The sequence below is a fragment of the Thermobia domestica genome, chromosome 14, assembly GCF_964235325.1.
Source record: "Thermobia domestica chromosome 14, izTheDome1.hap1.1, whole genome shotgun sequence".
Taxonomy (NCBI): Eukaryota; Metazoa; Arthropoda; class Insecta; order Zygentoma; family Lepismatidae; genus Thermobia; species Thermobia domestica.
The window spans coordinates 92,420,015-92,996,730 of record NC_137467.1 but is presented as its reverse complement, the minus strand read 5'-3'; the positions used below and the strand labels follow the sequence as shown (position 1 = coordinate 92,996,730).

Sequence of the window (576,716 nt, the reverse complement as noted above, 5' to 3'; positions counted from 1 at the left end):
ATAGAGACTTCGATGTCACTGTCATCATAATCCACTTCATCATGGTTTGCAACATTCTCACATTTATCAGTCTCACACGGGAGGGTCCCACAAGTTGTCGCTAAAATCTGATTGCCGCATAGCACACCTGATAGAGTATAATGAGAAATGAAAATGAGCAAAATTTAAGGTGCTATGGACCAGAAGGATAGGAGCTACGGGGCTTCAAAATTTAAATGTCCAAAAAATTATATCAAGTAATTATGTACGTTTAAAGTACATATCTTGAAAACCGTTAAAGCAATCAAAACAAAAGTTGCACAATATAATGAAAACAAAATGCCCTATCGAAAACCATAAACAGTGTTTTATAGGTGAAGCAGTGTTGCCAACTCAGTATAAAATATTTTGTTTGAAATAGTACCATATACAAGTGTTCACAGATTTAAAATGCACTATTATCACTAAACATAACAGTGAAATGTAGTGGTATAGTGTTGCACACTATTGGAGCTACATATGCTGAAAATGTACAATAGAGAGCCTGATATGTGACAACAAAGGGTAATAAATTAATGCACTAGAAACAAGTGAAGATTTTGCATTATACTTCTGTAGCCCCGATGAATTATCTTTTGAAGATATCAATGTTTGTAATTCTGCCATACCATCTATAATTGCAGTCCCAGAGTCAGTAGATTCTACTTGGTTTGTATCTTGGCTGGTTACTGAAGAAGGGTTGGGAATCTCTGTTGCTACTTCCTTTGTGCAAAGTTCTTCCAAATGGTGCATCAGCTTACTTTTGGCTTGAGTTGTGTACATTGTTCCATCACTTGCAAACATGGATCTTGGGACTCTGTTAACTCATACTTTCCGATAATTTATTTGAAATTTACATCAGGATGTGAACGAAAAGGAATGACAAGTGATTAAACACCTTTTTGTCATCTTTTATTTCTAGAATACTTATTTTACTTGCAACTTTCACTTTTTTTACCATTGATTTCCACAATTTTAGTTTTCTGTTGAAAATGGATTCCAGAAATTCTTTGTTCCAATAATTCGTTCACTAACAAATTTTAGGTATTCTTGTAAACCAATGTCTGGCATGCTGGACGCATCATGTTTCACAGCAGGTGGTGCAATAGTCATTGTGTCAACATTAAGCAGTTCTTCCCCATCATAGGTGGAAGGATTGACATGGGTTTTCAAACAATCTATCATAGCAATGACATCTTTCTTATAACGAGATGATACAGCACAGTTTGCTTCACGATGATCTTCAGGAGTAGGGTGGGGACACTTGGGGGAGTTTTTTGTCCTACTGCGCATGCGCAAACCCTCGACGCTGATTGGTTGGCGCAGGTCACGTGACCCCGCCACGCCAGTTGACGCTGATTGGCTGGCCACGCCCCTTGACGCTGATTGGTCGGTGCAGGCCACGCCCCTTGACACTGATTGGTCACGCTCTTTTACGACCTAATATCTATTGCGCCGATAGGCTGGCACCGGACCCCGCCCCCTTAACGGCGATTGGTCACGCTCTTTTAGGAGTACCGCGCTGATTGGTCGGCGCCGGGCCCCACCCACTGGACTCACGTACTGCGCACATGCCACATTGCAGTAGAGAATACGAACACATAGCATAGCAGATAATACATAAGATTCGTTCCCTTTTATGAGCACTTTACGAACACATAGCAGAGCAGATATCACATTCTTCATCTACCTATTTAACATAACACATAGCAGAGTATGGCTTATTTTCTTTTACGGGGGTAGCAACACCCCCAACCCTCCTCCTTTCTCATCCAGGGCTTGTTACCGGCAATGGCGGAGTTTAAAAAAATAATACCATCATACTCTCATAAACGAATAAAGCATAATATCACTAGCATCAATAGTGGTGAGTGAGAATTTGTTTAAGAAATCGTGCAGTGAATAACCAGATGCACGACATGCTAGATATAGAAAACAGTAATGTCCACAAAATTGAGATAAATCACCTTGAATACGTCTATTATTCCATGTATAATACAGACAGTTTTGTTTTAAAAACGTTATATGATGTATATAGGGAAGTATACCATAGCTATCGAAATACTCTCCCACACACATATTAGATATATAAACAGCATCCCAATGTTCACCAGGCTTATCACTAGAATCAGTGTTTATAATCATGGCAGCTGGAAATGTATGAATAAACAGAGGTAACTCATCAGCAGCATACACACCAATAAAATGATCTTTAGGCAAATTTTGTTGTAATGCATCATAAAGCTCAATTGTATTTAACATTTTTTCTTTAATTAATATATATTTTTCTCTGGAAATCAATTTCTAATTCTGAAGAGAATTCACCATAAATAATTGTTGTTACAGGAGACGGCAGTGCTTCTTTAAAATGAACCTCTAGGTATATGTATGTGATCAAAGCCTAGTATTCTGGCTAGTTCAGGAGATAGACGTACTTCTATACGCCTCTCTTGATCTTTTATTACTCTACTGACTTCAATTCGTTTTACTGATGCTTTAACTTTTAATTGTAAATTTAGTATATCACTTTTATGATTAATTTGAGATAGAATATCATCAACATTATAATAGTGTCCTGGTAAGATTTTAGTTATGTTCCAGCTTTTTGTATTCATGAGACGGAAATAAATATTATTAGTATATTTGGAAACATTCTGAAATGAATTTGTATAATGTACCTCAACAACTGCCGTCTCCCACTCACCTTTCTCTAGCACCAATGGATGATATAATTTGGTAGTATAACATGACAAAGTATTTTGTGGAAAATACTCCATAGAACTGTTACTCGGTAATGTGGAAACTTTTTACGTAATCCCTATTTAGTGTTCAATATTGACGATCAGTGGCAAGCTGATTTAAACGATATGCACAGTCTGCAAAAGTATAATGATGGTAATAGGTATATTTTAACAGTGATTGATTTGTTTAGTCGTTACGCGTGGGCTGTGCCTGTACGTACAAAAACTGGTGAAAACATTATAAAAGCATTTAAGCAAATATTTGCATCTACACGCCGTAGACCCTTACATCTACAAACAGATAAAGGTACAGAGTTTGTTAATAGACCATTTCAGTTATACTTAAAAAAGCAAAATATTAAATTCTTCACAACACAAAACTCCGATATTAAGGCAAGTGTGGTGGAACGTTTTAATCGAACTCTTAAAGAACGAATGTGGAAATATTTTACAGCCAAGAAGACTTACCGACACATAGATGTGCTATCGAAACTTGTTCAGGCATATAATTCTAGACCACATAGAGCTCATCAATTACCACCCGCCAGTGTGAACCAGGACACTTTTCAACAAGTTTGGAATAAATTAATAAAACCGTTGCCACATACTAACATTGCAAAATATAAAAAAGGTGATACTGTGCGCATTACTAAAGCAAAACGGCATTTTGAAAAAGGGTACAAGGAAAAGTGGAGTGTAGAAATATTTAAAATAAAACAGGTGATACATAAGGAAAAGAAAGTGGTTTATGTTTTGGAGGACTTAAATTGTGAAGTAATTGATGGTACATTTTACGAGGAGGAATTACAAGGAGTGCCTCTGCCTAAAGTTTATGAAATAGATGAAATTTTAGAAGTTAAAGGTAAACGTGTACTTGTTCGTTGGCGGAGATACCCTCCTTCCTTTAATTCATGGATTCCTGTGTCACATTTAAAAAACATTTAGCTACAATACAATATTATAAACGACTGTTATATCTGTGTATATAGGAAAAAATAATAATAATGAATGATCCATACTTTAAATACTATACTCACCAAGCAGGAGGTGGTTATAACGTGTATAGAGGTGCACCATATCAAGAAGGTTATGGTATTGGAAGTTTTTTAGGTGGTTTATTTCGAAGTGTATTTCCGTTAATTAAACAAGGAGCAAAACTGTTGGTAAAGAATTGTTACGTACAGGAATTAATGTAGCTGGAGATGTATTAGTTGATAAGAGACCTATTGACGAAGCTTTAATATCACGTTGGCAAGAAGCTAAAAATAATTTAAAAACTAAAGCTCAAAATAAAATAAATCAAGTGTTGGAAGGATCTGGAAGAAGAAAACGGAGAAAAGTTCATTTTGCAAAGACTGGTGGTAAAAAGGAAAGGAAGAGTGATATTTTTGATTAATATGGAACAGAGTACTACTAGCTTTTATCTTACATTACCGAGTAACAGTTCTATGGAGTATTTTCCACAAAATACTTTGTCATGTTATACTACCAAATTATATCATCCATTGGTGCTAGAGAAAGGTGAGTGGGAGACGGCAGTTGTTGAGGTACATTATACAAATTCATTTCAGAATGTTTCCAAATATACTAATAATATTTATTTCCGTCTCATGAATACAAAAAGCTGGAACATAACTAAAATCTTACCAGGACACTATTATAATGTTGATGATATTCTATCTCAAATTAATCATAAAAGTGATATACTAAATTTACAATTAAAAGTTAAAGCATCAGTAAAACGAATTGAAGTCAGTAGAGTAATAAAAGATCAAGAGAGGCGTATAGAAGTACGTCTATCTCCTGAACTAGCCAGAATACTAGGCTTTGATCACATACAACAAGAAGATATCGCAGTTGTGCATCATGCTCGTTATCCACCTGATTTACAAAAATCGCTACCTACACTTATGTATATTTACAGTGATATTGTAGAACCACAAATGGTGGGTGACACCGTAGCTCCATTGTTACGTATTATAAATACAAATATTACAGAGTATGGTATTAATAATGTACATATTTTTGACAATCCTCACTATGTCCCCGTGCAACGTAAACAATTTGATCCAATTATTATTGATTTAAGAGATAGTACAGGTAATCCACTTCCTTTCCAACATGGCAGTGTATGTGTAAAATTACATTTTCGCAAACGTAATACGGTATTATAAATTTTACCATGTGTGAATATTAATAGTAAGAAAAATGCAGTGTGAGTGTATGAAATCAGAATTAGATTTATTTGCTGGTTTACCCACTCAAACCAGTATTATAGGCAATAAAATAGTTCCATATAAGCCTGTGGCTTCGATAGCTGATAATGCACCAATAGAATTTGTTGTCCCCGGTCATGGGGATGACTATATTGACTTACCGCACACAATGTTTTATATTAAAGGTAAAATTACTAAATCAGATGGTTCTAATTTAACTTCTGCCGATAAGAAAATCGGCCCTGTAAATGATTTTCTCAACGCAATGTTCAGTGAATTGCAATTATATTTAAGTAATCAACTTATTTCCTACTCTTCACATACATATCCATATCGATCGTATATTGAAAAACTACTAAATTATAATGCTGAAGCTAAATCAACGCATCTTCAAACATCAATGTGGTTTAAAGATACTGCAGGGCATATGGACAGTGTGGCCGATAGTAATGTAGGATTTAAACAACGTTTTCTTCTCACTACTTTAAGTCAGTCATTTGAACTATTGGGCTATATTCATGCTGATATATTTAATCAGGAGAAATTTTTACTGAATGGTGTACAACTGCGCATTAAACTAATTCCAGCTAAACCTACATTTTGTCTAATGGGTGACGCAGATGCTGATGGAAAAGTTGTAATTACAGATGCAACATTGCTTGTGAAAAAGGTTGATGTGTCACCGGCCGTTAAAATAGCACAAAATAAAGTATTACAAAATCCTAAATTTAGAGTAAAATATCCTATAACAAAAGTGCAAGTGAAGACTGAAACGCTGCCACAAGGAATTATGGATAGTACACTTCCAGATCTATTTTCAGGCCTAGTGCCTAAACGTATTATTATTGGTTTTGTTAGTAATACTGCTTTTAATGGTACTTATCAGACAAATCCGTTCAATTTTCAGCATTTTAATATGTCATTTTTTACACTGTATGTTGATGGAACGCCTGTGCCATCCAAACCACTACAACCTGATTTTGATAATAAGCTATATATACAAGCATATTCCACGTTATTTACATGTTCAGGTATTTATTATTCTAATCAAGGTAATAATATTTCACTCGCTGAATATCCTAATGGTTATACTCTACTGGTGTTTGATTTAACTCCCGATTCTAGTGCTAGTGCTGGATTTCATACTAGTCCACAACGGCAAGGAAGTGTACGCCTAGAGGTTCATTTTAAAGAAGCACTGCCGTCTCCTGTAACAACAATTATTTATGGTGAATTCTCTTCAGAATTAGATATTGATTTCCAGAGAATATATATATAAAAATTAAAGAAAAAATGTTAAATACAATTGAGCTTTATGATGCATTACAACAAAATTTGCCTAAAGATCATTTTATTGGTGTGTATGCTGCTGATGAGTTACCTCTGTTTATTCATACATTTCCAGCTGCCATAATTATAAACACTGATTCTAGTGATAAGCCTGGTGAACATTGGGTTGCTGTTTATATATCTAATATGTGTGTGGGAGAGTATTTCGATAGCTATGGTATACCTCCCTATATACATCATATAACGTTTTTAAAACGAAACTGTCTGTATTATACATGGAATAATAGACGTATTCAAGGTGATTTATCTCAATTTTGTGGACATTACTGTTTTCTATATCTAGCATGTCGTACATCTGGTTATTCACTGCACGATTTCTTAAACAAATTCTCACTCACCACTATTGATGCTAATGATATTATGCTTTATTCTTTTATGAGAGTATGATGGTATTATTTTTTTAAACTCCGCCATTGCCGGTCCCAAGCCCTGGATGAGAAAGGAGGAGGGTTGGGGGTGTTGCTACCCCCGTAAAAGAAAATAAGCCATACTCTGCTATGTGTTATGTTAAATAACTAACTAACTAACTCTATGGCCTATGGAACCCGGAGGTTCAATGCCGCGTTCACAAAAGCTCTCCACTGACTTCTATCCTTAGCTAATTGCATCCAGTTTCTACTTTGTATTCCTATCTCTGCGAGATCCATCTTAATATTGTCCTCCCATCTGCGCCTAGGTCTTCCTAATGGTCGTTTTCCGATTGGTCTTCCAGTCAAGACTTTGAAAGCGTTTCTACTTTCTTCCATTCTAGCTACATGACCCGCCCACCTAAGCCTCCTAGACTTGACGACCCTAACAATGTTGGGTAAACCGTATAAACTATGTAGTTCCTCGTTATGAAGCTTCCGCCATTTCCCATTCTCGTTCCTCTTGGGTCCGAATATTCTTCTCAGGATCCTATTCTCAAATACTTTCAGTCCATGTTCTTCCCTCAGAGTAAGCGACCATGTTTCACAACCATACAGAACAACAGGCATGATTATCGTTTTATATATTTTAAGCTTCAAATTCCTCGACAGAATTCGCGACGACAAGAGATTTTGAACCGAATAGTAACACGAATTCCCTGCTTTTAGTCGACATTTAATTTCTTCGTGAATATGATTTTCGTTTGTTAATATTGATCCTAAATATTTGAAAGTATCCACTTTATCAAAAGCATTATTTAATATTTTAACGCCTCCACAATTTGCCGTATTACGGTCCCGACGCACTTCCATGTATTTAGTTTTCTCTGCATTTACTTCTAAACCCATGTCCCTGCAAGCGTTTAATAATATCTCTGCATTTATTTCTACTGTTCTCCTATCATCCCCTATTAAATTTACATCATCAGCATATGCCATAACCTGGTGAATGCCGTTCAACTCTAGGCCCTGGTTGCTATCTTTGATTTTCCTTATGGCGTATTCCAGCACAAAGTTAAATAATAATGGCGACAACGCATCTCCTTGTTTCAGGCCATTTTCGACGTGGAAGCTCGTGGACAAAAAATTTCCTACCCGGACTTTACTTTGGGATTCACTTAAACATATCTTAATTAATCTAATTAGCTTTCTCGGTATTCCAAGTTCTGTAAGAACGTTGTATAATGTTTCTCTCCTAACCGAGTCGTAAGCCTTTCTAAAATCAATAAATAGTTGATGTACCGGGGTATTGTATTCCCACTTCTTTTCGAGTATTTGGCGAATGGTAAATATTTGGTCGATAGTTGATCGATTTCGTCTAAATCCGCACTGATAATCTCCAATAATTTCATCTGCGTATGGGGTCAATCTTGCTAACAGAATATTTGAAAGGATTTTATAGGATGTTGACAGAAGAGAAATGCCTCGATAATTATTACAGTCAGTTTTGTCGCCTTTCTTGTGAATTGGAACAATGATTGATTCTTTCCACTCTTGTGGTAATTCTTCCTTGTTCCAGATAAGGAGAATGAGTTTGTGTATCTTGTTCCACAATTTTTCGCCTCCAGCTAAAATTAACTCAGCCGGAATTTCATCTACACCCGGAGATTTGTGTTTCTTCAATTTCTTTATAGCGGCTTCCACTTCTATTCGATTGGGTTCTGGAATATACGGTTCTGCGGTGTGTATCTCCTTTTCTCCACGCACATTAGTTTTTGGCTGCGTGTTCAGCAAATCGTCAAAGAAATCTTTCCATCTATTTAAGAGGCTATCCGTATCGGTGAGAACTGTTCCGTCAGATTTCTTTAATATATAAGCACGAGGTTGATAGCCTTTCTTAAATTCGCTGATCCCCTTATACATGTCCCGAATATTTTTATTTTTACTATTATCTTCAAGTTCCTTAATTTTAGCTTTCAAAAAATCCCGTTTCTTTGTTCTAAAAGTTTTGGAAGTTTCCCGCCTGATATCTGCGAAATTGTGTGTAGTTGTTTCATTCGGATTTTGTAGCCACAGTAATTTTGCCTGTTTTCTCTTCTCTGCTAGTTTAATGCATTCTTGGTCGAACCATGGTTTGTTCCTACGTATTTCCGCGTGTCCCAATTTTTCTATTGCTGAACTTTTAATGCTATCTCTAATTTCAATCCAAGTATCCTCAACACTAGTGCACTCCGAGTCTTCTAAAACCGCGAATCTATTCGAAACTTCAGTCTGGTATTCCTCTCTTACCTGGCTCTCTTCTAATTTCTTTAAATTACATCTCTCCGTTTTCGGACATTGAATATTACCTTTATTCCACGATAATCTTTCCCGTATTATCGCTACTACCAGGTAGTGATCAGTGTCACAATCAGCCCCTCTAAACGACCGGACGTCAATTATGCTAGATTGTCTTCTTCTATCTACTAAAACGTGATCAATTTGATTATGTGTTTTTCCGTCTGGTGATGTCCAAGTGTATTTATGAACGTCGCGATGTGGGAATTTTGTACTCTTCACGATTAGGTTTTTGGATGTTGCAAAGTTCACGAGTCTAACACCGTTGTCATTACTTTCCTTATGCAAACTTTCGTTCCCTATAATCGGTTTGAAAATATCCTCTCGTCCTACCTTCGCATTGAAATCCCCTAATAGAATGTTAAATAGGTAGATAGGTAGATTATGTTAAATAGGTAGATGAAGAATGTGATATCTGCTCTGCTATGTGGTAGTAAAGTGTTTATAAAAGGGAACGAGTCTTTGCTGTTTAAAAGAGTGCTCATAAAAGGGAACGAGTCTCTGTGTAATATGTGCTATGTTAAATAAGTGGATGAAGAATGTGATATCTGCTCTGCTATGTGTTCGTAGTCTCTGAGTAATATCTGCTATGTTCAAAGTGGTCATAAAAGGGGACGAGTGCGTGGAGGGTGATCCGGTGCCGGCCGATCAGAGCAGACCGTGCGCGTGGCCGGCCAATCAGCGTCAAGGGGGCGAGGTCCGACGCCAGCCAATCGGCGGGGGTCTGCCGCCAGCCAATCGGTGTGAACGGGGCGGGGTCCGGTGCCAGCCAGTCAGCGCAGTAGATAGGAGGTCGTAAAAGAGCGTGACCAATCAGCGTCAAGGGGCGTGGCCGGTGCCAGCCAATCAGCGTGAAGGGGCGTGGCCGGGGGCGTGGCCGACGCCAGCCAATCAGCGTGAGGGGGCATGGCCAGCCAATCAGCGTCAAGGGGCGTGGCGGGGTCACGTGACCTGCGCCAGCCAATCAGCGTCCAGGATTTGCGCATGCGCAGTAGGAAAAAAACTCCCCCAAGTGTCCCCACCCTACTTTCAGGCTTTTTCGGTTCACTTGGTTTCATGCCTAGAGCATATATCTTCGTTAACTCTGAACTTCATTAACGTTTCCCTATTTTGAGTTATTTCGACAATTCCACCTCTAATGTTCAACCGCCGATTTTCTTGCTCAAGTGTTTCATCCGCTCCAAGATGACAAAATGGTGAACCAGATTTGTTAGGAGCCCACTTTCCTTTTTCAAGTTGTAGCCATACTTCTATATCATTTTTGGCTAGTGTATTCATTTCTGCAATAGGCAAGGCGCAGAATGCACTGTAATTGGTCAAGTTCAATACAAAGAAATACTTTGTAAAACCTCCTAATGAAGACAATCTTAACTTCCAGTTTGCACTCCGCACTGCACGCATAAATAACGTCAAAGTGAAACCCATATTCATATAATTTAGAATTTGGAACCATTTTAAACGTGGTATCCTTCTCTCATTTTAAAACAATTTCTTCAAGTTTTTCATATAGTTCCATGTTTTCCATTTTCTCGCTTGCAGCTTGGTTGGCTAATTGTACGGATTCTGAATCTTTTTTCTGCCATGCATCCCAAATCATTGTTTTTATATTCTTACATTTATCTTCTAAGTATTTGTGTTCTTTAAAAAACTCTTCAAAAAGTAATGTAAACAGCATATGCAATGTAGTTGTGTGAAGTTTACGTGACCTACGAACTGGTTTTTCGTCTAATAAATGACTTACAGTTGTATCACTAAAGATACCGCTTTCAATCCACAGCTCGGGAATGCCAGTCAACTCTATGTAATTTCCTATAGCTCTCAATGAGGCCATTACTATGTGTAGGTCTCCTGGAATTATCACCCAATTCTAGTTTAATAAAGCCATTTGAAGTTTTTAAACAATTCCAAACTTTAACTTTTAGATCCTTAATATGTTTCGCACCTACATTCTGTGTACATTTTTGTGGTCAAGTATTAAAGACCTAGAAATGAACTTTCGTTTTTTTTTAAAAAAAGATAATCGAAAACGGATGAAAAATAAACGAGATGGATTTAAATATCGTCCGTCCGCCATCTTGAAATAACCACCATGTTTGCCAGTACATCTCGTACATCTTAAGTATCCAATAGAATTGTTTTCTCCATATTCGCAGTTAGTTTAAGCTCATCCCAAACTTCTCTTGCAGCAATATTGAAAAAAAAAATATTTGAAAAATGACCAAAAACATTAATTTTGCAATTTGGGTAAAAACTAAAGCAGATAGCAGAAATTTCGTAAAAACTAGTACTAAAGACTTTTCGTTTAGAAAAAAAATCGAATTCGGATGAAAATAACCGAGATAGAGACAAATAAAAATGTCATTCGTCCGCCATCTTAGAACGGCCGCCATATTTGCCATTCGCGAGTCCCAGATGTCCACCATCGCTTTTCTTATTTTACAGCGCATAAGGAAAAAATGAGACCATTCACAATACTTAATCACAAAAATGCATACAGACTAACAATATTGGTAGTTAGAAAACCCACTACATGATCTGTCGTTCTTCATTAGCTTCCTTTAGTACGTCTTCATTCCTTTACCTTTCGGTCCATGGTATTGGCAGCATTCAGCGCCAACACCACATTTCAAATGCTTCCAGCTTGGATACTTCAGTTTTTCTCAATGCTATGTCTCTGACCCGTAAAGCGGACGCTCCATACCAGGGTCATAATTGAATGTTCAAGGACACATTTCTTGATGAGAAGTTGTCCTCTTTTCTCATTGAATACTTTTTTAGCCTGTGCTTTTCTTGAGCTTACGTCTTTTTCACCTCTTAACAAAAGCTCAAAATATGTTGAGCTCATCTGCTCATGCAATCCTACACGCTAGAAGACAAGAAGCAATGTCATGTGTACATCTTGGAAATGGGTTTCGTTTCCATGGTGGGATAGTTTCTCAATTAAATTTGAAACCGAAATGTTAGTACATCAATATCACTTTCAGCTTTAGTAGAGATATTAAAGTGAAAATAGAATATATTCTTGGGGCGCTATACTGATAGCAGGAAACCGATTCTTGCTATCTATTGATGTATTTATTGTAAAGCCATCAGCGTTAAAATTGGAAGAGATTTCTGCCACTTCCGGTTCGAATAGAAGATTAAGAAAGAAGGTAGCACTTATTCTTAGAACTCTAAATCGGTTTCAGAGAAATTGTTTATGGCTGTCTCTTTAAGTTTGTGTTCTACGTAGATCAATACTGAAACCGGAAGTTGTGGATTTCTATCCCTTCCGATTTAACCAGAGAGTTAAGGCTGTTGCTACCTCTTCGCTGAGTCGAGCTTTCCCCTATCTAATAACATTGGAACTTTTTTCGTGTTTTTCTCAGCAAGCAATGAACAAATCCTTACAAAAATTTGCATGGAGTCAGGTCGATAATAAAGGATTCGTTATATGAGCTTATAATTTTACTAAAAGCCTCCAATTAAGTTATTCATTCCCCCCTTTTTTCATGTGAAGATTTGCAACAACGCATTGACGACACTGCGTTCTCTCTTCTAGCAGGTTGCGGCGAGTAACTGAGGGTTACTTTGAAGTTTCAACATTGTCCACAGCTGTGAGAGGAACCTTTTCAACAATGACTTATTTATGGCATTTCAATGAGGAGGCGTTGGAGTACGTTTTCTTTGCTGAAAGCAGAAAAGAATAAACACAGCGAGAAGAGATCCATTCTTCTTTACATTAGCTTTTCCCCCCGTCAAGTATAGACAGTTATAAGCAATTAGAAGCGAACTGTCTCTATTGAATAAAGATACTTTTAATGTACACGAAAGCGAATGCCACTTTATTATTATTATTATTATTATTATTATTATTATTATTATTATTACATTTTTCAAAACATGAAGAGACATACCTTTCTTGACTCCAGTGCCCATTTTATCTATATATGAGGTATTTATAATAAACTTCTATACTGGTAAAAGAAAAGCTGCTTTTATAGTGACGGATCTTGCTGAGAGAATTATTTGTATTTTATTTATTATATTTCAATTTAAAATAAAGTGTATCGTTTGTAACAACGAATAGTGCTCAAAATACCTATTACCAGTCAACTATAGATTTAGATCAAACATAATAATGGACAACAACACCAATATATATATATATATATATATATATATATATTATCATATAATAAGTGAATTATCAATAGTGCATAAAGTTTTTTTTTATTAACGTAGAACAAAATGAACAATTAAAATAATATTTTTCAGTGCGAATAGTCAAAGCATCCAAAAATAAGAATAACCTGAGGCCAAGGTTGTGTGAACTCGAAAATAAACTTTCCCATAACAAGCTATAGCGTAACATCTAGCCGACCTCGATAGGTGCATCGGTGATCTCACAATTGTTTGCAGGAAAAGTTAAAAACACAATATCTGGTGATGTTCTGGTGGACAAATACACGGATTTTCCAAAACTGAACGGAAAAACAAAAATAACCTTTATATTTGTATACATAACAATAATATTTATTAGGAAACTATTTTTTGACTGGTCTAAGATTCAAAAATATAGTGACAACTAGTTGTGACAAATAAGAACATTTACGAGTATAAAAAAGACATATTTTATAAACCAAGCATACATTCTTTTGGAATCATTCATTCGGAATCCACCATTTCGGATTCACTTCGTTCCGTTCAGAGCTTCGACATGAAGTCTCTGAGTAGCTGTCGTCAGGACATTAAGTATAAACTCAGAAAGAAAGTATAACTAATGTTTGGTATAGTATGACAAGTCAAAATTATTTATTAGCAGTCTACATGCTTTTGTAGTTACTATATGCTTCTTTCTTTTCGTGTTTCATTTGTGTATTTGACTTATGTGTAATTGTTTCTTTTATTCTAAATATTAATTAATTACATTATGCATTCTTATTATTATTTTTATTCAATCTCTTTTATTTTACTATCTGTCACATCTGAATAAAATGTCATGGATCATTTGGGTAATGGTCTCCATGTGACAGGCAATACACTATAACTATAAGCCCACTATACTACCCGTTCTATTATTGTGGTATACTATTACACTTTACCCATTACACCGTTATGAATCAGAATCAATTTTATATATATCTTTTAAATGTGTTATGGCTTTCCCGGCGAACATAGAAGTGATACATGACATTTTCTTTTTCATTCAGATACATTTAATGACAGATAATGTATATACTATTATAGGTTAGCATTAAACATCCAGTTATTCATGTATAAAGAAAATACTTTTTTTCTCACATATGACCTCATTAGTCAAGGCTATGTATATTTTGTTAATTAAGAAATTATTATTATTATTTTAATTTTTGGTAACTGAAAATTTGCCCTTGACAACTATTTGCTTTAAATCCGTATATTTTATTGAAATTTTATTATACAGTGGTTTTAATTTTTTATGTGTGTGCATATTTTCTGTTGCGCTTGTTTTGCCAAGCTTTATTCTTAGAGAATTTAATGCACCAGATTTAATTGTTAATGCTAGTATAACCTTTAGTACTGTGTTCTGTCTTGTTTAGTTGTCTGTTTGGGTTCTGATTTTGGCCATATCAGCCCATTTGTATTGTGAGGTGATACGAGCTGGTATCGTGTATTGCCTCTGTCTTTCTTTTTGTGTTACTATTTCTTTAAGCATCCCCATGTCGTCCCATTGTTTTAAATATTTTTGTTATATTAAACCCAATAAGGTTGATAGTGGCGAGTCTGTTTTCCGCCCTTATGCATGCATTATATGTTACATAACATATCTGCGACAGGGAGCATGAGATAATTCAGGTATTAATGTACATTTTCGAGTCTGATGGTATCAGTAAAACAAGCTCGAACGATATACCTTATCTCCCAGTTAGTATATACAAGTTATGTTTGATTCAAAGTGTATAGGATATTTCAGATGTAGCTGTACCTTTACGAGTCTGATGACAAGAGTCATCAAAATAAACTCGTCCAGCATACCTTATACCCGGATGTCGATTCAGACATGATTCTGTTCTATGGGGTTCTGTTTATGTTGATAAATGCTTAAAGAAATATTCAGTACTAAAGGTCTATACACATATAGTTCTTAGTTATTGGGAGTTGGTCTCCGTTACGAGACTTATAGTTAATATGTTATTTAAGGTAATATTTTTACTATTTTCACCACTGCATTAACATTTCAGTATTTTATTTCAAATTTCCTTGAGGTCATGATGCTAATTTTTTTCCACTAAATTATTCTGATTATTTAGTTAATTACTTGCACATTTTTATTTATGGCTAAATAATTTTATGTTGGTTTATCACTAAACTTACGTTTTATTAATTTTCAACACTTTGAAGGTTACTGTCAGTTATTTAGTACTTTTATTATTACAATTATTTTGTGATATTCTTTAATGCTAACCTACATTAATATTATGTCATATTCCCCTTAGGCTCTTGGTGATGGTCTTAGGTCAGAATTTAATTATTTTTGTTCGGCGGGTTGAGGGCGCCGAATTTTGCTACCTAACCCTCACCGATGCCATCTTGCTCCAAGGAAATGTGGAACAAGCAACTATTTCGTTTTCAAAAAATAATTAAATTTTGAACCCTTCTGTGTTGTCTTAATCTTTATTCTTTTGGGGTTAGATTAAGATTACTCTTTCTTAGTAGATAGGCAATAATGTGAAAAGCTAATAGATATATTTTGTACAACATTGACTTTCTTAAATTTTTCGGTCATAATATTGATTTGAATCTAGCTTTGTGTTTGTTTCATATGGCGTTTGTACACAATCTGCTAATCCTATTAAACTTTTTTTTTTTTACCTCAAACTTCCGCCTACGTCTCTCGTTTTCGTTCTGCAATAGCTGAATTCATCTTCCATACTCTCAACATTTGTTTCCCGTATTCCAGACAAATTCGGCCATTAAGTCATTTTCAACTTCATCCTATTTATTTCCTAACAGGTATTTTCCTAGAATAATCAGTTGCAAACCATGTGCAGTACTTCATTTATTCCGCCTGACAAAATCGAGTTGAAACATACATTCTATATGTGTAGTTTTTGGGGAGTTCGACGTCACGGACGATTGTATTTGTATTTCCTCTTTTGTCGGTGGGATAATATTTTACAAAACCCACGGTAAGATATTCCTGAAATTGAGGCCGCAGGAATATTTCACCGCCAATGTTGGTCTTTTTTGAGGGCGGAAGGCTAACGTTCGATCCTATGTTCACCTAATCATTATTTTACCACAGCGCAAGGCCAGATATTCCTGAATTGAGGGCGCGGGAATATTTCGCCTTTTTTTTTTAGTCTACTTAGTGGGAGCTAACACTCAATTAATGCTCAAATAATCAAGACAGAATATAAGCAGATTTCAATATTCTAGGACCTACCTTAAGCATCACATTCCATCTATTACATAGATCAAAATACGTTACATCACTAAGGCGTGCTATACACTATAGGATAGATCCTAGGAAATCTCTTACGATTTGTCCTAGAGTCAAAATCTCAATGTGTATGGCATCATATCTCATGTCATTTCCTGTGTTCTGAACGATCCTATGAGATTTCTCTTGTTTAGAGCACGCTCTATTTCGGAAAGAAAATTCGTAAGATTTCGATTTAAGCGACATCAGGTGAGAGAAAGTGAAAACAAAACAAGTGAAAACACAACTGATGAGGTATCGTCTGATCGTACAGGTTAACTTTAGGTGCACCACTCGAACTAAATGTTGAAAAATTATAATTTATCACTGTTTCCTAAATGATTTACGTTGACCGACATGAAAATTATTCACATAGCATAAATAAAATCCCTCAAGAGAACCATCACAAGCAATTGATGATAAACTACAATTCTTTTACGATTTGCGTACAAATACGGGGTCCGGATATATAGCATAAAAACTATAGTGCAAAAAACGCAAATCAAGTTGTGCTAGGTGGCCGCTGGAAACTACGAATGCTATCTAACAGTCAGAGCAGGGCGAAGCCGGGGCCCGAGCGTCAGTCAGGGGGTGCGAGCGAAGGAAGCTGGCGCGTCAGTTAATGTAGTGAAAACGAGTGGGTTTCGGTAATGATACGAGTTTGAATAGCAATTGTCATGGTATCGTGGTGGTAGCGCTCCACTTGTAAACATAAACTATAGCTTCTGTAAACTATACAGAAATAAACCGGCGGTGGAAACTAGTATCACCGGTTATCTTTCATATGCATTCACTTAGGTAAATGTTTCGCAGAAGGGGTCCAAAAGTAGGCAAAACATACAAAATTTACAGGAGAAATGGAACATGCAAGTACTTAGACCTAACCAAATCTAACCTAATGAAATTAACTAACTTAAACTAACCTAATATTAATAGAAGTAGGCCTATGCGAAATTCTGTCACTTTTTGAAAATTAGCTGGAACCATATACTATTATAATCTAACGTAACATAACCGTAACTAACCTGAACCAGCCTAAACTAAACTAATGTAAATAAAAACTACCGAAATTGCAACATTTCATAGAAAAATTAGCTGGACCCTTTCTGCTAAACATTGTCTCTCACCTATTTTATCCGTCGTTAAAACATAATAATTTTACACTAATAACCCTACAATTGTAAACATAAAATACAGCTGTATTACTTTGTATTTAATTGTGTTGTTTGCAGAAATTTGATCCTTATAAATATATCTTTCCATGCAAAGTATTAAATTTTATTTGTAAATCTTGTAACAAGTGGTACACCAAAAGTACTCCAGCACCCTTCTGACATTTATGTTCTTTTTTAGAGGTATCCAATTTAACAATATAACGCCTGTTATTAATATCAGTGGGATGTGCAGTATGGTTAGCATAGTAATTCTTCAATTTTGTACTTTTATTAAATAGAACTATTTCACAATGTTGATAAACGTCATTCGGTCAGACAGGAAAACTCTTCACGTGTATGGCACAAAAAGGGTAGGATTTCCTATAAGATATGTCATAACATTTTTCCGAAGATAAATCCTAAGACATTTCCTAGGATTGATCTCGTGGTGTATAGCGCGCCTAACACGATTTACGCACGAGACTTTTTGAACGAAACTTGCAGACACCACATCAGAATCCATAAGAATCATAACTAACAATATTCACGCACACAATTCTGACCGATCTGTCATACACAAAATCACAGGACACTTTCGATTTTCCGAAACTAAACTTTTTCTGCTGCGATTCTTATCAATACATTCCATCTCATAACGGTTGGTGTGCCATCGTTTCCTTTCTGGGTCATTAACCATAAATAAACAAACACACTTGCTATGCATTTTTTCTATTACCTAATGTTTGCAGAAAGAAAGGTTTTTACCAACAAGAAATACAAATATTTTTGGCTATTGTTTACTTTACCATACTTTGCAGTCCAAAATAGTTTTATTTTCAATACATATCTCAAACTAATTCCAGTCCGACAAAAAAAAAAGAGAGAAGAAACACTATTTTTTTTAAAAAAACACATAAATCTAAAACTAATACAATCCATTTCTTTTCAATATGCACCTGCTTCGAGATCCCACAGATGTCACTTCCAGATGCCAGTTCATTCTCCAGTCTACCAGAAGCGGCACCATCTTCCTGCAGATGGCCATTTCCAGCATCTTCACGAGTCTGGTTCGAGATGTTCCTGGGCCACCCTTCATCTGCACGATGCTACCTCTAGTTCCCGTCTCGTCACGATGCAACGAGAACCTGTTCCTGTTCCCGGCTACATGGCACCTCCAAGAGTTTCTTTTTCAGTTCCAGACGTTCCAGAGACAATGGTTCCAGCAGCTTCCAGCATTCCCGATCCTTCTTTTCGGAGTCAGCCACAAGGTGGACTGAGACAGTATGGATTTCTGCCATGAACCAGCTCATCCTAAAGCAGAAGCTCCAGATGGTTCCAGCAGCGGCCTGACACCCCGACCACATGTATTTTTTGGGTGACCTTCATCAGGTGTGGACAGACGCTGATCCACTGCTGCACCACGGACCACATCTTCCCGTCAGTGCTTCGGAAAGATTCGACGCACCAACTCTCAGTGCATAAAGTTTTTTTTTTTAAATTATTGATGCGGACATTTTCAGTAGCTGCTCATTAATTCCCAGAGGGGGATTATCATATAATAAGTGAATTATCAATAGTGCATAAAGTTTTTTTTTATTAACATAGAATAAAATGAACAATTAAAATAATATTTTTCAGTGCGAATAGTCAAAGCATCCAAAAATAAGAATAACCTGAGGCCAAGGTTGTGTGAACTCGAAAATAAACTTTCCCATAACAAGCTATAGCGTAACATCTAGCTGACCTCGATAGGTGCATCGGTGATCTCATAATTGTTTGCAGGAAAAGTTAAAAGCACAATATCTGGTGATGTTCTGGTGGACAAATACACGGATTTTCCAAAACTGAACGGAAAAACAAAAATAACCTTTATATTTGTATACATAACAATAATATTTATTAGGAAACTATTTTTTGACTGGTCTAAGATTCAAAAATATAGTGACAACTAGTTGTGACAAATAAGAACATTTACGAGTATAAAAAAGACATATTTTATAAACCAAGCATACATTCTTTTGGAATCATTCATTCGGAATCCACCATTTCGGATTCACTTCGTTCCGTTCAGAGCTTCGACATGAAGTCTCTGAGTAGCTGTCGTCAGGACATTAAGTATAAACTCAGAAAGAAAGTATAACTAATGTATGGTATAGTATGACAAGTCAAAATTATTTATTAGCAGTCTACATGCTTTTGTAGTTACTATATGCTTCTTTCTTTTCGTGTTTCATTTGTGTATTTGACTTATGTGTAATTGTTTCTTTTATTCTAAATATTAATTAATTACATTATGCATTCTTCTTATTATTTTTATTCAATCTCTTTTATTTTACTACCTGTCACATCTGAATAAAATGTCATGGATCATTTGGGTAATGGTCTCCATGTGACAGGCAATACACTATAACTATAAGCCCACTATACTACCCGTTCCATTATTGTGGTATACTATTACACTTTACCCATTACACCGTTATGAATCAGAATCAATTTTATATATATCTTTTAAATGTGTTAATATATATATATATATATATATATATATATATATATATATATTGTATACATTTAGACCCTATTGGATCAAAAGATCCAATATATTTCAGACAAAAATTTTCTTGTAGGCCTTATATCTCGAGAACTACATATAGCGTACCCAAACTATGACTTAACTTAGTATGATGTGCTTATTGCGTAAAAAAAATACAAAATCTCGATTTAAGGACCGTTCAAAAATTTTGTGGGCCCTGATCCACAAAATTCAATATATTACATTCAATCAAAAATTTTTTGTACGCCCCATATTTTGACAATTACAAAGTGTGTGGCCAAACCAAAACTAACAATTTACTCAGCATGATGTGCTTAATCCGTAAAAAAAAAAAAAAAAAAAAAAAAAAACGATTCAGCTGCCATTCAAAAAATTTGTGGTCCCTGATACAAAAAAATCAATGTATATTTCACCCATTCAAACATTTTCTTGTACGTCCCACATTTTGAGAACTACACATAGTATAGCCAAACCAAAAAGTAACAATTTAGCCCGCATAATGTGCTTATTCCGTAAAAAATACGAAAACTCGATTTAGGGCAAATTAAAAAATTTTGTGAACCCTGATCCAGAAAATCCAATATATTTCATACAATCAAACATTTTCTTGTACGCCTTATATCTGGAGAACTACAGGTAGTGTAGCCAAGCCCAAACTAACAATATACTCAGTATGATGTGCTAATTCCGTAAAAAATACGAAAACTCGATTTAGGAACCGTTGCTAACTTTTGTAGCCCCTGATCCAAAAACTAATTATTTGGCAAGATCGCAATCTTTTTATGCACCTTTTGGGTCATTTTTAAAATTCTTAGCCAAGATCGCTATCTTTTGATCCATTTTTTGTATTATTCCTAAAATTCTTGTTTTTATATATTTTTTATATTTATATATAAAGTGATACAAAGAAAATTTAGGGAATCAATTGATCTGATTGAAGATTTGTTTAAATCTATTTTATAGAATCTGTTAGATTTGTTAACTATATTCCTGTTAACTGCAGATTTTTTTAAAAAAGATCTCTTTTTAATCTACATTTGTATTCTTTCTTTACTCACTCATGAAGTATATCTATAACTTCTGTCAATTTTTAAAGTTGCTCTGTCCATAAGAGCTGTAGAAAAATCGGGGATGACAGCAGATCTCTTCAGAACCTGTTAGAGGGTGATCAACTAATGAAAAAAATCGAAGGTAACACTTCCGCAACCGGGGCCTTCATTGTGAAATTCAATATTCAAAATGGCACCCGCGCGCAAGTACCAAATTATATTTGAACTGAAATATCTTCTCACAGAATCAAGTTAGAAACTTCGTTTTTGTACCAAATTAAAGATAATGGATAGTAGAAGTAAGAAAACTGGATATATTGTTTACATGTTGCCGCCATATTTAAAAATAACGGTTATTTAGGCCAAAAATTAGTTTTTCTCGTTTCTCTTTTTTCATTTCATGACAAATAACTATGAAGTTATTAAAAATATGAAAACGTAGTCCAAACTAATTAAAGGAGCATAATCTTAGCTTTCTATCGTTACCAATATCTTTAGTGGATCTTAAAAACGTCGGAGCTATTTAAGTTTAAGTGGAACAAGGAGTAGCGTTTCTTGGACTGTTTAATAAATTTCTGGAAAAGCACTCACTACTCGCAAAACTTTCAAAGCTATTACTTTTCAACAAATTAAAATAGTCCATTCATTTTATCGATAAATTAAGGGTAATAGGTTTCTGTGTCGTAGGAAATGAAATAATAATGTTATTGCATTTGCCAAATATTATTATTAAAATTTTTATTCATATAATGTGTAGCTAATGTTGCAGTCTAATGTGGACAGTGGAATAATAAAAATCCATAGTTGACACCAATATCCTAGGCAATGACTGTAGAAAACCTGTTTGGCATCTCCCTATCCCGAGACACCTCTTCCTCTGCATCCATATTAGACGTCAATGCCTGCATCATTTGCCAGAATCGTGACAAATCTTCAGGTAAAACAATGTCGTTTTTCCGAGGGAGAGATGTTATAACTGCGGCTGAAATTAGCAAAGATAGTGTTCTGAAAAGACTTAAGGATCTTCAGCGAGGTGCAGAATTTGTGTATCATTGTAATGACGCATTCTATATGTTATATTCAAACAAGAATGTGTTGTGACGGAAGAAAAAGAAAAGAGAACGTAGTGAAGCTGAGAAGCAGGATCAACGTTCAATAAAATCTCAATCTGAGCCGATGACAAAGAAAATGAGAGTAGATATTTCAGTTCGACAATCACCATCTTCAAACAAGAAAGCAAGAAATGTTTTATGTGAAGTATGTGGGAAACAGAAACACAACGGATTAAACAAAAGTACAGAATATGTTAATCAAATCGTGCAACTACATTTTTATCCGCAACCATGTTCTTTAAAGATAACGGATTTACGAGAAATTGCGACTTGGAGGATGAATTACCTGTTTTCGGTGCAGATCTCTATTATCATAAGGCCTATCTTGAGCACTATCTTCTGAAGTTCAATAAATATTCTCAGAAATCAGATAGCACAACTACAGAATCTAAGAAAACTAATAAAAGTGCAGTGCTTAATAAAGTGGCGCCAATTATCGAGAAACTATTGGATGTGGGTGTGGATTGACATTGTAGGAAGTTCGAGACTTCATTAATGGAAACAGTGAACTGACTTTTAATAACAACGAAGTTAAACTTTGGAGAAAAAGTAAGGTTTTTCGAAGCCTTCGAAAAGAAGTAAACCTATTCTAGGTTTCAACTCATTATTTTGTGCCGAAGAAGTTGCTGACAAACTGAGATCGATTAACATACTTACGAGTGCAGCCAAAGAAGTACGAATGGCTCTCCTTCACACAGATTTCGGTATTGAAGGAGAATTTGAGGACAGTCAGCAACTTCGTAAGTCCTGGCCAACAATTAGAATTCCTCAACCTCTTTTGGATTTCCTAGCAGAAATGCGACAAGTGGTCAAGCTGAACATCATATCTGGGACGCAAGCGAAGATCTACAAATCACTGACGAAGACAGTGAAAATGATCTTGAAGAATTTTCCGACCAACAAAATCTAAATTTTCAGAATTTATTGAAGTTAATCTTCCATATTTTATTCTATAATATATATCGTAGTAGGAAAGGAACTCCCATGCATTTGATGGGGCACATTCAATTCATGAGAAATGCAAAATCAGACAACTGATTTCAACTATGAATAAATTAGGTGTGTCAGTTGGCTATAAAGATATTATACAAGCACGAAGCAACGTTGCACAATATACACTAAAGATCTGTTTCTCCACCTTGTCTTTTTCAAGCCACTTTCAGGATGATAGTTTCCCGGTAGGAGTTATGGACAATTTCGACCGTGAAGAGGCTACTCTGTCAGGAATCCGTGATAGCCACGATACAGTCATGGTACTTTTCCCGGAAGTGCCAACAAAGTCCCATCGAAACCGAAGTTGTCGAAGTCAGTATTAGCAAGACCTCCAGTCCAAGAGCTTCGATCCTTGCTTCAATCTCAGCAATTGAAGAAATAAGAAAGGAAGGTACAACCTATATCGATTCAAAACACGCTGACAATTTCTCCCGAACTGTATGATTTGGACATCGATAATTTGCCTCAGAAGGAGTTTACTCAAGACATAATGCATGCTGCATACGAGCTAGAAACTAAAGAATCCACTCTAAGGCGAGGTACTGTGAATGCGATAATAACGGTTTCAAGTGTTTCCAAGAAACAAGTTGGCTTTCTTCCAGTACTGCCGTATCCAGTAATGGAATATAATAGTGTATACACAGCAATGAAAAAAACTTCTAGAGCCTACTTATACACTTAAACCAATCTTCAATGCCTGTAGTATGTGACGAAGGGTGTATCGTTGCTGCCGAAATTCAACTTACGAGCAATGAATTTTCAAACATTGTCCTCATGCTAGGATCATTCCACATGACCTTCTTGTCTGCACAGGAAAGTACATTTCTGGTAGTGGTTTGGGGTCTCTTTTCATAGAAAATTTTTGGGTGCAAAGTAACCGAGAGTATTCTAAAGGGAACTATCTACGTTAGGGCAGTGAGAGGTATATTTATGATTGCAGATGTGTTCGTGCTAAAGGGGAGGCTTTCCTGGTAGAAGAAGGTGAATATTATACGTCTGTCATCCAGCAGTTTGTTGACACTATGACTATTACGAAAGAAAGACAAGCTTAACGTGCTCTTATCAGTCCATGGAGTCGGTCATTAATTCAGATGAAATATCGAAGCTTTGCAGAACTTTTCAGAGAAACTAAGCTCAATCTCAGAGCAGTGCCACTGCCCTGAACAGTTTTTTTTTACATCTTTTATTTCTGCTGAAAAGCCTTATAAGAGCTGACCGAGAAGGATACTGGCCATTGCATCTGTACATTGTACTGTAGTTGCTTCTGGTAGTCATGGCATTCAATCGAATCTGTTTCCTGTGGTGCGCTTCCCTCTATCTTGAACAAATTAGAAATTTGGAGACTCAACACCCGGAAATAAATGCTCAGTTCATAAATGGTCACTTCGTAGTCAAAAGAAGGAACAATGTATTTAGCGCAGTTGGTACTGATATAGATACTTGAACAGATTATAAATAGATCTAAGAAATCATAGGAAGGAATTATGGGTCAAACGCGCAGAAAGATTTACATTACAGAGTGGGAACTCTCGTACCATGAAATTCTTTCGACATGCCAAATCTTCAGTCAGATTCTTGGCATATCACAAACAGACCATGAATTCCTTGGTAATGTACTTGATGAAGTTCGTAACTCTGTTAACAGAATGGTAGAATTTTATGGAGCGCAGGAAAATCCGGTACAAAGTTCACAGCCCGGTGAAGTTGTACCATTTCATGTCGCATGAAGTTGTACCAGATTCTAAAGCAGAAGAAATCCTGAACTACCTGGCACGTAGCCATGAAGCTTATGTGGCATTTCGAAACGAGCGATTTTTGTACAAAACAACTCCGTTGTCGAAGATCATTCACCGACGAAAACTTCTACTGATTAGTCAAGGAAATAAAGTATTCTATTTTGTCTACTTTGCAAAAGTTGTTGGGATCGTCTGAGTACGTTTTTGAAGGCCATTCATCAATGAATATAACAATTATTGCTGATGTTATGAACCAACTTCGTAAAACTCGAGTGAAAGGTTTAGCTGATTTGCTGATCTGTTTGATGTATTCTTCAGGAGCTGCAGCAAGTTTAAACACGCACCCGCAGGGATTTTATGTGACTATCTAATCACCTCGGTCAAAAATGTGGAAAGACAGCAAAGGGTAACCTCTTCACCTATACTACTAACCAATCTGTCATGTACACATTCCTACCGACGCAAATGGAGAGATTTTGGGCTTTCTCAAAAAAAATGATTGAAATTCAAGATGTCTTAAAAGACTACCTCTGCACAAATCAAAGTTTATCTTCTTTGAAATGTATCTGAATGAATTACTGCTAGAAAATGGTGCAACTCCTGCTATATCTGTCACTGCCTCCTCAATTATCCCAAAAATTACATGAGTGTTTCATGTTGGGTGTCAGTAATTTTACATTATGCTCTGAAAAGAAATATGTAAATATTCTCTAAAGCACAAGTAAAGTCATATATTCGTAAACATTTTGAAATTGTAGAAAACCTTAGTATTAGCTCTCACAAGCACACATGATATTACCATCAAATTAAAGTAAATTCTCATGACATCAAATCTGCAAAATAAAACAATATAATAATTACATTAGCTACATATATATGATTAAAAATGTTAATAATAATATTTGACAAAGGCAATAACATTATTATTTCATTTCCTACGACACAGAAACCTATTATCTTTAATTTATCGATAAAATGAATGGACTATTTTAATTTGCTGAAAAGTAATAGCTTTGAAAGATTTGCGCGTAGTGTTTTTCCGGTAATTTATTAAACAGTCCAAAAAACGCTACACCCTGCGCCACTTAAATTTAAATAGCTCGGTCATTTTTTAAGAACTACTAAAGATATTGGTAACGATAGAAAGCTAAGATTATGCCCCTTTAATTAGTTTGAACTGCGTTTTTATATTTTTAATAACTTCATAGTTATTTGTCATGAAATGAAAAAAGAGAAACGAGAAAAACTAATTTTTGGCCTAAATAACTGTTATTTTTAAATATGACGGCAATATGTAAACAATATATCCAGTTTTCTTACTTCTACTATCAATTGTCTTTAATTTGGTACAAAAACGAAGTTCCTAGCTTGTTTCTGTGAGAAGATATTTCAGTTCAAATATAATTTGGTACTTGCGCGCGGGCGCCATTTTGAATATTGAATTTCACAATGAAGTTACCTCTGCAATTGCGGAAGTGTTACCTTCGATTTTTTTCATTAGTTGATCACCCTCTAACAGGTTCTGAAGAGATCTGCTGTCATCCCCGACTTTTCTACAGCTCTTATGGACAGAGCCTGGATTATCTTAGATAAGTTTCGAGAGTTGTCCGCAAAATTTCGTTAACATCTTATTTGAACTAACGTAACACTGTAATCTCACTTTAATTTACCATAGTATATTTTTCTTTCTTTTTTTGCGTGAAAGTAACATTTGAAACCGAATTATTTCTTTAAAATTTATACATGAAATGAAAATTGTTTTTAAAAAGAAACTATGATATACTCATTGTATAAATAAATGTGAAATATTAGTGTTTGTTTGATTTATTTGTATTGATTGAAGTCAATACTTCGAGTGTAACTTTGACCACTTATCAACAAAATTAAAAAGTCGTAGACCAGTATAATTTAAGCAAGTTACTTACTTGATTTGAGACATAATTTTGGAGGGGAAGAGTAGAAATTTTACTGATAACATTTTTTTTTATTTAACTTTTCCTGTATTTATGTTTAGCGTGGCCTTGTGAATTTTGTTTACTTTTTTTTTTCAATGTAGAAACTTACCAGGGATTTTGGAGTATGCTCATAGATATTTAAATTGTGAATAGTGCTTCGGTGATATTTAGCATTTTGATTATACTGCTTGTTTATTATTTTTTTAATAACTTCATTTACATAATGTTGTGGCTTGATGTAATGAAGTATTCATCACATATTTTTATACTTATACGGTAATGCTGTAGTTTAATATGTATGACAATAACAAATTGGTGTACCTCAACAAAAAAAGCCCTATATTTTAAAATGAAGCATGAAAAAATAATGCATAAAATTAAAATTATTCTGTTAATATGTGTTGTACTATATATATATATGTTGTAGCTATAGATGAAATTTCGCGTTCACCATCTGGAAAATAAATATTTCTTATTTAGAATGCGTAAGTTACAAGGTTATTATTAGCAGGTAACACTAATAAGTCCCTATTCCCTGTTACCAAGAAATAAGTCCGTATTCATATTTCGAAAAGTAATAACCAAGAAAAGACGTTACCAAGAAAATGACGTTTGTATCTACATTAACACTACATATTTCATTATGTATAGATGTTTTCTTGTTTAGTAAAAGAATCCCTGATATTACACTTCACTTTTCCTACAAATGTGCTCTGTTAGAAGGATAATGTGTGGTCAGTTCTTCAGTTTCCCAGTTGCCTCACGATACTGAAACAACACCGAAAAATCTGTCATCATTAGGAATAGAATTCGACAGCATTCACGCTAAGAACACATTTGTGTAACAAAAAAGTTTATTTTTAAATTTCCTTCGTATGTGGTAAAAATGAAATTATTATTATTTAGGGTAAACATTCTATACTACTATTCACAGTTTCAAATACATAAACACAGGTCGGTAGCCAGCCCAAAAATGTAGGGGGGCGGCTGAAGTTAGGGGAGCCCGATCCAACCATATCATAGTTTATCACCATATTATATTTCATTTGCAAACCTACCGTGAAAAGTTTAGGGAGGCCAGCGAAAATTTAGGGGGGCCAACCCCTAGATCCTCCTGAATACGGGTCTGCATATATATATATATATATATATATATATATATATATATATATATATATATATATATACATAATTATTCCAAAATACTATCTCCACTGGTTTACCTGTTTCCGTGAGGTTACAAAAGTCAAAGAGCGCTGGTGTTTTCAATGTGAAAACCCCACTGGTGTCGGCAGCGCGGCCAGTCTCTGGTCAAGGAAACACCCGCAAGGAGAAACCGATATGGTGACCACAAATTTTAACTAAATTACTAGTGCCAAGCCGAACTGATATTCCTTGCTCGTTACGATCTCTTGTGCCAAGAATTTCCTATTATTATTATTATTATTATTATTATTATTATTATTATTATTATTATTATTATTATTATTATTATTATTACTATTATTATTTCACACAGGAAATTTGAAAATAAAATGAAATCTGTAAGTTACGTTCCACAGTTATGCCAGTTAGGCTAAAGGAGACAGTGATGATAAGTAATGAATGAAATGGTGGAATGAAGAAAGTGGGAGAAAACAGGAGAACCCCGAGAAAACCCATGCACACGATGTTTGTCCACCACAAAGTTCACTTAGCGTGAGCTGGGATCAAACCAAGGACCCCATGCAACTGAGATGAACGCTCTACCACTGAGCCACCGCGGCCCCCACACAGGAAATTTATCTGCTATCACAATCGTCTGCTAATTTATATTTGTATAACCAATCACCAGGTGTAAGAAGACTGAAATGCATGAGATGCAAGAGGCACCTTGCTATGTTTGAAAGTAACCACAAGAACTCCGAATGAGACTAGACGAATATACTAAAAGCAATAGGTTTAGCAAAGAAAATGAAGAGCGCCCCCTCCTTCTCAGTGCTATAAATCTGTCCCCGAAAAGGACGAGAGGGCTAGAAAATTTCATTCCATAGATGTGATATGGACAGAGTTTAAAAACCTGTTTTAAATGGCTAGCCCGAATTTCCCTCACGCTGCTAATACAAACAGGGAGAAGCAGAGATCACACTGTTGCAAATCTTCACATGAAAAAAAGGGGGGAATGAATAACTTAATTGGAGTCTATTAGTAAAATTATAAGCTCATATAACGAATCCTTTATTATCGACCTGACTCTATGCAAATTTTTATAAGGATTTGTTCATTGCTTGCTGAGAAAAACACGAAAAAAGTTCCAATGTTATTAGATAGGGGAAAACTCGACTCAGCGAAGAGGTAGCAACAGCCTTAAGTATAGATGTATTATTTGGAAAATTAATCGATTTCTGAAAACCTTTTCTCATTATCTAGTGTATTACCGTTTTTGCTCTAACCAGAAATGGTTAATATCTAACACTGCCAGTGGTTAGATAACTTCCATCAACGAACTAGATTCCGAATTTTTGACCTTGCACATCCTAACCAAAATTAAGAAAGATACATCCAGTATTTTTTTGATTTCTTGCCTCCCGAGCGGACGGACACACGGCTAGATAGGGTAAATGCATAAAGAAAGGTTAGTTAGTGAAACAGACTTCGTTCAACCCAGAACATTACTTATTAAAACCGACAGTACGAATTCCGCAGTACTTTACTAGATTTCGAAAAGAAATCTAGCAGACACGTAGCCAAAGGGGATTGCAAAGGGTCCGGACCCTCCCATTGAAACCAGAAATGCAAAAATTAAGAAAGAATGAAATAAAAAGAAACAAGAAAGAGAAGAATTAGCGTTAAAAATAGAAAGATAGTGCATGCTTTTGGTCATTCTATCTTATGAGGAGATTTGTATTACTTGCAAAACATGGTGGCCAATGAGCGGGTATTCTGGGAAAGTCAGGGAATTTGAAGTTTCTAGTAAAGTTAAGTAAGTTTCAGAATTTCTGCTACTAGCCAGGGAAATTTCAAGCTTTCGAAAGCATAGTGCCGTTCTGTAAGAGTGTGGACATTTTTTATCATAATTTTTTTTCATTGCTTCTCTGTACTATCAAACATGTTATTTCAAAAACAGTTTTCTACTGCTCCTTTAACCTGTCATTTCGCATAGGCAGTAGTTAACGGAATAATGAAAACAAAAAAGTTTGGTGGAAAGAAAGTTCTTTTTACATTTGATTCAACAGAGAAAGAAACACAGGTATTATAAAATATTTTACATGACATTATTGGATATGTACTTTCTATAATAGTGGATATATACTTTATATAATAGTTGAGGTCATAATGAAAGGAACATTGTTATATTTGAATGAACAGAGGAAAGAACGTAAATATTGTAAAATCTTTTTCAATACTTTTTTCTATTCTTTTACTCGAGATTTCTTCATATTTTTTTTTATTAAAATACTTACTAGCATATAATTATGTTATTGTCCTACGAACCAATATATGTTGCCAATAAAGTAGCTTAGACTGATCGAGCTCCTGGGCCTTCAGTATTTCATGTTACCCCCCATTACGAAATCCTGGCTAAACGAACCAATATATGTTAGACTGATAGTAAAATAGTTTAGAATGATCGAGCCCCTAGTATGATGACTACAGAACTTCATGTTACGGACCCCACCCCCCTTTACGAAATCATGGCTACGTGCCTGAATCTAGCCAACTTTTGTCTCTGAGAAGATTGAAGATAGTATACTCGAATGTTACATATTCATTGTAAAGTTCCTCTCATTTGAAGATACATTAAAACAATTTGCTATTTCTATGAGTTTGTTAAAACTTGCATTGCATTTTTTTAAGGATACCGGTGTGGATTAAAAGGATTAAAAGTAATCTGCAAAATCATTATCAAATTATATTCTTACAAGAAGATCGATAAAGAATGAAGTTAAAACTTTGTTTGACAAAATGTCTCCGATAGCTCAATCAACGTCTTTTCTCGTCGTTATTTCAATTTACTACACCTTCTTAAAAATCTGATATACTTCCAATGTACAAAAATAAACAAATAGTCTCATGCGTCGGTTGGTTCACATATTTACGTATTCCATATCAAATTTCATGAGACCTATTTAGGATGAAAAATGTGACAGGAAAGCAGCCAAACTGAATCTTCATTACATTCCAGGAGTAAGCCTTATTTGGAACGTTGGGCATAGTACTCCACAAAGTATTTAGGTCCAAACCAAATGTTCCAAAGCTAAACACAATAATCATATGTCTGCACGGAACTACATAAGATTCTTTAAAGCAAGTCGAATTATAATTTTTGATTAAACTTCCGAGAGAATGATAAATGGAACAATCCACTTCGCTGCAGCAAATAGAACTCAGGCAATCGAGATGGAATTTAGTACACATCTGGAGACTAAAAATTCCAGATCTAAAAGGATGATACTCAATAGACGTTAAATGTGATTAATAATTGGCAAAACTAGATAGTTATACAGCGGAGTCTTTATAATTCGAGAACAATGGGACATTGTCCAATGGGACATTAAAAATGTTCGAATTATCCCAAATTCAAACTTTCCAAAAATATACCCTGACAAATACCTAAGCGCAGCAAACTACTCTACCTACATGGAAAAAGTAGTATGTACTTTATGAAATAGACGTTATCTTTAAATGAGCAAACAAATAAATAAACGGTATTTACTCGTACGTAAATTATTAAACCCCACGTATTATCTGTCAGGAAAGTAAATGTACACCTATTTTTCGAGTCTGGCATTCCTGCGCTCCATCCATGGAGAGTATGAGAATTAAATCAATCAAATATGTACTGAGGGGCAAAAAGAAAAGTTTAATCTGAATAAGACATTGCAGAGGGGCACAAGCTGTGAATACGAATAGTGCATAGTGTAAATAAAGGACGACACAGAAAGAGAAAGCCAGAAACAGCTGTTAAACTTAGAAAAAAGAGTAAAAATTGTCGAAGTGGGAACATAAAACACAAATACAACAAATAGACCGACAACTCAACATTCGCCATGTCATGATCTTGGTGTAGTGGTTAAGGTGCTGGCTTACAAATTCAAAGGTCGTCAGTTCGAATCCCAATCAAGGACATTTTTTAAAAAATTTGTTGATAATATATACACCTCATGAGAGGGTAAAAGAGGTCGTATTTAGTTTTTCGCAGCAATTATTATTAGTAATGTTTAGTACTGATAATACTTTTGTCTTTGCGTATTGCTTTTATTCTTTTCTTCATTTCGAAAGAGAAGAATATCCGAACAAATGCCACCAAAATTTCTCTTATTTTGAATGTAAAGGCCATTTGCGATTAGTGAAGAATAAAAATTGAACGTTCCGAAGTAGCTGCAAAAAGTAAATAGAAAAACATGGAAATGGACCATACTCATGGTTACTAAAAATACAATTTATACATGCCTTACACCTCAGGCCCACTTATCTACGTTAGCAAGTAAGAGGCTTGTGTTTAGGTTAGGCTGGTCAATACGTTTTGCAAAGGGGCCCGGTTTAGCTCTGACGCACCACAGGTGCGAGAAGGGAGCAAAACACTTTTTCTCTCTCCCTCTCTGTGTCTATTTATCTATCTATCTGTATATATATAACCCTATTTGCGTATGCCATAACCACCCTAATTTTCAGCGGATTGAGACGAAACTTGGCACAAACATTAATTGTTGAATTATCTTGATGCGTTCGTTAACCAGAATAATAAGATGAAAATGTTCAAAATGGCGGCCCTTCAAACTCTTAAAAAGTTCCAAGGGAACCAAATTTCGCCCATAAATAGGTATTCAGAAAGTTTGAATAACTTTTCTTCTTTTACTGAAATATTTGTGTGCAGGGACTTATCCTCTTTTATTGAAAAATTGGACTCCATAATTCGCCTAAAGAAGGTTCACGCCCTTTCGCTACGGTCAAGCTTTTTCTTTTTCTTTTTTTTTGCAGGAGGGGATTATTTTCGTATCGGAACCAGATGATTGTTAGTGATGATATGAAATTACACATTGAAAGTGAAGTAACTTGTGAAACGTGGTATTTGAAAGAATAATATAATAAATGTGCTTTCCTCTAACACAGAGAACTGTAAATCATGTATTTCGAGTTGAGTTGAGTTGATTTTGAGTTTAACGTCCCGTTCAGCAGCGAGGATATATGAGACGTGGACCTACTGACTAACGTGGAATCCGAACCACATGAGCTCCCGCCGGGCCTCATGTATTTCGAGTTCGGAAGCGTGAATGGCGAGGAGTGTTATTTGATTTGCTTTTTAGTAACACTTTGGTAAGTTAAATAATAATAATAATAATAATAATAATAATAATAATAATAATAATAATAATAATAATAATAATAATAATAATAATAATAATAATAATAAGTGTTGTTTGTGGCAAGGCAATATCTTCCTCAATTCTTCTTCAAACGTAATCATTGTAACGCCATATCTCCCTTACAAACAAAATATTAGCAATTTATATCGAGAGAACGGGAAAGTGTATAGTGATGGGAGCAACGTTGGAAAGTATGCACTCATAGTACTCAGAAAAATAAGCGATTTCAATGCAAAATGAACGAAGAGTCATTGTCATGGATAGTCATGGGGCCACGGCAGAGCCCTCTTTAGGCAAAATGAGGATAACTTATATCGAGTGAACAGGAGGTGATAGTGAGATGGGACCAACGTTGCACACCGTGGATCCATAAGGCGCATCGAAAAAATTAGGGAGGCAAGCCAACCTTACTTATTTCCACATAATATTATAAAATTATATTGTCGAAATACACACACCAGTTAGCTACTAATATTTCATATTATTATTATTATTATTATTATTATTATTATTATTATTATTATTAATATTATTATTATTATCGACAGCGTCTTTTCATTACGTGAGCATGTTTGGCATGAAACCAATGAGAAAATCCATCATTCGTAGAAAGAATAAGAATAGTCAGTTATTTTAACTGTGAACGACAGCAAAAAATACAAAAAGGCTGGCTACCTCTAGCAAAAAGGAACAATACTTTCTCTCAAATGGATTAAGAATCAAGCCGAGATTGATTCGAACTCGCATGGACGGCGCGAAAAGCCAGTGCTATGTCGACTTTTTTTTAACTGACTCATCCAACGTGTTTCAGTAACTTACTTATTGCTAATTTTACCTGCTTCACTCTTTTAACTTGCTTTTTCTAATAACTTATAACGACAGGGATACGAAAACAGAAACATCGAGAACAGTTAAAAATCATAGATTCTCTCCCGCCGGGAACCGAACCCGGGACACCATACTCCAAAGGCGCACGTGCTAGCTAGTAGACCAGCAGGAGGACATAGCTCACTCTCTGTGTCGTTAGCGATTACGACCACTGTATTGCCACCTATCACTTCTGTGGGTTGTATACTATGATCACTTCTTTGCTCGAAGAGTTAAACCTACATTCTATGTAAGACATGAGGTATTTAGACCTACGTGCTCTTCATATAATGTAATAAAAGGGTCAAGCTGGGAATAAGAAAAAGAGCATTCTTTGGACAAAATTGAAACTATTGGCATCAGAAATATTTATCTACGAGGCATGCGCAGTAGTATATTTCAGAATAGTTACTGTTTAGTTCAGTAAACGAAGAATGGGGCATAAAAAAGCAAATATGTCGCGTCAACGAGATCGACTAGAGTTGACAGAGGCGGAAGCAGATGTGTAGTAATACAACAACTTGGTTAAATTAATAATTGGTTCTTTATTCTGTAGTAGATCGTATCACAACTTTACGGGAGAGCAGAGAAAGACTTATTAACGCTATCATATAAAAAGCTTTAGTAACACGATCATATAGACACAAATGGATGTAACTATGAGTACTACAACTTGGATTTACCGAAAGCCGTTTGGATATGCAGTGGTTTGCAGGGTTGTATAAGACACAATACAATTCTTCATACCTCAGCTTCCAGTAGCTAGATACATGCAATTTTTGGTTAGATACTGAAACTGCTGTCAGATTTTAATACATGACGTATTGTAGGATAAAAAATGCTTTGCATTACTTCTTTGTTTGTAGACAGCTACAAGCTTAGTGTTCTGAAAGGTTGTGTATAAACTAAGGATAACCAATTCCTGAATTATTACTTTCCGGACTCCCGAAAGTAAAACCGGACAAATTCCGGGATTCGGAAAATTCCGATTTTAGAATAATTCCGGAATTCGAAAAAAACGGAATTTAGAAATTTCTGATTTCGTTAACATTCCGAAATTCGAAAAAAATCCGGATTTTTTCGAAATTGGGAGTTTTTCTGAATTCCGGAATTTTCTAAATTCCGGATTCTTTCCGAGTTCCGGAATTTTTCTGAATTACTGAGTTTAACTGAATTATATAATTTTCCGAAATCCGGAAAGTGAAAGTTCCGCTTCCGAAACTTGTGAACCAACTGTTTAGGAACAACTCAAGTTATTAATGTAAACTTTGCCGACATCATAAAAGAAATACGAAAGACATTCTGAATCGAAGAAATATAACATACAAGTTTGCAAGCGGAGACAAAGAAACCTAACGTAACCAGACTAAAAACGAATCGTTTGCCGCGTAGCGATCGCGGTTCAGTGGTCGAGGTACTTGTGCGAATGCACGTTGTATTTTTTTTCTTAAAGATTTTTTATGGCGATTGATCCGCGATAACATACGTTTTATTATATTCATTTATTTGAAGACTCGGATGTTTCCATACTTGAATTATCAAATCTTCAGGAATAATAATAGTAATAATAATAAACTAATAATAGTTACTATTATCTCGTAGAAGATTAAAAGCTAGGAGCTAATTATCGCTCAGGTCATACCATTACAAGCAGAAACGTGACATTTGGAAAGAATATTTCGGTTTGGTTTAATGTTGCTCACGAGAAGAGGAATTTCTCATCTCGTTTCTAAAATAAAGAAATAAGATGAGAATTAACAATTTATATTCAAGACAGGTCAAGGCTAACTCAAAATTTTCGTCTCTCTTTGGAGATGAGAATCGAGATAAGACGAAAAGTATCGTAAACATTTCCCGTCTTGTCTCGATTCTCGAAATAGTGTATGTCCATTCTTTAACTAACAATTGTTCTGTATACTGAATCTCATATTCTATTTCGTTACATTGTATTTCAGAGCTCATTAAATTATGCTCTGTGTAGGTATTTTGTAGCAAAGCTTTTATATTTACCTCTGCATATCCTAAAAATTAGATTATCATATGCCTTACTGTTGCGTGATATTCAGTTATATTTATTACAGTTATTTTCCTTAAAACATACAGTAGAATACTTCCTACATGAAACTTCAATGGAACGTTCTAGTTTAAAATGTTGGTAGTTGCAGAGGTGTGTCTTGAAGGTACGCCCATTGGTGGAAATATCATTACATGTTTGGAACGAACATGTTTGGAACGAACCAATAATATTTCTGTAATGATATTTCAACCAATGTGCATGCCGTAGTTAATTTATTCGTTGATCTGGAGACAATTTAGTGCCCATTAACCCTTTGGGGATCCTACGGTACAATTTGTACCATACGCGTTTTTCGTGGTACATTGCGTTATTTCTCTTCTATTTGAGCTTTTTCGTCCGTTTTTTTGTTTTGTTTTCCAAGTCCAGGGGCCTTGTAGAAGACATTACGTATGGTTTCAGACCGTCCTGCGTCCAGACATAGGAGGTGATGACGTCATAAGGCAAAAATTTCTTTTCTCTTTTTCTAAGCCTATGTTCAATATTTTTTGGCGGGCTTATTTTTCCACATAGAAGATTGAAATTTTGCACAAACATTCAGTCCACCGAGTAGTATTTACCAGATTTTTTGTTCCGATGTCAGTACTAAAACAGGGGGGAACCAGAGGGGCAAAAAGGTAAAAAAGGGATTTTTTACCCCAAAAATACTGTTTTTCGTCATTTTCCCGCCTTACATACACGATAGGACCACGTGAGTCATATCGTCTGAAAGGCAGTTCCATTCTGAAGAGAACGATGGTAGAATTATTATTATAGGGTAATTAGGGCCGTCTCAGTGAATTTTTATCCAAATATACTTCTGTGTAGGGTAAAAGTGGGGCATGGTAGGGAAATTTTTTCTGGCGAGCCTATTTTTTCACGTACAAGATTGAAATTTTGCACAAACATTCATTCCACCGAGTAGTATTTACCAGATTTTTTGTTCCGATGTCAGTGTTAAAACAGGGAGGAAGCAGAGTGGCAAAGGGTTAAAAAAGGGACTTTTTACCTCCAAAATCCCGTTTTTCGTCATTTTCCCGCCTCACATACACGATAGGACCAAGTGAGTCATACCGTCTGAAAGGCAGTTCCATTCTGAAGAGAACGACGGTCGAATTATTATTATAGGGTAATTAGGGCCGTCTCAGTGAATTTTTATCCAAATATACTTTTGTATAGGGTAAAAGTGGGGCATGGTAGGGAAATTTTTTCTGGCAGGCCTATTTTTTCACGTAGAAGATTGAAATTTTGCACAAACCTTCAGTCCACCGAGTAGTATTTACCAGAAGTCTTTTTCCGATTTCTGCGTAAAAACAGGGGGAGTCCAGAGGGGTAAAAGTTGAAAAAGGGGAAATTTTGCCCCCCAAAATCCCTTTTTTCAGGAATTTCCCGCCTCAGATACATCGTGGAGACATGTGAATGGTACCGGCTGAAAGACAGTTCTATTCTGAAGAGAATGATTGGCAGATTATAGTCCTAGGGTAATTAGGGATGTCTCAGGATTTTTTTCCCTCAGATCATAGTGTTTTATGGTAATTTGGGGCATTGTGGGAATTTTTGATAAAAATTCTCCCGCCCTTACTATTCAAGATAGAAACTTGAAATTTGGCACACACATTCAGTATACCAAGTACTATTTACCAGATTTTTTTTAGATGACTACGATCACACAGGGGGGTCCAGGGGGGGTCAAAGTTTGAGAAAATTTTTTTCCCTCCGAAATTTTCACTTTGACATTCTTTCCTACTGCTGGTATATGGTATGAGCATGCAAGTGGCACCATTTGAAAGCCTGCTCTATTCTGAAGAGAATGAGGTATGAACCATGATCTTAGGATAAATAGTGAATATACAGTAGCTGCTTGACTGAAAGTCTAAAAATTAGCCCAAAAAGCCAGGATCCTTTAAGGGTTAATAAACTAAATAACATACAATGGAGTAAAAATACAGAAATGATATCGTATTATACAGTAATTTCGCCGTGCAATTCAATAGTATAATAATAATAATAATAATAATAATAATAATAATAATAATAATAATAATAATAATAATAATACATTTCCATCGGTCCTGCGCGGAAAGTGAGAATTAAATCAATCACATGTGTAGTCAAGGTAAGGAGAAAAACCGAAACTGAACAAGACATGGAAGCGGGTCACAAGCTGGGAGTAAGAATAGTGCATGGTCTAAATAAAGGACATCATCGAAAGAGAAATCCAGAAACACCAGATAAACGGAGAAAAAAAAGGTAGAAATTGTTAAAGTGAAAACATAAAATACAAATAAGAATAGGGATGAGCACGAGTCGAGCCAAAATTCGACTCGACTCGAGTTCAATTCGAGTCGAGTCAAAGGTAATTTTCTTGAGTTGAGTTCCGAGCCAAGTCGCTGTTTCTGAGGTCGAGTTTCGAGTTGAGTCGAGTTTGATAATGGCTCGCTCGCTCGTTCAGCTTGTTTTAACTCGTTTTGAAATAATGGCCTGATTAGACTGGAAAGCGAAAGCCATGAGAAATGTAAGCAGTAATGTGGAATACTTTTAGTGCGTCTCGTCTCGTAATTTTAGTGCATCTCGTGGGGCAATTTTAGTGTATCTCGTCTCGTCTACATAACGAGAAGACAAGAGTTTCTTTTATTATTACGAGATAGCTTCAAATGTCGTAATCACCAATAAAAGTACATACTGTAGTTCTTCAAATCAAGGCTGAGACCTGCACGGTCGAATTCTTGAGCCCAAGCAGAAGACCAACTCGGGTAGTGATATCAACCGGCTCGTCTCGTATCAACTGAGCGAACAGCTTGAGTCAGCTCTGTTGGGATGAGCCGTCGGCTAGGCCCAATTGAGCCGATGGGTCGAGCTTTCTCGGTTGGGATGGGTCACCTACTCGGCTCATGTGAACCGGTTCGAGCCAGCTAAGTTAAAACTAGTCCATCGGCACTTTTCGACACAGCTCAACTAAGCCGATGGTTCAAATAGGCTCGGTTGGGTGAGCTGTTGGCTCGGCTCACTTCTCGGTTCGGTTCGATAGTGAATGAGCTGCAAGCCGAGCCGCTCGAGCCGTTGAACAGCCTAAACCCGGTCCCAGCTGTTTTGAACATGTTTGGCTGAAGCCTATAACTTTTAACAATTTTTGGCTCGAGCCCGAATACTTGCCCCTTCGGAACTCAAACCCAGAACGTGACCGATGTCCTTGCCTACTGAAGACTTCTCGAGGACCGAGATCGACAGTCAATTAGCTTTTACTATTCAGATACAAACCGCACATCTTTTAAAGATTATACACGGTGTTGATATAATAATAATAATAATAATAATAATAATAATAATAATAATAATAATAATAATAATAATAATAATAAAAGTTTTAAACTTGCCCTGAAATTTGGCAAAACTTACTTAAAAGCAGAGATTTCGGGGAAAGGCTTCCGTACCTTCAAGACACACCTCTGCAACTACCAATATTTTAAACTAGAACGTTCCATTGAAGTTTCATGTAGGAAGTATTCTACTGTATGTTTTAAGGAAAATAACTGTAATAAATATAACTGAATATCACGCAACAGTAAGGCATATGATAACCTAATTTTTAGGATATGCAGAGGTAAATATAAAAGCTTTGCTACAAAATACTTACACAGAGCATAATTCAATGAGCTCTGATATAGAATGTAACGAAATAGCCTATGAGATTCAGTATACAGAACAATTGTTAGTTAAAGAATGGACATACACTATTTCGAGAATCGAGACAAGACGGGAAATGTTTACGATACTTTTCGTCTTATCTCGATTCTCATCTCCAAAGAGAGACGAAAATTTTGAGTTAGCCTTGACCTGTCTCGAATGTAAAATGTTAATTCTCATCTTATTTCTTTATTTTAGAAACGAGATGAGAAATTCCTCTTCTCGTGAGCAACATTAAACTAAACCGAAATATTCTTTCCAAATGTCACGTTTCTGCTTGTAATGGTATGACCTGAGCGATAATTAGCTCCTAGCTTTTAATCTTCTACGAGATAATAGTAACTATTATTAGTTTATTATTATTACTATTATTATTCCTGAAGATTTGATAGTTCAAATATTAAAACATCCGAGTCTTCAAGTAAATGAATATAATAAAACATATGTTATCGCGGATCAGTCGCCATCAAAAATCCTAAAGTAAAAAACATTACAACGTGCATTCGCACAAGCACCTCGACCACTGAACCGCGATCGCTACGCGGTAAACGATTCGTTTTTAGTCTGGTTACGTTAGGTTTCTTTGTCTCCGCTTGCAAACTTGTATGTTATATTTCTTCGATTCAAAATGTCTTTCGTATTTCTTTTATGAAGTCGGCAAAGTTTACATTAATAACTTGAGTTGTTCTTGAACCACTGGATCACAAGTTTGTTTTTTTCTCGACATGAAGCTACAAGTATAATAGATTGAATTCTCATACTCTCCATTTCTTTCAAAGCAGTGCCATTACCTGGTCGAAGACTTTTTTCCGCCACGATTCATATTAAGCAAAATAAATTTATTTTTCGGAAGCGGAACTTTCACTTTCCGGATTTCGGAAAATTATGGAATTCAGTTAAACTGCGGAATTCAGAAGAATTTGGGAACTCGGAAAGAATCCGGAATTTAGAAAATTCCGGAATTCAGAAAAACTCCCAATTTCGAAAAAATCCGGATTTTTTCGAATTTCGGAATGTTAACGAAATCAGAAATTTCTAAATTCCGTTTTTTTCGAATTCCGGAATTATTCTAAAATCGGAATTTTCCGAATCCCGGAATTTGTCCGGTTTTACTTTCGGGAGTCCGGAAAGTAATAATTTAGGAATTGGCTTTCCTTAGTTTATACACAACCTTTCAGAACACTAAGCTTGTAGCTGTCTACAAACAAACAAGTAATACAAAGCATTTTTATCCTACAATACGTCATGTATTAAAATCCGACAGCAGTTTCAGTATCTAACCAGAAATTGCATGTATCTAGCTACTGGAAGCTGAGGTATGAAGAATTGTATTGTGTCTTATACAACCCTGCAAACCACTGAATATCTAAACGGCTTTCGGTAAATCCAAGTTGTAGTACTCACAGTTACATCCATTTGTGTCTATATGATAGTGTTACTAAAACTTTTTATATGATAGCGTTAGTAAGTCTTTCTCTGCTCTCCCGTAAAGTTGTGATACGATCTACTACAGAATAAAGAACCAATTATCAATTTAACCAAGTTGTTGTATTACTACACATCTGCTTCCGCCTCTGTCAACTCTAGTCGATCTCGTTGACGCGACATATTTGCTTTTTTATGCCCCATTCTTCGTTTACTGAACTAAGGAGTAACTATTCTGAAATATACTACTGCGCATGCCTCGTAGATAAATATTTCTGATGCCAATAGTTTCAATTTTGTTCAAAGAATGCTCTTTTTCTTATTCCCAGCTTGACCCTTTTAATACAATATATGAAGAGCATGTAGGTCTAAATACCTCATGTCTTACATAGAATGTAGGTTTAACTCTTCCAGCAAAGAAGAAACATGTGATCATAGTATACAACTCACAGAAGTGATAGGTGGCAATATAATGGTAGTAGTCCCTAACGACACAGAGAATGAGCTATGCCCTCCCTGCTGGTCTAGTGGTTAACACGTGCGTCTTTGGTGTATGGTGTCCCGGGTTCGATTCCCGGCGGGAGAGAATCTATGATTTTTAACTGTTCTCGATGTTTCTGTGTTCGTGTCCCTGTCGTTATAAGTTATTAGAAAAAGCAAGTTAAACGAGTGAAGCAAGTAAAATTACCAATTAGTAATTTACTAAAACACGTTCGGTGAGTCAGTTAAAAAAAAAGTCGACAAAGCACTGGCTTTTCGCGCCGTCCATGGGAGTTCAAACCTATCTCGTCTTGATTTTTTATCCATTTGAGAGAAAGTATTGTTCCTTTTTGCTACAGGTAGCCAGTCTTTTCGTGTTTTTCGCTGTCGTTCACAGTTAATATAACTGACTATTCTTATTCTTTCTACGAATGATGGGTCTTCTGTTTGGTTTCATGTCAAACATGCTCACGCAATGAAAATACGCAGTCGATAATAATAATAATAATAATAATAATAATAATAATAATAATAATAGTAATAATAATAATAATAATAATAATAATAATAATAATAATAATAATCATAGTAATAATAATAATAATAATAATAATATGAAATATTAGTAGCTAACTGGTGTGTGTATTTCGACAATATAATTTTATATTATGTGGAAATAAGTAAAGCTGGCTGGCGTCCGCCCTCCTAATTTTTTCGATGCGCCTTATGGGTCCACGGTGTGCAACGTTGGTCCCATCCCACTATCACCTCCTGTTTTCTCAAAGTAAGTTATCGACATCTTGCCTAAAGAGGGCTCTGCCGTGGCCCCATGAGTACGCACGACAATGACTATCCGTTCATTTTGCATTGAAATCGCTTATTTTTCTGAGTACTATGAGTGCATACTTTCCAACGTTGCTCCCATCACTATACACTTTCCCGTTCTCTCGATATAAATTGCTAATATTTTGTTTGTAAGGGAGATATGGCGTTACAATGATTACGTTTGAAGAAGAATTGAGGAAGATATTGCCCTGCCACAAACAACACTTATTATTATTATTATTATTATTATTATTATTATTATTATTATTACTATTATTATTATTATTATTATTATTATTATTATTATTATTATTATTATTATTATTATTATTATTATTTTACTTACCAAAGTGTTACTAAAAAGCAAATCAAATAACACTCCTCGCCATTCACGCTTCCGAACTCGAAATACATGAGGCCCGGGTTCGATTCGCGGCGGGAGCTCATGTGGTTCGGATTCCACGTTAATCAGTAGGTCCACGTCTCATATATCCTCGCTGCTGAACGGGACGTTAAACTCAAAATCAACTCAACTCAACTCGAAATACATGATTTACAGTTCTCTGTGTTAGGGGAAAGCACATTTATTACATTATTCTTTCAAATACCACGTTTCACAAGTTACTTCACTTTCAATGTTTAATTGCACATCATCACCAATAATCATCTTGTTCCGATAGGATGTAACTCCCTCCTGCAAGAAAAAAAGCCTGACCATAACGAAAGGGCGTGAACCTTCTTTAGGCGATTAATGGGGTCCCATATTTCAATAAAAGGGAATAAGTCACTGCACAGAAATATTTTAGTAAAAGAGGAAAAGTTATTCAAACTTTCTAGATACCTATTTATGGGCGAAATTTGGTTCCCTTGGAACTTTTTAAGAGTTTGAAGGGCCGCCATTTTGAACATTTTCATCTTATTATTCTGGTTAACGAACGCATCAAGATAATTCAACAATTAATGTTTGTGCCAAGTTTCGTCTCAATCCGCTGTAAATTAGGGTGGTTATGGCATACGCAAATAGGGTTATATATATACAGATAGATAGATAAATAGACACAGAGAGGGAGAGAGAAAAAGTGTTTTGCTCCCTTCTCGCACCTGTTGTGCGTCAGAGCTAAACCGGGCCCCTTTGCAAAACGTATTGACCAGCCTAACCTAAACACAAGCCTCTTACTTGCTAACGTAGATATGTGGGCCTGAGGTGTAAGGCATGTATAAATTGTATTTTTAGTAACCATGAGTATGGTCCATTTCCATGTTTTTCTATTTACTTTTTGCAGCTACTTCGGAACGTTCAATTTTTATTCTTCACTAATCGCAAATGGCCTTTACATTCAAAATAAGAGGAATTTTGGTGGCATTTGTTCGGATATTCTTCTCTTTCGAAATGAAGAAAAGTATAAAAGCAATACGCAAAGACAAAAAGTATTATCAGTACTAAACATTACTAATAATAATTGCTGCGAAAAACTAAATACGACTTTTTTTACCCTCTCATCAGCTGTATGTATTATCAACAACATTTTTAAAAAATGTACTTGACGGGGATCCGAACTGGTAACCTTTGCATTTGTAAGCCAGTACCTTAACCACTACACCAAGATCGTGGCATGGTGAATGTTGGGTTGTCGGCGTATTTGTTGTATTTGTGTTTTATGTTCCCACTTCGACAATTTTTACTCTGTTTTCTATGTTTAACAGCAGTCTGGCTTTCTCTTTCGGTATCGTCGTTTATTTACACTATGCACTATTCGTATTCACAGCTTGTGCCCCTCTGCAATGTCTTATTCAGATTAAACTTTTCCTTTTGCCCCTCAGTACATATTTGATTGATTTAATTCTCATACTCTCCACGGATGGAGCGCAGGAATGCCAGACTCGAAAATAGGTGTACATTTACTTTCCTGACAGATAATATCGTAGAAAAGTACAGTACGACATACATTGGATTAACATACAAACCCACATCAATGAGTAATAACCTTAATTATCTGTTCTCAGTTAAAGAAAGTCGTGATCTTTATTTGGTTTAAACTGATTCTTTTTAAGTACCAATAAAACCTTGAATTTAATTAATTGCGTTTAATACGTATGAGAAACATTTGACTGACATTCAATATATCACTGATCATCACATTCAAACTGCAGCCATTTCGGAAGATTCAGATGAGGTTGATATAAGCTGTTTTTTTCATAGCCGGTCTTGTTTTTATCTTCTTTATCATCAGATAGATTGTGCTTTTGTATTACTTTTTCTTATGGCAATCTCTGGATAACTGAAACCCAACTGCATTTTTTCTCTGTTTGCAACCAGTTCAACACTTAAAATTATTATACTATATTATTTCGAATTATTCAAACAAGAGGTTACAAGGTTCGATTTACCCACGAACATAATTGTTTCTTACACAGTTTTCAAGAGAAGTAAACTTTTGTTAGAATTATCCAATATTTCCAACTATTCGAGGTCGAATTAATAAGATTCGCAGTATATTTTGTAAATATATGCATGTTCCTGCATACTCATAACTATGAAAAGTCTGGAGCAATTTCCCAAACTTGGTACAGCCACCCACAATAGTACTCGGACCCCTGACTATTATAATTCCATTACTTGGGGTCCAGATACTTATGTGGGTTACACAGATTACTTATAATCTGGAAACCAATACATTGAGTGTGAGATATTCTAAGAACCCAAGGGAAGTGGAAAGTTGATGAGATGTACACTCATGTCCAAAATTATTGTCGCAAGCCTATAAATATGTTGTTGTAGGAATATAATTTGATAACTAATTCGCCCGGTATTTCTTATAATGTTAGTATATGTATAATCGCCAAAGACATGTACGTGGCAAATGTTATGTCAAAAGAGCAGTAAATAAGAACAATAAAACGAAAACAAAACTTTCTTGTCTATTTAGCAACATTTTGTTTTACTCAGTCTAATTTTCGTATTTATAATTCTTTTCCTATGAAATTTACTACAAATATACATTTCCTGATTATACACATAATATGAGTATTAAAAGTACCGTGCAAAATCATTAGCACATTATATACTTACAAGAAGACAATTATAGATATGAGACAATCATTTTGGACATGAGTGTACAAGTATTGAATGCATAGTTATCTTGGTTTCTGGGATAAATAATGAAACTCTCGACACCGTTTAAGAACAAGTTTAGCTTCCATCATCATGTGGTGAGAAAGAATAAAATAATAAATGTACATAATGGTCACGTTAATGTCGAATCCATAAATTTGAGGTCTCTAATCTGATTGGTGACAGTTCCGATGACATTTAAGTCCAATTTAAAACAATAGCGAACATGTCAGCTAGCCCAGATTAAGTGGTTGATTTACCCTGAACTTAGATCACTAATATCTCTATAGCGATCCCTCCAATAACTAGAACGTTTAGAAAATATAAAACTTTCTCTGGACGACAGATACCGATCACTATTTTTTATAGTATGACCACTCACTCATCCCAAGGCAAGACATTGCTGAAAGTAATCATTGATCTCGAAGAGAAATAGCTGTCACTTGGAATATCATACTTCGTTTTGTCTCTCTAGTCTGAACGCTTGGAGACATTTTATTCCAACCAAAACGGCGAAAGTGCAAAACCAAATTTTTAAGGAGAGTAATAAAAACCGTTCTGCTTTTACATTATCTTATATGCGATTCGAGGTTTTAAAAGTTAGTTTTTCACGTTTTTACTGGGTTTTCGTTTACGAGCTTATGCACACGCGTAGATTCAGATGTGGGGAATTGAATGCAACCAGAATCTAAAATTCCATAAAAAGTGGAGATAGGAGGTTTTGCACTTTCGCCATCGCAATGTTTTTTACGAAAGGATCACATTCAAACACTTCAAAATGTTCATATGTGGCTAGAAATTCTACGACATATCCATAAATACTTTTGGAGATTTGAGCGTCTCCAGACTCGAGGTGTCAACAAGTACATATTCAAATTTGAGTATAATAATAGGAAGAACGACACCAGTTTTACGATAACTGACAGAGAAAAGCTTCCTTGTTATTTGGACTCTCCACTCATATTTCCACGTAGAGAAGTTGCCAGAGTAACTGTCATTACATTATACCAACTTGAAAGTGAGTTCAGGTTCGAGAATGAAGAGACAAAGACAGGATTTTACAATAACAGTCTATCCAATTCGATAATTCTCCTAGGCATATTGACGTTTTGAAGTTTTTCCATTCACACGAATTGATGACGTTTGACACGTTCACTGAGAACTCACTTGTTGATTGTTATGTTAAAAGTTTACAAGTGATAGACTTAGCCAAAATTCATGGTTTATATTTGTATTCTTTCACTTCATGGTTATTTGGTTAACAAATACTTGAAACATCGAAACCTTGATGGAATTTTTAAGTGCAGTGACGTACACAAAAGTTCATCAAGGGGGGTTTTGGAGCTTGTAAGTTAATATAATTTCGAGTGTTTGTGTCTTAAAATCCTTATTTTTACATAATACTTTACTCAAAGGGAGATTAAAACCTATAAACTCTTTTATGTACAATATTGCTTAACTGTGATGTCATATTCCATCCACGCTGTTAGGACGGAGTGCAAAGTCACTGATAGTTATTCACTTGCGACGAAGGAACTAATAATAAACAGTAATTGTTCAGAAGAAAAGTCAAGGTTATTCTACAAAGAAAAAGATTTTGATTGAGTTTCTTGACTTCATTTTTAATCAAAACAGTGTAGGGTAACATATGCCTGTATTTAAGCTCATATTCGCTGGCCACAACACGCCATCAAAAGGTTACAATTCTGATTGTTCTTTTTGTAATGCTCTTTAAAAGACCTGCCTGTTTACAAAATTCTGATCATAGTTAAAGAAATCCCTGAGCTTTCTACTTTGTTGACTTACGAAATAATATATATAAATAATTTCCCAATATCTCAACTTAAGATATTAGCTCGCATTGAATAACATTACTTTTATCACGCAAATGGTTCTCAATATTTTTTTCCCATAGAAGATTTGAAAATCTATAGTGTGCATCATAAATTTTGATTTTGTTGTCTAGTTATTACTAAGTTTTTACCCAATTTTCTCAGGTTTCGTACTCCACCTTTCTGTCATTATACTCACAAATTGTGTAATTAAATAAGTGCGTTCTGAGCACACTAGCACGGACTTGCGTAATGAAATTGCAGTGTAATCTCAGCCGACTGAAATATCCCATTAACGTATTCTTCGATCCTAGTATTTCAAATTTAAATTTGCGTATATTAGTATCCGAATTACTTTATGGATTCCAAGTTATTGTTACCCTCATATATAGAAAAGAGTTTATATAAGTATTCAAATGATGCAGGTAATAGTCACTGACTTATTGGCTGTTGAGTGAACTTTTATTACACGTGGTTGGAGTTTGGTTCACAGGGGAGAGCATTGAACACATTTCGTAAGTACGGTTTCAGTTTAAACTCAAGATCTATGTCTCCTACATGATGGAAAATAACTCTAAACAAATGAACCAATACTGAAAGTAAAATTTAATTGAGGGAAACCATTAGAGTGGGTTTTACCACACCTTGAGTATAATATTAAGGTTTTATACATCGATATATTTTAAATAGAAAATTTAAGCATATCTTGTGTTATATTGAGGATAACATCCTATTGGAATCACAAATTCATAATCTCATTTACACTTATTCATAATCTTATATTTTAGGTTTATAATACAAATATTCTTTGTAGATGTAGGCATTACATATAATTTTATCTGCTTAAATGTCTTCCAATTTCAGTTATAAATGTAGACTTAAACATGTAAGTAACATTTCAATTGACATAATTGAATATTAAACAAAATATGTGCAAAGCTTATGAAGCTTTCCTAGTTTTTGGTAGGAAAAAACCTATCCATTTTGTCAGTCGTGTATTTCGAGAATCTGAAGAGAAATTTAAAAGTGGTTCTCATACCTGAATTCAGAACCCTTACCACTTGTATTTTCAAAGTTTCCGTGAGTAGTGGCAGACAAATAATTCCACAGGTACCGTTATGTACTATAATTAATTTAGAAACTCCGTGTCCTTTAATGGGTGTGTTGGCAGACGGTCTGGTAGGTCATTAGGGGGTTGATGACATGATTACGTGTGTTTGGAAAGTTTTTATGTTTCCTTTTTAGCTGTGATGACATGTGTGTATTGTTGGAAAGGTCGTGTCCTCTTTTTCGAGTCTGTATACGTGTCTGTACAGACTCTATACTGGATATTTTTAAAAATAATAATAATGGAAACTTGAATTTGAATTTTAATTGGTTTGATTTGAATTAAATCTGTTGATATGATGAAACGTTATGACAATGAGATGAAGACCCAGTTCGAATCTTGTATTATACAAATGGGTTTGACTATTAGAAACTTACCTTGAGAAATATATATAATTTGGAAAAATGAAATCTTTGATTCCCACCATTATGCCTGTTAGGCTAAAGGAGATGTTCGAATTTGCAAAATAAATCGTTTGCTGTGCAAACTCGTTGTTAAAAAAATGTTCGAACAATATGTGAGAGAATAGAAGATATTCTCCTAATAAATTAGTCGTAGCAACTTATTGATCGCTTGCTAAGCAAGCTGAGAACACTTACAGTGTGTAAAAGTTTACGTGTTCGGTACTCAGAATGAACCCAGGACCCCAAGCTCCGGAGGTGAACGTTGTATGATGGGAGGGAAATATTTATTCATGCGGAACTTTTTAATTTGACGGATCGTATGCATAGCATACTCGGTGAGCGTGGTAAAAGCTCGTGTACGGAATACGTATACTACGGTACGATACACTATACTGGTACATATACAGAGCGTGGTTTTCGTACGTCTTTTGCTGGTGAACTTAAGACATGAACTGAACTTTTCGCGCGCTTTTGGAAAACCGGTTGGATAGGAGTGATGATGTGTGCGTGTTACATGAACTCGAATTCAAATACAAAGGAAGATCGCTGACACGTTTGGTAAACATTACAGAATACCGCCAGACTAATAGAAATAACTTTGGTTCCGCGGTAGGTAAACAAAAGAAAGATTGCGGACGTGGGAGATAAACATCAAAAATTGGGGACAGACTAATAGAAATAACTTTGGTGCCGCGGTAAGTGAACAAAAGACATTGTCGGTGAAAAACACAAAAGAAAGGAAGATTGGGGACGTGGTAGGTGAGCATGTTGAAACATGTTCATATGGTATTTAAGAATAGAAAATAACTTTAATGTTAGGAATGCTGAACACGTGATTACCTTGCGGTTATGAAAATACTTTAAATACAGGTTATAAGAGACAAAATATATAAAGATACATCATGCAGTCGTTTGAGAAGAAGGATCTTTGCAATAGCAATATTGAAGCAATATCTGATGCTGAAACAGAAATATACCAATCATCGTCAGATGAAGAATTTGATTTTGACGCAATAGATTCACCGGCGCTAACAGTTTCACCAACACCACCATCATCTAGAGTTGTATTATCAAGAACATCACGATTTTGGGCTTTAGATTGCTGTTGTAATAGTGAAAAAGTGGATCGCGAATTTTAATGAAACACTAAATTGCTGTTGTAATAGTGAAAAATGGAATTTTAATGAAACACTAATATGTGAGGGATGTACGGCAGGATATAATCATGATTTTGCTCATGATTGTATGACTATGCGTCCAGAATTATTGGAAATCCGCGCTTGAAGTATTATAGCAAGTCCTAGTGTTGAAGATGATGTGTTTTATTTCTACGCAAACACGCATATTATCGGACTATTTACAAGAGAACAATTTTATGATGCCTATGTGGAATTATTAAGTGATACAGACTATTTACCGGAATTACTAGAGATTTTCATAAGAAAAGACAAACGGAAAGCGAATATTTCAGATTGAAAAAATGTATTCAAATAGTGCTAGTGTTTTGTGTGTGTTATGTACTGGTGAAAACATTAATGTGAACTGTGTATTAAAAACTACAAAAGTATACTTACACAACAATAATCAAATGGAATGCGTGGAATGCAAGTTAAATCTTCCTCAGGAATGTAAATATTTTCATAATACTGGATCATTTGCAGTGAAGTATTTATCTCTTGATAAAACTCTTAGTGAACTCTTTAAAGTGTTTGAACAAGAACATAGTGACATCTCATTTCTATGCTTTATGCATAAAACTTGTGATCTTTTACAAAATACAAAAATTGTTGGACAGATAATTCCGTTTTTTATTTTTGATACAAATGAAATTTCACCATGTGTAAATCAGTATGTTAACGATATTCAAGCTTTTAAAATGTCTGATAACGAATTTATTATTCGTGAGTTTTGTTTAACTGCATGTGATGATACAGTAAATTTCCATTGCTTGGTAAAATCACCATTATAATATAATTTATTATCACTAGGATGTCTAAAACAAATTGACTGGTTAACATTAAATTTGCATGGATTGAAATGGAATAACAAAACTGGATATACTGTATCATGCATACGAAACCTTGTATATCAATTATGCACAAACAATTCAACCTTTTATTGTAAAGGTTTAGAGTAATCTCTTTGGATAAAAAGAATATTTGCATTAGATAATGTCATTGATTTAGAAACAAAACATTGTCCTTCATTAAATGAATTATGTGGAAATACATTTTATGAATATTGTTCTTTTCACACAAGTATTGTAAAGAAATCAGGATGTGCATATCGTAATGCACAACAGTTGAATTATTGGTGGAAATATGAAAGATCAACAGCATTAACTAATGCATTACCAAGATTGTAATGAGGAATTGTAAATAAAATGCATGGGTGTAAGTTTTAAAAAAATTATTGTAAATTAAAAATGTAAATTAAAAAAATAATAATAAAAAAATTATTTGTGTTTTCTTTTTAAAAATTTGTTTACATGTTTATAAACAATATTATCATTATTTTTCAAATTTTTTTTGTTAAATAATTTTAAACACTTTTCAAATGATTGAGTGCGCATAATACGATGCAGAAAATATAAGACAAAATAGCCACATAACACAGAATTGTCATGTTGATATTGCTGAATATTTGTAAAGAAAATTTTGTATTTTTCGACAAAAAGTTTTTTATTTCCTTGGGAATGTCCATAGCAAGACTATCAAAGTAGTACCCATGTTTTTTCTTATTGATGTACACTGCAACCCAGTGGGAACCAGCAGAATCAGATGTATCAAGATTAATCACAAGTGCTGCAGGATGTTTTACCGTTACAGGAAGTTTGTCAATAGGGTAAATTCCAGTAACACTTGCACCAGTCACTTTATCACTTAGTAAGACTTTTAATAATTCGTCACTATACATGATGAAGATTATTATTTTTAATTGTAGTAGGTATGTAATTATCACTGTTATTCACATGTAACACATAATCATACACTTTCACATATTCACTATATAGTAGTGCTTCATGAACAGTACATCTATATTGTCCGAAACGATGCTTATTATGTGCACACCGATGAAGGTGAAAACTTAATACAGTATACTTTGGACAGTTTATTTCTTCCAAATTTGTAACTTCTCTTTGAAGAGTTTTTTGAAGAAAACACTCTCTATTTATAACGTATGTGTATATGGTTGTAGTATTTGAACAATATGTTTGAAGTATTTCCTTAAGATGTGATTATTCTACACCCCCTTCGTGCCAGGTAATGCCATACATATTCTCACCTAGATATTTGTTTGTACTTACGATTGGCTCAGCTAACTTATTTAAAGGAAATGGTGGTTTAAAAACCCAATTTTGAAAAAAGGGAACGTCAGGATTTACAATGGCTAGCTCTTTTATAATAAAGTCATCTTTGTTATCATAATACGCCGAGAAGTGAACAACAACCCGCAATGTACTCAACTAAATAAATTAGAAGGTGTTATCAGTATAAATATTTCTGTCTTTGTCTACTTGTGCTAAAGAATCGAATTGTGCGTACACAATGCATGTAACAGGTTCAGTTAAAGTTTCTGAAAATGATACTTTTAAATTTACAGGGGAATCGCGTACTACATCCCACGTGTTATCATCTTAAGTTCCTGTTGGAAATAGAATAAAAGCATACAGAGCATATCCGTTTGGATACTCATCAAGAGTTACAGTATGTGAATAATTTTGATAATATATACCAGTACCTGAAATCAAAGTATAGTAACTTAGAAGGTATAAATTATTATTAAAATCAGGAGTGAGGAGGTTGGGAGGAAATGATTTTGAACCGACTTCTAATTGCAGTTTGTTAACGTTAAAGTTTCGAAATTCCAAGGGACTAAAATGTGATTTCCCATTGAAGGCTGTGTTGGAGATGAAACCAATAATCAGGCCTTTAGGAACATTACCCAGGAAAAGATTATCAATGCTGTAAGACTTTACTTGTGCAGGTATAGTATAAGATCTTGTTTCCACTCTCGTCAGAGGTAATTTGGCTGTTTCCGAACCCATTCGTGTATTTAATTGCATAGCTAAATCTGCAGCTACATCAATACGTCGTACATGAAGAATAATTTCCTCAAGTCCAACTTTATAACTTGTATTTTCAGCAGACATTAAGCAAAAATTATCTTTACTACGATGTAGTTTTACACGCAAACTTACTTTGTTAGGAAGCATACTATCTAAACTTACAATATCAGTATGAAGACATCCATACATTTCAAAAGATTTACTATTTTTCACCATATTAGCACGTTTTTGAAAACCAGCATTTGTATTATCTAATTTATTAAAGTTTTTTGCGGTATCTTTATGCCACATGGCACATGCTAAATGCGTTTGAGAAGCATCATAAGAATAATTTATAATGTTTCAATGTATACACGATAAGGATAAGATCCTGATGAACTAATTAATTTATCATTTAACGAAATATCAATTTGACTAAATAAAGAATATAAGAAATTGTTTACGGGTGCGACAACATCATCATTAGCTAAAGTTGTACCATCAGCTTTAGTAATTTTACAACGTACATAAAGATATAGATATGCAGGATGAATAAATTCACCTGTTTCTCCCGGAATAACAAATTCAATAGGTCCTTCTCAGGTTAATGTGGAAATAGGACGATATTCAGCATTTGTAGTTGCTTCAATAGCTGTTTGTGTCATTGGTATAGAAAAGAAATCAAATTCATTGGTACAACATTCAAAACTGTTTGAATTTAGGAACGCCATTATGAAAAGATGTCCTGTATATGTTTACGTTTTGTTGGTGGTCCAAACTTTACAATTGCAGGAGCTTTCCTCTTGCGTGACCATCTCTTGCCGTTACCAGTTAGCAACTGTCCAACTTTATTAATTGCTTTTGTCTTTAAACTATTACCAGCTTCTTTTACACGCGCACGAACCGATTCTTTAAATGGTCGATTTTCTAATACATCACCCGCAACTTGCATACCGGTTTGTAATGCTTGACGTCCTACAGTTTTTGCACCTTGTTTAAGAAATGGTAAGGCAAAAGGAAATAATCCTGTAAAGAAACTACCTATACCATGTCCCCTTTGATATACAGGTCCTGAAAAATATGGTATACCACGCCCACAATGATAAGTAACACGTCTTGCTCTTATTTTTATTATTATTATTATTATTTAGAAGATATCGGAGAGCGTTTAAAATGTAGTGTTACGGTCAGTGTCCCAGAACAAAATAGCAAATTTCGCCCTGCATGATCTTTTAATAGTATTTCAATAGTGTTAAAACAAAATTTTGCAAGTGGCATATAATGAATATCTTCAAATGTAATTGTTTGAACTTTTCCATATTTAATATCAGAGACTGTTGCTATACGTAATAATGGTGCTTTTGTATCACCTAAAAATTAATATTGTATATCATCTGTATAAATAAAAATTTGATGTGGATATCCGATATCTATGTATGGTTCTTCGTGAGATTCTTTTACAAGATCTGATTTTTCAGAAAATCCTAATTGTAAAGATAATGTAGGCGACAATGTAACTGATTCTACATGTTCATCACATTCAACATGTACAACATTTGAAAAACTAAATCTTATAAAACTCGATCTTGCGTTTAATTCTTGTAGTAAATGATGAATGGATGTATAATATCCAACAAGAATTTTACTTTTCATAGGTTCTGCATTTTTAAATTTCTACCATATAACGTTTTCACCCGCGGTAACATTGTAACATGTTAATGGAATATGTACTTCACTTAATCCTACATGCCAATCGGATTCTGATAAACGAATATTATTTTTTAATTGATTAATAAAATGTGTTGGACTATTTGTAGGATATACATGTGCACTAGCATTTGAAACTAATGTAATGTAAAAACTTCATGTAATGTAATGTAAATCATCAATACTTTCAGAAATCATTTTCGTTTAAAGTGAAGTGTTAGGTTTGAAGTTCCAAAACGAAATGGTAATTTTAACCCGTGTTCATCTTTTAAGTTTACTTCTATTGTATCAAAATATTTCTTTTCAACTTTAACATAATGTGGTGTGTGAAACACAAAAGATTTTACATGACCGTGTTGTACATTATATACACTAAGTTTTCGAACTAATGGACCTATATTTTGTTGTTGTTTTACAATATCAATGCAAACATTAATTGTATTGGGAATATTATAATCTAAATCACGTGGAAATTTTCCACGTGCTAATATTAGATCAACATTTTTAACTTTTGTGTATATAACATTTTTAACATCAAGCGTATTTTCATTAATAAATCCAAAAATCTGTTGTAATCCTGGTGTAACACCAATCATACATTGATTTTCTAATTTTAAAGAATGTTTAATAACAATTTGATTTTTATTTTGTAAATAGTGTAACATACGAACATTTTCAGGAATTAATTGTAGAATCGAATCAATTGAACAATAATATCCAGGTGTTATTGGAACATGGCAGCGTTCAACTTTATCATCGATAACACTAGTAATTATAATTTCTTCATTTTCACCAACATTGTAAAAACTCCACGGAATATTAATTTGTGTTAATGCAACACCCCATTCCCCATCACTTAAATCAATAGGTTGTGCCAATTTAACTCGAAATGATGATGATGTATTATTATCAAAAAGATTGCTACTTGCATTTGAAGGAAGAGTAACGTAAAAGTCGTGTGTAAAGTTCGAATTCATTTCGCAGACTGAACAGAATCTGATCTAATCCACGAATTCATAGTTGATGGATATTCTAACTATTTTACATAATTCCACCCTTTTTTACGTTTTAATACTTTTTCAATGAGATATATTTTCTTTGAAATTATAATTACTTTTTAAACTTCTTGTGCATAAAATATTCCTTTAATTTCTTCACCGTTCCAATCTTTTAATTTGTAAGTGAAAGGATCTGACTTAATACATTTGTCAACAATAAATATTTCTTGTGACCATTTAGGTAAATATCCTTTTTCTAATACATGTTTATACTTACTAACACGTACATAATCACCCGGAGTAAATTTACATGTTATATTCTTTTTATTATTTTTATTTCCGTGTAATGTTTCCAACACTTGATTCACATTCTAATCATTTACTTGTGCAGGTGTCAATTTAATACTTAAATGGTATGAATGATTATAATTTTTTACAATTTGATCTAATACATTAATATAACGATAAGTATTCTTTGCAGTAAAATAACGATACAATCTTTCTTTTAATGTAAGTATAAAACGTTCTGCTAACGCGCATGTAATTTCGGAATGAACACTATAATGATTAATTTCATATTCTTTAAACAATTGTTTTACATGACGATTATAAAATTCACCGCCTAAATCTGTTTATACGTTAAACACGGGTACCTTAAAATTTTTAAAAATTTTTGTTATTGCTTTTACCATTTCATGACCTTTGCTTTTAACGGAACACAATATGCATAACGTGAATAAATATCAATACAACATCATATATATATTTTTAATTATTATTATACTTTGCAATATTTTACATATCTGCTAAATCCATTTGTAATGTTTCATTTGGTGCACTAACATAATACTTTTTACGTTCAAAAACTTTACGAACTAGTGCATGTAATGTATAAGCATCTTGAGAAGCTAATCAATTTTTAATTTTCTTTTTAGATAACTTTGTTTTGCGTTGTAACGTTTGTATACTTGATAAAGAATCAGGATTTGAATTATCATAATATATTTTTGATAATTTTGTCATTTTACATACTATATTCTTTCCACTGTTTAAATAATTTAGCAAGTACTGCAGGACTAGTAGATTTTCTTACTTTACGAATACGTTGTCTACTGCTACTACTATTCACTTTTGATGTTGTGTGCTAATAGGTGTACCAATAAATTATTTAGGAACATTAAGATTTTCTAATAAATTTTTAAATTCATGAATACCTAAAGGATTTCTTGAATATTTTCTTGTACGAACAACATCATTTACTAAATCTATAATATTTGAACCTGGTATTGTTTTTCCTTGAATACGTACAATGCCAGATTTATCCCACTGAATTTTATCAGAACTTGTCAACTGTTTTAATAATAGATCTGTTTTCCTACGAAGTGTTTTCGGTACTGATTGTAAAATGTCTGATACAAATGGTAAAATAGAAGTATTGCTATCTTGTTTGGAACTTGATGATAATTTTTCTTCTTCTTCTTCTTGAATGATAGGTAAAGTAATAGGTTTATGTGAAGAAGAAGATGTATACTGTAAATAACGATGCAAAAACTTGTTGATATAATTTCCACTTTTGTTGTACACTAAGATCACGACGTTTTAAGATATTATTAATTTCTTCATCTGAACGTGACTGATGTGAATCTATGGATTTAAGATTTGATTGAATTTCATCTACAGCATTTTCAGGAACTAAAATCATTTTACGTAATTCTGACATATTTAACGACTGAAAATACTACTTCCTATTGCTGCAAGAAGTGGTCCCAAGATTAACGGTAAAAGCGCACCACCTTTTTGTAGTAACAACTTCTTTTTGTTCAATGCAGTACGCTGCTGAGATAGAGCACGTAAGATCTTTTTATGTCTACGTAAACGTTGCTTCTGACGAGAATTTAAAGGAATGTTTCCTTTTATTGTGTTTTTAGCTACTTGAGATATTGTTCTTATTAAATCCCCTGAAGCATTTTGTAAAATCTGTTTTCGTTTTGCATTTTTGCATTTGCACAGAGCACGGAGCGTGGTGTAGTGTTGTTTAACCTTCAACATCTTGATGCAGACTAAACAAAAATTTCTGTATGCATGTCTTTTACGTTAGCGTACACATGCATTATTTCATTCGGAAAAATATTCGTACGTATTCGCAATGTATCGTTTGTTTTTTGTGTCAAGTCAAATAATAAATAAGTGTGAGGCTCCGGTGTTACATCTTCGAACACACTCACGACTTCTTTACTATACCGAGGCATAATTTGCCTTGCTAAATATTGTATTTGTAATTTATTACGTGGATTTTTAAATACTATATTATAATGCGCATTTAAACTAATATCACGTGCATGTTTTCCTTTTGGAAATAAATTTTGTATAATAAATATTACACTTAACTTTTTATGATGTGCATATTTCGTAAATAAATTAGCAACATCGCCATTAGTTTCCGACATTAAATCACCAAGTATTAATAATGATTTTTTTAATTTCAAAATTATTCATGTCAGGTATTCCCTCTACAAAACGTATTTTTGCATTTGCATCTAATTTTGGTATTACTGCACCATAACAACAAACAATATCATTAAATTTTATACTAAACATTTGATCACATTCATTATGTAAAGGATTTACAAAACAAGTTTTACCAGCCCTTGAAGGACCAGCAATTAAAATAATAGAGGGATGTTGAAACTTTAACATCTTGTAATCAAATGAATGCATACAGTAGAGACTCTGCTTTATATACACACTCATACTCATACATTCACATAATTTTCGAACATGTTATACATGTGAGGAAATAAAAGAAAAAATTAAAGCCTGAATTTCGAAACGAAAATTTAAATAAGATGAGCTTCTACAAGAAGCGTACCAACTAAAATTGCACAGCAAACGAACAAATAAAATCGTAGCTGCTCTTAGGAGTCTGCTCTGGCATACGAACCAATAAAAAAAGAATCACTGGGATATAAAATTAAAGCTTGAAATGAAAAAATAAATTAGGAATAAATTAAAATAAATTAGGAATAAATTAAAAAATAAATATTTTTACAATTGATTTTAAGAACGAGTATGCTATGCATACGATCCGGTTTAAAAAAGGGACATTCATACAACTCACATTCACTCATTCGTGGGTCTATAACCGTAAGGTACACTAGCACGTTTTTGTATTGGTTCATCGTCAGTTATGTTAATTTCGTCAATACGTTTTCGTTTTTTGTTGACCTCACGGTGTGTCTTTGTCTCTCTACAGCTAAAGATACGGAACCCCGGTCTACGAACGATGCTATTTGGGATTTCTATTACTGTGGACTCTAATTGTCCAGACACAAATTTATAGAAAGTCTCAAAGTTAATTTTTTGAGAGGTCCTATCATTTAATGTTATCCCCCTAATTTTGAATATATCTCGAACATCCCCTTGGGCGTTTGTTAGCCGCATAGCATAATTTTTACAGCCTAGACCAATAAAGGTTGTAAACTCCCAACCTTTAGGAATTTCATTTGTCAGATCACCCAAATAGTTTCCGAGCGGTAACAAGGGTTCCTCATCTTTCTTATGTAGATACATGATACTGTCAGTGTCAGTAGATTACTCTGTCAGGTCCTACAGTCGCCAGTAGTTCGTAGAGTCTAAGTCTAGCCCACGAAGTAATAAATGCGGCTAGTATCACATTGGAAAACGCTAACGGAACGTTTTCGTTTTCAATGTCTCTGTATGTGAGAATGAGATTTTCAACATCAATTGGTACCACACTTTGAATCTCATACCTTGCCGTAGTTAAATACCTAAGAAATGTGACCTCATCACTAACGATTATACTCTGTGACATGTCTGTGCGTTGCCCCCACTTTCCATACAATGAATTGAGGTATAGTTTCGCACATTCCCTCAATCCGGGGTTCATCCTAATATTATCATAATTTAATCGTATGCCTTCACGGGCATAATATTCATCGATATATTTATGTTTGTCTTCTTCAGTGGTACAGTAAGCAGGAAAACCAGAGGCTTCCTGCTTCATCTGAAGGAAGGAATTCACATAGGTCCCGAACAGCCCATCTGAATTCCTCTCTTCAGGATCTAAGAGTTCAAATTCCCATATCTCATGTATATCGATTATTTTGTGACCTTTTTAAAGAGCAAGGTGTAACTCTGGTGTGCAAAATGTTCCTGTGAGAGCACACTCAGCGTCACTATGGGTACATTCGTTAGTGTTTTCTTCTTCCATGCATTTGCGGCAAAAGCCGAAAAGTAATCGACCTCCCGCAACTTATGGTAAGATCGGAAAATAGAGGTCCTTTGCAGGGACGATTGTGCATTTGACTACACCGTGAATACTTTCCACATCTGGAAAGTCCGGTCCCGTGTGAATCTTAGGTGATTTAACCGGCATAGGTTTACGCGCCATTACCCATGGGTAAAGGCTAGTTACATCGGCATAAGAAATACGCTCATTACTCGCACAATTGACGTAAGAACGAAAGATCTCCGTGCGACCACCGTTGTAACAGTTTTTAGGAATAAGAAAATCAGGCAGATTAGTACAACGTTCTTGAACAAACTTTTGCACTTCCTTGTCCGTCTTTACCTTATTATCCCAAGAACATTCCCATATTACATATAGGTTTACACCTATACTTTTCAGGTACCTACTGCGACGCATGGTTTGCTCATATCGTTTCTCCATCGTATTGTACGAGTCTTGAGCATCGTGCAAAACCGCTTCACGGTTAAAGGGAAAACAAAGCCGACAGGCATGGAAATAACATCCGTAATAGTCGAAGGCAGCGTTGAGTCCTTCGTGCCATAAATCGACCTTGTACCTACCAATATACTTTTCCCCACCTCTCCTAGCATACTGGATTTCTATCCCTAATTGGTCTTCCATATACATAAGCCATTGCATAGCTTTTGTACTATACTTGGTCTTATGATGAAATCCCAACGCGGGAATGACAGGAATAGTATTTTCCGGTAAGTGCAAGGTACGATATGTACGCATTGCAAGACTTGCAATGGTTGATGATATGAAACATTGCAAAACCTCCGTTTTCTCTTTAATAATTTCGCTAAACTTAATGACCGCTTCTGTTAGAATTCTAATATCATTTTCACAATAAGCCAGCATATCCTTCTGCAGGTTAAACTCCTCGCCACTTTCCTAACGTTCTTGGTGCCAGGATTCCATTTGTTTTCTTTCTTCTGTGCTTCGCCCCTCAACGTCATAGTACTCAAGCGGAGGGTAGGGACCGACATAATTTTCATTCTCTTCAGTATTAAACAAATATGGGACATCTCCGTTCTTTAAATTTTCACTAAGGCCTAAAGTTTTCGTTAATTTAGATAATTTCACACCAATATAAAGGAAAGAGTCGCGAAAAAAGATACGGTTACCTATGTTAATATTAAAAATCTTTTGACCGTGGATAAGAACACTAGGTACAATATGCTGGTCTTCTATTAGAGTTCTAAGACAGAAGAGGCCTTCGTATCTGGATCCATTATGAGCGATCGCCACGATCTTCTGAAAGACAGGACGTTCTACTAACACATGGTTAATAAAATCCGTCATTGTCTTAAAAGAAAACGAACGATTTCCAATATTGTCACCGCACGTTTTACAAGGCTCGTCAATACCTTTCCTTATACAGACGTGGCATACATGATGACAACACACTAGTACAACTTCATGTTCCCTTTCACCGCGCTCATTCGGTGCCTTCAACATCGTCTCTACATCATAGGTGATGTACAAAAACCTTTTCGTATGAACAGGTTGCTGTCTCTGAACAAAACATGTATGATTTGTATCAACATACGCACGGCACGTTGAACAAAAATGTTCACCACACATGTGTTCAGATTTTCGCCCACTCTTATCAAAGATGATACCACAATCGATGCAGAGCTTTACATTATCACATACGGAATTAGCCGCTTTATTACGTGCCACATGGTTGTCAAAACATACCCTCAGCAAACTCTCTATTGCATGCATTACATTTAATTCTGTTTGCAGTATAGTCCCGTTCGTGAGTATGTTCGCAAAAAGTACAACGAGTTTTACACTTGTGTGCCAGATATCTTTCATCATAACCTTCCAAACAATAATAACAATACTTCCGTTTGCTAAGAAAACTTGTAATATTACGAATGGGTTCGAAATAACCAATAGTGTTACTTCTTTGATAGAGGATAAAAATCTTATTTTCTGTATGTTCTCCCGGGTAACGTACTATATATTCCCGATTATTCTTTTCAATCTCCTCATAAACTACGATTTGATACTCTCCTTTCAAATATGCTTGAAAGAGGTCCAAATCAGAGAAGTCACAACCTTGCTTACTTTGAACGTTAACTCCTGCCATCTCGCAGAGAATTTCTGCTTTAAAAAGCCACTTATTATAATCTCTTGTTTTTAAATTATATAAAACTTTAGTACTTGAGGTATTCTTTGTTATCCCATATATTATGGCCATGGGGAGGCAGTACATATTCTTATTTTCAATGCGAATTAATCGCTTTTCCAAGTAATCTTGGTATTTGCAATATTTTTGGACAGCACTCATTGCATTAGGTCTTCCTTGTCCGTACAAATTCTCAGCTATATGGAATCGAAACAATACTTCTTTCCACAAAAGGAACACTTCATTCGAATTTAGTACTCGTTCGATTGAAGTGAGGACTGTTCTAGCAGTGAAATTGTCCTTTCTTCTAAACGGCACATACACTGGTTTGTTATTAGTACTATTACTACTTTCAAAGTATAAACCAATGTAGTCCATGGGGCGTGCATTCGAGATCACATGTTCCAACGCAAAATCGATTAAACTTTCGATATAGGCCTCTGGGTTATTAATATTCCTTTCATCACCCACAGGTCTGACGACAATTTCATGCCCCGAAACCTTTGTCTGCTTTGTCTTAAAACTTCGAAATTACTATTTCTTTGATTATTCCCGCCATTATTATTATCACTACTACTACCACTTGTACTAACACTATTATGACTACCAGTAGTACTACTTGTACTATTCTTATTTATGTTGCCATGTCCAACCATTGGTGGGACACTAGCACATGACGGTCCAGGCTGAGGAGAAAAAAATCATTTGGTTCCCATAGTCATGATTATCCTGTACACAATACTGAGCTGGATTGTATACATGATTTTCTCCCTGGACCTGTTGCGTGGGTATAGCCACAGCATTGTCCTCATTTTCAACCAATCTCCTCATTTCTTCTTCAATTGGTATTTCAACGGAATTTAGATTGCCAATCCCATCTGCTTTATCATTTAGAAAAGCTAAATCTTCATTCGTTAACAAATGTAAATTATTAGGACTCAAGTTATGAGTTTCTTGAGGGATCATGACTATGGCATTATTATTATTTTCAGATGGGATTAAGCATGGTTCCAAAACAAATCGCGAGCCAAAATAAAAAACTCAGATAACTCTGTATCATTTATCCTATCTACCTGACCTTCCCCACAAGCTAATAAATACATAACTATCTAGAGCCAATTCATACGATTCTTTAGTACGGAAAAAACCGTACACAAACAAATCCAGTACGTATCCAGTAGTGTATCATTACCTTCAAAGACACGAAGGGTCCGCAATATGGCTTCGCATCTCGCCGATCCCCTATGGCCAAGTCTGTTTAATTCCATAATGGCTTTCCAGGTACTAAAAACCCTATGGTACTCGTTGAGACCGCGCAAGACCTCTTGCAAGTAGATTTCATCTATCATGTTTAATTCTTCAGCCGGGCAGAAGAAATCCATCTAAAAATAAAACAAACAAAAACTATTTTGAGTAATCAACTCCACTTTAATAAAAAAGATCAAATAAATACTTCTTTTTAAGCAACTATCACATGATAATATCATATAAAAGAAAAAATTAATCATCTTTAGTTAATTATTGATATGTAAATAGAAATCAATCAAGTTACTTTATGAAAAATCAATAAATATATTCACTTATATTGAATTGTAAACTATTCTATTAAAAATATCCACACACACACACACACACACACACACACACACACACACAAGTCTCTCTCTCTGTTCATTAATATTGGTTAAATACAACTCAAGTATAATTAAAAAGTCTATAATTTCTTTCTTTTTAAAAAAATCACAATAACCATAAGAAATACCTTTCAAGGCTTAGTTCTTTGTTCACAAATCCACAAAAAAAGAAGAAATCTCGACTCTGCGTTTGTCGGTACTTTTAATGTAATTGCTAGCACCACAACGATTAGCAAGCTTCAATGTCTGTAATAAAACAGGCTTCAATAAATATAGTGATAATTCAGTATACTTTATTTAATACTATTAAAATAGGCTTAATAATCAGGAAAGCTTTCTCTGTGATCTTTAAAGCACGCCGACGTAAGAAAAATGATAAGCGTACACATCAAATACATGTTATATCATGTTCTATCAAGTGTTCTCCCACCACCACCACTAACAGTGACACCTAGCGGAAAAATTTTAAATTAACCTTAGTTTAGTTTACCCTGTGCGCCGTGTTTACGTATTTCGTTATTGGTCCCGAATATATATCTATATTTTAAAGGTAAAGTATAATATATATTTCTTTTTATCCGTTAAATACTACTGATAGCATTAAATAAAAGGCATGAACCCTTCTCGTAATTGTGTTCTGTTAATAAAACATAGTTTGTGAGGGCATAGCTGCTTCTTCTATCAGTAAGCCACCAAATGTTCATTATGTTACAAATCCCTAAGGGGGACCCACCAACAAATAGGACCTTTCAGTTGAACATAATTATCATTATATTATTACCTATTCAGAAAAAAACCGCAATTGTAGATACTCTATCTAATGGAAAACACGCCCTCACTTGGTAAAAACATGGTAGAAATAGGCGAACATAATTTCCTTTTTTGCTATAATATAATACTGTTAAAATCTATGGGTGTCTATCTGACAGGCAAAAGCCCCCCGTCAGTTATAGGAGCATGCTAGGAATACCCATACATAATTTCAATTCGCTTCAATGTAATACAATACTGCTTAAATCTATGGGGGTCTATCTGGCAGGCAAAAGCCGAACAATTGTAAAAACATGCTACGAATAGGAGTACATAATTCTTTTTGCTATAATATAATATGTGTTCAATTTATTTTAAATACTGCTAAAATCTAGGGGAACCCGTAACTAAGGGGGGAAGGGCCCCCGCCAGTTATAGGGTTATACTACACATAGCCGTACGTAATTTCCTTTTGCTATAATACTGCTAAAATCTATTTGGTCTATCTAGTGAACAAGAGCCGCACAATTGTAGGGATATGCTACGGATAGCCATACATAATTTCAATTCGCTTCATTGTAATACAATACTGCTAAAATCTAGGCAATCTATCTGTCAGGCAAAAAGCCACTTAGTTGGAGGAATATGCTACGAATAGGAGTACATCATTTCCTTTTGCTGCAATATAAAATGTGTTCAATCTATTTTAAATACTGCTAAAATCTGGGGGAACCCGTAACTAAGGGGAAAAGGCCTCCGCCAGTTATAGAGTTATACTACAAATAGCCGTACATAATTTCAATTCGCTTCAATGTAATACAATACTGTTTAAATCTATGGGTGTCTATCTGGCAGGCAAGAACCAGTTAGTTGGAGGAACATGGTACAATCCGCGGCAAAAAACCTGCAACATGAGCATATAAGTTTATTATGAAATGACGAAGTCTTTTGCTCCAAAATAAGTGTGCCCGGGAGGAGGCCGAGATTTATCCTGGCGTGATTCGTTACACTTAGACGTTATGTTCATTCCCTGTGCTGTTAGGCGTAGTTTCACAATAAACTTACATCCTCATGTTGCAGGTTTTTTGCCGCGGATTGTACAAATAGGACTACATAATTCTCTTTTTCGCTTCGAGAATACACAACAAGTTTTCAAAATCAAAAGACAGTGTTCAATAACCAATGTATTTAGGGGTCCGTAAAATTTTCATCCCTCCTTTCTTTTCTTAACATTAAAGCTAATGTTTGCGCTATGTGGCTACCACCCCCGCAAATAACTAACATTCAGTAATATTTGCTATTAAAACACAAAAATTTAAATTATAATGTGTGGCAAAGCGCTCCGTCCCCCCAAACTGAAACTTTTCTTTCTTTCTTTCTTTCTCCAAATAATAGTCTTAGTACATGAATAAATGCGTTCCTAAAAGATTATCAACTATGGTACCAAGGCGTACTTGTATGACATCCATTGGCAGAATTCTAAATTACATTCTACTTCAGTTCAAGTCACATCTGTACAGCGTACATATATATTAGGTATAACTGATTTTAAAGTGATCACGTTTCAGTACACAATCGGTGTAACAGTTAAAAATCGTAAAAAATGAATCAAACATATTGTAATTAAGCAGAATGTAATTTAGAATGTAGAATGTAATTAAGCAAATAAAACTCTACAAGCAAATGCTTCGTCTTTAGCCCTTGGTAAATCATATTGGCGGTTCTTAAGGGAAACATAGCCGTATATTCATTTTTACAACAAGCTTATTTTAGTACACTCACATATTATTCGAACATGATATACATGTGAGAAAATAATAATAATAATAATAATAATAATAATAATAATAATAATAATAATAATAATAATAATAATAATAATAATAATAATAACTTTAGTAATAGAAAATCTCAATTACATTTCAAGTGTTTGCAGTCTGTCACAATCTTATCCCTCTTGTCCTGATTACAAATGGTCGTAGGTTTATTTCCCGACAATGTAATTAGTCACCAGTTCAATTTCTCAAAAGCAAATCGTGTAGTTTACCAATAATTATTCAAAAACTTCCATTATAATTAAGTGCATAATACAAGTCAGTTTAGCATTTAAAAAAGTTCTCACCTTAAAAATCAAACTTCCCTCTGTTAAAATCAACGACGAAAAACCAATAAAAACACAAGAATAAACTTTTTTCAATATGCACTATTGCACTATGTAAATAACAATAATAATAAACTTTATTTTGCTACTATTTGTAAGGATTTCAATGTGTCCCTCCCCCTGCCATCATCTTTTCATCAGGTTTTTAAAACCGTTTTTCATCAATTATAAATAAAGTCATCATATTTAAAACTCGATAGCATCAAATTATTCATTCCTCCACCAGGAAATCTAAAAATTTCTTATTAGAAGTTTATCAACCGCTGTTGAAATCTTAACAGTAAATGACCTTTTAGGAAAAGCTACCATTTTTTCCTCATTCACGAAAGGGTATCGACATTGGTTCCTGTAGCGATGAGTGGTTCTCACCTAATTAAGGAAATGCTTACAAGTAAAACTTTCACATTGCCAAAATCAGATATTACCACAAAAATACATTTATGTGTTTGTCCAAAACATTTTGTGAAAGGGAAGAAACATTAAATTTCTATCTGTCTTCATCACTGCAGATAACTATCTCAGTGACAATCATAGTTAATGGAAGTTATTTCACTATGTCGCCACTCAGACTTCTAACGGGCAAGGGGAAAGCGTCTAAGGATATTTCAGTAAATATTGACAAGCGGAAATAAAATTAAAAAGTACATTGACACTCTATGTGTGTAACCACTCAAAGTTCTAACGAAAGCAAGAGAAAGCGCGTACAAGTCAATTACCCGGAAGTAAAGCCATTTACAAAAATAAAACTACCTGTAAGTGTTCATTCTAAGCTAGCCTTCTGTGAGAGACGGAAGAACAATTGTTCTAATTTCTACAATTGTTCCACAGGTACCACATAACGGTACCTGTGGAATTATTTGTCTGCCACTACTTCCTTGCGCTAGAGATGTGCATGAGACAAGAATTTGAGGTCGCGTTTTCTCAAAAATATGACGTAAGAATGACGTTCCGCCTCGAAAAGTGTTGAAAATTGTCACTATTGAAGGGGCTCTGTTTCGTCTTGAATCGGTCTCGTAAATTTAATTTTCTCTCCCATTGTGTGCAAGTCTACTAGGGACGTAGTCAGGATACTATTTTTTGGTTTATAGAGTTTCAATTGTATCACGAGAATGAACAAAATTATGGAAATCAGAGAGTTTGATTTACATTGTTGAACTACAAAAAAACTTCAAAAATATATTGTTATCAGTGACGTATTTAAGATTTTGTTTCGGGGGGAAGTATGCACAACACGTGAATAAGCACTTTTATTTTTCCTTTTGGGTGCCGACAAATTTTAATGAAGTTTTGCATATAACAAATTTATTCGGAGGGAGCTTCAGCCCGATAGCCACCCCCTAAATACGCCACTAATCATCACCATCGTCATAGGTATTCTACCAATATTGGAAGGTCATTTGCCGCAACTGAGAAGCTTCCATGCTCTTTCGCTAACCTCTTTATTTTCCCGTACGATTTTTCTGTTTTGATGAGCTCCTCCGTGGCTAAGCGGTTAGCGTACGCGCCTTTGGCGTGGAAGTCCCGGGTTTGATTCCCGGCGGGAGCTCATGTGGTTCGGATTCCACGTTAATCAGTAGGTCCACGTCTCATATAGCCTCGCTGCTGAAAGGGACGCTAAACTAAAATCAACTCAACTCAACTTTTCTGTTTTGATATCGTCTATTAATTGTAGTCTCCTTCGCTCCCTTGCTCTCTTTTCTGCCACCATACCCTCTAACACGTCTGTCATAATACAGTTACTTCTTATCTAATGTCACAACCAATTCCTTTTTTTCTCCCTCACCATATCTAAGATCCTCTTACTCATTTCCCGCTCGACCCAGGTAATTCTTTTCATTTTTCCCCACACCCCAATTTCGATAAGTTCCAATCGTTTTTCACCATTATTGCGTAATGTCCATGTTTCTGACCCATACAGAAAAATACTCCAGATGAAGCATTTTATGAGTCTTTTTCTCAACTCTTTATTCCAAGTCTCAAAATATAGTATTTTCTTTCTCCTTAAGGCCTCCTAAAATATACATAGTATTGCAATATTGAAATCAAAATGGGAAAATCTACCACTTGCGGTTTCAACGGAAGAATACGGTCAGAGATGAAACTCTATTTTTGAAACGCTTTGGCTGAAGCTGAAAAAATTATATAGCTATAATCATCACTATACACTGAAAAAAATGAGTTGGTCAGGAATACCTAATTTGTTTGGTCACTTTATTTGGTTAGTTTAACCAAAATTTGGTCATTTATACCAAACGTGTTTAGTCATGAACACTATATTTTTTGGTCAGAACACTTGGTCGATTAATTTGGTTATGTCAACCAAATCTTAAGTGATTTGGTAAAGATTTGGTTTTTCTGACCAAAGTGTTTAGTTACAAAGTTACGTGTGCCGACTTGACTTCTGGGTAATCTTTATGGAAGCTAATAACAGTTTGAGCGAATGAATGTGAGAAATAAAAGTGACTCTTTAGCAGTAAATACTGACTGCCTTATGCAGAGTCGTTTTGACGTATGCTTAGCATCATACTAAAGGCTTGACTACTGCAGAAAATATATGTTAGTATAACTCTTTAGTATGACGCTAATCATAAGTCAAAACGACTCTGCATAAGGCCTTGAATGTTTTAGTGTGTGATTAATTGTGTAAAGAGAGGTAAGCTTACTTTTCGAATATATTAGTTTACTTTTATATAATGTGTATTAGTTATTTTAATGGCCGTAAATTTGGCGTGACAAATAGGCCTTTATATACAGATAAAGCAGGTAAGTTCCATTGATGACGCTAAGGCAGGGAGCAAAATTGTAGGGGCAGGGGTTGAAGCATTTCCTATTGCCCCATTAGAAACCTCCGGAAAGGGGTGAATAAAATAACACTAACACTAGAAGTTTACAAAATAAACTGGTGCATTCACAGTTTACAGATACACAAAATCTTAAATATACAGAAGAAATGAGGAGTATTGTTTAGCTTCTCCTCCAGATCATCTGATATTGACTCTGGCTAGTTTGGTAGTGTTACCGTTTCGTTATTTGTAACTGTGATGTAGTCATGAATATAAATTCAGTGTGAACGTATAACACAAAAATTATGGTGCATGAAACACGACATGTCTTGTTTTAGTTGGTCACTAAAATCCCTAGAGTTATCTAACCGAGTCAGGGCAGGAGCGCAGCAGGGATGCCAGAGCGTTAGCAATGGGGTACGTCTGTAGGGTGCAGACACGTCAGCGAAGGTGGACATTCGTACAAACGAGGTAGTTAACAATGGCCCGCTCTAAGTCACAGTACCGGCTCCGGAGCCGTCGATGGATTTGGAGGAGATACTAAATGTCATCCGAAATATGAAGCATTATCGTTCCACCATTTTTACAATCATTCCGTTCCATTAATCACCTGTCACCTTTGGCATAACGACACAAACGTAGTACGTCAAACGAATTATTATCTGGGTAGGGGTCGCGGTGGTACAGTGATAGAGCGTTCACCTCCGGTGCATAGGGTCCCTGGTTCACTCCTACTTCGGGCCAAATGAACTTTGTGGTAGACAAATATCGTGTGAGTAGGTTTGCTCACAGTTATCCCGTTTAATTTCACTTTCTTCATTCCACCATTTCATTCGTTTTTAATCATCACTGTCTCCTTTAGCCTCCACGGCATAAGTGTGCGACATAAAACTGAAAGATTTTATTTCTTTTTATGGAGGTTCCGTTAGTGTTTTTTTCCAGTGGGAATCATTTAACGCAGATGCTTTGAGATAAGTGGAAACGTACGTACCATGAAGTGCACACGATTGGTGACTTTTTGATTTAAAATTTTTAGGTTTGTACTAGGGCTGTTCCTAATTCCGGAATTCCGGAATTTTTCGGAACGGAAATTAAAATTCCGGAATCGGAACACAGTTTCAAGACGTTCCGGAATTCTGGAATTTCGGAACATTCCGGAATTTCGAAACGTTCCGGAATTTCGGAACATTCCGAAATTTCGAAACGTTCCGGAATTTCGGAACATTCCGGAATTTCGGAACATTCCGGAATTTCGAAACATTCCAGAATTTCGGAACATTCCGGAATTTCGAAAAATTCTGGAACTTATTATTGAAAAAATAATTTTTGCTGTTACCCCGAACTGAGAGGTGTGCGCAAAGCTTAGCTTTGAAACTGGATATTGATTCCGCTGTGCTGAAGGAAGGAGTTTTGGTCCACGGCAACTGGTTTGTTTCATTCTCTAGATCCGTTCACTGTGAACGATTGCGCATAAGATTTGGAACTTTGTCTTGTTATCCATAAAGTCTCAATCATAAGTGATTCAGTGTAAATTCATTGATTTTGTTGCAGAAACCAGAACATAGAAATTCGAGCTAGTTCTTCCCTTTAGTTTGGTTTATCTTCCAAGAAACACCTTTTTTATAAACCACTTTGTGTATTCTTTTTTAAATGAATACGGACTGTACCTTTTCCATTTATACGAGGCAACCCTAACACGAAATTGAACTGCATATCTTTTGATGTATGGCCATTGTTAAGTATAAGTACCTGAAGGAGGAGCAGATAATCATTTAAAAGAAAATACGATTTTCAGTAATTAAAGGGATAGGATAGTCTGAAATATTTGAAAAAAATTTGACCAGTATTTCCGGTGGCCCCACACCCCTGCTTACTGGGAGGGAAGTAGAAATTATTTGTCAATAATCTAAAGAGGAACATGATTCCCAACCCACCGACGTCCGTGCTTTGTTGCTAGATTTTTTCTTGATGGTTGATGGCTTGGCATTTTAAATTGTGATAATGTGCAATAGTGCACAGAATATTATTTTGCTAAGTCAGGTGTTTCTGTTTTGTGAACAATTAGATCATTTTGTTGACTAAAGCTTGATGTGCATATGTAACATGACGTGAACACTAGAGTATAGTTTTCGTGGCATTTCAGTATGCCACAGCATAGCATACGCTATGAAGCAGTACAAGATGATTGCTAACTAATTGTAAATTTAACTTATTACTTTTCAGCTCAGCAAAGGAAATTAAAACAACCAACCCTACAGAAATTGATTAAGTCTAGCTTCCTCTATGACTTAAAGTAATTTGGAAAGCTTTGTGTACAAACACTCCTCTAATATTTAAATGAATTAATCAAGGATCACGTAATTAAAAAAAAATAATATTGAACGAGTGTTTGTAAGTGAGGCTTTGCATTTTTTAAGCCATAGAAGAAGAATAACTTTTGAATTTCCGTCGTTGAGCTGAAAAGTAAAAAAATAAATTAGTAATTAATTAGCATATTTTTTTTAATTTTCAGTTATAAAATTCATAATATTACTATCTTCTTACTTGCAAATATAGATAGTAAAAATATATTTTAATTACGGAAAAAGAAAAATCAAAATGGCATGGCGAAAAATCAAAATAAGAGAAAAATCTCCTTAACATTTATTAATGAATAAAGTAGAGATAATATGGGAAAAGAAAGCACTGAGGTCATGGATCGTCTCACCAGGACTAACTATAACGAACTATTCAAAAGGCCAGGACTCTGCCTTTCTACATCTTTACACCTACGCCTCTCGCGCGACAGTTTTATTTTATTTTTAGCCTAAAAATAAAACTAAATTCAAATTTAGTCATTCAAGTTTAAACTCAACCAGTCAAAATTCAATAAAGTTTTTTCATAACATCACAAAATTCTAGTAATTTGTAATGACAGTTTAATAGTATGATGTTATAGCTGGTAGGCAGATATTATTGTGGTACCGTTTAGTATCTTACATAATTTGTTACAAAATAGTGTTTAATATTCTTTTATCTTCAGATATATAATTGTACAATTATTATGCTGCTGCCCGTGTTACGTAAAAATATGCATTATTGATGTTACATGAACTTTTTGGAAACTAGAATCAGTATTTCATATTTCAGGTTCAAATCACGCAAAGCTAAAATTCATAATGCATCGCTTGTATTGTATTTAGTATACTGCATGCTATAAACAGCAAAACATTTCTTGGAACAAGGGATTACTGTTTAATGTTTTTTTGTAACTTGTATAATCATGATGCTACTGCTGTTTTTTTAATGAAAGCTTTATCAAGCATTATTTGCATAACTTGTCAAAATGTACAACGAGAGTAAATCGAATAGAGGTGCAAACTTTACATAATATCTTATAATTATTCACATGTACACGCTACTCTTTTCTTGTCCTGTGACACTTATTTGAATAACTAACTAAATAAAGGTGTCTATCAGTTAAATACTAAGCATTGGAACCTACGTATGAAGATTAGTTCTAACTCTACTAATCAAAATTTTATGCAAGGTGATAAATGAATTGTGTGAGTAAAAAACATTTAAAATTGGTTTGTTGAGAAATTGTATTAATCACCAATATATTATCAATGTCGTGAAATTCTGATGTAAAAGCATGTTACTTTCTTTAAACAATTACATTGATACAAGCCAACAGAATATGTACATTTTCATACAAAGCTACAATATGAAGGGTAGTTATGCATTCAGATGAAAGGGTCTGCACCAATGACTAACTAACAACAAGAAAGGTAAATGTTCAATTAGTATACCCGAAATTGTGAGTAGCAATGGTAAAAGTTAAAAATGAAAGAAATCATTTCGTAAATGTTAATATTCACATAAAAAGTATTAGCCTAATGTTCATATTTCGCTCTTACGAAATAATTAATTTGTATCGAAAACTATTCGTACTTCGCGTAAATTGATCTTTACAAAAATTGATGTCTTACTTTCCTTGAGTAGAAAAGTTAACGAAAACTTTCTTTCTCCTGATTTCTCAAATAAATCAGATAAAAAAGATCAATGAGATAAAAGAAGTTTGTTAAGCTAAAAGTACCTAAAGCCCATTTTATGTGATGCAATTTTCTATGCAATCTTGCATGCTAAGAGTCGTGCGTTCAAATTATTTCGTGTAATAATATTTAACATTCAACTTTCCATAGTAAATTGCACGTATTTCACCTTGTTCGGAGATAGAACATGTGCAATCTACCATGGAAAGTCTAATATCGTCTAAAGTCTACTTTCCCCTAATTTAAAAAAAAAATCATCTGGGCATTTATATGAAAATTGACATTTATTAATGCTCTTATAATATTTTATCCACATCATTGTTCTCTAACAGTATTATTTTGTAGCACAAAATTTTGCTTTTTCTTTCAATAGTAATTTACATTTACATTTTTGTTGCATTATTTGATGACGTCTCAGGTAGCATCAGTTATACCATTTCAGGGTTTCAGTTGTCAAAATTTTCACAATTATGTATTACTCATGTGTACTCCTTGTACTTTAGATTAAAAGTTCATTAATGTAATTCCAAATGACATGACTACAAATGTTTCGTGTGCTCTTGTATTGTTTGCTTAATAGTAAAACAAATATTTTGGAATTAAAATGCCAAACATGTACGTACTTTTAAAAAATGGTTTAAATCTTAGAAAAGGTATTATGGGATGTGTATTTACATCCAACCTACACGTAATATTTACATACGTACCAACTTTGCACTGCATATTTAAGAATTTCTTGCTTGGTTACCATTTTCGTTAGGAAAAAGTTCCCATGACCTTTGCCATAACTTTCATATTATTTTCAGTTTAATACTTATACCAACAGTATTTGGCAGTTTCAACGAAATTTTTTGATCAAATTCACTAAATGCGGGTTTAGTATTTACAACCAAATTATTTAGTTCCAACAGACAAATTTGGATCTTTTTAACCAAAATTTTGGTATTCCCAACCAAAGCCGACTTCCTTGGTAATTATTTAGTCAAAATTATCTAATGCATATTTGGTACGTGTAACCAAATTCTAGGTTCCTGCAACCAAACAAATCGTAACCAAATGATTTCGTGCTGGTGGCCAAACGTTTGGTTGGCGCTATATTGACCAAACGATTTGGTCACCAGCGCCTATTTTTTGCTCAATCTGACCAACCTTTTTTCACTGTAATTTATATCAAAAGACATACTTCTTTATCTCTTATAAAGTTTTTATCTTGTAAGAAATCAATATTGTAAACGGAAAAGAGAAATACACCAATTCCATTTTAAATATAATAATAAAGATGAAGATGAATACTACTTTAGGAACGCTGAAGTTATATTAAAGTTGGCGCTATTCCTTGCAGATTCTGTTCTTACACCAATCGATAGACAGATAGACAGAAAAAACAGAATTCTTCTATAAAACTCCCTGCTGTGCCCATAAAACGATGATGCTGACGAGGCTTAATAACTGTGAACATACGTACTGTTAAATCAATTTCTGCAACCTTATGTCAATGGGACATTTGTTTAGTAATATCTCGTACTTCTATCGATACAGAAACTTTTGAAATATCAATCTCCCTCTCCTCAATTGATTATATCCACAGCAATATATTATTATTTAGAACGTCACCTGTGGTTTCTCAGCGTCCCACAGAGAACATGCTTGAGTTTTCTGATAACGCATGTGAGAAAGTATTATATTTAGGTTCAGAAGTGTTTTCGTATTAGTTCTATCAATATTTAATACAATTCAGAATAATCTTTAATTAGTGTAACAGCAATTTTCGTTCCTGTGTGAAAAACATTCTGTATTTTTTGAAAGTTGTAGGAATCTCATTTCCAATAGGATTTTCTAATTTGAAAATTAGAAGAAATCTAATACCTGGCCTCAAATATTACTCTGGTACTACTAATAAAATACTATCGTATTTTCTCTGTTTGTTTAATTAACATCAATTTTAAGAGAACTTTTGCCACCTATATACCTGTTTCATACTAATTCGGTTACATTAACTATTCCTAATAATAATAATAATAATAATAATAATAATAATAATAATAATAATAATAATAATAATAATAATAATAATAATAATAATAGTAGTAGTAGTAGTAGTAGTAGTAGTAGTAAAGGAATTTCGTTTTACAGTGTGAAAGCTCAGTAAGCTTTCAAACTACGGGAATGCAATACTCAAACGTGAAGTAGGACAACTATAACTATTGGCTTCAATACACTAATAAGCTACAAGATAGAAACTGTTCCTCACAAGCTGAATTGAATTAAAAAAACAATTACTTTTTACGCCTTACTATTTTAGTTCTATGGTGATAAAGGTTGAAACCGGAAATCGCTAATTTCAATCACTTCTGGATTGAGTAAATGGTTATGGCAGGAGAGAGAACCTACACTTAGGAAGCAGAATCGATCGCAAAAATAGCTTCATCTCGATATTGCTTACCGTTTACGCTCTAGGAAATAAGTATTGAATTTGGAAGCAGTTCATTTTAACTCCTTTCGCTTTTGGTAGAGTGCTGCGGGTTGTGATGATATCTCTTGAGATACTGAGAAGATTGCAGAAAACTTCTTGCCTCTATTTATTATATTCCATGGCGATTAGTTTTGAAACCAGAAATGATTAATGTTAACTGCTTTTGGTTTGAATAATGAGTTAACGGTGGAGATAGAACCTATTCTTAAGACGTTGACTCGACTACAAGATACAGAATCTTGATACTATTTACGGTTTCTGCTCTACGGAAGTCAGTATTGAAGCGGGAAATAATAGAAAATTTGAACCACATACGGTTTCGGTAGAGTGTTGTCCATAGTCATTAGATGTTGTCTTGAGACGCTAAATCATTTGGAAAAGAAATAAAACACTTCGTGCTATCTGTTATTGATTTTGTTTTATCGTCAATAAACTAAGAAACCAGTATTGAAACCGGAAATAATATTAAACTTGAGCTACTTTCGTTCTGGTAAAGTGATAGGTTCGGGATAGGTTTCCTTGAAACACTGGATATTTTGCAGAAAACAGCTTCTCGCTATTTCTTAGCACTTTCATTCTATAGCAATAAACGTTCAAACAGGAAATGACTAATTGAACCACTTCCGTTTTGAATATAGAATTAACGGAGGATATTGAATCTATTCTTGGGACGCGTAATCTATTGCAATAGAACACATCTTGATAGCATTTATTGTTTTTGCTCTACGGAAATCAGTATTGAAACCGGAAGTAATAGTACGGTAATTTTGAACCCATTCTGATTTTGGTAAAGTGTTTTGAATAGCCATGACATGACACCTCGAGATGCTGAATCGTTTGCAAAAATCCACTTCCCGTTATCTGCTACTTTTTTCGGTCTATAACGACAAATGTTGAAATCGATATTGAAATCGAAAGCAATAGTAAATTTGAATCACTTCCGGTTTTTGTATACTCTTGTACATAGTCATGTTACGTTGTCGTGAAGGAAAGCTGAATTGTTTGAAAAAAGCTGCTTCTCAGTATCTGTTACAATTTTCCTATCATGTTGAAACCGGAAATGATTAATTTGGACCATTTCCGCTTAGAACAGATTATTAACGGAGGAGATGGAACGTAACTTTACAGCGCTGAATCGATTGCAGAAAAAAACACTTCTAGATACCTCTTAGCGTTTTTACTCTCATATCTGTCAACAGACGGACGGAAGGACTACGCTATTCTAGACTTCCAAGGCATATGCATAGCATAATTTGGAAGTCTAGGTCGATATTTGTATTTAGAGATACTTGTCGGAACGTTTTGAAAACTTTAAATTTAAATCTTAGATTTTGCAATCATAATTTCGATACAATTAGTTAAATAATCAAGCGATTAGAGAAACTGGTTTCCAAATAAATATATACTATAGATAGCATTGTTATCAGCATACTTCGCTTATTTTACAGGATCATTAAGCTACTTTGTCGGTTGGCTGCTTGGATTGTAACTTCAAATTAGCACGGAGGCTATATGAGACGTGAGCCTCCAGCTTTAGTTGAAATCCAAAGCAACAAACTAAGTACAAATTTCAAGGCTGTCCCACCTGGAATTGAATCCAGAACCCTGTCCTTTAAAAACGTGAGCGCTCACTACTAAACCAGAGAGGAGGGTTTATTAAGCTTCTGTTTCAAAGTGTACTGTAATTGTTTCCTCTATATAAAGTAATTTTTAACTCTTCCCTCAGTAATTAATTTTGTAATGAGCTTGGACCATATGCCATTAATGAGTTACTTTATAATTTTAATTTACCTGTATTTTATCATTTGAAGCCACCTCAATGGCAAACAGGATAAGGTATGTTATTATAATATGTAGTTGGGCACACGGACACAATATATTCTCTTGCTAACTTTTAACTTTAGAGACCCCTTGCTCTTATAGTAAGTGGAAACAAATTCTTAATAATGTATTTCAGACTTAAGTCGTTTCTTTCCCATTTTCATATAAGTAATGTGAGAAATACGTATTTCATTCATTTACAAAATTGTATTATTTTTTATTGAACATCTTCAATATAAAATTATGTTGCATTGACAACATATGCCTGAAACACCCTATATATTAAAAAATAAGTAGATATTGAGAAACACAATAGTATAAGAATTATCACCTTTTTATTAATGTATTTGAAGTTTTCGTTGAATCCGATACTATCATTAAGTCCAAAGACATTTGTTATTATGGTGAGAAACTAACAGCTTAAACTAAAACATGTGATTTTTATGAAAGTCAAAACGGAAAAACATAGTCATCCCTAAAGCCCATATTCGTGCTTTACACAAACTGTGTTATATCCTAATGTGTAGCTGAATCTTTGAGCTTCCACAAAGGCTTACTGGAGCTTACTGGTTTTGTGTCATTACGCACATTTGGACCACAAACACAGATTACGTTCTATATCTTGATTTCAATTTGCTGAATAACATCATGAAATATAATATGTAGTCTCAATTTATCAGCCGGCACTTTATAGATACAAAAAAAAAAATAAAAAAAACGAAGAATTGGAATATTATAGTATACAAAAAAGGAAAGAATAACATACCGTTAGTTCAGCATTGCAGTTCATTTTGCTATGGTTAGTATTTCGATAAATATCATTTTCGAAGATATACATGTAACTAATTTTCTGTAGAAATACATGTAAACATATTTTACATTTTTGGATATATATATTTATTTGAAGATTTAGATAAATTTAAAAATCTGACTTCTTGACTATCAGATATCAGAGAGCTTTTATATTAAAGAAATTACAATTAACTGTGTAAGATAATATATGGATAAATACGTTTTTTCTATACATTGTGTCATTAAGCGAAATATTCAATTTTATACTTTAATTAGTTCCATAATTTCAAATTTACTATATACTCCTAAACCACAGAGAAAAGAACTTATCGTACTACACCTGTACTAAGCCCATCTTCGTTTAACTTTGTTGAGATAATTAGGTAGAATATTAAAAAATGAAGATGATGCTTGGGCAAATTAACGTTCTAAAAGTAAAGAGTTAGAAATGAATGTTGCACGCAAAATTTTTATCTATGCTTGAGAATTGATGTTTATATGTTACCGTACATATTGTATTTCTAACCACATCTATCAATGTAATTTGCTGTTACTGAAATGAGTCTCATTATATTTCATGAATTATTTTTATATTAGTTTATCGGAGTATATATTTTGTTTATTATAAAGAATTTACAATTAACTTTGGCTCTAATTACTCCATTTTTTACATCTGTAAACGATTATTTATATTTCTGGGTACCTATATTTAAATATAGTAACCATGATCATACATTATTTCTTGTTATCGACTTAAAACAACATTATTTTTTTCTTTAAAAAGTGGAGATAAGAGTTTAAAATCGATAAAATGCATGTAATACACGTTTCACAAAAAGTGAAACTAACATGACTTATCATAATAACTTCATAATTAAGATGCACACATATACAGGGCGTTTTAAACAAAACCGACAACGTTTAGGAGGTGATTCGTGACACCAAGATAAGACAAAAAGTATAGATCAACCTGGGTGCACAAATCCTTCCTTCCTGAGTTATATACGCTGCCGAAAATATGAAAAAATAAACTTTAAAGGTCCATAATTACAAAACTATGGGACCTACCGCAGTCGAATCAAGACTTCACATAGGAACTAATATGTGTTCTATCCAAAAATGCATGTTTCAGAATCCGAAGGTACTCATGTAACAGTTTTTGTGAAGGGATTTTGGTTGCGGATTTGAAGTACACCAACTACCTCTTAAAAAAATTGTTGCGTGAGTACCTTAGGATCCTGAAACACGGATATTTGAATAGAGCACATACTAGTTCCTAAGTGAAGTCTTGACCCGACTACGGTAGATCCCATAGTTTTGGAGCTAAGGCCCTTTAAATTTCATTTTTTCATGTTTTCGGCAGCCTATAACTCCGAAAGGAAGCAACTGTGCACCAAAGTTCTTCTATACCTTTTGTCTCATCTTGGTGTCAGGAATCACCCACCAAACGTTGTCGGTGTCGTTTTGAAACACACTGTATTTTAGTGCTATCACTAAAGAAAGAAAAAACTGTTTTGCCTAAACTTCCACAGTCTTGTTACGATTCAACTGCAAGATATTATTTCTATAATAATCAAACCATGTCCTACTATAATGGCCATATACACAGTCGACAGGAATTCTAAGCATAATCGCAGTGGTTTATATCATTATAATTACATTTTATGATCTCATATTTGCTGGACAACCTGATGATGCAATATACAGTAAACATCGAAGCCAATTCATTTAACAGTAAACGCCGAAGCCAATTCATTCATGTATTATTCACATTTCTCACAAAAACATATTTATCAGTTTCACCAAATTATAAATAAGTAAATAATAACAATAAAAGCTATAAAAATAATAAAGAAAAATAGTCTGTAAATCACGTGAGCAAAGTTGCACGCCTTGATTATTATGGCATTATTTGATCCATCATTTCGTTCAATATGATGCGTTCGACTCTTACTTCTACTTTTTATATTTTTTTGTGAATTAATACAATTTTTCCAATATATATATATAATAAAACAATACAACCCATTCAAAATATAGTAAATACAGTTTTTAACGAACCAACTATCAAAGAAATCAACGAAGGTCGAATAATTATATCTTACGTCAAGAACTAACGTCTTTAGATAGCTCTGCCTACTAGTTGTGGGCGGCCTTTTTCAATATAATTTGTGGATAATTTTACCAATACGTCACAAAATACCGATGTTAGCATCACGCTTTAGTCAAACATTTTCTACTATGCTAATCACACGTGAAAACGTTTCCGAATACAGCTGACATGAGAATGTGGGTTAGGACAAAACGCCCAAAATTAAAAACGATCGAATCGTCCAAAAATACGATCACAACCCCCACAAAACTAGTCAGAACACTCAAAAGTGGAAACACAGCACTATAAATAGAGATCTATATGAAAGCGAACTTCGTTGAATGAGTGTGGCGTCGCCTGGTAAGCACAGTAGAGTAAAAACAAGTGGTTCATCCGTATTTCTCTTGAGTCTATGTTTACTACACATATTAATTCATGTTTTTCAATTTTATGTATCCATTGTAAACTAAACGTTACCAGTTGGTACGATGAATTTAAGCCGTTTAGTCTGTATGGACAAACTTTAAATAATTTTGATGAAAAATATTACACAAAAGACGGATATCTTAATAAAATGAAATATAATAATTAATTTTTTTAAAAAAATGTGTTCTCTTTAATTTGCAAACAAAATAAAACAAATCGTTCTAAAAATTAAAAGAAAAATTCAAAAGAATTACAAAATTCTATTTATCTATAACTAAGAAGAAAAACATGGGAAGCACTTTCATATACAGTCACTTGATAAAATCTTGACATATGAGTGTAATATAATATATTCTCCTGCTAACTTGCAATTTTAGTCTTATTGTTCTTATACTGAGAGGAAACAGACTGTTAATAACGTATTTCAAACTTAAATGTCTTATTTTTGGGCGATTTGATTCCTTCGAAATTGGGGCGTTCTGACTGTTATAGAACAAATGTTGCAGATAAGAAAAAGGAGAATGTGAAAACAGGTTAATACAGAAGAAAACAAAAAGATGTACAGGAACGAAGGGAAAGAGACAGAGTAATAAAAGAGTTCTACAAAAGAAAATGTAAGGACATAGAGGAATTAGAAAGAGTTGGGAATATATGTGAAAACGTATATGGAGATGAAATCTGTGGAACTTTGGAAGAAACAAATGGGTATTACAATGAAAGTAGAAAGAATGGAAAGATAGCGAGAGGAGTGAAGTCTTTGGAAGATGAAAAGAGTATGTTGAGGACTTGTATGAGGGTAGGAATAGACCGTGTCGCCTAGATGTTGAAGTAAAAAATGAAACACGAGAGGATGATAGATTTAGTATTCTTCAGAACAGAGTTTGCAAAAGCTATATCCAAAATTAGGAATGAAAAGGCAACCGAAATAGGTAATATACAATTCATTAAGAATATAGAAGAAAAGAGTAAGAAAGAATAGTTTCGACTCTGCAGTTAAATAATAAAACAGGTGAGCGATCAAATATTTTATGAATACGGTCATACTATCCTCGGCTAATAAATCGATCCCGAGAGATGTGAGGACTGTAGTACTATTATTCTCATATTGCATGCAGTAAAAAATATGCTTCGAATACTGAACAGAAGGTTGTATGGAAAACAAATGAAGAAGTTGAGGAAGAGCAGTTCAAATTTAGGAGAGATAAGGACACAACAGATGAAATTGACCTTTTAGGGGTAATTGGTGAAAGGTTTGTAGAAAAAGGGAAAGAAATATGATGTAATTTTGATAAAGAAAGACCTTTGACCACGAAAACCTGGAATTGCTGTTGGTAGTTCTAAAGAAGTTTTGGGTTGAAATGGAAATACCGAATTGATTTGATTTGTTTTGGTGTTTAGGTTTAGAGCCCCTTTGAGCAGCGAGGCTATATGACCGATGAACCTACAGCTTAACGTGGAATCCGAACCACATGAGCTCCCGTCGGAAATCAAAACCAGATTTTGCACACCAAAGACGCATACGCTAACCGCTTAGATCACGAGGGAGCTCTGGAAAGATCGAAGACTCATAAGAAACTTATAAATGAATCAAAAGATAACTGTTAGAATAAGGGAGGAAAACACAGAAGAGAGTACCCGTTAAAAGAAGATAAACAACGATACATATAGTTAATATGTTTTTTTCACATATAAAGGCCAGAAATAAACACATAATTTGCTCCAGCAGAATAAAAATTGCCATTATTAGTGGCACTGAAGAATATTCTTTTTAGCTGCATCCAAATCAATCTCTTCTCGATTTTCTCGAAACGTAATGATAAGAATTAACTACCAAACAAGTAGTTTTGATCAGCTCAATGAGACTTGTCAATTGATGTGTCTCAGCTTGGGCCAGTTTCATTGTATGGTAGAGACTGTAGAATTTATTTACTTTGCAAGAAGGCTTGTCATAGTTATGAAGCTATTTTATGGTTTTAACATTTAGTAACGATGTAGGTGAAGTAATTGTGCAGAGAAGAACACAGGTACAAGTGTACATGAAAAGTGCCTTCCAAGCTATAATCTGTTAATAATAATAATAATAATAATAATAATAATAATAATAATAATAATAATAATAATAATAATAATAATAATAATAATAATAATAATAATAATAATAAAAATAAAAACTGATAGAAATCTTGGACACGATGGCCAGCAGCAGAATTCAACCCTAAATTTTCAGATTACCAAGCTAGAATGCCACATATTCAATTCCGCTACTGATTTAGTCACGAATAGTGATGTAAAATTTCCGGAAAAATTTAACTACCGTGGAAAAACGTTCTCTTTTTGCATTTTTGTTTCCGAAATGAGATGTTTGTATATCATTTCTCCCAAATAAACTTCAAAATGTTATACTCCTGCTTCAAATATGACAATTATGATGGATTTAATACTCTTACCTAATAGTAGTGGAACCGAATTTAGAAAGTATAATCTTGATTCAACTTGCAAATTTAAAAGAGTAATCTTATTGGCTCACTGATTGGTTCATTTATTACTAGATCTCCAAAATTATTAGAAGCATAACGTTCAAATTTTGCAATAATCTCCTCATACTTTTAAGTTTCAAATAAGACGGAAGTTTTTCGAGATTTGACTCCTGAAGGGGAAAAAGAGAGCTTGAATAATTTTCTGGCTTTCTTCAGATGTCCAAAACTATTAGGAGTAGAAGTTTGACGTTTTGTTGAAAAAATATCCTTCCTAGGATGCAGAAAATCGGAACTTTGAGAGATGTAACACCCTAAAGAAGGATAAGAAATCGTGAATATGTTGTTGTTATTCAGATCTACGAAAATAATTGGTATAGTATTGAGATTTTGGACATGTATTCTCAATGTATCCCAGGTTGATGATAAAATAGAGTTTCAGGAAATGTGATCTCGGGAGAAGAGACAGTTCTAAGCGTTTACGTGACTCCAATAAAATCGAACTTGTAACAACAATTACAGTGAAACCATGCAAAATCATTACATATTAATTTTTTTTCCATAAACAAGTACCTTCCCGTGCAAAAGACGGGCATTGGTTATTTTATAATTTGAACAAGATGTGAAGATTACTATATAATGTGTAAAGTCTTTAACCCTAAATCAAGTTATTTTAATAATTTATTATGCTCAATATGACATTTTTTTTTAGAACTTGCTGACATAACAATAATCCGTCCTTAGTTTATATCTATATTATACACTATCTATAAGACCCTTTCGATTTGGACCAAACTTGGTATAAAATTGGAGGTTTGTGTTAGTTACATTGTAATACTTATTTCACTAATTGTTATTAAGAACAAGAATTTGCGGAAAATGTATCGAACCCGTTATAAGATATTCAAATATAGTGTGTTCAAAGGTTTGCTAAAATCAATGAAGAGGCAAAATCAATCAATCAACCAATTTTCTCCACAAGCGGAAAACTAATTACTAGTTATTAAGGAAACAATGAAAAATGGAAGGCTAAAAGGAACAATCTGTGTACTCTACACAAATAACTACTTAGGCGACACACTTGTTGAAAGAATAGATTACGTCTAGCTTCCAGCTGCAGAGTTTCACACGTAATTTTCATGCTTGCGTCTGTGCCAGACAGAAAAAAAATGTCCTTTACATTCAAAGTTGAAACATTGTCACGTAAGTTATTTCCTATAATTAAAATGTGTTAAATACGAACTTCAACTCACTACTTTTAGTTAAACCAGAGACATACAATGCAGAAACAAAGGAGTTAGTTTTTACTATAGTCCATTAAGTAGTGGAGGGAGGAGACATTGTGAATGCACATTTTTTTTCGGATAAATGTACAAAACATAATGTACAATCTTCTTCCAAAAAAAAATGTAAAAAAAATAAGAAGAAACCTGACCAGACAAAACTTTTCAACAGGTTGTATCAATGTGTGAGACTGAGAACTCAGAGCTGAATCGATTAGAAAAAATATCGCTTGTCGCTTCTACTGTATAACAATTTTGTTCAATGCGATCAATGATGAAACCGGGAATTGTTGAATTTTGTACCGCATCCAGGCTAAATAGAAAATTAACGGAGGAGATGGAAACTATTCTTGGAACTCTTATTCAACTCAAAGGAAATTTGCCGATATATATTACCGTTTTGCTATGCGATGATCAATACTGAAGGCCGAAATATTAGTAAGTTTCTACCACTTCTGACTTCAGTAGATTGTTAAGGTTGGACACGATGTCTCGTCTTTTTTCATGCTGAATCGGTCCCAAAATATCGTTTGTTGCTATCTTGTTATTGTTTCTATTGTATCGACGATCGACTTTGAAATCGAAAGTACGCCTGCTACTAAAATTGTACAACGTTCATTTTTAGTAAAGTAATAAAGGTGAAGTTGATATCTTTCCACGAGACACTGAATGAATTTAAGAAAATTGTGAGAGGTCAGTTTCCTTGATTGATTTTCTTTCATTCTTTTATAATAATAATAATAATAATAATAATAATAATAATAATAATAATAATAATAATAATAATAATAATAATAATAATAATAATAATAATAATAATAATAATAATTATTATTATTATTATTATTATTATTATTATTATTATTATTATTATTATTATTATTATTATTATTATTATTAAGAATGTAACAACTTACCCACTTGTCTTTTCTGCATCAACAAACCAACGATTGGTTTGACACAACCTTTCATTTCCCCCCAATCTGAACCAGACTGTTTATTGAATCAAAAGATCCAATATATTTCAATCAAAAATTTTCTTGTATGCCTTGTATCTGGAGGATTACATACAGTGCAACCGAACCCAAACTATCAGTTAACTCACTATGATGTGCTTATTTCGTAGAAAATCCAAAAGCTAGATTTAGGAGCCATTCAAAAATTTTGGGCCCTTGACCAAAAAACTAATTATTGGTGAAGATCGCAATCTTTTTATCCATTTTTTGTGTTTTCCTGAAATTGGTGTTTCCTTGTACTTTTCTTCCTTACATCTTTTATTACTTGTACGGATGGACACGACTCGAGTTAAACTCGACTCGACTCGAAGTCGTCTCAATTTTCAAGTCGAGTCAAAGGCAATTTTCTCGAGTCGAGTTCCTTGCCGAGTCACTGTTTTTGAGTTCGATTTTCGAGTCGAGTCGAATTTGATAAATGGCTCGTTCGTTCAGCTCCTTTTAACTCGTTTTGAAATCATGGTCTGATTAGACTGGAAACCGAAAGCCATGAGAAATGTAAGCAGTAATGTGGAATACTTTTATTGTTGCTCACGACATTGAACACTACTCGCATCTTGTCTCGCCTTGATAACGAGACGACAATAATTTTTGTAACGAGAGCCTCAGAGTCTCATGAGCACCAATATAAGTATATACTGTACTTCTTACCATCAAGGCTGAAACCTGCACTGTCGAATTTTTGAGCCCAAGTAGAACTCCAACTAGTGTATTGTTGTGAGCCAGGTAGGCTCGGTTCAACTGAACGAAAAGCTCGAGCCGGCTCGCTTGAGATGAGCCACCGTCTCGGCTCAGGTGAGCCATCGGTTGGAGCTAGCTCCGTTGAAACGATGTCTCGAAACGGCTCAGTTGGGTGAGCTGTTAGCTTGGTTAACTTTTCGGTTCGGCTCGATAGAGAATGAGCTGTGAGCCGAGACGCTGACAATCCTAAATCCGGGCCGAGAAGTTCTGAATATGTTTGGCCGGCATCGTATAACTTTAAACAATTTTTTCTCAGGCCCGAATACTTGCTCGTCTGGAACTCAAACTCAGAACCTCGTGAATGACGTCCTTGCCTCCTAAAGACTTCTCGACGACCGAGATCAGCAGTCAACTAGTTTTTATTATTCAGATACTTGAAGCTACACAGAGGATTTAGCTCAATTTGACTCATTTTGGCTCAACTTGACTCGAATCTCGACCCGAATTCGAGTGGAATTCCGAGTTGAGTTGGAGTTATTTTTTCGAGCCGAGTGCTCGAGTCGAGCTCAAAGATGTTTCGAGTCGAGTCGAATTTCAAAAAAAAAAAAAAAAGTAAGAAAAAAACGCTTGTGCTCACCCCTGATTATTTGGTTGGTCTTTCTCTGGGTATTTTCTCTTGTCATTTTCTCCATAGTTTATAGCGCGATTCGTCTATGTCTCACAAAGTGTTCAATCCTCCTAAATCTTTTGAAAGCTGTCTTTAGCATACTTCTTTTTCTTCTATTATTGCCACTTCTTTTACTCTTATTAATGCCATAACATTATCATTTGTTTACTTGTCTAGTCATCTAATTTCCAATGTTCTTGTGTAGCGCCACATTGCAAAAGCTCTTTTCTTCATATATCTTCTGCTAGAGCCCACAACTTACATCCATACAATGCCGAACATCATACTTAGATTACTCGTTTCTCAGAATAATCGCTAAAATCGATTCCATTGCTGTTAGAAAAAAACAGAAAAAATAGTTTACTTAGGGGTTAATTTTGTTGGGATTCTTTCCTCAGAAACGGCTTCAACCTTTTAATCATGGTTGTTTTATAAACACTAAAACATAATTAGAGAACAATGAAAAAAGTCCAAGGATGAGATGAGTATTAATCGATAGAACTGATTGAGCTGAACAAAATACTAGGGCTCTAAATGCTCATGCGTAGTTTTTGGGAGAAATTATTTTCATAAACTCAAAAGTTGGTGCTATATAATTCCCACACTACCTACTAAGTTAAAACTCATGCTAAAGTACAGTTACAATCATGCTTCCCATTATGATACTGGCAAGATGGCAGTACGCAGTACGGTTAAAGATATAGGTCAAAATTATAGGAATAATAAACACTTCTGACCAGAGTATATACACTTATTTATTAAAAACTTAATTACAGTGTAATGGTTTCGACAACTTAACGTTGTCTTCATCAGACACTAACTGTAGCAGTTAGTGTCTGATGAAGACAACGTTAAGTTGTCGAAACCATTACACTGTAATTAAGTTTTTAATAAATAAGTGTATATACTCTGGTCAGAAGTGTTTATTATTCCTTTAGTGAGTTACAGAGTCGTGATGGATAGAGTTGCATGCCAAAATTATGTTTGATTCTTACACTTTACTTTTTAAACTATAACATTGTTCAAAGATGATACATATGTCAATCAATAGATGGCATAGGCCCAGGTGCTCACCCAGAAATATTTGTCGGGAGGGATTCAAGGTTTGGGAGAGTTCATTAATACAAGATATTATCCTTATGTAATATCAAACGGGTGTTATCCTACAGCCGATAAGTAAGATAAGGATTTTTAAGTACTGACACCTATTGTATATTCTCACGAAAAATGATTAAATTATTTTTTATCAGAAACGAAATAGTAACAGTACAGATGAAGAGGTGTCTTCCCACTTGCGACAGTCCTATTAGCGACAGGAACTGTTAACTATCCTATGAGCGACCGATTCGATCTGTTATCTGCTCTATGAGTCACCGATTCGTTCATACTAAGATAATGGAAGAAGATAAGGTTCTCTCTTCTTCAACTTGTTTCATGCTAATGTAATTTAGAACCTAACAAAATGTACTATGAAAAATTTCACTCTACCCGAATTTAATACGTGAGAATGCTCTTATTGCATTAACAATCTTTTATACGTTTTTCCTAATATTATATTTTTGAATTAATTTCTATGAATACATTGACTCTATCAAGGGGAAAACTAACTAAATACATTTAGAGTAGCTCCGCCTTTGTCTATGATTCTAATATAATTAAAAATTTCATGTTAAAATGATACGGAGCATAAGTTTAGATTGAATATGTTTATGGCATAAGAGAAAGAAATCAGAGGCATGGGCGCCCGAAGAAAATTTTCTAGGGAAGGGCATCTCCATGGTTGCTGTATCACGTCTGGTATATCTGGTATTTAATATACGTGGTTTGCTATATTACGTATACATTTTTGTGAACCAGGAGGGCGACCCCTGCCTTCCCATCGGGCGCCCATGGAAGAAAGGCGTTCCCCACTTGAGGATATCAAAGAAATCTAAAATACGGTGTATTTGAAGAAATTATCACACAAGTTACAAATCTCTCGCAGGACTTAACAGTTCGTCAAGTTATAAGGGTTTATTTCAGATTGCTACACGACAAGCTTTTATGTATAAGTCAAAACAAGGGAGGGAAGGAAAATTAAGCAATTAGTTTACGTTTTAGTAGCTTACAATAGGAGGGAAGGTAGTTTAAAGAGTTTGTTTACCTTTTGGAATGTTTAGAGTGAACTGCATTGTAATTGGTGGGATTAGTTGAGAATAGTCAATCAGATGTAAGGGATCTCAAAAGCTGTCTTTTATCATTGTTATTTTTTTTATTTTATTCATAGAGTCTTAGGAAGTCTAAAAAGTAGATGATTGGCGAAACTGTTACACGTTTAAGTTTTTCAAAATAAAATATATTACTGTGCTTAGTGTGTGATTGGATTTTAATCAAATTAAATACAGAAAACAGAGCTTTTGAAGAAAGGGGATATTACAACTGGATTTTCAATAATTACATAGGATAATACTTTTCATGGAAATATCCCTGTTGTCTCGTTAAGTTATTTGATATGTTTTATGTCAAATCTAACTCAAAATTAAAATAAGTTTTATTTTCACTCACAGTAGAGGAAAAATATATTTGACGAATATTATCACTGGCACGTACATATTTCATACCAAGGTTGTTCGGGCGCTAATAACGCCAGAGGCAAACATATTTTACGAGATGGAATCATATCATCTTCCATTATCTCAATGTAAATGAATCGGTCGCTCATAGGACAGATAACAGTTCCTGTCGCTAATAGGACTGTCGCTTCTGAGACTAATTCGATGAAGAGTATGGTCCAATCTTTAGTCTATATCAAGTACTGCTAAAGAAGTAATGTATAAAAAAGCATACAAATGTGTGTCAAGTTACGAAGTTTTGGGGGAGGAGTTAGGACCTGGTGGACCCCCCTTAGTGCGCCCTGGCATGGGGCTAAACAAATCAACATGCTTGTGGGTAAATCGGAATGCGTAATTTTCGAGAAAATGGAGAAAAACGATATTCATGGACGCTGAAAAGTATTATCTTCTTCGTTTTCAAATTGATAGTTTTATTCTGTTAAAACAAAATATTTTGTTATTGTGTACTGTATATTAAAAGTAATATACTGTGAAGTAACATTATCTATTTTATATTGTAGTTTCTCTTCTTATAGCAATTACTAACTTTCTTTACAAAGAGTCCTATGTTTGATCTTAAACTATGTCAGCTTGTGTTGGATATTACGTTTCCGTATGTTTTCCCAGGATTCCTTCGTTTCCTACGACATTATCATTCCACTATTATTTCATAATCATTCATCTACATCAATCATCCGTCTTCTTTAGCCTAAAGGACCTAATTGTGGAATGAACTATACATATTTTATTTCATTTTTTCTAACGGTGATAATTTCAACAGTAGCATATAATTTTACAACTGACAAATATACTACTTGAAAAGCATTTAATAACTGGCCTATAGTGTGGTCTTATTCGTTTCTCTCGAAAAGATCCATAAAGCATAATTTACTAATTGGGTCAGCGCTTCTAGGTGATTTCCTCGAAAATGACCAAGATAATTTTGTTCATATTTCAGTAGTAGTTATCCAATTATGATATAAACCGTTTTGCTCCGAACTTACATACTCCGAACTATATATACTTCACTAATGATAGAACATTTTTTTTGAACGACATTTAGAAAAAATGCTCTGTCAACGGACCTCCGACCCTAATAACGCCAGAAAATGTGGAGCGTGTAAGATAGGGTGAAGCGTTTTGCACTTTTGTAGGGAATTCGATGACGGCTAGTGCGGAAAAGGTGCCATTAGTGGCATCGACCTTCCTGATTCTTTTTTTTTTTTTAATTTTTTGGACAACTCCTTACCCTGCCCCAACAGAAGTTGTTTTTTTTTGTGTGTGTGTGTGTGTGTGTTTGATAAGGCAACACACACAACACCAATGACAGAAAAGATACTTGTTGTGGTTTTTAGAGTTAGCTGATGGCTATAATACAATTATTTTATTAAAAGAAACTTGTAGCAATGCCAATAAATAATTTTAAAATGTTTATGAGTCAAAGTACAGCCATAGTAGCTCAGTTGTTGGAGTTAATGTCCAGATTTTGTTCGGAATGCCACGTTAATGATGATTATAAGCATAGCCCTTGATATAACACGATTTTCTTTGTGCAACTCTTTGCTTAATTTGTTCTGTACGCAAAATAACCCAGAACTCACCACGGGGAGGTGGTTGCACATCGAGTTCCGTCCACCCACCCACCCATTAAACATACGTTTGATCTTAGGTCACGTAGTTCTTCTTGGTCTCGAAGCGGGGCATTCTTGTTCTAGACTTCAGTTTGGCTCTAACGTAGACATCTCTTGCGTTCTGGCCGCACTTTTTCGACGCTGCCTCGGACACTAGCTTCACTGTGCGTTCCATAGCTTGACTATGGCAAGGGAATGTTGTTGTTAGAGTAGCTGAAGTTCGGATGTTTTCTTCAAGATGCTGATCCGTTATGTTTCGTGTGATTGGCAGCTCTTTTAGACGTTTAGGCCAATTAATCTTGTCGTAGTAATTTTCAGCTGTAAAGTTTAATTTCGGAACAATGAAGTCACGTGGGCGGCTTGATCTCGGAGTCTTCTGGCTGCGGCACTTTTTTATCCTTCTCCAGCCTAACGTTCGAATATGTGGATTTTCATCTGCTGTCATCGCTATCAGCAGGTTTTCATGATGAGCGTAGTATCCGTTTGTTTGTAGAACAGAATGAACTATGGGAAATTCCATATGAAATTAACCAATGAATGACAAAATCTAACCTGACTATCTTAGATTTTTGTAAAAATTGGTGCACAGCTTTATTACAGTGGGAGATAAAAAAAATTCTAAATATTACCTCTCCCCCCCTGAAAGTTTCCCCATACAGGGTGTTCGAAAATGTCAAAAAAGGGCATTTTTTCAGTTACTGTGATTATTAAAAATTGTCATAAAATGGGCACTAGAGACATGAAATAAACACCATTAGAAAGCTTAAAGACTGCTCTACAAGTTGTACTATATTGAGAAAACCTGTAAAATAAAAAATAACACTTCAAAAATTCAATTGAATATTTTACTTTTCAATTTCGCATTGAAATGTCCCAGCAAATTTGTTCAAAATTGTCCAGATTTTAGTCTCGTATGTGTACTAAAACACCACAAAGTTGTATTTTGGGCACTCAGTGGGATCTTATTAAAAATTCAACATAAACCAAACATTGCACGATATAGACCATGTGAATATCTGGGTTCAGATCGATAACCATTTGCCTGTAGCTATTTACCTGCAGCATCAAAGGAATTTATATTTAATTTCCTTTGTTTCTTGATGTATTCATTTAAATTTACACAATTATCCACCTTTCGAGTTATCTAGAGAGGTATTACGTTTCCGAACAGTACTCAATACAGGTCATTATTCTTGTTAGTATGGATGTTTCTAAATTTATATTTGTTACATTGATACAAGTTATTTTCATTCCTTTGTTTCAGAATTGCTGTTACAGAACTTATTATGAAAGGATGAAAAGGATTGATATATTTCTCTCCCTTTCACAATATTTGTATCGAATGTGTTATGAAACACAGTGACACTGTTAACAAAAACTTCACACACTTTCAGTACAAACAAGTAGTCAATAAATTCCTTTTCCTATTTCAATTATGCACTTCGACATGTCTGTGATAGCAATCCGAAAACAAAGGGATGAAAGTAACTTGTATCACTATAGAAAATATAAATTTAGAAACAGCCATACTGAATAACAAGAATAATGACTTGTATTGAGTATTGTCCGGAAACGTAATACCTTTCTAAATAACTCAAAAGGTGGATAATTTTGTAAATTTAAATGAATACATTAAGAAACAACTGAAATTGAATATAAATTCCTTTGATGCTGCACGTAAATAGGTACAGGCAAATGGTTATCGATCTGAACCCAGATATTCACAAGGTCAATATCGTGCAATATTTGTTTTATGTTGAATTTTGAATAGGAACCCATTGAGTGCCCAAAATACAACTTTGTGGTGTTTAGCACACATACGAGACTACAATCTGGACAATTTTGAACAAATTTGAACGGACATTTCTATGTGAAATTCAAAAGTCAAATATTACTTTGAATTTTTGAAGTGTTATATTTTATTTTACGTTTTCTCAATATAATTCAACTTGTAGAGCAGTCTTTAAGCTTTCTAATTGTGTGTGTTTTATGTCTGTAGTGCACATATAAAACATTTTATGACAATTTTTAATAATCACAGTAACTGAAAAATGCCCTTTTTTGACATTTTTGAACACTCTGTATGGGAACACTTTCAGATGGAGAGAGGTAATATTTGAAATTTTTTCATCTTCTACTGTAATAAAGCTGTGTACCAATTTTTACAAAAATCTGAGATGGTCAAGTCTGATGACTTGGTGATTTGGCATGGAATGTCCCCTATGTGTTGTAGATTTTCTGGCAGAAAACATGATACCTTAACTATGCTGAATAGATGCATGGCGCCCATTTCGCACGAAGGATTTTGCCGTATTGAAAACCAGACAGGAGCGTATACTTTAACATTGTACTGGCAAAATATGCATAAACTTGAACTAGGTTTATCAGTACTGATGTAATTGCGAAGCATCCTACAGGCCAATGTAAGCCATCGTAAATGTGATAATGGTCCTGGTTTTCTGTTTGCTAGATTGGTAGTACACATTCCTGTAGCAACAGCCTAACAAATTTCAAAGAGATAATTCTGGTTTTTCCATCTGAGATGGCTGCTTAAACCATCTGGTTTTTCCATTTCAGACAACGGGAATTTGTGTAAAGGAGACGATCGGTGAACGTTCACAATCCTTTAATTTATTTCCGATGGGGCCGGAAAAAGCGTTGGGTGCGGTCGTCCCACCATCCAATTCGGTAACCAGGTATCGAAATGGCAACTCGTTGGTATAAAGAAGGCAAGTGAGATGCTACAGTTCCTTTCCTAGGGATCTTTGTATCTGACTTATCACGCCGTTATCCCATCTTGTGTTCGTGGCTTCACCATCGCTGCCGACTGCCTCAAGACTTGACACGTCGTACTGGTTCTTCTCTAAAAGTTCCAATATAGAGTCGCCAATATCCTTGCCAGTGCCTGACTTAGGTGTGGCATGACCCAAGTATTCTGAACCGGGCTCCGATAGAACTGTGATATGCCTTTCTGTAATCTCTCGTCTTCGGAGTTTGCCGTTACTTTTTTCTTGCACAAGAGTTGCATCATTTTTTCCGTCGAAGTAGATACTTGTAATCCCCCTTCCTAGGTGAGCCTTTTCTTTCTGGATCTTCTCACCCAGTTTATCTTTTCCTCTTCGTACCTTACATCTATCAACAACAAGATTTTTGTCCTCTGGCGTTATGAGTCTCGCGTCCTGAAGTACGGCAGAAGCGATCAAAGCAACCTGTCTGTCTGAAGTTCCAGTTCTAAACGCTACCTCCGCTGTATTTTGAAGACAGATGCGCTTCAGGCTATGTTTCCTTCTTGGTCGCGCCTCGAAGTCAGATTCCGACGTGCTTCCCGATTCAACAGCTTCCCTGAATTTCCCTGAAACGCCAGTATCTTTGAAATGTGTCTATGCCTAATCCCACTAGTTGATGGACTTGCTTCCAGCGTCTTTCTTCCAACACTTCCAGCGTCTTTCTTGGTTGTCTGCGCCTTATATCTGCTCACTTTACGGGAAAACAGTGATTTGCTTGTTCGGAGGTCAAAGTTACAAATGCTGATTTTCCGTTATGTTCTCTGGTCCAAAAGAAACTTGAATTATCGTTTTGGAATCTTGCGTGTCCTCTCACAGTTGCAATCTTCGGCGATTTTACATTTGCAAGACGCAATATCAAAAAGAGACTTTTCCGCGTGTGCAACAAAACCTGCACGAAGTGTTGTTTCTTGTCATTGTCGACTGAAATGTTTTTCCTTGGTGCGACACTTAATATAAAATGTTTTCAGCATGTCAAAATCTCTCTTTTCTGAAACCACAGGATTGCTTGCTTTACGCCAAGTATGTACAACTCTTTGACCAACTAGTTTACAAATGTCAGTCACTGGTAATTTAGTTAAAATTTCGTCACCACTTAAACCACTTCGAAACCAATGATATCGCATAACGTCAGCGTACGTGGGTAACTGCACTTCACTCATTTCACTTGGAGTGCCAAATAAGCCTCGTTTCACACTTTCCCGCGTTGGTCTGCTATTAGGCTTTTTCTTCATCTTGCTTTCCATTACTTCCGAACTTGGAAACCAAAGTATACAAGATATCTCAGAATTGTATCGCACTAAGAAGACTGTAAATTTAGGTACAATGCACAAACTCTCTGTCTTAACAGAACAATAGCGAACTAAAACCGTTAAAGCTTAAGCTGCAATAAACTGGCCTGTTGGATTGGTTAGCCGAAGTACGCAATATTTATACCACCGCCGAACTTCGAGCGAGAATATTCTAGAAACGTCGGTGTAGGTTCTGTATGCAACGAGGCGAGCGGGAGGTGCGCGAATCTTCTGGACGAAGCTGGACGTTGCGACGACTCTCGAAGAGCATGGCCAAAGTAAGCAACGACGAAGTTGTGTAGCCTGCCGCTAGATGGCATTTGCTGTCGGTGTACATAACAAGCGAAGAGTTGCCAAAAACAAATCGTGTTATATCAAAAGCTATTGCTATGATAATCGTTAACGTGGCATTCCAAACAAAATCTGGACATTAATTCCAACAAAAGAGCTAATATGGCTGTACTTTGACTCATAAACATTTTAAGATTATTTACTGGCATTGCTACAAGTTTCTTTAATAAAATAATTGTATTATAGTCACCAGGTAACTCTAAAAACGACCACAGGTAGATTTCTGTCATTGGTGTTGTGCGTATTGCCTAACCAAACCCTTAAAAAGTTTAAGTTCGTTGAGCCAGGATAAGGGGCTGTCCAATTTTTAAAAAAAAAAAATAACCAGTAAGATCGGTGCTACTAATGGCACCTTTCCACACTAGGTGTCATCGAATTTCCAACAAAAGTGCAAAACGCCCCACCCTAGTGTGAGGGCATGCATCCAGCAATCTGTAAAGCGTTCAGCACTTAAACAGGTCGTCGATTTTTCTCAGCGCAGAACCCCTTGTTCTAAAGTCGGATACCCAAACTTCAATAGTTTTTCTATCTGAAAGAGAATCATGTCCGCCAAGTTCGAACCGAATGCTAAATGTCCGCTGAGTAGTAATCACAAAACCACCATTATGAATATACTCCTCCACAACAAACGGACGATGCTCACCGCGCTATGCCATTGCGACTACTGAAAATTGCACGTACGTATGCCGCTATCCAACGATACCTCCTCCGCTGCCGTATCCAATCACAACTTACTCTGCGTCCTCTCCAAATATGGGAAGTCTTTTTGCCGGACCCTGTATTTCACCAACAACCTTATAATGTGGTACAATCTGATTCTCTTTAAAAATGGTTCAGAAACGGGAGTTTTCGAAACAGGGATTATTTTCTTTCCGGCGATATAAGAAAAATTAAAAAAAAAAGAAAAACACTGCAGTAACAATTTTAATCATGTTTTATAAATAAATATATCTTCAATAATCCTACAGATTACTATTGATCATGACGCAATTTTTAAAAAAGGAAGTGAGAAACTTAATACTGCAGCTCTACACTTTATTTCATATTGGAGTTAGATTCGATCATAAATTTAAACTTAACCTTTGGTTTTATATTCGACAGGAAAAGATAATACTCCTCTTCTATCTTTCTCTTAATAGCTTTGGAATGAATGGATAAATTTGATTAGTTTTATGGGAATGAAAGAAAAATATTCTTGGAAGATTGTTGACTAGTTAATGTGGGAGTTTGGTCAGTAAGGTACGGCGCAGGTGTATTAGAATGCATTAGTTTGTTAACCTTTAGGGTTAGGGAATTATTGAATATCTATATACTGTATTTCATAAAGTAAGGTGTTAAAAGTTTTATATATACAAAAAAAAAGCATTTGAATTATTTATTTCCATTATTTTACATCCTTACATACATATATGTGACTTGGGTCTAAAAGGGCCAATGTCTTTTTTTAAAGCAAAAATGAGACACTATTAAATTTTAAGGTCTATAAATGGATGTTTACTTGTACAAGAAGAGCAAACGCCAACACCAAATAGTTTGGATTATATACCATTCATATAACCATTTTCTTTTCTTGCACAAGAAAATATCCATTTATAGGCGTTAAAATTTGACGAACATCTCATTTTTGTCAAAACGTGACATTGGCCCTTTTAGACCCAAGCCACAGAATCTATCTATCCATTTTTATCTATCTATCTATCTATCTATCTATCTATCTATCTATCTATCTATATATATATATATATATATATATATATATATATACACAAGGATGTAAAATAATGAAAATAAATAGATCACATATGGATTTTTGAGGTAATATTCTACAGGTGCTACCTATATCTATTGATGCTTGTTGCTTTTGCTTTATTGTCTTTATATAGGTATAACTATTTTCTACAACTATCACTGTTGTGGGGTGTAGTTTGTCATGGTGTAAATTACCACAACTCCATTTTGGTGTAAGAGCTCCCTCGTGGCTATGTGGATAGCGTACGCGTTTTCGGCCGATTCCCGGCGAGAGCTCTCATGATAAGCTGTAGTTCCACGTTTCATATTGCCTCGCTATTGAACGGGACGCTAAACTCAAAAATACAATCCACTTAACTTCGGTGGCACCGTATTTTCATTGTGAATTGATCAGATCGTCAAGATTAACATATACCTTACGTAACAAATAGTTTAGGGTTGCTAGGCACCACTACTTTGACTCACGATGAATAAGTGATAAACCTTCTCGTATTTGGGAGAAACGAACACTTAAGATCCCTGATTTCACGATAGCTTTACAAATTGCAATTCTTAGTAGGTATTAACTCCCGTTATGTAACATTCTATTCTTCCCTTATGATATGTGATTGAAGAACCAAGTTTTATATACTTAAGAAATATATAAATGTAATAATTTTGGCTGTCGCAAGAATAGGAAGAGTTACAAAATATCAATTGTAACAACATACACCTTTTATCTTAACAAGCTCAAACCTGATCTACTGTAACCCTTTAGTTAATTATAACTTACTCTAATATATCGTAAAACGTTTATAACGCTTTATAACATTTCTAATTGCACATACTGATTTAAAGACGCTGAATCCAATGGAAGTGCTCTGAAACATATCTGTTTATGACATTATAAGAAAATTAACCTAAAAACTAGGCTTTTTGACCTACCGTTTATGACAATGGTAAAAATGTTCATCCTTGGATGCATTCCCATTGAGTTTTTTTTTTTTTAATGCCAATTTGGTGGTGTTGAATCCAATAGGACTACTTTTAAACATATTTGTCCATGACCTCACGAAGCTATGAGAAAAGTGACCTCAAAGTTGAGCTCTTTGATCTCAGACGGTTTCTAATTAACAATAATTTACAAAACCTCTCATATCTGAGACAATAATAAGGATAATGAGGATTGTGATTGCAATGAAGTTCAATGCTTCTTTTCAGCACTTAGGCTTTATGACAAGAATTTATAGTTTAACATTTTGTCAGAGCAATGTGTCCTATATGCAGAAGCAGTCAACCATAGGTCCCACAATGACACTCATATTCTTAACAGTGATACTTATACTCGTAACAGTAATGCATATAGTTCTAACGGTGACGCTTATACTACTTACAATATACAGTATATTGATAACTAGCATAGAGCATGGCATTATTCGTTTCTTTCGACAAAAGTCAATAATGTATAGTTTATTAATTGGTACAGTGTTTGTAAGATGATTTCATTGAAAAGCTAACCAGTATCCTATTCAGACAAGTAGGGAGACTAGGATTTTTCTATTGAAGAAAGAGGCAAAGGTGTCCAAACTCATGAGGTCTGCGCTCACGAGTTCGGAACTCACGCTTACTTGACCTTAACCTCACGAAGTGAGCGTGACGTCAGACTGGTTATGTGAGCGTGAGGTCAGGCTGGTTATGTGAGTGTGAGGTCAGACATGTAGTGTGGGCGTGAGGTCAGACTAATAATGTGAGCGTGAGGTTGAGTGAGCGTGAGGTCAGACTAACGATGTGAGTGTGAGGTCAGACTGATGATGTGAGCGTGAGGTCGAGTGAGTCTGAGGTCAGACTGGTGATGTGTGAGGTCGAGTGAGTGTAAATGGGTTTGTGAGTGTGAGGTTGAGTGTGGTTGGATCAAAGTAGACACCTGGTTCTTCCAATAGCAGGGAGAAGTATATTGTAATTGGAAAAGACTGTAGATTTTTTGTTCTCTACACAAAAGCTTCTTTTTCTTTATCTGAAGATAACACTGCTGTGAAACGACCATAGGTAAGCAGGGAGTATCTTTGGTCTGCTACTTTTTTTTTTTCATTCTCCAACTTGGGATAGAACTTTTAATTTCTTTGTCATCAGGTGTTTCTTACGTTAGAAGCAAGTAGAAAATAATCATGGAATGTCTTGATGTTTTGTCAGGCACACTGGTGCCGCACACTGGAGTATTTGGCCTCGAAATCCGTTCAAGAATATTCAGCATTTAGTATCATAAAATAAGTGATTAAATTAAATTGTTTCGTATTCACCTACATTTTTAAAGATACATTACCGCCAAAACTGGTTTGAATATTTTCCTTTGTCCTTTTAACTATTGTTTTCTCCTGTGATTTCGCTTGCCATTGCTTAATAGGGATTTTGTAGGCTAAGTCAGTGTTTTATTTACGAATTTTCTAGAGGCGAGAGGAATCTTGAATCTTGGGCTAGCAGTTAACCACATAAGAATTGCAGCCCCCCACCCTCGGCCGAGGGGTACCCATCTCTCCAACTACTTGGGCGCAATTTTCCCCTAAATATACTATTCGCCCCCAAAACAGAGTGCTTAAATTCTTAGCTAGATTCCCCCTCCCCGATGAGTTTCCACACTGGTTTGCATGTCGAATACATTAAAGGCTACATCACTTAGTAGCTCTTGTCCATTCTTTCTCAACAGGATCAGTCTATACAGTATTTTCTTCCACTTTCCGTTATAATTTTATCCTTTCAAACCACAGAGAATACATTCATTCGCCTTCACAGTTGCCGTTCTTAAAAGGAATTATTATTGTATAATTAAAAGTACGATTCTGTCATTTTGAAAGAAAATATGCCCTCCCCCACAAAAAAGTCTAACGGGTGCAACCAACACCCTAAAACCAGTCTGTGGGCATCCCTGCCTGCTCCAAATAGAAAATAGAATTTACATATTTTTTGTGTGAGTATTTGAGAGCCATTATTACATCTTGATAAGTATATAGAATTTCATATACACCGACTATTTACTTGGAAATAAAATTCATATAGTTAGCTAGTAATTGTTTTTGTATAAATATAACTATGCAGAACAGCCATAAATAAATGTTTTGTATTACTAGGGTAAATGTGCTAATCCTCGACTACTTAACTCATTTTCGTATAATCCTTAATCATTGTTCAGAGAGCAGAACAATTTAGGAGGATGCAACTAGCTCACATTTGTTCCTAAATATAAAGCTATCTTTCATCTAGATTTTATCCAAATCGGAGATAACTTATACCATTTATGTAATATTAATCGGACAAACACCGATGATTGATTTATTTTTAGTTTTCAACCCAGGGCCGGATTTAATGTTTTGCCGCCCCTAGGCCCAAAAGTGTTTGGCGCCCCCACCCCGTCGATGTACAAAATTTTAACAATACAAAAAATCATAGAGAAAAACTTATTTTATAAATATCTTCGTTTTTGTACAAATTTTAATGCATTTTCACTTTGTATCCTGTAAAGAAAGATTTGAATTGTTAGAAATTCATTTTTTTAAAGTAAATTTACAGAGAATGATTAATTTGAGTTTTACAATACGAGCTAGTTCAATAATACAAGAAATTCGTTTCGAATTTTCGACTGTACGTAATAGTTTTAATATTGAAACTACCGAGAGTGTCTCTAAAATGACCAGAATAACTAACTGTTTGGACTATTGAAATTTATCTAGATAGAGATTGGTAAGGTGACAGATGTCGAGGGTCACATGTTCTTAGAAAAGGGGGCGAAGCGCATCATACGGACCGGCCTTTATGCAAATGTCTACTGCAAGTATAAGGTTAAAATTTCACTTAACTTCGACCAATGATTTTAAGCCATAAATTTGCAAAATCAATTATTTCTTGGAGAGGTTCATTTTTACTATTATTATTATTATTATTATTATTATTATTATTATTATTATTATTATTATTATTATTATTATTATTATTATTATTATTATTATTATTATTATTATTATTGAACTTTATATCACTTCCGATTTTAGTACATTGTTAAAGATGGAGATGAAAGGTCTTCTTGGGACGCTGAATCAATTGCAAGAAACCATGTATCGCTATATGTTACTGTCTTTGCTCTATAGTAATTAATGTTAAACCGAAAATGGCTAATTTCTACCTCTACCCACGGGTAAACCATCTTCATTAACGAACTTTTCGAAATAATTATTTTAGCTATCGATCCCAGGAGACGGAATTCACTTCCATTTAGTAGTTCGCGTGTGAAGAAAAAGACGTACGGGCGTACGAACTAATATTACAATATTAATATTGTAAATCCCTCTTGGGTGATCCTGATAAATCGATGTGTTTTTCATATTTGGTTGTATTAGGTAGTAATCCTGTGGAACAGAGAACGTTGAAGTATTGAAAGTCTAAGTCGTGTTATATGAATAGTTTTCGTTATGCTGAGAAAGTGGTATCGGTGTACCTTGATATTGAAAACAAGAAAACATCGAAAACTATCCAAATACTGAAAACTATCGAAAAATTGACATCGAAAAATTCCGACATTTCAAATTGTCGATCGATACATCGAAATATCGCAAGTCCTACGCACGACCTTCTGCACCAAAGGTGAGCGTAATAGCAAGTAGGCTAGCGGAAAGAGCTGTACTCAAACTCACGAAATCGGCGCTCACGAGTTCGGAACTTACGCTCACTCGATCTCAACCTCACGAAGTGAGCGTGAGGTTGAGTGAGTGTGAGGTTAGACCTGTGAGGTGAGCATGAGGTTGAGTGAGCGTGAGAATAGAATGATGTTGTGAGCGTGAGGTTGAGTGAGCGTAAGGTCAGACTGGTGATGTGAGCATGAGATTGAGTGAGCGTGAGGTCAGGTTGCTGATGTGAGCGTGAGGTCAGACTTGTAGTGTGAGTATGAGGTCGAGTGAGTGTGAGGTCAGACTGGTGGTGTGAGCGTGAGGTCGAAATGAGTTTGTAGCGTGAGGTTGAGTGAGGTTAGGTCAAAGTGGTCACCTCTGGTGAGGAGGACACAAAAATCTTGAAGGGAGATTCGAGCTTAACACTCTTCCCGAAAATATGAAAAATAACACTTAAACTATTATCTCGAGTTCAAATGGTTCGTTATTGATTGATTGGGGAGATTCTGAGTTCAAAACTTGGTTAATATTTTGATTAAAGTTAATACAGGATTTACAGATAAAGTGATGGAGCTCCATTATATCAAGAAATTTTTCTTGTAAAAATTAAAATAATCTGAATCGATAGTCACCTTTACTTCGTTTAAACAAAGTAAAAATATTCTAAACACTATATATATATAACAAACGAACATTAGCCTACACTCCAGACTCGTTATAATAAACTTTTTTTCTGGTAGTGCTGGGTACTTTAAGGACTATCTGTGCGTGTTTGATAACACAAAGACCTTTGTAGTTTTTGGATTTATCAAGCGCAACTACGTTTTCCAATAATTTAATCAGTATCAGCATTCTCACTACTGAGAACGGAGTGGGGCATTAGAGAGGCCAAGTAGATAAGTGTACCGACTTTTGCCAACGAGTGTACGTTATTTTATTTTATTTTATTTTATTTATATTAATCTATGCTTGTTAGCATTAATTCCATATGTTCTAATCTGATGTTAAAGTTACTACTAACGTGGCCTCGTACATTTTTATTTTAAAGCAAAAGCGAAAAGACAGTTTTGCAACATCTTGATCGATAGCTTTTCTGAATCTACGTGCTTATGTCTTGACTGCACACTTGTTTATGTCTTAATAGAAAGATTAACTATCATTCACGCGGAAATATCTGTATCACATCTTGCACAGCGCACACAACTGCACAACCACTTGTGGCATCTGCAGATGACGTCATTCCCTGAAGAACAAATCAGAAGTTTTGCAGATAGTGACGTCCTGTGAGAAACACATGTATTCATGAGCGCAACAAGCGATACAGAATAAAATGCAAATATTATTTTAATAGAGAAGCTAAGGAAAAGGAGGGAAAATAGGCCTAAGTAAGTTAACTTTTTGTTTGCCCACATCGCGGCGCCAGTTGAGTTCAATAATTCATGACGTCACTATATCTAGACCGCCCCTATCTTGCGTAGCGTTTTTCGGAGTAGGAACAAGAGGGGAAGAGGCAAAAGGTGGGGTGTTTGGGGGTGGTCTGTAGCTTAGACGTGTCGACGTATATAACGCGGCGTGAGTCGAACATTTCCCCCGATATCCAGTGACCACTGAAGACGGGCAACTCTCCTGGCCTTTGGTATCGGCTCCTATTTCCCGGACGCAGGTTACAGGTAGGTGCAACATGTGTGTGTGAGTGAGGGAGATAAACTTCGCGTCTCTTCCTAAACTTTCTCGGTTTCCCTACGTGATCGTATATTCACGTTTCCGAGAGCGTCGCGCAAAGTTTCTCACAAGTTTCGCTCATGTATCTGATTAGTTCTGTGATTCATTTCGCGACTACTTCAATTTATTTGGTCTGCTTCAGAATATCAATGTGATTTGTTTGTTAACCAGAAGTTTAGCGTCTCTTTTTCAGCAGTACATAGATTAATATAAGGCATTGTGAATAGTTTAACGATAAATTCTGTTTCTATTTCTTTCTAGAGTTTCCTTATTGCAAAATAATAAATGCTATTACCTTAGTGTGGAATTCTTGGGTTCCATTCCCGATCGAAGTATACACTACACAGCATATGATTTGAATCATACATTAAAATGCAAGTTCAGTCTCGTACAGCCTATCTTCTGAACATTAAACAAACATCAGACTGCAAGTAGAAAATAATTGTGCATGTCTCAGATTTGGTTTCCCACGAAACGGCAGGAGACATAAATTTTTTGACGATGAGACAGATGTTTTTGAGTAGCAATATCTACACTGTCCAAGACGAGAGAGCACTTTCACGATGTCTTTTCGAGACCATTCAGCTTTAACTTTCGTCTTGTAGACAACATCTTATAGGGAGAAGGAATCGAAGACAGGACCACACATACGAAAGCATATATGCCTATCACACGGCTAGTTTGTAACACAACATAACATCCACTAGCGGGAATAAAACACAAGATTACACATACAGAAAACACAAGTGTTTACCTAAACTATAATACGCAAAATACTTTATTTTGTTAAGTTCGTCACAGAAAACTTACTCAAAAATTTTAATTGACAATTACTGAGAAATTCACTTATTCAAACAACATTTTAAGTAAAAGTTGCTGGCAATACAGTACGAGGTCTCAAGTTCAATCACGGGCCCAGTATGTAAACTTGCGTAAAACCAGCATGTTATGTGACTTTTCTCTGTTTTCCTCATTTTCCCCGTTGCATATTTTGATCCAATTATACATATTATTGTTATACATTGTAAGGTTCATGATCTTTGGATTTTTGAATTTGTATTATCAGTTTAGCGTCCCTTTCAGCAACGAAGCTATATGAGGCGTGGAGCTACAGCTTAACGTGGGATCTAAACCACATGAGCTCCCACTGAGAATCGAACTCAAGTCTCTCACGCCAAAAACGCGTACGCTAACCGCTTAGTCACGAGGGAGCTCTCTCATTATCTTTATGGGATTACAAACAAAAGAATATAATTTAATGTTCTTATAATATAAAATACATATGAAAGGTTATCATTGAAAGTTAAATTTCAGTTTTACCATTTTCTAGAAGTCCATCTAAAATATTTAATAAAAATTGTTATAATTCAACGACTTTTTCTGTAGTAGAAAATGGATCTCAGACTTGAGCATCTTTAAAACACTAAGCATATGTAATGATAGTACATTCAATGAATAAACCTTATTCTAGCTTCTGACATTGTAAATAATCCAGAGGTCCCTTATGATGAAAACAGAAATATTTACATGTCCCCAATAAAATATTGATTTTCGCTCTGATGTAGTCCCGGCCATCAGGAGGAAATTGGTCAGGCTCTATATTTTAAGGTACCGTCCCAGTATTCCCCTGGCGGAACTGAGAAGAGAAAGCCTGGAAAATATGGTCATCCATTTGATTCGGACCCGAAATTTTAATCCGATTGCGAAGTGAAAACGGTGAGCAGTTAGTCTACGCTTGTTTGTTGATTGACGTTATGAGAAAGTCGTCTTGTAAAAGAAATTCATGAACCCATCTAAAATGTACCATTGTTCAATGGATTTTTTTTAAGGATCTCGAACCGCTGTAGGGACACTTGCTCCTTTGTATCTCCTTGTGCATACGCCTGTGATATCAATACTAGAATCGAATTGTTAAAATCTTATTTCATAAATTTTCTTCTTTAATCTTTCATTCTAACGAGTGGTTAGTTAATTCAAACACTCTGGTTTGAGTTCTACTTCTGTACTAAGGATTCTTTTTTCTTTCTTTCTTTTTCTTAAGGGATCACGCATTGGGACTTATAAGATTGTACTGTTAGCACGTCTGTCCGTCAGAATTTTTAAATTCTGTTCATTGCAATAGACAGCTAGAGCAATCATCTCGGCTGAGTAGAGGGCCGCGGTAGTTCAATGGTAGAGCATTCACATCTGCTGCGTGGTATTCTTGGTTCAATCCCAGCTCGCGCCAAGTGAACTTTGTGGCGGACAAATACCGTGTGCGTAATTCTTTAAGAGTTCTCTCGTTTCCTCCCACTTCATTCCACTATTTTTAATTCATTTCTCATAATCACTGTCTCTTTTAGCCTAGCCGCCATAATTGTATGACGTTAGGCTGAAAGATTTCATTCATTATATTTTTTTTTTCGTTCCAGGCAGATAATGAAATCGATTCATTAATATCTCTACATCTAACAGTGGCATTAAGAGTTACTATCCATATCTTGTTTAAAATCTATAACTTTCCCTATCTTCTATGCAACTTGCATAGTAAGAAATATAAACCGGTTGCCTATATAAAGGATATACAAAATGCAAAATGGTAAATGCCCCTCCCAATATCTCGTACATTGAATCGCTTGATCCTCTTTACTGTCTTAGCACAGTTTGTTTTAATTTTGTCAGAATAAATTAAAGTGTAAAGGAAATACTGTATTCTAGTAAGTTTGTTAAGATAAACCATCACCATTTTTATATGTAGTACTATCTTTAGGCCTATATTCGTTTAAAATGCGTCTTTTGTTCTTTAATCTCTGCCTTAAAACCGAATTATCGTTCCCGATACAGTTTCAAGAACACTGACTATTTGAAATATTATCTGTGAAAAGATAAGAAAAGGATATTTACTCCAAATTTCCCTTGATCTGTATATATTTGAAAGGTACAATCCCGAAGTTATATATGAAGTGTAACATGATGAACAAAAATAGAGATAGAATAACTGGCTGTTGCACTGAGCATGGTATCTTTTGATACTTAGCCGACGTTATTCTCTTACTTAGACAGGCTCTCATCGTGTACTTTCGGTTTCTGATTGTATTACAGAAAGAGCGTTTCTGGGTTCGATTCCCGATCGGTCAGAAACGTATAAAAGCTTTTTTCAGACCAGTCATCCTGAGTGAGCTTTTCTTGGATTTTCCTCATTCACAACAGGAAAATGTTGGGATGGTACTAACATACAAGTCCAGGCCTCTCCCTTCCTTCCCTTTCGCCTAGAGACGTCATCCCTCATAAGTAACGGGTTAACATGGCCATAGATCCGAAAGACAAGAAATCTAAAGTGTTCCTTATCCTTGTATTATAGAAAGGTATTGAAAATCAGTAAAGTAAACAAGAGCTTATGAGCCACAGCAAAAAATGTCATAATACTGCTCGTTAAGAAAAACCTTTTTACGTTTAGAATAGGATTCTATGCCAATAGCAATGTAAAACAAGAATACTGAACTATACATGCGCAAATCTGCAACTGAAAAGAAGTTTGTTTATTTAGAAATTTCTTACGGTCTCGTGTGCAAGGATTTTCTAGAAATATTAACGTTCCCTCAACTTATCGTTAAATTAACACATTCAAGCCAGGAGTTCAGAATCATGAAGCCTGGAGGTTCAACGCAACAGAAACGCTCGCCTGCTATTAGGATCTTTTATGGTATATTAGCCCAGTTAAACTTATAATCTACCCCAGAATGTTATGTTTCCTTCCACCTTCTTGACCTTCCTGAAATTATTTCTTTCGAAAGCTTTTCAATCAGCATTTCAAGCACAACGCGAACTTTCCATGATACTGGTGTGTCCGTCCATATAATATTTCACAAAATTATTTTTGTATATATTTTTCTCGTTTTTATTTCTTTCGTAGTCCCGATTAAAGTTTTGCATGGCAACAATAGTTATTTATGGTTATTTCTGTATATTGAATAATGAGAGCATTTGTCACCACGTTCATATATATTAAGTTATGGTTTATATGCTCGTTATCTGTTACGTTTAAATTACTTGATTGCAAATAAGCTTATGTGACCTAAATACCCACATTGCTAATTTAGTTTTAAAAAGGGAAAGCAATATGCAATATGGACAATATATTCGAGTATCGATAATTTCTTGTTTGCAAAACTGTAGAGAGGACTGCTAAAATAGATGTTCGTCTTAAGTCTATTATCTAAAGAGATACAAAATACCTGGTCCCACAAATGTTTCCTACATCTTTAGGGTGGTAATCGAAAATCTTAAACCAGTTTCTTTTATGGTTTATAATGAACATATGAGATATCCTTTTACCAATGGGGAAAACAGGAAGATGAATGTTTTAAAAGTTATAAATATACACTAGGGATAAGGCGAGCCAGAAGGCTATATTTTATTTCGTTACGCTGTATTTGGGTGTAATCCTAAACTAACGATCAAAATCAAATTAAATAACAATGATATTCACTGTTAATTAAATATCATCTTTACTTCAGTTCAGGATTTTTTTCTAAAGTCGTATCCTTTTATAATGGGTAAAGGAATCACCCTTTATTTCGAAGATCGGTTCCAGACATGTAAACTCCTGGAGAACAATGTTGTTCCCCTTATATTCTCGAGTTCTCTCACTTTCATTTTTTCTTAAATAAACAAACTTTCCTCTGTTTTCTTGTATTTATCTGCGTCTCGGTGTATTCTAAGAAACATCTTCACGGATTTCTTTAAATTTTCGGAAAAAATAAATATGCAATATATTTCAATATAATTACAATGAATCATTGGAAAACATTGTTTCATATAATCATTTGTGACAGCATTACGTAAAACAAACTAATATTAACCGCTTAACTTATAATTTTCTTTGCAAAAGTCGTTCCAAATTTTATAATTTTTTATTGGTTATGTTTATTTTATTTATTTATTTATTTATTTATTTATTTTTGTGCGTTGAAGGCAGAGGTACGTATAAGCAAACATTACTAAACCTGTCTAAAATTTAGGCCGTTTTAGGCACTTGAAAATCACCGATTTTTAAAACCACGAGTATATTCGTTCGTAATAAAAGCAGATGTATCTTATTGTTAGTCTTACTTTTTCGAACACTTTTTGTGTCCATGAAGCGACAACGAATCTTTTACAATGTTTTATTCAGTTCGTTCATTTTTTTTGAACTACAAGCTAATCAAAATTGAGATTTAAATTTTCTCGCAAGAAGTATTACAATCCCAAATATGTGCGTTCCACAATAAACATTACCAAATTACACTAGAATCTTTTAACAAAAGAGACACTGACCAAAGCTTAAAACTTTACTTTATTTTAAATTATAATTTGTAACTGTTTCGGATATCTAGCATATCCTTCTTCAGAATTTCGATCGTGTCTGAAGAAGGATATGCTAGATATCCGAAACAGTTGCAAATTATAATTTAAAATAAAGTAAAGTTTTAAGCTTTGGTCAGTGTCTCTTTTGTTAAAACAATTAATCCAAAGCCATGAATAGTCTTACTAGAATCTTGAAGAAACGAAACAGTGGGGAAAATGAGTACAGTATAAGTAGATATTCCATTCAATCTACTACGAATTTTTGTATTCTTTATGAAAAAAATACCATTATTTCAAAGGGAAATAACAGACAAATGATTTGTCTGTACAATGTAGATATGCTATTTCAGTTCCGTCATTTCTTCAATAAGCATTGGCCTCCAATGCAAAATTTTAGCCGAAAATAATTAAATGAATCTTATCCAAGGGCGCCGATCCTGGGGATCCCAAAGCTCATGTGGGGGTCCTCTAGTGTATTTATGACAATATTTGGCATAATTTGAATGCAATTTGTCTTAACATCCTCATATATACATTTTTTGCGTCTGAGTGCCCCCCTTCTCAAATTTACAGAGAAATCGGCGCCCTTGATCTTACCCACATCTAGCGGACACCCATATACTTAGCTACGTATGGCAAACGTAAGGAATCGCTGTTTAAATTTATATCCAGATGTTTTTTTCTTTGCACGAATATATTTGTAATCATAATTTTAAGGCAAAAAAAAAAAATAACGTAATAATTCGTGGTTTTAAGCCGTTAAACGTCATATGAAATATAATGACGAGTAATAATACTTTATTTTCATAGTCTTATATTACGTATCAACATAAATAAACAATGACAGAATAACAACCATTTTGCTAAAGATTCATTGTAATGTAGATGAAAACTTTTATAGCAAAGCTTATGGTAACGTACATTTGAAAGAGCCCACATTATTTATAACGGGATTTTCGTTCAGATATCCCAATCATTCAGTTATTATTCAATTCAAAATCTTTTTCCTTCACGAATTTTGAAGAAAAATTTGAAGCTTAAAATATATAAAACGATAATCACGCCTTTTGTGTTGTATGGTTGTGAAACACGGTCGCTTACTCTGAGGGAAAAACGTAAACTGAAAATACTTGAGAACAAGATCCTGAGGCGAATATTCGGACCCAAGAGGAACAGGAATAGGAAATGCCGGAAACTTCATAGCGAGTACCTGCACAATTTATATCGTTTACCAGAGGGTCATAAATCTAGGAGGTTAGGTGGGTAGGTCATGTAGTCAGAATGGAAAACTAGGAACGCTTTCAAAGTTTTAATTGCAAGTCTAATCGGAAAGTGCCCATTAGGAAGACTTAAGCGCAGATGAGAGGACAATATCAAGATGGATCTCGCTGAAAAAGGAATACAAACTAGAAAATGGATCCAGTTGGCTAAGGGTAGAAGTCAATGGAGAGCTTTTGTGAACCCGACATTGAACCTCCGGGCCTCATAGGTCATAGAGTTAATTAGTTAGTTAGTTATCCCAATCATTAAGATTTCTGTGCATTTTTTTCGAATAGAAGTTTCGAATTAGATGAAATAAATTGAAAGTTCTTTGATTGATTTATTGATTGTGTTTTACTTTTCAGTACCGCGGTTATGGAGGAGAAGAAATTTTACCATGTATAACTTTAATCTAGTGCAGTAAGAGAACTCTCACATACCACTATACAAGATTATCTTACATAGAACACGTCCTCCACATCACACTCTGTTCTCTAGAAATAGTGTATCATAGGTTCTGGCTTTTGCCAAGCAATACTCAATTAGATGATTCGTTCGAAACTTTTGCAAGGAAAAATTATAAAAATGTTGAACTTGTTTCGCTTCACATTTCTCTGCTGCTAATTTCCTGATTTTTGCTTGGCCTGAAAAGAGTTTAGAGAGAAAATTCCATTGTTGACAACTTTCCTATTTGTCCAAAACTTTTACAGACTTATGGTCACTTATAATGAGGAAAGTTAAGAATTGGGTTCCTTATAAGTATGTAAACGGAGAAGTTCATATTAACATGGGCCGGAAAAGTTGACATTTAGCTTCATCCCTTTAAAAAGTTGGGCACTCTTGTTTCAAAAGTAATTCATATCTGAAAAATATTGCACATATCGATATAAATCAAACTATACACACACTAAGCAAATCACAGAAAGAATGGAATAGAAGAAGTAACACAATTGAGAACTTTTTGTTATTTGTTGACATATAAAATAGTTTATGTTCTCCAGATTTAAAGCAAGTAATTTCAAAAGTATGATTCCATTAAAAAAGTAGTAAAGACTGTATTGGGTGTTTGCTGCTGTTAACTAGTTTGTACCTTCATTACATCATAACTTTAACATGTAATAATCTCACTAACTATATACAAAAAGCATATGGAATAATGTTCGCTTGTGGAGATTACATAAATAATGACAATAAATTTTGTATGGTAAGGTATTGAATACTTGCGTATTAACTATTGTCCGGGCAAGATATTTTTGTAACGTAGACGGCAACTGGGGCCTTACCAACTCTATTAGCCTTACCAACTCAATATGTTCATGACTTTAACTACGACTAAAGGTAGAAGAATTCAGAATTTTATGTCATCGAAATATTTATGGTTATTGAGAAATTCGAAAAAATATATGAAGCTATCGGGACTGAGAGACCCCGCTTGCCCAGATAAGGGTTAAATACGAACCCTTCACAAAAGTATTTGAATCTCGGATATACTATAGGTCTCGGCTTCATAATATGATTAGTTTTTAAAAGATAGGGTTGAATAGGAAATGTTTGGAGTATTTAAATGTACAAAAAGAATCATGAAATCGACCAATTAATATTTTATACATCCAAGTCCATTTTGGAAGTTGGAAGGAATAGTGTGGGTTTTCGCGTGAGAAGGTAGGAAAAACTACTAGGAACCGAAATGCGGACGGTTACACGCGTACTAGAAGCTAACTGGTAAATACCAGATCATTGACTACCAAGCCTAAGGACTCAACTCTTCCAAATCTATGTGTTTAGTAAACATATATTCAAACCTTTGTCATACACAATGTTATTGTCACCATTTGTGCAATTCCCACAAGCGATTATCGTTCCATAGTTTGTGTATATATCTAATTCGGCTGATTATGTTGCATTTCTAGACTCTTAACATCGTTATTTCAGTAGAAACAACATTCGCTTCTTATTGCAAATATGCAATGAAGTACAGGTATATACTACTTTCTTCTTTCTTTAATGGAATTGGTTACATATTTGGAATTATGTGCGTCCAAATACTAATTTGGGCGTCCAATACGGAAATCAAACACGGTAGTACCACGTATAATTATTTTAATGCAAAATTGAACTACCAAATTTTATATCTCTAACCTTAGAAGATCCTAAAATATGGACAATTGGATATCCTATTGTTATAATTGTAACCTCTACTCGTTTTTCTAACCACTTTCCTCCCCTTTGAGAACTAATAACAAAAAGATATGAAAGGTGTATTTACTTATTTAAACGATAGGTCTAAATAGCAAATTCCGTGTCTATAATCTTAAGGGATTCCGAGATATGGGCATCTTATTATAATAATTGCTATCCTATCCTATTTGTCTTGCCACCTTTTTTCTTCCGTTCTAGGAAAAATATTTAAGACAATGCTGAAACACGTGTCCAATTATTACAGCCCGGATTTATATGCAAAATGCATGTTTACATATTAACATGCAGAAACATGTGAAAAGTATTTTTTTATTTCCGACGGACTTGTAAGGATTCGTTTGAGACGCATATGATAGCGCACTTAAGTGCATATTTTAAGTGAATTTCGATGTGCATGTATATTTCGCAAACTTTGCAGGATACTGCATATTTCCGAATTTTATTGCTGCATACTAGCAAATTTTAGAGTATATCACAAGAAAGTGGATTATGTTTAAAGTGAACTGAATCACTTTGTAAACGCAGATGAAGATTTTTATGTAAAAAATAACGTCGAGTTTGTTCTTCACAATCCTAGGTAAATTCACTTTCGATTGCTTTCGCATTCGGTGTTTCTCAAATGCACCAGTGCCTTCTGCTGATGTAGAAAGAAACTTTTTGATGTACAAAAAGTTTCTTACTGTTAAACGCTGAGGGTTTATAGAAGAAATCTTAAGGAAGACGTCCATAGTTCATTGCAACAGAGGCCATTATGTTATTAAAAGAAATTGAAATATTATTTTCTTAGTATATATTTTAGTGTATATGTTATAATTTTAATGCATACTTTTCGTGCATATTTGAATGCATATCTCGGGGTTGGTTTGTGCGTGGAAATACGGACTCTACTAATTATTGTAGGTTAAACATCTGAAGCACATTAATAATTACTTTGATTTGATTTTGAGTTTAGAGTCTCTTTCAGCAGCGAGACTCTATGAGACGTGGACATACAACCTAACGTGGAATCTAAATCACATGAGCTGTCCCGCCTGGAATCTGACACGAGTCTACAGCGTATGATTATTTTTAATCCAAAGTTAAAATACCAAATCTTGTGTCTCTAACTTTAAGTTATTCGGAGATATAGACAATTGGATATCCTATTGTAATAATTGTAACATCTATACGTTTTATCCCACCCCTTTCCTTCTCTTTGAGAACTGCTAAGAAAAAGCTTAGAAAGACGTATTTAATTACGATAGGTCTAAATACTAAATTCCATGTCTATAATCTTAAGATATTCCGAGATGTGGGCATCTTGTTATAATAATTGCAATCCTATTCCTTTGTCTTCCTACTTTTTCTTCCTTTCTAGGAAAGATATTTAAGAAATGCTGAAACACGTATTTAATTACTTTAAATGAAAAGGATAAATACAAATTTTATGCATCTAACCTTAAAGAATTCCGATTTCTAGCCAGTTTATTAAAATAATTGCAATCTCCATCCCCTCCCCTTTCACTTCTAGAGCTCCCAAGTGGCTAAGCTATTAGCGTACGTGCCTTTGGCGTGGAAGACCCGGATTTGATTCCCGGTCAGAGCTCATGTACTTCGGATCCCATGTTAAGCTGCAGGTCCACGTCTCATATAGACTCACTGCTGAACGATACGCTAAACTAAAATTCAAATAAGAAACCTTTCACTCTAATTTCCAAATATGCTTTTTCTGTGTTACTCTAAGTCATAAATTCTAGGTACTGTCACAATTGAAGTTTCTAACTTACGCAGTTTAGCCTAGGCATTGATTATTCAGTCAATCAGTTAAGATTCCTTCTTTTGTATTTAGAAATTATAGGCACCTGTTCCAAATGTTTCACTGATGTTTACGATATAATAGACTTTATACATTCTCATATATGTTGGTTTTCTTACGGAAAGTGACATTTGTGCTAACCTGGACGTTACTTTATTACTTCGTATACGATGCATATGAGATAGAAGTGAGACAAATAACATAGCGAGCTTGTTCATGTACGTTTTTTTAGAGGCATATTAAAGTCCATTAATAAGAAATGTGCATCTTGCAAATTCTGTCACATTGGAGATGTTTTTAATACAGGCTGCGGAAAGGAAACGTGATGAGTCTGATGATGGGAAAATATTAGATATGAACTACCTTCTTTTAAAGCGAACTTGCATTCAACGAAATAAAATCCAATTTTGTTCTTAGAGTCCCATAGATACTTACTATAAACTAGAAATAAATAGGTGTGACGGGTGAAGAAATTTACTGTATATGCCATGATATTTTCTCAATGAAATCGGAACTGGTAGTAGATTACTTACACTTTCGGTTTTAGTGAAGAAATTAGAGTACAAAATTAATATATTTCTACAACACTTAGCTGATTGCAGAAAAATGCTATTCTCGCAATTTCCATTTTTCTTTTGTGGAGATCAACGTTTAAACCAGAAGTTTCTGATTTCTTTTCCGGTTTGAATAGATATTTAAAAGAGAGTATCAAATCGATTCCAAAAAATCCGCTTTCGCGAGCTCTTGCCATTGCTGTTCTACGTAAATTAATAGTAAAACTGAAAGTGGTAGTGGATTTCTACTGCTTTCGATTTTAGTACAGAGTGAAGAATGGAGACGAAATGTATTCTTTGGACTGTTAATTAACCGAAAACAGAAATCACCTTTCAGTATATTTGATCGTACTTATTCTATAACGATCAACGCTAAAACCAGCAATGACTTACTTCTGGTTTTAATATCATCTCTATAACTCGATTCTTAACCTTAGAACGGTCGGGTCGGATCTGTGAGACCCATCTACTTAAAATTAAAAAAAAAAAAAAAAATTCAACTTAACGTTAGCGGTTTGAGTTGTAATTTCGTATACCTTCCTGAAACACCCGATACCCAACCCGACTGTTCACGTAACTTTTTTTTTGCCAGTGTCAAGATTCTTGTAGGAAGTTTGCTTCTTTATTGTGACTACCTATTAGACATTTGAGTGCGTATATACAAACAACATTTCTGTTGGTATTGTGAGCAACTTTAGAACATATTCGAACGTGAAAGTTTCTGTGAGCGAAATTCATAGAATTTTATATGATAATGAAAGTGAACTGGATGATTCCGATGCAGATCCTGATTTTGAATTATTTAGTAACCATGATAGTAACAGTGAGTGTGGTGAAGATGATAACAGTGAAGAATTGTTATCTGCTGCCGCTGCTGAGAAAACTCCACCCACTCCGCCATTAGATAACAATCTCGCCAACAATGAAAACTAAAAACCTTTATCCCCTGACATTCAGTATATTTCAACATAGGTAGTGCCTTAGGTTATGTTAAATAAACTTATAAGTATCCTTTACAATATTACTTGTACTTTACAATATACAAACATTTAAGCTAGTATTCTTTTTTATGTAATTTTCTAGAAAAGTTCACAAAATGTACAGGGTTTTCATAAAGTATGGACGGATTAATATTATAATTTATTCGCTTATAATTTACATAAAAATGCTCATATTGAAATCAAATCAAGTGCAAACGGTAGCGGAAGGATTAAATTTTTACCTGTAATCTGCACCAGCTCAGTTCACCGCCACACCTCCAACTGGGCGCCACTAGGAATCGACTTCTGTGGGCTGTTGATGATGCTTTCCCTTACCCTGCTCACTGTTGCAGGCGATGTTGGCGGCCTCCCACTTCGAGGACGATCCAGGACGCTTCCTGTCTCCAAGAACTTAGCATGCCACTTTCGGATTGCACTCTTAGTCGGTGCCGGCTTTTTGAACTCTTTGGTGACCTTTCGACACACCAGAATTGGTGATTTTAGCTCTGCGTACCATAGAACACATTGCGCTTTCTCTTTCACCGACGCCATCTTTGATACGGTAACAATGTTGCCAACTAAAATTTTAATTCTTCCGCTACCGTTTGCACTTTATTTGATTTCATTATGAGCATTTTTATGAAAATTAAAAGCAAATTAAATCCGTCCAGACTTTATGAAAACCCTGTACTAACAAAAATGTGTAACCAATTATAAATATTTTTTTAAAAGAAAATAAGCGAAAACACCAGTTTTGAGCTGAAATGCTTTTATCTGTTTTAGAAATACTTGTAATTACACAAAAGTATGTTTCTATTTTTTTTTTTTTTTAAATATCAGTTACGAATTAATTATGCACTTTTATTTTCTTGGGTCTTTCAGACCCAGCCCGACCGTGTATGAAACTTTTTTCCGCCCGACGATTGTAGGGTTAACTTTTAACTCTCTGCATTCTGGCCAAACTTGATGGTGAACCATCAAGTTGTTCTTGAGAGATTTTGTTTCCCGAACGAACGAACACAAATGCAGACAAGGTGTTTTGGTAAACCAGAATTCCTTATAAATATGAGTGGAATCTTAAGTTTTGCGTTTATCTACTTAAAAGAGATAAACAAAATGTTAAATAAATGTGGTTAAATGAAAGAAAATGGGAATTACTGAATTAAATAAATCTACGGATATTACGTGTGTCCGTTACAAAACCTGTAAGAGCTGAAATCAGTTGCTGTTGACACTAGAGATGAGAATTATATCACTAAACTACCGTGTCTGTTATAATCTAGAAGAAATTATGTGATTCGCATGTGTCTTGTAACCATGTCTACTAAAAGTATACATATTTTAACAATCGGTTATTCGTGTTTCCTAGTGATGAAAGAGGCTGTTGATTGTTAATGTAGTAAACACCGAACTGTTCCAAGATATCTGTTCGCCTTTTAGACGTTTTTTATGCCCATAAATGAATGACAATAGTTCGACTATAGCAGCGTATATTTAGTATGAAAGTGTAGCTAAATCCAAGTTAAAGCATGAATAAAAATTGAACATAACACAATTACGAATGCAAAAAGTTATGAATCCTTTATTCACTGGAAATCACAAATGCTTTATAATTGTATATCTCCTTAACAAAATGGTGGCCTACTGCTGTTTATCTCTGCATGTGTTCTGTTCATATAGGGCACTATAAAACGGTGGTTCCTAACAAAGCCGTTGTATTACTTCTTGGAGTGAGTGTGAAGTGATTCATTGTACGCTTAGCATTCCACAAAAAAATTACATATAATGTAAAGTTTGAACCTCTGGATAATCAATGCGATTATATTCTTTATGACACGATTCAGAAATTGTTTTTGTATTAATGTGTGTTCTTTTACTGGTTCTTCAAGCAAGAACTCCATGCTGTTGAAGCAGTCGCTTCCCAAAGAACATGGAGATCATAAAATGTGTTCACATTTACAAGAAAACTCTATACCATTACACCAGTTAGAATCATCCAGTGAGACCTCTAAGGTTGTACTGCTAGTTCGTCCGTCCGTTAGTCCACATGATAATTCTTGAACGAAAGTGAATATTTGTATTCTTTCTTCTTTTCCAATAGAGAGCCAGAGCGATTATCTAGGTAAAGTTCATTAACCGTGTAACATCTTCACGGGCGTTAACGTTAACGGTGGCTATAATGCCATGCTTATAGTCTATAGCATTCCCTAGTTTCCATGCAACCTTAGCACAGTAGCAAAGAAATATTGGTTAAATTAGGTTAGGTTGGTTGTCTACAATAAAATTACATGAAGTCGCATGATCTTCTTTGTTATCTTTTAGCGCAATACATTTACCTTAATTTCCGTCTTTACTAGTTATTATGTTACTTAAAATATAATCAAGATGCATTTTCTAGGAAAAAAGAATAGTAGAAAATGTTATCTATATCTTAGCTGTGCAATCTGGCATAATATCAATCATCCGTCCGTGAGTTTTAATTTTTCCAGAATTACTTCACGAATTTATAGCAAAAATTGATCTATCAGTAATTTTTACATGTAACTAATTTGTTATCTGAACTTAGATATGACTTAAGCTTCAAGAAACTACGAAAACAAGGGGTAAGAAGCTTTTCAAAAGGAGTGGATGACCAAACTTTACCAATGAAATCACCATTTCTTGGAGCAAACTTTTTTGAAAAGCATGCATTGATCCCATTAGCATATACGTACGCAAACTGGGCAAAAGATTTATGTTAAGAAGGTTTAGTATTATTATTATTATTGCTATTGTTTTTAGTTACCTTGTATATCTATGGCGGTTTATCTGGTTTTTAGTGTTCCTCTCCAGCGGAGATGATTTACGAGCAATGGTAATTTCAGAAGATTTTCTCCGGGTGAATGGAGTGAAATTTCAATACATGAAAATGAATGTGTTAGGCAAATAAATCAGTAACCCACATTAAGCACGCTGGAAGGTATGTCCTGGAGAAGAAGTTCATAGCGTGGTCCCCAGAACCACCGTAAAAGCATTATTGTTTCTGCGACATGAATATACGTTTTTAAAAAATAATTATGTTAATTCAAATTAACAGAACATGACTACCATTTTAGAGTGTTATTTGAACACCAAAGAAGCGGTGTTATGAAGCTAGATCTGGTATTATAGAACAAAAGAACGCGGGAAATAGTACGATACACGTTGATATTTCTATGTACACCATGTGTTTTTAGTAATACCCAAGTTAACATGGTGAACATAGCCAATTACCATACTACTAATAACAATAATTGTGTTATTCCTTAGTTATAAGCGATACCTTTCATTTGCTAGGAGTACAACTTAGCAAAGGTATCACAAACGCATCAAACTCCTGTGTATAAGATAGATATACCTATACTGTGATATTTACATTCACATTGCCTTTCAAGGAAAGCATAAATATCTTTGTACTCACATATAATTTGTATGTTTATTTTTTTAGTATGAGTAAATCTTTGTACAGTATACTTGACATTTATACCAAGTATTGAACACCGTCTTTTATTTCCTCTAGTCTTTCACAAAAATAGTTTTGTGAGCGTATGTATTTTTAACAACATTTATATAATAGAAGTGCTGCCATCTGTTCTTACTATGTTCACTATGTGCTCCCTTGTAGCCATTTTATTTGATTCCTTCTAGCTGCTCACATGTAATTCATATCACACTTTATTATACGACATACGAGTCGTGTTCATTTAAAAAGAAAGAAAATATTATTTTAAAAATAATTCTTTGGTAACCGTATATAAAACAAGATTAATGGCGTATCATGAAAATGACTCCTCAACCTGTCAGGTAGTTGATTTAGCAACTACCATTTTAATACTTTGACCCAATGTGCGGATAATACAGAGACTTGTGTCGAATTGGCACACTCTTTTTACATAGTTAAACGAAGTATCCTAATTACATACACTACATGTACTTTGAGTGAATGTTACTTATTTACTTCTTTTTTACTTTTTAGTTCCATAGTACGTATAATCACTAGTAGGTAATCCTCAAGGGAGTTCACATCCATTAATGCATACGAATTTTAGGTGCAATCCGTAAGATAATCACGGAATCGATCACTTACTATTACTACATACACATTTTTCCTGTCTTAACCTATTGCATGTTGTTGAAGTAATATTTATTTTTCAGTCGAAAGTCAATCATCTCTCCCTCTCACGAAATCATTTCATCTTGAAAGTTACGTGCAATTTCGCTTTCAATCTTACGAGCCGATGAAACCCTAAACCCCTCAGTCCGTTTTCAGTTGACTTACTTCATATCGCAATTGTAAATGGAAACAGTTCCAGACATGTGTTAATGACGCTTCATTTCAATATCGTGATACTGAAATAGTGAGCGACAGAAATCTCAAGTTTCGCAAGATATAGAAGAGTAGCTCAAAATATCGAAACGTTTCAAGCAACGCAACAAAGGCAATACTAACTACCCTGCATCTTATGAATCTATTTTACTTATAGATGTGTATGATTAAGGACAATGAACACTGCTTTTTTGTTTTAAGAAAATAAATAAAATCTAGAATGTTATTAGTGTACGACGGAAAAGTAACGTCGAAAGATGAGACAGTTGCTAGTCAAAAGAAAAATTGCAAATCTCAGAGAACGAAATAATCGATTTCCGTCTTGAAAATTATCAGATATTACAAAACAAATTCTCGTATATTCGTTACGCACGTGATAATTTTAGGAACAAGTATAATACTAACATAAAAATAGCAAAAATATGTAAGAAACTTATCTAGTATTCTTCAGTTTTGAACTCCAAATCGTCGTCACTGTCCTCATCATTTCTTATCGTTAATAGCACTACTCTGAACAATAACAAAATGTCCACCCTCTCGTAAACGCAGTTAAATTTAAGGAATGGATGGAGGTTTGCCATTTGCCAATTCTCAAATGGTTATTGATTTATTTTAGTGAGAATGACTGGCAAATGACTGGTGTGTGTGTGTTTTATAATTACAGTAGGACGTCGATAATCCGAACGACAAAAATCCGAACGCGGTCCCTAAAGCTTATTTATTTATTTATTTTCATTTTGTCTTAGCACTTGCGATAAACAAACAATAGGGTTTTCCGTCTGCGTTGCGTGAAGTCAGTGTTTTTAGAAAAGCTGATTCATATGTAATTGTTTGTAAAACATATTTTTATTTTTATTTTCCCTTCGGCCTACACAAGTTAAGTTTTAAGTGTGAGTTACAACAACAGTATAATCAGCAGTGTAATGTAGTGTACGAGCAGGTTCTTCAGAAACATTAAATGTAAGTAGCCTTAAGCACGGTATTGTAATTACTGTACGTACTGTATAACCACTGTTTCGATAAAAGAGCATACCATACAGTATATTTAAACCTAAATGGTATTTTCTTGGTCATTTTCAAAAATTAGAACAATTTGAATATCCGAACTATCTATAGTCCCAATTAGTTCGAATTTTTGAGTTCCTACTGTATTTAATACACATCTATAATATACAGGGTTTTCATAAAGTATGGACGGATTTAATTCGCTTATAATTTACATAAAAATGCTCATATTGAAATCAAATAAAGTGCAAACGGTAGCAGAAGGATTAAATTTTTACCTGCAATCTGCACCAGCTCAGTTCATTTACCGCCACACCTCCAATTCCGAGTTCCATGGACCGTCTAGGAATCGACTTTTGTGGGCTGTTGATACTTTCCCTTACCCTGCTCACTGTTGCAGGCGATGTTGGCGGCCTCCCACTTCAAGGACGGTTCAGGACGGTTCAGGACGCTTCCTGTCTCCAAGAACTTAGCATGCCACTTTCGGATTGCACTCTCAGTCGGTGCCGGCTTTTTGAACTCTTTGGTACCACAGAACACATTGCGCTTTCTCTTTCACCGTCGCCATCTTTGATAGGTAAAAAAAATAGTCTTCTCAGAGGAGTTTTTCATTTATTTATTTCTTTAAAAGACACACACACACACCAATACAGCTTACAACTTACTTTTAACAGTCAACATTGAAACAACAATGAAAACAACAATGGATGAAATTTGGTAAGAAACTGACCCTTGCCCTCCCTCTCCCTCTCTCAACGTGTTCAGAGTTACCGCTTATCTAACAGTGTTCCCAACTAAAAATGTAATCCTTCCGCTACCGTTTGCACTTTATTTGATTTCATTATGAGCATTTTTATGAAAATTATAAGCAAATTAAATCCGTCCAGACTTTATGAAAACCCTGTATTTGCACATTCAAAAACTGCAAAAAGGTGCGTTCCAAAATTGTCGTATATTCAGTTATTATAGCAAAGGCACGGTGGCTCAGTGGTACCTTTGGTGCATGAGATCCTTGTTCGATTCCAGTTCGTGCCAAGTGAACTTTGTAGTAGACAGACACCATGTGCGTGGGTTTTCTCGGGCTCTCCCGTTTCCTCCCACTTTCTTCATTCCGCCATTTCACTCATTTGTCATCATCACCGTCTCCTTTAGCCTGCTCGGCATAACTGTGGAACGTAAAACTTAAATACTTCATTTAATTTCATTTATCGCAAGCGTATTATCCCATATAGCATTAAGACTTAAATTATCGTATGGTTGGCAAGACTGGTCAAAAGATAGTTTTTTTTTTTTTTTTTTTTGTCAATCTGATTTGGATTAATAGGTTTTATTCCGCACTTAACAAAAATATTCTTAAAAATTATCTGTACTTTATATTTTCATTTTATTTATGTCAGACTCCAGGCTCCAACGACTCTTGGACTCACTTTAAGGGACAATACAGTTACATTGCTTATACATATGAAAATAAAAAAATAATTTGCTTATACATAATATATATACATATACAAGAAAAGAATAAGGCAATATTTGTTGAGTTTATCCTCCCATTTACACGCTACATTTTTTTTAATGCTGTTCCTTCTACATAGTTCTACACACTTTATATCCATAGTTTTTGTCATAATAGCTCTCTTATCAGTTTTTATTTTTTTGAATAATGATTTTGATTTCAACTGTTTGTATTCAGTAGGAATTTCGTTGAAACATTTTATGAGATAGTTCTTAACCTCTCCTGTTCCGTGTGTTTTTGAAGAATAAGATTTCGCATGTATTTCTTCTTTATGTCTTGTCTCATAATTATGAAAATAACTATTTTTATTTACTATTATATTATGATGTATATTATTATTCATAACATTAAACATATAATACATAGCTGATTCTTCGGCTAAATAGTCTATTGTTAATACTTTAGATCTTCTATAAGTATTTAAATTTAGGTTTACAACATCTAAGTAGAGAATAACGCTCGGAGACGGTACGCATGGCTTTCCATGAAAATTTGCAACATTACACAAATTAACCATAAGAAAATGAAGACTTACATGGGAAAATCCCTTTCTGTAAGTAATTCAATTTTAACTTCGGCCAAACAGGATTTGGTAAAACAGGAATTCCTGTTTTGCCAAACATGACCGACTGCTCACGTGTATAATAACTTTGTTGCTTAAGGAATTCGGCGAAATAGGAGACATTTTGGGCTACTGCTTATTAACCATTTTGTGCTCTGTCATCTTGCTGGTTTCATACATGTACACTCATGTCCAAAATTATTGTTGCATGTCTATACATATGTTGTTGTAGGAATATAATTTGATAGAGAATTAGCCCGGTATTTCTTACAATGTTAGTATGTGTATAATAGGTAAAAACATGTATGTGGCAAATTTCATGTCTAAAGAGCAGTAAATAAGAACAACAAAACGAAAATAAAACTTTCTTGTCTATTTAGCAACATTTTGTTTTACTCATTCTAATTTTCGTATTTATAATTCTTTTCCTACGAAATTTACCACAAATATACATTTCCCGAGTATACACATAGTATCCGTATGAAAAGTACCCTGCAAAATCATTATCATATTATATTCTTACAAGAAGACAGTTATAGATATGCGACAATCATTTTGGACATGAGTGTACGTAATTCTTAATGCATTATTTCTTTTACTGGGAGGCTCCCATGGACTCTATCACTCTGGTAAGAGGGTTCCCGAAAAAAATTATGTTGTATAAGAATATCAAAGAGTGAATTTTTCACATAGGCTATCATTAATTTATACAACTAAAATTAAAATATTGAGTTTCTCTTCTTTGAATTTGATATACGCAGTATTGTTAACAATTACTTGTAATCACTTGCCGTTGTCGAGTCTTAACTCAGCACCTGGATATCAAGAATATAGACTTGTCGTTTCTGACTTTTAATTCAGAACATCAATTAGAAGAGAGGAACGAGTTCTTACTCCATTTCCTAGTATTTACCATTCTTACTCCATTCCCTAGTATTATATAAATCTGCACAACCATAAGGTAATGGAGGTTGCATACACGAGAAAAACATGCATACATTTTGGATATATCTTTATTCCCCCCTCCCTCTCCCAAAACTGACACCCGAGCCGATAATAATAATAATAATAATAATAATAATAATAATAATAATAATAATAATAATAATAATAATAAGATAATAATAATAATAATAATAATAATAATAATAATAATAATAATAATAATAATAATAATAATAATAATAATAATAATGACTTCGTACAGAAATAGAGTTGGTGAAGGTGTATCTGTGTACAAAGTTTGGTAATTTTAGGTCACTCATTTCTATGCAAAAAGGTGATGAGAGACAGACAGACAGACAGATAGATGTACACACACATTATTTCATTATATTTGTATAAGATAATCACTTACAGGCAACTTCTATTTTTAATTTTACTTACATAACCTATATCATGCAACATGCGTAAATGAATTTCAACTATATTTTCGGGGAAAGTAGAGACATACTAGTACAGCGTCCACCTCCGGTTTGAAAGATCTTCAGTTCGATCTAAAGCCATGTGAGACTGTGGTGAAGAATATCGTTTCTGTCGGTTTCTGAGGGATTTTTCCTATTTCGTCCCACATTTTCAAAGCAAATATAACTGTCTACGTACTATTTCATTTGCATTCGTCAATCGTCTCGTTCAACTTATACAGAATAATAATAGAGTAAAAAAACTAAAAAATACTTTTAATTAAAAAACATTTAGGGACGGCTATTACTAAGAAATTAAATGTCGACTAAAAGCAGAGAATTCGTGTTATTACTCAGTTCAAAATCTTTTGTCGTCACGAATTCCGTCGAAGAATTTAAAGCTTAAAATATCTAAAACGATACTCATGCCTGTTGTGTAGTATGGTTGCGAAACATGATCGCTTATTTTAATTTTAAAAACGCAGACTGAAAGTATTTGAGAATAAAATCCTGAGACGAATATTCGTACCTAAGAGAAACGGGAATGGGAAATGGCGGAAACTTCATAAGGAAGAGTTGCATAATTTATACCGTTTACCAAACTATTATTACGGATTAAGTCTAGGAGGTTCAGGTGGGCAGGTCATGTAGCCTGAATAAAAGAAAGTAGGAACGCTTTGAAAGTTTTGCCTGGAAATCCAATCTGACCACTTCCATTAGGAACACCTAGACACGGATGGGAATACAATGTTAAGTTGAACCTCGCAGAAATAGGAATACAAAGTAGAAGCTGGATCCAGTTGGCTAAGGATAGAAGTCAATGGAGAGCTTTTGTGAACGTCGCATTGAACCTCTAGGTTCCATAGGCCATTGAGTTAGTTAGGTATGCCTATCAGTCTTTCTTCAGACACACAAAAAATGAATGCTCTAAAATTATCCAAACCTTTGATAGAATATTGAGTGATTTATTTAACATACCCGAAAATGAGTCTTATAAACCACTCTCAGATGTTGTGTTTATATACCACTCCCGCTCTTAATGGAGCAATCGGCTGTGCGTTTATCACACTCGTCTCGAACCATGCCTCTTCAAATGTACTTTAAACTCAAACTAACGTGATATTGAAATCTTTTTTTTAAAAGATAGCTTTTGATTAAAATAATGAACTTAAAAATACATAAAATATGTTTTACAATTCACGAGTTGTAGGTATCTATATCACAGTAATAACATTTTTCTTTCATGGTTTTAATAAGGCATTAATTCAAATCAAACACCAATTTTGAAGAGATTATGCATTCTTCCTATATTCGTATTTATTATTCAAATGTATGTATATTTGATAAGCAAACTTACATGAGAAACGTTTAAAAAGATCTAGCAGTGTAAAAAATTGTTGGTGAATTCGTAATATTCTCTGTACATTATGAAACATATTGATTTTATGTAGATAATGTCCAAATACTTGTAGAACACGATAGTAAAAACAAGACTTGCATACCCTATTAATTTGCAAGTTTAAGGATATTATAGTGCGAGTGCATGATTTTCAATCAAATGATTTCAGCTACTGAATTCAATGGGGTGGGGTTAAAATAGTAATGTACACCGTTTTTGATTTTGTGGTTCCATTTCAACTTTCGAACTATAGAGTTATTAATAGGAGGGATTATTCATAAATTCATATTCTCTCATAGAAACATCGATATTACTGTGTGTGCAACATAGTTTGAATTGAAATGGATGGAAACAGAATTTCAGTTAAAAGGGCGATGCTTTACTACATCAAAGAGATGCCATTGGAATAGCAATGGTTGTTTGAGCACGCTGTAGCAAGTGATCTTCCAGCAATGGGAAAATAACTGAATTTTCAAAAAAATTCGGTTGTACCTCATACATCGCTCGAACTCTTGCAGTACATAAAACTATAAAAGTAGTAATTACCTATTACATTTGACCCAATTTTCGCATTCTTCAAATTTAATATCTTAACCATTTTTCTTTCCTGTCAACACGAAAAAGTTTGAAATGTTAAAAATTTACTATTGATGATAACATTTTGTGACGATTTTTTTCTTTTGTTTACTTTTCCGTCTGCTATATACATTGTCTTTTGTACTACGTTAAGGAATGCATTGACTTCATGAAAAACAAATAAAACGATAAGTTCACTTACAATTCTCTTTGTGTGTGTTCGTTGAAAACTGAGATACCAATCAGGGTACATGCCAGCAAAAAAACAAGTTAAGATTTTAATTGGATATAATTTTTCATTTATATCTCTATCAAATAAAAAAACAGTACCAGCTAGATAAATTCTTATCCCTTTCATTTACCAGTGCAAAATTTCGATTTGCATGTAAATCTATGAAAGTCGTAGAGGGCTTTCTTCCATATTGCCAAAAAATTGTTTGAGGTGAGCATATACCACTGTGGAACACATCTCCTCATTTGCCGATCACTCCTTCTCGTAAAAGCAAAATAAAGCACCTTACATCTTAAGAACCGATTTCTGTTTCAAGCTTGAAATAAATACTTCGGCATCAAGGTCTGATATCATCTAAATGTGATTATGCATATATAAGTTAACAAGGAACATAGAACAAAGAAAAGTTTAAGTGGGAAATAACTAATAGCGTATAAATATACACTTAAGTCCCAAAAATCCTGGGATAGCGGTTGGAAATTATTTGATGTCGCTGGAACATCGTGGAAAACCGGTTGAACGGCGCGAAGCTGTTTCAATGTTGTGTTCTAGTGCTGCCAGTTGGACTTTCGTGACTACAACGAAATGTCGTGTATCGTTGTGAGGTCAACCTGACGGAAATTGTCAGCGTTTGAGTGAGTGATGGTAATTGGTGCTAAACGAGTGGGGCATTTGATTTCGGAAGTTGCAGAGACATTGAAGTTTTCTCGGTCCATAGGTCATTTACAGCCCATCAGGAACAGCATAGTGGCCGCCCACATGTGCTGAATGATCGTGACCAGTGACATTTGGCCATATTTCATTGGACATACAAATAAGCAACAGAGCGAACTGATAATATTAATCAATAAAATACATCCTGGAACGTGTCTCAGAGGTCAGTACAGGGTAATTTGATCTCCATAAAGTATCGCAACCGCAGCCGATATGAATATCGCTACTATCTGCTGATTTACCGGTAGCGGTGACTCAGTGAATTTGGGACATGAATTTGGTCTTAGATGACTGGCAACGTATAGTGTTGTCAGATGATCACGTTTCCAGTTTATACACTCTGATGATAAGTCCAAGGTGTGGTACAGACCTCATGAAGTCATTAACCCAAGTTTGCAACAAAGCACTCTCCAAGCTGGTGACGGCTTCGTAATGTGCTTTTAGTGACTTTACATGACATGATTTTAGATCCTCTGGTCCGCTCGAACCCGAGAATAACCGGTCATCGCTATGTTCAGCTGCTTGGTGATTATCTTCAGTCCTTTATGGAATTCGTATACCTTGCCAATCAGTGTGACTTTCCAAGATGCAAGTGCGCCATATCAGCAGGCCGCAATTATGCGAGACTAGTTTGAAGGATATTCTGGCAATTTCCAACGAATGATTTGCCTTCCTATGTCCCCAGAGACGAATCCTATCGAGCACATGTGAAATTATCATCAAAAGGGCAATTCATGCCAAGAATCTCTAACTGCCACAACCACCAAATGGTGGAGGCAACTGGGGCTGCATGGCTGCACATCCTTTCAGCCCAGAACGAGCGACTTCTCGAGTCCCTGCCACGTCGAGCTGCTGCACTTCGCCGTGCTCGTAGAAGCCTTAAACATTATTATATAGCAGTCCCATGACTTTTAAGTGTGCACAAATATGTCTAATAAAATAGAGATTTCTCTAGTATGACTTATACTGTTAATACGAATTACATGTAAAAGGTTAGAAAAGTACATGTACATTAGAAATTATATTTTTTCATCTATTTTTCTCACTTTCACTAGCTGTTTGTGCCAGACCCTTCGGCCCGCAGCACACTATAGGCTAAAATCGTTTTTAATTGAAAGTCTTAGTTTTTACATGCAACTAGATTTGTAATAACTCGGAAAGATACAAGCTATTTTGAAAAAGAAACAAACTTTTTCCTCTGCTTTTTCTCTGGAAAATGTTTTGCTTTCTAAAATATTTCAATTTTAATTTAGAAATAAGAGTACGTTACACCTTTGTTTTTCCATTATTACACGAAGAAACATTTAATTACTACAATTTGAAGAGAAAATCCTGGAAACATTCAAGAATCGTAGAAAATGAATGATTCGATAAGAAAGAAAAGTTCAAATCAATGAACGCAGTGAATTTTCTAGTTCTTACGAATTGTTTGCAGTTACTAGACTAATGTTCAACGTAAAAAAAGAAAAAAAGAAAGAAAGAAAGAAAGAAAGTAATTAGAATAACTTTTCTGAAAATGTGTTTGATTTCGTTGGAAAAAAAATTATGAGTAAACTAAACTATCAATATATAACATTTATTGAGGCCGCTAAAAGGCGAGGAAGAGAATGTTTCAAACGCTATCCATAAGTTTTTTTTTTTCATCCAAAAGAAAATCGATAAAACAGTAAACAAACAAGGAATTAAATGAATAAAGATGTTAGTAACATACATAGAAAGATCTCTATGACTTTAATTTTGTAAACTGAGCTCTCTGATGTTCAGGATAAAATGTTCCCGTACGGAGAACGAGATGTAAGCAAGATTTTTAAGCTAACATATTTTTTTTTATTTTTTGCTTATTTTATTTCTTGCCTATTAGATTGAATTTAGACAACTAGGATAAATCAAGAAACTTGTAAGTTTCAGGTACTTGATAAGGTTGTTGGGCTACCAAATCGACTCTTGAGATATGTGGGTTGCATAACTTACGCTGTCTAGCAACAACTGCAATGCCAGTTTGAAAACCATCAAGGCAGCCAGCTCCAGACGAACATTGGACTCACAAGTATTGCGTTCTTGGCTGGTTCTAGCACTCAGGTAACAAAAATAATGCTGCTGTCTTCACATAGTGTAATTTTGGAACTTTGGAGTCTAGTGCAGGCTCGTATCCAGGGGGGTCTAGGGTTGCCGGTCCTCCTAAAATTTTCACGGTAGGCTTGCAAATGAACTATAATATGGTGATGAACTATAATATGTTTGGATCGGGCCCCCTAATTTCAGCCCCCCCCCCTATATTTTTGGTCTGGCTACCGGCCTGGTGTCTAGTGTTACCTATGTGTCTGTCTGTATAGACATAATAAGGATAACAAGTTTTTCTATCGAACACATGTCTCATGGCATTTGTCCATAGACTTGAAAGGACTGAGTGCAGCCTGGAAGTGTAAGGTGCCTATAGCTTGAACTTATCAAATATATGATATTGTTTAATAAAACTTGTCTTTCACGTCCTTTTCTGAAAATCCCTATCTTATTATCCGCAGATAGAATTGAATCAATCGTCTTTAAACAATTGTGATCTTTATTTCAAGTCAAAGTATTAAAATGTGTTTCATAAACTTGGAAGAAAATGTAGTTTTTTTTTTTGCTAACTTCGGAAATTAAGAATTGACTGCTAACTTCGGAACGAGTCATATAGGCTAATTTAAATTAAGTATTCTTTTTCATAGAGAAAATCTAATTCTTTGTACAACACTGATGTTAATCAATTTTCAAGTTATTACCAAATGAATATCAAGGATATCTATATTCTTTTTGACGGGTAGGGAGCACAGTGGATCAGTGGTAGAGCTTACCTATGATGTATGGGGTTCCTGGTTCAATCTCCGACCAAGTAAGTTTGTGGTGGATAATATCGTGTCGGTGGATTTTCTCGGGGTACTCATTTCACCAGTTTTTCCATCATCATTAACTCGCCCAAATCATCGTCTCCTTTAGCCTAAAGAGCATAATAGGACATGAAGGGCATAATAGTGGATCGTTAAACTAAAAGATTTCATTTCCATTTAATTTCTTGTTTGTGGGTAACTATAATTTTCTGATAATAACTTCCGAAATTTTGAAACTGTATTTCTCTTAACTTGAACAAGTGCGTAAAGTGGTTTGTTACGAACGGGACAACAGAACTGTGATAAATCACAAGTTAACCGGATGCTGGATTAAATTTGTAACACTGCTGTTCATATTTTATTTCAAAACCGGCCATCTGTACTTGTTCTCTGGTCGGGATTTTTTTTAATGACCTCAGATAAGCAAGCGACAGCGCACGTGGCAACACTCCTAGTGCGATTTTTGTGCCCTACTATTAGGTATCAGTATGAGGCACTGAAACGTGTGACATTTATAAAAATAAAGAAAAAAGTTAGAAAAAATAATTCAAACTGTATTCTGATATCCCTTTCTTGATAAATTATTGCAATATTATTCTTTTGTTTTTCTCCAAACGTAGCGACACTTTCGTGTATTATTTTTTTTCCCCAGCTATATTACGTGCTAGAACTAAATATATATTTGCCGACGTTTCTGTTTGCATATTAACTTAAATCTTCTCAAAAATATGTAATAGAGTATGCCCTTGATTATCACGTACGCAGCTGAGGAAACCATTCAGCTGTCAATATTGACGCCTATCGGAATAATGAATGTTGGTTGAATGTATCGTCACCGTCATCCAACTATGTGTGTGGTTGTATCAAACGTAGCAACCATCTATGCACGTGGCTGATAGTGTATTTACTTTCCATGGAAAACATAGAGAATATATGAATGCTGTAAGCAAGGAATGATTATCAAAACAAATAATTTCGATTAGTTATATCATTTACCTCGAAGTAATGTATTATATATGGAAGATATGTATAAATCTGTGTAAATACAAATGAACAATTTCCAGATCTGAAAATTGAAAAAAAATATAATTTAATCCAGAAAATTCCCAAAACAATCAATAAATCAACATTTGTGTTTATTTATTATTCTTTACATTTTGATAATAACAGTTTTAACTGCATTGCATACATTAGGTAAAGAGGTAAAATTATACAAAACTCAATAATCTAAACCTGTAAATTCACTGCTTTTTTCATAAATACTTTTATCAATACATTTATACTCAGTAACATTGTAAAGCGACAATTAAATTTGTTTTTTAGAAAACGTAAGGAAATCTTTGGAAAGCAATAAGTTTCAACATATAGTAGATCCAAGGTAACAGTCTCTCTCTTTGCGAAGAAACCGGTTCACGAACAGTCCCTCTGTTCATTTTGAGGGGTGAACACACAAACACGCATGTATGCTAAATCTCATTTGCCCAGTAGTGTTTTCTTGCATTTCTCTTAAACATTATTTGTCAGGGTCTTTGTCCAAAAACTATTTATGTATTTATTTATTAGCCCTGGATTACTAAACCTCTTTTGTGTCAACAAGTTTACTGAAGATACGTAAATTTTAGTACTCAAGTTTATTTATTTATTGGTATTAGAGTCTATATTATTATTTTTTATCAGAAAATGTATTTTTTAAATGTATACTTTACTTTAAAAATACTTCCTACCAGCATACCTGAATTGCAAATATGACGTCATGATGAATAATTTGTACAAACCTGTACCTATGTGAATATTACGACTGTGTAATTAATAAGATATTTTGACTTTAATGTCCCTTTCAGCAGCGAGACTCTATAAGACGGGATCTACTGATAAATGTGGAATCCGAACCACATAAGCTCTACCGGGAATCGAATCCGGGGCTCCCACGCCAAATTATAATTAAAAAAGAGTCCAAAGGCATAATTAAAAAGATTAAGAACAAAGCAACTAACAGACATAGCGCTCTGTATATAAAATTATACAGAGTTATTGCGTGGATCGTTGAAAACTGTCATAACTATATATATATATATATATATATATATATATATATATATATATATATCGTGGCCACAGATGATACAGCATACAGCTCACGTCCGGCACAAATTTTGTGAGTCCAATTATTACAAAAGTTTCTTGTCACTCTTCTTTTGATAAACGGACAATAAATGCATGATTTCCTTGTTCCAGGGGTAGGATTAGTGAAAAGAATGCCCAGAACTTTGCAAATCATCATACAAAGGTTAAGCCCAAGTGGTGGTACTTGTGAACGAGTTTTTATGAGGAATAGTAAACTACTCACAAAGTTGTTTCACAAACTTCTTGCGCTGCAAATGCTTTGTATTTATTGCGAAGCTACTTAGGCAGTAGATGACGAAGCGTTCACAAAACAAATATTCAACATTCCAAAGAACATGTATAATGGCCATCACTAAGTCTTTCTGCTGCAAGACATATTTTGGTACATTTGGTCCATAGTACCTACTGCTCCCTTCGTTTCATTATAACAGTGAATAATAGTGGGCTTGCGCGTGGTTGGGTTCAATTCTGGTGTACTATGCGTAGTAGAGAGAATAATAACAATTGTGTTCTTCTTTGGCACGTAGGAGATAAGTGTATTTTCTCTGTCAAACAGAAACAGTAAAGTTTTGACTGATCTTTCATTTTTGTTGGAAAGTGCTTCAGTAGGAACATTCTTATGATACCAAGCTTAGTCAGGTTGAAGAGAGCTCTCAAAGGCTCTTCGGTTAGTTTTATACTTGTAAACCAGTATGGTAACTTTCCTGTTTGTTCCCTGAATAGATATCGTAACTTCCTTCAGGAAATACTTTGAAAAAGGTAACCCTCTGGTCTACATTCCTTTACCAACATAGGGGATTCCATCTGTCATGTAACTAGTGCTTGTGTCACAAGCCATCCTGTATTTGAATGGTTTGTTTCGTACATGTACGTATATTCATACGGAAAGGACATTTCCTTCGAAAACCTAACAATTGCTTGTCAACGGTTACGTGCAATCGCGGTTTGTACTTAGTGCGATAGTTCTAGTTCATTGTACAGGCATTCCACTATTCTCGAAAAGGTAAAAATTGATAATCTCTTATGCTTTCCATATGGATTTCTTTCTGCCTAATCGAAGACAAGTCAAAATAAATTCAAATCAGTCACTTCTTATTACACATTTGTAACGACATCCAATCCACTTCTTTGACAAATGGTTGGGTTTACGAACATCAATATTTGCAAATCGTTCATTGATGCTAAAAATTATATATAAACGTAATTAGAAAACTTTCGTAAAAATTACGAATAGACGTTTAGCGCAAGTGTAACACAAGCGATAATGACTCTCAAACCAGAACTAATCTTTGCAATAAAAGTTTAAAAAGTGCTGAGGAGATACCGCGCATGCGCAGCTCGGTAGATAGGCAATGTTGGCGATGGTATTTCGTAAAATTGTAAACAGGGGCTAGATGAAACGACTGTTCGTCGCACGGGGAGAATAGGTTTATGAAGAATATTTGACTCTTCTCCCCCTTGGAATATTTATCTGAATGAAATTTTAATAAAAATACAGTAGATATCCTACTTTTGACATTAATATGGAAACACCGTGCCCGCACAGAATACACCTTCAATCAAATTGATATGAATAAAGTACCCAACTTGAAATGGGTACTATCTTCCAAAAGTAATTTCAAACGGGTCAGAAGTTTTCTTGTCCCAGAAAACTGTGAATTTGAAACAACTCTCAGTCTTTTTTTTTTCATTTTATTTTTCACTTTCTCCATCCCATAATCCGCAAATTGGAGTGAACTTGGACTTAAACTGCATTGGAAGCATCACAATTCATTTCAGCGACACCGAAAGCTATAGACTCGACAATAATGGTATCGGTAATTTTCAACTACGAGTATTTTTACATGCCACAGTTCCCCCGTTCAAGCTGGGCCTGAACTTGAACTTAAACGGCATCTGGAGTGTCATTCTTTATCCAAGCGACCCTGAAAATTCTTTATTAAACCTGATAGAAAAAAATCAAACAGATTGAGATCTGGAAATCGTGGTGACCATTTCATCAATTCTTGAACTCTCGCCATGGCACGAACAGTGGAGAAGTTTAGGAAGTCGCTCGTTGTGATGGTGACGAACTTGGCGATGGTAATTTGGTGACTCATCATCCCACTGTAAGATGAAATCAGCACAGACTTTCTTAATCTGTGTTGATAACCATTACCGTATCATGTCCACATAACACCGGTTATGGTATATTCACCAAAGATGAAATATTCCTAAACTTTTCCACAGGAAATGGAACAAGGGGCATTCAATTTCTGAGAATCACATTCATATTGCAAAACGGCATATCTTCTGAGTGTTCCAAAGCCAGATATTATATTTGTTCACTTTGCCTGAAAAGTGCAACTCACTTTTGCAAAGGTGCAACAAAAAAATGCAATGTTAAAGTAAAAATTTAAAGAAAGTATTACCACTTTGACTATCATATCAGTGTGTTATTTCTTCTTCATGGCATTTCCTTTAAATTATAGAATAATATCTAGCAGCTGGCAGTGAAAATTTGTATTACTCTTCTTCTTCTTCTTCTTTTTAATGAAGAAAGCTTCATGTATATCTGACCTCACCAACAAATGAACAACATGTATTTCCCGTAATCCAGTACCGAAGGGAAGTAGGAATGGCGTGAAGTAAGCAGATTTTATGAAGAGAACGCCAGCTAAACAATGTTGAGAACCACTGCTGTATACTTCCTGAATACGCCAGTACCTCAGATGTATTTTTAACACTCTTAGGGCAGTTCTAGTTAGTCACTGTTAGGAGGCATTTCTAGACATTTTAGACCATGTTTCTAACGTCATATTAAAAGATGATTAATGTGAGATGCTAACTCCCGTATTTATAAACATGTTAGTGCAATTAGCAACAACTTTATTACAGGGTTGTCCAAACCTGTTGAAACAAATCAGGGTAAGAGAGAAAGATTCTCTCGTACCTTTATTTCTCTCAATGTACAGTATTTGGACAACCCTACTGGCCCAGGGACGTGGTAAAAGACTCTAGGCTCCTCTTCGTTTACTGCTTCAATACTTCAGGACTTTTCCAGACTTTACATAAAGATCAAAAATAGTTTCTAAAACAAATATCCAAACAGTGGTGGATCCAGGGGGTCGATCGGGCGATTGCCCCCCCCCCAGAAGGGGAAGTTTTTTTTTTTAAATTTTATATATAAATAAAACCCATCCCAGAGTTTGGAGCTCTTAAAAGTAGATCTAAGTAGCAGTATTACATCCCACCGACCCCCCAGAAGTCCGTCCTGGATCCGCCCCTGGATCAGATGAAAATAACCGATTTATTTTTGCAGTGTAATGATAATTAGGTAATAACTCCTCAACCTTTTATTGCGTTCTGGCTCATCGCTTTACTGGCAACCGAAAAGTGGATCTGAAAACTTGTTTTAGTTTATTGAGTGTGTTATTTTTTACCTTCATCAAATTTAAACTTGAAGGAATTTAGAAATAGTACAACCATAAGCAGTATTGTATTCTAACTTTGATTTTCTCATTTATGTACTATCTTTTAGTCACTTACTTATGTCATTATTAAATGATCGTCTACGGCAGCGTTTCCCAACCGATGTGCCGCGGCACACTGGTGTGCCGTGAATGGGCCGCTGGTGTGCCGCGACGAATCGAAACAAAATTATTAATCTTATAGCAATCAAATTGCAAAACCTAGGGGAAAATGTATATTTGTATTTCACATTACTATGAATCTCTACTGTGCATCTACAATTTTAAGTTTCATACCGGGTTACTGTTCTGTATATTTCTAATGTTGAAAAAAATGGTTATTATTGTTATGACCATTATTGCTTCTTTATTGTTGCACACTATTTCGTAACTTGGAAATTTAAAATATCATTCAATCCTTTCGACAAATTACCTACGTTTGTGTTTTAAAAGTGAGAGAGATTTTTTTTGTTTGTTCGTTATTTAGTGATCTTCCTTCTTAGTAAAAGGTTGAATACAGTTTTTAAAAAGAAAGCGTATTTTTAAAAACCTGAGTCCAATTTTTCATTACAATTGTTTTCTATTTTTAAATTAGAATGAAAAAATAAGCATAATGATTTACAACGGGGAACAAAACAAGTGATAGAGCTTTCTTCTCTGAGAGAAGATAATCAATAATCACAGAAAAAATACCACTGTGTTTTATATTTACAAATAATAATATATATATATAAGTGTGCCGCGAGAATCCAAGTAACGCCCGTAGTGTGCCGCAAGTTGAAAAAGGTTGGGAAACGCTGGTCTAAGGCGATGCTTTCTCAATTCAAAGAATACTTTTTTCTATGTATGTACACGGAGATACATTTAACTATGTGAATTGTAATGCCTTCAGTGGCGGTTCTTGAGGGAATTCACTTTTCATCGCCACAAACTAACAGAAGAATGTTTATCTAACGTGTTTATTCTTGTACACAGCTTTCTGAAGTTGTGTGAAGCTTTCTTCAATTAGCTTTTAGTGATAAAATTTAGACATCTATTGATGTAACCTCCCTCAAGTACCGTCACTGAAGGTATTAGCTCTTTTATGTGTTGAAACTAGGTTGTACGAGGTAATCATTACACGTCTCATCAGTAACGACGTGAAGTTTTCGTTTTAACGATAACATCGAAAACTTGAAAACGGCGATGTTAAGAATATAGATATACCTAAATATATGATAGAAGGTCGTTTTTGGTGTTTTCAAATCGCGAAATAACGCGAATTTGGTACTTTGTTTCAAAATAACACCGAAATGCACTGCATGAAGCGATATATTCGCGAAATCGTCATGTTAGCTGGTACTACTAATAAAATAACACAAGTTTCCTTTGCAACACAATGTGATTGACAGAAAACCATCAGTCTTGTTATTTTTAGACCGGTTGGTTAGTGAAGGGTTGCCCCTGAGATTTTGCTGCCTGTGCTCTTGAAGCAATATCTTTGCCAGCTTCCAACGTTGATTCTGAAACTAGTTTTTCAGAATACAACTCCGTAGTTGCAGTAAGGAGGCAAAACCTTAAAGAAGAAAATGTGGAAATATTGACAATTTTGTCCTTTGAAAAATAAGAAACATTGAAGAAACTATAAATTAGCCATTAAGTGAAAATGAGTGTTGATAACACTAGTTAACAAATTTAAACTTTTTGTTTGTTACATGAGAAAAATCACCTGATCTTAAAGGAACTTTTTGCGCTGAATTCGAATATGCACTCGGTTTCTCTCCATCACGTACAGTTTTCCCTAACAGAGGGATTTTCGGGAAAATCCCTCAAAAATTTCCCTTTTTCAGATATTTTATTCTCCTAGCTCTTGTCCCCTTACATATAGTAACATAGAAATTATACCTAAGTATACCTTGATTTATATTTAATAAACCCTAAAAGTTTCGTAAAAATCGCTTTGTTCTTTCTAGAGAAATAAATATATTTGTATGTATACTGTGTGCACTGTTTATTGCACCTGATAGTAATGCTTTCAGATCTCCTGAGTTGGGGTAAAAACGATTTACTTTATTACTACAAACACAGACATAAAAATGAATATTTACAATAGTCAACAACACACTTGTATTGCTCTCTGTAAATTAGAAACGTGTATAAAAATAGAATGTACTTCCAACGTATATATATTTTTTTAAACGTACAGTATATGTATATCTTAATACATATATATACAATTCTCCAAGTTTTTTCGTTTTGTTCATGAAATGGTTATCAATATTTGTTATCAAATATAACAGAATGCAAAAGAACTTCCACTTCCCGAGCCCCCTACCAACTGGGAAGAGATATGGCCAAAAGACTCTGATGATGATCATGACCTTGATGAACCAAAGACATCAACATGTACATCCAAGGATCCAACGTTCATCCCTGACTGTGTTCGCGAGCCACATTTCATCCCGCAATGTGAACTTAATGACCTAGTCCGTGATTTGCACCTGACAAAACAAGAGGCGGAACTTCTGGGATCAAGGCTCCAGCAGTGGAACTTATTGGATGCAGAAACGAACATATCAGTGTACAGGAAAAGGCATGTTCAATTTTCAAGCTATTTCTCAATGCAAGATAATGTGTGCGAATGTACGGATATAAATGGGTTGATGGTGGAGCTAGGAATTCCTTACGTTCCAGAAGAATGGAGGTTATTTATCGACGCGTCAAAGGTCAGCCTTAAAGCTGTCCTTCTACATAATGGAAATAAAAAACCTTCTATACCACTTGCGCACTCAGTGAAGATTAAGGAATCCTATGACATCATGTCAACTTTGCTAAATCTTATAAATTACAAGGACCATTGTTGGCAAATATGTTGTGATCTCAAGGTAGTTGGTATTTTATTAGGACTGCAGTGCGGTTACACGAAGTACCAATGTTTTTTATGTTTATGGGATAGCCGAGCTGATGACAAACATTATGAAGTGAAGGAATGGGAACCTAGAGTGAATTACGTACCTGGAGAATGCAACGTCAAATACGCTCCTTTGGTAGATCCTAATAAGATATTACTACCGCCACTTCATATCAAGTTAGGACTTATGAAAAACTTTGTCAAAGCCATGGACACATCTGGTGAAGGTTTCAAGTATTTGCGAGATAAGTTCCCTAACCTGACTGATGCTAAGATTTCAGCGGGAGTGTTTATTGGTCCCCAAATTAGGAAATTAATGCTTGATGATAGCTTTGACAGCAAGTTAAATAGTGCTGAGCTATCTGCCTGGACAGCATTTAAGTGTGTTGTGCGCAACTTTCTGGGCAATAACAAAGCTGAGAGTTACACAGAAATCGTACAGGACATGATACAGAAATACAAAGAGTTGGGTTGTAGGATGTCTTTAAAAATCCACTTTTTGCACTCCCACCTCAGCTTCTTTCCTGCTAACCTAGGTGCTCTCAGCGACGAACAGGGAGAAAGATTCCACCAAGATATAATGGCAATGGAGAAAAGGTACCAGGGACGATGGGATCGTTCAATGATGGGGGACTATTGTTGGGGTCTTGTTAGAGAATGCAACATTTCTTACAAAAGAACGAAGTAGTGTACGTTTTTGTAACCCAATGGAAGTTTCATATATTGTGATAGTTTTGATTGTCTTTTCATGACCTTTTGGTACATTTGTATTATTGTTTATTGTAAATTGTCACACTTGTAAATTATATTGTATTATATTTTATATATGTGTTTGTGGTAATAAAGCAAAACGTTTTACCTCAACTTAAGAGATCTGAAAGCATTACTATAAGGTGCAATAAACAGTACACACAGTATACATACAAACATATTTATTTCTCTAGAAAGAATAAAGCGATTATTACGAAACTTGGAGGGTTTGTTAAATATGAATCAAAGTATACTTAGGTATAATTTCTATGTTAGTATATGCAAGGGGACAAGATCTTGGGGTGTAAAATAAACGAAAAGGGAAATTTTTGAGGGATTTTCCCGAAAATCCCTCTGTTACGGGAAAATCGTACGTGATGGAGAAAAACTGAATGCATATTCGAATTCAGCGCAAAAAAGTTCCTTTAAGAACAGGTATTTCCTTTTATGTAACAAAACCTTTGTTAACTAGTGTAATGATATGAATTGTTTTAAATAAGTATATTGTGAATTGATTTTTTTGAAATGAAGAAAATGTTAAGACATACTGCAGTGTGGTTTTTAGTCGATATATGTATTGAAATCATACATTACATAAATCTAAGTTTAGGAAGTATATCGAGCCATTGTTATCAGATGGTAAGCCCAAAAATATAATTTATTCTTTTAAATTTAATATGTCAAGATTTAAAACTATTCGTTTAAAATTATATTTTATTTTAATTAGCTTTCATAGACCACTTTCTCTGTGTTTACAATATACTTGCTTTTGAAAACCACTATAGAATAAAGCAAATAACCTATTTGTTTGTATTAAATCACGAAAAATAACACCGAATTCAGGGATAAAATAAAACTAAAACTTCAAGTCCCTACTCATGTTATTAGTAACTACAATGCAATATATACTCAAATGTAAGATGTAGATACTTTAATATTAAAAATTCAACATAAACTGTACTTTGTTTACTTAGCAAGTAAATAGTATAACGACAAGAAGAAAAATAAATGATCTGTTTAGCCGGATGAAATAATATGTATCCTTATGTTTATTTGTTAAAATATACTACACTGATTTATACGACTAACTTCCCTTAACAAAAAATTCTCAATAGCAAACAGCTATAACATGGACATACTTTTTCGTGCCGACAAATATATAAGGTAGGTACAGGTAAATATGCCATATTAAGGGTGTTGAATTTTTTATGGCCTTAATTTTCACGAAATACAAAGAACAAGATATGTACGTTGCAGAGTAGCCTTTTCCGCGTGTAGAAAAAAATGTGGTAATGATGCGACTTACTTTTATTTTGTTTCCAAGGTAAAAAAAAAGAAATGTTACAAAATGGCGTATTTACCAACACGTGCAGGTAATTACGCCAAGACTAGGGTAATACTAGAAATAATTTGTATAGTCTGTATTATACAAATTCAATTATTACTACACAACATGGCTGAAGCAAAATATAGAATGTGCAAGGTGAAGATAAGAAGATAAAATGTAAAAAAGGCAATCTGCAAAGTTGAAGTGAAGTTCCAAACTGAAAAGTTTTAGTCTATAAAATGATAAACAAACAGTGTCACTGTACTGTGACTTAAAAAAACACACTGATATTACATGGAACACGTGGGACAAATGAAAAAATCTTTGTCTTTTGCAGTCAGTTCTGCACAAGTCCTGGCGTATTTCGCTGCACCATGCTTAGTATTGATTTAGTAGCCATGAAATCGCAAATACTGAAATTACACTTACAAAACAAAGTATTCCTTGACGGACGCGAAATAAGGTATACATTGCTGTAAACAATCAGCATTGTTCCGAGTTAGCACGGTATTAATAACGGATTCTTACCTCTATTGAAATAACGTCCTTCCACGGAACCTTCGCGAAACAAACAACACAGCTTGGCGTGGCGGCCTCAGCGCTCTCTCCTGGAGTATTCGTCAAATCGGACTTGCCCAAGACTGTGGCACATATTGGGGCGGATTCTAGCTGATTTTGTCAGTCGGAAACGTCTCAGTACTGAACACTTGGGCGTATTTAGCTGCACTGGCGTATATACCTGCAATTACATTTTACGAGAGAGAGAGAGAGATTATGGGAAAGAGCCCTCCGTTTTACAGACTGGATTCCGACAGCCCTCTCTATCTCCAATAATTTATTAACCTCTTCATAAGGGACAGGAATTGTCCTTAGCTCGTATGTATTCAGCACAGAAAATACTTCCTGCAATTTAGAAGTAAATCTTCAGTTCGTTCTTTCAATTGGCCCCTGCAGTTACAAGGAAACTTTGATTAGAATGTAGCGTCCACAGGATTACGCCGAAGACTACTATTACTCAAGAAATTCATAAACCATCATAGTAGCTCCTTATTTCTATCTACAATAGTAATAATAATAATAATAATAATAATAATAATAATAATAATGTTGCATGTTCTTGTTGAGTTACTTTTTCAGTATCTTTAATACATTTAGTAAGCGAGTTAAGGGAATTTTTGTAGAGATGTAATTGTAAGAAGTATGAGTTTCACTTGGGAAGAAAATGATCACATAAGCATTACCTTTTAAAGTACATGGCTGTCCAAGATAGGTTTGTTTCTTTACAGAAGGTAACTTCCCGCATTCTTATCAGTAATTCGTATATTGTGTGGGCGTACAATATTTCCATATTACTCTATACTTACATAATACTTAATGTACGTATTTACCGTATGCTGCATACAGTTACCATATGAATTGTAAAATAACGGAATTTGTATAACTTCTTTATAACAAACACCTCTCATTTAAGAACAAATCATCATGTAACACACCAATGTCCGTTATTTAGAGGTTTCAATGTGTGACAGTCAATATTATAAATTCACTAGTTATCTCACTTTGATGCCTCTATTCTCTGCTGTCGCACGGGTGTGTTTGGCAAATTGCTTTGGTACTTGTGAATATTGTCTTGAGGCTGCTACGTTTGATAAGATCAAAACTGTCAACTTCAGCTGCTATCCAAATGATAGGATCATTTTCACCTGTTTGAGAATAAATTCCCATTGGCGACTGAAAGGTAATATATTTTAACACCTGACGGAGACAAAGAAACTTATTCCATAAAATTGTCAGAAATGTCACATACAATCTGTTTTCTTATGTAGTTACTAAAAATCAATCAAGTTTCGTTCAGAATTCTGGAACTACGGTTAATGTTTAAACTCGTATGAGTTGAACACTGAGATTATAAATAGTAGATCAATAATTTCGGTTGCAATAGAAGGATAAGGTGAAAGATGGGAGTTGCGTTTTCGGACACTGATTCTATATTAAAATCAGCAGTTTCTTGCTATCACTTACAATTATTACTTTATAGGAATCAAGCGCGCACCCAGAAAGTTTTGTTGAGACTGTTCCAAGCTTTGAAGGGCTCCAATAGCTCAAGCCACTACGCCAATGTAGTATTGAACGGGGATTATTCAGCATCCGAAAAAATGATAAGTAATTGTAAAACACTTCCACCTATATTTTCAGAAAAAAATCTAGAACTAGATGTTTTTATATGAGAAAGAATACAGATGAAGTGTGAAAACAAATTTTCATGCTACATCAATCATTGCCCTGTTAAACAAGTATAGTTCTACTATACAAATGTATGTTGAATTAAGGGGTTTGTTGATTGGTGTTAGGATTCAGTGGAACCCTCCGTGGGTGCCCCTCTGATACAAATCAATATTGAAACCTGAAATTCTACTAGTTTTTACTTCTGCTGGACAAAATGACGAGATGAAGTTTATACCTCAGACGATGAGTGCGTATATACATACACACACACATACACGCATATATATATATATATATATATATATATATATATATATATATATATATATATATATATATATATATATATAACATAACTATTTACCATTATCTCGTACCACCTTCACTTGATGGAGGTCAATATTGACATTTAAAATGACAAAATGGCAGCAGTTTCCTACCACTTCTGGTTGCAAATGAGAAATAAAATTAAATTGGAGGTAAAACTTACTCCTGTGGTTCTAAATCCATGTCAGAAAACTGTTTCTCTCTATCTATTACTGTGTCTTCTTTACGACCATCAATGTGGAAAGCCGAAAATGGATTTTCACCACTTGTGGTTTGGATAGGTAAATAAAGGTCCAGATGAACTTACCCTTTTGACATGCAATATATATCAATAAGCCACTTATATCATTCTTATCGTTTTAGCTTTATAGAGACCAACATTAAAACCGAATGTGGTAGTGAATTTCTATCCCTTCTAATTTTGGAACAGTAGAATGCGGATATGGAAGTTGTTCTTGGAACGTTGAGTTGGTTACAAAATAAAAAGTTTGTCGCTATTGACACTTTTGGCCTCGAGTACTAAACGCTAAAACTAGAAATGTTTTGTTTTCACCACTCCCAGGTTGAATACGAGATTAAGGTAGATGATGGAACCTGAATGTGGAATCGATTCCAAAATATGGCTCCTTCCTATCTCTTTTAGGAGCGCAGAATTTGTGTTGGGGAATGTCCGATGTTTGGGAGAGAGAGAGAGACCACCACTAGTAGTCACTATGTCTATATACTATTGAGCTGGTATTATTCTACACTCGATAAAGCGATAAATAATTTGAGAGTACCAACATTTTGTTCTCAGTAAAAAATAATAAAACTAAATTTTTTAATAAAGAAATAAAGAATAAAGATCCAGTGTAAAATCAAATTTTAAGGTACATAACTTATTTCTCTCCTTGACAACCATAGTTTTCTTACGAAAGGTTGAAATATTTGCCTAGTTACGAAGTTTAGGGGGGCCTGGACTCAGTGAAAACACCTCCACGGTTGCGCCCCAGATTTCTTGCCATTTTTGTTCTCATGCAGGCAGAAAGATGAACGGTGGTATCTTTCCTATAAGACTTTCCATTCTTATGCATATTAAAGTCTGGAAGTCTAACAGAAAAGATGCAAAAGTGCCAAAATATTCTATTTATAATACAGAAACATATTAATCAATGTGTAACCCTAGTTCCTAGTAGTATAAGGCCTTATGCAGAGTCCTGTAGATGTATGATTATCGTCATACTAAAGGCCTGTCTACTGCAGGAAACATGTTAGTAAACTCTAGAATGACACTAATCACGTATCAGAACAACTCTGCATAAGGCCCATAGAGTCAAGCTAGCTGATGTTGCTAGCCCCCCTGCGTGCCTGACATCAAATGATGTCGCTACCTTGCAGATAATTTTAGATATGAAATTATGACAATTTAATTCCAACTTCAAAATGATATCTATTTCATTATTTCAAAATATATGAAAGACTGTAACTGTATTTAGATTTGAGTATTAATATTTGAATTTCGACAGTAGGATGCTGAGACAATTTAGCTACAACTTAAACTGTATTCTTTCAAGTTAATTATTTGAGAGTGGATAATAATGATACTGAACGTAAATGTGCTTTGCTATTTATCATTAGATCTAGTAAAGAATTAGAGCTTTTAATTAAACTCACTTTTAACCAATAGTGTACAAAGAACCTAAAGTTTGAGCGCAACAACTAGTGTAATGACAGATCGTAAATTAGAAGGTCAATACATGTCCACACGTAGGGACTAGTCTAGTTGTTGAGAAGGGAGATTCAGGACGTCAAAGTGTACTTTTGTCTATTGTTAATCACTATCAAGTGCCACAAGTTGCAGTCTAAACCAGAAAGCGAAAATTTGACGCTGAAGAGAAGGAACTAAAGTTCCTATACTTGCCTTGGGTTCGCCCTTATCTACATATATGTATATTCTTCATATAATAATTCATATTGTCCAAGCTCTTCAACGTGAGACCTTCTGCATCCCAAAATCCCATGAAAATATGTAACCAAGCCTTTGAACTAGCAAGATATCTTCTTTCACCTCAGGAGCGTCATTTCGGACTGCAAGAGGCAACAATGTCCTCCGTAGATTGAGAAATACCATATACATTTTAATGAATGTTATAGCACTATACAAATGAAAAGCATGAAACTCCGTATATCGGAGAGTTTCCTCCTCCTTTCCGAATCAAAATCTGAAATAACACTACTGTTGCGCCGTAACATTCACTTCGAACTCTCTCTTTGCAAGGAGCTCCTGAAGACAAACAGCATGTATATATATATATATATATATATATATATATATATATATATATATATATATATATATATATATATTAAACGTTGGACGGTGGGTCAGAGCTGATCATAGGATTACCAATCTTACCTTTTTCCTGTAAGTTTTACGTTTTCCTGGCACGTTATACGTTCTTATTTTCTCCGTAAAATGATTTGTTCCATTTTTTTAAGTTATTAAAAGAACTGGTAGTCCTAGACACTTTCCGAATGTTTTAATAAGCTAGTGTCAAAAGAAAGTAGAAAAATAAGGGAGCTAATTACTTAAACACCGTTAACAACGCAAACCAACAGTGTTACTTATTATTCAGACAGAAAATACAAGTGGCGTTCTTGATCTCCTATCTAATTGGCTCTCTAACCTTATGTTTACGAGAAATTTGTTTTAGTATCTTAACCTTTCTTTGTACAGTCAGCGACTAAAATTCTTTCTGTTTAGTAAAATTTATTTTGGGGTTAATGGTGGAACGTACGATTTCACCGAGTTTCAAGGCCGAAGTGCATAGAAAATTACGTCCTCTTAATTTACTGAAAACTGTATTCAAATTGTCCTTCCATTTTGAAGATATTTACAAAACTAATTTCATCAAACGGAAAGAATTTTTGTCCTTGACTGTACATCGTCTAGACCAGCGTTTTCCAACCTTCTTCAACATGCGGCGCACTACGGGTATAACTTGAATTCTCGCAGCACACTTATAGATATTATTATTTGTAAACATAAAACACAGTGGTATTTTTTCTGTGATTACTGATCTCCTTCACACAGAGAAGAAAGCTCGATCACTAGTTTTCCCCAGTGCTAAATAATTATGCTTATTCTTCATTCTAATTTAAAAATAGAAAACAATTGCAATGAAATATTGGAGGTTTTTAACAATACGCTTTCTTTTTTCGAAAACTGTATCCAATCTTTCACTAAGAAGGAAGATTAGTAAATAACGAACGAAGAAACAAATCTCATTTACTTTTAAAACACAAATTTAGGTAATTTACATGCATGTTTGCTTTATCGAAGAGATTGACTGATATTTTAAATTTTCAAGCTACGAAATAGTTTGCTAGAATAAAGAAGTAATAGAATTAATAATTAATAATGATTGCTATAGAATTAATAATTTTGTTTCGATTTCCTTGCGGCACACCAGCGGCCCATTCACGACACACCAGTGTGCCGCGGCACACCGGTTGGGAAACGCTGGTCTAGACCATATTGCAGTTTCGACTGATTGTGATATGCTGGCGTCAGGAACAAAAACTACTGCGAACTATAGAACCAGAAGTCCAAGTTGGTGTGAATTTCGGTGTGTCTTGAAAAAAATCTTTCGAACGTATAGAAAAGAATCTTTATCTGCAAAATCTTTATTCAAAGACAATTACAAGGCAACAGAGATTTGTGTAATATACTTAGTTAATTAGAGCGCAACACCCCTTTTGCCATCAATACTATATAAGACGAAGATACAGAACTTAACGTGGGATCCGAACCAAATATGGTTTCACCGGTAACATACTATTTGTGTTTTATTATGCTGAATATAACTCTTCCAGTTTCCAATTAGAATTATTTTATGTTGCTACGTGAAACCATATTTGTGCTTGTTATATGTATATTCTGAAAAACGAGTATCTTCTTCTTTTCTTCCTAAAAGTCGTAAGATTTTCCTCTGAAAAATCTTGTAACTCTAGCTAAAGTAGCTACTCTAAACTTTTCCAAACTTGAAGATAGAACTCTCCAAGTCCACCATAGCAAAGGTATTGAACACAACCGTAGAACAGACAACTGACCCTATCAGCAACTCACTACTTTCTCGTTCACGTTCTTCTTATTTCTTAAAGTAAAATTTATTCGCAAAGAAACTGGAAGGGATATGAAAAATGTATGAACTGATTTTTCTACTAGAGTTTTCTTCTCAATGCTTTTCTAGTTCAGGAATCAGACCACATAATGTAATGTTCAAGAAGTATGTTTAGCAGTTGAAATTCGCCCAGTTTGTCCGTGTGTCCGACAGACCAGGCTGCAAAACATCTGTCCGTGTATTCATCCATCAGGGACTATCTTTATGATCGTCGTCAGGGACACAAATAAATAAATAAATAAATAAATAAATAAGCTACTTGATGATTCACCATCAATATTGGCCAGGAGGTAGAGGATCGAGGGAGGTAAATACTCGAGTCCGTTGATTTATTTGATCCATGCATCAGAAATATTAGAAAACCAACATTTCTGGATTTCACATTGACCACTATAGAGAAAAAATGGTAATCGATAGTGAGAAGTGAGAGAATTGTATTCTTGATTAACTGTCCCAAGAATATATTTCTCGTACATCCTCAATGCTCTACTGAAACCGAAAGTAATTCAAATCCACTACAACTTCCGGTTTCAGATTTGATATACATATAACAAAAACTGTATGAGCGATAAAGGTATCACCTTTTCTCTTAACCATCTATCTAAATCCAAACCGGCTATCTAACAGTTCCGGCGTTAATGTTGATTACTACAGAGTATAAACGGTAATAGATAGCGAGAAAAGGTTTGCTGCAATTAATTAAGCATTCCAAGAGTATGTTGAATTCCCACTCTAATATCTACTTAAACCACAAGTGTTTAAAAACTACTATCACTTCGGTTTCAATTAATTGAGAAAATATAACGCTATATGTAACAAACTCCTTCATATGATATATACGTGACACTTCTGTTTTTCTTTAACGTCACAGGCATTACACCGTACATAAGACTATAGACAGCCATGGAGTGTCAAATAGTAAACGTATCAACTCCATTATTTGCTCCACATAGAGAAGAAATATGTATGTGACGTACGTAAAAACTTAGATTACGTGCGTAATTCCTCTAGTGTTTGGACTTAACGAACGACTATCCTGCAGCAAATGTATAACTGAAAACGTGTTTTATAAAACTTACCGTATAAGTGTTCCATCTATACGCACTTCCGGTATGAAAGAAAGAACTCTATATAGGTTTCGGCGTTAAGAATCTCACATACAGATGGACATATATAACATAACTGGTGTATGTAGATGTTAGACATCCTGCAGCGTCATGATATAACATTTAAGCGAGAAAATGGCAGTACACATGTAGCGTGTAGATGACATGCTCCGTACAAATTTCCGTAGTAAACATATGGATTCCATATATTTGTACAATATTCCGCTGTCCGGATAACGGACTTTTCTCAGTGCATTCAACATTCAAATTCACTATTTTAAATTGAAGTATTTTCCCAATTACAAAGTATATCGCTATGGTGAGTAATTACCAAAAAATATCTCAATCAAAACTTCAACCCGGAATAGTGAACGTAGCGGATAGACCGTTTCCTTTACGCACACGTAATTCTGAGTTTGATTGATAGGGGTACTTGCCTTATGGGAAGTATCGAGTAGTAGAGTTTATCGACAATGTCACTCTAAACAGTAAGTACCATTTTATGTAGCCTTGTTACTGCAGAGCAATGTCAAATTTCAATCAACCAATTACAAGCTCTACAGAAACACAATAACCAATTTTCTACACCAATATCTTTCGAAAATATAAACCATAGATGTTTTGTCGAAAAATGTAAGTTAATTGATATATTTTGGTATATATTTTTCGTTTGATGTACACTCATATCCAAAATGATTGTCGCATATCTATAACTGTCTTCTTGTAAGAATATAATTTGATAATGACTTTGCAGGATACCTTTAATACAGATACTATGTGTATAATCGGGAAATGTATATTTCTGGTAAATTTCATAGGAAAAGAATTATAAATACAAAAATTAGAATGAATAAAACAAAATGTTGCTAAATAGACAAGAAAGCTTTATTTCCTTTTATTGTTCTTATTTACTGCTCTTTTGACATGAAATTTGCCACATACATGTCTTTGCCGATTATACATATACTAACATTATAAGAAATACCGGTCGAATTCGCTATCAAATTATATTCCTACAACATATTTATAGACATGCGATAATAATTTTGGACATGAGTGTACTTTGTACTTTTTCTTATACTTTTTTATTTTCACTTTTTTGTCAAATTAAAAATTAAGTAATCAAAACTTTCTTACACAATTGGAAAGAATTTCAAATTCATTTTATTTTTAAAACAAGAAAAGAAGTAATACGAAATTAAAATAGACACTGAAGTGTAGTTACCTAGCATAAATGTAAAGTTAGTAACTTTAAAAGAATCAACATTTACAGGCCACGAACATTCGTATTAGACAATATGTGCTTAAATGAAAACTCTGCACCGATTTTCCATATTAGTATAATAGCATAATTTGATATTGTATTCTTTTTACAGTACCGTATATTTTTTATGAAGCTCAAACTCTTTTTTTTTTTTTTTAGAAATTTACATTATTATGATAAAGTCCTTTCAGAGAAAAGAAATGATAATACTACTAATAATAATATACAATGTGTCTGTTTATCTGACTTCCATCAAATTCTCGCATAGAAACGAGTCACTTACAGTCACCAAATTTTGCATATATATATATATATATATATATATATATATATATATATATATATATATATATATATATATATATATCTTCACCACATCCAGTACTATACGAAGTCTCTTTTCTCATTTTTTGGCTCTGAGGGATTTTCTGTGGTATGGAAATGTAACCGCCATTTTTGTTGTTTTCTAAGAACGCGTACGCAACCAACATCACTTTTGGGTGTTGCATGCTTATATAACAGCAGAGGATAAACACCCAGGTAATGGAATGTTTGTAAAAGCATTGTTCTTCCTTTCATTTTTCCACATTCTGAATTAAGACTTTGAAACGATGAGTATTTACAAATAATAATAATAATAATAATAATAATAATAATAATAATAATAATAATAATAATAATAATAATAATGTAATTTCATCTTAGAGTAAGTCAAATAGGGAATTAAGTCCTATAATCTTTAAAAAAAAAAGTCGAATTTCAGTTTTCAATAAATTTGCACAATTAATGAGTCCTGCACGTCCTTTGCTGAATACATAAATGTAAAAGAACCACCTTACAAATATAAAGATAACCAAGAAAGTTTTGCCGCTTTTTCACCCAGTATCTTTGAACATCAACATGTCACCTAAGACTTACCAGGAAAATCAAAAATGGTCCCCATCAGCATCGACGACCTTCTGCCAACGTTCTGGAAAACCATGGATAATATCGTGGTAGAACATGGTGGGCCGTGAAGCGAACAAGGTATCAAGTACATTTTGCATCTCTACTATGGATTTGAACTTCGTCCTCTAAGGTGATTGTCCAAGGAATGGAACAGATGATAATTGGACTGTACAATGTACGGGGAGTATGGCGGATGCAATAGTGTTTCCCATCCAAGGCATAGAATGGTGTCCCGCGTTATCCTAGCCACGTGGGGCTTAGCGTTGTCCTGTAACAGAAGGATACCTTTGCGATTCAGAAGTTCTGACTCAGAGTTCTGAGTATTTGTAGAACACGGCTCAACTGCTGACAGTACACAGTTGCATTGATGCTCTGACCAGCTGACAGGAGTTTCCTATGCACGATGCCGTGAGCAGTCGACCAAACACACAGGAAAACCTCCTTCTCGTGCAGTGTTGGTTCCGGCTGTTTTGGAATCTGTTCATGGGATGCTAACCAATGATGACTGCATTGAGAAGCTTCGAACATGACCTACTTCTCATTAAAGAAACACAGAAATTGCTCCTTCATCAGACGAAACAGCAAACAAACACAGGTGTCTGCTCGCGTTGCCTTCTGGCCCGGGGTAAAATCATGGGGAATCCATCGACCCAACTTGTAGTGCTTCCCAAGTTGATGGAGGTGCTGCCGAATGGTTTCTCATGGTCTACACTGAATTATAGACCCAAGTCCTCACATGTCTGGCGACTATTTGGCTCAACTGCTGTCTGAATATCTTCATTTTGTACATCTGTTGGTCTTCCGGCACGTGGTTGGTGTTCGAGTCTTTCATTACCATCCTTAAATTTGTTAAACCACCGGTGCACTGTTCGCGTAGTCACGACACTTTCACCAAAGGTCTGGCATATCTTCCGCCCCGCTGCAGCGGAGTTTGGCTCCAGTTTGAACTCGTACAGCATAGACGTTCTGTGGAAGTCCCATGTTCACTCTGTCCTTACACGCGTTTACGGTGTAACTGAACTGCCACAACCAGATAATATATACCCACTCCAACGACTACCTTCGCCTTATGTCCGTTCGCATTCAACTCACGGTGTGAGGGCCAATTGAACACAGACCTCCACAAAAACGACAGTTTTCTTGGTTACCTCTACAGAACCGCTTTTTAAATATGGAGAGCAGAATTTATTATCTTACAAATTTCTTTCATATATTTCCAAAACCCTATAAACTGAAGAATTTCATGAATGCTAAAAATGTATATTTCGATTGATTCGAGAAAGTCTTAAATAATTTTGTTTATCTAAGCTTAAGATAAATGTTTTATTACTAACACAATACTATACAGTTATTCACTCCTCTTTTCCTTCTTCTTTCTTTATTTTAAAAGTTGTTCTCTCGTAGAGATGACTTCTGTTTGGACGGCTCTTTGGAAATTGTTAGTAGCAAATTTGTTCTTCTTCCATATCAAATATTTTATTAATATCAATTCAATGTTGCGGGAAAATATCTTTTTTTTTTATTTATTTATTTTTTTTTACAAGAGATCTAGAAGTGATTGTCTATATTTGTTTACAACATCAAGGAACTTCATTCTTTTAATTCAGATCATCAAATGTAATGCCAACGATTAATAAATTATTTTAAAGATTTAGAAGAAAAGTTATTAAAAGAAATTTATTTATGTAATTAGTAATTGCTAAATTTGCATTGATCACAGTGATTGAGTTTAATACCTGCAGTGAACTTTAAAAAATGTAGTGATCTTTTTAAAATAAAAATATTGAGTTATTAGTGGTGTACATTAAAATAGACTACAGTACAACCCCTCAAATCCGAACTAATTGGGGCTGAAGCCTGTTCGGATTTCAGGGGGTTCGGATTACCCGGGAAATAATATTACGTATTTATTTTCTACTCTTCGACAGTTAAAGATAACTGATTTCAAGTGAAAAATCAGTGTTTGTTTAATCTTGTGTTGTAATTTTTCGTGTGAATCGTAATCCAGTTAACCTAAAATGATTTCATTGTTTTGGATTTTTTGAAATATTAAGTAGACGTAAACTATTTCCTATTCTATCTAAACTTAACTGTATTTTATAACGTTTTGAATAAGCATTAAGTCTAAAAACGTTAAAATCTAAAAAAAAACTAAATTTGTGTGTTCATTTTCCAGCTGTAGTCAATTTTTTTTCTGAGAACGTGTTCGGATTTGCCGGGTTTTCGGATTTCCGGGGCTCGAATTTGAGGGATTATACTGTATAAAGAAACAAGTAGAAGTGATACAGTGTTCATTACATTAAATAATTTAGTTTACTTTTGGTAAACCAAAAATCTTTAGAAAACTAAATTTTACTAAATCTAGCATTAAAATAATATATTAATCTCAAATTAGTTGAAGTAAATGAATATTTGAAAGTAGGAAATATTGTATTTAGATTTCCAGAGTAGAAAGTCATTGTTTTTATTTTATCGTTGTATTCCACGCTGAGATTGGTACATGTAGTTAGTATACCGTGCATCCCATTCTTGTTGTTGCTGGTTTTTTGTCACTACGTTTGATGAGTACTACACTGTCAGAATAATTTGTTTTTCTCGATTTTCACCCATAACAGAACTGTCCAGATCTAGCGCTGCTCGGTGATGAGAGAACAATGAACATCATTATATAAATTTGATTTTTCTTTTTAAAAAATCACGTTTCCTATGTTCTTGAGTGAAAGTTTACTACAGAAATCCACCACTCTTTTTCTGTAAAGTATTTCACTTTGTATTATAAGGATAGTTGCAAAACTTAGGAAAATAACTTGAGACATTCGAAATCATGATATAGACTTCGAACATTGTCCATGGTGAAAAATGAAGACAATAACAAGGTGAAGAAAAAAGAGAAAGTAAGGAAATATTAGGAGTAATAAATGAAATGAAACGTCTTACGTTCCTGTTTATACGTCCCATGATTATGCACCGAGATTAAGAAAGATTATGAGAAATGTAAGAAATGGTGAAATGAAGAAAGTGGAAGAACCCCAAGGAAACCCACGCACATGATGTTTGTTCACCAGAAAGCTTACTTGGCGCGAGCTGAGATTGAACCAGGGATTCCACGTACCGGATGTGAACGCTCTACCACTGAGCCCCCGCGGCCCCTAGTATGAGGAGTAAAATAGAAGAGAGAATAGCAATACTAGATATAACTAAAATTAGGAAGAAAATGTATCGTAGGGAACATGTCTAAATTTATGGAGGGTAAACAAATAAAAAGAGAACAAATATATAATAAATAGTAAGAAGTATTAAATATGACAATTATCACGACTATGGCAATAAGAAATAGTTGGGATATTGATGTGTATGAGCACTTCGCGGAAACTTGCAAACTAATATCAATTTCGTGGCATGCTAGTGAAATCTATCTCTTAGAGTCGAGGAAATGTTGTAGGGAACCCCTTCATTATGAAGATTGCTCTTGTATTAATATCCATGCACACAACAATTGAACCGAATTCAAGGCCTCGCTATGATTTGGAGCCAAGATTTATAGCTGGTCTACTCTTTCATAACCTTAGTGCTGCATATAGGCACAAAATTCGAATTCTCAAACTAATACATAAATTATTATAGCACTTTGAATACACTCTGTTCTATATTGAATATGTAGTCATGGTACAGTCCGCAGCAAAAAACCTGCAACATGAGCATGTAAGTTTATTGTGAAGCTACGCCTATCAGCCCAGGGAACCAACATCTAAGTGGCACGAATCACGCCAGGAGAAACCTCAGCATCCTGCCCTTCACACTTATTTTGAAGCAAAAGACTTCGTCGTTTCACAATAAACTTACATGCTCATGTTGCAGGTTTTTTGCTGCGGACTTTACAAAATCATCTTAGTCTATTAGTAACGATAGTTCCTAATAATTAACAACTACCCGTCGGATATGTTTACTACCTGCCAATCTGCTTGCCTTTATTTGAAAATGGCTAGTGATGATGCTGAACATGAATGTAATTTGCTATTTATTATTCACACAAGGACCTATTAAATAAAAATAAGGTTGTAATTACTTACATAAAACCCATATTAAGCACAAAGTAATGTATTAACTAAACAACACGTGCACATAATATAAGCGACAGAGAGATGTTACATTTTACGTTTAGGACAGTGCAAGATTTAACAAAATTTATCGCCAACCTATATAATACATATTTATCATTGTTAGACATTAGCATTATTTAGATGCCTCTTGTGCTGTGTGGTTGCGAAACATGGTCGCTTGCTCTGAGAAAAAAGCGCAAACCGAAAGTATTTCAGAATAAAATCCTGAAATGAATATTCGGACCCAAGAGGAACGGAAATAGGGAATGACAGAAGCTTCATAGCGAGAAACTACATAATTTATACCATTTACCAAACATTGTCAGAGTCATCAAATCTAGAAGGCTCAGGTGAGCAGGTCATGTACCCAGAATGGAACGCTTTGAAAGTTTTGACTGGAAATCCAATCGGAAAATGGCCATTAGGAAACCTAGGTGTATATGAAAGGACAATATTTGGATGGATCTCCTTGAAATAGGAATACAAAAGTAAAAACTATATCCAGACGGCTAAGAACAGAAGTCAATGGAGAGCTTTTGTGATCACAGTATTGACCCTCCGGGATCCATAGGCTATAGAGTTAGTTACTTAATTGATTAGCATTAATGATAAATGTAAATAATTGTGAACTTCTAATTGATCACGATTTTAACCTATAGCATACAGCGAGCCCAAGGCTTGGGAGGAGGTAGTTTTTCTAAAATCTGAACAGTATATGGATCGCATTAAATTAGGAGTGATGTGAGAGAATTCATTATAATAGGCCTAAGTAAATTTTCACCCTGATTAACGTCATTGTTGTATAAGCAAGTGCGCCTGTAGCTAAGTGAAGCCAAGTCCAGTTTGAATCTGCTTACTAGTATTAATTCTCAACAGCTTCCTATCCTCATTAGATTATTGTTGTCCCGATTATGTTGCTAATTAGTGATAGTATGACGTTGCGAAATTCTCTTCCTGCTTGTATCAAATTAAATAAGGCTATTATCAAAGTTGTCGAGATGTATGTTATCATACTTCCGTTTAGGTGCCTTGTTGTTTGACTATTAATTGCATTCCAACATTTTCTGCTCTTCTCATTCCATATGCTTCTTTAAAGGACACCATCTTATCAGAGGCTGTTATCTTATATTAAGTGGATTCATTTAGATTTTATAGAAATTTGGAATATGTTATATCAGAACTCTTTTGCGAGACACGTCGCTCAGTGGTAGATCGCTTATCTTTGGTGGGTGGCGTCCCTGGTTCGATCCCATGTTAAGTAAGTTTGGTGAACAACATCGTGCCAGTTGGTTTTCTCGGGGGTAATCCCGTTTCTTCCCACACTATTATTCCATTATTACTTCCATCATCATTCTTTTGCCTTAATCATCGTTTCCCTTAGCCTAAAGTGCACAGTAGTGGTACGTTAAACTAAAAGATTTCAGTTCATTTCATTTCAAAACACATTTGCTTTCTTTATATATTTGTCACTGCTAATTATATTGGCTAAAGTATGATTATATGGATCTACTGTCTTCTTCTTATTAAAGGATTCATAATTTTACTTATAACGTATGCAAACAGAAATTGTTAGGAAAGTGAAAATCCCTAACTTAAGTTTAATTTAATCAAGGAAACATGTGAACTAAATACGTAAATCACAAACATTTAACTCTGAATTATTACTACTGATATTGTAACTATAGCTTTTAGTTATAAATCAAAGTTAATATTTGTATATAAAAAAATTGTAAAGTGTTTAACCTAAGACTAAAAGCATTTTTGACTTTTAAGACTATTGAAACTAGATATTAAAGAATTTAATATTTTGGTACATAAGGTCTTTAATATTATTCCTTCGGTTCGAAAGTACCTCAAACAAAATCGTCTGATTTGTTGGTTTGTTGGTTAAGAGCTTAACTTCCTTTTATAGCACAGAGGCTACATGGGACGCGAATCTATATATAATTAACGCTGAACCTGAGCTACATGAACTTCCACCAAGAGTCAACCCGTAATACAGACGTACATCTCAACCATATAACCACAAGAGGCTCCATATTTACAATAACTAATTATATCTCTGTATTTTCTTAAAATGATAAGAACATACTTTTGTTGTGTTTTTCTCTTCTCTTTTTGCTTCCCTTAATCCTTCCTTACGGCTTTCCTTTCCTTCTAGTATATTTTCTTTCTTTAATCATTAGCTTATTTTAAGAATTGTGATATGTTTTTGACTGTAAAAATTAACTATAAAGTAGTTACTTCCATATCATGATGATTTATAACAGCATTAAAATCGCTCATTACTATTAAGCATGTTCCCCTTTCCCTTTATCTATGATTTCTTCTAGTTTTTCATAATTGCTTTTAACTGTTACATACTGAAATTTTTTGTTCTGCTTTGGGCCGGAAAAAGACCTTGAGAGAACTAATTCTTTCCGGCAGCAAGTGTGATGAATGTTAACCTATGTAAAATTTAAAGTAAAATACTTATATTCATTGCAAAATGTGACCTTGGTATTCCCGAATACAAGTTAGTTGCTTGTTTCTTTGGTGCTGAATACTTCTTGCTATTATCGACATTAATTATTGCTGTATTATGAGTTGACGATCTAGAAACCAGCTAAGGGGATGAATTCAATCTGATGTTTACAAGTAATCCATTCTCGATATCAACTTCATAGCCTCTAAATGTATGATAACTAAATTTTCAAGTTTTTATTTACATCGGGAAGACTTTTCGTATGTTTGAACACCTTTACTGACTGAAAAATTTAGCCGGACACCCGAATTTTATCAGATTATCTATAACATATGATAAAGAAATGACCCAAAACGAATACACTAGAAAGAATTATTTCAAAATTGTGTGTTTCCGTAAGAACATTAAATTATTTTGCCTATTTTGGAGGTCATTTTCGATTCATTTCCGGTCGCATACAAAACATAGGTATAGGTAAAATAATACAAAAAGACTCAGTTGAAAATTAAATAGTGACGAAACAGTATTGAATGTCCGCTCATTTTGGAGGTCGCTTTTAGCCCGTTTCTGGTAGTGCACAAAACGAGTACTACCCGAAACAAAAATAATGAACTTGTAATTCGATGGCGGCGCTAAACTTATATATATTCAACCTACTTTTAAGGTCATTTTCGACTTTTCGGCTTTCGATTTTTCAGTGATACACAAAACTTGGAAATAGGTATACTAAATGAGCGCCAACCGTTGCAAAAGAAATTTTATCTTGAAATTTGATGGCAGCAGAACAACTTGTGCTATACCACTAGCTTTTGAGGGCGTTTTAGGCTCACTTCTGGTCACACACAAAACGTGGAAATAGACGTACAAATAGAGCACAATATGATGCGAAAGCAATTATCTCAAAACTCGATGGTAGTGGAACAGCACTAACTTGTTCAGCAAATTGCTTTCTTTGCAAACAATTTTGGAAATTGTTTTTCACCCACTTTTAGTAGTGAACAGAACAATGCAGAAGGAATTATTTCAAAATTCTGTGGTAGCAGAAGATAGTTTCCATGATATAATTTTTTGGATATTCAAATTTTGAAGCCCTGTAGCTCCTATCCTTCTGATCCATAGCACCTTAAATTTTGCTCATTTTCATTTCTCATGATGCTCTATTAGATGTGCTATGTGGCAATCAGATTTTAGCGATAACTTGTGGGACCCTCTCGTATCAGTTCTTCTTTCTGTGATTTTTTTACAGACAATTGCTATATGCATATACTTTCCTCTTCAGTTTATTTTAACTAATGAAGTGGAAGAAATCATATAAAATATTTTGTCGTAAATTTTGAGCTTAAGGAAACATTTTAGGAGCTAATGTGGATGGACAGTTTCCTTTCTTGCCTGATAATTTGAAAATTCTTTATTTGAATCTGCGGTTCAAAGGTCTTACATCTGAGTGGATGGTTGATATCCAAGTTTGTCTTTCTGGAGGCATTGTGGCTCAGTGGCAGAGCGCTTACCTCTGGTACGTGGAGTTCCTGGCTCGATCCCTAGTCAAGTAAGTTTGTGGTGGACAGCATCGTGTCCGTGGACTTTCTCAGGGTACTCCCGTGTCCTTTCATATTACCATTGTTTCAATTCTTCCATTATTATTTATTTACCTTAATTATCGTCTTTCCTAGCTTAAAGGGCATTATTGTGGAACGTTAAACTAAACAATTTCATTTCATTCCACCATTTTCAAGTTTGTGTATTGTTACGTCAGTATACCAGTATATTTAAGTATGATATATCATCTCATTACACACTAGAATATCTATTTACCTTCAAACGCTCTGCTAGCGAATATCTCCTACTTTTATAACTAGGAATGCAATGGATATACCCGATTGCAATGAAATGAGCTGAGCGAGCTTAAACTACGTAATCAGGAAGCGTTTTCCGGTGATTATTCCTCGATGGTACATCGGATTTTTGATTTCGACCTATGTTGTCACTCAGCACGACATACTCTATCAGCGTGCTAAGTTTGGTTGAGATCGGCCAAACGGTCTAGGAGGAAGCGTTTTTCGGTGATTAATCCTCGATGGTACATCGGATTTTTGATTTCGACCTATGTTGTCACTCAGCACGACATACTCTGTCAGTGTGCTAAGTTTGGTTGAGATCTGCCAAACGGTCTAGGAGGAGTTCACGGGTTACCAAACGGCTAACCCGAGTATAAGAGCTTCGCTTCGCTCACCTCAATAAATAAATAACATTATTACAAAATATTATAACTAAATATAGAAATACGTATCAACCAATTTGAATTTAATGTGCTGATCTCGATAGGACTTGGCTATACCAGTGATTTATTTCAGCTCATAAATTAAACAGAAAACACAATTGTGTTTCATAGTACAATATTTTGTAATCTAACAGAGGATTTTCACAATGAACAAAATACTATTAGCGTTTAATGGAAAAAATGTCTAAAGATAAGACATATATCAAAAAACTTCACGCATATTTGTTTTCGAGCAAGTGCAATTTTATTCCCATCCGAAGATGGGCGACCTGCAGGAAGTAACGCTTTCTCTTTGGAGACGAGTATCCATTTATTGGTGGTTTCATTGAACGATAGGTTTCAAGATTTATTTATTTGTTTATATATTTATCTAATTAAGCATACAGAAGAAAGTGACCTGAACATTGTATGTAATACATATGACGGAATTAAGTGCAGGTAACGGAACATAACGATATAGATGTTAGTTGCGAAGATGGTGTTAATCCTCCTCTCTGGGGCTACTCAGAGTGGGTTTAGACACCTGGATTCCTGTTAGTTAGAAAACAAAGGAATGTAGGTCTATTCATGAAATTATGTGCAATGGATGGCGACAATATATGCAACGACAGTGGTTACATTGAGTGGTGGCCTGATAATTTTCATGGATAGCAGAAAGGTAATCTAACGGTGAATATGCGTAACGTTGTAGAGATGGAGTCTGGTCTAAGAGTTCATGGAGAATCGGATGAACGTCCGCTATGCAACGTTGAGTATAACAAGAGTGAAGACTTTACAGATGTGGTAATGGTGTTGGTATAGATGTAAGACGGTAGACATCTTGTGTTGGCGTCTGTGGTGGTAAGGAATAAGCAATGCGGAAGACATGGCATTCCAGGACTTGTAGTTGATCATATAACTTCTGTGGAGCTGATAACCAGGCGACGCATAGTTTCAAGATGATAGAGAAAAACGAATTATTTTGCGAACTTAAAAATTGTTGAACAAGACCCACACCACCTATTAAAATAAATCTCTTACTGAAGTATACCTATATCAAGCTCTTTATTATGATACTACCAGGTCCAGATGGTAGAAAGGAGGAATTGGAAGGTACGTTTTTGTCAACCTTTGTTTCTTCACATGTTATAGGTTTTTTTCCTGGTTTTTAAGAACTGATTGTATGTCGCAGGTTCTTCTGCACGTACTGTGGTAGTGGTGTTGTTGATCTCATTTCCACCCAATCACCCCGGGGGTGATTGGGTGCAAGATGATTAAAGCCATTGCCGGTGCACATAAAGCCGTTGGGGTGATTGGGTGTAAATGAAGAAAACTCAAGCTTTCATTTGGTGTATATAGCTTGTATTCCACTCAAAAAGTAATAGTTTTGTGTGGCCTATAAAAAAATATATACACTTTTGTTTACGTAAAGTAAGAGTAACTTATTTCTAAATCTCAAAGATATTTGAATGTTTTTTTCAAGCCTTCCAATTATTGTTTATAACACAGTATATTGTCCTGTGAACTTATTCCAAAATTTATTACATACGAGAGAAAAACTATAAATGGTCAAAACTTTGGCCGAAAACGGGAAAAAAATTAGAAAAACCAAGAGAACAGCCCCTGATATTCAAACAAACATAGAAGGTAATAAGACTAACGCTAAATAACTATAAATTCTTACAATAGAACATGTGCGGGAACTCTCGATTGATAAACAGGTCTTATTAACAGCATCAGCATTATTGACATACGCAACGGCTACTGGAAGCCTAAGTTGAAGAAAATAGCTTAATAAACAAAATGCACTATGAAATAAAAGTGTACACCACAAAAGACAAAGATAGCGCAGCATTTAAATGAATTTTAAGCAAAAAATGTTCACTTAAAGCATTTCACCCATTTATCCTCGCATCATGCGCCCAATTAAGGGGGTAATTTGGAGGTACAAATTTTAAAATTTTAACTGCCTCACAATGAGAATTAAAGATTGCAGCTCTTCATAGCACCTGCTTATATTGTTTTTAAGCAGTAGTAAAAAGTCTGGCTCGAAACATTAACAAATACGTGATTTATTGTGACTCAAACCAAAATACACATAAACCTGAAACTCGGTTTCAAATATGTCCTTTCTCAACCATTTTTTTTTTTGCATTGTTACCCCCTTTCAAAATTTATCTAAGTTTTTTTTCTGATCAGCATCTACTCACCCAAAATTTTGTATAAGTAAATTCCATAAAAATATACTAAAGTGCAAAATATTTTTTAAAAAGTTTTCCGCCCAATTACCCTCTGCACCCAATTCCCCCTTCTACCCTGTATTTTAATGAGATATACTCATAATTATCATTAAATGTTAAGCCTAAATTTCTATGTAAGTAAAGTATTGTTCAAAGATAAGATATATATCAGTCGATAGTACGGTTCGTCGAACGTAACAAAATTATATACACTTAAGGGTAAGTTCTGATGCATAGTATCCAAAAAATCGTCCAAAATGAACGTTTATGGCGCTCAAAAAATATGTAGCTTTTGGTCAATGATAGTTGATAGTTGTGCTGGAACAGATTGTTTACATTTTATGTAAAAAGAAAATATGCTAATAACTATCAGATTCTGTCTTCTTGTAACAGCAGACTTGCCAACCATAGGCCTACGATAATTTATCGTGGTATACGATCATTTAAGCCTTAATGCTATATACTATAATGGACTTGTGATAATAGATGAATATACGACAATTTTAGAACGTACCCTTTTTTTGCAGCTCTTGAATGTACAATTAAACTGTAAATGTGCATTAAATAATTATAAAACACACACACACACACACACACACACACACACACACATACACACACATACTGTAATTTTTAACAATCATTCCCGCTAAAATAAATCAATAACAATTTGAGAATTGGCAAATGGCAACCCTGCATCCATTCTTTAAATTGAATTACGTTTACAAGAGGGATGAAATAGTTGCTGTTCAGAGTAGTGTTAAAATGGATTTTTTTTTTTTAAATGGTGAGGACAGTGAGGCTGATTTGGAGTTCGAAACTGAAGATTAGTAGATAAGTTTATTATATATTAGTGCTATTATTAGCAGCATTACACTTGTTTCTACAATTATACCTATGACATGCATAAAGAATATACAAGATATTTCTTTCTAATATACAATAATTTTATAGACAAAAATCAATAATTTTGTTCTCTGAGGTTGACAACTCTAATAGTGATGCATATATATCCCTAACAGTTACGAACATGCTATTAGTAATCAATATAAAGAATGTTTATTTTTGCATATTTGTATGTCTTGGTAATTTTTCAGTTATATTGTGAACTATGGATTATAGAAAGGAGCGATTATTTTTAATTGAACGCTTTTTTTCGCTTTACACAACTCACCAATTTGAATCCCTACTAACAGAACTAATTCTTAATCTGAAATATCAGATTTTTTTTTTTTAACTGGTTATCCTGTAACATATTTTTGAAATTGGATTGAAGAGTGGGAAATCACTCTACACACAAGATTTACTCTTCTGAATCTTAAGGGGTAAAGATTCTGTGAAAGCACCTCTGAATAAAAACAATTCTTAATAAAACAATCCGAACTCCTCCAAGCTTGGAACATCAAAACATTTTTGGAGAACTAATTTTCAGTGGCAGCCACTTTATGTTCTGGGCCTCACCTAAACTTGACTTAGACTTGGATAATTAAGGTTATCCGATACCGTTCTATGCAAGATGGAGTGCATTTTAATCTACGCGTATTTCACGCTGCGCCGTCTATTATTGTGGCTTCACTTAATCACGTGAATTGTGTTTGTTCGTGATTCCCTAGCATTACTTTAAATTTCTACAGGTTCAGTTTAACCACTTGTTTTATCTATGCCCCTTAGCCCAAATAAAACTTGAACGGCATTCCGAAGCCAGAGTGATTTCCTTTTTCACAGGAAGACATTAACATTGATCTTAAAATGAGCGTAGTTAATTTGCGACAAATGACCCTATTCTGAATAATGATTCTTCCTGTAGAAGAGATCATTTCAAAGTTTTTGAGTTACGATCGATTTATTCTGAATACGGGATAATACTTCTTTCCCCTGTTACAGAATATCAAATAACAAAAATGTTAGCTAAGAATAGTAGTTAGGAACTACCTATTCATTATTCTACCAGACCGGTAGCGACATTACATTGCACATTGAACACTGTTGAATTGCTTTAAGAAATCAATAAGTAATCATGGAAAGAAATATCTACTTTGGTTCGAAGATCACTTTAGGTATATAGCTAGTTGTTCTGCTGCTGTCAGTTGTTGCCAATATTAAGTTCAATATACCAATGGGGTGATTTACTAAATTACGTATCTTGACTGCAGTAATCAAAATGTGTCTACTATAATTAGTGCTATTAGACTAGTACCAATCCTTTAATTTTAAACTTCAATTTATTATTAAAGAGGTGAAACTCACCTAATAACAGTTTATGTATTTATTTTATGTCGTAACTTGACAAATACAGTTTGATAAGTATTATAATGTTTGATGTTGAACAAATGTACAACACAGTATGTAATATAAAGAAGTTTGTACCAAAGGAGAACAAAAATTAAAAATTAAAAAGAAAAAAATACTAAGCTTGGAGAGTGCGTATTGGCGTATGTTGATTTGTCAAGACTCTTAAACTGAATCAACTTTTCAACGTGTATTCCGGGGAATTATTTTATCACTGCCTTCATTAAAGCTGCATTCAGTATAATTAATGGTTACATAGTATATTCTTCTAAAGTGCGAGGTAATTTAAATAAATGATTCAAAAATTAAATAACATGTGACTGCTATAATGAATTTATTATAGAAATGCTTAAGTAACTTGTGTATACTCTTACATCGGTAAGCTCTCTAAGTACTTTATTTTAGATTATTATTTATTTCATTGTTTATTTATTTATTGTTACGAACACACACAATCACAGATAATCACATATATCGATGTAGGTCCCATTTGTGGTGCTGCAGATGTCTAAACAATAATCAAGTTCTTGCCGCAACAGTAAGTATATCATTAATGAATCTAGAGGTGTGATTAACGTTAGCTAAGGTGGGAAATCTTCACCCATCTACCCATTAAATTTGAGAAACACGAGTTTTAAAATCAATTGCATACTAATAAACTAATAAAAGCATGGGACTTTTATGTCGGTGACATTACATTAAATCTCGCACCTGATACTGTAACTATTTTAAGTCCTGTTGAAATGAGGATACCAAATTTTGCTTGAAAATATTTCTGCTGAAGAATGGTTACATATCGGCAACAACATTCAACATTCAAGTAAAAACATGGATTTAGGAAAAAGAAGAACAACGAAACAGCGAATAGAAGATCGTTGAAATCAATAGAACTAGGAACTAGGAAAGCAACAATATTTATAGACATAAGTGGCTCTTTCGACAACCTGTGGCGCCGATTCCTTTTTAAATATAATACAAATTAATAAGATTTTACACGAAACAATGAAAAAAATATTACTCTGATAGGAGAGTAAAACTACAACTACAGGAAATACATAGACATAAGAAGTACAGAAGTTTGTCACACTGTTCTTGTGTAGTCCCTCAATGTGGGACATGCTAATACAACCTTGTTTATAAATGCTGGGAAGCACGGAAGAAGCAATAGGAAGAACAGTTTACGCCGCAGATAATATAGCAATTGTAATAAAAGTATCCTCAAGAAGAGAAATTTAAATAAATTTAAAACTTTCAGAAACAAAGACCAAATATATGATCTTCGAAATTAAATTAAATTAAACAGAAATCCTGCTGTAAAAATAGAGAACAAAATCATTGGAAGAGTAGAAAATTTTAAGTATTTGGGACCATGGATTGATGAGAACCTAAATTTAAAAAAAAAAAAAAAGTAACAGAGAAAGCAAAATGATTAATATAAATTAGCCAAAAGGACCACAAATGACTAGATGAAACAATAAACTATATAATAAGACAAGGGTCATACCAACAATAAATTATTGTTCTGGGCTTTGGGCACACAGATTGATCGTAAAGAATAGACCAAAGGAAACAGTTGTCAGAGTTCAAAGAGAAATCCTAATAAGATTATAGGAACAATTCCAACTGAAAGTACAAACATCCTAACTTTAGAAAAATATCCACGCCTTTTAATATTAGAAAACTCAATTAAGTCCTGGATAAAATATTAAAAAATGACGAAAATAATCGAAATTTCAGGAAGGAAAACGGAAAATAATTAGATACTGCATAAATTAACAAACAAAAATTGGAACGGAAATGGCTAAACATATTAAAGGGCTCTAAGTAAAACCAGTTGAAAATTCTCCGAGAGCATTGCCAGAACGAACTTAAAAAGAATGGAGAAATGGAGCGGGAAGTATAACTGTAAAAGTAAAAGGAGATGTAAAAGAAGATGTAAAAGTAAATCTTTTTATCCACACCTTGTTCTGCTTCTCGCAAAAATTCGAAAAATATATTCTCTCTATGTCTTACAGTCCCGGAAATATGACTCCTTAACTCTGCCTAAATCAGGGGCGGATCCAGGACCGACTTCTGGGGGGGGGCGGTGAGTTGTCATTCTGCTACTTTTAAGGACTCCAAACTTTGGGGAGAGTTTTATTTATATATATATAAAATAAAAAAGTTGCTTCTTCTGGGGGGCGATCGCCCCGATCGCCCCCCCCTGGATCCGCCCCTGGCCTAAATTCGAACTTTTTTGGCCAATATCTAGGGAACGGTGCCAGTTGGCCAGTAGCCAGTTGGACAGTTGTCATTGGTTACTATTGGGCACTAAAATATTTCTCATCCTCTTACGTATTGATCAAAACCAATATCATCTGTACATAACTTATGATTCCCGAGATATAGCTCCTTAAATATATGAAAATCGCCATTTTTTGGCCAATATCACAGGAACGGTAAGTCATAGAGAGATGATATTGATTTTTAATCAATACACAAGAAGATTGTAAACATTTTGTACCGATATTAATTGGTGGACGCTGCCAAACCAGTGGGCAGTTGGGCAGTGGCCACCAGTTACTATTTAGCACCAAAATATTTACCATCTTCTTAGGTATTAGTCAACACCAGTATGATCTCTCTGTGACTTACGGATTCCAAGATATGGCTCCTTAAATCTCTGGAAATCGGCCATTTTTTGGCCAATATCTCGGGAACGGTAAAAGTGACGCAAAAACTTTAATCACTTTCTCAGATAGTTATTGATGCTTTATCGAATGCAGGGTTCAAAATTGAAAAAAAAATCCAAATAACAGACAGACGGACAGACAAACAGATACACAGACATAGAGAATTCAGTAACGAACTTCTTAAGTTAGTTAGTTGAACATACACCAACACTAGATATAAGAAGGTAAATTGGGTACATTGTAACAGAGACTTTATTTACTATATTTATCGCAATATGGTCCCTTTAAGTCACATTGTGAGACGTTAAATACCTATAACAACAATAATGCGAATGTTGGAAAGTTGACGACCCAACACATATTTTATAGAATTGTGATACGTTTATAAAGCCTGAAAGAACAAATTAAAGGAATCATATATAAAGAAAATTTTTAATAGACAAAATTTGTATATTAAAACAAATAATAAGAACATGGGGAAAACATGAAATACTATTGGCAAAACTAAAACTGACTACTAAGGGAATCCAATATGAGGGTCTTAAGTTCTAGAATAAACAAAGCAGTTCTTATAATAATCAGGAACTCGAAATCTATACTTTATCTCTAATGTTAATATGTGTCTAGTAAAAAGGTTTTTGTTTTCCCTTTTGACTTTCAGTATTCTGTAGTACGTTCAATAATACTTGGTTTGGGATTTTGTGTTGAAAATAGAAAATGATTGCTAATCTTTTCAATATAGATAAAAAGCAAAACAAAATGAGAAATCAATGAAAATGTGTGAAAACCATAGCAAATAAAAGTGAAAAGTGTGTAATTGTTGGAAAAGAATAAATGTGATAATAATAATAATAATAATATAAAAGTAACCAAGAAAGTTCTGTCGCTTTTTCACCCACCACCTTCGAACATCGATAAGTCTCCTAAGACGTACCTGGAAGATCAATAATAGTCCCCATCAGCATTGACGACCTTCTGCCAATGTTCTGGAAGTCCATGGGTTCCATCGCGGTAGAAATTGGTGGACCGTGAAGCGAAAAAGGTATCAAATGCATTTTTCACTTCTACTAGGGATTTGACCTGGCGTCCTCTAAGGTGTTCAACGAATGGAACAGGTCATAATCGGACGGTGCAATGTCCGTGAAGTATGGCGGATGCAATCGTGTTTCCCATCTAAGATATAGAATGGTGTTCCGGTCATCCTAGCCATGTGGGGCTTACCCATGTCCTGGAACAGGAGGACCCCATTGCGATTCAGAACTGCTGGCTTCAGAATTTTGAGCTTTTCTTGCACACGGCTCAACTGCGACAGTACACAGTTGCAATGATGCTCTGACCAGTTGGTAGCAGTTCCCGACGTACGATACAACGAGCAGACCACCAAACACACAGGAGGTGTTCTGATGCAATGCAGGTTTCGGCTGTTTCGGAATCGGTTCATAGGATGCTAACCAATGATGACGGCGCAGTGGAGCTTCGTACAGGACCCACTTCTCATCACATGTTAACACCCTGTCCAAAATGGCTTCTTCCTCAGACGAGACAGCAAGAAAGCACGGGTGTTTGCTTGCGTTGCCTTTTGGCCCGGAGTCAAATCATGTGGGACACATCGACACAACTTGTAGTGCTTCCTAAGTTGTTGGAGGTGCTGCCGAATGGTTTTTCTACTCATGCTGAATTGCAGTACCAATTCCTCACATGTCTGGCCACAGTTTGCCTCAAGATCTTCATTTTCTACATGTGTTGGTCTTCCGGCACATAGTACGTCTTTAAGTGTTTCATCACTGTAGTTAAACTTGTTAAACCATCGTTGCACTGTCTGCGTAATCACGATACCCTCAACAAAGACCTAGCATATTCTCAGCCCCACTGCTGCAGCGTTTGACCCCAGATTGAACTTGTACAGCATACACGCCTTTATGACACTCTGTGGAGGTCCCATATTCACTCTGTCCTGACGCAAGTTCACAGTGTAACTGCATTGCCACAACCAGGTAGAATGTTCGATATACCAACACTAAAACCTGACCTTCACCTTATTTCCATTCGCATTTAACTCACAGTGTGATGGCCAATTGAATACAGACCTCCACAAAAAGCGACAGAACTTTCTTGGTTATTTTTATAGTAATAAAAGCACGCGAAGAACTAAGGGGAAGTATATTGAATAATCTTAAAATGACAAGTGATTAGTGCAAGTATGTTTTATAGCAGTTTGGCTAAAGAGAAACAGGTGAAAACTAAAAAGGAGTATTTTCCGGTTTAAGAAAGTATGTGGGGATAACTATATATAAAGGAAGAATCAACAGTGAGAAATCATAAAGAGAAATATCTGAAAGGTGAGAATGTGAAAAAAACAGACATAAAACTAAGAAACACCGATGAAACTAAGAAAGTAAGAAACATACACTAACAAAGGAAAACACTTTATTTTTGTAGTGTGTACGGTTTCGTGTATTTGATGTTGATTTCGATGATGAAGGGAATCGTACAAAATAATAATAATAATAATAATAATAATAATAATAATAATAATAATAATAATAATAATAATAAAGTAAAACAAAATCATAAAAAGTAATTAAAATAGAGAGAGTGGGCACGTTTAAATACATAGGGTGTTTCAAAACAACACCGACAACGTTTGGTAGGTGATTCCTCACACCAAGCCATAACAAAAAGCATAGACCAACCTGGGTGCACAAATGCTTCCTTTCAGAGTTACAGGCTGCCGAAAACATGAAAAAGTAAACTTTAAAGGTCCATAGCTCCAAAACTATGGGATCTAATGTAGTGGGGTCAAGAATTCACTTAGGAACTAATATGTGCGCTTGCCAAAAATATATGTTTCAGAATCCTAAGGTACTCACGCAACAATTTTTATAGAAGGAGTTGGTCTACGGGCATATAATTCGAAGTACTTACAAACTACCTCTATAAAAATTGTTGCGCAAGTACCGCAGGTTTCTGAAACTTGGATAGGGGAAATACTAGTTTCTAAGTGAAGTCTTGACCCGACTACGGTAGGTTTCACAGTTTTGAAGCTATGGATCTTTAAAGTTCATTTTTCATGTTTTTCAGCGGCCTATAACTCCGAAAGGAAGCATTTGTGCACTCAAGTTGGTCTATAGCTTTTGTTTTATCTTGCTGTCAGGAATCGGCTCCCGAATTTTTTCGGTGTTGTTTTGAAACACCCTGTATAAGGTTACATGCTGCAGAAGAAGTGCCTCGTTCCCAGCTAAATCGGATTACTTCGGAAAAATAGAAGAAAGAGAAAAAGATAGTAAAGGGTGGTAGTGACTACCATATAATAAGTTCTGAAGATACAGGCAAAGGCAGGGGGAAATAAATAAAAGCTTTTAAAATAAAGACAAATGTAGTTGAGCCAAACGTTTAACTTAAGATTGTACTAGTTTCTGGTAGAGAAAAAGACTCAACTACTCACCTTAAAGAGCAGAGCTTAGTTACGTCTTCTTGACAGGGACAAATAGACTACTCTCGTTTCTGACGTCCCTATTAAACCTTCATTCATTAATTCAATTCATTGATTTATTGTTATTGTATCCATATCATGTCGTATCTGGATTTTGAAAATGTATTGACAAAATACATAAATGGCAAACTTGATTTTTTTAAATTGTGACCAAGCTACGCAAGAATGCCCGTCCAGTTATTACTATTGTTTCATACTCCCACTCTTGCATAAATTAAGAATCAATGTGTATACAACTAAAGTGACCGGACACGGTTATTCAATAAGTTATTACTGCAAGCTGTAAGAATGTGCATTTTATTCATGGCTTTTAACTTACAGACGCACTACTTTATGGACTGTAGTTAGCTGGTTTGTTTGTTGAGAGATTAATGTCCATTTTCATACCGATGCAAACTCAGTGGATCTAAGCTATGCCTACATACACACAACTCGCTATATATGAATGTTTGTTGGTCTTGAATAACTTCTAGAAAGTAAGCAAAGGATTTTCTTTTTTAGCTAATACGGAAGAATTTTTTCTTAAGAAAAGCTTAAGCTTCTTGGCTTCAACTTTGGTATTTGCAAAGCGACCTGGTTACCATTTTCTCTCAAACTTACAAATGAGGATTCTGTGATGAGAACCTTCTGCTTACTAAATTTAAAAATACCTATCGTATAAAGAAAACTAATAATAATAATAATGTTAAGAGATACTGTGAAGGAATTAGTATAAGTACCGATCATCTGATTTCCGACAGAATGTCTTATTTGTCCTCTCTTCGATAAAATTCACTTACTATGAGATAATTCATAACAATAGGCATTCTTCTTCTCAAACCTTTTACCTGTAGTGTAATTAGCGACCGAAATTAGAATGCGGTAGCGATACTCTCTATTTCCAAAGACCTAGTGAACAGCATGTGTACAACATTCCAGATTTCGATCAGCAGATAATAGAAAACTTTGCTCGAAGAGAATGAAGAATACACTTGCCTTTTAAATAACGTATGGTTTATTTAATTAAATAATTTGATTTAACTTCGTCCATGGGTATATGCATATTTCTTCTCTCCGTCACGCTCTCATTCATGCATTACAGCACATATTATATATATATATATATATATATATATATATATATATATATATATATATATATATATGTGTATATATATATATATATATATATATATATATATATATATACTTTTCTTTGTATTTTTTAGTTTAATGCCCCACAATTATGCATCGAGGCCATGGGGGAAGGTGATGATGGGCTGAAATAAACAATTAGATGAAGAAAGAGGGAGGAAACGGAAGAACTGCAAAAAATCCACGTACATTATGTTTCTTCACTAAAAAGCCCATTTGACGGGAGTTAGAACCGAGAATCGAACCAGGAACACTATGCCTCAGAGGTGAGCGCTCTACCAATGAGCTACTGGGGATCCGATATTTATCTGTTGTTCAATAATATCGGTGTACAAGTTTTGTAAATAAATAACGTATAAACGTAATTGACTTATGACCATTGGCAGGGACCACCACACTTAGGGCCGGCTCTACCATACACGGGGCGGCAAATTTCGAAGAGTGGCAAAATCTGTCATAACTATATTATTTAAAATAAATAGTTTTTCTTAGAAAGATATTTCATGATGATGGTCGTTAAATTTACTGAGCTGACTTTCTAATTGAATACTATATTCATGAATCATGTTTAAGTCGCATTGGTTTGAGATTACATTGACAATGTTAAAGCAAATGGTCAAACAAATTCCAGCATGAATTGCTTGGTTGTCAATGTACAAGAACTCAATTCTCCAACAGTAGCGGACACTTGTTCTATTTAGTTTTCACAGTTTCGATATGAAAACTAGTATTGTCTTTGTCATTAAATCCTATTAGTTCCTTATCATTAAAGTTGGAAACCAGGTTTGTTTATATATATATATATATATATATATATATATATATATATATATATATATATATATATATATATATTAATGTAGAAAGAAAATCAAGAAATAAAGATAAAAGAACTTGTTGCAATGAAATTGCAAACTGCTATATTGAGATTGAAGCTCGATAGTGTTTAGGCTTTTCTGAGTGCAAGTGCACTTTCCTTTTCCTTCGTTGTTCATGATGGAGTAGCATATTTAAAATCGTGCCCTTTTAAGATTTGCTCTTTCTGGAGAAAAGTGAGTGCGACAAATGATGCCATTTCATAGGCGGCAAATTACCTGGCCCTGCGGTGACGACCACAGATTCCATACTACATTTTTAATGACAAAATTATTCAGTATCGTACATTTTTACACACTGTTAATTACAGAGAAGAGCTATGATAACTTTAAAATCCGCATCTTCAGATTTTTGAGAGAGAGTTAAGAACAGTAGTCAATTAAGCAATCCGTTCTCCAGACTTCCCATTTTTCTCACACTGCTTGCTATACTGACTACAAATATAATTTTGCTTCCGAAGGAAGTCATATTCCTTCTGAAGGACGTTAAATCTCCTTTCAAGAGTCATCAAGACGCAATGATCCACTTCTCTCACATTACATTACCTTATACTGGATAACTATAGTAATTAATATCACATAATATGAAATGAGATTTCTTTTTTAAAATTGTAACTTTTGACAAGGAAAATAGTTAGTTTGGTACAGTGCGTACTCATGGGTTCAATCTTCAGTACAATCATGTCTTCATTTGTACGTAACGTATTGACTTTGATTCAAATAGGGCGTACAGGGAATCAAATATAATTATCAAAGTTATGAGAAAAAGACCCATGAAGTTTTTACTGTACGCTAAACAGGCACGTAGCCAGGATTTCGTAAAGGGGGGATGGTCCGTGACATGAAATACTGTGGTCATCACACCAAGGGCTAGATCATTCTAAACTATTTTACTGTAACATATGTTGGTTCATTTAGCCAGAATTTCGTAACGGTGGGGATGGGGAGTGGAAGGGCGAGACATGAAATTCTGAAGACCCAAAACCTCGATCAATCTAAACTACTTTACTATTAACAAATATTGGTTAGTTAGGACAATAAAATGAGGATATGTTGGAAAGTATTTTAATAACAAACTAGGAAGAAATCTCGAGTAAAATAATAAAAAAAGTATTTAAAAAGAGTTTACAGTACGTCCTTCCTCTGTTCATTCAAATATAAAAAATTTCCTTTCATTATTACCTCAACTATTATAAAAAGTATATATTCACTATTATAAAAAGTAATACTCAATAATGTAAAATATTTTACAATATCTGCGTTCCTTTCTCTGTTGAATCAACTGTTAACAACTTGTTTCTACATAAATTTTTGTTTTTATTATTCCGTCAACTACTGTCTGTTCCAAATGACAGGTTAAAGGAGCAATAGAAAATTGTTTTTGAAATAACATGTTTGATACTGCAAGGATGCGATGACGAAAAATTATGATAAAAAATGTTCACGCTGTTACACAACGGCACTATGCTTTCGGAAACTTGAAATCTCCCTGACTAGTAGCAGAAATTCTGAGAATTCCGTAACTTTTCTAGAAATTTCAAATTCCCTGACTCTTCCGGGATATCTCACTCACCTCGCCATCATGTATTGCAAGTAATACAAATATCCTCAAAAGAAAGAGTAATCAAAAGCTTTCTGTAGCTTTAAATTTTCAACGCTGATCCTTCTTTTTTTCATTTCATTTTGTTTCATTCTTCCTTATTTTTTTTTTCATTTCTAGTCTCGAATGGGTGTCCGGACCCCACGAACTCCCCCTTGGCTGCGTGCCTGCCCTAAAGCAGTGTTTTCCAACTGGTATGACGCGCAGTCTCATAGGATGTTTTGGGAAATTTTAGAATTTTAAAATCATGGAACATTTAAATATGTAGTTAAAATCAATTTTAATCAGTTTATGCCAATGAACGCCTCCAAACCCATCAACAATGTTCACAAGGAACGGACATGAACGTGTCTTACGAACGTCCGAATCAAACCTAGTTCATTCGATAAACATAACAAAGAATATATCCATGCAGAAAACATTAGGTGCCATGGACAACGCAGTAAATCTCTGGGGCCCGTTAAACCTGTTAGTGTTAAAAAAAATTGTAGACTCACAGTGAAATAGGTAATGTATCAATACTGTTTATTGGAAAGTTATGGTTTATAGTTCATTCTCTTCAGCATGAAACAAGCTTTCCAGAGTTGTTACATATTGGCGCCCATAACGTACCTGAACAGGTAAAAATTCGGAGAATGTCAGGAAAATTCCCTCAAAATTCCGCCCATCAACTTTGGCCCCCCTCGGGAGTGGCTCAAGGTAAAAGCACACAATCGAAATGTATCTAAAAAAAATACTATAAGGGGACAGAAATGAGTGTACCAAGTTTCATTTTGATAGACGGAATAGATGTGAAGGGAAAGGTTGCATACCAATACGCTCTGTACGTACAAAACGGAATCTATGACTTGACGTATAAAGAGAACATATGTAAAGGTAGGAGTCACCGACTCCTGCGTCGCTCTAGAGGACGCACAACTTCAGAATAGAACTATTTTGGAAAACATTTTAGGAAACGTTAGCAGCAGGTCGTCGATGCTGATGGAGACTATTTTTGATATTCCAGGTACGTCTTAGGTGACATATCGATGTTCGTAGATAGTGGGTGAAAAAGCAATAAAACTTTCTTGATTGCCTTTATAATTAAAATGATCGAAGATGATCTTCATTCCCATGTGTAGGTAAGAGTCACTACAATTGATTTACTCGTATTTGTCCCTGTAAGCAGTGCTGACATTTCCCATGGTGAAAACTGCACCACATCGACTGCAGATGACACTGTTTTACACACGCTTGGACGAACAATCTCAGCATGTTATCCTGTAAGTCATACATACGTTTTCGTTGATTTTAGCAATTCGTAGATGCACTAGTGGAAACACTGCGATTCATTCACATTCCAAGAAATTCACATTCGCATTTCGACGGGTAGAGTTTCCTCTGAATTTCTTGTGTATGTATTGCTAGTGAGGGTGGGTGGTAGGTACAAAGCTGATTTCATTAGGTAAGAATTGTGCAATATCGGTAATCTAACGAATTATCTTAATTTTACTCATTCTTTCCATTGCTGTAATAATTGTACTGTCTTAGCATGAGAAAATATATTTCATATCGTCTGCATGTGGAATAGGGTAGTTTCTTTTGTGTATGACTATATATTTTTGTTCAAAAATTAAAAATAAATAATTAAATAAATAAGACAAGTTCGTTTTGCTCAAATAAGACTTGTTTCATTACATTCCTTAATATAATTTGACCATCTTATGAAAGTAAGTATTTCAATTTAATTGATTTATTTATTAAAAAGCTATTGGCACAACGCTTCTGGGAAGCGGGTTATTTAAAACGGAAACATATCTATAATACGTTTGTTGAAATTGCATAGAAAAGAATATAACCAAATGAATAGCAAGATTAAAATTCATAAACTTTTCATTGAATACGTAGCAACATTCTTAAGGTAATTCCTTTAAAAGTCATCTTTAAAGGGATTCATTTATCACCTACGGTATCTTATTAAGGAAGAAAAAGTGTTCGCAATTTTTCTCCGTCAGATTTTCCAATACCTTCCTTATTTTTCATTAGCGGAGAAGAAACAGATACGTGAAAAAAACAGTCCTCACTAGAGAAATAATTAAAATTGTCGAATATTAATTTTTCATCAAATTTAACTTCATATTATAACCACTTCATGACAAGAGAGCAACATCAATTGGGCGAGTTGTTATTTATAGTTTTAATACCTTGAAACTTTAATTAATATAGTGAGAAATCTTAAATATTTTGAAAATTTGTGCGAGAGCGGATCGTCCACTTTGTGGATAGATAGTAGTCTTGACTTTTGTACACACTGTTTTAGGTTCGATTACATTGATCCATTTCGCCCTTGTTAGGATACAAGAATCAGATGTGAAACATTGAACATTGGCGTAACTAGGATAATTTATTAGGGGAGGGGGCATGGCCCCTTAGTTCTGAAAATTGGAAAAATCTTTTTAGAATATTTTTAGAAGATAGATATCCTTCACCACATCCTTCTGAATCCGCCTTACCCCACGCTCATTATCAACTCTTCAAGTTATTTAGTTCTCCTAACACAACACTGTCATGTAACAGTACAGTGAAAATCTATTATATCAGAAATTTGTTTAAAGTTGTTTATTCCCTATATTCTGTTGCTACTAAATAACTACCTAAAATCAACTCTAGTTATGAAAACTCATAATTTTCTATTACTATTTTACTCGTGTAATTCTTAGCGAAAATACGTTTCGTAAACGTTAATCGTCATGCTTTCAGTTTACTTTTACACAGGGGGTTGTGAATTTAACCCCCTTTCAGCAGTGAGGCTATATGAGACGTGGACCAATTGATTAACGTGAATCCGAACCACATGAGCTCTCGCCGGACCCGGGTCTCCCACGCCAAAGACGTGTATGCTATCCGCTTAACCACAAGGAGCACTACACAAGGGTAAAAGTGGATCTGAAAGGTAGGGGGATGGATGACGTCACATCGTCTCCCCGTGCCTATCTTTGCCCATTGTATTTTTTTGGGAAGTGGAGGGACATCGTAGACAGTTTTGGAAATGGGAGAACGGTGTCCTCCCGCGTTTCCCTTTACTTTTATCCCTGCTCTTACATACAGTAGAAACACAAAGAAATATACAAGAAATGACATCATTTAAAATTATAACTTTTTAAAAATCAATCATGGGCTAATATGTATTTAAAGTAAAGTGTAAAATGCGGCTATAGACTCATGTCCAGTACGAGAGAAACCTGGTTTGAATCCCTAAATTGGTAAGAACAAATATATCTCCACGTTCATATTAGATTATATTGAATTTGAGTTTAGCGTCTCGTTAAGGAGCGAGGCTTTACGAGATGTGGACCTACAGCTTAACATGGAATCTGAATCATATGAGCTGCTGCGAAAATCGTACTCAGGTCTCTCCGCATTAACAGATCGGTCAAGAAAAATCTGTCACCTTCTGTAAGAGAAGAAATGGACCGGAAATAGTAAAATTTTAAATTGGGTTTTCTATCCCACTTCATAACCTGATTGGAACTTTTTCTTTTGTTTGCAAGTAATTAAGCTTCACTATGGACTTGTTTCAAACTACAAAGAAACAATCGAAAGTTTCAATGATCCTGGAGGTTTCTGCAGTAATCATTTCAGCGGCCCGATAATGGATTCCATCTTCTCCGTTAAGTCTATATTTAAACCGGAAGAGGTTCAAATTTGTCATCTCTTGTTTCAACGTTTATCGCCATAGAAGGAACATGATAACAAATAGCAGGAAGCGTTTTTTTTTTTCTGCAAACGATTCAGCGTCTCAACTCAACATATCATGACTATAGACAACACTCGACCGAAACCGGAAGTGGTTCAAATTTACTATTACTTCCGGCTTCGATGCTGATTTCTATAAAGCAAAAACTGTAAATGCTATCGATGTACAGTTTTTTTCCACTTGATTCAGTGTCCAGTAAATAGATTTAATATACTCCGTTAACATTCTTTTCAAACCAGAAGTGGTTAAAATGGCCATTTCCGGTTTCAATATTTATCACCATAGAACGGAAAACGTAACATAGCAATAAGAGATTTTTGCAAACGATTAAACGTCTCAAGGCAACATTCCAGCATTGTCCACAATACTTTACCAATAGTTAAAGCGATTCAAATTTACTATTACTCCCAGATTCAGTACTGATTTTCGTAGAGCAAGAAACGGTAAATGCTATCAATATGCGAATTTTCGCGCTCGATTCAGCATCTCAACTTAATCTCATTTGTTTAAGCTCTATTGAAACCAGAAGTGGTTCAATTAGACATTTCCGTTTCAATAATTATGGCCATAGAACAAAAAGGAAAACAAATAGCAAGATTTTTTTAAACAGTTTAGTATCTCAAATAAATTGTAATTATCTTCAACACTTTACCTAAGCTAGGATTGCCAGGCGTCTCGGTTTCCCGGGACAGTCCCGGTTTTCAATGAAAGAATTAACTGCCCCGCAAAAGGCTTTCGAGACGCTGGTTTGTCCCCGGTTTTCCGTTCTTCAGATTGATAAAAATTCAACCTTCAAGAACTAGTATGTCTCACCTGAAAACGGAAGGTTTCCGGGAAATTTATGTAGCCAATTAATTTTACTAAACAAACAGCAAGGAGTTTGAAAATCACATTCACTCGTTCTTTCTATGGTTGTTTCGCTTCCAAAGGGAAAAACATATTTTTTAAAAATATTCAAGAGGGGCATATCTTATGGCAATAATTTCTTGAATGTCACTTTCAATACAAAAAAGAACGTCTTTTTCTCTGTGACGGGCTTTTAACTACTAGTTATTTTATACTTCAAATGTGCTTTTTCTTGCTAAATGCTAAATATGTATTTCTTTTAGGGTAGTGTTTCTGATTCAGGTGATGTAACGAAGAAAAATCTCTCTTTAATCACAAATGGGAAGGTGTGTTGTAATTGGCGCAATACTTAGGATCTGTCAAACAAATCGGAATTTGGAATAAGGGACGCCAGACATCTCTTCTTACATTATCTTTTTTCATTCTTTATACATCCCTTGTAGGACTTCATTTGGGTTAAGTGTGTATAGAATAAACTGGAAAATTGTTAATAATAAGCTGGAGAAAACAGTAATTAATTAATTCTGACCAAATTAATAGGAACCCTCACCTGATATAGAGCCTGAGATTGGTGCTCCGGTTTTCCGTTTTAAAAATCTGGCAACTCTAACCTAAGCCAGAAGTGGTTCAAATTTACTGTTACTCCCAGTTTGAATATCAGTTTCAACGCTTATCGAAATAGAATATAAATGGGAACAGATTGCGAGAAGCTGTATTTTGTAAACGATTCAGCGTCTCAAGATAATATATCGTGACTATCTAAAACACTCTACCTAAACCAAAAAGTATTTCAAATTTCCTATTACTTCCAGTTTCAATACGGTACCGATTTTCGTATAGCAAAAGTGGTAAATGTTATCAAGATAAGTTTTTTCTTCCCAATGGATTCAGTTCCCCAAAAATAGGTTCAATCCCTTTCTTTACCCCTCTATTCAAACCAGAAGTAGTCGAAATAAACAATGTTTGATTTTAACCTTCAACACCATAACAGTAAGGATTAATGAGTAATGCCTTTTTAATGTTGATTCAGCGTCCAATAAACAGGTCCCATGTTTGATATTATTACTCTATTGCAAACCAGTATCTATTGGTGCGCAACTTCAGGTATGAGTATTGAATTATTGAATCTGCATAGTTCGGAAGTCTTAATTTCACACTGTGAAACGACTTTCTTCTTCTTCTTCTTCTTCTTCTTCTTCTTCTTATTATTATTATTATTATTATTATTATTATTATTATTATTATTATTATTATTATTATTATTATTATTATTATTATTATAAGACTTCCTAACTATGCTATGTATAAATGTCGCAGGTCTTATATAATGGCTTTGATTGTCCGTCTGTAGACAAATACCAGAGCAAAAACGGTGAGACATCGAGTTTAGCTTCTTCGCAATCGATTCAGCGTTCCAAGAATAAGTTCCGTCTTCTCCCTTAACTCTCTATTAAAACAGGAAGTGGTTCAAATTAGCCATTTAGGGTTACGTTTATCCCGTAAAATGAAAACAGTAACAGATAATGAGCAGCAATTATTTGCAAACGGTACAGTGTCTCAAAGAAACGTACCATGACTTTCCCGTCCCGAACTTCCTACTAAACCAGAAGAGGTTGAAATTTATTATTACTTTTGGTTTCAACACTAATTTCCACAAAGAAAGAACGGTAATAGATATTGAGAAGCAGCTCTCTGCAATCGAGTCAGTGTCCAAAGAATAGGTTCCATTTTCTCTGTTAACCCTCTATTGAAACCGAAATTGGTTCAAATTAGCCGTTTTCGGTTGCCAAGATTTATCACCATAAAAAGGAAACAACAAAAATAATGAGAAGCGGTATTTTGGTTTAAAAAAATGAAATCAGCGTCTTAAGGCACCGTACCTTGAGCACCCAGAATACTCTACCAAAACTAGAAGTGGTTGAAATTTACTATTGCTTCTGGTTTCAATATTGATTTTTGTAGAGCAGAAACGGTAAGAGATGTTTTTTTTTTTTGGATGCAGCTGATTGCAACTGATTGAGCATCCCAAGAATGGGTTTATTCTTTGGCACATTCCGGTTTCAACATTTATCGTTATAGAACAAAACGGCATTAGGTAGCGACAAGCGCTTCTCTGCAAACAATTTAGAAGAGAACGTACAGAGAACATACCTCAAGAGAATATATCTTTACATTCACCAACACTACCAAAACCAAAAGTGGTTAAAAGTTACAACTACTTTCGGTTTCAATACTGATATCTATGGAGCAAGAACGGTGAAAGATATCGAGATGTATGTTTCTGCAATTGATTCAGCTTCCTTAAGAATAGATTCCACCTTTTCTATCAACTCTCTATTTAAATCTGGAAGTGGTCCAAATTAACCAATTTTGTTTCAGCATCATCGCCATAGAAGAAAGATGGTAATATATAGAGACAAGCTGTTTTCTGCAATCGATTCAAGATGTCAGTAGAACACACTATCACAACTCTCAATACTCTACAAATCCGGAAATTGTTGGAATTTACTACTAGTTATAGTTTCAGTACTGATTTCCATAGAGCAAAAATGGTAAGAAACATCGAGATGGTGTTTTGCAATCAATTCAGCTTCCCAATAAGTACTATTTCTTTCCTTAGGCCTTTATTAAATCCGGAAGTGGTTAAATTAATCATTTCCAGCTTCAGCATTTATCGTTTTAGAATAGTAATGGTAATTGATAGCGACAATCTGTTTTCTGCAATCGATTCATGGTGTCAAGATGAAATGCCATCACAACCTGCAACGCTCTAGTAAAGCCGAAAGTTGTTAATTTGCAACTACCGTCAGTTTCAATGTTAATTTCAATAGAGCAAAAATGGTAAGAGATATCAACATTCAATTAATTCATACTTCCCAAGAATACGTTCTATCTCCTTCTTTAACCCTCTATTCAAAGCGAAGTTTTTAAAATTAACGATTTCGGTTTCAACCTTTCTAGCCATAGAATAAAAGTATATAGTAAGCCATAGCGAGTAACGACTTTCTGATATAGATTCAGCATCCGAGGAACAGGTTTTATTTTTGGCCTTATTAATTTATTGCAACTTGATTTTATACATGTACTATTTCATGTTTGAGTATTGGAATTCCCATAGTTTGGAAGTCTATTCTAGCCTCACACTCTGAAACGAAACACACTTTTACTACTATTATTATTTTATCATGTAAATGTAGTTATTTAAGTGCATAGATTCAGACTTCAAAGCATGGTTTCATATTTACATGCATATTTTCAAGCATATGTAACTAATACCTAAAATGCATCTACTTTGACAATTGAATGTGAGCTACTTCTAACTAACTAACTCTATGGACTATGGAACCCGGAGGTTCAGTGCCACGTTCACAAAAGCTCTCCACTAATTTCTATTCTTAGCTAATTGGATACAGTTCCTACTTTGTATTCCTATCTCTGCGAGATCCATCTTAATATTATCCTCCCATCTGCGCCTAGGTCTTCCTAATGGTCGTTTTCCTATGGGTCTACCAGTCAAGACTTTGAAAGCGTTTCTACTTTCTTCCATTCTAGCTACATGACCTGCCCACCTAAGCCTCCTAGACTTGACGACCCTAACAATGTTGGGTAAACCGTATAAACTATGTAGTTCCTCGTTATGAAGCTTCCGCCATTCCCCATTCTCGTTCCTCTTGGGTCCGAATATTCTTCTCAGGATCCTGTTCTCAAATACTTTCAGTCTATGTTCTTCCCTCAGAGTAAGCGACCATGTTTCGCAACCATACAGAACAACAGGCATGATTATCGTTTTATATATTTTAAGCTTCAAATTCCTCGACAGAACTCGCGACGACAAGAGATTTTGAACCGAATAGTAACACGAATTCCCTGCTTTTAGTCGACATTTATTTTCTTCGTGAATATGATTTTCGTCTGTTAATATTGATCCTAGATATTTGAAACTATCCACTTTATCAAACGTATTATTTAATATTTTAACGCATCTATAATTTGCTGTATTACGATCCCGACGCACTTCCATGTATTTAGTTTTCTCTGCATTTACTTCTAAACCCATGTCCCTGCAAGCGTTTAATAATATCTCTGCATTTATTTCTACTGTTCTCCTATCATCCCCTATTAAATTTACATCATCAGCATATGCCATAACCTGGTGAATGCCGTTCAACTCTAGGCCCTGGTTGCTATCTTTGATTTTCCTTATGGCGTATTCCAGCACAAAGTTAAATAATAATGGCGACAACGCATCTCCTTGTTTCAGGCCATTTTCGACGTGGAAGCTCGCGGGCAAAAATTTTCCTACCCGGACTTTACTTTGGGATTCACTTAAACATATCTTAATTAATCTAATTAGCTTTCTCGGTATTCCAAGCTCTGTAAGAACGTTGTATAATGTTTCTCTCCTAACCGAGTCGTAAGCCTTTCTAAAATCAATAAATAGTTGATGTACCGGGGTATTGTATTCCCACTTCTTTTCGAGTATTTGGCAAATGGTAAATATTTGGTCGATAGTTGATCGATTTCGTCTAAATCCGCACTGATAATCTCCAATAATTTCATCTGCGTATGGGGTCAATCTTGCTAACAGAATATTTGAAAGGATTTTATAGGATGTTGACAGAAGAGAAATGCCTCGATAATTATTACAGTCAGTTTTGTCGCCTTTCTTGTGAATTGGAACAATGATTGACTCTTTCCACTCTTGTGGCGATTCTTCCTTGTTCCAGACAAGGAGAATGAGTTTGTGTATCTTGTTCCACAATTTTTCGCCTCCAGCTAAAATTAACTCAGCCGGAATTTCATCTACACCCGGAGATTTGTGTTTCTTTAATTTCTTTATAGCGGCTTCCACTTCTATTCGATTGGGTTCTGGAATATACGGTTCTGCGGTGTGTATCTCCTTTTCTCCACGCACATTAGTTTTTGGCTGCGTGTTCAGCAAATCGTCAAAGAAATCTTTCCATCTATTTAAGAGGCTATCCGTATCAGTGAGAACTGTTCCGTCAGATTTCTTTAATATATAAGCACGAGGTTGATAGCCTTTCTTAAATTCGCTGATCCCCTTATACATGTCCCGAATATTTTTATTTTTACTATTATCTTCAAGTTCCTTAATTTTAGCTTTCAAAAAATCCCGTTTCTTTGTTCTAAAAGTTTTGGAAGTTTCCCGCCTGATATCTGCGAAATTTTGTGTAGTTATTTCATTCGGATTTTGTAGCCACCGTAATTTTGCCTGTTTTCTCTTCTCTACTAGTTTAATGCATTCTTGGCCGAACCATGGTTTGTTCCTACGTATTTTGTTCCTACGTGAGCTACTTCTCTTGTGCTAATTAGGTAAGTATCATATTGAAACTTTTATATATAAATCAGATCGATCCCATCAGCTTTTACTATGTCAACTACTCAACTTGTAGATGAACTAATCAGATTTCATCTGTACAATTTCAAGTTAAATACACAAACACTTGATCTTAATTTCAATATTATCAACAAGAAAAATGAAGGCAGTTCAATGCTACAACATCATTTATTCATTTAAGGTGAAAGCGAGACTATCTCTTGGAAAAATAATTGAAATTTTCAAGCTTTTTATAAGACTGAGAACGGATTTTGTTAGTATACAGAAATATCTCTTTTCCCATTGAAACATTATTATTATAGCTAATATTGACAAGATTAAAAACAAATAAACTACGACTACTTGCTACATGTGAGCAAATTGTGAAAGTTTGATCATATTTACGTGAGTGAACTTAGCTGAGCAATTTTGGGAAAAGACACGGAATAAAATGTTTATCGTACTCAACGATAACATGTATAAACACAAAATTCAAAACATGTGACTTAAAATTAACTTTGCAAGAATAATTAATATGAAACTCTCAAAATTGGCACGATACATACTGTAACTCGTATTTAAAAAATGTAAAGATGGAATGGAAAGTGACATTTCGTTAGGCAAAGAAAGTACTAGAAGCGTAACATAAAGTTGGAGAACATGATGAAACCAAGCCATAGGATTTCGCTTGTAAACTGAGGAATTTTCTAATTTCTTGAGCCATAGTTAGCTAATCCATCAGTTGTCACTACCAAAACACTTGCATTGTATCAACACGAAATAAGATATGTAGCTATAATAAGTATTCCAATTACTTCGAGCAAAGGTGAAATTCTAACCAATGCTCCTATCTTCACAACTGTACATTTAGTATCTCCAGATTGGTATGAGGTATCCGATCTGATTTGATTTGCTTTTGAGTTTAGCGTCCCTTTCAGCAGCGAGGCTACATGAGATGTGGACCTAATGGCACGTACACTAACTTCTTAGCCACGAAGGTGCTTTGGTATGAGATATCAACTTTGTGTAAACGGTGTTATGGTAATTATGTCTATGAGGAACAATCTAAGTGATCACACATATACTTGTATAAGAAGTCTTTTCTTTCAGACACAACGCTTTGAAAATATATTCCTATACCTGTGATCATCCATTCTCTGGATTCATTCATAAAATCACTGCCATATCTTCTTCTCAGATTGAGAAGCAATTTTTCAGATGAACGCTATTACACTATCCTAGTTTAATGTAATAGCTCATTCTTATCAGTTGGCAATGATCAATGGTTATTATGTTAATTGATTATAAGTGTATACTGATTACTGACATGGCTATTTAGATCTGATCAAGACTCTCACTAAAACCACTGAATGCCAATTCAGGCGTTCATCTGGAATATTAGCTGAAAGTGGATGGAGCACAATATCTATTCGACTGGAAACCTACATTCCCATATGGCTGTAATTGACAGTGGTAATTACTGCCAAAACTAAGTATATTAAATGCAATTAAACTAGAACATTGCCTTTGAACTAAAAATTGTCATAAAATATTTTAGATTACTTGCTGTACAATTATTTTTCTCCTATTTTGATATTACAAAAATATTGTTTCATTTAAAGTTGTACATTGACTTTGATAGTATAATATTACATGTCTTCTTATTTTCACAAATGCATCTAATATAAATAAAAATTTATTATATTTTGTGTCTGTGTCTGTCTGTGTGCAGCATGGGGACCAGACTAATTGAATGAGAGTTACCAAAGTTTGGTCACGGATATTTTGGTCCAGGCCCCAGACCAAGACGAAGCGTTCTTTTTTTAAATTCGAACCAGGAGTCTCGAGGGGGGGGGGAGTTTACCGGGACATGTAAAAGTAGTAGAAAATCACTGATATTAGTGTCGAATTCATAATTTTCGCAGTCGCTGAGATCAATGGTGAAACTCCGAGCGCATTAACTTCCAAATGGGCCCGGGGTCACCGGAAGAAGTTACCGAGACATGTAAAGGTAATCCAAAATGACCAATATTTGTGTTAAATCCATAGTTTTTGCGGTCGCTGACATGAATGTTGATACTCCCACAGGCGTTGACTTCCAAATACAGCCCCCATCAGCTGGAGGCCAGAGGCGTTTTTTTTTTTTTAATTTCGAACCAGGGTTCTCAGGGGTCATTTACGGGGATATGTAAAAGTAGTAGAAAATGACCGATATTTTTTCCTTTTGTTGTTCCGTTTGTTTACATAGATATTTTATCTGACCCATGCGAAGAATGGATATTTCAACTAGTTATAAAATGAAAATGATAATATTAAATTTAAATACAACATTATTTTTTTGTTATTTACAAAATACTACGTACTACGATCTCAAATACGCAGTACTTTCAAGTGTCTTATAGCACTTGCTTAGCGTGCGCCTGAACTAGCATTCTTATGCTTTTTCTTATAACCACTTTGTGTTATTTACAAAAGAAGTGCCGCAGCCCTTAGCCATGTCGACTACTGCACTAGAAATTGTTATAAAGTTTAAAAATTTTATTAAACAAAATTAGTTTTCTCTAAAATTGTCGTGCTTACAAACTAAGCTATAACTAAAATGGCGATGGTATACAGTCCAAAATCGCCCGTGTTAGACAATATGGTTATACAATTAAATTATTGTGAATATGAAAAGTATTGACACCAGGAATGTCCACACTTATTAAAATTTGTATCCAAAATAAACAAATCTAAAAAGAAAGACACTTGTATTAAACGAAACATACTATTAACCTGGAGTTCAAGACAGTTCTTTCTATCCTAACGGCATCTTGCCTCGAACTCTGTTCAAGTGTCTCCTTTCAGTTGTGCAGTATAGATCACCAAGAACATGCCACTCCACTTTTTAGGATTTTGTTAACAACCATTTGTTAAGCTAGCAATCGCATTTATTTTTCTGTTTGTTAAAATATCTTCCTCGTTATTTAGATTGCTTGATAGCCTTGTTCGCAAAACAAAAATTAGTCATTGTAGAGGAGTGTAATGAGCAACTTTTCAGTTTGAAAAAATATGAAAAATTCTGATGAGCGTTGTGTTTAGCTTGAAGACTAATGAAGACGAAGTGCAGGTATATATATCTGCAAAAATAAAAGTTTATACTGTTTAAACGCTATAAATAATGAGAGTAGCGTAGCATATTGTTTGAAAGTGAAAGGCTTGCAAATTTACGTTTTCCTAACATATTGCAGAAGTTTTTCAATATGAAATATTAATAAAAAGTATAAACAAGTAATACTACTGTACTTGGTGATTATCATGGTTTGTGATTTAAAACAATTCTCTATTGTGGGAAGACTTTGGTGAGCAAAACTCAAAAGTTTAAAGTTTGTTTTCACGCATCAACATAACATTTGTGAAGAAGAGGCAGAAACAATCTGGAGTGAGAGAATTATATGAAGCCATTATATCTGTATAAATTGGTGAATTTTCTAAACTCTGATTTAGCAAAGCTATCATGTTAAAACGAAAAGTATAGTATTTTATCATGTGTCGCCTTTTCATCTATCCGTAACAGCGATTCATGTCGGAATTACACATGGTATTGCATTTTCACTACTACTTCATAATTGCTTTCTTCTGGCCTTGTAAGTGGGGGGAAAATGCCCTATCAAGCTTGATACTGCATAGAGGATATCTTCGTCTGTGCTACTGTATACGGTATCTTGTGGGAACGAATTACAGGAAATGCTAACCATACATTTTATTTTGACTAAACGAACTTAATAAGATGACAGTTAATATTATAAAACAATGCTAAAGATGGGAGATTTAAGGAAAACAAAATAGCTTCAGAACATGGAAATATTTTCAGGTGGAAGAGATAAGGATACATGGTGGAAAGCAATAAAGTAAGATTCTTAGAGAAAGGTGACAAACGGAAAAGGATTGTATGTACAGTCATTGTCAAAAGTCTCAGCATGCTATTGATTTCTTTGAATTTTCCAAATGAAAGACACTGTGTCCATACAAGAAGCATATTGTTGCACTTGTTTTGAAAATGAACAACATTGTTCACATGAGGATACAAAATTTCATGGTCTTGTTGACATCGAGACAAATTTATTGAAGAAAGATGGTTAGCAATGAACAAGTAGCTAACAAACAGATAACTAACGTCATGCATTGTCTGATGACGGATCGTTTTAACGACATTTACTAGGGTTAGTGATGTGTGTATGAACTAGTGCTGTCGAATATTTGTGACATTTGCGGTTTTCGGTTTTTGAGAAAACCGGGTTTCTGAAAAACCGAAACCGCAAAAGCGGTTTTGGAAATCGAAACCACAAAAACGGTTTTCAAAACCGAAACCGCAAATGCTGTTTTCGAAACCGATATTTCGGTTTTATGAAATTTCACTTTTTCAAAAATTTCACTTTTTCGTTCTTTTCAACAACCGATTTCGACAGCACTAGTGTGAACCCTTGCCAGTAGTTGTCTCTTACTTCAACGAACAATTCTGTATGCGTTATTCAATCATGTCATTGTATGGGCAACATTAGATGCAGATCTGTGAAGTGCGATCTTTCTGTTTTCATTTGCGTGAACCAGTTGAATAGAATGACGAACATGTAAATACTATAAAATGCGGAAGAGGAACTCCGTAAGAAGATAAGCACGTGTTCAAGTAGTTATTTTGAGAGAAGAGTGCCATTCTTTACGAAAACTGACTCAGTGATTGGACAGAGCACTGCGGCGGTCTCTTGAAAGATAGTCACGAAGTGGTGTAAATGTTACAAAGAAACATACTGATCGTCTAAAAATAACAACTTCTCTTAAGGACAAGTTCACTGGAAACCAAAACAAAAGGAATAGACGCAAACTGCTCTGGAGAACCAATAGAAATAGAACTATGGAAGGCTCATTTCCAATCGGTATCAAATAGGACGGTGACCCAGAAATTAATAATGAAACAAGTTTATTGCTTAAACATTTCTCTCCTAAACTGTACTTTTTAAAATTTCTTATTTCAATCTTTCTCATGGCTGTTTTTCTCAGCTAATTTCCTACATTCTGTTTTATTTATAGACCCTTAATCGGGAAAGATTGGAATGAGACCATTAGGTTAGATATGATAATCTAGCAACCAACAAATCTTATCTTTGGAATAAAATTTAACCAAAGAAAAATCCATGTAGCTATCTTTTTGCTCTGTTGTCAGTAATGTTTACAACATAAGGATTATCATCCCTATAATGAAACCTCAAATACAAATGGAGAGCTGAATGTATGTTGGGTAACTGTCCATCAAACAGAGGCGGAAAAGCTGATATTCAGATACATCGACCTTCCGCACATCCTCTATCCCGGGTATGTATCCTAGAACCATTGAAGTATCTAGATATGGGACATGGTATGTATCGGTAAATAATATAATTAGTGTGCTTCCGTAAGCGAAAAGGAAATCTTTAAGTTTTACATCCCACGCTTATGTCGGTTAGGCTAAAGGAGACGGTGATGATGAGAGACGAGTGAAATGGTGGAATGAAGAAAGTGGGAGGAAACGGGAAAACCCCGAGAAAACCCACGAGCACGGTGTTTGTCCAGCACAAAATCCACACGGCGCGAGCTGTATCGAACCAGGGACCCCAAGCACCGGAGGTGAACGCTCTACCACTGAGCCACCACGCCCCCCGTAAGCGAAAAGGAATCGTCCTTCACTGATTTTAGCAATTCCCTATTATTTAAATATACTGCATTTACAGGCTAATAACATATGTATGGAGGGTGTATAATCTGCCTTTGGAGATGATTTTTTTTTTTTTACAATATTCACGACAAATTGAAAGTTTACTTCAATACAGTAAGATTATAATCATTCAGGTTATATCTAAAAGACGTAAATAACATTTTACAGTTTTGTGCATGCTTTTCTTACAAGGTTGTATCCCCTCCTCAAATCTTGCAACCTTCCTTTATTTCCCGATGTCATACATAATTCGGATGACAATTGTTACTTGCATACATTTTCCTGTGTATTTGTCGTATTTTTTAATTGAGAATAATTTTTGATGGGACGTATGATGATGGACTGTACGAGAAATAAAAAGCTATAAATGGAATCTGTATTTAATTATGGCTAAAATGTAGAATATAAAATAGAAATATTTAAAAAAAAGGAATTTATAGACAAAATAAATCATACTAACAAGTAAACAAAAACTGCAAGAAAAATTACTTTTTTGAAAAATTATACATATTCTCATACTTATACATGCCCAAAATAAAAGCATGGGGATCTCTTTCATATACAATCAATCCATAATTTTTTTACTTTTCATGAAAATCAGGTGATTCCATATGAGAGCGCCTCCCATACTTTGTTAGTTATGCATAAACCATATTTCATTAAAAATAATTTTCTTGAAAACAAGTAGATTTCTTTTACCTTTTACAGCAGGATTTATTTAATATTGTTTGCTATAAGATTTTTATTTTTTTTTATCCTATGTATTTCTTCTGCTTGTTTTAAATAGCCTCTATTTCTTTTAAAAGTTAAGTTCAAATACCAACTTCTACAACTTATAATTCAGGATCCAAAGGTCTACATAGGAACATGTCTTAAATGCTTACTAAATATGTCGAAATCCACCTGCATGCTCAGCTTTATCAAGTTTGGATAGGTTTAGTAAATTGTGTACTGTATACTGTACCTTTTGACTGTTTGGTGAAATATAAACAATTGAAATAGTTAATAAATCAGCTACAAGATGTAATCAGATAGTACAGTGAATGTAGTCGCACAGTGCCATCTATCGACGTTGTATCCATTTCAACTAGTAGCCTTAACTTTTGGTACAGTCAGCGTTGAGTTTGAACGAGTTCAAACATGTTATGGGGCGTTTACACTTAGTCGATTTGCGTTCGATTCAGTTGAATTGACGTCACTTTCAACTTAATCGATCGTGTAAACGGGACTTCAATTTAATCGCTTGTTGATCGAAGGCGACTAATCGACTGGCAACTGAATTGAAAGACATTCTATTTTCTTGTGTTATAACACCGCAAATTGTACCAATTACTGCTTGCTTGGACATCTTTAAAATTGCCAGTCGATTTCGAATCGACCAGAGGAGAGCGAGTCGACAAGCAGCATTCAATTTCGGTTGAAACAATGGAACACATCCATCGATCTGATTCGGCCTAGTTGCTCCGATTTAGTCGCAAATGCAACGAGTCCATTTAGCCGTGCGACTAAATCGACTAAGTGTAAACGCCCCATTAGCTGGTTTATGGGGCGTTTACACTTAGTCGATTTGCGTTCGATTCAGTTGAATTGACGTCACTTTCAACTTAATCGACCGTGTAAACGGGACTTCAACTTAATCGCTTGTTGATCGAAGGCGACTAATCGACTGGCAACTGAATTGAAAGACGTTCTATTTTCTGTGGTTGAAATAATTGAACACATCCATCGATCTGATTCGGCCTAGTTGCTTCGATTTAGTGGCAAATGCAGAGAGTCGATTTAGTCGTGCGACTAAATCGACCAAGTGTAAACGCCCCATTATGGGGCGTTTACACTTAGTCGATTTGCATTCTATTTAGTTGAATTGACGTCACTTTCAACTTAATCGACCGTGTAAACAGGACTTCAACTTAATCGCTTGTTGATCGAAAGCGACTAATCGACTAGCAACTGAATTGAAAGACGTTCTATTTTCTGTGGTCGATTCTATTTTCTTCTGCTATAGCACCGCAAATTGTACCAATTACTTTTTGCTTGGACATCTTTAAAATTGCCAGTCGATTTCGAATCGACCAGAGGAGAGCGAGTCGACAAGCAGCATTCAATTTCGGTTGAAACAATTGAACACATCCATCGATCTGATTCTTCTTAGTTGCTTCGATTTAGTCGCAAATGCAGCGAGTCGATTTAGCCGTGCGACTAAATCGACCAAGTGTAAACGCCCCATTATAGAGACAGAAGATTGAGGACGTTTCAAGAGTGTCTGTCCCACGCCAACATTAAGTTTTGTTCTAAGCTGCAAAAAAGGGCCAAAGAAACTCTCCAAATGTCACAATTAGTTTGTGGCGATGAAGCGGTGGCATTGAAGACTGTTTGCAAGTGGTATGAGCGATTCAAACCCGGCAAGGTGACGGTTGAAAACGAGCAACGATCAAGACGTCCTTCGACGTCAAAAACAGATAAAAACGTACAAGAAGTGTCACAAATGATTCGTTTAAACAAGCGAATGACTCTTTGTGAGCTTTCAGAAGAACTAAACATCTTGTATGGGTCCGTGAAAAAAAAAAAAAATTAATCGCCGATTAAACGGACAAATAACTTCCTTCTTCACCACGAAAAGTGGCCGTGCCATACCTTACTTTTAATCCATGAGTTTTTGGCCGGAAAAAAATATTCCTTTCTGTCCGCATTCGTTGTGCTCTCCAAATATAGCACAAGCGACTTCTGGTTCTAAGCAACAATTAAAACCGTGCTTAAAGGAAAATGTTTTCACATCATTCCTGACATTGAGAAGGCCAGGACAGCAACTGAACGCCCTTCCAAAAGGAACCTTCCAGAAATGCTTCCAGTCATGGATTCAACGTTAGAGTAAATTGCATTGCTAGCCCAGGACAATACTTTGAAGGAGATTAAATCAAATTTCATGTAAGTTTATTACTTTGTTTCTAATAAAATTATTCAATTATTCACCGTATCTTTTGATCACACCTCGAACGTTATCAAATTATATCAATTTCATGTCATAAAGTGATTTGCATTATCTGCTTAAGCTTTATAAAGTGTGTAGTTTGCTTGTCTTCAGAACTCTCATTAGATGCAAGCGTTAATAACAAATTGTGATAATGAATTCTGCTGCTTCCGTCTTTTAATATCATAAGTGAATTTTGAAAGCAGGTGAATCGTAAACAATCCAACTGACTATAGTTTCTTAATTTTCACTTCCTTGTCTTTTTAGTACTAGTTACGGTATAAATTGTAAATGAAGACTAACATATTTATTGCTAAGAGTAGAATGCGAAGACGAAAGACTTGTGTTCTTGCTTCCTGTCTCAAGGATATAATTAAAAGTAGCTTTACTTTCTTTAAGAGGAAACAATTTTCATACCTTGTTGATTGACACCTTTCCTTTATATGAAAGACTAAAAGTCTACTATTAGGTAGTTAGAATATGAATATCATCTTTTGACATACGTAGTCTCGTTTGAATTCTATTATTAAACAAAATATGCACCCGGATTAACTTTATCGCAAGTTAGAAGTTACTTCGTAACCACTCAATGAAATAATGTTTATTGCTTAATATATGGCCATTAAAACAAACCAACCTTAGTTGAATCTACCCTGGACGCAGCTTTCCTTAACTCTCTCAGACCCAATCCCCATTCCAATGGACATGTATTTTATCCCATTATTTCTTATGCCTATAATAAAATATTTTATTTTAGAGCATCTGGTATGTTAGATAGATATCAGATGTTACTGTTAATAAGAATAGTTTTCACCTGGCGTGACTATAGTGAACTGTAATAATCTTGAAGCGAAGCAGAATAGCTACCACAATATTGGAAAAGTGAGTTGAAGTTTTTCGTATTTCTTGTACGTTTTATACAAATTATGAAATAATTTTGATTATTTTACATGGTTTGATAATCAAACTTAAGTATCCTGTACAAATTTCTTTCAAATAGTATCTAAAATGGCATATTCATCTGTTGTAAATCTTCGTTCATTATAGTGATAGACAAATTGACTCAACGGTAATTATTTGACAGTTGTTGAAGCTTACTCTTTTGTACATAATGTGTACATTTGAATACATTTACTAAAAACTTCGTAAACAGCAAGCAACATCCATACTTCTTTATTATATAATCTTTATTTATAACTAAATAATTTGCATTTGAGTTCTTGCTGTATTTCGGTTGATTTTTCTCCCTCTTTTGTAAGGAACTTTAAATCCTGAGAAGATTCAGATACCATTTTAAACCTATTGATGACAGGAAATATTTGCGATTTGTATTACTTTCAGAAAGTTTCAGTAATAGGTTTAAGCTAGTATTCACAATATACCTAGGAATGTGAAGAACCAGGGTCAACGAATATTCTATGAGAGAATATTCTAGTGGGACGATGAAAACCTTTTGGGTGACGGGCATTAATGTGATCGTATATCAATTAGGCTAATTCTTTCTGAAACACGACTAAACAAAAGAATAAAAATATTTTAGGAGACAACAATCACACTAGACCTCTATATTCTCGAACCAAAACACTTGGTATGCACAAGTCAAGTTTATATGTGTTTTATATGGATTTTTATTTCTTATTTTCTTGCCCCTCATAATTTTTGTTCTGTGCATAATAAAACAATGATATCAATATGAAATTCTTCAGCTTTACAAAAGAAGCGTTCTTCGTTAAATGTGAGAAAGCACACTAAAAACAGGCTGTGTCAAAAAAATTCAAAATGAGAACTGAACAAAGTTTCACTTTTCTTGACTTATTACATTATAAGTTCTATTTCATGCAGCGTAAAGTCAAAAATATACATAGTATAGTTATGATGTTCAGAAATATTCTCACGTATATGCTAATTAGTCTACTGAAATAGAAGGCAGTATCACAATTTTAAGGAGTGATGATAAAAATGTTCATTTTTCCTCATTTTCCCTCTTAACTCGTATTACAATTTCATCCTTACTAACTTGTGACAAGAAGAAGAGTAGAGAACATTTCAAACACTAGATGCTAATTAGCGCCACGCTGACAGCGCCAGAAATTTTCAAAGATCATGGTTAGAGAATAATCTAAGTATTTCTTCGCATATAACTGCATTATAGCTTCTGTTCTGTCGTATGCCTTCCTATAATTCAAATGGAAAGTAGTTTTTTTAATTTTTTTTAAATTATCTTTACTTATGTTGTGATAAATGTTTGTATCGCCAAATCTACATTATGTTTATATTATACCAGGTGCTGACACAGTCACAAATTGCCATGATATGGACATCATTGAAAGGATGTTACGAAGCAGTGACAGTAGTAGCAGGTATATCTGAAACGACTATTGAACCCATTCGTTGCTCTAGATTTGAATATTTCACCAGATGACTGGGATTCAGTTCAATTACCAGCAAGTGATATCTATCCAATTGACTATTTTCTACAATACATACAGAATTGTTATGTATATAATATGGCTGAAACTACCAACATATATACTTTACACAGAAATAAGTCACTGGAATCTACAAATAAAGCAGACATTAATTCTTTCATAAGGCTTTAGGTGGTTTTCAATGTCTTCATCGACCTAGAGAAAGCGTATGATAAATTGCCACGGGATTTTATTTGGTGGGTACTGAAGAAGTGTGTTCCGAGCACATACGTCTGTATAATTCAAGATATGTATACTGGACGTAAGACAGGAGTGAAGAGCACGTGCGGAATAACAAAAAAAGAGTTCGAAGTTAAAGTGGGACTTCACCAGGGATCTAGTCATAGCCCAGACCTTTCTGCACTTGTGATGGAAGAACTTACAAAGGATATCCCAGAGTTAGCACCGTGGAATATGCTATTTGAGGATGGCATCGTGCTGGTGAGCTAGATCAAGGCAACTCTGCAAGGAAAACTAGGTGGCTGGGGAGAAGTATTGGAGAGCAAAGGAGTTGGAATTAGTAGAACTAAGACATAATTTTACCTTGCCCTTTCAGGGGAAACGTAGTTGAGAACACAAGAATACGACTGGACGAGAAAGAGCTGGTAATGATGAAGAAGTTCAAGTACTTGGGATCAATTTTGCAGGAAAAGTGCAGGAATAGAAACAGATGTAAGCAGCGGAATTAGCAGCGGTTGGACTAAATGCAGAGGAGCGGCAAGAGTGTCGTGTGACCGTAGGGTACCAATACACCTTAAAGAAAAATTTGACAAAACAATAGTGAGACCTGCCTTATTATAGGAAGCGGAATGTTGGACGACAAAACAGGGAGAGAAACAAAGTTGTATGTTGCGGAGATGAAAAAGTTGCTGTTGATGTGTGGAGTGACGCGGAAGGACATTACCCGGGAAACAGTGAAGGTGAGACCAGTATTAGAAAAACTGCAAGAGAGTAGTATGAGATGGTTTGTACATGTAAGAAGAAGACATTTGGAGTACGTAGCTCACAGAGTAGATGCTATAAAAGTGAGTGGGAAACAGTAGCGTAGCGTAGTTGGGATAGGGACACGAAATAGGGATGCCAAAGTTAGTTACTTGTGCGATATAATACTACTGCAATCAGCAACACATAGCTATTCCGAGGGGAAATATAGTGTTATAAAAAATTGGGGAGGCGAGGCCCCCCTATTGCTGGCCTAGTGGATACTACAGAAATAAATGTGTGGATTACGTTAGAAGACAATAATCAATTGTCTCAGCTCCTTCTTGCCACTACCAGTGTGACGAGAAAACTCGGCCTCACCGTTATATGGACATTGTTTTCAGTATAGTTACCTTTATTTCTTTCTCGTGGGCAGCTTCTTTCTCCGCACACCATACTTAAATCTCGTTAAAAAAAATGCCCCTAGTGATTTGTTATTTGGGTCCAAACCTCAGACGCCCGTTCGTGAATATCGTTGGATCTGAGTGTAAATATCGTTGGAAGATGCAAATAGAAAGCAACTCTGGGGGCCTGTTTCTGTGTGTCTATTTCGTTGTCAGATATCCAAATACTGAAGGGCCCAAGCAATCTTTGTGAGGGGTGGGGAGTACTGTCTGTCTTGGTTAAACCAAAGTATTAACAAGATCATAATTTTATCGATGTTTGTTAAGAATCCAGTGTTCGACCAAAAAGTTCTCAACTCAAGACTTAATATCAGAAATTATTAATCAAAATAGCAGGACATAGGCAAACTGGGATGAGATAAGATATGTGCCTTAAATCTAAACTCCTCGAAAGAGGATAAGAAAGAAAAAAAATTATCGATCTGTTGAAATTTGCAAGCATATTAAGTTATACTAAACGCATGCTTCTTATCGGTGTCTGTAATCGGTATTGGTCTCTTTCATTTTAAAATGAAGTGAAATTAAATCTTTTGCGTCTTACGATAATGAACGTTAGACCATAGGAAGCAAATCATCAATGAAAGTGAATGATTATGAATATATTGGTGGAATGTGGGAGGCAACGGAAGAATCTCGAATAAAAACCACGAACACAACGTTATCCACTACACATTTCCATGGCCTGGAATTGAATCAGGGACCTCTCATATCGGAGTTGAGCGCTCTCCCACCGAATCACCGTTCTTCCCTTCCATTTTCTTATATTATCTTCCGTTCTCTTCTTTAGAAGCTAGCGATTTTCTTTTAGATATTTTGTCGAATTATCTCCATTTTAATTTGGGTACTCAACTCATAAAGCAAACGAAAGTGGTTTATCACACCATATGGTCAATATTAATGTAACAACGTGTATAATTGCACATAGTAAACACATTACAAACACATATGCTATAGCCCCTTAGTAAGCCTCGAGCAAAAGGTGATACCCTCATACAATTTAATTTATCAATTACTATGTCAAATATTTTAAAACTAAAATGTAACTATCTTTTAATTGCATCATACTGCACTCAAAAATGATTTACTTATTGTCCAATCAAAATAGGCACTAAGCCTGACATTTAAACTAAGAAAACGATATATGTTGGGATATGTATGTCGTACTCCTAGAGAAAAAAGAAAAGAAGAAAAGGAAGGAAAGAAAAATCCTTAAGAATCCCGTAGTGGATTTTCGAGTTATGACGTCACCAACATGGCTACACATTAAAATGCATATTCCTATTTCACATAATGAAGCTCAAAAGTTCGTTTTACGACAAAGTGAAAGAAATGAATTGGAAATTTTCTGAAACAAACTTTAACGTTTAAATCGAACATTTCTTTAGAAATTTTTTCCATATAGACTACAAAAAGCTACTTTTTAAATACATGTTTTAAAGATTAAAAGTGATTATCTCCGTGATTATAGACGACTAGTAGTGTTTGTGTATTTATATTGTAGGCTATTCTAGTCAGTTTCAAACTACATATGTCTACCGCAAAAAAGGTTATTTGATATATACAATACGGTCTGTAATGTACGCTTAATGAGGTATCGTTCTCGTCTGCTTTTGATTTTACAACCGAAATTCTTTAAAACTTGTTACATCTGTTTCGAAATTACAGTGAATCAAAAATAATAATAAAAACATCTCAACTAATACTAATATAAATTAGTGCAGATAAGATAATGCACTAAGTATCGAATACATACTGTACTTCTACAATAACTGCAGTTGCTTCACAATTAGTTCAAAGGTTCATGATATGCAGATGGAGAGAACTTAGTGGTATCGTCAAGTACTGAAAGGTTGAAATTTCCATATCGATTCTCTTCTTGGTATCGGTCTTTAAATAAATGAGATGTGATAATATGTAAATTTATGTTCTTCCTTCCATTAAACTCAGACCCAGGAAACATTTTACCCTTAGTATCAATTGCATCGGAGAGGATAAAGGAAAATTGGAGACATCCATTTGATAAAGAAGTTTACTATCAGTTGAAAGTATTTTATAAGCTATATTTTTCTGCTATTGAGCTACTGCCCAAACACTGGAGCAACATGTTATACCAGTTACAGCACTGGAAGCATCTGTCTTTGAAAGCCTTCTGAAATTAGTATTGTGCAGTTTTAAAACGCCATGTGAAATATATTTTTAATTTAGAAGAACTGGACTACAGTGTTCCTCTATATGCGGTCTGTGGACGTAGCAATAGTCTAATGACGATTAAAGAATATGAATATCACGAAACATTCATTCAATACACGTGAAATTCAGTACATGCTAATGGAAAAAAGTATTCAAGATAGAAATAAACTAAGTTCTTCACCTGAACAACGCAAATGCCCTAATTAAATATAAGAAACCACCAACTATTGTACAGGTATCGGTTTTCAATTTAAAGTAGTTAAATGTTTCAAATCGCACCAATTATTTGAGCTTTATACTGATAAAACGCCCAATGTTAAACGAAACAACGTTACCTATAACGCAGGCTGTTCCTTTGGGCCCTTACAATACCAACAATACGACAGTGTTAAGAAGCGGATTCGGAAGTATTCTAGATTACTTCACATAACAGTGTGCACGTTCTATGTATAACTTTTTCGTGCTCTCACGTACCATGCAAACAGGTTCTTGATCTGGAAACTTTATTTGTTTCAAGATAGAACGCCTTACGGGTGTAGAGTTCAAACAACTGGTAAGTAGAAAAGTTCCAACATTTAATTGAAAATTTTGCATTCCAATAACATTTCTCTCTTCCAATTTTTCTTATCCTTACTAATAACAGAGAGACCTTCTGTTCTGGACTTTTGATACACCCGGTACAGGGCCGGATTTAGGGGAATGTACCCCCCTTCGTTGTAAATATATACTACCTAAAATTAGAAGCTAGCAGTGAAAACAGCAACACTTTCTGAAACTTCTTGCCATCATGTTTCCGTTTGGAGCTTAAAAGAAAACAGTTTTACAAAAGCAATAGTTTAAGTCGATTTTCTGAAGGTTGAAGGAAAAGGATTCACCAAGCAAAACAATATAGCATTTGTCAAGTAAGGAAGAAAACAGAAGCCAGGAGGAGAGAACAACATTTTGTCCTGTATAGCACTTGCGACCCTCTTTAAAATACTCTCCTCTGTTCGATGCGTTGTCAGAGTTAAAGAATACTGTCACATGTCACTTCGAAAAGTTTTGGTGTGATTGGTTATTTTGGTAGTTATTGGTGCCCCCACCCTCAAACAATCCTGGATCCGGCTCTGACCCGGTATATATATTCGAAATTTAGTACATTACATTTTCTGTGCTAATTAATATTATTATCAGTTTAAGTTCCTTTTTTGATTATTACTTTTGATTCTCTGTAATTCGAAACAGTTATAACAAGTTTTGAAATTTTCTATCTTAAAACCGGACGAGAATGATACCTCATTATCCATACATTACGGATTACATCCTGTACAAATATACAACTAAATATCTTTCTTATATTTTGTGATAGAGAAAGAAAGCATATGTTATTTAAAATTAACTAGAATTGCTTACCATATTAATTCATAAACGCTTACTAGTCCTTTACAGTCATGAAGATTGATTACGTTTAATCTTCAAAATATGTATCACAGAGTAAGTCTTGTAGTTTATATCAAAATATTTAAAAGGAAACGTTCGATTTAAATGTTATAGTTTATTCTACAAAATTTCCAATCTATTTCTTTCATTTTGTTTTCAAAATAAACATTCTCGCTTCAGTATATGAAAAGTTATATTCAATTAAAAAAGATTTTATTATGAATTTTGGCGGCAGCCGTATTGATGACGTAATAACTCGAAAACCTGTCACAGAATTCTTGGAAGTATTTTGAGAGAAGTACGATATAAATAGTGTTACATATTTCAGTAGTTTTCGTTTTGTTATTTTAAATGACTGTGTCCTCTCCCAATTTTGCCAAATTTGACTTAAGTATTCAGGGGTGTGCAGGAGGGTCCACAGCCTCCGGGGCCCACAAAGAGTAAGAGAAAGATGGAAAATGGGACCTATTTTCGAATTTTGCAGGGAGGACACAAAACAACTTTATCTAGGTGACCGAAATATTAATGTTTGCCCCCAGATAAAAGTAAGTTACGGCACTGCACATGACAATACTCCCGTTATCACATTTTGTTCTTCGCTATTTATTGAAATTAAAAGTCCCTTTTCAGCACGAAGCTATATGAGACTAAGACCTACAATTTAAGGTGGAATCCTGTTCATAGTACGTCTAAATTCCAATGCTATCCGACCAGGAATCAAACCCGGGATACCGTATAGTAAAAGTGTGAACGCTATACACTGGATGAATGGCATTATCGTGTTGAAATACAACATACGATAATGACGTTTGAATTTATTTTCTATTAGGCTGATATCAGTGCAAGAATTCGGCACAGATGGACGTAATGTCACTAATAATATTTCTTGGTTTACTTTACAGTGTACTGTTTTATTTACCGTGCAGTTTTATATCATTTTCCAATATTTCAGTAGTTTTCTTTTGTTTCTTCAAGTACCATATATTCGAATCATGCCCTTTTGTTGCTTGAAAAGTTACGCAATTTGCAAAGGAACGAGAGTTTCGCTTAAGAATATCTCAATAGAGAGCCTAGTCACTACATATTCTGCAGGGAAACGATTCGATTTATGCGAGACACGAATCATCACACAGGATCTCAATTTGGTCCTCGAAGAGAAAAAGTGGAAAGAAACGCAATGAATGACAGGTCTTGGCTATAAGACGAAAGTTCCACACTTCCCATAAAAATCTGAAGCGGGAGGAAGGTTATTCCTTGAGATATATGTGTCCTGTATTATCATCCTGCGATGAACATTGATTCACATAATGTCTGCTTCCCATGTTAGAAACCTTATCACAGTGCTTCACATTAATTACAACTTAAAAAAGAGATATTTCATTTCAGCTCACATCCTAAAATTTTTCTAAACTTCATTTTAACCTCTGCAGTTTAAAATTACATTTCATTCTTAAGTCTTATTTATAAACGACTTTTTCTGTAGAAATGAGAATTGTAATAAAATTAATTCTGATTTTAATATGAAGGAAACGAGGGATGGGTTATATTTATTGGCTTGATTTAACCGGTCTTAACTTTTTTGTCCAAACATTGTGTTTCTCAATTTGTGGTGATATGATATTCAAAGAATGCAGATGATACCATGTACATCAAGTCTGCCAAACGGAAAATTTGGAGGATAATAAGTAATTGTTAATCTCCCGTAGAAACAAGAATTAATAGTAAAGTTTAAGAATAAATAAATACATTTTGCGATAATAATTCAGGAAATTTCCCTTATGTACTAGGTGTTCAAAAAGTATCGAACTTTTGGTTGGTAAAAACACATTCATTGATTTGTAGATCCGAAACACTAGTCTCCTTCAATGTAGTCCACTTGATAATGCACAAACTTCTCCCAGTGCTCCCGTCGTTGTTGGAAACACTTCTGGAACGCAGTTTTTGGAATGGCGAACAACCGTACTGTTGAGTTCCGCATGAAGTCTTCTCTTGACTCAAATCGGGTCTCTTTTAGTGGCATTTTCAGCTTGGTGAATAACCAAAAGTCTTATGGAGCCATGTCGGGTGAGTAGGGAGCCTGACGATACGCAGGAATGTTGTGTTTGGCGATGAAAGCCTAAATCAAATTTCGCGGACACTCTCCTAAGGACTAAATTCTCGTTTAAAATTGAATGTACCGTTCCGATTGTGTAGTTTCCGCTTGGGTATCGCAAAGCTTTTGGCAAAATTTGATATAATACCGCTGCTTATTTTTTTGTGGTCATTTTACAAAAAAACTGAAATCCGACGATCGTTCACTACATGTCTTCACTCGTTAGCCGACTGCCAGCGACTGACCCTTTCCGCGGGCGGGGAAAAAATCATGACTGCTCAAGAGTGTTTCCTCTACACCTACACTGAAGAAAGTCTTGCGTGCTTCATTGGTTTACGTGGGGGGAAAATAAGGTTCTATACTGTTTGAGCACACCTCGAATATCCTTGTGGTTGAAGTTTCTCCAAATTTAGAAACAAAACTGCAAGTTGGAATAAAGGAAAATCATTTGCTGTTTTCGGAGCTTTTCAGCCAGAACCCTATAACATACTCAGTTGTGCATTCATCAACTGACATTGTAATAACAAACATGAACAAACTGAAAACTCCATTTGCTTGCTTCCTCCTAGCAATCCGAATTCACGTAGTATAGTATTGCTGATATCTTTGTTTGCTCTTCTGATCCATATCTTGTCCAGATGAACCTTAAAGAGCATCTGCACTTTTTATTTGATCAATCCTTGTATTCTAGATATTTTTCGGCAGACACAACGAAATAATATGATGTAAGGTGACCAGCCAGGACAGTCTCTTTTTTCACCGTTGTCCCGTTTTTATCTGATTCTTAAACGGGACGCCTAAATGTCCCGCTTTTAATCAAAAATGACTCAGGTGTCAAGTAATTATTATTTAAAATATAAATGACCAATGCAAAATCTACACTCTTCCGTACCAGCACTCATTGGGAAGGTTCAGCTGTCTGGAACTTCTGAATGTTCAAATGGGAATTGAGTTTTCTGTGCTTCAAGTGGAAATTGAGTTGGAATTCTGAGTGTTCAAGTAGTTAAAAGTTTTGTTGGGTTGTACTTAACTTGGAAACGGTGTGTTATCATTCTTACTTGTATATTTTGTAAATTGAAAACACTGCTGAGTCCCAAAATGCAATGTAGAAGTCAGATATATAAGCCCCCTCCCCCTGTCGCCGATTCATATGCGTCCCGTTTTTGAAAGTAAAAGTTCTGGTCACCTTGTATGATGCCTTTTCATGTGGAGCCATTCTGTTTCAAGTGTGCCCCCGCTGGCGCTGCTGTCGATGTGTGTTTTCCCATACGTCGCTTGAAGGAGGAGGGACAAGTTGCTTTGGCTGTGGTTCTTTAATAGTTCGTTGTAGATAGGATTGCCACATTGAAATATTTCGAATTATTTCACGGGCTTCGCTGTGCACTGTCTTGGTACTCATTTTATTAAGTAAATAGATTACGATTTTCACTCGCCAAGACCAAACGACTAACTGACAGATTGGCAACATAGCCGAGGTTATTCAGTTCTCTCCCCAAAGAAAAAGGTAAAGTTTCCTCCGTAAGAGAGCGGTGGGGATGGGACCGAAGTATGTTACACATATTTTTCAAGGGTGAAATATAAAAGCTCTAATTGATGATGATTTTCCCAAGCAAGGGAAATAAATTACACGCCATCGTTGATCATTTCGTGTGTAAAATTCGTGAAACCGTGCTTATCAAACTCTTTCCATAGAGTTTCTAGTTATTGAAGTTCAAATAAATTTCGCGAATTGCAATCTAATACTACTAAGTATAAAAATTTATTACTATTTTCACTCTCGAATTGTACGAGCTTATTACGAATCTTATATCTTCTTTATTAATAATAAGTGTCGCACAAAAAGTTTGTTTCCGTTTGACATTAAAAAGGAAACTACTCATGGATAGCGAAGTTAAGTTTTGTAGGGAAATAATAATATAATAAATATAATTATAAAATGGTTATCAACATGATTTTCAAAAGGGAACATTCTAGATAACATTCAGCTTGAAAAAATAGATCTATAACGTCTTTCACAAACAAATCATTGATAAAAAGAAAAACTAATGAACATCATTTAGCGCTAGGCAGTTTCCTATAAATTTTGTATTGAAATATGGTATTATGATATTTAAGCAGCAAAGCTCCCAGACATCATCTCCTGATCAATGTAATGAGTTTTGAGGTAAAGCTGAATTAATTTTCATCTTTGCAGTTCGCTTATATAACTGTACAATCACACAAAGCAAAGAGGATTTAGGGTTTACCACACACGCTATATTAATAAAAGGAAAAACAAGTTTCAGAAACTTTTGTATCGGTTCGTATGTATTTTGTTAAAATTACTAGTTTATTATGCAGCTTAAATACAGTAAAGTTTGAGATAATATTAAATATTATTTTAACAGAAACTACCCATTCTATCATGTTAGTAACAACATGTCTTTAATTGTCAGTTATTACATGACATTGGTTTTAACTATTTTTCAAGTGGTTTTTTATTTTGTTAAACATTTGCAGGATTATCTTCTGTTTTCAGTAAATGGATTGTGGGCAGCATATGAGGATTACATTGTCTTATTTATCTGTATCAGTTACTATATCTGCTTTTATCAGTGGTTCTCAATTTTTTGTGTATCGCGGCACAATGGTATATCGCACAATCCCAAAGGGTGTGTCGCAAAATTTTAGAATTTAAAAATTATGAAGCATTTAATAATTAATTCAAATCAGTTTTGAGAGACTGTACCAGTCAATGTGTCTAACAGCAGCAATAATACTCTGCACTACATAGAGTCACTACTTCATAGAAACTTAGTCTTAATATTATAACTGATATTGTCATAAATAAACAAAATTAAGTAAGTGTGTCGTGATGTCCTGCATTGACAATTACTGGCTTATATGATTACTAGCAAGTACCCTACGTCTTAATGTAGGTAATACTTATGTTCCTCCTTCTGTGTCTTTTATATATAATTCACTGAACCTCAAGTTTCGCACAAAATTTAAACAATTCGTATGAGCATGTTATTGAAGCACCCCACTCCTTTTTCCTTTCTAGGTCAAGAATGAAACAGAAAGATGAATTATTTAGAATTATCCCTGATACACATGTTTAGAATTATCCTTGACACACGTGTTTAATTATCTTGAAGTAGGGTCTATCCTCAAACCTTTGTCCAATTATTTTAAATGAAAAGTCTGCATACCAAATTTAATTTCTGAACACCAAAGGTATTCCGAGATTTATGCATCCCCAGATAATGTGTCTGGATCATATTTATATCTACAGTAATATTACAACAGGGGGGACATATTGTGTAATTAAGTAACTTCCAAGGAAGTCGCTCTCCAAAGTTGCCGTTAGCGTGCTTCGGTACGTGTCAAGTTGTCCATCAGTGGTATACACAACGGCAACCAGAACATCCTACAATCGGCGTTGTCAACATATTTGATATTTGACCTAGAAGAGAAGAAAACGGGATGGTATAATTTACTTCCATATATAGTGACTTAGAGAAATAAAATAACCTCAGCCCGTTTTCTTCTCTTCTAGGTCAAATATCAAAAACTGGTGACAACATCGATTATAGGAAAATCTCGTTGTGTACATCACTGATTGACCACTGACATGTACCGACCTACATTAACCGCAACTCTGTCTAGCGATCTCCCTGTAAATCACCTGATTCCATAGGATACGTTCCCTATAACTACCACAATAATCGCATTGTCCGACGAGCTTCAAACCAAGATCAGGATGTCTTATACAGACGTGTATTATGTAGTGTAAACTTCATTGGAAACTGATTATTTACGCGATGTACTTAAATGCATTTTCATCAATATACAGGGTTTTCATAAAGTATGGACGGATTTAATTCGCTTATAATTTACATAAAAATGCTCATATTGAAATCAAATAAAGTGCAAACGGTAGCGGAAGGATTAAATTTTTACCTGTAATCTGCACCAGCTCAGTTCATTCACCGCCACTCTCCAACTGGGCGCCATTTACGTCCACACATTCGTATAGGCGGCGCTGGAATCCACTCACAACGTTCCGCCGTATTTGATCCGAAATGCCAGCCACAGACGCCCTGATTTTGTTCTTTAAGTTCTCCAAACCACTTGGCTTCTTTGCATAAACTTCCGTTTTCACATGACCCCAAATCCAGAAGTCGCAGGGGGTAAGATCGGGTGATCTTGGCGGCCAAGCGGTCGGTCCACCGCGGCCAATCCATCGGTTAGGGAATTTCTCGTCAAGGAACTGTCTCACCTTGATTGCATAGTGAGGGGGTGCCCCGTTCTGTTGGAACACAATGTCGTTCTGGATTCCACGTGTCTCTAGTTCCGGAATGAGGTATTTTATTTCTGCAACATATCCAGGTACGAATCTCCATTCACGGTCTCCTCTTCAAAAAAAGAACGGTCCAATCAGATGATCATAGGACACAGCGCACCAAACGTTCACTTTAGGGCTATCTCTCTCATGTGTCTCAAATTCCTTTGGGTTGTCCGTGCCCCAAACGCGACAGTTGTGTCGGTTAACCTTCCCGGAGACATGGAAGGTTGCCTCATCTGAGAATATGATGGCTGAAAGGAAAACGTCGCCATGTTCCAACTGCTTGAGCATGGCGTCACAGAAGTTGAACCGGATGCCAACTAAAAATTTAATTCTTCTGCTACCGTTTGCAGTTTATTTGATTTCATTATGAGCATTTTTATGAAAATTATAAGCAAATTAAATCCGTCCAGACTTTATGAAAACCCTGTACATATCAACTTAATTTTACTTTTGATTTTATTTTGAGTAGCATTTCTAAGAATTAATCTGAATTCTAACTTTACTAAAATTTTTAATGCACTTTAATTACAATACTTTGTTTAAATATTTTAATATATTTTGGTTCACTTAATTCGAAATACTAAAGACAAAATGATTTAGAAATTAGATTTGTGGGCTTTCCGCATCTATGGCCATTTAGCCCGTCACGTATGAGGGATGACGTCCCTCAGCGAGTATACTATCCGGGGGAAAGGAAGGAAGAAAGGATTGGAGAAGGAAAGAAGCGGCCTTAGACCTATAAGTTATATACCACCCCGGCATTTGCCTAATGGGAATGAAAAAATAATCAGAAAAACTTCATTCAGGATGGCTGGCCTGATAAAGCTTTTTACACTGTTTCGACCAAGTGCCTTCACCGGAAATCGAACGCGGGACCGATCGCACCGAAGGTGAGAGCGTTAGCGAACTAAAGAAAAAGTTTGACTTCACTACTGACATTATACACACATTATTATTTGATTTTATTCATGCACCTAGCTAATACTGATATTTCTGGTTCAAAAAATGAGACAAAATTTCCAACATAGTTTCAACTTAATGAAACTGATACTTATATGTAGATATATGTTCTCGACAAAGAAACTTTCTTCGATTTTCTAATATTCCAGAAACAAATATCCCAGAAGAAAGAAAAAGAAAGAAAGAAAAAAGAAAATAAGAAAAAGGGAAAAGAAAAGTGTTCATTTCCAGTCAACTAACTAATATTCTCATGATTTGTTTACGTTCAGTCTAATTACAACCATATGTTTCTGATTGTTAATACTGTTTTTCTTATTCCTGTATGATTAAGAATTCTCAATAATGTCTAAGCTACTATTAATATTTCTTAATAGTAGCATTAATAAATTGATAAAGTAGAATGAGAAGAGCATTCAAAGTAAAGCCAAACACAAGATTAATGTTAAAGTATAGGATACTTATTCAATTGTATAAGTGAAAAAAATGTAATCTGTACGAGTTAAACATTCAGTTGTCTCCGAATATGTACTAAGCAAAAAGCCCACAATGCTTCAAAACTGCTCTCCAAAATTAATTCTCTCCTGAGTATATGCATTATATCGTTTCCAATGAAAAAAAAAAATCGAATCAATATTCTCATCCCTTGCTAACAAGTAACATAGAGTAATAACGAACAAAATCTCCATATTTCATTTTTTTTTCTGATGAGTTTATGAGCTGATAATCTATTCAAATAGCTAATAATACAGGGGAAGCGATGCATATTAAAAATGATCTGCAATAAATCTAATCACGGAGAACGAAATGAATAATAATATTCTCTCCATTAATTAGTTGCCCTTTCAACAACTTCATCTCTTTTAGGGAATTTAGTTACAATCAGCAACCTTTTTGTTTTCGAAAGAGCCTGTTGGCATTTATCGACCTATTTTTGTGTGATGACTATTCATGTCGAATACATCATGTGCACTCACTCTGTGTTGTTGAAGACAAAGGTAGGGAATGGAGGAAAACAATTTACGAACGCATATTGTTATTAAGACTACGATGGCACGTTTAAAGTTGAGGACAATAACATGGAAACAGTAGCATCTCATAGACAATAGGGAAATTGTTAAACACTTAATCGTAAGTACGAATATAATTAACATCTTTATTCACTTTGGAGTGTTTTCATTTTTGTAAAGTTAAGCTTTCTAGATAAACACTTTATCTTTTATTTTAACACATTCAATTTCCAGAATTTATTCCTTTCAAGTATTGTTAGATGTTCCGTCCGAGCCTTCAGCCTACGCTATATGCTATAGACTAGAATCGTACTTAATATGAAGATCGAATAATACAAGTCCACCCACGAACCACCACAAAATACATATCATGTTTACAAATTTATTCAATGATTTCGTTACACAGTCTAACGAAAAGTACAGCATCCATTCGCATCAGATAGACAAACGACAGCGTAGGTAGTAACATCTGCCAGCACGACTGTTTAATATTAAGATTAGTATGGTGCACAGACAGAAACGTTTTCCGCTTATTATTAGAATATGTATAATATTTTATATGCTTCAAGTATTATGTATATTATATTTCTCTCAATAGTTCAACTGAGATTTTTAATGTTTTACATGTGTATATTTAAGTCCTAATTATAATCCTGACCAGCTTACGAGTGCAGATGGCCGGTTTTGTAACTAAAATGTAAACATCAGTGTAACTAAAATGTAAACACTGATGTTTACCAACCTGATAACTTATAATTAATCTATCACAGTTGTTATTGTCCTGTTTGCAATAAACTACTTCACTCATATACGAGGGGCATACTGAAAGATATGAGCAACATTTTTTCAAACCGTAATCTTTATTTGTAAGTGAAAAAAATATATATTCTCAATCTACAGACCTTTCTTTCACTTTTCCTTATAGTCTCCGTTTCTTGAACACATTTTCCCCGTTGTGCCGCAAGTTTGAAAATACCCTTGCGATAGAATTCTGTCCTAGCTGCCCAAAGACACTGTCGCACTGCTTGCCGTATATCATCAGTGTCTCGTAGCGATGGCTTTGCATATGATCCTTCACAAAACCGAAAAGATGGTAGTCGGAAGGTGCCATGTCGGGGCTGTAGGGAGGATGTGGAAATGTTTCTCACCCAAATCTCCTGATTTGATCCACAGTGGCACGTGCAAGTATGCGAACGCGCTTTATCCTGTTTAAGAATAATCTTCTTTCCAGAACGTTTATTACGCAAGACACGATGGAGCTTTAAAAGTGTCTGGATGTAGCGGGCAGAATTTATGGTTTGCTCAGGCTCAAGGAAGTCAACCAGAATGTAACCCTGTTCATCCCAGAAGATGCTCTCCATAACGTTCCCTACCGATTGCACTGTCTTCGCTTTCTTCTTCATTGGCGAATTCAAGTAGTACCATTCCCTACTCTATCGTTTTGTTCCAGGTTCATAATGATGAAACCATCCTTCATCTCCAGCCACAATACTCGTTGAAAAGTCATCACCTTCAAGTCGAAATCTCCGAAGAAGAGTTTGGGTAATTGTTAGTCTCTGACGTTTGTGGTCTTCGGTTAATAAACGTGGGAACCAACGGACACAAATTTTCCGATAACCTAAGCTGTGAATCGTCCATAGACACACTGCAGTCTGCGGCGAATTTCAGAAGCAGATTGGTTTTCTTTAACAAGAAATTCAATCACACCACGCTGTCGAAACGAAACATCGCTGCTCGCCATTTTGGAAATCCTGCCTGTAGTCACGTGCTACCAACAAACAGCGTCAACATCTGAAAAAAAAAAGATCTGTAGATTGAGATGATATACTTGGTTTCACTTACAAGAAAAGATTACGGTTATGAAAACATGTTGCTCATGACTTTCAGTATGCCCCTTGTACTCAAGTTAAGACAAAGACACTTTTGAAAGTTTCGGAAGTTAATTCCAGTATATTTTAAGTCACCCGCAAAAAAGTATACACATCCTAGATAATTATTTGGTAATAACTTACAAATGAATCGACCTAAGCGTTACACAAAGAATCAGATTATCTCTATGATAAAGAAAATTAATTCGTTTTCATTCCGAAGTAATTGACAAGAGGACGTCTAGGATGTATTATCTCAATGCTCGAAGATAGCAGCGATAAACAATTGACCTGAAATTATGAGGTCAGTTCTTACACCAATTCATAGAGAAGATGGGTGCTAATGTTAAACACGTAAGCTTAGATTTTTAAAGTAAACAATAATGATAATTTAAAAAAATAGCCACGTAGTTTGTTGTAACAGTATGTAGCTCATTTTAACATTTGTGTTGAAATAAAGATCACACATGATTAAGGTTATTTGCCTTTGATTGAATTGTACCTGTGTGTGAATAACAATACAGGGTTTTCCAGAGAGGCGGAGAAAGGCAGGTTATGATAAACAAGACGGCACAACTGATACGTTTAATCTATAGGCAGCTTGTGCTTCCACGCTAAACTCAGTCCTTACGAAACAATCTACAAATGCCATTGAAGAGATGCTCAATAGTGTTACATCTATTATGCCCATAAAGACACACAAAGATAACACTAGGCTCCCAATTTTCAAAATTACATTGTGTGTAAAAAGAAGTAATAAAATTAATTGTCTGTCACCTGAGTGCTAGAGCCTGAGGTAAATTCAGGGGGAGTCCAGGGAGAACTTTTAATCTCATAAATGAAAGTTATGAATTCATTTTGTGGGCCGTTTGATACCAAATGATATAACTCTAAAATTAAAAATTTCCAGGAGAGAACTTTGTACTTTAATATCTCGTGCAACGTACCAATAGAATGTTATTCAATATTAACATTAGAAAATAAACTTCATAATTGCAGTCCTGCGTAGAGTAAGCACTAACGCTCTCGCGTACGGTGCTAGCGGTTCCGGTTGGGCACTCGGTCGAAAAACTGATTAAACTTTTTTTCTGGCCAGTCACCTTGAATGAGGTTTTCCTTATTTACGCCAGGCAAGTGCCGGAGTGTTGTATAACATATAGGGGAAAGTGGGTGAATACCGCGCACTTAAGGCTTAATCGCGAATTACGCAGACATTTTGAGATGAAAATGAGTAAGAACTTAGGGACATATAATCACATCCTTGAAACGTATGTATAAGCTATTATGTCAACTGCACTACATCATTAAAAAAAAGAAAAAAAGAAAAGTGAGTGAGGCAAATGCGCGGTATTCACCAACCCCGTAGGGTAATGGCGCGCAGATAATTTTCTACTATTAAATAATCCAATGTAACATTGAAACCAAATATATGTTTATGTATTTAATAATCTACTACGTACTACAAACTTGAAATACTAAAAACAGAGACAATAAACTTGAAGTACTATACATGAAATGAAATACTTGAAGTAAAACTTGAAATAGGATCTACTGCAAACATTAACAAACTATTGTCAAGTCTACTTGCACAATGCTTCTTCTGTTCAGCTTTTGCGTTTAGTTTTCATTAAGTACTTTCTCGGCATCTGCGAAAATAGAGGGGAAGAAAATTTTGAGTATTTTGAGTATTTTAAAACAATGAGGGGGAAATCGCGCACTAATGGAATACATTGCGCGCCATTACCACTTATACACCTTTAATCACAAAAAAAAGAAGAAAATAGAACGTGCTAATATTGTCGTGTACTTGTTTTGTATTTTAAAAGAACATAGTATCCTACGTACGTTTGCAATATAATTTCGTTCTTCTTCGAAATATGTCCAACACACAACGTTTTTAATATCACTGCTCAAATTATAAGCGCCTTCTCACTTTGTCTTTCAACATGTAATGCGCAGTTATTATTGCGCGCATAGCCAACTGCCACATGTAATATTGTTTCACTGCTTGTTCCCTACCTGTCACTTGCCATTACAAATACCATGCTCTGCGATATCATAAAGGAACTTTGATGCGCGGTATTACCCTCCTGCGTGGAATTCACCCACTTTCCCCTAGGTCGTTCTTTCTCTTTCCCTGGATAGTGTACTCGCCGAGGAACGTCATTCCTCATACGTGACCGGGCTAAATGACCATAAATGCCTAAAGCCCAGAAATCTAAATCCTAAATAAACTTTATAATTATATTTTTGATCCCAATCGTAAAATTAATGTAATTTGTTTTACAAGATATTGAACTTGAAAGTTCTTTTCTGAGAAATTTCCGTTTTGGAGCCATAGCACTTGACATTCAAATATACCAAAGGTTTATTTTTCGATAATGATCCTAAAAGGAAGATGAGTTCTAATAGAATTTTGCAAGTCAACATTGAAACTCATATATATTTCGATCCCACAATCATTTTAAAAATAGAAGGTAAATTTCTTCACCTCCCTTTCCCCCCAATGGGTTCAGATTACTCGGAAAACCTTCAATTAAATCTTTTATTTAAAGTCTTACAGATATGTTCTTTAGATTAAAGGACACGATGATTAATGGAAGTGAATGATTGTAAAACTAAATTTTTCGTGCTTTTCCACCAGAAATCGAACCTGGGACCATGTGCACCAAAGAAACATACATTAGTCACTTTCTTATTGTCAGCGAAGCTAGTATACATTATGCTGTGTAACAATATTGCATAAATATACACATCGTATGTGATAAATAAATATACATGAACCATGTAAGAAAAAATATATCAGATCATATTAATCAGGTAGCACGGCAATACCCATGAAAGTGGAGTGCAAGAAATTATGAAGCCTGGGAGCCGCTCAAAGCGGATTGGAGGTCAGCATGCGGTCCACAAACCGCCATTTGAACAGCCCTGGTATACACCGTTCTCCATAACATTATTTTGCATTCGAAAGAGGTAGTTCACAGGACAACGTAACCAGTTCCGAATTTTATTATAAAGAAAATAATTAAATCGAAATGAATTTGGAAACCACTCTTTTGAATAGATTCATACATACGTGCGAAAATTGTTTATGAGTGAATTTTGTATAACTTTTGTTAGATATTAGAAATATTCTCTGCAACAATTTATCATTTTTGTGGGACAAGAAATGATGTATCCCACTTTCCTATAGAAGAAAATGACCTGTCACAGTGATCTCTTTCATTCGACGTTGATGGAGATTGCTCTTCTTGTGATCCGACCTAATCATAACACTTGTGGTTCGTAGTGCCATATTACAGTCTGTACGAGAGATATGTTAGACAATATTTCGCAGTAGGTCAACACATGATAAGCAGGATGTTTATTTATGCTCATGGGTTAGAGTTAACCGTAAATGAGAGATCGATAACGTCCTCTTTTTATTAAAGAGAGTGTCTTTGAGAACTAAACCTCTCATTTCATAATTCAAGAAACACGAAACACCTTCGCCGCAGAAACAAGATACAGTCATTTTATGTTTTATTGTGCTCATTTAGTCCAACTAAAGTTCTGTAATATATATATATATATATATATATATATATATATATATATATATATATATATAATCTCTGGCGCGTGGGATCGTAGGTTCGATCCCGGCCAAGTAAATTTGCGGTGGACAATGTGTCTGTAGGTTTGCTCTGTGTACTACCGTTTCATAACACATTGTCATTTCATCAAATCTTCCATCATCACTTACTTGCTTTAATCATCCCTCTCCCTTAGCCTAAAGGGCGTAATTGTGGAAAGTTAAATTGAAAGATGTTGAATACTGCGAGCTAAGAACGCTACAATATCGCAAATATCAATTTTGGAGGAGGAGGAATATTAATGATGCAATTCAGACGTCCGAAGCCAATGTACATCCAAAGTAGCCTTGAACATTATGTTCATAGTATGTCCACATTTTAAATGATTGCGAGCAGAAACAAGTTTTTTTCTCTTTTTTTCCATGTCCAACACATTTGTATTGTAAGAACTGAACCCTTATTGGCATTTATAGGAGCACTTATCTACAAGAATTTTCTGTTAGCTATTTCTACTGTGCTCAAGTTGTTACCGTGTACTTGTTTTTTCCAATGGCTGCAGTTTGTATGTTAATTGTTTGTCATCAACTTTTATACAAAATGCAATACTACTTCCAAATCGTTTTGACATTTTTGTAATTTCTGTAAGAGAATATGTCCATCTTCAGATAACTTGTCTATAAAACTACAACAGCAATAAGTAAGAACTTGGTTGCTATCCAAGAAGAATTCTCATGTTAGTAGCCAACAATCTCAGTATACTTGCAAAGTAAAATACAGTAACTCTTATTTTACAAAATTGTAACTTGAAATTTCAATCTTTCTAACATTCTGGAATAGATGTGTTTCATTGGTGCGCCATCAATTTAAGATATAAACATTTGTCTTGCAAAAACGAAAATGTACACAGAAGAATTTGCTACTTAGAATATACGAAAAATTATCGTATATTGAAATCGAGATGAAACTTCAGAATTAAAACATCTTTAGTACCAAGTTTCACAAATATGTAATTTTTTTTCGAATGATCATTATGAGTTAAATATTTTTAATTTACTACATGCAAAAGGACTTTTCTTATTGCTTGATTGATTACATGCTATAGTTAATCTTCCAACTACAATATGAAAAATCTTCACCACGGTTATTACATTGAGTCACTTTTAAAGAATACATTTAATAATACTATTACTACGTAACTTGATAAATAAATCTTCGTCACAGATAGCTGATGATATTTAAGAATTTAATTTCTTTCAAGATTGTCCTTGGTACGCGTTTCATAACTGAACATTGACCACTGAAAGTGTACTTAGTACAATGTATTCACGAATTCTAAAATTGTACATGGTACAAAAATGTTTCTTGTCTTGTCACAACTCGAGTTACTTATTTAAATTGAACATTAGAAGAAAATGTTGGCATTCGAGACTTCAACAAGAAGGACTTGGTTACTTATGCTATTGATGAAATAAGAACAAATAAGGATTCTTTGAAATTACAATGACAACATTTGCGATCATGAATGTTTTCATGTATGTATATGCGGCTTTTCCTCAAGCCGCATTAGAAATTAGTTTCAAATTGCCACTTTTCGTTAATTATAATTTCAGAGCATCGACAGTGTGCATCTGAACTTGTATACTTCTTAGGAACATCACTAGCAGTCGAAATGTTTATCGTGGACATATTTCGGTTCTCCCATACGAAAGTGTAGTCAAAATTAAGTAGGAAACTATATATAACTAAAAATTGGCAATTTTGGACTTTATTCTCCTTTCACCAAAAGACAATGAAGAATAATGGAAGAATAATGGAAGAATAATTACCCACTTGTATCGAAGTGGGTAATATAAAATATAATATTGACTGTTTAATGAACCAGGAATATCATTTTAGTTATATACGTCATGTGCATTTTTTCTTAAAAGCGAACGAAATTCCTAAATTATGGCCACAATTAAGATAAAAAGACTAACATGGTTGGTCATTTCGTTCAGAAAATAGTAATTTAATTAACTCAGACTGGACTAACATAGTACTGGAAGGAAAAGTTTAAGAATGACAAGAAAGCAGAAGACCAGGAATAAGGACTGAGATGATAAATGGAACAGCTAATACTAAATAAGCGGAATAAATAATTAACACCTGTTGCCTACCGACTTTGTCAACATTTATCGAAGACTTTCATACTTTCGCTTGGAAATAGCTTCGGTATTAATGACAATGTAAAACCTCCTCCTATTTTTATGAATGCTTTTCTTGTCGTTGCACAATGAGATCTCGGCTCTTTCTCCAGCAATTATTATTGCAATTAAAATACTGCGTTGTTTACTGGGTTCTGGGACATTATGGCACTCGAAAACACTTGCATGCTGACACAACAGCAAAGGATACATTAGAGCACTGTCTTCCGTGCTTTGATCCCAATATTTCCTCCAATAGATGTGCTCTTCTGGCAAATGGTTTGGAACTAGGACAACTAAAACAAGTTTTACTAAATGAAACCTCTTTCAGGCAATTCGTAGGCGTCGTTGTGTACTACTCTGAAATTGAGTGATCTTGACTCGCTTGCGTACTCGGTCACTCTGATCTCAACATTTCCATTTAGTTTATGTTGCTAACGTGTCGTATGGTGAAGGATGGATCTTCCCAGTGAGAATTCAGAACATTTCTGAAGATTGTTCAAAATACTCAGACCGTAGATAACGTTTAGGACTGCCTAAAATCAAGTTTTCGGGGATAATACGGTCTTTAATAACGGAATTCTTACATTTATTCATGAGATTGAATTAATTAATATACTGTATAAAGTGGTATCGTTAATGTTATGGTTAAATACAGATAGCTGCAACAATCAGTTTGAAGAAGTTCCGTACATTGAGAATGCCATCGGCAATGAGAATTTGCAAGCACTTGCAACAAGAATATTGAGTCATATGTATTCTATTTGAAGTACATAAAGAGGCACTCTTTTAGTTTTTGCTTTCCAATACCTTAATGACACAAGTTATGGTCGAATAGAGAACGCTTAACGTTACAATATTTACAGGTTTCCGAATATATTATAAGATAATAAGATTGAGATGTCTAAGATGAGTAGACTCATTACCCACAAGAGTAATACGTGAATATAAGTCTTAGTCGAGAAGTTTGTGTTAGAGAGATCACTGAGTAGAAATATAAGATGAGCGAAGTTACTAATTACTGGATTAGGAACATATATACATTTGTATGTTGGAGGCAATGAGAAGCCAATTTACCTCTCTGGGCTCACCCACAGCCTTTGCTATGAGAGATATCACACTAATATGTAGTTAAAGATAGGTAGTCCTACAATTAAACATAACGTATGGCGCGTTGGAGGCGTTGTTGTTAATTCTTATGTAACAACAGAGACAGCATCTCTTTCGACAAGCTTAGAAGTTTAACAATTAACAAAAGTAACTATACTTGGAATATTTTCAGAAGATTCAGATTTCACCACCGACAACTGCACGTTCAATATCCTTGATTGTCTAGAAACAATGTGAAACAATATTGTGGTGTGATTGGCGAACAACTTACAAAACTATTTTGTTAAAACACGTGGAGCTGTCGGACAATAGCTTTTCTTGCCTGCACAATAGTTTAACCCTACCGCTACCAATTCAAAGATAGAGTAGTTAACCAGAATACGCCTGATACGCAGAGGACAAGTCTTCTACCGTTAATTACTAATAGAAAGGACACAGTGCGCTTACTCGCAAAGCTTAATAGCAGCTCTTCCAACACCTCTATTTTGAAACTAACTTTTGAACAGAACTAATGCAATACGCCCATTGCGTGATATACCCAACTCTATCTACCATTAATATCCACTAGTGGAGAGAACTCCTCTAGTGAGTAGGAAGCTACCGAAAACTCTGGTGTCAGAATGGGATCATTAAGACCAGCTGATTCCCCCTGCAATTGCACCACGAGGCGTGCCAATACTACCAAATACCGTATCTCACGGTAGACCACAACTCGACTCAGTCCAACCTACTCTTTGCAAATAACGCAAGTTCTGTCCATCTCAGATTACAGTTGAGGTACTACGTGCACTCTCGGAATCAATGACCATTCAAACAGTTTATACCTATTAGGAGAAGGAAGACTGAGTCCGAGAAGATCTTTCACTATACTTTCTCTAAAGCAAACTCCGACTACGAGAGCGAAATTGTAGTCAGAGCGGACGATAGGATAACAAGAATCGTGTACCCTTTCACAGGATAAGATTCAGTGCGAGAAGTATTTATTTCTGTGGCAATGAAATTTCGCATTTCTGAAACATGAGGTAAGACGACTTTTAAATCTCATAGATTATTCTGCACGTGAGACTACCACTTCCGTGTTTAAGGTAATCGCCGTTAAATAAGAGTATGGATTTCCTGACCAATGAAGTCTTGTTTAGCTACCAAGCAATCATCCTGAGTTGTGTTTTCCACTAGTACAGTGTGCTCTTGGTGATACAAAGGCAAATGTAGTGTGAAAAAATACATTACCAAATTGTTCTAAAAACAAAAGTACATTATACAACAATGCACGGGCATAAAATATTTACATATATTGGATGCTGTTCCTACACAAAGAATTGTTAGACGAACTTTTTATGGGTTAAGTTCAACCAATCACACTGAGACAAATCCGTTTTCCGGACAGCGGTATATTGTACAAATAAATGGAATCCTCTTGCTTACTACAGAAATCAGTACAGAGCATACGCTATCCGTATACTATATAGGCACTGCCCTTAGATGTTACATCACGCCGTTGCAGGATGTCTGATATCTAACAGTCTTCCTTATATTACATACATATATGTATGTTGCCTTCGTCAGCTATATGTTACTTACGTCCATTTGTATGTGAGATCCTGACTGTCTATGTTGTTTCATACAGAAAGTACGTACGGATGGAACACGTATACAGAAAGTATTATAAAACATGCGTTTTCAGTTACACGTTTGCTGTACGTTCAGTCCAAAAACTACAGGATTTATAAGTGTAACATACGATTTTACGTACTCCACACACATTCTTTTATCAGTGTACTTTGTATTTGTGCTTCATAAATAGTTTGGATTATTCTGGAGAAATTAATATTATCGACAGTTTATAGCAAATAATAATGTTCTTAATCGAATGAAGCATTGCAAGGAATATATGGCTGCCTGAGAAAATAAGCAACTGGTATTGTCACAAAAGGAATGTCTGACATAGAGTCTGTTACAATAATAACTAAACAACACCTGTAGACCTTTTATACCTGGGGAAACAGAAATCAATTTTTGTTATTGAAGTCGAGGTCATAAAGTCTTGAAAGAGGAAAAACGCAGAGCTAAAATCTCTCCGAACAAAGTCATTCTTTGCTGTCTAATACGTGTGTTAATATTTTGGTATTGATTTCTGTGTCAAAGATAGGGGACTATATACTGTATTCATTCATTAACAGACTTTTAACTTAGCTTAACAGGTGAGTGTGACAGTGCACTTTTAAAAGCATTTTCTCAATTAGAATGTAACCTAAAGGAATTTGATTTCCTTTAGACAGAACAGAGATAGTTAATACAAAAAAAAAAGAAAGTTTAGTGTTACGAAATTTAATGTTCTTGATTGTATTAGAAACTATGGATACTGAGACAAATAAACCCTTATTTATTTATTTATTTATTTATTTATTTATTTACATCTTTGTGAAGAAAACTTTCGATAAATTTATTTGTTTCATGGTTCATTTTCTAAATATAATCAATTAAATTAAAATGAAACTTTATTTCGAAACTGGTGAAATTTAATAAAATTACGCATACAGCATTTCCGAGAAAAAGTTTTGTTTTCTGTGCACACTTTCCTCATATTGAGAATATATATACAACAAGGTGAAATCTATGAAATCTAGTGCAAACAAGGGGGTATTACAATGACAATAGAACATAAAATAGGAAGGTAGTCAGTAAAGAATGGAGTGGAGTATTGGGTAGTTAGAAAGAGTATATTGATTGTTAGGTGGTATGACCTAGATGTTGAAGTGGAAAGTGTAACAGGCGAGAATTTTAAAGTTCTTTTTATACTTTGGCAAGTTTGGAAAAATCTATCTGACATTACAAATGGAAATTCAAATCGAACTTATTAAGCATATTGGGGAATGACAAGCCCGCAATGGCCAGTCCCACGCACGTGCTGAAAAAGGGAGGGAGATACTTTCATGTTATCGCATATCACATGCATTGTGTTTGTCTATGCCTGCAAGAGAAACATTGGAACTCAGGATTTGCTCGGAAACATGTTACTTCCTGTTTATAAGGCAAACATTATTCTCGCTGTGCCCGATGAGTCCGGCTGCAGCTACATGAAGAGTCTAGTAAATCTGGACAACACCCTACCGGAGAATAAAGTCTTCAGCTGGATCTCCAAATGCCAAATAACAGTCGCCATTTGATCTGGTAAGTTACATGTTACTTTGACACGGAATCATCGAGGCAGGTAGAACACTTAGGACGAGATAAGGCTTCAGCTATCCTTCGAAATAGGCAAGCAAGCCGTGCTCTATTATTCTGGGACCATAAGATGAGACTATGGAGTATCTCAACACGTTAAAGAAAAGTAGTTGATGTGCCCAGAGAAAAGGATTCAATGCCAAATCATAAGGAATTTTGACTTTTCAGACAAGAATTGGTGCATCCTCTCTGGTCCGGAATGGGATATCTCGTATCCTAACGCACTCATGGTATCTCAAAATTTAGAATGAGGTAATAAGTACCTGTGTATTGATAGTACTTAGTGGATTACAATACCCTACCCGGGGAAGTCCTACACTCTCAAATGACCATGCTTGCGAAAGCAAACAATCAATCATCAGTCACTGGGTCTGGTAATGTACAGTATACCTCTATTGTAACTAGAGTAACTTTCGCATTAGCGGTAGTCTTATCCCAAACAGTGATCTACACGTGCCATTGCGTTCAGATGATAGCCGAGCTTCAAAGTGTACATGTATCTTAACACGTAAAAGAGAAGAAGTTCCGTATTGCTTTGGCACGCCTAACGGAGAATGATTCGACGGACTCGTAAATGACCATATTTACGAAGGCACCTAGCCTACATCAGTCATAGGTTCCGCTAATGTATGCACCGTGTACCTTTACCCTGTACCTACTAGAGGATCTCCCGCGTTGTTTGGACGATACTACCAGGAAGAGAGGCCAGCCTTTCGCCTGGGAAGTGCCTCATTGGAAACTAGGGAAAGATGCCAATCCGAGTTATCTTGACAATGGTTTCCGACTCGCTGCATGTGAAGCTGGCCTCACCACAAATGATGGTGTACACATACCAAGGGATATGGAATTAGATATCGAAGTATCTCGACGTGATCGCGATAAGTATACAAAAGGGCTGAGGGCTTTGAACGATAGAGGTAACAGAGCTGGAAATTAGCAAGCCTTTCGCCGTTTTTACCTGGAGCCCCTGAATTTGGATCGGACTGCGCCAAACTGTGGTCAAACCGTGGATTTCGGTATGGGATATTGGTACTAGCGGGACTTGAGTTTGCTTTATAACGCTTGGGTGCCATACTTACAGAGCATGATGAGCTGCGACTCACGAGCAGAGCTGTCTCGGCCAATAGGTTAAACTAGAAGGTATTAAGGACTTCCTTCTGGCCGCGCAATGTGGGTGTATCCCACTTTTTTAATATGAAATAGAAGTTACATGCTTAACGGCAACAAGGTCGAAGAACTAGAGTCGCAGGTGCAATAAGTGTATCATGACTGGAAGTACAGATTGAGGAAACACGGTCAGGATAGTTTAACGATGCCGCTTATAAAAGTAGGTCCACAGACCGAATCTCGTTCTCGAAGGCGAGATAAACGTGGTAGTGGAACAATATACATCTAATATTATCCCGACTCGATAATGAAGTATATGAAACAGAGAATGAGTAAGTGATTTTATGAATAAGCAAGATTTTATGAATGCAACCATTGGTTAAGAAATCGAATCCGAAGAGACTCCAGGACTACAGAATTATTAATCTCATATTACTCTTTTCGAATACTGAAAAGAGTTTTATGGAAAAGCAAATGAAAAAGCTCAGGAACTGTTTGGGTTTAGAAATAGAAAAATCACAAGAATGTTATTGACTTCTTAAGGGTAATTGGTGATAGGTTTCCAAAGAAGAACGAGATGTATGTTGTGCTTATTTCATTGGAATTTTTTGACCAAATAAACTTGGAATTGATAAGAACTTTAAAGAATATTAGGTTAAAATGAAAGAATCGAAGACTCATAAGAAACTTCTATGAGGACGGTGCAATTTAAAGTGCATTATCCGACGGGGATGTTGCTACTCGCCAACGTTGTTTATCTGTAAAACGTAGCGAAGTACGGAATTTTGCAGAAGGTAATTTGTAGGTGGCAGAAGGATGAGATGTATACATTTTGTATGTGATATGCCATTCGTTACGGAAACTGAAAATATAATGAATAACATGTTAGAAAACTTGAGAAACAGTTTCAAAGAACATGAGAGAGACAATGACAATGCTGGTTGAAAGGGAACAGTTGGTGCCAAATATAAAAACAGAAAGCTGAATGAAGTAAAACCGATGAGTAATGTTTGGCTCTTCAATAGTCTTACAAGTGGAGATAAGAAGTGTTAATGTGAAAAAAAGCAAAGGATAGGGGAGGTGAAAGAAATTTTTAGGGACAAGAAAAAAAAACTATTTTTGGGTCATTCAATAATATTTGTGACTCATGGCGTTAAGTCCTTTTCATCCCATACCCATTTTGTTTGCCAAATAGTTCAGAAATGATAGAATAATATTATAATGAATTTGTGTAATTTTCTAGGTAACACAAAATACTACTTATTAAACTTATCAATGTTTCTGAAATGGTCTTCGTCTTTACTCAGTTTGCTCTCTAAATCAATAAAGTCGTAATTGAATTGAGGCCTTATTTTTTCAGAAGTTAAATCATATCAGCACAAACTATTCCACCAAGTGGTATTTTGTAAGTAGTAAATGATTAAGTAAAGAAATTTTAGGTATAATTTTTATGTTCACTATATTTTTAAAATATGGAGAAGTGGGATTCTTGCTTAAGAGCAACTAAAATATCAAAATTTCCCAAAACATAAAATAAATTCTTAATTTCAAACTTAGGCCGCTCAAAGAGACAAAAATATTGCCTCGTTGAATGTCAGTTCACGATCTGTCTTGCTCAATTGTCAATTACTTTCACCATAACTTGTGAAATTTTCTGCATGTTAATTACAATGTTCCAAATTTCTCCCATTTTAAATTTGTATTGTGTATTTTAAGTCGTATTATTTTCTAATCGTCTCGTGTTGTCGAGTGCCTTGAGGATTGCTACAGTTGCCAGTTACTCTGTAATTTCTATTTAACAAAGTTCTTTATTTATTTGTAATAAGCTAATTTCAAATTATTTTTCCGGTATCAATAATAGAGTTTCTGGAATGAGATGTCTAATATAGCCGCCTTGTTCGTATGGAAAGGATACGTTGAGTTTTAGTCAAGAGAGAGAAAAAGAAACTTTAGTCTAGCGAGAGATATGCAGAGTCACAAATAGATGGATTCCAACATAGGACACATTATAATCATTATCACATATATTGGTTTTATGTTGAACAAAATTCACTCAGAACTTTATTTTTGCTTCTTCTACGATAATATTTCGATATCTTTCAATCATATCATCATAGGTATTCTGTCATCATTGGCATGTCACTTGCAGCATCAGAGAAGCTTCTGTGCACACGGTATTCAGATAACCTCTTCATCTCAGGTACGATTTTTTTTCTCTCATCGTGTCGCAATCAGGGATAAAGGTGAGTGGGGAACGTTGTCCTCCACTTCCAAAAAATATCTATTTCGTCCCTCCACTTCCTAAAAAAAATTATAATGGGCAAATATAAGCACGGGGACAGCGTGAATCCAAGGGTTCCCCGACCTTTTCAGATCCACTTACACCCCTGGCCTCAACTATAGCCTTTTTCCTCGCCTCCTCTTTCCTGCCACCATACCTTCTAGTACGTTTCTCATAATTTGAATCATATGATTGATTCCAAATACTTAGAATATATTTGCAAGAAATTAAAGCTTATTTATACATAAATTATTTATTTATTAGTTCGAAGCATTATTGACGTGTGTAAAAAGTGTCACTTCAAATCAAATCATTTTACAATGCACAACAATGAAGAAACATTTTTCACGGAATATGAAATGCATTGAAGGGTCTAGATTTCTTATCTACGATTCGACTACTAATGAATACTGACAGCTATTGTAATGGAACATGGGGGCACGGTGGCTCAGTGGTAGAGCGTTCACCTCCGGTACTTGGAGTTCCTGGTTCGATCCCAGCTCGCGCCGTGGGGACTTTGAGGTGGACAAACACCGTGCTCGTTGGTTTTCTCGGGGTTCTCCATTTTCCTCCCATTTTGTTCATTTCACTCATCTCTCATCATCACCGTCTCCTTTAGCCTAACCGGCATAACGGTGGGACGTAACACTTAAAGATTTCATTTTTTCATTTCATACAATGAAACATTCACATGAAACACTGTGTTTCTTGGTGTGCTTTATGTCTCTGTATCACTATTTCAACGGTGTATTTTTTCTGTTGTGTCTGATGTCTTGCTATCTGCTGTTACTTTTTCATAATTTTACTTAAAACAATTCTACCTGGCACAGATTCGAATCTCGGATCTGTGGCTCTATTCAGTAATGCTTATACTCTTATTTTACCACTGGACTAGATACCGATTTCTTTTAAGGTATACCTGCTGATTCACATAGGGACACTGTTCAAGAAGTTTGCTGTTCGCTTATTCCAACTGAAAAATCCCCCTGTTTGCTTCATATATATGTAAATCAATGTTTAGAGACAAATGTTATGATGCTGCAGCTAATATTTATAATAATTTCATTACAGAAAAAGACTGGATAAGACCTGGGAAAATGTTTCGTACGTAGGTTTAAATCTACTATAGCCTTGCTCTTGTGAGTGAAGTTTCACAGTAGAGATTCCCTCTATATTCCCGTGTAACAACGTTCACAGTTGAACAGTTGAAGATAGTTAACCTATAACCTTTTTGCTTTCAATTTAAATATTTTATACTATATTTGAACAAAAATATTGGAAATAAATGAGTCGGTGCTATTTCTTTCTATTGAAACCTTCTAACACCTCGAATATTTATAAAGAAAATTGAGTTATTTTTGGTAAAACGTCAATTATGTAATACGCGACTTTTTTTTTCATATTGGTACATGTTATATCACACGCTTCCATATCAAGTCAATTGTCTAATCCGTGCCAAGTTGAATACAGATTGTTTGATTTCGTTTAAGTTTATATTTTATTTTCGAAGATGTGACTCAAAACCCTGGAAGCAAAATCCTAAACAAAATTTTTTCACATGCTTATAATATAGTATAGCAGATCGAGGTCTAATGATATTTCTAAATTTGATCCCGATTGGGTGAGTTTCCTTAACAAATATTTGTTTTCGTAAATATGACTCAAAATTTGACCACCCATAACACAAAAATTAACACCTGCACATAATAATATTTCACAAATTTACGTAAGAGGTCAAAGTGTATTACCATGCCAAGTTTGATCTCTGTCGGATAAGTTTGGTTGACCTTGTAGAATATTTATAGTGTCTTTGAGTTTTCAGAGGAAAATTAAAGGAAAGACAAAAATACCTCAAATACTATGATTAACACAGAAACAAGTAAGAAGGAATTCAAAATGTGCCCCTTTTCAATGTACTTTATTTCCAAAAGGTGTTTAGATAGGTATCACATCGAATTACATATGTGGTTTCCCAATATATGCAAATATTACAATCAGGACCGGTCCTAGGTAACTGGCCGCCCCATATCGTTTGCTGCTCCCTTTCTCCAGAAAGAACAAATTTTAAAAGTCGTGATTTTAAGTGTCCTAACCAATCATGAGCAACAAAGGGAAAGGAAAGTTCATCCGCACTCAGAAGGGACTGAACACTATAAATACCAACTCGTTTTGTCTTATTTTTTAAAATTATAATCTATTTTGTTAGTGAAAGATAAAGCAAACATACCTGCAAAGGAAAGATGGTAATCCTTTACATAGAATTCAATATTGAGCTTCAATCTCGATATATAAGTTTGCAATACCAGAGCCAATAGGACTTTTATCTTTATTTCTTAATTTTGCTTCTATATCTGTTTAAAAATTAAAAAAAAAAAACACTTATTTCCAGCTTCAATGATAAGGAACTTGCTTGTGACAAAGACAAGAATACAGTAGTTTCCATATCAAAAGCGTGATAATTAATTAAATGAAACAGGTGTTCGCTACTGTTCAAGAATTGACCTCTTGTATTTAACAACAATCAAGTAACTTACGGTGGGACATGTCTGACATTTGTCTGTCCATGTGAACGTAAACTAGGGATGGGAAAAGTCGGTTTTTATAGAAACCGGAAACCGGTTTCTAGAAGAAACGAAATCCGAAAAACCGACATTTCCGTTTCGGTCTTCTCACCGAAACTGGTTTCGATTTTCACAAAAACCGGTTCGTTTTTTTCAAAAACCGGTTCGGTTTTCACCGAAACTAGTTTCGGTTTACGATAACCAAACTACTTTCTTTACTCTTCTTGGCTCTAAAAAATAAAAAAGTCGAAAATATGTTGATTTTTATTCAAAATGCTTCATTAATTTATTCTAATAAAAATGATGCAAATATGTTGCTTTTATGAATAATTAAAACACAATTCTAGATCTGCCACCGGAAATTTTTCATATGTACAGTCATGTTCAGAAGAACCTCGACATCCACATCTCTTTGAAAATCTTTGTACTGTTACTCAAAGCTGAAATTATTATTATTATTATTATTATTATTATTATTATTATTATTATTATTATTATTATTATTATTACCAATTGATATCATTATTTGAGTCAAATTATTAGGACTTGGTAAGTTGTAGTGGCCGGAATATGTCATTGTATGATAATGTAAGGTGGGTGGCCAATATGTTTGAATACAGACTGTACGTTGAGAATTTACAAACATTTCCTAACTATTATAAATTAAATTGAACGCAACACGATCTAATATTTATTTTCCATTAGGCAACATTAGTCTGTTCTTAATCCCGGAGACAGTACTTTCAAGATACCATAGTAATAAGCATTATATATATTCTGTGAAAGGCGCAAAGAGGGAAATCTTTGTTGGTATAAGCTGAAATGTTGAAGTTGCTTCAGAAATACGTATTTTTTCATAGATTTGCCAGTGTAAATACCGTACGCATACATTTCTTTGTCAGAGTTTTAAGGACAAGCGGGTCAATTTAAGCATAGCTTTATATACGTACTAATATATTCACAAAGCTGATCCATTTATTTTTGACAGTTGATGAGTAATACGTAGTTGTAACTATAGACTTCTAATATTGATTCTTACAACAAAAGCTACAGTTGGCTCTTACTACAGAAAGATACTTCCATTTTATTACCTGAAATATCACCACTTTGTACTGAAATCTTCCTCACTATGCTGCCAATTTGTGTTTTTAATTACCACAAATTTAAAGAGGATTATCCCACGTTGTGGCTTTACTCTTGAATGAGGTGTTAGGGAACTCTTTCTCGAAACAATCAAAAATGCGTTTCACTTCCCTTACTTTATTATGACAGTGTATGACATTAAGTAATAATTCAAATTACATGACTTTTCTTGTGTAAGATCGTTTCCATGTACAACATGCAAGTCAATAGACATTGACTTCACGATAATACTTATCGAAAACAGCATGTCAACTTTTCAGCTATAGCAAAATTTGTTGAATAAACACTTCCTGAACCAAGTAGTCTTTCAGTGAATCATGAGATACGCCTTGACTACTTTGATGATAACATTATTCAGTATACCGGTCAACATGTTCTTTTCAGAAAGCACTAGAAAAAGCCAAGTTTGTCACAATCGTCAGAGCTTGACGGAGAATGTCCTAGCAGTGTTGTCGACCTAGGCCTCCGACAAGGTAAACAGTGTAAGATTAGTTGCAATTTCAAAGGATTCAATATCAATCCCTTTGCACTCTAACGGCAGCAGTAATTGCAAACAGAAGAGATTAACTAGTAGGTAATAGTTAAAAATAAATCCTAACGTTTAGTATGTTAAGCAGACATTAATACTTGGTGACTTCTTCGATCTCAGGTCATGGAAGTGTAAGAAGACAACATTCTATCAATAGCGTTTTATCGTTTCCTTCCATAATTTTCATTCAACCAAACATTTTTAACTCTTCATTTGGTACTGTCTATTTATAGTCATTTTAGATCACAGGATATAGTCATATACTGTATTAAAATAAAGTTTAAGTTGTTGATACTTTTCAGTTATTTAGCCCATATTTTATATTTTTGTGATTACAGGCCGGTAGTTATCGTAAAAAATGATTCTAGGTTTCGACCAATATCTTTTTAACTAGCCATTTCGTTTGAGTCTTAATATGTCGATGCCAGTGATTAACAGTCGAAAATATCATATGTTTCTCTCTCTAAAATTCCACTCCGGATCAACTTGTCAGTAAAATTTACGAACTATATATGACTTCAAATTAACTCTGTCGTACCTCCAATTCATTTTGAGCACCTTTAAAACTATGGTATTCACTAAAAAAAAAACAAAAAAAAAACTTTGTAAATATAGTTTATAACAGATGCATTCCTATTATGTGAAACTGATATTCGAAAGTGCACTAGCAATACTACTGTAATATATTTTCTTATACTGCATGCATATATGTCGTTGTTCTTGTATGTACAAAAAACGTTATTTCCATCCAGTATTAGTCTGTTAAACGTGTAATTTATGGTTAACGGTTTCAGGATTTAGAATTTTAGATTTCTGGGTTTTCGGCATTTATGGCCATGCTAATCCCTCACGTTTGAAGGATGACACCCCTTGACAGCACGCTATCCGAGGAAAGGGATGAAAGGAAGCGACCTGGGACCTATATGTTAAATACCACCCCGGTATTTGCCTCATGTGAATGATTGAGACCCAGGAAAACCTAATTCTGGATGGCTGGCCCGGAAAAGCTTTCCACACTTGTTCGACCGAGTGTCCCCACCGGGAATCGAACCCACGACCGCTAGCACTGAAGACAAGAGCGTTAGCCACTCCGCTACACGGGGCGACTGTTAACGGTTTCATGTATTTTGTACGTCGTTTGTATAATTAATTGCAGGTATTGTAGGTATGTCTTATTGTGGTAAAACTTTGAATAATTACTAATAAAATTTAGCAGAAGACTTTGTATTTCAGTATAATTATTTGCCAATACATCATGAGCAGCTGCCTTTTAGTATAAAAATTAATCGGTATTTTCATCACACGTAGCTGTACATTACTGATTACACAGACAGTAATCCAATACTGCACAACCTGAACAAAAAGCCACCGAACAGAAGAAAGATAAATGAGAACCATTCCGTTCAGGGAATCGATTAGACAGGCCACTAAGAGCATAAAAAATTGAAATGACTGTCATTTAAAACCTGAAGAGCAAAGACAAACATGTTGTAGTTAAGTGTTGTGTGTTGAAGCCAAGGAAAGTGGACAGTTGTGCTTTGTCAACCAAATGAACAAAACACTCAACACTTGTGGAAAACAATCACCTGTCACATTGGTAAAATGACATACTCTTATTGCTTCTTTTATTTTGCAAATGCTCATAAATCTATAATTACAGACCATTTCGTGAATTAATTGCTAAGAACTATTGTTACTAACGATGAATTTTGCTTATGCTATATTGTTATTTCCGTTATTTCCATGTTTGTTCTTGGGATATTTTAACCTGTCGTAATTGGTTGTAGCAAAGAAATACATTAATCAAACTTTTTAAACTAAGAAGCCACACATATGAAATATTAAATCCAAAGAAATTTTGATTTAAACAGATAGAACATATTAATGTTATCAATATGTTCAAATTGTAATTAATGAAGGGTTTTCGCAAGTAGTGCAGGTATATTCATTAAGTATCTTGATTTTAGGAAATACACAATGATACGTTTACATTTATCGGTTTATTTAACTTCTAAGATTTATTCATGAATAACATTTTTATACTAGCCATTTTAACAAAGGAAACGTATGAGTGTTTTGAGTTCTATGAACGTAAGACAGAGTAGTTCTCGTGCCCTTTTTCAGAGTAATGACATCCAAATACAGGGTTTTCATAAAGTCTGGACGGATTTAATTTGCTTATAATTTTCATAAAAATGCTCATAATGAAATCAAATAAAGTGTAAACGGTAGCGGAAGGATTAAATTTTTAGTTGGCAACACTGTTAGATAAGCGGCAACTCCGAACACGTTGAGAGAGGGAGAGGGAGGGCAAGGGTCAGTTTCTTATTAAATTCCATCCATTGTTGTTTTCATTGTTGTTTCAATGTTGACTGTTAAAAGTAAGTTTTAAGCTGTATTGGTGTGTGTGTCATTTAAAGAAATAAATAAATGAAAAACTCCTCTGAGAAGACTATTTTTTTACCGTATCAAAGATGGCGTCGGTGAAAGAGAAAGCGCAATGTGTTCTGTGGTGCGCAGAGCTAAAATCACCAATTCGTGTGTGTCGAAAGTTCACCAAAGAGTTCAAAAAGCCGGCACCGACTGAGAGTGCAATCCGAAAGTGGCATGCTAAGTTCTTGGAGACAGGAAGCGTCCTGGACCGTCCTCGAAGTGGGAGGCCGCCAACATCGTCTGCAACAGTGAGCAGGGTAAGGGAAAGCATCATCAACAGCCCACAGAAGTCGATTCCTAGACGGTCCATGGAACTCGGAATTGGAGGTGTGGCGGTGAATGAACTGAACTGGTGCAGATTACAGGTAAAAATTTAATCCTTCCGCTACCGTTTGCACTTTATTTGATATCAATATGAGCATTTTTATGTAAATTATAAGCGAATTAAATCCGTCCATACTTTATGAAAACCCTGTACAAGAATAATAAAGTAATTTTAATTACATTGTTTTATTTACTCGAGAAAGAAGTTTGATTTTTATCCAAGTAAATAACATTCTCAGAGACAGAGATAGAAAGTCGTTTTGAATAACAACAAACTTTACAAGTCGTTATGAACATAAAATAAAACAGGAGCCCTTACGTTTCTAATACCATGTCCTCTTGTTTGCAACAGTAAACCATAAATAACTAAACGGCAATCAAACTTTTATTATCTTCAAAATACTCTCAGCTAACATACCGCAAAACGTTTAGTCTATATGCCGTAACGACTTTATTTGTAGAGCTCCTTCGTGGCTAAGCGGTTAGCGTAAGCACCTTTGGCGTGGGAGTCCCGGGTTCGATTTCCGGCGGGATCTCATGTGGTTCGGATTCCACATTAATCAGTAGGTCCCGTCTCATATAGCCTCGCTGCTGAAAGGGACGTTAAACTCAAAATCAACTCAACTACTTTATTTGTAGAAAAAATCCGAAACTATTTTAGATGACCTCCTTAAACGTCACGTACTGTCAAATACATGTAGAAACGTTATACTTACTTGAAAGGAAAAATATTTCTCCTTAGGAGTCAGCATTCCAAGCACCCACTGAAAACTGGTCTTTGATATAATCAAGACTGTATGGATGATATTGAGAACAATGCTATACGAATTCCAAATTTATGAGTTATAAAACTGATTTTAACACGACGGTCTTACAAAATAATTGCTTCGCCTTTTTCCTCCACACCTTTCTTTTGAAGATATTACGACAGACCGCTCTAGATGTGGGTTATCTTCAATTGATCTGCTCCTCAATTTAAATTTCTTGGTTTAAAACATCTGGTGGTAGTATGAAGATGATCATCACAATATGTAGCGCACACTCACTCGTAGGTTTATTTCCTTGTGAGGAATTTTATCAAAAACCAACGTTCCTAATCATGCCTGTGCACGTTACCCAACATTAACGTTACCCACGTTACCAAACGAACCAACGTTACCCACATGTCTCTGCACTCGTTATCTTGTCAATGAATAAATCAAACAATTTCGGCACTTCCGATGATAACAAAAGCGCAAGTATCGAAAAGTTGAGTATTTCGTTCCAAACCGTATGGTTGCCAGGTAATGAAACTATAGGATAACATTGATACTTATTTTCGTATAATAGTTTCAATATCTTTCTTACTTTTTGATCGTTAGAAACTTATATAAAACAATTATATAATTGTTAGACATAAACGAAAAAACACTTAATCTAAGTTTCGTATGTAGCACACTTCTTTGGAACCTGCCAGAAACAAACGGAAGCAATTTATGCTTGCCAATCTGTATTCAAGCGCTTAATGCCAATTGATCTTTAACTATCTCCCTTGCATGGCATGTAGCTAACTGTACTTGTGTTAGAATTGTAACTGATTGTACTTCCAACTCTTCAGCAATGGAAAAAGATACCGAAGTGGCAATTTATTGAACTCAATTGGTGAATTTAATTGCTCAATTTATATTGAGGGTACAATATTACTTCTGATGATCTCTACATGACTTGTCCAAAACTGGCAAGAGTGTAAGGATTAATTCAATGGTTTATGCTGATTCCGATTATCGGATCATTTTATGTTTCAACAAGAGTATTGTAAACTAGAATAACCATATGAATGTAAATTAATCGTCTATTGGGAATGGATGTAGTGATTGAGAAGATCACACAAGTGTTATTATTTACGTATCACTCAGTAAATTGTTGATGTCAATTATCGTTCACACAAACACTAATCTAAATTAGCGGTTGTTTGAATTGAGGTAATATTTGTCTTGTGTCAATTTCGTGTCTTTAAGCTTTCAACTATTGTGGCCTTGCGAAAATTGAAGTAAATTTTATCACATGCGTCTATAATATTAATGGATTATTCCTTCAAGTGCTTGCTTAGACACGGGAAAACTTACAAAATACACGTACTATATTACTTCATCATGAATGAAGTGTATTTCGTTAGCAAGCAGTACTGAGGATGTAGAGATAGTTTATATTTAATAACACCGACCCTGAGTTTGTTCGCATCTGATCCTGAATTTGTAACGTTTGTTTGTTTCTAAAAGAGATTATTAGATAATTTGTTGTTGCTATAATGTTCAGTTTTGGTAATTTTGTGAAAAATTGTGCATATAGAATTTAGGAATTATTAGTTTAAATCAATCATATAGCTGTAGAGATGTTGAAAAGTTTCAGCATTGCTACTTTTAACACGTAACGTTAAATTCAGCGTCAAAATAAATTAACACCTACAAATATATTTCCACATGCTTAGATTCATATTTCATGCCTGCTAATTTATTCCAGATGACAGCGTATAGTATGTTACTCTGAGGATCCACCTCCTTCTCCAGTTGGGTATTATGCATTTATGATTGTGAAGTCTCATTATATACTGGCAATAGACGGTCACTGCATATAATGTTCAAAACAGCTTCTTCCATTACATTTCAATTGAAAATACGGTTCCTAGTCTCTGTCAGTCACTGACCACCAAAAGGCTACATTTAAAATATCGACTACGGTGTTGACCACTCAAGCTGTATCTAATAATTTATCAGCAATACAATCCTTGTCAATTTTATGGAACACCTGCAATTGGAAACTCATCAAAAGTCTGGACTTTCAACAGACAATACCCTTATCACTTGCCTGTTGGTGGCGATGGTATGTTAGAAAACCCCAGTTCTACGTGAGGTGCAGTAGTAAAAGTTTTCGGTTATGTGTTGCGAGCGTGACGAAAGTGGAAAATATGTAGGGTATATCGGAACAGTGTCTTATATGATGGCGACCTACAAAACTCACTAAAATAACAAATCGGCGATAGTAACAGTAGCCGGAAGAAAACCTTAAGTTTCAGCAAACATTAAAGTGATGTTCGGTGAGAGCCATTGTACAGCTGCGGTGCAAGTAAGAAGGATCTCAAACAGTTCTCCCACAGTCTACGACGACAATTACAATCCGTCGTGAATTAAATTTCATTAAATTTGACGGGCAAAATCTCTGAAAATGGACGATCGCGCTTAGCACGATGGCGGTGGTGTCGTAAACACCTAACATGAACATCTGAAGACTTAAAACATATCATCTATGATCTAGTGAGTTATCGTTCATCTTATTCCATCTTATTCCACCGGGTATATGCGCTTGATGCAAACGAAGTGTATGATTCGTAGTGTCCCCACCCAACCGTGAAATATGGCTTCGTTCTCAATGCTAGAGCCCACAGTATCTCGTTTTCAGTAGATGATGTGCTGGCGCTTACCGGTCACGTCACTGCCCGTGGTTATGTCGTCAATTTAGAAACCAGGTTCATATTAGTCCAAATGTTTCCGGGCATAAACGTAATATACCAGGATAATAGTGCGCTTATTCACACAGCTTGGCTGTTGCATGGCTGAGGATCATTGGGAGGGATTCGAACAACTACACTGGCCCGCCTAATTCCCAGACCTGAACACGATTGAATAACTGTTGTCTATTTTGGAGACACAAATCTAGTGCAGATTTCCATTTCAATGCACTCTCATGAAACTGACTGAGCTCGAAAGGCGGAGTAACACCATAGTAATCAGTTAAGTTGCGTTTTTCTTAGTTTTTTCTATTAAGTTGTTAATTACTTGTACAGCAGTCATTTCGTGCTGATGATTATCGCTTCCAATAGATGTACTATCCAAAGCATTCAAAACACATCCACTTTCGGTATATGAAGCAATATGTAGTATTAACTAATTGACTTCATTTCACTGGAAACTTATAAGATGTTCTTTTAAAGTTGCGAATACAAATCCATGTCGATAACGCAAGTGTTTTCGAACCGGGGTCCCCGTAGCAAAAGCGCATAGGCTATTCACATTTTCACGAGAAAGCTCTATATTATTTTCTTATGGAGTAGATATGTTCGCAGTAAACACGTTTTGTGTAAGTATCCTGTTAGTAAGCTTCGTTTAGTTATTATATACATAATATTTCAGATTGAGTAAGATTGGTGTAGATTCTATTCGCCATTAAGAAACTTTTTCACTTTTCAATGTTAATTAGAATTAAATTATGTATGAACTAGTAGGTAACGGTATAATACTTTGTAAGGTCTTCGCTATCCTTAGTTTTGTTTAGGAAAATGTTCCCAGCCATCTTCTTTTTCGTTTTATAGAGGTAGGTTTTCTTCTTTATTAGAGAATCTACATGATAATGTTTATCATTATTATATTGTATATTATTTGTGAGGCAATGAATTATAACTAACGAATTCTATGGCTAATTTAATCCAAAGGATCAATGCCGGTTTTATAAAATCTCTTCATTGACTTTAGCCCTTAGCAAGCTGGATCCAGTTGTACTGTATTCCTATTTCTGTGAGGTCTATCTCAATTTTGTTCTCCCATCTGCGCCTAAAGTCTTTCTAATGGCCTATTTTCGATTAAATTTCCAGTTAAAATTTTGAAAATGTTCCTACTTTCTTTCATTCTGGCTACACAACCTGCCCACCTGAGCTTAATAGATTTGAATATTTAACAATGTTTGATAAACGGTATAAATTATGCAATTCCTCGTTATGGACTTTCCGCCAGTCCTCATTTCTGTGCTTCTTGGGTCCGAATATTTGCATTGGGATTTTATTCTTAAATGCTTTCAGTCTGCGTTCGTCTTCCAGAGTAGAACAATTGTATTAGAATTAAATGAATGAATAATCAAAAGCTTTATGGAACTACTGAATATCACATTACACAAAATCCACAAAATTCTTTACGCCATCCTAAAGCCTCGAACTCTCCCTTCCTTCAAATGATCTCCCCGAAATATCATTATCAAATTCATCATCAATTTAGATATTTTCTTCTAATCGAAATAAGCACAAATTCATCACATATCAACCATTCTCTTGATTGCATGTGATGAACGCATGAAATATACAATAGAAATAAACAATATGCCATACACTAATGTGGTACTTAGAAAAATTACGAAAGATTTCAAATGTCCCACATGTCATCTCAAACATTTCACTTACGTTAATTATTGTCCAAGATAATCAGAATTATAATTGTCATAAAGACACTTAATAATTAATCTTAAAAACTCCGTTTATTTCTCTAAATCAACATTCCATTTAATTCTGTATTAATTTTACTTAATGGAACTATGATTCAAATTTACTTTTGCAAATAATTTTAGAAACAAATTTCTGAAAATAGGTTCAAATTATACAAATTCATGGAAATGATATATTTTGAGCTCTTGTTTCTTAGGCTTTTTAGTTTGACAGTTCCTGCAAAATTAAAGCAGATGCACGTTTTTTGTAAAGGTTTTTGCATCCAGATCTTGGACGTTGTCTAGTGGAAACGTGAAATTCTCCTCCAGACTCTGCTGATGAAAATGAATCCTGCAATTCGACTTCCGAGCATTTCGACTCCTCACTTCTAGCAAATATTTCACTCAGTGGGCTATCGCAACTTTTTATATCTTTACTTCCATTTCGTGTAAGTGTTTCTTCGGAGTTTTTATCAGATTTTCTATGTTGTTGTTCATTATTAATTTTTCTTATTTTATTCTTCCCTGAAACAAGATATAATGTTTGGTTTGATCCTGATTCATCAGTTTGTTTTTTCTTGTCTAGTTCGTTGTCACTGTAGAGTACCAAATAGTCATTAGAATGTGGATTTTTATTTATCCGTTCATTACTTGTATTTTTCTCTTTACTAGGAACTTTGTGCCATCTGGACTTCTCCTGAATTGTTTTTGCTGATGTGTTTGAAGCTCTTTCATCAATTCTAGATGCTTTCTTCAAACTTGTTTTCGACAAAGTTTTAGAAATTTGTTCATAGGAGACTGTGGAGCCATCCTTTTGCCTGATTTTAACGCTATTAAACCCACATGTAATAACTGTGCCATCTAGTTTTGTCACCTCAACATGTTTAGGACCCTGTGATACAGAAGGGTTACCCATTCCTGAAATATTTAAACCACTGGGTCCAAATATAATACTAGATCCATCCATTTCTGACACTTGAACTCCACATGGTCCATGAGTGATAATAATTCCACGTGGTCCAATATGCATTCCACCTGGTCCGCGCCAGATCACAGAGCTGTCACCTTTATAAATTAACAAGCCATTTAAACCATACTTGTACTTTGCACCGTCCCTCTCGTCAATTTGAACTCCTACTGGTAAGCATATTATTCTTATTCCATCTTTTTCACTGATTTCAATTCCATGAGGTACACAATGAACATTAGTACCATCTGTTTTTGTAATATCAACCCTGTTGTAGTTACAGTTGAATATATGCCCATTAACTTCAAATACCAGAGCACCATTGTCTTCAAGTTTGGTATTAGATATTCCAGATATATTAAGATTAGACGGTTCATACTTAATATTTGATCCATCTGATTTGGTAACACTTGTGACGTTAGGTATACATTTGATTGTAGTAGCGTCAACAGCCATTACGACACTCGCAGTGTTTTCGGAACAACTGATGTATGTTCCATCTTGTAAAGAAACATGTACGTCCCAAGGCCTACACCTGATAATTGTCCCATCTGCTCTGGTGAAGTGTGTCTCTTGAGAGGTGGTATTTATATTTGGCCAATCTACATCCATCACTGACCTTTTAATATTACATATGTAAATGAGGGTGAATTTTAGAAATACATAGTAAGGCAAAAGTAAACATGTTAGTTACCTAATCACTTTACGAATAGCTGTATTGAGAGTACTAGCAGATTTCTTCAGAAACTTCAGCAATGTCTTTATATGTTCACTATACAAGCATTTTTGGAGATTGGAAAACTTAGTGCTTCTTCGAAAGTTTTCTTCTGAAACTGTAAATTTAATATAAAATTTTACAATTATATGTATATGATGATTATAAATAAATTGATGTTATGGTGATAATCATTGAGAAATAGTAAAATTTTCACTATCAACAATGGTTTATAAAACTAAATTGCGTTGTAAAAATTGCAACCATAAATTCGTGTTATTTAGTGGTGATTATAGAGTTGAAAAAGTTTAATGTACGTGCACTATGAAAATAATAATAACTACAATTGAAAAGGAACGTTAATATTATATTAAGCTACCAGCGTCATTTCAGATTTTGTTTGGGGGATGAAAGAATCGCAACCATATAAGAGATTCACATATATTATTAGAATATTACTATACAATTGATTAAAAAATGTATTGGTCAAACTTAGAATCTCATTGCCCCTGCTCTAACCAGGGGCGGATCCAGGACCGACTTCTGGGGGGGGCGGTGGGATGTCATACTGCTACTTTTAAGGGCTCCAAACTTTGGAATGTGTTTTATTTATATATATAAAATAAGAAAGTTTCCTCTTCTGGGGGGGCGATCGCCCCGATCGCCCCCCCTGGATCCGCCCCTGGCTCTAACCAAGTGATGTCCTGAAATTAGCTTCCTATTAAAATGAAACCTGTTGCGAGCTCTTTGAAGAACGACGATTACTTAAAAACTAACTTTAATGACACGGTGGTTAGATCTGCTAACCATCTATTTAGGATTAATTATTGCTTGAATCCAGAATTAGTACTGATCTCGTTGAGAAGTTAGGGCATAGTAAAACTGGCTACGGCAACTTCACACTGAACCGATCTCTTTCTCCGGATCGAAAATTTTCGCGCCATGAATTAATGCTAAGTTAGCGCTAATTACTGTCAGATTCCGAGAATAGTGCTGGTTTTGTTGGTAAGTTAGCGCCCAGCAAAAGTGACAAAGCTAATTTCTTATTATCCACACCAGTTTCTCTGAACACAAAGTTTTAACGTCAAGAATTAGTGCTAATTAGTGCCCAATTTCCAAAATTAGTGTTGGTGTCATTGAGAAGTTAAGATACAACAAAAGTAGCTGAGCCAACTTCACACTTTCCACAGTACTTTGTCCGAATCGAAAAACTTCAACATCAGGAATTAGTACTGAATTGGTGCTAATTCATGCTAGATTCCCATAAGTAGTGCTGGTCTTGTTGAGAAGTGAGGGCCAGCAAAAGTGGCTAGGACAACTCCATGCTGACCAACCATTTTCTCCGAATCGAAAATTGTTTTTGCTCCAGAAACTAGTGCTGAATTAGTGCCAATTAGTGTGAGATTCCCAAAATTAGTGATAGTGACATTGAGAGGTTAGGGCCGTGCAAAGTTGCGGGCCCAGTTTCACATTGCCACACCACTTTCTCTGACCCGAGATGATTCCATACCGGGACCAAGTTCCTGGGTAAAACCTATATATCGTTTGAAAGCCGTTACCATGAGAAATACGAAACCGTTTTCCAGTCACGGGCAAACCACAACTTGACCTTATAAAGGACCATATTTTTTTTTGTTTGTTTGTCTGATTTTACTTCTGTCCAGTATGCCATACATAGGGTCACAATGTTACGATGCATCACGTGTAAGCGCCTGAGCCCGTCATGTTTCTTTTTAGCTTATTGCTAGAACGTGACTCGTGCAATGGTTTGGTAATAATACTTTGCACTCAGACATACCCACTTGATCAGTGTTGCCAACGAATTGTAAATACAATGTAGCAGATGGTTTCTGTACCATTGTATGTATATTCATGAAACGTAGCATAAAAATCATTTGTCATTAGAGAAGATATACTGTGGACGTATTCTTCTCACAAGGACCCCAGTTTGTCAGTGTTACTAACCAAGTGTAAAAGTGGGGAGTTGTAAAACAAGTTCCGTATAATGAGACGTTTATACACCAAGCTTAGCAGAAACATCACACTACACTATAGCAAAAAGACGTTAAGTCTGACAGTCTCCTAACCATTCTAGGTTGTCAGTGTTGTAAACCAAGTGTAAACATTACAATGTTGAAAATGGCGTGAGTGCTATTGAACGAATATGGAACAAATGTGATACAAGCAGTATTGGACAATTGAAAACATCTCCCCTGTCTCTAGTGTTGTAAAAAACGTTTTTTTTTCTGTGAAGTTTTTTTCAATAAGAAAACATCGTTCTTTTTCATGTTTTTTTCAAATATCTATTTTTCCTCTGGCAACTATTATTTATTGATTTATGTTGAAGATTATTGAAATAATCAACAGAACTTGAGTCAAAGCCCTCGTAACTTACAAATCGTTTGTTTCTTTGTACCTATACAAGCAAAATCATGTGATTATCCCTTTTGGGCCCAGGTCATTATTGGCGTTTTCCTACATCTTCAGTTAGTGACTTATTGCTCAAAAAACATTTACCCGATTTATATGGTTAAGACCTTGTTTTTTTAGAAAAGGAATGCGGCTATGTTTTGGCGTAAGATACATTGCAGTGTTTTCAACAGTTGGAAAATTGCTGAAGGAAATGTAAGGATGAAAATTTACAAAAAAAAAAAAAAAAAAAAAAAAAAATCCGTAATCGAATTTCAAGATTTTTTTTTTGTATATAGCACCACTGTTGCCATATGGGTCAAAGTCACCTAAAAACATTCCTTGGTGTGTTTACAAGGTACAGTGAAAACCTGAAGTCGCTGCCTTCCATTGAAAGAGAGAAAGAAAAAAATTCTCTGTCACCATACACATGAAAGTTTTACACTTTTGACGCCTCAGAAGCAAAAATCAACAGATATGTCAGGGCTACAGCTTCTCTAATTATCCTATTGAAACTGGTGCGTTCTGTAGGCCAAAGAGAAGGCTTTCACACAGTTGTACATTTGTTTCAAAGTAGCGAGCAGGAGGGAAATAATAGAGGGGAAAATGGAAATTTGCCGAATTTTTCACCTAAAATCGGGAATTAATTGTTTGGCTGAAAATACAGCCACCAGACAGATGCAAGCTATCGAAAAGTAAACTCTGGTACCCAAAGAATATATTCTACAAGTATCATGGCGATATCTAACAAAGTAAACATGAAATTATATATAAAAAAAAAATATCTCATTCTATCTTAGAAATTCACATTTTGTTACCATTTACAGAACATCCTTTATTATAAACCTCAACTGTACTTCCCCTAATTATTCTACCGAAACTTTTTATAGTGCACTGTGTAGGCTAAGAACGAGGTTTTCAGACAGTGGTACGTTTGTTCAAATGTAGCCAACAAGAGGGAAACAATAGAGACATAAATGGATTCTTTCCAAACTTTCCACCTAAAATCGGAAATTAAAATTTTCTGTAGATGAAAAGATTGCTAGCACACACACACAAACTATCTTAAAATAAAGTTTTTGTATCCCTCTAATATATCCTAGAAGTATCGTGACGGTATCTACTAAAGTAAGAATGTCATTAAAAAATATCTCATTCTACCTTTAAAAAAATCACAGTTTTCTTTGCACTTAGAGAACAAGGTCTACTGTAAACCTCAACTGTACTTCCCCTAATTATTCTATTGAAAGTTTCTATAGTGCATTGTGAAGGGCACAGACAAGGCTTTCCGGTACTGGCACGTTTGTTCCAATGTAGCCAACCAGAGGGAAATAATAGAGACAAAACAGATAATTTTCCCAATATTCCCACTAAAATTTAGAATTAAAATTTTCTAATCTATCTTAAAATAAACATTGGTACACCATTAATATATCCTACAAGTATCATGGCAATATTTAAGGGACAAAGCTGCTAATTACCAAATTTCGGTAAACAGAAAAGTAGGGAAAAATCAAGGGTTAGGACCTAAATCCGAATTTTTCGTGCGTCCCCTAATTACCCCACTGTAACGATATGTACCCGCGTTTGTTCAATACTGATAAATATTCGACTGGCGTAAGTTGACTCGGACGTATAGGTAAGGATTTATAAACAAAAATTTCGAACTTTTTGCCCAAATTAAAAAAAATAATTTCTGTAGTTGGCAACACTGTGCCCAGGCCCGTCCAATTGATGTCAACAATTAGGTATCCATCCGACGTATCTATCTGACAAGTCTTAAGCAGGTCTCTCTACAACGAATGAAGCTACAGGGGAAAAAATAATAAAATTCGAAATTCGAAAATTCTCGAATTTTTGACTGGGGTGAAATTTGAGAAGGAAATTCGACACACAGAAGAAAAAGAAACTAATATGGCAAACTATGGTCCAACCATATTTGGCAATAAAAAATATACCGATATAGTAATTAGTGTCCACACAGGAGCGGATTAAAAAAGTGACAAAACCGTATGTACCACTTTCTCCACCTGTGTCCGAAAGCGTTATTGTGCATTTGATTATATTTTCTTGATTAGTAACTCGTGTTGTTGTAGTAGTTATAGTCTCGACTAATAATAATATCTTTGCTGTAAGCAATCACTTTATAAGGAAAATTTTCTCTCCATTTTCCATCTTAGTTCCAGTACTGTTGCTGAGAAATGAAGGGTATTTCAAAATGAATATCGGGGTTTTAAGTCTTCATAATACTTAGTACATTTTACGTACAATTATAAACAAACATCAAGTAAAAGAACACCTCAAACAGCTTTTGCTACAAGTGTTGGATGTGAGATTCATTCGTTACATGGCATACATCGAGTCTATAGGTGAGAAGGGCCCTTAAACTTTCCACCATATGGCACTAAACATTCAATTCACACAGACGGTTACACTGTAACTACAGATTCAGTCTTTGCAAAATAAAAACACAAGAAACTTTCTGCTCTCTAATCTCCATCTTTGCTACTTGCTTTTTATAACGGCAAACAAACGGAACATAGCATGTGCATGCTTGAGTACAAAACTGTTGGAGTTGTTTTTTCATTTGATAATATTTATAATTGTAAGCTAATTGTAATACATACTACAAAATTTCAAAACCCTAATATTCATTTTAAAATACTCTGCATTACTTCAAATTATGTCATCCTATATTCACGTCTTGTACTTATACGCATGTCCAAAATTATTGTCGCATGTCTATAAATATGTTGTTGTAGGAATATAGTTTGATAGCGAATTCGCCCGGTATTTCTTATAATGTTAGTATGTGTATAATCGGCAAAGAAAGTATGTGGTAAATTTCATGTCAAAAGAGCAGTAAATAAGAACAATAAAACGAAAATAAAACTTTCTTGTCTATTTAGCAACATTTTGTTTTACTCATTCTAATTTTCGTATTTGTAATTATTTTCCTATGAAATTTGTCACAAGTATACATTTCTTGATTATACTCATAGTATCAGTATTAAAAGTACCCTGCAAAATCATTATCAAATTATATTCTTACAAGAAGACAGTTATAGATATGCGACAATCATTTTGGACATGAGTGCACATACCATCCGACTCTAGGCAATTTGTCGTACAGTGCAATGACGTAATTGGCTGCCTCCCTCTTTCTCCAGAAAGAACAAATCTTAAAAGTCATGATCTTAAGTATGCTACTCCAGCATAAACAATGAAGGGGAGGGAAACTGCACTCGCACTTAGAAAGGTTTAAATACTTACTACAAATACAATCTCGTTGTGTCTGCTTTTTCTTTAAATATTAATAACTATTCTGTCAGGCCTTGTTTCCATTTTGTACTAATACACAAGAACACACTGAGCAAGGTTATGTGATAAAATGTAAAAAACACTATCACGTAACATTTTCAACACAGTAACTGTGTTTTCATCAGACGTCCATTCCTTCTGGCTGCTTGGGAGTTGGTCATCCCTTACTGTCCGGAGATCAACTTTTAATTAGACTCCGCTCCTTCATTAAAAAATAACACATGTGTGGCTTTTACTTTCACTTTTTAGCTGCACACGTGTCCAATTAAAAGTTTACTTTTTTTTTTTGCTGGATAATTCTGTCCTCTAATTATCCTTATTTTCCTTATAATATTTACTCTTTCTTTCTTCTTCCTTTCGATTTCTTCTTTAAGCAGAATCTTCTCCCACTCTTTACTTACCGAGAATCCTGCATTCCAATTCATCACTTTGTCTCCTGCCTTCATAATCTCCCCGGCTTCCTTCCATTTTCTAACCAAAGTTCTGTTCTCTACTTCTATGACCTCTGCTCCTTCCCACCCTATTCTGTAGTTTGTCTCTTTCTGATGCTTGTATATCGCATTGTTATCCCTTTTCAATCTTACATCATCCTGGTGCTGTTTTATTCTTTGTTGCATCTTTTTTGTTTCTCCTATGTACATTTTGTTACACTCCGCGCATCCTACTCTATATATTACTCCCCTTTGATCTTTATCCGCTATTGCTTTTCTCTTGGTTCTTCTGACTAGTTCAATTATTCTGCTTCCACCTTTCCTGTACATCCTAATTCCTGCTTTCCGAAGCATTCTCTTTATCTTCTCTATTTCTTTGCCTAGGCTTTCTATTCAAAACCACTTCTTGTTCTTGTCTTCTTCCTCTTCCTTTCTCTCTCTTGCTATGTTTCCTGTGACCCTATCCTCTTCGTTGTATCAATTTCTCCTTAGTTGTGTCCAGAACTTCTTTAAATCTTTTTTCCTCTGTTCTTCATTTGTGTTTAGGTCTCCTATTCTTACTTCAATACTTTTTATAAAATTATTCTTTGTATACTCATCCACATCACTTCGTTTGTGGCAATACACTCCCGCTGCACACTCTTTTTGGTTCCAGTATGTAATAAACTCTCCTCCTTTCGACTTCTTTATTTTCATATCTAAATAGTTTATCTCCTTGTCTACTTCCATTTCCTTTTCTAGTCTAATCCATTTCTTTTCATCTTCCACATCTCTTTTGATTTTTTTCAGCTGCCTTTTCGTTCCCTTCCATATTCCTAAACAGTCGTCCACATAACGGTAAAAAAGAAGCAGTCTTTCTCCTCCTCTTTCTATCGCCTCCTTCTACCATCGATTCATTATTATATCTGATAGTACTGGACTCAAACAAGATCCTATATTAAATCCTTCCTTCATTTTAACAATTCTGTCTTTGATTATACAGTATCCATTCTCCCACAATGCCTCTAATCCTTTTCTTACCTTCTTACTGTTCCAGTTTTCTATTCTCTTTTTACCCATTTCCTCTTCTATTATTCTCTCTTAAGGCTTAGGAACATACTCTTAACATCCAGACTAAATATCACTGTGTTCTCATTTTTTCTTCCTAATTTATCTATCATCCTCTTAACCTCTTGCGTATTCTCTACTCTCCTACCTTCTTGTCCTTCTCTCACTGTCTCGGCTATCCTCTTAAGCTTTCTCTACAACAGTTCTAACATATTATTCCTGCAGCTAGGCACCCGCCTCAACTTCACTACTTCTTTGTGGATTTTTGGAAATTCTTTCATCCTAGATAGCTTTCCTTCTTCTCTCACTAACCTCTTGAACCCTTTCTTTTTGCAGTCCTCTATAATCTTTTTCTTTATTAAGATTATAGAGGACTGCAAAGAAAAAGACTAGAATGCTCAAAATATATCGATCCATTGAATGTGTAGTTTCATTCAGCATGATTCCCACATCAAAATCCGACACCTTCTCCTTGATTCTTCGTATGGTTTCTTGATAAACAGGTTCAAGATAGTTTTTTCTTAAAGTACTCTCATCGGGAACTGACGTTTGTGTATACTTTTCAAGAAATCCTTTCAAGGTCGGATGGTTCACCTTATTGATTGGAATTCCTACTTGAGTTAAAGCTGCACACAAATCAATGATAAATTCCTTTAGATTTTGGACCTTTGAATAACACTCCTGAAAGGCGTGTTCGAATTTGTTAGTTTGAAGAGACTTATTCTTTTGAGGCTTTGAACTAGAAATTTGTTGCAGGATACGGTCTCGTTGATGTTTTTCATCCAACGTGATTCCTGAATCACAAACAGTGCATCGAATAATGCTACCATCAGTCTCGATGAAATCCTGCTTGAACTCCTGAGACAGGGCCAAATATCTGAATTTTGGACACCTTCGGCATGGAGAATTCCTTATACTGAACTTGTTTAAGCAACAAACAACTTCGATTCAACAACAGGAACGTACTGGGGAAAGGTTTTAAGTTAATTTTTATTCCCTATTACTAAATTTAAATTTGAAGCTAGCTAAAACTCAATTCTGACTGTTGTCAACAAGTAGAATGTATAAATACATTGCTACTGATTCAATATAAATTAGAAGAACCCAATGAACTAATGCTTTCTATTGTTGCAGGTGTGCTGTATTTGTTTCTTTTGATCCAAAAACTTAAGCTCAAAAGAGAGTGTACATGCTTATAAAATGTTATCAACAATATAATTTTTGCTCTAGAAACAGCTATTTATTCACATTTTTATATAAATGCTAATTCTAATCTATCTCTTTTCAGGTATGTAAAACGAATGATAAAACTACTTGAATCCAGTGATTAATAGCAGCATCTACAGATACGTATGTATAATATTTTAATTGATTCGCGTATTTTGTAAACTTAATTAATTTTGCTGGAATATCAACTTAGCCAAGAAGCTTCAAACATTATGTATCGGATAAGTTGTTCCGAAGCAATTCAAAACGTATTCGAGTTTTCAACATTAAATGTGTGCCGTAAATTATCATATTTAATTTTTAAAATGCTATGAATATTTGAAAATCAGCATTGAAGACATTACTTACCGGAAGGCACTCTTTGAAAACTTCTTTATGTTTCTCTCTGACATCAGCAGGTTACAAGTTTTAGTTGTACCTTTTGCTTTTAGAGCAAGAAAGTGTTCTCGTACATTACTCGTTATACCAAATGTTGCCTCCGGGTGGGAATAGAGCTTAATGTGGCAATGCTTGTCTTCCTCCTGTTTGGTTGCTGCATCCATTTCCTCATTTTTAGATTATTTTCCCCTTAATTTGCTTCTAATTCTTTTTGTCTTCTTTTCACTGATATAGTCAAAAAGCTTCAAGAAAAGCACCCGGTAACTTCTATTATGAATTGGTTAACCCGTTTCTTTTTTCAAGACGAAAGGGCGTATCCGGTTTGCCATAACAACCGGACTGTGTCACGTCATCAGACCAAAAGTCACGTTGCGTGATAATTCAAATCCAGGTGTGAGATATTTCAAGCACGTAACCTCCGTGTGGGGCGCCCTGAGTAATGTGCCGTAGAATCATTTAATTTATCATTATGATTGATATTACTTAAACAACTTGTCTGTTGATAATACTCTATCCATATTGACCTTACGTGCTACACATCGTTTTTAATCTTGTCATTACGTCTTTGCAATAAGCTTTCAATTAGTCACCTCCTTATTATAGTTTTTGAGACATATGGACAACTTCATTTTTTTCATTGATTTTCCATTGAATTTAATGTTCATGTTTCATGACTACGTTCCATCTACGTTCTACGTTCTACGACATGTTTCTACGTTCCATCCACTTTAGGGCAATTTGATTTTAAAATGTAGAATCTACAAAACTTCTTCCACACTTGAGATAAAGAGTCTTTCCTAATAAAATAGTTAAATCGGCCCTTGATCCAAATTGGGTTATTTATCCAAAAGGTTATCCTTGACCTAAAACTACCTCAAAAAATTTTTGACCCCTACCCCATCCCCTTATCGAATTATCATATCATACATGCTCAAAATTCAATATTTTTAAATTTTGATGGGAGTGATCCGAAAATGTTGAAAGTTTTACAGATTGTAGATACTATTTAGATGTAAATGTGCATTTCTTTTCAAAACCATAGGTGCATATTTTCTATATTTTTTTCCGCGTTGAAAATTTCAAAAAATGTAGGAAAACATTTTGGGGGAGACACGTCGCTGATTTTTTGGTTAAAAATTTGTTATAGTCTTAGGTACAACATACATTAGGTATTTTTTTCGGGGCCTGAAAGTGATGGCAACATTGTCAAAAATAAATAAAACTGAAAACAAACGTTTTTTTTTTTTTTTTTTCACAATTTTTCCACCATCTTATTGCTCTGAAGGTGAGGGTCTCTTCAAACAATCCTTTGCCAAAGTTGACAATTTTCCTTTCTTTTGCGTCCCTTCTGCTTCTGTTGTTCTTCGGCTGCTTCGATTGGGTCCATTTCGGAATAGAAACACCAAATTTATCTCCGTAACAGTGCTTTCACTTCAACGACTCTTGCACAACAAAGTTACACTCAGCTCGCGGTAGAGAGCGCTACCGATAGAGAGCGGCACTGTATGCGGCCAGTAAAGCAAGCACTGATAGATACGTTCAGCCGACGCGAGGTTTTTTGAGCCCGAAAAAAAACACGTTTGTTTTCAGTTTTATTTATTTTTGACAATGTTGCCATCACTTTCAGGCCCCGAAAAAATATATGTTGTACCTAAGGGTATAACAAATTTTTAACCAAAAAATCAGCGACGTGTCTCCCCCCAAATTTTTCCCTACAACTTTTTTAAATTTTCAACACGCAAAAAAATAAAGAAAATACTCATCGATGATTTTGAAAAAAAAAATGCACACTTACATCTAAATAGTATCTACAATCTGTGAAACGTTCAACATTTTTCGATCACCCCCACAAAAATTTAAAAATATTCAATTTTGAGCATGTATGATACGATAATTCGATAAGGGGAGGTTGTGGGGGGTCACATTTTTTTTAGGTAGTTTTAGGTTAAGTGTAACCTTTTGAGTCAATAGCGACCCAATTTGGTACAAGGGCCGATTTCACTATCTTACTAGGAAAGACCCTTTCAGCCATCTCCCTCTTTTGCTGTTAGAGATAAGTGGAGGAATTATTTGTTTTTCATTGATTTTCCATTGACATTAATGTTAATGTTTCTGCTTTTTTTTTTTTTTTTTTTTTTTTTTTTTTTTTTTTTTACTGTCTTCCATCCATTTTTGGACAATTTGCGTTTGTAATATAGAATCTAACATAGTCTCTTTTACATTTAAGCTAAACTTTAGCCATCTCCCACAGAGTCTGTTCACATCATTGCAACTGGATAGACCCTTTACAACTATGTAATACTGATTTATGTGTCCACTTAATAAGGCAAACCAGCTAACCTTCAATTAATTTCTCGAAAACTTCACATGGATGTCAATATCGATTAGAGTGATTTAGGAAAATACTATATTGAGCCAATAAACCGTACAAATATTTATGTGGAAAGTGTCGGACTCTGGTGTAAAAGTCATACTAGATGAAACCACAGACCACAACTGGACAGCGCTTTAGTGCTCCCCCTCGCAGGTAAGGAAATGAAACCCATGTTGTGAAAGAAGTATGAATTGGAGAACACTAATAACAGTAGAATGCAAAGTTAAGTTCATAAAAGTGTCTTGATGATTACGGATCAGTCACTCCGTATATGGTTTTTGTAGTTAAGCAGCTAAAACTTATGTTCATATAGTTAAAACATTTAACATGTTTGGCAGTTTCCAATCATAGGGTTTGACAGTCTAGTAGTAACGAAAACGGTATTGCATTGTTGCCCACAAAGAAACCACAGTTCTGATCCTTCCAAATTCCCCATTTATTAGTCGCTGGAATCATGCATAAAGTGTGTTGGCTTCCTGTTTGATAATTTTGACAAGATCAACCAGTTTGTGATTTCTCCGGTTTTTTTGGGAATTTACCGAACTTGCATGTGTATATCAAATGCATGCATAAGTTTCGGAATTACCTCAATGTAAATAAATAAATAAATACTCCATTAGTTTCTTAAATACATTCCTTTCCGCATCACATACTCGCGGGACCTTTCCTAGGGACTGAAATTCCCTAAGAAAGTCGACCGCTGGAAATCTATTCAGTACCGCTGTCACATTCGCTCGAATCGATGCAACATCCTCCCCGAAGTTCCGGGGCTGAATTTGGATTGAAGCGGCACCGGATGTGTCACTATTCGTCTCAGCGACCCTGAAAACTATGGATTCGACATTAATATCGGTCATTTTTGACCATTTTTATAGATCTCCATCTCCTCCTCCCTAAGTTGCACCGTCAAAATGAAAGGATACAACCATTCCAGACTCGAACTTCATCAATGTTGAAAATTTGATACAAATCGGTCTTGTGGTTCAAAAGTTAGTAAGCCTCAAACCTAGTCGCTTTCATTTTTACTTATATAGATTTAGACGAACGGTCGAATTCAAGAAAATTTCGTCTGTATACATGGAAAGAGAGAAATAGGATGTTATTTTTATATACGGTAAATGGTGGAGTTTTTCAATCACACAATAAAATAACAGCGTTGCAAGTTGAGCGGTCTGCTTTCTTGGGCCGTCACCATACCTACAATGCAACATTGTTGGGAAAGGGACTCGAGGTATTGTAATATATATCATTAACAATATGCACGTTCCCCTTGTCATTTTTGCTGGCCCTTACATTCCGGCCTTATGTTACGTTTGAACACCCTACTGAACTAGAAACGTTTTTTTTTTTTATTATTATTATTTAACATAGGGAGTCTTACCAGTGTATAACCCAATTGGCAATTGAAACAATCCACGATTTTATATACGTATTGTATAGGATATTCTGAAAGTCCCTTTAGACCGGGCTAAATGTGTGTAGCAACATAAGATGTTAAGGTACTTAATTTTTGAACCTCCCATTCTGATCATTTGTATGGCAACAGTACTTCTCACGTATAAATTGCTACGTGAATGCCGCGTAACTCTCACGTAACTGCCTCCTTCTTTCTCACGTAAAAGAAAGAGAATAACGTTTGTACGTCGTCCAGTTCATTGCCTCACCTTTCTGTGCATGATGAAGAACAATGGCAAATATCAGTGGCTTCACTTTGGAGAGCGTTTAGTGGCAAGTACGTGGGTTCATGAACGGAAGCACATCAACGAGAATATGCCGCAGGCGAAGGATAAGTTTTGTGAACGGTTTGGAAAGGAACCAGCAAGTTGTCAGATTTTGATTACATGAAAGAAGAAAGCTTATCGCCTGGGAAGTGTTTTGGTTGCCTCTCGTTCTGGTCGTCAATCAACCCGAAAGGAAATGTGGGCAGAAATTAGTGTGTCAATGGCTGCGATCAAAAAGCGACCCTGTAAGTCGATCAAAAAGCGTTCTGCGTTCTGCTGTACTTCGAATTGTAAGGATCACAATGCAGTCACACATGAGAAAAAATATGGACATCCTGCACACATTCCGACCATTGGCAATCAGCGAGTCCAGCGACGATTACTTAAATCTCGAGCAGGAAGCATGCAGGATCTTGTTAAAGGCCTTTCTTACCATTCCTGCTCGGAAGTGAGTTCTTTTCTTTGATAAATGAACTATTTATCTTGGTTCGTGGGATATTAACGTCTTCATATGGGCAAAGGAAAGTGAGGTGTAATGGGACTTGCTGACCACCCTGTAGAAAATTATCTATCTCCGACAACTTTAATCTTCTTCCATTTTATCGTTATATTTACTCGAATTGGAGTTGGCATGACCACATACTTTTGACACATTCTGGTATAGTTATCAAAACAACAGAATATGTTAATAAAATACAACCCATTCGATTAACAAGACGTTGTAAATCTTTACTCTCCAGTACAGCTTTTATTCATCACAGACTGTGACGTGTAGCTAGCTCCTGAATCGTCTCGAGGGAAATAGCGGAAATTCAACATGCAATGCAACATTCAGGTACGTCACTGATGAAGAAGGAAATATGTACATGATTCAGTGCTTCATAATTAACCACGGATCTTTAATATGTAGTGCTAATAATAATTCTAGTAATTACAAATTTAATTAAAGTATTAGAAACTTAATATGCACAAATTTAAACAGATTTTCCTCTAACACAAACTGAAAATGTAAGAGCATAACGTAACTTCTAGGGCATGATTAAAGATATTACAATTTCACATCCAGAATTAAATTAAAGTCAAGATTTCCTTCCCTCTTATATATTTTATTGTACATATTAACTTCTCTAATTAAAAGTTTCCTTAAGTTATGTGCCATATAAACAGAGACCAAAACGAAATCTCTATGATAGTATCAAGCTATTTCTCCTACCTGAGAAAATAACTCCTATATCGACCTCTTAATAGAGAAACTAAACTTCTTTAATTAGTACTAAAATTTCCAATTGCGTACAGGCCTGTTGAGCTTACTCTTTCTTGCGTTCACTTTCAGGCTGGACGGTAAATTTCTCAATTTCTAAAGGCACGTGTCATCATTCATGGTGCTTCAGCCTCCACAGAACTGTCTACTCGTGATTCAGCCTCAATAGAACTCAATCACTTGGAAAGGAAATTTATCTAAATCAGCACTGAGGACTGTGTTAAGTTGGAAAAGGATCCATACCTTTTATTTGATGCTTTTTAGTCTTCACTCGAAACTAAGGTAATACAGGTAAATGTACACTACACTAATCAGGCCATGTGCTCGTTCACTCCAGAGCCGAAGCAAATTCACTGAGTCAGACAAGTCGTCCATGAACCTGTCCTCATCATGGAACAAACCAGATTCTTAGAGAGCATCTTTCATAATCTCTCAAAGCATATACAACCAAGTGCCAGAACAAGAAATATGGCTAAAAATACACATTAAAATTATACTACTCTAAAACATCATCGAATATAAACCTGCATCACTGCTAAAACTTCAAATCTAAATGAAGCAATATACAGTCTTCCTATCGAGACCAACATAGCTTCTCAGACTTAACCCTTTGGGGATCCTGGCTTTTTGGGCTATTTTTTAGACTTTCAGTCAAGCAGCTACTGTATCGTCACTATTTATCCTAGGATTATGGTTCATACCTCATTCTCTTCAGAATAGAGCTGGCTTTCAAATGATACCACTTGCGTGCTCATACCATATACCAGAAGCGGGAAAAAAATGTCAAAGTGAAAATTTCGGAGGGAAAATTTTTTTTCTCGAACTTTGGCCCCCCCTGGACCCCTCCTGTGCAATCGTAGCCATCTTAAAAAAATCTGAGAAATAGTACTTAGTATACTGAATGTGTGGGCCAAATTTCAAGTTTCTATCTTGAATAGTAAGGGCGGGAGAATTTTTATCAAAAATTCCCACAGTGCCCCAAAGTACCATAAAACACTATGATCTCAGGGAAAAAAATTCCTGAGACATCCCTAATTACCCTAGGACCATAATCCGCCAATCATTCTCTTCAGAATAGAACTGTCTTTCAGGCGGTACCATTCATATGTCTCCATCGTGTATCTAAGGCGGGAAATTCCTGACAAAAGGGATTTTTGGGGGCAAAATTTCCCTTTTTTCAACTTTTGCCCCTCTGGACCCCCCCTGTTTTTACGCAGAAATCGGAAAAAAACTTCTGGTAAATACTACTCGGTGGACTGAATGTTTGTGCAAAATTTCAATCTTCTACGTGAAAAAATAGGCCTGCCAGAGAAAATTTCCCTACTTTGCCCCACTTTTACCCTATACAGAAGTATATTTGGATAAAAATTCACTGAGACGGCCCTAATTACCCCAGAATAATAATTCGACCGTCGTTCTCTTCAGAATGGAACGGCCTTTCAGACGGTATGACTCACGTGGTCCTATCATGTCTTTTGGCGGGAAAATGACGAAAAACGGGATTTTTGGGGTAAAAAATCCCTATTTTTACCCCTTTGTCCCTCTGGTTCCCCCCCTGTTTTAGCACTGACATCGGAACAAAAAATCTGGTAAATAGTACTCGGTGGACTGAATGTTTGTGCAAAATTTCAATCTTCTACGTTCAAAAATAAGCCCGCCAAAAAATATATATACCGACAATGCCCCATATTTCCCTATATAGAAGTAAATTTTTCAAAAAATCCCTGAGACGTCCCTAATTACCCTAGAATAATAATTCGACCGTCATTCTCTTCAGAATAGAACGGCCTTTCAGACGGTATGACTTACGTGGTCCTATCTTGTATGTGAGGTGGGAAAATGACGAGAAACGGGATTTTGGGGGTTAAAAAATCCCTATTTTTATCCCTTTTCCCCTCTGGTTCCCCCCCCTGTTTTGGCACTGACATCGGAACAAAAAATCTGATAAATACTACTCGGTGGACTGAATGTTTGTGCAAAATTTCAATCTTCTACGTAGAAAAATAAGCCCGCCAAAAAATATTGAACATAGGATTAGAAAATGAGAAAATAAATTTTTGACTTATGACGTCATCACCTCCTATGTCTGGACGCAGGACGGTCTGAAACCATACGTAATGTCTTCTACAAGGCCTCTGGACTTGGAAAACAAAAAAAAAAAAAACCGGACGAAAAAGCTCAAATAGAAGAGAAATAACGCAATGTACCATGAAAAGTGCATATGGTACAAATTGTACCATAGGATCCCCAAAGGGTTAAACATCTGAGGCCATAAAACTAGCTGGAAGTAATCCTACCATTACATTACCATTGCCATCATTACATGTAGGCCGTTAGCAAGTCAGTTAAACCAACCTTCGGGCCTCATGAGAACTTAAGATTTGTGATTTAAATGAGAGTTTCTGAACGTCTCTACAAAATTTTAACTGACTTTAAGCTCTCCTTCACTTCTTGATTTCCACATATTATTCCGTATACACGTTCACACTATTGTCCGCCATCTTGAATAACGGTATCAGGACTGGCACACAAAGTGAGTGCCGCCTACCTTTGTCCTGAGATTTGATTTTAAACCTATAAAAAGAAGTCCCCTATTTACTTAAACGCCCGTCATAGAACCAACCGCATTATAACAGGTCAACAACCACCAACATATTTATCACTAGTAAGTAGAGCAGTGGATCCCAAACTGAGGTGCGCGCCCTGAGGGAGCGTGAAGAACGAGCAAGATGGCTAAAGCTACCGATAAATCTTAACCGTGACACTATGAATTAACCTGTGAACCATAACATTACCATTTTCAATTTAACAACGTTATAGTCAATAAATGTTTCAGTACCAAATACTGCTTTCTCTCTCCAAGGTGCCCATAACTCTTCGTTTTAAAGCCTTTTCTAAACGATGGCATTGACTGTTTTATTGTTAGAAGGGTTGGCGATGTGGTTGGAAATATTAAAGAACATAAAGACTGTATCGAAATAACACGTAAGTAGCTCGGGAGAAGCTTGCTTGATAGGTGGAGTTTTAATTGCAAGCCCCTCCTCTTGTTTCTCACTGGAACCAATCACAGCCATTCTTCAACAGATGATCATAGTGTACAGAGTTAAAACGTTGTTATTAATTTATTCCTGCAACTAGACATAGAATATTAGAATTCCTCATTTTTTTAAAAAAATAATGAAGGACAATAGTTGTAAGCATGAATTTATACACAAACAGGATTTTAAGATTGTCTATATAATGTATAATTATTTTGGAAACAAGACCGAACAGGAAGCTGTCGATCTCCTGCGTTGCCACGTTTCAGAAGAGATCCATAGCTGCCGCTGGTAAGTTTACGTATGATATAGAGCAGTGATTCCCATCTACAGGGCATGAACAGCGAACAAAAGGGACGCAAATTGTTGACAGAAATAAATTTAAATTCATAATCACAAATATTACGAATGTTGTAACAAAAGACGTTAAATACCGTATAAGTAGAAAATAACTATTGAGTGAGCAATAGTTTCACCAAGAACAAAGGTGGTAATAATAATAATAATAATAATAATAATAATAATAATAATAATAATAATAATAATAATAATAATAATAATAATAATAATAATACTGCAGTACAGCGACAAGCAGAAGTTTTAACGGAAATAGTAATATTATTCTTACCATTTGTATTATTATTATTATTATTATTATTATTGTTATTATTATTATTATTATTATTATTATTATTATTATTATTATTATTATTATTATTATTGACATTTACGAATGTAATACTGCATCTGAAATGGCAAAAGGAGTAAGAGAAAAAAACACATTACGGCCAATGGGCAGCAGGGACAGGGGTGCGAAGGATGCAGAGCTAACAAACGGAGCGCGAGGGAAACAAGATTGGAAATAAATGAAATGAAATTTCTGAATTTTACGTCCCACTCTTATGCCGATTAGAAGACGGTGATTATGAGAAATGAATTAAAATGGTGGAATGAAGAAAGTGGGAGGAAACGGGAGAACCCCGAGGAAACCCACGCATACGGTGTTTGTCCACCACAAAGTTCACTTGGCGGGAGCAGGGTTTGAACCCGAGACCCCATACACCAGAGGTGAACGCTCGACCAGTGAGCCACTGCGGCCCCATAAACAAGATTGGGAACCACTAGTGTAGAACATTGTGAGCGAGGGGAAAATTTGGAACCGGGTCTTAATCTACCCTCCTGGCTTCGGTCCTATTCATACGCATCATTTTAAAGATTCGGTAGGAATACAACAACTTACCAACACAAAGATATACATTTGGAGCCCTTCTGACTTGTCTAGTGGATAGCGCGAATGCATTCTGTACATAGGATTCCGGGTTTGATTCCCGATGGAAAAGCCTTGAAAAATTTCAACGCGTTACAGTGGTTGGAATTACACCTTGAAAGTACAGATTGACGTCTCATGTAGCCTTTGTGTTGAATATGTTCCTAAACTTCAATAAACGAATAAACATAAATTTGGAGGAGCTATCTTCGTTTCCATTTCATTTCCAAATCATTGTAATAATTAAAAGAAATACTAAAATTAAACTAATATTCCTTTTATTTAGTACTAAAAGAACTTGAACTCCCTTAGTCTCCATGAGTGTGTCCGTGTTTACTATATTTCAAAACATACATGTAATGAAGGAAACAAACATTTATATAAGTTTATACATACAAAAAGAAAAAGAAAAAAAGGAAAGAAAGAAAGAAAGCATTCCTGTGAAGCAAATGCATATATAATAGAGGCCAACAATGCAACAATATACTTGAACTGTTCATTATAAACATTATTCTGGTCATTTATTTTCCCGTCTTTGAACATTTAAAGTCTAACTAACATGGAACGGACATGAACCTGTAATGCGGACATCCAAATCAAATCTAGTCAATTCGATAAATATAAGAAAGATACGTTCATCCACAAAAAATTAGGTGTCATGGACAACGGAGTAAGTCCCTGGGGCCCATTAACCCTGTTAGTGTAAAGAAAATCGTAGACGCGCAGTGAAATAGCTTTTGCATCTGCACTGTTCATTGGAAAGTCATGGTTTATATAGTTCATTCTCTTCAGAATGAAACAAGCTTTCCAGAGGTGCTATGTATTGGGGCCCCTAACGTACTTGAACAGGGAAAATCGAGAGAATGTCAGGAAAATTCCCTCCAGAAATCCTTCCCATTAATTTTGGTCCCCTTTATAGTGACCCCGGGTAAAAGCACACAATCCAAATGTATCTCAAAAAATCGTACAAGGAATAAGAAATGTGTGTACCAAGTGTTGTGTTGCTAGAGAGAATAGGTGTGAGGGGAAAGCGTGTATTGGTATACAAACTTTTCCCTCATCTATTCCGTCTATCAACACAAAACTTGGTACACACATTTTTTATCCCATATACTATTTTCTTTTTTAGATACATTGGGATTGTGTGTTTTTACCCGGAGCCAATTTTAAAGGGGTCCAAAATTGATGGGAGGGATTTCTGGAGAGAATTTTCTCAACATTCTCCGAATTTTCCCTGTTCAAGTACGTTAGGAGTCCCAATACATAGCACCTCTGCAAAGCTTGTTTCATACTGAAGAAAATGAACTATAAATCTTGACTTTCCAATGAACAGTGTTGATGCAACAGCTATTTCAGTGCGAGTCTACGATTTTCCTTATACTAACAGGGTTAATGGGCTCCAGAGACTTACTCAGTTGTCCATGACAGCTATTTTTTGTGCATGAATATATCTTTATGTTTATCGAATGTACTAGGTGTGATTTGGATGTCTAAATGACAGGTTCATGTTTTTTCCTTGTAAGAATAATTACGTTATTTATAGCTATGATATAGATATGATGCAACCTCTGTTCAATAGTAACTTGAAGAAAACACGAGGCGGAAAAGTGGAACGAACGTAAATATTATCAACAATTTGATCTCTGTAACTTTGGTATTTGTATTCGTAAACCCTTGAGCTTGAGCTTTTCCATCCCACTGCCACATATGTGTCAACGCTGCGTGATGTTCTGTCCGGTACGCTGCGCAGTACTAGCAGATGATCCGCCGTGCGACTTGCACACAAGCGGGTGAGGTTATATTTACATGGAAATTGCACCACCCGAGCATGACGTAGTGTCACGTAATATTATCATGGGGACAAAGGTGAAATAAAATGAGCCCTGCAGGGCTTTTAACCCCCTTCGCTCACTGACGCTCGCTCAGCTATGTTTTGTCACGTACGTAAATCACTTTTTTAATCAATAATGTTGTATGTGCAAAGTAGACTAATTACCACGTGACATTAAGTCACGACCAGATGGTGCAACTTCAATGTAAATTTAACTACACCCGCATCCCCCACACAAACTCTAGATTTTCTTGTTGCGAAAATATTTATTTCAAAGAGAAAGTTGTGGAAGTACGAGAAGATACCCAATGAATGGAGGAAAAAGTATGTTTTCTGTTGCACGTACTTCGTATGATATAAGATTGGCACAATGCAGTATATTGCTTGCTACTATCTGTGTATAACTAGCCATCATTGTTTTGACCAGCGGAAGGATACAAATAATTTTGTTTCCATTTAGAGATCAGGCGGAAAGATAATTTAATTTATTTTTTGATTTAGTTACATGTAATTTGAATTAAGGATAGATTAATCTGGGATTATACGCTTAAATGGAAAAGTATCATTTTGGTTAGGGGTGTGCGAAAAAACAAAGTTGAATGCCACTGATTTAATTCATATACTTTTGTGAAGTTTGAAAACAAACACAACATGTATACAATGTTGCTAGGAACCACAAGCGTAAAAGCAACGGGAGTGCAAGGCATTGATTCTTCCAATCCACATAGTAACGAAAATTGTTTAATCTAAATTGGATTCCTTCATTGAAACATGTGTTTTCCGATTGAGTTGTACGTTGAAATTTCCTTCTCCATGTATTTCCCACAATAACAGAGATGATCTCGCAAATGAGCACAAACAATAGTTATTGTTTTCAGATATTAAGTCTTCCTCATAACATTGTTATTAATGAACTGTTAAGACATCCAGTTTCGACTGTTATGAATTATACTTCCAGATAGTACCGTGAAACTACCGGTCAGTTACCAAAGTATTGTTTCTTCTTTCGTGTACTTTGAAGAAATATTTAGTATGAAATATATTTTCATTGTGATTAATTAAACGAGAAAGGATATATATACATTAAGAGCAAAAATGCAACCATAGCCCTATATCACCTATTGCTGAAAGATTCATTTTAAAGCTGTGTAATCCATATAATTATCAATTAGCATCTTGGAAGCTCATTCTAATTGCTTGTGGGGAGTTTCGGTGTCAATATTTTATATTATAGTAAAAACTGTAATACATTAAGTAAGTACGTATATACTGTGTATGTAAAATCTGCAAAAGATTGTACATTTTTCTTTCTTTCTTTTTTTCTTTTTCTATAATTATGAACATATTGTCGAACAATGTAGAAATTCAATATTGACAGCCCGGTTAAGTAGATGTGCGTATTCTTTAAATAATTTCCACATTGAAATACACAGAAAACCAATTAAAATTGAATACACATAGTGTATTACACTAAAACTTACTTTATTAAAAATCTAAGCCTTTGACCATGACTACGTAATACACCTAAGTGTGTTTTAAAATTTGCTAAAAAGCGTTTAACAGGTAAGTTTGTTGATATTATTAAAATTATATTCATAAATATGTTTATGTAATTTTGTCTAAGAAATGTGAAGCTCATAGCTATTACAGTTTATAATAACATTGTATTTTAAATCATTATTTCCCAAACTATAATTTACAATTTTCTTTTAATCTAAAACAATAAGATATCGGGGAATACGAAGCAAAATATTTAGCATAAGCCAATATCTGAATATTTACACTGATCATTTAGTAAACATGTAAATAATTATGAAGATAGACATATAAGACCATTATCTCTTAACATAAGAAAAAAATTACTCAAAATGTTATAAAATTGTTAAATTTAATGTTCAATTTAGAAATTTGGCAAAACAAGATTCTCTTCTGCGTGCTGTTATGTCATTAATGAATTGTTTGATTATAATATCGCCTTGAGTAATTTTACAATATCTCGTAGAACTTTTTGATTTCCTGAATAAAATAGTAAAGAGATGTTTCTAGAGCTCTTGTTCTCTTTTTGTATTTAGTCAATCATTACTTAAGTCTATTATTATTATTATTATTATTATTATTATTATTATTATTATTATTATTATTATTATTATTATTATTATTATTATTATTATTATTATTATTGAAATGAAATCTTTAAGTTACACGTTCCACGGTTATACCAGCTAGGCTAAAGGAGAAAGTGATAATGAGAAATGAATGAAATGGTGGAATGAAGAAAGTGAGAGGAAACAGGAGAACCCCGAGAGAACCCAAGTATACGGTGTTTGCCCAACACAAAGCTCACTTGGCGCGAGCTGGGATCGAACCAAGAATCCCATGTACCAGAGGTGAAAGCTGTACCACTGAGCCATCGCAGCTGTATTATTATTACTACTACTACCACTATTATTATTATTATTATTATTATTATTATTATTATTATTATTATTATTATTATTATTATTATTGTTATTGTTGTAAAGTGCTTTAGTACCTTTCTTTCTAGTTCTATTTTCACAGAAGTGTCTCACTTCTGTTATCTTCCTGATTCATGTAACTTTCCCCATCGTGTCGTGTCATGCTACCATACTTTTATCAATCTTTTAAGTCCTATTTTTTTATATATATATATAAATATTGATTTTATTAGTGCTCACGTGTGCAATCTGTATGTCAAAACATGCAATTCTCTGTTCCAAATAAAGATTGGTATTATTTTAATATTATTCCGTATTCTCAACTTGAATATTTCATTTTCTTGTGAAGCTATTGAACATCACTTTTGCTTTCGTGATATTCATCTTCGACCAGCCCTACCCACTCGTGTACTGGCTTGCACGTGGTGTCAGGTTCGACTTCCAGTGAGAAAATTTTATGGTATTATTTCTAAATGAAACGCAATAGAACCAAGAAAGGCCCTAAAATTTACATATAATTCTGTTCAACACGATTCTGGAACTTATTACACCGAATAACTAATACAGTACTTTCTCTCAGTGCTTAATACACTTATTTATTAATACTAAAATAAAGTGTTACATTTTCGACTACTTATCGTTATCTTCGTCAGGCACTCAACAAAAGAGACATCTTAGGATCTCACAAGTAAATGCCTGAAGGAAAAAGGCCTTTTAACCTTTCTGACTTGTGTCATGGAAATTTGATCATTGCAAATTTTAATTAAATTTATCGTGAGATCCTTCTTGACTTGTTTCTCGCTCTAAAACGTATGAAATATTGCTTGACCCTCTTTAAGTTTGGTATATCGTAAGGGAGAAATACTTTTCTACGCCTCATTAGAAAGTAACTACATTACTACAAAGTAACTACATCTCAAAATGTTCAGATTTTCTTTTTTACAATCATGCATGCTTTAAATCTTTTGTGAATGGGACACGGTGGCTTAGTGGTACGTAGCTCGCTTATCTCTGGTGTGTGAGGTCCCTGGCCAAGTAAGTTTGTGATGGACAACACCGTGTTCATGGGTTTTCTTGGGGTACTTCCGTTTCCTCCCACTTTCTGATTTCACCAATTCATTCATTGCCTTAATCATGGTCCCGCTTAGCGTAAAGGGTATAATCGTAGGACGTTAAACTGAAATATTTCATTTCAAATCTTCTATGAATAACCAGATGATTGTTACTTATGACCAAGTGATCTGGAAATTTACTTTTGGCTCTCCTTCATTTCAAAATGTCATAGATATTAGTATTCTCAGTACGAATGTGAAATTAACTATCTAATTCACCATAAATTAACTAAAATCACTGTATACTCTATAAAAGATATCTAGGAATTTTACAATTGCTTTGGAACGAAACCTCAAAAGTTTAAGAGCCTACCTTACTAAAAATAATACAAAATTTACCATTTCTCTTTTGCTTGTTTATTCGTAAGTGAAAGGAGACAATAAAATGTAACTTACCACAATCATAGTTAAGGTTATTTTACAACAAAAAATATGAGCCTGAAGAATGTTCAGTGTTGCCATCCATAGAAATTACAGTGTTGCCAGAACAACAACGTCCCTAAAATCTAAGTTAAGGCAGCGACTAGAGGAACGAAGTCAACTGCATTTGATTACGTATCATGTTATTTTGGTTTGCTGTGAACTACTTCTTAAATACTAGTTATATTTAGTTTCTAATAAACAAAATAGTTTTTACAGTTATTAAAATTAAATAATAATGTTATTTAAAAAGTAATCACAGCAAACCAAAACAACATGATACTTAATCAGATGCAGTTGATTTCGTTCCTCTAGTAGCTGTCTTAACTTAGATTTTTGGGGCGTTATTATTCTGGTAACACTGTAATTTTATGGATGGCAATACTGAACGTTCTTCAGCTTCATATTTTCTATTGTAGAATAACATTATCTATGATTGTGGTAAGTTACATTTTATTATCTCCTTTCACTTACGAATAAACAAGCAAAAGAAAAATGTAAATTTTGTATTATTTTTAATAAGGCAGGCTCTTAATCTATTAATTCATCCTCAGTTGTATATTATAGCCTGAAAGTTGTATAATGACATTTTCTTGTAAATAAAAAAATCTTTTCCCTTATTACGTAGCTAATAAACGGTCCCAGCAAAATATTGATACAATATTTTCCAATTCTATATCACGAACACCCCGTTCTAGATACTGAATTAAATTCTCTAAATATTAAAATATGTACTGTAAACCATTATGCCATTCTAGTGCCTGTGAAGATAGATGTGTATTCTAGCAAAAGACAAATGCATTTTTCGTTTCTACTGATTCGAGACTAATTTCTCGTTCGTTGTAAATGAATCCTTGCATTTAGCAAATGGAAAACATACACATGATGGAAACAATCGATTATGCATTTGACCTTGAAATATATCACTGTTATTTGTACGTGTATAATATCCATTAATCTTAATGGAGAATCGTTGTACTGCTTTCTGTCCTTTTATTATTGCAACAATTTGTACCCTTCTGCTTAACTACAGTGAGTCACACATAAAAGTGGCACCCATTGCGTGACTTACGTAAATGCATTCCTCGAAAGAAACTATTTCGATTTTCAGAATCTATTCAATTGCTCACTAAAAGGACGTACAGCTGACCAGTAAATAAATCTACATAGATTTAGAGAATCCATTAACGTTATCATTCAAGCTATTTTCTGACTACGATTGAGTTGAAAAAGCGCGCATCATATCGCTTGTTTTAAAGCGACATGGAAGTTATGTTTGCATGTGCACACAAACATGATTAAACAAAGAATGTGAATTCAATTGTAACCTAATATAATGTATACACATAAGAAAAAAATGAATTCAATAAATTATTTCCAGATGCTGAATCTTTTGTTCTAAATAGGTTTAGTAATACATTCTTAGGTAAGACCAATAAAACTTATTCTGCTTAACTAATTTATACATTAATGCAGGACAGTGAATGCCGTTACTAAGTACAATACTTACCGTTGCTATACACATTGTTACTTCTGTGTTAAATAACCGTAATAGTTTTCTATTATATTAACATTCAAGTATTAAATATATCATCCCGTAGCCACTGATATATTAACATCACCATAAAGATCTATCAATAGCTTGATAGACATAGACCAAAATCAACTTTATGTATCAACATACGTAAATTTAATTTTAACCCTATTAAAAGTACCTGTAAGACTTCGATCACAATCCAATTCTTTAATCAATACGAAGGTAAACCAAACTTCTTCTTACTGTACAGTAAGCACTTTTGACTCAATCGACAAACATCACTATTAAATGACTTTAATGTCCAACAGCAGAGTATATTACAACAACTTAAAACCTTTTCTACCTCAGCTACTTAATACTTACATTTCTTCCTCTATGGTTTGCAACATGGTCGAAAATATTGATTATAACTGGTTTTCGGAAACTAATTTTTGAAGAGGTAATATTTTACACATCGAATATCGGGAACACAATTGCATTAAGACATTGTATTTGTACATTCTAAAGCAGGAATCCACTATATAACAAAACACTTGCTTTTATAACCACAAAGATAGGTAAGGTATATTGCTTGCGGGGAAATTGGTAAATTTGTGCATGCATAGTGCATTGAGTATTGCAATAGTAAAACTTTTAACAAAAGTCATTTAAATAGGTTTAATGGAAATGAAACGCGTAAGACATTAAGGGCATTATGCAGAGTCGTTCTGACGCGTGATTAGTGCCATACTGAAGAGTTTGACTAACATATATTTACTGCAGTAGTCAGGTGTTTAGTATGACGCTAATCATACGTCAAAACCACTCTGCATATGATTATAAGTGTTTCGTTAATTTGTGTATATTAGTTGTGAGCTGTCAAGATAGAGTCTGTGCAAACTGAAATGCAGATGTAAACTGGTCCTTGTGTTGACTTATATAGCTTGATAATATTTCGAACTCCAAATGTCACCATTTAATGAGCTTGATCATTGAACCCAATATATGAAAAAGATAATACATGATTGGTTCTTATATTCTTTTATACTCACAATAAATCGAATAATCAGATGCATATCTCGTTGAGTTCTTTGCATCATTTATACAAGGTATTTAAAACAACATCGACAACGTTTGAGAGGTGATTCCTGACACCAAAATAAGACAAAAAGTGTAGACCAACCTGGGTACACAAATGCTTCCTTTCGGAGTTATGGGCTGCCGAAAACATGACAAAATGCACTTTAAAGGTCCATACCTCCAATACTACGGGACCTAGCACATAGCCTAGGGCGCATAGCCTATTAGTTTCTAAGTGAAGTCTTGATCGAACTACGATAGGTCTCATAGTTTTGGAGCTATGGACCTTTGAAGTCCATTTTTTCATTTTCTCGGCAGCCTATAACTCCGAAAGGAAGCATTTGTGCACCCATTTTTGTCTATACTTTTTGTCCTATCTTGATGCCAGGAATCACCTCCAAAACGTTGTAGGTGTTGTTTTGAAACACCCTGTATATTAAGCAACTTGGTACATGTCCTTATAACGCAAATTTTAATAGTAACTCAAGTAACAACGTAATTCGGAATTACAAAGAATTAACTAGGTCCGTAGTTGTAGCATTACGAATGGGCAACATTGTATCTAGGTACAGTAATAACTAGCATTTTTGGGCGAAGTTCGATAAAATATAATGTAAACTTCTCAGGAAGTCAATGATGTTCATCTTAATCGAATCAGCTTAGCTCAAGGAATGATCTTCTACTTTCTTTCAGCAGTGATGGATCTACGGATTTCTGTAGCTATGTAGTGAGTTAGAAAAATTACATATTCTATACGCTACTTTTAATAGTCTATGACGAAGACAAATTTTAGCGAATATGGAACATGCGTCAAACAGCTATCAGTATACTAATGCTATCCGTAAAACTTTTGAGGCTGGTCATTACACCACATTTTCATACAGAAAATGAGCTCGTTGTAATCTTGAAATTCCTTTGTATAGAAATGAGCTTTCAGTCATCCAAACAGACAGAAATTCGATGGAGCTATCTCAGAACAGTACGGAGGATTCCGGTATGCTTGTTCATCGCCAGCGTTAATACACATACTGCTGTCATACTGTGCGATTCATGATCTGTTTTGTGGTAAAACAGTCCCTCAATAACCAATGTGTTTCTATCGCTTGTGACAGTTGTAGGTCTACTTGACCGTGGCTAGTTCTAGATGCTGCAATCACCACACAAAAGACTTTTGAAGCCATCAACACACATTATTTCGACATGGACTGGCAGCAGCTTACTGTGATTCGATCCTGCTGAGTTATTCCCGGGGAGGAATTCGATCACTTCACTTTGGCGTAGTAGGGTGTCACGTTGATTATCCATAGTGACTTTTTCCAATAACAAGAAATAAAAAAATAGTTATATGTTAGGTGGTAAAGGACAAATGATTCTACTTAAAAAAAATCATTTCTCTTGTGTTTACCACTACCAAGCTACGGTGTACTATGTGTTACTTTTTGATCGACCCTTGCATATTGCAGTGGAATCAGATTTGCAGGCAAATAAAGTTCTACAAAACACAGAGCACGTCCAGTCTCGAGATACCAATGTCCCATTTTGCCACGTAACATCCCGTGGACATCATGTAAAAATTGAAACAGCTGTGTCCCTCCAAAAAGGGATTCTCACAGGATTCCTGTATGACAATTCTGATGTCATTTAGAGATATACATAACGACTTTTGAACATTCAAATATTGTTTGGTGGTGGCAAGCAGGTTACATTAAAATCCAAAAGAGATTCCGTAAAATCCGATGTAAGCCAATAATGTATATATATATATATATATATATATATATATATATTCGAGATTGAGACCAACTTATTAGAAGGTAAAATACCTAGAGGAAAGCCACGATTGAAATATAGGGACCAAACTATACGTATACATGATATAGGGAAGAAAAGCCACAAAGAAATTTAAAGTCTGACTGAGGATAGGGAAGGGTGATAAGGTGCGGAGAACCAATTGGGAGATAGGTTACATGAGATAGTAAGAGAGAACAAACTGTACATCTTTAAAAAGAGTTTATACAAGAAGAGGTGTTCCGAATTTTTCTTATATACCAAAATATTAGAGTAAGTTTAGCGCAAAATGATAACTAAGAATCATTTTTTACCTTACAAAACAGTTTTACCTGTTACATTTTGCAACTAAGTATTTCATTCACAACTCTTTAATGTAGTATAATTGAATTTTCTGAAAAAATATCAGGATGGTTTACTGGTGTGGACATGCTTTACTCCGACAATTTTCTAAGAAATATCTTATGTGCGAAAATTAACACACAAAAGTGCATGGGCGCCCCAAGGTTAGAGCAGAGTGCCCCCATGGCTCCAAGCATTTTTAGAAAGAAAACTTTTCACGTTGAATCTTCTTTGGAGAAAATGGGGCGTCGAGAGAAGTTAATTAATTATTTGAAGAAAGTGATTTTAACCTTTGCCTTAGAAGGTAAGTCACTTAGAAATATAGGAAAAATTGTGAACAAATCCCATTCAACTATTCAGTGCATTGTGAACAAATTTAAATACAACGGCTCAACCAGAAATTTACCGCGCGGGACGCCAGAAAAGAAACTAAATGAGAAGGTGAACGAATGATTGTCAGTGAAATCAAAACAAATCCTAAAATAATGTACCACAACTTTGTTCAGCAGTAGAAAGTGTGCATGAGGAAGTAGTGTCCAATCAGACAATCCGTGGAGTGTTGTGGGAAAACGGCTACCATGATAGAAGAGTAAGGAAAAGGCCATATGTTAGCAGGGAAAATCGTGCTCTTAGACGTGAGTTTGCTAAGAGGCATCTGAATGACCCGTCTGTGGCAATCGCCTTTCTCTACACTCTTATGATGAAATCTGGGGCAAATACGTTTATTCTTATCTCATCTGACCAGATTACACTATCCCGAAATTCCTGACTGTCATTCAGATGCCTCTTAGCAAAGTCACGTCTATCTGTAAGAGCACGACTTTTCTTGTCTAAATATGGGATTTCTTACTCTTATATCATGGTAGCCTTTTTTTTTTTTTTTTTTTTTTTGCACAGCACTCCACGGATTGCCTGGTTGGACGCTACTTTCCACGCATGGTTTCTACTGCTGGACGAAGTTGTGGTAAACTAATTTTAGGATTTCGTTTGATTTCATTCACGATCATTCTTTCACCTCTCCCATTTAGTTTCTTTTCTAGCGCCCCGCGCTGTAAATTTCTGGTTGAGCCATTGTATTTAAATTTGTTCACAATGTACTGAATAGTTAAAGGGATTTGTTCACAATTTTTCCTGTATTTCAAAGTGACTTGCCTTCTAAGGCGAAGTTTAAAATCACTTTCTTGAAATCACTAATTAACTCCTTTCGACGTCCCATTTTCTTCAAAGCAGACTCACAGTGTAAACTATCGTGCGCTCTCGTCTTTCGTAATGCACCCTGTGCCTTTAGAAGGCGACTACATAGTAAGCTCAGAGACACCAAGTAAAGGTGCCACCTTTCTGAAGGCATAGCTGGTGTACCTCTAAGTATGTTGCAAGAAAAACGTAGAACTTTGTTCTTTTCAATATTTTTAGTGTTTGCATGTTACAGTTGGTTCGTGGTTTTCATATATTGGTGCTTGTGATGTTTCCTTATGACAAACCAAAACAAATCTAGTACATAAAATTCACTATTTGGTGGTCCCAGAGCAGTTTCCCCAATATATCACACTGTACGAACAAATGTGTTAATCATCATAAAACACTACCAAAGTCATCTCTTGGTCAAAGACTTACCAAACTGTAGCTGTCCTGTCAAACTGACCCACAATGACCCCCCCCCCCAAAAAAAAATGAAGAAACTTGAAGAAAAGCGTGTTGGGACAAATGGCCAGAAACTGGCTAGATGTGTTGGTACTTGCAATGAATAAACATATTTGCGTAGTAGTAGCATCCTTTCTCTTTGTGTTTTAACGTTCGCCCATGTCCTTACATGTTTCATTGTTAAACCGAATGTTTCTTCTTTCTTCTGTCTTTTTTCTATTTTTCTTATTTCTAAAGAACCCAGTGAAAAGAAGTGCTGTCTTCGGACAAAGTATCAGAAAACTTCTATAATTGAAGACTCGCTGTAGAAAACAATGTAAATGCCAAAAACAATAGTTACTGTAACAGTAGAAACAAAAGATAGTAAATTGTGCCCAACCGTCAAAAGAATAGAAAATACTATTGCTTATAAATACAATATACCATATAACCAAGTATGAAAACCTAACTAAGACATAACGTATTAAAAAAGTAAAATACGTGAAACAATTTCAAGATGGCACTTACATTGTTTCCTCCAGCGAGTTTTCAATTATGTTCACATTTCATAAATGAATACTCCTGTAATTGCTGGAGAAGCGTGGCAAGATTTATTCTATGAATTGAGAGCAAGAAACTTTAGTACAGCGTCTATATATTTTGTTTGTTTTGGTTTCGAATATAAAGCACGTTAAGCTGTTGAGTATAGCAATTTGTGATGTTTGCAATGTTTGAACGAACAGGATCAACTTTTAATTACGTAACTGCTGAATCGCTGTTTCTAGAGAATACCTCGTGACCAAACATACTATGCGATATGTAGTGATATCTACACCAGCTGATGTGAAAGAAAAGAAAACCCTCATGAAATCTAAGCAATAGTAGATCGATCACTACACTCATCCCAGTTACAATAGTTGCTTTTTCCATTATTATTATTATTATTATTATTATTATTATTATTATTATTATTATTATTATTATTATTATTATTATTATTATTATTATTATTATTATTATTATTAAGTAAGTAGGATTGGGTTGAATGAAATCATGAACAAATTTCTTTAAACTTCAGAGCTTGTTTCGTTAACGCATTGTCTTTTTTTCTTATTTCTTCTATACATGGAATTTCATATTTATTCAGATCTAAACGCTTTATCGTTTATTGAAAATCTATTTTCTTACAAAAATATTTTCTATATAAAATTAAATTTCATGAAGAAAGAAACTATGGCTGTTGATTACGCTGGTTGCTCTAGGCAGAATCTGTAAGGTTTGTAATTTCACTGAGGTATACGTATGAAAACAAGGGTTTACAACCAAATGCTAATGGTTCTGTCATGCAAACAATTTTGAAAATATTGAGTTGAGTTGATTTTAAGTTTAACGTCCCTTTCAGCAGCAAAACTATATGAGACGGGATATGCTAATAAACGTGGAATCCGAACGACATGATCTCCTGCCGGGAGTCGAACCCAGGTCTCGTAAATCTTGAAAATATTGTTACATTTGGTGTATAATACCTTCTATCATCATGTTGTTGTATCTAAATAGGATAAACATTCCATCACTATTAATACGAAACTTGCTAATTACCTTTAGCAGACAAAAACAACTTTGAATGTAGTCTACATCATCTACAGTCGACTCGTAATGCAACGTTTGAGACAAGTAAAATGCCATCAGGCACTGTAGGTTATGTCGTTATTATCCACTTGGTGTCACTATATATAAGCATTTGGAGAAACTAAACTGCAGTCACGGTAGTCAATAACATCACATTGAAGCACTTTCTTAGCTGTTCTGATATTTGTAGCTATATATCTTAATAATTTGAAAGTACTTGAAATACATAGTATTATCCTTGCAGATGTATGGTGAGGTGCTCTTGAAGCTTTTGACCTATTGCTATTTATTGCGTAATGTTGATCGTCCGTATCGGGATGAATGTACAGTTCGATGCATAGAAAATGTTACAAAAATAAGTCCAACTTAGGAACAAACTCTTGCGCCGTGTGCTTATGTATTCAGAAATATACTTCTCATCGACTAATTACTTCTGGTATTCAACCCAACTCACCCCTCCTCCCCTCTCCTTGTCTAAATCAATGTGTGACATAATATACTCTTTCCATTCAGACGGGAAAAACAGGAATCAGTTTACAAGGTTTATAACTCTAAAACCGTCTCTTTCATTCGTTTGTACTGAAATGCCTTTCTAGAACCTGGATGAAACAAAATGTCACAAAATGTTCCCATAGCTTCATAAACGCCATTATTTGAATTATTTTAATTCTTCAAAGCCTGCACATCTCATCAACCTAGGTGGGTGCTCCTTGTTAAATCTATGGAAATTGTTAATGATGGCAGTAGGTTGTGTGCTTTCCTAAGTCTATAATGCGAGCACAGAGCACTAAAAACTACTGGCAGAAATTAGTATTATTCATTTCTTTTCAGTAATTGCAAGCAAATGTTCCAATTGGCGTCATTTTCGCAGAACAGAAGGGTGTAATTGCCCCTCCCTTGAGCTCGATAAATAAATATTGTTTGATTCTCCCGTTTCCACTTTCCTCATTCCACCATTTCCTTTATTGCTCATCATCACCGTCTCCTTTAGCCTACCGCACATAATCGTGGGACGGAAAATTTAAGATTTAATTTCATTTTTTACTAATAAAAAATGGAAGTATTATGTCGGCGGAGAATCTCCGCCTCCCTTTCGCCAACGGGCAAAATCTAAAATGACGCTGCTCTTAACAACAAATCAATATTGTTACGATAACACATTGCTAGAGCGTTTACATTTGGTTTCAAGAGTCGAAGGTTTGATCCCAAGCCATATGAGTTCATGGACGATATTGAGATAGAGAAATTCAAATGTGGAGACTTTGTTTGTTCCTAAGTTTGTTCCTAAGTTGGACTTAAACATTTTGTAACATTTTCTATGCATCGAACTGTACCGTGGTACTAGTTAGTCACCACTATTCTATAAAATGCCATGAATGCTCAGACCTCATAGAATATTGTTTTACTATCTTTTAATCTTGTTTGTGTTTTAGGGGATTACGTTGTTTTAGGAACCATATTCTTACATTTAATCCTAGAATTAAGTTAATAAAAGTTCTCTGATCCGTTGATCTTTTAGCATCTAATAGTTTTGTCAGTATTGTTATTAATTCTTTTATTTATTCTTTTCATTGCAATTATTACTTGTATTGTATTAGCTTATTAATTTAGGATTCTTTTTCGCTAATGCTGTTTGTTGTTTCCACTTAGTATTGTACGATTATTTCTTTTGCTGTGCTTTATGTTTCATTCAATACTTATATTTTAAATTTGTTGTGTCCGTCTTCAATGTGACAGTCCTTTATCAAGAAACACGTTTAGCCCATAAACCTTCATCATGATGGTGACAAACAGCCTCGTCGTTGGTAACTCCATTAATCCGAATCAACCAATGAACCTAGAAACCAAATGATATAACACTTTTTTCATTTACACTTGAAATACCTATTCTTCTTGAATGAAGAGGCTTGTCCTGTAACAATCTAACAACAATCACACAGTGGTTTAGTTAACAAGCTAGTATTTGACTCAACATTCCAATTTTGTTTTTAACTAACTGAATATCAAAGCTTATTGTAATTGTCATTCATGTGTAGTCCGATTATTATATTATCAACTTTTAAAACCCTTTTTATGTTTCGTTGTAGAGACTTCCATACATATCATGTTGTTGAATTAATTATAACAGTTTAGGAAGTTGTAAAATTATTCCCTGAAAATTGAAACTGCAGTTTTGTGGTTACATTATTAATGGTCTGTACAAATGTTGCCAACACCAAAGATTTATATAATTCTATAAATTAACGTAACCTCGTAAAATGGAATAGGCATAGTAAGAGATGCTCAAACACTCAAATGCGAGATATTTTGTAATTTCTTCATTTTTTCTACCTTTACGTGTTGTTACCTTGGCACTTTATTTGAATATAATCCTCATTTAAGTTTGAGATAATATTCGAAAGATGTTACTATCACAAAATTGAAGAGATCTCAACCGTTCCGGAGATATAGAAGAATAAGAGAAAATCTGGACTTCGATATTTTGCGATTTTTTGAATATGTAGCTATAGTACAATTAAAAGGGACTTTTATAAAATAAAGAATTCCTTCATCCACGAAACTTTAGTAATACTTCGCCTTAGACGTGAGGGTTACAAAACCGAAGAGTACATAAGAATTCTGGGGAAAGAATGTTTTCGACGGGGAAGGCGAAAATAACGAAGTTCCATTGTTGCCTGAAATATGCGTGTAAGATATCTATGTATACGTTTCTTTATACGCTGAATCGAATAAAAGCATCATCAGTCAAATAGGATGAAAAATGTAAAAATAAAAATAAAAAAAATGGTGGCCGACCGAGTTTTCTAAACATTTATGACTTCTACAATTTAACCGATCGGAACTGTATGTGATATACAATACAGAAAGACGTAAAAGGTTTTGCTTTTTAAGTGGAAGATGCTATTTCTGCTTATTAATTCATACTTTGCGTTTTAATATATGTCACGGAACTACACGCTGTCGTAGTTACGTTTGCAACAATATGTGTTTATGTTTCATTTTATTTGATTTTTCTATAGCGCTTTTGCACAGAATATGACCATGTATTTTTGTTCACATGATAACGTCTCTGTTCCTTTGGCAATATAATTAATACATTTTCATATCACGATCTCCTTCGTGGCTAAGCAGTTAATGTACGCGCCTCTGGCGTGGTAGACCCGAGTTCGATTCCCGAAGGGAGCTCATGTGGTTCGGATTCTACGTTAATCAGTAGGTCCACGTCTCATATAGCCTCGCTGCTGAACGGGACGTTAAACTTAAAATCAACTCAACTCAACATTTTCATATCACCTTTTGTCATTTTCTACGAACTAAAGACATGATATATTAGCAAGTAATATAATACAATTTTGTTTGTGTCAATGGCATTTGTTATTCCTCATAGCCCCTTCTTTTTCCGCCTTGAGTAAAAGCTACGCCACTCATCTCAAGATTCAACACCACTTTTATTCGCTCTGATGCATCTTTCTTAACGTTTCAATGCATTTTCAAACATATTCACTCGCAACATAGCCGAAAATCTAAAAAATATCAGAGCACCAGCTTTCGTCTTACCCCTCTATATCTCCAGAACGGTTAAGCACGGAACGGAACGGTTTTTCCCTCTGTTGGGTCGAATTGTACACAAAAGCACTTCGTTTGCACATAAACTCGTCCACAATTTCGTGCCACGCTCGAATCGGTTTCCTTGTGTTATTTTGATGGAACGCTTAAACAAATATGATCAGTCTGTATTGTTGTAAGGATTGGTTAAAGGAGATTGTGGCTATAGAATAATTACGGGTCAAATACATACACTAGCTAAAAATTTCTTGATTTGTTGAGATTAGTCATGAATCTGGGAATAGCGATCTCACTCTTGCGGCAATCGGTGCATACCTGATAAAATTAATACCTTAGGGGATAAGGGACAGCAATCCATTACACAGATTTGCAACTTGGCACCAAATACAAAATTCGTTACTTACGTGTTTCTTCAGAGACGCAAACAGAAATCACAGATTGTCCACAGCAGGTGTCCGTTGGAGCATACAGCTCATGTAGAAAAAAAGTCCTTTCCTAATATATTCATATAATTACTTACAAGCAACAATCATTTCCTAATGAATGACGTTTTGAATTGTGCTTTCTGGTGTTATGCGAAGTATCATGCTCCGGCGGTAATTTGTAGCCTATATAGCTTTAACAAATTCACTACTAAACTAACTAATTCTATGGCCTGTGAAACCCGGAGGTTCAATGCCCCGTTCACAAAAGCTCTCCATTGACTTCTATCCTTAGCCAACTGGATCCAGTTTCTACTTTGTATCCCTATTTCTGCGAGATCCATCTTAATATTCTCCTCCCATCTTCGCCCAGGTCTTCCTAATGGTCGTTTTCCGATTGGTCTTCCAGTCAAGACTTTGAAAGCGTTTCTACTTTCTTCCATCCTAAATACATGCCCTGCCCACCTAAGCCTCCTAGACTTGATGAGCCCAACAATGTTCGGCAAACCGTTTAAACTATGCAGTTCCTCGTTATGAAGTTTCGGCCATTCCCCATTCCCGTTTCTCTTGGGTCCGAATATTCGTCTGAGGATCTTGTTCTCAAATGCTTTTAGTCTATGTTCCTCCAAGTAATCGACCGTGTTTCGTAACCATATAGAACAGCAGGCATGATTATTTTTTTATATATTTTAAGCTTCAGATTGCTCGACAGAATTCGCAACGACAGGAGATTTTCAACGGAATAATAACATGAATTCCCTGCTTTTAGCCGAAATTTAATTTCTTCGTGAATTTGATTTTTGTTTGTTAATATTGATTCTAGATATTTGAAAGTATCCACTTTATCAAAAGTATTATTTAATATTTTAACGCACCCATAATTCGCCATATTACGTTCTCGACGCACTTCCATGCATTTAGTTTTCTCTGCATTTACTGCACAATTGACCAAAAACAAACAAACAAAACAATGTAGCCAATTTCAGAATACTTAAAAAGTTCTAATAGTATTTCTTACAAGTTGTATAATAGTATAAAGGAAAGCAATGGAATAAAACTAATTTATGAATATTTGTACTATTATCTCCACTTTCTTATAATTATATGACTCATAAAATAGTTAAATTTGGGTTCTTATGAGTTCTTATTTGTATTATAAACCTGGTACGATTTACGAAACAGGCAGTTCTGACACCCGTCCTCTTTCCTGCTTTCATTTCAATTCCCGTAACATTTCACACACAATACACACATAATTGTTTGTTGATTGTCACTTACACTTTCCTTATTTTATCTCACTTAGATGTGGTTTGTAGAACCCGTCATTCTTCTCAGTTGTTCAATCCTTATATGTAAGAACCTTTCATGAGCGAATGGATAGCCAAACTATCCTTGTTTTCAATTTGAGGTCTTAAAAGTGCTTCTCTATATCATAACGATACAAAAGATAATCACTATACAACGAAGAGCTTATTTATTGATATTGTTACACAGTACCATGTTTAGTCAAACGAAATATGTTTATTTTAATTGTACGGTATAATTAAAATAAAAGTTTAAGTTACTTCCTTATATTACCTGTAAATTGTCCTTATATAATTTTACATCTCATTTTAAATTAATTTGATTTTAACGTAACGCTAATCATATTAAATTACTGACCATAAGATCTGGTTTAGTAATTTGAATGTGAAAAACTACTACCTTTGATTAGTGACAACACGATACAATGCATAATATACAATGACAATTTATTTTTGAAATTTGTTTTTGACCAAAGCAAATCTTTAGGGATCTCTTGTTTATTTCTAGAATGTATGCAAATGATTTCCCTGCCAATATCAAATTAGTTAACAATTTTAATGCTGGAAATGGTAAATCTTGTTCATTCACAGAAATATATTAACCCTATTGTTCCATTATCTTTTCTGTGTACTTTTGCGTTTATATATACATGTACGTTTCGTTTTAACTAGCGCTCGTTCTTTTGCTTTCTGCCATTAAATACAATTATCTCAATAAAGCAGTTCCGTCCAATTGTACATCCTTAACAATTTAAAATAATCACGCGTTTTAAAGAACATCACAATTCTATTTGTTGTCTGCTAATCTGTCAAAGAAACACTATACAAATGTTCCGAAATTGGAATTTAATTGCTACAGCAATCCAATAAAAGATCAGAAGAAACAATCTCATTACCTTTAATTCGTTTAAGACATTGTTTTTAATCAAACAAGTGATTTATACCTTTGTATTTTTGAACGAGCACGCAGAAACAAGGTACCAAATGTACTGTATTTCTAAATAAATCATAATTAGACAGGTTACAGAATAACAAGTTTTCCGTTTCATTTTTCGCTTTTACATTTTGAATATTTCTATCCGTTTCTCATTTTAATTTCATACAAGTAACTGTCCATTCATCTTCATTATATTGCATAAACGACAGGTAAATATTAACTTCTCAAAATGTGATTGACTTTTGATTTGATTTGAGTTTCAGTTTAGCGTCCGTTTCAGCAGCGAGGTTATATGAGACATGATACGTACAGCTTAACATAGTATGCAAACTACATGGCCTGTAATCGAACCCATTCCACAGGTCCTTATGAGAACATTCAGCCACAAGAGAAGTCACTGAGCTTGATTTTGTCCTTTTACTTCGTCTCCTCAAAAATGCCCTGTCTTTGCCGGTCCACGAATATCAAAATGTTGGATACAGTCTTTCTAAAATATAGCCTACGGAATTATTTTGTAATATTGTAATGTCAAATTCTTGATTATTCGATGTACCAATGTACGACGAATGGAAAGTATATAGGCTTTCTTCTAGTTTAAGTTTCATTACTTCTTTATAAGTTCAGTCCTAATCAAGTGGCAAAAGTGCATGTGTCCTTCAGCCCCAGATACTTGTCTCGGTTACAGAGGCAATGAGTGGTATGTATCAGATTGTAAACAGAAGTCTAGTTTCCTATACCTCAGTGCTGAAAAAATACATAAAATGAATCACTAATGAATCGATCTTTGAAGGCAGAATATATATATATATATATATATATATATATATATATATATATATATATATATATATATATATATATATATATATATATATATATATATAAAATTGGAAACTATGTTTAATATGTTTAATATACATTTAACAGTAATTGACAAAGAATAAAAAAAGGCCATTCCTCTGTTCAATGAGAGGTGTAGCCAGAATAAGGTGTTTTGTAATAGTAAGTGCGTTGACATAATACCCAACAAGAAAAAGTTCTTGGATACATTGTTTGAAATATATCATCTTGCAAGGTCTATAAATTCTAAAATTTGATTACAACTTCCTATTTTTGTACTATTTTAAATCTTTTGGAAAATGCTAAAAGTTTAACAGTGTTATCAAATTTATATAATCTCTCAATTACTCTATAAGATTTTAAATACGGGCACTCTTAAGATTTCACAGTTTGGGCTTGTCTATAATTTATACTTACATTTCTCAATGTAGTTCTGCTAGTATACAAAAATAGCTCACTTTCACACTCCACTCCTAAGATTAACTAAGAAATGCATGAGAAAAAGACACGGACCACTCCACCAAAGATGGAATTACTTTAATTCTCTGTGACACTTCATCCTTCAGTTTTGAAGTCTGCTGGCGACCATTTAATATACGAAGAGGGTTACTGGAAGGAAAGATCTTTGCAATATTACCTCGACAAATGTTCCAAGTGGAATCAATAGGTTATAGAGTGATGCTATTTTTTCATCTACAACATAAAATTTGTAGTGTTACTAGCTCGAATTCTATGTTAGTCCATCAGGATTTCTGGTTGCTTCTCTTTACTATTTATATTTAAAAAGAATTTAAATGATTATGACTTATCTGGTTCATATTTTTAATTGTTCGTTTCAAATTTACTATAAGAGATGTGATCCTAGAGGATAACGCGGAATCTGAACCAGATACTTCCATTACGAATCAAATTAGAAATGACAGCACCAGCGTTTAACTACAATGAAATTATGTGTTGGTACGGTACTGAAATGAGTTCGGTAGATTCCCGTTGCAGTTAAATACATCAGTAATACTTTTGTCATAAAGTTTGTAAGGTTCCTTGGAGACAAATGTAGTTCATAAACTTGAGGAAAAAACACGTTGATCAATGTAAGGCGACAAATTAAGAGTAGAACATAAGTTTAAACCACTTAAGAAATAATTAATTTTTGGAAACAATGGTACTTAGCCCGTTTTTCTGGGATCTATCTATCTTCGAACCTCCTCGTTCAAAAATTAAAATTACAGGGTGTCCGAGAAGTCCTTCCCTGATTACAGAAATTGATAACTCAGGCTAGAAATAAGATAGAAATATGAAACTGGTGTTGAATTGTTTACAAACTATAAAAGTTTTGGTCACACCAGTACACTTCCACATGAGCACCCTTGGTAGCACGTAGCACATCTAGGCGATATTCAATTTCCATCCACACATTAGCCAACATCACTGGAGGGATCGATGCAACGACCTCCCTGACCTCCCTGGTGAACTCCCTGACCTCCCTGGGGGGTTCTGAACCCCAAATGCGTACATTATGGCGATTCACTACTCCACTGACAAAGAATGTCGCTTCGTCGGAAAAGGCAATTCGTCTGAGATAACCATTATCATCCTCAATACGTGATAGCATTTCGACCGCAAAGTCATATCGACGTGTACCGTCGTCGGGCAACAAGGACTGAACGAGTTGCACTTTGTAAGCACGAAACAACAAACGTTTGTGTAAAATGTCATGGATAGAGCTTTTTGGCATCTGTAATTCACGTGAGGCCCTGCGCACCGATTTCTTAGGACTGCCGCACAGCCTCCACCGTGTCTGCTGAGGTTCTTGGTCGACCAGACCTCGGAAGGTCAGCAACCGACCCTGTGTTCTTGAACTTCTCATACCAGGCTTTAATGCTCTTGACATCAGGTGGAGTCCTCCCAAATGTTGTCTGGAACTGTCTATGCACGGTTGGTGATCGTGTCTCATGGTAGCACAGGACACACTGTGCCTTCTCCTGGTTGGTTGGCATGGCTTCTTGGGCTTCTTGCTTACGTACTACAAACCTAAAACAAAAAAACAAAAAAATTGAGACATGGTAAAACAGAACAAACCTAACACAGACAAAAACTTTTATAGTTTGTAAACAATTCAACACCAGTTTCATATTTCTATCTTATTTCTAGCCTGAGTTATCAATTTCTGTAATCAGGGAAGGACTTCTCGGACACCTTAGGGCTATCGTCAATGAATTAATACATTTAAAATGAACAATATATTTACTAGTAAATTATCTTAATTCCATAAATCAATTATCGTTATGAAATACAAATAATTGTATGATAATAAAATATAAATTTTGCGTAAATGATAAAGATTAGGATTGGAAATTAAATTTCTGGGCTTTCGGCATCTGCGACCATATTAGTCCGTCATACATATGAGGTATAACGTCCCTCGGTGATCACACTGCCCGGGGAATTAGAGAGGAAGAAAGGAATGGGGAAGGAATGAAGGGGCCTGGTACTATTATGTTAGGTACCATTCCGGCATTAGTCTGGTATGATTAAGAAAAACTCAGGAAAACTTTACTCAGAATGGCTGGCTTGAAAAAGCTGTTACACCTTTCCAACCGAGTGTCTCCCACCGGAAATGAAACCCGGGATCGCTCGCACCAAAGACGAGAGCGTAAGCGACGAAAATGATAACGATAGCTGAATAACAAACGCGAGTACTAGATTATTAACATGATTCCATTACTACTGCCTAGGTATATTCAGCTGGAGCTCACAAATATTTTATTGTCTATAAGAAAAAGTTCATAGTATCTTCCTGAAGTTATTAGAATTTAATAATTCTTCTGTTCGCTCGCATTTGTTCACTAGTAGAAATTTTTCATCATGTTTTTCGGATCCAGGTCTGGAACCGATTCCGGAACCGGTTCTGAAAATCAGATCTCCGGTTCCGTCGGAACCTGAACTTTGAGGCCATCCCTAGTTAATATGTACACATGACTGATAACACTTCTATTATAGTTATAAAATTAATTTACGAAAATTTTGGTCACCAGCCTAAGGCTTCTAAGTATCAGAAACAACTGACTATATTTTCAATCTTCTTTTCAAAATCCTTTTCTAGGGCTCTACACATCCTTTGCACCACTTATTTGGTTATAATGGATTCTCACCATAATGGAGTGATAGCAACAATATCCAACTAATCAGTTTTCACTTTGCTTCCACCTGACTAATGATTTCACTTATTTTACTCTACTTACACCCCTTATTGAGTAGCCTTAAGTTTAGTTACTATTTGGTAGGAGTGGTTTTCTATCTAGGAGCGCCAAGTTACCCTAGTAGTCGAAACTAAAGGTTTCTTACTATACTTCAGAGTGTCTTGATGAGTGACACCACCTATCGTAAGATTTTGGAAGTTCCACCCATAATCTGTTATTTACCTAACAATACTACATGATCATTAAAATAATTTCATTTGCATATTATACTTCAATATTCTGAATTGATAATGTTTTTCTTTGTATAAATTTGTAATAATATTCGAGTTAGAGATGTCTAACACTAATGTTTGTGGATTCATCACTTTATTTTATTAACATAAATTACATTTAAAACACACGAAACACATTGTTGGACTTTAACCGAGAACAATTAAATATTATATCCCGTATGTTAATTTAATGTTAGCGTTTATCAAAGCAACATATTTTCTTCTCCGTTTATTCTTACAGTTTGTCTTAATATCTGTTTGTATTAAACTGTACTGATATTTTAACTCGAATATTTATACTTCGAACAAACATGATTTAAAATGACCTGTGAATTGTATAATCCTCGAAATAGACCAATTCACAGCCGAGAGTAGACTATCCATTGTGGATATTTTCGTAGGAAGCAATTCATCCAAAATTATAGAATTGTTAATGAAATTTTTATTTATGAATTATGAACTAAATCACTTTTTAATTTTTTTTTTTTTTTTTTTTTTTTTTAGAAAATCGTCCGAAATAAATTCGCCTCCAAGAGTTTATGAAATATGAACAAAATTGCATGAACCATTTTTCCGAAAATTGTCGAAAAAACTCACTTCAAGAATAAACCACTTCTTGTAGGTCTCCTCCTCCCAAAAAATGACATACGGCAGGAAAGGGATTTTAATGAAACATTAATATATGAAATATAACATGAAATGAAATGAAATATTTCTGTTTAACGTCCCACAATTATGCCCTTTAGGCTAAGTAAGACAATGATTGAGGCAATTCAATGACTATGGAAGAATTGATGGAATGAGAAAGTGAGAGGAAACGGGAATACCCTAGAAAATCCACAAACACAATGTTGTCCATCACAAACTTTTGTGGCCGGCAATCGAACCAGGATCTCCACACACTAGAGGTAAGCGTTCTACTACTGAACCACCGTGTCTTCTATATGAATCATGAACAAAATCAGCGGTTAGCGTATGCGCCTTTGGCGTGGGAGACCCCTTTTGTATTCCCGGTGGGAGCTCACATAGTTCGGATTCCATGTTAATCAGTAGATCCAAGTCTCATAGCCTCGCTCCTGAAATGAACAAAACGAACTCAATTGAATAAACAAAATCTTTAATGTATTTTTTTTACCTTTCAGTAAACTTCCCTTATTTTGGGGGATAGGAGAAAATTCGAAACCCCACTTAGAAACTCTTATAAAAACTTCAGTTTAAAATTTAGTGTGGATAGGTTGAACAGTATAGCCTCTAGGGTGTGTACTTAATCAGAACGTGCAGACAACCAAAATTAACTTTTTCGATATGTAGTGGCCACATGAAACGTGTAAAGCTTTGAAATCATGAATTTCGTTTTTTCATAATCATACTTTCTTCTCTACTTTTGTCTCTCGAAAGTAAAAAAAGAAAATTATTCAAGTACTGTAAACTCATACTATTTATACAGTTTTAATTTTACGTTATGCATTTCAGACTATCGAGACGAAGCCTAGATCGTGTTTAATCTTATTGGGTCGAACTTACAGTACAGAGGCTACATGAGACGAGACTTTTGTGTAATTCATAGCTAATTGTAGATTTCTTTTCCCTGGTGTTTGTGCCAGCAACCACTCCTTACGCGGTACGGATAATCCTCTTTGAATAGACCTCTCTGCAGCGAGGGAAAGCTCTTGCAGCCCATCTTTCTCTAACAAACTACTAAGAGGGATTTGTGTCGTTCTTATCACTTTGACCTTTCTTGTAGAAGTCTCCATTTTGCACAGCTGTTAAAAGCAGCAAAACAGACACTTAGCAGCGTGGTGAATAGAGTTTTCCCCTTCAGAACGTAGCCAATATTGCTCAGGACAGCAATCAACGGCTGATTCATTGGAACTAATTTGGTGAAATAAGTTTCTGGCTGAAATAGACAAAGTTTGTTTTGTTGAGTTTCCTTCATCGATTACTGACAAAATCAAAACCAGAATGTCCTAATGCAATGTTGGAACGTGACAAATATTTCGACATCGACTAGTTTTGAATGTGGCAACGAGATACTTTTATAGAAATGATCTAAAGGAAGTCGTAATGATGATCATTAATCTTGTGTTACTGTATTTCTCGACTTCAATGCATTTTATAACTGGACGAAAAGGTGGTTCGTATAACACGCAGTAGTCAAATGTCCTTCATTTTATAGAAATATATTTCAGAACTAGTCTCCTATCTTCCTACAACAAGTTATGGAAGCCTATCGTAATATAATAAGTATATTGTTTTGATTCTAATCCATTCAGTAATTTTCCGCTTATAAGCTCAGTATGAATACCTGGTGTATTAACTTCACTATTTTTTTACTCTTATTTATCTACTGTCATTATCAATTACTAACATCTACATCCTCAGCCATTTATTTCTACAGTTATGCTTAATAGATTCGGGCTGTTCTACAGAGGCGGACTGGAAGTACAAGGGCCTACCCGGAGAATGATATTTAAGGGCCTTGATGAATACCGAGTTGATCTGGAGTTTGGACTGCCCTTTTAGGAATGGATTCTTAGCTGGAGACTTGGATGCCTAAACTCCCGTCCCCCACGAAATGTAAAGTTCTGTATACGTATCTATAGCCAAGTATTATTTCGCTTTCTTTATTTTCTCCAGTCTGAAAATTTTTTGCAATGAATCGAACATGTGCCTTCAAAGCGCGACTGTTTATTTTGAAAGAGATCTGTATACAATACGATTCCATCTTCAAAATTATGAGGAATTTAATTTTCATGAATGTTACATGCAAAGAGGATTTAGTATTTTCCATGAAAATTCTCCTACAGTAAGGAAACTGTGTTAGACATGGAGTAAGAAACGCGAGTTGTGGCGTTGGAAAGAACCGGGTCCTCTGAGCACAGCGGTGAGGTTAGAGATCTGTTCCGTGACCCGAAACCCAAGAATTCGGGCCACACATGTTTGGACTCAGGTCCTTTCTATTCGATATCGAATATATTGCGCTGTCCCTTACTGACATGCAGGATCACAGTATTGTTTTGTAATGTTCAGTTGAATAACATTCAGGCAGGATAATAAGGAATTCAGCAAAAAGCGTGGAGAATGTGGCATGATCATCTTTAGGGGCCCGATTTCTTGGGCTTCAGGCCCTGTACCAGATTTACGACATCATCGGTGTGCTCAGGTTAAACCGAGTCTTTTCAATGCTACCACTCACGTCCAAAGACTTCATGTTTCATTGACTAATAGAAAGGATCCGACCCTATACTTTCGGTGCCCGATATCTGAGGACATCAGGCCCCGGGCTCGATTTCTGACATCACCACTGTGCTCAGGGGACCATTATTTATCGCCACCACTCGCGTATGACAACTCCATGTCTAACATGGTTTCCTTACCGTAAGACAATCAGCTCTATGCTCTTTATATATTATCGATTGCACATCATATTATTGAATACATAAATTATGGCTGAGATTACATTTTCGAGTTAATAACTCACATGTATTTTTAGACGTTCTTATTATCTTATTTATTTTTTCACTACACAAGGCAGGGGACTTCTTTACCTGCCACCCCGAAATTTCCGGGTATCCGAGCGACCCAGTCCGCCACTGCTGTTCTATGTATAAATAAAAGAATTCTTATAAATCATCAACATTTGTCTGTCTCTCGATTTTAATTTGATCTGATTTGAGCTTACAAGGGAACTTTTTCTGGTGTCACACGAAATGTGGAACGAGATTATGGTCAATCGATTTGTGTTATTAAACACGAAAATCCATAGGCGAAAAAAAACCTCGGTCGCAACCATACTGTTCCATAAAGTTATGGGGGAAGAGTAGGGGCACTGCCAACACAACACGTTGTGGGTAATGATATGAAATATGGCACGAGTTCGATGAAAATATGCATGGAAGCGCAGTTAAACATATACTACAATGTGACATTACATTCGACAATACTCTGACAAGTGAGGGCAGAGGCGTAGTACGTAACGACAGAGGAGTAGGGCGGATAGCGTAGCATATACCGTAGGGGAGAAGTTCCATAGAAGGTATGAATACATATGAACCGGACTTGAGAGGAATAGCATCGCAATATATCATGAGTATGGTCAAGTACATAGGTGGACAGTAGAAAGGCAAAGGGACAACGGCCTCCACCTTCCTGAACTGATCTATCAATGTATAGTGGTGTGTTGGACTTTGCATTGCTTTCACACACGGGCGTATATCGTTGTCTTACTTTTGTCAGAATAATAATAATAATAATAATAATAATAATAATAATAATAATAATAATAATAATAATAATAATAATAATAATAATAATCATATGAAAATGAATGCCTATGTGTATACAACAGTCTATACAAATCGGACGTTACGAGGGGAGGAGGTCCGGATCCTACGGACAAACCCCTCCGTAGCTCTCCTTCTTCCATTTCTGCTTCATAGTGTCGTCTACGGGATGTCTATAATTTATGATTGATTACTTGACCATATATTATTACTGTACCATTCCCCTGACATCTTGCTTCTCCGTTTTACTAAATTATAAGATCATTTTTACTTGCGCTTTCCCGCTCCCTGCTCTGTTGTTATGTGCTACGCCTCTGTCCTCACTTGTCAGAGTATCGTCGAATATAATGTCACATTGTAGTATATGTTGTGCTTCTACGCATATTTTCATCGAACTAGCTCCATATTCCGTCTCATTATCCACAACGTGTTGTGTAGCCAGTGCCCCTACTTCCCCCATAAGTACGGAACGGTTGTGATTGAGGGTTTCCCCGCCTATGAATCTTCGTGTTAAATAACACCAATCGATTGGCCATGGTCTCGTTCTACATTTCGTGTGACACCAGAAAAAGTTCCTTTGTTAGTGATTCTTTCAGCACTGAAACTATATGAAACGTTTACCTACAACTTAACGTAGGATCCAAACTACATTAACTCCTGCCGGGAATCGAATCCGAATCTTCCACGAAATAAGGCTACTGCTCTAAGAAGTTATCCAACTATATGCTGCCTAAACAGGATCAGGTCTTTACTGTCAAAGCTACGGTAGTAATAAAAATGTTAGTCTATGTCCTTTAATACATAGGGTGGAAAACAAATAGAATTACATCAAATTCTAACGGTGGGCGGCAAACAAACTAATGCAAAATAAATCGAGGGTCGCAGATATGTGTGCATCAACACAAGTTAAAACCACATCTCCGCCATGTGCAGTCGCCCCTTGTCGGTCTGAAGGCTCAGATTATTTACTTAAAATTGTCGTGATTGGGGATAACAGAACCGACAAGTTGCGCCCAGGATTTTATATACATTGAACTTAACAAGATATGAGGTACGGGATCCAACCTGGGTTGCATTTAAATGAAATCCAACACGTACGAAAGAAACAGACTGTGATGTTAAAGGGGGTGAAAAGGGGCAAGAAGGGAGTAACTTTCGGGATAGGTTAATCTACTCGCACTTACTTGCAGGTCTGATCGTTGTCCTCTCGAGGATCCCTCCAACAGGCCGACGTCCGTCCATCCTTCTGTTTGGCTGGCTGGTCGTTCAAGTAACCAAGGTTAAGAGTCGGCGAAACCCGGACTGAATAACCAACTTCACGAAGGCCGCAACTTTCGATAAACTTAAAACTTCTTCTTAAAAAGCAATACATCGTCGTAGATGGCTATCTGGCGTTAGCCGAAACAAAGGTGCTCTATAAGACAGAGCAAGGCTTTCAATCGTAAATTTCAAAATGAAGCTCACGGTTTACATTCTAACTCGTCTCTCGCTCCATGTCGACTGTTCCTTCCAAAAGTCTCTCAATTGATTTTGTATGGCCTTCTTTCCGGGTTCATGTCCTGGGTTATTCACTCTGATTTGCGTCTCGATGAAGAAAGTGCATGCTTGTAGATTAACCAAGGTAAGGTGATGATAGGAATGCAGACGGGTAAGCAATCTGTTATTTTATTAATTGAGAAATTACAAACGTAAGAAGTAAATGACGGACAGCAAAGGCAAATGAACTTAGAAAAAAAAGTCGAAAGGTGATTTAAGTTAAAATGAATAGTTATTCTTTTCACTGTAATGTTCTTTTAAAATGAAATGCCCCATTGTTCAAAATAAGATACTTTGCCATGTATCCAAATACACATATCTTCACAATAATATTTGGCTTTAACAATGGTAAAATGATCGTACAATTAACACTTTCTAACTACAATCATTTTTTTTATTTGACACATGTGATTATAAAATACAATTTGTCTCGTCTCTTCCGCCTCAACAAAATGCTTGCTACTCTATTGCTCTTGGTCTTCTAGTTTCCCACACATTATATTGTGGCGACACGATATTTTGGAATATTCATAGAGCTATTTTTTATTTTATTTTTGTGGACATATCTGTAGTGGATAAAATGTCTGCAGATAGTACAAATGTCTAGTTCTCATAAGTTTTAGACAGTAATTTCTAAAATGATATTTGGGTGCATACTTAGTTTCACATAAACAAACATGTCTTGATAGTGATTGATTGAGGAAGACAATCGTATTTACTCTCGCCTAATGCCCTTGCTAATGTTGACCAGGAATATTACATCACATGGTAGAAAACGCATCACATCACATCTGTTCTCTTTTTTTTAAAAAAAATCTAAGTTTTTTTCTCTGGAAATGTAAGTACCCTCAATTACATTTACCATTCATCCCACGTCTCTCTCTAACTCGACTTCATTATCTGATACGTTATTCCAAACATAGTGACAACTGCTGAATCTGGTAAATAACTCTAATGATATTTATTGCAAATGTGATCAGTTTAATTACATTAGCTGTTTTTCAAAAGTCCGACCGAGTACTGTAATTAATGTTATTAGATTAAAAAAATAGAGTGGTATATAGCAACCTGTTTTATTTTAGTAATGTACTTATTTGAAAACATTTATATTGATTTTTTTACGTCTGCTAAAATTTATTTTATATTGTTGTGCTCCAAATAAATTCGGATATACTATAAAAGGATTCAATTGCAAACAATTGATTTTGTATTTCAGTACTTGGTCTTAAACTAATATTGAACAAGCTTTCGAAGATGTCCCGATGGTCAAATTTCTCTCAACCCCTTTACGGGTATGGCATTAAATGATGCCACATATTTATCGGGAAAATAATCCGATTTTTTTTCCCGAAGAAGAGTGCGAACTGAAGGTAAGTAAAAATAATATTCTGAAGCACTTGTTTTTACTTACCTTCAGTTCGCGCTCTTCTTCGTGAAAAATATTCGGATTATTTTCCCGATAAATATGTAGTATCATTTGATGCCATATCCGTGAAGAGGTTAAACACTACGACACTTTGTATGATTGTCTACTACAAATTTTGGTTTCAATGAGAATGTTTCGTAATGAATCATACTATTTCAATGATAATATACATGAAATTCTACAGTACACATATAATTTTATTAATATGGACAATTCACTTAAGTAACAGGAAATGAATAAGAAATCGCACGAGCAGACTACTACTTTGTATGTATCTAACTTACTGGGTAGTGATATAATCTATGGCAAGACGAGTGACATGCAATGTTCTTCTTAGCTTTCGAATTAAGAACATATTTCAGAAAGAAAATTTGATCTATAATGTACAAACATCTGAGAGTTTAACATGACTTAGCCCATACACCATCCTATCGATGGATATCTCATCCTCTCTATATCAAACTAGTTCAAATACAGTACCTTTCGGTATATTTTTTAAACATGTAACACTTCCCAATTCTCCTCTTAAATAGGAATTATCAAATCTTAACCTAAATAATATTTGTATGTCGAAAATTTCGTACCATATACCGTGACATACTTATAGCTTGGTTTCATTTCTTGTACCTTCTAAACATCATAGCATGTGTAAAGAAATTAACAAAATATCTGAGACCTATATAATGATAGTAATTTCAAATGTTGAATTTGAGAAAATAAAGTAAAATAAAATAAAGATGTTAGTTTGGCATGTTGTATGTCAAGTTATAATTGAAAAATAGAATTTCGGGAGTCCATTTAATAGCAATTTGAGACTTTTTATTCATGTTCTATTCCTCAATAATGATATAACTTGTAAGCGTTACTTATAATAAGCAGCTGCTGATTAACATTCTTGTAATAACACTTTTAACGAAACAAATATCAAGTTTTAAATAATTATACAAATAATTAATAATTTCAATTATATTGTATTTGTATTGTGATTATACAAATAAATACAAATACATATTTAAATAATATATAATACAAAAACAATGTCCTCACCTTCGTTACCATTCAAAGTGAATTAAGAAACAGGTAACAGTACTCTTCAATAAAACTTGCAGTGATTCCTTGATAAGTAAACTAGGTTTGCTTATTAATCTTTTGCTGTAGTGTCATCTAATATTCAGTTATAAGCATCATTACTGGCTTATTGAATTTAATTTCAACAGTAACCACTAATGAAATATTTGTTAAATTTAAATAATTTTACTTTATTGTTTCTGAACAATATTCAATTTTTCAGTCATGCAAAGAGTGGCATAATTTTTATAAATTCCACATGTTATTTGGAATCTACTATAACATCTACAACGTATTTTGACTGTGAAGCAATGTAAATAGAAATATTCATAATTGTTTCACCATTACTGTCCATTTTTCGGCCGACGTGCGAATGGCAGACACCACCACCAGACCACCGATTCGAATACATTAATTGTATTCTTTCAGCTAAGGGCTAGGCGCTATAATCCGGAATCCAGACAATGAAATTTTTCCATGTACTTCCAACTTGTTCACTACGATTAGATAGCTTGTCATTTGTTCTTATTGCTGTATTTAACAATATATCGCTGGTTGAATAATTATGATTACGGACAGTAGTGATTAAGGGTTTCAACTAAACTCAAATATGTGTTGAAAATTATTTATAGTTATTTGATATTATATAGTTGTTCTTTATAATCTGTAAAGGAGACACGGTGGCCCAGTGTTAGAGTACACTCTTCTAATGCTCTAGTTCGATAAGGAGACATGTAAGTTTGTGGTGGACCATATAATATCGACGAGTTCTTGGCTGAAGTAACAAAAAGAACCTGGTTTATCTTAGCGTGTCACGCCTTTAAAATAACTATTTTCTTTTAAATATCAACGTATGATTGACCAAAGAGTTAAACTAAACAGAATTTGTTAAAGCACATGCATTAAAATACATCGGAAGAATTTCAAAGAAGAAAAAAAGGAAAAAGAAAAAACAGCGTTTGGCTCTTTTCTAAGTTTTATTTCTTGAGCTATTTAATTCTTCCTTAAAGCGGTATATTGAAATCAATTATAAATGCGATTAACTAATACCGAATTTATTTTTAACGTGTGAGATGACGAGATTCAAGTTACGTCAACTAGAAATAATGTATTACAATCAGAGGTAATTAATATATCAAAATCCTTAGTAGCATAAGGTATTCCTAAATCTCAGCTGCAGTTCACTTGTTGCAACACAACTATTTCACATGCTACAAATGCCACAGAAGACAAATTTGATAAGCGGCGATAATGGATAAATTTAGGTAGTACATACCCTCGTGACTATAATCTGGAAAAGTTGCCTCAGTTTTTGTTGGCCGATGAATGCATCTACCATTTTGTTGTGCTTTTCAGTAGGACACTGTAACCATCATTGTTCATCCAAAAAGTGCAGTTACTGAGCGGATTCGGCGTCTCACGTCGTCGTTTTGACCATCGTCCTATTTCATACTGCCGCAGTAGCAAAAAATTCGACGACATGGAGCAGCTAATTGCTCTTGGGGCAAAAACTTGTGGAACTTCTATATTCTACAGGGTGTCCATAGAGTTCCACAATTCAAACTTTGGAGTCAGAAATTTTGAACCAAAATATGAATGAAACGAAAATCTCCCTCAGAGAAAGCCTGCCTTTGTAGACATTTTTGAGATATAAACTGTGATGTAGGGATTCGACATTTGTCCTCACGAATGCCAGAATAAGAAGGTGAAGAAATTATTTGCACAAAGTATCTTCATACCAGAAGTGGTAGAAATAAATCACTTCCAGTTTCAGCATTGATCACTAGTGAACAAAGCCGGTAATAGAAGCGTTTTATGCAATCAATAATGTACTCCATGTATGTATTCCATATTAACTTTAATCTCCCTACTAAAATCGGAAGTGGATTCTATTAATACTGCCACTTTCAATGTTTATCATCATCATAGATATTCTGCTATTATTGGCGACCACTTGCTGCAGTTGAGAAGCTTCCATGCTCTACCGTCTACATTAACCTCTTCGTCTTTACGTAGGATTTTTCTGTTTTGTGTCATCCATGAATTGTAGTCTCCTTCGCTCCTCCCTCTCTTTCCTGCCGCCATACCCTCTAGCACGTCCTTCATGATACAGCTCTTTCTTAGACAATACCCTAGCCAGTTTCTCTTTCTCTACTTAATAATACCTAAAATTGTTCTTTTCTTCTCTACCATTTCTAAGACCCTCTCGTTCGATTTCCACTTACAACGGTACATATAACGGTATATATAACGGCATTGTATATTTTTATATTTTTCTGCAATAAGATTTTCTAATATCGTTGGATGTGGACTTCGTAGAAATCTCATAGATGACGAAAATTCTCAACGGAAGAAACGAAGAACTGTAGAAGTAAATAATGCGCAATATTGTGTTCCTATTAGTGACTTTCAATGTGACTTGAATGAACTTGTGGGACATGTAACTTAGATTGGTGTTACGACGTCTGAGGGGACCGTACTCAATTGATTTTGCTTCAACTATCATTACGATTTCTCGGTTTATTGTATTTTACTTTATGTTATTTTATCCTTGAGTTTATATCTATAATAGTAATTTCTCAAGGAATGTCTACATATGTCTTAATGTTATGTGTTTTCCTGTGATTACCGAAATGAAATATCAACCACATTTTTCTTGTTATGATGCTAATAAGACGTTAATTATTATGCTATGTCCTGATTATTATCGATATTTCAATCTCAATTTTTATTTTGTTTAACTACATCTTATATTCGATTATTTCTGTGTTCCAAGAACAACTATATCAATATCGCATACCTCTTCTCAAAACCTTCTTCATGATGCACAAGCAAATAATTATTAGATTGTAACAAGCATTCAATGGCTTCAAAAAGGACTTAAGAAATCAAATAACTTGTAAATCAAATTTCGAGTGTGCCTTATCGTCGTTGAATCGTAGAAATAAATGATGATGATAAAGTTTAAATTAATAGGATGATAACTATGATAATAATATTTGTTATAAAATTAAATACGATATATATGTATATTTATATGTGAATTGTAATTTTCAAGTATACGAGGTGCATTCGAAAAGTCAAATGATGTATATGTAAAAGTAAAAGGTACAGAATTCTTTTTCTTTTTATTGAATAAATAAATATAAAAAGAAAAGTCCGTCAGGCGCCATTATATACAACGGTACGTTGTATATTTTTATATTTTTGGGCAATAAGATTTTCTAAATATGTACTAGGCTGGCTGATTTTTACTATCTGAAGAAGAGAAAGAAATGTTTTAAAATAATATGATTGTCAATATATAAAAGATATGCAAATGTTCAAAAAAGAATAATAAGGTTTTGGATAACAGGTTGTCAGGAGCAACCAAAAATATAAAATAAATAAATGGAATCAATATAAGAGACGAAGTGTGTGTATTATTTAATATGGCTCAAATTTAAATCAGAAAGGAAGAACCAGTGATTATATTTATATATTATCGTTGTACACTGTCCCAGCTAATTCACTCCATTCTTTTCCACTTCGAAATTTTCCAGTCGTCTTTAATCATTTTTGCTTAAAATCTAGGTTCCTGACCCATACAATACCCCACATAAAGCATTATATGAGTTTTCTTCTCAACTCTGTATTCAATATTAATTGACAAAATGTCGTGTCATTCAAAGCAAACTCCTTCGCGTGGTGTACACATAACACTGCTAATTATCACAAATATTGCATTAACCCTCGGACTACCACGGAGTAGGGGTATTTTGTGCCCACATCAGTATATTTTTTTAATCACTCTTCTAATCGTTTCTTTAAAATTGTAATAAAATATTATTGCTCAACATGTTTAGCTAAGTCGTATACCATACGGTCGTTTAAATTGACCGTATGTGTGTCTCATAAAACTTGTTATTTTAAGTTGGTGGGCACAAAGTACCTCCCCCGTTGGTAGAAGATGTGACTGACATTTAGAATTACCACTCCTAGATGGCAGCATAATAAATAGGTGTTAGTCTCATCCTTTGTACTGTTCATTTCACTCCTTGTAGATTTTTGTGAGAGCTTCTAATTAGTTTCTTTTGGGAGATATATTTAATCTTAACAGGTGGGCACTAAATCTCCCCCTTGGTAGACCACGTTACAAAAAATGCCATATTAGTGCAAAGGTTAAATTTCTAAAAGATGCATAATACGCCATGAACTTCTATTATTCTTACAATCGGAAACTCATTACATTACTAACTATTTTGATGGAGTAATAGAGAACGTGATAACACACAAGTTGGGAGAAAGGTGCGAACACACACAAAAAAGTGTGTAGGTGGAACCTAATCCATTTCAACTTGTTTCGTTAATAAAATAGGAATGTTGCTGTAACATGTTTAAATGGCCCTGAATTGCCTTGCGTAGTACTGTTTGTTCTCTTCCAATTTCTGCCAACGCCCGTGCTAGTATCTGGAAAGGTAATAAAATGTCTTCCGAAACCTTGTCTGCTAAAAACTAAAAGATTGGAGTTGAATCTTCAGGAGCAACAAGACAATACCACTGTAATTATTATACGATAAAGCCGCGAAATATATCACAGGAGAAAGTCATCATGAGAGATTTAAATGTATTACGTGAAGATTCTAGAAAGGCTTCCTTATCACAGTGCCTTTAGCAGTGAAAGCTGCAGACAGACCCGAGCTGTTAGAAAAAAAGAAAAGTTCATTTGTTGTTGAAATGTCGACGACTATATAGCTACTAAAAAAGTAAATTTGTTATTGGCAATCCTAACAGAATAACGTAATACACAACCACACTTAATAGGTTTTGCTGTGATACATACATATCAAAGAGAACAATTCGCTTTCAAGAAGCGCATCCGTTTCTTCACAACGCCTTCATAATTCCATTATCTTGTTCTTTTCCCTTTAAGGTGTTCTTAACATCGGAAGGCATTTTCTCCTGCAATATTTTCCTCTTCTTTGATGCATCATCTTTGATATATTTTGAAATTATTACTGAAGACTATGCACTCTAGGTTTTTCCCTTATATTCTGTAGTAGTAACAGATTCAAATACAAAAATAAGCTGTCAAAGAAAGATTAATGTAATAGTTGTCAATCTTCAAAACAAATAATGAAGCTAGTTTTATGTAGTCATATTGCATGAAATGACTCAAACTTAATCCTTGGACATGCATAAACAGTATAGTGATATGTTTCTATAATTAATGTATTGTGGTATTTTCCCTTAAATCATTGTCAGCACATAAACTATGTAAGAGAAGTGGATTTAAATATTAAAATCAACAAATGCAAGGTAATTAATGTTGCTGTAAATATTGTAAAAATGAGTATTTGCAATGTTATGCACATAGGACGAGTTTTTGTTTAGCCAATTAGAAATCTACTGCAGAAATAAGTAAATATAATCGAAAGAATACATGAAAACGTGGTTTTATTTTAAGTGTTTCAAACATGTAAGTAAAACTGTAAAATTCAGATACACACGGTGATTCAAAAGTACGAATAGATCAACATTTAACCGAGTTTCCTCATTGCTAAGCTTTAGCATTCCCGCCTTTGGCGTGGAAGACTCGGATTCGATTCTCGGCAGGAACTCATGTGGTTCAGATCTCACGTTAAGCTGTAGATTCACGTCTCATATAGCCTTGCTGCTAAAAGGGAAGCTAAGCTCAGAATCAGATCAAATTAAAATCTACAGATAGGTGTTGACGATTTATAAGACCTCCTCTATTTATGAATAACATAGCCTGAAAATTAGAGAAAAAGTTCATTTTTAAATTCAAACGAGAATCATACTATTTTCTTCTCGTTTCCGAAAGGAGAATTTCATGTTTCGTGGTTAACACGAACTCTCCCAAGTTTTAAATCTTAAGCACTGTTTTAGTATGACATAATTCATGTCTTAAAATCTTTGAATTGATAAAGTGCTAGCACAACACAATGAAAGGCATTTAGACACAAGTCATTACACAGCATATTGCTACGATAAATACAGTTTAAATGTTATGTCACACATTTTGTGGACCTCTCGCGACGCGGAAGGATTCAGACAAGTTCTAGATGAACTTAAATCAGATTATATATTTTGTATAAAAAATTTTCAAAAGGAGATGAGAAAAGCTTTTCGAGATTAGAGAGGAGAAAGAATTCTTTGAATATCTAGGCGAAACGAGGCTTTCGCAAAATGTACGAAGCTAGATTGGAAAACCTTATTTCTCATCTCGTCTCGTGTTCAACACTACGTACGATTTAATGCTAGTAGATAATATTCACTAAAAGCAGGGAATTCGTGTTACTATTCGGTTCAAAATCTCTTGTCGTCGCGAATTCTGTCGAAGAATTTGAAGCTTAAAATACATAAAACAATAATCATGCCTGTTGTTCTGTATGGTTGCGAAACATGGTCGCTTACTCTGAGGGAAGAACATAGACTGAAAGTATTTGAGAATAGATCCTGAGAAGAATATTCGGACCCAAGAGGAACGAGAATGGGAAATGGCGTAAACTTCATAACAAGGAACTACATAATTTATACGGTTTACCCAACATTGTTAGGGTCGTGAAGTCTAGGAGGCTTAGGTGGGCAGGTCATGTAGCTAGAATGGAAGAAAGTAGAAACGCTTTCAAAGTCTTGACTGGAAGACTTATCGGAAAACGACCATTAGGAAGACCTAGGCGCAGATGGGAGGACAATATTAAGACGGATCTCGCAGAGATAGGAATACAAAGTAGAAACTGGATGTAATTAGCTAAGGATAGAAGTCAGTGGAGAGCTTTTGTGAACGCGGCATTGAACCTCCGGGTTCCACAGGCCATAGAGTTAGTTAGTTAGATAATATTCACTGGACGCAACCTTCGATTATGTTTCATACGGCTGCTGAGTCGATAAATCCTCTGAAAATTAGAATATTATGATTTTTGCCTCATTATACCAGAGGACATAGAAGACAATTACAGAATAGAAGTTCAAATTAATCTTTCGATTATATCCTTCAAACGTTCCATTCTACGAAAAATGGAGCATTCATCATTGAATAATTGGATGGTATATAATTCCTTGTAATATGGTAGTGGAGGTGAGTACTCGAGACATCACATCCTTTTGATTAAAAAAAATAACACCTTGAATTTTGGGAACTAGAAATTTTTTCACAATCTTGAATTTTTATTGCCATTCAATACTTCAAACTGAGGTAGTCAATTCCCAAAGAAATATCATCCATCTTCAAAACGCGTAACTTGCATATTTTCACTCTCACCAATAGGCATCTGAAAATTATATTATCCTCATATTTTCTTTTGCGAATTGCTCTTAAGAACAGCAAAGGTATTAGAAGTTATAGAGTTTTCTTGTAACTTTAATCTCCACGACTATGGTCCTTGGCTAAAAGAGCCGATAATATTGAACGAAATGGTGGAATGAAGAAGATGGCTGAAACGGGAAAATACCGAGAAAACCTATGTACACGATGTTTGTCCTCCAGGAAGATCACTTGGCAATAGCTGGGATCGAACCAGAGATCTCATACACTAGAGAAGACCAGTCTACCACTGAACCACCTGTGGACTCATTTTCTTATACTATATTCTCCGAACTGATAGGACCTTTGAAATGGGAATTTCATCACTGGGTAGTACTCGTAGAATAATACACTCGCTGGTGATGCGGTAGCTTAGAAATCCTGATATCTACACCCCACTTGTCTCATTGTTTAGATCAATTTCCCATTCATTTACAGTAGTGATTCTAAAGAAATTCAGATACATGCTCTTCCAAGAGAACTTGCGCTCGTGTATGTATATAACGATATAGCGTTTTCAGAGTAGTTGGTTTAAATATTGATTGTAGTCCAGTAGTCCAGTAGTCTAGTTTTCATGTTAAATTGCATTCTACGTGCGCGATTTGTTATAGAATGTTAGAAGTAAAATGACTGAATGGTAGATTTAGATTTATTTAGTTTTCAAGTTGTTGAACATTTTTTTATCTGTACTTTATGATTCATTTGTGATATTGGTATATCATCATGGAAAACAATAAATTGAATAAAGCAGCAATAGTAGTGACATTGCATTGGCAAATCATGCGATTTTTTTTTTTTACCTTCGATCTAACAGATATAATTCTGTCTCCCACACGGTACATACAATCGCTGAGACTGAATAAATAATGTATTAAAATATTTTATTTACATTAAAATAAATTAAAATCTTGATTCAAGTATATTACTTCGAATATCTTAATATGCAAAGACCAGTCAGTAAGTCCTGCAGGTTGAATCATAGCTCGTATATATTTTAAATATTTTCTCATGGATCTTATGCCATAAACACCCAGATTTATTTTTATTTCACTTCAGTAGTTGGCTAGTAATTGCTAGTCGACAGGAAGTCAACATTAAGCAGCGTACTGTGATCGAATTTCTTATAAAATATGAAAAAGATTGTGTTGTGCTAGTTTGCGAGAAGCTAAAGGATGCGCACACGAATGAATGTATTGAAGTCATAGTATTCGTAGATTTAACACATGCTAAATATTCCCTCGTAACCAATCCAGAAACGTAGACCTTCGGTGGTAATGAACCTAAATTTGAGCAGATTGGATAAATTGAATTAAAATGACAGGGGTATCTACATATATGCTATGATGGAAGAGAATGTATTTAGCACGATAAATGAAATATATGCACCAAACTAGCCTGAAAGATATTACAGCTCAACGAAAAGCAATTTGTCATGACCTGCTGAAGCATTTTCAAATTGCAAAGATGACTTCTTTAATTGTTGTTTCAGGATGCAAAGCATGGATATACTTCTACGATCCTTATTCTAGATAGTAGTGTATGAAATTGCATTACAAATCATCCTCAGCAACAAAACAAGCCCAACTTTTACATCAGGATTAAAACTGATGGTGGTCATGTTTTGGAACCGAAATAGAGTAGTTCACATTGAGTACATTAAGGAGTGTGCGAAAATAAACAAACCAAAATTTGTAAGATATTAGACAAAATAAATATGGCGGTGAAAAAAATAAATTAGTGATAGGTTACAATACACCACGTTTTCCTGGCTGATCTCACCTTGGCCATGTCACGCAGATTGCAATTATTGTCTTCAATTAAAAAATAATGCATTACTTACCATGCAGTCCAAACTTAGCCTCGTATGATTTACATTTTTTCGGAACCTTAATAGGTGTAATCGGAAAAGGAGGTATATTCGTGATATTCAGTGCTGCTGTCGAATTCCAAACAACAGTGAAAACTTGGTTTTACATTAATCGTGCCGACCTTTTCCAGAGTGCGTTTCAGGCCTGGGGAGAAAAGTGGAGGTAATGCGTTCAAACTAAAGTTGAATACATAGAGTAGTCAATCCCTAGTCACAATCCTGAACTTTATGCCTAAACAATTCTCGATATCTGTAATATGTACAGTAAACGGTTACCTCTGAGATCAAACGAAGTTGTACTATATATGAATTTTATTCGGTTTTTCTCTTTTTATTCCTCTCCCTCCCCCCAAAAAACAGATACAGAGAAAAAATAAATATCTGCACAAGGTGTGAATAATCTACCATTCGTTTAAATCTCTGTGTGTTTATATTATTCCGTATCTGCTACAGTCACGAACAGAAAAGAAGATTATTGTTTTATCTTTTAACTGTGTATTACCAAATTCCGTTGGTAATTTTTGACTTCTGCCACCCAAGATAAAAGATTACATTTTACGAAGTATCTATGGCGCAGTTCGTTTTAGTGCATAAAAACCTTATCACTAGTTACCCAGCTGTCATGTTATAGCTAAATTAATAATGTTAATGGATTACTAGATCAGAAACATAGACAAAAACATTTCGTTTTCTGAAACAGTTATTTTTGTTATTAGTGTGGAGAGCAGATTATTCAAATAAGGACTTCGGGACAACTATCATTTTTATATATAGAACTTGCATTTTCAGCTTCTCTAATCAAAATTTCCTTTTGTGCGATGTATCTCACTGATTATTTCGTATAACGTAAAGGATAAATCAAACAAATTAATTTTACATGTAATATCATAACTTATACTAAACGATAAATGTCAATAAATCAAAGGATCTTGGGAGTAAAGGGTAGTAGTGTATGAAGAAAATGTAGAAAAACTATATAAAGTTATATTAGATCCCTAACTAAAATATTAGAACTTTAAAATATATAAAACGATAATCATACGTGTTGTACTGTATGATTGCGAAAGATGGTCACTTACTTTAAGGGTAAAACGTATATTGAAAACATTTGAGAATGAAATCCTGAGACGAAGATTCTGATCCAAAAGAAACGGGAATGGGAAGTGGCGGAAACTTCATAACGAAGAACTACGTAATTTATATCATTAACAAACATTGTTAGGGTCATCAAGGATAGGAGACTGAGGTAGGCAGATCGCGTAGCCAGAATGGAAGAAAGTATGAACACTTTCAAAGTTTTGACCGGAAATCCAATCGGAAAGTGACCATTAGGAAGACCTAGGCTCAGATGGGAGGATAATATTACGACGGATTTCCAGAAATAGGAATACAAAGTAGAAACTGGGTACAGTTGACTAGGGCAGTAATCAATGGAGAGCTTTTGTGAACACGACATTGAAGCTCCGGGTTCAAAGGCCACAGAGTTAGTTAGTTAGACTCCTTATTTACTTTCATGCTTTATTTGAATTAACTGCCATTTTTACATCCAAAACAGTCTTTTTCACAAAATGTTGCCAGTATTTGAAAGCATTAAGCTGTACATATATTAACAACTCATTAAATTAATAATGGTGACGTATGTTATTTGTTCTTCTAAAACATATGTGAGGACGAATCTACAATATTAAAGTTTGTCATTTCGAGAATAGACCAATCGGTATTTGTAAATCCTATGTCCATAATTTCATATTACTATAGTAATAATGAATACTTCATATATAAATTATTGCTGCTCGCGCATACGGTGTTTTCCCAACGCAAAATTTATTTGGCAAGAGCTAGTATTTAACTTGGGTTGATTCCCACGTACTAGATGTGAGCACTGAGCCGCAGAAGCTTTAGATGGTTTTCTTGAAAGTTAGTTGCGCTAGGTGCCTTCAAAGCGAACATATAGGACAAAACTTGAAATGTAATTTTTGGTTGTATTGATGTTTGGTCTTCGATAAAGAGAGAATCATTTCAGCTATTGATCTTCTAAGTTAGTTTACTTATTTATAGAATACCAAATAATCAATTCCACTGATTACCAAACTACCAATGACTGCTTCGAACACTTATATAACTCCTTCTTTTTCAAAATACTATTTTATTACTTAACCAATTAGCACATTAGATCCTCAATACATAAGAATTCTTGATCACCGAAATCTGTTAGCTTCCTCAATATTATTTACACGAAAACACCTTGCACATATTACCATTACATAACTTCAAGCTCTTCACAAAAATGCAAAACATTTCAACCTACTAATGCTCTTCATTTGTTTCTCAACTAGCATGGTATTATCTTTAAACACTTCCAGCTCAAGCCGATATTCTATTCATAATTCCAACAAGAAAATGTCTTTCGAGGGAATTATCTTTTATTTACTGTTATTGAGTCGAAATTTTGAATGGAGCATATATTTTATTTATGTAGAAAGAACGATCTAATTGCCATTCTGTACACAGTAAATCTTTTTGTTTCAGTTGATAAGTGTACTGCTGTTTAGAACTATGTTTGGGGAAAGTATAGTTTTGGTGGTCTCAGTGCTTTTAATGCCGGACTCCAGTTAGAGGTCTGCACGAACTCGAGCCGAGCCCGCGGGCTTAATCCCGACTTGGCCCGCGGGTCGGACTCGGGCCTACAAAGCATATCACTTCCGGGTCGGGTCGGGCTCGAGTCATAAATTATTAAATATACAACCATATTTCCCGAGTTTTTTCGGGCTTAACAACGACACACCACCGTTATTTTGGAGAATTTTTAAAGCACAACTGCAAAATTAAAACCTCCAATTGCTGTAAATAAAAATACAATTTTGTGTTAATTATTAGGTTTTTGCAATTTGGGCTTATTTCGTACTCATTTGATTATCACACGAACTCGGGCTTAAATGCTAAACATATTTCGGACTCTAGTCGGGTCTCACATCAAAAATTCAGAGGCTGGGCAGGGCCCGGGCTAAAAATTCCTGCCCGTACAGACCTCTAACTCCAGCAGGAGGTATGCAAGTAAATTGCTAATAGGATAATAACCAATTAGATACTGATTAAGATTATTTATATGTATTAATTGACATACTTCTAAACCATCCTGAAAATTACTAAATTTTAGTTTTGTAGTTCCGACTACTTTTTAAAGACGTAAATTAATGTATTGTGATAAAGTTTGTTATTTTTCCAATGTAGAAGTTGCATTTTTACTCAATAGAAAATCATACATAACCAAATACATCTGGAGTTAAATGATCATTATTGTTGACTTTAGTTCACAAGCATCGGATATAATTTTCAGTTTAAATACATATGGTCGAACTCTCCTTAAATTGTATATATTTGTTTGATAGAGCTTCAGTTATAAAAATGGATATTGAATTTCGTCTAAGCAAACCAAATTAATTTCATACATTGCGGATTTTAAAAGAAAACATCGGATTAGCCTACACTTCAGAAAACTTTTCCTATGAAGGTATATTTACAAGCGACCCAATCCTTTGTTAATAAGATTTATCTGCACATTGCCAACAACATATTGCACATAACGTTGTATATTCTTATAGCGTCCAGGTATATTTGCATTTGGCTGTGGCCATCCACTTCCTTTTCATTTATTTCTGCAGTTAGGTGATATGTGAACCATTGCTATTTCTTTCTTTAAAGCAATTTCTGTATGTAATATAACGCTACAATATTTTTATATATTTCATTCAGAAGCCATTTTCTACTGCAAAGTCGGCGTGCTTTCTTTGGCGACATTTCTGGTAATGACGACATTATTGACGATATAAGATGAGGAAAATAATGAAAGGGTAATAATTAAGTAATGATGGCGCCAGGACAGTAATGCCAATATTATTGAACATAAAACTTCTGCTTAATATGACTGAATTTGCGTTATAGTGCACTTCGTTTCTATTTGTTGCAACTTTTGGGATACGTTGTTGGTTCTTTTCAAAACTTATATCACGAACCTAATTGTAAATTCCTTTCAAATGAGACATTTAATGTTTTTTTGAATCTAATTTCAGTTGCATAATTATCCTCTTAACTCAAGCAACTTAATTGTCAGTGTTTAAATTGTAATGCTTGGAGAGTGAAGTATAAACTGTGTACAAAGATCTAATGGCTGTTATTGGATATGAGGAGAGTATATGACAACAACAAATTTTTCATTATTTTAATTAACACAATAGTATATTGCTTACGTAATTTGTTTCTGTTGAATTTGAGTTCACTTTCTTTGCCATTAGATGACGGAATAAACTAAAATACATATCACAATGATAACTAGTTTCTTTAGGATAGAAGTTTTCTTGGAATCGGTAAATAGCGTCTTCATGTTCAAAAAGATAAAAGTGTGTGTAGTTTTGAATTAATGTGTACATTCAACTATATTTATCCAAATACTAAATATAATTTATAAGAAGTAATATTTGTCTCTGATTGTTAAACTACTGTATACTTCCAAAATATTGGGATGCAATATTGAAACCAGACGTAGTAGATCCATCATTTCCGGTTACGATAGCGGGACATATTCAGATATAGAACCAATTCTTGCCACGCTGAAACAACATCGAAAATAGTTTCTCGCTATCTTAAGTAATTTTTGTTCTAAGGCAATCATCATCAACATGGCTTTATTTCACATAAATCAACAACAAAAAACCTTGCAATTATCAAAGACTTTATAGCCAATTTGTTAGACGTAGAATGTCAGGTTGATGTAATATATAGATTTTGAAAAGGCGTTTGATAGAATCAATCACAAAGTATTATTGCATAAGTTAGGTGAAAATAATTTCTTTTCTCCCTTGATTAAGTCCTTTTCATCATATTTAAGCAATCGTAAATAAATTATCTACAAAGAGTATAAATCAACTAATTATATTGTATATTCTGGAATTCCACAGCGCCCTAACTTAGGTCTGTTATTGTTCCTTTTATTCAGTAACCATCTTACGATCTTCCTGATCATATATCATTAAGTAAGAAATTGCTTCTTGCAGATGAGCTCAAAATATGCACTAGCATAAAGATCATTCATGACTAACATGAGATGGAAAATATTGCTAACTGGTGTTCTCTTAATAAATTTAATGTTAACATAAACAAATGTAACATTATATCGTTTACTAGAAAGAAAAATCAAATAAAGTTTAGCTATTCAATTAATCAGGTCTTACTAGATAGATTAAATTCAAAGATCTTGGAGTTACATTTGATATGAAATTAACATTTAATCACCATGTAGTGAACATAGTTAATGAATCTCTCAAGATGTTAGGGTTCATAATTAGTAATGGAAAGGAGTTTAACAATATTGCCACACTAACAAAAATATATTATTCCTATGTCCAATCAAAGCTGGAATATGCTACTGTGATCTGGAACACATCCCAACAGCAATACCGACACCAACTGGAAAAAAGTCCAATCTAAATTTATCAAATACTAGGCATACAAGAGAACTGAAATCTATCTCTGTTATGAAAACTATCTAACATTAATAGACAACTATTGTATTCCGACACTTGAATAAAGACGAAACGTAATAGATCTGATTTTTCTCCACAAAATAGTACAAAACGATTTTAATAACACACACACACACACACACACACACACAAAACAAAATTTCTGTGCAGTGAACCCCAGGATATGGATTCAATATACGTATTTTGGTACACTGAATCCAAATTTGGAAACCCCAAGACGATCAACTGGGTCAATTTTTATTTTATGGGCGAAAACCTTCAGCGAATTTTGGTGCGTGTTTTGGTACGTATTTTGCACACACGTGTTTTGCCCCTAAAACAAAATTGACACCGTCAATCGTCCTGGGATTTCGAAATTTGGATTCTGAATATCCTGGGGCACACTGCACAGAACTTTTTTTTGTATGGCTGTATTACGTGATCCTCCCTATCTAAAATCGTTAAAGTGTTTCGCCCATTTAAAAATTGATGCAATCGCTGGTCTTGGGGTTTCGAAATTTGGATTCTGTGTTGCGAAATGTATCGAATCCATACCCTGGGGTCCTGTACACGGAACTTTTTTTTTGTGTGTGTGTGTGTGGCTGTGTAATTATATAGATTTGATATCGGCACTAAATTTTCGTGTCCTGGCACTTAAAACTCGTGCTGATAACTCTGGCCTGTTGTATTGCAGAAAAGCAAGGACCAACGTATTATTGAATTCACCAATCCACAGTTTTAACAAAGTATGTATCGAACACGAAGAAATTGACATCTGTAACATGAATTATATGTTTAAGAAAACTATTGTAAATTTATTTTGTACTACACCAACATTATAATTGGGCTTATGCTTATTGTGTTGATAACAAATAAATAAATAAAACATGCTTTTTCTTTGTTAATATTAAAAACTGGAAATTGTACTAGTTTTTGTTACTGTCTGTTTCACTAAAAGGATAAGACCTGATATGTAATATGATCTTGGAATAATGATTCCATATTTTAAAAACGCATTTTGTCTTCTGTTACCGTTACAGCAGAAATCAATATTGAAATCGGAAGTGGTAGCAAATGTTTATCACTCTTTGGATAGATATGAGCGAAATATGATATGATATGATATGATGATATGAGCGAGTTTGCAGAGATACGAACGCAGTTAGTACCTATTCTTTACACACTATTTCCATAGAGAAACGCTTCGCCATATATGTTACCGTTTTCTTTCTCTATGTTGATCAATGTTGAAACCGTAAATTATAGATTTTAATCGCTTTTGGTTTAAATTGAAGATTGGGAGTGGAGATGAAACTTAGGCTTGGGACTTGAATCCATATCAAATAATTATTTATCGCTATATCTTGAGGTTTATGCTTTATGGAGATCAATATTAAAATCTGAACTGATGGTACGGTCTATCACTTCAGATCTATCTACTGTTGGTAAAGTAAACATTGAATATTCTTGCGGCGCTGAATCAATTTCTAGAAAGCTTGTTTAACTATCTATTTCCGCTGTTCTTGATCTCTGATGATAGACGTTGAAATCGGATTTTTTTTTTATTTCTTTCACTTCTGGTTTGAATAAAGTGTTGACAGAGAAAGTGGAACTTTCTGTTGGGATACTGAACCCATAATCGAAACAGTTTCTCGCTCTCTATTACCGTTTTACCTCCGATACTTGTCAATAGATGTATAAACATATCCTTTGTGTAACTGCAAAACCTGCTATAATTATGAATAACATAGTTCTCAAGTCTTAAAAAAATATTTTAATTTCTTATCTTTTAATTACAGACTGTAGTAGTTTTAAGAGTAATGTCGCTGAAAGTATATGAAGTCACGAACTCTTCAGAATAAAGAAAAGGATAGCTCAAGTGCTAAACTGAATTCTCATTGCATGAAACTACTCCAAAACTGATTTCTCTTGAATACACGACACCGTTTATCTAGTCTTTCTGAGCGCTAAATAAATGTATTCCATTGAAATGAATCTCCAAATGAACATCCCTTGTTATGATTTTCACAAGAGATTTACCATTTTGATTTTTTCTTCAAGAAATTGATAGTGACATGATTTGAGATAATTAATGATATAAGTCAATGCAATTAACGAAAGATTTACTAATTGCACATATTCTACATACATGAAGGGCATAGTGACTCAGTGGTAGCTAGATCGCTTACCTCTGGTACGTGGGGTCCTTGGTTCCATGCCGGGCCATTTAAGTTTGTGGTGGACAACATCCTGTTCATGGGTTATCTCGGAGTACTCCCACATACTCATTCCACCAATTCTTCCATCATCATTCACTTGCTTTAATAATCGTCTCCCTTAGCCTAAAGGGAACAATCGTGGGACGTTAAACTGAAAGATATAATTCTTCATTTTGTATTCTACATACTTTTTGAAGGATATATAGAGTGTATAAAACTAAAGTAATATAACAAGAAGGAATGCAGTTTGATTCGGGGTGCGGAACGCGAACGAAAAAATGTAAGAACTTTCACTGGCCACCCATATCGTGTGTTTTTTCTTGGTTTTGCTCATTCTCACTTGACAAATGCCTAGGATAGTACCTTACTTACAGGTTCCAGACCCCATTCTTTCCTTACTTCCCCACTCCTCGGGATAGTATGCTACCCGAGGGACATCACACGGGACGAGCTTCAGGCCATAGTTGCCGGTAATGCCCAGCACCACGTTTAATTTATGTCCAGAATCAATCGAAATATTTTGTTGACGGTTTTGAAGTGATATTTTTAATTTCTTATTCAGAAACATAGAAAAAACACTTCATCAAAGTCGCTTTCTCACAGTTGATGAGGTTAGATATTTTGTGTCACTAAGTGTGTATATATTTGTAAGTCTCTCACTAATTAGTGGTGTTTCCACCAAGTTTTGAGGTCTCATTTTTTACATCTCATTGTTTTCAAACTTAAATACTGAGGACAATGATATGACGAGGAGAGATGGAATACTGTCCTTCCAGAGTTTTAACTTCGCTGTGTGTTTCTTCAGTTTGAGAAATTTATATCTATATCCAGTAAACTGCATTCATTTCTACTTTTTACCCAAAATTCTTCTGTTTCTTTTTTTTTCGAACTCTCACTAAGAGACAAAGTATTTCAAAATCCGTTTTGTCAATGTAAAGAAACGCGTTTTTCATTTCTCTGGTTCGTTTTACGAAATTCCATCTCGTGTTTCCATAATCGATTAACAGGTATAAGATATGCTAAAAATTCTGAGGAGTTTTAATTAAAATTTTGGACAAAAATCTGGTTCTTTTTCTTATTTTCCTCTTTTCTAGGTAGAACTATTGGATTCGCGTTAATCCGTGGACATTGCAAATCCATTATCTGATGAAAACCAAACGCTTAAAGGATTTTCAAAAGGAAGGATAAAAATGTTGGGAATGAATTGTTCTTAGAAAGGAATATAAATACAAGAAATGCTCTATTCATTTCGTGAATTTTTCATTCAGAGTTGAAACGTATTTCCGTTATGTACTAGATATGTTTTTGTTGATATTTGCGTACTTGTATGCACGTATACTTAATATGTTTTATATTGTTTAAATGACAGTTTCAGATTGTTACAATGGTCTACAAATCGTGTCTGGTATCTAATCGGAATAAAATCCGCAAAATCAGATCAGTCGAAGAAGTATAGAGTCATCTGCTGCAGCCACCTAAGTGTCTAGCAGGGGATGTAGACTGGAAATTTCTTTTTTTACGTGTCTTTGATGCATGGAGTTACAGTATGATTTCTTGTGGCAGAACATTGTAATTTGAACGCTTTACGGTAGTATGAATTTTACATCAAATTGTAAGTTTATGTTTGATATAAGCTCGATGCTAAAGATTAATATTAAACCCTTGCCAACCAATGGACCTTGAACCAAGGGATATGATTATAATCTTGTATTATAAAAAGAAAACCTCAAGAAATAAAAACAAAATATGCCCTATGGAACACGAGTATTATTGTCTTCAAGTGGTATCTGTATCTAATTGGAAAGAGACACGCACATTGAGGTCAACCAGGAAAATGTAGAATCGACCGGGACAGATAAATCTCCCAATTAAGGTTATACCAAGGAATACAGATTGGAAATGTCTTTTTTGGGAGGAAAGCAGTGAAGGTTGGCCATTAACCTTCTTGGTCAAAACGATGAGTTTTTTGGCAAGGGAATGACAACCGTGTTCATAAAAATATTAATTTGATTTTTAGTTTAGCCTCTCTTTCAGCAGCAAGGCTATATGAGATGGAAATTAACGTGGAATCCTAGCCTTAAGATCTCCCACCAGATTCGGCCTAGGTCTCCCACGCTAAAGGACGGTACCCTAACCGCTTAGCCAAGAGGGAGCTCTGCACATAAAAACAAAATCCCAACAAAATAAAATATATTCTACGAGAACTCATGATTAGTATTATTAGTACAACTAATGATGATAAAAATTAAGTATACCCTATTAGTAGTTAGGGGTAGAAAAACGAAGCCAGTTAAGAAATAAAGATTAATGGGGAAAATTTACGTTAAAAATAAACCTATATATAACTTAATTCTACCTGATACGTTGTACATATGAGAGAGTAAGCCATCAGTGCGAAGAGAACTACAATACGTAAAATTTTGGAGAAAGACTTTGAGAAAGACATTTTCGAAATAAAGAGACACAATCAGCTAAAATTAACGAGTCACATAGTAGAAAATTTCATTGTAGCTGCATGTCACTGATTCATACGAACAATAAAACTTGAAATACCCAACATGGAAGGGACTTATCACTCGCATAGTAATTACACATTGATTGAATACAATTCTAGTCGAAATGTCTGGGAGAAAAAGGATTGGGTTAGAGTAAGATGAAAGTGAAGTGATAAAATAAGATAGGGTCTTAGGAGATGGGGATAACAATTCAGAACAGAGTAAATTGATGTAGTCACATCAGTACAAAAACCGTATTATGAATTTTTATTTTTGATAAATGAAACTTTTTTTAAGTTACACAAGCTTCTTTCTAGATTAAGCACAATGAATCATGTCCATAAGTCCTCTGCTATGTCCGTAATCCTAATTAAGTGCAATCGAGTTCGAAACAAATAATGTGATTGATATTAAAAGAACCAATGTCATTTCGAAATCAGTTCTATCTATCTCGTTCCTCTCAGGCAGTCATCTCTAAGTAGCCTATGTAGGCGTAAAATCTACTTTCACAATCTGAGAAAGCAAAATAGAAACATAAAGTGAGGAAATGATGGGAAAGTGTGAAGTAGGAGTCATAAATACATGAGTAGTGTGCTTACAAAACTATCGACTTTCCTATCGATCGTGAATGCCTGTCGACTGCTATCTTTTTTCAATGTTAATTTACCTACTAGCTCCTTCCCATTTTCATGTTGGTTATTGAGATAAAAAGGCATCAAATTGTGACATCATAGGTTGAAAATGACGTTCTAGAGTACAATTCAACAACGTTCAATGCTAGCATATTTAATAATGTAATTCTTTCAAAAAAAATCTATAATTGAAATGAAATAGGACAGAATTTCATTTTTGCTTAAGCAAATAGAAACATAACTGATATGTTTGTTAAGTAAAACAGCTGTCATATCCTTAAATAGCTATTCTAGGAGTAAAATCTTGATTAACTAGAGCACTCACAAGTAGAGGGCGATATAGTTGTGGCACAAATCCGATATAAACATACTGCATCTGATTGAGTATGAAAAGAATTGAAGATAACCAAAACTTAAACTGCTATAGACCGTAGGGTAGAGAAACCATCGTCAAAATGAGAGAAAGGCCATAATTAGAGAGAGTAATACTTTCTACTAAATATCTTGCAAAGAGTGAAAGTTGTTGGGAGATTGGCAAGATGTGTTAAGTGAATTAGAAATGGCAATATGTAAACATATTAAAAGAAGAAAGTATTGTGTTCGCTGTGGTTTTTTTATGTTCGTTTATATGTCTTTTACAGAAGTATATTAAGTATCAGTTTATATTACTAAATTATATATGTGGATTTATATTAATGTCATTTTCAGTGAAAATCATATGCGGTATTAACCTACGTGTTTAGTGGTACATTTTGGTTAATGATTCTTTTGCAGAATGGTTTTATAATTTATATATGGTAATGCTTATGTGTTGTTAGGCCTATTTAGTAAGCCTAACGCTTTAGGGAAAGTTTCTGTTTAACTATCTACTGCAGGACATACAAGAAAAAAATACATGCTAACAAATGGCGCAGTCTTATTTGAAACGGACCAACGCTATAAAAAATTATGATTCAGCTATTGCAATGATGGTGCAAGTTTGTTTGAGGTACGCAAACTTAAATTCGGTCAAGGTGAAAAAGGAATGGTAAAAGGCATAAGTAAAGTCACAGAAGGAAATATGAGCTTAGTGGTCAAAAGTTTAAATGGAGCTGTGTGCTCAGGGAGCTTAGTGCTCAACAGGAGCTATGTGCTCGGAAGTTTAAGTGGAGCTGTGTGTTCAGGGAGCTTAGTTCTCAACACGAGCTGTGTGCTCGAAGGTTTAAGTGGAGCTGTGTGCTCAGGGAGCTGTGTTCAACAGGAGCTATGTGCTCGGAAGTTTAAGTAGAGCTGTGTGCTCAGGGAGCTTAGTGCTCAACACGAGCTGTGTGCTCGGAGGTTTAAGTGGAGCTGTGTGCTCAGGGAGCTGTGTTCAACAGGAGCTATGTGCTCGGAAGTTTAAGTAGAGCTGTGTGCTCAGGGAGCTTAGTGCTCAACACGAGCTGTGTGCTCGAAGGTTTAAATGGAGCTGTGTGCTCAGGGAGCTTAGTGCTCAACACGAGCTGTGTGCTCGAAGGTTTAAGTGGAGCTGTGTGCTCAGGGAGCTGTGTTCAACAGGAGCTATGTGCTCGGAAGTTTAAGTAGAGCTGTGTGTTCAGGGAGCTTAGTTCTCAACACGAGCTGTGTGCTCGAAGGTTTAAGTGGAGCTGTGTGCTCAGGGAGCTGTGTTCAACAGGAGCTATGTGCTCGGAAGTTTAAGTAGAGCTGTGTGCTCAGGGAGCTTAGTGCTCAACACGAGCTGTGTGCTCGGAGGTTTAAGTGGAGCTGTGTGCTCAGGGAGCTGTGTTCAACAGGAGCTATGTGCTCGGAAGTTTAAGTAGAGCTGTGTGCTCAGGGAGCTTAGTGCTCAACACGAGCTGTGTGCTCGAAGGTTTAAATGGAGCTGTGTGCTCAGGGAGCTTAGTGCTCAACACGAGCTGTGTGCTCGAAGGTTTAAATGGAGCTGTGTGCTCAGGGAGCTTAGTGCTCAACAGGAGCTGTGTGCTCAAAGAGCTTAGTGCTCAACATGAGCTGTGTGCTCAGAAATTAAAGTGGAGCTGTGTGCTCAGGGAGCTTAGTGCTGAACAGGATCTGTGTGCTCGAAAATGTAAGTTGAGTTGTGTGCTCAGATAGCTTAGTGCTCAACAGGAGCTATGTACTCAGAAGTAGTGGGAGCTTAGTGCTCAAAATTAGTATGGCAAGGTATTTGATCAAGAAGGGAGATAGTGCAGAGGTCGACGATCAATTTGGTACAAGGATGAAAGAAAGGAGATGGTACAAAACATTGTCTTGCAGAGACCGGGGGAAGATGTTGGGAGATTGGCAAGATGTGTTAAGTGAATTAGAAATGGCAATATGTAAACATATTAAAAGAAGAAAGTATTGTGTTTGCTGTGGTTTTTTTATGTTCGTTTATATGTCTTTTACAGAAGTATATTAAGTATCAGTTTATTTTACTAAATTATATATGTGGATTTATATTAATGTCATTTTCAGTGAAAATCATATGTGGTATTAACCTACGTGTTTAGTGGTACATTTTGGTTAATGATTCTTTTGCAGAATGATTTTATAATTTATATATGGTAATGCTTATGTGTTGTTAGGCCTATTTAGTAAGCCTAACGCTTTAGGGAAAGTTTCTGTTTAACTATCTACTGCAGGACATACAAGAAAAAAATACATGCTAACAAAAGTAAGAAATCAAAGTAACCTATCAACCATAAGAAGGACATTAAGCACTATGAAATATTGTAAACAGAGCTGCCATCTAGAACGTAGTGTTACGACTCACCAGAGTTATGTATCATAAATAGCACAATAAAATATCAATTCGGACACCGGAAAAGTGCATAAGTAATACAAAAGTCAACAGGAAAAAGTGATTGCACATGGCTGAAAGAGTAGATGATGTTCGTGCACGAGATAGAAAGCAAATAAAGAAAAATAATAGATAACAATACTGTCCCGTAGTTTAGCTATAGTTGTGAAGATTGACAATGAATGTATGGTCAACATAAACACTTCTCGCAGTAAGCACAGCGGATGAAAGGAAGTTTTTCACACATGTTCCTGCAGTATTCCTTTGTATGTCCTGTTTCTCCGAAATATTCGGGAGGTGTTTGGAATTGTCTAAATTGATCACTGGAATAGCCACATTGAAGAACGCAAAGTGGATCAAATTTGTGAATCGCCTTGCGGAAAACTTCTGATGAACAAATGACTGAAGTTGGAGCTAGGTCTCGACTTGCTACACTTCGATGCTGAGTAATAAGACGAATATTGATGATGAATTTAACCACGGTTTTGAATGGACGAAAAAAGAACACATCAGCAGATCGTACAAGGCCTGTATTTTTCGCAGGAACCAACTTCTTATAGAACTCAACACTCTCAGGAACTGTCGGGTTGTAAAGATCATTAACCTTGTTCGATGCCCAGGGTCAACGAAAAGCAAAACAAAATTCTTGTGCTGGAAATCGGGCTACAAGGTTTGCTCCACGGGGATTAGCAAATCACGTTTGATCATATTCGCTGATCTACTTTCATATACTTTCACGTTGGGGAATTCAGCGGAAACTGACAACTGGCTCCGAAACAAGAGTGTGCATGTGTGGAAGCAATGTGACATTCATATATGGACGCGTCTATGTAGCAATTGAACCCATCGCACCAATGATCATCTTACTGACCTTAATTGCAAGAGATCTACCACAACGCAACTCTTCATCAATGGTGATAAGAACTTTAACTGGTATTATTTTTACTCGATCAGATAATTAACTTGTTTCTTTCTTCTGGGAGAAGATGGCTTATAATTTTAGAAATGAGACAACAGAGCAGAAGATTTACGTTTTCAAGACGAGACAGCACCTTTACAAAATGAAACAAGTCAGACAGTCTTAAACTTTGTCTAATCTTGCATTGTGGTTAGTCTTTTTCCCAGTAGCAGAGAGAAAAAATCAATTTAGAGTCAATGTTTTATTTGTATATGTATTTTCTGTAAGTTAAAAGTTATTAGAGTAAACCAATCTGCACTGATTATGTTTGCTTTTAGAAAATCATGACTCATTAATATAAGCAAGCAGTACTGGATAATATTCATGTTATTTAAGAGAAATTTTAGTACAGTTGAATGGTAATGCAATTTATGCTGCTCTAGTTGAACGAGCATATTGTATGTTAATTGATATACATATATACTGTATTGTATATTCTGATGGAGTATCTTATTTTAATAGAAACATCGTATTATATATCTACATATTTGTTCGTATGAATATATCGTATAATACATTCATTGTACTGATACGCAAAGTGTGTGTGTATTGGTATGATATTGGGATTCCTTTATATGTAAATTGGCTATGTGATGTCATTCTATATAGTCAAAACGTTGGAAAGAATGGCTAAATGCACTTGTTGGAACATAAGTCTGTCAGTGATTTTGAATGATTTTGCAATTTGGTTTCATTAACAAAGAAGTGATTTGTTTGCTCGAAAAATGTATTTTAAATTTTTAGAAAGACAAGAGAGCGCACATGCACAAAAGACACAGTTATTTCTTTGTTCTCAATTGTGTTAAAGTAACAATAACCAAATTTCTATTACTAACAAATGTAGTAGCCGCAGATAAGGTATATTTGTTATCAGTGATTAAGAATGAATTCTTTTGAATTCATTATTGATAACATCTAGTTTACTTTGTTTACTGTGTTTTAGACAACGATTTTACTATCATGATTACAATTATAATAGTATAGTCTTCTGTCGTTATAGATTTACGTTAATCGTTTCATGTTATGGAAGAGTTATCATGCTTTATCTTTACCTATGTGACGGATCATAATATAGAAAAAGAGGAATTTATAACATTTCAGGTTCGAATGGAAGACGAAAATACGAAGTGCGACTTTAAATACAAAATTATAAATAATGATTATAACCAAAGAATCATAACCGAACGATTTTCGAAACGATTAAAGGATTAATAAAAGTACATCTAAAACTGTTATATGTGATGATTATCTTACAAAATGAATATTATTTAAATATGCATTAGAAATTTGCCTTATTTTTGCTATTTCTAATGCAAGGGTTATGAAGGAAAGTTTCAATTAACCTAACTATTTAGAATACGAATATCGATACATAGCACAATGTGTAATACATGTGTCAGGGAAATGTATCAGCTTCTTTTCAATTCCATACATGATTTAAATATACTTCTATAGGAATTCCTAGCAGATGCTATAGAAAGTCCAAATCCTTGCCTCCAATACATTCTGTGAATTTCACATTCTTTGGTACATATTACCTCCCCAACTTCACAGAAAAGAGGTTTCACCCGATTACGTCTGAACTTTGTTTCTTTACTTTTTCTTTTTTTCTTTTTTTTGTGAATTTTCTTTCTCCGTTCAACATCCAGAAATCTTCTGATCCAACAAATCACGTTGACTATGCGACTTGAGACATTTTTTCATCCTGCATGCAAACTAGTTCATCACTATTGTTCAAGTCATATATGATTGAACACATGTAACTTTACAGCATTTCTAGGTAGGAATAGACATTTTTGGTGTCATACAACAGATAGGAACCGATGAGTGAATATGTACCATTTCACATCACATGTCATTTTCGGGCAACTTCTCATCCTTTCCGCCATTTCGAAATAGTGTACTACCCTGTAACGATTCAGAAACTAATGACTTAGAAAACGTCCCTATCACCCCTATAATCGTACTCAAATAATTATAATCAATTCCTGTGTAAATTTAGTATCAACCTCAAATCTAAGATTCAATTATGCGGACTCAGATAACCTACAGTATACAGGAGCAAACTAATTAGTCTAAGGACGACATAACTTGGCTCTTTAGAACATAAATTAAGTTTTAGCATGATAACAAATTTCAGACCGAAATTAAGTTAAATTTAGCCTGTCCTTATTTCTCCATGAAATACATAAATCCAATTGAATAAACAGTATTTATTAAGAGGTTCATTGTATTTTGAAAGTAAGATGTTGGACTAAAATGAAAGTTTAATAGAATTTTCGGTATGCTGATATAGGTGAACTTCACACACAAATTGAACAACAATAAAGGATAAGTGAAAACAATATCCTGATTGTGTAGAACCATGTAGTACATTCGCACATTAAATCAGATATGTACCACTATTTCAACATTTTGCCTCAGGTATTGATCAAATTTCATTATGAAACATAAAACAACTCGAAACTAGATGAAATAAACGAAAAAAAGTTTCTCTTGTATGAGCAACTATTAAACAACCAATAACATATTGCAGATATTCATAGAAGTAGCTGCAATTAATTAACGATCTCATTTCTAATTCAATAAAATTGGATTTTTTTTAAAAAAAATTCCATTATTATTACATGTCCAAAATTGCTATAACAAGAAAAAGAAAAAGTTAAACGCAAAATAACAATATAGTAGACATTTTACCTTAATTCTAAACTCTGTTAACATTTACGCTGTCATGTTACCCACACCGTGGGCTACCACTGTATTATACCAGGGCGCCGTGTAGCCTATCATATGGGCACATAGAGATGTTGCTCCTCAGGGCAAGTTGCCCACGGTATGTGTGCACTGATCACCAGTTTCTTATGGTAATTTCATAATAAACACCTGTAGCCTGGGGAAAAATTGGTTTAAAAGGAAAGTATATACAATTTTTGGTCAAAAAGATAATACATGCTTATTATACAACTTATTATGATGCATGGTTACATATTGCATTACCCATGGCCTGGGAGGGTCAGAATGTTTCTTATGACGACAAACTAAGTGCTAAACTTTCACATATAAACAAACGTATCATAGTTATTCAACATAAAACAAACACTGGTAATTTACAATATAGAGAAATTACATCATCTAATATACTCTACTTCTTTTCTTCTTTGTTATCTTCCCGTAATATTCTTAACACTTCTTTCAGAATTTTGTTTCTCAAATAGTAATCTAAGAGTTTGTTGTTCTCCATTTTCATTACCTTCAATACGATTCCTTTCCTATTTTCGTACTCTTCTCAGTGCTTCGTAATAGTTGTGTTTTCTTATAAAATGTGAAATTGTAAGAATTTCCATATCTTAACACGAACAGATGTTTATAGGCAACACGTGCTAACGTTTATAAACAATCAAATGATACACTAAACAAAAATATACAAAAATTAACACAATGGGAACCAAAAGAGGACGAGCCATCTAAAATGGACCTATAAAAAAGTACAAAAAAGGAGGCATCAATTAACCACTGATCACCTACCCACAACAACTCTGAAGGTCATACTAAACTAAGAGGTTCAATATATCCTAACATCCCTAGAAACTGCTCTAAAGAAAAAAAATCCTCAATACAAACCACACCTCACAAGGGTGCTATAGTCCAAAAAGGTTTCCTAAAACCGTAATCTAAAGTCGCTACAAGACACCCTTGTGGCTGCTGTGAGTAAAGGGGTTCCCGTACAAAACATTACTTTCTTCAGCCTTGATCATAAAGGAGATTCTAATATATTAACTTTGTAAAACACAAAAACTATTTTGGATTTTTATAAATAAATAGGTAAAAAGTTAAATTCTCAGTCCATTATTAACTCTACATACGTAAAATATTGCAATCTTCTTCTTCTTCTTCTTCTTCCTCTCATTATTATTATTATTATTATTATTATTATTATTATTATTATTATTATTATTATTATTATTATTATTATTATTATTATTATTATTATTATTATTTTGAATTAGTGAAAGGTAGTGTTGACATACATAAAATGTATGTTACATAAAAAATCATAGATATTTTTATAAAAAGGCCTTGTGTCCATCTTAAACACAAATTAAACATAACTTTTTTACAAGGCTGTCTATATTCTTTATTATAAATTAACGATTTTATAATAATTATTATAATCGTTAATTTATAATAAAGAATATAGACAGCCTTGTAAGAAAGTTATGTTTAATTTGTGAAAGAATCATACTTTAACTTTCAAACGTGAAACATAGAACCATATTTTTTAAAAAATAGTCTTGCAGCGTTAAATAATATAATATGTAATTTTCCGTGGCTATGGCAACATATAGTTTAATATAATTCTTAATTATGTCTTTTAATTCTTACTACAGAAGTTCAAAAAGAAAACTACTTTATTAAATTTAGTCATTCCAATTATATTTTCCGGACATTATAATCATCATAGATTAATTTATTTCTCGTAATTTTAATTCTAACTTAATTTCAATTTGATTTTGATTTCATTTCTTAGAAGTTTCTACTAGGAAATTTACACTTACCCAGTAGTTAAGATTGTTTTCGAACAGTACTTTTTTTTATATATAATCGAGTACCGGTAGTTACATTGTTTTATTTCTGTAATATTATGGAACACTGAACAAAATTATTATTGCATATTTGTACATATACACAAACATTACGCAAGAAACTTAAGATTAGTAATGAATACAATTATAGTCAGTTTATTTCCTATGACAACTCATATGGCTTCATACAATAATTGTATAAAAGTACGTAATATGACAAGACCTATTAGACTTGTACACCAGATGTATGTATAAGTATGCATATGTACACGCTTTACAGTTTTGGACTTGTAGTTACTTTCTTAATGCAGTAGTTCTGAAAGTGATTTTTTTCCGATTTATGATTGCCTGCTGACACAGTTGAGGGGAGCTGTAAAACATTCTTTTTTCATTTATTAGTAGTAATATAAAATAATATTAATGTATAATAATTTGTAAAATACGATTATCAGGTGTTGAGAAAAAAAGTACATTTTTCTCCACCATTATTTGTCCGTATTTTACTTACACTTCAGTTATTTCCATTAGCAACAATTTCAATTTTGTCACTACATATTCGTTATTTCAACAATCTATTTCAGGAGAACTTGAAGACACTTTTCCAACAGCAGGTAATCCATGTGACTGCAAATACCGACGTTTTACTGCGACTATGGTTTTCATTCAGTTAACGAATAAGATACCATTGTCATATCCACATTTCAGAAACAAAGTTTGATAAATACAGAACAGCTCACAGATGACGAGAAGAACCCTAAAACAAGGGAAGCGGGGAAATGTCAACGAGACGGTCAAGTCCATTTTCGGTTTTTGAGGTGTGATCCAGGCCCGTAGCCAGCCTCGAAATTTAGGGGGGGCTAAATGTAAATTAGGGTGGGCACACACAAAGATACATATATATATATATATATATATATATATATATATATATATATATATATATATATATATATATATATATATATATATATATATATATATATAAAGTCTGTCTCTGTGTGTGATGATGAATAATTTCTTATGCTCTTAAAATTAAAACTACAGCGTGAAAGAATTACTATTAAAATTTTCCCCTATAGCGTTAGTAGAATTGTACCTGAAAGCTAGAATACTATGTGTTTCCTTTTTATTTATTTGTTATGGCAACAAAATATTTCTTCCGTTTTCGCATCTTCAAGGAAATAAAAAAAAAATATTTAAAAAAAATAGTTGGCCGAACGAACAAATCATTGAAATTTCCAAAGAATTAGTACAGGAAATACGTTTTTAAATTTTTGATGGACTGAAAAAATATTTGTGAAACTCGAAAACATCTAGAGAGTAATGAGATTTAATACTATCTTCAAAGAGATTCTACAGAGAAGGGCCTCAAAATCTTAAATCAATATTTTGAAATACATGTGGCCTAAACAAATATATGCATATTGGAAAAATGAAATTAACATCTTATCTGTATTATTATTTACATGTCCTTAGATACGAAATTTTATATTTCTTCAAATATTACGCGCTTTATTTTAAACTTGTACTTCTAAACATTTTTTGATCAGTTTTTTATAGTGATGTTCGAAAAAAATAATGATATGTTTATGGATTTTTGCTATCTACAAATTTATAAATTTTATAAGATTAAGAAACACAAACACAACACGCATATATACACTCCTTATGTTGGCACACTATAGTAGAAACAAGTTGAACATTTGAACAATCACTAACAACACAATCACAGTATAAGTCTCCTTGTTTTGGATGCTGCCAATCTTAGAACAATTGTGTCCAGATCGAGATTTCTGGTGATGTCATTGTTGTAACTCAACAAAACAAGATCGGCACGGTGCAGTTAATGTACAACTCCTTTTGAAAAAATGCCCTAACAAAGAAGGAATTCCTCTCACCTGAAGTAGTCCTATATAACGGTTGACCGGCTTCAGAGCAGAAATTTAGTAAAGAAAATATTCAAATTTACAAACGTAGATATATAATTTCTAATTGCTTTCTTTTTAGTAACTGAAAAAATACATTTTGCATAACAGCTGTGAGTTCCATTTTATCACAACACATTTCAATTTTTAGACGTCGCGGACCCCGTAGCCAGGTCAAGCGGACCCCCGGGGTCCGCGGACTCCAGTTTAAAAACCACTGCTCTAGACTTTTTGGAACATACTATCAACAATCATTTAGGACGATTGCTACTAAAGTCATTTAAGTAAAAATAATCTGTTATGTTTTGGTATTCGAGCATTCAAATAAGAAATAACTCCAAAAAAGTTCCCTGTTCTAGCGCAGTTACCTTCTTTCTCGAAACGAAATTGATAAGAGAAGTAACAATTCATTAAATTTTCTTTGTATAGTACAATTCATATCAAAGTATACATGAAATTCTTCTTTACATTGTACAAATAAGAATTCGACATCAGTGGCTTTCGTAGGTACCGGTACTAAAAAGTTTAAGTTAAGAACTAATGATTTAAACAGCTATTTACTTATTTCTATTGAAGATATCTCTTCTTCAAAATGAAACTACATTAACAAATTGTTACTTTTGTGGGCTACCCCGTAGCCTCATGGGTACAGCGCTCGACTTTGGCGCGTCTGGTTTCAGGTTCAAACCGTACTGGGAGTCCTCGGATTCAAACCGATAGTGATTTGGATGTTACTTTAAGCTATAGGTCCCGTGTCTACATAGCCTCCCTGCTGAAGAGGGACGCTAAACTCCCCAACGCACCCTGTTTTAAGTCAAAGATCAAATTTCAAATTTATAAAGCATTATACATATTATCATCCAATAAGGTTCAATTTTTAATTGAAAATTCTGTTTTTCCTATAAGTGCCACTACTACCTCCGTTTAGTCCGCTACATTTTTTGTTTACATACCAGAAGATTGCAAGGTATTCTTTTACAAAATAGTAACTTTGGATGATTAGGCTTACGTCTGATGATCTGCATGAACATTTGATTCTGGCACCAAAGATTGGCAACAATTATTAAATTATTTTAATAAAGTATCTAATAATTCATCCCCGAGAAAGATTGAGTGAATCGAACTTATTTTTAGTTTAAAGATATATTAAAAGTATTACTTATCTATTCCAAGTTATTTAACAAATAGTCAAGTTGCTGATACACTACAATTCTCATTCTTCAAGTCAACTTCGGTGCATCTTCAGAAACCAGCATCGATCAACTTTCAATTACAACCATCACAACAAGAGTAAACACAATTCAGAAAAGGAAACTTTTCTTACTCCGTTATCACGTGACATAAAACGTAGTCAAAATCCCCCCCCCCTCTCTCTCTCCATGTCCAATATACACAAAACAAATCCATACACCTGTGTGATGATTAGAGCGAAGCAGTAGCGACCCCCTGTTAAGGGATGCTGTCTTTTCAATCTCTCGCATATTGACCGAAAGCCAATGACTCACAGCAAAAGGATGTTTTCAGTTGCAAATTCCAAGAAGGACAGGAAGAAGTAAACTCTTCGTCCAAAGATTAAAGTAAAACTATGTTGTTTCCGAACACAAATGCATGTTTGCCGATAGAATAACCATAAATTATGTTTCTCCTGCAGCGAGGGTCGTTTGCACATGAAGCATTAAAAAAAAAAAAAAAAAAAAAAAAGTCTCACGCTCAAAGAAATATTAGCAATTCAAAGAAGCGTAGCGCATAAATAGGCCAATACTTTAAATGAGGATAATAAAAGTAAATTTTAATTTAGCACTCTAAAGTACATTTGGAAATACAATTTCTTCCAACATTTCTGTCAGTGTTCGAATTAAACTTTCGAACGAGAGGGGGATGCTTATGTATTTTTGCTGTAAATGTAGAAGGCAAAAATTTATCCCAGAAATGGATGTTATGTTACTTCTGTGATACGAGTCGGACATACATTTTTACCGAAGGGGAATTTCCCCGGCATCCCCCGTTAATTCGAACTATGACTTTAGTTAGGGGGCTGCAAAAAATTTAGGGGGGGCTGAGCCCGCCCTAGCCCCCCCCCCTTGGCTACGGGCCTGGTGTGATCTATACTTAGATGTCGTCTGCTACTCCGGGTAGTTATCTGTGTGCTATTCCGTGGTATCATTTGAAACCCCCATGCGAAAAGTGGGGGAGCCCATACACTACTTCTGCTAGGGTTCTTCTCATCATCTGTGAGCTGTACATAATTAAGATAATGAAACGAAAATTTTGAATTTCACTCTTTGCGGACCATAAAAATTGTAAGCCAGAAGAAAAATATCTATTGAGCTATTTAAGCTAAAGCTGACGTATAGATTCCGAAGGTCTCATCGTACAGTAGTTTTCTTTCAGAAATAAGTTCTACCTGTGATAAGTTTTTTTATTCCTCTGCACAATGTTAGCAATTGTAATGTTTGTATGTACCAATAGCAGGGCTTTATGACATTATTGTAGAGCAACTTGTCTATTTTAACCTACATGTACAAGGTGTCTATAAAGTCTGTGTACATAGGAAAAAGCACATTTTAAACAATTTAATGTTTATGAATAAAATTTTCAACACGATTTTCGTGCTGTTCAATGCATAATTTGATGTACATTGCAAGATTAAGGTGAACCCGATGGAATAGATCTGAATTGCCCACGATTTCACCACACTGACTGGTAATGCATTCCGTCAGGTTGTTTAAATTTGTAATCTTCATCGAGCAAACTTTCTCTTTAGCATACCCCAGAAAAATAAATCAAGGGGAGAAAGGTCTGGCGAACAAGGAGACCATTCCACATAATCAATTCTCAAATTCCAATTGAGGAAAATTGTCATTGAATTAATCTCTAACAGCTTCAGTAAAATTGGCAGAGGCGCCTCCTGCTGAAGCCAATCTGGAAGTCCCTCACCCAAACGCTCAACATGAAGTATCAATTTGTTTCTCAGCATGTTCGGATAACTCTCTACCGTTACATGTTCATTAAAGAAGAAAGGTCCTAGCATATGAGCTTTACACAAACCACACCGTAATATCACTTTTTGGCAGCCCTGCTGTTTGGATGGACTCACCCAATGTGTATTGCCTTGAGACCAGTATCGAAGATTGTGTCTGTTCACCATTGTCATAAAACAGCTTCATCATTCAACAACACAGTCTTTATTAACATTGATATTTTCACCTAATTTATCTGCAAACCATTCGCACATCTGCATGCGCCTATCGATATCATCTCTATTTAAAGGATGCAATATCTGTAGCTTGTATGGATGAAACTTCTCCTTTGCCAGGAATTTGTGGATGGTTGATCTTGGAACACTCAACTCCGTGGATGTGCGATAAAGCGATTTCTTTGGGATAGCCAAGACAGCTTCTTTTGTTTCGTCTGTAGTCTTTGGTCGTCCGGAACGGGGTTTGTCCAACACACTGCCTGTTTCTTTAAGCTTAATGATTAATTTCCCGACGGCAGTAAAACAAATAAGCTGAGGATGAGAGAAAGTTAAATTCTTCAGCAATTTTAGGATACGAGCAGATACATCCTTCTCGTTCCCTTAAGAGCACCAACTCGACTCTTCTTCTTTAGCCAGAGCCATCATTCAATCTGGAAAAACAAAATCAAATTATTAAAATTCCCTATGTACCCAGACTTTATGGATACACTGTATATCCTAACCTATTTGGGCTGCTTCTATATCTTTAACAGCCAAAACACGAAAATTTAAACATTTTAAGTGATCCATTACAATTTTAGAACAGTTTTATGGCATATATATGTCCCTTCATCATGTAGAAGTTAACATCCCACACAGAATAGGCTCTTTCGACCAGAGAATACGAGTTAGGAATGATAGCGAATGATTCTGAAATAATTGGTAGAATGCGGGTGTGGGAGGGAACAAGATCGTCTATACAATCCACAATATTGCGCACACTTGGAATCAAACCAAGGATCACTAGTATCAGAAACGGGTGGTCTATTGCTAAATCGCTGTTCTCGCTCCCGAAATGCATAATTATATATGTGTATGAAGGGGAAGGTCAGTTTGTGATATGATTTTTATCTCCTGCTTGAATTGCATTACCCCAAAGCTTTTATATTGGTGTAAAATATAGTTATCAAGTAAATACTGATTATCATACCTAGAAGGGAAGGTAAAAAAATTCAATTTCTCCTTAGCTGCGCGTCATATTTTAGGATATATGCTCCACGGACTTTAATATTTTAGTATGTTTTTCATTAAAGTTACTAAACAGAACATTTTTCTACACAGTAGTATAATAATTATTAATTTCTTTCAGTTTGTCATTAAACTTAAGATCTACATGAAGATATTAAGAATTTTTGAATAATGGGTTCATTCTTGTAAAAAAAAAAAAAATCTTATTCTATTTGTAATTACATGAAAAATGAGAGAAAGTGGTTGAGGGCAAACTTTAAAACCTCTCTGATCAAGATTATTTTCCCATGCATACATCTTCAATGTGAAGGAAATTGCGTTTTCAGAAAGAGTTACTGGTACTTTTTTCAACGGTCTTTTTTCTTTTCTTTTTCCTTCATTTTTGTCAGTAGATTTTGCAGTGTGCGTGGGTAACAGATGAGTCTTGAGAGATGATGCGAGTCAAATGGATGACTTTGGCCCCAATATTCCTTTCACTTAACGAAAAAAAGGTCGGTATGATGACTTCTTTCATGATTGACTAGGGTTAGATCAGAAATGAAAGGAGGAAACAGTATAAAATTGCAGAGGAGATTAAACTTACCAAGCCTAATAGTGAAGTCATATATTGACATTCGTCTTCTTAAGGTAAAATATTACTTTCATTATCAAAGGACGATCATCCTCTGAAAGTTCCTTCCAAAGTCTCTATCAAATAGACAATGTCAGAATTAGAATGGTCTAAGGAGAAATAATGAAAGCAGTATTGATATATTGTTAACTCAAAAATTCTTTTGTCAATGAAGTGTATACGAACACTTTGAACATTTTCTTTGTTCTATTTGTTGAATGTCTTTGCATGATTTTGCAATGGAATTTCTTGCGTAAGTAATATTGTTAATTAAATTATATTAAAATTAATATATATAGATAGATAGATAGATATAGATATAAATATAGATATATTACGAATGACCAATTCTGGAATCCGGGAAGTAAAATCGGGAAAATGCGGGATTCAGAAAAATCCGGATTTCGGTAAAATTCCGAAATTCGAAAAGTGAAATTTCCGATTCCGAAAAATTTTCACCATCTTCACCATATATATGAAGAATTCGGAGGAAAACAATGATAACCCTCATTTTAAAACCGCGTGAGTAGCTTACAGAAAAACAATAATAATACTCATGTGAGCTGAATTGTGCAAACAATTCAAGCTAGGAAAAGAAAGCATACTGAATATTCTGTTGTTTCAAACTTGAATTCTTTTAGCAGTTTAGCTCGCATGAGTATTATCATTGTTTTCTCCCAGAACTCTTCATATATATATATATATATATATATATATATATATATATATATATATATATATATATACAGTAGCGGATCAAGGGAGGGACTAAATCATAGTTTGCTTCTTTATCCAGTGTAAAACAGGATTGAAGTCCATTTTATCCAGTGTATACCTGAGAATAAAGGTAGGGCTATAGCCCCCCTTGGATCCGCCCTTATATATATATATATATATATATATATATATATATATATATATATATATATATATATATATATATATATATATGTGGGGGGGTGGGGGTGGGGTGTTAAGGATTTGACTGTATCGTTAACCCTCCAGTGTCGTTGGAAATCATTTGTTTTTCAGATGGTCCTCGTAAATTGTTTGAGAGGTGTGTGTATAAACACTTGGCCTGCAAGTCGGTGCTGGTGACCTCTGCGTGTGTGTGTGAACTCAAATATTGAGTTTACAAAAACAATTTAGTTTGGAGGATGGGGTGGAGTATATCTAACCATTGCACACATACAACAACCTATATATCAATCTACTCTTGCTTGATGAAAGAAAATTATCAGCAACAAAATTTGATACGGTTAGTACACGGTACCTAATTTACGTTGTTTGAAAAGAAAAGAAATACCGAAAACAATTATCCTCAGTTTCGGAAAAGCACCTGATGGTTCAGAAGCACAATCTGAACCCTAGTGTTGCATATCCAAATAAGCTGGGTTATTTGGATACATTTGATTGCCAGAGAAAGAGGATCGATCTCAAGACCAGCTGCCTGGGACACCTACGGTTATTACCCTTACCGAGGACATCGTCTCTCCATAGGACATTGTGCAGAATCTCGTCATCATCAGAAAGATATTATTCTTCATAAAAATTGTAGTCTCAAGCATCAGTTGATGCATAATTGTAAAATTCTTTAGAGAACAATAAACTTAGAGCGTCAGCGACTTCTTCCTTTGCCTTTAGTTTCTTGTACTTTCTCATCACTTTTCTGTTTACCTTCTGTCTTGATTTCTTGCTATTTATTTCTGCTATGTTAAGTGGTCCTGTATTTACTTCATGCCATCAGGTTCAATATTCTTGGTTTTCTGTGACATCGTCACAGCGTCGAGGACAGCGTCCTGCCAGTCGATGACCAACTTGAAAGAAGCAGTCGTTAGTACACTTGCACTAAGCCACTTTGTGCCGTCATCGAGCTGAATTTGGATTTTCATTAGGAAAATACCACGAAGTAAGGGCAACAACCAGTTGCACTCGAAAGTAATAAAAACTTGTCATTTTGTAAAATCTTGATCAGATCCAGTCAGACGGAGGAGAAGAGAGCGTCGCAGCTCACGTCGAACTTCATTCTGTCGTGAGGATAAGCCTTGACTTATCACTCACAAACAGGACAACTTAACGTTAATATCTTACTTATCTTAGCCTCATAACTAGCATCCCCATGTTTTATTAGTCGCTCATGTCTCTTAAATTAAAATTGTGTTTGTTTTATTCCAGTTAACCTCATTGGTGGTGAACACATTGGTGTGTTAGATGCTCACAGTGAGCATGGGTAAGATACAAGTACGGCATTCTTCCCGTACTTCAGTATAAAAACCATACATGCTATTACAGACTAGAACCTCTTGTTGTGTACTGTTACACTAGGTTTATTTGGTCATTTTCAAAGAATACCCAATCCTACAGTGGTACCGTTAGGAATTTATTTTAGTAGTTTCTGGTTTTAGTGTTATAAACTTAGTGGGTGCCGACCTATACAGTAAAAGCTCGGTTCTCTAACTCGATGTAACTAAAATAAAATTCTCTGCTGGTGAGGTGTGAGCGAGCTACCAAAATTTACCACTGAATTTATTTTGTTAAGGATCTCTTGAAACAGACATGCTTTATAACGTCTCTGACTAGTGAAACATCCAGATATATTCTCACATTTTCTTGAATATCTAAGTCATGTATAATATTTGATTCAATATTAACGTATTCCGTGTACGTTTGGACCCATACTGACTACCCGCGATCAAATCACTTCATCTATATACGATTAGCCGTGCTTTAAAAAAAAAAGAGAGAGAGACTATGTAACATGTCTGTATTGGAGATATTTTATACAAAATTATTGCAGTCTACTATGTCATCTTTCTTTAAAAAAAAATCCCTTCTTGAATTCTATTAAGCATTAAAGAACCACAAATCATCAAGACTTAATTATATTCCGACCAACCTGCTCAACTCGGGAGGAACCACTTTAATCAAACACATAAACAGATAATTTTACTGCCATTCCCGTTGGTCTACTGGGTGTGGTTCGTGCTTCGATTTCCGGTTGGAGAATTTTAAAATTTGAACACGTTCCGGTTGTTCGTATTTCACAGTAGACCCGCCTCGGAAAAGAGAAAGGGCACTAAACTTGAACAAATAGGCAAGGTTAACCTGCTTAATACATAGAAAAGAAGAAAATCCTAAAGAATGCAGAGAATAAATAAAAATGTATATTAATTAGATATCTGTGGGCATAACTAGAAGTAACATTAGTCACAGTGTTATTTATATGTGCTTATGCCAGGATCCACTGATCCATTGAAATAAATGGCAATATAAGAAAACAATGAAGTGAAACGGAATCAAACATTTACAAATTTAAAAAAAAAACAAATGCCATCTACCGTAAGAACACAAAAATTTGTTATAAAACCTAAGACTTTCTTTGTAAAAGTTAACACTGTATCAGTGACTTAACATCCTACCCACACTATATTTTTTAACTTATAATAATATAAAAGTCAAATTCAAGAGTAAAATATAACATTTATCAAATTATATTTTTTACTGTTAAATGCAAGTGATAGTGTATGTTGTGTATTTTTTTAAATCTACCGTCCGTTCGCATCGCTGAGGTTATATGAGACATGGTTCTACATTTGAAGGTGGAATTAAAACCACCGTAATGCGTTCAATGCTCTCCACCAGCTGCCAAACACATACGTACATTATTGCACGCGCTAGCCAATAGACCAGCAAGTAAGGCCATATGATTATACGAAGTTATAATGAAATTTAATTATATTGTACAGTCAGCGATAAAAGTTCTTTCCGTATGATAAAATTAGTTTCGTAAATAACTTCAGAATGGAACAACAATTTGAGAACAGTTTTCATTACATTAAAAAGAATGTAATTTTTTGTACTTTCCAGTCTTGAAACTCTGTGAGACTGTGTACGTTCCTCTGTTATTCCTAAAATAAATTTTACCAAATGAAAAGAATTTTTGTCGCTAACTATACTAATGTTAAATTAGTAATTTAGTAACGTAACGTAACAGTAACTTAGTACTGATGTTAACATGTCGTTAGTGTTAACTTAGTAGACATTTATACGTACTCATCTAAGGAAATCATTTACATATATTATACATAATCTATGTACTAAATGTGAGCTGCTATTATGGTCAGAAATTGTAAACTAAATGCATTATGTATGCTTACTTTTAGTGTGATCAATTACTTCTAGTATGGGAAACTCGTTAATTTTATTCTTTTATGTATATTTTCAAAGTATTTTGTGCCTTATTTCTGACTTGTTGTCGCTCTGTTTCTGATCTTATTGTGCTAGTTTCTCTCTTAAACTTTTCTCTCCATTTTTCTGTACTTTTGTAATGTCGGCTATTCAAGGATTTTCCTTTATATGGACTGTCATCATTTTTCTTTGTTTAGATAACGTTAACTTATGGGTGTAGGGTAAGTTGTAAATGATCTCACATCAATGTGTAGGAGCTTTCCCCACTTAGATATGGGGGAAAGCTTGTCTCCATTTTATACTTCTATATGATTTTCGATTTGAGTTTGGTAGTAAAAGAACCTATTTGTGTTCTTATTTAAAGTAAGTGTCAGGAAAACGCAGAGAAAATCATCTAGTAAGGCTTTACACTTTCTATATCGATTGTCTGTTTGGCAAAACTCAATCTAATAGAGATTTGTGACAATACTAATTGTGTTTTCGAATTTTTCAGTACTTAAAACGTGTCCCTATGCATAAGTACAATGCAGTATAGTTTCTCAAACTGCGGTACGCATCTAATCCCTGAGTGGTACTCACCACTTCTGCAACATTGTGTAAAAATAAGCTCTTGCTTGAAATCAAAATTCCTGGAGCCAAAGACAAGTTTATGAAGTTTCTATTAGTGTTTGCTACTACTTACAATTGTGACCTTTAATTTTCATCTCACATGTATATAGAAACAAGTATTGGCATAAGTTCTGTGTCGGACGTGATTTAAGATTAAAGTTAAGTCACTTGAAGCTAGATACCAAGAAGCTGTGCTTAGCTAAACAAACACAACCTTCTTCATATTAAAGAAAGAATATTAATTTTGTAATTTTTTTTGTATTCATTGCTTATAAACTAAAAGTACTTGAGAATAAAGTACCATAATCAAAAATATATGTGTTCTCGTGACCTTATTTTCTTCTTCTCACCTCGACCATAGGTTGGTGGGTACCACGGACATTTTAAAAGTTTTCTCTCCTTTGGGAGAGCTCTTTTATACCTCGATAAGTCTCTTCTTCGTAACAGTATCTAGATTTTCTATCCTTGGTCTTCCTCTTCCTGGTTTCTTTTCTGCCTTTCCCTCTATCAAAACGATGACCCAATTGGAGTGCCGAATAGGATGGTCGAACATGCTGTTTCTTATTTTTCCTATTATCTTCATTATCTGTTGTCTTTCATTAGCTTCCTTTAGTACGTCTTCACTCCTTTTCTTCTCGGTCCATGATATGCGCAGCATTCTGCGCCAACACATTTCACATGCTTCCAGCTTAGATATTTCAGCTTTTCAATTTCCACGTCTCTGTTCTGTAAATTGCCACACTACATACGAGAGCTTTTTCATTATTTTAAAATGTGAATATTTTTATAAATAATTCATTGAGAAAATGCAAAGAATAGTTTCTTTTAAATACAGTGTGGCCCAAAATAGGTATACAGTCTAGGGATGATCACAAATTTCCGGTTCCTCGAGGAACCGATTCTTGGAGATCAGGTTTTCAAAACCGGTTTCAGACCTGGATACGAAAAACCGGTTCCAGAATCGGATCTTAGGAACCGGTTTCAGAGCTGGATCCGAAGAACCAGTTTTGGCCATCCCTAAACAGTCCTGTACTGATGAGCTCACTGCATTTCATATCATTCCTTAATGTTATCAAACAGGTAGACCTAGTTTCTTCATTATTTGCTCTTGATGTCTTTTTACTTATACCTTAAACTCGGAACAGCAGAAGCAAATAAACCCATCAACTAAAACGTTATGTTTGATAAATGTTAGGGTGTATACCTACTTTTAGGCCACCCTGTATATCTGCATTTATAAGTATATTATAGTTGAATCGACAGTTTTAACAAGGTCATGGGTAACAAAACCTTGAACCTTTGATTTTGCTTTAGTGGAACGAACGTTTTATTTATTTATTTGGAACACCAATTGCTCGCAACAAATTGTTCCTTTCGTACAATGACAAGAAATCTCTGCTTTTTCAAACAGAGGTAGATCATTTCATCTCTATCAGGATTTTCAAAAATTGAACAGTTATATTTCGAGTTTCTGATAACTTAACTTTCCAGACTCATAACCTTTTGAAAACTACTGATTCATTTACTTACAAAGCAAGCAAATGGGATGTAATTTTGTTCCTAGGACAAAGGGATCATAATTTTCCAGAATAACTTTGACTACTGATACAGTAATAATCTTTATATTAAATATCGTGGTACGTCAGTGGAATACGTTGAGGACTTCTGAACTACAGTAGATGTATATCAGTAAGATATGACATGTGCACTTGTGTCAATACAGTCCATAGAAATTCTCACACAAGCTTTAGTCATACCAAATTTATAATTATGTGACGAAACCTAAATTGAAATTAACAGATTTCTGCAAAACTAATCTCAGCGGGTGCAAAATGCATGCATACAATTTATTTTTAATATAACAAATTGACTATATAAACTTCTTTCCCAGGAAGCAGTGGCTGAGATTTCAACCGCTACCTAAATTGCATTCTTTGGTACTGTCATATTATTTTTTACAACATTTTTTCAGCGATTTTCATGGCAGGCACACAAGAACATGAATTAAATAAAGATCAGCTTTCAATTCGCCACCACAGAGTTCGAGGATTTACTGTAAGTTTCAATTGGATGCGGGACTAAATTTTAATAGAACACTTCAAAAAGATCTCTTATATAGATATTATTTTTACTGATACTTGTTTTAAAAAAATGAAATGAAACTTTTCAGTTTTACGTCTAACGCTTAAGCCGGCTAGACTAAAGGAGACGGTGATCAAAAATGGATGCAATGGTGGAATGGATAAAGCGGAAGAAAACGGGAGAACCCCGACAAAACCTATGAAGACGGTGTTTGTCTACCACAAAGCTGATACTTGTTGAAACTGATACTGTCGCTCCGTTCAAATTTCTCCCTGCATATCTTGTTTCTTCTCCAAATCATTGATCATGTCATCATTAGGTTTCTGGTATTTGCCAGAATCTCCAATTATTTGAATAATCTTTTCGATCTAGAGTTTTCACAATTCCGTTTCACTTCAAATAAAAAAATTCTTCCGCCTTACAAAAAGGAAAGAACTTAAAATACTAACCACCTTACCTCACTGTATGAGTAACCTAATGCGTTGAAATATAAATTATTCACTTCTCTAATTTTTTCTCTTAACACATAAATAATGTAAACTCAGTTTTTTTTTAGAAGTTCCTAGCTACCTAGCTATAAACTCCCATAGTTTCAATAGAAAGGCGATAAAATGATCTTCGTTTCGTGTGTTTTTGCTTACTGACTATCTCAGTAGTATTTTCTGCATCTTTGCGTAAATGAGAAAGTGCAAATGTGTCTACATATGTGCTGTCCCATACCAGACGTTGCAACATTTTACAAGCTCCATCTTGTCGTTTCCCATCATTTCGGACATTCGAGGTAGTTCTAAAATACTTAAGATAACAATACTGGAAAGAGCTCATCTTATTATATTATTTAGCTCTCCGTGAAGAAATGCGACCTCCATCCTAGAGCAACTTAATGCATGTAAACCTTTCTTATCAACCTGTTCTTGATATGTGCAGTTGACACTGTGACAGATATTTAAACCGAGACGTAAAGCGACGCAAATTTAAAATGTGTTGCTGCCCAAGAAAGTTTCAATATTTTTTAACGGTGTAGTTTGTAGCCATGCTCCAGATTCCTTTTCTTGTAGAGATTTAAAGTGGCAAATATCATATTTATTTTCAGGAACCAATTCTTTATCAATTATTGCCGTTAATATAATTTTATCCCAGTTCCATTGTAAGTCCAATACAACGGAAGTCTCATTTATCGTATATACCATTTCATATCTCCAATCTCTCCGTCAGGGATGAATTTCCACTTTGTCAACTGGAATGTTTAGTATGTTGGAGACGATTGGCTTCACTCCAAAACATGAGGACAGGAAAGATGGAACGCTTAAATCTTAGACATTTTTTTAATACTTAAACCTCCTCACGTAAGCGAGTTGGTAAGTGCTTCAGTTCACTGATTTTCATTCGAAGAATAGCTGATAACCGACTGTATTGCATATTTTAAACAATTATACTGAAGTATCTTGAAAGAGATGTCCACGTCGGAGTGTGCATAAAAGATTGCCTTCAGATTTACTAGGCAATTCTTGGTAAGAGAAAAGGCAATATGCGTTGCTAAGGTTTCAGATGCTGGGTTGTTATTAGTACCTACCGTTTCCCTTGGGTGCTGGCTCCCGAAGAACTCCCTAAGAAAACAGCTGATAACAATTCTGGTCCAGGCTCATACTCTGTTTGGGTGCAGATTGATAATACTGAAATATGACAAGTGATTTGACATGAGCCACGTTGGTGCTTTTGAGACTCAGGTTGTATTATACTTACTTTTGCGTATGCACACGCATACATATACGCAACTGGCAAGTCGTCTGCTCGCAGGAATTCACACACACATGAATGAAGACGATGATATTTACTTAGGTAAATTCCTATTTATTGAGTATGAATATATGTGGGTACGGAACGGAATAAAATATACATTAACAACACACAAAATTCTCACTTGACAGAGCTAAATGCTCAAACAGAAGAAATTGCACTGCGGCAATTGAATAATCGAAATGGAGAATAAAACTCTTAACACTGCATGGTAAATGTAGATATGCGCACACTATATACGAACACTAGAAACATAGCCCTTGTTTAAATATCACTTGCACTATAAATTGACTCTTCGCACTGAGTCGAGACTTTCACTGTGTAATAATGACAAGGGTAATGGGGAAATACTGGAAAAATGCTGGTCAACGAAGTATCTTGACTCCAAAAGGACGCTACATATCCAGAAGGTATCCGTTTGTTCTTTAGCTTCACATCTTATATATATTAATGTAGGAACACAACGTTCTTCATACTATGACTTCTTGCGATCACTTCTCGCTAACTCCTCTGACGACGAACTCTTTTGGCTAACTTTCGCTTCTACTGACTCTTGGGAACAACCCATTTTCTGCATTTAGGGTTGACAATGCACTATATCAAACAATAAAGAAAATGTTAAAGTTTTCTGCATTCATAGACAGTGCCAATGGGTCGATGTTATAATAGAGAACACTGGCAACATTTGATTTGGTCCCGTGAGAAAGAAGCTTGGAAATAATAGTTTAAAAAAGCGTAGCAGTCTAAACTAATAAATTCTTTCCATGGTTATAGGATTTTTATGCACTACTGTTATACGTGAAACAGTTCAGTAGAAAGGAGCGAACGATGGTAATCGTGTGTATGAGTCATTTCACCTACGACTCCTGCAGAACATGAACACTTGTTCTCACGGTAGGAAGGGTGACGTAATATGAGTGCGTGAGAACACGACAAACACAATATCATTCACACACAATATTAACTTCGTATCCAAAAATATTCCCAATCTTAATAAATGTTGTTAAGAAAAAGTATATGCGGAACAGTCATGGTGTCGAAGACTATAAGTTGGAAACTATTTTAGGGAAAGAAAATAAAGTTTGCTGCGACGAAGCACTCTGGCTAGACGATAAGCGTTGCATTGAAAAACAACAAGTTCTTTGTTCCACCGTGAGAAACGATAAGAAAGACTGAAGAACACCTGCATACACAGAAAGAATTGAAGTTCTCACCAAAAGAGAAATAGATGTTCGTTTCTATGAGTAAAATAATAATTTCGTTGCATGAATAGAAGTTAAAAGGAAATATACTGGTAGTCCAAAAACATAGTTTTGTGGCCGGGCAGACGGTCACATTATTTTCAATCTATTCAAACGCTTATCAAAATTTTGCTCATATCCATCCACAAGGAGGAATGATCCCAGGAGAGATCATTTTTCTGTAAGTACCCAGGTAACGTTTCTTGAAACTGAAATTCAACGTTTTTGGATCACCCGATGTGAAAAAAGTTCGCGTTTAGACGGGCTAACTCTAGGACAAAGTTTTGTTTGATTCTCCTATTAGGGGTTTTTTTACGTCTTGGAAAACTGATTGTGGAGCAACGCCTAATCTACCGTCATCTGATTAGACTATATATATATATATATATATTGTAATTATGTAATAGTTTCGTTTGTAAGCATATAACTACGAATATATTTGTGTGTATGTATGAGTGAATGAGTAAAAGTATGTTTTGTGTATATATGACTAATTCAAAATTTGTACTATAGACCAGTGGTTCTCATCCTAATTCCTATCACGACTCCCATTTTATCACATCTTCTTGCCAGCGACCCCCTTATAATTTCTGATTTGTAATAGGTTTTGTGGGATTTTTAACATATATATTGCGGAGATTTCACAATATCCATCTGTTTCAATAGTAGCAAAATCCATTTCATGTATATAGTGGATACAGTAACTTCTCTTAAAACTAATGAGTTATAAAAAAAAATGGTCAGTTCATTCATATTACAAACATGGAATCCGATCCGTCATACTGTTTCAAAATGGAGTCCGTTTCAAAATTTTAAAACTTCATAACTCCTTTAATTTTGGGTCATATGATAAAAGAAAGTTAATTTGGTTAAAAAAAACTTGGACAGTTCTTAAAAAGGTTATTGAATATTTTAAATACCTTGGCAATGTGCGTCACAACGATTGAACCAGATATAGCCGCACTAGTGAAATCACACCATGCTCAGGTATCTGAGCAACTTTCTATTTTAATTGTATTTGAATATGCAGGTTTTGTTGCATTTGTATTTTTCAGGTCCAATATGCAGTTCTCATTAGTTTCATATCGTATCTGTTTCATTTAAATTGAGTTTTAAACAACTCTGCACCTGTTGAAAATGTTTAGTAGACCTTTTTTTTTTTTGTTCTTAACAGTATGTATAAATATATGCCTATCAGAACAAAATTCAATATAATATTTAAAAAATATTTTCCAGTATTTGGTTCTAATTATATTTATCTTTCCGTTTATCTTTGCAACCCCTAAAAAACCTATGTGAAAACTCTAGATCTCGTGTCAGTTTCTAGAGTTTACTCTCGTGAGACAATTTGCCACACTTTATATAACTTTTCAAGCTGTCAGAGGTTATGGCGAATGGTCTCTGCGCTGGAATTTCGAATGCTTTCCAATGCATCATATATTTGGCTATTATCGGTGTCAATAGTTGATTTAGCGCCTTGTTCTCTATTGCTTGTGGTCTTCCTTTGCTTCGCGTGTTGTACCAAAATTTTATCGCCGATCTTAAAATTGTTGAACCAATGGTCTACTGCCAGCTCATTTACGATATCTTTATTAAATGCTTAATATACTTTCTTCAAACTTTCCCTGAGTTTCTTCGCAATTTAAGGTCGTAAACCCTGTATATCTCTGTTTGGGTTTCCCATGTTTGACAGGCTAGAAGAAAAACACTCACTAACATATTACCTTTTTCTGTGTGTCAGATTAAAGTGATAAATGTACAGAGCATACCACGTAGAAATTCGAACTTTTACAAAAATTAATAATAATGATGAATTGTTGTTGTGTTTTTTATGTGTTTTCTTGTATGATGTTCCCTTTCCTTGAGATTACATGCTATGCTGAATGTATCACTGACTAGTGACACCGAACCTACTGGGCCCGTATGGGCTCGTCATCAGCAGTCACTGATACACTCACCAAGCCAATCATCTACGGAAAATAGAACTCAAATTTGGCCCGAAATATAAAGCTTCCAAACTCTCTTCCGTCTCAACTCACAGCCCGATATCCAGGCCTGCAGTTCATCATCCACATCCCATCCGGAAATAGGTTGTGAACCACGACTACAGACACAGGACACCGACCTACGAGTGGAGCTGGCACTGAGCACAAAGAAGATCTTGATGTTGTTTGTGAAAGCCCTATCTGAATTTAAAAAAAAAAACCTCTTGAAACAGAATTTTGTAATTAAAAAAAAAATCCAAACTGAGATTTTGATAGCAATCGATGAAATAAGAAATTTCTACAGATTCGGTTGTTTTCAACTCGGTCACACTAAGGAAAGTCTCTTCCCTGAATTTCACAGCTATTTCATTTCCCCAGTAAACTTATTCTGCACACTGCTCTTCGCTTCTATCATGCTTAGCATGCATACCAAAAACATCGACTACATGTTTTTACTATTTCTCAAAATTACAAGCTAATTAGATTTCGTATTCAAAAAGAAAGATGCATTCACGGCTAGTAAGTTTTATTTTCTTTCAAAATATTCATGAATGTAACACAAAATATTCGTTAACAGGAAAATATTTACATTGAACTGACATACCCATCAAAATAAAATTTAATGAAATCGATTTCTATACTTTCAAAGCCAAAAACATTATTTACTTTTGTTTATATTCTCGAAATATTCATATTCTTTGATATTCATTGAATATTCTCGCCTTCTAAAGCATTTCCATGGTATCGACACGCAAAACAAACAAAAGAGTACAATAGAAAATACAAAATACTACTGAAAATAATAAATTCACTGCCTACAGATTGTGGTTAGCTTAATTTGCCTATGTTTACATATATTCCTTGGTGCTTACACTCTTCTGTGCATCGATTTCGTGGCCGGCGTAGAGGATTTACGCTCTTCGCGACCTCTTGTCAGCTCGGACCCACATGACAATCTAGCACAGGCAAGACATGCATATAATATATTCACACAACTTACACCTAAAGCCCTAATCTAACTAAACTAACTTAACCTAAACAAGTATATATATAGTTTTTTTAAAAAAAAAAAATCACACATACATTTCCTAAAGCACCACACTTAACTTGCATTTATATTTTATTTTCGCTACCACATTTCTACCGAAGACGCAGTGGTTAGTTTTGCATTAGTGTCGTTCAGAATATATTCAATTTCTTAAAAAGAAGGAAAAATATTTACTAATAATTATCAACATTGCATTTTATAACTTGATGGGTATCAGTTTTCTAAAATAGTACGTAGGTTTAACCTATTGATGAACGTTTTCGATTATCGGTACGCAAGATGCATGTACCCTTGCACTAGACAAATAGCCGTGATACTGACACTTGTTTACATATTCAACATTCATAATCATTCTACGTCAAACCAAAGAAAACATGCCAAAATGAATAAAGGTTGAATTTTGAGCAGAATTACCGAAAATGAATAATTTCTAGATTTTGGGGAATCTAAAACATCTTTCATCACTGGGGAAAATGTGTGTGTGGTACACACATTTTCTTGAGATTACGACAATCGCTCTGTGCTGAGATTCTAGCTTTCTTTTCCCCCCCCATCGAATGAAAACACGGTGTCACATTGCCTAAATCTACATGCGTGCGGCGTTGAGGGAAACTTTACGAATTTAGTGCTTCATATTACGAGTATTACACAAACACCAGAAAATATATTCACTCATGATAGTTTGCCAGAACAAGGAAAAATTTGAATCCAAATACCTGAGTTTCACTTTCACTGTTTCTTACTTACTTGACATCCTCTTCTTACACCGAGATTAAACGGATATGTTAAACAACAAAAAAAGTCCTGATAACTTCCGCCCGAGGTTCCTGGGAAACTCGTGATACGTGGTCTCAAAAATAATTTTTTGGAAACTCCTTCAGCACCTTTCCAGAAAAGCCATCGAGCGTGGCTTGACTTCTTCTTCCTCGGGTCTGCACCACTACTCAATATTCTTTCTCTCTCTTCCACCGTCTCCTCTTTCTTCTCTTAGGTTCTCTGGTGGACCGAGAACGCAAAATTTGCTAAGGAGCTCATTCCATACCACTGGATAGCTACAGGCTAGTATCCGTTGTGTTAAGCGAAATTACTTCACAATTGTCTTATTTCCGGATTAACAGTTTGTTGAAACACCAAATGTCGTACAGTTATCTCTTCCAATATCCGCCAAAACGAAGAATTTGACACAATTTTCACGTGATTACCAAATTATTCCACTTTTTCCACAGACGCTAAACACTGCACGTCTGACTCTTGAAATGGCTGACGCCGTAAGACAAAGAGTTACGAGAAGATGATCCCCAATTGGAAGATAATTATGACGTAATCATAGGATGATAGGCTTCTGAGTGAAGATCAAAGAGAACCGAAATCTCAGCCGCAGCTGTGATTGTGGATTAGCCAATCAGATAATTTTACTTCGAAACAAAGAGATGCACCAAGAAGAAATTATGGCTGACTTTATTAATTTGGAATTTTGTAGAAGATTTTACGAAATAAAATTTTTAGCTTTCTTGTGAAGATTCCCTATGCCGAAATATGAATGGAAATGAACTGAAAACCATTGAAAAAGCCGAAATACACACTTATTTGTCTAAAATAATAATATATTCATGGATAAATGCGTAAAATATATAAAATATAATTAATAATCATGTAATCTTCATCTAACATCTTGAAATGATCTGTTTTACTAAAGTTGCGCAAAATTCTCAACCTACGGTTTGCTCTACTATAAAATAAAAGTTTCTATTAACATTTTAAATAAATTTTAAATTTTTCTACCAACATACAAGGTGTTCAAAAGCATCGGGCCATGTTACATTATGCTGAGCATAAGGTAACATCCTCCGGGAGCTTCGGAGGAAAAAAAAAAAATCTGAACTTATGAGTTCTTCTTAAGTTGGTTTTTTTTTTCTGTTACTACTAAATTACTAGAGACTATACAAGATAAAACATCCTCTTTTTTTTTTTTTTTTTTTTTTTCAATTCTAATTACAACTATACATTCTAATCAAGCTTAACCTAATCTTAACCTATAAACTAAGTTTTCTTTTTTTTTTTTTTTTTTTTTTTTTTCATCCTTCTAATAATTCCTTTCTTTTCTCTTCTGAACAGCGAAACAGTTTCAGATTGTCAAAACTCTGAACTCCTATATTTTCTCCCTTCAGAGTCTGCAATCTCGCTGAATTCCGAGATAGAGATACCACTTGGTAAGGTCCGACGTATGTGTGCATAAATTTTGCAAACACCTTTTTGGGTATAGACGATATGTGGTGAGTTTTCACCATCACCAAAGAACCTTCCGTGACGATGTCTTGCTGTTTCCGCAGCTTTCTTTCCTTCTTCGGTTCTGCTGCCGGAACAGAAACTACAAATTTCTTGTCTTCATTTACTTGCACCGTCTCTTTGGGCCAGATAAAGTTTTCTTTGAAGCTCTTGGATGCTGAATACGTTAAGAAACGCTCCGCTGGAGTACATCCGAGAGCATCACACCAAGAGTGATTACACAAATCTTGGGCTGCTTTTAGAAAATTACTCCATTTGGACTGGTTGTCACTGCAATACAGGCGGAGAATGCGATGAAGGTCACGATGTCTGCGTTCGATAATGCCATGTGAAGCCGGATGGTATGGCGTGGTAAGTATATGTTTTATCCGGTGTTTTTGACAAAACTCTTTCCAGAAGCGCGACAAGAACTGCGGACCTTGGTCACTCACCAAATACTTCGGGTATGGTAGCTGATAATAATATCTCTTTTCAAGGACCGCCACAATCTCTCTTGTGTGTGCCGTCCGAAGAGGGAAGAAACACACAAAACGACTGTAGACGTCCAGGATGGACAAGATATATTTATATCCCTGGCTCTTAGGAAGAGGCCCGACCAGGTCGAGGCATTGCTTCTCAAAAGAAGAAGACGCCTCAACATGACAGGGCTCCTTTCTAATCACCCTGTAGGAGTACTTGGTTCGTGCACAAAGAAGGCACTCTTGGATATACTTTGTAAAAGTCTCACGCATACCTCTCCAATGAAACATGGCCTTAGCGAACGACAAACATCGCTTCACTCCAAAATGGCCTTTGTTGTGAATTGCCGAAACAATATTTTTCACTGAGCTGGAAGGAATGACCAGCAACCAAACAGAATTTTGAGAATTTCTGACATAAACTAAATTATTCTCCACACGTACCCTAGTATTGTTTTGACAACCCTTCCAAATGGCATGTAATTTTCTACAATACGGATCTTTCCGCTGTTCTCGCTTCAGTTCCGTGACATTCAAGAAGTCCGTGTCCTCCGCGGTCAAGAAATTTACAAAATGATCCTCTTCTGCCTGAGGAATCTCTGGAGGATAGCGACTCAACAGGTCTGCGATTTCATTGTCTGCGCCTTTTATGTGAATGAACTGAAGATCAAAGCGTTGCAGTTTAAGCAGAAGACGAGTTGTTCGAGCATCTAGGTTCTTTAAACTGAAAGCATATGTGACCGCAGCATTGTCACAGTGGACCGTAGTCCGTCGACCTAATATGAAGTATGAAAATTTTTCGCAGAGGAAAAGAACTGCAGCTAATTCCAACTGGAACACTGACAACGAGGCTTCATGCGGTTTTATTCGCCGACTCGCATATGCAATAACCTCCGGATCATCCTGTCCCGGGGGATATTGCGCCACATAGCCGGCCAACGACTCCGCCGATGCATCGCTGTACAAATGAAAATCAAGACTGAAGTCCGGTTGAGCAAGTGCGGGAGGACTACTTAAAAGTTCTCTCAACTGATCGAATTTTTCCAGTAACTCCGGAGAGTATTCAATCTTTCGGTCCTTTTTCAGAAGATCATAAAATGGAGCTGTTAACCCCGCAAAGTCAGGAAAATGTCGCTTTCGCCATCCCACGAGACCAAGAAATCTTCGTAAAGCTTTCTTAGTTCGCGGCAGAGGAAAGTGACGGATGGCCTCGTTACTTTTGGGATTAATTTTGACTGAAGATCCTGAAATTATGTGGCCAAGAAAAGGAATTTGTGATTGAAGGAAATTACACTTTTGAAAATTGAGCGAAAGATTTGCCGAACGAAGAGTTTCAAAGACCTTTTCCAGATGTTGAAAGTGTTCGTCAATAGATGATGAAAAACAAAGGACGTCATCGAGGTACACAATGAGAAAGTTTTTGAAAGGTTCTAAGCCGAAAAAAGTATGCATGATTGATTGGAAAACTGCTGGAGATGATTTCAAACCCATGGTTAGACGTGTCATTTGATACTGACGACCTTTGTAAATGAAGCTGACGTATTTGTAAGAGTCTGGATGGATCGGGACACTGTGATATGACTGCGTACAGTCCAATGAGGTGAAAATGGTTGCACCACTGACTCGTGCGATTAGATCAGAGATCGGTTCGACTTGAATCTTTGGTGCAATCACACGCTCATTGATACCACGCAAATCAACTACAGGCCTTAGCTCTCCAGACGCCTTACGCACAATATGTACCGGACATCTGTAAGGTGAAGGACCTTCTATGATGATTCCGAGTTTCAACCATTTGTCCAGCACTTGCTCGAATTCTTTCTGGAGGTGAACAGGTACAGGATACAACTTTCCTACCACGGGAACGTCGTCTGAAAGCTGTATTCTATACGGCTCAACCTTCACGACTCTGGGATTCTCTGTAAAAAGACAACGAAATCTGATCAACAAAGAAAATAAACGATTCCTAGAATCCGAATCTAAATCAGTTCTCTGCGAAACAAAATTTTGAATATCTTCTTTCGAAATAGCTGGTTGATATAAAGAGTCTTCCTCGTTATCTGATGATACTTCCGCAACTGTGACTCGACAACAATGCTGCTTTTCCATGTTGATGGAGATGGTCTGACCAGAATCAGTCTCAAGAGAGACTTCTTTCATCTTACAATTGAGAAGAACATTATAACGAATGAAAAAGGGGAAACCTAGAATGCAATCTGTTTTCAATTTGTGAATCACATATACCGGAACCTCGAAAACGTAACCTTGAATTGTGAAATTTAGAATCTGAAAACCCTTGACTTGAAAAGATTCGTCTCCTGCGAAACCTCGTAATGATATGTTGGATTTTGGACGAAGTTTAGCTGACGGATAAATCTCCTTGATCCTCCTCCAAACGTCTCCAGACAACAAATTCGTATCCGCTCCAGAATCCAGAACGCAAACTAGAGTTAAACCTCCAACTGAACAACTTAACGTGGGCGAAGGATAAGTTAAAAGGATACCTTTTCCCGCACTGGAGTCACACTCCTTCTCGTCGATCACGAAACGAATCGAGAACAGAGGCGTGCCCAATTTTGTTTCCCGATTTTCGGAATCTGCCAAAACATTGAATTTCGAATTTAGAAGGTTAGTATCAAAATCGAACGAGGTTGGTACCAACTTGGAATTTTGACTACTCGCTAACCGATCTTGTTCTTTCTGGGGAGTTGAGGAATCCACATCGCAGTCCACACTCTCCCCTAATGAGGGCTGCGGTATGCATTTCCCAAACTATTCCCGTTCGTTTCCGGTGGCTGAGCCATCGTCGGTACGAATGACGTGTAATGCGGAGGCCATCCAGTGGACATCGCCATGTTCACTCCTGGGGAAGAAGTGGACGTGGGAGCTGCCACTCCACCTCCAGGAAGTAAATTCGGCGCGTATCCCGGATAGGCTTGCGCTCCTGCTGAGGTCATCGCGTTTGGCGCGCATGTCTGAGATGTACCCCGCGGATACCCATAACTCATCGCCGCTGGATAGTAGCGTTGGTTGTACCCATACGGAGCATTCCGATTTCCATTACTCTCTCTTACCCAATTCGGTCTTCCTTGATTGGGCCATGGTCTTCGAGACTGGAAGTTCCTTCTTCGACCCCGGTTTCCGGAAAATCGGTCATCTCCTTTGCCATTGGAATTTCCTTCCTTCCTCTTGCTTTCGTCTTCCTCCGTCTGAGACGAAGTATCTTTGGTGGCTTGTTTCCCTGACTTTTCTGTCTTTTTGACGACTTTCGCCTGACGTACCTGAAAGCGTCTAAACTTCTTGTCCGTGACCGGTTCACTAGGCTCTGGATGTCCCTCTATCTCAGCTATTTTCACCATAAGGTGTTGAATGTTCTTTGGCTCAACAGCTCTCAACAACTTGGCGTCACCAGCTGGTAAGCAATCCAAGACTATCTCTATCAGTTCAGTTTCGTCCGGGTGTTGTGCCACAGCATAATATTCTGCTACAATTTTCCACGCAAAGTCCGTTAATCGGCTGTACTTCGCCCGATCGTATTTCATTCCCTGAATGAACTTCTTTTGCAACCTTTCCATTCTCGCCGAAAAATAGTGTTCTCGGAACAGACGCACAAAATCCGCGTAACTATTTATGTCTTGACATACAGTCTGGAACCATGTCTTGGCCCCAGCTGTTAAGCAACAAGGTACCAAGGTTAGACGTTCGTGTTCAGATGCCGAAATTACCTTGAACGTTTGTTCCAAATTTTCTAGAAATGTTCTAGCCAAACCGTATTCACCAGAAAATGTAGGTAAGTGATTTAATTCAGAGAGTCTTAAATTTAGAGTTCGCTTACCAATGCCTTCCTCGCTTCTACTGGGGTTCACGGGAGAATTGTGGCCAACCACGGGGCTCTTTGCACCCAATTGATTTTGACCGAAAATGGAATAGTGTTGGTAATTTTGTCCAGAAATTAAGTTGTCTGGCATTGATACCACCGCGTGACCACATATTCCCTCCTGAACTCCAGCACACGAAGGAGTCATGTCTGCTACACTACTAGAGGACACCACATGGTTCAACCGACAACTAAGATTGGAAAATCCTGACACCTGAGGCGAAACTAACAATGGATTCGACCTCCTGGACAACGCCTGACTACCTATTGTCTCAACACCGGACATATGTGACTTGTTTAAATTCAACGTACGTGAAGATAATTCAAAGGGAAGGACATTTGTGCCGTGAATGTTGGTCGGCTGACAGACAGAGACAGTCACCGTGGGAATAGTACGAGTCTCCCCAACTGAAGAGACCGGTACATCCACTTGGATGTCTGACTCGGTCCCGTCAGACTCGATTCCATCACCGACAACAAAGTCTCGCGCTCGCTTACGACCACACCGTTTATCTTTTCTTTGGTTTGTTTTTCCCTCTAACGTCTGAATCCTGGCTTCAAGTGCCTGACACGACCTTTGGGTACTGAGTTCGAGATGTGAGAACTCCTTTGTCAAGTCGTCACATCGTCGATTTTGCGCTTCAACCGATAACCGGAGACCTTCCTCAACGGCATCTACCCGCGCGTCTATTTTATTCTGATAATTCCCAACAGAGGTATATAAGTCGCGAACTTCCGACCTAACCGCCTCTACGTCTTCGTTCACATGGGCTACTTTTTCATTTATCGTTTGTAACAATTCAAATTTTACATTATCGAATTTCTCATTCATATCCTGGAATTTACTATCAACCTGTTTGCTCATCGCATGAAAGTTACTATGAACGTCCTGAAATTTATTGTCAACCTGATTGCTCATCGCCTGGAATCTTTCGTTTAGGGTTACAGTTAAAGTTTGACTGAAGCGTTCCATCATGGCCGCGAAGTCCGTTAGTTGCACATTCGGACCGGAAGCTACATTTCCTCGACTTCCTTCCTCTTTATCAGAATTGTTCGGACTACCACGCGTTCCACGTTCGCCTTCATCACTTTCAGTTTCCGAAGATTTCGGCAGTGGCAACACTGTCGCCTGTTTCGCCAGGCAGGGCTTACATAGCCACGGCTCACTACTTTTGTCTAACTCCTGTACTTGTTCCTCGGATAAACCATAACATTGGGCATGTACCCATCTAAAACAGCTGTCACAATAAACACTAAACCCAGCAATTTCGTCTGAACAGCATATATATTCACTCGGATGCCGAGATTCGTTACTTGATCTGCTACCCACAGACATTTCCACTTTCATTGAAGATTGTTTCCCACAACATCACGCACATATAGATTCAGAAGTGACCATGTTTCATTCAATGTAGCGATTGTCGTAATTATCCCCATTACAAATACTCTGCTGTGATTGTTTGCTTTCCTTAGCGCTCGCGTAGGATTGAAACAACAGAAATCCTGGCTGGGTCGCCATTTTTACAAAAATTAATAATGATGATGAATTGTTGTTGTGTTTTTTATGTGTTTTCTTGTATGATGTTCCCTTTCCTTGAGATTACATGCTATGCTGAATGTATCACTGACTAGTGACACCGAACCTACTGGGCCCGTATGGGCTCGTCATCAGCAGTCACTGATACACTCACCAAGCCAATCATCTACGGAAAATAGAACTCAAATTTGGCCCGAAATATAAAGCTTCCAAACTCTCTTCCGTCTCAACTCACAGCCCGATATCCAGGCCTGCAGTTCATCATCCACATCCCATCCGGAAATAGGTTGTGAACCACGACTACAGACACAGGACACCGACCTACGAGTGGAGCTGGCACTGAGCACAAAGAAGATCTTGATGTTGTTTGTGAAAGCCCTATCTGAATTTAAAAAAAAAAACCTCTTGAAACAGAATTTTGTAATTAAAAAAAAAATCCAAACTGAGATTTTGATAGCAATCGATGAAATAAGAAATTTCTACAGATTCGGTTGTTTTCAACTCGGTCACACTAAGGAAAGTCTCTTCCCTGAATTTCACAGCTATTTCATTTCCCCAGTAAACTTATTCTGCACACTGCTCTTCGCTTCTATCATGCTTAGCATGCATACCAAAAACATCGACTACATGTTTTTACTATTTCTCAAAATTACAAGCTAATTAGATTTCGTATTCAAAAAGAAAGATGCATTCACGGCTAGTAAGTTTTATTTTCTTTCAAAATATTCATGAATGTAACACAAAATATTCGTTAACAGGAAAATATTTACATTGAACTGACATACCCATCAAAATAAAATTTAATGAAATCGATTTCTATACTTTCAAAGCCAAAAACATTATTTACTTTTGTTTATATTCTCGAAATATTCATATTCTTTGATATTCATTGAATATTCTCGCCTTCTAAAGCATTTCCATGGTATCGACACGCAAAACAAACAAAAGAGTACAATAGAAAATACAAAATACTACTGAAAATAATAAATTCACTGCCTACAGATTGTGGTTAGCTTAATTTGCCTATGTTTACATATATTCCTTGGTGCTTACACTCTTCTGTGCATCGATTTCGTGGCCGGCGTAGAGGATTTACGCTCTTCGCGACCTCTTGTCAGCTCGGACCCACATGACAATCTAGCACAGGCAAGACATGCATATAATATATTCACACAACTTACACCTAAAGCCCTAATCTAACTAAACTAACTTAACCTAAACAAGTATATATATAGTTTTTTTAAAAAAAAAAAAATCACACATACATTTCCTAAAGCACCACACTTAACTTGCATTTATATTTTATTTTCGCTACCACATTTCTACCGAAGACGCAGTGGTTAGTTTTGCATTAGTGTCGTTCAGAATATATTCAATTTCTTAAAAAGAAGGAAAAATATTTACTAATAATTATCAACATTGCATTTTATAACTTGATGGGTATCAGTTTTCTAAAATAGTACGTAGGTTTAACCTATTGATGAACGTTTTCGATTATCGGTACGCAAGATGCATGTACCCTTGCACTAGACAAATAGCCGTGATACTGACACTTGTTTACATATTCAACATTCATAATCATTCTACGTCAAACCAAAGAAAACATGCCAAAATGAATAAAGGTTGAATTTTGAGCAGAATTACCGAAAATGAATAATTTCTAGATTTTGGGGAATCTAAAACATCTTTCATCACTGGGGAAAATGTGTGTGTGGTACACACATTTTCTTGAGATTACGACAATCGCTCTGTGCTGAGATTCTAGCTTTCTTTTCCCCCCCCATCGAATGAAAACACGGTGTCACATTGCCTAAATCTACATGCGTGCGGCGTTGAGGGAAACTTTACGAATTTAGTGCTTCATATTACGAGTATTACACAAACACCAGAAAATATATTCACTCATGATAGTTTGCCAGAACAAGGAAAAATTTGAATCCAAATACCTGAGTTTCACTTTCACTGTTTCTTACTTACTTGACATCCTCTTCTTACACCGAGATTAAACGGATATGTTAAACAACAAAAAAAGTCCTGATAACTTCCGCCCGAGGTTCCTGGGAAACTCGTGATACGTGGTCTCAAAAATAATTTTTTGGAAACTCCTTCAGCACCTTTCCAGAAAAGCCATCGAGCGTGGCTTGACTTCTTCTTCCTCGGGTCTGCACCACTACTCAATATTCTTTCTCTCTCTTCCACCGTCTCCTCTTTCTTCTCTTAGGTTCTCTGGTGGACCGAGAACGCAAAATTTGCTAAGGAGCTCATTCCATACCACTGGATAGCTACAGGCTAGTATCCGTTGTGTTAAGCGAAATTACTTCACAATTGTCTTATTTCCGGATTAACAGTTTGTTGAAACACCAAATGTCGTACAGTTATCTCTTCCAATATCCGCCAAAACGAAGAATTTGACACAATTTTCACGTGATTACCAAATTATTCCACTTTTTCCACAGACGCTAAACACTGCACGTCTGACTCTTGAAATGGCTGACGCCGTAAGACAAAGAGTTACGAGAAGATGATCCCCAATTGGAAGATAATTATGACGTAATCATAGGATGATAGGCTTCTGAGTGAAGATCAAAGAGAACCGAAATCTCAGCCGCAGCTGTGATTGTGGATTAGCCAATCAGATAATTTTACTTCGAAACAAAGAGATGCACCAAGAAGAAATTATGGCTGACTTTATTAATTTGGAATTTTGTAGAAGATTTTACGAAATAAAATTTTTAGCTTTCTTGTGAAGATTCCCTATGCCGAAATATGAATGGAAATGAACTGAAAACCATTGAAAAAGCCGAAATACACACTTATTTGTCTAAAATAATAATATATTCATGGATAAATGCGTAAAATATATAAAATATAATTAATAATCATGTAATCTTCATCTAACATCTTGAAATGATCTGTTTTACTAAAGTTGCGCAAAATTCTCAACCTACGGTTTGCTCTACTATAAAATAAAAGTTTCTATTAACATTTTAAATAAATTTTAAATTTTTCTACCAACATACAAGGTGTTCAAAAGCATCGGGCCATGTTACATTATGCTGAGCATAAGGTAACAGAACGAACAGTTTTGAGTACCTAATTAAAATGCTTTTATTATTAACTTATTGATTAAAATTTAATTATATATAATACGATATTTGTATTTTATATTTGATGTGGTAATATACTGGTAAAGTAATGGCCAGCTGATGGGCTTCTTTTGTGTAGATGCCACCTAAAATACAATCAATATCTTCTTTATGAAGGTCGGACGATTGTTCTACACAATTCTACTTTACGATAAGGAAATAATTTTACTAATACTCGGTGAACTTTCGTGTGATATAATACTATTGCTTCTATTTTATTTTTTAAACTTTACAAAGGGTTGCATAAAAGGAATTAATTTTGTAATTAAGAAGCGTTAATTACAAAAATAATAATGAATATTCATTTACTAGGCCATACACATTATAGGGGAAATTATACAAAGCAATTTAACCTCTCATGCCTTAGTATTTAGACCAGGGCCATTTAATTCAGAACTCTAATCATTAATGAAAGTGAACGCACACCATATAAACTATGAATATTATTAAAACTACTTTGACAGAGTTTAAATAATTACTTAAGGTTTTGCTTTAGTTTACTAATAGTTCACTGTTTACTGTTTACGCCAGGCATTTGCTAAGCGTCCTACTAATTCGTTTTAAGTTTAACTAATGAGTGACTATAGACTATTAGTACACAAATTTACATGACATTGCTGCTTTGATAATTTGGCCTCTTCTCAGACTCAACTTTACTTCCATGGTACATGAACGTGATCGTTGTTATTACGTACACCAATTAAAATTCATTGTAACATTACCCACAATAAACACGCGTCCCTCTTGTGAGAAAATACTTCTCTGAAGCTTTGTGCTGAAATTTGGATCTCGGCCCACACAAACGTCTTTGTGTGGGAAGGTTGAGCTACGTCGAATCCACGGCCTCTGAGGAGCGAGTCTATGGCTGCTCTGGCTCTAAATTCTACTGGTACATTATCTCTTTTTCTAAACCAGTACAGGTAGACGTCGTTATCGGCCTCTGTTTCTGCTTCTACACTCGGTGGCGTTGCTCCATAGTAGGGATAAAGGCTGATTCTCTCGACTCTGAATCTGGATCACTTTCACCTTGGCGTGGTCAGGACTGGCTTTCTGCTGTGTGGCAGTCTAGCTTTCTCAAGAAGTTTTCTTCAGTTTCTGTTGTCCAAATCTTCGCCGGTCCTCGAAATGCTCCTCTTTCGTCTGTGGAAACACTCTCCCAGTGACCTAGAAATTTGTGATTTAAATACTTTTCTATGTTCTCAGCTTCTGAGTAATAAGTCCTTTCTATTGCTAAAGTTAAATTTAGAGAGTACACTTTTTGTTCTCTTTCGTGTCTTTCTAATCTTAAAGGCACTTTTTCAATGGTATTTATCTTTGCTTCTGAGAGAATTAAGTCTCATTTAATGACTTTTAAAATGAAAAATTCTATTTTTTCTTAATTCTCCGAGTTTGGTATCGTAATGATCCTTGGTGATCACTACACAACATATTTGTGATTTTAATTGAGTTCATAAACGATTAATTGCTCCTTATACTTAAACAATAGGTCTGTTAGTGGATAAAGAAAAACGTAAAGTGACATTATAACTTGTTTCTAATTTTGAATTTACCCCAAAGTAGGACACACTGCGGAAAAAATATGTATTTATCTTACCTTTATGTTAATGAGTCGAGAACCAGAAAAAATATGATAATTTTATTAATTTTAAACCGATACTTGTATTAACTTTTATAAAATGAACTTCCTCAAGCAATTGTTCAAGTCGTTCATAAATATTTGCTCCTACGAGAAGTAAATTACGTTCATGGATATATGAGGTGCATAAGATGATATAGAACTGAATGCATCATTTAGCACTTCATCGTACAGCTTACACCTACTATTACCCACCACTTTCACTATTGTTCACATTGTAACACTACACGCTACAACCACCGGGTCCTACTTTACGTTCATACCAGAATAATTGTTCACGACCATCTCTCTCTCATTCATCCATCTTTTTCTGCACAGTGATTATCTTTGTTTATTAGCTTGGGCTCCCTATGTTCTTATGCGTGTCTAGAGCACCCCTAGGCTGAAGATGAGCTTATGTGTCTCACTAATATCACCGAAGTGCTGTCTTATGTATCACACTTCGCTCATCTTTCACGTCCATTCAATTATTATTATTATTATTATTATTATTATTATTATTATTATTATTATTATTATTATTATTATTATTATTATTGTTATTGTTATTGTTATGTTTCATACACTTTTGTTCTCATATGCACTCTTTTCTGTGTATTTATCTTTGCTTGTCTCACCTCACCCAATGTTAAGGATCAAAATTCCTTAGTCACAATTTTCATTTCTTTGTCAAATTTTAAGTTAAGAAATATTTAATAAAGCACTTAGCCCCACCACAGTAATTTTTTCCTGTCATGCCACTCCACCTCATTCCTAACTCTTGAAATTAGTTTTATATTGATATGTTTCTTGTGACACTGATTAATATTTAAATACATAGTAAAAAAGTGGAATGCTGTATTTAGTAGATGTTATATAATTAATTTTTAGCATTACGGTAGTTTAACATTTGGCGCAGTCGCATACAAGAATTTACGTTCCTGGCAGACGGTAGGGAAAGGAAATGAAAAGTACATATGTGTCTTATTTCAATTAGGAAGATGAAGTGATTGAATAACAGTCCTGTATTGCCTGGCGTGGTGGATAGAGTCCTGTACCGCTTGAGGCATGGTGGAGTGTACTGTATAGCCTGGCGTGGTGGATAGAGTCCTGTACCGCTTGAGGCATGGTGGAGAGTCCTGTATTGCCTGGCGTGGTGGATAGAGTCCTGTACCGCTTGGGGCATGGTGGAGAGTCCTGTATAGCCTGGCGTGGTGGATAGAGTCCTGTACCGCTTGAGGCATGGTGGAGTGTACTGTATAGCCTGGCGTGGTGGATAGAGTCCTGTATCGCTTGAGGCATGGTGGAGAGTCCTGTATTGCCTGGCGTGGTGGATAGAGTCCTGTATCGCTTGAGGCATGGTGGAGAGTCCTGTATTGCCTGGCGTGGTGGATAGAGTCCTCTATTGCTTGAGGCATGGTGGAGAGTCCTGTATTGCCTAGCGTGGTGGATAGAATCCTGTATCGCTTGAGGCATGGTGGAGAGTCCTGTATTGCCTGGCGTGGTGGATAGAATCCTGTATCGCTTGAGGCATTGTGGAGAATTTTTGCACCCTTTTAGTAGAAACTATCCTGTATCGCTGGGGATGAGGATGAAGTTTCTTGACATTGTTCAGGAGGATTTGGGCGTCCTTTTTACTGACTTGTTGTTAGGTTAGATTACGTATATATATATATATATATATATATATATATATATATATATATATATATATATATATATATATATTATTACCGGTTAGGTTAGGTTAGGTTTGCGACTAAAAAATTTGATTTTGAAAATTTATTTGGTAACTTTTTAATTGAAGGGAGTATCATGAGCTGTTGATAGAAACTGCTTTTAAAACATAATCTAGTTTTGAGAGTATGTTTTATATACTGTGGGTTTGGATTTTTTTATTAATGTAAACGTGTGTTTCTATGAAGATACATTTGATATGTTTATATGCAAAAATCGCTTATTGACAAGTTATTATCTATGCATATAAAATCATATTTGTTCTTAGTAATATATTCTATATTGGTATACATTTCTGGAAGAGATCTACTAATACGAAATTATACTTATTTTGGGGATATGTTAAACATTTCTTAGAGGAGAGGAGGATGTTAGGGCAGAATCTGCTATAGTTTTGGTGCACATGCCTTCTTTTAGAGAAGAAGAGAAAGAAGTAGAATGTTGAAACTTTCTAGAAGTTTGTGGAACATAGTTTGATATAGAAGATGTGATCTTGAAATTAGTTTTATATTGATATGTTTCTTGTGACACTGATTAATATTTAAATACATAGTAAAAAAGTGGAATGCTGTATTTAGTAGATGTTATATAATTAATTTTTAGCATTACGGTAGTTTAACACTAACACAGGACATAACCCTGTTAAATATGGCTAGACCTTCTGGCTAGCACGAGAAAAATACAGAACTACCAACTCTATGAAATAAATGTTTCTAAATTCTCAATACTCTTCATCATCTCTGCATTATTCACTGAAACTTAATGATTAGTCTGGAGTCTACTGGAACTTAGCCTTCTATGGAAATGTTCTGTATGATGTACATGGAAATGAAAGTAAATTACGATTATGATCACATTTGTGTGGTGAAGAATGTAGAAAGGAAAAGGGGAACTACGATGAGTTTGTTACAAAAATGAGAGCTTTCAGAGCAATCGACAGTGTCAATTACCAAATTGTAGATTTCTTTTAGTAAACACATGACCAAGCATTAATAGTATGTCTAACACGTATATTTGTTAGAGTTGTGTAGAATTGCAACACTTTGAGGGAAAAATAAAGTTACTTCCACTTTTTTGTGGTTGTTTTTAATCAAACCATTTGTCTGTGCGTGCACGAAGAGAGAAATGTTTTAAATACAAAATAGGAAAAAAAATCATTATGAAGAGAAAGTTATTCTACTATCATGAGTGAGTTGTTTGCTGTGTAATATAAAGGGAAAGCAATGAATAAAGTTAGTTAAAGTGTGGATATAAACATTTTCATTTCCTAGCATTGCCATTTAAGTCGAATCAACTTGCTTTTCCAAAATAGCAACAACATTTCTGTTTTTTTTTCTTTCTTCAGAAATTGTTATGTTTTTTCCCTCCAACATAGAGGGAAGCCCATTTCGTACTTTGAAACCATCGGATGGAAGTTTCAGAACCTCTACAATTACAAGTAATCCTCGCAATGGGTTTCGCTTAACTTGCTTCGCTCAGACGCCGGTCAATACCAAATCTCTTTCCCTTGAAACTTGCCTGAATATCCGAGAGACATTGAAAGACGACGAAAGAACGACAACACGTATCTTGAGCTGTTTGTATGAAAGTTCTTCGTAGCTTTACGGATAACTAGTAGCACTTGCTTTATACCAGGAGAAACTACGAACTTTAAGTTTTCTTGATACTGTCATAGCCTTATTATGAGGGAAAGAAGTGCCACTTTATACGTTACAATAGATTCGATCCTACTAGGAATACTGTGCATTGTAGCTCCGAAGTGATCAGTAATAATATTAATAGTATTATTAGTTGTGAGTAGTATTATTAGAAGCGGGTAGTAATAGCTTTTATTGGTCGGATGGTTGGATTACAGTTTAGTGCCCCGTTCAAAAAGGAAGCTATGTGAGACAGGTACTTACAGTTAAAAGCAAAATCCGAACCACCGTAATGCGTTCAAATATTTTAAGACTTTCCCATCGAATCAAAATTGGAACCCCATGTACAAAAGTCCCGTGCCAGCTAGACCAATGTAGGACTGCTTTATTATTATTATTATTATTATTATTATTATTATTATTATTATTATTATTATTATTATTATTATTATTATTATTATTATTATTATTATTATTATTAAATGTGAAAAATCTGATGAAAATAGTTCTGCAGAGACAGTTAGAAACGTAGAAATTGAGGGAGAGCAAACCAATTATAACATGATAATAAGAAATACAATTGTTATTTAAATTGTATGAGTTCCGTTTACCAGAAAGTACTAGTAGGATTCTCAATGTGCAAAGCATTTGTTGACTAGACTCCGTTTAATCTCCGCATGCTCCTGGGAGTGATAAACCTAATGTTCTATGTATGTATGTATGTACGACCATATTGACATCACACGAAACAATTTATGTTCGCATTTTCTTCACTGAGTATACCTTTACCTTAAAGTAATTTAGGTATACCTTCAGTATACCTTAAAGTAATTTAGACTAAAAGATGCTTCCTTAAATCTTCAAAATGTGTACTCAAACCTTCATATTTCCTTCAAAGTTCTACTAGAAGCAGTTACAAAATCGAGGGTTAATTCTTTCTGGGGAATTTACGCAATATCTATTACATCTTTCGCTAAATTAGGATATGCATCAGTTATCTGGAATCCATACTTAAAGTCTGAATGCCAGAAAGTTGAACAATTACAAACTAAATTCTTAAGATACTTTACCTACAAAAAGACCGGTCTTTATCCAAAATTTGAGCACTATACCAATGTTATTGATAATTTTAAATTCAGGACGTTAGAACAAAGAAGAACACTAACTGACTTAATTTTTCTCTTTCGAATTCTGCATAATAAAATTGACTGTCCAACAGTGTTACCAAATCTATTTATTCAAGCCCTCTCCCTCAAAATAATAACATATTCTTTTGCCGGAAAGCAAGGACAAATATACTGTATATGTCACCTACTTGGAGAATTAGTGCTGCCTACAATTCAATAAGTAAAGAGAATGTGTTTTCGGATATATTCAGTAACAAAGAGCGTCACTTCAGGAACCAAGTTTTGCAAAACCCTATGATTCATGGCTTATTTGTACACTTAATGTATTTTATTTGTCTTGTCTTGTAATTATGTATGTATTTAAACTTATTTATCATCATTACTCTTACTGGTTAACTGGACATCCACACACTAATGTTAACCTTCTGTAACTGGAGTTTTATACTCTGTTAAGAGTACAAATACAAATACAAATAAATAAATAAATAAATAAAAGGAAATATATATAGGCATAGTTGATGTGAAAAGAAATTTCAACAATAACATTTTCTCATCATTCTAAAGTCATCATCATAATCACAAGTATTCTGCCATTATTGGTAGGTAACTTGCTGCAACTGAGATTCAAGAGTATATGTACAATATTTGTACTTGAGATCTCTTTATCGTCTTGCGCAGTAGTTCAGTGATAGAGCGTTCACCTCTGGTGCATGGGAGCCTTGGCTCGATGGCAGCTCACACCAAGTGTACTTTGTGGTGGACAAACACTGTGTACTGGGTTTTCTCGGGATTCGCCCGTTTCCTTCCACTTTTCATTCCACCATGTCATTCATTTCTCATCATCACCGTCTCCTTTAGCCTAGCCGGCGTAATTGTAGGACGTAAAACTTAAAGATTTCATTTCATTTTCCTTTATCTTCTTGCTCAGTGTAACTTCATACAGTCTTATTACTCACAAGTCAGTTGGTAATATTAAAAGAATTCGTTATGTTTCTGAAAGAATCTCATCGTCTTTATCCTCAGTTGAAACAAATCAAGGCAAATAAAATTTGATTGAAAATGCAATTTGCAGTTCTATTGAGGCAAGTATAAAATATTCCTTATTGCACGTTAGAATTTAATAACTGAAAGAATGTGCTAAATACCAACGCCATCACATGGTTACGTAATATTGTAAGTAATATTCAATACTAAACCTTATAATCACTAAGAGCCTCAGTACCATAGTAGGTAAGACGTTTACCATAAAACTGGGCGGTCCGAGTTCAATCCCTTGCAGGGACGGGAATATTTTATTGTTCTACTCTTATTCCAATGTGACTCTGAGATTCACCTAGCGTCTTTAAAATGGGTAGATAGGATAATGTTCGGATGCTGACTACCATCACCTCCATGAGTATCAAAGTCAAGAATGTGTAAATCCTTACCTCCACGCACAGTCCTTGGGTATTCATGAGCTGTCTCGAAAGGGGAGTGATTTCTTAGTTCTTACTATAATCATTGTTATTAAGTTTGGTTTAAGAGAGCTAGGTTAATTCTAAAGCAGAAATCATACTGTGTATTCTACAGGTTTTACTTCACAAATTAATATAATAGTAGGTTACGAGATATGTAATCTTTCTACATTGTTTTCAGAGGCTGCGTTGATCATATTTATAAAATACACTTGCGAACTTTTTCTTTTGCCATCATCATCATCATATTTATTTTGCCATTATTGGCAGGCCACTTGCTGCAACTCAAGTTTCTATGCTCCATGGTCTTCCACTAACCTTTTCGTCTTCACTTACGATTTTTCTATTTTGATATTGTCCATTAATAGTAGTCTCCTTCGCCTCCTCCCTCTCTTTCCTGTCACCATATCCTGTAGCACGCTTTTCTCATAAATTCTTTTATAGCCAATCTCCCAACGAGTTTCGCTTCCTCTTCTTAATAATAACTAAAATTGTTCTTTCTCCCTCGATTTCTAACACCCTCTCATTCGTTTTCCGCTCGACCCATCTAATTCTCTCCATACTTCTACACACCCACATTTCAAAGCTTTAAGTTATTTTTCATCATTTTTTTTATCGTTTTGATATTGTCCAATAATTGTAGTCTCCTTCGCCTCCTACCTCTCTTTTCTGCCACCATACTCTTTAGCACGCTCTTGTCACACAATTCTTTCTTAGCCAATGTTCTAACTAGTTTCGCTCACTCTTCTTAATAATAACTAAAATTGTTCTTTCTCCCTCGATTTCTAACACCCTCTCATTCGTTTTCCGCTCGACCCATCTAATTCTCTCCATTCTTCTCCACACCCATATTTCAAAGTTTACAGTTGTTTTTCATCATTTTTCGTAATGTCCATGTTTCTGTCCTATGCAATACAATACTCTACAGGAAGCATTTTATGAGTATTTTCCTCAACTGTTTATTCAAGGTCTCAAAAACTAGTATTTTCTTCTTTCTAAAGGCTTTTTTTCCCCATTCTTATCCTTGCTTTTATTTCACGTTCATATCTCATATCATTACTATTAATAGTACTCAGGTATCGAAAACTAGTCACCTGTTCAATTTTCTTCCCTTGTACTTGTATTTTCTAACATCTTGTTGATTTTCTCTTCAGATGGTGCAACAAGCGCCATATCATCTACAAATTGTATACATCTAATCACGCTACCTCCTACTGAAACGCTGTCTTCATTTTCTAGGCTATTTCTCACTATCTCTTTCAGATAGACATTAAATAGTGTAGCCGAGAGACAGCATTCCTGTTGAACTCCCTTCCAATTGCACTTTCCGCTGTCATTTCCTCCCCTTTTCTAACAGTTACTTGTTGGTACATAATTTCTATTTAAAATAGTTTAATCTAGGAAAATCATTTTTACCTTAAACAGAGCAACAGGCGATGGCACGGAAACACCTCATCCGTCTGCAACATCAAAAATAATTCGTGTGTATGTGCGTATTGGAAAATGTTGGTTTTAGTTGTAAAATGTTTAAGATGTAACGAAGATACAGTGATTAGTCAATTAGTCAGATCAGTGTAATTTCAGTTTTTATATTCATATTGCATTTGGCAGTCATTACTCCAATACTTCTATTACTACTTCGCCCCCACCTTTGGTCATTCATAATGAAGGATGCAAGGATTCATAGACATAATCGTACTGTGTGAAGCAAAACCTTCCCACGTATAAAATATCATGTCTTTATCTCCAACGGTTTAAACAAGAGTAATACAATCATCGTAAAATTATTCCTTTTCCCAATTCCTTCGAAATTGAGTACCTGAAATTACGCATCAATTAAATAAGTTACTCATATTCTTTATTTCAAACAAGTGACCATATAGTAAATTTAGTGACTGTATGTATAGTGTTTCAACAGAAACATTGATGATATTGAAATTCTGCTCAAATTCATTCAGAATGATTTTACAAAAACCTCGTATTACTACCAACTGTACAAGTTTGCACAAGTTTTCACCTTTCCATGTCAAATAATTTCATGGATATTGTGAAAAAAGAGAAAATCGTCAACTTTTCTACACCTGTAGAGATAGAATTTCGTAAAATCCCGTATTAATCATAGTCTAAGAAGACTATTCACACAAAGGGTCAAGTTTCCACTTCCAATGGTTTCAACGATGTGACGAAAGGCGAAAATCCTTAAAGTATCCACTTTCTTTGGAGTTAAATTTTACAAAATTCTGGCTTTTTCACAGCTTAATATTCAAAGAGAACATTTGTATAAAATTTAAATAGCTACATCTGTAGGAAGTGTTTCGTAGATTTGTTATGAGTGATTTACTAGGGTTATGTATATAACTAACTGACTAACTAACTAACTCTATGCAATATGGAACCCGGAGTTTCAATGGACATTCACAAAAGTTATATCGACTTCTATCCTTAGCCAACTGGAACCAGTTCCTACTTTGAATTCCTACTTCTGCGAGATCCATCTTAATATTGTTCTCCCATCTGCTTCTAGGTCTTCCTAATGGTAGTTTTCCGATTAGTCTTCCAGTTAAGACTTTGAAAGCGTTCCTACTTTCTTCCATCCTGACTACAAGACCTGCCCACCTGAGCCTTCTAGACTTGATGAATCTAACAATGTTTGGTAAAGTGTATAAATTATGTACTTTCTAGTTATGTAGTTTCCGCTATTCCCCATTCTCGTTTCTCTGGAGTCCGAATATTCATCTCAGGATCTTGTTTTCAAATACTTTCAGTCTACATTCTTCCCTTAGAGTAAACGACCATGTTTTGAAACCACAGAAGAACAGGCATGATTGTCGTTTTATGTATTTTAAACTTCAAACAATTATGCACAATATCTACACATGAAATAAGAATTGAAGCTTTCCTTGCGGCAAATATTATAGAGATGTTTCCGGGATATCAGCAAGATGAGGTCCGACATAGAGCCAACGTTTCAAGAAATAACATCGTTGTAACATGATGACAGCATGCGAGATATATCAATCTGATTTATCCGGAGAAATCAACCCTGGCGGAACACAGTATAATGGAAGGACATAGAATTTTATTTTCAGACACTAAAATTATTTCAAAGAGCTCAAATCACTGGAATAGGATAATTAAAGAATCTCTTGCCATACTACAAGAACCCAACAATATCAACAGGGACCCAGGACTTCAACTCAGCCAGACATGGACACCAGTCATAAAGAAAGCATATATGAATACGACCAATCAGCGTCAAGCTATAGACCATTCAATCAGAGGCACGGATTCTTAAGCCCCTCACCCTCACCTCTCCTATATATAGCACACACGAACTGGTCTCAGTTTAATCGCCCTGAAGACGAGAACGATGTCACTTCTTGAAACGGCGACTCTATCGTTGGACTTCACCTGGCTAATTTTCCCGAGAACATCTCAATAATCTAGACATGAGTTTTTAAAGCATTGAAAGTTGCCCCAAATAGATATCTTAAATATGAAATATGTCAGAAATGATCAAACCTGAACCTGAGTCTCATGTGCAGTGAACAGTCTATTTGGTACTTAGACCCTAATTTTGTTAAAAAAAAATGTATACTGTATACTCAAACGCCTTTCGCTAGCATGCATAAATATAGGTGCATTTATTAACGAGACTTTCAATAAATAGCTAAAATTGATACAAAGCAAGTTTTGATTTAGTATAAAAAAGCATAAATGTGACCACAGAATATTTGAAAGATAACTTGTGGTGCTACGTAGTTGGTTTGTTTTTATTCTTTATTATATTTTATTTAATAAGACTACAATATTTGTCGTTAGTTTCAGACTTCTAGCTTTTTTGCAATGTTCGAAATGATTGAATAGCGTGAAACATAAACCTTGAACTTTCAAATTGGGCTAGACTGCTTTCCACTTCATATCTGTGTCCGGTATTCAACTTCTTCTCTGAAGAACATTTGCAATACATTTACATTAAGGGAAGGAGTCAACAGATGTAAACAAATTATCCAAACAATCATTGGACGTTTGTTTAGTTTGCGTCCCGTGGTTTTGCTCAGCATGGAAATGAAAATGAAACTGAAATCTCACCGGTTATGTAATGTTTACCCAGTCTAGCATTTTATAGAAGTAGTTCGTTAGTAAATGGTGACCAGTTAAAATAACATTTCAAAAGATATTGGTTTATATTATCATTTTAAAAACATATGTTAATTCCAAATATATGTTCAGATTCTCTTCAAGTATGATGTATTTCTAGAAATTGATTAGTTTAATATTCTTGTTATTCATAGCAAATGAGATATTTATGGTTGTTATATAAAATCACATTTTGTCTTTTTTTGATATACTAAATAATGTTACAGTTGCTTTGTACACATAATTTTTTTCAATCCAGCGCAATATTTACTTTATCGAGAAAATATGCAATAAACTCATGTTCATTTGATGCCATAATTATATACTACTTTCTTTATTGACTGATTGAATGGTATGTAGGATTCTTTGTCAACAGCAAGGATAGTTACGGCAAGATCTTCGTTTCAAAGTTGGGCTTGATCCAGTGTAATTATTTCGATACTTTATCGGAAGTGGAATCTGGAACATGTACCAAAACAATTCGTTCTAGCTACTAAGCTCCAGAAGGAAGAGTTTTTGCTGTATTATATTTTAAAAACGTTATTTTATTATTTAATATATTTGTGCATATATTATAAATCGTACACATTTCTTATTTGTATCACAATACTGTATCATTCAAGTGAAAACTTTGTTATCTTTTCTATAACAAAGAATACCAATTAAGACATATTCGTGCATCCGAACTTTGTTTCATGTGCAATTATGTTCAGATAAAATGTAAACGTCCAACTCTTTTCAATTATCTGTACTTGAACCATAGGTAGCATGCTTTACTATATTGGCTCGAGAAAAACTTATATATGGGATGAAGAATTCTTGCAGTAATTAATATTTCACTATTCTTGCAGTAATTAATATTAAGGATACGGATAGATAAAAGAGGAATAGGAAAGACATGCTGATATTTACGATCTTTTTACATGTACTATATGTACGCTAAAATTACAATTAGATATTGTTTTATGACTACTAATGTTCATTCTGTAATGCTATGTTATGGTCAAATAAATGATGAAGTGTTTCTGGAATATATTTTCAATGGGAGGATAGTTTTACCGACCATTGTGAGGAAAATTCTGTTACTGGAGTTAAAAGTAGACAATTTTGGACAAATAATGTCACTGAAGACCGATGCAGTGACTCGCATTCCCCAATTACTGTGCGCCACCTGGACGGTCATAGCCGTTCTCAAATTGTAATACCAGAGAGTTTTTCATTATTTTTAAGAAATTTGATATACCGAAACTCTATATACGTGACCCTATCTTTCTGTGTCTGCAAGAGACAAAAACTCTCAAGAATTAGTTGATGGACTACCATCAAGTTTGCCAGGATATAGAGGATCATCATATTGATACAGGTGATATATCCAGTTGATAGAGACCGTCATGCATAATTATGCAGGGAGTCATTATAGACCAGCCATGTGCAACAGTCGGCTCCCAATCTAGTCCCGGCCTACTGAACCCTTTCACCCGGCTGGCCTGACCCTTTATTGAAAATATACTTCTTACGTAATCTTAAACCGAATTGAAAATATTTCCTGGATAACTGATGTCCACCTTGGGAAAATAACACCCGCATTAGAACATACAATATACCACGGAACATTGAAAGACAAGTTCAGAACATGAAGAACGAAATTCCCTACTAAAATGATAAATACATAGTTTTTCTGCTTTCTTTTAGTAAATAAGTATTTTGGTTAGCATTAAAACAGTTTTTGTGTTCCTGTGATGTTAGTGTTCTCCATTAAATATGATCATTCGTTTGTAATAAAAATGTTATATATTGTCTCATATGGCCCTCGACGCCTGTAAGTCCTCTGTAATTCCCACTCCCTGTTGCAACTTGCACATATATGTTATATACGAAATGTCAACTGACACTATACAACCCAACTTAACCTCAAAGTTAAGTTGGTTGCATACCATTCAGTTAATTTTAATATTCTTTCTTAAGTTCCATCTCTATTTTAATATCCTTACTAAGACTGGAAGAAAGGTACTACTTTGAGATAATATAACCCCATACAAAGCAAAGTCCTTCCTGTGGTATGCAGAAAACATTGCTATTTGTTGAATTTCTAATGTTATGGCACATGGTGCGGTAGCATTAACTAATACGTTGATTTATATATTTTAGTCCTTCTCGTTCTGTTTTAGAAAAAAGTCGTCTTGGGGTTTAAAAATAGTTTTGCACGTGAATGTAATCGATCGTGCTAATCGAGCCGCTAGTATACCAATTCTAATCTATAAGTAAGGAGATATGCACGCAATTACCTAGAATTATATATATTCCACTGAGAATGTCATAACACTTTGTACAATATATGTCGTGCCAAACATACTAAGAGATTCCAAGTAGCGAAATGATTAATATTTTTGCCTTTCAAACTGAAAAAAAATATATATCGACTCACGGCTTCATAAGGCATACATTAGATATCACGTAAAAATTTGGGTTAGTGTTTCATCTAACTTCAAACAAACAAACGTACACACCAAAATATATAGTTAAGTGTTTGCAAATTAACTAAAGTACCTGTTGATAAGGAGTGACGCAAAACTCTCAATAGCTTAAATAGTCTTCCCCAGGATTATCAAGAAGTATGTTAATCCAACAGTGTTTCTTCAGCTTTATTAATAATTCTAAATGTTAATACCCAACTGCCTCTTTCCTAGCGTTATTTAGAGGTACGCGAAGCCTGTGGTGTGTCTTAAGCTTTAGATAATTCTAGTTCTAAATGACCTAGGTCTCTTCCCTGTAATTACCTAGAAGCATTGAAAGCAAACCAACTGTGTGGCATCAGCCTTATATATAACTAATTTTTAATGGCGTACTGTCTCATCCCTACAGTTATTTAGAGGTATGTGAAACCGAAGGTGTCTGCTCAGCTTTAAACATAAATCTAATTCTAAATGGCCTAAGTCTCTTCCCTACAGTTACCCAAAAGCATTCAAAGCAAATCAACTGTGTAGCATCAGATTAATATGTAACTCTAATTTTTAATGGCCTGCTGTCTCATTCATACAGTTAATGGCCTGCTGTCCCTTCCCTACAGTTATTTAGAGGTATGAGAAGCCAACACTGGGTCTTCAGCTCTCTATATAATTTGAATTCTAAATAGCCTAGGTCTCTCCCCTACGACTACCTAGAAGAAGGCAAAGCAAAGTGTGTGACTTCAGCTTTATACATAATTCTAATTAACATACGGTCTCTTCCCTGTACTTACGAGTTAGAGGTATGTGAAGCCAACGATGTGTCTTCAGCTTTATATATAAATAAAATTCTAAATGGCCTACGGTCTCTTCCATACAGTTACCTAGAAACATAGAAACAAAACTGTTGGTTTTTAGCTATATATATAATTCTAATTCTAAATGGCCTAGGGTCTTGGCTATAGTTACCTAGAAGCATTCAAAGCAAGACAACTGCGTGGCATCAGCCATAACTAATTTTTAATGGCGTACTGTCTCATTCCTACAGTTATTTAGAGGTATGTGAAATCAACGCTGTGTGCCCAGCTTTATGTATAAATCTAATTCTAAATTACCTACGGTCTCTTCCATACAGTTACCTAGAAGCATACCAAACCTGCTGTTTGCTTTCAACTTTATATGTAATTCTAATTCTAAATGGCCTTTATATATAATTTTAATCTTAAATGGCATAGGTCAGTTCCTTACAGTTACCTAAAAGCATTCAAAGCAAGTCAACCATGCGGCATCAGCTTTATATGTAAATCTAATTTTTAATGGCGTACTATCTTATCCACACAGTTGTTTAGAGGTATATGAAACCAACGGTGTGTTTTCAACTTTATATGTAATTTTAATATTAAATGGTCTACGTTCTCTTCCCTACAGTTACCTAGAAGCATACAAAGACAACTACTTGTCTTCAGCTTTATATATAATTCTAATTCTAAATGACCTAGGTCTCTTCCCTACGGTTAGCTATAAGTATTCAAAGCAAGCCAACCGTGAGGCTTCATCTTTAGTAACTCTAATTGTTAATGGCCTATTATCTCATCCCTACAGTTATTTAGAGCAGTGCGAATCAAACAGTGGGTCTTCAGTTCTCTATATAATTTTAATTCCAAATAGCCTAGACTTCTTACCTACCACTACCTAAAAGAATGCAAAGGCAAGTGTGTGACTTCAGCTTTATACATAATTCTAATTAGTTTATTGTCTCTTCTCTACAGTTATTTAGAGGTATATGAAACCAACGGTGTGTATTCAGCTTTATATATAATTCTAATTTTCAATGACCTACGGTCTCTTCCATTCTGTCACCTAGAAGCATACCAAGCCAACTGTTTGTCTTCAGCTTTATATATAATTCTAATTCTAATTCTAAATGGCCTAGGTCTCTCCCCTACAGTTATCTAGTAGCTTTCAAAACAAGCGAACTGTGTGGCATCAACCTTATATATATCTTTAATTTTTAATGGCCTACTGTCTTTTCTGTTGTTTTGAGTTATTTAGACATTCGAAGCCAATGTATATCTTCAGATTTAGATATAATTCTAGTTTTAAACGGCTTAGGTCTCTCCCTACAGTTACCTAGAGCATGTAAAGCCAACTGTGGATTTTAGCTTTGTATATAATGATAATTCTAAATTACATACTGTCTCTTCTCTATAGTTACTTAGAGGGGTGCAAAGCCAACTGTGTGGCTGCAGCTTTATATATAATTCTAATTCTATATGGCCTGCAATCTCTTTGTTATAATTACCTGGAAGCATGCAGAGCAATCTGTATGGCTTGAGCTTTATATTTTTTTCTATATAATTCTGATTCTAAATGACCCCCCCTAAAAGCATGCGAAGCCAATAGTGTGTCATTAGCTTTAAATTCAATTCTAAATATAAATGGTCTGTGGTGTCTTTCTTATAATTACCTAGAAGCATTCGAAGCCAATGATGTAAATTTTGGTTGTAGATAAAAATACAAACCGACATTCAGCTTTATGATACATTATATGATATGTATAAAACTATCATGTGCTGAAACATTATAAGAGTTTTGTCGAAAATACGAAATACGAGTTGACGAATACTAAGTATCATATTTGTTAAATGTTAAGAAATAACGTTTTAAATTTAAAATATAACTTTCTATGCGAATCATCAATTAACTTAGACGTCTTTCAAGGGAAAAAGAGCGAAACGCTTTGTATTGTGTCTCTTCGAAGAGACGTTCATGACTCTTTTAATACAATTCCTTTATATTCGCGCTTGAAGACGGTAGCTTGCAAACTGCCGTCTTACTTTTATCATTTTCCGGCGCCTTCTTTCATTTTTCTCTTTTACCTACAGGCGTTCAGCGCTCTTTCTTCAAAGCTGAGTTATTGAAGAAACCTCACGACAGGCAATAAAAAAGCATATAAGTAATACTGTGCGATATAGAGAGTTTTCTATTAAGATCCCAGCCAATGGCAAGATCAAGCTGAAAGTGGAAAGAATAAGCAGGCAATATTTTGTGCTATTATTTCTTGAACCAAGGAAACTGCTGTTTCTTCCCGGAAACCTAATTTTTTAGATTTTTTCTATATTTACGATGAATGAATCAAATAACAGACAAACCTGGATGAAGCTGTTCACCGCTGAAATTCTTTTTTATCATTATATAATGGTTTTGCTATATTTCTCGTACTTTCATTTAGGTTTTATCCTAAAGCGGAAAAAAGAACAAAGAAAATACAGCAATGTATGGCGGAATGACCGAATGCAACATTTCTTGAGACTTATATTTATACATCAAATACATCAAAAGCTGTCTGACTGTTATCTTATACGTACACACGAGTCTCTAGCTTCCAAATCAGTCAACGAGTCAGGGAAAATTTGAATTAGTATTTTATGATTGAGCTGATCCTTCAGAGTGAATTTCTAAGTAACAAGTAAACTAATGTTTGTGAAGTGATTTCAGAAGCTGCCGGCATGAAAATTTTGTCCCTGATCAAACACGACTACGACCATATCACGCACCATCAGATTTGAGTTGTTTGAGTTATTTGGTCTGTTTCAGCAGTTAAGCGTTGTTCACTACTCCAACGAGCTTAACCAAGGAAACACGTGCAAAGTACTTAGATCAGGTGCAACGGAGTTGCTAATTATCGAACGAGCACACTAAATTACAAAGCATGCCTGTACAACATACGGAAAGACGCGCTTAATCATGATTTTGCTTACACGACTAAAGTGTAAATCATACTATAGGTTGAAAAAGGTAGTGTAAACATTGTTTTTTTACGTCAGACAACTGTGTTTCAGCACTACAAGTGTTCTGTACTTGAGACGTTGAAGTGTGGCGAGTGATAACGACTGTTATTCAGTCAAAAACAGCATTGCCGTAAAGTAAAAGGGAAAATTAGATGCGCCATAACAGTATGTTTCGGAAAGACGAAAAACTTGCGTCGATCAAGATTGAAGTGATACGTGAGCGCAGTGCACAACAATGTTTTCAGAGGGCTCATGGCTACCTTTCTGCCAAAATGAAGCGCTTCTCAGGAAGCATTACGACACGTAAGAAGTCATCTGTGACTTACGGCGGTCCCTACAGGACATCGAAAACTAGTGCCGCCTTGACGGTGTACGATGCCTTCCACGAGTGTTCCTGAAGATCATAAACATGGGAGACAATTACATTGAAGGAATGTAACAGATATTTTTCTGTGCGTAAAGCCAGGTGCGAACTATACAGTGTTGCAATTACTTTTTATACTTTTCCAGTTCTTGTATTTGCTTACGAAAGTTGCAATGGATATTAAAAATGTAATTAAATAAACACATGTTTTTCTACTAAATGTAATAGTTATAAAAGAAGTTCTTAAAAAGTTGAGTATATTTTAGTTTAAAGTTTTGAGTTTTACATACATGTACACTCTTGTATTCTGTCTTACAAACGAAAGAATAAACGGTAAGTCTAAATGTAGCAGGCACACTTGTATCGTAAAAGCTTTATATTTTAATGAAAAATAATTAAACAGTTCTGCCCATTGTTATTATTATTATTATTATTATTATTATTATTATTATTATTATTATTATTATTATTATTATTATTATTATTATTATTATTATAAGAATTGTGTTTACAACTATGGTCCTATCACTTTATCTTGCATGAGACGCCCGGAAGTCTGGTACGCCAGTGATGTCCTTTATTCTGTGGTTGTCTGTCCTTCCGTTTCGTATTCATGTTTCTTTTCGTGCTTTAAGGCTTTTATATTAAACCTTTACATTATGTAGCTTTTTCCTTTTAGTACGAGATTTTTTTTCTAAAAAAGGAGAGAAATGCTTTAATTTTGATATATGATTTTTACCATTCATTTTCTTTGAACTGCTTAAGTAAGATCATCTTGTAACTTATATCATCCATTCCATTGTAACTTTCAAGATAATAAAATCGTCATTTTTAACAATTTATTTTATTCTTTTATTTGCAGCTTGCCACACTGATATATTTGTAACAAAATAGAGATTTGATCCAACGCCTTTCGAATTCTTAACCAACACAACATCCGAGCTTTTTTGGGTTGCCTACTATTGCAGTAAAAGGAGAATTGCAGGTGGTAATACACTTTTGGAGTCGTCCATACATACATTCCAGGATTAGACTCCTGGTGGGAGTGATTAAAAATTTTGAACACATTAGTGGTTCGGATTCCTTCCATTTGTTGTATTGCCTCGGTACTGAAAAGGGACGTTAAACAGCAATAAATAAACTACTAGTAATAATAATAATAAAACAATAATAATTCGATACCCATTTGAAGCTCACGTGGTGCACATTTCACATTAAGTGGTAATGTCAGACAGTGATGTCCCTAAAGGAGGACAAAGGGTTAGATGCAATCTCAATGGCAGCGTCACCCCGACTACCCTCAGACAAGTCCACAGCCGAGATTATTTCATTGTGGGCATACACTCATATTGGACCCAAAGTTCCATCCCCTGGATCCGCCACTGGTGAGCCTTTACTTTTGGAACCCCTTTTTAATACTTATTCTAATTTCTATTATTTATCATTTTTGCTAAGTACTTGTGTCCAATTAAAAGTAATAAGTTATAATAAAACAAATTTGCAATGTGTTATTGTTACAAATTCCAAACAAAAAGATACTTTCATTAGCGATACAATCATATGACGAGCTGTACTGATGAGCGAAGTATTTAAACGTATCAATCATATGACGACCAGAACTCAGGAAGTGTAATTGGTGAAAGTAGTACATTTTCCTGCATAGTTATCTCGTGAATATACTTTCGCTTATAAACGTGAATCGGGAGGTTAGCTTTTAAATATGCTGTCATGCAGGGGCGCGTCCACGGGGATCCACCGGGTGCGGACGCCCCTCCAAAAAAAAAATCAATACTCAACATTCATTTGTATACTTTCTTAATAAAATTATACTTGTTTAACAAGGAAATGATTGATGTAGCATGAACATTTGATTTTACAGCTCATCTGTACTCTTTCTCTTATAAAAACAGTTTAGTTCTATCATCTCTATTTGAAAATATAGGTCGAAGTATTTTACAATTACTTAACGGATACAGAATAATACCTGTTCGTTATTACATAGACGCAGTGGCTTGCAGTATTGGATCTCCCTAAAGCTTGGATCCCCAACAGAAATTTCTGGGTGCACACCTGCTGTCATGTGTCTCAGAAGGACATTTGAATTTGACTCTAAAAGAGTTAGAAGAAATTAGAAAGAGATAACTGTAGCGAAACAAAGGTGCTCAGTTATACTAATAATCTTCAGATTAATCATTCATTGATATAAATTATTAGAAATTAAAACAATCTTTTCTAATTCTTTTAATGATAATGAACTAGCGTTTGTAATAGAACAATCACTGGTAAACAATTTTAACAAAACGTGTCTTTTTACGTTGGGAATTCTGTTATTTATGTTTCAATTAGTTCCATGTATTTTAAGTAGAAAATAGGAGATGTAAGCGATTCTCAGACTGCATGAGAACGAGATGTGCGTACTCAGTAAATGCAAATTCCTTTCACGTGGAAGCACCATTTGTTTTGTTTAAGAGGACATGTGTATAGCATTTTTCGGCGCTTTGTAGAGAACCGAATGGTGAAGGTAGTGTCGTGATGTGCTGTTAAACGCATTCTCGCGGCCTGGGACTAAAATTATTACGCTGAAGGGGAGACGGTTGTTCAGAAATATGCTTCTCTTCCCAACGCCTCTTCGCTGAAACAGAAAGCAAGTGGTAAAGAATAGGATCTTAAAAAGATAAAACAGAAGATGATGTAGAAGAGAATAGAGCAGGAGAAGTAAAATATGTAGAATAAGATCATATGAGTGACGCATTAGAAATGAGATCTTTTTCTCTATATATATTAGAATGCATGGTAAAACAGATTTCTGTTTCTGGGTTTTATCGACCCGAATATTCCTTCACAGCTACTGCAAACAATGTCGTTTGATAGGGGGAAGGAAAAGCGTTAGTCGTAAGCTTGATTTATGTAATGTCATGTTAAAAGAGTGGGTATACATAAGCCAGTGGAAAACATATCAACGAAACTAGAAACACGTTCAAATGTCTAGAAATAAGAAGGCTTATGTAGGTACGAAAACGAAAACAAGTAATGATTTTTTTACAGAGTATATTAGGTTAAATTAAAATAAACTCAGTGATTTTGGAATGAATTGTCAATGTACACTTCATTTCTATTAGAGTTAGTAGTACACCTATTTGGAATAAAATAGGGACTATTCTTTTTCTATGGAGCTCCTTCTTGGCTAAGCGGTTAGCGTAAGCGCCTTTGGCGTGGGAGACCTGGGTTCGAGTCCCGGCGGGAGCTTATGTGGTTTGGATTCCACTTCAATCAGTAGGTCCACGTCTCATATAGCCTCGCTGCTTAACGAGACGTTAAACTAATTCAATTCAAAATCTTTTTCTATTCAATTGAAAATCTCTTTGGGATATAATCTCTTAAGACAACGTGGTCCAGTATACTTTGCAGAAGGAAATTATATTAAATTTTGAAAAATTTCAGTTTTTAACGTACCACGACTATTCTCTTTAGGATAAGGGACACGATGATTAATACAAGTGAATGATGATGGAAGAATTGGTAAAATGAAAATGCAGGAGGAAACGGGGATGTCCCGAGAAAACATACAGACATAATGTTATCTACCACAAATTTACTTGGTCGGGAATCAAATCAGGGACTCCACGCAACACAGGTAAGCCTCCAACCACCGTGCCCCTCATATTAAATTTTGAGTCTATTCCAGTTCCTGTAATATATTATTTGTCATGATTGATAGCTAAACTGGATACTTCCCACAGAAAGCAGTTTATTATTTTTTTTAAACATATGTTACCATAACTGAACATTTCTTATTAAGAAATAAAGTCTAAGCTCTAAATATGTTCTGTATCCTTGAAATGACGTTGAACGGAGGCGGTCTGGTGTGACATGTTCCAATATACTCATGCCAATTGTGTGAAATCTCAACATGGACTTTATTAGGCTCATATCATTGTCGTATTTTACGTATATAACAATGGGTCATGGAAGTTTAATAGAATATAGTTCATTTTTGTTAAGTTCATTGTGTGAATCAGTGGCAGTGGTATATATTTTGTCACATCGATGTAGCTAGAAAGGCTTGGTTCCTACCCCCGGCAAAAATAAAGTTTTTTTTCCATTGAAAAAGAAGCTGTTAAGGAAACAAGCAACTAAACCAACACCACTATTACATTGCTCGAATATAATACTGACCATGTGAATATTTTTTATTATTCATTTCTCGTTTTAATACTTTAAAATGATTTTTTCTTTCATATAATTACGTAAAAAGCAAGAAAATAACCTACAAAGATGTATAAACGATATGCATACAATAGCGGACTGCGTACATTATCTGTATACTAAAAATAAGAGTAAAGAACGTGATGAGAAATAACCTCGCCGAGTGTTCTACATTTTGCTGATCTTCGAAAAGAGTATGAGGGGATTAGCTATACCATCTAGGGTATCAGAAGCAACGTCCAAGTTAGATCTGAACGAACTGATCAAGATTTTTAGAACAACAAAGATTCGAAAAAAAAATGAAAATGTAATCTTTGAGTTTTTCGTGGGACGTAAAACGCAAGGATTTCATTTTCATTTTTTTAAAATCTTAGTTATTCCAAGAATCTTGATCACTGCGTTCACATCTACATTGATTTCCTCCATCACTCGCTACGAATTTTGAGATAGAATGAAGGACTTTCGCTATTGGCCTTTTTCACAGAATTCTTACTGCTTTAGATAATGATTTTCAGAGCACCACGTACTCCACAGAAATGTTTCAGAACAGCAGAAATTGTCATATATCTTTCCTCCTTTCTTGTTTCACGAAGTATTTATATTGGAGCTGAAATACTTTTACCCTTCTCAGCTTTAGTAGCTTTGGTTCGGGATTCTACTATTACCCACATTCCATTACTACTGGGAAAAAAGACATGCGATATCTTAAGGACCCCATGACTGAATCATTAACTACTAAGTTCAAGAAGTGTAACGAAAAATGCATATAATGTGCTTGGTTCACGTCTGAAATCTTTTAAACTACGTTGTAGGGGCCTTCATGATATCTATTCACGCAGTCATATTTCTGGCGCCTGGAGTCCTTGTTCATTGTCGAGTTTCTTGTGGTAATAAGAACTGGAAACGTTTCTTTTACGTTCAGAAAGTTAATTTGTTTTTCATTCGGCTGACATACTTCACTAGAAATCATGAAACTGATGAACTGTTTCTCACTTCCAGAGCTAAAAGTTAGATTTCCAGTTAGAATATTATCCTTTATCACTTTAATTAATGTATACCGGTACTAGTATACGAGGGAGGTCCCAAAAGAAACCGGACTTTCGTTCTAAAAAAAAATAATTTATTACATTTTTTTACAAAATTCTTTCAGTCTCCTTCAAGGTGCACTCCATTAAATGCGATTCATTTCTCCCATGTTATTTCCCACTGTTTGAAGCACCTCTGGAACTCTGGAACTTTTATATCGTCCAATGCGCTCTGCGAAGTTCCTTTCACAGCCTCTACACCATCAAAACATTTTCCTTTTAGATTTTGTTTAATTCTCGGAAAATGTCATCATGTTGGTCAAAAAGTTTGAATCACTTTCAATCTGATTTTTAAAGTCCTGGCTCACATTCAGACGAATGATTTGATCCTGTATGAGCAGGCGACAAATAAACTTAGCGGCAACATGTCTCATTTGCAAAACCTCACGCTTGCACGAGCTCCAACTCACTCGTGCCTATTTTGAAATATCATCGATCATGAAACAACGATCCTCGCTGATTTTGGGGCAGGTTTGTTCGATGTTTTCGTCGTTTCGAAACGATGAAGAGCACCCAGAACGAGCATGATCTTCAACACTCATCTCACCACACTTAAAGCGCCCAAACCACTCAAAAAATTGTGTGCGTTCATAGTATCCTTCTTGGAAGCCTGTTGAAGCATTTGGTAAGTTTTCGTTTCCGATTTTCCAAGTAGGAAGCAAACACACTCCTTGTTCCTTTGAATCTGCCATAACGATTTCCCAGACGGCAAACGAGAACAGTTGAGAAAAACAATACTACGATCAAACGTTAACCTCCTACGCAGACGCCGCTTGGCCAACTGATCTGGGAAGGTCTCTACTAGAGGTCTACTAGAGATCTACTAACTCTCTACTACGCCTAGGAACGGCAGCGCTCTTTCATTCCGCTTCTTTTGGGTTCTCCCTCGTACTATTAGTTGAGTTTGTACTGATATACTTCTTTTGCTCAAAGTTCTCTTCTGTAGTCATGACAGCAGCTTCTTTCTGTCTTGTCTTCGTATTATCTTCGATATATTCTGCGATAACTTGGCTTCGTTGGCATTTTTCCCAATCTGGACGTATTCATTGCAGATGTACTCCCAATGTCTGGATCGTGAGGTGTTGAAGTTCGGAACTCCATTTCATCCTAATCCGCTGTTTCATTACCTTGTGAAACATTCTGTATTGATCCCCTAAACTTCTCATGTATTTCTTATATTTTTTCCGTTTCTATTAATATTTCTGAACCAGTATTTTGGAATGTTCTTTCCATTTCGGAAAGACTTTGAACTATTAATTGTTACACTGACCATGTCATACAACATCATGTTTATCGGTTGGTAATGATGGAAAGAGATAGTAATCGAGGCTTTCATTAGTAAGTCAAATCGAAATAGGAAAAAGAAAACAACAATGAGCTTTTTCAAAATCAAAATTCACTGCTGAACAACAATAGATATACTGCTTGTAAAAATAACTGCTTTTGCCAGAAGTAATTTGCAATAAAACAAGTGCGATTTCAAAGTTTCGCCAAAAAATAATTAAGCACCTCAACTTACTGTACTGAACTAGGATAAAAAGAACTTTCTTCTTTCTTCATCACCTTTTAAGACTTATTATTTGATACTTTTACAGTCAGTTTTCTTATACACATCTTTTTATGCAAATGCACATCTTTTTATCAGAGTACTATATTATTTTAAAGGGAACAGATGTCTTATAAATTGTTTTCCTACAATTCATAATCGAAACAAATGAAGTATATTTTTATGAGAAAAAGAAAGATTTTTTATTATTGAATATTTTGTAATTATTGATGGAGGTTCGAGGTACATCTAAAATACTAACTCAACTACTAAAACTCCTAAAATACTAATACTAATCTAACAGTTCTGTTGAACATTTTCTTGAACCCTTCAAACAAAATGTCTTATCTTTAAAAAAAAATGTCAATCTCTGCATCCTATTATATGAAGACATTTTAACTCTTAATATATGTTATTTTTTTATTGTAACATTATCTTAACTTTATTCCTTAGTCTATACATATCAGTTTCCTTTATATATATATATATATATATATATATATATATATATATATATATATATATATATAGCGTTTTGATGCCCCATTTGCTCAAAGTTGAAAGAGCGTTGCCGCATTTGCCCCGGTGTTAATGACACCACTAGTATGAATGGACTGGTTTAGACTCACACATTTGATTTTATTAACATAATAATGAAATGGTAATTTTTTGTTTTTTTATTTCACTTACATTTTTCTTCTTATGATTTTCTTTGTACCGTTTTTAGTGAACTTTATTTTTCCCATTTGTTAAGTGTATTGGAGAACTCAATCTTCATAATAGTATATCTAATATAAATAAAATAAAGGATTTGTGTTTATTTGTCTGTGTGCGGCCTGGGGACCAGACGAGTGGACCGAGAGTTACAAAAGATTGGTTAGGGGTACCTTGGTCCAGGCCCCAGACCAAGACGAAGCGTTTTTTTTTAAATTTGAACCAGGGGGTTTCAGTTGGGCGTTTTCCGTGACATGTAGAAGTAGTAGAAAATAACCGATATTAGTTTCGAATTCATAGTTTTCGTCGTCGCTGAGATAAGTGGTGACACTCCCATTAGCGATGACTTTCAAATTCAGATGCCATTGTATGCAGGCTGGGATTCGCCTGTGGGGGGGGGGTACTCAAACATGTAAAAGTAGTAGAAAATGACCGATATTAGTGTCAAATCTATAGTTTTCGCGGTTGCTGAAATCAATCACATTAACTTCTAAATTCACGCCATTCTGCTGCAGGCCGGGGATCACCTGCGGGGGCGGGGATACCTAGACATGTAAAAATAATCCAAAATGATCGGTATTACTGTCAAATCCATAATTTTCGCGGTCGCTGAGATCAATGGTGACACTTCCATTTGCGATGACTTTCAAATTCAATTACCGTTGTATGCAGGCCGGAGGTCATCTGCGTGATGCTAACTGAGACATGTAAAAGTAGTAGAAAACGTCCAATATTTTTTCTTTCATTGTTCAGTTTGTTTACATAGATATTTTATTTGAGCAATGCTAAGAATGGGTATTTCAGCTAGTAAAAATATAACAATTTCAATTTCCGCAAAAAGTGTGCTTTTATTGTTTTGCTCCCTGTACCCTAACATTTTCTTTACTTGTGTATATACAAAATTCAGTAATGCCATATTCTCTATTCGTTATTATAACAAGATTAAGATTCTTTTATCTTCAAGGTACATTAAATGTGTTTCATGATGGTTTTGAATGTGATTTTGTACTTTGTAGAAATGGCATATTCTTTATATAATTAGTAGTAATTACAATTTTACTATTTTACATGAAGACAAGGATAAAAACAATTTGTTTCTACATTTTACATTGATTTTAGTGGTAACCAATACTTTATTTTCAATACCGAATTTTCTTTTACTTTTCCCAATAAAAATTCTCAACCTTTTTTCTTTTCTGTATTTTCTGGAAGAGACGTGGCTAGAATTAAGAATCCACTTGAAACAAATTGCATCAATTACGAAGACTTTGGTCTGTTATCCTCTTCTGCATTGATTGTATTCATATAAAGCTAGATAGGAACAAGATCCTTCGAAATCTGGTCCAGATCAATGTCTTTTAAGCGTATTTTTTCCCTTTTTAGATTCGTCAGGCGTTCTCTTTCTTATCAGTAAAGTATTCTACTGGCGCCATTTTTAGAAGAGAAACAAAGAAAATAAGTTTGAAATGATGGTTCCATTTCCCTAAGTAAACTTTCCGTTTCTAAATGATATTTTTCTTAATGAGATATTTGTTGATACAATCGCAGCTATTATGTGTGCATTATTCAGCTTTATATTAAAAGAATAATTCTTTCTGGGAGAAATTTACATTTTGTTTATTTATAATTGCTCCTCATTATTGTTTATCTAACATTATTATTATTATTATTATTATTAAAGAGTTGGGTATAATGTTTGGCAGAAATATGAAATTTACTTATCATATTATTTATATAATCCAAGCGACAAGAATAAGAATAGGGTTCTTTTCAGACAACGGCCTGAGTTTTAAAATGCCAGTTCATATGTATACCTATAAAAGATGCTTGCAAGATCGCGATTAGAGTTTGGTGTAATTATTTGGAATAGTATAGGTATAACATTGGCAAACAAAATTGAGTCAGTACAAAAATGTTTTATTAGGTTACTATGCCATGAAATGAATAGAGATTACTACTCACGTAGTTATGAATACTGGAATCAATTTCGGAGATTACAGGCATTGACCGACAAGGGAAAACTTACTAAAATAAATTTTATTAAGAAAATACTACACATAGCTATCATAGTGAATATTTCTTGCTTAATATAGGTATAAGGGTATCAAGGTATATTTCTCTTACGAGAAACAGATCAACATTAATTCCTTTAAATCCAAAATCTGTAATTTTAAGAAGATTGATCAATTTTTAAATTTAGTTTAATTTACTTTTATCTGTATAGAAGCATGAATTTTAGAGTTTCACAAATATTATTTTTAGCATTTTTGACGATATATCTATCCTGAGACTAAAAACATTTGGTATTAACTTGACAAGGAATTATTAATCCGATACTATTTTATCTTATCATTATGTTTTATTGTTTCAGTAGGTAGATTACATTAGATGCAATATGTGTTTATTTTGTTTGATAAAGTGTTGTATTTTTGCCATTAGGCTGTTCATAGCACAGAAATAAACATTATTATTATTATTATTATTATTATTATTATTATTATTATTATTATTATTATTATTATTATTATTATTATTATTATTATTATTATTATTATTAAATATTCTGCCTGTTTGCAGGTACTGGGATTAATGAGTTTTTTTAAGGTTTGGGCTTGGAAATGTTTCTTCCACGTTTCTCGATCTTCAACTTCCTCCTTTAATTCCCAATATTTTCTTCTATTTTTGAAATCGTCGATCAGTTTTCTTCTTCTTCCTATTCCTCGCTTTCCTTCCATGTTTTCTTCTATAGCGGCATGAAGAAAACAATTTGTTCGCAAGACATATCTATTCCAATTGGCCTTTCTACGAAGAACGCGGTTAAAAATGTCCTTTTCTTTCCTATCCGTTTTACAGCACCTTCGGCTGTTACTCTGTCTGTCCATTTTATCTTCTCCATCTTTTTTTCACAATTCGAAGCTCTCTAAATATTTCTTCTGTAACTCCCGTTTTGTCCAAGTCTCTGAATCATACAGTCCAATACTCCATATATAGCAGTTGACCAACTTCTTTCTTAGTCCAATATTAAGCCTGTTAGTTAAGAGTGATCTTTTATTCTAACATTCTTAGGGTTCATTAATTCATCACACTTTCATTATAAATTTATAGTAAATGTACTGCACCCATAACAATGATATTAATTGCATTTTATTTGTATGACACATTACTTAATTTAAATCATCTTAATGTTCATAGTGGATTGATTGGTTAGATTAGTGTTAAAAGTCCTGTTTAGCACCGAGACTACATGAGACGTGGACGTACAGGCTAATTAGGGCTCCGAACCACCTGGGTCTTCGCTGAGAATAGAACCGACTCTCTCTCTTGCCGAAAACGCGTACGATCACTATATAACCAAGAGGGACGTCTCATAATAAATTGAATTCCTACAGATTTCAAATATCTTTATTATAGCATTCTTGTTTGCTTTCTAACTACTGAATTACAATTCTCTTATCTTTCTTTCTAATTTTTTAAGTATTTCTCTATCTTTATTCCTATCAAACATGGACACTAAAGTTTATTTTATTCACTGTATCTATTTTGTAAGCACTATATAAACTCTTTTATGTAGTACAGTATAAACGCTGCAAAATTTCTCTATTGAAATTGTTGTTGACTTTAATTTTTGTTACCTCCTATCGAAGAGCTTTCTCTTCCAACTTTCCTTCAGCTAGGGACCACGGTGGTTCAGTGGTAGAGCGTTCACCTCTAGTGTGTAGGATTCCTGATTCGCTGCCATCCTGCGCCAAGTGAAGTTTTTGGTGGACAAACGCCGTGTGCGTGGGTTTTCTCCGAGTTCTTTCGTTTTTCCCACTTTATTTATTTCGCCATTGCACTGATTTCCTATCATCACTGTCTCCTTTACCCTAGCTGGTATAATCGTGGAACGTAAAACTGAAATATTTCATTTCTTTCCTTCAACTGTTGATACTTTAACATCTTCAGACAAGAAATTTGTCATCGCACAATCAAATTTCTGCGTTTATAGCATCCATTTATACGTTCTTATTTTTAAGAGTCTTCCTTAAACCATTCTTCCACTTTGTGCTCTGCAGCTCATTGATCCTCACGTAGTGTTCTTCTTATGGTTATTTCACAACAATCCTTTTCTTTCAATATCTTCAGATACGTACATCTTTCTTTCTCCACTTAATTCCTCGTATAATGTTTAATGAGATAGCAATTAGTTCTATACTGTACAGAATACTAATGCAAAGCGTTATTAAGCCATAATTTCGTCATTGCACTGTGTGTTATTATTTTCTATAAGTAATGAATAACTTATTATATAACTTTTTTTAGCACAATAACTTACAAAAATCACTATCTGCAAGACTACTCATTTCTAATTGAATGCTGCGTGTTTAGCATATCGCCTCCTTACGTCATTGTCATTGTCTTTCTAGGTGTGATTTCATTTTTTTTTTATTTTGGTGGTTTATCAACTGCCCCGTACGACACTAAGTCAATGTGAAAATATTTGCTTGCAACACAAATCGATCCCGTCCTGATTGGTTCGAAAAACTCGCGCGCAAAGTAATCAACTTTACGAATACAGAAATTATATTGAGAGATAAATTGTATTAAATGAAGCAATAATCTGGCTATCATTACCTATTGTAGAAATGTTTCAATAAAATTTTTGCCAAGGAAAGTAATCACTTGTGCTATTGTATTAGTGGAATAGTTCCTGGTGCGGCGAAACTATAATACAAAGTGATATATTTTTATCCAGTTTATTTATTAATGTTGTTTTAAATAGTGAAGCTGCTTTGTCTTCCACTCTTAGCCATTTAATGTATTTCACCTTTTTTAATGAGGATAGCAAATACTAAAGCAAATATACATTATATATTGAAAGAACATTACAACTAAAAGAAACGAAAGAGAACATTACAAATTAAAGACATAGAAGAAAATTAAATGACTTAGGTATTGAGTTACTGATTACTGGTAATCTTCTTGAAAAAAAATGTTATTTTAAATTTCTTTTAGAAAAAATCCGGTACTGTAATATCATTTTTTAAATATGTGGCGAGGTAAAATTCATTAAGTATTTTAAAAATATTTCTAATAAAGATTCGATTTATGTGCTAGAATGTTTAAAGTTAAAACTCACGAAAACATGTCTGCATGGATCCAGAGATTCCTAGAAACTAAAAAAGATGATACAAATACTCAGGTCGACCCGTCTTTGTGCATCTCCTTAAAATGTCATTGTAACAATTAAATATTTATTTTATATAATACACTCGTATTTAATACATTAAATGTTACGTGGCCAACTATAGTTCATATTTGTAGGATACAATTCTTTAAAGGTGTACTTAATACTCTATGTTCTTTGAACACGTTGTGACATGTTTCGTTTAATACTTTTTATTAAACGTTCAACTAACAAACTTTTTAAACTGCAGTTTCACAGAAAATGCTTTCAAAATGTTGAGAGATAATGTTAATAGTGTTGTGAAAATTTCATCAGATAGAACTTTTCTTAGTTAACGCTAAACATCTGTATAATTGTAAATGATTGTAAAAGCACGTTTATAATGATTAAATATTTAACCGAGCACTAGATGCAGCTCGCGAGGGAAGTCACGCTGGTCGAAATCTAGCAATATTATCAGGAAAGTTAAAATCTTTACGCATGAAACTGAAATAAGAAAATTTTCTTTATATACTAATTGTTCTATATAACAATTCGTACATTCGATCATCCTCCTTATCTTTTAGTGTTAAATGACTCAACATTAACGTTTTTCAATGTAGCTTCCATCACGAGCTGCCTAAGTTAAAAGTACTTTTGGGATTCTTATGCATATAATTAACATTTATAATCTACATAATTTTTATGTTAAATATAGTTGGATCTGTAATTCCGAAGTAACTTTTGATGAATTTTAAAATGAGTTATCCAGATGACTCTTCGATGATAGATGAGTGTCATTTCTGTTCATTAATTTCAAATTAACATTGAAAATAACTGAATATGATGTTTAGACAGCACCTTGATCCTAGCTGATTGAGTAGTTTAGACGAAATGTTTCCGATAGCGTCGAGTATTAATACAGTAGGCTTAAATACCTACCTTCTGACACCATGAGCTTTCATTACATCAGTAGGATTGAAGTTACATTGGAACAGTATGACTCTCCACAAAATTATGTATAATTCTAATAAGTTTATAAATAAGTAATACTGTTTTGAAAGCAGACCTTAAATTGGCAGGAAAATGGAAATTTTACTAGATGATTGCAGCTTTCCTATATTGCTGGAAGTCTTTCTCTCTTTCTCTCTCTCTCTCTCTCTCTCTCTCTCTCTCTCATCTTTTTTTATTGTGTACGTTCAAGCATTGAATACTAGAATTACACTCTCCAAGATTCATATCTTCTCACGCTTACGTTTTCTTTTTTTTTTTTTTCCCGAACGAGTCATATTAGCTGTGCCAACTGACTTGTAAAGCAAAGCATGACCTTAAAAATGGATTAGTTTACCCATATACATATGTAGAAACAAATTTATGCATTAAATCTGCATTGCGATTTAACATGAAAACTTTTTTATAAGTTGAGAATTATTACTTTTTTATATATATATACTACATGTAGTCACAAAAACAGCACAATTTAAATAATTTGCTAAGAAGCAACGAAGAATGTCACATAGGTTTTTATTTCAGTTTTTTTCTACACAGTAATTTTACTTTGTTTCATTTTTCTAGACAGGTTTTTAATTTTTTTTTCTAGATATACATCTCAATGTAAGAAGCTTTTCGGAAGTTAGTCATGTGCTTGCATGAGATAATAGAACTTTATTTAGCATGACAAAATAAAGAAGTTTTGTTTGTTAAACGAAATGCATAAACATAAGAAAAACGAAACTGTGAGCGCACTTACGTTATGTACTTTAGTTTGATTTAGATTTATGAGAGTTTCTGACAACTGAAAAAGTAATCAGGAAAATCAAAAGGATTAGAAAGCCGGAAGTCTTGCTTCGGAGATGCCTATTTTCCCCAAATACTTGGGTGTACTTTTCTCTCTATATATATACCATTCACCCACCTAAAAAGTAGTAGAAGTTAGTTATGCCGAACTTACTTTATTGACTAAATTTTATCTAATTTCAGTTGCCGTTCTTAAAAGCATCATTATGGTTTAATCAAAATTCAATTGTACTATTTTCCATGAAATATTATGTCACCCAAAAATGTTATGGGCGCAACCTGTACCCTAAAGCATGCTTGTGGGCTATCTGTCTTGCTTTAATCATGCATGTAAAATCGGCAGAATGTTAGTTCGTATCGAAAGTTACTCTAGCCATGGCGATTTATACTTTAAGTTTTGGGACTATCATAAGACTCCATGATCCAATTTCAGTGGTTTTCAACAAATGTTGCACGCATTGCTAGGTATGGACATTACGTAGTTGTCACGCTATTTTATTGGTGGAAAGCAGGTAAAACAGTGTCACTAGTTTGCCTTTTTTCTGGTGAGTTAGAGCAAAAGAGACAGTATGTGTGTGTATGTGTGTCTTTCTAACTCGTGTATACTTTAAACAACTAGGGAGTAATAATAATATCTAGCAATGTTATCAGGATATTACAGTCAACATAAAGAATTGTCTTGTTTCCAGTTGTAAATTGATATATCGAAAAAGCTATTGTCAGTATTTATTTAGGCTACTCATGGCTTTATGTAAGATTTATTTAAGCATTTAGGGATCAAGTTTATTCGACTTCACGCTGACATCATGAATTGTAATAGATCCTCACTTCATCTCACATCACGCTCACTTTGTAATTTTAAAGTCAAGTGAGGGTGACTTCCGTGCTCATGGTAGAGGTCTGCACGGGCTCGGGCCGAGCCCGCGGTCCTAAAGCCTACCCGGCCAGCGGGTCGGTCTCAGGTCTGCAAAGCATATATCACACCGGGCTCTGGCAATGAATTTTTAAATATACAGCCATTTTTTCTCGGGGATTTTCGGGCCTAGCTTTGTAAATACTGTACAACGATATATATATTGCACCATTCTTTCTGGAGATCTTTTAAAGTACAACTGCAAATTTAAACCTCTAATTGCTTTAAATAAAAAAAACAATTTTGCATTAATTATTAAGTTTCTGTAATTCGGGCTTATTTCGGGCTCATTTGATTACCACACGAGCTCGGGCCGGCCTCTGGCCTAAATGCTAAAACATATTTCGAACTCGGGTCTAGCCTCACATTGTAAATTTACGAGCCGGGCCGGGTCCATACAGACCTCTAGCCCATGGGTCTCAACCTCATACGTTTCAGGAACCTAAAACAATTAATATGACTATTGTGCTGTTTGATTGCGAACCATGGTCGCATATTTTGAGAGGAAAACACAGAATTAAATATTTAGACCCAAGAGGGATAGGAATGAGGAATAGCGGTAAACTGATAATTTGGGACCTAGTAATTTTTTAACCTCATAATTGTAGGATTATTAAACTTGGGAGGTTCAAGTGGGCAGGTTATGTAGCCAGAATGGAATAAAAAGAGGGACACTTTCAAAATTTTCACTGGAACCCCAATCGGAAATATCATTAAGAAAATTTAAGAGCAGATATGAGGACAATATTAGGATGGGTCTCGCAGAAGTAGGAATATAAATAAAAAGCTGAATCCAGTTGGCTAAGAAGGAAGTCAATGGAGACATATTATTAATGCGGCATTAAATCTTCTTCTTACATTGGCCACAAAACTAGTTAGTTTATGGCTTAAACAATATATATATATGCATGCAAGCATTTGCTGAGTTTATGTTCTTACGTCTGTGAAAGACGTCTGGCCGGGTAGGTACTTTAATAATGCATTAATATTAAACTACATTTAAGACAAATAGTTGTAAAGTATCCAGAAGCTAATATATGCTGATTTTCATTTCTTATCTTACCTGTGGAGCATAATCAAGATAGTCTAGGTTAATATATTATTTGTCTTAATATATTTTTGCTAATGAAATAACTTTATGTAATGATATTCGGAAATTGCGGATTCGAGTGTGAAATTAATTCAGCAAGTCTGCAAGGCCTTATCCATAATTAATATCAGCGTATATTGTTCGCAAAATGTAATTCTTAGTTCAAGAGCCCGTATGGTGGTAGCAGTGCATGTATACATATTCCCTTGAAACTACCTTCAACCAGTAGTGTTGTTTTCTTCCGCTAGATTCAAACTGTTGTGAATGTGCATGTTATGTAAATAAACACAGATATTTGGTCAGTGCTACCATAATGTAAATTACCATCTCGCTGCGAAGGGGGCTGGAAAATTCCTCACATGTTTCAAATTCTTCTTCCCAGAGTTTCAGTGTTGTTACATCGTCAACAATATCTTATTGCTCCCTTGTATCTCGGAGAAGTTTCTCATGAAGGACAGAGAAAGATTTTAATAATCACCGTATTTCCCACATCCAGTTACACTGTATCTGCGAGTTAGTATATAAATTACTATTAGTATTTCTTACTTTTACTCAAACTTTACAATAGAATATTTACATTTTTAATTATAGTTTCGATTACTACTTTCCAATCCTCAAGAATAATTTCATTGCCAAAAGAATAAAAAATATAAGTTGATTATATCTGGGCAATTTTCAAAATTTATTTATCTTATGAAAACCCGTCACATTACCCCCACTGCCTATGTTTTAACGGTTGGGACGTTAAACTAAGAGATTTCGTTTTATCTTTTTTATTTTTTATCGGACTATTAACATTATGGACAATTGTCTGGTATCGTAATTTCTACTGAATAAACTACGTTGGAATTGAAAAGTAAAAGTTCTATCCCAATTCATCCTTCACGTTTTCTATGTGCCAGTGAGGATATGTTATAGACGTCGTTTTAAAGTCTAAATGCGAATAAATCCATTTTGCTGTCGTTATACCTTTTAACAGGAATGTCATAAAAGGAAATAACATGAATTCTCATTTCCTGTTTCATGTCATGATGAAACTGGAGGAATGATTTGGTAGTATGGATGAAGTTTTTGTTTTGTATTTACGTCTTTCGTCAGCGACTAGGCTATTTAGGGTGAATTCTAGAATTTAAAGTGGAATCTGAACACTTGTTGTACTTAAACTGTTACCCACTAAGAATCGAATTCGGAACCTAGTGCATCAAAGGAACGAGCTCTATTCCCTAGATTAGGGAGATAAGTTCGTTAATTTCTTGTTACAAACTCTATTCTGTTTGCTAAGAATAATCTTAGAGATAAACAATCACTTTTTTTCACTTTTGTAATACAAGTGTCACTCTCCATTAAATTGTTTGGTCGCTTTGCATCTCTTAAATTATCTTTGTCTACCTTTCTTCAGCATTCCTCTTTAAGAAGTTTTGTTTTTGTGATAAATTTGTTAAATTTACGAAGCTATGAAGCACTACGGTATTTTGTAGATCGGGTTCCAGTTCAGGATTGTGTTTCAGGTTTTGTAGCTCTGGATAATTTTCTTGAAATAATTACAACAATTGTGCATTATTCTTGTTTGTTGTTCACTTATACTGTAGAATAAACGCCTGTTGTTTTGTTGTTACTTTTGATCCTTCATTCTACTCACAAAATTCAATGATCAACTACAGTGTAAGTCAGCTGATTATCTTGTGTTAATAATCTCAATTACTTGGCAAATGAGGGCACACAGAAGAGACTAATTTCTGTAGCCTACGTTTCTCTTTCAGGTCAGGCCGTATGTACAATTTTCCATACCACGTAAAATTTGCATCATGTATACTGAGACGTTTGACCTATCTGATCAAAGCCTATCCATTTCAAGAAAGGAAGACGTGTTGAATTTCTACAGCAAATAAAAACCTATTAAATGAGGGTCACTTAGAGATTGTTATGTTCAAGTTTTCAACCCCTTTGATTGATTTGCGTTTCAAACTACATGAAGCAAAAACAATATGAAAATGTTGCACATTAATCCATTCTTTTTTGATAGTGTCTATCACACTTGGTGGGTTCAAGTATCAAAGCTAATCTTGACAGCTTTAGCTGTATGAGTTCTGGATTAGGATCGTAACGCTTGCTCACAATCGAAGTTGATCATACTCTTGTTGTAATTTGTTCTTCGTAACGCAAATTTCAGCAAAGGCTTTAAAGAAGAACCTATACAAAAACGAATATAAAATCTTATTCTTCGTATAGGAAGAGAGAGGGTGAATTGAAAATATATTTAATATATACCAAAGCTTGATTTTAAGTCAGAAAAATTGTTAGCTCAGTTGTTGACTGTTAGCTCAATCAATTCATTGGAGTAACTGAATTCACTTTTACAAAGTTTGCATTAGCTCTTCTTCTAAGTTACTAATATTGAGTTATTACAATTCAACGACAGATTGTAGTTTCTGAAAGAAAAAAAAAACATCCACATAAATTTCCGGTTTATAGAGAGGAAACTTCCATTTTCTATGTCAGCCCATGTTGAATTCATGTAAGTTAATGAAAGATTTGCTATTTTCTGAGTAAACAATTTGCGAAAGAGAAATACATAAAGATAAGATTAAAAGGGAAAGTAAGTACTCCTATCTTCTTTTCTATTGAGTTATTGATATAAATTAATATTAGAGAAAGGACGAAACCATTATTAATCTATGATCGATTTAAAGTATGGTACAAAGCGAAATACCCACTCACATTTAGTGAGACTCCCTGGAAGTATTAGAGGTAAGATATCTCAGATGTCGAAGAACAAAAACGTTGGAGGCCTATAAGTCAAACGCAGGGATTTTGCACTTGCGCAGAGTTGGATTTTCACGGCCTCTACACCAAAACTGGTAAGTTTAATTATCCTGCACATATTCTTTAAGATTAATGTATTACATGACGATCGAGACTACTAGCGACCAGAGTAATTTACTTAATAACACTTTAAGAGCTATCTCGTCATCCTTTCGCTCATAAGATTACAACATATCCTTTACATATGAACACATACACAATATATCGGTATATAATATATCGGGTTCGCGGACTACAGACCACTATACTACAAGTCAAAATAAAGCGAAATATATATATATATATATATATACATATATATATATATATATATATATATATATATATATATATATATATATATATATATATATATATATATAGTGAAACCTCTGAATAACGGACAATACTGGGACATGAATTTTTGTCAACTACTGAGAAGTGTCCGTTACAGAGAAGTTACAGAAATTTAATTTCCCATAACGGTAATTGTATGCAGTAATAAACAGTAAATATATTATTATGAGCGTAAGTACGTAAAATTCGTAATTTTCTTAAGTACATGTCATCACTCTGTAAGCAAAAGTCCATTAATTCACTTGTCATCTATGAAATTGTCTGGAAAGATGCAAGGCCCAGAGGGAAAAGGACTAAATTTGTTAGGGAAGGGAAGATCTTTCGCATAGAATTCTTGGCCTTATGATTAACCCTGCATGAGTCTTATTGCTTATTGAAGGTTTTCTAAGATTTCCACCAGAAAGCAGTTTATTTCGGGCAGAAAGAAAGGAGAATTTCAAGTTCAGCTTGAAGCTGTTCTGTTTGATGGTTTACCAGGTCTAGACTCATGATAGATACACTTGTGGGGACAAGACTTTTCTGTCTGGTGTAATATATTGCAGAGCCGAGAATAATTTCTGTCCGTTATGAAGAGGTTATTGAAACGTTTTGGGGGTAAAGGACTGTCCGCGTCCGTATCTGAGAGTGTCCGTAAAAAGGAGGGTTTTGTTCCATAAGAGAACACATATTTCTGCCGGGACAAAAGATCTGTCCGTGTTATAGAAGTGTCCATTATGAGGGGTTTACTGTATATATATATATATATATCGGGGCATCAAAATTTCACAATGCGGCAACGTCGCAGATTAACTTTGAGCCATTTGCATTATTGTACGAACATAACAAGCAGCTGAATTCATTGCTACACTAATAAGTTATGTTAGTTTCAATTAATATCGACTTTAGCTTCCATTTGGAAAGAATTGATAAAATTATTTGACAGATTGGTAGATCTAATCTATGGTTCTTTATTTGCGACGTTGCCACATAGTGCAATTTATGTCTCCAGACGAGGACTCGAAAGGTATATACAAACACACACACACACACACACACACATATATATATATATATATATATATATATATATATATATATATATATATATATATATATTGCTTTATTTTGACTTGTAGAATAATGCTCTGTGGTCCGTTGGGCGCCATTTTTGCACATCTAGGATACTCACTTTATTAAATTCAAGACTTGTGGTTAAATAATTATGACAAGCTCTCAAAGAAGCATGAAATCAGAAAATAATGTCGCCATATGTTTCGAACTCTATGGACATTTTATGGAAGTAATCAACGAGAGCAAAGATACATAACAAAGATTGATCTTACGTTTAAATGTTTTTCAGTGCATAAATTTACATCTTTTTATTAGACACATGTCCTCAAACATATATATATGTTTTAAGACAGAATTGTATAATATACGTAAATTTTGACTTGCATGCTGTTATCTATACTACACTAGTAAAAAATCAATACTCCGATTAATGATTTCAAACGTAGTTAAATGGATATTAGTATCTTAGTCATGCACCAACGAGACTCATAAGTTTTAATGTGCTTATTTCTGGAGCTCGAGCTTTTACATTGATTGAATATTCTACCAGAACAACAGTAAGATATATCACTTCAATTTAAGTACCAATCTTTTTTGGATATCTTTTTTATTATTCTTTTATGATACAATAAAACACTTGTTCGCAGACAACATTGTTATGTACGATGCCAATCTGCAGAAAAGTTGACTGCCTGAATGAAAATGTTTGTCACATGAATACTTTGTCTTCCTCTAGATAGATAGTTCATTTATGGAAGCAGTGAAAATGCTTCTTTCATGCCACTTTAATTTTTATCTTATTCTGTGTAGGAAACTACAACCTACGATTATTATATATACTGTTTTTCAGAATGATTCCCAAGCGGCAAAGACTACCTATTTAATGAATTTGTTGAAACATTAACATTTGAATATTTTTAAGTAAAAGTGAAAAGAATTAGGATCTCGTTAAACACTAATACTGAATGATAGGCATTTTTGTTACAAATGCTAACGGTGGAACTGTAATTAAAACCTCGTCTAAATGTTCAAATTACAAACATAGTTATGTTTCCCAACAGTAATATTCCCGATTGCTGTATTAAACCTGTTATCTCCTCTACTACACAGGCCTAGCAGGCATAAATGCATATAACCCAAAATTAGATACAACCACATAAAATACATAGTTGTTGAACAAATACACTAAATATTTTTGCAGAAGTGTAAGCTGTGTCTGCTTGTAACGGTGCCTACTTATCCGTATAACTCTACCAAAGCGATTGTTTTTAAAATTCTCATCATAATGATATTATCAGAAAATGTATATTTTTCCCTCCTATTTCGTACCTTTACAAAGAATTCGTACCTCAATGTGATGGCTGCTTTCCTCATCAACTAATTGTTCTTCTCGTACTTTCTAAATTCAAGGCATATTTCTTGTATAACATTCGTACCAAACATATTACTTACAGAATGGTGATAAAGCTGGTAAACTCAGGGAATTTAAGAAGGCCTAGTCAAGGAATTTAAGAAGGTCAAGGAAATATGATAAGAGCAAATTCGGAGATTTTATGAACATTTAAGAACAAAATTCTAAGATAATTATAGATGTTATTGAGTGTCTGTCAGTTTAAATGCCAATTTTAAAATTTAAACTTATCTATGTTTTCTACCAATGATGTATAACAAACTTAAGTACTGCATTATCTTTTGCTATCGTTTAAGCAGTGGAAAATCATGTTGGTGAGTCGTCCATAAAATGAAGTTGGAATCAAGGATAAATTCATTTTTGATGCAAACATAATTACAACTTTTTTCTGGTTTATGCTCCCACTACTTTGGATTTTATCAAAGTTTCTTCTTTTGCAATTGGCAAAGGAAGCAAATCACCCAAATGAAATATTTTTTTAATGCAGTTACCCATATTTTACCTCTTATGTTTTTATTATAATGTATTTTAATTTGCAAAGAAGTTTATTTCGGAAGTGCCTGTAAATTTATGAAAACTATTGATAAAGTTGCGCATCAACTTATGTATTAGGTGAATAGTCAGTGGTTAGCAGGAATAATTTTATCAATTTCTTGGTCTTTAAATACGGGATACTTCTATAGATATTGAAGTGTACTTTTTACTTTATGTTTAAAACGCAATACTTATTAAGTGTTACAAATGTATAGCTACTTATTTACTCATTTTCCCATCAACACATTAGTAATGATATATTAATGATGATACATCTCAAAAGTTCTCTTCTTTAATATTGTTTATTTTTATATTGTTTATATTGTTTATATTGTTTATATTGTTTCTTTAATATTGTTTATGTTTAAAGTTGATCTGGCATTGAAAATGATGCAGCAATTTCCGAACAGTGTTCATTTTCTATCTCTTTAATCATCCTATGAATCAAACTTTTGTATGCATTTTCCAAACCCAATACAAGATGCTCAAAGTTTTATAAAACAAAACTTCTTTAAGATAAGACGTGTAAAAGTATATTGCAACCGAAATCCAGGTTTTTTTTAAGGAGATATGAAACCTGTTCTAGGGTTGGCAGGCGTGCTATGAGAACATCTCTGCTAGCTCCTCTCGAAAAACACTTATCAAGGACCTGATGTCTTTGTTTAGCAATTCGTAGTGAAATGTAAGAAAAGGGGACGGTTAGAACTTGCGATTGAAATTATATCAAAATAATTTTCACTTTGTTTCCAGTATAATATGGAAATAGGTCTAACGAAGTTTTATGATTTGATATTAATGTTTTAATGTTGACATTTTCACACTTTTACTGTAGGAGAAAACCGTAAATGGGATCTCCATCATGTTCATATGTTGCTGTTCTATACCCTGTTTTTCGACAAAATCCTTGTATTTTAGAAATAGAGAAGCAAACATGTTCCTTTTTGCTGACGGTCCATTATCACGTGTTACATTGAATGAAGGGAACTTATCATATTGATCGATCATATTTCAGATGTTATGTGGGTTTGAAATATTTTTCATGTTGATATTAAAATATAAATTCGGTTGCGTAGTTGGTAAAGCTTGCTCTTTTTCCACTTGAGTTCCTCCCTTCGAACCAATTCTGCACTATATTGTTTTTGTGGTAAATAAACACCGAGTTAGGGAAGGGGTTCTCGTTGTTCTCCAGTTTTCTCCCCTATTCGCATTCCTTTCGTTGTTACATCATTGGCTCAGTAATTACCATTTCGTTTATACAATGTTAAACTAATGATTTAATATGAAGTATAAATGTTACGCAACCAGCTTTCGTCTGTCAATAGCCATAAGGTGTCTTTGGAAATTTTGAAACTACGAATTTGAAATGATTGACTTACACACGTGTAAATAATGCTCTGGGATAAGATTTTATTTTTCTCAGGAATATGTTGTTCTTTGGTCAATTTACGGAATGAAAATTTAGTTTACATTCACAATAGTATTCGTTGCTGGAAAATAGAATTTTGTAAATACCGAAATGTGTACAATTATTAGTTAAAATAAACTAATAAAGACATTAGTTCAGGAAATTCCAATTGAATAAGTAACAAAAGGAAAATGAGTGTATGGGTTATTATCGCATATTAAGAGCTCAATTGTGTTTCATTGTTTACGTATTTTAATTTATCATTTTTTATCTTATACACTTAATAATGCTCAAACGTCTAAACACAAAAGCTGGCTGCCACAACAAGGAAAATAAATAGAAAATGTAAGTTGATTTAAAGTGGTGGGTCAAGGCACCCTACTTGGCGAAAGAGATATTTTATATAATTGTCAACAATAGGCTATTTTTTACGACATCATATTGTTTTGTATAAATGTAATCGAAAAGCAGGATTGGATCCATAGTAACAGCTATCTGCTAGTTTAGCGTGATTTTTCAAGTTATAGAGGCAGGATGAAAAATGTGAGGTATGGTGTTCTTTGTATCCAGTGTTCCAGTGCAGATAACAAGCATGACTATTTCCCAATACTCAAATATTCAAGTATTTCAAAGTAATACTACGCTCAATTCTTCCTGGTTGCTAGGTAATTTCTTAAATCATGGATTTGGGAAGTACCAGCTGACAAATGTTCTGCTCGCTGCAACGTTTACCAAAATAAATCACACTCTACTGAATAACATTGGATGGCAAGCGGTAAGAAGTCACATGAAACGAAAGAAAACATATTCAGGTGACAGTGACAATCTCAATAGCAAGAAGTATTATGCCTTATGAATCAAGAAAACAAGCCAGTACCTTCTTACTTGGAGTGTTATCATATTTGTACCTCATTTGTACAGAATTTAACTAAGAATTTCCTTCCACTGGATTAACCCAGATATGCCTACTGTCCTTTTAAAAGGACACTCTGCAATACTGACTTTAAGGCGTCCTCGTCTATGCTCTATCAATCCAATGTGCTTTCTACTGGCTCTTTTTAAAGCACACCCCCTCCCGGTGAAACTGGAAGTGAGGGATCATCTTTTTTTGCCTTTTTTCGTCATAAGGCAGTAATATGAGCTAAAATAAAAAAGATTGAAACAATTAATAGTAGAAATTTTTTCAGGCATAACTGGGTTAAGTTGAATTTAAAAGATGAGCTTTTACAGCCTTGAGATTTTACCATGTTTACTTGAGTATCAGGCAAATTAAATACTTTTAACTGCTTATCTGTGAATTCCATGGTTACAGCCACCTCTATCGCTTGTTAAAAAGAGTCTAATTTTTGAGTTGACAGTTATCAATGTATCGCTTCACTTGCAACTTCCAAACTTACTTGATCTCTCAAGTTTATATCCAAGGAACAAGAATAATTACAAAATGAAGCCGTTGCTCTAATGCGAATGCTGAACTACTTGGGCATGACGTTTGCTCCATCAAATGAAATTGATAACAATCTGAGAGTATATTGTTTTTTTGAGGAATAGTGGTTTTTCGCCAAGGTTTTAATTGTTCAAAATCTTTCGACTCTGGTAGTTCCGGCCAACAAATTTCCCTAAGCTGTCCAAACGCTGGTTTACCTGCTACTTCTAGGAAAGTTAATACCTTCCTCTTCCCGGAACTTGTCCGGTAATACGCAATTGTTTGAAACGTTCCAAATAGGACTGAATATGTCCTTGTTCAATGTTAAAGGGTTTGAAAAAACAGACAAACTTGTCTTTCCGGAGTGTAGACGTTTTCTCTATCTGTGCTACTTGTAATCAAATGTTTACCAACAAATTATAAAACTACATGGTTTCTTAGTAAACCCAAACTAACATTAAATTAGACTAATACAAGTAAAGTCTGTTTCTTAAAACTTTATTTCTCTACCTCTTTTCTCAAGCTATACCGTGGGGTCACTAAGATCCCTAAGGGTCACTAAGATTCCCTTAAACTTCTGGAGCAACACACTTGTCCAATATTCACCTAAATCAACTAAACAGCTATTACTATACTTCTGAATATTATGTTCGTTTATTTCAAACTCCAACTGTTTATTCCAAATTCACAGTGTATTTAAATACCCTAATTCATGAAGCCTGTGTCAGAAAATTAAATACTTTCTGTCTAACCCCAAAATTTCTCTCAACACCTATCAGATTTGAAGTCTTAATTTTATACCAACAACCTACAGTTCTAAAAGTTCAAAAGAAATTCAAACTAAAAGTACAAATCCTGATTCTTTGACTAATGATAATGAATTGTGAGTCGTAACTACATTCCTAAGGTTCACACATTTTCAGTCTAAAAATTTTAAAACGAAAATATTCAAACCAAGATCAAAGAAGTTTATACAAACCGTTTCTTAACCTTTAGAAAATAAAACATAAATTTATTAAAAGTGATCAACTAATCAGATTGCTTCAAGAATAACTTGCCACCCATTACCTTAGACTTTGAGTTGCAAGAAAAGTTCAAAGTGTGAAATTGGTATTGTTCCATAATAATCAATTTTAATAACTATCTATCAGGCACTAAAAATCCTTTAGTTGAAAAGTTCAGCTGCATTCTCTAGCAAAACAAACATTGACAAACAGAAATGTAAAACAAAACTTTTCAAATCCTCCTGAAAAGTGATAAAGACATAGTTTCATAAAAATAATAGAAAATAAGCAAAAGGACTCAAAATCTTTTTCGAAAATTTAAATTTAGAATTTGAAAAGTAAAGAAGTAATAAAATTAACAAAAACAGAGAAACATGAAATAAAGATAATTTGTATATAAGGAGAGGATTTTGGGAAATAATTTATTCTCAATGCCAAATTGTCATTACGGTAAATTCTTGAAAACATGTTTCAGGTAGAGGAATCTAAGACAATGTATATACTAGCGCAGGAGCACAGTTGTTGGTCTAAAGTAACTTTCGTCATTTCTCCATTCCCGTTCATTTATACCGTTCCAAGACATACAAGCTACGAATCAGCGTCTACTTCGAAGCAATAATACCTTCTCCTTGGGCAATGCGGAAGATAGGGAGAAAGTAATCTTAGGCCAAAGTGTCTGTTAGTGTATCCCTTTGTGTTTAGTAGCTACTTTCCGAAGCTGTTACAAGATATCTCTTCCCCTCGCGTGATTTTCTCTAGCAGCAAGCGCTGTAATGTCGATATGCCTGAGGAAATTCGTACATTCTCAATACAATTGGAACACATTCTTCATATACTTATTTTGTTTGTTCTACAATCAACTTTAAAATGCTATTGATAGTCAAAGGAGAAAGCTAATGTAATGCAATAGGAACTAGGAGCAATAGCGCTTACATGATGGGTTAATTTATATAAGTGCTGCATACGAATGAGTTGTAAAGGAAAAATCTCTCCTAGTTTCGAGTTTATCTGGACAGTTCGTGGTTAGAGATCCAACTTTTCATAAACGAAATAGCCTCATTAATGTCGTATTTAATGTTGAATGATGATGGCATGTTGTTGGTTTGAATGCAACTCTCAGCGTCTGTGTTACATCAGTTCGTTTTCCATTGACTGATTCTCCAAAGTTTAGTGTTATGTTGACATACCGTAAGTGGGTCGAGAAGGATCTAGTAGCCCAACATCTTGTATTATCTGATGGTGTTAGGCGTGCAAACATCTTCACAATTTTCGGAATTATTGTTGCATATCGGATACACATTTATTTATCATATTGAAAGAAGAAACGAACTAGTCATTTGGTTCTTCAGTGCAACATCTTGGTTTTTGTTTGTAATTCATTTGTTGTTTGACCATGGTACGTTTTCTATATATGGTACTGTTCTGTTGTGTGCAGGGTAAGTGCCTGCTATAGTAGTGTTCAAAATATGCAGCTGAATGTGATGAATGTTTTTAGTGTTTGTTGTAATGACGTTTTTGAAGCATAGAGCCAATGTTGAGGTGACACAAGTGAATATCTTTCTGTTTGCAGCTTTTGTTGCTTAGATGAGAATGTCATGGACAATCTGGATGATGACTCCAGGTGATCAGAATATTAACCTTGTTGATAAGAATAGCTCTCGAGTATACACAAAAACACTACAACGGGCAAACTATTAGTACATTATATCGCTTTAAATCAGCTTTAGTGACTTATCACGATTATCCAAAATGGTATTAAACTAACACTAGTGCATTATATTGTATGCTAAAAAGAAAAGCATACAAAGCTAAGTTCTGACCAAAAACCATATTCGCCTATGTATTTTTGAAACATATATTATACCGATATATTGCTAAAATTGAAAATAAAAGGAGCTTTTTCCATTGAACGTAAATTCAGTATGGAATACAGTAACGTACAATTGTTCTTGAAATATTCATGTATGTATGAATTGTCAATAAAACTCTTTTATTCGTCGTAGAAGAACTACACTCGAAGAAAATTCAATCATAACAAATTGCCCTTTTTGAAGTTCTTCGGAAGAAATTGTCGCACATTGTCAGTTCAAACATTGTTTAAAAGTAGAACGAAATTAACTCTAACCACTATCTTTGAAAGAACTATACCTTATTCTTAGGATTGACATTCACTTCGATTCCCGGATTCGATTCTCGGTGGGAACATTCGGTCAAGAAAATGTAAAAGGATTCTCTAGCCAATCACCCTAAGGCATTTTATCCAAGGTTTCATTCACACCATGCAAATGCCAGATGGTACCTCATATAATGCTCCCAGACAACTTCCTTCCTTTCCCATTTTTTCAAATTACCCAATTCTGGAGTGAGTGTGATAGCCGAGGGACATCATCCTTCATACGTGACGAGCTAACATGGTCATAGGAGCCAAAAGCCTAAAAGCCCATGATTTATTAAAATTTCAAAGAGAAAATAAAACGAACTTGTTTATATTTTTCTAGGTATAGGCATAGTAAACTCGGGTAAGGATGTATAGAAAGTTAACATATGGAGTTTAAAAACAAAGAGTTTTATAGCTTTCCTTACATATTTGTATTGTTTAAGTGTGCACTTTCTATTGTGTAACATGATATGCTTCATTGTAATGGTTCATGATGCGCATAGAAATCTCTAATTTGACTTTCATACTGTTTCTTTGTAAAGTCGCTTCCCACCAGACATCAAACGGTTATTTTTTAAAATTATTTTGATTTATTGATCCGTATCGCTTAGCCTTAAGGGCGTATATTTAATATAATTTTTATTTTATTGACGTTTCTGTGGATCACTTTGAGATAATCAGCATGATTGACAATTAAGGGAGGGAACTGGACTTTACTGCTTTTGCAGAGAGATAAAAAAGGACATTGGTAAAGTTACTAATAGGTACGAAAGAGTAAAATAGAAAACAGAGAATTAGGGATTTTTATTAAATAGCCTTTGCTTGAGGAAGAGCTCTTCTAATAAGCATGAAAGTGTTAGAAAAGAACAATAGAATTTAGTTTCGAGTAAAAAACGCTTACTTGAGGAAGTCAACATTTTACAAAATAATTTATAATGGCTAGTGTTTCTAATTTATTGTTAAACTATTACGTATACCGTTGGGTCCTTGAACGCACCACTCTAATTAGACGCAGTTAAGATGCTAGCCCAGCACCAAATAATTTGCCATTGAAAAAGTATGAAAGAATGTCGGAAGGAATACTCTATCCGTCTATATTAATGATTTGAGATTTAAAATATTGCGCTTGGAAAACGGGAAATGAATGATAAATCCGTATGCTGACAATAACTCGCGATTTCAGACTAGAAAGATAGGTAGAAACCCAGCACGCCGTACCAAAGATACTACATACGGTTGGAACTGACTACTTTTTTTTAATACGCAGAAGATTCTTGTTAAAGAACATGGAAAATTTGAAAACTTTTAAAATTCAAAACAAAAATATGTATTAACAAGTTCTTTGTAACTACAGCGGAAAACCTTTTAAATGTAAATGGAGAGAGAATGAGAGAGTCACAAAGAAAGGAAACTGCTAAGTTACTTTATATACAACTGGAACTACATTTACATAAACGAAACTAATAGTTACTTTCTATGTACTTTTTATAAAAGAGAAAGACATCGAAAGAAATATTCACAGACACACACCAATTTATAAGACACCTACACTCACATATATACTGTATACAAAATCTGCCAATCATTCGCTACCCCGTTCTATCCCAAAATGAAAATAAATTTATTTAAAAATTTAGTGGAGTACTGATTCCTACGAGGACATATCTCAAACTGACTATAATTATGAAATACTTCTTGTCTTGACCCTCAAGAGAATTTTCTGGTAGAATAGTTGTCGTAATAAAGGATCGACCATGATTGAATCTGGGACAGAAGATTTAATAGTATTCCAGTTGAAATCAGTTGAAGGCTACTTTAGGGGTTGCTTGATGGAAGGAGGAGTAGAGAAAAGTTGATTTGTTGAAAAAATTCACATACAGAGAATTAAACGTACAACCAAACGGCCGTTTTAACATTGAGCTTATGGTCAAGTTAACTCTTTTTATAACCGAATATTGGGTAAATCGATTAATGTTCATCCTCTTTTAAATTAGGATAGACACTGTCAATTTCTGACAACCTTAATAAACATTAAGTTTGAAAAATTAGATTTTAGATATAGAAAGTTTTGAAATGTCAAGGGCACCTATTGGCAGATAAAGTCAATTGAAAATGAGTGCTGATTTCAATATATGGTTTTGACATTAACTTTTACACTTGAAGATAATTCGTATTAATCTTTTATCTTTAAGTGGGTTTAAGGCCTATTTTTTGTTTGAAATTTCGAGAAAATTATTTGAAAGCTAAGAGTTCAGAAATTTTATTGGAAAGAAATTGAGAAATGAAATGATGTTCTTTTCCTGAGAACTTAGTAAAAAATGACATCAGGAAAATGCTTAAGTTATTTTTAACCGAGAGTTCTATCTGTGTATCGGGAGTTCTATCATTGTGTACTTTGTGTACTGTGTAGTGTTGAATGTTAAGTTTAAACTTCATTTTTCTTTCCAGATTGATAAGGTAAATTGACTTATTTATACAAAATTACCTGTATATTTGTATTTATGTATATGTATATGTGTATTGATGTGTATACGTAAATAAATTTTGTATTTATTTATTTTGATTTGTCATTAGAAATATGTAAGAATAGCAACACATTAAAAATAATGCAAAAATTATCATTTTGGAATTATAGTATGCTGGAAATTTGTCATAATCTTAATATATTCGGAACGACCAATTAGTTTATTAAACGAAATTATTAGTTAAAACTTTATTATCCTGATTTACAAAGTGAGGCATACTGCATTACACTTATGATTTCTTTATGACATATATGTTGGAAAGAATGGTCTTTGAACCAGTCTAAAGCAATATGTAGTTTGGACAACTTGGAATGCAATATTTTAAAATATGGCAAACATGGGAAGCTATTAGCGATTCAGTTGCTATGTAATCATTGTTAATATTACGTAAATGAAGTACACAAATAAAAATAATTTACTGAAGTGACAAGCTAAGTTACATACCAATACATGTTGGCATTGGGAACAAAACTCAATTTCTACGTCCAAAGCTCCAGAAATCATATCCTCTTCCAACTGAAAATAGCTTTTTGCATCTTTTATTTCAAAACAGATAAATTTAAATATGACTTCAAGCTTGTAATCAGAACTGCTAAAGACATTTTATAACTCGTTTAATGAAAGCAATATTCCGTGAAATTAAGTCGACGTTAAATCAATGTCGTAGAATTGTTATTTGAAAACTAACACAATCGCTGCTAATTTGTTGCTCATTTTCAGAAGGATTAAGTAAGAGTAATGCACCTCTTGAATTCAGTTGATAACTAATTAATGCGTACCAAATCCTCGTAAGGACTTCCTTTAGTGAGACCCAGAGACTACAACACGTGTTTTTCGTTATTATTTGTTTGAAAAAAAAAACATTTTGTTATTACAATGATAAACACAGCTCTACTTGTGAGAACCGCTATAAAAGAGATAATTATACCTAAAAATGTGTTTTTGTTTTACTTTCAGTGTACCTTACGTAACTAATTCTTGTGTTAAACATAATATTCGTTATTATGTATATTTATTATTAAATGAAAACTAATTCTTTGTGAGGTCTTACTTCTAGAGGTGAGCCACGGGGCATGTTGTATAAGTTGAGAAGTACTCTGTACTTGAGTTCACGACTCAGTGTAGTTACCTTGCCTCCAATGTGAATGGTAGAGCATGTGGAGTGTCAAGCGTTTGTTGAAGAGTGAAGATTGCAACTGGCTCCGTTCCTGGTTAAATTTAAGTGGATAAAGCTTGTCTTTGGCAAAGGTTATATCATTTGCGCTTTGACAATGCGGAGCTGCAGATGATACATTTCCATGGAATTGACGGTAAGCTGCCTCTATTTTATCGGTAGATACCATTTCTATTGGTTGAATGGACAGCGGTAAATGTTGAAACCGGAAATGGATAATTTAAACCACTTCCGTTTTGAAGGGTTAAGAGAGAAGATGGAACCTATTTCTGAAGCGCTGAATTGATTGCAAAACTGCACCTCAATATTTCTTACTGTTCTTTCTGTATGGAAGTCAGTATTGTAGCCGGAAGTAATGGTAAATTTGAACCACTTTTGGTTTGGGTACAGTACTGTTAATAGTCATGGTATGTTGGGACACTGTATCGTTTGCAAAAAGGCGCTTTGCTCTATCTGTTACCATTTCTGTTCTATGGTCATAAATATTGGAGCCGAAATGACTAATTGGGACGTTGAACTGATTGCAAAAGACCACATCTCTATATCTCTTACCGTTTATCCGTTTATGCTCTGTCAACAGGTAAACGGACGAACAGAGCCGTTCAATAAGACTTCCGACACTTACGCATAGCATAGTTTGGAAGTCTAAAACTGAAGCACTCAAAGATCATGGCAACGAATAATGGTGTGTTTCCACGAAATGTATTCACAGTACAATAAACTTACACATTGTGTCATCTTAGTTTTTTGAGATCTAATTAAATATCAAGAAACTAAAATAGCAGCATGCGTTCTAATTTAACTTCTATAAATATATTTTTATTGTTTCAACTCGCAGCGTTGTAGCACGTACTTCTCCATTTATTACAGATGGTTATCAAAATAATAGAAGCACCTAATGGAAAAGCATATGTTTGGGTTGGCAACTGACAAGCAACGACAACAGCGCAGGGCTGTTGGTGCTGGAGTGTTGCTCGAACTCAGTCCTACGTAAAACGACAGTGTGTGGCGAACTGAGCAAACAGTAGTAATGTAAAATAGCAACCTATTTTATTTTGAACGATATTCAATCATTGGCCCTCGGTTATTTTGTGCGTAAGTGTCAGGTGTGTTGCGTGTGTCGCGATGGACAGTGTCCAACGTGTTCACAAACTTCAAAATTTGCCGAACAAGAATAGTGGTCCGTAGAAAACCCTCAAGTGACAACTCGTGTCGAGCATTAAAGCGGATTGTAACTCAGCCATTGCTGTACAACTGCAATGCAATGACGTAGGAAGTTCAGCAGTATCTCCCACACCGTGTGCCTAATCACAGTTTGCCATGAATATACGTGATCGAGTTGTACAAGAACGACAACGCTTTAGCACGATAAAAACGTTGCCGCGAACGTGAAAGATGAACCGCTGGTGACTGGAGTCATCATTCACCTTAATATGTTTATGTGTGGTGGACGGCCGAACAAGCATAAGATCTGTAGTATATCTGCCTACCAGTATAGCGGCGGCTCTGTCATGCTGCGAACATCAATATCTTGATTTCCAGTGGGTCTTGTGCTGACGAGTACCTGTTGCGTCACTGCCCGTGATTAAGTCATTTTAATGGGCCGTATGCATCCTATAGTACAGTTATTTCCAGATATTGATGTCATATTTCAGGATGATAATGTGACCATTTATACAGTTGAAACTGTTCCGGCGTGGTTTGAGGAACATAGAGATGAGGTTGAACACCACACTGGTTGCCTAATCCTGAATCCTAAACATATATGAATATCTGCGTTCCGCTTGGGAGGCACAAGTCAAATTAATCTTTTGAAGTATTTATATTATTTAGATAATCATTTCTCTATACTCTTTATTGATTATATTTTGAATGAGATCATTAAATATATCCCTAACAATAATAGATCTTTTGTGTTATTATCACCACATGCTACTAACACAGTAATGACATTATAATAATGTTAATAACAGTACATATAAGTAGTAACTAAAATATTACTTGAAACAAATTATTAAAGTGCGAAATTATTTAAAATGGAAAGCTTTTAGTGAAGGTGGTAAAAATTACAACCGTGTGCTCATGGTAGGAAAAGATGTAGCTAAACAAGTTTGGATGAGGATTAACAACCATTTCAAGTAAAGAAAGCTTGATGTGTGAATGTATATTTTAAAGTACAATCCGGATTCAACGTGTACTCTCAGTGAGGTCGAACCTAAGTCTTCTCATTTAAGCGTAGAACGTTATCTAATTGGCCACGAGGATATTCTGCTTTGTAACTTTATGCCGCAAATAACTGCTGTTAGTGGCGCTATGTGTATACTATATGATATTGTACCAGGAGATGTTTCGCATAAGGTAATTTGCATTAGTAAATTGAAGAACACGGAGGTACACACTACAACAAATTTATTTCGTATTTGTTTCAATTCCAGAAAACGTTTACGACTTCATACATGCCTTTAAGAACAAGTAAACGATTTAAATTCGGTGCCAGGGCAACACCTTTGGAGATGACTCGGTAAAACACACATCGTTGAGTAAATATATTTAAAGTCCCTAGTTATCATGCAGCGTACTCGAACATATGGGTTTTGTTGTGGAAGCGTTCAGAAACGATTCCTCTACTGTAACAGCAAATATTTCGATAGTTTGATGTTGGAAGAAATGGAAAATTACAACACGTCAAGCACACAATTAGGGTCTAGTACATCCAAGGGCGCCGATTTCTCTGTAAATTTGGGGGAGGGCATTCAGATGCAGGAGGTATATGTATGAGAACTTTAAGACAAATTGCATTCAAATTATGTCAAATATTGTACATTCATAAATACAATAGGGAGCCCCACATGTGCTTTGGGGCGGCCTTCCACCCCACCCCCCCAGGATCGGCGCCCTTAAGTACATCTATTATCAGCAGAAAGCCTTCTGCTCGCCCTCGAACAGTGAGAATACTGAAAATTGTATGCAGAGTTACCCAAGCTTTCAGTATACTTCTAATCGTTTTGATCGTAGCCGTTTAATTACCCTACTCTTAACCCTTAAAAACGTTGTAGGCATCTCACATGATGATTTACTCTTTTAATATCCACATAGTAGGCCTATAACAACCATTTCTCGTAAAGAAGTGAATTTAGCAGGAAATAGTTGAAATGTGAATAAAACTGACATGATTCCAATATTACCTGATAATGTCCGACGATGAACCGGGAGGACTATACTAATATTCTGTTGCCATTGTGTGAACATTTTCCTGTGTTAGCACAGTTAGAGAGCTATCAGGTGTTTTCTTATTGACAATGTGTGTATTATACCTCAATTATGTGCCCAATTGAATATTGTGTGGCGTATCAGAAACTTTTCGTTCCTTTTAAGGTCAAACTACTGTCAAATAATGTCACAGTAGCTGAATCGTTTCCACAAAAGAAGCTCTACATTCTTCTAACTAACATTGTACGATGGATTAAAGCTTTAAATTGTTTTATTGCGCCGTCTACAAAGATATCGGCGTGATGCTAAATTTAAATCGTCCGATTATTTCTCCTTCACCCTGTATATATATATATATATATATATATATATATATATATATATATATATATATATATATATATATATATATATATATATGATGCGACATGCACAGGTTAAAGTAATGCAATCTCTTGCTACTAATAACTGATACCTTTGTACAATATATCCTCATAGGAAAATCTTTATGATGTTATGTCTTGTTCCTCGCATAGTCTGTTATTATTTCTTTTACCACTTCACTATAAAGTTTTCTTTTTACACAAATCTTCCTTTTATACTTTGAATAATCTTATACATTAAAGTGTTAGAGTTTATGTTAGCACATAGAAAATTCATATACGTGTAAATGTTTTTTTTTTTTTTCGTTCTACAAGGTTGTGCGATAACATTTTGTGATAGTTTTCGGAATACATTAACGAAAATGTACAGACACTGAATATATAACCATGCTTCTTTCAAGAACATGTAACGATTCTTATTGAAACCTTCATGCCATAGCTCCTTGTACTCAAAGAACTTTGATGCATAATGAAAACAAGAAAAGCCGCAAGGGTGTATTCTGTGACCTCCTCAGTCAGTTCCAGGATATCTTCTCGTACGTCTCATCTCTAAAGGGGAAGAGATCCACACAGATACATTCCAAGAGGGACGAGTAAATTCCCCTTCAGCTCTCAAAGGAATACTTTCCTCCCATGTGTGTTTCAGTAAAAGAAATCCTTGAGAGAATTCTGTTACGTTCCTCCCTTTTCCGGATTTTCTTCTCGTAAGTTTCAGTGTCCTTCACCATCAGCTGCCACCAATTCAGTAGCCATGCATGCAATAACACGTGTTTCAATGAATATTGGTAACAGTGAGCCTGAAACAAACAACTATTGTAACTTCTGTCGTTTCTAGGAAATAAAAGCAAAGTGTGTTCTCTAGTTTTATATAAAAAAGAGTCAATATGTTTCACAATGAATTATTGACTTGACCTAATAGAGAGAATGGCATTAGACTACTATACTAACACGATAGCAAAGTGATTAGTGAAATTAGTCTAAATGTGTATGGAACTGCTCTCAAATGAGACACTTAATACACAAAAAATTTAAATAAATTTTTGGTAATTTTGGACAAATTGCATATTCAAGATCCCTAGCTGAACCTTTTCTCAGTGCCGAAAAGTTGCATGTCTAAATATTGTAAATAGCTTTACAATTTAAGAATTGACTTTTCCCGTGTACTTAAACGGAGCTTATGAACTTTATGCATCTTTTCATGATAACTTTGGTAATCCTTTGTACTCTGAACGCCTCATACACTGCAGTATTACATGGTTCACTCTAAAAATATATCAATTTTTAAGGAATTTAGTTTACCAAAACTCTTTACATATTTGCCTCGTCTGTTCACGAGTATGTGCCTCTGTCCGTGTGGCAGACAAAACTGGATCGATCAAGAACTACTCGATGGACCACCATAAATTTTGGCAGGAAGTAGAGGGTCAGAAGTTAGCAATCGATTTCTTTGTTGGAAGTGATATTAAAACCAGAAGTGATAGAAATGAACTATTTCCGCTTTCCATGTTTATTAGCCCTAGGGTTTAAACAGGGTGTTAATGAACTACACCGACAAACTTTAAGAGATGATTCCTCACATCAAAATAAGAGAAAACGTTCTATGGACCTATGGCAAAAAGTGCATATTTGCAGAGCTACGGCTGTCCAAAATCGCGAAAAAGCTAAATTTCAATAGGCCCTATTTCGAATTCCAGAAACTGTGGATGGTGATCCTTATCAACGTAAAGGAAGCCACGCATACACAACCCAAAAGTGCATATTTCATCAATTTTCGATAAGTGTAAAGGGTATTCCCTACAGAGTGTATCTCAGGCATGTTTTCAATAGAGTTTTCAGATATATCCTGATTTTAAAGAGGGTCCAAAGTAGACAGGAGGTAAGATTTGACAACTGTGGACATCCAATGCATCGGAGAGAAGTTGGAAGTGTTAAGAACCGGCAGCTCCGTGATTTTTTGTGTTCAGAATAACGTATGATACGATGTATTTCGCCACTGTATATTTCACGTTTTCTTCAATTATAATCGTGAAATAAAACATCGCAGCATGCATTTTCCTGAGTTCGAGAGACCATGCTGTTGACGAACCTTAACACTTCCGACATCGCGCCAAAGGATTTTGTGTTCAATGCTATCAAGACTTATTGTTTGCCTACTTTAGACTAATCATAATATTAGAGCATATCTCAAAATTCGGATGATGGCATGTCTGGCAATTTCATCCTGCAGGGAATACTCTGTACACCCATTGAACATTAGTGAAATATGCACTTTTGGACTGCGTATGCATGACTTCCTTTATGTTGATAGGGACCACCATCCACAGTTTCTCGAATTCAAAATAAGTCCTCTTGAAATTTAGCTTTTTCGCGATTTTGGATAGCCCTAGCTCTGAAACTATGCACTTTTCGCCACCTGTCCATATGAACTTTTTCTCTTATTTTGATGTGAGGAATCACCTCTTACAATTTGTCGGTATAGTTCATTAACACCCTGTATGTAAATATATATTTGAAGTTCGACAAATTACTACTTATGATCCGTAATTTTCTTGCGAAGTAGTTGTCGGAAAACTGTCCCATGTAAGCATTGATTTTTTCATCTCCTTTGAGTTAAAAGGAGTATGAATTACATTGATTATGGTGTAATTGGTTCTGTAACAAGGTACCATTTTTTTAATTCCTTGAGATATTGTAATAGAAAACAATCGAGTGTATTAGCATTGATTTTCCCAAAACAATAGGGTATATAGTAACAGATTTGCAAACAATAAAATGAAATATTCGAGTTTTACGTCCCACGATTATGCCGGTTATGCTTAAGGAGACGTAGATGATGAACTAATAAATGAAATGGTGGAATGAATAAAGGGGGAGGAAACGGGAGAACCCTGACAAAACTCACGCGCACGGTGTTTGTCCACTACGAATTTCACTTGGCGCGAGCTGGGATCGGACTAGGGATCCCAAGCACCAGAGGTGAACGCTCTACCACAGAGCCACCGCGGCCCCTAACAGGTTTGCAGTCAGGCGAGCTTTGCCAAATATAATTTTAACTGACCATGCTCTTGATAACAATTAACATTACGAGATTCAATACATTTTCATTTATTCCTGACCGAATTAGAACGAGACTATTTAAGCTACATTGTTTGACCTAATCTGTATGACGATAGCGCTAAGTACAATACAATTCTTCCCTTTAACTTTATTCTGAACACTGATTGAATTTCTGTACGATTGTGTTATAACATGGAAAACTATGTATATTTAATGCTCTCACCTCATGTCTAGGTACAGTTTTTGTAGATCATTTGTTTTACCGTATTGTAAATACAGACAGAATAAAGTTTTTAAATGAGACCAGTTGAGAATGCTCCAAGAACATTGCAGAACGAACTTCAAAAGGATGTAAAAATGGAGTCTGAAGGATAGTTGAGATTTTTCCTACATGTAAAAGTAAATCTTGTTATCCGCATCTTCTGTTTCTCGCAAAAATTCGCAAAATATAATCCCTCTATGGCTTAAGGTTCCCGAGAAATGACCCCTTAAATCTCCCAAACTTCGAACTTTTTTGGCCAATATCTGCGGAACGATTGCTGGTTGGCCACTGGCCACCGGTTACTATTTGTTATATAAATGTTCTTAATGTTCACTATTCTCTTGGGTATTGATCAACACCAATATGATGTCTGTATGACTTACGTTTCCCGAGATATGGCTCCTTAAATCTTCAGAAATTGGAACTTCTTTTTTTGGCCAACATCTCGCGAACGGTAAAGCATAGCGAGATAATGTTGACGTTGACCAATCCCTAAGAGGATGGCTAACATTTTAGTACCAATATTAACTGGTAGTCGTTGGCCAACTGGCTACTGGGCAAACGAGTGTCCAGTTGGACAGTGGCCACTGAGTACTATTTGGTGTCAAAATATTCACCATCCTCTTGGGTATTGATCAAGACTAATATGATCTCTGTACGACTTACGGTTCCGGAGATATGGCTCCTTGAATCTCCCGAAATTGAACACTTTTTGGTCAACATCTCGGGAACGGTAAGAGTGATGCGAAGAAATCGATCACTTTCTCAGATAGTTTTCGATGCTCTGTCGAATGGAGGGCTCAACGATGAAAATGTCTCAAATTACAGACAAATAGACATACAGTCAGAAAATTCAGTAAAGAACTTTTCAAGTTCGTTGATAAAGTTAAAATTAGGAAAGACATAATATTCCTATTGTTCTTTTCTTCCAATTACTGGTTCCCTTGTAACTTCTATCCTGTTCTTAAATTAATAAATAATTTGCACTGAGGCTGAGAGAAGAAAGTGAAAAAGAAAAAGGAGGTGGAAGATGGAGTTATTATTCGTTGTGATAATTTGGAAACGAATTACATTTCACAAGTAAATTTACTTTTTAAAAAATCAAAGGTATTAATTATTATTATATTTTTCCTCAATTAAGGCGAATTTTAAATTCATTAGTTTCAATAGCAACATATAGTAGGAAATAATTATAAGATATTACTTAAAAAGTATTTATTTCTCTCGTTTATTCACTAATGTATTACTTTAAGAAGCTTAATATCAATGAAGATTATATAACGATTTTATGATTAATTTTATGTTTCTTTTACTACAATAATTAATGACCACGGAAAAGAGATTTTATACAGTTCTCGTTATTATTAATTAGCTCTTTCTTTGTTCATTGATTTCAGTTTCAACTTTCTAATTAAATGTTGCAAATAGATGAATTTGCCTTGGCAGCCATCTGTGTTTCCTGATGACAGCTATCGGTTGCTTTAAAAGATACAGGAAGACTAATTTTCTTCTATAATTAGCTTAAGAAATATATTGAGCATGAAATAACGTTTGTAATTTTGTAGGTGTGTCTTACAAGCCGTTTTTGTATATTAGGCTATTCTTTATTAACTGTTACATCAATTTTAAGGGAAGAAAAACATGTTTATTCGTATAAAGAACATTAATTGATATAAAATAACTTAAATTATATTTTCATGTAGAAATGAATGTCCTGGAAATGATTCTTATCTTTTTGCTAAACATACATATACCCTTTGTTGGACAGAATATGTCTTCTTCTATATTTCCGTTTAAATCAGTTATAATTAATTTCATGTCATACTTTGGATACTTATCGAAAACAAGCTTCAAATCGTGGAGGAAATTTATTTATTACAGCCGTCCATTTCTTCTCAGAGGCGCAAATTTATAACATGGTCAACGTGTTCAAAATTATCCAGCTAACTAGCTTTGTGGTCTATAGAGCCCGGAGGTTCAATGCCACGTTCACAAGAGCTCTCCAGTGACTTTTGTCCTTCGCCTGGATCTAGTTTCTATTTTATACTCCTATTTCTGCGATATCTATCTTAATATTGTCCTCCCATCTGCGCCAATGTCTTCCAAATGGTCGTTTTCCGATTGCACTTCCAGTTAAAACTTTGAAAGCGTTCCTACTTTCTTCCATATTGGCTACATGAGCCTCCTAGACTTGATGACGCTAACTATGTTTGGAAAACGTTGTAAATTATGATGTTCCTCATTATGATATTTCCGCCTTTTCTCCCATTCCTGTTCCGAATATTCATCTCAGGATCTTGTTCTCATATACTTTCAGTCTACGTTCTTCTCTCAAAGTAAGCGACTATAATATCAGATATTTTAATTTTAATTCTATGTTAAAAAACAAAAGAGCATATTGTATGTCTGCCATTATATTTTCGCATCCAAAATCTCACTTTACGCCATCAGCTTTGCACACAGATAGGTCTTTACAGTTCTGATAACGTATGAATACGTTTTATCGATTTTCAACTCGAGGGTGATTGGAGATCTCATGTTCTGGAGGCTCTGAAAGTACAGAGTACTTGTGTCTCCTAATCCATTAAGTTAGGCAACCGATATTTATCTAGTGCATTGCAAGTTACATACTGTTCAATCTGTACACAGAAAGGCACTTAGGTTAGTCTACACTAATATATGTAAAATAATGTGTTGAGTTGAGTTGATTTTAGTTTAGCGTCCCGTTCAGCAGCAAGGCTATATGAGACGTGGACCTACTGATTAACGTGGAATCCGAACCACATGAGCTCCCGCCGGGTATCGAACCCAGGTCTCCCACGCCAAAGGCGCGTACGCTAACCGTTTAATAAAATAATGTGTGTCTGTGTGTCTATCATGAGATATTCGACTAGAAAAGCCACCCAGAGCCACAAAATTGTGTTCGCAGACAGATCTTCTCCGTATCTAATTGCATACGAACATTCATTTTCTATTTTCTACTCGAGTTGGAGTTGCGAAATCAAAATATATATGCAAAAATTGTAGTGAAACCACAGTAACTATTAAGTAGGCAAGCCAACAGTTTTATCGTAGTATGGGTTGCATGCATTTCCAAATTTTCAAGTCTTTCCCATCAACCCTATTCTTCCTGTGAGAAGAACGAGCTGTTCCGAGAATCGATAGGAGCAATGAAGAAGGAATTGATCGTCGTTATGTACCTCACGCTTTTCTTTACTTTGAAAGACTTTGCATAAACATTATTCTTTTTGATCGAAGAAGGGTATTTCAACTAGTTTCAAATAAAATAGTACAGCAAGTTTGAGTGATTTGTATTAATAGTTTGATTAATAATGTGTTCTGACAAAGCACTTAGTATGTATGCATTAGTATTTATTTGAAAACTTTAGATACATGGAGAAGATTTAGTAGAAAATATTAGTAGTTATCCTTGAGTTCATTTGGAGAAATTTTAAGCTTCATTTGTAAAATACTTCATTAGCTATATACACCAATTTAAGAGAGATGATTGAAAAAGTTTGTTTTCATGATCATGATTGCAACATATAAGGTTCAAGAAAAACATATACGATGATGTTCTCTAAGTGGCAGCTAATATATACTAGATTCTCGCTAATCCGGCGTTCAGTAGTCCGGCTTCTCAATAATCCGGCGCACATTCAACCAAAAACACGCGACAATGAATTATCGTGCGCATGCGCAACAATGCTTTATATACTGTATATAGTCGAAATTGTAGCATTGTTTACAGTTCGGTTGCGTGATAAAGCATGCCACCGTCCCGTATCATCATTACGACGGTTACAAATTAGAGACATGTTTCATAGTGAGTGATACTACTCAAGGACTAAGTTTTCTTTGAAAATTAATGAATATTTGGATTTAATAGAATATATTCTCTATGTTTTAAAATTATATTCTTCGATTTAATAATGACAACCTCCTCAGTTCGAGTCTGAAATTCGGGGATGTTGAGATGAACTGAAAAAGTTACCTTCCACTCACCATCTAAAATGAATGGGAATGTATTTGATTAATAAGCGAGAGGTGAACTTACGATACATAACCTTATGGGGATTCTAGTACTGGAATGACAACTCAGATATACGATAATGAATGATATGTGTATTTTCATAGCAAAATGTGTGCATGTGTAAATGTCGTGTATTCGAAAACGGGTAATTAGATGTTTTGCCAGATCACGCATCGCATACCAAGCTGTTGATCAATGAATTGTAAGTAACACATACCTCTGGGATTCTGGTCTGCTTGTCCTCCAATGCTGATCCTCAATGATATCTCTCCTTGTCGGGCTGCAGGCTGAGAGATATCTCCATTGTTGGAAACTCCACAATGTAGGATGTTGGTTCGAATCTCGAATGAAAAGGAAACTAAGCTGCACACATCCGTGGTTCTACTATAGGCGTGCTCAACGTCTAATACACGTGACGTCTTTAACTTATAATGTTCATCTGATGCACGTTGTAATTTATGTGACTTAAGGTTAGTCACACTTAACCGATAATGACCATCGTACTGCTCCTTCCGAAAACTCTCTCGACAACTCTCTAATCTTCTACGTCTCAACTTCTCCACCTCTTGACTTCTAATTCTCTCCTTCCCGACTTCCCCCGAGTCCTCTCGTCCGTCAGGTTTCGTTCAATTTCCTCTTGGTCGGAATTCGCCGCCGCTGCACGACGTCAGAGGCGTGTGCCCTTTTCTCCAGGAAACTAAATCGTTTTCCTCATTGTGATCAACAAATGGCAATCCTTGGAATGCTTCGTCTCACGATTCTTGGCAATTCTAACATACCCGTGAAAGTGTCTGATGTTGACAATCATTCTACAAATGCACTTACATTAGATTTTATTAATTCTTCTCATTAACACATTTGTAAGATTCTATTCCTCAATTCTCAGACAAGAAACAATTTGCTGGTGATCTAAATAACTGGTTACATAAGATTATGAAATTAATGACTGTTACATTTATGTAATACGTTGTGTTGATACTAATCGTTTCCGTATTCTTTTATTATTCTACAAACCTTAACCAAAATGAAAATCTTTAATAAAAATGAACTTAATAAAATATAGGCCTACTTAGAAATGACCATAAAATATGGTCTCTGCCACAATAAAGTACAGTACACTATATTCCTTATGTTTTCAAAATAAATAAAAATCAAGATAAATAAACAAACCAAATAAATGTCAGATACTCAATAATCCGGTACTTCCGCTAATCCGGCACTCATATGTGCCAGGAATGGTCGGATTAGCGAAAGTCTAGTGTGTTTAAAGTAAACGTTGGCCAAGTTAGCTTAGTAGTGGAGCGTTCACCTCTGGTGCGATTAATCCCTAGTTCAATCTGAAAGTATGTATGCTTGAACATCGTTGTAACCGACGAGGGCAACATTCATAAAAGTTATTTTTTTTCCTTTGGCTATACAAGATCTAACCACAATACTTAATCTGAAGAATTCATTTCTTACCCAGTGCATTTATATCAGAGAATATTAATCGATGTTTGTACTTAAAGCCCTGTGTGAAAAAACTATAAATATTAGGTTCTTGTCTTTGGTGAGTGCGGCTGACTTGGTCGCTTAATGTTTGTTGAGCATCACAACTCTCTACATGATCAGGAAGCATGTTGGGTTGACGTACCCTGACATTCAGGTCCAAATGTGTTGCTGAGCAGGGTCATGTGACAGTGTACTTTGAAGAACGCAAAGTGGGAGAATTTCTTTTAAAAGTTCAAACTATATTGAGCACGGTGGCTCAATAGTGCCCTCCCCGCTGGTTTAGTGGCTAGCACGTGCGTCTTTGGTGTACGGAATCCCGGATTCCCGTGGAAGAGCCTTTAGAATTTTAACTGTCCTCGATGTTTCTGTATTCGTGTTACTGCCGTTCTAGGTTTCTAAAGAAACGAATTAAACGAGTAAAATAAGTAAAAATCTAGTAATAAGTAGTTAACCAAGTTAATGGGGTACGTTTGGTGAACCAGTTAACTTTTTAACAAAGTTGTAGAGCGCTTATCGCTCGTGCATGGGGTCACTGGTTCGATTCCCGTCCAAGTAAACTTCTACTGGACAATATCGTGTCCGTGGATTTTCTCGGGTACTCCCATTTTCTCCCACATTCTCATTGCACCAAATCTTCCATCATCAGTCATTTGCTTCAACCATCTTTCTACCTTAACTCTAAAGTAGATAATTGTGAGGTATTAAATTGAAAGATTTCGTTTCATTTTTACAAGTTCAAACCTGGCTCATTCTGCACATTTGCAGTAAGAAACATCAATAGTGCATGTGAGTTAGCAAAAGGAAGTGCACCATACGCCACACATTTGTGAAATTTCGTGGCGTTGACACAATATTGAAAGTGCTATGCGATAACTATGTCACATATTAAGATAAAACTGATAATAAAGCATACAACTTTTCATTTTCATTATGACACTGTAAAGAAGACAGTGCATAGTATTTTCAAAGAGGTATAGTACACAAGTCTTATTAATACTTAAACTTTAATTTTTTGGTTACTATAATACTGTTAAGAGATGAATCACACATCAATTGATACATTATATCGAGCTGAATAAAATGAAATTTTTGAGGTTAAATTATAATGAACAGATTTCGAGAAGATCTAAGAAGACAAAGTTCATGGTTCTATAGTGTATGTCGTTCGTTGGCAAGTCTGTTCACATTTTTATTATGCAAGAGCACATTTTTTATTTACTATATTTATGTACACTCTATATATCTAATAAAATACACTGCTAAGTTACAGTTTGCATATACAGGGTGAGTCAAAATGCTGTTCTTGGTTTCAGAAATAATGGTTTTGTTTTTAATAACACGTATGTGAACAGAGATTACACATACTGATTGATCAACTCAAAAAGTTTTTTGTCTAACATATAAATGAACTTTTTTTCCTTTTTTTGGTAAAACAACACATGTCAAGTTTTGTCAGACACGAAGTTAAGAACACTATTGTGTTTGCTACGCATAGATACACATTTTGTAAGATATCTGCTCCTGTCAAGCTGTTGGCTACGTTTTGTATATTATAAATAAATAGACGTTTTGGATAAATTATAGTGTGTAGTATAGTTAGCTGCGGGCCGGGGTTCACATGTAGGGGGTTAAAGAGTAGTATAGTTTTTCTCATTTGTCTCAAAACTTGTTTTTTCATACATGTGTTGTTTTAGAAAACAAAACGATTCAAATGTTCAATATGCAATCCACAAGTTGCACGACACACATCTAGTCTATATTCAAGTTCTTGCCAAACTGTTTCTAGCATGTCAAGGTCGATATCAGCCACAGCTGCAGTGATGTGTTCACGTTCAACCACAGTTGTAGCATGTGGTAGCACAAATATAATAAATTTTCCACAGAAATGCCATTGAACTTGCACAACAGACTTGCATCGAAATCAAGCACATAGAACGCTCTGTAGCCTGTGGCCTGTTCACTTCGACTAAACTGCCACCTCGTGGACGTCTACGTAATTACGTTTCTGTAATAGAAAGAAAAAAAATTGAGATTATATTCCAGAAGGAAACATTGTTACTGTTCAAATAATAAATAAACGGAATCGGAAACAACATTTTGACTCACCCGCTATTGTTTGTATTTGCCTAATTATGACATACATATTCCTAACATTGACATAGATAATCCTATAAGTGACACAGGCAGTGGCGTATTTACGATTTTGTTTCGGGAGAGGCTTTGCTAACTTTCGGGGGGGGGGCTTTGCCTGAAAATGTGAAAATTCTGCAAGATATTTCATATACTTGACTATAGTAAGTAAGATTTCGGGGGGGCTTAAGCCCGGAAGCCCCCCTCCCTAAATACGCCACTGGACACAGGTATCTGTAGTTTTAATAATACTTGGTTAAAGGTTTACTCAACACAGAAGAATACTTTTTTTTTCGTTTTCTGTTAATGTTTCTAGAGACCACATTCTTCAACGAAAGAAAGCAATTGTTCCATGTTTCCTTTCTTGAACGTAACCTTAAATCTCTTTTCTATTTGACAAAGTTACGCAGAATCTTAAGTTAATTGCAAAACTCTTCGTTCGATGCTTTTAGATTAATTCAAGTCTAAGTTGCATTTTCTCCACAGATGTATTGTTTATTCTTCTCTACTCATTGAAGTTTCCTGCAGTTATCAACGAAATGGCTTCTGCGGTCAGCAATCTCTTAAACAGTTTTCTGTCTTTGATGTTTTTCTAAACGTTTATATAATGTTAAATTGCTGAGCACAAACTAATAGCATGAATTCAAGCTGAGAACTATTTTCAGTTGTAAATTGTAAAGATCATTTTTAAATGAATTTATTTAAGTGTATTAAAATTTCTTTATAATATTGTAAAAGTAAGTGAAACAAATGCTTCCTAGAAAACAAGCAGTTTTCACTTTCGAAGAAGTAAAGACTAGAAATAAAAATGAAAGTGGAAAACAGCAAAACAAACTCAAGGTAAGAACAACAGCTGAAAGGCCCTGAAATAATATATAAACTGAACACAAGATAAACACGGGAAGGAAACGGATTCGATGCTCATTCAGATCATTATACTAGTTTGCATATTACTCTCAAAGAACTTACGTTAGTTAGATTACCAGTCTACATACACGGTGAATAAAGCTGCTTCAATTTCAACACTAATTCTGTAAATTGAAACCTATTATTGGTTACTAGCTGAAATACTCATTCTTCGCATGGGGGCTGTATTTTGAAGCCAAGGTCTGTGGAAGTATTACAATTCATGTCAGCGACCGCAAAAACTATGGATTTGACACTAAGATCGGTCATTTTGGATTATTTTTACATGTCTCGGTAACTCTTCACCCCCTACATGTGAATCCCGCAGCTAAATTTGAAAGTCATCGATATTGGAAGTGTAAACATTGATCTCAGCGACCGAGAAAACTATGGATTTGATACTAATATTGGTCATTTTGGTATTAATTTTACATATCTCGCCCCCTCCCCCCCCACACACACCGGTGACCTCCGGCTTGCAGCCAAATGGGGTGAATTTGGATTCTTCAAATATCATAATAATTTGATACATTGCATGTTTCGTGGATACTGTTAACAGTTCACAAAAGAGCATACATGGCAATTCAAATATACGAGATAGCAGACGTTTGCAGTCTAATGGAAATTCCATTTAGTATATGTGAAATTGCTGGTGAGTCTGTAGAAAGAGAATGGCATACAACAAAATTCGTGAAAATCATAGTAAATAATCCGACGTTGACTTCAGAAACTGAAAGTTGTTTTTACCATGTTAAAGAATATGAAAGCATTTAAAGGAGTACCGTAGCTCTAAATAGGTTCAGTGCATTAGTTGTAGTATCAACAGAGAAAAAAATTGCAAAAATAAATAAATAAATAAAATAAAATAAACTTCAGAAGAGTTATTGACAAGTTTATTGCCCAGAACATCAGAAGTGATTTCATATACGAATAAAATGGAGCATTTGTTTATGAATGGGTTTATGAATGGGGAATGTATATATGTATATATATATATATATATATATATATATATATATATATATATATATATATATATATAGAGAGAGAGAGAGAGAGAGAGAGAGAGAGAGAGATCGTTACTTTCATTGATTTTTGTAGTTTTTTATTTAGAATACTGAAAGAATTCTAGAATACAATTTTGTAACGACTGTGAACTACCAAAAAATTGCCACGAAACACCACTGGTTAAATTTAAAATACTTTCAATTTTCTGGTGAAAACGAACTATATACCTATGAATATACACAGTGTGGTACGTAAGTTCCCGGACTGTTTTTTTTTTTTTTTTTTTTTTACCGTTTTCGTACCAAAGCTATTTGTGAGGCAGCGATTGAATTAAACCTACGTAGTATTAGGCCTACTTAACAAGAGTGCAAGTTGGCGTTAGTGTAGTTGCAGTAGTGTAGAAACAAGATACGTGATTCATACCGCTGTTGTTAGCCTGTGTCAAAACGTAAAATGAATGAGAATGGTGAACAACGTGCAGCGATTAAATCATGTTCTAATGCTGAAATATCTGCAACAGACAAACTAAAAATTATTCAGAAAGCCTTCTGGTGGTAAAACATTAATTTGAAGAACTGCTTTGAGTGAAGATACTGCAATATCAAAAATCACGTGTGAAAACAAGTTAATTGCATTTTTTTGACAGCCAAAGCATACAGAAAGAGTTCGTGCAAGAAAGTTGTATACTGTAAATAAGGAGAAAGAATAAAAGTGATTTCGATCGCCTAATAGCGCAAATTTGATGAGTTCGTTCCATCCTGCACCACACTCGTGATTTTTTCCTCCTCCACTAAGTAGTTCCTAGCTCAAACAGAAATCTAATGCATAAACCATTCTCCCAGTGCTGTTTCACAACTCAGTTGTACGAAAGTGTATGGAAATGAGTCATGATATATCCTTTCCAATAAAAGTTCACCTCAGCAGCATTTCACTAGCACCAAGCATAAGATCCGGCAGAAGGAAGCTGAGACAGCACAATAATAACGATAATGGTTTCGTGATTGTGATGAAAATAAATATTTAAGCAGTATTACCAAATTGATCGGACATAACCAAACAATCTTCAGTATTAAGGAATTCGTTGAGGGTGAAAATATGTCATTTTTCTCGATACTATTCATTCATAATGTCTGTTCTGTCATTCCCTTGATTCATTCGATGTGCTACTCCCTCTTTCCTCTACAATCCAAGCTCCCTCGTCACTATATGGTTAGCGTATGTGACTTCGGTTCTTGCGAGAGACTTGTTCCATTCTCAGTGGGTGCCAATGTGATTCGTATTCCCTGTAGCTCCACGTCTCATATAACCTCACTGCTGAAATTGACACTAAACTCTAACAAACAAACCTATATAATCCTAGTACAGCTCCCGATATCGTCCTATTTGTCTTTAACACAGTGACGACGCCAGCTTTAATTAAAGGGGGCGGGGATATTTTAAGGAAAGCTATTTTCTACATCGAAGAGTTTTATTTTACTTAGCCTACTTTAGAAGAAAACATGTCTACGTGCGCAGCCAGGAGAACGATGCCACCGGGAGCAACCGCCCCCTTGTCTCTAGTGTCGTCACTACTTGCTTTAAGTTGTACATGATAGTAATAATAAATCCAACAATTCTCTCTAAAATTACTCCTTAAGAAAGTGTTACTAAAACCTTTTTAAAATATTTTTTTTTCACCGTTAACTAATACACCAGCGTATGGCCATTTTTCCTCGTAACAATCTTATCAAATTAATAGGAGAACGAATTCGTATTACGATGATGCTTGCATTTGCTATTCAAGGACGAATCAAGTTATAGATAGAATAAATGCGCGTGCACTTCAGTAAATTTTATCGCATATTTGATTTAGCCATAGACAATTGCAAATATTTGGAATTGTTCAACATAGAAATTGTTTTTTGTAGCGTAGATACAAGCGCGAAAACTCACTATTTGCATTGCTTCGTTCAACAGTATCACGATGTTTGGTTTGAAACTTTATTCTAACACTACTGTGTAAAGGTTTTTATCTTTTTTTTTTCTATCTGGAAATTGGAAGCAAGGCATTTTGTGGTGATGAATGAAGCTCAGATCTCTCTCATACTTCTAGTATTGTATTAGTTGGTTGCAGGAAAATGAATGCTATATTAAAAGTAACTTGTTAATTTTTTCATATAATTTATATGTTTAGACACATATATAGTTTCTATTGTATGTCGCGATTTACTAGTGTGGTTTTAGAAGCTATTGAGTTATTAACGTAACGAAAGAATCGACTTGTAATGCAGCACAGAGAATATTCGATGCTCAGCACTATAACTAACTAACTTTATGGACAATGCAACACGGAGGTTCAATACTGTATTCAGAAAAGCTCTTCATTGACTTTTGTACTTAGCCAACTGCAACCAGTTTCTTCTTTAGTGAGGGGCCGCGGTAGCTCAGTGGTAGAGCGTTCACCTCTGTGCTACGGGTCTCGGGTTCAAACCCTGCTCCGGCCAAGTGAACTTTGTGGTGGACAAACACCGTGTGCGTGGGTTTTATCGGGGTTTTCCCATTTCCTCCCACTTTCTTCATTCAACCATTTCATTCATCTCTCATCATCACCGTCTCCTTTAGCCTAACCGGCATAACTGTGGGACGTAAAACTCAAAAATTTCATTTCATTTTTTTCTTCTTTTGTATCCCTACTGTGAGGTGTATCTTAATATTGTCCTCCCATCTGTGTCTAGGTCTTGCTAATGTCCTTTTTTCGATTGCATTACAGGTGAAAATTTGGAAAATGTTCCTACTTTCTTCCATTCTTGCATCATGACCTGCCCACCTAAGCCTCCTAGACCTGATAACTCTAACAATGTTTTTTTTGTTTTTTTTTTAAGTATAAATTATGCAGTTTCTCGTTATGAATTGTCCGCCATCTCTCATTCCCTGGGTCTGAATTCTCACTCTTGGGTCTGAATATTCGCCTCAGGATTCTATTCTCAAACTCTTTTAGTTAGATTTGTTTCCTCAAAATAAGCAACCGTGTTTAGAAATTATACAGCACAATAGATATAATATCGTTTTATATACTGCATTTTAAGCTTAAAATTCTTCGACAGAATTCGCGAAGACAAAATATTTTGGACTGAATAACACAACAAATTCACTTCCTTCAGTCGCCATTTAATTTCTTCTTTGTAAACACGGTTTTTGTCTGTAAATATTGATCCTAGATATTCGTTGAAAGTACTACTTGATATTTTAATGAATCTATAATATACACTATTACAATCACGGTAAATTCCCATGTATTTAATTCTCTCTACATTTACTTCTATATCCATGTCCTTGCAAGCGTCTAATAAAACCTCTGTATTTCTTTCTATTGTTCGCATATATCTCTATCAGATTTATACTATAAATATACGCCATAACCTGGTGAGTTTCGTTAAGCTTTAGTCCAAATTTGCCTCCTTTGACTTTCCTTATAGCGTACTCCAGAACGAAATTAAATAAGAATGACAACAATGTACATCCTTATCACAGTTCATTTTTGACGTGAAATCTCCTGGACAGCTATTTTCCTACTCGAACTTGACTGCGGTATTAATTTAAACACACCTTAATTAATCTAATTAGCTTTATCGATAAAACAAATTAAGTAATGACATTGTACAATCAGTGGCAAAAGTAGTTGAACCTTGCTGCTATAACAACTTTAGTTCGGGTCCAGCACTTTCTCTGATATAAAAACGTCTCGACAGATGCAACCCAACTTACATGTAATTTTTCAAGCAATAAGCAAGCATTTGGATCACTGAAATAGGTTTTGCTGTGCAATCAATTAACGAAAAAAAAATCTCCACTTACGGAATATTAACAGTTCCAGAGTAGATTTTATTAGCAGTTTATTAAACTATCATATTGTTAAAATTTGATGTTTACATCACCTTATACTTTACCAAGAACAGTTGTAAGTTTTTAACTTCAAGATAACACATTTTTTGTGAAAAGAGTTACAATAGCATAGTCAAAAAGGCGTCTGCCTACCAATTGAGCGACCTTAGAATGGAGTTGTGACAGTCATCCGACAACATTAAAACGAATACTGCCGATAATCTAGGGATTCAAAGCTGCCAGTTGATGCATTGACTACGAAAGTTTCGAAACCAGGAATAGTCATATCCGTCTGAGGATTATGATGCAGCAATGGGCTTTTTTCGTTGCCAGAACAGACCAAACAAATTATACCTAGGTACAAAGAAGCGGAAGGAACGAGATGAGAGGAATTGAATAAAACTACAGTTGTCAGATTACGGTTTTTATGAATGCTTGATAAATAAATACAAAATATATTGACACTCAACTGTTCACTACCCAAACAAATGTTTGAAGGAAGTTCAATGTTTTGCGTGAAATTGAAAACTAAAATTAAGGACTTATTAAAAGTTTTGGGAAGTTTCACATTGTTTGTTTGAACTTCTAAGTCTTTCTTATCTGGATCTTCATCTTTCTTATCTGAAACTTTCTTGCTATCCTCACAATGATTTGCTTTGGAATTTAATATATTTCAACACAGTTTTAAAATGAAAGCACTGAAGAAAGGTATTTGACTTATACGTTGATCTATTATGTATTTAACTATAATAATTCAGCATAAGTCAAGTGCATAACTATGGACCACAGTCCCTGCTACTCTTCTCAAAATTTGGCACAACTCAACATAATAATGCAAATAGTCATTATAACTACTACAGCGATTTTCGCAAACTAAGTATTAGATTTTGTAGAGCACTGGCGCAATTCGTTAAGGAATGTGACCAAAAGCATATCCTGAAAAATTTCTTAGGGCATCTAGGGTTTTAGTGTAAGCTTTCGAAGAATGTGCTGACATTTTAGTCTAAAAATAAGGAAGCACTAGTATGTGCAGGAATGTAACGAGACGTATAATATATGGAAGTATGCAACGTATACCAACCTAATATTTTTGAAGTCAAGTGTTGTGAAAGAACGAGCGTATGTAGGGCTGCGTATGCGTTATATTTATAAAACGGTCCAGCGTATACGTACCAAAAATTCTAGTGTTACATCACTCACACACACTGAGGAAAAAATGTAAGTGGTGTACGTAAAAATGTAGGTACATGCATAAATCCTGTAGTTTTTGGACTTAACTTACAATTCAGTGTATCATCCAGGAGAAAACGTATAATTAGAAGCGTATGTTGTATACATACTTCCCGTATAAGTGTTCCGAATAAATGTACTTTCCGCATTAAAGAATGAACTACATATAGGCGGTCAGGATCACATGTATAGATAGACGTATATAACATGTAGCTGACGTATGCAACATATGCACACGTATGTAATATACAGAAGACTGTTAGATGTCACACATCCTATAGCTGAATGATGCATCATCTAAGTAGAAAAAGGACAGTAAGTATGTAGTATATGGATAAAGTATGCTCCATAGGCATTTCCGTAGTAGACATATGGATACCGTGTTTTTGTACAATATACCACGGTCCAGATTTTTCTCAGTGAAATGGCATGTACAGGCAGCTACACAGAAATTTATTTCGGGATTTCCAAAGATTTTCAGGGAGTTCAAATTTAATATAAGGATAAATTATATTAAAATATATAAAATCACCCCTAAAATTAGACAAAATTTATTGAAAAGTCGAGATTTCGAACGGGTTCTACCTCTAGGACCACGCTGAATATGTCCCTGATGATCATGTATAAACATTTAAAATTCTTCTAAAATAGTATAAGTTGATTAAGTAACCTTACTAACTAATTGATAATGTCGCGCTAGGATCACGTTAGTAAGCCTGAAAGGTTGTAATGTTGTTACGTCCGTTCGTTAATCCACATGATACGTGTGTGCTTTTCTTTACAGATTCTTAGTATAGTTTATTTAAATATTTAATTTAATTATGTAAATAAAATACACTTTTAGAAATAAAATTTATCTTAAAATTATATGAAGTATGAACCTGAAATACAAGCAAGAATAAAAATGACGAAATAAGCCTTTACGAGCAAGAAAATACAGAGTTAACAAAAAGACTCATAAAGTGCTTCGTTTGGAGTATTGTGCTGTATGGATCAGAAACATGAAAATTACGTAATAATGATGAAAAACGGCTGGAAGCTTTCGAAATGTGGTGTGGAGAAGAATGCAAAAAATTAGCTGGGTCTAGTGTAATACGAACGATAGGGTGTTTGAAATGGTGGAGGAGAAAAGAACAATTTAGACAATAAGAAGAGGAAGAGGAACTGGTTGGAACATTGGCTAAGAAGGAACTGCATCATGAGGGACGTTTTAGAAGGTATGGTGGCACGAAACAGAGGGAATGGATGAAGGAAACTACACTTAATGGACGATATCAAAACAGAAAAATTGTACGTGAAGATGAAGAGGTTAGCGGAAAACCGTGGAGCATGAAAGCTTCTCAGTTACAGCAAGTGATCTGCCAATAATGGCAGAATACCTATGATGATGATGATGATGATGATGATGGTTAACATTATTTCTGTGGGTATTCGAGATGATAATAGTATCATAAAATACTATAATTATTATATTTTTCCTTCCATTTCTTACTGCAGTTATATCACGATAAGATGTAATTATGGAAATATGTTATTAAAAATATCTCAGAAACTACGCAAAAAATTTCCATCCTCCCTATTCGTGACACCTCTCATACATTCTTTGCAGCTGTCACATCACTCATTAATAAACATATTTGGATTATGCCTTTATACGTTATAACTTTAAATTGACAGCTTTGACTTCTTTTCCACAACTGAAATCGGTTTGATGAGATTCTGGAAAAGTGTCCTCTTAGAGGCAAAATGCCTTCAACTAGAAGGAAGGGTTGAATTACAATAAAGCATTTCTGAAGTGAATGAACCCTTTTGTCGCATAAGCTAATCCTACTCGAGAAGAACCGGTGTTCTTTATGTTACATAGAGATCGTACGCACAAGCATCTTGAAGTGATTTTCTATTTTCGCACGAAAACACAATGTCCTGATGATAATTCCAGATTGCATTGTAATGTGGCCCTTAAAAGTTCTCTACAATCAAGCATGCAGCACCTGAATCAGAAAATATCAAAAGTTCTAAATTACACACTGAGATGTGATTGTGTTAATTAGCTGCACTCTCTTACACTTCACGCATGTTATTTGCTCTAATGAGCGTCCACTTATGCAGGATTTTATTCCTAAAAACCATGTCGATTCTCTGATATGATTTTCATTTCTGTTGCATTTTCAAGCGTCTTTGCTTGTAGATGAAGAATGTTACACCGGAACTTTAATTTGTCACAATCTGAGTTCAAGTTACTCTGATTTCGAAGCAATATCGATGCTGCAACGCAGCTCAGGACATAAAAGATGAAAATCGAAACACACAGAAAAATGAGATTTTTTTTTTTTTTTTTGAAAAACTCAAAATCTTTATTGTGATTTGGAGATCGTGTGTAATTTTTACAAGTGCTCTACTGTATTTTCACATTTCTCTGTTTTGTGCCTTTGCCGCGATATCTACTTGATTCTTTGAAACCATCGAGATAACATAACTCAAACATCATTGGCAAAGATCTTTAATACATTGGTTTTCTTCTTTCTCATTGACGTGCAAGTGGAAACCTTGAGTGACAAATTTGTTTCTCTTTTGAAACAGTACTGTTGTTCTGTGGCTAGTATTTAGTGTTGCCAACGGATACTAATTGTAAAAGTATTTCGTCAATTACAAAACGGAGAGAGAAAATAGAGTTCATTATCGCTGCTAGGTGCTTCAGAGTAAACAAGTGAGACAGCAACTAAAGAGAAACTCTTGGGTCCTTAGAAGATCTCTGTTTATACAGGGTGTCAATATATATTACTTATAAAATAGTAACCGTTGTTTGTAAAGAAAATTTACTTAGGGAAAACAAATTCTTACAGCACTGAAACTAGCATATCTTCAAGTTTATGTATATGGGAGGCGATTCCTGACACCAAGATAAGAACAAAAATATAGACCAACCTGGGTGCACAAATGCTTCCTTTCGGAGTTATAGGCTGCCGAAATCATGAAAATATGAACTTTAAAGATCCATAGCAACAAAACTATGGGACCTGCCGTAGTCGGATCAAGACTTCACTTAGGAACTAGTACATGCCCTATCCAAATATCTAAGCTTCAGAATCCAGCGATACTTCCTCAACGTTTTCTGTAGAGGTAGTTAATGAGTAGTTCAAATTGTATGCCCGTAGCCAAAGTCCCTCTATAAAAATTGTGAAAAAGAGTTTACATGATGATGACGGCATTTCGGTAGCAACTAGAATGATTAGATGCATAAAATTTGCAGACGATATGGCGCTTGTTGCAGAATCTGAAAAGGAAATCAATAAAATGTTAGAAAATCTGAAAATGGGCTTTGAAGAATATGGGATGAAAATAAATGTTAAAAAGACAAAATCCATGGTGATTGGAACGAAGAGGTCTGTATCAAATATAAAAATGGGAGGAGAGAAAATAGAACAAGTGAATAGTTTTCGATATCTGGGTAGTATTCTTAGTAATGACATGAAGTGCGAACGTGAAATAAAAGCAAGGATAGGAATGGCGTAAGAAGCCTTTAGGAGGAAGAAAAATATGATTTTGTAGGACCTGCATAAAGAGTTGAGAAAAAGACTCATAAAATGCTTCGTGTGGAGTGTTGTACTGTATGGGACGGAAACGTGGACATTACGTAAAAGCGATGATAAAAGACTGGGAGCCTTCGAAATGTGGGTGTGGAGAAGAATGGAAAGAATTTGTTGGGTCGAGCGGAAAACGAATGAGAGGGTGTATAAATGGTGGGGGAGAAAAGAAAACTTTAGAAGAGGAAGGAAAACTGGTTGGGACATTGCCTAAGAAGAAATTGTATCATGAAGTCGTCCTAGAGGGTTTGGTGGCGGGAAAGAAAGGGAAGGAACGATCATACGTGAAGACGAAGAGGATAGCGGAGGATCTTGGAGCATGGAAGCTTCTCAGCTGCTACAAGTGGCCTGCCAGTAAGAACAGAATACCTATGATGATGATATATCTATATCTATATCTATATCTATCTATCTATCTATCTATCTATCTATCTATCTATCTATCTATATATATATATATATATATATATATATGTGTGTGTGTGTGTGTGTGTGTGTTTGTTTGTTTGTTTGTTGTGTGTACAAATATTCATTATTGGCACCTTTCATCACACGACATACTTGAAACCTTAAGCACAATCACATTGTCTAATGTTTTGAAGAAAACCAATAGTATATTTGAGAGCATGTACTTACACATTCTTGTAGGTACAAAACCTCAAGTTGGTAATACTGATGTACTGATGCAAACTTCAACCATCTTTCTCAGATTTCTTTCTATTCTCTTCATGTCATTGCTTTTTACCTTTCTTGTTTTGTAGAGATCTTTATTTCGGTTTATTCAACTTTTTTTTATATTCTGACTACAGTATTAATACATAATAATGCACTTTTATTAACAGCAAATGTAAAAAGATTTCTCCTATCGTGTGGATTCAATTTTCTGCAAATCAGAAGAAGCTGAGCTGCTATAGGTGATAAAGCCGTAATTGTATGTAGAATCACGATATAACAGTCACATATATTTTCCTGCAAACGATTCGCTGGATGCTAGGAAGTACTATATGAATAAATTCTAGGAAACAAGTCTGAATTGTTTCTTTATTAAACAGATCAGTACACAAATGAAAGCTGTATTTAGGAAAATGTGTTCAATAGAATTAAGATCATTCGAATTACATGAGTCCAAAGCTAGGTCAGATTATAGAAAACCTGAATTATTCAGACAAGAAAATTTTCTTTTTATTTTACAAATTTTAGTATAAATAAAGAATACTGAATTTACTTTTAAATTGACTTATAGTTGGTACGAAATTACAACAGCATTAAACTACCAATTATAATTCTTTAGCTATTGTGTTCAAAATGTATACTGAATATTTTTAAAAATTTCTGAAATCGAGACTGCTCTATTCTGTTTCTGTTTCGACAATAGTCACCTGCGATAATAGAATTCCCACCATATCCTGCAGTCTCCCTTGCTGTTCAGTGATTTAGGTTCGTATAAATACCTTTAGCACATGAGGTGATCGGTTCGATTCCTGGTAGGAAAACATTGAACAAATTAGAGGTTTAAATCACAATTTAAACTGTAGGCCTTGTCCTATATAATTTTGCTGCAGACAAATGGAATTCAAATTAAACAGTCATCGATTCAGAATCTCCAGGAATCTATTCATGATGTAATGTGTTTCCAATTACCCTTACCAGTAAGAACATTATGACCATTACCTAATGTATGTTACGTCTATATATTGCTTCTAGGACAAACAAGGACCAGCTAGGAACGGTATTCCCATATGTTGGCACTAGGAATTTTCTAGTGGCCCGAATGATACAAAACATCGAATTATTGAGACTTTAATTATCCAAACCCTCTATACTGCTGTTGCAAGCTATCAGTCAGTAACATTGATAATAAACTTAATTGTGATATATCAATCTTTGACAATAAATATAATCTAATTGTTTGTTCCTGAATATGATCATTTCACTTTAAAATAGGGGCTCGAAACATACTACATACTATCGTTCATTTTACGTCGTATTCTTTCATTTTACGTCATTTACTAATGTTTTAAGATAAAAATAGTTACTTTAAAATACAAATAAATATTTAGAAAACAAACACGCGGGCATCCATGTTTGTTCTGAAGTTCAAATGAGCATTCGAGACAAATAAATTATTTATTTCTTGTTAGTTGTTCGTTGTTTTGAGATAAGAAAATGTTTCTTTCGAACAAAACAATGCTTATAAAACAAACTTAAGAGGAACAACAAACTGGCACCAAGTTAAATTATTTGCTCTAAATACATATTAATCCTTTGTTTTTCGTTAATTATTGATTAATTTCAGATAAAAAATAGCTTATTTAAAAAAACAGATATACACATTGAGAAAACAAACTTAAGAGAAAACTGGAGCTACAGTTATTTAAAAAAAACAAGCATTAGAAGAAACGAATACACGATGCCTGTTCAATTTAAAATATTAACTTCAAAATATACATTGATTCTATTGTATGACATTTGCTCCTCGCTGACTGTCTTAAGATTTTTAAAAAATGTTCAAAAAGACACAGAAACCTTAAATATGTCACCTATTTCAGACGGGTCGCGGTATGCCACAGACGAATAAGACGCAAATTTTTCTCTATTTCGTCGCTTAGAGGTAGATTTTATGTAGTTTCTCCAGGAGGACGAGTAAATCATTTAGCATCTTTGGAATGAGGTTAAAATAAGAAACGACTTTCACACACTGAGGGATCAAAATCCATGCCGTTTTGTTGCAAAGCAGAAGCCTTACTGACTACCCTCCCCCTCCTTTTTTTTTTTTTTGTAGAACAGAAAGTAATATCAAAAAACGAAATCCAAGTTGAAGGTAAATGGACCAACTGCAAACGGACAGTCAAGGAACTAAAAATGAAATGAAAACTTTCAGTTTTACGTCCCACGATTATGCCGGCTAAGCTAAAGGAAACGGTAATGATGAGAAATTAATGCAATGTTGAAATGAATGAAGTAGGAAGAAATGGGAACATTGTTTGTCCTCCACAAAGCCCATTTGACGGGAGCTGGGATAGAAACAAGGACCCCATGCACCAGAGGTAAACGCTTCATCACTGAGCCACCGTGCCCCAGTCAGGGAACTAATTTATTATCAAGTTTGACAATTAGAAGGGAGAATTGAGGTTGGCTGAAATGTAAGAAATAACAATTTAAAGTTTCAAATTGCGAAACAATGTTCTCTTGTAGCTGTACGTTGAAAACTTTATTTTGAAAAACGAAACAAATGAAAGTCTTATCGACCCAGAAGTAATTTTAAAGTAGATAATCAATTGTTCTTGTTAAAAAGGTACTCTAACATCTGCGTGAAGACAAGTAAAATCATTAATTTCCATTTAGGTATGTACACCAATTGTATGTCATTAACTCAACATTGAATGCGAACTAAAATCAATCTACCTTCTAGGCTTAGGTTACGTAATAGGTTTCATCTATTAGCACCACTCAAATCTTGTTTGACCACATTCTCTCTCTGTGGTTCTCTCTATTCGCTGTTTTCCATTCTTCCAATGTTGAACGGTAGTAATGCGGAAATGAACCGCAAATATAGGTAATATCATCTGTCAGCAATTCAATTCCCATACATCAATGGAATGGAATTTTGCAGCTGGTCTCCCTATAGCCGAAGGGAATAACCACACTCAGCTGGTTAATGTCAACAACGATAAAAAAAGTTAAAACAAAGAAAAGTTCCTCCTAGAAAAACAACCAAGTACCACGAGTAAATTTTTGCAAACTATTTGCTGAAATAATGTTACTTACACAATTTCATTATGTTTCTATGTGTTTCTATGTTGTATGTATAACGTTAGCGTTCCCAAATTCTCAGATTATGCCAATTGCTCGCTTCGATTTGTTTCACAATCAAGAAAATAACTCCAGATCCCAAAACTTATGTGTACCAAACATTTAAGAGCATGTAATTTGTAATATCTTCACCTTTCGAGATATATACAAGGGGATTAATCTTTGTAATAATTAGAAATATTTTTTATCCATATTTCTTCCTATTCTGAATATTACAAGTAGTATGTGCGTATTCTGAATATTACAAATAGTTTATTCGAAAACTACGCATGTGAATATTTCATCAAGCATATCACTGTGTTCAGATTGATATGATCTAGACCAGCGTTTCTGAACCGCTGTGTCGCGACACATTGGTGTGTCGCGAAAATTTTTAAAATCTTCCGCAAAGAAATTATCTTTAGATGAAACTAAAAATTTATCGGCAATCGACTTCATTTCATAGTTGACTTCCAAGTTTAAACCTGGAAAGTTTGCCTTTAATGCTGTTCATTTTTGTTGGGGAACAAACACTGAGCACAGAAAAGTCATTTCAGTAACACGATTCTTAGTGTTTTCTTCAGGATTAAAGTCATCTCTCTAGTTTTAAGTTTCATGTTTTCTTGTATTTCTGATTGTAATAATTCTTTCTTATATTCCTGCTTAAGAATTATAAATTTCTTTTGTGTTAATACGTACGTTTCTATTCAAGAGTGTTACGCCAGAAAGTCAAATTGAAATTAAGTTCTCAGCACGTGTGCGCAAGGAGTGTAAATGTCTGTCAAAGAAATAATACAAGGACTTATCACCTTGTATACTACTGTATAATAAAAATAATGAAGCAGGGAAGTTACTCATATCAAATGAAGCATTAAGCGCTGCACGATAGTGTCCGTTATCTTAACTGAATATTGTCAATCTACTTGCCACTTGTACGGGACTCATTTCACGGCCATTTTATAGTAACGACAGTAGTAATGGAAGTATTTGAAATTAAGTTTTTACGTCGTTGCTTATTTTGCAATAAATCGTAGCATTTTCATACTCTTTCTCATGGCAGCATTTCAGAAATCAATTTCTCTCCGTTTTCTAGTTGTAACTAGGGATAAAAGTGAAGGGTAATACGGAGGTACACCGTTACCCCACTTTCAATAAACTATTTATGGCGTCCCCCACTTCTTAAAAATATACAATGGGGAAAGATAATCATGGGGACGGCGTGACGTTGTGCGTCCCCCTACCTTTTCGTATTCACTTTTACCCCTGGTTGTAACTACTCACTATTGTTCACATTAATTTATAACACTATCTTCATATCAGAATTAACTTATATATTCTCCTGTTCATAAACTATCAGATCTTTTTAAATATCAACGTTTTATTATTGAAAAGACAGGTAAATGTCTGCAAATATGTAAAGAAAAAGTGAGGTTAAAATAGAGGTTTGGGGAGCTTTTTTGGTCATTTCCGTCTGAAATGTCACCGTAAAGAAGTGAGAAAATTTTTAAAATTAACCGTTTTTGCTTTCTCAAATTTAGCCGCCTGTTTCCCGCATTCCTCTGTACCGCTCATTCTAATTCTTCCTATTTAAGTCTATAATAGTACAGAAGTACATTATTTTCTTTCTACGTAAGTACCATACTGCAACACCTGAAATATAGGGAATTTCTTCTAATATGTTGCAACTTTAATTCCTGAACAACAAATTAAGTATACACAGTACTCCTTCGGAATTCAAACCATCATAACTAGAACAACTTGGAGTCCGATTGAAGAATTTAATCAAATTTTGGCCTGTAGTCTGAACGCTTATAGCGTTGTTCATGTGTTTCATTACATGTTTCTCCAGGAATGCAGTTACTTGACGTTATCATGGAAGATGATTTGCCTTCTAAGCAATAAACTTTGCCATCCTTCTAGCTTCTACGTGCACCATCGTCATTCGTTTCTAACGTAAATAGAATTTTTACACTTTTAATTATATAATTTTACATTTTCACTCAAATATTATATTATTATTTGTTAGAAAAACGTGCCTTGGAATTCAAACGGATTTTTGGAACGAAAAACAAAAAATCCGTCCCACGTCAACGCTGTATATTGACAACTCACTTTTTTATATATATCTAATCGTTACAAGTAACTTGTGTACAAATATACGTATCTAGTTAATATTTTCTGCAAACTATGGAATTATAAGCTCTTATTGATTCTTCCTTTTTTTGATTCTTCCAGATCGTCATTAGAGGAACATGCAGCATGTGGTGACAGGATCGTTGCTGTATCTTGTGGTTGTGGTGACCTATTCCAGAGGTGATCCTAGTTCTGGAGAACATGTTGCATCGTCTGAAGCGGTGACGTCGGGCCAGGAGGACAAACGAGCTTGGACAGATTTGCAACAGGGATGGGGCAAGAGAGGGTGGAATGATCTACAACAAGCATGGGGAAAGCGGGGATGGAACGATCTCCAAGGAGCCTGGGGGAAAAGAGCATGGCAAGATTTGCAGGTAAGTGCAGTTTATTGGCTTCACTTACGCGTCTCTGTTATGATAGTAATTATACAAGTTTCTAAACCACTTTTCTAAATCTAGCTGGTTACAATATATTTCTGACTGTATAGTGTATATACATATAATTTCAGGTAAGAATTTAATTTACAGTAAAGTAAGCTTTTATAACAATTAATTTTCAAACCATATTTAAACGAGTTTCTTTCTTTTACAATTACCCTTATTACTGTTTCTTTCTTAAGTTAATAGCTTGTTCATCTTCTTCACATATGTTTAAGGTATCTAGTATCTTCTAAGTCACCTTTTGACAATGTCCATATTTTTCAACGCCTATTACAAATACTCTACACCAGCCATTTCAATCTGGGCAATGTACTACGTAGGAGAGCTCCCTTCCAATCTGAGAAATATCAGTAAAACAAGTGAGATTCGTTTCACAGTGTGAAACTAGTGATACAGGTTAAAATCAGAAATCGTTAATTTGAACCACTTCTAGTTACTATAGAGGGTTAATGGAGAAGGCAAAACCTATTCTTAAGAATATGAATCAATTACAAAAAGAAATCGAATCTCAATATCTCTTACCGTTTTTGCTTTACGGAAATCAGTATTGAGACCGGAAATAGTAGTAAATTTCAATATTTTCCGGCTTTTATAGTGTTGTGTTATAATGGTATGTTCTCTTGTGACTCAGAATCATTTGAAAAATAGTGTTTTTCGCTATCTAATACTATTTTGTTTCATGATGATAAATATTGAAACTAAAAATGGTTAATTTGAACTATTTCTGGTTTGAATAGGGGGTTAACCGAGGAGATGGAAAATATTCATGGGACACTGAATCAATTGATAAAAAAAGCTTCATCTCGATATCTTTTACCGTTTCTTCTCTCTGGAAATGAGCATTGAAATCGGAAATAGTAGTAAAAAGCACCATTTCTGGTTTTGGTAGAATATTGCGAGTTTCGACAATATGACCTTTTGAAACACTGAATCGATTACAGGAAATCACTTGCCACTATCTATTACTATTTTGGTTCTCTAGCGATAAGCGCTGAAACTAAAAATGAATAATTTCAGCCACTTCCGGTTTGAATTGAGGGTTAGTGAAAAACATCGAAAGTATTGCTGGTGTACTGAATCGATTACTGGAAACCACATCTTGATATATCCTAGCTTTTTCCTCTGTGAAAAGCAGTATTGAAACCGGAAGTAATATTAAATTTGAACCAATTTTACGTTCATGCTACGTTATTTTGATACATTGAATCGTTTGCACGAAACCACTTCTTGCTATCTATTATCGTTTTTGTTGTATGGTGACAATCTTGAAAGCAGAAATCGCTAATTTGAACTACTTTCGGTTTGAATAGAGAGTTAATGGGAAATGCAAAATTCTTAAGAAGATGAGTCAATTGCAAGAATCCGACTTAATATTTCTTATCGTTTTTGTCCTGTGGAAGTCAGAATTGAAACCGGAAATAGTAGTAAATTTTAACTTCTTCAAGTTTTAGGAGAGTATTACGGATTTGATTGTATGTTGTCTTGAGATCCTGAATCCTTTGCAGGAAACTGTTTGTCTCTATCTAATACCATTTTGTTCTATTGCGATAAGTGTTGAAACGGGAAATGGCTAATTTGATCCACTGTCAATTTGAATAGAAGGTTTACTGAAAACATGGAACCTACTTTTGGAACGCTGAATCGATTGCCAAAAACTGCACTGAGAAAAAATTGTATGCAGTGTACGTAAAATCGTATGTTGTATTTGTAAATCCTGTAGTTTTTGGACTTAACGTACAGCAAACGTATAACTGAAAACGCACGTTTTATAATACTTTCCGTATCAGTTAGTACTTTCCGTCTGAAACAATATAACTGAAAACGCATGTTTTATAATGCGTTCCATCTTTACGTACTTTCCGTTTGAAACAATATAGGCGTTCAGGATCTCACATCCAAATGGACACATCCTGCAACGGCATGATGTAACATCTAAGGGCCTATGTAGCATACGGATAACGTATGCTCCGTACTGATTTCTGTAGTAAGCAAGAGGTTTCCGTACATTTGTACAATATACTACTGTCCGGGGAACGGATGTTTTCAGTGTATATCTCGATATATATTTTACCATTTTTTGCTGCGTGGAAATCAGCATAAAAATTGAAGTAATATTATATTTCTACCACTTTTTGTTTTGGTGGTGTTCGAGATAGTCATAGTAGGTTGCCTTGAGACTTTGAATCGCTTTTTCCTATCTGTTACCTTTTTCGTTCTGTGGCGATAAACGTTGAAACCGAAACTGATAATTTCGAATCACTTCAGGTATGAATAGAAAGTTAACATAGATGGTGCGTATTCTTAGAACACTAAATCGATTGCCAGAAATCACATATCGATATATTTTACCGGTTTTGCTCTGATACTTGTTGATAGACAGACGGACGAACAAAATTGTTCTAGAAGCCTTCCGATACTTATGCATAGCATAGTTTAGAAGTCTAAAGCGCATTGATTAAAGAAGGGAATGGAACAAGTTGGTGAATGAATTCAAACAAGTATTGGCAGTGTGCACGTAATCCTGAGTTTATAAATAATATGTAAGGCTTGGAACTTTTCGTGCTTCACCTTAATACATAAATTAGTAGAGGGCTATTTAAATTATGTTACTTTTGAGATTCTGACCTTAAAATTATGGCTACCAAATTCCACCAAAAAGAACCTTCCACACCTAGTCAAGAAATTATCACAAAATAAGCATTAAATTTTAATTTTTCATTCGTTATACAGACATATTGTACCGATTTAGGTTTCAGTTCTCTCTCGTTTTCCACTAATGTTAATATTGATTTATTTCGTTTTCACTTTATCTACAACAATGTATGCAATTTTGTTTAAAATATATATGTTACAGCATAGTTAAAATTTTTCCGAAATGTAAGCTCATGAAGGTAGGGAGATGAAAATCTTCCCCAGCATCTCTTAAATTCCAACAAATGTAAACACTAACGCGACTACAAAAGAAACACTGATCAAAGCTTCAACGCACAGTGTATTATAAACTATAATGAGTGACGGTTTCGGATATCTACCATATCCTTCCTCAGACTTTTGTTACAATATTCAATCCAAAGCCATGGATAGTCTTGATATATATATAACTTGTTGAAATTATGAATTTTTTAATCCGAATAAAAGCGTGAAATCACAAATTACATTTGAAAAATATAAAAGAGCTTGGGTTAATGTTAGAAAAAAACTTATTCATATCTAACGTAGCAATATGAATAAGGGAGCATGCAACTTTACATTTGTGATATGCTTTTATAAAGAGTGCCATTGAGTAGCCTTCAGAAAGTTCTTTAGTAATACTAGTGTGATATTGATAGTGAAAGCATATCTTTTAATAGTAGTAGTAGTAGTAGTAGTAGTAGTAGTAGTAGTAGTAGTAGTAGTAGAAGTAGTAGTAGTAGTAGCCTAGTAGTAGTATTAGTAGTAGTAGTAGCCTAATAGTAGTAGTAGTAGTATCCATTGCTTTATAATAAGTCTTGAAGAGACATATTCTAAGCAAATATATAAGGAATAGAAATACGGTGATCACGATTCTATTACAAATCTCATTTCATAGCAAATAGCAGACTTAAATCTTTCTATGCATAGAGAAGAGCATAATTAATTAACATAAGCAAAGTAAGGCAAAGTTGAACAAAGATAAGCAAAGCAAAGTAAAGTGCACCTGTTAATAGTCTGCATGATTGAAACAATTACTTCAAATGTTAAATACAACATTAATTCAAAAATAAACTTTTGTATGTGAATACTTGAAGGTAAGCCTTGAGGGGACCACCAATTGGGATATATTTCTCAAAAACACAAATTAATAAAGCAAAGGTATGTGACTTACATTGCAAATATCGGCTTACTTCTCTCTAACCCCATAAATAATTGTCCTGTATAGACTGTTTGCTGAGAGATAAGCGTCCATGTATTAGTGTACTTAAAATCGGAGCTTCAGAGAGTGAATTTCTGTAATTTTGTCAACTATATATATATGATTTTTTATTTATTACAAACATCTCTTTCACTTTGAGGAAATTGAACAACTTGACTACGCTAAAGTTGTTTTGTAGCGTGTTTACATCCTTAGATATTACGTTCACTTTTCTTAAAAATAATTTTGTTTTTCACTTGAGTCCTGATTTTATGTACATGCTTTAAAAATGTTTTGATTAATGTACATTCATAGAAAATTTTTAATATTTCAACAAATAAAATCGTGATTTCTTAAAAGAATTAAACAACACATACTGTAGAAAGCTGGTTAAAGCTATCAATTTTAAATTTATTCTGTACTTTTCTTACCTGTTCAACACTTCCCTTCGACTCTAGGCGAAAAAATATTATTTGATTACTTTTTCTAAATGATTTTAAATTACTCTCGGTTCTTCTGTTTACAGTATTAACACTAAACAATAACTAATCGAAGCTATTAGCTGGAATCCCATTCCTTTGCACGGGGAGAATAACCGTAAAGAAAAAGTTGCGGCGTCACAAATGCATCTCAGCATAAACAATCCATACCACACAATTAAAATGGCGGAATACAGTGCAAGAAGTGTTAAAAAGCATGCGAGAGAAAGATCGTGTTATACAGGCAAAGAAAGTGATATTCAAACTTTAATTATTAGTACTGAAGAGAAATATGTTTCTTATACTAGTAAAGAAGACTTTTTGTTGAATGAAAACGAATTTGAAATAAATGGAACATTTTTAATATATATATATATATATATATATATATATATATATATATATATATATATATATATATATATATATATATATATATATATATAGTCTCCAATTCAATATATGTTCCTAGTTAAACCGAATTACGTAAAAAAAATACCTATATTATTGAAGTAATAAAGTAAATCGCTGGTTGGACGATTCCTTCCAAGGTTATGAAGGCTATTTGGGTCACTGAACAATGACACGTTAATTACAGCACATTTTGCAAATAAGTGCAATGTAATATGTGGAATTAGAACTATGTTGCTCATAGCAATAAGTGTTTAATATTTGTTTCACACTGCATTGGTATTCTTTTCTCTGTTACACATCAGCAGCAAATAAAATAGGATTTAGACAATGTGATATCAGATAACGTTTTCGCCATGATTCGACATGTGTTGTTGTCGTAATTTGATGGGAAAATTATTGGTTGTACACACAACAGATTACATTAGCCTTTGTTTTTTATTCGAAAACCACACAGTGTGCTCAGCTATGGAAATATATAAGATATTCAATTTTTGCAGGTAGCCTTATTAAGGTCATTTCCTTTAACCTAGTTTACATTTAGTATATAATAAGGAATACTCAGTTAAAGCAATTAAAGTAACATATTTAAGAATTAATCATGTTTTCTTAAACTGAGTTACAACTTGAAGAATATGACTGTCAGTATTCCTTGATACCACCAGTATATGTTGTTTAACAAATCATTTGCATTATGCACAACATTTTTTTTTATCACATTAAACTTACAGTAAGAAGTTTGGTGTGGATAAGATAATAACAATTTTTATCATTGAACACGGAAGTTTATGCGAAACAATAACTGTAGTGTTCAGAGAAAACTTTATTTTACTTTGAATATGTTGCTGAGCTTACGTGGAATAGAAACCGTAGTTTTAACTTATAAGTAAATTTATTATTCATAAAATTTTCTTCATATTTATTTCACTTTAAACAATCAAACTTAAGTATCTATTAAGATTGTATAAATAAAAAATATCAAACTGATAATTATTGAATATTCTGATAGTTTCATGAACATTCTTCTAGAAGTCATCCTAACGTGGCATATTACTATCGTAACCCGGGGGGGGTGTTACGGGGGTGTTACAATAAGGGGGGCACGGTGAGTCAATGGCAAAGCTCTTACTTCTGGTGTTTTGGATCCCTAATTCGATACAGAGTCAAGTGAGTTTGTAGCAGATAACATCTTGTCCGTGGTTTTTTCTGAGTACTCCTGTTCCCTCCCACTTTCTCATTCCACCAATTCTTTCAATATCCTTCCTTGTCTTAATCATCCGTCTATCTTAGCATCAGCATTTCATTTTATGTACAATAAACTAGGAGCAGTATAGTAATATGCCACAATTTTCAACTCTAATGTTACTTTTTTTTTTTTTTTTTTTACATTTATTCAGCAACTTACGTTTATATTTACCCAAACTTGAACTTTATTGGTATAAGTAATGGGAGACCTTCCTTTATAATATTGTTTTACAAGAAAGAAATGAAACCGTTACTTTATGGAGTTTTTTGAAAATTTATTTCTCATGAATTTCCAAACCATGCAAATGTGGCATAACATCGTCTTGACCAGAGCTATTCAATTATATTTATCTTTAACATCAGCAGTTGTCTGAATAACAAGCTTGTCTTCAATATTAATTACTGAACAGCGAAATTAATACAATATAAACGTATTTTCGTACATTTCTAGGTATTTGAGGTACACTCATCTCCAAAATTATTGTCACATGTCTATAAATATGTTTGGGTAGGAATATAATTTGATAAATTCGCCCGGTATTTCTTATAATGTTATTATGTGTATAACCGGCAAAGACATGTATGTAGCAAATTTCATATCAAAAGAGCAGTAAATAAGAACAATTAAACGAAAATAAAACTTTCTTGTCCATTTAGCAACATTTTGTTTTACTCATTCTAATTTTCGTATTTATAATTCTTTTCCTATGAAATTTACCACAAATGTACATTTCCCGATTATATACATAGTATCAGTATTAAAAGTACCCTGAAAATCATTATCATTTTATTTTCTTACAAGTAAATAGTATTAGATATGCGATAATCATTTTAAACATGGGTGTACGTGAAACTTACTAAACTGTTCTTCAATATGAACAGATTCAATATAAAGATATCGAAGGTAAAGAAAGTAACAGAAACATATTTACATGTTTCTAAATATCAATTTAGATTTTTAGTTCTTAGTCGTGTGAAACCGTTAAGGAAGCATCAAATGTCCATTACTGTGAACCACGCCACCCCAATTGTCAGCTTTTACGATATCTTTCTTTGTTTATGCCGGTTGAGTGTTTCGTTCGCTGCGGGTTTTCGTCAAATAAATGAAATCGATTGACCCCGTATGGAGGGAGAAGAAAGATAGACGGAAAACGCGTTTAGCGGAATTGAAATGAAATGAAATATTAGGAAAGCGAAAGTCGATTTAGTTATTTAGCCCAAACGCATTCGCTCCATTGTAATTTATACACTGCACTTTCCTGGTTATCTCGTAGAAACGTCAAAATGTCATGAAATATGTGTAGCACGCTGTTGATGCTTTATATAATATATTTATACACAATAAACACAACCTTTTTAATAAATATGTACAACACGGAACATTTACATAGAAGGGATGTTTTGTGTGCACTTGGTAGGTTTAAAGAACGAACTTTCCAGAAGAATAGGTTTGAATGTAGAACTTAAATGCAGCAGTATATATTTTCATCCTCTTTTCTTCCCTTCTCTTTCTCAGCATATCCTGCATTATATTAATTTTGATTCTGATTCTCCAAGACGAGACATATCACTTCTCAACTACATACATTTAGCTCTTCTAAGAAAATTAGCAAAAACAGAGTACAAAAAAAAAGTTTTAAAGCCGCTATGTTCTTATGTTGTTATTGATTCATACGAATAAATTACGGAATATTTAATGAATATTCTGTGTACATAACACAATTTTGCTTGCTTTGCTATTGAAATAACTTTAGAGAAACATGCAGCTTTCTATCTGTTATCAATTCCGAAGATATATGTAAACTCTTATGTAGCAAAGGATTCCATATTATGTATTTAAAAATTAGCAAATATTGTTGATGATTAAATTTCGACATCTCAAGCTAGGAGCAGACATGCTTACTAAAACGATTATTCTTAATTCACCAAAAGTATTTTACTAGACTAAGACAAAAGTTTATAAAGCAGCTTTTTAGCGTAGCGACAAATAATAACATAATCGAACTACGTAGATTGAGAAAAGTAGGACGTAGCAGAATTTGTTGTTACAATAGTGAGTCCTTGTTCTTCCTTAAATTGTGAAATTAACAGCAATAAATTACTTACTTACAAGAATTGTGTACAAATCTAAAAGTATTAATTGAAATATATTGCAATAAAAAGGAAATTAAAATTTAGCAGTTAACGATAGGTTATTTTATCAGTTTAGCCATAGTGTGTCCTGTCCTCTTGCTAGTGTCATAATCAAAGGATTGATCAGGTATATTATGGAGTACATTTCACTTTAGTAAGTAGGATGTTATTGAGCCGTTTACTGTTGAAAACAAATGGTTGAATATTTGTATTGGAGGGGTGGATCCAGGATGGAATTCTGGGGGCAGTGAATTGTAATGCTGCTCCTTAGAGCTACTTTTAAGAGCTCCAAACTCTGGGATGAGTTTTATTTATATATAAAATAAGAAAGTTTCCTCTTCTGGCCCCGATCGTCACCCTGGATTCGCCACTGTTGTATTTTATTGATTCTTTCAAAACCTGCGCATGAGATTTTACCCTTACGCATACAATTTTTCTTCACTTCAATAAAATCTATCAATTGATATACAGAGGCCGTTCATTTAATTCCCAGGTTCTCTTGTTCAAAACTCATTGATTTTAGCTCGGAATCATCAGCGCAGGTACTTGTGTCAACGTTTCATGATGACGTCATAGTATTATCGCTCAACCGATCATTCGAACCTAGCAAGGATTGAATGAGACGTGATTGCTTGGGGTATGTTTTGTGATCTGTGTTGGATTATGAAATATATATAGTCGAAAGCAGCAGTAGATTTGTACTAAATTTTGTTTTAAACTTGAAAAGACGAGTAAGACGCGTACAAAATCTTGCAAGTATCATTCAGTAATGCGTGAATGATTCCTTAACGACTTTTCAGTTATTTAAAAGTTCCTAAGCTGGATGGAATTTTCGAGGAAAATTACTTTTATCCTAGTTGTCCACGTCAGTGTACTTTTGAGATCCTATTATCCATGACTGCTCGTAAAATTGCAGAGGAGTTGAATTTTCAAGTGACCATGTCACAAAATTTTACACGAAGACCTGGAGATCTGGTACCTATTGTGAGAGTTCTGACCATAAATTTCAATTCTTTATCAGGATGACACTCAAGACACCAACATCAGAAAACTCGAGGAAACCAATAATCCTATATTCATGGCCAGTATCATCACAGCGATGAATTTGTTTACAAAACCAAGATAAGGCCATCCCCAAAACAAGATAATGCCATTCCAACGGAAGTCACCTAGATCCAAGATAGTTCTCGCATTAAAGTAGTACTGATTCTTTTTACCTTTTCTTTTACGTGTTTGGTATCATGAATTGGTAGCGCGTGTGGCCAAAGTATAAATTACAAGTGTGCATAGGTGAGTTACAAAACTTACACAAATCCGTTCGTTGTAAATAACCGAAGAAAGCCGAAATATTTTCCATTTCTTATCCCAAAATAAAATAAAATCTCTTTGTACATAATTCCCCTACTTGCTGAGATCTACTAGTCCGTGTGACTTTTCTTTTCCTGTTCCTGGTCATATTAGATTTCCAAACTGTGTTGCACATAAATGTCAGAAGTCTGATAGTAAGTTTTGTCTGTCAGTCGACAGGTACTAGAGCAAAAACATTAAAGGATATTGAAATGTTGTTTTTGCAATCGATTCACCGTCCCAAGAATAGGTTTCATCTCCTTGCCTTCGCTCTCTCTTTAAACAGGAAGTGGTTGAAATTAGTCATTTCCGATTTCAATCTTTATCGCCATAGAATAACAATGGGAACCGGTAGCCTCGCAAGTATCGATTCTTTGCAAATGATTCGGCGTCAAAAGGCAACCTACCATGACTATCCCAAACAATCCACCAAAATTGGAAATGATTCCAATTTTACATTACTTCCGGTTTCAATACTGATTTTGACACAGGAAAAACAGCCAGATTTATGGAGATGCGGTTACCTGTAATTGATTCGTTGTCCTAAGAATATGTTAACTCTTTTTCATTAATCCTCTATTTAGAACTGAAGTGGCTCAAATTAATCATTTCCAGTTTCAACACTTATCGTCACAGAACAAAAATGGTAATAGATAGCAAGCAGTTTTCTGCAATCGATTCCAAGTTTGAAAAGAGCATACCACAACAAGCTGCAATACTCTATACACAGAAGTCGTTGAAAGTTACTACTACTTCCGATTTCAACAGATTTTTGTTGAGACAAAACTGTAAGATATACCGAGATACGGTTTTCGGCAGTCGATTCAGCGTCCCAAGAGTAGGTTCTATCTCCTCCATTACCTTTCTTTTCAAACTGTAAGTGGTTCAGTTTAAAACTACTTCTGGTTTCAATTCTGATTTCTTCATAGCAAAAACAGTTTGAGATACTGAGATCCAGTTTTTTGAAATCGAGTATATTATTCCATCTTCTTCATGAACCCTCTATTCAAACCTAAGGTGATTCAAGTCATCGATATTTTATTTCAACACTTACCACCATAAAACAAAAATGATAATAGATAGCGGCAAGCAATTTTCTCAATTGATCAGTGACTTGAGAGAGCGTATACACTGAAACTGAAAATAGTTGAAATCTTTTTGCGGTTCCAGTACTAATCAATGTAAAGCAAAAACCGTAAGAGATATGGAGATGCAATTTTATGCAGTAGATTCAGCGTCCCAAGAGTAAGTTCTATCTGCCCCTTTAATCATCTATTCAATTCAGAAGTAGTTCAAATTTACGATTTCCGGTTTTTAAGCTTTATCGACATACAAACAGGAAGGCATAGAGAGTAATGGCTTTTTGATATGGATTCTGCGTCCGAGAAACAGGTTCTATCTTCGGACTTATTAACCTATTACAACCAGCAGTTATAGATGTCTAGAGCCTTTCAATTTCAACTGTGCCCCTTCTGGCGCTGCTGTCGGTATGTGATTTCCCGTACCTCCCTCGAAAGAGGAGAGACAAGTTGCTGCAGCCAAGATCTTTCAATTGTTGGATGTGGAAACTTTGCCACAATGAATTATTTCACGAACTTCGCTGTGCTTTTATCTTGTTAGCCACTCTAAGTAGTCTACGATTTTCACTCGTCAAGACCAAACAACTGAATGACAAATTGGCAACAGAGCTGAGGTCATTCACTTCCTTTCCTAAGCAAAGGGAGGGTTTCATTCGTCAGACGGTTGGCAGGGATGGGACCGAAGTATGTTTCACATATTTTTCGAGGGCACAGGTGAAATAGACAGGCTTTACTTCAAGTCGCGGTATTACATTTCCATGGTTTGGAAGTCTACTGTAGTTTCACACTGTGAAATGATACTTGTTTCCTTGTGATATTAAAATTCACCTTAAATCAAAAGCGATTTGAGACAATTTAGGATATTCAAGTGACACAACAATGGAACTTCGGTGCATTTCACAACAAATGTTCCAGGACTGCTTCCATACAAATGCGACAACGTTGGAATCGGACTGTAGAAGGAAACTATTTAGATATACAAAGGAACAATCATGAACAAGTTGTAAGTTGCCTCTATGATTTTTACAGCATCATTCTGGATAACAAACGTACAGCTCTTGTATGTTTAATCTTTGGACTTTTTTTATACACTAGTACTATTGTATGCATCTTTGGCAGTTAATTAGTATGATGGAAATAAATGATGAACAAATAATTAAAATACATGTTCATAATTAAGATGTAATTCTATCAGTAATACAAAAGATACTTACTTGATTTTATATTATGTCTTATATTGTCTTATTCTTATTATTATCCTGAAAATATTTAAATTATCATACGACTATAAAACAATTTCCTTTTCGGAAATATATTATAGAAGGGGATCACTACTTTGTTGCGTTATGAAATCTTTCAGTTTATCATCCCACTTTTATGTCCTTTAGGAATAGGAGACGATGATTAAGGCAGGTGAATGATGATGGAAGAATTGGCGGATTGAGAATGTGGGAGGAAACGGGAGTACAACAAGAAAACCCAGAGACACGATGCTGTCCACTACAAAATTTAGTTGGTCGGGGATTGAACCAGGGAACCACGCACCAGAAGCAAACGTTCTACCACTGAGCCAATGTGGCTCCCTTTGTTGCGTTATGTTTAGAAATCGTCACGCGTCTTTGTTTAATAATTCTCTGGAGAGAATTAGCTACGAATATATGTTCTTTTTATATTACCTTCAAATATTTGTATTTCGCAGTACTTATGTGTAGCATATGCATACTTTATATTATTTAAACTAATATTATAGCGCCCCTTCGTATTCAAGCGTCTAACAGTACACTTACCTTGAGCATAATTAAGGTTTGATCCCATATTAGGAAACAAAGCCTTGGATATAAACTAGAGTAGTGACTTTAAGCAGTAAGTCTTACATAATCGCAGTAGCAAAGCAGGATGTTTAACTCTAATTACTCAACCCAGCAATAAATTAATCAGTTGATCTACCAACGCAGGAGGTTATAGATCACTGGTTGCATTATATGTATCTATGCTTATAGTATCAGACCACAAATACTCTTAAAGAACGACAGTAGCTGTACTCTACTTCCATAAATGCCTTTCTAATGTTATGTGTTTTATGAAATCAAGTATTAAACTTCCGTTGTAATTCAACAACCAATTTAAGCAATTTCAATCACAGGATATACAAACTGAGTTTCATCTCAGGTGAAACTACAGTAGATTTCTTGACTATATTAATTCAATATTGAAATACATTAGTAACTTTAGTCTAAAATATAGGGCTAGTGAGAGGTGAAAGCTGTTAAGTAGGAACATTGAACCACTTCTAATTTAAATAGAGTTTTAATCGAGGAGATTAAACCTATTCCGTTTTTGGTCTGTGGGAATCAATATTGAAATTGGAATATTAATAAACTTATACCACTTCCGATTTTAATAGACTGTTAGGTATAGTTATAGTATGTTTTCTTGAGATGCTAAATCCATTCCAAGAAACTACTTGTAGCTGTCTATTACCGTCTTCGTTCTATAACAATCCAGGAAACATCTCGTCGTTAACTATTATCATTTGATTGCATGAGAATCAAGTAGAAATTTTACCATATATTACCGTAAAGTAATAGGATTGAGATGGTATCCTTTCTTGGGACATTGGATCGATTTTAGAAAATCTTTTGTTGCTATGTTTTAGAGTTTCTGTTCTATGGCGATCAGCGTTGAATCCGGAAATGTTGATTTGTACCACTTCCGGTTTCAATATAGAGATAAAGGAGGAGGTGGAATCAATTCTTCGGACGTTGAATCGATTTAAATGAAACGCTTATCGATATCTATTACTATTTTCGCTCTATGAACATCAATATTGAAACTGGAGATATTAGTAAACTTCAACCGCTCCCGGTTTTGGTAGAATGTTGGGGGTAGTTGAAGTTGATTTTCTTGAAATACTGAATAGATTTTCGAAAATGCTTGATTACCACTTCTGATTTAAATAAAGGATTAATGGAAGAGATGAAATCGATTCGATAAAACAGCTTCTCGGTATTTTTTGTTACCATTTTTGTGCTTATACCTGGACAAATATACCAACGAACAGACATGAAATGAAATAAAATGAAATTTTTAAATTTAACTTTCCGCAAATATGCCTTTTTAGGTTAAGGGAGACATATGAATAAAGCAAGTGCATGATGATGAAGAATTGGCGAAATGATATTGTGCGAGGAAACGGGAGTATCTTGAGAAAAGCCACGGAAACGATGTTTTCCACCATAAACTTACGTGACCGGGGATCGAACCAGGGACTCTAGCACCAGAGTTAAGCGCTCTACCACTGAGCCACTTCATCATCGAAAATGAAATATAAATAAGAACAATGTTTATCGGGGTTAGTGTTCAACTCTCTTCCAACGCGTTTCATGTACAGCAGACATTACGGAAGTTAGAGAAGAAATATTTAAAGAGCTTTAAGATGCGATGTAGGTGGACAATGGAGAAGATAAAATGGACGGAGATAATAACAAATGAAGATGTTTTAAAACGGATGGAAGAGACGAGGACGGTTTAGTCGTCATCCTGTTTAGGAAGGCCAATTGGATTGGGCAACATCTTTCGATAAAATTATCTTTTTTATACCGCCATAGGGGGAAAGATGGAAGAAAACCAAGGAGTAGGAAGAAGAAGAACACAACTGATTGATGATTTCAAAAATATAAGAAAATATTGGGAGTTAAAAGAGAAAACTCAAAATCGAAAGACATTAAAGAAACATTTCCAGCTTCGAAGCTTAAAATAAAACACCCATTAATCAAAGGACCTGCTGACTGGCAGAATGCATAATAATAATAATAATAATAATAATAATAATAATAATAATAATAATAATAATAATAATAATAATAATAATAATAATAATAATAATAATAATAATAATAATAATAATGTGCATCCACATGCGTAATGGAATTTGAAGAAAACTTTCTTTCAGAATTTCAGGAAAGGTTCTCTTTCATATTCAAGGATATTAGTAAAATACGGAGAAAAGTCAGTATTACATTGATTTTCTTTAAATTACGAAATAATTGCTGGTACGTAGTAAAGTCGTGGTATATTTACTGACAAGTAAGTATTTGTTAAATGTATTCACATCCAAGTTCTGGCATTGTGATAGTAGCACGTGTTAACAATACGATACAGAATGGAAGAAATTTGTCCTGTGTTTTTGTGTAAAGGTAACATCGCTGAATGTTTTTTTTCAGAAAATTTAAATAAAATGGGAGGAGAATTAAATGTAACAAAGTATACGTGTCTGTGATAATCCTCAACGGAGATTGGTTTGTGAAACAAAATGTCATAATGTACTGGTAAGATCGTGAAACAAAAATAATGTTTCGCTTAAGAATTGATTACTTTTTCAGTTAAAACATTGAGTGAATTCTTCGTTTTACTGTAATACGCTACTTTCGTAGCATTTCCCAGCCAGCACATAATGTTTCAATGGCTTAAAATCTTACGTTTTACATTGGAATTCGCTCTTAATTGAAATAGTTTACAATTGCCTCACGCGGTAGTCAGTAAAACTTGCATTTCAAATGGATTGTGAAAGGCAAAATCACTTCCACCAGAGGAATTAGCATTAACTATTTTAATACATTAAATCACTTTTCCATTAAATATGTTTATACAAATTAACAACGCTGACCAATTGATATTATCTGAGAATTAACAAGGCATGATTAGCAAGGCAAAAATAACCCAGAAAAGTTTGGAAATCTTTGAACTCCCGGTCGTTAGCTGATATCATATTTAAGATTATTATATTGCATTTTATCACCTCATCACAAATGTTTTATAATAAAATAACAACTCGTACGTTTCTCGGGACCTAAATCTCAACATGTGAATATCTTGTCATATTATGTGCAGATACTGTTCTGTTCAAAGATCAATTAATTTATTTGTATAGTCGGAACTAATACTTTAAATATAATTTTAAAAGCCACAAATGGTGTCAATAATATTGGTATTAACATACGTAGATGTTAAAGCTTTATTGAAAACTAGCAAATGCGGACAATATTTTGTGCTTTTCCACCTATAATTATAATTACAGACTTCGTATTAACTCAGTTTCTCACGAAATTCGAACATCTTGTACGGTCATCGTAGTGCAGCATCCCATCCCCTTTTCTTCCAAACTAAATCAAATATCTATAAACGCTGAAACACATAATTAATTAGTTTAAATTTAAAGTCTAAATATTGAACTTCATACCTCTAACCTTTAAATGTTAACTTTTTGTTTTTTTTTTCGTAATTAACTTGCAAAAATTATATTTCTTAAAATTATATTTTCTTTTCACTTACTAATTTTTGCTCTCAGGATGGTCAACCCCAAAAACGATGACTATGGAAGTTTCGTTATAGTATAATAACAAAACCAGTACGAGAAAGAAATTTTCTTAAGATGGATTCATCCACTCCAATATGATCTATCCACTCAATAACGCTTTGTTCAAACAATTCTTAGTATAAACGTTGATCATCGTACAGCAGGAACGATAATATATAACAAAAAACGTACTTTTTTAATGAATTCATTAAAAATAAGTATTTTCCATTTCCATTCATATATATTTACCAAAGCCGGAAGTGGAAGAATCTACCATTTGTGGTTTCAATATTGGTCTTAACAGAGCAAAAACGATTGGGGATAGCGAGAAATGGTTTCTTGATATGGATTCAAGATTCTAGAAATAGATTTCATTCAACCTTATAATTCTATTCAAACTGCAAGAGGTTAAGATCTACTATTTCCAGTTTTAATACTAATCGCCAAAAATCGGAAAAGTTAATATATAGTGTTTCCAAGTTGTATCTTGATGTAGATGCAAGAATATGTTCTCTCTCTGTCATTATCTGTACTAAAACCGGAAGTAGTAAACTCTACAGTTTCCGGAATCAATATTGATCACCATAGAGCCAGTACGATAAAAGTAGTGAGGACAGTTTTGGAGCATCTCAAGAACAGGCTCCATCTTCAACCTTATCCCGTTTTTCAAACCGGAAGTTACAATACACTTCCGGTCGGTTCCAATAATTAACCCTTATAGTTTGGAAGTAGGTCTATACAGTAATTTCAAAATGTGAAATTAAACTCGCTTTATGGTTTTTATTTCTTTTGGTGTAGATGTGAATTTGCACAAGTTAAACTTATTTGCTGTATGCTGCGAACTAACAGATACTACTATTATCTATTTATCGTTAACTTCTACAATTGTTTACGGTCATTTAAACTTGAGAGAGAGATAGTAACTTTAATCTATTTTTGCCTACCGAACTATAGGCCAGATTGACTGTCAGTAAATATTCAAAATATATTCCTATTTATTTTATTGTGAACTTAAGAGTAAATTATCCAATGTAGAAGTAATTCCTTGACTTTTCCATTAACATACATTTCTGTGCTTGGTAATTCGTCTCGAAGATTAGTTTGTGTCGAGTTTTGATTTCAACTGTATACTACTCAAACTTTATATTTTGTAAAGAAAATTTCTTTGAAAGCTCTATAAGATGATATTGTTTTGTATCCAGCAATTTTCAGGTATCAACACATTTTTATGATCATTAGGTTAGCATAGAGACGTGTCGCTACACAAAAAGAAATATACGAACAAATGGTATAAACAACATTTTAATTGCGTATTTCATCACGAAAATAATGTAACGAATAGAATGAACTGACGAAATAAAATCACTTTTCAATTCCATGCATTATCAGCAATGACGAAGGTATCAATAAACATTGTGTTTATGCTAGGTAATTTAGAAGTATAAAGATTTGATCGAATTCTCCAAACCACAGTTCGTTGTACATTGTGGCCATCACGTTAATGAAAATCGGGCAAAATAATGCTTGTAATTTCAGTATTGATCACCACTTTTCACCATTGTGGTTTTCTCTTTGTTTGTAATTTGTAAATGGATTCTTGATTAATTATTCGATAAAAGGTAGCGATTGTTTGACTGCTTCTTTCAGGTAACATTTAATGGTCTTTTAGTGAAATTGAACGACAAATGTTCCCTAAAGCGGCCGTTGAGAAAGAAACAAAGTAGTTGCATGAATTTCAGTATATTACCACTTAACTTGAAGTAAGTTTAAGGTGCAAAATATATTATTTGCTTACTTAAGACAGTAGTTTATAAATATTTTTTCTTAGAAGGAATGCATTTGGGAAATTTATACACAAATTCTTACATTTAAATAACTAACTGTATAGCTCGAGAAATTCGAAAGGTCATTACCGCAGAAACAAAAGTAAATCTTCATTCTATTCTGGAGCTTGAGTACTAGTTATCCAGATCCTTCAGATCCTCCTTTACATAATTTTCCAACCGTCCTTTTGATCTATCAAAAGTTGATTTTCTTGAATATTTACCAATTATAATCTGTTCATAGGTAATGAATGTACGATACCTCTACCCCAGAGGTTCCCAATCCAGACTATCGATAGAAATAATCTACATTCTTAACTATAAATATTACAAATGTACTAACAAAGAGGCGTTAAATTAAATACAACAAACACAACTGTTGAGAAACAATTGCAGATCCATTAAGACCAAAGGTAGTAGAAGAACAGACGTATCGTACATATACAAACACAAAAGCTTGTTTGTATAAGTTTGTTATAAGATAGTTATCAAAATTATACAAATACTTGAACAAAATGCAAAATTACCTTATAGATATGACATTCCATAACCTTTATCTCGCAGTATAGTACATATTCTCACAACATTGAGATACACATGTCGTAAATCGCATTCAGATATGCGTGCGCTCAAGAGTACATATGATGACACTGGTAGAATCATTGTATAATTCTTGAAGCTTTACGGAAAGCAACTTTTGCCCTATGACACTAACGGTCTATTAACTGACATCTCTATACAACATCGCGTATTTGTCTATATACACATTTTTGAAATCACGAATAGATTGAATGCTTTTCTACAAGGTAAGGAAATTACTCTAGCAAACGCTTAGGCACTCATTACTTCAGTTGAAAAAGTACTACAGGATATGTGCAAGGAAGAAGCATTACTATGTCTTTTTCAGAAGATTTGCTCAGATGTACTTAAATTTGTTCAGGAAAATTACGTTGGTACAAAACATGAACCGCCTTATGCAGAGTCGTTTTGAAGTATGATTAACGTCATACTAGGGGTCTGACTACTACAGGAACCTTATGTTAGTCGAACTCTTTAGTATGGCACTGATCACGCGTCAAAATGACTCTGCATACGGCCCGAAGAGTCTAAAAAAAAAAAGATCTAAGTTTACAAGCACTAAATATAATAATGTCATAACTACTGCCAAGATCTTAACCAAATCGCCAGCAGTTAATATTCTTTATCCTGAGTTAGATGCCATTATAAAGGAGCTTGGTGAACGCTTTAATGGTGAAGGCAAAATTATTTTGTAAGGCGTGGAAGCTGGCCATCCTAAATCATTTATTTTCCTAACTGTAAATAAAGAAACATTTAACTTTTGCGAGAAAAATTGAAACAGAGTTCAATACACCAAATAAACCTCTGCTGCGCAGAAATATGGATTTGGGAAATTAAAGCATATCCATTAGAATGGTATTGGGCTACACGAAATGTTCACATTTTTGGCGTATTGAACTCTGTTTAAATTTTTCTCGCAAAAGCTTGAAATCTTTCTTTATTTACAGTTAGGGAAATAAATGAATTAGGATGGCCAGCTTCCACGCCTTACAAAATAATTTTGCCTTCATCATTAAAGCGTTCACCAAGCTCCTTTTTAATGACATCTAGCACAGGATAAAGAATATAAACTGCTGGCGATTTGGTTAAGATCTTGGCAGTAGTTATGACATTATTATATTTAGTGCTTATAAACGCAGATCTTTTCTTAGACTCTTCATCTTTTGTACCAATGTGATTTTCCTGAACAAATTTAAGTACATCTGAGCAAATCTGAAAAAGACTTAGTAATGCTTCTTCCTTGCACATACCCTGTAGTACTTTTTCAACTGAAGTAATGAGTGCCTGAGCGTTTGCGATTAATTTCCTTACCTTGTAGAAAAGCATTCAATCTATTCGTGATTTCAAAAATGTGTATATAAACAAGTACACGATTGTATAGAGATGTCAGTTAATAGACCGTTAGTGTCATAGGGCGAAAGTTGCTTCCCGTAAACCTTGAAGAATTACACAGTGATTTTTCAACATGTTTGCTGTAGTTTGACTATAAAATGATCAACACAGATACAGAAAGTTTCAAATCAAATGATATTGAAGGAATATCTCGAAGGCGTCATTGAGGAAGTACTAAAGAAAAATAATTAACGATATTTTGTAAAAGGTTAAAAAATTCCTTACCTCTCCCTTATGAATATGCATGTAATAATACTACATTAGCCTGATGGGCGTAATAATGTGTGTTGATCGTATAAGGATATTATTCGATGAAAATTGGTTGAACTCCTGAAATATGCCCTCTCATAGCGCTTGCACCATCGTAGGCCTAGCCTACACAGATACTTTTCGTCTTTACTCCCAAATCACTCAAGGCATTTGCGAAAGCTTTTCATATTGCAGGATTTTAAATTTTACAAACTTAAAAAGATGTTCCATTGATTTGTCATCTTTAACATATCTTACACATCCACGAAGCTGTTCATTGACACTAATATCGCAAGTGCCATCCGCTGTAACACTGAATTTCTCAGCTAAAATGAATTCTTCAATAATATCTCCCTTCACTGCCTCATGACAACACGATATATTGTAGTGGACAACATCGTCCATGGGTTTTCTCGGGGTGCTTCTGTGGGTGGTGTGGGTTTCCACCCACATTCCAATTCCACCAATTCTAACATATCATTCACTTCCCTTAATCATTGTCTCCCTCAGTCTAAAGGGCATAATCGTGGGAACTTAAAGATTTCATTTTCACAACACGATGTAAGTTCATGTTGCGTTTCAGGTGGCAGCGAGGTTGAATTTACTGGGTTTCTATGTATTTTCAGTAAAAAATTAAATGTAGATAGGATGAATTGTAGACGAAAATTGATTTTACAAGTGTTATTCTCTCAAGCTCTATCAAACTCCGAACTAAAAATATTAACAGATTAGATCCATCTGTGCACGATAAACAGATAAAGTACTAGGACAATTATCCCTTATTCCTAAAAGCTCCCAATGAATTATATAACATTATTATTATTATTATTATTATTATTATTATTATTATTATTATTATTATTATTATTATCGTTATTATTATTATACTTAAGAGAACAAATGATAAATCAAAATCACTTGGGGGCACACGAGACTTCGGGGGATCGGTGCACCCCCTGGCGCACTTCTAACGAAGACACTGAAATCCGTACAGGACAATTTAATTTTTGTACTTGAAATTATATCCGAAACGCGATAATTTTACTGTATCTGAAATTAAGACAACATTTTTATATCTTTCATTTGTGTCTTACCACCCTTCTTACATAAAGCGTTCTCAATGAAAAATATACTTGTCATTCTTAGATTATTCATCTTAATATATGTACTATATAAAATTTCTGGAAAGACCACTGTAAATGAACAATTTTTATTCAGTTTTGTAGCTAACATGTTTTGATAAAGTAAATACGTTTTAAAATTCACAACAGATTGTAGTTGTTCAATACTTTTACTTTTGTACAACATTTCACGGGGTTTCGCACATGATTCATTTAGTTGTCAAAACAATTTATCTCCTTTTGCCCCTCTCTTTCTCTTTCACTCTCTTTCCATTTTTTTCATGAATGCTTGTTATGACAGGATTTCATACAAGTTTCTCTTTCACTGAACAGTCTATATGACACTTTTTATCCCAAATGACATGTAAGCATACGTGATTTGTCAATTCAGGTGCACTATCTATTTTTCTTCTCTACTTTAAACATATTCTTGCTTTAAATGGATTTGTGGTTATTAAGCAACATACAATAAACAAATGATAAAATGTTCAGCATTTTTGTTAGTAAGAAGTTTTATTCTTCATCAAAGCATATTAGTTCTTATTTCTTATTACAAATTTACGTTATTTATTTGTTTATTTAACTTTATATCGTAAATTTATGTGCTAAGTTGATGAAAAAGTTCATAGTCCCATGAACAAGGTGTGTATAGTATCACGAACGCAACAGAACGGGAAAAAAAATATATATATATAACTAAATGGTTAATTTTTTCTGCTGTTAGTATGGGACGCCTGAGTATGATTCCCGGTGGGAGTGCGTGTGAGGCGATTCCCAGCGGAAATGGGTGTGAATTTTTTTTTTTTTTTTTTTTTTTTGCTTTACGAGTTTCTGCAAGGCCGAGGTTATGGTCACACCCCTTCCAATTTACATGTTCGGACTAGTACTCGGCTCAGTTGATAGGTTCATAGATCACTCTACGATTTCATTTTACATAGATTTATGAATGTTCCTTTCTCTACACTCTCTTCAAAAATTTAAAGTAATACCAGTCCACCGTTCCCAGGGTACAATTCATTCACGTATCATGAGTTGCATATAAAAGTTCCTGAAAGTTCCGGTACTGAGAAAAAACATTAACCTAAACAATTTTGTTAAATATTTTACAGTTTTTAAAATATACATTTATACATTAACGACATTTTAAACTGCCATAAACTCCAAACTAAACAAAGGAATTATAGTATAACGTGCTTACCAAAGGTAATCGTTAACCTGGTTCGGCTAATAATTTAAGTCAAATTTTTGTGGTAGTAATTATTCACACCTCAAAATATCTTCTGTGAGTACATTTACTTGTATTCTCACCTTTTATACTGAAATTACAAACCGGTGATACGTATTAAACAGTTTTATTCGTTGATTCTCTATGAACGAATATGCACATAGACGGCCTTCCAATCGTACATGTTTGTTAGGTAACTATCAACAACTACATAGCAACGAATTATATAATAATGTAATGTTTCTTACATATATTAAAAACATTCTTCTTTTGTTATTTTTAAATTAACACTATATCAGGTATAGTGCTTGTGTATGAGCACTTTCTGCCCAAAAATACAGATAATTATCAATTTATACAAATTATCTCGTTGTATAAAATGTCGCCCGACGATGGGACTGAATATAAAAGTTACAAGGAAGCTCGGCTTTTATATTTAAGAACCACTGGTCCGTTTATAATAATGGTATTACATTACTTATGTCCTTTACATTTTGATCGCCCCTCGTATATATATCTTCATTAAGCTTCATATATATAAATACATTTATAATAAATCTTTCCTTCCATTATCATTTATCTTTTATTATAAAAACGTCGTCGTTTAATAATCTAATCAATGAAGGGTGCGAATTCAAAATAGTAAGAAGCAATTACATTTTCAAACATGAGTCACCATGATCAAGGGCGCATTATATAGTAATTACTTAAAATGATATTTTACAGTATGCATTGTATTCATTAGGCGTCAGAGTATAGAAGAATCTTATTCCAGTAGCATATAAGATGGTACATGAAGACAGTTGTCGGATAATTAGCTTGATATAATGAACCTTATTCTTAACATAATCTTTGACAACAAATTCTCAACACAAATTCATATAATATAAATAACCTTTGCCTTTAATCAATTGTGGATTAAATTATAATTCTTCACATTAACAAGAGAGAATTAAAATCATTTGAAAATTGTCATTGGTTAATGAGAATTAAAGAAAATTAAATTGAATAAAAATAAAATAAATGTTCATGAAAATCTATAGCTGATATGTGTCTAACCCTTACTCCATCAATTGTAGTCAGCTTAAATTCGGATTTGCATATGATTCTAATAAAGTACATTGTACTGCACAATCGTTATTATGTCCCACACTATTTTGTACATGTATTGCGTCATGACTTTGATTTTGATGAGAAGTGCCATCTCTTGCACTACGGTTATGTCTATCCATAAAATTTATAGCATTCCTAGAATTTCGCCATGTATTTTGTCTGCTTTTGAGTCTACCTCGATTAAGTGATCTGACATAGTTATTGTCACGATTGGTTAGGTTAGGTTGATTCCCAACATATCTTTGCCTATTTTGCTCGTTCTGGTTGCTTGAATTTACTCGATTTAGGTTGTGTTCCGTATCGTTCACACTACGGATATTTAGATTTCGAACAGATACAAAATGATCTGAATTATTTTTACTTTTACCTACTCCTGCTTGTTGATTCAGAGCATGATATTGAGTTTCATAACATTGAACAAGCATTAATAAGTGATGAAAACTCATACACTGTGTAGAAAACAGGATCTGTTGTAACTTGAACGGTAACAAATTTCGAATTGATGCTATGATTCTAGATTCTGATTGCAATGGATTTACGACTTTTAATTCATTGTATGTATTTACAACAAACTCGACAACGGATTTGTGCAAACGAGGATTGAAATGTTGGTTTCTAATCGTGGCATCTCTATTTGCAAGCAAAAAGTCATTTTCATAATTTGCGATTAGTGCTGCTTTAAACTCCTCATACGTACTAACGTGATCTCGTACTGCTTTAAACCATAAAGAACATGGTGGGAGTAATAAATGAGGGATTAATTTCATATATTGTGATCTATCTATACACATTATATTGCACTTATCCTGAAATTTTTCTAGGAAAGAAGTAGCATTCTCATTACACTTACCACTGAACTTACTCATGGCACGTATTTCACTCATCTTTACGCTTAACTTTACCTTCCTTTTATCATTCCGTGTTCTTCTTGAGTGACAATTCCTATCTATGGTGTGATGTGTAGTTACACCGTCTCTTTTCCGCCCATCTGAACTCCTCGGACGATTTTCTTCCAAAATAATGTCCTCATCAGATACGGGTGAAGGCGAGGTCATCTCTGGCGAACAAGGAAATTCCACACGATCATTAATCGTGTTGTTGGGGTACGTGTTGTCCTTGATCTGTAGTGTCCTAATTTCCTCTTGTAAGATAGCTATCAACTGCGTGTTCGCACGTATCTGATTGGAGTTGTCCGTGACCTGGATCTCTTGTTGACGTACAGAAGATTCTATTACTTCTAAATCCCTTTTTACAACACTGACTTCTTGGATTAGATGGCTGTGACTATCTTGACAATCCTCAGATATTCTTTTTAACTTTTCGTCAAACTGCGAGGTGATGTCATTCATCGCCTGAATAATAAATTGTTTCGTCTCATCTGACTTCTGCTCCATCGTTTGCTTTATGGCTTCCATATCTTCTTTTCGGCTTTGTTCTTGCCGTTCCATATCTTCTTTTCGGCTTTGTTCTTGCCGTTCCATATCTTCTTTTCGGCTTTGTTCTTGCCGTTGTAAGAGTAGTAATATTCGGTCTTCTAGTGTCATTCCTGGTGCTGCACTTTGTTCACCATTATCACTATCACTGATTTCTTTTTCCATTGTTTCCCCGTTCATATTTCTTGAGATTATTCTACCACTTCTCAGTCTTGTCAAGTTCGTAGTCATTAACTTTTTTGCAGAAGTAAATTCACCCTTACTTAACTTCGGGAATTGAATTTACAAGTTCCCGGGTGAGGTAAACCAAAATTTTTATAACGTGCTTACCAAAGGTAATCGTTAACCTGGTTCGGCTAATAATTTAAGTCAAATTTTTGTGGTAGTAATTATTCACACCTCAAAATATCTTCTGTGAGTACATTTACTTGTATTCTCACCTTTTATACTGAAATTACAAACCGGTGATACGTATTAAACAGTTTTATTCGTTGATTCTCTATGAACGAATATGCACATAGACTGCCTTCCAATCGTACATGTTTGTTAGGTAACTATCAACAACTACATAGCAACGAATTATATAATAATGTAATGTTTCTTACATATATTAAAAACATTCTTCTTTTGTTATTTTTAAATTAACACTATATCAGGTATAGTGCTTGTGTATGAGCACTTTCTGCCCAAAAATACAGATAATTATCAATTTATACAAATTATCTCGTTGTAATAGGTAGGTTATGAATATACTCGTGTTCCATTTTACCTAACTGATGACTTTTTATTAATGACATCATTTGTATTCTTGACCTGATTTTAACATTTACTTCTGAATCTCAAGAAGGAGATAAATTGTATGTTGTCAATTATTTGTATACAATCTTCATCCCTAAAACCATTAAAAAGCTAATTTATGAAGCAAAACATCAACACTGAAAATAAATGAACTTTACAGTCCTGGTGAGAATAGGAAAATTCCCTCATACACAGTATTTTTTTTCTTTTCAACAAGAAAATGATAGATTTATTGCAAAGAAATACTTGTAGCTAGCTCAGTAAAATTAACAAACGATGCTTTGACACAAATCTATTCATTTCTGACTGAACTTTCTCGTGTATACGTAAGGAAGATTGAAAAAAAAAAAATGTTCTATTACTTGAAGTAGTGAAACAGTAAATACTATTTAACATACAGTTATCAAGGTTGCTGCTTAGCTACATTTCTATTAATTGAGTTAATTTATGTTTAACATCCCTTTTGAGCAGCGAGGCTATATGAGACGGATATTTCTATTGTAGCATGGTTTGTATAATCCCAGATACAGGAGAACCGGATGTTATGAGTGATCAGTTTGAGCCTTGAGTGATGGGTTATTGTTACTGGTAAAAGTAAGAATATGAGTATGAAATGTAGCAGTGCGAAGTAAGTGGTATTAATCGGTGCCACTCGTAGGCGTATGAGTATTGGGTATTTAAATATAAAATATTATTTCTCTGTTTGTTGAGTGTGTGATATTAATTGGGACTACCTTTTAGATAGACCTTTTGTAATATATTCTCACTCGTGTTATTGATATAATGTATTGAGCAGGCATTTAGGATTACTGTTAGTGTTTCTATTCATAAAAATGTGATGTAGTCTAATAGAGTGATTTTTCCTCATGCAGCGGACCTTCATCATGAGAATAGTGGAACTGAGCGAGAAGTTTCATTTATCACTCACTCGTTTCCTTGTTATTTTCTTGTCTTGTCAGATGCGAACATTGCTGCAGGAGTAGCAAATAATTTGTCCCCTACCCAACCATTCTACCAATTAAGGTGTGCTAAATTATATTGATTTAGTCAAGGGTTTAGCCTTAAAATAAGATTTTAAAAAAATTAAATTTTGGCATTGTGGGCCTTAAAAGCAAAGTTTCTCTAATGAACCCATCTCAGTTTACCTGTCCGCACACTTTTCCTGCAGACTCTGTGACAAATTTGACACCTCTTTCAACCTCCTGAGTATGGCATGGGAAATTTTAGAAGTCAAACTCATGACCAGATTTGTCATACATAAGTGATAAGATGTCCTTCATATGTTTCTGTTGTTATGCTTTCGAGCACTGGAAGGGGAGACAGCTTACATTTTCTCCAATTTATCAGCTCACTGTAGTCCATGGCATCAATGCCATAAAAGTGGGATTTCCCCTTCAGATCTTGATTTCTTGCCTCTAGGACTCTCCTGTAGCCCAACTCTCGTATATGTTGTCTCTCATCCACTGTCATAGCCAATATTATACTCTCTGGATAACAGAAGAACGCTTTTCCCTCAATCACAGGATGGATGATTCTTTTAGTGCTGTTTGGCAAATGTCTTGTTTGAACTACCTGCAAAATATGTTTAGGTCCATATTTCACTGACTGATATTCTTTTTGTCGAACCAGACAGGGGAATATGTCTTCATCATGTAGTTTACAAGCACTTTGAGTTTGTTAGTAGTATTTCTTTGAGAAACGTACAACCGTAAGACCAGGTTTGTACATGCCAGTCAGCGGGGGTTACTGATAGATCAAATATCTCTTATAGCCACATCAAGAGCACACTGTTCTGTCTGAATTGCTCTGTGGGAACTATTATGGCACCTACAATAAATTTTGATGTCATGGACTACAATGAGCTGATAGATTGGAGAAAATGTAAGGTGTCCCCCCTCCAGTGCTCGAAAGCCTGACAACAGAAACTTATGTATGACAACATATCACTTATGTATGGCAAATCTGGTCATGAGTTTGACTTATAAAATTTTCCATGCCATACTCAGGAAATTGAAAGATGTGTCAAACTTGTCACAGAATCTGCAGGAAAAGTGTGCTGACAGGTAAACAGAGATGGCTATATTAGAGCAACTTTGTTCTCAAGACTCACAATGCCAAAATTTGATTTTTTAAAAATCTGAAGTTAAGGAAACGTTCTTGACTAAATCAACATAATTAGCACACCCCAATTGATAGGATGGTTGGGTAGGGTGTGGGTGGAACTCGAATTGTAACTACCTCTTCGTGGTGAGTTCTGGGTCATTTCATGAAAAAAGAACATTCAGAAATGAGCGTAGAGCTGCAAAATCATTATTAAAATCAAATATATAAATTCGCTCTCATTAATGAACTATTAATAAACATGACCTCACACAACTAAAATAAAGTACTTATAGGCTATAAAGTAAAAAAAAAAGTAAGGAAATAAAAAAAAAAGTAATCTGTATGTTTCTTGCGTAAAGGTAAATTTTGATGGCTTTTTATTTTTTATTTTTTCAAATTTTGAGCCATTTGCTCAAACTGAAGATCCAAAGTATGATTTTTGCGTTATTTTTCCATTGATTAGTGCGCAAATATGCAACTTTTGAGCCTTATTAGAAATCGATACTAAAAAATTTGACTTTTTCGCTCCACTCTAGTCCTGATTGGCAAGCATGTTGGGAGTAATGAGTTTCACTTTCCTCAAGATCTCTCTATAGAAGATTCTGTACATCTACTTGTATTGCAACTGAGTGTAATAGACACTGCCTGTGGACCCTTTTAGAATGCGAATGGACTTCCCCGATAGTGAGTTCCGTAGTTGTCCTGTTCACAGTCTCGTCTCCATGCACTTCATATTTTTAAACGGCACACTATTGGCGAAAATTTCCAACAATTTTCCATTAATACCTAGGGCCACTTCATTATAGCACGGCCAACAAGAGATGGTCTCTGACGTTTCATACCAAATGCGGTGGGATATTGCAGCCCCTACTTTGATACCAGTGTTACCAACCACGATCACTCTGTCTTATACCATTAATTAAATTGCCACTACAGTTGCACAGAAAAAAACCTTGACACGCGAGGAGTGGCAATGTCACTGCGAGCTGTCAGAGACCTTCTCTTACTGGACGCACTATAGTTAGATATATTACTTTAAACTGTAAACTTAGTCTTATATAGTCTTTCTGCTGACAAAAACGTGAACACAAATCAATGAATCAATTCAGCAAACACATCTCAATGATCCCATCTTAGCAGACAGTCATAAACAATTTTTGATCATAATTTAAAGAGAATTACTATTAACGTGTATTTTTTCTTGTTTTCGGATTCGTAAAAAATACATTTTGTTTGGAACTTGAATGGAATTTTTATGTTTAAATCTTTCAACATTTTGCTATTTAGAGAGTAATTTGACCAGAGATGGATCTAGAAGGTTAAAACTGAGTAATCTGGCCAGCCAGAACGCAGACTATGATAAGTATATCATAAGTTTAGTGTAAACCTTCATAAGTGTATAAATAATAGCTTAAATTATTATTGTCACTCAAAAAACTGGGGGGCTTAGGCTCCCCGGCCCCAGCCTAGGTCCGCCACTGAGTATGACTTGACTTATCTCTGAAATTTTAATACAAAACAATATTGTGTAGAAAGCAACGGAAGTAGCATACACACAATTGTCCTTATTTGTTCACCCAACACGGAAATCAAGCATGGAAAGTAATTAAATATTTCTTTTATTTTAAAGAAAGCCTCGGTAGCGTTACATATAAGCTGCGAATTATTTTATCTAATCTTTCTTTTCAGTGCGAATACTTGACTATTAAGCTTAAGTGCTTGCATTTAGTTTACACTTCATTTTATCATTACGGTGCGGGAACAAAATGTTCCAGTTTTTTTTTTTTTTTTTTTTGAGGAAAAAAGTGAGGGTAACTGAAATTCACTAGCAAATTAAGCTGACGCTGTGTTTCACAGATGGCACTGAAAGCGATGTCTCGGCTACCCTTTTAACCAGAAATTTGCATAATATATTGAGCAAACTTAAGTAATTAAAGCGTTTGTCACTGGTCAGCGGGGAATGCGAAACAACGAAAAATACGTGCTCAATCTTTGCTTCTTATCTGTTTAATGTCATTTTTTTTAAGTTCACAAATATGCATTTTAAGATAAGGGTCATTACTCACAGAATCTATTATTATAATTTCTAGTGTATGAGGAAATAAATTTAGCAGATAAATTGTTACGGAAAAGCTTAATGTTTACTAAAATATTGTGCTCATATTTTCAGACAAATATATGATAATTTAAAGTTCGTTAAAACAACTATTATACACTGTGAGTAAGTTGTGTCTTGAATGGAAGATATTTTAATAGAATAAAAGATCACTAACTAACTAACTCTATGGCCTATGGAACCTGGAGATTCAATGCCTCGTTCACAAAAGCTCTCGATTGACTTGTATTCTTAGTCTCCTACTTTCTACTCTGTATTTCAATTTCTGCCACATATATCTTAATATTGTCCTGCATCTGCGCCTCGGTCTTCCTAATGGTCGTTTTTCAATAGGATTTCCAGTTAAAACTTTGAAACCATTCCTACTTTCTTCCATTCTGGATACATGATCTGTTGACCTGAGCCTCCTAGACTTGATGATCCTAACAATAAATTAACGGTAAACGTTAAAAATTATTCAGTTCCTCGTTATGAAGTTTTCGCCAGTCCCCATTCCCGTTCCTCTTCGGTCCGAATATTCGTCTCAGGATCTTATTCTCAATTACCTTATTTTCATGTCTGTCAACCATACGGGGCAACAGGCATGAGTATCGTGTTATAGCTATATTCTACGCTTCAAATTCCACGACAGAATTCGCGATGACAAAAGATTTTGAACTGAATAATAACACGAATATGCTGCTTTTAGCCGACATTTAATTTCTTCATGAATATGGTTTTGATAAAAGATCACAATTCACTCAAATATTATTTTGTTTGTTTGTTTTAGGGTTCGTTATGTAGTTCTCAACTTCTTTATTAGCACACATGTCTCATTAAATTATAGTTGCTAATAACACTGGACAGAACACATGAGTTACGCTTTTAAATAAATAGCCTTCAAGTTAATACTATAGAGGCAGAAAATGATGAGCCTTTACCGAATATCGCAAGAGAGCAGCGCAAGGCTATGTTGTTGAGAGGATCCCTAGTCCAGTGCGACCTCGGGAAGGATGGGTGTACCCCTAGTCCAGTGCGACCTCAGGGCGGTGTAGGTGATTTGATCAGTTGGACGACTGATGCTGGGTCTCTCGGTGTTCCTCCTTTTATTTGTCCTCCTCGGGTCCTTTCGTGAGGTCCGTCTGCTTTCGGCGTTCCTGGGTGTCCTTCCGCGTTGGCTTGCTGTCTGCTATGTTGTTTATAAATAATAGCATGTGTTGAGTTGACACGTGCATCTGTTGTGATGTGGGGATCCTTGCAATATAGACCCTAAGAGGTGGTCTCAAAATAAGTTTTCTGTCTCGTTTTACCCAGGAAAGGGAACAGTAATGGGACAAATAAGATAGTGATTTCACGCACAATACAACCAAACACAAGTAGGTATCGTTCGCCCGCAATCCAGCAGATGGTGTTGTCGTAGCGCTTGCTCAGTCTGAGTCTGGTAGCAATGGAGAGAAGGAGCGTTTTGACGTGGCGTGGTCGAAGGAGAAGGTGCAAGGACTTGTCCGCTATGAATAGGCACGTGACGTGGCGTATCGGGACCAGAAATCCGTAACTACCTCGTAGAAATTGCTTTGGAAGTAGTACTGAAGTCACAGAAGCTGTTCGACACGTCTTCTGTGCACAGCCCTGAATTTTTCCTGGAAATATTTTTGGAGCTTATAGACCGATATGACCAATGCCTCATTGCATGGGTACTGGGGATACGGACAAAATCTCACGGCCGAAACATCGCCGCCCAAAACCTCGCCGGCCAAAACCTCGCGGGACAAAATTTCGCCGGGCCAAAACCTCGCGTGGCCAAAACCTCACCGCCCAAAACCTCGCGTGGCCAAAACCTCGGGGACAAAATCTCGCCGGGCCAAAACCTCGTCACCCAAAACATCGCGTGGCCAAAACCTCGCCGCGAATGAAACTTTTCTTTAAAATTTACCCAATGAGTTTCTTAATATGCAATTCCACAATACAAATAATAATAATAATAATAATAATAATAATAATAATAATAATAATAATAATAATAATAATAATAATAATAATAATAATAATAATAAGAAGAAGAAGAAGAAGAAGAAGAAGGTACAAAACATCGTGTGCGTGAGCTTTCTTGGGTTATTCCCGTTTCCTCGCACTTTCTTTATTCGATCATTTCCTTCATCCTGGTCATCGACGTCTCCTTTAACTTACAGGACATAATCAAGGGACGTCGTAAAAACTAATATATTATTTCATACTTTCATAAATATTATTAGATTTTTGTTAAAATTTTAAGTTTTTGGATGTTCCAAAGTTCACGAAACTAACCCCGTTAGTTGTCATTACTTTCCTTATGCAGACTTTCTTTCCCTATAACCAGTTTAAAAACATCCTGTCGCCCTACCTTCACATTGAAATCCTCTAATACAGAAATAGAATTTCTGAAACATCGTCTTTTATACCGTCATTCTTATCATCTGTTGGAACATTTACATTTTGGTTAGGCGAGATTTAGGGTATGGCGATATTTTTGGGCGCGATGTTTTGGAAGACGAGGTTTTGGCAAGGAGAGGTTTTGGCCCGGCGAGATTTTGGCCCGCGACGTTTTGGGCGGCGAGGTTTTGGCCAGGCAAGATTTTGTCCCGCGAGGTTTTGGGCGGCGAGGTTTTGGTCAGGCGAGGTTTCGGCCTTGCGAGATTTTGGGCCGCGAGGTTTTGGGCGACGAGGTTTTGGGTAGGCGAGGTTTTGGTCCGCGAGGTTGTCGCCGCGAGGTTCTGGCCACGAGGTTTTATACCCAAACCGGGTACTGATGTGAAGAAATAAAGATTCGTTTGATCTTTAATGCCACATGCTATTTTTGGTCTTGCATCCCCACCTCTGTCCACAGTCGCCTCGAAAACCTTATTTTCGGACTCCCCCTTGTATATATATTAGTTATATTCGTTATATAACAAATTCAGTTGTTATCAAAAAATTCGATTTAATTGTTAAGTTATTATTTAATTATTATTCAGTATTACAGAGAAATTTAGTTACTATTGACTATGTCACATATTTACCCCATCTTTAAGCTGTTACCAGCTTTTGTGTATCTAAGCATGCCACAACATTACTTATAACTATCATCAAATGCCAATGAAAACACGGATAAAAGTTACTTCAAAATTAGATCACTGGTTTCTGAGTTAAGCTGAGCGTCTTAGTAAATATCTACCACTAGAAATTAAAATATATTGACAATTAGTATTAAGAATCATCCCATTTTATGCGTCAGAAAGGAAAACTCATAAAGTTTTATCACTAATAGACGGAAGATCGTAATGTTACTGGGATTCATGCGCTTGGAGCAGTGTGCGAATTGAATAGTTTTCCCACGGAAATGAATTTCACCTATGTATGCAACTGGCTATTAAACACACACAAACTACACACATACACACACACACACACACACACACACACACACACACACATATATATATATATATATATATATATATATATATATATATATATATATATATATATATATATATATATATAAAATTATATCTGCAGATGGCAGAGTAACTTTGTTTGGTATGTGTCATTGCATTGATTTGCATGGGAATTTTGAATCTTCTTTTCCAGTTTACTCGAAAGTGAGAAAATATTGCATACAATTATGTTTCCCCAAGCCGCACATGTATCCTCCTCTTCAATTCGAGTTTGTTTACAAATGAGCAGAATAGCCTTTGTTTATATTGTATCATAAAGTTGACCTCTGGTTTTGATTTACTGAATTAAAGTATATTCAAGAATACAGAGAAAATTTAAATTTGATTACCGACAGGAGCCACCTGACCATCATTCCATTATTCGGTGTTATAAACAGTTACTAGATGCAAACATGTTCTATGTAAAGGAACGAAGCGTGTGGAAAGAAGCTGAGTGAGAAACACGGAAGGCAGTTCGGGAGCTTTTCTACGTAGCTTACAGAATCAATTGGACGAGCACACTTGAAATCATTCGACCGACTGCCCACAACGTTTAATACAAAAGTGAAATTTACATGTTGGAGTTTAAAGACACAGCGTAACAATTGAACTTGTAGTAGAGGTCTGCGCGGACTGGGGCTACAAATCATATATAATTTCGGTCCCAAGCCCGGGCCTGGCTCGGGCCGTGAATTTTTAAATATACAACCATATTTCTCGGGCCTTTTCGTGCCAAACTTTGTAAATATACCGTACAACGATATATATTGCACCGTTCTTTCTGGAGAACTTTTAAAGCACAACTGCAAAATTAAACCTCTAATTGCTGTAAATAAAAACACAATTTTGCGTTAATTATTAAGTTTATGTAATTCGGGCTTATTTCGGGCTCAGTTGATTATCACACGAGCTCGGGCCGGTCTCGGGTCTGAATGCTAAAACATATTTCGAACTTTGGACGGGCGTCACATTGTAAATTCAAGGGCCGGGCCGGGATCGGGCTAAAAATTCTGGTCCATGCAGACTCTATCTTGTAGATAAGACTTCATTAGGCTCTATAGCGCGAGTAGGTGAAGACAGTGAATTCCTTAACCACGAGCATTTCCTGATAAACCCACTTTCCGTATATCAGTTAATGTCAGTAGGTATAAGTTTAGGTTGTAGAGAACCCCACATCATGACGGACCATGAACGGGAAAGATCTATATTTAATTTGTAGTGTGTGTTGACCCATTATTCTGTGATCGAGCCCTTTTTCTTAGATGACGATGCTATTACAGAAGGAACACACATTGTCTCCTCTTAACCTGCTGTCTTCTTCATGTTGTCTTTTTTCTTCACATTTCTTTCCTGTTTCTTTTATATTCCATATTACACTCTTTACAACTGATTCGATATAGAACTCCTTTACGTGTGTGTTTTCTTCCTTTCACTTTCTGTGGATATTTAAGTTATTCTTATATTGATCTTTCATAACGTGTCTGATGAAGGCGATGTTACCTTGCCGAAACTATTACAGAAGTGTTATTAATATTTATTTGGTACTTTGATAAGTTTTGTTTTATTAAGACTGAATATTTTCAAAACTATAAGAAGCAAGATACAATATGGTATATATTTATCTGAAAACTCTGATGTGCATTATCTGTTAGAGGCACAGACTTATTTAAGATGTCCTGGCAAACAATCTTTCTTTAAACAGCCCTCTTACTCTTAACTATAAATTAAAAGAATCAAAGAAATATGAATCTTTTTTTTACTTAACTCATTTAATCCCAAATTATTTTTGTGTCAGAATTTCTTAATTCCTTCTAAACTTATTGATTCTGACCTCATTTAATATATTTTGAGGATTTTAGTATTGTTGATTTTAGTTTATCGTTCCTTTCAACAGCGAGGCTATATAAGACGTGGTCCTACCGATTAACGTGGAATCCGAACCACACGAGCTTCCGCCAGGAACGGAACCCGGGTCTCCCACGCCAAAGGCAGTACGCTAACCGCTTAGCCACAAGGGAGCTCAAGAGGATTTTAGTAATAGCATATGCACTGGTGGCAGGTCCTTATTGTAAAAAACGAAATAAATCCACAACAAATAATCCACCGACAAAAATTGATAAAAATAAATTGTTCCCATTTGGGAACAGTGGAATTAAAAGGGTTAAAATCACCCATGAGTGTAGAACGGAAATGGGATGTGACGGTGATGTAAATTGTCTAGTTTTCCTGAATATAGCATCACGTTTTCTTACTTAGAAAATTATCCCAACTTCCAAGAACTTAATTTTATCTAACAGCAAGCTTTGATAATTAGGAGGAATCTGTGTGTAACTTCTAATCGTGTTGTTCGCAAAATATGCAGTGGACCCTTAGTTTGAATAATTACATGATTTGCCGGAGATACCTAAAAAGATTAATATTATTTTACGAAAGCAGCCATTACATTATCGTAGTCCATTAGCTGGATAGCAAACTTTTAATTGGTTAGTACATTCTCCAGATCTTACATAGACTTTACTACATTCTAATTTCACGTTAGAGCACTACTTCAACTTCCGAAGCACAACTGGTTAAAAAATATGTGAAAGGTATTGAGAAATTCAAGGAAAGCTAAATGTTAAAAAAAAAAAAAAGAAGAAAGATAGATAAGAAAGCAGAGGTTTGTTATTTCATGACCCGATCACTTCATATTGTGATGATCAACTAGTGTGGATAAATATGAGTTGTACGTTGTACTAATGAAGATTTTTTAGATTAGCACATCGGATACGAGAAACGAATGTCCGTTTCTATTTAATTACATTTCTATTTAATTACTTCTCTGATTGTCCTTTCCTAACTTCCCATGCAATTCCATCGTCCAGCATTATAAACGGATAAAACGTAATTTTAAGATTATAGAGATAATCGCAGGCTCTCTATATAAAATGTGATCAAAGTAAATAGAATTAAAACACCCCCTTGCCAAATTTCATTTCCAGAAAACAAGATTTTGTAAATTTAGTGTAGTCAACTGAACTTAAGGTTTTGTTACTAGTAATTGATAATGTGAGGTATAGCCTACATATTTTCTCATTAGAGAAAACTGAAATATAAACTCAAAATAATAACAACATCGACCGAGCTACTGACATTATAAAGCGAAGGTGTGGTGTGGCTGAGTAGTGGATCACTCATCTCTGGTGCGTGATCCCCTGTAGATTTCTACAACTTTCACTTGAATTTTGAATTAAGTTAGGCATACTTTGAGCAAGTCATAATTTCTAGCTAGCTTTTAGTGCAGCTGCTTTTCTCCTTTCCGGATATCATTGAAACTTATCTGGACAATGCCCTGCAACGTATATTAGCTTAGCACCGCCGTCGTTCTGGAAGACATGTGAAGGTGGTTTGGTCAATGATAACATTAGTCAATAAGCTCCCCTTCGTGATGCATATCTCAAGCTATTAGGTTTGAGGCCCAAGCACTCGTCTCGATGAAAGAAAATGAAATGAAATCTTTAAGTCTTACGTGCCACGGATATGCCGGTTAGGCTAAAGGAGACTGTGCTGATGAGAGATGAGTGAAATGGTGGAATGAAGAAAGTAGGAGGAAACGGGAGAACCCCGAGAAAACCCACGAGCACGGTGTTTGTCCACCACAAAGTGCAAACGGCGCGAGCTAGGATCGAACGAGGGACCCCAAGCACCGGAGGTGAACGCTCTACCACTGAACCACCGCGCCCCCTGTCTCGGTGAAAGATTAAGCAAAGGTGACGAGGAAACAAGTTTTTTTTTTTTTTTTAATTTTCCTGTAATGCCAGCGAAGGATTTCCGACTAGGCAAGGAAGGTATGGCCACTAGGGGCCGTAAAAGAATATATTATTAAAATAAAAATTATATAAATTTATATAAATGTTGTGCCTGTTGCTTTGCGCATAGAATTAATAAAATAAGATACTGTCTACACGCAAAGGTACAATTAGGTGCGTATGCTATAAAGTAAATGTACTCTAAAACAGTCTGTGGCTAAAACAAATCTGTCAAATATATGCCAGGATGATTGCATTAATGGAAAGCTTACAAGGAACATCATCTTAGTGATCCAAGCCGGTTTTGATGAAATTTGGCAGGGAGATACTACACAGGAAATAAACGAATACGTGTTTTTTATTTGCTGCGGAAAAACGGTTTGAGGGGGCAAAAGTCCCCACCCAAAATTGTGAAAATGGGCCCCCGAAGGGCAAGAACAAGTGGACCGAAGCAAATGAAATTGTACACACATACACTAGACGTAAAATAAGGGAATACGTGTTTCGTGTTTTCCGGGAAAAATCAGTCAGGTGAGGCACAGACCCTTCCAAACGTATAAACACGAAATCTAAAAAGGGATAGTAAGTGTAATGCAAAAGTACCTCAAGCACATGCAGAATTGTAACCAAACTCTGTGTAGAAACAATACACAAAAAATAAGCGAATACGTGTTTTTTATTTGCTGCGGAAAAACGGTTTGAGGTGGCAAAAGCCCCCACCCAAAATTGTGAAAGTGGGCCCCCGAAGGGCAAGAACAAGTGTACCGAAGCAAATGAAATTGTACACACATACACTAGACATAAAATAAGGGAATACGTGTTTCGTGTTTTTCGGGAAAAATCAGTCGGGTGGGGCACAGACCCCTCCAAACGTATAAACACGAAATCTTAAAAAGCAAAAGTACCTCAAGCACATGCAGAATTGCAACCAAACTCTGGTTAGGGCCAATGCACACATAACACAAAAACATAAGCGAATACGAGTGGTTATTTTGTACAGAAAAACTGTTTGGTAGCCGAAACGGGCCGCGAAATACTTTGGCAGTCAGCATCAGAAACGAGATGATTGGAGAAAGTAAGCAAATAAAGTACATATAGACATTTGAGCTGCAAAAGGACAAAGAATGCAGGATACACACGTATGTCCAGCATGTTGTAATTATTGAACTCTATGAGAAATGTACTGGCCATAAGATTTTGGCATTTGTGAACCTACGTTAACTGCAGCTGTTGTATGGCCCACAATGACAGTCGAGTTCAACTTCTAGCGATTAGTAAGACGACCTGTTTCCCCAGTTTCCCTATATCCATACATATAATATGTATGTTTTGTGAACATATCTACCGAGATACCATACTCTTTCAAGGCAGGTATTCTCTGTTACACGTAAAGTGTGGATTCTGGCATGTAATCTACTAGTCAGGAGTAGTTGCCATGAGGTGGGCTTTGACGTTGAGACAAGGTGGATATGTTGAAGGTAAACAAATTATGAAGCATGAAGTGTAGATCCTAATTTATTTCTGTGTGGACCACACAATCTTTCCCCACAGTCTGTACATTTGGTATGTATAGTAACGCGTGTTGCAAACACCTTGCATGTTGTCCATACATAGAAGTGTACGTCTAGTAGTACTGACAGGTAGTGTGTTCACTCAATAAAAATTTCACAGTAATGATAGTCCACAAAAAATGTTGCAAACACAGTGATCGCTTACACCATCCACAACACACAATCACACCAACTTGTCCACAAATATCACACGTGGGTACGCTATTCGTGTCGAAAGAGTACTCTGCAAGTGTCTGAAACTTTGCTGATCGTTCTGTTGTGTAACCGATCACATGCCAAGAGTATTTAAGCACGTCTCGATATCGTGGCGAGGAGAATTGATTATGTGTCAATGATTGCAATTTTATTATATTGTCCCTTATATGCAAGTTTATGTCGGACCGTTGCAAGATCACTGCGTCAGAAAAGCGTCACACAAAGGTCTTCCACAGCCGAAAAAAATATACATCCAATGATTGTAGTTTCCAGGTTAGGCCCTGTGGTATTGTGCGCAACGTTGTATGCTTTTCACTCGGTTCTATTTCGCGTAATGTGTTTTCACAATGGCCACGCCATGCATCTAATAGGAGAACAGTATTTTGTTGCGTTGTTGGAAAATACACTTCAGTGAACCATGTTCGAACATGCTCTTTTGTAAGTTTGCCGGACTTCGAGGCAGCTAGGTAAATGTTACGTGGGCGAAACATAGTGTCCTGCACCCTTGGACCGAACTCACCTTTTGGCTCCTTCAACATAACAAATAATGGTGATAGCAAGATCCCATCCGCAGATATTATTGGCTGGATTGTATAGCTATGTGTTGTCGCACTCACAGCTTGAACAAGTGTTTCGACTTTTTTCATGCCCTGCCATGCCAAGGTACGACCGGCATGCATTTCTAGTTGGAATCCGCTTTGGTCCGAATTATAAACGTTATTTGGGCCGTATTCAATAATTAGTTGTTTCAAATTGTTCACAAAGTCACTTACAATATTCGCGGAATCCTCGTCGTCTACTGCATGTGCAGTAGATATAAATTTTGTCACTTTACGCGACACAATGCTGTGTCTTCTTTTAAATTGCCACAGCCAGGTATGCGATGCTGAAAATGAAGGTAGACCTAATCGGTTACTAGCGTGCAACGCCCACCTCCGCAGGTCCACATCGTGTATTGGAAAGTGAGCGTTTAGAGCATCTTTAAACGTACGTAGAACGAACTGTGACACTTCAGCTAGTTTGTCCTTCAGCTAGTTTGTCCTTCCGTGTCCCTCCAGCAGCAACTTGTTTTTTTTTCCATCGCACGAGCTGTTCCCTAGAGGTAACCTTTCTGTATTTCGATCGGACAGATCCCACGGAAAGAGGCCTCTTCTTACCACTTTTCCAGTACGTGACGGGATTCCGTTTATACTCAAGGGTGACATCACCAACAGATGCGGTGTCGGGTACAGCACATTCTTCAGCGTCATCCTCCGGTGCATAATCTACGTCGTCCTGTTCTCTTCCTTTATCGTCATTTGCAAGAGCTAATGTCGTAACTATTTTCATCTGCAACGTATTTCCCGCTTCCATCCAGTCCTCCAACACATTCTGTAGTACATTTGCTACATGCCTTTCCTCCGCTGTTATTGGTGTCTCCGGTAGGTGCATTACATTGAAAGCAAGATGCAACAACGCTATAACATTTGCATCATTTACTGCAACCATACTGTCGTCTTGGTAGACTTCTTCTTCTCTCTCTCTCTCTGTATGCGTGTGTGTGTGTGTGTGTGGTCTCCGTGCCATATATATATATATATTCAGGCGTCGATTATGAGTTCTATGCAATCAGTATACATAATGACCACCATATGTAGTTGGTGAGTACTTGAAATTAAATGCCTGTAGCCAAAGTCCCTCCATAAAAAATGTTGCATGCGTACCTTAGGATTCTGAAACATGTACGTTTATGTCCAAAATTATTGTCGCATGTTTATAAATATGTTGTTGTTATTCTAATATAACTTGATAACGAATCCGTCCGGTATTTCTTATAATGTTAGTATGTGTATAATCGGCAAAGACATGTACGTGGCAAATTTCATGTCAAACGAGCAACAAATAAGAACAATAAAACGACAATAAACTTTCTTGTCCATTTAGCAAAATTTTGTTTTACTCATTCTAATTTTCGTATTTATAATTCTTTTTCTATGAAATTTACCCCAAATATACAGAGCCCGATTATACACTTAGTATCAGTATTAACAATATCCTGCAAAATCATTATCAAATTATATTCTTACAAGAAGACAGTTATAGAATTCGACAATTACTTTGGATATGAGTGTATTTTTTGATAGCGCACATATTAGTTTCTAAGTGAATTCTTGACCCGACTACAGTAGGTCTCATAGTATTGGAGCTATGGACCTTCAAAATTCGTATTTTCATATTTTCAGAGGGAATCGTTTGTGCATCCAGGTTGGTCTATACTTTTTGTCTTATACTGGTGTCAGGAATTACTTCCCAAATGTTGTCGGTGTTGTTTCTGAAACACCCTATATATATATATATATATATATATATATATATGAATGACATGAAACGATATGAGATTAATGAGATTGAGCGCATCAGGTACAAGAGAGATTGAGAATGATGAAGGAGCTGGCTTTTATGATCAGAGGTATAGGAGAAAGAGAACAGTATGGAACGAAGTAAATGAAATGGAATGAAACAAAGTTGACAGCGTTTGATTAGTGATGAATCCACTTGTAATGTATCTTGCAAATATATCGACTATGTATTTTACTTGAATGTTTCAGAAATGTGTATTTTTGAGCTTCTGCTTAGCAGAAGTGTTAGAGTGCACAACTTTTGTGTGTGTGATCTCTGGTATTCTCTTCTTGATAGAATTATTATTTTCCGGTGCTGATCCACCATCTTCTACCAATTAGAAAGCGGTCTAAAGTAAGTAGTAGCGAATTCTGGCCAGAAAGGCAGAAGTAATTACTGTTGACAGCTGATGCATAGACCCAGTTCTGCCATTCATGGGCTGTGAAACCAGGGAGTTTAGTTTAGTACTTCTTTCTATCTGTTACCAAAGTTAATTAGTAGTTAGTGCTACATGAATAAACAAAACTAAAAGCAATAACCTTTTATGGCGCAAATTTTAGTCAGTGATCTGTGCATTGGCCCCCCACCACACACTTCTGCCCTCAGGCCAGCGCAAGTGTTTGTGCTTCTTCTATGTGGCAAATAGTTACTAACAATACTTGGAATTAGGCGCACACCCAGAAGTTTTTGTTGGGAGAGTCTAAGCTTCGAGGGGGGGTCCAATATTACAAAGTACTACCTCTATATAATATTAAACGGGTACTATTCTGCACCCGAAAAGTAATTGTAAAGTTCTTCCAACTATATTTTCAGTATTTTTAATTTTCAGGACCAGATTGTTTTCATAAGAGAAAGAGTACATATGATGTGTAAGGTCAAATGCTACGCCAATCATTTCGCTATCAAACTAATATAAGTTCACTGAGAAAGAGTATAAATGTATTTTAGAAAGTTTTGGAGGATCCAGAAGCGGTGGATCCCACGTTAGTCGCCCCTGCCTGGAATCTATTTGAGATAAAATAGAAAAATACTGTATACGTTTGAGACAAACCAAAACGCATCACGAGAAATACACGAAATAATATCTTTTCAGAGAGAAAAAGTATTTTTGGATTGGGATAGGGTAGGGTTTAACAATGATCTACTCCTATTTTAACCAATGACAGGCATATTTCAACCAATTAAATAACAAGATTTTTAAACAATTAACATAAAATATTTCAAATTATGTTCCTTTTTCTGACATCGAAAGCGCCTAATTGGAAGCGGTATATGGAAAATTAATTTACAGAAGACCATTAGAACGAATTAGTTAATAAGTTGTTCATATTGTGAAATTTAGTAAACGAGAAACAGAATGTTTAAAGCAAAACATTACAGCTCTATTGGCGAATTCAATTTACTGTAGTGCTTTGTTCGTGAAGCTTTAATATGTTTCTCAAAGTGATGTAGTTCTTGTTTTCTCAACTGAGCACCTAACGAGGAATTCTATCCGATTTCATATCAAAGTCTTCGATTTTGAGGCTTACAAAGGGTCATTAGTACGAGATTTCTCTCCCTACTCTTCCTAGATTGTTACAAGAGGGAAATGTTAAAAAAAATCTAAACGACCCGTACTTCTACAACCACAATATTTTATCATATATATTTTTCTGTAATATAGGCTTATATATTGGAAGAAAGTAAATACAAGAAGAAATCGAAGTTATTATTTTTATTTCTAATAAACTTCCGTGTTCCAAAAGAAATTTCACTCAATGTGACCAAGTACAATTCTATTGTACAATTCTACCCAGGTATAGCTATTCTTTCGGAGATTGGAAAATGAAAGTATACGTGGATAGGATAAAAGTGAAGTTACTGAATGATTCAAAAGGAAACTTATAATTCACTGGTAATAAATGCAGAATAAAATTTAGATCTTAGATTAAAATATTTGATTTCGATAGAAAGATTACTATTTTATATTTAACTTTCGTTACAAATATTTAAATGTCGTTTTTACAGACAAAATACGATTTACGGAACGTGTAATGTCTTTATTTCATTTGGATGATTCACTAATATGGCTTTAAATCTTAATCCTATTATTTGAAATAATTCATGTAGAAAATCCTTTTATAGCTTTACATGAAAGCGTTTTAGTGTAAAATAGAGGTTCTACAAGGATGGAAACGGAATGCGAATAGGGAAAACTGAAACAGGTCCCAGACAATGATAATTAAAAGAATGAATCTTTTGAAGATTTTATAAATTTGTTTCCTTGTTTGTGTATTCCTTTTTTAACACCACAAATACCACATCTACCTGAAGTTTATTGAGAGATGTAAATCACGCATACCTACTGGGAATCGATATCGGCTTTAACACACGAACGACAAGAAACGAAAATTGAAGCAAAGCGTGAACAATTACTAAATATGTTACTTTATCGTCCGTTATTCGTAACTACATGGTATATTAAAGAAAATTAATTTCTTAACTTTACGCCCCACACATATACCCTGCAGGTTAAAGATAATTGATGGCTAATAAAGGAGAATGAATTTAAAAATTGTAGTGAGGGGATGTGGGAAGGAAACTGAAAAGTCCCGAAAAAAAAACAACTGACACGATGTTATCCACCACAATTTTAAATGACTGCGTATCGAACTACAGACCCTTAAGACCAGAGATGAGCGCTCTTTCACTGAGCCACCATATTCCGCAAAGTCCAATGTTCTTTCTTTACTTTTATTTCTTTATATAATGTGGTGTATGTGCTTATGGATTCATTTGAGTTAGTGTGAATGTACGTAAAATCAATTAAGAGTTTATCAGAGAATACCAAATTACATGGAGTATACCGCTCGATTATACACTTAAAAATAAGATCAATATATCAGTCAACATGGGTGTTACCTCCTCGTTCAAGAGCTACGGCAGCGTTTCCCAACCCTTTTCAACTTGCGGCACACTACGGGTGTAACTTGAATTCTCGCAGCACACTCATAGATACTATTGTTATTATTTGAAAATATAAAATACCATGGTATTTTTTTCTGTGATTACTGATATTCTTACAGAGATGAAAACTCGATCACTGGTTTTCCCCTATGCTAATTCATTGTGCTTATTTTTCATTCTAATTTTAAAATAGAAAACAATTGCAGTGAAATATAGGACTCAGATTTTTAAAAATACGCTTTCTTTTTCGAAAACTGTATCCAACCTTTCACTAAGAACGAAGATCACTAAATAACAAGCGAACAAACAAATGTCTTGCACTTTTAACTTTGCTGTTTTAACAAAAACCGGTGCGTATTATTGCAATCACATAGCTTGCAATGCGTCGAAGTCAAAACACACCTGTTGAACAAAGTGTTGTTCTGTCATTCACGTGCGAATGAGTGTTCTACGAACTTTCACTTGACGTGTACCGTACAAGTGCTTCCATTTCTCGGTGTTAGTATGACTCTCAATTGAAGCGTGACATAGCAGCTAAACGTGCAAACGTGTACGAGCCGAAATACTGTCTATTACATAGTAATAGATGTAGAATAATATATTACAATTACAGTATTTTTTTCCATGGTAGAAATTCATAGTAATGTGAAATACAATAAATAAATAAATAAATAAATAAATTTTTTCCTGTCTTGCAATTTGGTTGCTATAGAATTAATAATTTTGTTTCGATTTCCTTGCGGCACACCAGCGACACACCGGTTGGGAAACGCTGAGCTACGTAGTATATGTTAAGGCAAACAAATTAATGCTTAATACAAAATTATTTAAATGGTAATTTTACGAGACATTAATTTATTTGGCTTGGCACAGACTTCACTATTTTTATAGATAATGGTGCTGAATTATTTTCATCTTTTAAAAGCATGTTATAGGCCTAACTATTTTCTTCATTTTAGCGCTTTATTATTATCTACCTTTTAGCACATTTATTCAAGTGGGTTAATATGCATTTTTTCCTTCTCATACGTTTGAAGAAGGATATGCCTGGAATTACTGAAGTATCATCTAGATTATGGATCGAATAAGGGAATATAAACAATCCAAAAGAAGAAACTATAGAATCTAATGTCAATAAAATTATTATTTGCGTATATAGTGTATATCTTGATCTCCTAGGATAAAATAAAAACCTTATGCAGTAGTACGGGTTAATTATGTTTGTCATTCCGTAACATAATTCAACAATGATTTCCATAGCACCTGGCAGGGAATTGTGTTGATATATCTTATGAGCATCACACTTGTAGCCCTTAAAAGATTATAATAATCATTATGGGTGTTCATCCATCCGTTTTTGCACATGGAATTCTTGAATGACAATGAATTTTTAAATTATATTTTGGAACAAATAGCTAGATCGATTATCTCGATCGATTAATGGAGTGAATCCGTTAAGTTCTCCACCGGTGACAGTGACTATTCATATCCCACACAAGGCAATATGTCCTAAAGTTACTCTTTCTTAGGTTAAAAGGTGAATATATTTTTTGAGGTTTCAGGTCAAGGCACTTATTTTACCTGAAGCATTAAGAAATACTAGTAAGGTGGACACCTCACTTTCTTGTTGTATGAGAGATTATATGTTGGGTTCTTTCATTAGTTCATGCCGTTTGAAACCAATAGAGACATTTCTTGCTTGAGGGTTGAACTAATCAAACAATAGATCACTGATGCATCGTTCACAATCTATTTCCAACGTTTAGGTAGTTGTTGGACGTTTTTACAGAAAAATACTCGGTGATTAGGTGGCTTCACAGAAGTTATCAATAAAATTTTGCAGTTTTTCATCATTTTCGAAGGATGTGCCATAGAGTACATTAAACAGGGACCAGACAAAATGGTAATATGTTTAATCCACATCTGAGAAAGTAAAAACAGACGATGAAGAACCTCCTATTGAAGCTGATAAATGGCAACGGTTGTATGAATGCCTAATGTGGCCTACTATTGTCCATGTGAATGTTGATACCATGTCATTTTATTCAGCCATTTTTTCTTGAAGTGCTGCAAAAATACGTTGGAATTGATCTCAGTATACAGCAGCAATGATGGTACGTTTACAGGCTAGAAGTTCACTTGGGACAATCCCTTACATGTCTCTTCAGATATGCAACATTGTTTTCTTCAATGAAATGTAAATCCTGTTTGGTACATGGTATTACTTTTCTGTTCTGGCTGACCCATTCCTTCCTCTGCTTGAAGTTCACGTACAGAAACCATTTCTCACATCCAGTAATAATACATTAGCCCTTAGCCCTATAAAAGAGAAAGGGCTAATATTGGCGACAGGATTCATGATACCAAATAAGCAAAGAACCACTTACGGCAACACATGGATTCTTGAAGGTGGCGTACAGCAGTTGCCTGGCTATCTCCATGGTCAGTTTCCTGGTGCTTTGACGTAAATACGGTTTAGCAAGTCGTTCAAATGGTCTTCTTCAAAGTGGGATGGAGAACCAGAACGTGGGCGATCGTTAAGGTCAAAATTTTCTTTAGGAATCTACCAAACCGTTCCGGAGGGTCCTTTCAGCAATACTGTCCTCTCCGTACACTTCACAGATTTATCTCAATGCCTCAGCTTTACTAGAATATTTTATCTCGCACAGAAGAACGTGTTGGAAATGAGCTTTCTTACCAACTTCATACTCCTTACTTCAGACACTGAAAAGCGAAAATTGTTTGGCCACAACAAAACCGCAAATAGTGCTATGCATTACCGGTAACATAGCTACAATTTGGTACCGTATATTTCGCAGCACTGCCATCATTACTGATGTCTGACAAAAAATTTTCAGGCCTGAAAATTAAATTCACGAATGAATGGGTCAACTCAATAATGCTGACCGCTTAAGGCATCAGCATAGATTCCTTCGTAAATGAAAATTACGAATCATCATATTTACTTGAATGTTTAATGGCTTTTTCATTAAGGGGTGCGATTGACAAAATAATTTCACTTGGAATAATTCTATAAATACAGGATATTATAAAAATGTCACAATATCTGGGAGCAGATTCAAATGAGAAAAAACGTTCATATGGATCTGTGCTCAAAAGTGGATAATTTCGGAGTTATAGGGTGCCGAAAACGTGAAACAAGTGAACTTCAGAAGTTCATAGCTTCAGTACAATGCGACCTATCGTAATTATATCAAGACATCACTGAGGAACATGTATATGATCTATCCAATTATCAATGTTTAAGAATGCTCCAGTACTTGCACACCAATTTTTTAGAGGTAGGTGGAGAGTGATCAAAAACTCCCAAATATCCTATATGAAAATGATTGTGTGAGTTTGGGAGTTTCTGAAAGATGAATATTTGGGTATAGTTCACATACTAGTTCCTCAGTGATGTCTTGATCCTACTACGCTCGGTTCTAAAGTAGTGGAACTATGGACCTTTTAAAGTAATTTTTTTCACGTTTTCGGCACCCTATATCTACGAAACTATGCTCTTCCGACCACAGGTCCGCATGAACTGTTTCCTTATTTTCATGTGAGAAATCTATTCCCAAATTTTGCGACAAATTTTTGAAACACTCTGTATATACAAAAGTTGACTCTTAAAGACTATTTTCTTAAATTCATTTCTGTTTCTGTTGTAAATGGTAGCATGAAGCAACCCATGTGTTACAAATCGGGAAAATGTCAATACTGTGAAAATGTCTTTCATGCGCGCTAGATTCAAGTGATTTCGAGTCCAGAGTAGATAATGTTCTTCAGATAGACTGGAGACTAGACGTATAGATGACAATTCTACGTTGGAAAACGAGTAAATATACGAAGTGTCTAGTATCGAGTTAATTATGCCAATCTTCCTGCAAAAAAATGAGTGTTCTGGAGATTAAATTCCTTACTTGCAGGAAAACTTGTCTTTATCGTCAAGAATCTAAAAACAGTGCTGATTTACAGACTGATATGAATTGACTCGAAAGAAGCTTTGAAAAGAGAGAAGCAAGTAGATTTTGGAAGACACAAGGTCATGCAAGTATGCTGGCTGTAGCAACACATCCCATTCAAACTTCAATCTATTTTGTATTATTATGAAGGAACAGAACTCCATTACGAAAACGAGGTCTGGATGTTTACGGATTATGGATTCGTTTAAACTGTCCAATTGTCGATAGTGCACAATCGAATTAATAAGTTGGTTCCTTGATAGAAACCCGAAAAATACACAATTAAAATCCCTCAGCAGTAGAGATGCAAAAAAAAAAAAAAAAAAAGCCGATTGTTTTGAATCGATGGTTTTTTGCACATAAAAAACGGCTTTTTTGGGGAAAAAACGAGAAGTTTGGAAATTTTGGCTTATTTTATTTTCATGATTTTTCTGTTTAAATAGCTTTCTTGTAGTATAAAGTTAAATAAGATTCCATGACCTAAATGCCATATTTCGCTCTAGAATTCACCATCATGATGGATGGAGCACATGGTTTATGAATTAAAGTAAACATAAAGTACGTAGTATTTGAGGGCAATTTTAGAAGCTATTTAACTTTATTTTAACTACTGAATTATCGACATTTTTTCTTCTCTAGATCATTTCCTTTTAGTCATCCGTGTTTCACTTCTTACAGCTTAGTACTCTACCTTCTAGCACACAATTAAACTTATGTTTTTCAATATATCCATCAGAGCGTACGTTTTTCAATATATCTGTCAGAGCGTACTTCTACATTTCCGTTATACTGTAGCTGTGCAATGATTTAATAATAATCTTCCGGACACAACCTTGAATACCATTTGATAGAAATAATCAGTATCGGATTTAGAAAAATATTTGTAAGGTGTTTTTCTGAATAGTGTTTGTTTTTTCTAAAACTTCCTAACTTTTATTTAAGAGGAACTTAAATTTATGAGTACAGGCATAACAAATATTTCGTTTCGTTTGTATGTTCAGCTATAATCTTCCAGATACAACCTTGAAGACCATTTTATACTGATAATCAGTGGCGGATTTAGAAAAGTATTTTGGGAGGGGCTTTTCTTATTAATGCTTAGTATTTTTTTAAAAAAATCCTAATTTTTTATTTGAGTACAGCTTGAAGTTTATGAGTAAAGGGAAAACTAATATTTAGTTTGTTTTAGAAATTCCGTAATTTCGGGGTAGAGGCTTCAATCCGAAAGACATCCCCACCCTAACCTTCTTCGCACATCCATCACTGCTGGTAATTAGTAATAACAAAGATTTAAAAACGATTGGAAAGGAAGTCGTCCAGGACTCACAGTACACCACTATCTCTACATTCAAGATGGAATTAAGAAAAACTTTTGTCAAAACGGTTGAATGCGGGGTTGAATCCCGGACTTCACGATAGAAGCGGGAAAGCTAACCACTCACTCATGTTTGTTGTGCAGTTGTGCTTAACTTAAATGTATTCTCTCTCTCTCTCTCTCTCTCTCTCTCTCTATGGCCACAATATCTCTCCATTCACTTCTTCCTTATCCAATTCAATCCAGTTTCTATTCTGTATTCCTATTTCTGCTAGATCTATCTTAATAGTGTCCTCCCATCTGGGCCTAGGTTTTCCTAATGGACGTTTCCCGATTGGATTTCCAGTTAAAACTTTGAAAGCGTTCCTACTTTCTTCCATTCTGGTTACTTGACCTGCCCACCTGAGCCTCCTAGACTTGATGACTCTAACGATGTTTGGTAAACCGTATAAATTATGTAGTTCTTCCTTATGAAGTTTCCGCCATTCCCCATTCCCGTTCATCTTGGGTTCAAATATTCGTCTCAGAAATTTATTCTCAAACAATTTCAATCTGCGTTCTTCCCTCAGCGTAAGCGACCATGTTTCACAACCATAAAGCATAACAGGCATGATTATCATTTTATGTATTTTAAGTTTTAAATTCCTTGACAGAATTCGCGACGACAAAATATTTTGAACTGAATAATAACAAGAATTTCCTGATTTCAGTCAACATTTAATTTCTTTGTGAGTATTATTTTGGTCTGGTAATACTGATCCAAGATATTTGAAAGTATCCACTGTGCCGAAGGTATTAATTGATATTTTAACGCATTCATAATTTGCCGTATTACGATCCTTGGAAACTTCCTTGTATTTAGATTTCTCTGCATTTAGTCATGTTTCTGCAAGCGTTTAATAAGGCCTCTGCGTTTCTTTCGATTGTTCTCCTATCAGATTTACATCATCAGCATACACCATAACCTGGTGAATACCATTCAACTCTAGGCCCTGGTTTCTACCTTTGATTTTTCTTATAGCGTACTCCGGAACAAAGCTGAATAATAACGGCGATAACGCATATCCTTGTTTCAGGCCAATCTCGACGTGGAAGCTCGCATTTTTCTACTCGGACTTTACTCTGGGATTCATTTAAACACTTAATAAATCTAGCTTTTTCGGTATTCCAAATTCTGTAAGAATGTTGTGTTGTTTCCCTCCTAACCGAGTTGTAAGCCTTTCTAAAATAAACAAACAGTAGATATACTGGGTAATATATTCCCATTTCTTTTCGAGTATTTGTCGAATGGTAAATATCTGGTCGATTTCGACTAAATCCACACTGATAATCTCCAATAATTTCATCTGCGTATGGGGTCGATCTTGTTAATAGAATGTTAAGAGAAATGCCTCGATAACTATTACAATCAACTTTGTCGTCTTTCTTGTGAATTGGAAGAGTGATTTTTCAACTCTTTTAAAATGTATTCCATAGTTTTTCTTTTTTGTAAAAAAAAAAAAAAATTCGTAACGGTATGTTGAATTTTCTTGTTAAAATTTCAGAAACCTCTAGAACTGGGTAAACCGTGTTGGTGGTTATATATTCTACAGCCTAGGAAACCATACGCTCAGATGAACCGTCTATTACGTATATGATCTATGAACAGAAAAGTCGATACTTTCCCGATTCTGAACAAGCTTAAGTAACAGTCAATGCATTACAGAATTTGGAGCTTTACCGATTTTGCAGATCCGAAGCACCTGACAGGTGGTAACAGATTATAACAGATTATTACGTATGTGATCAATCAGTGAAAAATTTGTTCGAAATATTCATACAATGTATATGAAAGTTAAAACTTGACTGAAAAATTTCAAGAATGTACAGAACCACCTGAAACGAAGCTCTTGATGTGCAGATTTCTCTCATGTTTTTCTTTATTTTGCTTCAAAAAGCGGATTTGTGATATTTTTAAGTAAAAGTACTACATAAGATTTTGCTAGTTATTTGTGTATCATTTTTAAGTACTTATTGTATATAAGAGGTTAACATATTATTACATATATTGGTTAATACTTTGGAATTCATAAATATGTACAGAATTAAAAAAAATCTTTTTGAAATTCATGGTTTATTTTCGAGGTTTCATATTATTATCTGCATCAACCACTAATTAAATGAGTTTTTGTTGTAGAGAAGCAAAACAAAGCCTGCTTTATCAGTTTAAAGCAAAATTTTCTTAAAGCCCAAAATTTCCTAAGCAAAAAAGCGAAGCAGAAAAAAACGAGTTTTTTCCCAAAAAAAAAGCCGTTTTATTCCTAGCCCTTGCATCTCTACTGGGAAAAATAGTATTGTACAATTTAACACTCACGGTCTCGAGTATTGTAATAGTAATGCAAGGCCTTGAAAGCACTCATTCCTACTGCACAAATAATAGTTGCTCTGCAAATGACAAACTGATTCACTTTCCCATTGCTGCGACTGCCACTACCTCTACAACTACTCTCACAACTATGCTTCAATCGTGTAGTACAGTGCTATCAAAACATTCATATCTTATGTATGTTACTCTACCCAATGTTACGTTCTCTACGCATCATACCAATTGACAATAACAGGACAATAACATGTGTCATTTCACACGAGGACACCCTCACTCTCATTCACAAGTTTAACCCTAACCCTCATGAAGGCTACTTGAGCTTTCCCTTCATCATCATAAGGACCGCTAGACCCTCTTCCTCACGAAGATTATATGACTCTCACTCACGCCCACCTTCAGGTAAATAATTTGACCCACACTCCCGCTCACTCTCACGACAACCACTTGGCCTCATTCTCATACAACCGCATGCTCACAAAGATCGCATGATTCTATTCTCACTCACCGCCACGGAATTTATCTGACCATCACTCACCTTTACACTAATACGGGTGGGACGAATGAGTTTCCGCAAAGCCCTCATGAATAGACATGGTATCGAGACGAGCCTGGGCTCTGTTTCGGTCTCGTCTGAATTTGGAACAGCACATTTCGGTCTCGGACTCGAATTCGAGGCGAGATCGAGACTACTCTCTGTGCCGGTACCGTCCCTACACATGACACTGGACATTTGTCACGCGGCATAATGTGGTACCGGAAAGACAGTTATGAAAGCATAACGATGTTCTACACTCCAAAGCGCACTTTTCAGTGTCATTGTTTGGATCTTCAGATGGTATCTTCAAATAATCGCAACGTACCCTACAGGTGTCATTCAATCGAGACGTTACAGATGTAAAGTGTACTTGTTGCGAGCTCTCCAGCGATATATAACACATTCCGATCCCTAGATATCTCTTCGGGGACGGGAACGGAGTTGATAGTAAAATAATTATTTTCTATGATTGCAATCTGTTCGTTTTACAAAACTTTCATATACGTTACAAACACTCCCCTGCATTCCATGCTCCAATTTTGGCATGACTGTATTGCAAAACACGCTCCCTGTTTCTTGTAAAATATCACTGCCCAGTTCTTTACTATACGTATTTTGGTACTACATGTGCATTAATCTCATATGTCTGTTCTGTACATATTTTTGCGCTTTTGTCCGCCATATTAGATCCGTCATATTGCATATTGTACTTTTCCCACCATAGGATTTATTATTTGCATGTTCTACTTGTAACATTGGATTCGTATTACGCGACCACGAACACCTCTATCTACACGCTTTCAGTTCCATAGCAGTTTTGTGCATTTTGTCCGCCATTTTGGATCCGCCATTTTGAATTTTACACTTTTGGTATCTGATTCATACATAGGAACGCCGAATATCTCTATATACTAAATTTCAGATCCATAGCTTGTTCTTTTTGTAATTTGTTTCCGTCATTTTGGATCCGCCATTTTGATTTTTAAATATTTAATGTCAGATTTGTATTTAGATACATTTTAAACCTATATACCTAGATATACCATGTCTCAAAACAATTACATCATATTCCTATTTTGGCAACGTTTTCTAGTGTTTCGGAGTGGGCCTTGTTCTGATCTTCAAATGGTCGCCACACCCCCTACAGGTCTTATTCAAGCGGTATATTTCACATGTGTGGTATACTCGGTGTCACCTTTCCTACGATATATAACATACGCTGATCCCTGAGTACCTCTTCTGGTACTTCCATAGTAAGTGGATTTGAGGAGACCATCCTATGGATGACCTGTAACCTAAAATAACTTGGGATTTCTATGGTTAATAGAGTTCTGAGATATAACTGAAGAGATATTGAAGAGGAAGTAATAACAATTGTAAAGAAAATTTGAGTGTCTCTTCTCCATTTATAAAAGGTACTATCATATTTTTGGGGGAGGTTGAGGAAATTACTGGTAATCCGAATCATAGCATGTAATGGAATTCGCAGTAACATCTCTCAATTACCAAGGATGGTGTAAAAGCTTATTTAAAACCTGCTCTTTGGATAAATGGATAAATGTATGTAAAAATATTGGATAAATATATGTACTACATAGATCTACTTGCTATCTTGTTCTCGGCTGAAAAACTCGGTTGAATGTTTGAATACTTTGTTGTAAATCTTAGTCGGGAAATGTGTGTAATGATATTCGTAAAACAGGTCGCGATAAACCAAGTTGCCTACATTTGGACATCGAAAAATTAATTTTTGGAATACCTAATGATTATCATGGTATTGTATGGATCAATTGTTCTTGGGTGTAAGTAAGTAATATTGTGACGTCTCAATTTTGAGGAAGTAATTTAGAAAGATTTCTAAGTAATAATAATAATAATAATAATAATATATATATATATATATATATATATATATATATATATATATATATATATATATATATATATATATATATATATATATATATATACGTACTGTTCTATGGTGCGAGAAAATTATTGGAACCAAACAATAACTTAAAATATTGAATGCATAATATGTTTATCATTTATACCTTTTCAGTGCCATTTTCATGCGTTCCAGATGTTAAAACTGTTATTTAAAACCGAAATAACTGAACACTCATAATGCATTTTATTGAACTATTGTAGAGCATGCAAGCCAAGATACATATTTTTATTACCTGACTTCGCTAATTGTCCGTTTATATTTTTGTTTTCCTCCTGTGCATACAAAAGTTTCCTAAGAACTGCAAAATCTAATTTCTAATCATAAAAGAAAACATAAAGAAAATTATGAAAAAGATGGAGAAATAAAGGGGATTACCAAACACTGTTTCAGACAAAAAACGAAAACGATCAGCGTCTTATAATTAAATTGGCTTTGGCTCAATATCACTGATTAATCCACTAATTAAACATGTTCAACAGACGGAAAATCGAGTCTTTTGAGGTGGTTTGTTTTCGAAAAAGAACGAGGAAGGGGGAGAGAGAAATTTGTTTCTTGTTTTATCTATTGATGTATACAATAAAAAAGCTAAATTTAAACCTATTTATTTCGAAGGCAATATACCATCTGCTATACAGATGAAAGGATTTAAGGTACAAAGATTAAAGAAACTTAAGAGATGAGAGAAACATAATACGTATTATTAAACAAAGTTATTTCCAACAAAGCTGTTAAAATCTCATGAAGCATAGCCTAATACCTAACGGAAACAAACTAAAAATTTATGGTGAATACTTGCATAAACATTTGTGCTCTTTAAAATGTTTATAGCTATATTGAAAGAAATAAATTACATCAGGCTGAAAACACGTAAATTATATCAAATGCATATACCGATAAATTAAATAAAATAGCAAATAGAAACTAATGTGTACACATTATGAACTTAAGTAAGATCTGCAAATTAGCAACATTGTTTTTAGTAATCGTATTAACGTATAGATTAGATTTATAATTCAAGAATCAAGAATACATAATATTATATGTATATTATGTTATGTTATGTTATTATGTAATATTATGTTAAAGTATACTGTCCATGAAAAATGTCAATGCTGCATCTCTGATGTCTAATGTACCCTTAAAAATAATATTTCTTTTATAGTTAAAGTGATGGACTCACCCCGTCTTCGCACTTCCAACGAATGCAACTTCTTTCAGAATGTGATATTTGTATATAAATCTTGTATAGTTAATTTTAACTGCTAACTGTTTGTGTTTCAACTTTATATTTTAAAAAAAATGTTCAGCTCCCAACTTTTTCGTTATCTCAGAACTAAATGCAAGAGAATAAATTTCCTTTAGATTGAATCGGCCTACAAGACATGTGGGAACAATATTTTAACTTTCGAGTGTTGATAAGAGAGAAGAAAATATGATGATTTTGAAAAAAGTCGAATTCAAGATTTCCATACGTTTACAACTTTAGTTGCCTTTACATGTCAAAAAGATGATTTTTTTAAAAAATGTCGGTTCGTCCTTTCCCTCGTCGTGTTCTATGTATACTCGTGTAGAGGATTTATCGTTTAAAGTATTCATACCATATTTTAAACTGAAAGTTTTAAAAATAAGATTCTTCAAGGAAGTTTTTTCAAATTTTCTACCCAACTTCCAAAATAAACGTATTTTACTGAAGAATGAAAATTAAAAAATGTGAATTTTGCGAAAAGAGATCTAATGATTTTGTTTTATACTTTATACATGTATTTCCCTGGGAAGAGGTGTTTTACGTTTGGGGATGTTCTTTCCGGATGACTTCTTCAGAAATGACTCGAGCGATTTTGTTCATACTTTGTACGTAAATATGTTTAATTTACTGTATAATCTAACAATATGACGTAACTCATTTGCCATGTAAAAGTAACAGAGATTGGTTTACTCTTGAGGTGAGTTTTCCGCGGACGATTTACTCAAAAAGACCCAAGTGATTTTGTTCATATTTCATTAACTCTATAATTCAGTTTTCATGAAAATATTTATAGTAGGATCTTGCTATTGGAAGTGAGATTTTTAAAAACATTTTCTCAAATACAACTCATAGTCTTTGTCAATATTCAATGAACAAATATTTCATTAATACCTTACTATAAGGCATATGTAATTTCTCCGGAAAAGTCCTAAGGGGTAGTTTACTTTATTTTTGGGTGTAATGTTTTTTCAAACAAAGTTTTCAAAAACACGCTTTATAATTTTGTCAATAGTTCAAAAACAAATATTTTAGTAATACCTATTGCACAGCATTATTAGTTTAAAAAATTGGAGCAAGAAAGCTTAGTAAGCCTACGGTTTCCTGCACATTTTATTTTATTAAAACAATTATTTTATAATATTAATGACGTCACTATTCTAGTTCGAGTACTCAGATGCTTGATTCAAGATGTGACATTTCTTAACCTACCACGTGCTGACTATTTCAAATATAATTTAACTAAAATAATGCAGTGGTTTTGAACATAGACTAGGCAAAAAGAATTAACAAAACACTGTTTGGTCTCACCGGTATCTCTTGTATTCTATGCGACTAGTTTTATGTGTTTGCTTTCTTAAATCTGGAGAATTCCATAAAAGAAAAACATATATCTTATCTTTTCTATAATTCTAGTACGTTTATATTGCTATATACTTTATAGCTATATGTCAGTGAAATATTTTGACACACAAATCCACACATAAAGAGAAAAAAACAGATTTAGTGATAGGAGAGGGTAGAATCCTGTTTTTTTCGAGTTATACGCCTACATTTATAGAATGAAATAAATGTCAAGGAAATGAGCTAATGTTCAATATGTCACATAGCTCGGATGTTCTGTAAATATTGGGCACATGTTCGTAAATTTCAAGTTGTAAAAGAACGTAGGTTTATTTTCTTCTTTTTTTTATTAAGTTTCATGGTATTTCTGTCGTGTCTTGCGTTAACTAAAATGAAAAAGATAATGCATTTGTCAATTTATTTAAGAATTGCATCTTTAAAACCTTTAAATAAGCCGCGAGGTTGTAGGAATTTACGCATACCAAGTTTATTCTCATAGTAATGAACAAATGATACTACCCCACGTAAAACATGCAGTGTTCACTATCAAAAACAATACATACAGCATTTGCCAAAAGTAGGCATACAGACCAGTATCGATCAAGTACGACATTTCAATTTATTAATATAATGAATTTATTTGCTTTCGTTTGTTCCGAGCTTAAGGTATAAATGAAAATAAGTTAAGAACAAATGTGGAAGAAACTAAATCAATATCTCAATGGATAACAATAAGTAAATGATATAAGGTGACCGATTAGTACGGGACTGTATACCTACTTTTGGGCCACTCTGTATAATTCAGTCTCTTCTTTACTTCAGTCTTTCGTTACACCATTAATTTAAAAGTGGAAAATATATGTATTCAAAATAGTAACATATTAGTTATTACTAGAGCAGCCCAATAGCATAAAAAGCATAATAGCAATTTAGACATATGGTTGGTACCTTGAGCATGGTTGTGGTTATTTAAGGGTCCAGAAGAAACTAATTTTAAAAGCATAAAAAGCGTAATTTTAGAAAATAAAGCATAAAGCATAATCTAAAATATATAGCACAAATCTTGGAAAATTCTATTTAACTGCAAGTTTAACATACGTACTATATTAATACTTTTTAAAACCAATATTTGCAAAGCAAAATCATTGAGAACATAACAATGCAACAACGAAAAGCTAATTTTTATTTCCCTAAAATTTTCGGTGTAATCTTTTGATGTGGGGAAAAAAGGAAATGAAGAAAACCTTCCGCCAACAATGAATAGTACACAAGAACTCCACTATATCGTTATGTTATGTGTACCTCTTGAACTTGAGCACTTCCTATATTTTTGAGATATCTTTTACTTTCCCTTACTGTATATATGCACCTCTAAGGCGCACACAAGTGAAACAAAAACTGACTCGAGTAAACCATATCTGTTTACAATGCATTAAGTAGAAATTTCATTAAATATGAAAGAAACTGGTTGCATAAAATATTAATAAATAGATCAAGATATTTAGAATATTTAATGTATAGTAAATATTTTACGTTATACACGATTAATATAAAACAACGACTGAAATTAGCAATAAAGCATAATAAAGCATAATTTGGAAAAAATAAAGCATAATTACACAAAAAATAAAGCATAATGTGGGTTGCTCTACTTATTACATCCATCACTTACCCATTTTAATTATCTTGCATATTAATAGCTGCAAATATGGTAAAAAAAAACTAAATTGTCAGATGCCCAGTTAACTTGGATCCTTGGAATAAATTAACGAACATAATACAAAGCTTCAGATATAATCTAAGTAATTTACTGTAGCTCTTCAGTTCATAGAAGTGGTTGGTGAAAGGCACAGAGGTTAGTGAGAACAAGGAACATACTTCCATAATGCTTAGAATTGAATGAGTCTAAACACAACCAATTATTATGAGGTATGTACTCAATAGAGATTTAATAGATTTGTATTGTAAGATTAAAGCAATTAACGTTCGTATGTTGACAAAGATACAACAGGCTTGTGGTGTAGTGTTCTCTTAAGAGTTTTGTCTCTTTAAAGATTGCATAAATTATTAACTCATGTATCCCCACAAGTAGAATTACAATTTTCCACCTAGTTTTTGCTTAATTGACAGTGATTCAGAAAATTGGCGATTTTGAATGCAGTTATTTTGAGAGGACAATCTTCAGCGGGGGTCAAAGAAAATATCTTAACATTAAACAGTTCATCCGAAGTTCATAAATGAAGTACGTACAAAGACGTTTGCAACGTTTCTCATAAGTATACAAAAATTCCTTTAAAGAACGTCTTAGTAAGTAAATATATTAATTCAGATTCGATCATTTAAATTAAAATTATCTGTATCTCTAATACCGTATGTAATATCATATTATTAAAACGTAGTTTATTATAATTTATAATTTACTCTTAATAATAATAATAATAATAATAATAATAATAATAATAATAATAATAATAATAATAATAATAATATAATTATCATATTCGCATATTCGTAATCATGACTGCGTCTTCTTTTGTTTGTAAGATTACATATTACCTCCGTTGAAAGTACCTATTTCTAACCTTTTATTCATTTCAACACCTTGTTACTTTGACGTTCTACAACTTTTCATATAGAAGATAAAAACATTTATATTAAATGATGGTGATTTCATATGAATGTTTTTATCTTATATATGAAAAGTTGTCGAACGTCGAAGTAACAAGATACTGAAATGAATGAGTTTGGAAAATAGGTACTTTAAATGGAGGTAATATGCAATCTTCTAGACATAGTCATTTATTATTAGTCGTTTTGTTGTTATTGTTGTTGTAGCTGTACTAGGATTTGAAAAAAAAATAAATCAAATCTTTCAGTTTTACGTCCCATGCTTATGCCGACTTCGCTAAAGGAGACAGTGGTAATGAGAAATGGATGAAATGGTAAAATAAACAAAGTAAATGGAAACGGGATAACCCGAGAAATCCCTCTACACACGATCTTTGTCCACCACAAAGTTCACTTGGGGCGAGCTGGGATCGAACCAGGGACCACAAGGACCAGAGGTGAACGCTCTACCACTGAGCCATCTCGGACCCCATAGTATGATTTGAATTTCAAATACAACACATAGTATTTTAGATTGCAGTGTATGACAACAATAGTAAAAATGTAAAAGTGTGTTATTATAGTTTATAAAATTAAAAGAAAATAAACTTTCTTAAAAATCTAATGAAAATCACGAACCGTACATTTAATTTTATTGCTAGAAGTTTCAGTTTCGTCCAGATATCAATCGCTGGAGATATTTGGTTCAAACGATCAAATGTGTAAATTTTAGCATTCTAAAATTACACAAATTTATTTCAAAAGTAGAACATGGAATATGGATAACATCCCATAAAATAACCTTTACCCACAAATATGTTAAGAAATTGACTCCATTAACGACCTCGGCTAAGATATTCGCTTTGCGGAAAAAATAATTCAAAAATTGGATTTCGTTCAAGGGTTATCGTGTAGGGTAACAGTCAAACGTAAGTCACTGTTACCCCTTAGTATACTAACGGATTAACTCCATTAATAAGCTTATCCGAGATAATCGCTCCAGCTATCTATTGCAGGAAACATAATTGAAAAATTCGATTTCGTTCAAGGTGTGGTAAATAGACAGACGTAAGTCACCGTTTCCCCTTAGTATATTAACAGACTGACTCCATTATTAAGCTTATCATAGATAATCGCTCCAGCTACCTATTGTAGAAAACAGAATTGAAAAATTTGATTGCGTTCAAGGGTTATCGTGAGGAGTAATACACAGACGTAAGCTACCGTTACACCTTAGTACATTAATAGATTGACTCCATTAATAAGCTCATCCGACATAGTCGCTCTAGCTATTAATTGCAGATAACAGGATCCGAAAGTTCACTTTAGTTCAAAAGTTCGTGTGTGTAGTAACGGATGGACGGAAGTCGTCATTACCCATTATGATGTTAAAGAATTTACTACTCGAACGAGCTTGACCGAAATTCATTCAAAAGTTATTGTGCAGAGTAGCGGACGTTTGAACTAACGTTACAATCTTGTAAGTTACACTTGCTTGATCCTAATAACGTGTATAACTGTATTTACAATTCAATGCACTATGCTGATCAAATATTTTCATGGGTGTACCTCCAGAGAAATGTGTGTAATATGCTCATTCATAGTGATCATCGAACAGACAAGAAGATGAAAACATACAAATTTCTGCCGGTATAGTATTATTGTACGAGAACAGGTGATACTACTATGTTTGACAGGCAAAAAGTAGGAGAATGGGGTAAGTCAGTAAAATACTATTACAAAATCATTAAAAGGAATAATTTGGCATCAGCAATACTACTTTTATTATTCTATATAACATTAGATGGTATTCAAGGTGTTCTGTATTTAGATTTCACGGTTGATCATAAGTGTTTCTATAGTTTCTTCTATATAAATGTATGTATTCTGTACACATTCCCCTTATGATATGTGTTAATGTCTTGTCTTCTGAAAATTTGTGCATTTTGGAATTTGTTTAAAAGTTTCCGTGGACTGTTTTAAGTTCTAGTTTTATTTCTTCATTAAACCAGATTGAAAATATAGTCTTACTTGAAAGGCGTAGAAGAGAATATTTGCGAGAGAACTAACCCAAATCTTGAATCATAACGTAAGAAATGTAGCTAATATTCTTTCACCTTTAATAATTTGCCACTTAAAAAAATAAAATAAAATAAAATAAAATAAAATAAAATAACTGCACTTAACGCTCAACGCAACTAAACGCAATTAATATAATAATTTATTTTTTACACTTTTGAGCTCGACTTGCTTAATGTGTCCTTCATTTCGTTTACTAGTGCTGCAGTTTTAATAACGTACTATGAACTTCAACTCATATGAGTACCCGAATTGCGAAACAAATAGTTACCCTTCGTTGTTTGTTTAAGCCAATCTTCATTATAATTTTGTTGCAAAGATTTCACTAACCCCAAAATCAAGTTTGGTAGACCATAACTCAGGAACCGAATGCTTTCACACTATATATATAAACTAGTACACTAGATCAAGATCTACCACTATGCCAAGTTTGATCCAGATCGGGTGCTTTCGGTTAAATTGGAAAATATATGTATCAAGTATCCTTGAATTTTTAAGAAAAAATCAATGGAGGGCAAAAACAGGTTAAGTATATTGAGCTTATCATCTTTTACACACACACACGTGGAAGTTGTCAAATACATTGTACCTCTGACTTTAGGTGTTTAAGTTTTAATTTATCTGTGTAGAAACTGGGAAAATCAGACATTTTGTAAGTCGCGGTATGATGGAAACAAACTTCAATTTTGCACGTATAAATGATTAGACTAACATAATTAAGATTTATTTTATTTTATTGTATTCAACACAAATAAGAATCCACTAACTAGAAGCCTTGAGCAGGTTTTATGTATCATGTTGTTTTTGTGACTGATTCTAGAGATAAAGTTATGTGATATTACAAAATTATACCACCTTCGAAAGTTCCTGTTTAAATAAAGTCACAAGTACTTAAGGGCATGTAAGGAGTTATTATGTGGCTGACAAACAAAATTCAGTAAGAGCTTTATTAGTTCTTTGCAAGTTTCGATGGAAGTAATTCGTAACCATTAGGCTATAGGAATATATTGTTTGCATATTTTGAGTGCCTGTATAAACATTCAATAACTTTGTCTCTTCTGGGGTATCTATCCTATTTATAAATGTCAATATGTTCAGATGCATGTAATTCATTATTTAATACCTTGTTATTTTGAAGAACTTTTACGTAAAGTAAAGCTGTCTTATTGTACCAGCATCAGTACCGGTTACCGCATTCCGTCATTTTACTCTTGATTAACTTCAGATTCTGACAATATATTGAAATTAGTTAGTAAGCACCATAAATGCAACTGTGCCTGCGAAGTGTACTCAAGCATACCCTAATACGTACTCTCATTTTGGAAAATCAATACTTGTAAATAAGAAGAATGTAAGGGGTTAATTATATATGATCTCTAATTAATATTATATTCTTACATTGAATTTTAGTTCTGGGTGGGTTTAGCACGTAACATCTAATCCAATTACTCCATTATCAAATTGATGTTACACTTCGCAGAATATTCAGTACACAATTTTCCAAAAGCCTGTGTTTGTCTATGATTAGAATCGCACAAAAGCATGCACTTAACTGTATTCACTCATTCAAATAATAATTATGACAATCATTATTTTTTTGAAATCTTCTATGAATTAGTAGTTTACTAAATAATCCCCTGAGTTAATAAGCAATTTACTCCGCGGTAAGACATCATTTTCTAGAAGATCAAACAAACTAAAAAAATGTATATGTACACGACGAAGCTTTTAGCTTGAGACTGCAAAATATCCCGAGAAATAAGTATCGGAAGAAAAATATTTGAAACGAAAAGTTAATATTGTAGAGAGGAAATGCATCTGTGTTAAAAGTATCTCCCTCGTCCCTCAGGGAGTGGTTTGTAGGGTAACTTTGAAAACTTAAATAGGAACCCCATTTCTATTGTAGATTCGGATCCTACATGAAGAAAAATAAGTAAATTTTATTCCAGACATTTTTTCAACTCGTAATATATTTTGCTGTATCCAGTGAAAATTAGTTTTATACATAAGACAACGAATATTAGAGATAAAAAAACTAGGAAAAGTGCATAAAATAATACAGTGAACTATATTATTAAGTGCCAACCGTATTTCACGACGTACACAACGCTCACATTCTTTCCCACTTAATACAATGGAAGATTATGTTTATAATGTATTTTACTGTTTCGAAACCATTTTACGATGATTTTATGTTAAATTTGTATTTTCAAATTTACAACTTTGTGGAGGTAAGAGTATAAAAGAGATATGTGAATGCAGAAGAGTGAAAGAAAGAGTAGAAAAAGAAAGGTGGAGATTGTAAGGAATTTAGAAAAGGAGAAAATGAAGAGAGAGAGACAAACATGAAAAGATTAGAAAGTTAATGATTTCGTAATCTGCTAACTAATCTCTTGAGTTAAGAAGCAATCTTTTTATCCTGTGAGAATGTTTCCTTCCCTAAAATGAAACAAAACTTTAAAAATTCACAGTATACAAAATGAGCAAATAGTTGTCAAAATAACAGTAATACGAACAATTCACAAAGGTAATAAAAGTGACAATTAAATAATTAGAAAATTGGTTTGAAAAAAAGTAGTGCTACAACAAAGTGTCAGTAAGTGTTGATAAATTCCCTCTAAATCCCTTGCTTTCCAAATATCCTAGAGTGATAAAAAAAATCTCTCAACGAAAGAAGAACCTTCACTCATCTCCTTAGACTTGCTCTTCCTTCCTGCTCCAAAGATGATGTGGAAAGAGGAATCATAAACGTCCTGTGGGTTATTCGGTAAATAATTTACTTAACGGCGAACTGGAGAGCAGCGATGTGTTTGGGGAACAGGGAGAGGGGAAAACTTGATTTCTTCTTCCTTAATCGCTTTCAATTTATGCTTCCGTTTTGCCACCGGATTTGGTGTTAACGAGAAAATTTTCTGTCACCTCCCAAGATGGCAGACACGGAGGACTTAAAATGCTGGTGTGACATTAAGAAGGAAGCTTTACCTCCTTTTTTTTCCTAACGCGAAAGGAAATGTAAACAGAACTATGTAATAATAAAAAAAATGAATAGAGTAAGAAAAATATATACAAGAAAGCGAAACGAGAAAAGAGAATTTTATTTTCTAATCCGAAAGCAAGCAAGAAATTCCGTTCTCTTATAAAATGCAAATTTTTCACACTCAATATGTTTTGACGGTTTCGTAATTCTCTTGTGTGTTCAATGAAATGTATTGATTTCGTCCTAGAAACGTAAAACGTACGAGAGAAAATGAATATATACGTATTTCCTCCTACATGGTCAAAGGATCGAAAAATAGTTTAAGTAATGATAAATATCAGCATTTTATTAATATGTTTTCCACGTTCAGACCTAATCAATGCAAATAAGTCTAAGAATTCTGAAAATGTCATTTCATCCATACATTTTCCAATATTTTGTTCTGAAATCTTAAATAAGTAAATATTAAGTAGAATTAGTGTAGTTATTCGGATGGCTCAAATAATGCTGTACTCTTACGTATGTTAAATATTTAAGTTATTTATTTTCTTGTACTCAGCAATGTTCATTTCACCGTTAGAGAGTATTTTAAAACCAATTGGCACACTGTCTCAGTGGTAGAGCGATTACTTCTGAGGAATGGAGACCTTCGTTCGATTTGTGGCTAACATCATGTCTGTAGGTTTTCTCGGGGTTCTCCCATTTCCTCCCACATTCTCATCCCACAATTTTTTTTATCATTATTCACTTACTTTAATTATTTGTCTCTTTAGCCTAAAGGGCATAATTGTGATTCCTTAAGCTGAACGATTTCATTTCAGTGATTTTCTATTTTGAAACCACTGTCTCTGTTATTATTATGTCAGTACTCATGTTTATGAATATAGCGTGCTTTCTTAAACAAACTGAAGACTATCAAGAGTTTTTTTTCAGTAAACTATTTAAATCATTTGCCATCTTTTATTGATAAAGCAGTAGTACAGAGAAGATTAATTCAATGCATTTTTCTTGGAAATAGTCAAGTGGACAATGTTGCTTTAAGATAGACCAGGACAGAGATGCTGCTAAGATCCACATGACATTCTTCTCACATATATTGTATGAGAAAACATATAACAACACCAAAAATATTGATTCAGTTCCTTGTGATTAGCGTACGCGTATTCCGCATGCGAGACCTGGATTCGATTTCTGGCGGGATTTCATGGGATTTGGATTCCACGTTAATCTGTAGGTTATGTCTTACAAAGCCTTTCTGCTGAAAGGGATGTTAATCCATTACTGCAATCAAAAGTATTTATTTAAACAGTGTTATAAATTGAATATATTAGTAATATTTTAAAAAAAACGTTTTTCTGTTAACATTAATATAAATATATAAATTGTAGTTGCGAATCGTGAAAATTAATTAGAAAATTGAAAATAAAATATCTGTTCAAAAAGAAATCAAATGTTAATTCTAAGTATTATCGTTTATGTGCCATACATTTTTATGCGAGTGTAGACACATTCATGTAAACTACGCGGATTTCTAAATACTCTGTTGAAATATCATGTTTGTAGTTTAGCTTTGCAATATTTAATTGTTTCAGACACTTTCAGTTCAGGTAAAAGAAAAAAATCATGATTAAAATATTATAAAAGTAACCAAGAAAGTTATGTCACTTTTTGTGGAGGTCCATGTTTAATTGGCCCTCACACCGTGAGTTGAATGTGAATGGAGATAAGACGAAGGTCAGTTGTTGGTGTGGGAATATCCTGCACACTACCTGGTTGTGGCAGTTCAGTTACACCGGGAACTTGCGTAAGGACAGAGTGAACATAGGACCTTCACAAAGCATTATAAGGACGTGTATGCTGTATGAGTTCAAACTGGGATCAAACACCACTGCAGTGGGGCCAAAAATATGCCAGGTCCTTAGTGAGGATGTCGTGACTACGCGGAGAGTACAGCTGTGGTTTAACAAGTTTAATCGCGGTAACGAAACACTCGAAGACGCACCACTTGCCGGAACACCAACACATGTATAAAATGAAGATCTTCAGGCAGCAATTTAGGCGAGCAGTTGACAGATATGTAAGGAACTGGGACTACAATTCAGTGTGAGTGGAGAAACCATCGGCAGCACATCCTTCAACACTACAAGTTGGGTCGATAGATCCCACATGATTTGACTCCGGGCCAGAAAGTAACGCGAGCAGACAACTTTGTTCCTTTACTGTCTCGTCTGAGGAAGGGGGCATTTCTGGATAGGGTGTTGACATCTGATGAGAAGTGGGTCCTGTACGAAGTTCCACAGCACCGTCATCATTGTTTAGCATCCCATGAACCAGTTCCAAAACAGCCAAAACCAGCACTACACCGGAAGTAGGTCCTCCTGTATGTTTTGTGAACTGCTCGCGGCATCGTGCATCGCGAACTATTACCAGTTGGTCAAAGTATCAATGCAGCTGTGTACTGTCAGCAGTTGTGGCGTATTCAAGAACAACTCAAAACTCTGGAGCCAGCACTTCTGAATCGCAAAGAGGTCCTCCTATTACAGGACAATGCTAAGCCCCACGTGGCAAGAATGACCCTGGACACCATTTTATGTATTGCATGGGAAACAGTATTGCATACGCCATACTCCCCGGAAATTGCGCCGTCCGATTATCACCTATTCCATTCCTTGGACAATCACCTCAGAGGACGTCAATTCAAATTCCTAGTAAAGATGCAAAATACACTTGATACCTTTTTTGCTCTCGGCCCACCAAGTTCTACCGCGATGGAATCAATGACTTTCCGGATTTTGCGGTAGGCCGTCGATGCAGATTGGTACTATTTGCGTTCTTCCAGTTACGTCATAGGTGACATATCGATGTTCGAAGAGGTGTGTGAGAAAGTGACAGAACTTTCCTGGTTACCTTTATATATTGTCTCTTTAGTTACTTTTCTCATTCGTTCGACAAATTACATTACACAGAAATGTTAAGGCGTAATTAGTGTACTTTTTCTAATATAGATGAAATTTACAAGTCATCAAGAACGAAATAGTCCAGAGGAGAAGTCCATCTGCAAGCCCCGTGGAGCATCCTCCGTAAATTCCTTGACGTGTTCTCCAACAAATTAACATTTACCCTTGAACTTTAATAATCTCTCTGTCATTAAATAACCCATTCTCAAATTAGGTCTTTTACTAAAACATTTATTTCATTCATGAAATTTTATTACTACCTGTATTACAATGTATCTCGACCTATAAAATTATTGGGGAACACTGCCTTGAAGGTAGCTGTTTCATTAAAAAGCTTACTTTAAGAGACTCGAACCAACGTGTTATATACAGTAATATTTGTGAAGAAAATTATTTAAAAACTAAACCGCGAAATTTTTTTTTTTAAATTTTGTAATGCCAAGTTGTATCACAAGCGTTCTCTAAATCGAAAAATATAACTAAACTCCTATCGACAAAAGAAAACTCGATTCTGGCTTTTGAATTAGCAAGTTTGTCTGTTATGGACCTAAAGGAGCCAAATACACATTGATACTTCCTCAGAAAGCAATGTGATTCTAAGTACCCTACTGTATGCCTGCTCACTATACGTTCAAGCAATTTACAGACGCAATTTTTGAGACGCGTATGTAGCTCGTGGTAAATGATGCAACTTTCTCTGTTTTGAAGATTAAGAGCATCAGAGCATTAGAGCTGAGAAAGTCCCTTCCGAGCAGATACGATTAAACAGATTCAATAATGCAAGCTCAGTATCGTGTGAGATGTCGCACAACATACAAGCTATACAATTAATCCCTGTAAGAGCAATGAAAGACTCTTATAACGCAAATTCCAACTTGAGAGCATTGAGAGGAACTTTATAGGTTAGTTGGTCTCCTGAACTCCATCTAATGTTAAAACAAGCATGGTAAGAACCTATTATGTTCATTGATTGAGCGAATCCGAAGCGTTACCATATAATTAGCGTACTCGTCTTCAGCGTGGGAGATCCACGTTCGATTCCTGGTGAGAGCTCATGTGATTTAAATTCCTCGACAAGTTGTAGGTCCAAATACTTGGTGCTGAAAGAGATGCTAAACTTGAAATAAACCAACCGATGCCACACCGTAGACCTAGAGTATTGGTTGGTAGCTTAAGTATATATAGCTGGTAGCTTAAGTAATTATGAAATTAGCTGTCAGATTTTAGATAAGGATTTAAATCACCATCAATTCATTGATTCACATAGTTTCTGTTTTCGCAGCTTTGAGTTATATAAAAAAATGTGTAAAGTGAAATAACTAGTAATTGTCAGTTACTTTCATAAAATCATTCCAGGATATCAGAAAAATTCAGAACGATTTCAGAAAAATTCAGAAAAAAAATAAAAAAAATTACGATTCTCACATACACGTACGTAAATACGTACAAGGTGCAATCATAGTTTACCAATTTTATAACCTATTTCGTTATTGTAAATCGTACGAAGTAGTTTTAACTAGGGATGGCCAAAATTTTCCGAAATCTGGAATTTTTCCGAAATCGGATTTTTCCGAATTCCTGATTTTTCCGAATTCCGGAATTTGTTCAAAATCCGGAATTTTTTCGATTTTACTTTCCGGATTGTAAAAAATCCGGAATTGACTATCCCTAGTTTTAACTAATGACCTAATTCACGATTACTGATATAAGTGGAGTTCAAATAGTATTCAATTATTCAGTAGTCTGTATTTCAAAAAATGAATTCTCAATTCTTTTGAAAGTATTTATCCCATATTTGCAAGATACGTATCCCATCATTCCATTGTATACTTTCAGAATGGTTGTACTGTAGAAAGAGTCTCGCAGAGAATGAAGGAAAAATAATTATATGGTAGCATTAGAAAGAACGAATAACTAATCCCGATACGTATTCTAGCTTTGTTTTTTTCCTTGTCAGTTTTCCTGTTTGTTGGCCACAAATAATTACACCATTATTATCCCAAGCCTCATTTCAGGATCACGAGTTGGACATCGGATCATAAAACTCATTTGTCATAGCGCGTTTACCCTTGTCTGCTTCTAAAGATATAAATGATTTTTTCACTCAGTTTTCTGTAAAGGAGATATAATGTGTCAAAACTTCATTTAGTATCCATATTTCTATACACTTGACTCACTTTTATTTTATAAATCCATTAAATCATAAAATCGAACGGGAGAAATAAACTGCTCTAAACTGCTCTTATTCTTCTGTTATTTCGTATTTTATTATATTTGTTGGAACCGTCATTAACCAGTCACTACAGGTCTTGGACAATCACCCAATTGTTGCTGCATGGAGATATCTTATGATGCAATTTTCTGTTGCCCGGAGGATTAAATGTTTTATTCACACGTTATATGTGACGTTTTCATATATTTAGAATGCAAATGTTATCTTCGATTTAAGTAATGAAAACTTAGTCAATATAATTCGAAAGAAACTGTGTACAGCCAGGCTTGCACCAGAAATGTTTCTTGGGAGGGGTCCAATACGTCCATGTGGTATTGAGCTTGTGTTGTCCTGTACCCGAAAACACGATAAGTAATTGTTAATTACTGCCACCTATATTCTCAGAGAATGTTATCGAACAAGATTATTTTATGAAAGAAGAAAGAATATGAGGTGTAAAATGATATCTTAAAAGTACATCAATCATTTCGCCGTTAACGACTGTAGTTGTGTTAAGAAAGTGTACTAATGTTAAATGAGTTACAAAGTTTTATTTGGGAGGGGGGCGGACCGGGTGGACTCCCTGCATGTGTGCGCCGCTGTGCACAGCAGAGAATTTTTAATTACGTGATTATAAAACCTAGCCAGAGATCGAAGATCTTTTTAAATATTGTGAGATATTGTCTTGCTTGCTTCCTTTATGCATGGTGCGAGCTTTGCCACACAAACCTAAGAATGAAATATTGAATCCTTAAACTTTGAGGTTAGAATACTACAACTATTTTATATAGCCTGAAGAGAACAGATATTTTTAAAAAATGGTATGAATAAAAGTTGAAACAATAAGAAACAGTGGCGTATCTACGCCAAGGCCGGGGAGCCTATCCCCTCCGTTTTTTGAATGACAAAAATAATTTAAGCTATTAACTATATATTTTTTAAAGTTTATAGTAAACTCATGATATATCTATCATAGTCTGGGTTCTGGCTACCCCCGCCCCCTAGTTTTTACCTTCTAGATTCGCCACTGATAAGAAAAAATGCGAACCTGTTATTTTTCTCATTCTCTAGGTCAGTAATAATTTTGCGTAGAGGCCACGCTGATTCGGTAGTGAACCGCTCACCCCTGGTGCGTATAGTTCCTGGTTCGAGTCCAGCTCTCGCAAACTCTCGCGTGTGCTAGACAAATATGGAGGTTTTCAAGGTTCTCCAGTTTCATTCCACTTTCTTCACATCAACATTTCGTTCATTATAATCATCTTCTCAGCCTATAAACATCGGTGTATAAGTGTGGGATATTATAATAAACATTCTTGAACAGAAACATGAAGCAACTTCTATTTTATAGACAAAAGTACTGTAATTAGGAGTAAAGCTTGTTAAAGAAATTAGTTTACCTTAACTCCGTTTATCTTGTCTGTATGTCTGTTATCCGAGAGACGAAATCTTTCAGTTTAATGTTCCACCTTTATGGCTTTAGTCTAAGTGAGATGGATGATTAAATCAAGCGAATGATGTTGGACGAATCGGTGGAATGAAAATGCGAAGGAAACGGAGAATATCCCGAGAATATTCACGGACACGATGTTCTCACCACATGCTTATTTGGCCGGGAATCGAAGGGTAACTGGTCTACCATTGAGCCACGGGGACCCCGTCCAAGAACCGTAAAGTTCTTAAGGACTATTTGATAAATCACACTCATCTCTGGTCAGGATGTAGGCCAAAGGTTAGGAATCGAGTTTTGCTTACGGAAGTAGTATTCAAACTGGAAGTAGAGAAATAAAATATTATTGGCTTTTGCGTTAATTTCTATGTAAGAAAACTATAATAAATATCCAGTATTGGTTTTCTGAAATCCATTAAGCGCCCCAAAAATACGATTCATTAAATATCCTTTACTCTCTGTTAAAACCGGAAACAGGAGAAATTCATTACGACTTTCGGTTTCAGTATTGATCTACAGTCATCAAAATGGATAAGAAATAGCGAGAAGACTTTTTCTTTTGAATTGATTTTGAGTTCTAGAAAAAAGTATCATATTCACCATTAACCTGCTATTCAAACCGAAAGTTTCATGTAAACCACTCTCCACTTTATCATTGATTGCCATAGAATAAAAACCGTAATAATAGCGAGAAATGGTTTCTTGTAGACAGAAAATCGACCACTTCCGGTTTCGATGGCAATTGCTGTAGAGTAAAAGCGGCAACAGCAAGAAGTGGTTTTCTGCAATCAATTAAGCGCCGAGTTATCTAATACCTCTACAAGAAGGAAAGTAACCTAAAGAATCTATCTTGAGGTGTACCAATTGCTGAGGTGTCCTAATACTATTGTGAGAAATTGAATTGCAGATATCCAAAAGCATTAGACGTCTATTGATGATGAACTTCACTCCAGTGCACCTTCAACAATACTAACCTAAACAACATTGATGTTGTCCATGACATGCTATTGTAAAATCGAAGATCTGAGATGTATTGTAGAAACTATTGACATTTTGTATAAAAGGTAACAACACCTTCCGACGAAGTGCTGGACACACAAGACTGTGTCAGAGCATGAGGAAAATATCGGCCAGACAGGTTCTTAATAGCCTAAATGCTGAATACAATTGGCAGCGAGTGCAGTGTTCTATCCAGGTGTAGTTCTTGCCGCAACCCCTTCTTCCGAGTTGAAACATTATCGTGCCTCGGAGCTAAGATATATCAAATAGTGCCCAGTGCAACTCCAACTCATTTTGATTTCTCCCCGAATAAACTTTTCTCGGGACAAGTCGTGAGTCAGTGCTCGTTTGTGAGTACGTCATTTATATTTATAAAGAGGGTACAAGTAGGTTTTCATGAAAATTCATAATTCAGGAAATGACTTACATTCATAACTTTGAACCTGAGACAAAACAGGTTTGAATGCAGTGGACAACACACCTCATATCCACTCCAAAAATACTTCATGTGAGCCACTTCGGGGTGTGGTGATGGCCCCTGGTTTGTAAAATTCTGATGATATTCTTAAACACAAAGTAAATACCACTTTCTTACAAGGCTGTCTATAATCTTTATTATAAATTAACTAGAAATGTTACAGTTTTGGAAGTATATCACTTCCTTCTTTAGAGTAGTCTGAAGAAGGAAGTGGTATACTTCCGAAACTGTAACATTTCTAGTTAATTTATAATAAAGATTATAGACAGCCTTGTAAGAAAGTTGTATTTAGTTTGTGTTTAAGATGGACACAATGCCTTTTTTATTATAATATCCATGATATTCTTATATTAAAATTTCTACCAAACAGTGATATGGTGAACTATTGCGAATTATTAAGACGTATAAGTGAAAAATGTTAGATTAAAGTAGAAAGCTGCCTAAAAACATTCTGAAGCACCAATACAACATACAACTTAGGTCACCCTCGTGTAATACACATAATAAAAGAACTGTACAGCAAGAATACTAAAAAGTTATTTAAGAAAACCTCACCCAGTGGGATTCTAACCAGGTTCAAAAGTTTTGAATCCCAACAGGCATGGTTATCGAAACAACTTTAGAGCTTTCCTTCAGTCGTATTGATAGACGACGAAATTCTTCACAAAATTTATTCATTTTTTTACGATTTTTCTTTTTAGGTCGAAAAGCGTTTGTGGTTTCTTTAACTACAACAAAGTTTTCTGCATTTGCAGAAGTACTATTTGGTTCTAAAGCTATCGTTACATTAAAGAAGAAAGAAAAGTTGAGTATTTCAAGCAGCAAACTGGAAGTTATGTTTGAAAGTCTCGTTTTTGTTTTATTATTATTGTTACTTCTCCTAGTATTACTTCGAATGCGTTGTTGCTAAACTGGCAATTTTAAAGAACAAGAAAAAATCACGCACGCGATTGAGTTTTAGAGAAATGTACATCCAGAAAAACAAAAGGTCAGTGAATAAAATTAATTTCCTAGATTGCAGGTTTAGTCTTATAAATGATTTTCCGTTATCAAATATGAACTGCACATTGATTTATGTTTGATTTGCAACGTTCACCTCCGGTATATCTTTCTACAGATTATACTTTTCACTTCTTCCCAGGAACTTATATACTCTTAACAATAGATTATATTGCTGATAACTATAACAAATATAGTTACCATCAATGTTAAATATTTTGACACAAGATAGGTCATTTTAATGTTGCTTTTATGTCTATTCGAGACTTTAATTGATATATTACCCTGCTGATTGTTCACCAACTGCTCTAATTTTGCTACGGCCTGCTACTTACAAGGAACCGACATGAACTTGTCATCCGGACATCCGAATCAAACTTAGTCCGTTCGATAAACATAACAAAGATATGTTCATGCACAAAAAATTAGGTGTCATGGACAATGCAGTAAGTCCCTGGGACCCATTAAAGCAATTAGTATAAAGAAAATCGTAGACTCGCAGTGAAATAACTATTGCATCAACACTGTTCATTGGAAGGTCATGGTTTATCGAGTATTCTCTTCAGCATGAAACAATCTTTCCAGAAGTGCTATATATTTGGGCCGATAACATACTTGAATAGGGAAAATTGGGAGAATGTTGGGAAAGTTCCCTCCAGAGATCTCTCTGGAGTGGCTCCGGGTAAAAGCACACAATTCAAATGTATCTCAGAAAATACTATAGGAGATAAGAAATGTGTGTACCAAGTTTCGTATTGATAGACGGAATGGATACACGTTTCCCCCCATACCTACTTTGTCTATCAATACGAAACTTCACCCTTCAATGACCATGCAACTTAAAGAAGGGAGGTGGTGCTCTCAATCACCATTCCTCTTAGAGAGTTGGTGGTATGGTCAACCGTGTGACATTGAAATTTTCAATGGTATCCAGTCTCCTAGGTGTCTTAGAGAAATAGTAAAGGGGTAAACACATTTCTTATCAACTATAGTGTTTTCTGAGATACATTTGGATTGTGTGCTTTTAACAGGGGACACTCCAGAGAGGCCGAAAATTTAAGTATGTTATCGGCCTGTTTAAGTATGTAAAAATCTATTCAAATATGTTATCGGCCCCAATACATAACATCTCTAGAAAGACTGTTTCATGCTGAAGAGAATACACTATAAACCATGACCTTCCAATGAACAGTGTTGATGCAATGGTTATTTCACTGCGAGTCTAAGATTTTCTTTCTACTAACAGGGTTAACGGGCCCCAGGGACTTACTGAATTGTCCATGACACCTAATTCTTTTGTAGATAAACATATCTTTGTTACATTTATCGAATGGACTAGGTTTGATTCGGATGTCCGGATGGCAGGTTCATGTCTGTTCCTTGTTAGATTATCCCAATGATTGCTTTGTTTTTTCCAAATTATAACTGAACTGTGTACTCATCTCTCGTTAATAAACAACGCTCCTAGTGTCCAACAAAATAATTTTAACGTAACACTGTTTAAAATATGTATTAAAGTTTCATTATTGTCCTACTGATAATTTTCCTCTTGATCAACTATATCCTTTGAAGAATAAATCAGAATAAGTTGATATCAGTGCACGGGATCCCGAGTTCTGTACCTGATAAGAATGCATTGAACGCATTACGGTGATTTGGATTTCACCTTAAACTGTTCCTCGGTCCTGAAAAGAAGCACTAAAATTTTACGAACAAACAATAGATTGTATTATTACTTTCTGATAGATCATCCTTTTTATCTTGCAAATTTCATGCAAATTCGATGTTGTCTATAAAGTTTAATATTTGCACCATCTCTTCCATTCTCCCTAATGTATAATTGATGACTTTTAATTTAAAATTACTCGTAGACAATATCTTGATGTTGCTCCATTTCCTCCTGAAAACGATCCACATCTTCTGTTGAAGTGTCTACTTGCAACAAGTCTCTGAGCTCAATGACATTTTGAATTGAAGAAACAATCTGATGTTATTACAGCATCTCACCAATAACGCTTATTGTACTATCAATCTATGTATATTCCCACTTAAGCAAGCCGCTGCCAACTTGAATGTGACAAATGAGTATCGATGAATTTTTACTTGAAGATAATCACTCAAATACTTGTACTTATGATACTGGACCTTATCACTGACGTTAGTCTTATCATTGAACAAAATACTCTGTATGAATGAGTATTCTTTCGATAATTCAGGTGCTTAGCTCTTTCGTGGCTAAGTGGTTAGCGTACGCGCCTTTGGCGTGGAAGACCCGGGCTCGAGTCCCAGCGGGATCTCGTGTGGTTCGGATTCTATGATAATCAGTAGGTCCCGTCTCGTATTGTCTTGCTGCTGAAAGGGGCATTAAACTCAAAATCCACTCCACTTCAATTCAGGTGCTTAACTCAACATCTGTGTTAGTATCATTCCTGATCATTTCTACTGAATTTGCATATGGAATGGTTTTGATTTATTGATAACGAATCTACACTTGGAATATCTGACTAATACCACATTCTATTGAGAAATATTGCATGAACATTTTTGCAAACAAATCTAACATTGTTATAGAAGTTCCAGTTATTTGCTACGCTTTTAGTTACTGTTCTTCGACAGACGATATGTGCTTCTTTAAACATTTCCCGTTTCTCAATTGAGTAAGTGTGCTAGTAAAGCTGATAGTTTACTTTTAGTCTGTTTTTAAAATATTAATTATACAGGAAGAGAGTTCCCTAGACATCAGGATTACCTGAATCTAATCCTTCTTACGCAATGTCATCTCTAGTTATTTTCGCAATGACAAATTCAACTTTTCAATCATTAAAATTTAATGAATTTCAAACCAGAACACTTTTTTTATCTGCCTATAGTACAAAATTTCTTACGTAATTCTGTCTTATTAGGTAAGCTACTTCTCTCTTCGAACATTGAAGAAAGTTAATTTTGAGTCCATATAGAAGATTTAAATATTCGAGGTCGATTATATTTCAAGCATATATTAAAATTTACACCTTCTCACCCAGTCTTGAATATCAATTTTTCTTCTGATTGCGAAAATAAATGTTATTGAAATTTCGAATCACGTGAAGTTTACAAATTCAAGCAATTTTTCCGAAAGGAAATTGCATTTCGTAATTTACACCAAGTGAACACAATTAAATAAACTTAATTGTTTGATAAATATTTCACTTTTCTAACACATAATTTTCTATGTTCTTTGTTTTCAAATAATAATCAATTTATATCAATCTAGGATAAGTCAGTTATGTTTGATATCAATGAGATATAGATTTTTTCTTGTCTGTCTTCCTTTTTATCTGGTCATTGTTTTATTAATCATTACCTTTTCTTCTTTTCAGACAGCGTGGGGCAAGAGAGCATGGAACGACCTTAATTCTGCGTGGGGCAAAAGGGGCTGGGACTCATTCCGAGGTTCTTGGGGCAAGAGAGCTTGGGAAGACCTGCAGCCAATGTGGGGAAAAAGAGCCTGGGAAAGTTTACATGGAGCATGGGGTAAGAGAGCCGATGATGATGAAGACGAAGATATCTTAGCATCCTATTTGGAAGACAGTGATCTAGCAGAAGACAAACGAAATTGGGAGAATTTACGAGGAGCTTGGGGAAAGCGAAGTGATGATGAAGATGTAAAAAGAGACTGGAATAGTTTTCGAGGTAGGATATTATCTACTTTTTTAAATTCATAATTTCGTCATTCAATCACTATTAGCGCAATGTTCGCAAGTAGAAAAAAATACGATAAATCATGTGCAAGGGCAACTTTAAGGCAATCAAAGTTAACATTTGCTTGGAAAGTCATTGGAAAATTAAGTTGGTTTTGGAATGAATACCGGAAATAACATTATCTTGCCTTCGGGAAGCTTAAAAATATTAATGACCCTTCATATAGGTTTAATGGCATAAATTGTAATTAATTGGTTATATGTATTCTGTCTCTTTCACTCTTTCTGTTTTTCTGTAATCTCATAAGTGGTTTCTTTCATTTTCATGCTACATGAGGAATAGGAGTATAAAATTTAGAAATCATATGTTAATAATAACTAGCAATATGAACTTGTATCTGCAATAACGAATTACCGTCAATCAGAAATGTCATGCTTTGGTTTTAAACTGTGTATATCTACGTAATTACATATTTTCCACTCTTTTTCTGCGCTTCTTGATACTTCATAGGTATCAAGACAGACTTGTTCTGGATACGGGCCTGTCATAGAATATGTAAAAAGTAGGTCTACATTTCAATAAAATCTACGTATCGAAATAGTGAATGGCATCCTTAGAATGAATATTGTTTACAAGGAGTCGAAACATTAATCAGAAGTTCAATAATAAAGGTTTGTAACGAAATAAGACACTATTAAACAAATGGGGGGAGTGTTCATTCAATAGTAGTTTTCGTTTTAGTTTGCGATAATTGATATAAATATTATAATTCCTTTTCGCTGTTTTTGCGTTGCATTGCGATACGCAACGTTTGAGTCGGCTGAGACGGTATATAGTTCATTATTTCATTTATGTGTGTGAGTCTAAAGTTATCCTGAACGTGGGTAATGCAGATATAAGAGCAAAGATTGTAAATATCGTTTTTCCTATTTACATCCAGATTGCAGGTATCAGCTAAAGTAATGTCAATCAACTACTTCTGCAGATTACACTTCCACCATGCCTACAGTTTCCATTGCCCCATTATTGGGGCGCCTGAATTTTATATCAATTAACAATATAAAGCTATAATATTCGTACATGTTATATATTGTTTTTGAATATGAAAGGATCTAATATAATAAGTAAATGGAATTGTTCAAAGTTAAAATACTAAAAGGTAGATAAAACACTCAGCTTTTCCAACTCCACATTTTGTTGAACTTCCGCCAAATTCACTTCTTTTCATAAGCACTTAATAAACAAAGGGGCCGCGGTGGCTCAGTGATAGAGCGTTCACCTCTGGTGCTTGGGGTCCAGGGTTCGATCCCAGTCTCCACCAAGTGAACTTTGTGGTGGACAAACACCGTGTGCATGGGTTTTCTCGGGGTTCTCCCGTTTCCTCCCACTTTCTTCATTCCACCATTTTACTCATCATCACCGTCTCCTTTAGCCTAACCGGCATAACCGTGGGACGTAAAACTCAAAGATTTCATTTCATTTTTTAATAAACAAATGACAAGCTGAAATTGCGGGTTTAGTGTTCCTAGATACCAAAACCATCTATTCATAAAATAACTACTTTTAAATAACATAGCAGGTAAACGAAAAAAGAAAAAGTAGACCGCGCCATTTTTCAGGCAATGGAAAGATATTGGTTAAATTACGGAACTATATTGAAGCAAATCAATATAATGACAATTAAAAAAAAAAGTAATCGCAGAATTACAAAATAAGAAAGAAAATATGTACTAGAACAGAAGACAAATGAAAATAAACACGCACTTAAAGGTAAATTCTTAGCTTATACAAGTACAGATAATGAAGGCTTCTTGTACATCAATTTGTGAACCAAATACTATTAAGTCAATATATAGAATCTTCCCTCTGTGGATAGTATTTTCGTAAATGTATTTTATACTTTTGATAACTTTTCTCATAAAACTGTATGATGGCAAATGGCACATTCAATTTAGGACCAGTTAGCAATGCTCAGGGGCGCAGCCACGAGGGAGGAGTCCACAGGGTCCGGATCTTCCAAAAATTTCCAAACTCGACTACCATTTATGGACTTTCTTAACGAACTGTACTTGTTTAACATAGAAATGATTGCTGTAGGCTTAATATTTTATTTTACGCCTTATCATGTAAAGGTTCTATCTTTTTTTAAAAAAATATAGGTGACAGGAATGAACTACTTATCGCCTTTTTGGGTGCACAATAACATAGGTTCGATATTACATAGACGTATTGGACTCCCTCAAATACTTTGGATCCCTCCCAGGAAACATTTCGGAGTCTAGAACTCGCAGTGCTGTTTGTATTGACGTTCTTTGAATTTTGGCTTCTGTTACATGCTGATCCTACATGTGGCAGGTTTCAAGTTTGCTTTGCAGAATGTAGCACTTTAATAAGCATTGTTTCGCATAATTTGGAAGTATATTGTATTAATCGTGCATTGCTTACAACCAAGACGGATGATTTGGTATGTAGGTTTTCTTTTACGCACGTGTGTGGGTCGGTGTATATGTGACATTCGCGATTTATATACCTCTTTTGCATCAGCTATCTTTTCTGAATCAACTGTTTTGCTTTTTAGTTATTAGATTTACGTGAGTTGTGTGTGAGCTAATTCTGTAAATAACCTACAAATTCTGAAAAAAATGGCCAGCTCTCCGCTGAGGAGGAACTTGCAATTAAGGCTTAGACAAAACAAGCAAAGAGCAATTTAGAAGAGTGTTAGAGAAAAATCCGCTTTAAATTCACAGTACATCTTACGGCAGTAACGTTGTTTGCCTTAGATATACAGTATTTCCACAATTTGTTTTAGATTTTTCTAGACAATCTGTGAATAAAGTGTGTTCAACTTACATTTTTTTATAACAATAATCTCTGTCACGAACTGTCTTCAGTCTACGCTGCAGAGGAATTTGGATCAATGTCAGGGACTGGGTTTGATAGAACGAATTGTTCGCAATAATCTAGTAACATATTTAGTGAATCTACAAAGCTCTTCAAATTAATATTAACTGTACCTATGACGTCAGCGAAAGGAGACAAGTGTTTTTCCACATCGAAAAGAATAGACATTTTTAAGGAATTGAATGTTCCAAGGAAGGTTATTACCATTGGTTACGCTTTGCATCGATAAAGACCTCATAATGGCAATACCAGAGCTCAACAGGCATGTATTAGATAAATTTACTCCAATCAAAGAGAGGAAAATGGACATACTAATTAAATGTGGTGACTAGTCGGATAAAATCTTCTGTATTATTTTCTTAGTTTTTAAAATCAGAATTTTATTTAATTTCACATATATAACATTTGCATCTAAAGTTAAGCTGATTAGTCAATGAGTCCAGCTTATGTCTTCCGTCTCCGATTGGTTATACTGCAACACCCGAAACCAGAATCCACCGTCCGCCACTGCTTGTAAATGGTTCCTATGATCTTATTGAATAGAAGTAACAAGTTATATTTGCTCTTTACACACGGACGTTCTCAAGGAAAATATTTATGTTCCATATTTATGTTTATTGATAATTACTGATCAAACATAAAACATAAAAACCTTTTATATTGTCTTGTGTAGTGCTATGGTTAAATAATTATTGGCTTTGTACTTTTACGTATAGAATATGTAAGATAAAAAATTTCAAAAGCATGTCATCTATGTATTTTGTAGCTGTGTTTTAGTTTAGTTTGTGTGGAATTGTGTAGTTAAAATGTAGGGATGTCAGTGAGTGTGCTGAGATTTCAGTTACATGGTAATTTTAAAATATTAGATTGGTAGGGATATAATGTTAATTTTGACGTACGATGGGAAACCCACTCCAACAACACAACAAAGGAATGGATTAGGGTCACGCATTTAATGTTATAAACTCAATTGACGTCCAGCAAAGAATCTGAGTACCCAAACCGTCAACAGGCAGTTTGTTTCGAACAGGGTCATGTGAAAGTGCACCAAGGAAAGCATACAACAGCTAATAATTGATTTACGACTTCAATATGAGAAATTCTACACAGGAATCCGCAAAAAGCATTAACAGTATACTTGGAGCAAGAATGGCGAATTAACGCACAAATTTTTGTTGGTTTCTCAGATCTTGTTCCGGTGACTTATGAGCACTGACGAACATGATGTTCGAATGAACTCCTCAAGGGCACAGTGGAAACGAACTGCCTAGAAATTGTTCTACCATTAAGGATATATCAGGCATTTACCATACAACTGTCGCTTTTCGGCTACATACAATCTGTATTCTGAAAAGACTGTGTTAATTGTTGACACCTGCCACAAAATTACCTTCTAGAGGTGTGAAGTTTTCTTAGTGTATCGAAAAACTTGGAAGATTTTCTCTATCAGATTGTCACTTGTGATGAAATATGAAAAGGCTACAACAATTAAAGTAGTTATTACGGCTTTAGGTCGTCATCAACGTCCAGAACAATGTTACGAAACACTTCTTTATCCAAATAAAGTGCTCATACTGTTATGATAAATGTATACCGTCAAGTCTTTTTTTCGTCTAGAAAAAACTACTACCGACGAAACGCAGCCCAAGTTTGTGCGCAGGCACGCACCGATGGTTGAGGTATGGCGTTCTCATGCTGAACGACAAATCATTCTCACATGTCACTGAAAGGAATTTGCAATCTTTCCTTTAGTTACAGCAATAAATCCTCATATCTCTCCCACTGACTGCCATTTTTCCAATATATGTAGCACTTCTTACAAGGGAAGACCTTTACTGGTGGTTGGGCAGTGCAATGTGTGGTTGAAGTCTTCGAATCACAAACCTCGGCCTTCTTTCACCACGGAGGCTAAACGATGGCAAATGGCGACAATTTTGATTAACTAGGTACTGGAGTTCTATTCGTTTTTTGTAGGTGACGTAGTAGAACACACATTTCATTCACTCCAACTAAATATTATTAGCATGGTTTAAGATGTATAATACCTCATTGATACGTGAAAATACGCAACTTGTAAGCTGCATGCTTGGGTTCATGTTCATTTTCGTTGACAACATCTTAAAGTTACTGCTTAAGAATACTGCTTTTTCTATTTTATTTCACGTGCCAAAGTACTATATCGTGAAATCTCTCAAAATATTGTCTTACATCGGGCTATATTTTCTTCTACTTAACTCTTCCACTCTTTCTCAAATATACGTGCTTATAGGTTAAAGCTTTGAAGAGATATTGTTCGTTTCATGATGTTTTGAAATAATACATAGCTAGTACTAAGGGTAAGAAATTATGTAAGTAAATGTGTGTACTACTAAGAATTCACTGAGTTTCACTTTTGTATAGTTAACAAGAAAATTATTTTCATATCCGAACGTCTTTTAAGTATAGTTGAAATGTGTGTTAATTTGAAAAATTGGATTAAGAATGAATTAGAAGCCAAAATTTTCAAAGATAGAGCGATGAAGAAAATATTGATTTTCTACATTGAGTGCTCACTGAATTGCGACCACCTACCTAATACTTTGTTATTCTACTTTTTGTTCAGAGAGCGATCTGGTCATGGCGTGGCATAGATTCTAGTAGTTGCTTATATGTTTCTACGGGGATCTGACACCATATATTCCTGATGGCATTCTATAATGAGCTCACAGATGTCGATGCAGGAGTCATGGGGCGAAGAGCTCGTTCCATAACATCCAATAAATGTTAGTTAAGGAGCTAATTCCTATACAGCACCTCTGTGAAATGTTCCCTAAACCAAGCAAGTATAGTACTGACTTTGTGGCACCATGGATTGTCGTCCTGTAAAAAGCCGTCTTCGTGTGGGTAGAAGTGAAACATTGCAGGGTTTACGTGATCTTGTAACACCTGCAAGTATAAAACGGGTGTCTCAATGTGTCCAACGATCCCAGCCTGTACCAACAGAAGCATTCCCAAACCATACGGCCGTTCCCAGCTGCCTGTACAGTACGCACCACGCACGGTAGATCCACAGCTTCGTGCTGTTGGCGCGACACATGTTCACTTCCGTCCGAGAGGAGTAGCACAAACCGTGATATATCAGACCAACACACCCCTTTTTTCAATTATCCACTTCCCAATTAGCTGTTTTGTGCCCAAGCGTGACGAAGTGGGCAGTGATGAGAAGTAAGGAGTGAGTGACGAGTTGGTCGCCTTCTGTGGATCTTGATCCATGCCAGTGTATCAGTGTACACCGTATAATAGCGTGGGATATGGTTGATGTATTGGTTACGTAATTTGGTATGGGTAATGGGTATGGGTGATGTATTGGCCACCATTGTATTGGTCACGTAATTTCCAGATCTGACGGTTAGTTTGGCTGTGACGAGCTGTTTGACGTGATGCTTGCCTCACGGTTTGAACTTCCGTATGCCTATACAGTTTCGTCTCTTGCAAGCCGTTACCCCATTTTCTTCCCACTCCTTGTACATCTTCACTACGCAGGAATGGGCGCATCTGAGAGGTGTTGCAGTCTAGATTATTGACGCACCTATGCTAGAGTATTCACAATCATACACTATTGGAATGAGGAAACACTTCCCATTATAACAGTGTGCTGTCTGCCAACATGTAGCCTTGAGTGTGTTCTTTCTCTGCAAATCTGGATGTTCATGTAATCAGCTCGACTGCTGGTCATACATTTTGTGTGCAGGGGTGGCCGCAATTCAGTGAGCAATCAGTGTAACACCACAAAGGTATTTAAATTCAGGAAAAAATGACACAAGGGATTCACTTCCGCGGAACAAACTTAAACGTTGTATACATCAAGAACCTACAGTGAAAATAATACTATATTGAAACTATAACTGGGTGTAGAAACCATGAATTACTGAAGAAATATTAGGAGAAATGTAAGAAAGGAAACGCGATATAGTGATGAAAAGAAAACGTGACATAAGAACTTAAATAAGAATATAAAAATGTAAAGTCATGGAGCCAAAGAAAAATGAAATGAAATCTTTAAGTTTAACGTCCCACAGTTATGCCGGTTAGGCTAAAGGAGACGGTGATGATGAGAGATGAATGAAATGGTGGAATGAAGAAAGTGGGAGGAAACGGGAGAACCCCGAGAAAACCTACGCACATGGTGTTTGTCCACCACCAAGTTCACTTGGTGGGAGCAGGGTTTCAACCCGGGACCCCAAGCACCAGAGGTGAACGCTCTACCACTGAGCATAGAGCCAAAGAATCTACAGGGTTTGTCCTGAAAGTGGTAGCACTGATTTCTTCCTTCCGAAACGTGGTGAAGAAGGGGGATGTTACTGCACTGCTAGGGTGGTGTTGAGTCTTAGCTATCAGCACACCAATCGCCAGTTGTCTCCAAACCTTCGCGGAGTGTAGATTGTGTTTAAGGTGAACTCCTTTCAAAGCGACTTATCATTTCTAAAATGAATCGTTCGTTAGAGCAGAGTTAAGCGGTAAATTTTTGCGTCAAACCGAGTAAAACTGCGAGTGAGATTTATGACATGATCTGAATGGCACCCCCCTCGCCTCACCTCGCCCAAAAAAGCCCGCATGAGCAAGTCGGAAATGAAATTGATGTTGATAATCTTTTCGAACTGCAATGGTTCGGAGAGTTTGTTCCGCCTGGTCAGACTATGAACGCTCCATTCTACGTGGAAGTACTTGAAACACTCTGAAAACAAGTTGCCTTCGTCTGCCCAAGGATCATGGAAGTTTCATCGTGACAATGCGTTGAGCCACACCGCCTTTGCTGTCATGGACTTCCTGACCAAACATGGCATCACACAGCTTCCTCAACCACCCTACAACCCAGATGTCGCTCCTACAGACTTCCTCCTCCGACTGAAAAGGGTCATGAAAAGACGGCACCATGGTTCGGTCCAGGCCATTCAGAGGGAACTGCAGAGCATTCCAGTTTCTGCGTTCCAGGGAGCCTTCAGTGATTGCCAGTGTCGCAGGAAACGCTGTGTTGATGCAGAAGGAGCATATTTTGAAAACTGTTAAGTCGATGTGTAAAAATTGAGAACATCTTTCTAAACAATTCAGTTCTACTTCTTTCCTGACACCCCCTATAGTTATAAAAGTAAATGTAAACACAAAGGAAGATTGGGAACGGTAGCTAGTATGAACAAATAGAAAATTAAATGAAATTTCTAGTTTTACGTATCATTTTTACGCCCTTTAGGCTAAGAAAGTTGGATGGTTAATGATTGGAAATAATTCCGAAAGAATTGGTGAAATGAGAATGTAGAGGAGGAGAAAATACAATAACTCAGAGAAACTCCACGAATACGATCTTATCCACCACAAATGGCCTGGGATGGAACTAGAGACCTTTTGAATTACTGTTGAGCACTCTACCACTAAACTACCATGCCCTCCTAGAACCAACGAAAGTTCAATGGAAAAAGTCATAAGAAAGATAGATCAAGTATGAAAAGTTAGTAAGAGATAATAAGTTAGAATTATGTTGATGAATTAGCTTAAAATAGGAGTCAAACACATAATAAAAATGTTGAAGATGCAAGACACTACGTGTAGGCGACTTTCGATTTACGGTACTAAGAGATGCATTTGAACAAGCTCTCAAAGACATGAGGAACGGGAAACCAACTAGGATAGTTAAATTAAATAGATTAATTAAATATTTGTTCAAACAGGGGAAAAGAAATGTTTTGCGTACGTTATAAAATTATGAATCAGCAGAATGAGCAAAGAATGTTTCATAACAGTGATAATTTCGTTGATCAAAAAAGAAAAGAAAAACTGAAAAATTGTCTGAGGTTTTAGATGCTTCAAGATCTAGCTGCAATGTTGGAAATTAAAGAGGAACAGGCGATCAAATTAAAGACGAACAATTTAGGTTTGGGAAGAAACGTGAAGTGCTCTGGTTATCCTCTACTGCTCTCCGCTCCCCCGATTTCACATTATTTCACAGTTATCGGTGTTACTATAAGGAACAGGAAAGAAATATTTGTATTGACAATTAAGTTAGGAAAGAGTTTCAACCTACAAATTAGATGTAGTGAAAGTGCTAAACGAGGTTGAGGTACAATGGGGTACCTTAAATTTATAAGAAAATTATATTAAATCAACAGAACCAACAACTGGAATAGAAGAAGGAAATGCAAAACAAGCAGTAATTGAAAGAAAAGATTGATATTTTTCTTTCACCAACGCTACTTATTTTCAAACTGGTAAGACTTGTTAAACATTCTATACGTAATAAGATATAATTTCTATAAAAGATAGAAGAGTTAAAAACATTCACTCTGCAAATTATTTGACCCTCATAATGGGACGGAAAATTAAATCAACAGAATGTGAAATAAAGTTAGCTGAATGTCGAAATATTTTGTAAAAAGCTTGTGAAAAACGTGAGATTTAAAATGACTGCTCTTGCCGCTTACCGAGAAGGAACAGTGCCAACTATCGAAGCTGGAGATAGAAAGTAGATCAAATGGGTGCAGATGACTAGCTTAGGGTTCCAGTGCATTTCATTACTCAAGTTCTGAAATTTGAAAGAAAGAAACAAACACTTCATCCAAGAAAAACCTTTAGAAAGAAGATATTTTATTTTACAGGACACTAAACAGAAAGTTGGGGAAAACTCAAGAAATGTTTTGTTTAAGGGTTGTAGCAAGGATTGTAGCTAGAATTAAGAAAACTAGTATACAAAAAGGAAATGCAAAGGAAATTGTAATTAAAGGAAGTGTTTGACATGTTGTAGTTCGCCAACATTACTCATTCTCAAACTAGTGAGAATTGTTAATTACACTTTAATTACTCTCTCTCTCTCTTTATATAATGAGACAATTTGTGTATGAGGTAGAAGGGTTAAGTACATTCATTTTGCAAATTAGTTGAACCTTATAATGGAATGCGGAATAAAATTAAAAGAAAATGAAATTAAGTTAACTGAATGCTAGTATATTTTATGACATGCCTGCGAAGAATGTGTAATTAGAAACGATTGTAGTTGCCATTGGAAGAGTATCAACTATCGAAGCTGGAGATATAATGTACAGCAGGTAGAAGCAGGTGGCTAACTTTAGGTACCAAAGTAGTTCATTACTCAATATTTGAAATTTGAAAGAAAAATTAAGTACTGCGTGGCAATTAAAGCCTTTAGGAAGTAAATATTTGCGGAGCATTAACTAAAAAGTTGCGGAAAAACTCAAGAAATGATTTGTTTAAGAATTGTAAAAATGTATGGTTTAGATGTGTAGACATGGAAGAAAGAGCACTTTAAAACCTACATTTCTCAATGTGAGTTTGGTGAAATGGGGAGCATTTTGTTTATTACCGAATTAAAAATTACTTCATATGAATTCCTTCGAGAAGCATGTATTTGAAAAACTATTGCCTGAGAGAATAACAATGTGGAGTAAATTAGGATAGGAAGAAAAACAAGCAAGAGTAAAGAAGTACGATAATTACTGTAAACCTATGTTACAGTAACTAAAACTAGGAAATCTTAAAGAAAAGATTAAATTAAAATAATCTAGTTTCGGTAAGAGTTTTTGAAGTTAGAAGGTAATTGGAAAATTTATGGGTTTAGAAAAGTGGAATTTATAAGCGAGAAATACAGAATGTTTCCTCATTCATCGAGAAAAGTAGTCGTATTTGACTTCTGCAAAATTGGATGAATGTTCCTTAAAAAGAACGTAGTGTAAGTAAAATCTATTGATGATAGATTTAAATAGGTTAAGGCAAAGAAAACGGAGTGTATCTAGTGGTGATAGAAATATGTGCATTAAGCACGGAGTAAATACTAAAGAAGTACAATAAAACTATGTGGAAAAAGGTAAAATAATAGGAAGGAAGGAGACGGGTATATACGTAGCTGTAACGGAATATTTTAAACTTGATGTCGCTGAAGAAGAATAAGGTACTGTCGTGAGTAAACATTGTTTTAGGGAAAAGAACGGGGGGAGAATAGGGATTGATCAAATTGTTTAACAAAATTCACTAGTAGTTGTTATACTTGGTCCAACCAGCACAAGAGAAGAAGATATTTATTCAAATCATCTATAGATACCAAGATCTAGAGATACCAAGGCTTATTATTCACGAAAAGCATCAAAGTACTTAAAAAATGCGATGTTTCTTTTCTGAACCGATATTTTTCTGGTCATAAGTTTCTGCTGGCTAAAGTGGATATTCAACTAAAGAGTTTAGTCAGATGAAAGTCGGGCTCAAGACGTTTCATCCAGGTAAGTTGAAAAATGGAATTATAGATCACTTTATATGGAAATTGGCTATTAAATGTTGAAACATTAAAATGATAGATGAAGTTACTAACGGGCGATGGGAATATAATAAATTTTGTATGTGTCAAGCTGCATAAAAGAATGCATTATATCTCGAACATAAATTGGGTGAAAAGTCATAGTATGGTAGAAAATAAATAAATTAATAAAAACTTGGAAACAGGTTAATGCAGAGGAGGTCAGGAAGATGTACAGGAAGTTAAACAAAGGATACAAACAGACAACACGAAGACAGCCTTTTCGAAAGAAAATGTAAAAACACAGATGAACCACAAAATATTGAATAATATAAGGACACGTACAACCAGTGACTGTTGCAATAGGAAAACAAATTGAAATGAGAAGTGCAATCGAAAGAGGGTTCAACAGGAATGTTAATTCTTACGAATATCTATTTATTTCAGATAATATTGTAGGACCTACATAAAGAAATACTGTATTTCAGTAGGAGGTAGAAGGATTAGATCTACAAGGTTTTCAAATATTGTGGCAATTTCAGCGGAATCTGAAATAAGTAACTAAAATATTAAGAACTTGAGGAAATGTTGTAAAGAGTACAGAATGAAATCAGTGTTAGAAAGAGAAAAACAGTGGACGATGGAAATGGCATGATATGAGTTTCTTCTGTCATTTGTTGAAGATATAGAATCGTCAAATGAGATACATATGTATTAGTACGCCTTGCTTTCATCTAGGAGTACTGGATTCGTCTACGGATTACAAATGAGGAATGTCTTGGTGATAATTTGGCGTCAGAACGTCAGTCTCGTAATAATATAATAATTAAGTTATTACATATTTCAAATCTACATGTTAAACGAAACTTATAGTACTATACAAACTATACTTATAATACTATACAAAGGACATTAGAGTTTAATAAATATCCGATCTTTGAAAGCCTCTACAAGAATAAGGGGGCGGGTGTCTCAGTGGTACTTGGGTTCCCGGGTTCGATCCCAGCTCCCGCCAAGTGAACTTTGTGGTGGACAAACACCGTGTGCGTGGGTTTTCTCGGGGTTCTCCCGTTTCCTCCCACTTTCTTCATTCCACCATTTCATTCATTACTTATCATCACCGTCTCCTTTAGCCTAACCGGCATAATCGTGGGACGTAAAACTCAAAGATTTCATTTCATTTATCTACAAGAATAATAATGCATGTAAGGTGAACGGAACAATGCACATCCAAAGTATCAGTGTCGAGTACTGTGATTATGACACTACGAGGATGTATTTGGAATAAATAGGACTAAAGTTAAAAGGAATGTATTTCAACTTTGATTTTTTTGAAAGACTCTGTTTTGAAATACTACTTAGATAAGTATCACACCTAATCAGGAGGTAGTTTCCAATACATATAAAGATCATAATTTCATTTACACTAGTTTGTTATCTTTCAATATATCTCAAATCATTACAAAGATATGAAAAACATGGCATTATCATCTTCATATCTATTGAAAGAAACGATCATTCGTTGGGTGTGAGTGGACTTCCTTGTGGTTTCTGTTACTACAAGGGGCAGTAGATGTAAAAATCCTTAGTAAAACTACATTTTTTATGACAAAGTGTATTGAGAACATTAATACAATTATCAAAATTTTCATAACATTCATTTATTAATGTTGTGTTTGGTGATATTGAGTAGTATGCAAGACGAGTATAAAATTTGGAATTAAGTTGCATGGTATACGAAGTGACTGTAAAATTTGAGTTTCAGTTGCATACTATACGAGACGAGTGTAGAATTTGAATCCAAGAAAAGTGCTTTTGAAGTAAATACGTCCAAGTCTTTCAATATCAATGGTGTCCAAGATTATTCCTTACATATCTAGTATAAAGATATCATAGAAGAGAGATATGTGAAGGGAACCATGTCTAGTAGGTTGCTTTGGTAACAGAGTTACTTTAGAATAACTGACTCCAGAACTCAAGCAACAAGTAACATTTTCTTATAATCATTGTCCTACGCAAGCTATATCATCTGAGCATATGTCCTGGAATTGCGATTCCAAAATCTCTGGTCCACCAGCCAACACGGGCAGGAAGTTGCGAAAGAGAAAAGTATAGTGCAGAAAACATAAAACATGAATCACTGATGAGTGAATAGAGTGGGCTACAATTTCTTGGTAATCCATTAATTCCAGAATTAAAAATTACTGTTAGTAACTATATGGTCATTTCAGGTTGCCAGGTGCATTCTATGATATAAATGTTGTTCCCTATATATGTGACACAGTCCTTAAAAATAACGTCAATACATACAAGCACGTCTGTTCAGGCGTGGTTTCAGGAACATCAGGATAAACTTCGATACCTCACTGGCTTGTTCAATTCCAGGAATTGAACATTATCGTGGAACTACGTTGCAAATTCTCTTCTTCTTCGCTGTATGCTCACTCACAAACGGGAAATTACACTATTAATTTTATGAAAATGTGCCAAAACTTCCCTAACCTTAAGCTAACCTGTCCCTACCCCTAACCTACTTATCCCTATCTTACTCTACTCTACACTACTATACTATACTCTTTCGAAACGGCTCTGCTTATCGATGCGCAGCTGGAGCGAGTATTGTAAAATTTAACTGATGTTTTTATTGTTTATTATTTGAATATGTTTGATTTTAAATTTAAATCATTATTTTAAGGAAATGATCCAAATCTTAAATTTTAAAGACATACAACCATGATTGGGATAGTTGTAATACCTTGTAATGAAACTATTATAGTGTAAGAACTTAGAAATAATTGTAGCTCAGGATTAACTGAACGGCTGAAACTCTTTAAAACTGTATCCAGTCATTTGCTTCCATGAATAAAATTACTGAATGGAATTTCAGTGTGTTGTAGTACTATTGGTGTAAATTGTTTAACCAATTTAAAACTGTGAAACAAAAACCTAATAAGGAACTTTGAGAATATCTAAAGGAAAATGCTATAATAGTGATAACTGGAGACCGCTAGCTAAGACAAATTACTATTAATGTCATATTTTGTCCTTCTTACATGAAAATGTATACAAATGTTATTTGTTGTGATCATTGATCATGTTTGACATTTCATGGCTACTTCTTAAGTTATATTAATCTTTCTGTTAGAAATGAAAGCCACGTTACCTACTGTTATCGTAGAATGTAACTCACCTGGGAGATATGGAATGTAGCTAATCTGTAGTTCTCACGAAACGAAATTAACCATTATTGACCAACCAAACACATGGAAGACACGGTTAATGAAGTCCAAGATCGGCACGTGCTTTAAAATATGGTCCTTTTACATCAATAAATGTTGAAACACCATGTATCATCATCATGAATCATCATGTATAGGCCTCAGTCACATATTTGCAGGAAAACGACATAGCTTGTATGTGGGCAGCCTAAAAAAATGCTAATGATATCGTACAGTATGAAATGAATTATGTGTTGTATCAGTTGACTGCTTTATCGAGATCCATGGTAGAGTTCATCTAATACGAACGCTTTTTTTTCAGTTATTGTTTGGTTACATTATTTATTAGCATGCTTTTCTCTACAGCTTTATGTTTATTCATTTCTGTGATTTTCTCTTCCTTTTGAAGAGTTTTGGTTATTGACATTTTCAAAGCCATACTTACTAGTTACTGTCACTTTCACGCTTTCATATAAATTAACGTATTTGCTGTGAGTTTTTGGTAAACTAATGACATAAAAATGCATTTAATATATTATTTTTTACAAAAATAAATTACCACTTTTAATGCAAGTTTTAAAGCTTATTTTCCCAGCCATTGTTGTTGTTTTATTTTGCCACAACTGCAAATCTTTAGTGATAACCAAATGAGAAGAAGGAACGGGTTGATATTTGAAAAAATTTTATACTGAATGATATGATATAAGCATAAAAGTAGGCAAATAAGAGGTGATGACGGGGAAGGAAATAGTTGCAGACTGCAATTAGTGAATGTATTAAAGCAGATAATCCCTACACACAAATAAAGAGCTAATCTGAGGATTGTAACCCATCAAACCCTCTCCATTAATGGCAAATGCTCTGTCATTGATTGCAGAACACCTATGATTACACATATATTATGCATGTAACGGAAACTAAGTGCATAGTGTAACGCCCCTTCCACCTAGCATACACAGAAAGCTCCCAGTCCAACAACTATTATTATTCAAAGATATAATAATAATAATAATAATAATAATAATAATAATAATAATAATAATAATAATAATAATAATAATAATCGTCAGACCGAATGCAAACCGATTAACGCCTAGTCGATGGGACTTTGAACCAGAAGATTTAGTTCTCCATCGTACATCTAGTCAGTGTGAAAGAGAATAATCATTCCAATATTTCCACACAAAATTAAATTCAAATTAATTAGAAAACAAATTATTATATATTAAATAAATGACGACAACAACAATTTCAATTTTCAATAACAATTTTATTAACAATATTGGGTTGTATATTTGCACTATTGCGTTAGAATACTGTAAATATACTATTAAAAAAATACAACCAAAAAAATTTATATTAAAAAAATATACTATCAAAAAAACCTAAGTGAATCTATAATCAAAAAGTTTCTTTAATAAACTTGAATTCTAAATAATAATAATCCAAAAAATAATTAAATGTATCTTCTATTATGCAAAAAAATACAAAATGCAATACGTTAAATTAAGTTCCTCTAAATATCAATGATTCTCAATGATTCCATAAACGTTACTTATTATCTGAATTCATAAAGATAATCAAACTAACAATTTACAAGCGCGCATCTTAATTTCTCTTTCTTTAAGAATTCTAATAATATCTTATTACTGAAATATTCAATTTCAAGCAAACAAGTCTATACAATATGACTATATGATGTATTAAACAATGCATCTATTATATGAACTCTCAGTCTCAAAAATATTATAAAAGTGGAATGAAAATGTTGAATCTCAATTCTTAATTTAAACATATATTATTCAACATTTCACACAATTCTTAATCAATACCCTTTTAATATCTTTCATTACTCTTTTCAAAATACTCGGAACTTCTCATATAAAATGAATCTTAACCAAATACTGTAAAAGAAACCAAATTAAACTGGAAATATTGGAATTCTTAAGGATTTTTAATAATTGGTCACTTTTGTCGCCCGTACTACTTAACTCCGAAAAGATGGAAAATTCCATAAAATTCTAGAATTTTACGTAAGGGTGAAAAAATGATGGAATTGCCTTAGCAATACAACCTGAAGTGGATTTCAAAGCGTACAACCTCACAAAACACAGAATAAGACAAGTCACAGTCACTACATGTAATAATTCAAAAATTACACTCACCTTGACTTGTTTATAGTATGGATTACCTTCTATGTGTAATGCTCGCTCTCTTTCGATAGTCAGGCTTCCGTCTGAGCTTTCTGATGTTCGATTGAAATCAGATTGGTGGTAAAGACATCTTTTTTCGAAAGTAAAGTAATTCCTTGCAATAAATTTTCTATGCCTTAGTTTCCGAACGAAAAATAAAAGCAAGAAAGAAATATTTCTGATGTTTAAGCTACCCACACCAGCTAGTGCCCGATAGGAATTACAAATAATGTGATCTAAGCGGGCTTTCACTCGGCACAGTAGGCCCCACAAGCACTGCCCTTTAAAACTCACTATTTCTCTGCACAGATGTAACAAAAAAAGCAAGAATAAGCTTATAAAGCAAATAACACTCTGTGCTACTATTTCACAAGCATATAATTCACTATGAAAGATAACTTTCACTCTACTATTCACTTTCATTACTTAGCGACCACAAAACGAGGAAACAAAAGGAGCCCGTTTGACTTGCCACTAAGTTTGCTTGCGAGAATAGAATAGACGAGGAATAAAACATTCCTTTTTTTTTACTGATCACTTCGTTATTTAACTGACTTAACACCAATGTGATTTCATCGACAGTCGACGATAATACTCTCATCACACAAAACAGAAATAAAAACGGTGAACAAATTCTCAAAAGAGAAATCCTGACGAAACGAAACAAAACTCCATTGACTGCACAATCCTCTTGTTAAACCAATACTCGGTTTTAACACTATTCCAGTTATACAATAAGAACAGAGTAATCATCCGGCAATACCACTACGAAACAGAAGAATTTAACCTTCCGGTTAAATACGACAGAGGAACCTTCCGGCTAAGTAATTACGAACACAAGTCAAGTAGGCACGGGACCCACTTTAGCTTGTAGATTCGGATTTTTAAGACCACGCCCACAATTCGCGACTGCAATCTTTCCTCTAACAGTCTTACCAACTCTACTTACACTTTTAACAGTTTCAATATTTTTTCTTCCTTCCTTCCAACACTTTTACTTTTTTTAAAAAAAAGAAAACATAATATGACAATACCAATTAATCTAACAACCAATAGTGACTCTTACAATGACTATTGATTAACTCAAACTATTTTACATTGTTTTATCCTTCTTTGGATTAAATTCTTCTTGTGTCGTGTCCATACTCGTCAGCCTCATTCCACAGTCGGCCTCATTCCGAAGACGACACGGCACATTCACCAGGCCTTTACAAAAAAAATTCTGCTCCAGAATTTTTGATAATAATGGTGTCTATAAATATAGAAAGTTTTCATTAATATACAAAATATAATTTCATAAATATTTCATAATTTTACATAAATATATATATAGGTCAAACTACTACATTATATACTATACACAGGATAAAATTTAATTATTATATACAAAACTCTATATACAAAAATTTCGATAATCACGGCCGTGATTAAAATATATTAATAATTATATACAATTTATTAGTAGTTTTTGACATTTTATTATTTACACATTCTATTTTCTATTCCATTCTCCAATTTTCTATTTTTCGTTTCCAATTTTCGCTTCCAGCTTTTCATTTAAAATTTCAATGTCTCTGGACCCGATAAATCTTAATTTCGGAGACGTGACTCCGCTTATACGATTCAGGATTATCGTTCTCGTCCGAAATTAGAACAGTATTTGGTGTCAAGAACCTCCTGACTATAAATGGTCCATTCCATTTATCACTGAGTGATTTAGCAACTTTATCTTTTAAGGAAGATTTAACATACGCTCTAATTAGTACTTTGTCGCCTACCTGGAACGCTACTGCTCTTCTTCTTTGCAGCATAAGTCTTTTCCTTCTAATCCAGCTTTTTTCCATATTCTTTATGGCATCCATCCATAAAGCTTTAGCTGACTTTCCGGCTATATCTGCTTCTGAGATGTCCCATCGATTTTCTAGTGGGGTGTAAGTAGGACGTCCTAAAAATATTTCGATAGGGCACATCTTAAGACCGGAATGCTCGCTAATATTTAGCGTATATTGTAAATCTGGTATTAGAGTCGACCAAAGATGTTGCTTATCTGCAAAATAAGCACGAATAGATGACTTAAGCGTTTTTATGAAACGCTCCGCTGCGTTCGCTTCAAGGTGGTATGGACTTAATGTAATATGTTTTATCCCCAGTCCGAACAAGAATTTCTTAAAGAACTCAGAAATAAACACAGAAGCGTTATCGGTGGAAATAGCTTCTGGATATCCTAAACGACTGAAGATATTAGACATTTTGTCCATTATTGAGGCTGATGATAACGATCTCAATTTCTCTAGCACTACAAATCTGCTAGCGTTATCAACCCCAATTAATATATACCTATACCCTTTAGAGTTAGGCAATACTCCAATAATGTCAAAGTACCAATGCGATCCAATCCTCTTACTATATTCTGATATCAGTAACCCCATCTTTCTTTTATTCTCTTCCTTTGAAAGCTGACACCTATGACAACATCTAACATACTCAGCCACTTCCTCTTTCATATTTCCCCACGTAAATCTTTTCATTAGCTTTTTCAGAGTCCGATAGGTTCCAGAATGACCTCCTACAAGCTTGTCATCATGATAGTACTCTATCAGAACTCTACGAAGAGCCTTAGGGATAAAAATCTTAAAAGGTTGTGAACTGAATTGGTTTTCTTCATAAGTATCTTTTTGTTTAAAACAAAACCAGAAATAATTTCGCCATTTTCTAATCTCTCAATAATCGCTTTCAATTCTGGGTCTTCTCTTTGAAGATCTTTTATTGGTTCCTGAATCAGAGGCAACTTCCATCTATGAGCTAACCTTAAGTTGCTAAAAGGCCGCTAATCCCAAAGGTCCGTCTACTAAACTAAACTCAAATGGATCGTAAACTCTTGTGAGAATGTCACCTATCACGTTATCTGCAGACCTAACGTGTTTGATCTTAAATGAAAACTGACATAATGTCTCAACAAGAGGGCCATACTTTAATAGACGCTTTGAGTTGCTTAATATCCAAGTCAAGGCCTTGTTATCTGTCAGGACGTCAAATTCTTTCACCAAATAATGTTTAAATCGGGACATAGCTTTTACTAGGCTTATAAACTCTATCTCGTATATGCTTCTATGTTTGTCTGCTTCTGATAATTTTTTGCTGAAGAAACAAACAGGTTGAAGTTCCCCGTTACTGTTCTCCTGAGACAAACAAGCAGCTATGCTCTTTCCTGATCCGTCTACATTTAATACAAATCTTTTATTTAGATCTGGGGTCTTTAACACAATATAATCCACCATTATATCTTTTAATTTTTCTAAAATCCTTTGGTGTTCAGGACTCCAGACAAATTTGTTCTTAGGAGATTTTAGTTCACTGAGAGGTCCCATCAGTTCCTGGAACTCAGGAGCGAATTTCGCATAATAACTGAAAAGCCCCAAGATCTTCATAAGACCTCTCCTATTCCGTGGAGGTGGTATATTTCTAATTGCTGAAACCCTAGCCGGATCGATTTCCATCTGATCTCCGGTAATAATATAACCTAGATAATTTATCGTAGTCTGAAAGAACAAACATTTATCCGGAGATATAGTAACGTTATATTCTCGAAATCTTTCTAATACCTTAATTATAGTGTTCTTATGTTGTTCTATCGTATCTGAAAATATGAGAACATCATCAAAATAAGATCGTACTCCTTCCCCTTCCAAATCTCCAAGTATTTTATGCATCACTCTATTTAGAATGTTACTACCAGTTTTAATACCTACTGGGACTCTCGTAAATTGATAAAGACCCTTTGGCGTAACTATTGTAGTGATGTCACGTGAGCTAGGATCAAGTACCACTTGAAAATATGCTTTCTTAAGATCAATCTTTGAATAGAATTGCTTGCCTGATAGGCCAGCTAAACATTCTTCTATGTTCGGAGACGGGAAAGGATCATTTACTATAAGCTCATTTGCTTTAACAAAGTTCCCTACAATACGATAACTGTTGTCCTTATTCTTCACCAAGAAACAACTACTGGCGTAGTTTGAATGGTCTACTTCAATTAATATACCCTGCCTAACTAATTCTGAAAGTTGAGCATCAAATTCCTTATCTTTATTCTTAGGCACAGGGAATGGATTTTGCTTAAAAGGTTTGTTGTCGGACAGATATAATTTGCCTATACAACCCTTTATACATCCGATTCTATTCGTAATAACGTCAGAGTACTCAGCTCTTATCGAACCCATGAAAGAATCTATATCAGGATTCCGAAAACTCCACGATTCTCGATTAGAGTTTTTCACCTGTATGTTTTCTGGGTTTTTCACCTGCGGGAATCGATCAGAACTATTAACTGGATCACGATTAATTTCCTCCCCAATATATTTCATATTCTTCTTTAACAAGTCGTGGAATTTCTCTGACTGCTCGACGTCCACGTCAGAAGCTTCCGAAGAACTAGATGGTTCATTGTGTTTAACATTCGAAATCGCTGCAGGAACTACAACAACGTTCTTCTTTTCCTTTCAACACACAACACTACGATCGTGCTTAATCTGTTGATCATTTGCACAATCCATAATGTTTGTCTTCTTCTTTTTCTTTGGCCTCTTCTTCTTCTTCGATTGTTTCTGTTTCTTAATCTTGGGATCCTTCTCTGAAAGGTCTAAATCCGGTACAGTCTGGTAACCGGTGTCACAATTCATATCTTCTTTCAAATTGTTCTTATCTCCAATGTCACCAACATTCGTCGAAATCATCGCTAAGTCCACTGAAGATCTACGATGTAAACCATCTTGATCACTATCCAATGACTTATGCGTGATGGAAGAGGTTTCTGGACATCCCTGATCAGTATCCAACCTCCGAATCTGCTGGTCCACACTAATGCTGTCTCTCGATAACTCTCCTTCAATTAAATTTCGTAGCCCAAGAAGCTGCGAAGCATCAGGAGCATTTATAGTTAATAAATGTTTTTCTAGATGTTGAAGATCAAGGTCGCACTGTACTCCCTTTTCGTTAGGACGGATTGAATACGAATCTGCCCTAATAAACATAGAAGATATTCCAGAAGATTTGTTAGATAAGTTCTTCTGAAACTTTACACCAGTCCCTTCTCGTTGACTAGGCTGTTCTCCAGATCCAACTCCCTTTCGAAAAGATTCCACAAAATCCCTGCGATAATTAAGTCGCACACGTTTCTTTCCATTACACAGAACCAACAAATGTTTCTCGTAATCCACTAACGCCGACGTTGAACGCAGATATGGAATTCCCAACAAACAGTCGCAAGGAAGATTATCAGTTATTCTGAATATCACAGATTGAAAAAATCCGGATAAGTTTATCACCAAAGTCACCTCTTCATCCGTAACAAAGTTAAGACCAGAAGGCGCATTGATGGTTCGTTCTTCCACCTTACGAACATGTTCTTCCACATTGCATCTTTTCACTAGATCTCGATTCACTAAATTAAAACTAGAGCCCCCATCAACACAAATATTTGTTAAAATATTATTAATTTTTCCAATGACGAACGTTGCCACTAATCCGTTCATCTCTGATGGGACACTATTATTCTTATTAACTGGATGAACAAATCGATTCCTATTAAGGTTCCCAGAAAATCTTGAAGAATCCGAAATCCTAAAACTATTCTTCATGAGGTTCGATTTTACATTAGGTAATGTAGAATTCGGATTATTATGACCATATTCTTTCTTATTTACTGAAGAACCCAAATTCGAACAAAACATTTTCTCTTTGCCTTTGTTACTCCTCAATAATTTAACATACTCCATTTGTTCCCTATTTTGCGAAACATATTGTTCGGATATTTCTAACAATTCTTGTCTATTTGCTGGACAATAATAATTTAGCATCCGAAATCTTTGATTTGGATTCATACTATTTAAGATTATCCCAACTAGTTGACCTTCATTCAACCCGAGTTGTAAAATATCCATAGATATCATTACCGATTTGACATAATCGTTAATTAATTCTGTCAACCCCTGTTTTCTATAAACCTTTTCACCTACTAGTGAATGCAAAACTGTGGGTGTAACATATCGATGCATAATATTATTCCTAAAATAAACCCAATCTATATTATTATTCAAAGCTGAAGTAACTTCCTTCAATAAACTACCGTCACATCTAGAGAGAAGTACTGAAAGAATCATATTAAATGAATAACTAGTATCCATTAATATTTCTTGGATCTTAAATAACATCTCAAAAGTCTGAATGCTATTATTTCCACTAATGTTCTTAATTTCTGACAGTTTATTCTCTAAATATGCTAAAGATTTATGAAAGTTGAATTTAGTCATCAGCTTATGTTCTAGATTCTGATCTGAATATACATGATCTTGTCTAATCGTAGGAACGTTAGTATCCTTATTACCTTCAGAACTATTCTGATTTCTATAATTCGAATTATGACCATGTATTCTGAGATTAGGATTATTTAAACCCACTTTAGGAGTCGAACTCAGCACATTAGAAACTCTATTATAATAGTTTCCAAGATTTAGATATCTATTCTGCATTCCAACTCGTTCTCCAGAGTTACCACTATCAGAAATATTCGGAATATTTCTATTTAAAGGCGGTACCAAAAATGTTACTCTAAGATCATTTCTAGGAATTTGACTATTAGATAGATTAGCCATACGACTGGCTCTATCTAGATCAACTGAGTTCATAATCGATTGATTATTATCAATAGGAACACTAAACGATCTTACATTAAAGCTATTAGCTAATGGAGGAGTAAGTTCCATGCTCAAATGACCAAAAGTTGAGTTTTGATCCAAGCTAGGATAACCAGTAGCGTCTACTGTTAAAAAATCCGCATTCGACATATCGATGCTAACATAGTCTTGTCGAGACTCCATTATATGATCAGAATTTAAATGAACAATGTTATAAAGAACAACAGTACAATATAAGAATAATATACTATAACTAAACATATACTACTATTATCTACTCTACAATAATACTGAGATGGAAATCTACACGACCAAAGCAACAACTCTGGAAGGAAAATCGAAAATTTTCAGATTCCAATAACATTAATATATACAAAAATTTGTAAAGGCTGGCTGAAATATTTCTATCAAAATTCAAAATTCAATAAAAATATTATTAAATTAAATTAAATTAAATTAATTGAGTCACTATTATTTGCAAAAGGTAATTCTACAATTAAAATTTCAAAAATTTTTTTGGTAGAATTATAATGTTGGAGGAGAAATATTTTTCACTCTCAATTTTAAAATAATTAAATTTTTACAAAATTATTTTCAATGAACTTATTAGAGACTGAGAATCTATTTTAAATATTAACAATAACAATAATATACTAAACTAAATATAACAAAAACAAAAAATACTTGACTTGTGTTCGTAACTTGTAACGCCCCTTCCACCTAGCATACACAGAAAGCTCCCAGTCCAACAACTATTATTATTCAAAGATATAATAATAATAATAATAATAATAATAATAATAATAATAATAATAATAATAATAATAATAATAATAATAATAATAATCGTCAGACCGAATGCAAACCGATTAACGCCGAGTCGATGGGACTTTGAACCAGAAGATTTAGTTCTCCATCGTACATCTAGTCGGTGTGAAAGAGAATTATCATTCCAATATTTCCACACAAAATTAAATTCAAATTAATTAGAAAACAAATTATTATATATTAAATAAATGACGACAACAACAATTTCAATTTTCAATAACAATTTTATTAACAATATTGGGTTGTATATTTGCACTATTGCGTTAGAATACTGTAAATATACTATTAAAAAAAATACAACCAAAAAAATTTATATTAAAAAAATATACTATCAAAAAAACCTGAGTGAATCTATAATCAAAAAGTTTCTTTAATAAACTTGAATTCTAAATAATAATAATCCAAAAAATAATTAAATGTATCTTCTATTATGCAAAAAAATACAAAATGCAATACGTTAAATTAAGTTCCTCTAAATATCAATGATTCTCAATGATTCCATAAACGTTACTTATTATCTGAATTCATAAAGATAATCAAACTAACAATTTACAAGCGCGCATCTAAATTTCTCTTTCTTTAAGAATTCTAATAATATCTTATTACTGAAATATTCAATTTCAAGCAAACAAGTCTATACAATATGACTATATGATGTATTAAACAATGCATCTATTATATGAACTCTCAGTCTCAAAAATATTATAAAAGTGGAATGAAAATGTTGAATCTCAATTCTTAATTTAAACATATATTATTCAACATTTCACACAATTCTTAATCAATACCCTTTTAATATCTTTCATTACTCTTTTCAATCAAGTGGAATGAGAATGTTAGAGGAAAAGATATTTGCATTTTTGTTTCCTAACGGCAAAATACTCGGAACTTCTCATATAAAATGAATCTTAACCAAATACTGTAAAAGAAACCAAATTAAACTGGAAATATTGGAATTCTTAAGGATTTTTAATAATTGGTCACTTTTGTCGCCCGTACTACTTAACTCCGAAAAGATGGAAAATTCCATAAAATTCTAGAATTTTACGTAAGGGTGAAAAAATGATGGAATTGCCTTAGCAATACAACCTGAAGTGGATTTCAAAGTGTACAACCTCACAAAACACAGAATAAGACAAGTCACAGTCACTACATGTAATAATTCAAAAATTACACTCACCTTGACTTGTTTATAGTATGGATTATCTTCTATGTGTAATGCTCGCTCTCTTTCGATAGTCAGGCTTCCGTCTGAGCTTTCTGATGTTCGATTGAAATCAGATTGGTGGTAAAGACATCTTTTTTCGAAAGTAAAGTAATTCCTTGCAATAAATTTTCTATGCCTTAGTTTCCGAACGAAAAATAAAAGCAAGAAAGAAATATTTCTGATGTTTAAGCTACCCACACCAGCTAGTGCCCGATAGGAATTACAAATAATGTGATCTAAGCGGGCTTTCACTCGGCACAGTAGGCCCCACAAGCACTGCCCTTTAAAACTCACTATTTCTCTGCACAGAAGTAACAAAAAAAGCAAGAATAAGCTTATAAAGCAAATAACACTCTGTGCTACTATTTCACAAGCATATAATTCACTATGAAAGATAACTTTCACTCTACTATTCACTTTCATTACTTAGCGACCACAAAACGAGGAAACAAAAGGAGCCCGTTTGACTTGCCACTAAGTTTGCTTGCGAGAATAGAATAGACGAGGAATAAAACATTCCTTTTTTTTTACTGATCACTTCGTTATTTAACTGACTTAACACCAATGTGATTTCATCGACAGTCGACGATAATACTCTCATCACACAAAACAGAAATAAAAACGGTGAACAAATTCTCAAAAGAGAAATCCTGACGAAACGAAACAAAACTCCATTGACTGCACAATCCTCTTGTTAAACCAATACTCGGTTTTAACACTATTCCAGTTATACAATAAGAACAGAGTAATCATCCGGCAATACCACTACGAAACAGAAGAATTTAACCTTCCGGTTAAATAAATACGACAGAGGAACCTTCCGGCTAAGTAATTACGAACACAAGTCAAGTAGGCACGGGACCCACTTTAGCTTGTAGATTCGGATTTTTAAGACCACGCCCACAATTCGCGACTGCAATCTTTCCTCTAACAGTCTTACCAACTCTACTTACACTTTTAACAGTTTCAATATTTTTTCTTCCTTCCTTCCAACACTTTTACTTTTTTTAAAAAAAAAGAAAACATAATATGACAATACCAATTAATCTAACAACCAATAGTGACACTTACAATGACTATTGATTAACTCAAACTATTTTACATTGTTTTATCCTTCTTTGGATTAAATTCTTCTTGTGTCGTGTCCATACTCGTCAGCCTCATTCCACAGTCGGCCTCATTCCGAAGACGACACGGCACAATAGACAGAGAAAGCCCATTCAAAACTGGGGTCTAATAGATGGATATTAATTTAAGAACTATTAAAATAATTTATTCTGATAAGATTCTTATAGAAATTTGTATTACTTTACTCATTAAAGTATTCGAATCAAAAATGGGTTGTTTGGTTGAAGTTTAACATCCTTTTCAGCACCAATGCTGTATGAGGCTGGACCTATGGTTTACGGTGGACTTCAAACCACTATTATGCGTTCAAATTGTATGGCCTGCTATAGGGACTTCAACCCTGACTTTGCGCATTAAAGACAAGAACAGAAAGAAATGCTACGTCAAAAATGGCATTCAAGGACTGAATGTTTCATTGCTTTCTTATATGAATAATGTCCTCTGATATATCCATCTTAAGTTGCTCGTTTGGTGTATGTTCAATAGAATGATTACATGAGAGTAACGTACAATTTTATACATTAAAAATTGTACGTTGTGATTCGCATACATACATACCAATATGAAAAAAAAATGAAATGAAATAAAATCTCTCAATTTTACGTCCCGCAGTTATGCCGGCTACTTTAAAGGAGACGGTGATGATGAGAAATGAACGGAATGGTGGGATGAATAAAGTGGAAGGAAATCGGAAAACTCCGAGAAAACCCACGCACATGGTGTTTGTCCACCACAAAGTCCACTTGGCGCGATCTAGGATCGAACCAAGGATCTCACACACCAGAAAATATTTATTTTTTAAATACGAGTACCACATATTTCATCACAAAGAGCCTTCTGCGGTAAAACAATAGAAATTATAGAGGCAGACTTGAACCAACTTTGTTATTTCACTGTATTTCTTATCTATATGATACACGTTATTTTCTTACTTGTGCAATGCATTTTTTAACAAATCTTATAAAATATTTTGTTTTGGTATATGAAAACAATAATATTATTTATTTATTTTATTTTTTATTTTTTATTTTTAGTTTTTTTTAAGTTTCAGGCCAATCTTCTGTTATTCTTGTTGTCACTGCGACTCTGTACATAGGTACAATAACTCACTCAAATGAGGAAGGTGACTGTAAAATCTTGTGGAAAATATTGCATTTTGTTACTTTATTCGTTCCATCAACTTTGATCGTTATTCGCTTAAATTTATAATTTGTTACTTTTTAGCTTTGAGAGTAGCACTACAGACGTATTCAATTTCTCTTCTAGTCTAGAATATTCTTTGTCAAGGAATAGCTATATAAAAATGTTTCGGTTTGGCACTTGTTAGATATCATTCTAAACTTTGAATTTTCTTGTAAAATAATCTGCAAACATGTGTATCTACACCATAAGTTTCGACAATAACTTAACAAGTCAGCTAATTTTAACGTACATTTGTTTGACATAGAGAGAAGTTTACAGTACTAAACTGTATTTTAAGTAGTTCTATTTATTCTAAGCTATTGGCAAACTAATGTACGGTATATGATATTCATTATTGCTAGCTAGTTTGCAAGCTATACACACTACTTCTAATATTCGCGTCGTGTCGTTGAAACAATACATGTTAACATTGCAATGAATATCTCTTAGATAATATCAATGTATAATTTCAAATTAAAGAAAAGTGTCTGCAACAAGAGAAGTTATGACCTATTCAATATTAATGTCGTGTGTGTGAACTTACACAATCAAAACTGGAAGACATTTAGCAGCTGAAGCCGAACGATTAATAAATAATAGATTATCTCAATGCTTAATGGATCAATGTTAAGGATGTTGTTGTTCTGATCTATTTGTTTGGAGGGTAAGTGAGAGTACGAGAAGGTACTTTAGACTATGCTCAAACCTATAGATAGGGTAAGGTTTGATATAAACATAATTACCAATTGCAATGCATTGCTATTTATTTACCTCTTGTATTTATATCTAAGAAATGTGGAACTTAATTAAAACGAAGAACATATTACAGAGAGGAAATGAAATAAAATTATGTATTTAAAAGTTATGTGAATATGCCTATAAATCAAGAGAATCATATGAAATTATGGTGGACTACAAACAGTAAAAAAATGGAAAAAAGTCAACAGACAGCACACCTTAAGTGATCCTGTTAGCATTGAGCCACCATGCCTACTCTAAAATTAACCTTATGCAGCTTACGCATGGTGGCTCAATGACAAAGTTTTCATATGTACTGCCAGGTGTTCCTGATTCAATCCCAGATCATGACAGTTAGTGGTGGACAGCATTATGTTTGAGGATTTTCTCGGGGTTCTTCCGTTTCCTTCCACTCCTAATTCCACCTAATTATTTCAGGATTATTTACTTTAATTGATCCTTCTCCTCCTTTAGCCTAATGGGATATTAAACTTGAAAGTTAATTTCATTTCAATTTTTCAGTAGTTTGTAGATTTAAGAATTTTTAAAGCAGTGATTAACAAACCGTCGATCGCGAGCTATTATAGTTCTCGTCATCCGAATTAGCGTATGGCATCAGTCAATAAGCTCGCAGCGCCCTGTTACTAAACCTTCAGATAGCAATCTGATCATTCGCAATTGATTTTGTTCGTATTTGTGGACAAGTATGAATGATCAGATTCCCTGCTGAAGGTTTAGTAACAGGGCACTGCGAGCTTATTAGCTGATGCCACACGCCAATTCGGGTGACGCGGACTAGAGTAGCTCGTAGGGGCATATTCCGTAGATCGCGTTAACGCTCCTGTTAACTAACCTTGATTCCTTCACTGAGCTGACACTAACGCCAGGGGGCGCTGACGATCAGAATTACTTGATTAACAGCCTCATCTCACAGTTCATTGTATACGCGTGGGGTTTTGCATGTTATGTTTCTCATGTGAGTATTAGACAATTGCTAACTTGGATATTTTGATTTCATACTTATCAGTAATGTAAATTTACAGGCAATAAACAAATTTAAGATTTTTGTTTTAAAGTTGGTCACTATTTTGGTTGGTAGCTCACAGTAGGATCTAAAAACGGCACGGTAAGTCAGAAGCTTCATAAGTTTGGCTACCAATGATTTAAAGAAAGTTGTAGTTGGAATTGTGTTAACAGTTGACTGTAAATACTGTATGAAAGACGATAGAGACATTACAGTTAAACTCTATTATGTGACAATCCAATAAAAGCAAAGTTGTCATTACTTGTTGCCCCAATATCATTCCTCATATTATACCCTTAGTTTCTACAATAGTTTGCAAACCTAAAAACTTTTCTTCATATGATTTTCAACTAAAAGTAGAATTATACATAACTAAATTAGTTCCTTGTAAAATAATCAATTATTCATACTAAAATTTTTAATACAATAGGAAACTTCGTTATTATTCCCATTCTTCTCTCGACACTGAACCTGAAAGCTACTATGTAAGAATTTATCTGATTCTTTAATTCTTAATTTAAAAAATGCATATCAGATTACAATACATAGAAATTTCACCTAGAATACTTTTTTTTTTTAAATTAAAAGTGGCTTTGAAAATTAGTAAGTTCTCTTCTACGACTTCTATTCATCTCAGTATGATTATTTTGTTTCTCTAACAGAATAGATTTTATATAATGAAAGCTACTTTAGTGTGAAGTCTTAGTAATATTCGATAATTTATACGAATTACTCTAAAATAAGCGGAAATTTGAAATTTCAGAGATAATGAAACTGAATACAAATAGCTGGAGGACGAAAATATCAACTCAATTTTCCTTTGCCTTTCTGTTATCGTTTGCGTTTAATAAAGAGAAAGCGTTTACTCTGCTTACTGAAAGTTCTTTTATATCGCAACTGTTTTCGATTAAAATGGTTCTCAGTCTATAAACCACAAATTCGATAACAACACATTGAAATTAAAGAGGACGCAACGCACTTGCAAGAGAGCAATATTAAAACTCTCTTCGTTACTTGAACCTTTCTCAAAGACAACTTATGAAATAATAACTTCCTACAAAGTGGAAAAAAATATTTATTTAATTTGACTAAACTAATTCGAGATATGTCAGCATTGAAAATTATGTATTTTGTAGTAATTAAATATAAAACATGTTTACCGATTAGGCCGCATCCTTATAAAGCGGTTACGGTTTCGTTATCAACTTGAAATCTTTTTCAATTCCAAAATAATTTAAAATAGACCCCTTAAATATGTATATTGATTCAGTTTTTAAATTTACTATCCCTTTTAAGCACCAATACTGTATGAGACGTGGACCTACAGTTTAAAATGAAATCCGAATCACTATAGTATGTTCGAAGTTCAGTGTTCTTCCACCACGAGTGGATACCTGTGTACCTAAGGAGGGCGCGCAAGCCACTTGAACAGAAGGTACCGTCACCTTTAGCCTAACCGGGATAACTGTGGGACGTAAAACTCAGAGATTTCCTTTCATTTTTTGACCAGAAGGTATGATGTTCTTGAATATAGTTTGCTGTTTATCCTCCTTTCGTCTATTTGTAATTCAAATGTATGGTCTTGTTTTATCCTTTTCATTGGTATACATACCTACAATAGAACTTAAAGTTTACAAGAATATTGATTATATACATAGAAACCTCTTGCAGATAATATACACTAAAGCACTTCGCAGTTGTTTCACACATAAAAGAAGGTAAATTACTATTTTATGTTACTTTCTCTCGAGAAAGGACATCAGACTGATATCGAAGCAATATTCAATTTGTAACTAAACGTGGCTTAATTGTTGAGAACTTTTTTTTTATTTTAAAGTAATTTACCTGTCGAATTATATTAATTTAATTTGAAGTTATCTCAAACAATACTCCATAGAAACAGCATTACTTTGAACTTTGAAATATAACCTGAGATAATAATGATGTAAGTAATCAGGAGCAAACTGAAAGAAAAAGGAAGCAAGTTAGGCAGAATCTGTGTATACTTAATGTTAAAACATGCCGGATTTACTGGTAGAACAGAGAAGCAGAAAGTAAACTCTGTCACACTGGTTGTTTACGAATAGGATTAAAAGTTTAAAACCCTAACCACTGGATTACGCTATTAATTTAATCATATAATCATATCGATACTGTAATGATGACAGGCTATAATTTGAATAGTGGAACACGGGTTAAAACAAGTGGTTATAAAACATGTATCAACTCACTTCCCACAAGAAAACAAACTACTGACCAGAAAACGTTACAAGGATGGTTACAAAACATATTTTGGCATTTCAGTTACCAAACGTGTATTGGGATCATAAATATCAAAGGTATAAGGAATACTTCATTCACCTGGCATATTCACCTGCAGTATACTGTAAAAAAAAAAGATTTTCTCGAAACAATCCTTTATGTAACGTGATAAATTATTGAACTGAGCACAAATCAGTCCCGACTTGATTTATTTGACAATGTCTTGTTTTGTGGAGACGAATATTCGATTTTCTTACGTTGTACCGATAGAATCATATAGTAATGAATATACATTTTGTATTCTAATTTAAAAGACGAAGAATTTTATCACACTAATTTGCGTTATTTTTAATGGATTGTTCTTGTCAAGTTAAAGTCTATTGTCAAAAATAATTTCTGCATATCTATATATACAAAGGAGTTCACTCATTTTCATTTTATTAGCAACTTTGGCTATCAGGAAACAATACGAAACGCTAGTTTATCTAGTAGTTTGTAATATAATTATAGAATTCTATTAGTGTTACTTTCTAGTTCTATCCGTTACTTTAGTCTAGAAGATCGTCACTTGAAATTCTGCTCTTCACTAATACTCTACACAAGAATGCAACTCTAGTTGCCATTCTAACGAATAAATGCTTCTTTTCGAGTCATTAGCTAGACCAGTTTTGTTTATCCATTTCTTTTTTTGTTTTATTCAAAACTCACAGTACCAAATGATATTTTAGCAATAACGTTATTCTTTTGAATGCTCATCGCAAAATTTTTGAATTAATGCTTCAATAATATGCTGATAACATCACAAAGAAACTATTTTTTGATAGTATTCTGATTGTGCCTTTAAATACTAGTTAATTGCGTCATTCAACAGTTTTATTGCATGAAGTCTAAGATACTCAAGACTAGTTTAAAAAATGAAATGAAATCTTTAAGCTTTACATTCCACGCCTATGCCAACTAGGATAAAGGAGATTGTGATGATGACAAATGAATAAAAATAGTAGAATGACGAAAGTGGGAGGAAACGGGAGAACCCCGACAATACTCACGTACATGGTGTTTGTCCACCACAAATCTCACTTTGCGCAAGCCGGGATGGAACCAAGTACCCCATGCACCAGAGGTGTACGCTCTATCACTGAGCCAGCATCGCTCTCTTAAAACTAGTTTAAATATAACTACAACAGATTCCAAAACGTGAAGAAAATTTATAGTAGGGATACACGGTTGATTTTATGCTGTTCTCAAAAGCTACCGGAAAGTGCTTTCAAAGCTGAAGATGTTTGTCAGGAAGAGTATGAAGGAAAGAAATATAACTTTCACCCAACTCCGAAGGAAAATATATCACTTACAGCTTAGTTTTCCTTTTATGACCACAGCCAAATACTTGTGAAAATATTCTTAGGGGAGTTTGACAGGGATGCTGTCTCTATCCTACATTATTTAATATCTATGTATAGGAGATTGTAAAAAAGAGCTGACAAAATGAAGACAGCATTCCGGTAGAATGATTAGGTATATACGGTTTGTCGATGATGTGGCACTTGCCGAATCTGAAGAGATAATCAGTAACATATTAGAAAACTTGATGAAGGGCTGCGAAGAATATGGGATTAAAATAAATGTGAGAAAGACAAAAGCCATAATGATCGGAAGAAACGGGTCAGTATCAAATATAGAAGTAGGAAAGGAGAAAATAGAACAGATGACAAGTTTTCGATACCTAGGTAGTATTATTAGTGAGGATATGAAGTGTGAACGTGAAATAAAAACAAGGGTAGGAATCGCGACAGGAGCCTTTAGGGGGAAGAAAAACCTATCTTCAGAGATCTTCAATAAAAAGTTAAGAAAAAGACTCATAAAATGCTTGGTGTGGAATATTGTGCTTCATGTGACACAAATATGGACATCAGGCAAATATGATGAGAAACGACTGGAATCTTTCGGAATGTGGGTGTGGAGAACAAGGCAGAGAATTAGCTGGGGTCAAACGGAAAACGAATGAGAGGGTGTTAGAAATAGTTTAGAAGAATATGAAAATTTTAGATATTATTAAGAAGAGGAAGAGAAACTGGTTGTGACATTGGGAAAGAAGGAGCTATATCATGAGGGACGTGACAGAGGGTATGGTTGCGGGAAAGAAAGGGGGAGTACGAAGGAGACTATAATGAATAAACGATATCAAAACAGAGAAATCGTACGTGAAAACGAATAGGTTAGCGGAAGACCGTGCGTCACATGCATTTCCGAAACGACAAATGTACATGCCATGCGTTTCTTAACGGAAAATAATGTTACCATAAATCACTTAAAGTTAGGTCCATTCATTGCACGTCTGCACTTTCATATAATACGATGTTTAATGAAACAGTTAGTCTGGCAACCATTTGTATAAGCGAGAGAAAACAGATTTACTGCCAGAGGGGAGAGACCACAAATTACCGTAACAATTTCATCAGTCTGCTGGTAGTGAGTTCATAAACTCAATAACTAGTTTGTGCACTGAAATAGCCCGGCAGCATTTCTACATTGGAATTGTGGTTAGCCACACTAATCTGCTCGTTTGAACACTAACAGAGTCATAACGTTTGATTTACGATTGAAAATTTCAAGCTATATGAATCGAAGTGATTGCTTTAAAATCACCTTTCAGACAATAGTAATTTCTTGTAACTTAAATTAGGTTACCTCTTTTATTTTAAAGTTTAAAGATAACGTACTATGTGTACTTGTATACATAAAATAAACTATACGGATTATATAGTCAATGTTTCTGGTATCGTCACACTATAAAGAGCGACAAATTGTAGAGAAACAATTAAGAAATTTGTTATAAATTTCAGCCTCCCAATAAAACTAAGAACCTACAAAAGAACACGAATAGAGTAATCTAGAGAAGTAAAAGATATAAGATGCCATCTTTAACTTTAATATTTTCTCGAGGTATAGATTGACTTCAAAATATTGGCAAGCGTAAGTGATTTAATTATGCACCGCACATGATGCAGAGGAAGATGGAATATTTTATTTGTAAAATGCTAATACCAATAATGCATATCATGTTTGTTTGTTTCGACATTTACATTTTTAACATCATATGGCGGCTATTAAATTTTTAAAAGTAGGATTTATTTAATCAAAAGTATATTAAACAATATTGAAGAGAGAATCGTTACTGTTACTTTATGAAAGTAAAAGGAAAATTTGACTAGTGTTAGTAGGTTTAAATTATACTTATCTTTAACTATCGCAAATCGTATTGCACCAGTAATTAGAACTCCTCTGTTCACTATTTATATAAATCTGGAAACCTTATTCTTATTTTAAATCGAACTTGATTCTTTAATTTTCTTTATAATATTCTCCTTTGAATCTTACAAATTCCTATACTTAATTATTCCTTCTATTCTTTGTCCTTACGAGATATAATCCGTTTCCGTGTTCCTGCACTTCGAATATTATCTAAGAAGTTGCGACATCTGAATATCCAGACTCCGGAAGTACGTAGAATTATCTCTGACCTGAAATATCTTTATAAAATAGTGAATGAAGACTAAAGATCGGAAATATTACTTCAGGAACTATCCTTACGTGTCCCTTTCCACATCACCCGAAATAACCAGCTATTCCATCTTGCCCGTCCTAGGTTGGCAATTATACAGAAGTCTCTTTTCTACAGAATACCAAACTGTTATACTCAAGTAGCAACTGATGTGGGCATTTTTTCGAGCTACCCGGTGTTTCGTAGAGCAATTAAACGAGTTTTGACGGAATGATATTACTTTTACACTCGTTTTTTCTGACACTGTTCTATGTTGTTTTTGTTATTTTTGTCTTGTGTTTTTTTGTTTCTTTTCTTAACATTTCCCTGAGCAAAATGGCAAAGTTACGCTGTATCTGGGAATTTGTTCAATAAATAAATAAATAAATAAATAAATAAATAAATAAATAGTATCTTAGAAACATGTTATTTAACTTGATAACATCTTGTTTATCTTGATATCTCACAGACTATCTATTATTAAACTTAAGCTGCATCAGTATGTGCATTCTTGTGCATTCTTTTGTGTCATTTCTTGCCAACTCAGTTATTTCAGTGCTGTCCTACTCAAGTAGAATGATTACATCAACAAATCTGCCAATATAAAAACAATCTGGAATTACTTCTTTGAGATTATCTTGAGAATTATCTTACGTTTTCGATGGTGGGTATCAGTGTCGGACAGGAACACTCAGAGCTAGGCTGAGATGGAAACTTAAAGGGCCGATTCATGGACAAATTTATGTAAACATTTTTCTCTTTTTAAAAGAAGTTTTTAATTTATTCATAGTATTAAGCATAGTTATACACAAAACGACTAGGACGAACTACCGTAAATATTACATAGCACATAATAATAATATAATTACAGGTAACAAAAATGTGAATGTAGGATGGATAAACTTACAGTAGTTTACTTATTACAATACAGGCAGAAGGAAAAAATACCATTAAGTACAATTGAATCGTTGAATTCGAAAACCGATCATCTCCATCGAAGCTAATTTGAGAGGAGTGACAAACAAAACTAAATTAATCAATATGTATCTGACATATAGGGTTATTTCCATCTTTGGAAAGTAGAAAAATGTCAGTTCTACAGTTCGACAATAAAACACCTTTATGTGCCAGATGCATATTCACTAGTTTAGTTTTGTCTATCACTACTATCAAATTAGCTTCGATGGAGATGACCAGTTCTCGAACTCAACGATTCAATTGTATGATTATATTAAATTTCACAGCAAGAGTAATTGTTTAAGACCTGTTCAGATCTTTACTATTTTCCTTCGAATAGCATCTTAATCTACAGGAAAATGCTGCACGTATTCAGTACTAAGGAGCATTAAATTTCCCAAAAGTGATCTCAGTTTTGATTTAATTATCTTCAACTTAGCATTCACAAGTTACTGGCTTAGTTGGAAGAGCCACATAATATTTGTTCACTAGTAGAAGTATCCTTCAGATTCTTCAAGTAATCTCTGTAATGAATCGCAAATTGTTTGAGTTCACGTGACAGGGTTTCTTTACACACACCTGTATTTTCTGCTAATGTTTTCAGGGCTCCATCTGGTAATCCATTTTCTTTATTTCTTCAAATCTCTTTGGGTTCAAACAGGCGCAATCTTTCATTAAGTGTCCACTCGGAATAAACCTCTCCTCGACGCCTTTAACGGGGTGTCACAAATTCTGTAGACGATTTAGACTTGATCCTTCTTCCACTTGGCTTCTTCTTGCAAAGACAAATCTTCATCAGAGCAGTTCTCATCAACAAGTGTTTTTTGCGCTGAATCCTTTTCGTTGCAAAATTAGCATCCCCCTTAGATGAAGTTCGTTTTCATTCCATTCTCTGTTAAGATTTTCCGAAAACATTTTAACGTTTCCATTCAGGTAAGAAAATTTCTCCCTGAGTGACTTTAAGCTTGTTGCTAGGGTTTGGACCACTTCTCACTCCATTAAGTAGTCCATTTTTGGGGACAGTGGATAATTTGAAGTTCGTGATGTAAACCCTATATAGGTCTGTGTAAAGAGCTTTCGTCATTAGAGTTTCCAATTCAACCATTTGCCTCATAAACTTCTTGCTCTACCTGCTCTGCTCTCTTTGCACCTCATGTGCATATAATATTTTAAATTAAAATAAAAATAAATATGGGGTTATTGAGCCTTCCATACAAAATCCAAATATCCTGTCGCTCTATCAAAATTGTGAACGTTAAATACTGTTTTCGGTCTTACAATACAGACGATACGCTGATCTTGTCAAACCAAAATAAACTTATACAGTAAAACCTGTCTTCAACGGACCCTTTATTAAACGGAAAACTGTCTTAAATGGAAATATTTCACGGTCCCATGAATTTTGGAGAAAAAAACGTGTAAAACGCCCTTCATTAAGCGGAAACTGTGTTACGCAGACAACGAAAAGAAAAATAAACATTTAACGGAAAATTCTGAGTTCCGGACTACAGCGTATAGAAGATATTTAGACATTCTAGGAGACATATACATTACACTGTCTGCGATAAAATATTCGTTCTTTTGTTAAATATTTCTGGACAGTGTTGACCTTCCCCAACCACTACTCATATTCACCCCCACAAATTGTCCTTAATCCCCGCAACTTAATCAAGAATCATACGAAATATCGGAAAGAAGAAAACGAGATAGAGGAAGAAGAGGAATACGATACCGAGTTCCAAGAAGAGTGTAGAATAAATACATATCAAGATTATTTCAGAAGTTTAAAGGAACTGCAAAAATTTGCCTTACGAAAAAATGATTCTGATTCACTTAGTATAATTTCTCAGGCTAAAGTGTACTCGTATGCGGAAAGTCAAGCAGCCAAGCAGCAAACGCTGCTTGTCTATTAGAAAAATAAAGAAAACATGTGCATAGCATATTTTGTATTCATTTTATTTTTTTTGTGTATTTATTCGTAGAAGAAAGAAGTATTGTAATCGAACAATGTACGTAGAGCAATATATTTTCTCAGTATGCCCCTTTATAAGCATGTATTTTTTTTAAAGAAAGGAAAGGTCTACCTCCACTAAGCGGAAACCTGACTTAAACGGAAATTTTTGCAAGTCCCGCTCGATTCCGCTAAAGACAGGTTTCACTGTAATTTCATAACTATTGAATAGTCAGCCAGACGGAATGTGAAGATGTCTTTTAGCTATGTTAAACGTAATTTACGTCTAAGTTGGATATTAAAATTCTGAAGAAAATTTTATCAAAAAAATTCAATTTTATCTACATACTTATGACTACTAAAGTCAATTACATTAATAATAATAAATAACACTATAAACAATAGAACACAACATTCTTGCCTTAATTAACATCTAATTTCCTACCTGAGAGCACGCAGGCGCTAGTTACGTTGAGTCTCAATGCTAACACTATAACATTACCACAATCAAATAACGCAAGAGATATAGTCATACAGCCGTCTCAAGGCCAGTTGTGATAATACTAGATCAGATCGAGTTGTTAGATATTACCTAGCAGTGCTGGCACCCGCAACGAGAAGAGCACGGCGATTTGATAGCATATAGTCTTTAAATGATCTACTCAAATCGGCAATAGCTCTGTTATGTGATATTTATTATAAAGACAACAATGGAAATTTTAACTAAAATTGTCTTGAGTTCAATATAACTAAACCTATTTTATTGGGACAAAGGGGCGCCATAAGAGGGTGGCCGTAGGCGGAGATTTCCGCCTCGCCACCCTGTTCAGTCTGACACTGGTGGGTATTTATAAGTACAACTGCTTATCTTTTTTCATTCCAATGATAAATGAGTGCAAGAAAATTCGAATGGAGTGAGAAATATATTCAGTATCGAGTGTCTAGACTCAAATACTGACTATGTTTCTTGGCCAAATATTAGGAATCAATTCAACATCTTGTACCATATGTAAGCGCTTTTAAGGAGAGTATCGAAGATGTGTATCATGTCTATCAAGTAGTCAATTGTTATACACTACCCTCACTAATAATAGGGTCACCTGTTTTTGATTAGTAAATAGTTTACAGTTGATGCTGAGGCGTTTAGGCTAGCCATCTTTTCCACCATGACATTTTTGTTATTTATAACCAATAAAATTAGATTTATTACACACACTATCTTCTTCGTACGCATATTGAAAAAATGTTACTCATGTGGAGTTGATTTCTTCAAAGACAACATTTCAAGTTCGATACTTCTCCTTAGTCTACTCCATATTAGCACAATGCAACTTGCAAGAGAAACTCATTTTAAGTCAATCGCCTACCTACCAAGTGAATTTTTGCGTCACCCAAACTTAGCCCAAAAATACTTGCGTGCTATTAAACATATTCGTAAGGAGTAATAAATTTATGGTAATTCTTTCTTCAGTTCCTTTCATGTATTTTGAAATATTTTTAATTTTACTTTTAACTTAAAATAGTTAAACAACGCTAGTGTAAACCTTCACAATTGTATCTACTGGGCACCTGAAAATCCTCACGTTCATGTGGATAGGGCAATGAATTTACCGAGGGTTGTGTGCTATGGTCTATCATTCTTGTCTATCGTTTCCTAGGTCTCGTTTCCTATTCTTGTCTACCATTCTCGTTTCCTAAGTGCCACTTTGTATATAAGTATTTCATTTCCTTACACCATCAACTTGACGTTGGGCATACAGTTATCTTTAAAACAATAACGCATTTCCATTAGATTAAAATGACATTATTTCAGATGTGATTGGAATGTTTTAAGACGTCTTGTAATTTAAAAATGTTAGTACTTACAAGATATTGCGATGAATATCCTTCAAAATAGTACCATCCTACCTAAACACACCGTTACAACGGCGTTTCATCTTCTGGAAGCATTTCTGAAAATTACATTTCGTAAGGGTGTGGAGAAATTTCTCCATGTTTACCTGGATGTTTTCAATTGTGTCAAATCTCTTCCCTTTCGGCGACAATTTTATCTAGGAAACAGGCAGAAGTCGGCACGAGCCAAATCAAGCACTGGAATGTTGAATTTCGCCAGAAATTCTAGACTAATAACGTGCAATGCGTCGGTGCGTTGTCGTGGTTTAAGATCGAATTTTTGTCTTTCCAGAGGGCAGGCCTTTTCCTCTGCAAATTTTCGTGCAAACGCTGAAGGACACTTTTGTAGTATTCCTGGTTGACTGGCTGCCCCCTAAGGGAACATTCTTGATGCACGATACACGTACAATCGAAAAAACACCATCATTCTTCACATTCGACTTTCTCGCGTCTTCTTTCGTCCTGGTGAACCTGAGTTCTTGCACTGAGAAGAGTAGACCTTTGTTTTTGGGTCATACCCATAAACCCATGTTTCATCACCTGTTATTAACACATTTAAGAATTCTGGCTCCGTTTCGGCTCGATTAAGCAGGTCTTGGGAGACTTCCAGTCGGAATTGTTTCTGCTTTCCTGACGACAATTTCCGAATGAATTTCGCGGACACTCGATGCGTGTTCAAATCGTCAGTTAAGATTGACTGAACCACATAGAAACTTAATTTAAGGGACAATTATATCAACTCCACTTGAGCAGTGCGCCACCTGTTTTTAAACTTCTCAATCTCAGATCGTATATTTCCTCCTATTTCATTTACTTCAAATAGTTTTCATAACGTATAAATTCATATAAATTCATTAATAACATAATACCCTTAATAATATTTTAATGCTTACTTTATCAAATAACAAACTAATAACAAATTCGTATATTTACTATTCACTTACATTTATTGTGTTGAATTTTCTTCAGGTTCATGGGGTAAGAGAGAGCCAACCTGGAATAATTTGAGAGGGCTTTGGGGAAAGCGATCAGACAACAACTGGGGAAAATTGGCAGCCGTTTGGGGCAAAAGGTCTGTAGAAGGTAAGCTTATATATATGTTAAACGAGTGTCAAATTTTTACAATAGTCTTATAATTTTCTTAACCCTTATCCGGGCAAGACATTTTTGTAACGTAAACGGGCAACCGGGGCCTGTGAGGCCCAGTATATATTTTAAGTGCAGAATACACAAAATCAATGCCTATTGTCAACTACTGTTCAGACTAGTCTAGAATGTACCGGTATATATTTTTGTCAAGTAGTGAAACTTCGTGCCACGCTTTTGTAAGCCGACCAAGCAGAATAGCAAATCCGGTCCAGGCATTTTTGTAACGTAAACGGGCAACCGGGGCCTGTCAGGCTCAGTATATATTTTAAGTGCAGAATACTCAAAATTCAATGTCTGTTGCCGCATACTGTTCCGACTAAAGGTTACTATAGTCACGTGTTCAATATATAATTATGTGACAATTTGATCTAATATTTGACAGGAATTTCACTAAAGTTATACGGGGCCTCCTAGGCCCTGGTTGCCCGGTTACGTCAGGAAAAGGTTTTCAAATTTAAAAAAAAAAAAGCTTTACCAACTCGATATGTTCATGATTTTAACTTCGACGAAAGATAGAAGAATTCAGTATTTTATGTCTTCGAAATATGTATGGTTATTGAGAAATTTTAGAAAAATGAAGCTACTGGGCCTGGGAGGCCCCGGTTGCCCGGATAAGGGTTAAACATAATAAGAGACAAATTAGGAAAAATCATATAATCTCTATACAGGGTTGTCCAAAAGTGTGGAAACACAATAATAAGTGGTAAACTCTTCAAAATATAACCAAAGTGACAACGAAGGTGGAGATTAGGGATGTGAGAAATCTTTAAGAACACTTCAAAATGAGATCTGCCATCTTGAATTTTACGCAACTATCTTAAATAGAAACCATACTATATGACTCTTTATTTTAATAACAAATTTTAGCACAAATTGAATGATATCGTTATGCTTGGTCTAGCACCAACCATTACGAAGTTATGACTGTTTCTGTTGTAGCCATATCCCCAACGAAAGAGATTATTCATACCGCTAGGATCACTTACTATTCAGTGTGTTTTCCACTCCTGTCCATTGCCAGATGAATTCTGAGTTCCTAGTCACCCAAAACTTGCGAAAAGTGGCAGCTGTAATGTTGACACATGCCTCAGCAATTCGTTCTTTGAAATGCTGAATATTTCAAACTTTTACTGCATCAGATCACAACTGGCGAAAATTGGCAGCCCTGTAACCCTTTCAGCAGATACCTTCACAATTGCGAATGCAGAACACAATACTTATAAACGTTGTGATTTCCAATGTATTCAACAGATGGCAATTCAGTACCTGACAATTTATCATTCACACACTCAGAAATGTGGTTGTACCTAATTTGTGTACTAAAATCCTTTGATTGGCATTTTTTGATAACTGAAAGTAGCATTCACAATTGTGAGAGTATGTGCTGAAAGAGTTAAAGCAAAAGGTCTGTAGAAGGTAAGTTTATATATGCAATTTAAAAAGAGTCAAACTTTTTACAATAGTATGATAATTTCCTTAGACATAATGAGAAACAGGGTAGAAAAATACAGGTAGGTACTTTTGAATTAGTTTGTATTATTTCAGAATTACAGTAATATGAAAAACGTAATCCCAGTTCTGATTCTAGTGAGAACGTAAGAAATATGTCATCTCATACATAGATACTTACGAAGCAGATTATCATTACCATCACACACATTACTACCATCAATTTTCTAATTTAACCCAACACAAATTACTTACCATACTTTCAAGGATTCATCAAGTCATGGTTCTGATTCTTTCACTTTCGTCGACTGTAAAAATTGTTCAAAGATAATAAAGAGTTTCAAGACAATCTGCTGCATATTTGTACTACATAAATAAAATACTCTGTATAATACATTCAAGAGAGAACTTTAAAATATTATATCCTTACAGTTTTGATTCGTGCGAATTATAATAGATTAAATAGTAATAACTTTCCAGATTGAAGAAGAAATCCTCCTTCTGTGTATTGAAGAAATGTAGTTCCTGTATGCTCAATGACAAATGGGATATATGCAGAGTATGAGTATTCATTCCTTAAGCTAGAACTTATAACCTAAACATAGATAACAGAGATCTTCTGCATGCGAACAATTAAAAAGACTGAAAAAGGATAGTGAAATCGGAATTGAAGATGAAGACAAGTGAGACAACTCAAGCAGAGTACTGACTTCTCTGACGTGACTTCATAATGAGAACTATGATTGGGAACTTCACTTCAGACAGTCGCTGCTTCCTTGGACTATGGCTCGCCAGATGCTTGTCTACATGAATAGGTGGTTTCGGATCGTTCGATGCACTTTTTGATTTCTACTGAACACCCTTTCGAAGAGATTTATGACCAACTATTAATTAGATGAAATCCTAAGACTGGACGCCCGACTGCAACTGGACTTCGTTCTTCTTCTTCACATTCACATTGTCGGTTTTCAATCTTCTCTGGTATTTGCCTTCGTCTTACACACGAACACTTCTTAGTCTCCTCGCTTTGAATCTGTCAGTCTAGCCCTTCTCCTTAAAACCAGACCTCCGGAACTATTTAAACTACCAGGGTGTCAGGGTGCCGGAAATGCTTTTTTAAACAAGAAATAACAAATTGTTTCACATGTAGATATAGGAATAGGAAATTGTCTGTTTTATTAAAAAGTTCATTGCAAAATGCGTGCCAATGCTCGTTACATAATTTCCTCATCCGTCTTAGTCTAGGCGACTGCTAGAGAGTATTTGCATGTTTACTGTCAACTGCTCTGACAGTTGCTAGGTGTTTTGATATTTTAAAATTTCATTGATTTGAGCATATACTTATTCTAACTACATGGTGCATTTACTTCACATTTAAAAAGTTAATATTTACCTCAAATTAAACGTTTAAAAGTATTATGCTGTCTGTTTTACTGTAATTCATGTTTTAAATAGCAATTCATGAAATTGTTTGCTAAACTTTGAGTCCAAATTTCAAATAATGATTAATAACTAAAGAGCCAAACATAATGGAAAGATATTTCACATGCTTACTAATCAATCACATGATTAATATCGACTACATTCTGTACATCAAATACAGTATTATGTTCTTATGATCAATGTTGTTTCAAAAGACAAATGGAGGACGAAAAATGTGATGTTTTAGAGTGAACTAAATGGCAATTAACTTCAAATTTTGATGTTGAAGAACTATATGCATATGTTTACGTGATATACCTTTAACTTCTAAAAATATTTTAGTCTCTTGTGATATTTCTTGAATTTATCATTTAAAAGCTAAAACTCATGGAATATATAAAGAAGAACGCATTTTAAATTGCTACTTTTCAAATTGAAAAATTATTCATAATCAGTAGCAAATGCAGAATTTCTGCTACACTAGGCAAATGCACTACTCTTCGTAGGGATATATGCTTAATCTTATTGAAGTCGGATATAAGTGTAATAATTTTCACAGTATCATCACATAGCCCAAAAATGTTAAATTAGTTCTCTTGTATGTTGCTATACTTTGTTATTAGACCTATATGTCTTCTAGAGAGATTCTGTTACCAACATTTCTAATGAGCTACTGACAAAGAAATGAAACCAAATTCATATCTGCCGCGTTGCATCATGTACTTTTGAGGCATTACCATTTATGATCCTTCCTACTATTACTTAAAATACTTGCAGCCTATACTTTAACTATTACACTCATAACGTTTACTCGCTTTCAAGTAATTCCTTTTCTTGCATTCCATCATTTCATTTTTCTCCCCAGTGAATACAAACTGCAATTTCGTTTTCTAAAGAGTAATATTTTGTAACTCCAAGCAGCGACTTGAGTGAAGTTTATTGTCTCTTTCAACATTGGTTTCATAAGATGTGATATCTACCTAAAGTTGGAGTCAATTCACTATTAGGGGTTGTATTTTACGTACATCAGCTCTACTTTTATTGTTGTATTTTGCATGGGAAATAGTTTGATGCAATTCAACTCACATCGAATGAGATTCGAAACAAGTGTTGATATGTACAGCGGGGGACACTTCTAAATGGTACAGCCATATGGAGATTTACGGCTAAGGTGTACCATTTAGAAGTGCCCCCCGCTGTACATCTCTATCCTATGGCCCAGTTATTGAGGAAGCAATTAAGCCCAATTAACGGATTAATGGCGCACAATTCTGCGGAAGTGTATGACAAAAAGATGCACGTTTAGTCCCAGTTATTACTGAGTTCATATGGGCTTAAACGAAACACACTCAACACTTCATTTCATTTTAAACAGTCATTTTTCATTCATTTTTGAAAGCCATATTTCGATTAGAAGTGGTAATACTGCAAACTACTTCTGTTCACCATAAAAAAAGAACTGAGTAGCCGATTAAGTAATTGTTTATGTTTTACACTGATCACGTATGACTAAATATTATAGTTTTTTTTTTTTTTTTTTTGTAGTAAACCATATGACCACATATGGAGAAAAATAATGAAAATATGTATATGAAATATTATTATTTATGAAAAAAATACTGAGTGTAGACAGATTTTGCGAAGTAATTTATTAAAATTCTCCTAAGTGTATGGTATGTGTATAGAGTATTAAAGTATAATTCGAGATTATCTGACTGGATATAGATGTTTATAGTAATTATATTATACATGACAATATAATTTATCGAATATCGTACACATTATTCTGAAATAAGAAAATAAATGTTTGTTAGCTTTCCTCGTATACAAGTTCACACTAATGGTTCGGCATATTTAGAGGTAATTGTGTCAACGATTCCGCAGTCCAGAAGAGTCCGAAATTTATTTAAAATATTTTAAATGTGCACTTTAAGAAGGGAGACACTTCAAAGAAAACAGGTGGTTTAAAAATATGTTAGAAGTGGGGTGTTGCCGGAGTCTATTCAGTCCGAAAGACAAAATTCAGTATGTAAACTCCCCCCTAAATATAATTGGGTGTGTGTCCATGCATTTAAGTTGGAAGGAAGACAATTTCTATTTTATTGTATGTTTGTCAGCTATACAAGTCCACTCCGTTGAACAGTTTAAAATGAATTTCTGAACAGTTAATACCTACCTCGAACTTTCTTTTATCATCTCACTTTGACTAAAATTAATCTCGTAAGGGAGAACGGTTCAATTTTTCTGTCAAAAATACAGTATCCCCGAAAACTCTCAATTTAGGAAGATGAAATCTGTAAATACGCGCAAATTATAAAGTAAACTTATTTGAACATGCATCCAAGCGTTTTCGAAAATTCCGTTTCGTTTCTGTAATTGTTGATGATGGAAAAGCGACTCAACGGCACGAAATGAGTTTTGAAACTTCATACTTTAGTCGAGCTGAGGTGTTAAATTTAATTTCTCTTTCGCTGAAGTACCCTTTCTAAGGAGGAAACGGGAAAAGGAGATTCAAATATCCCTGTAAGTTTCATCATCATAGGAAAACTGCTTAACTGTTCGAAATGAATATTGAGATATAGTAAGCACTTGGTCTTTTTGGACTTCATATTAGTTAAAATGCTAGTAGTGATAGTATTGTCTATAGTACGTTCTATCTGTACATGGGTGATAATATAAGCCTAGAAAATAGGCTGCTTCCGCAACATAAAGTAATAGACTAGTAGGGTTGTTTGACCGACCAAATTTCCGTCTGTTGCTTCGTGACTAATGCGTACAATATCTTAAGCATAATATGATCGAAGAAAAAGAAATAAGACCAGTACACTGAAGATAAGAAGGATCATGTCAATGACAGAGTCACTATATTCACACACTATACTACAATTTTCTTCACAGGTATATTACCCGTCTGTGTTCCTGTGTTCATAAATTCCATCGCCATCACCTGGTGTCATTAGTTCATAAACATAAATTTAACATGAGATATTGAACAAAATCACAGGAACAACTTATCATCTTTACTTATAGTAAAATTTCACGTGTAAATACATTAGTTTGAAATTATATTATATGGAAGAAACTAGTAGCATACCCTTAACACTACATATTTTAAATTTAAAGTAAATATGTTCAGAGTTTATCTCTTACAGACTATCACCAGAACGTTGTTCTTGTATTTAAAATGTTTCTACTTTACTTCTTATAGACAGTAACTTTGCAAAAGTTATTGCAAATTATTTTCTCATTCGATATTAAATAAATAGTATATTTGGCAAAATATTTCTTTACAAATCTTTGTTTCTGACACTAAATCTGATAGTGGCTGACATAAATAATAGTAGCTATTCATGTATTTTATTAACCGACTATGGAGGCGAAAAGTATGGTCATGTTTAGTAGCGATATGTATTAGGCTGAATTCGGAAATTTCTTATGCAAACATAAATGGAGTTGTATAACTGTGTATTATTAACCTCTTGTATGCAGGAGTCTTCTCCAAGTGAATCAAGTTAAGATAAGCAGAAGTTAAATGTAGAAGGTATGTCAAGTATATACCTGACATAAAAATACATACGGTACCTTCGAATTTTGTAAGATGGATCATTGTCATAGTTTTCCATTATCACACGAACTTATATTTCCTAAGAAATAACCTAAAATGTTACCAATGACAAAACATTACTATAAACAAAAAGATTAATTCTGAGTTGACTCATTCTGAATTTATGTTCTACATTTAGCAACATTCCATTGGGCACGCTAACCACTACAGTAACTCTGTTACAGTAAAGGGCATACAATATTTTAAAATGTTTGTAATCTTCGTTAATCTGTCGAGCTGATAACAAATTTGTATACGACGAGAATACAGAATTAACTGCGGTCATGAGATCCAGCGTAGGTGGTTGGATATCTTAACACAAGCTTGTAGCATGTGTGTTGTTTATCGTAATCTACCTATACACATGCATGATGTTAAAGTACCAATTTGGTCTTTCACTCTCAGCAGTAAACAATTTATTGCGAACTGTGTGTATACTATAGCCAAGACAATACTCTACAACTTGGATCGTTATTATTTGCCCAAATATATGATTCGAGCTGTAAATATTTCTAGTAGAATGGTGAACTTCCGTTTCAGATTTTCACGGTATTTATAAGAAAACGGAGTAGAATGGAGTCTAGAAGTCTAATCCTTGGTAATTAACACATATGAACAACATGAAAGAATATTAGAAATATGATGAATAACTGTATTTATGATAAGAAATATGATGATATGAACATGAAAAAAAATCTAAAATATTACATAATAAAGCTTTCAGGAGAGAATGCAATTTCGTTCTTTCGCTACACATAGGTCATAATGTAGTGTTAAACATTAATTGTTTCTAAGGTTCACTGAGTTCACAATGGAGTATTAATGCTATTCACTGTTATCTAATATATGAATTGTAAGTTTGTAACAAAATTCATAACAAATCCATTCCTGTTATAGCACATTCATTTATTCAGTGAAGCTAAATGATTTTCTGTCAAGACAACCAACCAACCTTAACCATTCCGCCTTGCTAGGTATGGCAGATATACACTAGGTATAGAAGATTCGTAACTGTGGTATATTTCAAATGTTCATGTGACATTTTTTTAATGCACATGTCACAAATAGTAATATTGTTTTTACTGGAAATGTAGTAATATAAATTAATTTGAAAATCAAGGTTAATCGCTTACCTGTGAAAAACATATTTTGCAAATATTGCAGATACTCAGAGGAAATAGCGCAGATATGATTCCGTTTCACTGATACTTCCTTAGTTGATTGAAGATTTAGTGTTACTTTCCAGCATTGACTCTACATGTGACATGGCTCTACAGCTTACATGTAAGGTGCAATCTGAACTACCGAAATGTGTTTATATTTCAAGCCCCTCCAACTGTTAATCGAAACCCGAATCCCTTGTGACAAAGACGTACGTTAGAGACTAGAGAAACAGGGGAGGCCGTGCAAATTATTGTCAGCTCACAGTTAATTAGTATAGATTCTCGAGGCAAAGCAGTATCAAATATGTAGTGGATGTTAACCCGTTCTAGCCTGCTTCTTCATTCTGCTTCGTACCTCTCTATTCACTAACATCAATAGCATTGATGTATGTAATAGAATCAAGAAACTCTAGTAAAGAGAGTAGAGAGGATAACGCAAAACTTTCCATGTATGGGATGGTTAACCACCATTAAAGTCACTGAAAGTCACTGATATCCGTAAAATGTTAATGGATTAACTCCATTAACAAACCCAGCAGAGATAAACGCTCTAGCTACGTATTGCATAAAGAGAATTTAAAAATTCATTTAGAGTATAACAGGAGAAACTCCGCATTCGGAGGGACGCTGCACATGCTGCAGTTTGGTCAGTACACATCAGATAGCAGCAATGTTCTGCAAAGATGTGTAACTATTGCTCGTTTAACCAACAAGTGTTGTAAAAATGAGACAACCGAAATGGAAGGCGTGGATCACATTCATAGCAAAATTGCTTGGTAAAGTAAATCTCGAAATTTAATTGATGGTAAGCAGGGGTGGACTGGCTATGTAAAAAGGGCGCGGTCACATACTCTGGGAGGATGCCGTCTATCTGAGGCTTTCGCTTGTATGGAATACCTCCTCCTAATAAAAGAAAGTGCCGGAGGCTTCCCTTGGAAAATTAGTACACAAAAAACAACAAAAGATTAAGTAGCTATTGCAGTTAATCACGATAGAATTATACAAATTCAATATTTTCATAAACAAACAAAGAGACTTTGAGTACTAAATACGAGGCGTGTTTTTTTAAGTAAGGTCCGTTTTGTTGTAGACACTAGTAGTTCGCGCGCATACCGCAACTAGCGTGTGCGTCGTGTACCGGCATGCCTCGGGAACAACTGTGCTCAGTTTCAACTCTGTAGCTGACCTGTACGGTTGTGTTCTGTATTTTCACAATGTTTAAGACTATCAAATCGCCCGCCGCGTGTGAGGTTCGCTCAGTGATACGGTTTTTGTCAGTAAGTAACCTGTCTGCTGCAGAAATTCATCGACAGATTTGCGAAGTGTGCGGTGATACTGTTATGAGTGCAAGCAAAGTGCGTAAGTGGGTATGATAATTCAAAAATGGCCGTTACAACGTCCATGATGAGGACCGCTCCGGTCACCCTTCTTCGATTACAGACGATTTGGTGGCTTGTTGAAGAGGGGGTTCGTGAGAACAGGCGCTTCACAATAACAGGTCTCTCAAACGAATTTTCTGACGTGTCGAGATCAGTGCTTTACAAAATTGTTTCTGAACACCTAAAGTTTAGGAAACTGTGCTCCCGTTGGGTCCCGAAACTCCTAAAGAGGACCACAAAAACCAAAGATTTGAGTGTGCCATGAAGTTCTTGACTCGTTATCACGAAGAAGGTGACGGCTTCTTAAGTCAGATCTAACTGGAGACGAAACATGGGTTTCGCATATCACGCCCGAATCGAAACAATAGAGCATGGAATGGAGACACACACACTCGCCTGTAAAGGTGAAGGCCAAACAGACTCTGTCCCAGCGCAAAATCATGGCATCGGTGTTTTGGAATAGGCATGGTGTTTTGTTGGTCGACTTCATGCAACGAGGAACCACTATCAATACAGAAGCATACTGCCAAACCCTGTGAAAGCTACACAGAGCGATTCAAAACAAACGACGCGGTATGCTGACAAAGGGCATTGTTCTTCTCCATGACAATGCAAGACCTCACACTGCAGGTCAAACCCGCGATTTGTTGGACAGTTTTGGCTGGGAAGTTTTAAACCACCCACCATACAGTCCTGATCTTGCGCCGAGCGATTACCATCTGTTCCTCCACCTCAAACAACACCTCAGTGGCAACCGTTACAATGATGACGACGATGTGAAAACGGCAGTGAACTCTTGGGTATGGGAGCAGGCGCCAAGTTTTTATGAAGAGGGTATTTTGAAATTGGTTGAGAGGTATGATAAGTGTTTGAACAAACTTGGCAACTATGTCGAAAAATAGAGTAAAGTATGTACTTTCTGAAAATGCATTTACTTTTTTGAAATAACCTTTCGTTGTGTACTTATGTTCAAACGGCCTTACTTAAAAAAAACACGCCTCGTATATTAGGCCTATATAATCTGCACACTTTAACTGAGACTACAAAAATCACACCAGTTGTTTAAATTCTTCGGCTACATTTGTTAACAGCCTAATTATAACTGAAGATTTGAGTTAAGTTTGGGGCTTATGCTATTTTCCATACTTTTGTCCTTTTAAAGCTATGTTCATCATAACATTTTTTAATCTATTTTTAAAATCGTTGATAAAAAGCATACATGAAACATTTACTACAAATTAACAAAAGTAAATTTAGAATTATATACCTACCTAGTGAAAAAAGAAATTCAAAAACAAAACTGGAAAATGAAAGTAAATCTCTGCTTCATGCTTGAAGGAGCCTTCGCATCTCCTTGCTTTTTTCACACATTTTGTCAATAATAAGATTGTTGTCTATTTTGGTCAGAATGTCTCTTTCTGAGTTCATCAAGAACAATGATTCCAGATGTTCATGTGTAAGTCTTGAACGGAGTCTTGTTTTTATGTAACGCCACTAGCGCCTCTAACGGCGGGAGTGGGAGGAAGAGACTTGTAAAAATGATCCAAAATGACGGAGATTAGAGTCAAATCAATATATTTCGAAGTCGCTGAAATCATTAATGGTACCACCAAAGCCTAAAACAAAAAAGGCAAGGCCGTAGGCCGAGTAAAGACGGGATCTGGGGGCGGAGCAGTGGGGGTGGGAGGGTTGATATATAAAAATCATCCAAAATGACCGATATTAGAGTCAAATCTATAAATTTCAGGGTCCCTAAGATGATTATAATGACATTCCCAAAGCCAAAAACAGAAAGAGCGAGGCCGCAGGCCGAACAAATACTGGGATTTGGGGCGGAGCGTGGGATTGGTAAGGGTGATATGTAAAAATCGTCCAAAATGACCGATATTAGAGTCAAATCTATATATTTAGGGGTAAATCTAATATCACTAATAGCATTCCCACGCCGAAAACAGAAAGAGCGAGGCCGCAGGCCGAGCAAATACCGGGGTCTGGAGTGGAGCCCTAGCTGGCCAAAGGCTAGCGAATTTATAAAATAATTATGTAGCTTTGTTTTTTTTTAAAAAAAATGTGTTCAGAGCGGGAATTGTGCGCCTTCCCGAGCTAAGACGGGTCTTAGCCCCTCCCGAGGAGGGCGCAAAGGCACTGATATGAGGAGGGCGCAGCGGCCATCGGGCCGGTACTTGATTATGGCCAGTCCACCCCTGATGGTAAGTTTAATATATCATAGCCACGTTAGTTTCTACTTGACAAATATTTTATAGAATATTTGCTTAAATATTACGGTTAACTTCGGCACGATTTTGCACTGAAACTACAGAATTATTAAAGAGAAGTGAATGTGTCTTCTTTCCTGGTCCCTCTGGTGCTTGGGGTCCCGGGTTCGATCCCCGCCCCCGCCAAGTGAACTTTGTGGTGGACAAACACCGTGCTCGTGGGTTTTCTCGGGGTTCTCCCGTTTCCTCCCAGTTTCTTCATTCCACCATTTCACTCATCTCTCATTATCACCGTCTCCTTTAGCCTAACCGGCATAACCGTGGGACGTAAAACTCAAAGATTTCATTTCATTTTTTCTTTCCTGGTCAAAAAGGATTATTATCCCATTTACACAAAGGAAATATCATTTCATATTTCCGAGACTTCTTTTCCATTTCTTATGCTTACCGGGTATGTTCTTTTTCTGTTTCATCCATCTACACCAAAACATATGATTATGTTGTTTTACAAAAGCTAGAGTCACCTTCATCGAGTACCTCAGAAAATCTCTCATCTATCACAGTGAAACGAATAGCCTCGAAAGCAGCTCAATTGACACTAAGCGTAATTCTACAACCTCCTTTCGTGCCCCAAAATCAATTACACGAATAGTATCAACCTCTTCAACATCTACCTCTATATCCACATCCACAAAATGCCAAATTAAGTACCCTCACCAAACCAGTCCCATTAAAACAGTTCCTCGCTAATTCGGTTTCCGTATTGGCAAACATGGAAACAAAGAAAAACACTCAATTAAATTTCTGGATCAAAACCGATCAGACATAAAAGTAACCGAAAAAATTTCCAGGTGCTACACAGAGTGTTCCTGAGCAAAACATCAACAATTTCGCGAACTGTTGATATAACTATTCCTCACGGCTTCCGATTATAACTGCAAGAAGTATGTTACGTGTTCGAAATGGTTATACGAAACCTGTAAGGACTTCGTGTGGAGCATTGTTCGTGGACTGTAGAAAACGAATATGCGTATGGATAACTTGATGAAGCAGAAACGAATAAGTGCAACATCATTTCTCGTGTTTTTCATGACACTCAAAATTCCATGTTTGCAAATATATTCTTCGAAATTCTTCCGAATGGACGTCACCTTTTTTTTTAGTGTATGGACTGCAGTTACGTTTCCGTGTAGTTACATTTCCACAGAATTAGAGATATCCCTTGTGTATTCACTTATGAAAATAGTGTAGTTCTTCCCTTCGTTCTACCGTACATGTATGTTATATAGGCTATATATAGCCATTGCTAATGTCTCCATTATCTATTAGTATATTAACGGTATGACTCCATTAACAAATTCGGCCGAGATAATTCGGCCGATGTTATGTGTTCTTAACAAGAGAATTAAAAACATCGCTTCCGCCCAAGAGTTATTACCTAAGACGAGTTAAACTAAAAAAAGAGGCGATCAGTGGAACAAATTCGGAACAAGCTGATTTTTGATACACACGTTCAGAATAGCATTAGGAACAATACTGGAGAGTTCAATTGATGTCAATGGTGTGAAACCTGCGAAATCGCCGCCATCTTGAAAAAACTATTTTAACGATTTTCACGATTCACGATTTCTATTTTTGTGCTTAACCCTTTGGGGATCCTATGGTACAATTTGTACCATACGCGTTTTTCATGGTTCATTGCGTTATTTCTCTTCTATTTGAGCTTTTTCGTCCGGTTTTTTTTTTTTTTTTGTTTTCCAAGTCCAGAGGCGTTGTAGAAGACATTACGTATGGTTTCAGACCGTCCTGCGTCCAGACATAGGAGGTGATGACGTCATAAGTCAAAAATTTCTTTTCTCATTTTCTAAGCCTATGTTCAATATTTTTTGGCGGGCCTATTTTTCTACGTAGAAAATTTTGCACAAAAATTCAGTCCACCGAGTAGTATTTACCAGATTTTTTGTTCCGATGTCAGTGCTAAAACAGGGGGGAACCAGAGGGGCAAAGGGGTAAAAAAAAGGGATTTTTTACTTCCAAAATCCCGTTTTTTGTCATTTTCCCGCCTTACATACATGATAGGACCACGTGAGTCATACCATCTGAAAGGCAGTTCCATTCTGAAGAGAACGACAGTCGAATTATTATTCTAGGGTAATTAGGGCCGTCTCAGTGAATTTTTATCCAAACATACTTCTGTATAGAGTAAAAGTGGGGCATGGTAGGGAAATTTTTTCTGGCGGGCCTATTTTTTTACGTAGAAGATTGAAATTTTGCACAAACATTCAGTCCACCGAGTAGTGTTTACCAGAAGTTTTTTTTTGATTTCTGCGTAAAAACAGGGGGAGTCCAGAGGGGCAAAAGTTGAAAAGGGGAAATTTTGCCCCAAAAGATCCCTTTTTCCAGGAATTTCCCGCCTTAGATACATGATGGAGACATGTGAATAATACCGCCTGAAAGACAGTTCTGTTCTGAAGAGAATGATTGGCTAATTATAGTCCTAGAGTAATTAGGGATGTCTCAGGAATTTTTTCCCCTGAGATCATAGTGTTTTATGGTAATTTGGGGCATTGTGGGAATTTTTGATAAAAATTCTGCCGCCCTTAATATTCAAGATAGAAACTTGAAATTTGGCACACACATTCAGTATACTAAGTACTATTTATCAGATTTTTTTAGATGACTACGATCACACAGGAGGGGTCCAGGGGGGCCGAAATTCGAGAAAAAAATTTTTCCCTCCGAAATTTTCACTTTAACATTTTTTCCCGCTTCTGGTATATGGTATGAGCATGCAAGTGGTACCATTTGAAAGCCAGCTCTATTCTGAAGAGAATGAGGTATGAACCATGATCCTAGGATAAATAGTGATGATACAGTAGCTGCTTGACTGAAAGTCTAAAAAATAGCCCAAAAAGCCAGGATTCTTTAAGGGTTAAACTATGCAAGATACCCAAAAATCTTATTGGACCTTTCTTGTAGAGCATTAAATTTCAAATAAATGCAATTCTCTAAAGCAGTGGTTTCCAACAGGTGGTCTACGGACCCGTAGAGGTCAGTAAACATTCACTACAGGACACGCAATTAGGAAAAGAGTTTTATCTTAAACTAGCCTTCAGCAAACACTATAATATCATTTTTAAAATTTCTAACCGTACTTTGTCTTAATATATTTAATTGGTGACAGGACACACTCATTCTTGTTTTCTTTTTCGACTGGATTTTCTAAAAAAAAAAAAAAAAAAAAAAAACTTTATTGTGTGGGATATTTGATAGTTTTCTTTCATGCTGCTGGACATTTCCAATATGCTAAAGCAAACTACTTATATTTGCAAGAAATGTGTGAACTTAAAAGTAGATTTACCCAAGAGTATGAAGATTTTGTGAAAAAAAGGATTCTTCACCGTAGAGATAACTAAAAGAACATGGGCAGGAACATGGACTGACATGACAATTGAGCAGGCACTGATGCGATCCATGAAAACTTTTGGGGGCCTGACTCAACGGAGGGGAATATTCTCATCAACGTTAGCCAAATGGATTTTAGAAATGCCAGCTTGTATGGAAGTTTGTTGCATCTTGAAATGTTTGTTGTCATGAATATGTTGGAGGAAACCAACACGCTTTGCACCCAACTCTTCTATCTAACGCGACATGAGAGACATTGAAATGATTGAAGAATGGCAGCAAGATCACCAGCCTTTTGTTCCCCGAAATCACATCATGTCCTTAGCAACAGGAATTGTTGGTAACGACAGCATTAACTGTCATAACAGTGAAAAAGTCGGAACATATCTTGCTAAGGAAAATTCTGGCAAGAATTTCCATGTCATCGTCTACAAGTGTAACTCAAGAGTTTTGTCACTTTCCGCTGTAAATACACACTCCGAGATACTGTACTACCAACAACATTAACTGTACTGTACCAACGAGTAACAAGAACAGTATAGGATAAAAAATGGACTGTCATCCTTCTTTCAGTATGAGTTGGCACTAGTACCATTATCATTTGTCTGATGAGGGTGGAATGAGAAAGACCCGCAGTTATGTAATCTAGTACTTTGGCTATAGCTCAGTAGTAGTGTTTGATGGTTATGAATCCAGCTCAACATTAACAAAAAATGTCGAAAGACAGAAACGATCCTTCAAAATAACTTGCCCTGACATAGTTTTTGAAGGAAGTATGAACTCAACAGTTGAACAAAGTAAGTTTTTGTCAAATTTGGCGAATAAGTCTCGTTTTATTCAGCAACTCACAAAAGAACTCCAACGCAAAGAATTACTGTGATTCAAGCAAATGATGATACAAACAGGCTCATCGTGCAAACAGCTATCTAACTGGCTACCAGCGTCAATAATAAGCCTGTAGTTATAGTAGAAGAAGATGTTGACCTACTGCTGACATCACTTAGACCCGATGAGATACTTATCTATCTTTTGTAGCCAGAACTAGGCAAAGTTTCTGATAAAATGTTTTCTTCTATTGATGCGCAACATTGCTTTAAAATTTCAAAGGTCGATTTCTGTTTTTACATGCAGTAAGTGGCTGTGACACCACATCATCTTTGTTCACGCAAGGAAAGAAGAACATCTTCCAGATTCTGAGAACTAACCCTGAACTTCAAAATGCAGTTTCATTTTTCAATGATCCATCTGCACAAGCATCTACATTACTGGCTGAGGGAGAAAAATTTCTTCTTCGAGTCTACGAAGCTACAGAGACAAACGTTCTTTAAGTAGTTTTTGCTACATTAAATTCTGTCAACTCGTTTCTAAAGCCAAAACTGAAGTTAACTTGGTTAGTCTTACCCCAAAAACACCTATTCAGAGTGTTTCATCAAGTGCAACTAAGGAAGAGCAATGTGTTACCAGCGGAAAAATGGGGTTTGCAGAAAGAATCCAGAATTTCTTTGGTTCCAGTCACCACGCTTAAACCATCCGCCCTCGAAAACCCCTTGAAGCTAATAGCATGTAAATGTTCAAAGGATTTTCTGAAGGCTGAATGAATAGGATTTACTGAACATGTAATATTCCTCATTCACACCCCAGATGCCTAAAGGCATTTAAAAAATTAAAAATTTAAATCAAATGTAGTGGTAGTTATTGGTGCCCTCCCTTCAAGAAATCCTGGATCTGACCCTGAGAATATATGAATAACAATTAATATGTAAAATGTCTGAAATGGAGAAAAATGAAATCTTTGAGTTTTACGTCCCAAGATTATGCCGGTTAGGCTAAAGAAGACGGTGATGATGAGTAATGAATGAAATGGTGGAATGAAGAAAGTGGGAGGAAACGGGATAACTCCGAGGAAATCCACGCCCACGGTGTTTTTCTACCACAAAGTTCACTTGGCGGGGGCTGGGATCGAACCCGGGACCCCAAGCACCAAAGGTGAACGCTCTATCACTGGGCCACCACGGCCCGCGCATTAAATGGAGGGAAGAAAGGAATCTAATTTTTCAATAGAGCGTAGTAATAATCAGCAGTGTTTTAGGTTGAAAATATACCTGTGGTAACACGTATTTACATGTGATTAGAAACTGTTACCATAGTATTGCACATGGGTACTATTTAGTTAGAAACAGTGTTACTTTTAAGTGAATGTCATCTCCTTTAGTCTCTCTTACGGAAAGTTTAACTTCTTTTTCCTTATGAGTTCCTCTATATATACAGTACGCAATCTATTCGCGTGTTCAATTTCTGTGAGACAGAAGATGCTAAAAAGCTGTTTGGGAAATTCAATCAAGCTTTAACTAGGTCGTTGCACAAGAGACGAGGCAACGAGTTGCCCATATAAAGGCTGGAAACAAACAATGGAATCGCAAGTGCAGTGCAGCCGTAATGCGTGGAATCATTCTATTGTTAAAGCAGCCGTCTGTTCTGTTCTGGGTGCGTGTTCTCGGAGATGAATCAAATTCAGCGGCTGAACAAGAGCTTCAAAGAACTCCCTCTTTCTTTAGTTATCTGTCTCCTTTTTCTGTGACTGATTGCAAACGACGAAAAGAAAAAAAGCTAAAAAGTGATAAGTTCAACATCCACAAAAAGCTATCAGTATATCATTTTTAATCTTTTGTAGATTACTTCACAAGAAATGTAGCTGTTATGTTCGGAAATTAAAATTTTGATATGATTTGGTTAAAGATGTATATCTGATATTTTTTAATTACTAGCTTTAAAGTATGACACTGACATCGTTAACTTTGTATAACGTTAGGTTTCTGTTATCTGTACATAGTATTCTCGTGGTAATAACGACAATGCCTCTCACTTTTTCTATAGAGAAAGAGGTTTCCGTCGAATTGCTTGTGTATGTGATATTTCAATCCTTATATTTTGCTGAACATAAAGCATAATAAGCACAACGCCTGGAAAGTCCTTATTAAGGTCGTAAATAGAATGTGCTGATAGCTATGATCATGATCTAAAACTTAAATATGGTCGCTTCTAGTTAAATGTTACTTTAATTTGACAAAACATCAAAAAATTACCCCTAATTAATTAATTAATAGTAAGTTTGGTGATCCAAAAACGAGCTTAAGAGTATATACTTATTGATTGAACGAATAGATTATTAAACAATGGAAAAGTCAATAATAGATAATTAGATGAGCGGATGATAGATGATCAAGTTGTGGATGATTTAATGATAAATGAATGAATCATGGATGATGTTTAATTGTATACCAAATGGATGAATGATTCAATTATCAGACAGGGTATCCTAACTTTTTAACACACAAATTATGAGATTAAAGTAAACACAGTGATATGAGAAAAATATCTCTAGTGTTTCGTCACTTTTGTATTTTAGGGTACATTTTCCTATACACTTAATAATACGAGCTTTACTTTTCTATACGTTTTCACTGAAAAAATAATTTTTAAAGATTTACTCATTCCAGTAATTCCCCTTATATCACAAGATGCTTCTCTACATTATTTATTGTCAGTTTGTGAAATTTGTAGACAAAAGAGGATCTCCTAACATCAATAGATGTTACTGGACAATATTTATAGACAGGAGGAAGTTTAGTATCTATTGTTTCGACCAAGTTGAAATTTAACCCATGAAGGTATTTTTCTACGACTTCGATTGTTTTGTAGTCGAAGTTTCTGGGAATAACATCCATGGTGGTCTAAAAATGTGGCAACACCACAGTAAGTGGTAAACGCTGCAAAATATAACCGAAGCAACAATGAAGGTGGAGAATAGAAATGTGGAAAGTCTTTAAGAACACTTCAAACTAACGTCCACCATCTTCGATTTTACGCAATTATCTTAAATAGAAACCATACCATGTGATATGTCATTCTAATAGCAAATTTTAGTACCAATTGAATGGTATAGTCATGTTTGGTCTAGCGCTAACCATTATGACTGTCTTTTGTTGTGTCCCAAACAAAATAGATTAGTCATTAGCAAGAACCAGTCACTGTTCAATTTGTTTTCCATTTCGGTCTATTATGAGATGCTATAATGTTGGAACATATGTCCCTAATTCGTTCCTTGAGATGCTGAACATCCCTAATTTTCACCGCATACACAACACACTTCACATGGTCTCTTAGGGATATATAGCGGGAACGAGGGGCCATTCTACAGCACTTTGCCGACTAAACCACGCGTTAGAAGCCTTCTGATCGAGGTGCTCTCAAAGAAATGGATGGGGCACCATCTAGCTGTAATACATTAGATAATAACCAATTCTCTGACAGGAGTGATGACAAGATGCTATATTCTAATAGTCACCTGAAAACCATACCCGTTAGGATCCCGTCGATGAAGAATGCATCAACAACACGAGCCTCTGCATACACCATACCACACCATCACCTTGCTGGAACAACTGCAGATGCATGAAACCAATGCGGATTATTATGTGACCAGTACTACACGTTCTGTTTATTAAGTTCGATCGACACTTAGAAACAAAACGTCAGAGGCAAATGTTATGTCTTTTCGTATCTGCTCAGTGACACATTGAGCGAATTCCAAACGACGATCTGGAATATTTTCTGTAAGGTGTTGTTAAAAGTAGCAGCTTATAGGAATGCCACTTATTCACTGATATAATGCACATGATCGAGGTGCAAATAACACCACTTTCGAGAGCTACACTACGCGTTCTTCCCTTGGAATTTTTACTGAATGATACCAACAGCCACAGTTGCAGCCTCGTATGTCGCCGTGCGTAATCTACAAGTCTTGGGTCGATCTGCCACAGATCCTTCTTTTTGGAATTTCTTCAGCCCTTTGAACACAGTACCATTGCGGATGGGAATGCTTTCCAGAAGATTGTACTTAAAATCATCTGCAATCACCCTAGTGCGTCGTTCTCCAGAGATCAGCGCAATCTTAATTAGCTTTGAATGCACCATGGTCATCTTGTGTTAGTATGTCAACTGGTACCCTACAAATGAAAAAAACAATAATAACTTTTAATGATTACTGCAAGAGCAAAAACAACAGTGTGATTTGATTTCTAGAAAATTTGTTATTTAAACGACATATCATATGCTGTGGTTTTTATTTAATATAGTTGCGTAAAGTTTATGATATCGGGTGTCATTGTGGTGTAATCTCAAATATATTCCCTTATCCTTACTGTCCACTTTCATTGATATTTTGATTTTGCAACGTTTGCCACTTCTTAGATGTTTCCACAATTACGGACCACCCTGTAGTTTGCTTATATATATCATCCATGACAAGAATAAGGTACGAGGGAGTCCCAAAAATAACCAAAGTTTTCTTAGAGACAGCATGAAGTTTATTTGTTTAAAATTCAACTTTGTTTCCAATACAATTTTAATCATTCACAAAATACTCTGCATTAGTGCTAACCTACTTTTCCAAACGCCAATTCCATTTTTCGAAGCACTTTGCAAATACGGTATCTTTAATACCTGCTAGCACGGTCATGACATGGCGTTTGACTTAGTCGACATCTTCAAAACGCCTTTCAATTACTTTCTCATCCAACAGAACACTACGAAGTCCGCGGGAACCAAATCTGACGTATCATGAGTGTGGGTCAAGGTATCGTCTATGTCGAGGCCAAAAATCGGCGAACACTGAGGGCCGTGTTCGTGGGATGAGTGTAATGATGCAGGAACCACTCGCCGGATTTTCACAAGACTGAACATTTTTGCACCACACTTCTGGGTAGCCATCTCAACACTTCAAATAGAATTGTTGGTCGACGGTCCTGGTTTTGAGGGGTGAATTCTGAGTGTACGATCCTTTCGTTGTATAAAAAAGAAAGATCAGCATTGTCTTCACATTCGATTTAACCTGAAGAGCTTTCTCCGCACGAGGTAAGACAGGTGGCTTCCATTGGCTTGACTGTTGTTTACTTTCGGTATTTTGTCTATAGTATCATGACTCGTCGCCTGTTATGATATGGTTGAAAGACTCTGGATCTTCAGTGTCTACGTCCTTCCTTGTACGGCAGGCTTCCGCACGACGATCCCTTTCCTCTTTGATAAGAGATCTGGACACGAATTAACAGCTACTCGTAACATTTCCAAATCGTTGTGCAAAATGCGCTGAATGAAGCTCCAGGATAACCTGGATAAGTCTTCGAGTTGTTTGACCAATCTTCATCAACGAGAGTACGGATTTTGACAATGTTGTCCTGCGTTTGCGCACTTGAAGGACGATCGGAAAGGGGCTGATCTTAAATGCTCATTTCCCCGTTTTAAACTGAGCAAATCGCTCATACACTGGCGTTTTACTGAGAGCATGTTCTTTATAAGTTGTTTGAATTATTACAACAGTTCCTGGTGCGTTCTTGGCTAATAAAAAACAAACCTTCACAGCTTCGTGAGAATCTGCAATTTCTTTGTGTAATGAGTGAACTACAGACACACATAAACAGGCAGAACTGCTAGAGAAACCACGCGCGTCATAGTCGGTTGACATCACACAACATATTGATTCAGGATAAGCACTTTCACAGTGCCCTAGAGGCTACAAGTACGCCAAGTGCAGTAGTACGATTCCGGTCATTTTTGGATCCCCCTTGTTTTCTAAAAGGTTTAATACGGAATGTTATTCAGGAGGAATTCTTCGTTACCTTTATTTCTTCATACTTTCAAACGTAATTTCTATTTTCTGTTTCTTTCCATCTAAGTGTAACCAAATGTAAATAATGTTATTATAGCCGTAGTTTCACAACCAAACTTCTAACATACTGCATACGGCGCTGAGACACGTTTGGGAATGTTTCTAACCTCACAGCTTGATTTGAGGAGCAACACAATCTATTAATGTTTCTCACAAGTTGGTGAAAATTGACAGCAGAAAGAAATTGAATTTGTAGAAATGAAATGCAAATTATTTTCACATCAAAGTTCTGTTTATCTTAATCAGATTCTAGTAGGGGGATAGGAACCAGATAAATCTTAATAAGCACATCTCATTTTAAGAAAATGTATCCACACATAGCAAATATTGCTCTGTAGTAGTCGTTGTGATGAATTAGTACTTGATGCTCCTATTGCCCACACTCCTCTGGCATTCCTACTAACAACGCGCTAGTTGAAAAACTATCAACTTTATGGGTTTACAATATATTGAAGTGTATCACTACACAACAGTGACGGCGCGTCATCACACGGCACGAGGTAGAGTGCTTATATAGGATTTATGTTAGTATTTTCTAATTGTTTATTTCCTGTGGTACTTCTGAAATAGGTTGCTGTTTTACCTTGTTTGGTTTCGCTTTTAAACTCCGATGTTTACTTTCACGTCGTATTTTCCGCTTCTCTTTAAATCAATTTTTGTTTCATTTTTTTTGGCACTATAATTACGGTTTTAATCTTCCTATGTTGTATTATATATATATATATATATATATATATATATATATATATATATATATATATATATATATAATATCATCATAATTTAACATATTATCATATTTTAATCTTATATATATCGGAATTTATTAACCGAAATTACATAATCACACTGCATTCATATAAATTACAATTTAAATGTATAATTATAAAGTCAAAGAAAAACTATTGTCCAGGGATTAACATATATAAAACAATTCTTCTCAGAGTATAAACACCTCATCCAGTTCCTTTCCAGTTAATTTTAATCTTATATCATGTATTTATATTTTCAGGTTTCATATTTCGTTTCAAACTTGACTACAATATATTAATACCCATTGTTCTATATTAAAGCAAGTGCTAATGGCTTCAGTGTTCACGACCTCTTGAAACCCAATTCACTCAATCAATGAAGTCATTCAACGAAATTGCGAAGCCAATTGCCTAATTTTTTAAAAGTTACGAATATGAATGATTTCATGTTAACTGGATCTGCTTTTTACGTAACGATGTAATCTATCAGAGTGAATACTTCTCACTTAACATGTTAAACTAAAGCAATATGCTGTCAGCAATTCATTCAGACGGTATACAGTCATTGTAAATAAGCCTTTTCTAGGAAACAAACTTTTCATGGTTATTTACCATGATGTAGATGAAAATTTCATATTTTCTCATATCATTTGAAAGGTTCAGGGTTCGAGTTCCAAAGTCAGTCCATTTTATTGCTTCTCTTAGTTCTACAAGGTAAATTCTTATATAGTGCTTTCAAAAATACGGACCTGAAAGACTTCCTTCACAAATTTATATACTAAGATATTGTCAATGATCTCCACATCAAATAATTTTCGATTCTCTATGGAATATTGTTAATAAATGAGCATTGATCCATGAATTTTCGTTGCTCTTTCTTATCCATATTTACTAGTTCTAGATGTAAGTAGATGAGATCTTTTATAGGAGCAATATAATAATTAAGGGTGAGAAGGAGGTTATATAATTAAAGCAATTAATCTGGCATTCGTCTGTTAAACCTTTGGATGGATTTCATAAGAAAATCAAAATGTCCCACTCTAGGTTTAGAATTCAATATATTCATTCGTTTCGTATTAATAACTTATGGATAAGTTAAGAAGAGTTGTAAGGTAAAAATTTACTTATACTTACTTTTCTTCGACAATTTCCCCTTGTACCTGTCAGTTTGAATACTAATTAGTAGTGCTCGTATGTATGAATTCGTCTTTATTTCTCTATATGAAACATTTATCAATGTTCATATACTATAACATAATTAAATGTACCAATTCATGGTACTGCAATACTGCAAATTGTTGATACGTTAAAATGTCGTTTAATACTTTCGGTAAGAGTGAGTACTTACAAATAACTAAAATCAATAGTAACATATCAAAAACTTGTCCTCGAAGACATCAAATTTCGACTGAATACAGTGCATTTGTTTTATAATTAATTTAAAATTTGTCTGCGCGTATTTTGTCGAGGAATGTGAAACTTAAAAATACCTAACACGATAATTGTGCCTCTTATGCTATCTAGTTTCAGAACAATGTCGCTTACTTTGATGGAACGGAGACTAAAATTATTTGAAAATACAATTCTGAGGCGAATTTTTGAATCCAAGAGGGACGGGAGTGGGGAATGGCGGGAACTTCATAACTATGAACTGCGTAGTTTATGTCGTTTACCAAACAATTACGGTCATCAAGTCCAGGAGGCTCAGGTGGACAGACCATGTAGCCAGAATAGAAGAAAGTAGGAACGCTTGATCGCAAAAGGCCATTAGTAAAATCTAGATGGAGATGGGAGGACAAGATTAAGATGAATGTCGCGCAAATAATAATCCAAAGTAAAAGCTGGATCCAATGGCAAAGAACAGAAGTCAATGGCGAGCTTCTGTAAATGTGACATTGAACATTTGGATTCCATAGGCCATAGTGTTCGTAAACTAAAATACCTCACTCTGAGGCTTCGTACACCAAAGGCTAAAAGAGAAGGTAATCAGTAAATTATGCACCGTAGAAATCAATTATTATTATTTCCTAAAAGCTTACACTAAAAATTCCTTTCATTTTATTTTCGTTCTACACAAAGTCATTATGTTGATAGAGATTACCTTAATACTGTACGTCACCGACGTATTTTCTGTTCTTGCAAGGTGTTTAGCTCATTATAAATGTTTTGATTTAATTATGTTCAATACATTCGATGATGAACACATTTTATGAAATCTTATTATGGAATTTCTGCATTCGCTTTAAGTTGTTCACTTTTCTTGAGGCATATATTTTTTCTGAAGTTTATGTTCTAGTACATGCACAGTGTTCACCTCTGCTAATTAATACTCAATTTTTACGTTGTTGTGGTATAAATTTTCTGATAACTTTTTACTTCTTTTATTTTCTTCGATATTAATGATGAAACGAATAGATTCTGTAAGGTGAAATGGTATCAATTTTCCAAAATTAACCTATTTTGTACTTCCTAATTAAGTCACTTATGATATGGTTCAACATTAATAAAATAACACAATTCTTAAACTTTCGTGACAAAACCTCTAAAAATAAGCCTAGGAAGCATCCATCCTCAACAAAATGATCTAAAGATCGAAGTAAAATGTCTTTTCCAAATACTGTAGCCTTAATCGTACTCTTGAAGTTCAACTTTCACCTACTCTGTGAATTGTGAATTAAATGTGTGCTATTTTTTCTATGCAATATTGTTGCGAAAATACACTAAGATGGAAATGAAGTTGAACGTTTTTTAAAGCGTCGAGACTAATATAAGTCGTATCTTACCGTGTAAAGTGAGATACATTTTCTTGATGTTTTATCAAAGGCGAGTACTGCAACTGGAAGTGGAATTAGGGAGTGTGCTTACTGGGAACGTGTGTCGTAGCGCTTGGTCTCAAAATTGGTAAAGTCTCGTTCCATTAATCCTTGCACTACCTAGTTTTTTTTTTTTTTTTTTTTGTAACGTGAACTACCAAGGGGAAAAGGATTATTCTGTGCCCACCTGCTAAGAATAAATATATCTTGCAAAAGAAAGATATTATAAACTCTCACAAAAATCTACAGACTGAAGTGAACAGTACACAGGAAAGATTAACATCTACTTATTATACTGTCATCTAGAAGAAACTCTTCCTACCTACATATATACCTAGGCAGTAAACTACTTCATGAAAAAGACAAAGAGAACTTTCCCATTTAGTAATTGTTAATTTTTAAGGTGTAAAATGTAGTTTGAATCTACAACTTTCACATATTTCATTCAATAATTTGTTAATGTAAACCGAGAAATTTCGAAATCTTGTTTCGGAGTAGGAATTGTTATCATTAGACTGTATCAAACAATACATGATAAATTTGGATGTATTTCTCATATCCTGAATTTTGTTTCTTTCTTTAGGTGAAACGGGAATCAAGGAGAAGTCAGCTCTAGCAGCGAACAAAAGAAGGAAGTAATTAATTCATCCATCAACCCTAACACCCATTTTTCTTCCCTGTCCAATCCCTTTTTAAATTAGAAAGAAAAACTTTCAAAGAAAATATAAATCAAATTTTGATCAAGATGCACCAGGGTGCAATCATGTGCAGAAAAGCTTTCTAATTATTTCTATCACAACTTTAAGTTCAAAGTTATTCTTCTAACAGTGTTTAGTTTTATTCAGGCAAAATGAAGTTCTTTTAAACTCGTTAAAATTGTGATTTCTGTATCATATAATAGCGTATACAAAGACATTTTCTGCTATCAGAAGAAACTAAAAATGTGTATAAAATGTGTATAAGGAGTAAATATGAACATAGTGTGGTGTTTCTTGTAATATCTTGTCACTAACACTTCCCATTAAATAAAAAAAGATATTATAATTATATACATATAAAGAAAATTCTGTCCGTTTCTCACAAAGAAACATGTATGATTTTGAAAGTCGTCCTGTTTTATTTTGAAATAAAGGTACTTTGTGGCCATTTTTGCTTATTTATTGTTTATCTTTTATTTCCTATTTCCTTATTTTCCATTGTACTGAACAGTAGTTTAGTACAGTCTTCTAAAATATTAAATGAGAATGGATTCTTTGAATCGTATATTAATAAAAATAGGGAACAACCGATTTAAACTTATTTTTATACACCAAATCATCTGTGGGCGTCAATTCAATAACTTACAAAGAATGAAAGGTGATTTGACTGGACCGCAAGTCAAACCCAGGATCTCCGGCATACCTTGCTGATGCGATGGAGAGCACCGACTACAGGAGTGAGAGGGTGTTTGGCGGTTCTAGGAAGCGGACTGGGTGTCCTAGTGGTTAACGCATCAATACGGTATGCTAGAGACCCAGGTTCGATTCCCGGTCCAGTCAAATCATTTTATCACTCTGTAAATTTGAATCAGAGTTCATTCTCATGTTTGAATAAAACTTCATGTAGTATCAACTGAAAATAATGTTTGGAAATGTGTAGCACTGGATGTTTACCCACTAAATTTATGGAAAATTGGTGCCGAGAACTAAAAATAATATGAGTATAAGGAAAGTCAGAATAATGAAGATAAGTATTTAATGACATACAAAAAGTGGAATTAAGTCAAGACTATTATCTAAATATATACTAAATACATTAATAAGGACATCCTAGTTGCTGCTTGTAAGGAATAAATTTTAAAGAAGGAAGCATGAATTTATTTCAATTTTCATCTAATGTAATTACAACATAATATCACTATGTTGTAGTTTTTAATACTTTAACACTGCATAGTGCATTTCAAAGTTTTACAACACACAATAGCTCGCAGAAACAAATAAATAGTCAGTTTTGAATAAGTATATGTCATTAAATACTTTCGTAAGTACATAAATCATACGTAAGTACATGTTAAATTTAATGTATTTTGACAGTACTTCACACGGGAGTATTAATATGGAATGTTATGTGATACCAAAGCATCTTCTCTATAATGTCAAATGATAAATTATGTATTCGATTGCACAAAACATTTGTTCTGTTTAAGACACACAAAGGCATGTTGTTCATAATTTACTTAGTATACCATCATTTTGATCAAAACCAATTAATTTGTGAAAGTTTTCATTAGCTCCAATTACTTGCTCACATTTCTTGCGGCCATATTCTTTCCATGTATTTGCATGGCGTTTAACATTGACCTGGACTAGTTCCTGTAATTCTTGAATCCTTGGAATTAGAAGAAACATCTTTTA

General features: G+C 34.8%; 2 protein-coding genes across 3 annotated transcripts; one reads left to right on the top strand and one right to left on the bottom strand.

The window, feature by feature from the left end:
- Positions 1-103,931: 103,931 nt before the first annotated feature.
- On the top strand, positions 103,932-575,479 carry Mip (Myoinhibiting peptide precursor). Of its 2 annotated transcripts, none has more exons than XM_081738692.1 (5): positions 103,932-104,088; positions 430,587-430,858; positions 507,940-508,252; positions 549,217-549,319; positions 574,907-575,479. In XM_081738692.1, the coding sequence occupies exons 2-5, from the start codon at positions 430,604-430,606 to the stop codon at positions 574,908-574,910; spliced, it is 675 nt and encodes a 224-aa protein (XP_081594818.1). In that variant the 5' UTR covers positions 103,932-104,088; positions 430,587-430,603; the 3' UTR covers positions 574,911-575,479. The 2 variants fall into 2 exon arrangements, with proteins under 2 accessions (XP_081594818.1, XP_081594817.1); XM_081738691.1 differs by having other exon boundaries at positions 549,217-549,330.
- LOC145670629 (uncharacterized) lies at positions 469,641-471,270 on the bottom strand. Its single transcript, XM_081739422.1, is given in 2 exon segments — positions 469,641-470,761; positions 470,940-471,270. Coding segments are annotated over 2 exon segments (1,452 nt in total).
- Positions 575,480-576,716: the final 1,237 nt, after the last annotated feature.

What these genes read in the sequence shown, in the direction of transcription:
- Mip (XM_081738691.1), top strand. Translation starts at nt 430,604, where the DNA reads ATGCAGCATGTGGTGACAGGATCGTTGCTGTATCTTGTGGTTGTGGTG. An exon ending in GAGCATGGCAAGATTTGCAG is followed by an intron (nt 430,859 to 507,939) that starts GTAAGTGCAGTT and finishes TCTTCTTTTCAG; the next exon opens with ACAGCGTGGGGCAAGAGAGC. An exon ending in AGACTGGAATAGTTTTCGAG is followed by an intron (nt 508,253 to 549,216) that starts GTAGGATATTAT and finishes AATTTTCTTCAG; the next exon opens with GTTCATGGGGTAAGAGAGAG.